Genomic DNA, 507,027 nt, shown 5'->3' on the forward strand with positions numbered 1-507,027 from the left:
ATCCGTGTTATGATAATGAACGAGGGACAAGGATAACGAAAATCTAGGTAAAAATAGTAAAATAGGGTTCTTACTTATATTTCGAAAACGAGAATTGAAATAGATAAAAACGGCTTCCGAATTTGAAAATAACTCCACAATTTGAGTTAGAAACACAAAAAAATCGGATCAAACAAAAGTCGTGTTGACCAGTGTAATACTCGAGTAAAGTGACCATATTTGTACATGCCATTGCCACCGTGGGTTCTACGCTGAGTTTCCAGACAACATCACATTTTCAATGGTATATTGAGTATTTCCAGAGTATTTCAGCCATAAAAAACTTCTCTACAAGCGCTGTCATACGACACGCTGTTCGGACTCGGCGAGAAGAAGTAGACCCCATCTCTTACGAGTACAGCTATTATGAATGGGGAGAAGTCTTCTTGGGATGTTTGTGCAACAATAGATATTTTGCGTTAAGATTTCTTTAGTAAAATGCGTTTTCCTTTAAATAGGTTTACTGATCTAAATACTAAAATAATGAACACTTTATGTAAAATATTGTTGAATACGACGAGCAACAGATAATAGTTGAAGTTTATTGTGACTTCGAAACGTTACAATGAAGAACTTAAAACTATTACGCATTATTTTAATAACAATAAATGGTTATTAACACGTGTTTATCACATCAACAGATAATAATGGAACATATTCCGTCATTTATTATGGGTTCATGTTCAAAAATAGTATTATCTTGAATAGGCTCCCGATAGGCACTTCATGTTGTGTAAGACTGCACATGCATTAACAATTCTTCAAGCGAATGCAGGGCTGTACTGTAGTACTCTATGGCGGAAAGACACCTCCATGTATTTTTTATGACACCGAAAGCCCGTTCAATACAGTTTCTAGTTTTGCATAAAGCTTCATTATATCCAAACCTAGGCGTGTCGGGAGTTTCATTATGTGAAGGAGTCATACGCCATGGTTCCACTAACTGCCTGTTTCTGTATGTCGAAAGAAAGAAAGAATACTTCCAAACTCGTGTGTGTTTTTCAAATTTGTTTTTTGTTTTGAAGAAAAAGCAGAGGTAAACATATTTCGAAAACTAAAGTTTGGACGTGTTTCATTCGCACACTTTTTCGTTTCGACATACAGAAACAGGCTGTAAATATCCCATGTCGCCTTAAATAGTTTCTGTTATAATAATAAGTGATACTAATTGCAGGCATACCTATCAAAAATGACCTCCTCTCGCTATGTTAAATGCATTTTCCAGAAGAGTTCTTACAGGGCTAGAACCCCAGATGTAGAAATCGTGTCTTTATCCGCCATATTGAGTGTTAACTTTTAATGATCGCAAATCTAAAATGAAGGTGTTATTTTTATATTTATACATTTTTTGATAACACTATGCAACACTGAAAATGCAAACAACTTCTAGCATGGATTTTTTGAAAGTACATATTTAGACTACAAAAACCCTAGTTGGGTTTTGTCTTGTCAGATCCAGTTCGGATTTTATGGCCTCATCTAAACCGGGCTAAATCTTCACTTTTTTGCATTTATCAGGCCTTTATCTCAGAAACGAATAGGAATTTGGCCTGTCTTTAGCAATATGGTAGCCCTAAACTAGTAGAACTTATCTCTTGAAGAAACCACATAAGAAAAACACCATCTAGGGCATCAAAATCTATAAAATATAGAAAATTTTACATAATTGCTGAAATTCTGGTCAGTATCGGCTAAACTATTGGGATTTGAACCAAGTAACCTTTTGCAAAAGCCTTCCAAATAAAGTTCTCAACAATTCTTTAGAACATTCTGAAACTCTAAAATGCTTACTTCATGTTGTTTCAGCGGTATTTTGCATCATATCTTTTACAACACATATTTCAAATACAGTTCACACCAACAGTTTATTCTCGCATTTCGGATTTCACTACATTATCGATATTTTTATTAAATCGTCGTTGAAAAATGTACTGAAAACAACGGCGTAGAGGCATTTTACAACAATGGCATGTTCTGAAGAGTTGTGTATTACATTCCAGGGAATATTTTTCCAAAAGAAAATATTCAGAAAAAATTAACGGTTTTGGAGATACGGTGCGAAATGTATAAAAATTGTGGACTTTTTGCATATATTTTGAAATTTGAGGCAATAAATGTAGTTTTTCGAGTTCATTATTTCTCCAAATATTTTATTCTTGTCCTTATCTACAAATTTGCTTCAGAGGTCAGAAGAAAATTCGCATTGGTTTCAGAGATATAGCCCCGAATTTCTTTAAAAACTCAATATTTAGCCATGTTTAGATGGGGCCATAAAATCCGAGCTGGATCTGACACAACAAAACCCAACTAGGGGTTCTTGTCGTTTGGGTCTGTGCTTTCAAAAAATCCTCAGTTCGAAGTGTTTGCACAAGATCACCTTAAAAATGTTGCACAGTGGAACGCACCATTTGTATATTTAGCGAGTGCTAAGCGTGATGGTTCACACATGCTCCATCATTTCTTGCAGGAGCTAATATTGCAACGTGCGTGCAATCAATAGCGCCAATGCATCATTCAAATGGGTACGGGTTGTTTCGAAATGTATCCTTCATAATGTTTCGTTCGTATGTTGTTTTGGAAAATTTAACCCACTGTCACAAAATAACATTATTTATGCTGTCGGCGACTTTATATAAATATCGAGTAACTGAGGATTGACTCAGAAAAATCCCCCAATGTTCCCCAATAGGTCTTCAAAAACTACCGGTTGCAAAGAACCGAATAGTAGAAGAAAGCAGTTAGTAAAGATTTAATAATAAAACAAATACAAAGCAGATGATTGTGGTTACCATTTTTCTGAGCTTATTCCCGTAATCCTGGTGTATCCCAAACTGCTTCGGATTGCAACCACTATTTCATAAATTTTATCCTTCTTTAAGCGATACAGCTTCTTAAACTCCAAATTACTTAGATCGAACGGATCATAAACATTTCGTAGAATTCGCGTTTCCTGTGTACGAAAATTTGTTTCCTCGTGATTTTCTAAGCCCATAGCTACGAGTATATATTCGAATGCATCCCATCTAGGCGATGGGAGCCCCTCTTGTAGTAGTATGTGTGAAAATGTCTTACAAATACAATTAAAAAAGATAACAATTGATTCTCAAATTATAATTTTCAGTATACCCAAATTAGCAAATAAAAATTAAAAGTAATAGGACTTGAGAATAATAGTGTACCAATCGAAAATTCATAATCAATTTTTAACAATGTTTGGAAATTGTTTGTATATTTAATCATTTTCTTACAATTAGGCTCGGCATTTGTTGTTTTCTTTAAACAATATTTTTCGTATTTTGCATCCATCGTTCAATTTATTCGTGATTAAATTAAAATCCGCGTGCGTTAACAAAGAAAAATATCCGTGTTGTGGTAAAATACAATTGGTAGTGCCCAACATACATATGTATATAAAAAAGTGTTAGAAAATAAACAAAAGAAGTTCTTAAACTTCTTTTGAGTCATAAAAAACAAAAAATTATAAATCTGAAGAAGATTTCGGGAATGGTGTTATAAATAGCGGTTCTGATGAAAACAATATTGTGTGTCCTGGCAATGAATGTGAACAAAGTTCGGAAAATGAAAGTGATGAATCTTCGATTAATCATATACTAATTGAAGAAATCAATATTTGCGAAGAGTTGGCTAAGTGGAGTGTTAAACATATAATAACAAACTCGGCAATAAATGAACTATTAGCGATTATAAAGAAGATAGTTCCAAATCTACCAAAGGATGCGAGAGCTTTAAAAAAAACTCCTAGAGATGCCCCACTTGCAGGTGACGAATATATGCACTATGGACTGGAGGACTGTCTGTCAAATTTTTTTTGTAATACGGTTTATGATAGTGATACAATTGAATTAAATTTTAATATTGATGGTCTACCAATTTCAAAAAGTTCCTTATCTCAAGCAAAGCCCGTGTACACTATTGGAGTTCATTCTGGAAATAACAAGCCAAAAGACGTCAATGCATTCTTGACACCACTCGTCGAGGAATACATTACCTCTGTTCCAGAACTAAAAAGTTTTTACAATTTTTACCACTTTTACACATTTTGCGTTCCCGTACACACAATTTATATGAAAATCGTTTACGACTTTTACAACTTTTACGACTTTTACCACTTTATAAAGTAAGGGAACAGGCCAATTAATCATCATATCACAACACGGCAATGACAATAGAGAAATTACCAATACACTTGGTGAAATCATTTCCATTAGACTACATGCACGTAGTTTGCCTTGGGGTAATGAAGTCCTGGATAAGCAAAAAAAAAATGCTCGTTTTCTCTAACCACAGCACAAATTCAAGCTTTTTCAAGCTGTTGCAGCTTAAATGTCAAACTCCAAGGGAGTTTTCTAGAACACCACGAGTTTTAAAGGAATTCGAACGATACAAGGCAACTGAATTTCTCCAGTTCCTTCTTTATACTGGGCCTTTTATATAAAAAAATATATTAGATGAAGGACTTTATACGCATTTTCTGCAGTTGAGCTTAGCTTTGCTTATTTTATTAAATGAAACTAAATGCAAAACATACAATGAGTGGAAAATAGAAGCGCCTTTAAATTTGAAAACAAGTTAGGACAATTAAAACGACTCATTAAAAAGAAAAACCACATATGTATCCGCCCAGTTGTATAATCGAAGGTTGAAGAGAGTATAAACAGTTTACAAGGACTGTGAGAAGGTAGAAAAGAATTCAAATACTTTTGTTCATAATGAAAATATTTACTTGTCAATATTTCCGTCTAACAACTATTACACCGTTGGACAAGAAGTTTTTAAAGTTTCATCAATTGACTGTTCGGGAGAGCTAAAAGTGTTTGGATTAAAAGTACTTCATTTGGAAACAATGTTTAACTACCCAGTGGGAAAATGGAAGCAATGGTAAACGAGAAGGTAATGCAAAAACACTATGGTTTATTGATTCCAGAATACATTATTGTTAACAGGGAAAATGTCCTAGGAAAATAATGCATTCTTTTCGTGAGTCCAGAAGAAATGAATGTGTAATCTACGGATTGTCTGTGTACTAATTCCATTGCCATTGGATTTGGGAATATAGTGGGTAATCAATGCGCAATTTTTTCGTCATTTGCATTCCTTTCTCGATTACAAAGGTAATACATTCCGCATTTTCCCACTGGGTATCCATTTAAATCTACTCACTTGAATATATGGGAGTCAGCGAACTTATCATTCTCTGGATGCACTTTTTAACTGAAATAGCAAAAATGGTTTCTTTGACAGCAAAACTGTTTTCCTACCGTTAATTCACAATGCCTGAAGATTTCAGTAAATATTTTTTAACCAACAAAACGAAAATATGGAACCCTCCTCAATTAAAGAAAATGTCCAGACGAATTGACCACATACTGAAGGTAATAGCAACTTTATTAAAATGTTTATAGTTTTTAACTAAAATCATTTTAATTACAGAAAAGTAATTGCTGCTATGTTCGATGTTCGTTAGGCTAACCAGTGAAGTTCAAAGTTGCAGGGGCGCAAAAAAGAAAGGACTAAAACAAAATGCGTTGTGATGCCTTCAGAGCCGTTCAAAGATATTGAGGCGTTCTTAGAATTCGAAAAAGGTCTTCAAAAAAAATAGCGAAAATTTTATTTCTTTATTAAGTTATATTCTTATTCGTACAATTTATATCACAATGTGCATACAAAAGATGTAATTTGTTATTGTGTGAGTCCGAACGGCGTGTCCTACGACACCACTTGTAGAGAAGGTTTACATGGCTGAAATACTCAGGAAATGTCGCCAACATTACTGAGGGGTATTTTGCCACCGTTGAAAATTTGATGTTCCCTAGTCGGGGAGTCGAACCCACGACCTTCTGCGTGCAAGGCGGGTGTGCATACCATTGCACCGCGGTGGCACCATTGGACCACGGTGGCACATTCTTTCAGTTCGCTAAAAATCGTATAAAGATGTGAAACAATTATAAAATCAAAAAAAAAAAAAAAACAGAAATGTAAATAGAACACATACTTATTTTTATTATACCATAACAAATATTTAAGCTTATTTTAGAATTGCACGGGTAAGCTTAAGATAATATTAATTGCATAAGCTTGCTCTACAATTACAAGGGTAAGCTTATAAACAAGGATTCCGTTTCGATTAGTCTATAAGTATGACATAAGCTTTTAACAACAGATTTCTCAAGTGCTTTATAAGCTTACGGCTTATGTTGGTAAGCTTATTATAATATAATAACCAACATATGCCCTAAGGTATACAGTATGCAAAGTTCATATTCGTACACACCTAAAAAATTAATAAAATCGTTATTAATTCCATATTTTATGTGCAAATATGAAATAATTGATAGGAATTACCATAACGAAGAAAGATTTAAGAATAACAAAACAAATTTTTAATTTATTCCGTCATTTAGGTATAGATGGCGCCTGTGTGGATGGCAAAGTTCGTATTCGTACACCTATAAGCACTATATGTTTTTAGTTTTTAAGGATTTTCAAAGCAAAATTCCGCAAATTTTTGTTCTTTTCTTCTTTTGGAATGCCTCTGCTATAGAAATATGTAAAAATAACGGTAATTATATTAAAAATTTTGCATGAATAAAAAGTCGGACGAATATTTGAAATACTTAAGAAAATGTGCTAGATATGATTAACTATTGCAATATATTCTAGAATTTTGGACGAAAGTAGCTAATAGCAGTCCTTCTGTAACAATATTCGAGGTCTAATATGAAAATAAATGTTGTCAGCGTTTGGAAATGCATATATTATATTTGACATTAACTGTATTGAAGTTTTAGAATACGTTTCGAAAATAATTTTATGTCGAAAACCGTGAGAAATTATGAAGTAAAATGAAACTGTAGAAGTTGTCATACTGTCTGCGTACGACTGAAATATTCGTCCGGCTTTTTATTCATGCAAAATTTTTAATAAAATTACGGTTATTTTTACATATTTCTATAGCAGAGGCATTCCAAAAGAAGAAAAGAACAAACATTTGCGGTATTTTGCTTTGAAAATCCTTAAAAACTCCAAATATATAGTGCTTATAGGTGTACGAATACGAACTTTGCCATCCACACAGGCGCCATCTATACCTAAATGACGGAATAAATTAAACATTTGTTTTGTTATTCTTAAATCTTTCTTCGTTATGGTAATTCCTATCAATTATTTCATATTTGCACATAAAATATGGAATTAATAACGATTTTATTAATTTTTTAGGGGTGTACGAATATGAACTTTGCATACTGTATGTTGGTACAACTAAAAACCAGACTTTCCGGACATAAGTTGGATCAAAATACGGACAAACCCTTAGAACAAAAGACTGCCTTAGCAGCACATTGCACATTAACTGGACATACGCCAAATTTCAAAGATGTGGATATATTAACACAAGAAAGCAATTACAAAAGACGATATACTTTAGAAATGTTGCACATAATAAATACCCCTACAAACATTAGAATGAACTATAAAACTGATACTGACCACTGTGCACACATATACAGAAACTTAGTCAACAAGCACTCAAGACAACAAGAAAGAAAAACTTACAGCCAGTTTCTGTATGTCGAAAGAAGAATGTGTGCGAATGAAACACGCCCGAACTTTAGTTTTCGAAATAAATTTACCTTTGCTTTTGCTTCAAAACGAAAAAACAAATTTGAAAAACACACAAGAGTTTGGACGTGTTTCTTTCGCATACATTCTTCTTTCGACATACAGAAACAGGCTGTTAGTTTAGCTTAAACGGCGTAAGAAAGCAGAGGCTTTTCTCTTTAAATGCATAGATGGGCAAAATTAAATTGAGAGTATGAGTGAGAGAGAGAATGAAAATGCACTGAAAGGAATTAAGTGCAAGCATTTTGTGGTTGCTGCCTTAATGATCCGTAAACATGTACATGATATTGTATGCTTTGTGCATTTAAAAAATTAAATAAGAAAATAAAAATATTATTTTAAACACATATTTAGATTGCTTAGAGAAAAATTAAAAAAAAATATTTAAACTTTTGTATTTTTTTCATCATAATATCATTTTTCCATAACATTATGCGTATTTAGTTTGTGATAATATGCGCAAAAATGTTTTCTTAAAACGTGTAACACTTTTTGTAAAATAACAAAAATTTTATTATGTTTTTATATACATTTTTAACAACATAATTAATTCCCTGAAAAATAATTGTAGATTTCGTTGTGTGTACAGAAGAAAATCACGCGCACACCCCATATGTGTGTTCATTCTTCGGCTTCTCAGCAGCAACTGATTCGAAGAGCGTAAGAATGCGTGAGGGTTGACAATCAACGCTGGCGTGTATGAAAGCCCACCATTGTTTAAATGTAATCTTTGTGTTATAATTGTTATTATCAAATTGTAAATGATTGTTCTTTTTGTAGTTTATCCCTGAAGATGGTTGACGAAGTCAACCGAAATATTGGAACAAAAATAAACTAAACACAAACAACGTCTTTTCACTGACCTTTAGCCGAAATAAACATCAAATATAAATTACCATACAACAGGTCAACAATAAATAACAACAAGTGAGCAAAGGCTATAGTCGGGATGGGGCCGACCATGTGATACCCTACACCACTACCCCCGTGCATAAGCTTTTCACTGGTAAACATTTCTTTTAGGGAATATAAACCGACTACCACCAAAAATAATATGCCTCTTTGTCTCTGGGACCCCCATAAGCAACCAAAATTTCGTGACCATCCAATCAAAATTACGACCTGTAGCTTGATTGCAAAAAAGGGAAGAATTGGATGCATTACCGACTATTGTGGTATCTCCCTTGTTTGACCACCTTCGCCAAGCTGCTTTACACTAATGTAAAGGTAATATTTTCTTTTTCCATTGACAGGCTTTGCCATTGGAATACCCCTACTAGAAGCCAATATATCCACAAAGAATAAAACTTTGAAATTGTCTCCAAATGAGTTTTTCCCCATTCCGACCCCTAAATATTATCCGACTATCACCAAAATCAATAGGCTTCTTCCAATGTGGGACCCGCATCAACTCCCAAAAAATTCGTGACGATCCGATCAAAATTGCGACCTGTGGCGTGATTACAATAAAATCGGAAAAATGGGATGCAGTACCGACTATTGCGATATCTCTGTTGCTTGAGCAGCTACGACAACCTCCTTTACATCGCTGTAAAGGTGATATTTTCTACTTTCCTTGCCAGATTTTGCTTTTAATTTACCTCTTAAAGAAACAGAGATATTGGCTTTGAAATAAAACGTTGACCTTTCTCGAAATAAGTGTTTGCCCATTCCAACCCCTGAATATTATCCGACCATCATCAAAATTAATAGGCTTCTTTCTTTTTGGGACCCCCATTAACCCCCAAAATTTCGTAACCATCCGATCAAAATTGCGACCTGTAGCGTGACTACAAAAAAATCGGAAAATGGGATGCATTATCGACTATTGCCATAACATTGCTATTTGACAACCTACGAAAACCTACTTTACATCGTTGTAAAGGTGATATTTTCTACTTTCCTTTCCAGGTTTTGCTTTTGATATACCTCTTAAAGAAACAGAGATATTGGCTTTGAAATAAAATGTTGACTTTTCTCCAAATAAGTGTTTGCCCATTCCGACCCCTAAATATTATCCGACCGTCACCAAAATCAATATGCATCTTCATATGTGAGACCCCCATTAACCCCCAAATTTTCGTGACGATCCGATCAAAATTGCGACCTGTAGCGTGATTTCCAAAAAATAGAAAAATGGGATGTATTACCGACTATTGCGATATCTCCGTTATTTGGTTACCTACGCCGACCTAGTTTGCATCATTGTAAAGACGGGATCTTCTACTTTCATAGTAAGGCTTTGCTTTTGGAAAATTTTCAACCAAAGCTGTGATATTTGTCAATATAATTAAAATCGCAAAAATGAAAATTGGGGTTTTATTTGCTACTTTTGCGATATCTTCGTTGTTTGAGCACCTACTTTACATCATTAGAAAGGCGATATTTTCTGCTTTCATTGTCAGGTTTTGCTTTTGGTATACCCCATATAGAAGCTGAGATATTGACTTTGGAAAAAAACGTTGTCTTTTTATCCACCTAAGTTTTTTGCCCTTTCCGACCCCTAAATATTATCCGACCACCACCAAAATCAATAGGCTTCTTCCCCTCCGGGACCCCCATCAACATCCAAAATTTCGTGACGATCCGATCAAAATTGCGACCTGTAGCGTGATTACAAGGTTTAGATGGACAGACGGACGGACGGACGGACTGACGGACACACATAGCCAGATCGACTCAGCTCGTCGAGACATTCATTTTGGTATACATAAGTATGGGTCTGCGACCATTATTTCGATGCGTTACAAACATTTTGGCCAAAACCAACTTATAATACCCTCCCCACATAGTGGTGTAGGGTATAACAATTATAATATAATTCTTAAGCTTTGGTATGGTATGTTGGGTACATACTAATTCTTGGTCTGTTCCAGAATCTACTAATTTTTTACTATTTTTTCCGATAACATAAAGGAAAAAATGTTATCGTAGTAAAAACTAGTAGCTTCTTGCAGGTTCTTTGTCAACAGACAACCCAACTTACCAAATTTACATGAGATATTACTACACGCAGAGAAAAAAATATGTTTGATCCAACAATATTCCAAGAGCAAAATATGTATTGTTAACATATTGTTGGATTCCTCATGTAGTATTGTAAATCCAAAAATAGTTTGTGTCAACTGAACAATATTTCTCTCTTTTCTTCGAAAATTTGTTTCTCTTCTCTCGCTATTCGATGCCGTGTTGAAAAAACAATTTTGGTGAGTTGTGGTGTGTTTGTATGACATGCTGCCTTTACCTTTGTTTTTGTGTGTACCCAGCAAACCAAAATCGGAAGAAACATCAGAGTTCGGACCGAATTCGGTCCGAAAGTCGGATGAAACGTCCGAGTTCGGATCCGAATTCGGTCCGAACTCTGTCCGAAAGTCATATGGCGTGGTTGACGTGTTCTCTGACCGAAATTCGGATGAAAATCGGATGTTTTAGCCGACTTTCGGACCGAATTCGATCCGAACTCTGATGAACTGTCGTATAAATTTCTGATTTATTTACCGACTATCGGACAGATATCGGTCCGAATTCGGAAGTAAAATCGAAAGTGTTTGTCGACTTTCGGACCGAATTTGGTCCGAAGTCAGATGAATTATCGTATGAACTTCTGATTTATTTACCAAATTTGTTCTCCGATACAGAAATTAAAACCCGAGCACTCAATTTTTCGTTCGTACTGCATCAACAATTACACTTTCTTTTCTCTCTGCTTATTTACACTTAATTTTGCCACAGCATCATAAGAGAAAATAGAAAAATTCCCTTCAGAGAGGGAGAGAGAGGACGGGAAAAGTTCGTCAGACTAGTCGGACAGAGTTCGGACCGAAGTCGGTCAGACGCGTCGGAAAAAACTTCCGACTTTGAGCAGACGCGTCGGACGTCCGACATTGTGTTTGCTGGGTATGCACTTGTGAGACTCTTGTTTTTATTTGTTTCTGTTTTGTTTCATTCTTCTTTCCTTTTCATGTTTGTTATGGTGTTTAATTATTCCTTATGTTGTGGTGGGTTCTTGTGGCTTTTTGTTTGTCTTTGTTGTCAGCCAATGCAGCAAACCATGTATTGTGTTCATCAATGATTGCAATATTATACGCGACATTTATATCCAAGTTATGCGAAAAGTGTATATGAGAAGTATATGCACTCAAATCAAAAATTTCTGGGCTGGTTTTCTGGGCTGACAATACTTTTTGTAAACAAAATTAGATTATGATAGTTCCTACAATCGGTATTGTTAACGATTTTAACAATATTGCGGAAATTCGAAAGTTGTTTTTGTTTTCTATGTTTGGAACAAAAGATGGTATTTTTGGATTTGGATTACAATGTTTGAACAAAACAAATACATTTTTGGAACCAAAACATATATTTTTGTTCCAACAAAAGCGAAAAATATTTTTTCTCTGCGTGTATAAAAAGATTTTCAATTTTTGCGAAACAATTGTAGAACGATAGAAACGCGACCTTTTTAAAAATTATAAATGTTTACTCTTATTCTGAGCGATTCTTTATTTATTGAAGAAGCTTTTAAAAATTATTTTTTATTTTTAATAAATTGGACATAATTGGGTGACTATAAATATTTTTGTTTTGCAAAACAAACACAATCACAAAAAATGTATGTATGTATTGGTATGCAGAGGGCTGCGGTAGACTTAACGACAGCTATTTTTTCTTCGGTAAAGTACCGATGATTTTCGGTAAATACCGACATAACTTACCGACAAAAATCGTTAAAATATACATACAGAATAGCACTTGCTATCCACCGACAGTTGTTAATTGCATCCGGTAAGGAGTTACAGAATTTCACTACTGGCGTCGAACAATAACCAACCTGACATGGGAAGATTCAAAAACAACAGCAAGTGACAGTGTAAGATGGCGATGCTTTGTGGAAGCCCTATGCTCCCAAGAGGAGTAACAGGAAACAAATCTGTTTTTGCACACATGGGATTGATGGGGACTATTAGGACATTGCTTCTTATGGCAAACCCTACCTCTCCGCCAAAATTTAGCTTTATGAAAATTTTTGCTATTTGAATGTCTATTTTGACTGGACTATGTACGGCGTCCCATGGTTTTAATTCGTAAAATTGTCTCTCAACTGGCAAACTTATGCGGAATGTTTAAAAAACAACTATTGCAATATTGTGCTTGTAATTTCAACACACAACGTTTATAAAATTTTAAGTATTATCAGTAGTGCGATTCTGTCAAGGCCTGGGTACATAAACTGCCTCGCCTGGTTGCCTTACTTTACTGCTTCTGGTCTGTTCCTTTACTTTTAAAAATGGTAACAGTGGCAGAAAATGGTAAAAGTGGTAAACTGCTATCATATAAATTGTATGCTATTAAAAGTAAGGGAACACTTTACAGGTTAAAAATGGTAAGAAATGGTAACCTCAGGCACGTAAATGAACAGAGCATTCATTTCTGACATAAAATAAAAGAATAAAGAAGAAAAGGGGAACCTAGTTCGAAATTAGGTCGGCCTTCTTTATTCTTGTATTTTATGTTATGTCAGAAATGAAGCAGGAAAGCAAGGCAACCAAGCGAGGTAGGTATGTACCCAGGCATGAACACCTTAACGACTGAATTAACGACGAATGTCGGTAGTTAACGATAATTTTCGGTAAGTGCTATTTTGTATACCAATTTTTGTCGGTAAATTTTGTCGTTAAGTACCGAAAATTATTGTTAAGTTAACAAGAAAAAAAATTGTCGCTAAGTCTTAACGACAGTACATTAATGCAATATTTAGCTGATATCTTTAAAAAAAAGCGTTTTTATTTGAACATATGTTAATAAAGGTAACACTGCGGTGCGATGGTATGCACACCCGCCTTGCACCTGAATCCCGGGGTTCTAAATGTAGGCGACATTTCCTGAGTATATCAGCCATGAAAAACTTCTCTACAAGTGGTGTCGTAAAACAATATGAATCGGCGGGCACTCATTGACTTATGGAAGTCTCCCTTATACCTGGACACATAAAATACCTCATCCCTGGACACACAAAATCCCTCATCCCTTCAAGGATGTTGTGGAACATACAGTGAATCACAGCCAAAGGTATCCACTTCAGTTTCTTTCATTAAAACTGCGATTGCTAAGAATTGGTTAATGATAGCGTTTTCAATCCTTTTTTATATTTTTACATTATAGCACGGTTACACTACAGCTTTTTGCCGGGTTTACCCACTTCATGAGGATTTATTGCTTAATCTGGTCAAATCTGACCAGATTTGCCATACAAAAATTGAGACGTGTTTTACACGTTTACGATTGGTCGCATGAGATTTTATGGAGTTAATAAATCTAAAGTTATTTGAAATTATTTATTTTTTTACATTAGACACTTTTTTAACAAAAAGTACGCTTGATACCATGATACAAAAATGTATCCCTGTGTGTAAAATATACCAATATGAGCAAAGAGGGGACGATATCTCATACGAGAAATTGTAAAAGTGTAACACACGACTTTATTAGTTATTTTGTATGTATACGTAAACAAACATCAGCTGACAGTTTATATCCTCGAAAAGGTAAGTGTAACCAGCAAAGATTAACCCACTGGATCTATTAAACCCAGTGGGTTAACCTTCAATAGTGTAACCGGGGTATAATGTGCATATGTAAATTGGACTTTACATTAGCAACTTCTTCGTCATTTATTTTCTAAAACAGGCAACATTTTGCGTCATTTACCGTACAAAAATAAATGACGATACCTACGTCATTTATTCTAAACAACACACGAAAACACCATACTTTTATACGCAACCCTGCTTTTTCGTTATAAACTACCAAAAAATGCAACTGTTTTATGATGTCTTTGTTTGTGTGTGTTGTAGAAAAACAAAAATACTCAAACGATGACAGAAGTGAAAATAAATGGTTAAAAAACTTGCAAAAATTATGTTTTTTTGTTTTTGGAATTAATTTAAGTTATTTGATACACATTTGTGTTGTGATACAGACCAAAATATGAATGTATTCAAACTATTGGAAACTTATGACTGTGTGTTAGTGTGTTTTTATCAATGAACGGAAAGAAACAAAACGATTACCGTACCAATCACACAAAGCCACAAACTTTTCAGCTTCTCTGAATCGTTTCATTCTCACATCCAAAACAAAAACACAAACTTTTCAACGTAAAAAGATGGAAACCGTACGATTGGTGAAATGTAACTTCGGCTATGCTTTGCCGAGTTGTTTCATTCACCACCGAAACGACAAGTATTTTTGGGAAACGTTTGCCGTGCGTTATGGTCAATGACACACTCAGACACACACACACATGTGATTGCTTAACAACCCTATAAGTTAGCATCAGCATACCACAGTGAATTTTATCAACCACCAAACGTTTTTGATTTATTCACATGTGTTAATGCCCGTAATTTCTACGCGTAGTTACCTATGAGTTCATAGATATCCCCCGTGTAAGCAAAATTTCATAATTTCAATCCATAGGTAACGTTACCGGGTCGAAAACGGCCGTGTTACTTACACCAAGGATTTTCCTGGTGGATCGTTGCCAATGTGTTAAAAATTGTAAAACACTTATATGTAGCAATGTTTTTACGAAATCATGAATGAAAATCACCAATGTTACCGCATGTTTTCAAAATTTACAAGCCTTGGTAAATGGCACGTAGAAATTACCAAACGCGTAGGTAAAGATAACTACTAGGTAGCTACCTACCCGGTTACCTAGGGCTAAAAATTACGGGCATAAGTACTATTTAGTTTTCTATCAGTTGTTGTGGAGTTGAGTACTTTTCGTTTTGTTCGTACTCACGAATGTAAACAAAACGAAACTAAACAGCGAGCTCGGCCAACGAGGGTTATGTTTCGGTTTGTATTGTTCCTATGGAAAATACGAAACGATTGGAAATTTTATTTAAAGTATTTTTACGTACTCTGGTTTTTATGCACGCACGCTACAAAACAAAAACAAATCAAAACATTATCCCTCTTTCGTACGCTCTTTCTATGCATTCGGGGGGTTGTATGTGTGTAAATTGCCGAAAAACTTCGGCACCGCTGTGCCAAAGAAGAACACATTTGGTTTATATCCTCGAAAAGCTAAGTGTAACCAGCAAAGATTAACCCACTCGATCTATTAAACCCAGTGGGTTAACCTTCAATAGTGTAACCGGGGTATTAGTGTCTTAACTTAAATATAATAAAATAAAATTAACGAAATTCAGGTAAATTTAGATAAAAAATAAAAATGGCTAAACGACATCGATTTCTACCTCACAGTGAAAAGTATGCACTCTAAAAGTTTCATGAAACAAAAAGGATTTTTTAGGGTTTCAGCCCTAGGTATGACATCCCTTGTTATCCTTTACAGCTTTTAGCCTTTTTGGCAAAGATTTAACTCAGTTATCGAGGCCAGATATCGGAATTTTCCCCATTCTTCTTGCAAGGCATATTTCAGGGTTCCTATACTTTAGAACATGATACAATGCATGGTACCAGCATGGAAGCGTTGGGAATTGTACACCTACAAAAAGGTAAAGAATTGCCTAAGATTAGGGGATTTTAATTTATTTGTACCCTCAATTTACTTACCACGTTAAAAAGTTTTCAAAACTTTATAATGGAACGCAATATGTTACAACATCCACTACGGTTACATGTTACAGAATACACCCTGGCCAGAGCGGTGAGTACCAGCACCACGGACACGAGGGATGCGAGAAACAGCATTAGGAGTACCCTATGATGTAGCAGAGGTTTTTTGATGACCTGTAAAAACCAACACACGTTCAGCATATAAATATCAACAAATTCATCTCCGTCGCAATTACTTGCTTGTTCGCTGACAGCATAAGGTTTTAGACGCATCAACAAAAGGTGAATATTGTTGCGACGTGAATTGGAGCGATCAACACTGCTGGCAAGCAAATTCTCTTTTCTTTGTCTTGTTCATTCTTTTACGAATATAAGGAGATCAGTGGTCTTGCGTTTGATGAATTCTGCAATAACATATCCGATTAACAATACGAAAATACATTGAACCGAGAAACAGAAAAACCAAAATCTTTTGATATGCTTTTACACAGTTATTTTACAAAATTTCGTTATATACACATTGGTTGCGGTATATCTTCCTTTTGTGCACATTGCTAACCATTTTTCTGGGCAATTTTCTTCTAAAATCCTGGATATTTTATTGTTGGAAGAACAAAAATGTAGAACAAATATAATGTAAAGAAACAGTATGTTGTTTTTGTTGTCATTGACATGCAATAACAAAAACAACATTTATATATACTGTTTCGATGCAGGGTTGTATTTGACAGCTCAAGGACGGTTTTTTCAAATGAGATTACCTTCTTATTCTGTCATGACTTTAAAAGTTGCCATTTTTTATATGTGTCTCCAAAATACTCCATAAATTATCTATAGGATTCAAATCCGGGGATCGGGGAGGTGTTTGAATCACTTTTGGACCGTTACATAGCATCCATTATGGAAAAATATGTGATTTGTGCTCGGGCTCATATATTGATAAAATTGGAATGTTGTCCCAAATACATTTTTTCAGCGCCTAAATTTCAAATTATCCTTTCAGAATGTTTAAATAATACATCTTATCCTTAATTCCTTCGATAAAGACACGATTTCCTACACCGGAAGCACTCATACAACGCCATACCACAGCAGAGTCTCCTCTGTGCTTTACTGTTGAAATTGTGTGTTTGGGGTCCAAGGCGGTATTTGCCCTCTTTCATTTCGATCTCCAAGTCCATATTTTCCTGTTATACCTGATACAGGTTCGTCTCCAACTTTTGCATTGAAGTCGCCTTGTATAATGTTTATTTCGTGGGATTTCGTCGTTTCAATAAATATATGATCTCATCATAGAATGATTCAATTTCCTCATCGCTTTTATCTGCAGTTGGCGCGTATACTTGTATTATATTTATATTCAAGAGGAAAGAATAACTCCGCATCTGTGTTAATGTAATAAAGTTCTTGTTATTCTTGTTTTACCCAAACCATGGTATAAGTAAAGAGGTAGATTTAAATGAAAAAAATCTATAGAACCCTTGTTTTTCCTGAATTCATAAAACTTCAAAATTAGTAAACAAAAAGGCAACAAGAGGGTTTGTTTGCAAAATACCAATTTTGAGCATTTTATAAAAAACGCGAAAAATGAATGAAGAGCCAAGGTTTCTCCACATAATCGAGTTGTGGATATGATAAAATGTTTGTTTCAATAACACTATGCAACACTGAAAATGCAAACAACATCTAGCATGCATTTTTTGAAAGTACATATTTAGACTACAAAAACCCTAGTAGGGTCTTGTCCTGTCAGATCCAGATCGGATTTTATGGCCTCATCTAAACCGGGCTAAATCTACACTTTTTTGCATTTATCAGGCCTTTATCTCAGAAACGAATAGGAATTTGGCCTTGCTGTCTTTACTAATATTGTAGCCCTAAACTAGTAGAACTTATCTTTCGAAAAAACCACATAAGAAAAACTCCATCTAGGGCATCAAAATCCATAAAATATAGACAATTTTACATAATTGCTGAAATTCTGGTCTGTATCGGCTAAACTATTGGGAATTGAACCCAGTAACATTTTGCAAAAATCTTCCAAATAAAGTTCTCAACAATTCTTTAGAACATTCTGAAACTGTAAAATGCTTACTTCATGGTGTTTCAGCGGTATTTTGCATCATATCTTTTACAACACGTATTTCAAACACAGTTCCCACCAACAGTTTCTTCTCGCATTTCGGATTTCCCCACATTATTGACATTTTTATTAAATCGTCGTTGAAAAATGCACTGAAAACAACGGCATAGAGGCATTTTACAACAATGACATGTTCTGAAGAGTTGTGTATTACATTCCAGGGTATATTTTTCCAAAAGAAAATATTCAGAGAAAATTAACGGTTTTGGAGATACGGTGCGAAATGTATAAAAATTGTGGAATTTTTGCATATATTTTAAAATTTGAGGCAATAAATGTAGTTTTTCGAGTTCGTTATTTCTCCAAATATTTTATTCCTGTCCTTATCTACAAATTTGCTTCAGAGGTCAGAAGTAGATTCGCATTGGTTTCAGAGATATAGCCCCGAATTTCTTTAAAAACTCAATATTTAGCCATGTTTAGATGGGGCCATAACATCCGAGCTGGATCTGACACAACAAAACCCAACTAGTGTTTCTTGTCGTTTGGGTCTGCACTTTCAAAAAATCCTCAGTTCGAAGTGTTTGCACAAGATCACCTTAAAAATGTTGCACAGTGTAATAAGCTGAAGGATTTCTTCCATACAAATGTTCTAAAACAAATTTGAAAATCATTGACTTCGATTGTTTTTAAAATTGTTGGCATATTATTCAAACATCACACACACATACAAAGATTGTGAATATTGTTTTGACGTTTTAGGAACAGTCGAAAGAAAAAAATTTAAATTGACAGGAAGCTTTAGATAACCTTTATTATTAAATCATGTACCCAAACAATAAATTCGTTTTATTATTTTGGGATAGTTTGCAATGGCTTGCATTTTTATTGCATCTTTGAACTGCATTTGAACACATTCCGAAGAGTGCCTTTAAATTCAATCCAAAGCACTGCGTCAAAACACGTGCTTTGGATGCAAATTGGACTGCATCCTATTCTACCCTAAAGGGTTAGTTAAAATGCGATTCCAAAAGGATAGTTAAAATGGAGTGCATCTTTCAGTAGTCACGCTCATGTAAAAATCATGAGTGAAAATGCATAATTTGATGCACTTCCAGATCACTTGTACATATGATTTAACTGCATCTTTGGAGGCAAACAATTTGCTGGGATCTTTCTTGAAAAATGTACGCCGGTAACGCAGGTATCATCTTAGTCCCGGTCCACACTAGCGTGAATTTCATTAAAAAATTTCATGAAATTAGGTGTTCTTAAATCGAATTCCCCACTACAGCAATTTTATGATTTTACTCTACTATGGACGTCGATCTAGAGCAGCCAAGATCATCCACATACGTTAACGTGACTACATGGTTCGTGTACTCACAATGAGAATAACAATCAGTCGTCGTTGAGCAGCCGACAAGTAAACATGTGCATGAATGTACGCATAATTTTAGTGGGACACTGAACACAACCGCACACACCCGCCATATGTTTACTGGTCGAAGTTCTAACAACCACTGAATGCTGATCACGGTTGCCACTGGGTAAAAAAATTGTCTACCAAATTTTTCCGAAAATGTTACCAAAAAGTTACCAACAAATTAAATTTGCCATTTCGTTTGCTACACGCCGAACTATGCATCGGAAACCCTGTAAAATGTATATATTTTAGATCAATGCATATTTATATAAGGTAAATGCATGAATTAAAACAACTAATAACTTTACAAAAACAACATTGTTGTTATTGAAAATTTATGGTCTGTTCCAGTACTGCAAGAATCTACTAATTTTTACTATTTTTTCCGATAACATAAAGGAAAAATGTTGTCATAGTAAAAAATAGTAGCTTCTTGCAGGTTCTGGAACAGAGCATTTATATTTTAAAAAATATACCAAACCAAAAACGAAGTTACCAAGTTACCATCCCTATAACAAGTTACCAAATTTGGTAATATTCTACCAACTGTGGCAACCGTGATGCTGATACAAACTTTCTTGTGATTCTCTCACTACTTTACTCTCATTTTTATTTTGAGCATCAATGATCTAGAGCATAGCCGACCAAGAAGAGCGAGCGCTTAAATTGTTTATGTGTGGGTAAAATTACACTGACAGAACGGAACAGGGTGATGATTTTCATATTGAGTATGAAATGAAAAACACAGGAAAAAAGTTGTCACGGCGTGTTAGCGTTCAGAGCCAAACATAGTGGTGGGTGTGTGGGTTCGAATCGTCGGCTTTCCTTTTTCATTTGCATTATAGATCATAAAAAAGCTCGATTAATAAATTAAAAAAAAAATAATAATACTAAAAATGATCTTCGCCTAAAAAGGCAAAATTTTCAAATAGAAAAAATATATTGTTGGCGCGTTCGCTTTGTATGACTAAAATTAAAAATAATATACAGTGAATCACAGTCAAAAGTATCCACTTCAGTTTCTTTTATTAAAACTGCGATTGCTAAGAGTTAATTAATGATAGCGATTTCAACTTTAAAATTTCTTCAAATGCATTGAACAAATTGTCTACGGTTCTAATATAAATTAGCATTTGACTTGTGTCCCTTATATCAGTGCTTTCATCAAAGCAAACATATACATATACCGCATTTCGAATCCTCTCCTTTGTTTATATACATTTTTTATTGTTGCATTGCAGACGAGGCATTCTGCGTCATTAAAAATATTAATACAAAACAAAAAATCATTTTCAAATTCTTCCCTCCACATATTTGCTGTACAACTGCAAAATCTTTTCAGTGTACCCAAAAAAAAAAAAAGAAATAAAGCGGCATTAACCTGCTTGCATGACATTCAGTACAAGACTGAAGTAAAAAAATCAAAACATTTGCTCTCTTACTTTGCGTTCGGGTCGCGTGTGTGTGATTTGCCGAAAAACTTCGTAACCATATCAATACCTACGAACGGGTTTGATCTAGAGACGCATAATTTCATATCGAAATTTCAGTGAAATTATTGTAGTGTGGCCCGGGACTTAAGTCCAATTTACATATGCGCATTAAATGATTTCGTTTTATGAAATCCTAGAAAAAAATGAAGTGTATTTACATCTGTTTTTTGCGTCATTTGCTTACGCACACAATCGCACATATACACGGATACAAAAACACATACACACGCACACAATAATTTTAATTCCGAAAAATAAAATTTCAATTTTAAATTAAGTCGAGTTAGTTGGTAAACATTAGTGTTGTTTACCAACTAACTCGACTTAATTTAAAATTAAAAAAATATAACTTTTGCAAGTTTTTTAACCATTTATTTACACTTTTGTCATCGTTTAAGTATTTTTATTTTTCTACAACACACACAAACAAACAAAGGCATCATAAAACAGTTGCATTTTTTGGTAGTTTATGACGAAAAAGCTGGGTTGCGTATAATAGTATGGTGTTTTCGTGCGTTGTTTAGAATAAATGACGCAGCTATCGTCATTTATTTTTGTATGGTAAATGACGCAAAATGTTGCCTGTTTTAGCAAATAAATGACGAAACAGCTCCAAATGACGAAAAAGTTGCTAATGTAAATTGGACATTACACTCAGGCGATAAAAATTGTTACGGTATTCTCTATTAACAATTTTAATATATTCGTTTTACCTGCTTTTATGGGATTCACAAGAATTAAGGCCTGCGTACATAAGCTGCTTTGCCTGATTGCCTTGCTTTGCTGCTTCAATAAAAAAATAAAAGAACAAAGAAGGCCGACCCAATTTCCAACTGATGGCAACCCAGTTCGAAATTTCGTCTTTATTCTATTATTTTTATTACGTCAGAAATGAAGCAGGTAAGCAAGGCAATCAGGCAAAGCAGCTTATGTACGCAGGCCTTTACTCTATTTTAAAATGTTCAAATACAATACACACATGAAAATTTAAGGTACCTTTATGTAAAACCGTACTTCCTTTTGTACTAAAAGTACGCATGTATAAAATAGGTCTGTAGGATAACTCAAAAGTTTGTACAAATTTGTAAAAACTTTTACAAAATGCTGTCCGATAACAAACTTGTTCAGTAAAAGAGAACTGAGAATAACTTGCAAGTAGTTGCATGAACTTGCAAATACTTTTAACATGCAAAGTTATCGAACGGGCCTAAAGCCTTCGGCACATATGGTCCGTTTAGTGACACGTTGGGACACGCGTTGTCCCAAAAAAGTTCAATTATATTTAACTTTAATGTGTCAGCCACATTGTTGTTTTTCAAAAAACTTAACATCACTTACACTTTTTTCATGTGGTTGTTGTACCGCGACGCTTAATGACTTCAAAAACGCAACACTGAATATGAAAATTACGAATGACAATCAAAACGGACAACGTGTTTTTGAGCAGTCGAAACCTATCGTCTGAAACGCTCTTATGCTTGGTTTACATTTACGAAATCCACTCGATTTCAACTACCCATGGTATAAGTAAAGAGGTAGATTTAAATGAAAAAATCTACAGAACCCTTGTTTTTCCTGAATTCATAAAACTTCAAAATTAGTAAACAAAAAGGCAACAAGTGGGTTTGTTTACAAAATACCAATTTTGAGCATTTTATAAAAAAACGCGAAAAATGAATGAAGAACCAAGGTTTCTCCACATAATCGAGTTGTGGATATGATAAAATGTTTGTTTCAATAATAAGCTGAAGGATTTCTTCCATACAAATGTTCTAAAAACAAATTTGAAAATCATTGACTTCGATTGTTTTTAAAATTGTTGGCATCCCAATAGAAAGTGTCTTTAAGACAACATTGATGAATCGTCTACGACATTTCCAATTCGTTCACGACTCCTTGCAGACAGTCCTTTGGGATCGTTGACGACTTTTTCACACAAGTGTCCCAGTATTCATGCACGACAACTTGGGCGACAGGGTAAGCGAAGCTGTCGTCGACGACGACTTTGACGATCGTTAACGATCCTTTTGCAGACAATGTCTTGTAATTTGTCACCAACGACCCTCTTAAAGATAATTTTATTTACATAAATATGTACGTACCAGAGAATGACTTCGATCACAAAAAATTTCATCACACTCGTCCATTTACTCGATTTATGTTCATAACGTTGTTGTGTTTGATTTGCATAGAATGATTGTTTTTAAATAGGCTCGAACAAAACGATCAGGTTTGATGAGTTTTATCCTCACACACAAAGTGAGCGTTTGTGGTTGTGTGTTTTGTTCAGTAACAAGGGATGATCGAACATATGACTCGTTGGTAAACGTTCATAAATCTGATTTTCGTTTTCAATCGAGTTTGCTCTGGCTCAATGATTGTTCACGTGTTCGCTCAACTCAGTGTTTTTTTTAACATTTCGGTAAATAGCAGTTAGTTTTTTGTTTATGAATTCTCATTGCATAAAATGCAAAATTAATAGGAAATTTGAACCTATCAAATGACTTTACCGATATTTTTATAATATTAATAAAATATTTACATTAAATAGCATTTGCTGTAGTATGTATATAGTATCATATACTTATATGAAACATAAGAAATTAATTTTGAATTAACTAATTTATTAAATCATAATTTTTAAATCATATAGGTACATACTTTATTGAAATTAATGTTTGTTGTACTTTTATAAGAACCACTGTTGTCTCAAATCCAAATGTTTTTATATATATTTAATTTCTACTAATTTATTAATTTTTTGTTTCCTACATACACATTTTAAATATTGTAAATCGAAAATATCCACCATTCATTCAATTATTCACTGCAACTCCCCAGCAAACCAATCGTACCGACTTCGTAACGAAATCGGAACAAAATGTCGGACGTATCGTCCGAAATCGTAACGATATCTTAACGAAAGTTGTATGAAGTGGTTGACATAATTTCGGAACAAAATGTCGCAGCGACATCGGATCGATTTCGGTCCGATTTCGTAACGAAATCTGAAGAAAATCCTTAAGAAATTCGAAAAGGAAATTTCTATCCGACATTCGTTCCGAAATCTGAACGAAATCGGTACAAAATCTGAACTATTTCCTCTCCGAAAAATCGTTTAGAAATCGGAACGACTTTGCTTTCGAAATTGTTCAGACGTGTCGGACATCAGACATTTGGTTTGCTGGGTCATTTTTTAACACACACACATACTATTTTCGTCTGTTGTGATTTCAATCGGAATAAATATTCTGAGTTTGAGTGCGATCAAATCACTCACTTCACAAGGAAAAATCAAAATAATAACATTCGCTGTGGCTGATCGTCCCGTTGGTAGCAATCAAATATGAGTTCGTAAACAAAGCAATCAAACGAGCCACTTGAACGTGAACATCCAACTTCATTCAATTCAATTTAGGTCACAACATTTTTTGTGTTTGTATGAGCGACTCGAATAAACAATTTACAGCCGACGGTCTGATTGAATTGAATTAGTTTTTTGTTATGAGTGTTCGATCATACACAATCGCACTCAAAGCCAGTCTCTGGTACGTACATAAATATGTTTTTAACATTTTTTATTTTATTAACATAGAAAATATAACATTTACGCACATATAAAAATATACTACATAATATAAAAGCATTTCCGCGGCAGTGTGGTCTATAATCCAGAACGGCCCAAGACTCCATTAAACAACAACTCCTAGGACAGCAAACCTTTTTTAGCAAATTCTGCAAATAATTAAACATTATGCACAATCTTGTGATGTATAAATATACAGTATGCAAAGTTCATATTCGTACACCCCTAAAAAATGAATAAAATCGTTATTAATTCCATATTTTACGTGCAAATATGAAATAATTGATGGGAATTACCATAACGAAGAAAGATTTAAGAATAACAAAACAAATTTTTAATTTATTCCGTCATTTACCTATAGATGGCGCCTGTGTGGGTGGCAAAGTTCGTATTCGTACACCTATAAGCACTATATATTTGGAGTTTTTAAGGATTTTCAAAGCAAAATACCGCAGATTTTTGCTCTTTTCTTCTTTTTAATGCCTCTGCTATAGAAATATGTACAAATAACGATAATTTTATTACAAATTTTGCATGAATAAAAATTCGGACGAATATTTGAAATAATTAAGAAAAATGTGCTAGATATGATTAACTATTGCAATTTATTCCCGAATTTTGGACGAAAATAGCTAATAGCTGTCCTTCTGTACTAATATTCGATGTCTAATATGAAAATAAATGTTGTCAGCGTTTGGAAATGCAAAGAAACGTAATCCAGGCTTAGGTAAAGTAAACACATTTTTGGTTTTTACTTGGTGAAAATCGCACGTTTAGTTTTATATTTGACATTAAATGTATTGAAGTTTTAGAATACGGTTTCGAACATCTCTTTACGTCAAAACATATCGGAAATTACGAGGAATAATCATTTTTTAAGGATGAAAATTTCCCCGAAAATAATGAATTTCTTCAAAAGGTTACCCCAAGTTCTTTCCTGGACAATTTACTTCAATCTTTTGACATTTTTGCACTCATTTTGGATCCTTCGGTAAAGAATTATAATTTTCAATAAGTAAAAACCATTATTTTCCCAATTTTGGCAGCCATAACCCTTGTTCATAGTAAGCGGAGAATTTCAGTCGTACGCGGACAGTATGAAAACTTGTACAGTTTCATTTTTCTTCATAATTTCTCACAGTTTTTGACATAAAATGATTTTCGAAACCGTATTCTAAAACTTCAATACAGTTAATGTCAAATATAAAACGAAACTTGCGATTTTCACCAAGTAAAAACCAAAAATGTGTTTACTTTACCTAAGCCCGGATTACGTTTCTTTGCATTTCCAAATGCTGACAACATTTATTTTCATATTAGACCCCGAATATTGCTGCAGAAGGACTGCTATTAGCTATTTTCGTCCAAAATTCGGGAATTAATTGCAATAGTTAATCATATCTAGAACATTTTTCTTAATTATTTCAAATATTCATCCGACTTTTTATTCATGCAAAATTTTTAATAAAATTACCGTTATTTTTACATATTTCTATAGCAGGGACATTCCAAAAGAAGAAAAGAACAAAAACCTGCGGTATATTGCATTGAAAATCCTTAAAAACTCCAAATATATAGTGCATATAAGTGTACGAATACGAACTTTGCCACCCACACAGGCACCATCTATAGGTAAATGACGGAACAAATTAAAAATTTGTTGTGTTTTTCTTAAATCTTTCTTCGTTATAGTATTTCCCATCAATTATTTCATATTTGCACGTAAAATATGGAATTAATAACGATTTTATTAATTTTTTAGGGGTGTACGAATATGAACTTTGCATACTGTATGTATGTCATTTATACACTTACCCACAGTTTATACAGTTGGCCATTCAGAGTTCTGTTAACAACATTTGACAACAAACATAATATATTGTTCATTATTGTGATTTGATTTCCTTTGTATTTTATCTATTTGACAGCAAACTTAATAGTCAGGGCTAACTAGTTTGGGCTGAATGGCCAACTGTATAAACTGTGCACTTACCGTTAATTGTTTCCACGATCGCGTTCCATTATAATAGACTCCAAATAAAAATTTCTAATTCTATGTTGATTGCTTCATCCTATGTTAAAGAAACAAACAAAATCATTGTTTTAAAGCTCATATGTATGTATGTATGTCAGTCATACTATTTCTCACTTACCTCCAGCTGTTTAGAAAAATGTCGCGAATTTTTAATTTAAACTGCAATGTTTGACCGAATTCAGTCGTATTGAAATATTAACAATTCCTAGATATGCCTACAATTGTTTCATAGCATATTTTGTTTGATTATTTTTGTTTTTTTTTTTCTGGTGACACATTGCAAGAAATTGTCATGCATCGTGTCGTGCACGACAATTTCGGAAATTTCATCAACGAATCGTCGACGAATATGTCATCGAAGACTCGATTTTCTATTGGGATATTATTCAAACATCACACACACATACAAAGATTGTGAATATTGTTTTGACGTTTTAGGAACAGTCATGGTACAAATATACAGGTAGCCGCAACAGCAATTGTTGGTAACATAAGGTGTCAAAATTTGACATCAATTCAATGCAGTTGACACATTATGTTACCATCAGCTGGCATGATAATGCTACCTGTATTATTGTACCATGGGAACAGTCTAAAGAAAAAAATTTAAATTGACAGGAAGATTCCCAATAGAAAATCGAGTCTTCGATGACATTTTCGTCGATGATTCGTTGATGAAATTTCCGAAACTGTCGTGCACGACACGATGCATGACAATTTCTTGCAATGTGTCACCAGAAAAAATAATCAAACAAAATAACCCAATAGAAAATCGAATCGTTGATGACATTTTCGTCGACGATTCGTTGACGAAATCTATGATATTGTCATGTACGACAACTTGCATGACCATGTCTTGCATTGTGTCTTGGCAATAAATCCAAAAAATGCTCAAAAAAGCTAGCTTTGAAATAATTGTACAAATATTAATGAAAATATTCAATTTTCTATATGTAATAAATTTAATATGTATTATAAAGTCATAAAATTCGGAAACCGCGTCAAGATGTATACAATTATTATTCATACAAAGTGCATTAACTAAAAACGGTAAGTAAGAATAAGTATATTAAATTACATTAAAAATACTTGTAGTTATTCTTTATATACGTGTATTTAGGTTGAAGGCATGGCGAACTCTGAAAATCCCAATATAACCCAACCTTTACACATGCCAGTGACAGTTCGAAAAATTCAATACATACACAATATTTTACTACCACAATTACATTTTTTGAATTGTCGACTCCACTGGCACTAGATTTTTCATGCCAGCAAAACTTTGAGCTGGCTGCCAGTGATATGTCGAAAATGAAAAAAGAGTTGCCGAGACTATTTTTTAATCCATGTACATTTTTGTTTCTTTTAAGAATGCAAAGATTTAATGCATATTTTCAAAAAGATTAGGAGACACAAATAATACGTCTTGGCAGCTGCAATATATTAGTGGTTAGTAAAGACATAATTTTGATGTTTTTCATGCAAATATAGGTTGATAAATAATTTCCCCTCTGGGATTATACAATATTGAAAAGGCGGCAATACCAGATTCATTATGTTTATGACTGAAAACAATCTTTTTAAAACGAAATAAAATAAAAATAGTAAAATATGTTGTGAATTGTGTTTTAAATCTGAAATATAATGCAATTTTGTGTGTTATATGCTGCTCAAAATAATTTTGGAATTGAACTTGCACTGGCATGTGTAAACACACAAGAAAACTGCATGCCAGTCGAACAATTTTTCGGCATTTTCGAGTATAATACATGTATTCAATTGGCACCAATTTACTGGCATGTGTAACGGAAGAGTAAAGCACGTACATATATGGTAAGATTTTCGAATATATTATTGGTTATTTATAACAGTCATTTATAATTTTTTTTTTTGCAGAATCAACAAAGTGAAGGAGATGTCTCCTTCAGTCGGCTGGGGAAAGAAGTGAGGCGTGGTAAACCTGGAAGAAAGTGGTAACATGCAGAACTTGCGGTAATTAACTGTAATTAATTTAAGATAAAATTTGTAGACGTAATATATTTTATAATTTAATAAAAATAAAAAATTGACACACGACAACAAATGAAATTGTCTTTAGTAGGGTCGTTAATGACAAATAGCAAGACAATGTCTGTAAAGCAGTCGTCAACGAAATAACGGGTTTTTTGTCTTCCAAGTCGTCATCGACGACAGCTTCGCTTACCTTGTCGCCCATGTTGTCGTGCATGAATACTGGGACACTTGTGTGAAAAAGTCGTCAACGATTCCAAAGGGCTGTCTGCAAAGAGTCGTGAACGAATTGGAAATGTCGTGCACGATTCATCAATGTTGTCTTAAAGACATTTTCTATTGGGTTTAGCTAACCTTTATTATTAAACCATGCAACTACCAATCCATTCGATTTCATTTGACGTTTACGCAATGGAATTGACAGTTGAAATCGAGTGGATTTCGTAAATGTAAACGTAGCATTACTGTAGTGCGAAATCCACTGTTGCCACTCTGTAATCGAATTGCTAAGCTATGAAAAGAGAGACAATGAAGGAACACGTAAAGAAAAATAGAGAAACTCAAGAACGCAAAACAAAAATCAACTTACGTATCCCTAAACACGTTCCGTTCGAGGTTTTCGTGGTTCGGTTGCTACAAAGAAAATTGTGAAATTTAGGGATTTTAAGTGAAATATCTTGGAAAATGTTATCATAAATTTAAATAGAAAGTGTCATAAAATGAAGTAAATGTGGAAAACAGTAAATATACTATGAGAAAATGATGTTTTCTCGATGGGACATGCAACAACAACAAACAGACCACAAAGAAGAAAGTATATGAAAGAATGTGTTGTATAGTGGGAAAAAACAGTGAAAAGAAGTGATCCGAAAATAAAAACAAAAATTCAAGTGTACAAAGATTGGTGACGAAGTTTTTGAGAATTGAGAAGAATATTAAGAATTTTGGTTGGTTTATTGGAGATTTAAAGCTGAAATTTCATTTTATTTCAGGCAAATTACAATCGAAATTAGACAGCTACATTCATACTTACTATGTTATTGTGATTGAGTGCCCCAGTCAGATTAAGGAATACCAAGCACAAAAGAAATGCAAAAAATCCCATTGCCTATTGTGAATGAATGCATAGACCAACAATAACAACAATAGTGTAATAGTGAGAGCATGAGAGCCAAGTTTTGTGGTTTGTGTTTTGTTATTTTCACCACAGTCTATCATAAAATGTTTGCGTAGACAGCAAACAGGAACGTGCATAGAAATTGCCAAAACTCCGGGTCCATTGTCCAATTATTTAGACGGCTAGTTGTGACATCTGAAACTTAAATGCCGATTACATACTTGGAGTGTCAAATTTCCTTTAAGTTTGTGTGGGAAAAGTGAAATTTTGCAATTGAAAAAATAACCAAATCTCAATCCCATTAGAAGAAGAAGACGACTCGGTTTTTGTCTATTTTTTTCTTGCGTACATCTGTGTGTGTGTGTTTGTGTGCTACTCACCTTTTTGTGTTCGTTCGTTTGTCCGCCTGCATGGTCCGGCGAGATATTCAACTCGCCGTGTTTAATTACCTTCGACTTTTTGTTGTCTAAACAGATTTTTGCGGGTATACTTAAAATAAGAAACAACAAAATTCGGGGATGCCTATCCTAATAAAACAACACATTTTCTCCATAATTTGAGGTGGAAGAAAAATGCAAAAATTTATTCAATTTACAAACAAATAACCCAAACAACAAAACCAGTGAAAACAGAGAGTGAGAAAATTGTAAATAAAATGACATATCTTTGGTTAAATGTACATTTTGCCGCCTTTGTTTATTGCTACTACCCTAAAGGAGGATAATGTATCAAAAACTATTTTCTAAACAAATTCTCCGAGGCGAGTTCAAATTCGGAGTTGAACAAAATTTACCTAATTTTCTATTCCAAACAAAAGTCATTGTCCCCATCACCGTATATTTTATTAATAACAATAACAACGAAAGCAGAAATATCTGCAACACCTCAACGCCACCAACAACAACAAGAATTACAATAGTTCTGGGATTATTCAAGTAGCTGACCTCTCCAAGAGAAAGAAAAAAACTGCCAATGAGTCGACGACAGTCACTGGATCGGCCAGGTAAGTTTTGAAGTTTTCTAATAGTAATAATCAGACATTGGGTCAACTCCATGAATGCTAATAACCTGCCACAATATTGACATTTCTTTGCCAACTTTTGTTACAAGTTCATCCATCTTCTTGAATAAATTCATTTCGCTTCTTCTTTTCTTTAGACAGGTACATTTCTATTTGGTCACTTTTTGTTGTTATTTTATTATTGTCTATTATTCTTTGCTCCTATTTTCTTTCCCCAAAAAAAAAAACTTGTCATCCAAAACACATCGAGATTTCACCACGATTGACCAGCTGTTTTGTCTGTTCTTTTTGTGGCGCTTTGAATTCAACACACTAATCTCTGTCTGTTATTTATGGTTCGTGGTGAAAGAGAAATAAAATTCACCATTTGTTTTGATTTTTTCTTCTCTCATTTGCAAGCACACAGAGCACACACAAATTCAAAAATACAACACTTTTTTTGTTTGTTTTTGTGTCTCTTATCTTTCTGTGTCGTAATGTTAATTTTAGGAAATGTAAACAATTTTTACAAAACAAAAACTAGTTTTAGTGAGAAATGGGGTTTAATCTTATTTCTCTATGTGATTGCGTTTGCATCGTAGATTACAGAACACTTTCTTCCCATAAAAATAGTCTGATAAGAATAGAATTCTGTTGAATGCCTTTGACCTTATTGGATTTGTTCAAATCGGAAAAATCCCACGTAAATATTGGAATTGCGTATACTTTAGCGAGAACAAGTAAAAAATATTAGACAGCTGTGCTGACGGAGATATACCCTCAGCCACTGATTGATTTTGTATCATGAGTTTGCTTTAAAATCTGTAGTGTGGGGCTATCGATTTTAATGCCAAAATTGGAAAGGACAATATCTTTGGCCCAAAAGTCGGGAAATTCAGTCTCCATAGTGAAACATTTGACAATGGTATGAGGCTGATAGCCTTTGCAGCTGCAAAAAACATGGTAGTTAGCAGTACCAGATTTAAGCATCTCGATATTCATAAGAGCACCTATCTGTCGCCAGATCAAAGAACATGAAATCAAATTGATCATGTTGTGATAGATTGATGATATGCATCAAGCGTGTTGGATGTACGATCGTTCCGAGGTGCAAACATAGACTCGGATCACTACCTACCAGATTAAACGTAGCAAACAAAATGCGAACAGACTCAACACGGAAGTTGGACATCGGTAAGGGGTAGTTTACACTATATGTAAATGTCATATGACATGAAATTTTCCATCGTTAAATATTCACTAATATGTGGAATATTGGAGATTTTTCTTACGCCATTTATTCTGTGCGTCCACCCCAACAAAAATATTATAAAATTACGTCTCCACATTGCCTCCGTGGGTAGATATGGAATGTTTTTATTTCGTGTCATATGACGTTGATAGATAGTGTAAACTACATCTAAGCTGCAATCACAACAGCCAGCCACAGCATATTCCACTCAACTGGCCCAAATGCTTACTCAAAGCACTGGCAAAACATTGCCACTCCATGCAAACAGCCGCAAAATCGGTACTTGGATACCAGAGACCTCCACCAAGGAATCCATGGTATGACCATGAGTGTCGTGCTGCTACCGAAGAGAAAAATGCGGCTACTTTGCAATCAGCAGCAGGGATGCCAACTGTTCCGAGGTAAAAATCGCTACAGCCACATACGTACCATAGGTCTGTAGCGATTTTTACCTTAAAACAGTTGACATTCCTGCTTAAACAGTGGTTTTTGTACATCAAAAATCACCACAAGTAGCGGGAAGACCACCAACTTGGAATCTCTGATCAGTAGCAAGGCGTAGCGCACGAGAAAGGTATCGTGAGAAAAGGAGAGAGGAGAAACGTCTTTTCCGCAGGACAAAGAGAGAGATGGAAAACGGGAGTGTTAACAAATCGAGATGTACATGAGACAGAATGAAGTCCGAAAATTCTACCAAAGAGTGAAACATCAAACTGATGGCTTTAGTACAGGTACATCCTCCTGTAGAAACCAACAAGGTAATCTGGTAACTGATACAGATAGTGTGTGTTGGTATACAATAGTAGCGAAGTCGACGAAGATACCACAGATCCAATACCAGAAGATGGTATTGAATGTATACCACCTGGCCATGATGAGGTAAAGACAGCAATAAACCGGCTGAAGAATAAAAAGTCAGCAATAGCTGATGGCCTACCAGCCGTCGGAGGCGACACGCTGATAAGGTATATGCATCAGCTAGTTAGCTCCATATGGCAGGAAGAAAGCGTACCCGACGATTGGAACCTGAGCATCCTGTGTCCCGTCCATAAGAAAGGAGATAAGACTTTATGATCCAACTATAGGGCGTAAGTCTTCTCCCTAACGCCTACAAGATAGTGTCAGGGATATTCTGCGAAATAATTGGACCATACCAATCCGTCTTTAGACCTGGCAAGTCTACCATTGACCAGATATTTACCCTGCGGAAAATCCTGGAGAAGACTCAAGAGATGCAGATCGACACTTACCACCTTTTTGTCGATTATAAAGCAGCCTTCGATAGCCCGCTACGTTCAAAGGTATTCCAAGCCATGTCTGAATTTGGTATCCCCGCAAAGCTCATTCGGCTTTGTAAAATGACTTTAACTGACACGATGTCCTCAGTTATAATAGGAAAGAACCTCTCTCAGGCAAGGAGACAGACAGCCTTTCGTGTGATCTTTTCAACATCCTGCTAGAAAAGGTTATACGAGAGGCAAACGTTAAAAGAAGTGGCACAATCTACACCAATAGCCACAAGTTACTTGCTTATGCTGATGATATAGACATCATGGGACGATCAGTAAGCAACCGATACCTTTATGAAGATCGAAGGAGAATCTGCTAAAGTGGGTCTGGCGGTAAACGCGGGAAGGCCAAGTTGATGGTGTCGACGAGCAATGCGTCCATTGAGATCGGACCAACTGTTGAAGTTGGTTCCTATAATTTTGAGGTAGTAAAAGACTTCGTATACCTCGGCACCGCTGTAAACACAACAAACGACATCAGTTGTGAAATAACAAGTAAAAAAGCATTAAGTTCGGCCGGGCCGAACTTTTCATACCCTCCACCATAAAATATTCATTCCTGTCCCCAACTTTAAGTGAGTACGTTAAAATGTCAGATAATGTACATAAAATGCTTCATTCGGGAGGCCCTTTTTTATGGTGCCTATATCTAACTGTTGACAATTTTTGGTGGGCTAGAAATTGGGAGGTACTGTTGTATAGGGGTTATAATAAAACATGGGTCTATGTTGAGAGTTTTTGATGGGAGCCTTTAATGTCAAATAACTCCTAATTCGGTTAAAAAATTTAGCTAGAATCCTCAAAATATCGAAAATCGGTACATAACGTGGGAACTTCAAATGTCATTAACAGCTAGTTCGGAGGTATCTGGGCTATACGAAAATATGAACTTAAATGAACAATTTTTGTTGTAGATTTTTTGTTGACTTTCAAATTTCAAATTACAGAAAGTTCGTCCAAAACTAAAGCTAAGGTACGGAAAATCGGGAGGTTTGTTTTGGGGCTATACAAAAACATGGACCTACGTTCGGTTAAACATTTTAAGTAAAATCCTCAAAGTACCGAAAATCGGGAAGTATCGTTATATTGGGGCTATGTTGAAAATTGTTGATGCAGATGCGTGGTGACCACTACAACCTTCAAATGTCAAATTACAGTTAGTTCTGTTAAAAATTGTAGCTAAAATGGCCAAATTACTGAAAATTGGGAGGTACCGTTACATGGCAGCTATATCCGAACATGGACCTATGTTGACAATTTTTGATGGAGAGGTGTTGTGACCACTAAGAACTTCAAATGTCAAATTACTGCTAGTTCGGTTTAATATTGTAGCTAAAATCATCAAATTACTGAAAATCGGGAGGTACCGTTATATGGGGGCTTTCTTGACAATTTTTGGTGGAGAGGTGTGGTGACCACTAAGAATTTCAAATGTCAAATGTTCAAATTACAGATAATTCGGTTAAAACTTGTTGGTAAAATTCTCAAAATACCTGAAATCGGGCGGTAACGTTATATGGGGGCTATTCCAAAACATGGACCTATGTCCACTAGTTATATAAGTTTATTGACATTTAAGAACCCTAAATGTCAATTGATAGCTAAATCAGTATGACAATGTAGATAAAAACGTCAAAATGTCGTAAATCGGGGGTACCGTTATATGGGGGCTATACCAACACGTGGACCTAGGTCCACAACTTTTGTTATATAAATTTAGTTACACTTAAGAACCCTAAATGTCAAATTATAGCTATATCGGTCTGAAAATGTAGCTAAAAACGTGAAAATACCGTAAATCGGGGGGTACCGTTATATGGGGGCTATACCAAAACGTGGACCTATGTCCACAAGTTTTGTCACATAGGTTTATTGACACTTAAGAACAATAAATGTCAAATTATAGCTACATCGGTCTGAAAATGTAGCTAAAAACGTCAAAATACCGCAAATCGGGTGTACCGTTATATGGGGGCTATACCAAAACGTGGACCTATGTCCACAACTTTTATTATATAAGTTATTAACACTTAAGAACCCTAAATGCCAAATTATAGCTACATCGGTCTGATAATGTAGCTAAAAACGTCAAAATACCGTATATCGGGGGGTACCGTTATATGGGGGCTATACCAAACCGTGGACTTATGTCCACAACTTTTGTCATATATGTTTATTGATACTTAAGAACCCTAAATGTCAAATTATAGCCAAATCGGTCTAAAAATGTTGCTAAAACCGTCAAAATAGCGTAAATCGGGGGGTACCGTTATATGGGGTTGTACCAAAACGTGGACCTATGTCCACAACTTCTAATATATAAGTTTATTAACACTTAAGAACCCTAAATATCCAATTATAGCTACATCGGTCTGATAATGTAGCTAAAAACGTCAAAATACCGTATATCTGAGGGTACCGTTATATGGGGGCTATACCAAAACGTGGACCTATGTCCACAACTTTTGTTATATAAGTTTATTGATACTTAAGAACCCTAAATGTCAAATTATAGCTAAATCGGTCTAAAAATGTAGCTAAAAACGTCAAAATACCGCAAATCGGGGGGTACCGTTATATGGGGGCTATACCAAAACGTGGACCTATGTCCACAAGTTTTGTTATATATGTTTATTGATACTTAAGAACCCTAAATGTCAAATTATAGCCAAATCGGTCTGAAAATGTAGCTAAAAACGTCAAAATACCGTAAATCGGGGGGTAACGTTATATGGGGGCTATACCAAAACGTGGACCGATATAGCCCATCATCGAACTTGACCTGCCTGCAAACAAAAGACGCTCTTTCCCAATATTTCAGCGTCATATCTCCATTTTTGTGGATGCTAGAGTGATTACCACAGACGGACGGACGGACGTGCTCAGATCGATTTAGAATTTTACCCTGATCAAGAATATATATACTTTATAGGGTCGCAAATGAGTATTTCAATGCGTTACAAACGGAAAAACAAACTTAATATACCCTCCATACTATGGTGGAGGGTATAAAAAGAAGAATTTCATTGGCCAACAGATGCTACTTTGGCTTAAGCACTTAAAAAATAAAGCCACAACTCGTCAAACAAAAATAACTCATTACAAAACACTGATACTACCCGTGCTGATGTATGGTTCCGAAGCCTGGGTACTTGCTCAAGCAGATAAGGCAGTGCTTGGTGTGTTTGAGAGGAAAATTCTTCGAAAGATCTGCGGGCCGATTTGCGTTGACGGTGAATGTAGACGTCGTATTAACCACGAGCTGTATCTGCTATACAACGACATCAATATAGTTAAACGTATCGAGATGCAACGATTGCGTTGGCTAGGCCATATCATAAGCATGAGCGATGATGAACCCGCTTAAAAGGCGTATGAATACATGCCACACGGCGGTGCACGCAGAATCGGCAGGCCTAATCTTCGATGGAGCATACAAGTGGATGAAGAAATGAAAAGCCGCGGTATTCCAGAAAGCGAAGCGAAAAACAGAGAGAATTGGAGATCTTTTCTTAGTTCGGTCTATGGAACAAATGTTCTGTAATGGGCCAGCTAAGTAAGTAAGTACTTGTATTATGGAATATACTTTTGTTTATTAGTGAGAAGAAATAAAACTGCATACTTGGAATTTCATAAAAACCACTACTAACCCTAAAAATCGAGATTTAGGGGGTATGTAAACTTTTGTCCCTGACTGTATGTTCATTCTTCTGTTTAAACTGGCTCTATCTCCAATTCCAGGAAAGTGGCTGCTTCGATGGGATGCAGCCACAGATAAACTGGAGTTAGATGAGTAGGTTTGGCGGGGCAGTTGAAAAGGTGCTTTGTGTCGTGCGGGTCCATGCCGCATACATGGCAGATGTCTTGCGGCTCCTCAGCTGCGCTAGATGGCCTTTGTATCTGCGTCCGTGTGAATGCAGTTCAAACCTGCTTGATATGCTTGTTGATCTAGGGGTTCTCTACTGTATCGCTGGACCTCGCTCTCTAGAATGTAAAGATCCTTCATGATGTGCCTGGGTGTGTCGGGCCTACCCACAAGATGGTGATTAGGATGGCTCTCACGATAACAACCAAGCAAGTACTGCAACGAAAGCATCTCATTGTGTTGCTGTACTGGAAGAATGTTTGCCTCCTTATGTAGATGGTCCACTGAAGACTTGAGGAGGCTGTTCTCAGGGCGACATTCTGACAGGTTTGAATCTTTTTCCAAGTCGTATCACATATTCCCGGGGACCAATCTGGAGCCGCATAGCTTACCAGAGACCGACCTATCGTGTTATATGTGGTCAACAAGGTTTCTTTATCTGCACCCCAAGTGCTGCCGGGTAGGGGCTTGAGGACTTTGTTCCTGTTTTTCAGTTTGTCGCAGATAGCTGTGGCGTGTGAGCACGACTTGAATGTAGTGTCGAATGTGACCCCTAAATTTATGGGGCAGTTTGTGGTCGAAATTCTGCTACCGTCGACCACGACATTCAACTCTCTTCCAAACTGCGCTGTCCATGTGGTGAACATAGTGACTGTAGATTTTGTGGCGGAAATCTACACATTTTTGTCGCGTGAAAAAATATGGTAAGGTAAGGTCGTTTAAATAGGAGTTCAGTCTATCACAGATGTCATCAGGGTACGTACCTGACGCCAGGATCGTACAATCATCCGCATACGTTACGATCTCAATACCGTCTGGAGGGGCGGAATACAGGAGAGGTAGAGGTTAAACAGTGGGTGCCACCGTGTTGCAATGGTATGCACACCCGCCTTGCACGCTGAAGGTCGTGGGTTCGTTTCCCCGACCAGTCAACATCAAAATTTTCAACGGTGGCAAAATACCCCTCAGTAATGTTGGCGACATTTCCTGAGTATTTCAGCCATGTAAAACTTCTCTACAAAGTGGTGTCTTAAGACACGCCGTTCGGACTCGGCGATAAACAGTAGGTCCCATATCATTGAGCTAATATGAATTGGGGTGCACTCATTGATATGAGAGAAGTCTCCCTTGTCCCATATGGGATGTTTGTGGAACAAAAAAAAAGGTTAAACAGTTCCGGAAATATCACCCCACCTTCGGGGACTTCCTGTTTTACTCTACGGGGTTTGGACTTCTTATTCCTGAATTCCACGTACTACTGGCGTCCACACATATAGTTGACTATCCAATGTTATAAGCTTGGCCGGAGGGTTGTCTGCTCAATGTCCTCAAATAGCGTGGAGTGCCTGACTGTAGCAAAAGCTTTTGATAAGTCAAGCGCCACCATCACTGTTCTATCACACGGCCGCTCCTAGTTGAGTCCTCGACAAATATGTGTGGTAATGGCGTGCAGCGCAGTTGTCGTGCTGTGCTGTTTACGGAATCCGTGCTGATGATCGGCAAATTGATAGCTATTTATAATGCTGGGGAAGACTAAGGCCTCAGGGGTCTTCGCTACAGGTGACAAAAGCGAAATCGGCCTGTACGATTCACCTTTGCTGGTATCCTTGTCTAGCTTCAGTAGCGGAAGCACCCTGCCCATTTTCCAGACTTCGGGAACAATATGGGTGGCTAGCGACAGGTTGAGACCTTTAGTGAGGTACTCCACTCCCGGCTCGTCCATCTGTTTCAACATTACCATGGAAATTCCGTCAGGGCCCAACGCTTTGGATGATTTTAGCGTTCTTGATGGCTTTCGCAACATCATCCATTGTAAACTGTGGTGGTTCATCCTCGGCAGGAAGGGATCTGATGCGACGTAATACTCTTCTCTTCGCCCTGCCACTTTCGGGGTGCTCGACAAACTGTCGATTGAAATAACTTGCGCAGCTCTTCGGATCAGTAAACGTAACGTAGCCAAACGTGACTAAGGTCCTGTCATCCCTCCTTCCGGGGTTCGAGAGTGACTTAACCGTTGCCCACAATTTACTTATACCGGCTCCAATGTTGCAACTCTTCAGATGATTTAACCACTTGTTCCGCTTATGTTAGCCGACCAGCCTGTTAACTTCCAGTGTCATGTTAGTCGATGTTTGATCCTCAGATCGATCGTACATCCAGCACTCTCGATGAATGTTTCCATCTATTACAACGTAATCAATTTGTTTTCTAATTTCTTGATATGCTGACAGCCACATGACTTTAAATCTGGTCCTGCAAACTACTAGGTTTTTTTCCGCTTCGAAGTCCATCTGCGTCATTCTGTTTATTCAAGCACTTGTTGTTCTTACCTCTGAGTAACCAGAAATCCACAAACGAACTCCTGCTTTATGACAGTAATATCGACCTTGCACTGTGCAATTTCTATAAATGAAAGGGTTAAAGACAGTTCACAGGTCCACTTGATATGAAAGAAAAGCCTGGCCCTTTGCCAGATAAAGTCGGTTAGGGACGTTCCTTGGTATATTTAATCACCTACGTCACCACTTCGAAATACACAATGTATAATGCAACCTACATACAACTATATCAAATTAGTCACGGTGCTCTTGAACCAACTTTAAATGGAAGGTGCTTACACCTGGGATGTTCTTGCGAATTATGAAACTACAATGTTTATAGATGAGAAAAATAAAAAAATCGCCTTAGCGTTTTTTAAATAAATCGCGTTCAAATTTCACATTTTTAGGTTTTAACTAATTTGCTGGGAAGCGCAAGCCCTATTACATTGCAACTAAATAAAATGTTGTAGCAGTGAAAATTCTCTACAAGATTGTCATTTATGATATTTTCGTAGGTTTTACCATTTTTGAGACATAGAAGTTCAAATTTTGACAATTCACTGACTGTATCGTCTTCTTACAGTATCGTCGTTAGTCCCGGTGTGATAGGTCTTGCGGTGAATTTGAACTTTGACCGCGATTTATTTAAAAAGCGCTCGGACGATCTTTTGTTTTTTAATTTTTCTCATCTATGAACATTGTAGTTTCAAAATCAGCAAAAACGTCCCAGATGTAGAAACACCTTCCATATAAAGTTGGTTCAAGAGCACCGTGTATGTAAATGTTAAATTTTACACTAAATATTTTCATTTCCAAAAAAAATCGATTATTGATTGTTTCCCCCAAACGTTTGCTCTAAAAACAAACCATCTTGTATTAGCCTCTTTTGATTTTAAATTTCCATACCAAATTTCTGAAAAAAATACATCTTCAGATCGAATTTCCTGCAGTCTTCCTTTTTTCTTACAAAAAACAAATAAATTGTGCAAATTCTCTGATGGTTCTACCTTTAACCGATAAAAATCCAAAACATCAAATTTTGTTTTGTTTGCATACTACATTAAATTTTGAATATATTTCATTTTTTCTCTGTTGCTTTCCCGCTTTTGGTTTTACTGTTGCCGCTTATTGTTACTAATTTTCTAAACTATAAAAAGAGAAAGTATTGAATGTTTAAAATTAGCAAAACGAAATAATAAAAACTAGAGTCGGACAGACTTCAACAGCTACGAATGATAGACAGCATCGAAATATTAAAAAAGAAGTTAACAATAAAAACATCAATTTCAATCAATATATCAATATTTGGTTTATAACTGTCTGTTGTTTTCGTGATGTTCGTTTTTAACAGTTTGTAACAAAGGGAGATTGGTCAATGGAATGATGCTTCGTTGTTAGTTTATTTATGTAATTGAGATTAGTTCAATATTAAGTATAAACTATTTTTGAATAAATTGAACTATCTGCAAACTCACTTCCGATTTCAATTATCTAATTGTTTCGTATGGTTTGCTGAAAGCATTGAATTATTTAATTTAAATTTATTATTTAGATTCCATTTGTGTAAGTTATAAAGTTGTCAATAGTGAATTGGGTTAAACCAAATTTTGTTTACGTACAAATCACTTTTGAACAGCTTAAACAAATTTACATATATTTTCTTCCATTTGTATTCCACAATTCAATACAAACACTTGCAAATTTCGAGTATAAAACTTAATCCTTGCAATTTTACAAGTTTATATAAAGTTAAAAAAGGACGTACCATATTAAAGTTTGTTGACTTTGAGATATTACAGACACCAGGTCACTTGTGTGTTCCCATAGGTCAATAGTTTTGATGAAACTTAACATTTTATTATCTGAACTTCTTTGTAAGTTTTTCTTCCACTCCTTTCTTGGGGGTTATATTTATTTCATGGTTTCAGATTTATACTTTAAAGCTTTTTGTATGTGAGTAAAGGAAGATTGCAAAAAATTAATAAAACATTTTTAAGCGATTATATGTCAAAGTCCGGAATAATATATATGTATGAAAGATAAATTATAATATGTAAAACAAGAAATATATGAAACACTAAATAAAAGATAATAAATTGAAAAAATAAAACAAGTTAAAAAGTATCAGTCGACAGAGATATTTAATTGATTTTAATTCAGGGTCAGGCACCATACTTTTCTAGTGCATACTTTACGGGGTGTCATTGTGTGAGTGCCTGCTTTTTCAATTGGTTGAATTGTGTGTGTGGAGAGAGCAACGTTAAATGAGCGCACACGGGCGCCTAATCGCCTGACGCTGTTTTAATTGATACTTTCATCTACGAACAGAGCGACACATTTGTTGAACTTTTGTGGGGGATGTACCATAACTATATTTGGACAAAATATTAGGAGATCCAACGTTTGGACCAATTTGGTTGCCCCGTTCAAGGGATATCGTGCATACCATTTTATTGACATTTTTAAATATTGGAGAGAAGTACAGGAAGTTGTTGCCAATCTTCGAACTGTATCTAAGTTTGGACACCTTCTGGGCTGTTTTCTCAAGAGGTATGGACTTGCCCCTGAAAAAACTTTTACCGTCGTAATTGGGGCAGCGAATGCAAGTTGCTTCAACAAAAATCGAAGTGATTCGAGAGCAGTTCTTAAGGTGAACTTATCCGAAATTTTATGTGGGAGATACCCGAAGGAGTGGACCAATATAGTCCATATTCAAACCTGATATACATATCGTAGATATATTAGGATGTGCAAAGTATGGACCAAATCGGTCAATCCCTTTAAGAGTTATCGTGCGCACAATTTTCCGAACCTTTTTGAACTTTTGTGGGGGAGGAAGGAGTGGACCGCTTTGGCTTATATTCGAACTTAAACTATGCTTGGACAAAATATTACTAAAGGCAAATTATGGACCTAATCGGCAGATCCGTTCGAGCGTTATCTTGCGCTCCAACCAATACACACAGTGTCATAGGTGTTTTTTTTTGCAACTTTCAGGATATTTTCTCAGGAAGTATGGACTTGCCCCTGATGAAACTTGTACCGTCGTATGAGGGGTAGTGAATACAAGGTGCTACAATAAAAATCAAAGCGATTCGAGAGCAGGTCCTAAACTGAACTTATCCCAAATTTTGTGTGGGAGGATCCCGAGAGAAAATAGAAAATATTACGAAAGCCAAATTTGGACTCCAGCCAGACAGACAGACGGACGGATATGGCTAAATCAACTCCAAATTGTCTGAAACAGATTTCGTCCAAACATACTTGGGGTCTAAAACCATTATTTCGATAAGGCACATTTTGCCCGTATGAAAGTGAAAGAATTATAACAGCTGTGTTCAAAATAATGGTTAATGGTTACACTTCTACATTTTGACTTATTTTGTATTAACTGTTAATTTATTAACAGAAATGTGGGAATTTGTTTTAAATTATTTACTGTTTACACCAACACTATAAATCGTCTTAACATTTTTGTTCAAAAAAATAGGAGTATGGAAGAAAAAGGACAATAAAAATATTTTATTTAAGTTTAGCATCAAAGTTGTCAATGTTTTAGTTGTCAGTAGTGAATTCAAGAGATTTGGAGGTTATTTTAAAACAAAAGTACTTTGGATGTGGCCACAAACAGGCTATTGTCCTTTCAGCGATTTTTCCCATAATTTGAGCATTTATTGGACAATTCAGTGGATTTTTAAACAAAACCTTTATAGCCCTTTCAAAATAGACATTGAAATAGCAAAAACTCCAACAAAGCTGAAATTTGGTGGAGAGCTAGAAAAGACCCCATCGATCCCATGAGTGCAACAAAAAAGTTCTTCGGGGTCAAAGGTAAAATTTTAAGATCTTTATGCACATATAAGGGAAATATGCACATATTCAGACCAACCGGCTAAAATAACCGAAGTAATAGGGCCTGCCTCTAAAAAATATAAGTTTTCTTGAAGAGCGAAATTATACATACAGTCTGTCGCAAAAGTTAGTATACACCGTTGAAACCAAAATGTATTAGGGATAAATATAACTATAACTTATTGAAAACAACAAACAATTAGATTCATTTGATAGACAAGAAGGTTGTCTTCCGTAATAACAATTAAAAGTGCGCAATATTTGCATACATTAGCAAATGTACGGTTCGAATCCCAAAAAGACCAAAATTTATGTCGCAAAAGTTAGTATACAACGCAGAATCCTCGTGGAACTGTGTAAAAAATTCTTGATATTTTTGAACAAAATGAAACTAAATCTGTACTTAAGATCATAAGGAGTATATTAGTTGGCTTAATGGCAGTTATAGTACTTATAGTGACAAGTCCAACGTACTCTGGATCGTAAAATCCACAAAATTTGGTCATATACAAATACAACAACTGTAGCGACAAAATTCCGGATGTTATGTCCTGTTTATGAATTCTAAAGCCATGAAATGCTCAGAAAAACTTTAAAGTTTCAATATGGGGTGATCTTGATCGAGTTTCGACTTGTCCTGTTTGAAAAAACGGGAATTTCTTGAAGGAAACCCATACTTTTGAGGCCATTGTCCTTTTGAAACATGTAATATTCCTTAATCCTTACACATAAGAACTTTCCTTTTGAGTTAATTTTCGCACAAATGCTGCCCCCTTTCATATTCCCACCAAAAGTAAATAGTAGGAGAACCTCAAGGTCCGTTGTAAGCGCTACAGTTATACTGTCCTACCGGCCTTTTAGCAGTGTCGGACATGCTTCTCGTGTTCCTAGTGTCTAATGTACTACTAATGTCTTATGAACTACTTCTAACTGATCCATTTAGTTGTATTTTGGTCCTAAGTGAAGCGAACACAGCTTTTCAGAACGATTTTGCACAATCCATGCGTTACAACAGCAGAGAAAGCTCTGTATTAAAATTTTAAATTAGCTTTCATATCCTTCTGTGGTGGTGGAGTATCTCTGCGGGGTTACACCAGAATTTGAGGTTCCCCTAATATTTATTTTTGATGGGAATGTGAAAAGAGACATAATTTGTGAGAAATTTAACTCAAATTGAAAGTCCTTATGTGTAAGGATTAAGGATTATTACATGTTTCAAAAGGACAATGGCCTCAAAAGTATGGGTTTCCTTCAAGAAATTACCGGTTTTTCAAACAGGACAAGTCGAAACTCGATCAAGATCACCCCATATTGAATCTATAGAGCTTCTCTGACCATTTCATGGCTTTAGAATTCATAAACAGGACATAATATCCGGAATTTTTGTCGCTACAGTTGTTGTATTTGTAGATGACCAATTTTTGTGGATTTTACGATCCAGAGTACGTTGGATTTGTCACTATAAGTACTATAACTGCCATTAAAGCCAATTAATATACTCCTTATGATCTTAAGTACAGATTTAGTTTCATTTTGTTCAAATATATCAAGAATTTTTTACACAGTTCCACGAGGATTCTCCGTTGTATACTAACTTTTGCGACATAAATGTTGGTGTTTTTGGGATTCGAGCCGTACATTTGCTAATGTATGCAAATATTGCGCACTTTTAATTGTTATTACGGAAGACAACCTTCTTGTCTATCAAATAAAACTAATTGTTTGTTGTTTTCAATAAGTTATAGTGATATTTATCCCTAATACATTTTGGTTTCAACGGTGTATACTAACTTTTGCGACAGACTGTATCTTTTAAAAAAATCCAACAAAATCGGAGCGTGTTTAGTACATCTTTTTCAGATGTAATTCGAAACATTTTAGTTGTAATTCGTAACATTTCATTAGTAATTCGAATTATTCCATTTGTAATTCAAAATATTCCATTTGTAGTTCGAATAATTCTATTTGTAATTCGAATTATTTCATTTGTAATTCGAATTATTCCATTTGGAATTCGAATTTTTTCATTTGTAATTCGAATTACAAATGAAATGTTACAAATATAATAATTCGAATTACATCTGAATTACATTACATCTGGGTGCCACCGTGGTGCAATGGTATGCACACCCGCTTTGAACGCTGAAGGTCATATGTGTGTGAAAATAAATTGGAATTTAAATTGGAAAATTTAATTTTAGCAAAGGCGCACACCAATAACAGGGTGATTATGAGATGACATTTTAAATTTAAATTGGACAAATTTAATCACAAATTCCAATATAAGGTGAAATATTAAATTAAAATTGGACAAATTTAATTACAAATTTTAATACGCAAATTTGCTGATGTGCATACTGCTGGAACCACTGTTCAAAAACGGTGATGGGTGCGCCGGCGGAATAATTTTTTTTGTAATCAACATCGAAAATGCCTACAGGCCATGAATGTCGGATTTTTCTATATCTGTTCAGAGGCTGGTAAACAATTATTTGATATATCCCCAAGAGAAAATTTGATGAAGTTTATATATTGTTTGGCCCACTATTCAAAAACGGTGCCTCGTGCGTCGATGAAATAATTTTTGTCGGAATCAGCATCGAAAATACCCCTAGGCCATGTATTTTGGGAAGATCAATGCTTATTAAAATCTTGAAAAAAAATTTATTTGTATGTACACCCAATGAACCTCTCGAAGTGCATTTCCTGTTGGGCCCACTGTTCTGAAACGGTGGCTCGTGCGTCCGCGGGATAATTTTTATTGGAATCAGCATCGAAAATACCTCTAGGCCATGTATTTTGGGAAGATCAAAGCTTATTAAAATCTTGGAAAAAAAAATTATTTGTATATACACCCAACTTGCAGAAATGCATATTTTGTTAGGCCCACTATTCCGAAACGGTGGCTCGTGCGTCCACGGGGTAATTTTTATTGGAATCAGCATCGAAAATACCTCTAGGCCATATATTTTGGGAAGATCAAAGCTTATTAAAATCTTGGAAAAAATTTATTTGTATGTACACCCAATGAACCTCCCGAAGTGCATTTCCTGTTGGGCCCACTGTTCTGAAACGGTGACTCGTGCGTCCACGGGATAATTTTTATTGGAATCAGCATCAAAAATACCTCTAGGCCATGTATTTTGGGAAGATCAAAGCTTATTAAAATCTTGGAAAAAAAATAATTTGTATATACACCCAACTTGCAGACATGCATATTTTGTTAGGCCCACTGTTCTGAAACGGTGACTCGTGCGTCCACGGGATAATTTTTATTGGAATCAGCATCAAAAATACCTCTAGGCCATGTATTTTGGGAAGATCAAAGCTTATTAAAATCTTGGAAAAAAAAAATAATTTGTATATACACCCAACTTGCAGACATGCATATTTTGTTAGGCCTACTGTTCTGAAACGGTGGCTCGTGCGTCCACGGGATAATTTTTATTGGAATCAGCATCGAAAATACCTCTAGGCCATGTACTTTGGGAAGATCAAAGCTTATTAAAATCTTGGAAAAAAAATTATTTGTATATACACCCAACTTGCAGACATGCATATTTTGTTAGGCCCACTATTCCGAAACGGTGGCTCGTGCGTCCACGGGATAATTTTTATTGGAATCAGCATCGAAAATACCTCTAGGCCATGTATTTTGGGAAGATCAAAGCTTATTAAAATCTTGGAAAAAAATTATTTGTATATACACCCAACTTGCAGACATGCATATTTTGTTATGCCCACTATTCCGAAACGGTGGCTCGTGCGTCCACGGGATAATTTTTATTGGAATCAGCATCGAAAATACCTCTAGGCCATGTATTTTGGGAAGATCAAAGCTTATTAAAATCTTGGAAAAAAAATTATTTGTATATACACCCAACTTGCAGACATGCATATTTTGTTAGGCCCACTATTCCGAAACGGTGGCTCGTGCGTCCACGGGATAATTTTTATTGGAATCAGCATCGAAAATACCTCTAGGCCATGTATTTTGGGAAGATCAAAGCTTATTAAAATCTTGGAAAAAAATTTATTTGCATGTACACCCAATGAACCTCCCGAAGTGCATTTCCTGTTGGGCCCACTGTTCTGAAACGGTGGCTCGTGCGTCCACGGGATAATTTTTATTGGAATCAGCATCAAAAATACCTCTAGTCCATGTATTTTGGGAAGATCAAAGCTATTAAAATCTTGGAAAAAAATTATTTGTATATACACCCAACTTGCAGACATGCATATTTTGTTATGCCCACTATTCCGAAACGGTGGCTCGTGCGTCCACGGGATAATTTTTATTGGAATCAGCATCGAAAATACCTCTAGGCCATGTATTTTGGGAAGATCAAAGCTTATTAAAATCTTGGAAAAAAAATTATTTGTATATACACCCAACTTGCAGACATGCATATTTTGTTAGGCCCACTATTCCGAAACGGTGGATCGTGCGTCCACGGGATAATTTTTATTGGAATCAGCATCGAAAATACCTCTAGGCCATGTATTTTGGGAAGATCAAAGCTTATTAAAATCTTGGAAAAAAATTTATTTGTATGTACACCCAATGAACCTCTCGAAGTGCATTTCCTGTTGGGCCCACTGTTCTGAAACGGTGGCTCGTGCGTCCGCGGGATAATTTTTATTGGAATCAGCATCGAAAATACCTCTAGGCCATGTATTTTGGGAAGATCAAAGCTTATTAAAATCTTGGAAAAAAAATAATTTGTATATACACCCAACTTGCAGACATGCATATTTTGTTAGGCCCACTATTCCGAAACGGTGGCTCGTGCGTCCACGGAATAATTTTTATTGGAATCAGCATCGAAAATACCTCTAGGCCATGTATTTTGGGAAGATCAAAGCTTATTAAAATCTTGGGAAAAAAAATTATTTGTTTATACACCCAACTTGCAGACATGCATATTTTGTTAGGCCCACTGTTCTGAAACGGTGGCTCGTGCGTCCACGGGATAATTTTTATTGGAATCAGCATCGAAAATACCTCTAGGCCATGTATTTTGGGAAGATCAAAGCTTATTAAAATCTTGGAAAAAAACTTATTTGCATGTACACCCAATGAACCTCCCGAAGTGCATTTCCTGTTGGGCCCACTGTTCTGAAACGGTGGCTCGTGCGTCCACGGGATAATTTTTATTGGAATCAGCATCAAAAATACCTCTAGGCCATGTATTTTGGGAAGATCAAAGCTTATTAAAATCTTGGAAAAAAATTATTTGTATATACACCCAACTTGCAGACATGCATATTTTGTTAGGCCCACTGTTCTGAAACGGTGGCTCGTGCGTCCACGGGATAATTTTTATTGGAATCAGCATCGAAAATACCTCTAGGCCATGTACTTTGGGAAGATCAAAGCTTATTAAAATCTTGGAAAAAAAATTATTTGTATATACACCCAACTTGCAGACATGCATATTTTGTTAGGCCCACTATTCCGAAACAGTGGATCGTGCGTCCACGGGATAATTTTTATTGGAATCAGCATCGAAAATACCTCTAGGCCATGTATTTTGGGAAGATCAAAGCGTATTAAAATCTTGGAAAAAAAATTATTTGTTTATACACCCAACTTGCAGACATGCATATTTTGTTAGGCCCACTGTTCTGAAACGGTGGCTCGTGCGTCCACGGGATAATTTTTATTGGAATCAGCATCGAAAATACCTCTAGGCCATGTATTTTGGGAAGATCAAAGCTTATTAAAATCTTGGAAAAAAAATTATTTGTTTATACACCCAACTTGCAGACATGCATATTTTGTTAGGCCCACTGTTCTGAAACGGTGGCTCGTGCGTCCACGGGATAATTTTTATTGGAATCAGCATCGAAAATACCTCTAGGCCATGTATTTTGGGAAGATCAAAGCTTATTAAAATCTTGGAAAAAAATTTATTTGCATGTACACCCAATGAACCTCCCGAAGTGCATTTCCTGTTGGGCCCACTGTTCCGAAACGGTGGCTCGTGCGTCCACGGGATAATTTTTATTGGAATCAGCATCGAAAATACCTCTAGGCCATGTATTTTGGGAAGATCAAAGCTTATTAAAATCTTGGAAAAAAAATTATTTGTTTATACACCCAACTTGCAGACATGCATATTTTGTTAGGCCCACTGTTCTGAAACGGTGGCTCGTGCGTCCACGGGATAATTTTTATTGGAATCAGCATCGAAAATACCTCTAGGCCATGTATTTTGGGAAGAGCAAAGCTTATTAAAATCTTGGAAAAAAAATTATTTGTATATACACCCAACTTGCAGACATGCATATTTTGTTAGGCCCACTATTCCGAAACGGTTGCTCGTGCGTCCACGGGATAATTTTTATTGGAATCAGCATCGAAAATACCTCTAGGCCATATATTTTGGGAAGATCAAAGCTTATTAAAATCTTGGAAAAAAACTTATTTGCATGTACACCCAATGAACCTCCCGAAGTGCATTTCCTGTTGGGCCCACTGTTCTGAAACGGTGGCTCGTGCGTCCACGGGATAATTTTTATTGGAATCAGCATCGAAAATACCTCTAGGCCATGTATTTTGGGAAGATCAAAGCTTATTAAAATCTTGGAAAAAAAATTATTTGTATATACACCCAACTTGCAGACATGCATATTTTGTTAGGCCCACTATTCCGAAACGGTTGCTCGTGCGTCCACGGGATAATTTTTATTGGAATCAGCATCGAAAATACCTCTAGGCCATATATTTTGGGAAGATCAAAGCTTATTAAAATCTTGGAAAAAAACTTATTTGCATGTACACCCAATGAACCTCCCGAAGTGCATTTCCTGTTGGGCCCACTGTTCTGAAACGGTGGCTCGTGCGTCCACGGGATAATTTTTATTGGAATCAGCATCAAAAATACCTCTAGGCCATGTATTTTGGGAAGATCAAAGCTTATTAAAATCTTGGAAAAAAATTATTTGTATATACACCCAACTTGCAGACATGCATATTTTGTTAGGCCCACTGTTCTGAAACGGTAGCTCGTGCGTCCACGGGATAATTTTTATTGGAATCAGCATCGAAAATACCTCTAGGCCATGTATTTTGGGAAGATCAAAGCTTATTAAAGTCTTGGAAAAAAATTATTTGTATATACACCCAACTTGCAGACATGCATATTTTGTTAGGCCCACTATTCCGAAACGGTGGCTCGTGCGTCCACGGGATAATTTTTATTGGAATCAGCATCGAAAATACCTCTAGGCCATGTATTTTGGGAAGATAAAAGCTTATTAAAATCTTGGAAAAAAAATTATTTGTATATACACCCAACATGCAGACATGCATATTTTGTTAGGCCCACTGTTCTGAAACGGTGACTCGTGCGTCCACGGGATAATTTTTATTGGAATCAGCATCGAAAATACCTCTAGGCCATGTATTTTGGGAAGATAAAAGCTTATTAAAATCTTGGAAAAAAAAATTATTTGTATATACACCCAACATGCAGACATGCATATTTTGTTAGGCCCACTGTTCTGAAACGGTAGCTCGTGCGTCCACGGGATAATTTTTATTGGAATCAGCATCGAAAATACCTCTAGGCCATGTATTTTGGGAAGATCAAAGCTTATTAAAATCTTGGAAAAAAAAAATAATTTGTATATACACCCAACTTGCAGACATGCATATTTTGTTAGGCCTACTGTTCTGAAACGGTGGCTCGTGCGTCCACGGGATAATTTTTATTGGAATCAGCATCGAAAATACCTCTAGACCATGTATTTTGGGAAGATAAAAGCTTATTAAAATCTTGGAAAAAAATTTATTTGTACATACACCCAATTCCCAACTTGCAGACATACATATTTTGTTAGGCCCACTATTCCGAAACGGTGGCTCGTGCGTCCATGATATAATTTTTATTGGAATCAGCATCGAAAATACCTCTAGGCAATGTATTTTGGGAAGATCAAAGCTTATTAAAATCTTGGAAAAAAATTATTTGTATATACACCCAACTTGCAGACATGCATATTTTGTTAGGCCCACTATTCCGAAACGGTGGCTCGTGCGTCCACGGGATAATTTTTATTGGAATCAGCATCGAAAATACCTCTAGGCCATGTATTTTGGGAAGATCAAAGCTTATTAAAATCTTGGAAAAAAAATTATTTGTATATACACCCAACTTGCAGACATGCATATTTTGTTAGGCCCACTGTTCTGAAACGGTGACTCGTGCGTCCACGGGATAATTTTTATTGGAATCAGCATCAAAAATACCTCTAGGCCATGTATTTTGGGAAGATCAAAGCTTATTAAAATCTTGGAAAAAAATAATTTGTATATACACCCAACTTGCAGACATGCATATTTTGTTAGGCCCACTGTTCTGAAACGGTGACTCGTGCGTCCACGGGATAATTTTTATTGGAATCAGCATCAAAAATACCTCTAGGCCATGTATTTTGGGAAGATCAAAGCTTATTAAAATCTTGGAAAAAAAATAATTTGTATATACACCCAACTTGCAGACATGCATATTTTGTTAGGCCCACTGTTCTGAAACGGTGACTCGTGCGTCCACGGGATAATTTTTATTGGAATCAGCATCAAAAATACCTCTAGGCCATGTATTTTGGGAAGATCAAAGCTTATTAAAATCTTGGAAAAAAAAATAATTTGTATATACACCCAACTTGCAGACATGCATATTTTGTTAGGCCTACTGTTCTGAAACGGTGGCTCGTGCGTCCACGGGATAATTTTTATTGGAATCAGCATCAAAAATACCTCTAGGCCATGTATTTTGGGAAGATCAAAGCTTATTAAAATCTTGGAAAAAAAAAATTATTTGTATATACACCCAACTTGCAGACATGCATATTTTGTTAGGCCCACTGTTCTGAAACGGTGACTCGTGCGTCCACGGGATAATTTTTATTGGAATCAGCATCAAAAATACCTCTAGGCCATGTATTTTGGGAAGATCAAAGCTTATTAAAATCTTGGAAAAAAAAAATTATTTGTTTATACACCCAACTTGCAGACATGCATATTTTGTTAGGCCCACTGTTCTGAAACGGTGGCTCGTGCGTCCACGGGATAATTTTTATTGGAATCAGCATCGAAAATACCTCTAGGCCATGTATTTTGGGAAGATCAAAGCTTATTAAAATCTTGGAAAAAAATTTATTTGCATGTACACCCAATGAACCTCCCGAAGTGCATTTCCTGTTGGGCCCACTGTTCTGAAACGGTGGCTCGTGCGTCCACGGAATATTTTTTTTTTTGATAGAGCATTGAATGACCATCAAGCCCATGTCTTTCAATAGATTCTAGATATATTCAGATTTTGGTAAAAAATTATTTTTTATATTCCCACTACGAAAACTGCTAAAGGGAAATTATTGTGGGGCCCCCCACTTAATAATGGGGAGGGGTTCGTCCACGGAATATTTTTTTCTGGATAGAGCATTGAATGACCATCAAGCCCATGTCTTTCAATAGATTCTAAATATATTCAGATTTTGGGAAAAAATTATTTTTTATATTCCCACTACGAAAACTGCTAAAGGGAAATTATTGTGGGGCCCCCACTTAATAATGGGGAGGGGTTCGTCCACGGAATATTTTTTTCTGGATAGGGCATCGAATGTCTATTAAGTCCATGTCTTTCAAGAAATTCTAAATATATTCAGATTTTGGAAAAAAAATTTTATATACCCACTACGAAAAGGATAATTAAGTTGTTACAGAAAGTTGTTTGTTAAGTCACTTTGTTCTCTGTTAACTCTCTCTTCATGAGAACTTGCTAGTAACCAACCACACCATATAATGGTTTGCGATCGAGTTATCGTGTCGGGTTTTGGCTCATTTGTCTAAGAGGTCGGTACAAACGCAGTTTTATAGCAGAGGATTGGGTTCAAATCCCCGAGGAGGTGAAAGTCTTTCTATTTATTTTTTGTTTTGTTTTATTAATTAACAAATTTTATTAAATATGCAGAAACCCTTTAAAAACCTCAAACATTTTTTTTCACAAAAAATAACAATTTGCGATTGCGTGGAGATACATAGGCCGAATGAAACTTTGTAAACATGGACTGACAAATTACAGACAATACTATGACGAAATGCAAAAATTTGCGAAAATATCCGAGTTTTACGTAAATATTTGCAACCATTTGGCATTATGTGGGTTAAAAACCGATTTTCGTAATTTTGGATGAAAAATTTAAACATGTGATACAAATTTAATCATTTATGTTATATCTACTTACATACATATGTATGTATATAAATTCAGGAATTTATTAGGAATGTACTAACAGTATTTTTTCAATCAAAAACCAGCACATTGAAAACATTTATACACATAGGTACATACATACATACATATAAAATCCTCCAAACTTTTCCCCATTTTAAAGAACGCCCGATTCCAAGAAAACTATGCGTTCTAGAGAAAAAGGGTATTTTATATAAAATGCTTAGAAAGTCACGAAATTATCATTTTCAAATAAAGTTTTAAGTTTTCTCGAAAAAAATCTCGGCGCTAAGTGAGTTAACCCACTTTTTGCGAGAAACCTTAAAATTGTTTATGAAAATTATATTTTAAGACTTTTTTAAGTATTTTTTATGAAATAACTGTTTTCTCTAAAACGTATAGTTTTTCTGCAATCGGGCCTTCTTTTAAAAACGCCAAAAACTTTGAAGTGTAATATAGGTGTATCCTTATTAGAGTTGGGTAATCTAGTTCCTTGTACTAGTTCCAAAACGTATGAGTAACATCATGAAATATAACGTGTGATGTTAAGTATACGCAGTTTGTTCAAAGAAAAAATGTGGGCCATTGGAACTGCGAAGTGAACTATATAGTTCCATATAGTTCCTTTGGCACAACTCTAATCCTTATATGCCAATCCCTTGGTATTTGATTAAGAAAATACTCTTACTAGGTACCTATATTCCTAATAAATCCCTGGCTTTATACGATTCTAACATGTATGATTAAACTTTTATCGCATATTCAAATTTTTCATCAAATGTCGAAAATTACAAAAAAGTCGAGTTTTTTTAATAGCTTGGGTTTTATCCCAATTGTGGGCAAATGCTTTATAAGCATTAAATGATAGATAACGGACAATACTATAACAAAATGCAAAAACCCACAAAAATATTCGAATATACCAGCGTTTTACGTAAATTTTTGAAATCATTTGTTGTGGTGTTTAAACGACCAGAGGCTTTAAACATAGTACACGTTGACAAAAAACAATGATAGTCTTCGAGGTCTACATATTTCGTTAATATCAAAGTCTAGTTGAATATGTACATATGTAATTACTTTCCTAATTTGTAAATAATACTTTACATCTTGCATTTCAATTTTTTAAGCTAAACAATAGTTTTTATTTACTGAAAAGGGTTGACTGTCATTCAAAACTGATATGTAGTGGTACCGCCCTTTAAAAGATATTTTGTGTTACGATCTGTGATGTCTGTTTGCTCCAGAATTCTCTTATTTGCCTTTTTCTATACTTAAAAGTTTCCATAGCTATTTTTAGCTTTTGTGTTTTTATTATCTTCTCTCCAACCAAAAATGATGCTTAAAAGCGCGGGAGAAAATTGGCTTTTAAAAAATAGTATTAGGCTTAGACTGCACATGTTTACTATGTGCATGTGTATAATACCTACCCCTAAACGTAATAAAAAGAAAGATGCAGTGCTAATAGTATACGTTTAACTCAGTGTCGATAAGGAGCTTGCGTAGCTGAAGTGGTTAAGAGTCTGTCGTTGCAGTCTGTTGGTCTTGGGGTTCAAATCCCTGTGGAGTTTTGATTTTGATGACTTATTTTTTTGCGTTTTTATTTATTTAACAAAAAAGAAAGATTTTGTCTTATTAATTTATGAATAAATATTCACTATAAATAAACAACTTTATGTAATCAAAACTCCATTGAGATTTGAACCCAAGACCGATAAATCGCAACGTCAGACTCTCAACCAATTCGGCTATGCAACCTCAGTAGCGGTACTGAATAAAATGCATAAAATATATGTTTCGTAAAAAATAAATATAATACATTTTTTCCGAGAGTAAGTTATCAGGATTTTACTTTAATCAATATTCTTCTGTTGTGTATTTTCCCTGTCTGAATTTTATCAACCAGTTTAAAAATAGTTTATTATAAATTTTCTACAACCAAATATGTACATACTATGTACATGTAAATTGGTTTAAAAATCATATAGAGCTGAACAGAAAAAGGTACACAATGTCCATCTCTGCATTACATTTCAACTAACTGTAAATTTGTTGAAGTCACCGAGACATCAAACAAATTGACAATGAAAATGGACTTTTTCAACGTGTTTTTTGTTTTTGAAGAAAATAATAAAATGTATAAATAATTCGCATTTGCATTTTCTAAATAAATTTCATATAAAACCAACATTCATTATAAGTTGATCGAGGTACTACATGTGGTACAGTTTGTTGTAGTGGTATGAAGAAGGAATGCAACAAACTGTACCACATGTAGTACCTCGATCAACTTATAATGAATGTTGGTTTTATATGAAATTTATTTAGAAAATGCAAATGCGAATTATTTATACATTTTATTATTTTCTTCAAAAACAAAAAACACGTTGAAAAAGTCCATTTTCATTGTCAATTTGTTTGATGTCTCGGTGACTTCAACAAATTTACAGTTAGTTGAAATGTAATGCAGAGATGGACATTGTGTACCTTTTTCTGTTCAGCTCTATATGATTTTTAAACCAATTTACATGTACATAGTATGTACATATTTGGTTGTAGAAAATTTATAATAAACTATTTTTAAACTGGTTGATAAAATTCAGACAGGGAAAATACACAACAGAAGAATATTGATTAAAGTAAAATCCTGATAACTTACTCTCGGAAAAAATGTATTATATTTATTTTTTACGAAACATATATTTTATGCATTTTATTCAGTACCGCTACTGAGGTTGCATAGCCGAATTGGTTGAGAGTCTGACGTTGCGATTTATCGGTCTTGGGTTCAAATCTCAATGGAGTTTTGATTACATAAAGTTGTTTATTTATAGTGAATATTTATTCATAAATTAATAAGACAAAATCTTTCTTTTTTGTTAAATAAATAAAAACGCAAAAAAATAAGTCATCAAAATCAAAACTCCACAGGGATTTGAACCCCAAGACCAACAGACTGCAACGACAGACTCTTAACCACTTCAGCTACGCAAGCTCCTTATCGACACTGAGTTAAACGTATACTATTAGCACTGCATCTTTCTTTTTATTACGTTTAGGGGTAGGTATTATACACATGCACATAGTAAACATGTGCAGTCTAAGCCTAATACTATTTTTTAAAAGCCAATTTTCTCCCGCGCTTTTAAGCATCATTTTTGGTTGGAGAGAAGGAGAGAAGATAATAAAAACACAAAAGCTAAAAATAGCTATGGAAACTTTTAAGTATAGAAAAAGGCAAATAAGAGAATTCTGGAGCAAACAGACATCACAGATCGTAACACAAAATATCTTTTAAAGGGCGGTACCACTACATATCAGTTTTGAATGACAGTCAACCCTTTTCAGTAAATAAAAACTATTGTTTAGCTTAAAAAATTGAAATGCAAGATGTAAAGTATTATTTACAAATTAGGAAAGTAATTACATATGTACATATTCAACTAGACTTTGATATTAACGAAATATGTAGACCTCGAAGACTATCATTGTTTTTTGTCAACGTGTACTATGTTTAAAGCCTCTGGTCGTTTAAACACCACAACAAATGATTTCAAAAATTTACGTAAAACGCTGGTATATTCGAATATTTTTGTGGGTTTTTGCATTTTGTTATAGTATTGTCCGTTATCTATCATTTAATGCTTATAAAGCATTTGCCCACAATTGGGATAAAACCCAAGCTATTAAAAAAACTCGACTTTTTTGTAATTTTCGACATTTGATGAAAAATTTGAATATGCGATAAAAGTTTAATCATACATGTTAGAATCGTATAAAGCCAGGGATTTATTAGGAATATAGGTACCTAGTAAGAGTATTTTCTTAATCAAATACCAAGGGATTGGCATATAAGGATTAGAGTTGTGCCAAAGGAACTATATGGAACTATATAGTTCACTTCGCAGTTCCAATGGCCCACATTTTTTCTTTGAACAAACTGCGTATACTTAACATCACACGTTATATTTCATGATGTTACTCATACGTTTTGGAACTAGTACAAGGAACTAGATTACCCAACTCTAATAAGGATACACCTATATTACACTTCAAAGTTTTTGGCGTTTTTAAAAGAAGGCCCGATTGCAGAAAAACTATACGTTTTAGAGAAAAAAGTTATTTCATAAAAAATACTTAAAAAAGTCTTAAAATATAATTTTCATAAACAATTTTAAGGTTTCTCGCAAAAAGTGGGTTAACTCACTTAGCGCCGAGATTTTTTTCGAGAAAACTTAAAACTTTATTTGAAAATGATAATTTCGTGACTTTCTAAGCATTTTATATAAAATACCCTTTTTCTCTAGAACGCATAGTTTTCTTGGAATCGGGCGTTCTTTAAAATGGGGAAAAGTTTGGAGGATTTTATATGTATGTATGTATGTACCTATGTGTATAAATGTTTTCAATGTGCTGGTTTTTGATTGAAAAAATACTGTTAGTACATTCCTAATAAAGTCCTGAATTTATATACATACATATGTATGTAAGTAGATATAACATAAATGATTAAATTTGTATCACATGTTTAAATTTTTCATCCAAAATTACGAAAATCGGTTTTTAACCCACATAATGCCAAATGGTTGCAAATATTTACGTAAAACTCGGATATTTTCGCAAATTTTTGCATTTCGTCATAGTATTGTCTGTAATTTGTCAGTCCATGTTTACAAAGTTTCATTCGGCCTATGTATCTCCACGCAATCGCAAATTGTTATTTTTTGTGAAAAAAAATGTTTGAGGTTTTTAAAGGGTTTCTGCATATTTAATAAAATTTGTTAATTAATAAAACAAAACAAAAAATAAATAGAAAGACTTTCACCTCCTCGGGGATTTGAACCCAATCCTCTGCTATAAAACTGCGTTTGTACCGACCTCTTAGACAAATGAGCCAAAACCCGACACGATAACTCGATCGCAAACCATTATATGGTGTGGTTGGTTACTAGCAAGTTCTCATGAAGAGAGAGTTAACAGAGAACAAAGTGACTTAACAAACAACTTTCTGTAACAACTTAATTATCCTTTTCGTAGTGGGTATATAAAATTTTTTTTCCAAAATCTGAATATATTTAGAATTTCTTGAAAGACATGGACTTAATAGACATTCGATGCCCTATCCAGAAAAAAATATTCCGTGGACGAACCCCTCCCCATTATTAAGTGGGGGCCCCACAATAATTTCCCTTTAGCAGTTTTCGTAGTGGGAATATAAAAAATAATTTTTTCCCAAAATCTGAATATATTTAGAATCTATTGAAAGACATGGGCTTGATGGTCATTCAATGCTCTATCCAGAAAAAAATATTCCGTGGACGAACCCCTCCCCATTATTAAGTGGGGGGCCCCACAATAATTTCCCTTTAGCAGTTTTCGTAGTGGGAATATAAAAAATAATTTTTTACCAAAATCTGAATATATCTAGAATCTATTGAAAGACATGGGCTTGATGGTCATTCAATGCTCTATCAAAAAAAAAAAATATTCCGTGGACGCACGAGCCACCGTTTCAGAACAGTGGGCCCAACAGGAAATGCACTTCGGGAGGTTCATTGGGTGTACATGCAAATAAATTTTTTTCCAAGATTTTAATAAGCTTTGATCTTCCCAAAATACATGGCCTAGAGGTATTTTCGATGCTGATTCCAATAAAAATTATCCCGTGGACGCACGAGCCACCGTTTCAGAACAGTGGGCCTAACAAAATATGCATGTCTGCAAGTTGGGTGTATAAACAAATAATTTTTTTTTTCCAAGATTTTAATAAGCTTTGATCTTCCCAAAATACATGGCCTAGAGGTATTTTTGATGCTGATTCCAATAAAAATTATCCCGTGGACGCACGAGTCACCGTTTCAGAACAGTGGGCCTAACAAAATATGCATGTCTGCAAGTTGGGTGTATATACAAATAATTTTTTTTTTCCAAGATTTTAATAAGCTTTGATCTTCCCAAAATACATGGCCTAGAGGTATTTTTGATGCTGATTCCAATAAAAATTATCCCGTGGACGCACGAGCCACCGTTTCAGAACAGTAGGCCTAACAAAATATGCATGTCTGCAAGTTGGGTGTATATACAAATTATTTTTTTTTCCAAGATTTTAATAAGCTTTGATCTTCCCAAAATACATTGCCTAGAGGTATTTTCGATGCTGATTCCAATAAAAATTATATCATGGACGCACGAGCCACCGTTTCGGAATAGTGGGCCTAACAAAATATGTATGTCTGCAAGTTGGGAATTGGGTGTATGTACAAATAAATTTTTTTCCAAGATTTTAATAAGCTTTTATCTTCCCAAAATACATGGTCTAGAGGTATTTTCGATGCTGATTCCAATAAAAATTATCCCGTGGACGCACGAGCCACCGTTTCAGAACAGTAGGCCTAACAAAATATGCATGTCTGCAAGTTGGGTGTATATACAAATTATTTTTTTTCCAAGATTTTAATAAGCTTTGATCTTGCCAAAATACATGGCCTAGAGGTATTTTCGATGCTGATTCCAATAAAAATTATCCCGTGGACGCACGAGCTACCGTTTCAGAACAGTGGGCCTAACAAAATATGCATGTCTGCATGTTGGGTGTATATACAAATAATTTTTTTTCCAAGATTTTAATAAGCTTTTATCTTCCCAAAATACATGGCCTAGAGGTATTTTCGATGCTGATTCCAATAAAAATTATCCCGTGGACGCACGAGTCACCGTTTCAGAACAGTGGGCCTAACAAAATATGCATGTCTGCATGTTGGGTGTATATACAAATAATTTTTTTTCCAAGATTTTAATAAGCTTTTATCTTCCCAAAATACATGGCCTAGAGGTATTTTCGATGCTGATTCCAATAAAAATTATCCCGTGGACGCACGAGCCACCGTTTCGGAATAGTGGGCCTAACAAAATATGCATGTCTGCAAGTTGGGTGTATATACAAATAATTTTTTTCCAAGACTTTAATAAGCTTTGATCTTCCCAAAATACATGGCCTAGAGGTATTTTCGATGCTGATTCCAATAAAAATTATCCCGTGGACGCACGAGCTACCGTTTCAGAACAGTGGGCCTAACAAAATATGCATGTCTGCAAGTTGGGTGTATATACAAATAATTTTTTTCCAAGATTTTAATAAGCTTTGATCTTCCCAAAATACATGGCCTAGAGGTATTTTTGATGCTGATTCCAATAAAAATTATCCCGTGGACGCACGAGCCACCGTTTCAGAACAGTGGGCCCAACAGGAAATGCACTTCGGGAGGTTCATTGGGTGTACATGCAAATAAGTTTTTTTCCAAGATTTTAATAAGCTTTGATCTTCCCAAAATATATGGCCTAGAGGTATTTTCGATGCTGATTCCAATAAAAATTATCCCGTGGACGCACGAGCAACCGTTTCGGAATAGTGGGCCTAACAAAATATGCATGTCTGCAAGTTGGGTGTATATACAAATAATTTTTTTTCCAAGATTTTAATAAGCTTTGATCTTCCCAAAATACATGGCCTAGAGGTATTTTCGATGCTGATTCCAATAAAAATTATCCCGTGGACGCACGAGCCACCGTTTCAGAACAGTGGGCCCAACAGGAAATGCACTTCGGGAGGTTCATTGGGTGTACATGCAAATAAGTTTTTTTCCAAGATTTTAATAAGCTTTGATCTTCCCAAAATATATGGCCTAGAGGTATTTTCGATGCTGATTCCAATAAAAATTATCCCGTGGACGCACGAGCAACCGTTTCGGAATAGTGGGCCTAACAAAATATGCATGTCTGCAAGTTGGGTGTATATACAAATAATTTTTTTTCCAAGATTTTAATAAGCTTTGATCTTCCCAAAATACATGGCCTAGAGGTATTTTCGATGCTGATTCCAATAAAAATTATCCCGTGGACGCACGAGCCACCGTTTCAGAACAGTGGGCCTAACAAAATATGCATGTCTGCAAGTTGGGTGTATAAACAAATAATTTTTTTTCCAAGATTTTAATAAGCTTTGATCTTCCCAAAATACATGGCCTAGAGGTATTTTCGATGCTGATTCCAATAAAAATTATCCCGTGGACGCACGAGCCACCGTTTCGGAACAGTGGGCCCAACAGGAAATGCACTTCGGGAGGTTCATTGGGTGTACATGCAAATAAATTTTTTTCCAAGATTTTAATAAGCTTTGATCTTCCCAAAATACATGGCCTAGAGGTATTTTCGATGCTGATTCCAATAAAAATTATCCCGTGGACGCACGAGCCACCGTTTCAGAACAGTGGGCCTAACAAAATATGCATGTCTGCAAGTTGGGTGTATAAACAAATAATTTTTTTTCCAAGATTTTAATAAGCTTTGATCTTCCCAAAATACATGGCCTAGAGGTATTTTCGATGCTGATTCCAATAAAAATTATCCCGTGGACGCACGAGCCACCGTTTCAGAACAGTGGGCCTAACAAAATATGCATGTCTGCAAGTTGGGTGTATATACAAATAATTTTTTTCCAAGATTTTAATAAGCTTTGATCTTCCCAAAATACATGGCCTAGAGGTATTTTCGATGCTGATTCCAATAAAAATTATCCCGTGGACGCACGATCCACCGTTTCGGAATAGTGGGCCTAACAAAATATGCATGTCTGCAAGTTGGGTGTATATACAAATAATTTTTTTTCCAAGATTTTAATAAGCTTTGATCTTCGCAAAGTACATGGCCTAGAGGTATTTTCGATGCTGATTCCAATAAAAATTATCCCGTGGACGCACGAGCCACCGTTTCAGAACAGTAGGCCTAACAAAATATGCATGTCTGCAAGTTGGGTGTATATACAAATTATTTTTTTTCCAAGATTTTAATAAGCTTTGATCTTCCCAAAATACATGGCCTAGAGGTATTTTTGATGCTGATTCCAATAAAAATTATCCCGTGGACGCACGAGTCACCGTTTCAGAACAGTGGGCCTAACAAAATATGCATGTCTGCAAGTTGGGTGTATATACAAATTATTTTTTTCCAAGATTTTAATAAGCTTTGATCTTCCCAAAATACATGGCCTAGAGGTATTTTTGATGCTGATTCCAATAAAAATTATCCCGTGGACGCACGAGTCACCGTTTCAGAACAGTGGGCCTAACAAAATATGCATGTCTGCAAGTTGGGTGTATATACAAATTATTTTTTTTCCAAGATTTTAATAAGCTTTGATCTTCCCAAAATACATGGCCTAGAGGTATTTTTGATGCTGATTCCAATAAAAATTATCCCGTTGACGCACGAGTCACCGTTTCAGAACAGTGGGCCCAACAGGAAATGCACTTCGGGAGGTTCATTGGGTGTACATACAAATAAATTTTTTCCAAGATTTTAATAAGCTTTGATCTTCCCAAAATTTATGGCCTAGAGGTATTTTCGATGCTGATTCCAATAAAAATTATCCCGTGGACGCACGAGCCACCGTTTCGGAATAGTGGGCCTAACAAAATATGCATTTCTGCAAGTTGGGTGTATATACAAATAATTTTTTTTTTCCAAGATTTTAATAAGCTTTGATCTTCCCAAAATACATGGCCTAGAGGTATTTTCGATGCTGATTCCAATAAAAATTATCCCGCGGACGCACGAGCCACCGTTTCAGAACAGTGGGCCCAACAGGAAATGCACTTCGAGAGGTTCATTGGGTGTACATACAAATAAATTTTTTTCCAAGATTTTAATAAGCATTGATCTTCCCAAAATACATGGCCTAGGGGTATTTTCGATGCTGATTCCGACAAAAATTATTTCATCGACGCACGAGGCACCGTTTTTGAATAGTGGGCCAAACAATATATAAACTTCATCAAATTTTCTCTTGGGGATATATCAAATAATTGTTTACCAGCCTCTGAACAGATATAGAAAAATCCGACATTCATGGCCTGTAGGCATTTTCGATGTTGATTACAAAAAAAATTATTCCGCCGGCGCACCCATCACCGTTTTTGAACAGTGGTTCCAGCAGTATGCACATCAGCAAATTTGCGTATTAAAATTTGTAATTAAATTTGTCCAATTTTAATTTAATATTTCACCTTATATTGGAATTTGTGATTAAATTTGTCCAATTTAAATTTAAAATGTCATCTCATAATCACCCTGTTATTGGTGTGCGCCTTTGCTAAAATTAAATTTTCCAATTTAAATTCCAATTTATTTTCACACACATGAAGGTCATGGGTTCGATTCCCCGGCCAGTCAACATCAAAATTGTCAACGGTGGCAAAATAACCCTCAGTAATGTTGGCGACATTTGCTGAGCATTTCAGCCATGTAAAACTTCTCTATAAAGTGGTGTCGTAAGACACGCCGTTCGGACTTCGCGATAAACAGTATGTCCCATATCATTGAGCTGATATGAATCGGGGTGCACTGATATGAGAGAAGTCTCCCCTGTCCCGTCTGGGATGTTTTTGGAACAATTATATATTACATCTGAAAAAGGTATAGAGTTATTCCATGTTAGAGTCATTTTATGCAAAAATGACCCATTTAACCCACATGTGTATTCGAAAGCCCAACGGGAACGACCGCAACGAAAACTCTCCGATTTTTTTTTAATTTTTGTCGGAAGGTGGGTTTTGTTGCGCTGATTACGGAAAAATACAACTTTCATGGGCGGCGGATCCGGTTCGCCGGTTTTTCAACCCGAAAACCGAGATTTAAAAACCCGGTTAGACCCGGTTATTACTTACTTAGCTGGCCCATTACAGAACATTTGTTCCATAGGCCGAACTAAGAAAAGACCTCCAATTCTCTCTTTACTACCTCAAAATTATAGGAACCAACTTCCACACAACTGGTCTTCTCACCCTTTACCGCTAGACCCACTTTAGCAGATTCTCCTTCGACCTTCTTAAGGGTATCAGTTACATGTGGGTATTGGTGTAGATTGTGCACTTTTGTGCCACTTCGTTTGCCTCTCGTATAACCTTTTCCAGCAGGATGTTGAAGGGATCACACGAAAGGCTGTCTCCTTGTCTGAAACCTCTTTTGGTACAAAACTCTTCGGAGAGGTTCATTCCTATTTTAACCGAGGATCTGTGGTATCTTCGTCGTCAGTTAAAGTCATTTTACACAGCCGGATGAGCAGGGATACCAAATTCAGACATGGCTTGGAATACTTTTGAACGTAGGGGGCTGTCGAAGGCTGCTTTAAAATCGACAAAAGGTGGTAGGTGTCGATCTGCATCTCTTGGGTCTTCTCCTGGATTTGCCGCAGGGTAAATATCTGGTCAATGGTGGATTTTCCAGGTCTAAAGCCGCATTGGTATGGTCCAGTTATCTCATTGACCATAGGCTTTAGTCGTTCGCACAATATCCCTGACACGATCTTGTAGGCAATAGGGAGTAGACTTATGCCCCTATAGTTAGAGAATACAGTCTTATCTCCTTTCTTGTGGACGGGACACAGGATACTCTGGTTCCAATCGTCGGGTACTCGTTCTTCCTGCCAGATGGTGCTAACTAGCTGATGAATACATCTTATCAGCGTGTCGCCTCCGGTTTTGAACAGCTCGGTTGGTAAGCTATCGGCTCCTGCTGCCTTATTATTCTTCAGCCGATTTATTGCTGTCTTTACCTCATCTTGGCAGGGCGGTATACATTGAATACCATCTTCTGCGATTGCGTCTGTGGTATCTACGTCGTCTTCGCTGCTATTGGATACCAACAGTTTTGAAAAATGTTCTTTGCATATGCTGAGCACACTATATGTATCAGTTACCAAATTACCTTGCTGGACTCTTTGTTAGAATTTTCGGAATTTTCATTCTGGTTCCTGTACATCCCGCTTTTCCATCGTTTCAAGACGTTTCTCCTCTCTCCTTTTCTCCCGATATCTCTCTCGTGCGCTAGACGTTGCTACGAATTGTAAAGTAGCCCTATATGCCGCATTTGTCTCTTCGGTAGAAGGGGGTGGGGGGTCCGGGCCCCCAGGGCCCCCCTCCGTACGTCCCTGGTTGTAGATCTATCTATTATTTTATGTTTTGATTTTGTATTGGATATCATGTTCTTCTTTCTCATACCGAAATGATGAAAACAAAACATACTTGACCCATCCCAAGGTGTGACCAAACACTATATAAACACTTCAATATATAAATACAAATACTTGTGTATCTTATATCTCCATATCTTGAAACTTTGTTTAAAAAAGTAAAACCCTAAAAGTCATAAAAAACGTTAACATGAAATTGATGGTGATGATGTTTCAACAGAAAAAAAAAGAATAAAGACGAATGTGACGAAAAGGCAATATTCAGAGAGAGAATGAAAACAAATAAAAAAACTTACACCACCGAAGACCAACAACCATGGTAGTTGGTAAGAATAAAATTTATGGTCGTTAAATGTCGGCGACTACATAAAGAGCAGAAGAAGAATTTCAAAGAATGAAAGAAAAGCTGTTAACGTTTCCTCCATACCAGTATGAAGCAAGAACGACACGCAAAAGGTGAAGAGATAATCCAAAACGTATGACGTGATTTGCATATAAAAGTTTTATTAGCCAAATTATTGACCTGATGTTTTGACTTTTTTCTTTAAGAAGTTATTGTCATGTCTGCATCGTAGATCTAGAGCTGTGACTAGACAGGACTTTAATAAAGGTTTTAATACATATTATGTGCAGACATGTCCATATTAACAACATAAAAATTTCAACTTAAGTCATTAACTTGGCACTTCATTTCCTCTCTTGTGGTCTCTTTCCATTTCATATCGTTTCTTTTTATTTGTTTTATGTTTTCATCTGAAATTATTTGCTACGTTTTAATTTAGTCTTTAAATTCTTCATGGTAGCGTATAAATATTTTTCTCAAGATTTCATGATTATTATTGATATGCTTCTTCTTTCTTCATCACACTCCACGCACTAATGGTAATAGTAAGTCTGGCGTATTATTATTGTGTCCGTGTTCAGTTTTGCTTTTGTAGGTCATGGTTTTATAAAAACACAACAATAAAATACAAATACTATTTTAATAGAAATTACTTAGGCTTAAAAAATTACATTTAATTAACTATACCCAAGATAAGTTATCTAATAGCATCATTGTGTTGCAGATCACCTGGAATCCTAATTTATCTCTGAAAAGGGAGTATTAAGTGGACAAAGAAATGGCGTATTGCACGTAGGAATGTCACATGAAGTTCGCATGTTGTTTTCAATTTTTTATTGCACAATATAAATTTGTTGTTTCATTTCTTCGCTTAATTTTAAGAACTTTCTTTTGATATTTTTTTAAAATTTGACCACAGATTGTCTATGTGAGCCTAATTACTTACTTAGGTGGACCTCTAAAAGACATTTGTCTTATAACCCGATCTAGGAAAAGATTTCTCGTCTCGTCTTCTGCTTGTTTACTTCATCGAAGCCTTGGCTTTCCAGTTCAGCGTGTACCGCCATGCGGCCCGTATTTATATGTCTTTATAGCTGATTCATCACCGCTCATTCTTATGGCCTTGCCAACGCAATCACTGTAAGAAGGAAAAACACCTTATTGTTATGGTTAGGATGGTCGTAGAGAAAATCTGATTAGACAGAAACTCATTTTATCAGAAAATAAAACGAATTACGAACATATTTGCATAAAATGAGCATATGCAAAAACATATGCAAGGACTTTTGGCCTGAATATCCCACCGAAATGTTAAGTCTTGGTTGGGGGAATGAAACTTTACACCTGATATTTGTCCCCATAGGTCCACGTATTCATGTAGCCCCCATAGAACGGTACCTCCCGATTTCCGATATTTTGAAGGTTGTGCCCTCAACAGTACACTGAAATGGCTGACATTTTGTATTAAGTATTCGTTGGGGGTATAAAACTTTCCACCTGAATTTTGTCGGTATAGGTCCACGTCTTCATATAGTCCCCACCTTCATATAGTCCCCACAGAACGGTACCTCCCGATTTTCGGTATTTTGAAGGTTGTGGCCTCAATTTCCCACAGAAATGACTGAAATTTGGTATTTCGTCTTCGTTGGGGGTATTAAACATTCCACCTGGAATTTTTCGTCTTCATATACCCCATAGAACGGAACATCCCGTTTTTCGGTATTTTGAATGTTGTGGCCTCAATATAACACCGAAATTACTGAAATTTTGTATTTGGTCTTCGTTGGCCGCATAAAATATTCAACCTGAAATTTGTCGACACAGGTCCACGTCTTCATATAGCCCCCATAGAATGGTACCTCCCGATTTTCGGAATTTTTAAGGTTGTGGCCTCAATACGCCACCGAAATTAATGAAATTTGGCATTTAGTATTCCTTGGGGCTATAAAACTTTCCACTTAAAATTTGTCGGTATAAGTCCACGTCTTCATATAGCCCCCATAGAACAGTAGGATTCCTGGTATTTTGAAGGTGGTGGCCTCAATATCGTTCCGAAATAACTAAATTTGATTTGATGGTTGTGGCTGTGGTTATACATTTCTCTATTTTATTGACTTTTGTTTTTTTGTACCTATTACTGAAATATTTGTTGCATAAGAAAATATGTAAAATGCAAAAATTTTGCATATTCACATATTATTTTTTGCATATGCAACATTTATGCATTTTGCATAAGTCATATGTTTCGATTGCAATTAATCAGAAGGCAAAAATATACTTTTATCTTTTACGCAATAGGGAGCAGACTTATGCCCGGTAATTGATACAATAAGACTTATCTCCTTTCTTGTGGACGGGGCACAGGATATTCAGATTATAATCGTCGGGTATGAGTTCTACGTGCCAAATGGTGGTAACTAGCTGATGCATACATCTTATCAGTGTGTCGCCTCCGGTTTTGAACAGCTCGGCTGGTAATCAATCCATCGGCTCCTGCTGCCTTATTATTCTTCAGCCGGTTTATTGCTGTCTTTACCCCATTTTGGCCGGGCGGTATATATTCAATATCTCTCTTTCCTGCGGAAAATACGTGTTTCCTCTCTCCTATTCTTCCGATACCTCTCTCGTGCGCCACGCGTTGCTATTGATTGTATATTTGCCCTATATGCCGCATTTTTCTCTACGTTAGCAGCACGATACTTTTGGTCATACCATGGGTTCCTTGGTGGAGGCCTCTGGTACGCAAGTATGGATTTCGTGGCTGTTTGCATTGAGTGGACAAAACTTTTCCTCTGTGCTGATATGTTATCGGAAGGAGGAGTGTTTACTAAACAATTGGGTCAGTTGACTGGAAATGCTGTGACCGCTATCTGTTCTGATTGCAGCTAACCGGTGTCCAACTTTCGTGATGTGTCTATTCATACTTTATTTGGGTACGAACCTTTGCTGCTTCGGAACGAACGTACATCCAACACGCTCGATGAATGTCTTCCATCTGCGTGATCAATTTGATTTCTTGTTTTCAGGTCTGGAGACAGCCAAGTTGATATGCTTAAATCTGGTACTGCTAACTACGATTTTGCCGCTGCGAAGTCTATCAGCCATTGTCAGATGTTTCACTGTAGAGACTGAATTTCCCGACTGTTGGGTCAAAGATATTCCCCCCTTCCAATATTGAGATGCTTAAATCTGGTACTGATAACTACGTTTTTGCCGCTGCGAAGTCTATCAGCCCTTGTCGGATGTTTCACTGTGGAGACTGAATTTCCCGACTGTTGGGCCAAAGATATTTCCATTCCAATATTGGCAATAAAATAGCTTAGAAGCATTTTAATGTCATGATCAGGATAACGGTCATATGTTTCTTTTAAGCGCTAGTAAAATATATCTTTGATCTGCTCGTCCTTGATCTGCTCGTCCTTTTTTCCGGATTGTAGCAAGTCTTTCTTTCTGTGAGGTGAAGCTGGAGACCAGATGTTATAACATCCTACCAACTACCAATCCGCAAACAAACTCATGCTGTAACACAGTGCGTCACCTTTAGGCTGTGACGCCTTTCCCAATACATCGTATTTCCAGTATGACAGTGGTGTCGGCCTTATATTTTTCATGTACATCTGCCAATGTACAATACAGAGTGCGAACATTCCAGATGCAGTTTAGCAGATCAATGTCCTTAAAACGTTTGCGGGGTCGTCAACTTTAGAGGTGTTTCTTTATACCCTCAGCCTTTAGGCTAGAGACAAAAAATGTGCCTCCTCGAAATAACGGTTTTAGACCCCAAGTACACTGAAAGAAAATGCTTCGTTGTATGAATGAACGGGTTTCATTGATTATTTTTCATTGATTCTATGAAACATTCCATTAATATAATGAAATGTTTCATTCATGCAATGAAATTTTAAAACAACAACATTGTTCCACAACATCCCATACGGGACAAGGGAGACTTCTCTCATATCAATGAGTGCACCCCGATTCATATTTAGCTCAATGATATGGGACCTACTGTTTATCGCCGAGTCCGAACGGCGTGTCCTAAGACACCACTTATAGAGAAGTTTTTCAAGGCTGAAATACTCAGGAAATGTCGCCAACATTACTGAGGGGTATTTTGCCACCGTTGAAAAATGTTTGATGTTGCCTGGCCGGGGAATCGAACCACCGACCTTCTGCGTGCAAGGCGGGCGTGCATACCATTGCACCAAGGTGGCAATGAAATTTTACGTTATTTAAAATTCAATGATTTTTGGTTTCATTGTATAAACGAAACGAATTTCATTAATGCAATGAAACTTTTAATTTCTATAAATTTAAAAAATATGTATGTTTTGAATTCAAACTAAATAGAATGGGTAGTACGCAAACATCTTTTTAAAAAAAAAATGGCGAAAAATGTATATATTCGATGTGTTTGGTTTGCTTTAAAAATGAATGAAACAGTTTCATTAAATAAATGATTTTTTTTGAAATTAGATAAATGAAGGAGTTTCATTGCATTAATGAACAATTTCGTTAATTTTACTTCAATGAAACTCAATGAAACTTTTTTCATTTATTCAATCAAGCTCTACGTTAGATCAAAATCAATGACAAATTTCATTGATACAACGTAGGATTTCATTCATATTACGTAGCTTTTTCTTTCAGTGTATGTTTGGACAAATTTCGCTTCAGACAATTTGGAGTCGATTTAGCCATGTCCGCCCGTCTGTCTAACTGGTTGGTGCGCACGATAATTCTCGAACGGATCAACAAATTCGAACCAAATTTTAGGTACCGTCATATTTTGTCCAATCTTAGTTAAAGTTCGAAGATGGGGCCTTATCGGTCCACTCCTTCGAGTACCTCCCTCACAAAAGTTCAAAATTTCGTATTATTCCTTCCAGATATAGATCGGGTTCGAATATGAACTATATCGGTCCACTCCTTGGGGTACCTCCCACACAAAATTCGGATGAAGTGAAGTTTAAGAGCACATCTCAGATCGTTTTGATTTTTTTTTCAGTAGGTTGTCCTTGCGACTCCTTTTATGACGATACAATTTTGCGAAAGTCCATACTTCCTGAGATATTGGCCTAAAAGCTCCAAGAAATCCTGACGGCACCAACCAAAATGGCAAATCCGCAAGATAATTCTCGTTGGGAGTTTCTGATTAGTACAGACTTTGTACATCGTATTATTTCATCCAGTCATGTATCTGGTTGGAATATGGACTATATCGGTCCACTCCTTCGGGTACCTCCCACACAAAATTCGGAAAAAGTAAGTCTCGCATCGTTTTGATTCTTTTTTCAGTAGGTTGTTCTTGGGCCTCATTTACATTTTTTAATTTATTTCCGGAGTAAGCCAATACTTCCTGAGATAATGGACCATAAGCTCCAAAACCCATTGTTCAAGATAACTCTAAAAATTTTCAAAAGAAGTCTTCGCTTAATTTCAAGACTATCCCATGATAGTTTTTAAAATCTGACCTCAGTCTATATGAGCCTAATTACAATGATTTTTATTCAAGATACCATACAAACCGAACACAACATTATTTTGCCAAGCGGTAATATCAAGGCCACAGATTAAATTAACAGTCGACCTCAAACTTTTTTATTCTTTAATGCAACCCAATGTTATAATTAAGCTTTCTCGTTTCATCCACTTTAAGCACATAATTTATTTCTAACAATAACAGTAAGATTTTCTATGTTCATCATGTCTTTAGAGAAAATGTTTAGGTTTTCATTAATTGTCCTTCCTTTGTTCTGCATCTCTCAATATGTTCAGGTTATTTTTGTAAAAACAACAATAAGAAGTTTATTTTTATTTTTGTTGCCAAAGTCTTGTCTAGACGGATGGAAAGTTTTTTCTTCTTTATTTGTTGGATACGAATCTCCTCCCTTTATTGCACCCAATCCCTCACAAAGTAACAATGAAAAACAATAGAGACAAAGAAGAAATGGTCATCATTAATAACCAACAGTCAAGATTACAGACAGAATTTCCAAGTACTTGAACTACCTTAACTGTTGCTTACAACCAAGCCAAGAGGCAACGAACGAATACAAACGATTCCTACTGGGGAGCAATTGGAAAACTGGGCTATTCATTTCATTCTCTTTGCCAGCCTTTACTGCTGTCTCATGTCTTTTGTAATTTTACTTTATTACTACTCGGGGGTTTGGCAGAAGAAGAAGAAATTAAATTAAACAAAAAAAGTACTACCAATGGAAAACAAAAATTCCAACAATAAGTTGTAGAACATTTCTTCTTCTCAACATGCACCACCAATTGAATAGGGCCAAAACCTGCCCTCTGCAATTTAGTAGTGTTGGTGTAGATGTGAGTCTGAGTTTTCGAGACTTTTGTGAAATATATAAAGACATGTACTTGAATGGGTTCCCTTTTTCTCCATCATCATCATCATCGTCCTTACCATTCTCAAGTAACAAAAGTTCAGGCTATGACCTTGAACTTGCCGCCTTTGACATGACACAGTATGAGAAGAGAATACCAATTGTGAAAATATTTCTTGTGCCTCAAAGCCAAATGATTGTTGGAAATTGTTCAAAAGGACACATTAAGGGATTACTACCACTACCAACATTGCTTTGCATTCACATTTCTATTTCTGCATACCAAAAGCATTTATTTTTCCGAACCCTCTTTCCCCTTAAAATAAAATCTTTTGAATTGGGTCCAATTTATTGTGAAAACTAAATACTCAAAGAGAAAGTGAAATATTTTGGAATGTCCTTAAAGTGTATCGTTTGTTTAAGTGGCTTAGTTTCCCAACTAAATTTCAAATAACAGTAATTAATTAGTTTTGATTATTACATTGCATTCTTTGCTTAATTTTATCTTAACTGTAGTAACGTCGTGATCACCATCACATCAAAATTTTTATGGATATTTTTATTATTCACTTAGTCAATTAGTGTGTCAATGTCTTGATAATCAGGTCATCGCTTGAGAGAACACAAAAAAAGGTGACTCATTCACTTGTGGATATTTTAATGGCATTTCCCATTCGTTCGTGCTGTATTAGTTCGTCTTGTGAGTGAAAAACAAAACGAAATAATTGTTTCAATTAAATGTGGTCATACATTAGACGCTTATTTGTGTCGACGATTACAAAGAGACGTGAATAAATGAAATGCAAAAATAAATAAGGAGAAGAAATTCCATTCCAATAATAAATAATAATACTTTTAACACAAAACAAGTAAGAACGGCGTTAAGTTCGGCCGGGCCGAACTTGTTATACCCTCCACCACAAGTTGTATTGAAGTAAAATGGAATAATAAGTTTCCTTTCGTGTATGAAGAAGACTTAATACTAAATTTCAGCAATTTCGGTAAAACAATTTGATGCACCATTCTATGGCGGCTATTTCAAAGCGTCGATCTATACCGACAAATTTCTGACGGATAGTTTTTAGGCTCAAAGAAGACTAAATACCAAATTTCCTATATTTCGGTAAGAGAATGTGGCTAAAACTAAAAAAATACCGAAAATCAAGAAGTAAGCTTCTATGGGGATGTAGGAAGTCGTGGACCTATACTGATAATACTCTTCTAGAATATTTTATAACTCTTGGAAGACGATTTCAGCCATTTCTGTGTGATAATGAAGAAAAAACCTTTAAGATACCGAAAATCGGGAGGTACGGTTCTATGGGGGCTATATGAAGGTGTGGACCGATACCGACAAAATTCTGGGGGAAAGTTTTATATCCCTAAAGCAGACTACGTACCAAATTTCAGCCATTTTGGTAGGATAATGAAGCTAAAACCTTCAAAATACCGAAAATCGGGAGGTACCGTTATATGGGCGCTTTATGAAGGTGTGGACCGATACCGACAAAATTCTGGTGGAAAGTTTTGTACCCCTAAAGAAGACTACGTACCAAATGTCAGCCATTTTAGTAGGATAATGAAGCTAAAACCTTAAAAATACCGAAAATCGGGAGGTACCGTTCTATGGGGGCTATATAAAGATGTGGACCGATACCGACAAAATTCTGGGGAAAAGTTTTATACCCCTAAAGAAGACTACGTACCAAATTTCAGCCATTTTGGTAGGATAATGAAGCTAAAACCTTAAAAATACCGAAAATCGGGAGGTACCGTTCTATGGGGGCTATATGAAGGTGTGGACCGATACCGACAAAATTCTGGGGGGAAGTTTTGTACCCCTAAAGAAGACTACGTACCAAATTTCAGCCATTTTGGTAGGATACTGAAGCTAAAACCTTAAAAATACCGAAAATCGGGAGGTGCCGTTCTATGGGGGCTATATGAAGGTGTGGACCGATACCGATAAAATTCTGGGGGAACGTTTTATACCCCTAAAGAAGACTACGTACCAAATTTCAGCCATTTTGGTAGGATAATGAAGCTAAAACCCTTAAAATACCGAAAATCGGGAGGTACCGTTCTATGGGGGCTATATGAAGGTTTGGACCGATACCGACAAAATTCTGGGAGAAAGTTTTATACCTCTAAAGAAGACTACGTACCAAATTTCAGCCATTTTGGTAGGATAATGAAGCTAAAACCTTAAAAATACCGAAAATCGGGAGGTACCGTTCTATGGGGGCTATATCAAAACGTGGACCGATATATCCCATTTTCAATACCAACCATCCTGCAAGTAATAAAAACTTCTGTACCAACTTTTGACTCTCTATCTTTAAAATTGCGAGCTGTATCTTGATTTCAACAGACAGACAGACGGACGGACGGACGGACAGACGGACATGGTCAAATCGACATAGAATTTTATGCTGATCAATAATATATATACTTTATAGGTTCTCCGATGAATATTTCGATGTGTTACAAACGGAATGACAAATTTAATTATACCCTCCATATGGTGGAGGGTATAAAAAATAATATTGCAAGTAAAAAGGACATATTCTGCCTTGGTAACAGCGGCTTATGATGTCCATAAAATATATTGATTTTAAATCAATGGTTTTCGGGGAATTCCACACTTTATACGTCATGGACATTCCGAATAAATTTGAATCTTTGCTAATACATGATTACTAGACAGCGATATTTTATGCAACCCCTATTTTTGATCCGATTAATGTCAAATTTTGGGGTTGGGAATAATTTTGACTTCTGATTAAATTGCAATCAAAACATATAACATATGCAAAAAATAAGCAAAATGCATAAATTTTTTTTCCATATGCAAAATTTATGCATTTTACATATTTTCATATGCAACAAATATTTCAATAATATCTTCAAAAATGTTTAAGTATACATTTTTTTCTGTTTAAAATTCTCATCAGACAAGTCAATAAAATAGAGAAATGTATAACCACAGCCACGACCTAAAAAATACCGAAAATCGGGAGGTATCGCTCTATGGGGGCTATATGAAGGCCTGAAACTATACCGACAAATTTCAAGCGGAAAGTTTTATGCACCCAACGAAGACTTAATAACAAATTTCAGCCATTTCGGAGGGATATTGAGGCCGCAACCTTCAAAATACAGAAAATTGGGAGGTACTGTTCTATGGGAGCTATATGAAGACGTGGACCTATACCGACAAATTTCAGGTCTAAGGTTTTATATCCCCAACGAAGACTAAATACCAAATTTCAGACATTTCGGTGGGATAATGAGGTACCGTTCTATGGGGACGATATGAAGGCGTGGGCCTATACCGACAAAATTTATATGAAAAGTTTCATACCCCCAACGAAGATTAAATACCAAATTTCAGTCATTTCGGTGGAATATTGAGGCCAGGCCACAACCTTCAAAATACCGCAAATCGGGAGGTACCGTTTTATGGGGGTTATATGAAGGAGTGGGCCTATACCTACAAATTTCAGGTCTAAGGTTTTATACCCCTAACGAAGACTAAATACCAAATTTCAGTCATTTCGGTGGTACCTTCAAAATAGAGAAAATCGGGAGGTAGAGTTCTATATGAAGACGTGGACCAATGCCGACAAATTTCAGGTGGAAAGTTTTATACCCCAACGAAGACTTAATACCAAATCCCAGCCATTACGGTGCGGTACTTAGGCCACAAATCCTTGAATGTGGTTTTGAATATGCTCATTTTATGCAAATATGTCAAAATATGCAGGATATGGAAAATATGCACAAATTTCTGGGCCTAATTCGTTCTATTTTGTGATAAAACGAGTTTCTGTCTAATCAGATTTTCTCTACGACCATCCTAACCATATATGCATTTGCATAGGATTCCGTTGTCTAATGATTACCGAAACCACAACAATAAACGGATATACCCTCAGCCTCGGACCTAAAGAAAAGAAGTAACACATAATACTTCTGACGTCTATATAATACGATGTAAAACGTTTGATCCAAATCGGTTTCCCCCTTCGAGGGTTATCTTACGTACGTTGGTGCCTGCAGGTTTTTTTTGGGCATTATCTCAAGAAGAGGAATATCCCCTGAAAAAATATGTACTGTTGTAATGGGGAAAGCGAATACAAGGTTTTACAATAAAAAACAAAGGGATTCGTAGTCTAAATTTTGGAATTGTATTAGCGTAGTGTAGCAGCGAGTACAAGTTGCTATAAAAATAAGCAAAACGATTTGAAAGCATGACTTAGAACTCGAAGAAGTGGACCTATGTAGTCCATATTCGAAACTGATGTCCCGTAAAGATATCACGAAACGAAAAGTATGGAACAAATCGGTTTCTCCCTTCGATAATTATCGTGTGCACAATTTTTCCGAACATTTTCGAACTTTTGTGGGGGAGGTATCTGAAGGAGTAGACCGATATGGCTCATCTTCGAACTTAAACTAAGTTTGGACAAAATATAGGCTGATCTGTTCGAAATTTATCGTACGCTCCAACCACTACACATGGTGCCGTAGGGGTTTTTTTAGACCTTTCGGATTATTTCTCAGGCAGTATGGGGGCAGCGAATACAAGTTGTTACAACAAAAATCAAAGCGACTCGAGTGCAGGTCCTAAACTGGACTTTTCCCAAATTCTGTGTGCGAGGTACGCACAAGGCAGTAATTAAGAACTCTCTAATACATCGCAAAAGCATTGGAACGCAGTCAGGCAGTTTTGGTCTTGAAAAGGTGCAAACTTTTCGGAAAATGTTCTAAAACAAAGATTTATGCAGTAGAATTTGGTTTTAGCGAACATGGGTTATAAGAAACGACGTTTATAACGAACAACGTTTTTTGTTCCCACAGAAATTTCCTGAAGATTTGCGCACCCATCCAAATTCTTAAAACGAGCATTATTATAACGAACAAAAAATTTCACACCGAAAGTAAACTTTTTTACAATTTATTAGTATTTTCAGGCCTGCTTCTGAGATTAAGCCGCCGATAGCGACGAATTTGATCACTGTTTAAAATATTGAAATATATAATATTTAAAAGTAAATATGTTTTTTGTTGTTCCTACCCCCACATTGGTCACAGACGCGAATTCTTTGGCCAAAAATCTATTTATTGGCATTCTTATTTTTTGTTGTTTTCTTCGCAATACGGAAGTAAACACACCAAAACAACAAAAACAAAGATTGTTTATTCTAAATTTGCATTTAGCGTTAGGCAAGAAGTTATCAAAGTTGAGATTTCTTTACTGTGTTTTTAATATAGTTGAGTGTGCAGAATTTTGTGATAATTTCTGAGTTATAAAATCGCAGTAAGAAAAATTTAAAGGAGAAAACTGAAAGACGAAGAAGAACGACGAAAGTATGTACAGTGAGTGTCAAAAATATTCGGTTTTCAATTTTACCAACTATAAGACTTCAGTATTTTAGAAGTCCATACCCAATAACCAAAAAAACCAGATACTTAAAAAATGTTGGTCCTGTGGCAATTAACAAATGTATTTAACATGGATTCACGACTATATTCGACTAAATATTCAAAAATAAGCTAAATTTCCTTGTATTTCTACCGTTTTTATAATAAGATATAAAGCAGTGTTTACACTAGTCATCAATGTCATATGACCAGAAATTTTCCATCGTTATACAGTCGCTAATGTGTGCAATATTGGGGATTTTCCGTACGCCATTTACTTTTTGCGTCCACTCCAGCAAAAATGCAGTGAAATCTCCACATTGTTTGTCAAATTATACTAATTTGGTATAAAATATAAAACTTTTACACGCAGGAAGAAAGTTTCTATTCGCATTTATTAAAATGCATACTAATATTGCAGAAAAAATCGTTAATGGAAACTAAAAAAATGGAATGTATTACCGACTATTGCGACTTGCGAAATGAATAAAACGTTGAAAGTTCTCCACATGAGCTTTTTGGTCATTCCAACCCCTGAATATTATCCGACCATCACCAAAATCAATAGACTTCTTTCTCAATGGGACCCCCATGGGACCCACCTACGCCAACCTACTTTGCATCATTGTAAATATGGGATTATTCTACGAGGGCGGTTCGGAAACTTCTTAGCCTATCAATGAAAGAGAATAGTTAGTTTTTCAAAAATATTTTTATTTTTCAATATAATCTCCTGAAACTTCAATACACTTAGTCCAACGCTTTTCTAGCAATTCTATCTCTTGATTAAAATAGTTTTCCTCAAGGTCTTCAAAATAGTGGTTTACAACTGTAATTGCATCTTCATTTGAGGTAAAACGCTTGCCAGCAAGGAATTTTTTTAGATTTGGGAACAAGTAAAAGTCACTGGGAGCTAAATCAGGAAAATAAGGTGGGTGGTCAAGCAACTCGTACTTTAATATGAGCACTTTAGCGGAACTTTACTAATAACTTTTAAAGGAAAAGGTGTAGATTCCTAAAACTTTGCACAAATTTTTCTTATATTAGTGGACAGTGTGGGACTCAAATTGGGCCACATACACCCGCGGTTTCCTGTAGCGGTCATGTAACGGTGGCTGCCGTTTTTACGTTTTACATTCATTTTTCAATCGATTTTGATGCAAATTGGTGTATAGAGTTTTCAGCGGATAGAAAACTTATGTACAAAATATTTTCAATATAGGTTCGCGTTTTGGAATAGCCCCACATGCCGGGTTCCCTCATATTGGGTATTTTAAAGATTAAAGACAAAAATTGCAGCCGATTTTGATGCAAATGAAAATTTTAAGATGTTAGCGAATAACAAACCTCCTCACACAAAAGCTGTCAACGTAGGTCCACTTCTGGGTGAAGCCCCACAACCCTACACATCTATTAAGGAGTAAAATGTCAATATTTTTTGTTTTCATTTGTATCTATAATGTTTATTGGTCCATTCAGCGGGTCTGTACCATTAATTTTGTTAATAATGTCTTTCAGATCAAGTTCATTTTGAACGTATTTTGGTATTTGTACCGCAGCATCTCAAAATGTTGCCCTATATGTAAATCACCAACATTTTGAGGTCAAAGAGGTTTCTTAATTTTACAGAAATTGTCACTGTTAGAATTAGTGAGTCCATTTCTTCAAAACACAGTCAACAAAAAAAAAAAAAAAAAAAATATTAAACAAAAGTGCAAGTTTAAGTGTATTTTTTAGTCGTTTCGTGGAGAACATCGGCAAACGGAGTATGGACCATTTGCAGTGGAGTACTTAGCTAACGAATTCAATAAAAGTTTAATAAATTTCATTTCTTTTAAAATCCCTTAAAGTTCCACTAAACTTCCCAAATTTCGCACTGTGCGCTGGTGCGTTGTCTTGATGAAAAATAATTTTTTTTGTGATGTAAACCAGGACGTTTTTCTCGAATTTGTACATTTAATTGATCCAAAAGGTTTCAATAGTACTCTGAATTTATTGTTTTACCCTTTTGTAGATAGTCAATCAATAAAATACCTTTGAAGTCCCAAAAAACCGTTGCCATAACCTTACCAGCCGATTGAATTGTTTTTGTTTTTTTGTTTTGTTTTTTCTTTGTGGCACTTCCTCCAGCTTCAGTCCATTGTTTGGATTGTTCTTTTGTCTCTGGAGTATAGTGGTGGATCCATGTCTCATCAACAGTTATGTTACGTTATTTCGCTTAAAACGATCCAAACAAGCTTGAGAAATGTTCATTCTTATGCGTTTTTGATCGAATGTTAACAAATGCGGCACCCTCTTGCAGAAAGATTTTTCATCTGTAGTTCTTCATGCAAAATTAAATGGACTCGATCATTTGAGATGCCCATGATATTAGCAATTTTACGCACTTTTATTCGTCGATCAGTTAATACTATATCATGCACTTTGGCTACAATTTCTGTTGTTGTTGCTGTTTTTGGACGTCCACTACGTGGTCCATCTTCAATGCTTGTACGACCACGTTTAAATTCAGCAACCCAATTTTTTACTGTTGCATATGAAGGGGCACTTTCACCTAACACATTCACCATATCATTATGAATTTCTTGTCCCGATAAACCTTTTTTATGTAAATATTTAATGACAGCAAGCATTTCTAATTTTTCCATTGTAAAAAAATTGCGGATGCGTCTTTTTTGAACACCTGTTTCTATATGAAGGAGTTGCCAGATCGAAACAAAATTTAACATGTGTTCATAACAGAGATGGAAGTTTCCAAAACACTTAACTTTTTTCTATTTATACCGCGCTTTTTGTGCTAGGCTAAGAAGTTTCCGAACTGCACTCGTACTTTCATAGTCCCCAACCAAAGCTGTAATATTCGTCATTCTACTTAAAATTGCAAAAATGAAAAGTTAGGTTTCACTAGCGACTATTGTGATATCTTCGTTGTTTGACCACTTACGACAACCTACTTTAAATTGCTAGAAAGATGATATTTTCTACTTTCATTGTTAGGTTTTGCTTTTGGTATACACTTTATAGAAGCTGACTTTTTCTCCAAATAAGTTTTTTGCCCATTCCGACCCTTAAATATCATCCGACCATCACCAAAATCAAGAGGCTTCTTCCCATCCGGGACCCCCATCAACACCCATAATTTGGTTTAGATAAGATGGACAGACGGACGGACGGACATACATAGCCAGATCGACTCAGCTCGTCGAGACCTTCATGCTTTCTAAAATATGCACGTAAGAGATATTGATTATTTATTAGCTCAACTCTTTTCACGAACAATCTTTAATTATCAAATATTGGTAAAATGTTGGTATTTTTTGGAAACACGTGAGTGCAACAATGCAATCACTGTAAGCTTTACAAACGAAACCCTCGCCAAACTAACTTGTTAGCCTAACGTGTTACTATTTTCCCCTATCATCGTGACATATATTAGACATATATTTAAATACTGATTACTGCCCTGTTTTTGTGTATTAGCTTACAACTGTCTATGCCAATGTCATATTTGAATAGGCTTATTTATTCCAACTACTCTTGACGAGAGGAGCGTGGCTATATAACTATAACACTATTGCATGTGTCATTTTCTCATTTTTAGCATGTCATACCTGTCTGTGATGTCACATAAAATGTCAATAGAATTTATTGTTAATGTCAACGGTACAAGGGCTGGCTGGCGGACTGCCTGGCTGGCTTCCCCACAAAAATTCACAATGACTTTCAACGTCATTGTCGCTGTCATTTGGGTATTTGTTTAGTTTTTCATTTTGGCAATTGCCGCCACGAATATGGAGGAGTCAACACTAAACAATTAGAATATCGCATGTCTGTTGGTTCTCTATATAAAATATTCATTTTAGTCTAGTTGTTGTTGCTGTTGTTAAATTTAGCTTTTAACTTGCTACTACCATAACTGCTGTGGTGTCGTTACCTACTGCTTTTGGGTGTTTGTTATTGTTTCATATAAATAATTTGTAAATTATTCAAATATTTTCATACTGTTGTTTGGCAGAAACAATTGTGATTGAAATATTGATTTTATAATACAGTTTAATAATATTAATATTTTGTCCAAACTTAGTTTAAGTTCGTAGATAGGTTATATCGGTCCACTCCTTCCGGTACCTCCCCCACAAAAGTTCGAGAATGTTCGGAAAATTTGTGCGCACTATAACTATTGAAGGGAGTAACCGATTTGGTCCATACTTTGCACATCGTGAAATTTCTACCAGACTTAGACGAGGTTCCAATATGGACTCAATCGTTCCACTCCTTCGGGTACCTCCCACGCAAAATTTCGGAAAAGTTCAGTTTAGGACCCGCTCTCGAATTGCTTTGATTTTTGTTCTAACAACTTTTTTCACTTCCCCTCATACTACGGTACAAGTTTCATCAGGGGCAAGTCCATATCGAAGCTCATAATGGGCATTGAAGTCCTCTAGCACAAGACGTTTATTGCCCTCTGAAACCGAACTAATATCGGACATATAACGCGAGGCACATCTATTCATAGATATATACACATTAATCAGCTCTACTAGAGTCTAGAGTGAAGCTCGAACGAGATATGTCTGTGCTGGTCTGCTATAGCATTCACGTCCGCGAACGTGTTAAAACTAATTTACTTTAACCAGATAATTTTTTTAAGCTCCACAATCTTCATTATACCCTCAGCATTTATGATAACGAGGGTATATACAAAATGTGCCTCATCGAAATAATGGTTTTAGACCCCAAGAATGTTTGAACGAAATCAGTTTCAGACAATTTGGCGTCGATTTAGCAATGTCCGTCCGTCTGTCTGCCTGGCTCGTGCGCGCGATAAATCTCGAACGAATGAACCGATTTGGTCCAAAATTAGGCTTTCGTAATATTTTGTTCAAACTTACTTAAAGTTTGAAGATGGGTATATTGATCCATTCCTTTCGGTACCTCCTCCACAAAAGTTCGAAAATGTTAGGACAATTTTTGTGCACGATAAGTCTTGTAGGGAGTAACCGATTTGGTCCATACTTTGCACATCGAGGACTTTCTATTACACTTAGATGACCTGTTCTCGAATCGCCTTGGTTTTTGTTGTAAAAACTTGTATTCACTGCCCCCCATACGAAGGAACAAGTTTCATCAGGGGCAAGTCCATACTTCCTGAGAAAATACCATGTGTAGTGGTTGGAGCGCATGCCTGTGAAGTTATATTGGAAATTATATTGGAAAAATTAATTTTTAGCAAAGGCGCAAACCATTCACAGGGTGACTCAGAGAAAACATATTTAACTAAAATTGGAGAACAAATTTGATCGCAAATTATAATTTATGGTCATAACTATTAAAATAACGGTAAAGTATAAACAATTCTGAACCAAATGAATGAAGGAGGCATAAATACGTGTTTAATATATATCAAAGAGCTTTATTGAAAAAGACACTGAACAGAACAGCCCATTGTGCCAAAACTATAAAAGATGGGCGGACGAAACTTGGCTTAAATTAAAGGCCGCTTGAATAGCTATCAGCCCATATATAGGTTTTATCCGAAATCAATTTCAGAGATCTGCATTTTGCGATTTACCTTAGGGCCCACCTATGAAATATACACTTGACATAATAGCCCACTGTGCCAAAACTATAAAAGATGGGCGGACGAAACTTGGCTTAAATTAAAGGCCTCTTGAATAGCTATCAGCCAATATATAGATTTTATCCGAAATCAATTTCAGAGATCTGCATTTTTGCGATCTACCTTGGGCCCACTTCTGAAAAAGACACTAAACAGAACAGCCCATTGTGAAAAAAACTATAAAAGATGGGCGGACGAAACTTGGCTTAAATTAAAGGCCGCTTGAATAGCTATCAGCCCATATATAGGTTTTATCCGAAATCAATTTCAGAGATCTGCATTTTGCGATTTACCTTAGGGCCCACCTATGAAATATACACTTGACATAATAGCCCACTGTGCCAAAACTATAAAAGATGGGCGGACGAAACTTGGCTTAAATTAAAGGCCTCTTGAATAGCTATCAGCCAATATATAGATTTTATCCGAAATCAATTTCAGAGATCTGCATTTTTGCGATCTACCTTGGGCCCACCTATGAAAAAGACACTAAACAGAACAGCCCACTGTGCCAAAACTATAAAAGATGGGCGGACGAAACTTGGCTTAAATTAAAGGCCTCTTGAATAGCTATCAGCCAATATATAGATTTTATCCGAAATCAATTTCAGAGATCTGCATTTTTGCGATCTACCTTGGGCCCACTTCTGAAAAAGACACTAAACAGAACAGCCCATTGTGAAAAAAACTATAAAAGATGGGCGGACGAAACTTGGCTTAAATTAAAGGCCGCTTGAATAGCTATCAGCCCATATATAGGTTTTATCCGAAATCAATTTCAGAGATCTGCATTTTGCGATTTACCTTAGGGCCCACCTATGAAATATACACTTGACATAATAGCCCACTGTGCCAAAACTATAAAAGATGGGCGGACGAAACTTGGCTTAAATTAAAGGCCTCTTGAATAGCTATCAGCCAATATATAGATTTTATCCGAAATCAATTTCAGAGATCTGCATTTTTGCGATCTACCTTGGGCCCACCTATGAAAAAGACACTAAACAGAACAGCCCATTGTGCCAAAACTACAAAAGATGGGCGGACGAAACTTGGCTTAAATTAAAGGCCTCTTGAATAGCTATCAGCCAATATATAGATTTTATCCGAAATCAATTTCAGAGATCTGCATTTTTGCGATCTACCTTGGGCCCTTTTATATTTCAAAGATGGTCCCAAGGTAGATCGCAAAATGCAGATCTCTGAAATTGATTTCAGATAAAACCTATATAGGGGCTGATAGATATTCAAGAGGCCTTTAATTTAAGCCAAGTTTCATCCGCCCATCGTTTATAATTTTGGCACAGTGGGCTGTTGTTTTCAGTGTATATTTCATAGATGGTCCCAAGGTAGATCGCAAAATGCAGATCTCTGAAATTGATTTCAGATAAAACCTATATATGGGCTGATAGATATTCAAGAGGCTTTTTATTTAAGCCAAGTTTCGTCCGCCCATCTTTTATAGTTTTGGCACAGTGGGCTGTTCTGTTTAGTGTCTTTTTCATAGGTGGGCCCAAGGTAGATCGCAAGAATGCAGATCTCTGAAATTGATTTCGGATAAAACCTATATATGGGCTGATAGCTATTCAAGAGGCTTTTTATTTAAGCCAAGTTTCGTCCGCCCATCTTTTATAGTTTTGGCACAGTGGGCTATTATGTCAAGTGTATATTTCAGAGGTGGGCCCTAAGGTAAATCGCAAAACGCAGATCTCTGAAATTGATTTCGGATAAAACCTATATATGGGCTGATAGCTATTCAAGAGGCCTTTAATTTAAGCCAAGTTTCGTCCGCCCATCTTTTATAGTTTTTGCACAATGGGCTGTTCTGTTTAGTGTCTTTTTCATAGGTGGGCCCAAGGTAGATCGCAAAAATGCAGATCTCTGAAATTGATTTCGGATAAAATCTATATATTGGCTGATAGCTATTCAAGAGACCTTTAATATAAGCCAAGTTTCGTCCGCCCATCTTTTATAGTTTTGGCACAGTGTATATGTATATTTCATAGGTGGGCCCTAAGGTAAATCGCAAAATGCAGATCTCTGAAATTGATTTCGGATAAAACCTATATATGGGCTGATAGCTATTCAAGAGGCTTTTTATTTAAGCCAAGTTTCGTCCGCCCATCTTTTATAGTTTTGGCACAGTGGGCTGTTAGGTTCAGTATATATTTCATAGATGGTCCCAAGGTAGATCGCAAAATGCAAATCTCTGAAATTGATTTCGGATAAAATCTATATATTGGCTGATAGATATTCAAGAGGCCTTTAATTTAAGCCAAGTTTCATCCGCCCATCGTTTATAATTTTGGCACAGTGGGCTGTTGTTTTCAGTGTATAGTTCATAGATGGTCCCAAGGTAGATCGCAAAATGCAAATCTCTGAAATTGATTTCGGATAAAACCTATATATGGGCTGATAGCTATTCAAGAGGCTTTTTATTTAAGCCAAGTTTCGTCCGCCCATCTTTTATAGTTTTGGCACAGTGGGCTGTTAGGTTCAGTATATATTTCATAGATGGTCCCAAGGTAGATCGCAAAATGCAAATCTCTGAAATTGATTTCGGATAAAATCTATATATTGGCTGATAGCTATTCAAGAGGCCTTTAATTTAAGCCAAGTTTCGTCCGCCCATCTTTTGTAGTTTTGGCACAATGGGCTGTTCTGTTTAGTGTCTTTTTCATAGGTGGGCCCAAGGTAGATCGCAAGAATGCAGATCTCTGAAATTGATTTCGGATAAAACCTATATATGGGCTGATAGCTATTCAAGAGGCCTTTAATTTAAGCCAAGTTTCGTCCGCCCATCTTTTATAGTTTTTGCACAGTGGGCTATTATGTCAAGTGTATATTTCAGAGGTGGGCCCTAAGGTAAATCGCAAAACGCAGATCTCTGAAATTGATTTCGGATAAAATCTATATATGGGCTGATAGCTATTCAAGAGGCCTTTAATTTAAGCCAAGTTTCGTCCGCCCATCTTTTATAGTTTTTGCACAATGGGCTGTTCTGTTTAGTGTCTTTTTCATAGGTGGGCCCAAGGTAGATCGCAAAAATGCAGATCTCTGAAATTGATTTCGGATAAAATCTATATATTGGCTGATAGCTATTCAAGAGACCTTTAATATAAGCCAAGTTTCGTCCGCCCATCTTTTATAGTTTTGGCACAGTGGGCTATTATGTCAAGTGTATATTTCAGAGGTGGGCCCTAAGGTAAATCGCAAAACGCAGATCTCTGAAATTGATTTCGGATAAAACCTATATATGGGCTGATAGCTATTCAAGAGGCCTTTAATTTAAGCCAAGTTTCGTCCGCCCATCTTTTATAGTTTTTGCACAATGGGCTGTTCTGTTTAGTGTCTTTTTCATAGGTGGGCCCAAGGTAGATCGCAAAAATGCAGATCTCTGAAATTGATTTCGGATAAAATCTATATATTGGCTGATAGCTATTCAAGAGACCTTTAATATAAGCCAAGTTTCGTCCGCCCATCTTTTATAGTTTTGGCACAGTGTATATGTATATTTCATAGGTGGGCCCTAAGGTAAATCGCAAAATGCAGATCTCTGAAATTGATTTCGGATAAAACCTATATATGGGCTGATAGCTATTCAAGAGGCTTTTTATTTAAGCCAAGTTTCGTCCGCCCATCTTTTATAGTTTTGGCACAGTGGGCTGTTAGGTTCAGTATATATTTCATAGATGGTCCCAAGGTAGATCGCAAAATGCAAATCTCTGAAATTGATTTCGGATAAAATCTATATATTGGCTGATAGATATTCAAGAGGCCTTTAATTTAAGCCAAGTTTCATCCGCCCATCGTTTATAATTTTGGCACAGTGGGCTGTTGTTTTCAGTGTATAGTTCATAGATGGTCCCAAGGTAGATCGCAAAATGCAAATCTCTGAAATTGATTTCGGATAAAACCTATATATGGGCTGATAGCTATTCAAGAGGCTTTTTATTTAAGCCAAGTTTCGTCCGCCCATCTTTTATAGTTTTGGCACAGTGGGCTGTTAGGTTCAGTATATATTTCATAGATGGTCCCAAGGTAGATCGCAAAATGCAAATCTCTGAAATTGATTTCGGATAAAATCTATATATTGGCTGATAGCTATTCAAGAGGCCTTTAATTTAAGCCAAGTTTCGTCCGCCCATCTTTTGTAGTTTTGGCACAATGGGCTGTTCTGTTTAGTGTCTTTTTCATAGGTGGGCCCAAGGTAGATCGCAAGAATGCAGATCTCTGAAATTGATTTCGGATAAAACCTATATATGGGCTGATAGCTATTCAAGAGGCTTTTTATTTAAGCCAAGTTTCGTCCGCCCATCTTTTATAGTTTTGGCACAGTGGGCTATTATGTCAAGTGTATATTTCAGAGGTGGGCCCTAAGGTAAATCGCAAAACGCAGATCTCTGAAATTGATTTCGGATAAAACCTATATATGGGCTGATAGCTATTCAAGAGGCCTTTAATTTAAGCCAAGTTTCGTCCGCCCATCTTTTATAGTTTTTGCACAATGGGCTGTTCTGTTTAGTGTCTTTTTCATAGGTGGGCCCAAGGTAGATCGCAAAAATGCAGATCTCTGAAATTGATTTCGGATAAAATCTATATATTGGCTGATAGCTATTCAAGAGACCTTTAATATAAGCCAAGTTTCGTCCGCCCATCTTTTATAGTTTTGGCACAGTGTATATGTATATTTCATAGGTGGGCCCTAAGGTAAATCGCAAAATGCAGATCTCTGAAATTGATTTCGGATAAAACCTATATATGGGCTGATAGCTATTCAAGAGGCTTTTTATTTAAGCCAAGTTTCGTCCGCCCATCTTTGGCACAGTGGGCTGTTAGGTTCAGTATATATTTCATAGATGGTCCCAAGGTAGATCGCAAAATGCAAATCTCTGAAATTGATTTCGGATAAAACCTATATATGGGCTGATAGCTATTCAAGAGGCCTTTAATTTAAGCCAAGTTTCGTCCACCCATCTTTTATAGTTTTGGCACAGTGGGCTATTATGTCAAGTGTATATTTCAGAGGTGGGCCCAAGGTAAATCGCAAAATGCAGATCTCTGAAATTGATTTCGGATAAAACCTATATATGGGCTGATAGCTATTCAAGCGGCCTTTAATTTAAGCCATCTTTTATAGTTTTTTCACAATGGCCTGTTCTGTTTAGTGTCTTTTTCAGAGGTGGGCCCAAGGTACATCGCAAAAATGCAGATCTCTGAAATTGATTTCGGATAAAATCTATATATTGGCTGATAGCTATTCAAGAGACCTTTAATATAAGCCAAGTTTCGTCCGCCCATCTTTTATAGTTTTGGCACAGTGTATATGTATATTTCATAGGTGGGCCCTAAGGTAAATCGCAAAATGCAGATCTCTGAAATTGATTTCGGATAAAACCTATATATGGGCTGATAGCTATTCAAGCGGCCTTTAATTTAAGCCAAGTTTCGTCCGCCCATCTTTTATAGTTTTGGCACAATGGGCTGTTCTGTTTAGTGTCTTTTTCATAGGTGGGCCCAAGGTAGATCGCAAAAATGCAGATCTCTGAAATTGATTTCGGATAAAATCTATATATTGGCTGATAGCTATTCAAGAGACCTTTAATTTAACCCAAGTTTCGTCCGCCCATCTTTTATAGTTTTGGCACAGTGGGCTATTATGTCAAGTGTATATTTCAGAGGTGGGCCCTAAGGTAAATCGCAAAACGCAGATCTCTGAAATTGATTTCGGATAAAACCTATATGTGGGCTTATAGCTATTCAAGAGACCTTTAATTTGAGCCAAGTTTCGTCCGCCCATCTTTTATAGTTTTGGCACAGTGGGCTGTTATGTTCAGTATATATTTCTTAGATTGGCCCAAGATAGATCGCAAAATGCAAATCTCTGAAATTGATTTCAGATAAAACCTATATATGGGCTGATAGCCATTCAAGAGGCCTTTAATTTAAGCCAAGTTTCGTCCGCCCATCTTTTATAGTTTTGGCACAGTGGGCTGTTATGTTCAGTATATATTTCATAGATGGGCTCAAGGTAGATCGCAAAATGCAAATCTCCGAAATTGATTTCAGATAAAACCTATATATGGGCTGATAGCTATTCAAGAGGCCTTTAATTTAAGCCAAGTTTCGTCCGCCCATCTTTTATAGTTTTGGCACAGTGGGATGTTATGTTCAGTATATATTTCTTAGGTGGGCCCAAGGTAGATCGCAAAATGCAGATCTCTGAAATTGATTTCAGATGAAACCTATATAGGGGCTGATTGCTATTCAAGAGGCCTTTAATTTAAGCCAAGTTTCGTCCGCCCATCTTTTATAGTTTTTGCACAATGGGCTGTTCTGTTTAGTGTCTTTTTCATAGGTGGGCCCAAGGTAGATCGCAAGAATGCAGATCTCTGAAATTGATTTCGGATAAAACCTATATATGGGCTGATAGCTATTCAAGAGGCTTTTTATTTAAGCCAAGTTTCGTCCGCCCATCTTTTATAGTTTTGGCACAGTGGGCTATTATGTCAAGTGTATATTTCAGAGGTGGGCCCTAAGGTAAATCGCAAAACGCAGATCTCTGAAATTGATTTCGGATAAAACCTATATATGGGCTGATAGCTATTCAAGAGGCCTTTAATTTAAGCCAAGTTTCGTCCGCCCATCTTTTATAGTTTTTGCACAATGGGCTGTTCTGTTTAGTGTCTTTTTCATAGGTGGGCCCAAGGTAGATCGCAAAAATGCAGATCTCTGAAATTGATTTCGGATAAAATCTATATATTGGCTGATAGCTATTCAAGAGACCTTTAATATAAGCCAAGTTTCGTCCGCCCATCTTTTATAGTTTTGGCACAGTGTATATGTATATTTCATAGGTGGGCCCTAAGGTAAATCGCAAAATGCAGATCTCTGAAATTGATTTCGGATAAAACCTATATATGGGCTGATAGCTATTCAAGAGGCTTTTTATTTAAGCCAAGTTTCGTCCGCCCATCTTTGGCACAGTGGGCTGTTAGGTTCAGTATATATTTCATAGATGGTCCCAAGGTAGATCGCAAAATGCAAATCTCTGAAATTGATTTCGGATAAAACCTATATATGGGCTGATAGCTATTCAAGAGGCCTTTAATTTAAGCCAAGTTTCGTCCGCCCATCTTTTATAGTTTTGGCACAGTGGGCTATTATGTCAAGTGTATATTTCAGAGGTGGGCCCAAGGTAAATCGCAAAATGCAGATCTCTGAAATTGATTTCGGATAAAACCTATATATGGGCTGATAGCTATTCAAGCGGCCTTTAATTTAAGCCATCTTTTATAGTTTTTTCACAATGGCCTGTTCTGTTTAGTGTCTTTTTCAGAGGTGGGCCCAAGGTACATCGCAAAAATGCAGATCTCTGAAATTGATTTCGGATAAAATCTATATATTGGCTGATAGCTATTCAAGAGACCTTTAATATAAGCCAAGTTTCGTCCGCCCATCTTTTATAGTTTTGGCACAGTGTATATGTATATTTCATAGGTGGGCCCTAAGGTAAATCGCAAAATGCAGATCTCTGAAATTGATTTCGGATAAAACCTATATATGGGCTGATAGCTATTCAAGCGGCCTTTAATTTAAGCCAAGTTTCGTCCGCCCATCTTTTATAGTTTTGGCACAATGGGCTGTTCTGTTTAGTGTCTTTTTCATAGGTGGGCCCAAGGTAGATCGCAAAAATGCAGATCTCTGAAATTGATTTCGGATAAAATCTATATATTGGCTGATAGCTATTCAAGAGACCTTTAATTTAACCCAAGTTTCGTCCGCCCATCTTTTATAGTTTTGGCACAGTGGGCTATTATGTCAAGTGTATATTTCAGAGGTGGGCCCTAAGGTAAATCGCAAAACGCAGATCTCTGAAATTGATTTCGGATAAAACCTATATGTGGGCTTATAGCTATTCAAGAGACCTTTAATTTGAGCCAAGTTTCGTCCGCCCATCTTTTATAGTTTTGGCACAGTGGGCTGTTATGTTCAGTATATATTTCTTAGATTGGCCCAAGATAGATCGCAAAATGCAAATCTCTGAAATTGATTTCAGATAAAACCTATATATGGGCTGATAGCCATTCAAGAGGCCTTTAATTTAAGCCAAGTTTCGTCCGCCCATCTTTTATAGTTTTGGCACAGTGGGCTGTTATGTTCAGTATATATTTCATAGATGGGCTCAAGGTAGATCGCAAAATGCAAATCTCCGAAATTGATTTCAGATAAAACCTATATATGGGCTGATAGCTATTCAAGAGGCCTTTAATTTAAGCCAAGTTTCGTCCGCCCATCTTTTATAGTTTTGGCACAGTGGGATGTTATGTTCAGTATATATTTCTTAGGTGGGCCCAAGGTAGATCGCAAAATGCAGATCTCTGAAATTGATTTCAGATGAAACCTATATAGGGGCTGATAGCTATTCAAGATACCTTTAATTTAAGCCAAGTTTCATCCGCCCATCGTTTATAATTTTGGCACAGTGGGCTGTTGTTTTCAGTGTATAGTTCATAAATGGTCCCAAGGTAGATCGCAAAATGCAAATCTCTGAAATTGGTTTCAGATAAAACCTATATATGGGCTGATAGCTATTCAAGAGGCCTTTAATTTAAGCCAAGTTTCGTCCTCCCATCTTTTATAGTTTTGGCACAGTGGGCTGTTAGGTTCAGTATATATTTCATAGATGGTCCCAAGGTAGATCGCAAAATGCAGATCTCTGAAATTGATTTCAGATAAAACCTATATAGGGGCTGATAGATATTCAAGAGGCCTTTAATTTAAGCCAAGTTTCATCCGCCCATCGTTTATAATTTTGGCACAGTGGGCTGTTGTTTTCAGTGTATAGTTCATAAATGGTCCCAAGGTAGATCGCAAAATGCAAATCTCTGAAATTGGTTTCAGATAAAACCTATATATGGGCTGATAGCTATTCAAGAGGCCTTTAATTTAAGCCAAGTTTCGTCCTCCCATCTTTAATAGTTTTGGCACAGTGGGCTGTTAGGTTCAGTATATATTTCATAGATGGTCCCAAGGTAGATCGCAAAATGCAGATCTCTGAAATTGATTTCAGATAAAACCTATATATGGGCTGATAGCTATTCAAGAGGCCTTTAATTTAAGCCAAGTTTCGTCCGCCCATCTTTTATAGTTTTGGCACAGTGGGCTATTATGTTCAGTATATATTTCATAGGTGGGCCCAAGGTAGATCGCAAAATGCAGATCTCTGAAATTTATTTCGGATAAAATCTATACATGGGCTGATAGCTATTCAAGAGACCTTTAATTTAAGCCAAGTTTCGTCCGCCCATCTTTTATAGTTTTGGCACAATGGGCTGTTCTGTTCAGTGTCTTTTTCAATACAGCTCTTTGATATATATTAAACACGTATTTATGCCTCTTTCATTCATTTTGTTCAGAATTGTTTATACTTTACCGTTATTTTAATAGTTATGACCATAAATTATAATTTGCGATCAAATTTGTTCTCCAATTTTAGTTAAATATGTTTTCTCTGAGTCACCCTGTGAATGGTTTGCGCCTTTGCTAAAAATTAATTTTCCAATATAATTTCCGATATAACTTCACAGGCATGTTGGAGCGCAAGACAATTTTCGAACGGATATGCCGATTTCATCCGAAATTTGGCCTTCGTAATATTGTTTCCAAACTAAGTTAAAGTGCGAAGATAAGCCATATCGGTCCACTCCTTCAGGTACCTACACCACAAAAGTTCGAAAATGTTCGGAAAAATTGTGAAATTGTGCGCACGATAACTCTTAAAGGTAGTAACCGATTTGGTCCATACTTTGCACATCGTGAAATTTCTACCAGACTTAGATGAGGTTCCAATATGGACTCAATCGGTCCACTCTTTCGGGTGCCTCCACACAAAATTTCGGAATAGTTTAGTTTAGGAACTGCTCTCGAATCGCTTTCATTTTTGTTGTGTAGTATATTCACCATACGACGGTACAAGTTTCATCAGGGGAAAGTCCATACTTCCTGAGAAAATAGCCTGAAAGGTACAAAAAAAAACCCTGTGACACCGTGTGTAGCGGATGGAGCGCAAGATAACTTTCGAACGGATGTGCCGGTCCAAAATGTGGCCTTCGTAATATTTTGTGCAAACTTAGTTTAAGTTCGAAGATAAGCCATATCGGTCCACTCATTCAGGTACCTCCCCCACAAAAGTTCAAAAATGTTCGGAAAAATTTTGTACACGATAACTCTTGAGTGACCGATTTGGCCCATACTTTACACATCCTTATATATCTACCAAAAATAGATCAGGTTCGAATATGGACTATATTTGTGCACTCCTTCGGGTTCCTCCCACACAAAATTTCGGATAAGTTCACTTTAAAGCCTGCTCTCGAATCACTTTGATTTTTGTTGAAGCAACTTGCATTCGCTGCCTCAATTACGACGCTAAAAGTTTTTTTCAGGGGCAAGTCCATACTTTTTGAGAAAACACCCCGAAAGGTGTAAAAAACCCCTATGGACCATATGTAGTGGCTGGAGAGCACGAGAACTCTCGAACTGATCAATCGATTTGGTCCAAAATTTTTCCTTCGTAATATTTTGTCCAATCTTAGTTTCAGTTCAAAGATGGACAATACCGGTCCACAACTTTTGTTACTCCCCCCCAATAGTTAAAACGGGGCAACCAATTTGGTCCAAACTTTGGATCTCCTAATATTTTGTTCAAATTTAGTTTAACTTCTAAAATGGGCCAATTGGTCATTTCCTTAGGGTACTTCCCCCACAAAAGTTCAGCATTTGTGCCTAAGTGCAGTTTAGAGTCAGTTCGAAATCGTTTGGAAGTGATACCGATGCTGTTCGTTGCGTTCCTGTTTATGTTTTCTGTGGACAAGTCCATGCTTCCTGGCATATTGGTCCAAAAGTTATACGATGACCCTCTGAAATGACTAGTGACCGCTATATCTATCGAAAAGATATGACTCCCAAACTAAGATCCACTTCCAACATGGACTATGTTGGTCCATTCCTTTAAGTACCTCCTCCGCAACACTTTTGAACTTTAAACCCAGTCCATATATTTGTCGGCAAGTTCAAATGTCCAAAAAGGGCCACAAAATTCTAAAAAAACACCCTAAATACATTCGATCTGTCAGTAGATGAAATTTTCAATTCACATAAACTGAGGGTATATCTCTGTCGGCAAAGACGACTGATACTTTTTTTATTTGTTATTATTTTAATTTAAATTTAAATTTCAAAAGACATTTAGATGACATTCGAATTAAATTATTGCTTTGTAGCAAAAACCACAAACAACTTAGTACGAGAGGTATATGCAGGAGTGTCCTTAATTTGGTACATTTCGGGACACATATGTCCGGAATATTGGCTTCCGCTGGAAGAACAAAATCTTCAACAGATCTGAGAAATGGCGTTAAAGTGGATAAAGAACAAAAGTCTTGAACTTTTGATAGTTTAGTCAGTCACCGAACTAAGAAAACTACCTTCGTTGGAACTTTCACCGAACTGTCATTAAACCGCATTTAAACGACAATTTTGAACTTTTATTTGGGATATACATGAAGGAGTTGCCCGAATGCATACATATATCAGCAGCAGATGTAGTCCAGCTTGGAACTTCATTTAAGTTTGAGAGAAATGTTATATTGTGCAAATATTGGATCAATGTCGGTCAATAGTTACCGTGCCAACCTGCCATTTGGTTACCTTAAGATTTTATTGAGTGGTCTCCGAGTATAGCATTCATCCCATGCATTTGAACTGTCTGGACAACTGCGTCAGTATGGTGAGAGGTTCGCGTTTATTCCTCTCTGTAGATCATGAACATATCTCCCAGCGTACATGGTTGGAGTAATCTTGTCCACTGGATTGTGGCGGGGATGCTAAAGATGATAACACCCAAGCAAGTACCACATAATGGTAATCTTCAAGCTGGTCCATTGGTGTTATGAGGAGGCACCCTGTTGCAGTCCCCAGGGTGACATTCTATTAACCTCGAATATTCTTCCACTACGTCGCGCTAACATTTTCATATCATACTGGCGCCGCATAGCTTACCACATACCGGCCTATTGCTTTATATGAGGTCAAAAATGTTTCTTTGTCAGGTCCCCCAGTGATTTGAGGATGACGTTCTTACTTCTGACAGCAAATAACAGTCGGACGACTATAACATGCTTTCGAACGTTAAGCTTATATCATGTATGGTCGGAATCTGGACACCATCGACCAATTGGTTCAGCTTCATTACAGCTGTCCAAGTGGTGAACAGTGCGACAGTAGATTTAGCGACGGAATTTTTTTTATATTCCTCAGATGGAAGATCTTCACTAAGTCAGCTAGGTTAACCTATTTCATATGCCAAGATCTTATAATTTCAAAACGAAAAGGCCATACAGTTTAGGAGGTATCACCCCACCTTGGGAGACTCCCTGTTGACATGGTTCATGGTATCGAAGGCTTTTAATAGGGCAAAAGCAACCATTACTGTTCGCTCGCACTGTCTGTTCTTATTTTGCCTTCGATTGATATGTTTAGATATGACATGTAATGCTGCTGTGGTACTATGGGAATCCATGCTGAAGTTGGTCTACTGGAAAACGGCTTCTCATCATGAAGAGGAGGAGTGTCTCTAGAATCTTTGCTAATGACGAAAGAATGGAAATCGGCTGCACGATAAGCCTCTGCTGACATCCCTGTTTCAGTAGCGTTTCCTGTATAATATGGGTGGCTAACAATAAATTGAGGACATTTGTAAAATAATCAAAACCGGGTACATACAGTTACGTAAGCATTACCATTGATATTCCGTGTAGGACTAACTCTTAACGTGATTTGTAACATCGGCCAATGTAAATTGCGGTGGTAACTCCACGGTTGGGATAGTTCTTCTTATACGGCGTAACACACTACTCTTCGCCGTATCACTCACCGGGTGCGCTATAAACTCCTGGTTAAAATAACACGCACACCTCTTTGGGTCAGTTACTGTCACGCCGTTGAAAGTAACAGCCATCCTATTATCCTTCTTTCCCGGATTCGAGTGTGATTTAACCGTTGCCCACAATTTACTTACCCCGGTACCAATGTTACATTGCTTCAGGTGATCTAGTCACTTTTTCCGACTATGTTTGCTTACTATTGACTTCCAGGGTAAGTTCTCTAACTCTTGGGTCTTCAGGGTTCCTAGGACGAAACTGCTGGGAAATTTAGTTTGATTTCGGTTATTTGACCAGCAGGTATTTAGCGTGCGAATGCTGCGGTGATGATGTCCCGGAAAGTTCTCTCAGCTACCAGAGGTTCAGAGGGTGTGGGAAGCTCTCTGTAGCGGTGATTGGTAAATTCTCAGAACCCTTGCCAATCAGATTTCCATGGTTCCGAAAAGTGTGGTGTTCAGAGGTTATGAAGTCGGGTTGTCTCTTTACGGAGACGACGACAGGAAGGTGGCCTGAGCCAAGGTATATGATGACGGGTTGCCCAGATACGTCATTTATAAGACCAGTTGCCACAATGGTGATATCTGGCGAGCTGTGACAATCTCCTCTTATTCTCGTAGGGGCGTCTTCATTCACCGTGCAAAACGTGGAGCTATCAATTTGCTCGGCCAGCGCTGTACCTCTCTGGTCATTACCCAGCATAGAATATCAAAGCTCATAATGCTCTAAAAGCGAACTAATATCGATTGTATGTACACATTAATCAGCTCTACTAGAGTCTAGACTCAAGCTCAAGCGGGATAGGTCTGTAATGGACAAACCGGTTTATTAGGAAGGAAGGCAAGTCTTCACCCCCGCTTCTTGTGCAAACCTTCCGCCGATCGTTGTAACCAGTGAGTTTTGTTTTCTGGATGGCAGCGACCATGATATTTTTCCGACTCATTAAGTCCACAATTTCGCTGACTTTATTGCGGAGACCATTGCAATTGAATTGCAGGAATGATGTAGTTCCGGATCGCTGGACACCAACTTGTGGTGTTAGATATTGTTTGTTGTTGTTGGGGAGGCTGCGGGGGTTTCTCGTATTCTGACAATGAAGAAGAATAGGACGACGAAGTTGGAGACAAACAGGGAGTTGTTCTGGCGCAGCAAGCAGCAATATACCTATCGCAGAAATCCTGGGAAGTGCACCCATTCCCTACATCCATTACATCTCCCATTGTTGATATATGGTGTACGCGGATCTGGCAAACGGAACATATCCATACTGGCCCGGGGTTCATCTCTACCCCGACACGGAGCAAATGAGCTTGAAGCAGGCATTCTGGGATAAATTAAAAAAATAAATAAAAAATACACGAACACACACACATAATTGTTGAGGTCACTGCTCCTGGTCGATGATTCTTACTCGGAGGAATCTTCGACCAGTGCAATGATATTTTACACAATATAATGAAATATGTAACAATATTGCAAAATGTATTTATATTCGTCTAAGAGTATCAGATTTGTTTTATTCGAATTCTTCGAAATGGATCATCTTATATAAAATGTTCCCTTATACATCCTTAAAACTAACTTACTTTCATCAAATAATTTTTTTAAGCTCCACTATCTTCATTTTTATATTATGGCTGCTATAACAATTTAGTATACCTTTTAACTTGATCTTAATTATGCTCTTTATATTCCTAATAAGTACTAATCATTTGACATCCTTACAAGGAATCACAAACACCCCAACTTTTAATGCGGACACATTATTAAACTTCCCAGCAACTTTAAGCCTTTCAACGTTATTGCTACTAATTCTAACATTTGATTTATTTTGTTCGTTCGTAACTTTATTATAAATTGTCTTGAGGTTAATTGAGGTGTATTTTTCACGTTGCTGTTGGCTGTCCCTTTTGTTTCGTTGTTATGGGATAAGATGTGTATCTATTTATTCATTAACCACGAGATCCCACAAATGGCAAGAAACAGAAGCTGTGCAAAACGTGTTCAAACAACGTGCGCTGTATTTGCTGCTTTGCATCCATTCCATCCGTGGCAAAACTTTAAGATACATTTCTGTCGAATATAGAACCAATTGTTTTCGTCTTTGCCATTGTTGTTGTTCCTGTTTAGTAGTCCCATTTTATTTGTCGTTTTTACTCTACTCTTGAGAGTTATTGAGAAAAGTTGTCGTTGTTGCTGCTGGTGACCATCCTTGTTTATATTTTTTGTATACATACACAATAACTTCAGATGAACGAATGAACCAAACGGTTCGGTCCGGTCTACTATCGGCTGTTTGGTCCGCAACAAATTTTGTTGTCCTTTGAAACATCCTGATTGTCGCTTTCGTTGCATATATGCATATATCAGCTGCCTTCTTCTCCTCCGTTATTTTGGCCATTATGTGTGTATCTTTGTTTTTGCGACTCTCACCAAAATTTGTATTGGTTAGTTTCTTGTTCGGATGAACTCTGAGCAGCAAAAGAAATGTCAAAAAATAAGAGAATAACAAATTACACCACCATTGCCGCCGCCGTCACGTAACATTTGATGGTGTATTGCAGGCATGTTTTCCAGAAAGTATTCACCGCTCACTGACATTTACACATATATACTCTCATACATACATACATGGTATATACATATAACGCATGCAAAAGGATTTTGTAACTGTCTACTACTTAGAGACAAAATGCCGACAACCAGGTCTACTTACCGATGAGATGAGAAAGACAAGAGCAACAAAAATAAAAATAACGAAAAAGGACGATAACGACGGCTATGATGAGAAGACGTCGACAACGTTCATCGTCCTTTTTAGTGGCATTACTAAAAATAATGTTATAGTTGAGGAGTCGTATGTGTGTTATGTTGTGTTGCTGATACCGTCCATACATATGGAAATGTATTTTAATCTATTTAAGGACTGTTACGGACCACTATAACACAATGGCTTTAATTGAACCATGACATAACTTATGTCACTTTTCGATAGAAAAAATGACGAACACATAATATCGCTGTAAACGGGATCACAAGAAGTAGCTTCAGTATAAATTTCTAAAAGATCTTCCAACAGATTCTTAACTGCACTTAAACAAAAATGTTGAACTTTTGTGGGGGAGGTACCCTTATGGGGTACGAAGTGCAAATTTTGGTTCGAATCGATTGATCCGTTCGAGAGTGATCGTGCGCACCATCCAGACAGACAAACAGAAAGACAGACTAACGGACGTTGCAAAATCTACTCCATATTGTCTGAAATGGATTTTGTCCAAACATACTTGGGGTCTAAAACCGGTATTTCGATGAGGCACATCTTGCCCGTATGAAAGTGTATATACCCTCGTTAGCATAAATGCTGAGGGTATATCTATTCCGAATCCATTTAAAATTCGTGATCCGTCCAGCGGCTACCACTTCAGTGTACATATCTTTGTGTTTGTATCGGTTTTCATTGACTTTTGGTCCATGCCGGGACGGAGGAAAATCAAGACCAATACGGATGCGATCGGTTTGTCACATCCGCAGCCACAACACCCAAGTTTCATTGAGATGCAATAGATGTCGATGTGGGAGAATATCAGTGGACTACTACTACTTGGCATTCAGGTAGGTAACCGTCGAGGTAGAGTTGCTTGACGTATACATTCAACCGATAACTCAGGTTATAGACCCAATATAAGCACGCTTTTGGAAGGTCATAACCGACAGGTCTTAGAAGGGTTTAATGTACATCATTAGTTGTGACATTCGGTCCTAGGTAATATCCCGTCCAGAGGGCAAATAGTGCTGACTGAGCACATTGGTAGCTCTACGCTTTGAACGGTCAATGAGCACGCCTTAACAGAATTGGCGGAGAGTTCCACAATTTGTCAGACATAACCATCGTATCAGCTCGAATGGCAATTGAAGTCACCTGGCAATTGAAGTCCTGGATCAGGCACTCTCCCTAGAATCGTCTCCATTCAGCAGACTGCCCGACTTCATAACCTCTGAAGGCTGCACTTTCAGCAATCATGGAAAAGCGAATTGGCTTAGTTTCAGAGAGTTCACTAATCACCGCTTCAGAAACCTGCCCAAGCGTTCTGATGTTGTGCAGCCTCTCGCTTTATATCTGCTGGTCTAAGTGAAACCAAAGTTCCCAGCAGAGACGGCGGATGAGTGTGATGAGTTTTTTTGAGCCAACCCCAGTGACCCCATAGGAAGGGAGCTGACCCTGGGAGTTAACAGGTTGGTCGGTGATCACAAGTGGATAGATCATCTAAAGACTTGCAACATTTGACCAGGAATAAATGCATTTTCGGCAACGGCTAAGTCACTTCGAACCCAGAGAAGAAAGAAGATAGGATGAGTGTGATGAGCTTTGTCGAGCCAACCCCAGTTACCCCAGAGCAAGGGAGCTTACACTGGGAGTTGATCGGTGAGCACAAGCGGAACAAGTGTATAGGTCATCTAAAGACTTGCAAAATTTTAACCAGATTAAGTGAATTTTCGGCAAAAGCTAAGTTACTCTCGAACCCCGAGAAGAAAGAAGGTAGGACCTCAGTCACGTTTCGCGACGTAACGCTGATTGATCCGAAGAGGTGCACATGTTGTTTTAATCGAAAAATTGTCAAGCACCCCTGGAGTAACAGGGCGATGGCAATAGTTTTACGTCGCTTTAGATCTCTTCCTGCCGGGAGGAGAAACCAGGAGTTGAGTATATCACTTAAGTTTTCAACCTGACGCAATCAACCCACATTGTGCTAGAAGTCTGGAAATGTACCGGTATCGCTACTGAAGCCTGACAAGGATGCCAGCAAAAGTGAGGCTTGAGGCTTTACTACTCCTCAGCGTCAGAAATAGCTATCTTCCTGCCGATCATCACTATGGTATTGAGCTTGTTAGGTATGCGCATGATTGTACGACCATGGCGTCGGATACCTTCCGACATTTGACATTTGTGAAAGGCTCGACTGCGAATTAACCGATTTTAGCAAATTCTTCCAAATTCTTGTAAATACCCGTCAGTAAATCTACGCGCACTCTGTTCACCTCATGGACTGCCTGATAAGCACAGAGTTGAATTTCCTGGTTGATAATGATAACCGAATAACGAGCACTAACTGCCCACAAGATTACAGGGGTGACATTTCTACGCATACCACAGCTATCTGCGACAAGCTGAGATGTAGGAACAAGATCATAAAATCCCTAGCCAGCAAAACTTGGCTTGCATACAAAGAAACCTTGTTGACCACATATATAACTGTAACATGGTGCCTCCTGATATCTTCGGTGGATCATATGCATGAGGAAACGAAGGTTCTTATAATATAGCAAAGACATTCTCTCGTTGTAGTATTTGCTCGGGTGTTACCGCTAGAGTCATATAGTGGATTGGGACCACCTACCCAGGCATGTCAGGAGGGATCTTTATAATATAGAGAGCGAAAGAGGTCCAGGGTAACAAGAGAGAACTACTATCAAGCAGTTTTAAATAGCATTCACACGCATGCAGTCGCAGATGTCACAAACAATTACTGTGTGAATGCGGTCCCTGAACAGTCCTGGTTCCGACCACTAACTACCTCAAGATATTGGGTGTAACGTTCAATAGCATGTTACGGCAATAGGCCTGCCTGTGGTATCCTATGCGGCGCCAGTGTGTGGTATGCAAATGTTAGCGTTACGTAGTGGATGTTTGGAGTCGACTGTCTGGCTGGCGCTGTCTGCGCACGATTACTCTCGAACGAAGCAACCGATCGGGCCCAAAATTTGGCATTCGTAATATTTTGTCCAAACTTAGATAAGGCTATCGGTCCACTCCTTCCGGTACCTCCCACACAAAAGTTCAAAACTTTTCTCAAAAATGGTGCGCACGATAACTCTCGAAGGCAGTAACTGATTTTGTCCAATCTTTGGACATCGTAATATTTCTACGAGACATAGATCAGGTTAGAATATAGACTGTATATGTCAACTCCTTCGGATACCCCCACACCAAATTTCGGCAAAGTACAGGTTAGGACCTTGAGAAAATGACCCGGAAACTGTAAAAACCCTTATGGCCAGTATGTGTAGTGTAGCTGGTGCGATAACTCCCGAAACGAATACTGCGTTGGTTCACACATTGCATATTGTAATATTTCTTAGAATATAAGATGAAATTCGAAGATGATGCTAATAGGTCCACTCCCGCTGTACCTCCCCCAACATAGTTCGAAAATTTTGTCTAAAATGGTAAGCGCAATATCTCCTAAACGGAGCAACCTAATTGGTCCAAATTTTTGATCTCGAAATATTGTTCTTAGTTTATGTTCAAAAGTGTGGGTATCACCCACACAAATGTTCAACAGATTTGTTTAAGTGCTGTTAAGGGTCTGCTCGAGGATCCTTCTGAATTTTTTACCGAAGGTACTGCTATTGCGCCTGTTTTACAGCGATAATATGTTTTTCGAGGGCAAGTCCATGTTTCCAAGGGTCTAATTTATATGGTGACCACTTGAAATGACTGGTGGGCGCGATATCTGTCGAGAGGGATGACTCCTAAAATGAGACCCACTTCCTAAATGGACTATGTTGGTCCATTTCTTTATGTACCTCCCCCACAAAATTTTTGAGCTATAATCACAAAATTTTGAATACTTCCTAAATATGCAAATGCATATATGGTTAGGATGGTCGTAGAGAAAATCTGATTAGACAGAAACTCGTTTTATCACAAAACAAAACGAATTAGGCCCAGACATTTTTGCATATTTTGCATATCGTGCATATTTTTACATATTTGCATAAACTAAGCATATGAAAGACCATATGCAAAAATATATACGAGGATTTGTGGTCTAAAAATCCCACCGAAATGGCTGAAATGATGTGGTATTAAGTTTTCGTTAGGGAGGCGAAACTCTTCATGTAGCCCCCATAGAACGGTACTTCCCGATTTCCGATATTTTGAAGGTTGGGGCTTCAACATCACACTTAAATGGCTGACATTTTGTATAAAATCTTCGTTGGGAGTATAAAACTTTCCACCTGAAATTTGTCAGTATAGGTCCATGTCCCGCCCCATAGAACGGTACCTCTCGATTTTCGGTATTTTGAAAGTTGTAGCCTCAATATCCCACCGAAATGACTGAAATTTGGTATTTAGTCTTCGTTGGGGGTATAGAACATTCCACCTGAATTTTCTCGGTATAGGTTCAAGTCTTCATATAGCCCCCATAGAACGGACCCCCCGATTTCTGGTATTTTGAAGTTTGTGGCCTCAATATCCCTCCGAAATGACTAAAATTTGGTATTAAGTCTTCCTTGGGGGTATAAAACTTTCCACCTGAAATTTCTCGATATAGGTCCACGTCTTAATATAGCCCCCATAGAACGGTACCTCCGGATTTCTGGTATTTTGAAGGTTGTGCCCTCAATATCCCTCCGAAATGGCTGAAATTTGGTATTAAGTCTTCCTTGGAGGTATAAAGCTTTCCACCTGAAATTTGTCGGTATATGTCCACGTCTTCCTATAGCCCCCATAGAACGGTACCTCCGGATTTCTGGTAATTAGAAGGTTCTGGCCTCAATATCCCGCCAAAAGGTCTGAAATTTGGTATTAAGTCTTCCTTGGAGGTAAACAACTTTCCACCTAAAATTTGTCGGTTTAGGTTCAGGCCTTCATATAGCCCCCATAGAACGATACCTCCCGATTTTCGGTATTTTGAATGTTGAGGATGTGGTTATACATTTCTCTATTTTATTGACTTGTCTGAAAATAATTTTAAACAGAAAAATTTTACATACAAACATTTTTGTACCTATTATTGAAATATTTGTTGCATAAGAAAATATGTAAAATGCATAAAATTCCGCTGTCTACAAATAAGTCTCACGGTGCTCATGAACCAACTTTAAATGAAAAGAGCTAACACCTGGGAAGTTTTTGCGGATTCTGAAACTACAATGTTCATAGATGAGAAAAATAAAAAAATCGCGGGTCAAAGTTCACATTTTAGGTTTTTTTTGCTTGGAAACAGCAATACCTATCAAAATGGATCTAAAGAAAGTGTTGTAGTAGTGAAAAATCTCCTTTATAATATTTTCGTTATGTTTTAAAATTTTTGAGATATAGAAGTTCAAATTGGGACAATTCACTGTCTTCTTATAAAACAATTTCATTACTGCAATTTCCCAACATATATCTAAAAAATTGTACAAGCTAGGAAAAAATTACAAAAGGCAATCTTGTAGAGAATTTTCACAGCTATAAGATTTTCTCAGGTCCCTTATCGATAAAACTTGCCGTATTCAAGCAAAATCGCGAAAACCTAACAAAAAACATAAAAATGTGACCTGAGCTTCTTTATCTCAAAAATGGTACAACTTGGGAACAAATCATAAAGGGCAACCCTCTAGAGAATTTTTACAGCTACAACATTTTCTTTAGATCCATTTCGATAGGACTTGCGGTTTCCAAGCAAAATTGCGAAAACCTAAAATAAACCTATAAATTTGAGCTTTGACCGCGATTTATTTAAAAATCTCTACAGAGTTTTTTTTCTTGTTTTTGGATTTTTCTCATCTATGAACATTGCTGTTTCAGAATCCGCAACAACTTTTCAGGTGTAAGCGGTATTCATTGAAAATTAGTTAAGGCGCACCGTACATGGCACTGTTTTATAAGGAGGTGATACCGTCAGGTCATTGTCCCAATTTGAACTTCTATATCCCAAAAATGGTAAAACCTACGAAAATATCATAAAGGTCAATCTTGTAGAGAATTTTCATAGCTACCACATTTTCTCTAATCCCATTTCGATGGACTAGCGGTTTCCAAGCAAAATCGTGAAAACCTAAAAACCCTAAAAATGTGAACTTTAACCGCGATTTATTTAAAAAGCTCCCCTACGATTGTTTTTTTTTTAATTTTGTTCATCTATGAACATTGCAGTTTAAGAATCCGCAAAAACTTCCCAAGTGTAAGCTCCTTTCATTTAAAGTTGGTTCAAGAGCATCGTTTGCTTTTAATTCACACAGGGTGAGTTTATATTTCTGTCGGCAAGGCCGACTGATACTTCTCTACTTGTTCTATCAACCTATTAATGCATTCACATCCCTAGATCTCGATAGGGAGCCGTGTTAGCCAGATTCAGTAGGAAAACGAACGGACATATCATATACTGTTATAACAACATTATTTTCAACTGGAACATTCTTTACTTCTCCCATTGTTTGAGGTTTGTAATCTTTCTTTTCTTCCAACTTCAAACTGTGTTGGCTTTCGAAGTATTTTTCTTACGGCTAGAATCAGGATGCAATCGACGACCGACGTTTTTATAGATGGCTGCCATATTTCTTTTCTTATCCATTATCACTTTTTACCTATTTCTTCTCTTTCTAGAACATAAAAAGAAATTATATTAATCTACAAAAAAATCAAGGTCATATTTTCATATTTATTGGTAAATATTTTCATTAGATACCAAACTTGTTTACATGGCATTGTTACCAATTTGCATTTTCTTTTATTTAATTTCCGTTTGCGCTTAGAAGAATCAGTAACATCTATCTATCTTATGTTGGGAAATCATAAATTTGTTGCTTCCACCTTTGTAGATGCATTAATATAAATGTGTTATGTTCACTTATCCTGTTGTGTTTTTATCCTGTCTGTGTATACTCTTTCATTTAATCGATTTCTCTATAGCTTTTTTATTTTAAGGGTTATTTTTATGCTTCCCCCCAAATCACCTTTTGTTGTTTGTTCTCTTGTTCTCCCATTTTTCGTTACAATTGTTTTTCTCCCCTCAATGTATTATCTCAACAGCAGCAACAACAATAATTTGTATACAGCATCAATTCCACTCTTCTTCTTTCTCTTACTTCTTCTTCTTCTTGCTCCTGATATCGTTTTAGTTTGTCATCTACTTTGCCATTTGATTTCACATGATTTCATTCCTGACGACGATGGTGATGATGCTGACGATATCCTTCTTCACACATGTTGTTGCCTTCGACGTTGTGTAATTGCTGTAAGGTTTTTGGATTATTCTTCTTCTATAGTTTCACATTTTATGTTTGTGCTTTATTTTCATTCATTGCCTCTTGTTGTTGTCCCTTCATTAATGTTTAATTTTCTCTGGAGAATTTTATATGATTATTTTGAAACTGGTCTTTCCTGCGCTTGCCGCCTATAGAAATTGTGTGTGTTATCCTTTCCTCCCCTTGTTATTGCTATCGTGGCACTTTTTATTTTAACTAAAATTGCAACCCTTTTTTTTAACGTTGAGTAACAGGAACATCAGAAAAATCTGTGAAAACGTCCATTTATTCTTTATGGTAAATTTGTTGATTAACTTCTATGTTGCTTTTATTTTATTATTTACTAATTTCTAGTCATTTAACTGATTTTTTCTCTCTCTCTCGCCTTCATTGCAGGTAATAAAATATTTATTATGGAAATTAAATTCAGTACAAAGGTATTTATGATATTTATACAAGTGGGACGATAAATCGTATCAACAAATCTACCGAAAAACATTTTTAATTTTAAACTACATATTTAAAGCTAATGAAACAGAATCAGTAAACTTTGCTGAGACCTAAATTATGCTTAGCCTATAACTGCACTAAAAACAGTAACAGGAGTGGTGGACCTAACTGACCAATGAACGGATCCCTAATTTTGTTACAGCATATTGATGTATTGTAAAGTCATTTTCCTGCGTAATCTAGATGGGAATGCTCCAGCATAAAGATACTGGATTTACTTGATTAGGTTTGACAGATGCTGCGTGTTGTACGGGTGTTGTTCTTGTTTTGTATGGTATCATCAATTACCGTGCTCTTGAACCAACTTTAAATGGAAGGTGCTTACACCGGGGAAGTTTTTGGGGATCCCGAAACTACAATGAGAAAAGTACACAGATGAGAAAAGTAAAAAACAAGTAAGAACGGCGTTATGTTCGGCCGGGCCGAACTTGTTATACCCTCCACCACGAGTTATATTGAAGTAAAATGGAACAATTAGTTTCCTTTCGTTTATGAAGAAGACTAATTATCAAATTTCAGCAAATTTCGTCGATCTATACCGACAAATGCCTGCGGAAAGTTTTTAGACTTAAAGAAGACTAATGACCAAATTTCCGATATTTCGGTAAGATAATGTGGCTAAAACCTAAAAAATACCAAAAATTAAGAGGTATGCTTCTATGGGGTATAAAGGAAGACTCTATATCCCCGTGGAAGACTAAAAAAAACAGCCATTTCGGTGGGACGTCACAATTTTTAGAATTACAAAAATCGGGAGGTACCGTTCTATGGGGGCTGTATAAAGGCAAGGACCTATACCGACAAATTTCATATGGAAAGTTTTATACCCCAAATGAAGACTTAAACCCCAAATTTCAACCAATTCGGTGTTATATTGAGGCAACAACCTTCAAATTACCGAAATTCGGGAAGTACCGTTCTATGGGGGCTATATAAAGGCGTGGGCCTATACCGAAAAAATTAGGGGGGAAAGTTTAATACCCCAACGAAAACTAAATATCAAATTTTAGCCATTTCGTAGGAATATTCAGGCCACAACCTTCACAATACCGAAAATCGGGAGGTACTGTTCTATGGGGCTAAATGAAGGCGTGGACCTAAACCAACAAAATTGTGAGCGAAAGTTTTATATTATAAAAAAATAAAAAATACTGTAGCAGTGAAAATTCTCTACAAGATTGTCCCTTATGATATATTCGTAGGATTTACCATTTTTGAGGTATAGAAGTTCAAATTGAGACAATTCACTGACAGTATAATTTCCTTATAAAGGGTGTTTTTTTAAGCCCGATAGAACTTGAAATTGTAAAAAATAACACAAAAAATTAAATTGTAATCAACATTTTTTTTATTCGAAAGATCAATACGTGACATTAACATTTGAAAATGATTTCGGGCATATGGGCACCGCGGCTGTTCTTGACGAAGTGCATTCTGGACGTCCAATTTTTGACCACTTTTTCGAGCACTGCTGACCGTATGTCACGAATAACACGAACAATGCTGGCCTCCAAGGCATCAATTGTTGCTGGTTTATCAGCATAAACCAGTGACTTCACGTAGCCCCACAGGAAATAATCGAGAGGTGTCAAATCGCACGACCTTGGAGGCCAATTGACAGGTCCACTTCTCGAAATCAACTTATCGCCAAATTTTGATTTCAATAAGTCGATGGTTGCGTTCGCCGTATGACACGTAGCGCCATCCTGTTGAAACCACATCTCCTCCGGATCAATGTCATCCATATTTGCAAACAAAAAATCATTGATCATGGTGCGGTAACGATCTCCATTGACCGTAACGCGAGCTCCGGCCTTATTTTTGAAGAAATAAGGTCCGATGATGCCACCAGCGTGAAAACCGCACCATACGGTGCATTTTTCTGGATGTAATGGAGTCTGTAGGTTCTCTTGTGGATTGGTCTCACTCCATATGCGGCAATTTTGCTTATTAACAAACCCGTTAAGCCAAAAATGCGCCTCATCGCTGAACACGATTATGTACGCCATACAAATGACGAAGTCGTCTATAAGTTGCGCGAATCGACGACTGATTTTCAAAGTAAATTTGGATAATTTCGTAGCGTTGTTCAAGCGTGAGTCTATTCATGATGATTTGTCAGAATATACTAAAACAAATAGAAAAAAAAGTTTCATCAAAATTTAATTTTTTGTGTTACTTTTTACAATTTAAAGTTCTATCTAGCTTAAAAAAAACACCCTTTAAAACAATGTCATGACTGTAATTTCCCAACTTAAACTTATATCTCAAAAATGGTACTACCTAGGAAAAATCACGAAAGTCAATCTTGTAGAGAATTTTCACCGCTATAAGATTTTTTCTAGTCCCATCTCGATAAGACTTACAGCTTTCAAGCAAATCGTGAAAAACTAACAAAAAAAAAAGCGTTAAGTTCGGCCAGGCTGAACTTTTTATACCCTCCACCATGAAATACTCTGAGCTAATATGGAATTATTAGTTTTCTTTCTGTTACGAAAGTACCTATGCCACAATTTTAGGTGGATAAGTTAATTGAGCACTAGAAACCCTAAATGCCAACTTATATCTAGTTCGGCCAGAAAGTGTAACTTAAACCGTCAAAATACCTGAAATCGAGCGGTGGCGTTATATGGGGGATATAAGAAAACGTGGACCGATGTCCATAATTTCTTGTGTAGAAGTTTGTTGGTTTGTGTGAACCATAAATGTCAAAATATAGCTAATTCTGTCGAAAAGTGTAGCTAAAAACGTCCAAATAGCTTAAATGGGGCGGTACGTAGACCTGTGACCATAATTTTTGGTGGAGAAGTTTCTTGATCACTGAGAACCCTAAATGGCAAATTATGCATGTTGCTAAAAACGTCAAAATACCGTAAAGCGGGCGTTACCGTTATATGGAGGCTATAAGAAAACATGCACCTATGTCCATAATTTTTAGTGCAGAAGTCTCTTGGTCCTTGGGAACCCTAATTGACAAATTATAGCTATTTCGGTCTGAAAATATGGTTAAAAACGTCCAAATGTCTGAAATCGGGCGGTACTGTTATATGGGGGCTATACCAAAATGTGGACCGATATAGCCCATCTTCGAACTTGATCTAAGTTCAGACCAAAAACCCATGTGTACAAAATTTCGATGAGTTACAAACGGAATGACAATCTAATAAACAAAACTAAAAATTTAGCTGAACTAAAGCCGTCTTCAGCATGATTTATACTCTTTTTCATGCGCTCAAACCACTCGCTGAATTACTTTTTCCACTCCCATTGAGACACCTCCCAATCATGGGTTTTAAACGTATTTACTACTGCATCTTCTAGTGATTGCTGCTTTTTTCGGGCTCATACGCATAGTTCCATGATTCGTTACATGTGACCATCTCTTAAATATCTTTAAAGCACCGCGTCGTACCGATGCAACGAAAAAAAAAAACAAAAAACCAATATCAAATGTTAGTTGGTGGAAGAAATGCCCAAGGATATCTATATCTCACAGTATATAATATGGCGATTTTGCATTTTGCATCACGACCATCGACAAGCGAGTTTGTTTCATAGCTACATAAAGATTTAAGTGCATGGATGTACTCATGTCGTGATAATCCACGTCGAAATTTGCAAAAAACGATAGGACGAAAATGTTCTCAAGTAAATTCAATTTTTTTTTGAAAAGTGATTTTTTCAAGTCGCTATAAACAACAAAACACATGGTCGTATGTCAAATTGTCCCGAAAAGATGACGACGATCTGTTCATAGTACACTTAGGTCCACCATTTCTTTTATTTAACATTAATAGCCTACACCAGTATGTGCGGTGGGTTCTTGTTTTTGGATTTTTTCAAACAAATATATGTTTGCAACATTTTGTAACATATCTGAATTTTATATGTTTGGGTACCATACATATTTTTTATGTTAGAACATATTTTTCATAGGTGGAGATAGGATGTTTGTCAAAGAGAGTAACAACAGGGCTCTCGCGGCTTCGGAATGCCGGTTTATAATAAAGAGCTGTGTGTATGGTATAATAAGTGACGCAGAAGTTTTGTGATGTGTAAGCGTAAAACACGTGTGTTTCGTGCTTTGTTGTTGTTAACCAACGTAGCAAGCGAAGAGGAAAGGAAAAAATGGCATTAATTATGTTGGTCTTTTTCCTTCAGTCTCTAGAACACAGAAGAAAAAAGACCAACATAAATAATTCCATTTTTTTCATTTACTCTTCGCTTGCTACGTTGGTTAACAACATATTTGTATGGCCTCTTCAACCTAATAGTTCTAAAATCCTACGGTGACTAACTAAAATGTTTGGTTGGCACGATAACTACTGAATGGATTTAAAGACACTAGTCCAGCCTCTCACATCGTATTAATCTAAAACGGACAACTATTACCGGCACCTCCCTCAGAAAAGTTAACAATTTTCGCCTAAGTGAAGTTTATTGAAATATTATTTGTGTCTACTCGCTGTGGTTATGATTAAAACAATATAATAGCGAAGCCAATACTTCCTGAGCTATGAGCCCTGAAGTGTCACTATATTAAGGGACCTCCTTCATACGCGTCTCACTCTACAGTTCGTCGATTCTCAAGGATACAGTAACTAGTTCCACATTAGACCCCCCACAGTGTAATCAACTGTAAACATTTACATGGGGATGTCCTCGGAAGTAACTAATTAATCCTCTATGCATTACCCGCAGATGGTACCGTACCAGTTCCAAGCTTACAGTCATATATCATTATATTGTATCGTCCCTCTTTATGTTGTTTACGAAAGTGATGGCTTTTATTGGGCCAATTTCTCAAAATGTATGGGCTTGTCCCTGAAAAAATTACGCCGTCTTAAAAGGCCACGCAAGAATAACTTATTAAAGAAAATATCAAAAACGATCTGAGACGAGGAGGATTTAGTCCATATTCAAAACTGAAATATGCTTGGAAGTAATATTACCATATGCCATATGTTATGACCAATTCGCCCACTCCCTTCTAGAGTTATAGTGCGCACTATTTTAGTGACAATTTTTGAACTTTTGTGGGGGATGTACCCGAAGGAGTGGACCGATATGGCCTATCTTCGAACTTAAAAAAAAAGTTTGTACAAAATATAACGATACTCAACATTTGAACTATTTCGGTTGATAAGACCGACGCACAATGGTTCAGGAATCGATTTTCCTGGCCAAAAATCAAAATTTTGTTTTGTCAAAGATATTTAATTTCTATATGGGATTCGGTAGTAAACATATTGAAACTAAGGAAACCAAAAAATTAGGCCCAAATATTGGAAGGTATGGGCGTGGCGTGCCCCTAAAGACGAGCATTTTCCCCATTTTTGGGAAATTTTTGCAAATTTCTGGAGAAAGATGAAGCTATTTCTCTGAAACTATAACAGTTATTGTGTTGATTGTTTTTTTATAAGGTAGGTAGGATTGTGGCCTTTAAAAATCGTTTTAGCAAATTACCGCAGCGTTTACACAACATGATCTATTTTATTTTTCCTCGGGTACTAAAGTTTATGAAATTCCAAATTTAGTGGACTAGAACTTTTGTGGAACAACATGGAACAAAGTTCTGTTTTCACAGAAAGATGCCCAAAAGTCTCCTCTTCCGGCCCATATATACTTTTGTACCCGTCCCGTTCCGTCCGTTTAACACTTTTTTCAATTTATTGAAATTACATGGTGTAAAAATGTGTGTTTTTCTATACTGTTTCCATATGTATTACAGTTTTTTGACACAAATTACAACTTTTTTGAGTATATGAGTTTTTATACGAGTTATATAAGTTTTATTAAAACCCAGGGAGAATTTTTTTAATTTTTGAAAAAATTTAAATTTTTTTGGTAAATTCTTTTTAAAAATTTTTGAAAAAAAAAATTTTCGACATTTTTTCGAATTTTTTTTTTTAGTTGTTTTTTATGGTAATTTTTTTGTTTATTTGTTGGTGTTTGACCATCTTTAATACATAGGAAGATATAAAAACCACAAAAACATCCATATTTTGATGAAAAATAGTTAAAAAACTCAAAAGTTTAACTTTGAATTTCTCTGCAACTACCAGACCGAACTTGACCGCTTTTAATTCGTCTGAAAGCTGATTGTGTTATCTGTCTAACAAAAAATTTTATTTTATTTTTATTTTATTATGAATGTATCTCTATCCGTTCAAAAGTTACAGAATTTTGACCAGGAAAAAACGATTCTGAACCACTGTGCGACGGACGGACATGATCAACTCTAAATTGTCTGAAAAGGATTTTGTCCAAACATATTTGGAGTAAAAATAAAAAAAATATTATTTCGATGAGGTCGTATCAAAGTGTATTTTTCCTAAATGCTGATGGTATAAATATGTGATGCGATATTAAACAAGTAAAAAAGTATCAGTCGGCTATGCCGGCAGAGGTATATCCTCAGCCTGAGAGAATTAAAACACCTTATTTTGGCGGTCATTCCTCTCGATAAGACCAGAATATCAGGAAACATGGTCTTGCCCACGAAAAACATCATATCGATATAAACAGGGTTACTAGGAGTACCTTCGGTAAACATTTCCATAAAGCCTTAACCGCACCTTAACAAAAATGTTGATCATTTGTGTGGGTGGTACCCTAAGGAATGGACCGATAGGGCCCACTAAGTTTGTACACAATATTTCGAGATCCAAAGTTTGGACCAAATCGGTAGATCCGTTTATGATATATAACGCTTACCATTTTCGCGAATATTTTCGAACTATCGTGGAGGAGGTACCGGCAGGAGTGGATAAGCACCATCTTCGAATTTCATCTAATATTACACTAAGAAATATTACGATATGCAAAGTGTGGACCAACGCAGCAGTATTCGGTGCTGGCTGTAGGGGTATTTTACGGTTTTCGGGTCATTTTCTCAAGAACTATGGCCTTGCCACTGACAAAACTTGTACCATCGTAATAGGTGCCTTGAGTGCAACCTGTATTGAATATCCTTATTGAATTAATACCGCGAGGCCAACAATCGTTGTTTTGAATTCTGATTTTATTTTAGAACTAACTTGAAAAACATAAAAAGTATACACATAAACTTCTGACGTATAGAATACAAAACTCAAAACGTTATTGATGTAATTTAAACAAGTGAATGTTTAGTAAAGAACAACAAAGTGTTTCAAAGTATTCAACACTCCTCCTCATTCACTTTAAATTGCATTTTTGACAAAGAGTTTCATATTTCGGCTTTGGTAAAGGTTTTGTTAAAATGTCAGCAATCATTTCTTCTGTAGGACAGTAGCTGCATGTAATGATCCCTTTCTTAACATAATCCTTTGTTAATTTATACTTGGTATCCATGTGTTTTGTTTTGAAAGAAAACTTATCATCATTCACCAAGCGAAGACAGCTTTGATTGTCATTAAAAATGTGTGTTGGTTGATTAACTGGTCGCCCTATATCATCCAATATTTGTCTAATCCATTTAACTTCTTTAGCTGCTTCGGAAAGTGAAATATACTCTGCTTCACAAGTTGAAGATGCAACTAAAGTTTGCTTTTGACATGACCATCCAATTGTACCACCATTGTAGAAAATTATTCTTCCGCTATTTGATTTTCTATCTGTGCGTTCTTCAGCCCAATTTGCATCCGCGTATCCAATGAGACCTTGTTCTTTTTCCTGGTTACTTAGTAATAGTTTCATAGTTGCGGTTGTTTTCAAATATTTTAAAACTCTTTTGCATTGAGTCCAATCTTCTAAAGTAGGCTGAGAAACCTTTTGTGCCAATATACTTACGGCTGCCGAAATATCTGGTCTTGTGTTAACAGATATATATAAAAGATGCCCTATAAGCTTTCGGTATTTAGTATTTGTTTCTAAAAGCTTTGAATTTCCTCCTCCTTTTCCATAACTTATGTCCATTGGGGTACTTGCTGGCTTTGAGTTACTTAGACCATATTCATCCACAACTCTTTCAATATAATTCGTCTGACAAAGTTGAAAATTTCCGAATTGATCTTTCGATACCTCAATTCCTAGATAGTGCTTTATTTCGCCCATATTTGTAATAGGGAAACGACTCTGCAAGAATGATGTTACAAGTTTGACTTGTTCATTAGTATTACACGCAATTATAATATCATCTACGTATACTAGTATGTAACAAACTTTTCCTTTTACAATTCCCGAATATAAACACAAATCATTCATACTCTGTGTAAGACCCAATTCTTTAAGGACTTCATGCAAAACCGAATTCCAAGTTCTAGCTGCTTGTTTCAACCCATATATACTTTTCTTCAGAAAACATACCAATTCCTCGTTTTCATTTTTGAATCCAGGTGGTTGTTGCATGTATATTGTTTCGGTTAGCTTGCCGTTTAAGAAAGCTGTCTTGACATCCAAATGATTAACAATGAGATTTTCCTTTCCTGCGATAGACAGCAAAATTCTGAAGGAAGTATGAGTCGCAACTGGTGCAAAAACCTCATCGTAATCAACACCGTACTTTTGGGAGAAACCTTGAGCCACTAGCCGAGCTTTGAAACGACATATGTTACCATTTTCATTTCGTTTCAATTTGTAAATCCATTTACATCCTATAGCCGATCGTCCTTCTGGAAGTGTCGCAAGTTCCCAAGTCTTATTGTTTTTCATCGCCTCAATTTCTTCTTGCATAGCCTGTAACCACTGTACCTTTTCTTCGCTTTCAATGGCCTCTTTATATGTTTTTGGTTCCTTAATCTCGTTGACTGACCAAATTTCATCAACAAATCTTTTTGGTGCTATACCTTTGTTGGATCTGGATGACGTTCTCATAGCCTTTTCATTTGTTTCCACATTTGATATTTCATCTATTAATCTTCTTGGCGGTATTCCTTTATTAACTCTAGATGAACTCTTTACTTCATGTCCATCTGTCTCCACATTGTGCTGTGTCACGGGCGTTTCGTAGAATGTATTGTCTGCACTTGATTTATTAATACCTTCTGGCGTTTCTGAGAGTGTACTGTTCTCACTTGAATTATTGATTGCACTTTCATTCAAGAAACTTGAATCAGATTTCTCCTCCTCAATCAATAATTGATTATTTATCTGCTTTTTATTGGAACTTAAAGAAACAGATACTTCATCGGCTTCACCCTTTACGATATCTGTAAAAATTACATCTCTACTAATAGTTACCTTATTAGTTGAGGGATTATAACATCGAAATGCCTTTGATTTACAATCATAGCCAATAAATATCATTTCAGTGGCCTTTATGTCAAGCTTTCGCCTTTTCTCGTCTGGGATATGGACATAACACTTTGAACCAAAGATATGAAAATTTTCCAAATTAGGCTTTATACCATACCACAATTCAAACGGTGTTAAATTCGTTGTTCTGGTGAAAACCCGATTCTGAATATAATTGGCCGTTGAAATCGCCTCTACCCAGTAGGTATTCGGCAATTGTGCTTCAATTAACAGACACCTAGCCATTTCCATCAACGTTCTGTTTTTCCGTTCGGCCTTGCCATTTTGTTGAGGAGAATACGGAGCTGTAAGTTGATGTTCTATTCCTTCAGACCTCAAGAAAACTTGAAAACTTTTTCCAATATATTCGCCTCCTCTGTCTGAACGTATTTTCTTAGGAGTACGACCGAAACTTGTTCGACAAAACATAACAAAATCCTTAAACGTTTGCTCCACTTCCGACTTTCGCGATATCAGCCTTATTGCAGTAAACCCAGAATAATCATCAATAAAGGTTACTACATACCGCTTTCCAGATGGTGTGACTGTTTGCATAGGCCCACAAACATCACTGTGAATCAAATCCAAAGGAGCTGATGATTTTGTTGATGACTCTTTTGGAAATGGAAGTCTTGTTAACTTGCCCTTCACACATGTTTCACATACTTCTTTGATTCCACATTCAACCAATTTGAGATTTTCCGCTAAATTGCACTTAAACATTTTCCTTATGGCCTCCGGATTACGATGGCCTAGTTTTCGGTGCCATTGGTGTATACAATGCTCATTATGCTGCAATACCGCATTCACCATGTCCGGTTGACGCAAAATATACATATCGCCATCAATATCTGCTAATCCGATATTTGTAACTCCAACATTGATGCAACACTTATTTTTCTTAAAAGATATTTCATACCCGTCCTTAGTAAGTTGTCTTACGGAAAGTATGTTACCAACCAGCGACGGAGCATAGAGCACTTCTTTGACCTTCAATGTACGTTCATTGCCAAATTCATCTATTGCCTTTATTTCACCTGATCCAATGCCTTTAATAGACACACAATCGCCATTTGCCAACTCAATTGAACTCTTGTAATTTTCATCCAAATTATTAAAGAAATTCTTGTCGCTTACAGCATGGCGAGTTGCTCCTGAATCCACCAACCATGTAAATTTCTTGTTCTTACCAAATTTAAATAAAAACTCATCCGGCATATTTTCGGTATTTCCTATTTCTTCAACTGTATTGATCTTGTTTCCATTCTTGGCACTGCCTTGCTTATTCTTCCAGCTTTTGTATTTCATGCAGTTTTTCTTCTGATGACCAGGTTTCTTGCAGAAATAGCACACAATTTCTGTTTTAGATGTTGCCTTCATAACTACATCATTTCCACAATTACCAGAATGTACACGCCTTTCGTATTCGGCAATGACTCTCTGCTGCACAAAAGCAAATGTGACTTCTTCCTCCTTGCGAGATTCCAATGAAGTTATGAGGGTATCATAACCTTCGGGTAAACTACTCAGAAGCATTGCCGCGCTCCATTTTTCGGACAAAGCTTCCTCACCGACATCTCTCAATTTCGTAAAAAGGTCATTCATTGCATTTATATGGGCAACAGCATCGCCCCCTTCTTCAAGCTTTAAACTGCAAATAGATCTCATTAGGTAAACCTTATTAGTAAGCGTGTTTCTTTCGTGATATTCTTTGAGGGCGTTCCATGTATCCTTGGCAGTCTTCATATTCCGTATATGTCCTAATTGGTCATCCATGACAAGCAAACCTATGGTTCCCCTTGCTTCATCATCCTTAGCGTCCCATTCGTCAAGCTGAGCCTGGTTGCTGATTTCATTATTTTGTCCACGCTTTGGTTCCGGACGAGATCCTTCGATAACCAGCTTCCATAAATTATGCTTACGTAGGAGAAGCTCCATTTTAAATTTCCAATTATCGTAGTTGTCATTATTCAGCTTTGAAAATTTTGGTTTAGCGTCCGCCATGTTGAATTTCTATCCTTGAATATCCTTTCTGTTTGAAAATCCTTCTAAAAGTCTTGAAAATCCTTATGATTATTTTGAAAATCCTTAGGAATATTCTTGAAAGTTCTTGAATTATAAATTCCTTTGGAAAAATGATTCCTTATTGTTTCCTTTAATATTCTTTAACCGATTCCGTATTTATCTTTTTGGATATCCTTAAACGTGGAATATTTTCAAAATAGGCCCATAACCTATTGAATATCCTTATTGAATTAATACCACGAGGCCAACAATCGTTGTTTTGAATTCTGATTTTATTTTAGAACTAACTTGAAAAACATAAAAGTATACACATAATCTTCTGACGTATAGAATACAAAACTCAAAACGTTATTGATGTAATTTAAACAAGTGAATGTTTAGTAAAGAACAACAAAGTGTTTCAAAGTATTCAACAACCTGTTCCAAGAAAAATCAGAACGATTCGAGAGGACCTCCTAACTTGCACTCTTGATTGTTTAGTACATTGTTTAGTTGATAATTATATCCTACACCACTATGTGGGAAGGGTATTATAAGTTGGTTCTGGCCACAAAGTTTGTAACGTATCGAAACTTTGTAACCAAGCTACAGCTCCCAATTTTGATTGGATCGTCACCAAATTTTGGGTGTTGATGAAAGTCCCGGAGGGAACGAAGCCTATTGATTTTTTTGATGGTTGGATAATATTCAGGGGTCGGAATGGGCAAGAAACGTATTTGGAGAGAAATTGAACATTTTATTTCTAAGCGAATATTTCCTCTTCTATATCAAAAGCAAAACCTGCTAACGAAAGTAGAAAATATCACCTTTGCAACGATGTAACCGCTAATAGAACGCATCTTTTAATTTTTGCGATTTTAATAATAATGGTTTGGTTGGGTACCTTCCAAAACAAAGTCGGACTATGAAAGTAGATAATCCCATCTTTACAATGATGTAAAAGGTTAGTGTAGGTGACCAAATAACGGAGATATCGCAATAGTAGGTAATACATCCCATTTTTCATTTTTTTTTTTTTTTTGGAAATCGCGCTACAGGTCGCAATTTTGATCTGATCGTCACGATTTTTTTGGGAGTTGATGCGGGGATATCTCCGCTTCTGGTAGGAGTATTCCAAAAGGAAAGCCCGCAAATGGATGAAGAAAAGATCTCCTTTATATTGATACAAAGTATGTAGGCGTAAGTGGGCAAACAACCGAGATATCGCAAAAGTCAGTAATATATCCAATTTGTCCATTTTTTGTAATCACGCTACAGGTTGAAATTTTGATCCGATAGTCACGAGATTTTGGGGGTAGATGTGGGCCCCACAGAGGACGAAGGCTATTGATTTTGGTGATAGTCGGATAATATTTACGGGTCGGAATGGGGGAAAAACTCATGTGGAGACAAATTCAAAGTTTTATTCTTTGTGAATATATCTGCTTCTAGTAGGGCTATTCCAACGGCAAAGCCTGTCAATAGAAGAAGAAAATATTACCTTTACATTGGTGTAAAGTAGGTTGGCGAAGGTGGTCAAACAAGGGAGATACCACAATAGTCGGTAATGCATCCAATTCTTCCATTTTTTGCAATCACGCTACAGGTCGAAATTTTGATCGGATGGTCACGAAATTTTGGTTGCTTTCTCAGAGAGAAAGAGGCATATTATGTTTGGTGATAGTCGGATTATATTCCCTAAAAGAACTATTTACCAGTGAAAAGCTTATGCACAGGGGTGGGTAGTGGTGTAGGGTATGACATGGTCGGCCCCGTCCCGACTAAAGCCTTTGCACACTTGCTATATTTGAGTTGTACTGACGATACACTTAAATACGTTTCCACAAAATGGACCTGTATTAATGAAGACATTCAGAGCAACGGCGCTAAGCTATTCCAATTTTAATATTTTGAATTTTACCAGTCAAAAGCTTATGCACAGGGGTAATGGTGTAGGGTATCACATAGTCGGCCCCGAATCGACTATAGCCTTGGCTCACTTGTTTTTAAAATTAATAAATTAATATTACCCAAAATAAAATCATTCTTCAATATCCAGACAATCCAATACCCCCACAACCACCTCCACGAAGAAGATTTTATCAATTCCCAACCAAAATGTCTGGCCAAAAAAGTCTGGCTGGTCTATCGAAAGGCAAAACAGAAATACAACTTGTTTTTTGTGGTTGATTTTATAAATTACATTTTTCACATTTAATAATTATTCGATTGTGTTTATTGTTGGTGTTGTTATAGGCCTGAATTCCTATTAAGAAGGGGGAAAAGGCCAAAAAAACAACATTTTCAGCTGATAGCTGGCTGTATGTCTAGGTATCTTTTAATTTTGTTGTTGCTATTTTCTATTTTGAAAACCACAGGGGGCTCGTCAGTTCCGCAACCGTCGCTAACGTTGTCTACAGTGTTTCCTCCACTAACAGTTCACTCTGTCTGCCCCTGGCGTTGGCTCAACGAAATTGGGGAATGAGCTCTGGTTATTTTTTTGTGTTTGGCTCACTTGATTCGCACTGCAAATATTCGATTGTTAACTCTTTTGTTATTGTTGTTGCTCTGCTTTTTTGCAAACTTGTAAAAAGGCAGAAAACAAAGTTTTTATTTTTAGAACTGTCTGCCGTTTATTTCGATATTATTATATTGTCGACAATGTCGATGGCTGTTTTGAAAAACAGCCAGCCAGCCGGTGGGGTATTTATTTAGTACAGGATTTATGCGGTCGGAGGAGGAACTCCCCTAACCAACCCATTCATTTTAATGAATGAATATTGTTTGGTTGTGGCATCGGAAGTTACCTTCAACTTGGTGGCAAAAGTGGCGGTGATGGTGATTGTGGTGGAGGCAGTGGTGGCGGCCCGCTGTGTATGGCGACGGTACTGAAATTAATGAAATGTTTATATAAATTATAAAAATGGCGTTGATGGCCTTTGGCAATTAGATGTAATTATGGCAATGTTATTTTTGGTTTAGATAAAAATTTATACAAAACGCAACAACTTTTGGTTATACATTCATACCCAGTTGGAAATTGAATCTGCGATGACCATTTCATCAACGACAGAATTTAAAAATTGTCTGTAAGCAAGACGGTGTCACCGAATTTGTCACTCTTCCATGTGCGATGTGTGACATCCTAAACGAAAATGTCTTGCAATGTGCCTTGGTACAAGTTAATGTTAACTCTATCGTCCGTGAAGACAACTTCGCTTACTTTGTCGCTCAACTTGTCGTGCACGAGTTTTGCGACATTTGTGTGAAAATGTCGTCGATGATCGCAAGGGCTGTCCTCGAGCCGTCTTCAATGGATTGAGGACAACTTTGAAGACACATAGCAGACAACTTCCAACTGGGAAAATATGCAATTTGTTGTGTGTGTGTGCGCGCCCCTAAAATAAAATTAATGTTTTGTTATTTGATTGTTGACTTTTGTGTGCATTTTTGACTAATTATCAGAATATTGTTGTAATTGGAATTTTTTGGATAATTTAATTATATCACAACAACAAGAATATCCAGCGGTAATAGTTAATTGTTTGGAATTATTAAATTGTTGAAGTTGTAAATTTAATTTTGTTAAAGAAATCGTATCATTCCTAAAACTCCACTCACCTGTTCTTTATTTGAGTGTTGAAATATAATAAATACAAAAAATAACATGAAACTATTTATTTTTCCATTAATTTATGCGAAATTAGTCTAAACCCCCTTTTTTGCTATAGACTTGTATGGTGCTATGCTTCCTTGACCAATCATCCATTGTTGCTAAATTTGCTTCTTGAAAACTTGCGTGCAAAAGAAACACAAAACAGAACACTTGAAAACAAATAAAGTTTATGGTAACTTGACCCACATACATACTACTTGGTGCTTTAAATTGTATATTTTTTCTACATACAAATAAAAACTTTAACACAAGAAAGTGAAATTTGTTGCAGTTCATTTCATGAATTTAAATCGTTCACACTTTATTTACATTTTATCATCCCACTCACATACATGACATGTTTTTTTGTTATCATTCTAACAGAAGAAATATTACAGTTGTAAAATAGATTTTTTTAGTTTTTTATAGTTCAAAGTCAGTCATACACATGAAAGTGAATAAAGTTCATCTCAAAGTGATAAATAACTTCCTGATAAAAGTTCATGAGGTGTGAGATACTTTAACAAATTCAATAGTGTAAATAACTTTTGTTGGGAATGGGGATATTACGAATTTATATTCAGATATTTGAAGTAATTTTGATTTGCGTTAATGCTGCTCAAAATATTTACTACTCAGATGCCTATATCACGTTTAATCTATTTTTAAGGACATTTTGTGTTTTGAAACATACCTATTTTTACAATTCGATTCTTTATTGACACTACTTTTTAACACTTATTTTACAAAAATCTGTTTACTTTTGACAGACAAGTATGCCGAGAACAATGTCTAATATAAAGAAAAATAAAAGTTGTGGCGCGAAATTTGTATTAAAGGTTTGCCAAAATATTTACTTCTTAAAATTGTGGATCCAACGCAGACCAAAAATAAACATAAAAACAGTACAATATTTAAACTAGAGCTGGATACCGCGTAAAAAGTACTAAAATCGCCATAAGACTGCAGTGGAGAATCAAATAATGAAGCGAATTATTAAGCAGATCTCTTAGATGTCATCCATAGATGACATAACACCTATAATTTTATCCAAAACTCTCCGATACAACCATGGATACGAGGGGAACAAAAAAATTTCTGGCCTAGGCAACATGCAGTGTTGCCAGGCGTCATTTGACATTGTTTTTTTGGAAAGTTTGGCAGTTTTTAGCCTAAGCATACTCAGGACGGTTTGACATACGACAATGTGCTGGGTTGTTTACAGTGGCTTGATTGAGACACTTCCAAAACATGATTTTTGAACGCTTTTACATCATCTTCTGGCGATTGCTGCTATTTTTCGGATTCATACGCATAGTTCCATGATTGGTTACCTGCATCTTTTGAAGCACCGCGATCCATTTTATTCCGAAATTTCTTGCACCGATCAACACGGGATCCAACGACTGCCTGCCAACGTAGTTTCTTCCAATTCGCTACATATATTTTAAAATTTTTGTAGGATGCATATTTTTTGATAATATTACTTTCTACGATAATATTTTAAGTATGTAGCTGTTCTATAATAAATTAAAATTCTCTTATGGCGTCAATTCCGAAATTGCCGCGAAAACCCGGGTTAACGAATTTGGAAATCCCGAAAAAACGAGTAAGACGAAGACCTATCAATCTGTTCAGCCAGCGCTAAACCCTTCTGTTCATTACCTAACACCGAATATTCATGACCATAAGACCATAATTAACTGATCTTTTTATTATTGTTGTTGTTATTATTATTATTTATTATTATTATTATTATTATTATTATTATTATTATTGTTATTATTATTATTATTATTATTATTATTATTGTTATTATTATTATTATTATTACCTGTGTTCCTTTACTTACCTGAGGTTACCATTTTTAACCTGCAAAGCGTTCCTTAACCCCAAAAAGTGGTAAAACTGGCATCTATTTTTAAGAGAGTGAGAGAGGTGAGAGAGCACATATGCATTTCTCTTCTACCACATGCTACCATTCAAATTTCTGCAGGTAAAAATTGGCGATTGACGATCATTTCACAGTGAAGAACAAAATGAACGAAAACCAGAAAGAAAAGAAAAAGGCGAGCGATGACAAAAAAAACTTTGAAATTAAAGGAAGAACATTTAATTTTTATGTTTCTTTTTGACATTGCTACCATTTTTTCGTTCCTTTACTTTTCTGGTAAAACTGGCCATGAGAGAGCAATCTTGAGCAATTCTGACAGTTTTCTCTTTTACCACTGTTACCATTAAAAAAGTAAAGGAACAAAGCTATTATTATTAGTGTTATAATTATTATTATTTATTGCTTTTTACGCCATATCGTGGGCCATCTTAGGGGACTTAAATGATCATCATGAGTTGTGGCATTTGGTCCTTACAAAGGCGGCTTATGCTTGGCCTATATCCTGAGGTACAGCTATTATTAGGAGGCATTTATACATCAAGCAACTCTACCTCGGCTACCCCCATACATTCCATGTAAGGGTCATTAGAGCCAGGCTTCTTGGCTGCTATTATAACGTGCGTCACGTATAAGTGCATCCTGTTACATACATATAGTACATCCTGTTACATTGAAATATTGCACTTGTTCTGTGCAAGTACATCAGCCTGTACGTAAACTGCACCATCACTCGTCTTAGGTTGGGTGGCATTAAATATTTCTGTATAGATAAATTCCCACAATTCAAAAAAGGGACAAGGGAGACTTCTCTTATATAAACAAGTCCATCCCGATTCTAATTTGATCAATGATAAAGTACCTACATTTTATAGACGAATCCGAGCGACGTGTCTTATAACACCACTTGTAGAGAAGTTTTATATGACTGAAATACCCAATATATGTACATTAGAGCGACTCAAAAAAAAAAAAAAAAAAAAAAACAAAATTTTTCACGAAAATTACCTAAATGCCACAATTATGGTCCTATCTTTGAGAAAACTATAATAATAATTGTTCCACAAACATCCCAGATGGGACAAGGGAGACCTCACTCATATCAACGGGTGCACCCCGATTCACATTAGCTCAATGATATCGTCGGCGTGTCTTAAGACACCACTTGCAATACTCAATTCAAATTTTTTGTAGAAATAGTTTTTTAGCTACAATTATGAACTGGTAAAGTTATTTCAATGATTGGACCCTAGTTGTGGCATTTAGAGAATTTTCCTGAAAATTCACTTTTGGCCCCATACAAATTACTATGGAAACAAAGATCGCTAGGTTGGCGCGGGTTAATCTTAACCGATCGTCATAAAATTGCATAAATAAGGTTTTTGGATCAAATGGAAAAAAATTGGGGGGTAGGAGTTCCAAAAAAAAAAAAACAAATTTTTGTTTTTTTGTGTCACTCTAATATACATACATTAGGCTGAGGGGTATTTTTGCCACAGTTGAGACATTGAAACGTCATGAATAAACAATCGAATTTTATAACCTAAAAAACGATGTTTTTCGTAATAATAAAAATAATTTTATTATTTCTTTTGAAAAAAAGAAACATAAATTTTTTTCGTTGTTGGCGTTTTTTATTGTTGGACTGCAGAATTTTACATCTTTGTGTTTTTTCAGCTTGAGCCCATATTTTGTTGTAATTCAATTGTTTGAATAACAACAAAATATTTTGTTGTTATTCAAACAATTGAATTACAACAAAATATGGACTCAAGCTGAAATAAACACAAAGATATACATTTTTTTCTTTCCAAAGTCTTATACCAAAGTCTAAAGTCTTTAGATTCGTAACTCTCAAACCAATGCAAAGTAATGGAAATAACAAAATTTTCATATGATTTCATATATCGACACCTCTAAATAATAGTATGCTAAGTTTAAAAAGTGAGTTTTGCAGGAGAAGCTCTCAAAGTTTGGATTTTTTTTAACTTCAGTACTATGCTATGTCATTATTTGTTTATAACTTCTGTTCGGATTGACCGATCATTACCAAAATTAGACAGAATTTAAGCTAAAGGACGTTCGACACCTCCAAATAATAGTTTGCTAATTCTGAAAAGCTAGTTTTGCAGGACAAGCTCTAAAAGTTTGGAAATTTCTTCAGTACTATGCTAAGTAAATATTTGTTTATAACTTCTGTTCGGATTGTCCGATCATTACCAAAATTTGACAGAATTTAAGTTTAAGGACGTTAAATATAAAAATGTAAAGAACTTGAAAACATGCTAAGTCGACTTAGCATACTATTGTTTGGAGGCGTCGATATGTGTGTGGACGTCAATGAATTTAAAAGAGAACAACAAAGAATTTTCTAATGAACATTTTCATAGTCTGGCATAAGACAATGTAATTTGGCCCACACTAAAGTAATTTCACTGAAATTTTGACATGGAATTTTGCGTTCATTTACGAGGGCGGTTCGGAAACTTCTTAGCCTATCAATGAAAGAGAATAGTTAGTTTTTCAAAAATATTTTTATTTTTCAATATAATCTCCTGAAACTTCAATACACTTAGTCCAACGCTTTTCTAGCAATTCTATCCCTTGATTAAAATAGTTTTCCTCAAGGTCTTCAAAATAGTGCTTTACAACTGTAATTGCATCTTCATTTGAGGTAAAACGCAAGTAAAAGTCACTGGGAGCTAAATCAGTAGAATAAGGTGGGTGGTGAAGCAACTCGTACTTTAATTCGTTGATTTTAGCCATTGTTAAAACACTCTTGTGCGCTGCTGCGTTGTCTTGATGAAACATTATTTTTTTGTGTTGTAAGCCAGGACGTTTTTCTCGAATTTGTACATTTAATTGATCCAAAAGGTTGCAATAGTACTCTGAATTTATTGTTTTACCCTTTTGCAGATAGTCAATCAATAAAATACCTTTGAAGTCCCAAAAAACCGTTGCCATAACCTTACTAGCCGATTGAATTGTTTTTGCCTTCTTTGGGGCACTTCCTCCAGCTTCAGTCCATTGTTTGGATAGTTCTTTTGTCTCTGGAGTATAGTGGTGGATCCATGTCTCATCAACAGTTATGAAACGACGCTTAAAATCCATTTTATTTCGCTTAAAACGATCCAAACAAGCTTGAGAAATGTTCATTCTTATGCGTTTTTGATCGACTGTTAACAAATGCGGCACCCATCTTGCTTTTTCATCTGTAGTTCTTCATGCTAAATTAAATGGACTCGATCATTTAAGATGCCCATGATATTAGCAATTTCACGCACTTTTATTCGTCGATCATTTAATAGCATGATATGGCTACAATTTTTGTTGTTGTTGCTGTTTTTGGACGTCCACTACGTGGTTCATTTTCAATGCTTGTGAGACCACGTTTAAATTCAGCAACCCATTTTTTTACTGTTGCATATGAAGGAGCACTTTCGCCTAACACATTCACCATATCATTATGAATTTCTTGCCCCGATAAACCTTTTTTATGTAAATATTTAATGACAGCACGCATTTCTAATTTTTCCATTGTAAAAAAATTGCGGATGCGTCTTTTTTGAACACCTGTTCCTATATGAAGGAGTTGCCAGATCGAAGTTTCCAAAACACTTAACTTTTTTTCTTTATACCACGCTTTTTGTGCTAGTCTAAGAAGTTTCCGAACTGCCCTCGTATTTATTTTTTTTTTTTTGGGAAAAACACATAATTTCAAGGAATTAGTGTTCCCGGTATCACGTGTTCGTCAAATTTGCTTTGTTGGAATATTCGTATGAAACAAACAGTCCGTTTTATTTTACATTTTTTATCACCATCGTCTAGTTACAGCAGCAAAATATTTTTAAAATTCAAATATCAGAAGCATAGCAACTTACAACCAAAGCAATTGAAATGTTTGTGGACAAGGATTCAGAAAATAGCAGCGGTAATCCAAAATAGGCTATGGGAGATGCAATTAATTGTTATAAATACATATTTTTACCAACAAATTTATTCGACCAAAAATAAAAAAGTTTTTATCAGAGAAATAAAAGCTATAAATCATTCGCATAATGTGACGATTTTTTATTATATTTTAGTTAGTTTTTTGTAAAAGGACTGATTTTGATATTCTTTACATAATAATAATAATATCATTGATATAGCATTGGTACAGTTCAATATTAAGAACCACCTTCGATTGAATTGTTATGCAAAATTTAGAAGAAACAAATTCTAAAAACAATTTTGGAACCAATTTACAAATGCTTCACACAAACACGTGGAAACATGTGTTTCGATTTGCGTTGTTTCGCATTGCGTTGAAGTTTGTCGGAACCAATTATTAACGCATATCGAGGTATTAGTGTACTTTCATATCAAAATTTCAGTGAAATTACTGTTATTGTGGACCGGGACTTATTTTAGGTATATAAAAAATTAAAGAAAATATTATTAAAAACTGGTTTATAATCCAAAAATTGAACGCAGACTCTTCAGGCTTGCAGAATTATTATTAAGTGAAAAATATGGTGGTAACATACATATATTGATGTTTTTGACGTAAAAAAATCTTAAAAAATCATCATATGGTTTACAAGGTGTCCAATACCTTTTTCGTCAATCTAGGTATTAAGACATTTACTGCTGCTTTACTTCCCCCAGATCCTATGAATTTCACGCACGCGAAATAAGGTGTTCCATCTGTTGCTCAAAATCAGAATTTGTATACATTTTGTTTACCCTTTGTTTGTGATTTGTAATTAATTTCCAATAATGACTTTGATAGCTATTTTTTTATTTCAGCTGTTTTTGGTTCAACATATTTTTATTCTTTATACTTTTTTCTGTGCGCCTAAAACCATGCAACACACACCCAACATTTACACCTTATTTCACAAAATGAGCAACTGTATTTCATTTGTATTTCATTGTATTTCATTTAATCATTCATGTTAACCAATCACACAATTTAAACCTCTGTAACACCAAAGGTAACAAATCGAAACTCATATATAATCTTTGTGGGAATCTATGTTGAATTTTTATTTACAACTGGTCTTCGTTATTTAAATATGTCATCAAGAGTATGTTTTTATATAAAATCTCGTTTCATTCTTGTGATATACGTACCATTACTCAAGGGGTATGCTTTTCAGCATGCTAATACTTTTGTCCTATTTTCTTTTGCCATGACTTTTAGAAGAAGTTACTCTTCGACAACTTTGACAACAGTTTATGTTTTACAAAGCAACAAAAAAGCAGTAAATAGCAGAAAAAGGCATCATAAAAATACAATAAGGACCACCCCCTGAACATTTGAACTTGCAAATATGTGTTTCCTGGTCATTTAACTTTAGTTGAAACTTGGAATGTTTCTCTTTTGCATAGCAAATATATGGGTAATAGACTGGAAGTGAGTCATAAAAAAGGGATGTCCCATAAATGTTTAAAATTGCAATCACAAAGTCACAGAGTTTTGAGGTTAACATTGACCGGTATTTCGAAATCGAAATGCTTAGTCAAGTGAAGTTGGTTTTTGAAGGACATTTTAAAGTTTTTTCTTTTATTTTTATAAAGTTTTGTGATGGCAAGGAATGACATTAAATTTTTGTCGATTTTTCAATTATATGTTCAATAAGTTTGTATTTAAAAAAATATGTATAGTGGTATTATCTACAATATCGTATTGAATGTAATACATAATTCGATTATCCCCTATAAAGTTTTTTCTGCCTAATTAGATATTTATTTGAAAATAAATTGTTCTGTATAAATAAATTTCCTCAAAATTTAAATATTACTCTTTGTCAGTCAGTATTTAAATAGTCAACATTAAACTTTCTCCCATTTTAATTAAAGTCCGCCATAATTTTGCCTCTATATAAACAGGAAAAATATGCCAAATTACAGGCAAACAAAAGTCCTTTTATGAAAATTAGGTTATGCCATGTAAAACCAACAACCAACTTTGACGCCTTTAGTCAACCCAAATTTTTGTCTCATATCTTTTACCATTTTTCTCTCGGCATTGAATGTGGACGGATGCTTTTTACATAATTTAGGTTAACACAAACGACGAGTAGAAAACTTATGTTTCGTTTTTTTCTAGTTGGTCCTGATTCTGGCAAAAGTGCCACAGACCTAACTTCCAGCTTCAATGCTCCCTCATCAAAACTAACATATCATGCTCACAACCACCACCACATATTGTTATCAGCAACCTTTTGAGGCAGGCCATTCTGGAAAAGAAAAAACTTTTTAATAAAATTGTTGGTTATGTAAAAAAACAACAACAGCAACAAAACCCCTTAACAATGCCCAACACCACACACTGCGTGTCAGAATATGTGGTATATGTCCGTCTGTATGCCCATTATTTTCTATAGTGTCAAAAAAGAATGAAACTTTTTCCTTTGACACTCAAATGAATATGAAACGAATATAATTCAGTCAGCCAGCTAGCTATCCAAGCAACCAGCCGGTGACATGCATATGTACATATGTGAAACTAAAACCTAAGAGCGAAAAACGACCAAAAAATTACCCAAACAAAATAGTTTTATTTTGTAGGTTTAACAAAAACTTATATTTTGTTTACTTTACTCTGGTGAATATGTATGCAAAGTAGGAACTGGCACAGGAATAGGCACAGTGTTTTGAAATACATATAGTTAAACATGCTTACCCTATTCGATTATACATCGGATTATGGTGGACAATCGACGATAGAGAAATAACTTTCGAAACATATTCCTTAATACCAACTGAAATAAATATACCCTCAGCTAACAAAATAAAAAAAAACTATCGACACAACGAGGGTCCTAATTACCCCCTGCAGAAGTGTGGCGTTGTGGATGACATCTGAAACATTGCTCACTGTAAACTGTGGTGGTACCTCCTCGGCTGAGATATTTCATATACTCATCTTCGCCCAATCAACTAGAACACGCCGAATCTTTACAAATTGTCGGGTGAACTAATATCAATCATCTAACCCAGGGTATATCTATTCATCTGGAGTACTTATTAAACAATTCCATCCACTAGGGTCAAGCTCAATTGAGATATGTCTGTACTAGACCGACTGGTGTATAAACAAGTAACAAAGTGTCAGTCGGCTTTGCCGACAGAGGTATACTCTCAGCCAATGTGAATTGAAACTTTCATCTATGGACAGATAGAATGTATTTAGCGTCTCTTCAGAATTTTGTGGTCCTTTTCCAACATTTGAACTTGCCGACAAAAATGTGGATTAGGAATTAACACAAATGTTGAACTTTTGTGGGGGAGGTACCCTTAGGGAGGACTGATATGGGCCATTTTAGAAGTTTAACTAAATTTTGACAAAATATTAGGAGATCCAAAGTTTGGACCAAATCGGTTGCACCATTCAAGTGATATCGTTCTAACATTTTAGTGACATTTTTTTAAAATATTGGGGAGAAGTACCGGAAGTTGGGAGCCGGTATTACCCCATGAAACTAAGTTTGGATAAAATATGACGAAGACCAAATGTTTCACCAAATCGGTAGAACAGTTCGAGAGCCACATATGGTGACATAGGGCTTTTTACACCTTTCGGGATGGACCTGCTCTTGAAAAAACTTTTACCGTCGTAATGGAGGTAGCAAATGAAAATCGCTTCAACAAAAATCAAACTGATTCGGGAGCAGGTCTTTAAGTGAACTTATCCGAAATTTTGTGTGGGAGGTACCCAAAGGAGTGCAGAAATATAGTCCATATTCGAACCTGATCTATATCTGGTCGATATATTAGGATGTGCAGAGTATGGATTACATCAGTCACTCCCTTCAAGAGTTATAGTGAAGGAGTGGGCCTACATGGTTTATCTTCGAACTTAAACTATGTTTGGACAAAATATTACGAAGGTCCAATTTTGGACCGAATTGGCAGATCCGTTCGAGATTTATCCTGCGCTCCAACCACTACACACGGTGTCAGGATATTTTATTAGGAAGTATGGACTTGCCCCTTATGAAACTCGTACCGTCGCACAATGGTTCAAGAATCGATTTTCCTGGCCAAAAATCAAAATTTTGTTTTATCAAAGATATTTAATTTCTATATGGGATTCGATAGTAAACATATTGAAACTAAGGAAACCAAAAAATTAGGTCAAAATATTGGAAAGTGTGGGCGTGGCGTGCCCCTAAAGACGAGGATTTTCCCCATTTTTGGGAAATACGTCATTTTTGCAAATTTCTGGAGAAAGACGAAGCTATTTCTCTGAAACTATAACAGTTATTGTGTTCATTGTTTTTTTGTAAGGTAGGTAGGATTGTTGCCTTTAAAAATCGTTTTAGTAAATTACCGTAGCGTTTACACAACATGATCTGTTTTATTTTTCCTCGGGTACTAAATTTTATGAAATTCCAACTTTAGTGGACTAGAACTTTTGTGGAACAACATGGAACAAAGTTCTGTTTTCACAGAAAGATGCCCGAAAGTCTCCTCTTCCAGCTCATATATACTTCTGTACCCGTCCCGTTCCGTCCGTTTAACACTTTTTTCAATTTATTGAAATTACATGGGTAAAAATGTGTGTTTTTCTTTACTGTTTCCATATGAATTACAGTTTTTTGACACAAATTACAACTTTTTTGAGTATATGAGTTTTTATACGAGTTATATACGTTTTATTAAAACCCAAGGAGAATTTTTAATTTTTGAAAAAATTTAAATTTTTTTTTACAAATTTTTGAAAAAAAATTTTTTTTCGAAATTTGTTCGAATTTTTTTTTTTTTAGTTTTTTTGGTAATTATTTTGTTTATTTGTTGGTGTTTGACCATCTTTAATACATAAGAAGATATAAAAACCACAAAAACACTCATATTTTGATGAAAAATAGTTAAAAAACTCAAAAGTTTAACTTTGACCTTGAATTTCTCTGCATCTACCAGACCGAATTTTACCGCTTATAATTCGTCCGATAGCTGATTGTGTTATCTATCTAACAAAAAAAGAATTATGAAAATATCTCTATCCGTTCAAAAGTTACAGAATTTTGACCAGGAAAAAACGATTCTGAACCACTGTGCGTCGTATGGGGGACACCGAATACAAGTTGCTACAACAAAAATCAAAGCGATTCGAGAGCAGGTCCTAAACTGAACTTTTCCGAAATTTTGTGTGGGAGGTACCCAAAGGAGTGGACCGATTGAGTCCATATTTAAACTTCATCTAAGACTGGTAGAACTTGCACGATGTACAAAGTGTGTGCCAAATTGGTTACTCCCTTCAAGAGTTATCGTGCGCACAAATTTTCCGAACATTTTCGAACTTTTGTGGGGGAGGTACCGGAAGGAGTGGACCGATATAACCCATCTTCGAACTTAAACTAAGTTTGGGCAAAATATTACGAAAACCAAATTTTGAACTGAATCGGTTGCTCCGTTCGAAAGTTATCGTGCGCACCAGCCAGACAGACGGACGGACATGGCTAAATCAACTCCAAATTTTCTGAAACACATTTCGTCCAAACATACTTGGGGTCTAAAACCATTATTTCGATGAGGCACATTTTGACCGTATAAAAGTGTATATACCCTCGTTAGCATAAATGCTGAGGGTATAAAAAGACTACTTGTACGAGACTTCCGCAAAACGTCGTAACCATCGCAACGTTTCAAGCTACAGGTGACGGTGAGCCTTGTTTCCTGGAGCATGATATTACTACTACTCATAAAATCTCTGTTGCGGAAACCGTACAATTGAATTGCAGGAAAAGTGCATTTTTGGGCGCTTAACAACAACATGTAGTGTAAGATGCAGTGATTGTTGTTGTAAGATTACGGGGTTTCTCGTATTCCGTAGACGACATAGTCTCAGAAACTCTGGGAGATGTTCTGGCGCAGCAAGCAGCATCATATCTCATATTTCTGTAGTCCTGGAGGAGGCTAATACGCAGGCTCGAAAGTGTGTGCACTGTCCTACATCCATTACATCTCTCTCCGATGTTGACATGTTGTGAATGCGGATCTGTCCCGTGGTTTTTTCCTATTCCGGCACGGACCACGTGACGATGTTCAGATATGCTGCGATAAATGAGGATGTTATCCGCGCACCGTATTTACGCCATAGTTGCTTATGGCATCTTCGAAATTCTATTCAGTCCTGCCAGATAGAGTTGCTGATCTGAGGGTTCTCTCTTGTGTCGTTGGACCTTTCTTTTAAATAATGAAGATACTTCCTTAAATAACTGAGTGTTCTCACGGTAATATCCGAGCAAGAACTGGAAGTAAATTCCTCTACTCACGCAGATGACCCACCGATGACATGAGGAGGCAACGTGTTGCATTTCTCAGATGGCGTTTTGACAGATTTGAATATTGTTCCATCATGTTGCACTTATGTTCGCAGACCAACCTATCGCATTATATGTGGTCGACAAGAAAGCTTTATTTGCACGCGGGCACAACGGACCTTGTTCCAACATCTCAGCTTGTCGTAGATAGCTGTGACATGTGCAGATAATGTGAGCAATATCGAATGTTAACCTAGCATCTTATGGTAGTTAGTGGTCGGAGTTCGGTTATCACAGATTGGAACATACATTTCTGTGTTCATCTCAGCAGTCCATGTGGAGAACTGAATTGCTGTAGATTTAGTGATGGATGTTTAAATATTCTTCGCTTGGAAAAAGGTTGTAAGATCGGTTATATAAAAGTTCAAATTTGGCAAATGTCATTGAGGAAGACACCCTATGCCTAGGTGATGACGGTGGGATAGAGGCATGGTATAGGCTAAACATTTTTGGAGATGTCATCCCACCTTGGGGAAGTCCCACTTCCACTCTTGCGGTGTTCGAAATATTTTTCCTGAGTTCTACGCATGACTGGCTGCCACACATCACGTTGATTAATTATCCGAAGTTTCAAATCTGACCTGATAGTAGTCGGCGCCATGTTCTCAAACATTGTTGAGGGCTTGACAACAGTATCAATGTCTTCTGATAAATCGAGCGCCACCAACACTGTTCTATCGAACGGCTAGTTCGGGTTTAGTCCTCAGGTGATATGCGTAAAGACGACGTGCTGCGATGTTGTAGTTATGCGCTGCTTACGAAACCGACGCTGAAGAACTGGATAGTTATTTATGATGCCGGATAGCTTTTTCTGGCGCCTAATAGATATATTTAAAGCCTCAAAAGTCTTTGTTAGGGGGCAAAAAATAGGTCTGTACGATTCGCCTTTGCTGGTATCTTTGCCAGACTTCAGTAGCAGAATGACGCTGTCTAATGCGACGTAGTATTCTTCTCTTTGCACTGTCACATAACAAAATTTCCATTAAAATAAAATGCACACCTCTTCGGATCAGCCAGCGCCTCGTCGACGAACGTGACTGATATCCTATCCTACTTCTTACTAACTTTGTCACAACTATTCACATGATCTAGCCACTTTTTCTGCTTGTGCTCATCGACCAACCTGTCAACTTGAGCCTGTTGAACTTTTTCGAACCAACCACATTGACCCTAGGTCAGGGAGCTGCTCCTCCCGCCGCCAGGAAATTTGTTCAAACTTCGGCTGCAGTGATGAGAAAGTCCTTTCTGCTAACTTTATATCAGATAGGTTGGGCAGTTCTCTGAAGCGGTGATTGGTGAACTTTCTGAAACTAGACCAACTAACTTTTCCATGATTGACATTTAGAGCTGATGAAGTCTGGCTGTTTGCTGTTGGAGACAATGAATTATAGGGAGATGGTCTGAGCCAATGTCTTTGCTTAAAGTTTTCAGGTGGAAAGTTTTATACCACCAACGAAGACTTAATACAAAATTTCAGGCATTTCGGTGGAATATATGGGGGCCATAAACTTCAAAATACAGAAAATCGGGAGGTACAGTTCTATGGGGGCTATATGAAGACGATAAATACCGATAAATTTCAGGTGGAAAGTTTTATACCCCCAACGAAGACTTAACACCAAATTTCAGCCCTTTCGGTAGGATACTTAGGCCACAAATCCTTGAGTAGGATTTTGCATATGGTTTTGCATATGCTCATTTTATGCAAATATGTCAAAATATGCAAAAAATTCTGGGCCTAATTCGTTTTATTTTGTGATAAAACGATTTTCGGGCTAATCAGATATTCTCTACGACCTCAGGATGCATTTGCATAGGATTCCGTTGTCTAGTCATTACCTAAGACCGAATGTCACGACCAATTATGTACCTGGAGAACAGCATGTCTACCTTGGCAGTTCCACATATGACCGCTACCCCCCATACAGTCCATATATGGTTCATTAGAGCCATGCCTCTGTTGAACGGCCTGGTGTAACAGGAAAACTAGTCTCGCACCTCAATTTCAGGAGCGATTCTTCCGCAGTACGTTGTAAACCATGTTATAAAGTCCAAAAATCATGTATTTTCAGCGGTTGGAACAGTAACGATCGGTATTTATTGCTACGTGGGCGTCTTCTGTTGCGGGGACTGTGGGAGAGTCTTGTATTATCATGACAACAAAGACTCAGGGGGCTGTTGTTACGCAGCATACAGCAACAAAGTACCAGTAGTGTTCCCCCATATGGACGAGTGCAGAGAAACCACTGAGATGCACCAATTCCACATTTATTGCCTCTCACCAAAGCTTTAGTGTGGTGGATGCGGATATGACAAACTGAGCACATCAATATTGGTACTGATTTTTTCCTCCGTCAGGACACGAATATGAAGCTCCCAACAAAGAAATATGATACAAACAAAAAAATATTTACACTGAGTCGCTGGCCGGAACGCGAATTTTGTATGGTTCCGGGTCAATCCGATGTCGAAAAACCCGCCGCCAAGGGATAGAAATTAGTTGGTACCTTTATTTGGTGGCAAAGTCAACTATTTTTAGTAAGGAATTATCTTATGAAAAAAATCTTCAAAATTTCATAAAATTGTCTATTTTTATCCACTGTTCAAAGCTTCCCTCATTTCGTCTGTCCTTTCATCACACACACCGAAACAAACAGACCAAAAACAGGAATTGCAATTTTTCATATCACTGAACATTTTGTGTCATTAACCCACTGACCAAGCAAGGCAAACACTAACCAAACAACGGCAACAACAGTAGCACCAATAACACTGCCACACAATGCGGTGCGGTAGCACTCGGAAACTATCAACAACCGCAACAACAACAACCATAAACTGGACTAAATAACAACAGCAACAAAAAAATAAAACATCATTCGTTCATTCAAACATAACAAAATGTTGAACAACAACATAAAAAAAACTAATTTTTATATAATAAATAAAAATGACGTTTTGTTGTTATGTATATCGGGTTCCAGGCAGCAGAGAAGAAAAACAAGGATTTTTGAAATAAGCAATGCCACCCGCCATCCATAATGAAAAGTGAAAAATCACTTCAAGTGATCCGTAAAATTAGGCGTGGCAGAGGAGGGAGGTTGTAGAATTGGATTACGGAAGAGTTATACATAGTTATATTCATGACGGACACTTCATTCCACAACAACAGTCCAGTTATTGTGTTTGTTGTTATCCACATCATCTGCATAACAGCTTTTTGTTGCCGTAATGTGTTTGACACTATCGCGAGTAAACAGGAAAGTAGTAGTCTGTGCATTCATTCACTGAACAGGGTCAGAACATCAAATCAGTGAATATTATTAAAATTGAATCGCATAAGTTATAAAGTAAACAATGTTGGCGATTTTTGTTATTGCTTATATTGAGGTGGCTTTTGAATGAAAGCACGTGATGAAAAACTGCGGGATTGAACATAAAGATTTAAACCATCCAATAATGACAATGATGTGTCAGGAGCCCATGCGTTACCAGTCGAAGGGTCTGAAATCGGAGACAAGTTGTTGAAAAAAATGTATAACCTTTAATTTGAGCTGTGTCCGGTGCACAAACAACGACAAGAGAATGTTCAAAAAACAGGAGAGCGTACCATGTTTACGACTTATTCTGATGTCTAATAATTGAACATTATCATCGCAAAATCCATAATTGGGTCTTTAGATGTTTTGGGTTATTATGTCACGAATCATGGGCTTCCCCACGTTGTAATCAGGACCACGATTGTAGTAAAGGGCTACAACTACAGTAACAGCTTTTAAACGTTTCTCAAAAAAAAACTTGAACTGTACTTAACAAATATGTATACTTTTGTGTGGGGGAGGTTCCTGAAAGTGTATACTAAACCATCCTTAAGTTAAGTTGAGCAAACCTGTATAAGGCCCAATTTCATTTTGGACGTTATGACAGACCTCCCTATCGAAGACCACAAAGTTAAACCTAATGCTATAGAATATAAGAACACCTTAAAGGTCTTTAGAATAAAATACCACCGTAGGGGTCTTCTATAGAATAGAAGACCGCAATATAGGGGAATAGAATAGAAGACCACCGTAGGGGCCTTCTATAGAATAGAATAAAATACCACCGTAGGGGTCTTCTATAGAATAGACAACCACCGTAGGGGTCTTATATAGCATAGAAGACCACCGTAGGGGTCTTCTATAGAATAGAGGACCACCGTAGGGGTCTTCTATAGAATAGAGGACCACCGTAGGGGTCTTCTATAGAATAGAGGACCACCGTAGGGGTCTTCTATAGAATAGAAGACCACCGTAGGGGTCTTCTATAGAATAGAAGACCACCGTGGGGGTCTTATATAGAATGGAAAACCACCGTAGGGGTCTTATATGGAATAGAAGACCACCGTAGGGGTCTTCTATAGAATAGAAGACCACCGTAGGGGTCTTCTATAGAATAGAAGACCACCGTAGGGGTCTTCTATAGAATAGGAGACCACCGTAGGGGTAAAAGTAGTTCTATAGAATAGGAGACCACCGTAGGGGTCTTCTATAGAATAGAAGACCACCGTGGGGGTCTTATATAGAATGGAAAACCACCGTAGGGGTCTTCTATAGAATAGAAGACCACCGTAGGGGTCTTCTATAGAATAGAAGACCACCGTAGGGGTCTTCTATAGAATAGAAGACCACCGTGGGGGTCTTATATAGAATGGAAAACCACCGTAGGGGTCTTCTATAGAATAGAGGACCACCGTTGGGGTCTTCTATAGAATAGAAGACCACCGTATGGGTCTTCTATAGAATAGAAGACCACCGTAGGGGTCTTCTATAGAATAGAAGACCACGGTATGGGTAAAAGTAGTTCTATAGAATAGGAGACCACCGTAGGGGTAAAGACCACCGTAGGGGTCTTCTATAGAATAGAAGACCACCGTATGGGTCTTCTATAGAATAGAAGACCATCGTAGGGGTCTTCTATAGAATAGAAGACCACCGTAGGGGTCTTCTATAGAATAGAAGACCGCCGTAGGGGTCTTCTATAGAATAGAAGACCACCGTAGGGGTCTTCTATAGAATAGAAGACCACCGTAGGGGTCTTCTATAGAATAGAAGACCACCGTAGGGGTCTTCTATAGAATAGAAGACCACCGTAGGGGTCTTCTATAGAATAGAAGACCACCGTAGGGGTCTTCTATAGAATAGCAGACCACCGTAGGGGTCTTCTATGGAATAGAAGACCACCGTAGAATAGAAGACCACCGTAGGGGTCTTCTATAGAATAGGAGACCACCGTAGGGGTAAAAGTAGTTCTATAGAATAGGAGACCACCGTAGGGGTAAAAGTAGTTCTATAGAATAGAAGACCACCGTAGGGGTCTTCTATAGAATAAAAGACCACCGTAGGGGTCTTCTATAGAATAAAAGACCACCGTAGGGGTCTTCTATAGAATAGAAGACCGCCGTAGGGGTCTTCTATAGAATAGAAGACCGCCGTAGGGGTCTTCTATAGAATAGAAGACCGCCGTAGGGGTCTTCTATAGAATAGAAGACCACCGTGGGGGTAAAAGTAGTTCTATAGAATAGGAGACCACCGTAGGGGTAAAAGTAGTTCTATAGAATACGAGACCACCGTAGGGGTAAAAGTAGTTCTATAGAATAGAAGACCGCCGTAGGGGTCTTCCATAGAATAGAAGACCGCCGTAGGGGTCTTCTATAGAATAGAAGACCGCCGTAGGGGTCTTCTATAGAATAGGAGACCACCGTAGGGGTAAAAGTAGTTCTATAGAATAGGAGACCACCGTAGGGGTAAAAGTAGTTCTATAGAATAGGAGACCACCGTAGGGGTAAAAGTAGTTCTATAGAATAGAAGACCACCGTAGGGGTCTTCGATAGAATAAAAGACCACCGTAGGGGTCTTCTATAGAATAAAAGACCACCGTAGGGGTCTTCTATAGAATAGAAGACCGCCGTAGGGGTCTTCTATAGAATAGAAGACCGCCGTAGGGGTCTTCTATAGAATAGAAGACCACCGTAGGGGTCTTCTATAGAATAGAAGACCACCGTATGGGTCTTCTATAGAATAGAAGACCATCGTAGGGGTCTTCTATAGAATAGAAGACCATCGTAGGGGTCTTCTATAGAATAGAAGACCACCGTAGGTGTCTTCTATAGAATAGGAGACCACCGTAGGGGTAAAAGTAGTTCTATAGAATAGGAGACCACCGTAGGGGTAAAAGTAGTTCTATAGAATAGGAGACCACCGTAGGGGTAAAAGTAGTTCTATAGAATAAAAGACCACCGTAGGGGTCTTCTATAGAATAGAAGACCGCCGTAGGGGTCTTCTATAGAATAGAAGACCACCGTATGGGTCTTCTATAGAATAGAAGACCATCGTAGGGGTCTTCTATAGAATAGAAGACCACCGTAGGGGTCTTCTATAGAATAGAAGACCGCCGTAGGGGTCTTCTATAGAATAGAAGACCGCCGTAGGGGTCTTCTATAGAATAGAAGACCACCGTATGGGTCTTCTATAGAATAGAAGACCATCGTAGGGGTCTTCTATAGAATAGAAGACCGCCGTAGGGGTCTTCTATAGAATAGAAGACCACCGTATGGGTCTTCTATAGAATAGAAGACCATCGTAGGGGTCTTCTATAGAATAGAAGACCACCGTAGGGGTCTTCTATAGAATAGAAGACCGCCGTAGGGGTCTTCTATAGAATAGAAGACCACCGTAGGGGTCTTCTATAGAATAGAAGACCACCGTAGGGGTCTTCTATAGAATAGAAGACCACCGTAGGGGTCTTCTATAGAATAGCAGACCACCGTAGGGGTCTTCTATGGAATAGAAGACCACCGTAGAATAGAAGACCACCGTAGGGGTCTTCTATAGAATAGGAGACCACCGTAGGGGTAAAAGTAGTTCTATAGAATAGGAGACCACCGTAGGGGTAAAAGTAGTTCTATAGAATAGAAGACCACCGTAGGGGTCTTCTATAGAATAAAAGACCACCGTAGGGGTCTTCTATAGAATAAAAGACCACCGTAGGGGTCTTCTATAGAATAGAAGACCGCCGTAGGGGTCTTCTATAGAATAGAAGACCGCCGTAGGGGTCTTCTATAGAATAGAAGACCGCCGTAGGGGTCTTCTATAGAATAGAAGACCACCGTGGGGGTAAAAGTAGTTCTATAGAATAGGAGACCACCGTAGGGGTAAAAGTAGTTCTATAGAATACGAGACCACCGTAGGGGTAAAAGTAGTTCTATAGAATAGAAGACCGCCGTAGGGGTCTTCCATAGAATAGAAGACCGCCGTAGGGGTCTTCTATAGAATAGAAGACCGCCGTAGGGGTCTTCTATAGAATAGGAGACCACCGTAGGGGTAAAAGTAGTTCTATAGAATAGGAGACCACCGTAGGGGTAAAAGTAGTTCTATAGAATAGGAGACCACCGTAGGGGTAAAAGTAGTTCTATAGAATAGAAGACCACCGTAGGGGTCTTCGATAGAATAAAAGACCACCGTAGGGGTCTTCTATAGAATAAAAGACCACCGTAGGGGTCTTCTATAGAATAGAAGACCGCCGTAGGGGTCTTCTATAGAATAGAAGACCGCCGTAGGGGTCTTCTATAGAATAGAAGACCACCGTAGGGGTCTTCTATAGAATAGAAGACCACCGTATGGGTCTTCTATAGAATAGAAGACCATCGTAGGGGTCTTCTATAGAATAGAAGACCATCGTAGGGGTCTTCTATAGAATAGAAGACCACCGTAGGTGTCTTCTATAGAATAGGAGACCACCGTAGGGGTAAAAGTAGTTCTATAGAATAGGAGACCACCGTAGGGGTAAAAGTAGTTCTATAGAATAGGAGACCACCGTAGGGGTAAAAGTAGTTCTATAGAATAAAAGACCACTGTAGGGGTCTTCTATAGAATAGAAGACCGCCGTAGGGGTCTTCTATAGAATAGAAGACCACCGTATGGGTCTTCTATAGAATAGAAGACCATCGTAGGGGTCTTCTATAGAATAGAAGACCACCGTAGGGGTCTTCTATAGAATAGAAGACCGCCGTAGGGGTCTTCTATAGAATAGAAGACCGCCGTAGGGGTCTTCTATAGAATAGAAGACCACCGTATGGGTCTTCTATAGAATAGAAGACCATCGTAGGGGTCTTCTATAGAATAGAAGACCGCCGTAGGGGTCTTCTATAGAATAGAAGACCACCGTATGGGTCTTCTATAGAATAGAAGACCATCGTAGGGGTCTTCTATAGAATAGAAGACCACCGTAGGGGTCTTCTATAGAATAGAAGACCGCCGTAGGGGTCTTCTATAGAATAGAAGACCACCGTAGGGGTCTTCTATAGAATAGAAGACCACCGTAGGGGTCTTCTATAGAATAGAAGACCACCGTAGGGGTCTTCTATAGAATAAAAGACCACCGTAGGGGTCTTCTATGGAATAGAAGACCACCGTAGGGGTCTTCTATGGAATAGAAGACCACCGTAGGGGTCTTCTATAGAATAGGAGACCACCGTAGGGGTAAAAGTAGTTCTATAGAATAGGAGACCACCGTAGGGGTAAAAGTAGTTCTATAGAATAGGAGACCACCGTAGGGGTAAAAGTAGTTCTATAGAATAAAAGACCACCGTAGGGGTCTTCTATAGAATAGAAGACCGCCGTAGGGGTCTTCTATAGAATAGAAGACCGCCGTAGGGGTCTTCTATAGAATAGAAGACCGCCGTAGGGGTCTTCTATAGAATAGAAGACCGCCGTAGGGGTCTTCTATAGAATAGAAGACCGCCGTAGGGGTCTTCTATAGAATAGAAGACCACCGTATGGGTCTTCTATAGAATAGAAGACCATCGTAGGGGTCTTCTATAGAATAGAAGACCGCCGTAGGGGTCTTCTATAGAATAGAAGACCACCGTATGGGTCTTCTATAGAATAGAAGACCATCGTAGGGGTCTTCTATAGAATAGAAGACCACCGTAGGGGTCTTCTATAGAATAGAAGACCGCCGTAGGGGTCTTCTAAAGAATAGAAGACCACCGTAGGGGTCTTCTATAGAATAGAAGACCACCGTAGGGGTCTTCTATAGAATAGAAGACCACCGTAGGGGTCTTCTATAGAATAAAAGACCACCGTAGGGGTCTTCTATGGAATAGAAGACCACCGTAGGGGTCTTCTATGGAATAGAAGACCACCGTAGGGGTCTTCTATAGAATAGGAGACCACCGTAGGGGTAAAAGTAGTTCTATAGAATAGGAGACCACCGTAGGGGTAAAAGTAGTTCTATAGAATAGGAGACCACCGTAGGGGTAAAAGTAGTTCTATAGAATAAAAGACCACCGTAGGGGTCTTCTATAGAATAGAAGACCGCCGTAGGGGTCTTCTATAGAATAGAAGACCGCCGTAGGGGTCTTCTATAGAATAGAAGACCGCCGTAGGGGTCTTCTATAGAATAGAAGACCGCCGTAGGGGTCTTCTATAGAATAGAAGACCGCCGTAGGGGTCTTCTATAGAATAGAAGACCACCGTAGGGGTCTTCTATAGAATAGAAGACCGCCGTAGGGGTCTTCTATAGAATAGGAGACCACCGTAGGGGTCTTCTATAGAATAGAAGACCACCGTAGGGGTTTCTATAGAATAGGAGACCACCGTAGGGGTAAAAGTAGTTCTATAGAATAGGAGACCACCGTAGGGGTCTTCTATAGAATAGAAGACCGCCGTAGGGGTCTTCTATAGAATAGAAGACCGCCGTAGGGGTCTTCTATAGAATAGAAGACCGCCGTAGGGGTCTTCTATAGAATAGAAGACCGCCGTAGGGGTCTTCTATAGAATAGAAGACCGCCGTAGGGGTCTTCTATAGAATAGAAGACCGCCGTAGGGGTCTTCTATAGAATAGAAGACCGCCGTAGGGGTCTTCTATAGAATAGAAGACCGCCGTAGGGGTCTTCTATAGAATAGAAGACCGCCGTAGGGGTCTTCTATAGAATAGAAGACCGCCGTAGGGGTCTTCTATAGAATAGAAGACCGCCGTAGGGGTCTTCTATAGAATAGAAGACCACCGTAGGGGTCTTCTATAGAATAGAAGACCACCGTAGGGGTCTTCTATAGAATAGGAGACCACCGTAGGGGTCTTCTATAGAATAGAAGACCACCGTAGGGGTCTTCTATAGAATAGGAGACCACCGTAGGGGTCTTCTATAGAATAGAAGACCACCGTAGGGGTTTCTATAGAATAGGAGACCACCGTAGGGGTAAAAGTAGTTCTATAGAATAGGAGACCACCGTAGGGGTAAAAGTAGTTCTATAGAATAGGAGACCACCGTAGGGGTAAAAGTAGTTCTATAGAATAGGAGACCACCGTAGGGGTAAAAGTAGTTCTATAGAATAGAAGACCACCGTAGGGGTTTTCTATAGAATAGAAGACCACCGTAGGGGTCCTCTATAGAATAGAAGGCCACCGTAGGGGTCCTCTATAGAATAGAAGACCACCGTAGGGGTCCTCTATAGAATAGAAGACCACCGTAGGGGTCTTCTATAGAACAGAAGAACACCGTAGGGGTCTTCTATAGAATAGAAGAACTCCGTAGGGGTCTTCTATAGAATAGAAGAACACCGTAGGGGTCTTCTATAGAATAGAACACCGTAGGGGTCTTCTATAGAATAGAAGAACACCGTAGGGGTCTTCTATAGAATAGAAGAACACCGTAGGGGTCTTCTATAGAATAGAAGAACACCGTAGGGGTCTTCTATAGAATAGAAGAACACCGTAGGGGTCTTCTATAGAATAGAAGAACACCGTAGGGGTCTTCTATAGAATAGAAGAACACCGTAGGGGTCTTCTATAGAATAGAAGAACACCGCAGGGGTCTTCTATAGAATAGAAGAACACCGTAGGGGTCTTCTATAGAATAGAAGAACACCGTAGGGGTCTTCTATAGAATAGAAGAACACCGTAGGGGTCTTCTATAGAATAGAAGAACACCGTAGGGCTCTTCTATAGAATAGAAAAACACCGCAGGGGTCTTCTATAGAATAGAAGAACATCGATGGGATGTAGGGAATTGACGTAGTTCAGAGGCTGGTCTGGCCTTAGTCGCATCCCGGATTACTCTGATAGGAGTTATGTTCCTGCATGCCATCTCTCAGCGTGTTTCGAAAATTGCCGTCAGATTCATCGGAATACCAGACACCTCGCAGACTCCCCAACGGCAGCAAACGGAGCATATTGCTGTTCAGGGTGCCAGAAATGCATCATTCCTGCAATTCAATTGGAATGGTATCCGCAACAAGTCAGCGAGATTGTAGACTTTATGAGAAACGTCATGTTCGCCGCATTTCCGAAAACAATCCTCGCCGCAACATGTAGATTGCACCAGTCTGTCCAGTACATAAATATCTCCCTTGACTCTAGTGGAACTGCCGATGTAGACGTGCTTAATGGGTACCTACCGCCGATGAGTAGCTGTGGTTTGCATTTAAGTCCGACATGAGCTTTGGCATTCCTAAGCAATGATCACCGATGTATTACTCTAATCGAAAAATTAATAGCTCCATTTTTTGTTCCGAGAACGAAGACGCTCCTCCGAGAAGTCTCATAAAATATGTGTCCTCACAACACGCCCTTCCGCTCAGACTACCCGACATCATAACCTCTGATCGCCGTACTTTTCTGAACCATTGGACCAGAACTTTCCAGACATACTAAGCAAACTGTGACGATTTTCCGGCTATTTTTACCCGATGTAATACCAAATTTCCTAGCGAAGATGACGGGACTGAGAAATGAACGTAATGAGCTCCATATTTTGCAAGGCGAAAAACGGCTTCTACGAGGATAAGTGGAGATTGTCACAGTAGCCAGGCATCACCATTGTAACACCCGGTCTGATAAATGACGAGGCTGACAACCCGGTCATTTCGCTCTGCTCTGACCATTTTCATATCATCGTCCCCTTTAAACCTCTAACGGCCGTACTTTCTTGCACCATGGAAATTCTGATTGGCAAGTGTTCATATAATTTACCAATCAGCGATTCGGAGAGCTGCCCATACCCTCAGATCCTCTTTTAGCTATTAAATCAAAAAAGGATGATAGAACGTGACATTCAAAGATTTGAAGAAGTGCGCCTTTTATTTTAGCAGACACTTCCAGCAGAGGCAAATCGTACATACCGAATATTCTAGAGGCACTACTTCTTCCCTTAATAAGAACTTATTTCCGAGTTGCCTAACATCATCATGGATTTGCCCATCATCATCATGTATTGCATTGTACCACATCAGCATTACACGCCATGTCATATATCAGTCATAGTCTCACTTGTCCTATCAAAGGCCATCGATACCGTCAACCATACAAAGCTGTTGGAGGACATAGAGAAGACTACCCTGTAATCATGTATGAAAATTTGGATAAACAACTACATGTATGGACGCCAGTCGTTTATGGAATTCAGAAATAATTAGTCAAAAGCCCATAGAATAAAACAGGGAATTCACCAAGTAGCCCACCTTGGTGAATTCCCTGTTTTATTTCCAGAACAATTAAATATTAACCTCTACCTTTCTTAAATTTCACGCCCTACGGACGATAGAGATCGTAATGTATGCGTCTGGGCATATCGTCCAAGACATATAGTCGAAGACATATCGCTCATTTACTCAATGAGTGACATAACTAGAAAATGTTTGCACCAAGGTTGTCCTCGCCTGTCCTATTAAGGGCTGTTCGAGGATTGTTTTGAAAATTTAATCGCAAATTGTCTGCTCATAGCTCGAAGCATTTGCAAAACCTACTAATAATTTTCTTATTTCCAAGATATTCGATGTAGTTCAACCATATAAATATTTATTTTGTTTTTTAGATTGTTTAAAAAATCACCATTCATTTTTACTTTTTTATTAGCATTTTCGTATTTGTTTTATTAATATTTTCTTTGAATAATAAATTTAATTTTTTACTTACAGGTATGTGTGTCCTCTTAAAATTTCAATTTGATATATTATTAATATTCTGAAGGCATGTTCAGTTAATGGTAAGCACTATAATATCCTATTTCTAACTATGAACAGATGAGCCATGGAAAATATTTTCAAGTGTAAAACATGGCAGATTTGACTTGGAGAAGATAATGTAAAACTCCAGCCAAAAATTTCTTATTTGAAACTAATTTGAATTTATTTATTTGTAAAATTATCTGAATTTATCCGTTTATGTTGGTTATTATGGTTGTGCAATGATGATGACATTGATATTTTTCATTAAAGCTAATCATCTTACACGAGTTGTAGGTGATTGTATAACAAACGTTCAAAGGTTTTTCTGCTTCTTCTTCCTCTGAGGATGATGATGTTTACTTCGTGGAAATAAACACAGCATTGGCATCTTATTAGGTACGATTAGATTAACACCATGACAACAAGTAAAATCTAAAAGAGATACCACAAACAACACAAGGCACAATATTTTTTAATCAAACTAAATTTGCTTGCAGCTACATCTACTCCTGTAGTGCGATTCTCTAACTTATTTTTTGAGTTACCGACAATTGTCGGCAAAATTAAAATGCTTATAATTTCGGTAATTGCCGATGTTTTTCGGTATGTTAGCGACGAATAAAAAACAGTCGTAAAGTTCTACCGATAGCAAAGTGTTGTAAAGTTTTTTTTCGAACTTTTCATTCATAATTTTACGTTTTAATTTTACCGATTTTTGTCGGTAATTCAAAAAATGTGTTAGAGAATCGCACTACTGTTGATGTTCTTGCTTTCTATAACATCCTTTTCAAGTATAACACTCTATAAATAATCCATTCAATTTAGTTACACGACGAACAACAAAACCAAATGAAAAATGCAAAGACTTAGAATAAGAAGCTTTTTTCATTTCCAAGAAATTTTTGAAAATAAAAAGACCAAACCGAAAAAAAACTCTAGCACGAGCTGGCATTCAATCTACTAAAACGCCTTCGTCTTCTATACCTTCTACTCTTCCCCCTTGCGAGGACAACGTAGGTAATCCAACCAATGAACGTCGCCCCATAGCAACCTTGCCATGAAATTTTAAATAACTTTTGTCTATGGCCAGAATATTCTGAGATAGACATTTTGTTTTTCTAAAACAAAACAGAAAAAATGGGAAACAATGGTGAAGAGTACAACAACGAAGTAAAAAAAACGCAAATTACCTTTTGGTAACGCTTCAGCTACATACTTACTTATGTATGAACCTACCAAAGACCGTACACATTCCAAGCAGCCAGCAAAGAGCAACGACAGGACCAGCAGCAGCAGCAGTAACATCATCTTTGTCGACATTATCCACATCCTAGCATCAACAGAAAACAATTCCATGTAACTTAAACAACGAGAATTTGAAAATAAAAGCAACAACCTGAATATTCGTACGAGGGAAATGTGGAAATGGCCGGTAAATTGTCAGTAAGTTGATTTACTAAAGGTCTCCCATATGGTAGCCCTTTCTCATGGAGGAAATCTTAAATTTTAAAAGTGCCTTACTACAAACATACATTTGCTCCCACAAACATCCCCGAAGAACATGTTAGACTTATTTTACATCAATTAGTACACCTCGATCCATATTAGCTTAATAGGGCCTACTTTCAATTTCCGAGTCCGAGCGGTATGGTGTAGAGAAGTCTTCATATGCTCCCCCTTACATATCCTCGAATACTTTTCCGATACTTTTCCTCTTATATCAGTGCGTGCCCGCCGATTCATATTAGCTTAATGGACATGGGACCTACGTTTATTGCCAACCACGAACGGCGTGTCTTACGACACCACTTATAGATATGTTTTACATGGCTGGAATACCCAGGAAATGTCGCCTCCACCGTTGGAAGTTATGATGTTTTTCCCGGCCTGGGTGTGAATCGAACCGCACTGGCAGATATTCTTGTTCTTTAAGGCTGATATTACTGCCATACAGTAAATAAGGGAACAAGAAATCAAATTGATCATATTGTGATAGATGGAAGATGGAATATTAATCGAGTGTGTTTAATGTACGATCGTTCCGAGGAGCAAACATACACTCGAAACACCACCTTGTTGCAGCAAAGATACGTACCATACGAGTATTAAACGTAGGTAAAGTATTACCCACTCAATGCAAACAGCCGCAAAATACAAAAGACCTCCACCAAGAGGACCCTATGGTACGAGGGTCACTAAAAACCTTGTGGCCTAGGAACCACACAGTGTCGCCAGGCGTCATTTGACACTTTTTTTAAAGTTTGACTGTTTTTAGCCTAAGCGTACTCAGGACAGTTTCACATACAAACCTGTGCTGTGTTGTTTACAATGACTTGCAAAAATCACTTTGCATAAAAAAGTGAATTTACTGGTGAACATTTTCGTCCGATAATTTTTCACAACTTTCGACGTGGATAATCACGGCAAGAATGGATTGATCAAATTAAATCTTTGTATGTCGATAAAGGTTTATTGAATTCAATCGTGGCCGACACTCGCTAAACAAACGAAGGTCGTAAGAGTCTTCCAAAAACGGTCGTTGTACCAGGCAAAATTAAGTCGCGCATGAAAGGATAATGCAAGATCGACATGTTATGTACCGTGAGATAGAGGCATCCTTGGGCATTTATTCTACTAACTAACATTTGATATTGCATGAACGCCAAAAATGGGGGTTTTCTCGTCGCATCCCGTGTTGGTCGGTGTAAGAAATTTCGAAAAAATACGCTGTGCTTCAAAATACGTTTATAAGGTGGATCCAGGTGACGAATCATGAAACTATACGTACTTAGCTGGCCCATTACAGAACATTTGTTCCATAGACCAAGACCGAACTGTATAGTGCTTCGCTTTCTGGAATACCGCGCCTTGTCATCTCTTCATCCACTTGTTTGCACCATATATTCTTTGGCCTGCCAATTCTGCGTGCACTGCCATGTGGCTCGAATTTATTCGTCTTTTTAGCGGGTTCATCATCGCTCATTCTGATTATAAAGCTTATTATAAAGATTGGTCCGTAGATCTTTCGAAGAATTTTTCTCTCAAACAAACCAAGTACTGCCTTATCTGCTAGCGCAAGTACCCAGGCTTCGGAACCATACATCAGCACGGGTAGTATCAGTGTTTTGTAAAGCGTTATTTTTGTTTGACGAGATGTGGCTTTGTTTTTAAACTGCTTACTTAAGCCAAAGTAGCATCTATTAGCCAGTACAATTCTTCTTTTTATTTCACAACTGATGTTTTTTGTTTTGTTAACGGCGGTGCCGAGGTATACGAAGTCTTTTACTACCTCAAAATTATAGGAACCAACTTCAACAGTTGGTCCGATCTCAATGGACGCATTGCGCGTCGACACCATCAACTTGGTCTTCTCGCCGTTTACCGCCAGACCCACTTTAGCAGGTTCTCCTTCGACCTTCATAAAGATATCTGTTACTTCTTTTACTGATCGTCCCATAATGTCTATGTCATCAGCATAAGCAAGTAACATGTGGCTATTGGTGTAGATTGTGCCACTTCTTTTGACGTTTGCCTCTCGAATAAACTTATCCAGCAGGATGTTGAAGAGATCACACGAGAGGCTGTCTCCTCCCTTGCCTGAAACATGTTTTGGTACAAAATTCTTCGGAGAGGTTCTTTTCTATTTTAACTGAGGATCACGTGCCATTTAAAGTCATTTTACAAAGCCGAATGAGCTTTGAGCTACAAAATTACAGAACAAAATCACGAGGAAAGAAATGGTGGTGTCCGCTCTTTACAACAATGTTGTGTTCCACTGATTTCGCTCCGACATTTCGTTCCGAAATTATGTCAACCACTTCATACAACTTTCGTTAAGATATCGTTACGATTTCGGATCCGACATCGACATAAGATGTCGGTACGATTGGTTTGCTGGGAATGCAGTTGGTGCCGATGGATTACCAGCCGAGCTGTTCAAAACCGAAAGAGGTTTCAGATAAGGAGAAAGCCTTTCGTGTGATCTATTCAACATCCTACTGGAAAAGGTTATACGGGATGCAAAAGTTAAAAGAAATGACACAATATACACCAATAGATGCTTATGCTGACGACATTAACATCATGTGTCGGATCAGTGAAATAAGTAACTGATATCTTTAAGATGTGTGTGAAGATAAAATAGATTTTAACTAGCGGAGACAAAAACCACATAACTAGTGGTATAAAAGTATAACAGTTGTATAACAGATTCGTACGAAGGTAAAAGCGATTTTGAAAAACGATTTTCAAGGATATACACTCCACGTCAGTAGAATAGAACACCTAAATTCTTGTTAATGTTTGCTTATTTATCCCAAAACGAATGAATCTGCGTTTTTAATCTTATGGGGATTTAAAGTCAATGATGTTCCGTATCAAACACAGAAAAAATTATGTTTCTAGCTCTTCGCGAAATGATTTTCTGGTCAATTTTCCGATAGTACTATGAAAAATAGGCATTTATTTTTGGTCATCAGGATAGAACAGTCACTTTATTTTCGCGAATTTTTGAAATATTAACGCCGAACCTTTAAACGGCAGACTTGTTCGAGGAAAACCCATTTTATTGAACAAAACATCATGGTTTTTGTATGAAATGTTGACGTTTTTCATAAATATTTTGAAAATGCTCCATCTTATCAGCATCCTAAGCACTCGATTGTATCCATCGAGGTTGTCTGTGTCATATTCTATATGATTCTGAAGAAATATGACATAACTGCGTGACTCCTATTGATATTCCGAGATGTTTCAAATATCTGTCAATTTAAACCCTTTAACGCTGTTATTTCGGTGTCCGCGGAATAATTTATAGGTTTTCTTTGGTGAAAAATGATTAGAAAGGCCTGCTTTATAGACTGAAAGAAAACTCGGCGTTAATATCTCAAAAATTCGCGAAAATAAAGTGACTGTTCTATCCTGATGACCAAAAATAAATGCCTATTTTTCATAGTACTATCGGAAAATTGATCAGAAAATTATTTCGCGAAGAGCTAGAAATATAATTTTTTCTGTGTTTGATGCGGAACATCATAGACTTTAATTCCCCTTAAGATTAAAAACGCAGATATTTATCGCAATGGGGTAAATAAGCTAACATTAAAAAAAAATTAGGTGTTCTGTTCTACTGACGTGGAGTGTATGTTTTAGACTATTGCTCAGGATAAAGAAAAGATATGCGCAGGCGGAAAGTTGAGGGTCCACTGGGCGAAATTTATGTCGCGTACCTACAGATTGCGAGCACAGCTAATTAGGCCATTAAGTCCACTATAAGAAAATAATAATTTGATTACAGGTTGATTGTATACATTTTGAAATATCGACCGTTTATGAAAAACCTTCATATATGTGGGTGGACCTATTGAGGGCCCCCCTAGGCGAAATTTATGCGGCGTACCAACAAGTGATACCTTAGTGATACCTAATTTTAATTGTCGAGTCCGAACGGTGTGGTGTAGAGAGGTTTTATGTGGCTGATATAAATACATTATGCTGAAGGTGTGTGTATACGCCTATGTGATCTTATCTGGCCTGGTAATACAACCTGGTCATTCATTGAACCACTACAACTGAACAATTTTCAAAAGAACGCATCTTCCAAAAAACAATAAAATTGTTCTTTCCTCAATTATTTCATTCCACCCCCTTTTTCGTCGTTATAACCTCAAAATTACTACTAACCAACCTTCATCTGTCCATCCATGCAAAAAATAGAAAATGAAAATCATTTTGATTACTTTTCAAGCGAAAACAATAAGAAGATTTCATTCCTCGTTGTTGTTGTTGTTGTTTAGTCTTACCAAATCTACAAAGCAAACATCCAACCTGTCCTGCAGTTGCTGCTTTCAAAACTCTTCGTCTCATCCAGTTGAGGGTGTGAGGAGAGGTTATAACGCCCAAGGGGTGACCTACAACAATAAAGGTATTCCGCTTAGATGTTTTAGAAAAAAAAAAAAACAAGAAAATAATAACTGCAAGACAATACACATTTCAGACACCACTCGCCCCCACACTGCTTTTCCATATCCTCCACATTTTTGTTGCCGTTGTCAGAAGTTAAACATGGTCGGTGAATGTCTTTTGGAACACCAGCATCACCATTATCCAAAGGCAGCAGCAGCAACAACAACTACAACGATTTTACGAGTCATAAATAGAAAACTTAAACTTGAGGGCATAACGTAGTAATAAAATCCCTAAAAGTGAGTCCAGTCAGCCAAAAATAAACGAACAAAAAGCTGAATTGTGACACAACAACAAGATAAACATACGGAGAAATGACAGGCATATAACTGCTGCGTTGCAGCAGGGCAGGACAATCAAAAAACATGAAGAAACCCACAGACGAAAGTCTACATAAGTCGTGTAGGTCATTCTACAGAAGTGGTGTAGGTCTTCCCTTTGGAATATCTAAAAATCTTCTCACAAAAGATCTGAAGATATACTCACAGAAGACCTGAAACTCTTCTTAAGAAGATATGAAAGATTTCGCATAGGAGACATTAAGACGTACATCTATTCTCCTGAAAGATATTAACCACTTCACAAAGAACACATGAATGGTTTCTCATAACATACATACATACATGTCTTCTTATAAAAGGCGTGAAACTCCTCTCGTAAAAGATATGAAGAAAGTGTTCGTATAGAAGCGATTAGGTCTTGGAATAGTAAGCATAAAAGTCCTCTAATAGAAGACATGACAGTATTCTCATAGAAGACACGAAAGTCTTCTCATAGAAAACAAGAATGTCTTCTCATAGAAGACATGAAAGTCTTCTCATAAAAGACATGAAGGTCTTCTCATAGAAGACATGAAGGTCTTCTCATAGAAGACATGAAGGTCTTCTCATAGAGGACATGAAGGTCTTCTCAAAGAAGACATGAAAGTCTGATAGGAGACAGGAAGGTCTTCTCATAGAAGACATGAAGGTCTTCTCATAGAAGACATGAAGGTCTTCTCATAGAAGACATGAAGGTCTTCTCATGGAAGACATGAAGGTGTTCTCATAGAAGTCATGAAGGTCTTCTCATAGAAGACATAAAGGTCTTCCCGTAGAAAACATAAAAGTCTTCTCATAGAAGACATGAAGGTCTTCTCATGGAAGACATGAAGGTCTTCTCATAGAAGACATGAAGGTCTTCTCATAGAAGACATGAAGGTCTTCTCATAGAAGACATGAAGGTCTTCTCATAGAAGACATGAAGGTCTTCTCATGGGAGACATGAAGGTCTTCTCATGGGAGACATGAAGGTCTTCTCATAGAAGACATGAAGGTCTTCTCATGGGAGACATGAAGGTCTTCTCATAGAAGACAGGAAGGTCTTCCCGTAGAAAACATAAAAGTCTTCTCATAGAAGACAGGAAGGTCTTCCCGTAGAAAACATAAAAGTCTTCTTATAGAAGACATGAAGGTATTCTCATAGAATACCTGAAGGTCTTCCCATAGAAGACATGAAGTTCGTCTCATAGAAGACATGAAGGTCTTCTTATAGGACATGAATGTCTTCTCATAGGACATGAAGGCCTTCTCATAGAAGACATGATGGCTTTATCGTAGAGACATGAAGGTCTTCCCATAGAAGAGATGAAGGTCTTCTCATAAAGTGCTCTAATAGAAGACCTGAAGTTCTTCTCATAGTATACATGAAGGTCTTCTTATAGAAGAAAGAAAACATAAAAGTCTTCTCATAGAAGACATGACGGTATTCTCATAGAAGACGTGTAGGTCTTCCCATAGAAGACATGAATTTCGTCTCATAGAAGACATAAAGGTCTTCTTATAGGACATGAAGGTCTTCTCATAGGACATGAAGGCCTTCTCATAGAAGTCATGATGGCTTTATCGTAGAGACATGAAGGTCTTCCCATTGAAAAGATGAAGGTCTTCTCATAAAGTGCTCTAATAGAAGACCTGAAGTTCTTCTCATAGAAGACATGAACTTCTTCTCATTGTATACATGAAGGTCTTCTCATAGAAGACGTAAATGTCTTCTCATAGAAGACATGAAGGTCTTCTCATAGAAGACAAAAAGGTCTTCTCATAGAAGACATAAAGGTCTTCTCATAGAAGACATAAAGGTCTTCTCATAAAAGACATGAAGGTCTTCTCATTGAAGACATGCTGCGATAGATGGGTTGGTCTCCAATTACGGAATTCATACTTCACCCTCGTACTGCTGCGCGACTGCATCTGTGTGAATACTTTTCACGTCTACGTGGTAGGCTCGTTGGTCTAGAGGTTCCCGTTTGTACCTTTTCATCTCTCTCTAGATTATGAAGATCCCTCCTAATGTGCCTAGATGAGGGAAGCCTTCCACTAAATCCTTAAAAATATGCTCATTGCGATAACACTCAAGCAGCACCCGGCCTATTGCTTTGTAAGATGCCTACAAGGTTTCTTTGTCAGCACCTCAAGTGCTGCCGGCCAGCAACTTGAGGACCTTCTTTCTACTTCGGATCTTATCGCAAATAGCGTTACAACCAACATTTTGGGGTAGTTTGTGCTGTGCATATTTTCATATTCATATTCCTCGGATAGAGGAACTGCACTAGGTCAAGATTCACCTCTGTTGGCATCCTTGGAGGGCTTCAGTAGCGGGACCACCATGCCAAATTTCTTTGCTTTCTGGTACTATATGAGTGTCTAAAGATAAGTTGAGGACATTTATTAAATACACAACTTCGGTTTCATCCTGTTGCAGAAGCATTACCATTGATATTCCGTGTGCACATACCTCTTCGCCCTATCACTCTCACAGTCCTCTATAAACTGTCGGTTAAAATAACACTCTCACCTCGTACGATCTGTTACTGTCACGACGTTGAAGGTTGTTTAAGTCGTTCTATCAACCTTCTTTTCCGGATTCGAGAGTGATTTGACCATTGTCCACAATTTACTTAATCCTGTACCAATATTGAATTGCTTCAGGTGGTCCAGCCACCTTGTCCGTTTATTTTCACCTACTAGCCTGTTGACTTCAAGAGCAAGTTCTCTAACTCTTGGGTTTTCAGAGTTCGTACGACAAAGCACATCACGCTCATTTGAGAGTCCTGTCGCCTCTGTTGGGATATTTCGGGTATTCGGGCAGCAGGTATGTAGCTAGTGGCTGCTGAAGTGATGATGTTCTAGAGAGAATGGGCAGCTCTCTGAAGCGATGATTGGTAAAATCTCTGAACCCTTGCCAGTAAGCTTCCCCATGGTTCAGACATACGGCTTTCGGGTGGGCTATTTACGGAGACGGTGATAGGAAGGTAGTCTGAGCCAAGGGAAACGGCGGGTTGCCAGCGGTCATTTATCTGACCCGGTGGCACAATGGTGATATCTGGTGAGCTGTGGCAATCCCTTCTTATCCTCGTAGGTGCGACTTCATCCATCGTGCAAAACATGGATCTAGCAATTTTCTCGGCCTTAACCTAGGACAGAATTTCAAAGCTCAGGACGGACATTGAATTCAAGTCCTCCTCTTCCGCTGCTTGTGCGATCCTTCCTTAAAACGTTGTAACCTTCGCAACGTTTGCAAGCTACAGGTGATGGCGAGCTTTGTTTTCAATTGAATTGCAGGAACGATGCGTTTACGAGCGCTGAACAACAACTACACGCAGAGAAAAAAATATGTTTGATCCAACAATATTCCAAGAGCAAAATATGTATTGTTAACATATTGTTGGATTCCTCATGTAGTATTGTAAATCCAAAAATAGTTTGTGTCAACTGAACAATATTTCTCTCTTTTCTTCGAAAATTTGTTTCCTTCTCTCGCTATTCGATGCCGTGTTGAAAAAACAATTTTGGTGAGTTGTGGTGTGTTTGTATGACATGCTGCCTTTACCTTTGTTTTTGTGTGTATGTACTTGTGAGACTCTTGTTTTTATTTGTTTCTGTTTTGTTTCATTCTTCTTTCCTTTTCATGTTTGTTATGGTGTTTAATTATTCCTTATGTTGTGGTGGGTGCTTGTGGCTTTTTGTTTGTCTTTGTTGTCAGCCAATGCAGCAAACCACGTATTGTGTTCATCAATGATTGCAATATTATACGCGACATTTATATCCAAGTTATGCGAAAAGTGTATATGAGAAGTATATGCACTCAAATCAAAAATTTCTGGGCTGGTTTTCTGTATTGACAATACTTTTTGTAAACAAAATTAGATTATGATAGTTCCTACAATCGGTATTGTTAACGATTTTAACAATATTGCGGAAATTCGAAAGTTGTTTTTGTTTTCTATGTTTGGAACAAAAGATGGTATTTTTGGATTTGGATTACAATGTTTGAACAAAACAAATACATTTTTGGAACCAAAACATATATTTTTGTTCCAACAAAAGCGAAAAATATTTTTTCTCTGCGTGTAGTGGTGTAATATTCTGTGTTTGTTATTGGTGTGACTGCGGGGGTGTCTCGATTTCTGACGACGAAGAATATCGGACTACGAAGTTGGAGCAACATTGAGAGACGTTCGTGTGCCGCATGCAGCAACATAACTCCTATCACAGTAATCCTCAAGACGACTATGGTCAGAGCGATCTCCGAAATGTACCCATTCCTTACATCCATTGCATCTCCCCGATATTGGCATGTGATGGATGCGGATTTGGCAAGCAGAACAGGTACATGACCCGGGGTTCATCTATATTCTGACACGGCATAAAAGAGCTCGGAGCAGCCATTCCGGGATAAATTACAGCTCCCATGGTGAAAAAATATACGAACACAAATACATAATTGTTGAGGTAACGACCGCTGCCGTGGGATTAGTTTCTCGTTTAGAGTTAAGCTTGATGATCGACATTTTTTTGCGAGTGAAAAATTCCCATAACTATCGCGGAAATGATCTTTTAGAAGCGTAGCCGAGGTGACTTCCAAGAAGTGACGCGGGTGTGGTCAATTTCTTCACAACTGAGGTCACTTCAGGGTGACTTCCGCGGCTATCGCCGCGCCTGTATTTATCGCCTAGGCGACACGCTTAAGTCACTTCTGCGATAGTTTTTGCTTGCAGGGTATGTCTGTGTCAAAGATTGGTTACCACTGCATAGTGTTTTTGTGTGTGTGTTTCCACCATCAACAAATCCCAAAACAATTTTGCATTGTTTTTGTGTTACTACGAGTATTCTGTGTCATGTCAGTCAAGGTAAAGGGGAAACTCACTGTTCTCCGAATAGCGAACAATAGCTGAAGCTAGGCGAAGAGGAAGCAAAAAAAGTTTTACGAAAACAATTTCATGCGTAAACATAAAACCCCGGGAAAATTGCAATTGTAGTTAATGTGGATGTTACGGTTCACATTGTCATTTTGGTTGGGCTTGGGGTGAGGTTCGAAAGCTGTGTATGTTAAGGTTAAGGCAACGCTAGTCACATTTTTTAGTTTAAATGGAAGCAATTCTGTTCCGTTTTACAAATGTTGAACGCCTCTATTTGCTTGGTTATTCATTCGTATTTCTTGATAATAGCATGCCAGAGGTGAGTAACTATGGCACTACTGTTGTAAACCGTGTTGTTCTCCCTTTGGCCTGGGTCATAATTTTATTTTTTGTCAGTAAATCGTAACATAAGATTATTCTTTGTTACCTTCAAGCGAAACAATGGGAGTTAAATGTGAAGAAGCTACCTAAATTAAGTAGTCTCTATGTTGAATGGAGAGAATAAATGTTGAGAGTGACATTAGGAAACATGGATACAATATTGAAAAAAACAAATGCATAAAATGTCGAAAAAAAAAAAATAAAAATTTAGTCAAATTATTAATTAGAAAAATATTTGAAAATTCCTTTCAGCTAAATGTTTAAGACTTTTGTCTCAAAATTATATTTTTTTTAATTTATTTCCCATTTTTACACTTGTTTACCCCATTGTGCAATTTTATATGTTATTTTCATTGTGAAGTTCTATGTCACTGTGCCTTTTCTTGCAAATGACAGTTGTCGTAATGGCAGTCATCATCTTTGCCAATGTAAGATATGTAATGACAGTTTACAGTCTGTCGCAAAAGTTAGTATACACCGTTGAAACCAAAATGTATTAGGGATAAATATCACTATAACTTATTGAAAACAACAAACAATTAGTTTTATTTGATAGACAAGAAGGTTGTCTTCCGTAATAACAATTAAAAGTGAGCAATATTTGCAGACATTAGCAAATGTACGGTTCGAATCCCAAAAAGACCAAAATTTATGTCGCAAAAGTTAGTATACAACGGAGAATCCTCGTGGAATTTTGTAAAAAATTCTTGATATATTTGAACAAAATGAAACTAAATCTGAACTTAAGATCATAAAGAGTATATTAATTGGTTTTAACGGCAGTTATAGTACTTATAGTGACAAGTCCAACGTACAGTGGATCGTAAAATCCACAAAAATTGGTCATCTACAAATACAACAACTGTAGCGACAAAATTCCGGGTGTTATGCCTTGTTTATGAATTTTAAAGTCATGAAATGCTCAAAAAATCTCTAAAGTTTCAATATGGGTGATCTTGATCGAGTTTCGACTTGTCCTGTTTGAAAAAACGGGAATTTCTTGAAGGAAACCCATACTTTTGCGGCCATTGTCCTTTTGAAACATGTAATAATCCTTAATCCTTACACATAAGGACTTTCCTTTGAATTAATTTTCTCACAAATTGTGTCCCTTTTCATATTCCCACCAAAAATAAATAGTAGGAGAACCTCAAATTCCGGTGTAAGTCCAACAGTGATACTCCACCACCACAAAAGGATGTGATAGCTCTTTTAACATTTTAATACAGAGCTTTCTCTGCTGTTATAACGCATCGATTGTGCAAAATCGTTCGGAAAAGCTGTGTTCGCTTCACTTAGGACCAAAATACAACTAAATGGATCAGTTAGAAGTAGTTCATTAGACATTAGTAGTACATTAGACAATAGGGACACGAGAAGCATGTCCGATACTGCTAAAAGGCCAGTAGGCAATATAACTGTAGGGCTTACAACGGACCTTGAGGTTCTCCTACTATTTATTTTTGGTGGGAATATGAAAAGGGGCACAATTTGTGAGAAAATTAACTTAAAAGGAAAGTCCTTATGTGTAAGGATTAAGGATTATTACATGTTTCAAAAGGACAATGGCCTCAAATGCATGGGTTTTCCTCAAGAAATTCTCGTTTTTTTGAACAGGACAAGTCGAAAATCGATCAAGATCACCCCATATTGAAACTTTAGAGATTTTCTGAGCATCTCATGGCTTTAGAATTCATAAACACGACATAACACCTGGAATTTTGTCGCTACAGTTGTTGTATTTGTAGAGGACCAATTTTTGTGGATTTTACGATCCAGTGTACGTTGGACTTGTCACTATAAGTACTATAACTGCCATTAAAACCAATTACTATACTCTTTATGAGCTTAAGTACAGATTTAGTTTCATTTCGTTCAAAAATATCAAGAGTTTTTTGCACAGTTCCACGAGGATTCTCCGTTGTATACTAACTTTTGCGACATAAATTTTGGTCTTTTTGGGATTCGAACCGTACATTTGCTAATGTATGCAAATATTGCGCACTTTTAATTGCTATTACGGAAGACAACTTTCTTGTCTATCAAATAAAACTAATTGTTCGTTGACTTCAATAAGTTATAGTGATATTTATCGCTAATACATTTTGGTTTCAACGGTGTATACTAATTTTTGCGACAGACTGTATATCTGTCTGCCTCAAAATTGCTATGCTTTACTATAATCACCGCCGCTGTTCACATTCTGCCTGGCTGAATTACTTGCTGGCTCTTAGCAATGGCATTCATTCGTTCATTCATTTCTTTTTCGTTTGTCTACATCCAACTACTACGACGAACAACTACATCTTTCAAAGTTACATGCCATAAAAAGAACCGTAAACTTAATAATACCTAATACGAATTGGAATTTATACTACGAGTACGAATGACGAGTACATTATAACATGAGAGTTTAGTTTAGTTTACCATCATCACCCATCTTGTGGACAAACATTTGAAGCAACAGCTCATCACTTTTATAGCAGGCATTCAGTAAATCTTCTAATTCAACCTAATGGAAATTGACATTAACCTTAGACATCAATATGGGGGGAATACAGTGGTCAAAATAGACTAAATTACCGAGTAGTAACAAACACATACATTTAGGCAACAAATGTATTGCAAAAACATAATTTGTAGAAAATTTCACATTTTAATTACTATACGGTTTATTTTGATCAAATCTCTTGCTATTGGTCCTCAAAACAATATTCCGTCAAAATAGGCAAAGTTTATTTGCGATTTGTAATAAATACGGTCACAAATAACAATTGCCCACTATCTGGAGTTGAGCTGGCAAACTATCGATATTCCCAACGTTAGATATTTTCGATATTTCATTTAAAAAATCGATAGCTATGCTTTTCGTGACATTTTGCACAAGTACACTTTGCCGACAGAGATATACCCTCAGCCTGTGTATATTGAAACAATTTTTCCCAAAATACGTATGTATTTAGGGGGTTTTAAAAATGTTGGGCGTTTGAACAGACAAAAATGTTGATTAGGATTAAAGATCAACAGTTTTGCGGAGGAGATACTAAAAGGAATGGATCGACATTGACCGTTATGGAAGTGGATCTCCAGCCACAACATATCGTGCCATAGGGGGTTTTTACACTCTTCGGGCTGTTTGCTCAGGAAGTATGGACTTGTCCCTAAAAAACTTTTACCATCGTAAATGAGGCAGCGAATGCAAGTTGCTTCAACAAAAATCAAAGTGATTCGATATCAGGTCTTAAAGTGAACTTATCCGAAATTTTGTGTGGGAGGTAACGGATGGAGTGGACAAATATAGCCCATATTTCAACCTGATCTATATCTGGTTTATATATTAGGATGTGTAAAGTATAGACCAATTCGGCCACTCCCTTCAAAAGTTACCGTACGAACAATTTTTCCGAAAATTTTTGAACTTTTGTGGGGGAGGTACCTGAAGAAGTGGACCGATATCTTCAAACTTAAACTATGTTGGGACAAAATATTACTAAAGCCATATTTTGGACCGAATCGGAAGATCCGTTCGAGGGTTATTTTGCGCTCCAACCACCTCACACGGTGTCATAGGGGTTTTTTGCAACAATCATGCTATTTTCTCGGGAAGTATGGACTTACCGTCGTATGGAGGGCAGTGAATACAAGTTGCTACAACAAAAATCAAAGCGATTCGAGAGATGGCCCTAAACTGAACTTTTCCGAAATTTTGTGTGGGAGGTACCCGAAGGAGTAGACCTATTGAGACTATATTGGAACCTCTTATTCCTCTGGTAGAAAGTTTACGCTATACAAAGTATGGACCAAATCGACACTACCTTCAAGAGTTATCGTGCGCACAAACTTTCCGAACATTTTCGAACTTTTGCGGGGGAGGTACCGGAAGGAGTGGACCGATGTAGCTCATCTTCGAACTTAAACTAAGTTTGGGCAAAATATTACGAAAGCCAAAATTTGAACCGAATCGGTTCATCCGTTCGAGAGTTATCGTGCGCTCCAGCCAGCAGGACAGACGGACATGGCTAGATCGACTCCAAATTGTCTGAAACACATTTCGTCCAAACATACTTGGGGTCTAAAACCATTATTTCGGTGAGGCACATTTTCATCGTATCAAAGTGTGTATGTATACCCTCCTTAGCCTAAAGGCTGAGGGTATAAAAAGGCACAAAAATACAATTTACTTTTCCGGAAAATTTGTACGTGTGACTACGGACTATCTTTTTCACATCCAAAAAACTGAAAAGCTGCTTAAATTCTATTCATTTCATTGTTGTAGGATCTTTTTCGAGTTTTTTAAATGGACCCAAAAAGTTTGTAATGTTGATATCAGGATTTTGGATCGAGGTATTTATCTGTTTAGTGCTGTTATATTACATATGAATATGTTTGGATCCAATATGTTTGGATCCAAACAAATATTTGTTTGGGACTGATTGCAAACAAATATATGTTTAGATCCAAACATAATTTGTTTGTCTCCAAACAAATATATGTTTGCAACATTTTGAAACATATCTCAATTTTATATGTACCAACATATTTTTATGTAAGAACATATTTATTTATTTTTATTTTTTGGTGGAGGGAGGAGGTCTCTCGCAGCTGCGGAATGTTGTTTTATAATAAAGAGATGCAGAAGCTTTGGTGGTGTGTATGCGGCAAACACGTGCTGTGTTTGTTGTTTTTAACCAACGTAGCAAGCGAAGAGGAAAAGAAAAAATTGTATTGATTATGTTGTTCCTTTTTCTTCAGTTTTCTAAACACAATCGTTGAGTAAAGACGGTAAAGTGAGTGAGGTGTGTGGGAGGTACCCGAAGGAGTGGACCGATTGAGTCCATATTGAAACCTTATCTGAGTCTAGTACACATTTCACGATGTGCAAAGTATGGACCAAATCGGTCCACAAATTTCCGCACAAATTTTCCGAAAATTTTCGAACTTTTGTGGGGGAGGTACCTGAAGGAGTACACCGATATGGCCCATATTCCAACTTAAACTACGTTTGTACAAAATATTACGATAGCCAACTTTTGGACCAAATCGCCTCATCCGTTTGAGAGTTATCGTGTGCATCAGGCAGACAGACAGACGGACGGACATTGCTAAATCGACTCCAAATTGTCTGAAACACATTTCGTCCAAACATACTTGGGGTCCAAAACCATTATTTCGATGAGGCACATTTTGCCCGTGTGAAAGTGTATATACCCTTTCTCCCCAAAAGTCGGAGGGTATAAAAATGGGACCACGCCAACTTTTTTCAATTTCAATTTTCTGGAATCTAGGTACTTCTTTGGAGCATAAAGACCCGACCAAGTCCACTTTTTTAATTATGTTATATCTCACCATTGCCACCGTAGTGCAATGGTATGCACACCCGACTGACACGCAGAAGGTTGTGGGTTCGATTCCCCGGCTAGGTAACATCAAATTTTCAAAGTTGCCAAAATACCCCTCAGTAATGTTGGCGACATTACAACGTCGTCTGATTAGAAGACTGGTTCAAATCCCTCATCGGTTAAGGTCCTTAATAGACTATTTATGGTAGTGACCCAAAGAAGAGGTGATAAGACCCCCCTGTGGCTTTTCTTAGCCAACTTAGTCTCTTTTTGTTATCCATATATTCCTTAGCATTTAGTTTATCCAGTGCTGACATTGTTGAAAGCGCCTTCGATGTCGATGTATACAGAGAGTGTATACACGCAAAAAAAATCGGCCTCTCTAACATATGTCCCAAACATATTTTGCAGCAAACATATATATGTTTGCAACAGTCCCAAACATAATATATGTTTGGGTCTGCAAATATATATATGTTTGGGTGGAAATAAATATATGTTTGGGTGCAAACAAATATATGTTTGGGTGCAAAGATATTTATGTTTGGGTGCAAAGATATATATGTTTGGGTGCAAACAAAGATATGTTTGGGTGGAAACAATTTAATGTTTGGGTGCAAACATTTTATATGTTTGGGTGCAAAAAAATACAAACCCAAAAGGCACAAAAAATAAAACAAACACATGCACCATTGGGCGCTTACTGAGAGCAAGGGAGCGAAAAATTCAATGTAAAACACTTTAAAATGTGTGCTCACTTGCTCTCAGTAAGAGCTCACTGGCTATCTCTATAGTATACACACAAATGTTGTGGTTTTTTATTAAAAGGCAAAAGAACAACAAACACATAGGTACATACAAAATTCCAAAGAAATACATAACACACTTTAATAAAAGAAAAACTGATTGAAATAATTTGTAGTCACACTTTTAAAAAGGACAAATATATAGAAACGTAGTTGAACGCTTCTCCTTAGTTGTGAAATAAAACAAATTGTCCTCTTAGTTGAAATCATCAGCGGGGAATCGGCATCTAGAATCAAATGATTATGTAATGTAATAAATAAATATGGATATGCCATATTCCAAATATACATAAGTATGTATGCAATTACCAATGTTAAATGCGATTTCTTCCTTGTCCAATAAAATAATTCCATTCAACTTTCCGATTCAATTATAAAATGTATTGGGCATTTAATTTAGTAAAAACACAATTTCTTTAAGAAAATACAAAACACTGATTTATTCACTCACTTTACCGTCTTGACTCTACAATGGCAACTAAAACACTGAAGAAAGAAAAAAAATATAATTCATATCATTTTTTCTTTTCTTCTTCGTTGGTTAACAACAACAAAACAAGAAACACACGAGTTTGACGCCTCTACGTCTGCTATTATACAATACACACAACTCTTTATTATAAAGCAGCATTCCACAGCCGCGAGAGCACTGTTATTACTCTCGTTGACAAACATCCTCTCTCCATCCATGAAAAAAATGTTCTAACATAAAAAGTATGTTTTACCCAAACATATCAAATTGAGATATGTTACAAAATGTTGTAAACATATATTTGTTTGGACCCAAACATATTATGTTTGGATCCAAACATATATTTGTTTGCAACCGGTCCCAAAGATATATTTGTTTGGATCCAAACATATTTCTAACATAAATTTTTCTGCGTGTACATAATTATTACGAAGGCTCTCTCTCCCCCTGTAAAGCGGTTTCCACTTCGATAAGATTTTTGGTATTGCGTATCTTGCCTTACCGGGTTTGGGGATAAAGGCTACAAGCAAGCGTTGTAGATGAAACTCATGATGGCTGGTTTAACCATGAGTTGTCCTTTTTTGTGCTACAGGGTTTCCTAGGTTGGATTTTGTCGGTGCGGTTTTCTCGGTTGTTTACAACCTTTTTCCCATTTCATTAATCATTAGTTTGGTTTGTGTAGGGGTACGGGCTATCTACCTGTTAACAAAATAGTTCCCAGGAGCTCCGTTTGGTGTTTTTTTGTTATTTTGTTGCATTTCTTTAGTTTTGCCCAGCTGTAATGGCTTGCCCTTGTTCCGAATTTACTTTGCCATCCAGGATTTTTCATAGGCAGACTCCTTTCTCGAAGGGGACAATAGGTTAATTTGTTAACAGTTCCGTCTACGTCCACCTAACTTAGGCATTCCTATTTTTCTTGCCCTAGTATTTCTCTTACTTATTTTCCGAATTTAGTCCAATTTGTTTTTTTACTGCCCAAGGTTTCAAGATTGTATACTACCTTTATATTTTTTGCTCTATCAGAGCTTGAGTTGCCGTCTCACCTTCATCGGAGGTTAATCGGGGAGACCTCAATCATAGGTTCTCCAGTAAGCGGGCGCAGATGCCGATCACCGCATAACACAGCTAGTCCCTGTAGTGCCTTTTGGTTACCTTGGCGTAAGTAGATGGCGGCTCCGTTCTTTGTGGTCATCTTCCTCTTCTGGAAGATCCTGGACTTCTTTTCTGAATCTCCGGTCATTCCAGAAGATTCTGTGGTCGCGCTCACCCTCTTCATGTCCGAACTCAACTTGTCAGCTTCTATCAAAGGGACTTTGGACAGTCTCCTGCGCGTTGGTCTTAACGAGATTTGCTAAGAACACTTGAAGGTGGGTAGCTATTTTTCTACTCGATTGAACGGTGCTCTGTTCCTCAGGGGATCTTATCCTCTTCGCCGCTTCCGAGGAAGTGGATGGAGTATTATTGACCTCCTTTCGTCGCGCCTTGTTCTTCTTGAACTTCCATCGTTGAGTCCCTGACCACTTCACTATTTTTCTTGTAAGTTTTGCGGTGCTCTCATTTACTTGTTCTACTATCCTGTGCACATCCTCTTTATCGGGTTTTCCACAAGGATTGTGTTTATTTTGCTATTGCTGTCGGATCGGAGTCAGGGTCACTCCCAGTCTTTGTTGGTTAAATCTCTATATATGTAAGCTTCCTTGTATCTCCACTAGGGTTATGACTTTTTGACATTTTTTCTCAAAAATGATTTCCTGTAGCAGGGATGAATGAACTTTTGCCTAATAATCACTACGCTATCGTTTATTCCATTGAAATATAAAAAAAGTTCACGCACAAATCGATTTTAAAAATATAATTTTTTGAAAAAATGTATGAAATGAAAAAAAATTTTTTTTTGCACGAAGAAATAAATATAACCCTACTAATAACTATAATAATGTTTATTTCATTCAAATATTGAAAAAGCTCATGCACAAACCACTTTGAAATTTTTTTTTTGTTTTTTGTTAAAAAATTATATCTTTAAATAAAAGCGTTTACGACATTTTTACGATTCTCAGAATTGAAGAAAATTAGTGAGAAATAAATGTTATGTCAGTTTAATTATCTCATGTGACTCTAAAGTTTAATTTCAATTGTATATCTGCTTACAGTGACTTCAAAAAATTTTCCATAATTTTGATAAATTCAAATTTTAAAATCATTTTGTGCGTGAGGTTTTTTCACCGAATCACCTTATAATTATGATTTTATGTAATCTGATGGCAAAACTCATCACGCTATGATACAGGGATATGAGGTTGTAAAAAAGTCATAACCCTTTTTCCTTAAGGTGTGCTTGTAGACGTACCTTCGACCACATATGTCAATGCACCCACATTTGCGGGATATGCTTGCTTACGATCGCTTGATGTGACTCGCAGTCAGTCATCTCGTCCCCCCGGTGTATGCCCTGCACCGTAACTTCTATTTCCTTTTCGTCTTCCATATTTGTTTTTTTGTTTTAGGGGAACACCCCCGTAGTCAGTTTTTTGTCCGCGGGAAACTCAATGTTTCTAGATACAGGTGATCGTACCACTCTTCCTCAGACTGATTATGTTACAGAGTAGTGGGGAGGCGCCCAGTAGGAGAACTAAAACGGTTGCCGTTTAACTTAATTTAGGCCGAAAATTTAGATAAAAACTTTAAAATGCCTGAAATCGTGTAGTACCGTTATATAAAAGCTATACCAAAACCTGGATTTATGTCCATAATTTTTGGTGGGGAAGTTTCTGCACCATTGGGAACTCCAAATACCAAGTTACAGCCAATTCGTCCTAAAAATGAAGATAAAATCCTTAAAACTCTTGAAATCGGGCTGTACCGCTATATGGGGGCTACACCAAAACCTGGACCTATGCTCACAATTCTTGGTGGGGTAGTTTCAGTACCATTGGGAACCCCAAATGCCAAATTACAGCCTATTCGGGTTAAAAATGAAGATAAAATCCTTAAAACACTTGAAATCAGGTGGTACAGCCATAAGCGGGCTATACCAAAACCTGGACCTATGTTCACAATTTTTGGTGGGGAAATGTCTGTATCATTGGAAATCCCAAATGCCAAATGACATCTAATTCGGGCAAAAATGAAGATAAAATCACCTCCGATAAAAATGAGTTACTAGATTTGAACTAAATCGAGTGGTACCGCTATATGGGGGCTATAGGAAAAAATGGACCCATATTGGATTTGGTTTCATATTCATGTGTTGTCATCCAAATCTGAAAAGTGTGCAAAGTTTCAGTTCGATTGGTCAACTTCAACTGTGTAGAAAATGGGTTATCAGGTTTGAAAAGCAAGTTAAATAAAACACCGTTAAAACACTGTAAAATGGACCAATCTTTGTTTTAATTCCATATTCATGTATTGTCATCCAAATCTGAAAAGTGTGCAAAGTTTTAGTCCGATTGGTCAACTGCAACTGTGTCAAAATTGAGTTACCAGATTTGAAATGCAATTTAAATAAAAGACCGTTAAAACACTATAAAAATGGACCAATATTGGTTTTGATTCCATATTCATGTATTGTCATCTAAATCTGAAAAGTGTCAAAGTTTCAGTTGAGTTACCAGATTTGAACTAAACGGACACCAAAGCAATTTAAATACAACACTGTAAAAAGGAAAGTTATTTTAATTTATTTGGCTAAACCCGATTTGCCTCCTTTAATATAGAATGCAAAACATATGGCATACCTAATTTATTTCATTAATTATAACCCATCTTCTCACTATTGTCCTAGATTTTATTAACCGTTTAAATAAAAAGTCAATTTCTCTATGATGAAAATCTTCTATTAATAAATTTTATTTTTTAATGCGATTTCTACTTCCATCTTCGACAACAGATTGAGAAGGAATTTGCATAACAGAACAAGAAACAATAGCGAAAAGAGAACACCAAAATAAAATTGCTAAATACAACAAACAAAAAACAGCTGCTCTTTCTCATGAACTACCTATAAAACCATCATCATCATCCACCTATCCATCCATCCGTCCATGCACTTGATAAAATAAGGTAAACATACCCCGTCTTTGATGCTGGTTTAAAGATTGGTAGCTATCGCAATGATGATGATGGTGGTTGTTGGTTGCGAGTAGTGTGGATATTGCTTTAAAAAAACGCTTTGTTGTTGTTATGTGCCTGTGGTTGTCCATAATCTTTGCAATATGACTCCTTGTATTTTAGCATTCAAGGAACACAACAACCTCTTCTTGTTGCACTGCTTCTCTTCAGCGAACATGAGGCAGGCAGTGTTGTAGACCAGACCACTATTAACATCGTTTAAACCTCTAGGGAAAACGTAGCAGGCAGGGTTACAAGAAAAGAACAATGAACTTGTGTTGTGTACTACAAAAACAAAATAAAAGAGGTAACAAGAAATCTGTCGATTATTTTTGTTTCGTTCATTTCTTTGCCATTCCTGCTGCTGGCTTGTGTCTGCTACATCAAATGTGCAAAAAGAAGGAAGTTCACAAACAAACGGCAGCAATTATAAACGATTTGATGTGTCTTTCTGATATTCGTACACACAGGTAAACCCAAGAGCAACGTTTAGAAACAAATTCAATACGAACATCTGAATGATGACTGACGACTGATGGTTGCTTGGTTGGTTAACTGGCCGCCTTAGGTTATTGAAATGGAATTGAATTTTGAAATCTAAGAAGATTTTTGCTTTTTGTTTTGTGAACAACAACGTCTTTGCGATAAAAATCAAACGGAACATTACTCCTATTGTAGCATCGAAAATGTGTAACAGATGGATTGCCAAAAACAGGTTTTATTTCGTTGATGAGAATTTTGAATATGTGCACCTACGTCCATACATACATATATTTAGTCAAGTTATTGCTTAAGGAATTTATGGAATTTCATGTTTTCATTGTGGTAATTGTGAAATTCTCAACTATAAGGAAGAATAATTGGTTGGTCACCTTGGTGGTTATAATATAACATATGTATTTGTGCCTGCAGTTTTATATAATAGATTTTCGAGGGCCTATGTATTACGAGGGCTGCACGAAAACTATCTGTCCTAGGCAACACGGCGTATTGCCACACACAGAAATAAATGGCCTCTCTAACATATGTCCCAAACATATTTTGCAGCAAACCTATATTTGTTTGCAAGCAGTCCCAAACAAATACAAACCCAAGAGCCAAAAATCCTCTCCACCCATAAAAAATATTTTCTAACATAAAAAATATGTGGTACCCAAACATATAAAATTGAGATACATATGTTACAAAATGTTGCAAACATATAACATACAATAAACACAAACAAATTATGTTTGGATCCAAACATATATTTGTTTGCAATCAGTCCCAAACAAATATTTGTTTGGATCCAAACGTATTTCTTACATATATTTTTCTGTGTGCAGGCGCCGTTTGAAATTTTTGTCGGACAGTTTTTAGCCTATACGTACTCAGGTTATTTTATCATACGACCTTGTGTTGTTTAAAGTGACTTCAAAAACTCATATTGCTAAAAAAATGAAATTTACTTGTGAACATTTTCGTCCGATCATTTTTCACAACATTCGACATGGATAATCACGGCAAGAGTGCATCGATCAAATTAAATTTTTGTATGTTGATAAAGGGCCATCCTATAGCACTATGAAAAACTGGTTTAATGAATTCCATCGTTGCCAAAAAACGAAGGACGTGAGGGTCGCCAAAAATCGGCAGTTGTGCCAGAAAAAAATTAAGCCGTGCGTGAACGGATAATGCAAGATCGCCATGTTATATACCGTGATATAGAGGCACCCTTGCATTTTTTCCACTAACTAAACTAACATTTGATATTGTATGAACACCTGGCAGCAAAAATGGATTTTTCTCGTTAGTTCCAGCAAAAATTGGACAATCGATCAAAAAGAGGCCCTTGTGGATTGGTGCAAAGAAATTGTGAATGAAAACGATCGTTGTGCTTTAAACGACGTTTATAAGATCGTCACAGACGACGAATCTTGGATCTAGGCTTAGGAGCCCGAAAACAGGAATCGGCCGTTTAGGTCTTCGAAAACGAGCTAAATTCAACGAAAGTTGTTCATGTAAAAAGGACTTCGAAGCAAATGGTCTCCTGTTTCTTCGGCAAAACTGACCGTTTGTCGACTATACGGCTTCAGAAATGTAGTACCGTTATTTTTGAGTGGTACACTACCATCTGTTTGCCAGAAGTCGCCTGAGAAATTCGAAAAACGAACAAGAGAAGACGAATCATTCTGCACCATGACAATGCGAGCTCTCACACATCGATTCAAACCAGCGCCTGTTTGACCGGACAAAACGTGGAATTTATGAGTCATCCGCCAATGACTTTATTTTATTCCAGCATATCAAGGAAAAAAGGCGTGGTCAACGATTTTCCTAGCCAGGAGTGGAAAAAGGGATTCAACAATTGGTTAGAACGCATGAAAAAGCGCATAAATCGTGCTGGAGACTACTTAAGAAAACAATAAAAACATTTTTGATGGAATATATACGCGTTTTCATTGTTAGGTCAGGTAGTTATCGTTCAGCCCTCGTACTACTCCGGTTCTAAATATCCTATTTCAATCGATGTTTTCCGTAAACGGCCAACAGGCTCATGTTCAATCGGCGACCTCTAACGATCTTCATCGCCCCTAAACAATCGGTTGAAAGGTAAACGGGTTTAGCTGGGCAGTTCAAATGATGTAGCGTCCCATGTGGTCCAATCGACCAATATTTCAGACGTCCATGTGATGTACGGTGTGGCTAGTAGATAGAATACATTCTAGTAGATAGAATACATTTGAAGGTCTTATCTAGTAGACAGAAGAACTTGCAATGTGTTCTCTAGTAGAAAGAAGATATTTTAAGGTATTCTCTAGTAGATAGAAGACCTTTTAAAATATTCTTGAGTAGACAGAAGACCTTTTATGGTTTTTTCAGTAGACTGAATACCTCTTAAGGTCTTCCAAAGTATTCAGAAGACCTTTTAAGGTTGTTTATAGTAGAGAGAAGACCTTTTGAGTCTTCCTTAGTAGTTAGAAGACCTTTTAAGGTAGTCTCGCCTCTTTTGGCATCCTTGGTCGGCTTTTAATGTATTCTATAGAATACAGATAACTTTTTAAGGTATTCTCTAGTAGAAAGCAGACCTTTTAAGGTCTTCTTTAGTAGATAAAGGTAAGGTCACATTAGGCAAATATTTGCTCAAAAGTGACAAATATTTGTTTGCCACAATTTGACCAGCAAATATTTTTCAAAGGCAAACAAGAAAACAGCTGATTTTGGGAAAACAAAACAATTTGGAAGCAAACAAAAATTTAACCAAATTGCTTTTAATGTGAACACCGTTCTGCAAATATTTTTCTCCTTTTTTGACAAACATTTATTTGGTCTTACAATTTGTTTGTAAGAGCAAACAAGAGCAAACATCTGCTGAAACACATTGTTGTCACATATTAAAAAGGGGCATATGACCATAAAATGACGAAATTTCTTGTAAATATATAATACGAAATCAATAATTAGTGAATAAAGAAATAAATAAATGGGAGGTGAGGGATTTAAAAAACCAAAAATGTTTTACAATCGATGAATCCGAGTTTCACCCATTCAGAATTCCCGAACTGCTAACATATTCTATATAGTATGATTGAAAATCTATATCCATAAGGTCGACCATAAAAATTAATTTACGTGGAAGCTGTGTTGGCATCAATGTAGAAAAATAGCTAAAAATGGGTAGAAGCCAACAAGTTTTTAATGCTCCCTTCTGATTTCTGGCTTAACCTTACATTTTATAGACATATGCTCAAAGAAAGACTCAAAGAATACTTCATGGGCAATGTGATACTAGTGTATCATTTTTCGATATATCCACAGCATCCACCTAAAATTGATGCTGACATTTTGAAGCCGGAATTTCGGGGTTTTTCAAAAAAACCTATTTTTTGAGTTTAAAATTTACAAGTGTTATTCAATTTCCTTTGTACACTGCGTGAATTTAGTTTTTTTACGCGACGGATCTAATGAGACCTTCCGCGATCGAATCCATCGACTAAAACCGCGGATATAGATACCTTGAAAATACGAAAATCGGCAAAAATGTATTTTGACGAATCGGCGTATTAAACCGCGATTTTCTTTAACATTTCTTACATAAATGGAATCGTTTATACGCGATTTTACCAAAAATAGAATGTGGACGCACATCCGCGGTTTGAAATAGGTGTATATAGACATATTTTTGATGGGTGCTACTGAAACCGGATGCGCATCAAAAATGGTGGGTTTTAGAAAAAACGCAAAATCTCAGAAATTATTAGACGTATTGGCATACATTACAATAGCAATTGTGACGTAATTATTGGTAGCGGTTACGCGGATTTAGTTTTGTTATTTATACATCCAATACTGTCTTGAAAACAACAACCGACGTTTTAATCCCGATTATCTGTCAACTTTAATAAATCAGTACAAAAAATCTTCTTTTTTTTAAAAATATTACCGTGGCAAGCTGTAAATAGCTGCGGTAAAATGTCAATTTTTTCGAAAAATTTTGAAGAAGCCAAACAAAGTGCCGCGATTTTTTTATAAAAAAATTCAATACAAAAAAACTTCGTTTTCTATGTTTAAAAACATTATCTTGATAACCTGTGTATTATTTTCATTAATAGAAAACGTTTTCATGGTAAACTGTCTTCACCCTTTTGGTTGAAATACTACGTTGACAACATTTAAATACAAATATGAATTCATAATAAACAAAATTGAAAGCTGTTTATAAAAATAATTTTCCAAGGCACAATGTGCCATAATTCACATACATTCGCAACAATACACAAATGAACTCATTCCGACAAGGCACTCATTGCCAAACATGTGGTCTTTGATTTGCCTTCTCCACAACAAACAATAAACACAACGCCATTTTTATTATTTTTCTCTTTTTCTCTCTCTATTTTTCTCGGCCAAATAATTTTATATTTGCTGGCAGTTTGCTCAAACAATTTCTGGGTGAAAATATCTCTTCAAATGTGAACACACGGCAAACATGTTTGCCCATTTTGTTATTTGTCACTGTTTGAACAAACAAAATGTGTCAAATATTTGCCTGTAATGTGAACACAAATAAAATTTTGTATGAAATTCACATTTGTTTGGGCAAATATGGGAAATCGAATTTGTACCAAATATTTGCCTAATGTGACCTTACCTTAAGTTGATTCGCCTCTGCTGGCTTCCTTGTCCGGCTTTTAAGGTATTCTATAGCAAACAGATGACTTTTTAAGGTCTTCTATAGTTGACAGAAGAACTTAATGTATTTTCCAGAAGACGGAAAACCTTGCAAAGTCATCTCTAGTAGACAAAAGACCTTTTAAAATAGTCTTTAGTAGACAGAGGACCTTTTATGTTTTTTTTTGTGATAGATTGAAGACCTTTTAAGTTCATCTCTAGTAGACAGAAGACCTTTTAAGGTTGATTCTCCTATGCTGGCCTCCTTGTCCTGGTTTTAAAGTCTTCTATGGTAGTCAGAACACATTTTAATGTCTTTTCTAGTAGACAGAAGACTTTGCAAGGTAATCTCTACGAGGGCAGTTCCGAAACTTCTTAGCCTAGCACAAAAAGCGCGGTATAAACAGAAAAAAGTAGTAGAAGACCTTCGGCAGAAGACCTTTTATGGTCTTTTTAGTAGACTGAAGACCTTTAAGGCCTTCTGTAGTATTCAGAAGACATTTTAAAGTAGACTCACTTCTTCTGGCATCCTTGTCCGGCTTTTAAGGTATTCTATAGCAGACAGAAGACTTTTTAAGGTCTTTAATAGTAGACAGAAGACCTTTTAAGGTATTCTCTTGTAGACATAAGATCTTTTAAGGTCTTCTTTAGTAGACAGGTTGATTCGCCTCTACTGGCATCCTTGTCCGGCTTTTAAGTTATTTTATAGTAAACAGAAGACCTTTTGAGGTCTTCTAAAGGTGATAGAAGACATTTTGAAGTCTTCCCTAGTAGAAAGAAGACCTTTTAAGGTCGATTCGCATCTTCTGGCATCCTTCTCCGGCTTTTAAGGTATTCTATAGTAGACAGAAGACTTTATAAGGAATTTTATAATAGACAGAATACCTTTTAAGGTATTCTCTAGTAGACAGAAGTCCTTTTAAGGTTGAATCGCCTCTGCTGGCCTCCTTGCCGGCTTTTAAGGTCTTCTATAGTAGACAGAACACCTTTTAATGTATAATTTAGTAGACAGAAGACCTTGCACGGTGATCTCTAGTAGACAGGAGACCTTTTAAGGTCTTCTCTAGTAGACAGAAGACCTTTTTTAATAGACTAAAGACCTGCTAAGGTATTCTATATTATTCAGAAGACCATTTAAGGTCGTTTATAGTAGACAGAAGAACTTTTGAGGCCTTCTGTAGGTAATAGAAGACATTTTGAGATCTTCCCTAGTAGTCAGAAGACCCTTTAAGGTTGATTCGCCTCTTCTGTCATATTTGTCCGGCTTTTAAGGTATTCTATAGTAGACAGAAGACTTTTTAAGATATTTTAAGGTATTCTCTAGTAGACAGAAGACCTTTTAAGGTATTCTCTAGTAGACAGAAGACCTTGCAGGGTCATCTCAAGTAGACACAAGACCTTTTAAAATATTCTTTAGTAGACAGAAGACCTTTTATGGTCTTTTTTAGTAGACTGAAGACCTTTAAAGGTCTTCTATAGATAGTAGACAGAAGACCTTTTGAGGTCTTCTATAGGTGATAGAAGATATTTGGAGGTCTTCCCTAATAGACAAAAGACCTTTTAAGGTCGATTCGCTTCATCTGGCATCAGGGACGTAAGCAGGGGGGGGGGCCGAAATGATTTGGTCGACTAAAATTTTTTGAGCTACTTTAACAATAAATAACGTGTTTTCTCTAAAATAATTTTTATTTTTGGAATTTTGAAAAGAAAAGTTACATTGTTCTGAAGGTTATGTACTAAAACTGTACTGTATGAAAAAGTTGTCTAAGAAATATTTAAATTTTTTTTGTTTGTATACTTTTTTTGAGAAAAACTTTCATTATTAAAAAAGTAAAGGGTCGACGAATTCTTTAAGGTCAGTTCTGAAACTTCTTAGACTATCAATGAAAGAGAATAGTTAGTTTTTCAAAAATATTTTTATTTTTCAATATAATCTCCTGAAACTTCAATACACTTAGTCCAACGCTTTTCTAGCAATTCTATCCCTTGATTCAAATAGTTTTCCTCAAGGTCTTCAAAACTTTACGAGTAAAGGTCTTTACGAGTAAAGGTCTTGAGGCTTTAAACTCATTCTGTATTCAAAAAACTACGACTTTATTATTGTCCGGATTGGAAGTGCATGAAATGACATGTTTACTGGACAAAGTGTACGATATATCAAGTGTTTTCCGTGGAGTATATCTCTAAAACCAATTAGACAATTGTTTTACTACTGTCGAGGTTTGAGCCATCCCAATACCAAACTATGATATCGATATTAATGTTATCAAACTCGACAATGACGTGATTGTCTTATCGATAATTTGCCATCACTTGTCAACCAAATTGGGAATAAGCAAGATCGTCTTGATCGTCAACACAAAACCAAAAATAAAAGTTTTAATTAGTGACCGCCTGCGTCCATATTTTGAAACGTTTGTTTTTATTTTTTATTCTTGTGTGGCAATTTTAAATTGCATTTGAATTACACCACGTAAGTATATTTGAAATACTTGTGGTGTCCTTTCTGTGTATTTGCTGTTTTGTTTAGTTGTTGCATTTCCCGCCAACAACGATTTTCTTGACCTTAATTTACGCCCGTAATTTAAGTCAAAATTGCAGATTCCTCGTCCTTTTAGGGGAAATCTGTACAACTACCTTTATTTTTTTATTATTTATTTAATGGAGAAAAATTTATTGTTGTGCGTCATAAAGTGCTAATATCTGCTATAAGTAGCCCACCAGAATTTTTTTCCTACCATTAACAAAGTTGTAGCTGAAAACAACCGTAAACGAAATTAATGCTCAAATATTGGTTAAATGGTATTAAAATCTGCTGTAATTTCGGTCTATAGGCTAACGATAAAAATGTATCTCATCGAAATAATCACCTTTGACTTCTCATATCTTTCGACAAAAGCCGCTTCAAATAATTTGACGTCGATTTAGCCCAGTTCGTTCTTCTGTCGGGCTCGAGCGTATGAGAACGGATCAATCGGACTTTAAGTCATATTGGTCCATTCCTTTTTCCCACAAGACTAAAAAATATTTCGCTAAAATGGTGCGCACAATAACTCTCGAAGGTCCAAATCAATTTCTTCGAGACATAAATTAGGCTCGAATATGGATTATATCGGTTCACTCCTTCAGGTACCTCGCACACAAAATTTCAATATCCGATTTCACCGAAGCTTTGAACATCCTAAAATTACTTCCAGACGTATCAAGTATCAAGTACCAAGAGGGTTTATATGCGACAACATCTTCGGATACCTCCCTCACAAAATTTCAACATATGTAAGTGCAATTTATGGGCTGTTCGAGAATCCATTGGACATTTTGACCAATGCTACTGCTTGCGGTCTTGGTTACAGCGATGTTCTATTTTTCGTGGTAAGTCCATGCTTCCTGACATAACGGTTCAAAAGCTCTAAATCTTACCATGACCAACTAAAATAACGGCTTGACAATATAACTATCAAAAGGAATGACTTCCAAAATTATGTCCACTTCCAAAATGGACCATTTTTTTATGTATCTTCTGCACAAAAGTGCAATAGTTTTGCGCCCTTATCGAAATCAAACTTATGAGCTCAGCATAAGCATTTAATCGCAACGCTCACAATCTTAAAGTTTTATACCCAAATGTTTCGATATTTTTGTCGGAAAGTTTATACGTCCAAAAAAGCCACGAAATTCTGAAACTCCCTGACTACACAATTTATAGGACAACAATTTTGGTTATGAAGCCCGTATTCTATCTGTCTATTGATATAAGTCTCAACTCACACAAGCTGTCGGCAAACCCGACTTATATTTTTAAATTGTTATCGAGAAAACAAAAGTTATGAATTTTCATAAGATTGCCTCCGCTGTGCCGACAGAAGTCATAGTCCTTGGAAAGTTTTAAATGTCATCGAGTTCATAAACATCTAATCGTACAATTAAGATAGAAATAAGGCGAAACAACAACCATTGGTATACCAGTAGAGCGATTCTCTAACTCAATTTTTGAGTTACCGACAATTGTCGGTAAAATTAAAATAATTATAATTTCCGTAATTACCGATTTTTTCGGTATGTTAGCGACGAATAAAAAGCAGTTGTAAAGTTATACCGATAGTAAGACTGTTGTCAATTTTTATTGAAATGTTCATATATGATTTTGCGTTGAAATTTTACCGATTTTTGTCGGTAACTCAAAAAATGTGTTAGACAATCGCACTACTGATGGAGTTTTTCGACTTAACCTATTTTGTCAGGACTTAACTAAAATTTTGCCGAGACAGAATGTTGATTTCGTAGTCTCAAACAGTACTGCGAGTAGAGTTCGGAGTCTATGAGTAGTAGTTGATTTCGCTCGACTCCTGATAAAAATGTTTTCTCTTTTTACACACATTTTTACTACTAAAAATGAGTAGATTCTTGCAGAACTGGAACAGACCATAAATGTAATTTTCTGAATTTTTTAGTTGGCTTGCATGGACTCTATCACTTCTGGTAAAATATTAAAGTTTTGGTGTTTTTATGACATAAAAGAATATTATTTTCTAACAATAGTTCGGTACAAGCCCAATCTGCACTCGCGGATTCGATTTATTCTTTTTTTTGGAGTTATTTATTTCAATTATTTAATGGTATACAAATAACATTAATAGGTTTTTAGATAGATCTTCTTATCAGAATCCTCGTGGTAAAAATGTGTTAAATTTGATAACTGAATAAGGCAAAAATAAGACAAAACTTTTTTAATGGGACTGAAGCTAATGTGGGATATATGGATATGTACTTTAAAGAGGAAGAAATAATGAAAATCTTTGAAATATAAACACTACTCGTCATTTATTATACTCTGTTCCAAATTTCAAAGTTATATCTAAAATATTGTAAACTATCTCTATTGAAATACTATTGAATACTTTGTATCAATATTTCATATAAAATTTACTAAAAGCCCTTTAAAATAGCTTTATGTAACGCTACACAACATTTTTTAATTTCATAATTTTTGGTCAAGTTGGCCCCCCCCCCCCCCCCGAAATGAAATCCTGCGTACGTCCCTGTCTGGCATCCTTGTCCGGCTTTTAAAGTATTACACAGTAGACAGAAAACTTTTTAAAATCTTTTATAGTAGACAGAAGACCTTTTAAGGTATTCTCTAATAGACAGTAGATATTTTGAGAATACTGAATACCTTTTAAAGTCGATACGCCTCTACTAGCATCTTGCCTTGCTTCTGTAGCGAGAACACCCTGCCAACTTTCCAGGCTTCTGATATAATTTGAACTCCTGTTCCATACAGTTGCTTAAGCATTACCATTGGCATTCCGCGTGGGCTCAAAACTTTGGGGATTTCGCGTTTCTGATGATATCAGCAACAATGTTCATCGTACATGGATGGTAGTGGTACCTCTTCTCTGCTGAGAAAGCTCGTTTACGGAGATACATAATTCTCTTAACCTTATCACTCTCAAGGTGCTCTATAATCCAGTGCCGAACAGCCATTTGTCGCTGGTTACGAAGATTTTCGGCAATTCACACAAATACGATCCGAACGTAAAGAAAGAGCGTGCAAGAGAGAGCAAATATTTTGTTTTGTTTTTATTTAGTAGCTTGCGTGCATACAATCTTACTAACACACTGTCATAAATTACCAATGTTTTGAATACATTCACTTTTATGGCTTCGCTCTTCTTGGTCGGCACTGCTATAAACTGGCGGTTAAAATAAGACGCGCATTTCTTTGGGTGTGTCACATTCTTCTTTCCCGGATTCGAGAGCGATTTAACTATTGCCCACAATTTACTCAATCCGGTACCAATGTTGCTTTGTTTCAGGTGGTATAGCCACTATATCCTCTTGTGAGAGTAAGTTGTCTTAACGTTCATACAACGGTGCTCACCACTAGTCTCGTCATTTTCTAATCCCGGCGCATCTGCTGGAATTCGATTCTAATTTCGGGTATTCGAACGGCAACGAGCGGCTACTCATTTATTAGTCCCGTCGTCTCTGCTGGGAAATTTGTTGTTATTTCAGGTAGTCGAGCAGCAGGTATGTAGCGAGCGGTTGCAGTCGTGATAATGTCCCGAAAAATTCTCTCAATTACCCGAGTACCCGAGGGACTGAGAAACTCTTTGAACTGTTCATTAACCAATTCTCTGAAAGGCTTGTCAATCAGCTTTTCCCTTGGTTCAGAAATGTTTGGCAGTCAGAGGTTATGAAGTCGGGTGGTCTAAGCCAATCGAACTGACGGGTTGTCAAGGCACGCCATTTGTCAAACCGAATGTCACAATGTATATAGTCACATCTGTTCATCGCCGGTATGAACTCATTTGAGGCCTAGGTACGTAAGCGGCTGCGTAAGGATCTTACTTGTCCTGTATAGACCTATCGCGCTTTAGCTTCACTCTATTTACCCATACATGGAATGAGGGCGTAAGGTGTGGAACTTTCGAGGTAGAGGTTCTTAACCCTGCGTTTACAAATGCCAGGACAGTTGACTTCATGTATTGATTGTCAAAATCCCAAAACTTGCCTGTGGTGACGTAGGCGTCTGGACGCAAAAACATTTGGAAAATTATGAATGAAAATCATCGATTTCTTTTTGTTTTCCGTTCACATATTTTGTTCTTGTTCATGTTCTTTTGTTTTCAACACATTTCAATTATTATCTCACTTATTTTTACAAAAATGTCAAAAAATTTGTTAACCCGACTGTCTGTGAAAAAATGATGGACAGCTGGAAGACAGCCGACAAATTTATGTATGTGTTAGTAAATCAAGGTTGTATTTGAAGACAAACTCGGGAACTGTGGTAACACTGAAACAGTCTGGACGTATTGTTTTCGAGCGGAAAAAAATCAAACTTCAAATTAAAATTTTACTGGTAAATTTTAACTGTGTAGGCATCAAAAGTGCATTTTCGTGCATGAATGATGCCTTCATCTTTGCCTGATATGGATTTTGATGTGGCAGAAGAGGTGGCGTCAACTTCCATCAACAATGATTCTGTTGCTGGTAAAGCAACAACAAAGCCCAACAACATTAGCAACGCAAATGATCGAAAGAGACTTCGCATTGATAATGAGATCTCGCCACTAAACATTGACCTTTCCCAACTAAAGGAAAAACTATCAAACCTTGATCCAAAAGATCATAATAGATTTGGCATTCTCAGTGTTCTAGCGGATGTCAACATTCAATGTCCCCCTGTTACGAAGGAAACACAAACACCAAGTAAAAACAAAAACGAGTCAGAACCAAAAACAAAATGGTGCCCACCCATTTTTGTCTACAACGTTGACATGAAGACACTTGTTAACACACTCAAAGAAACTATCCCCGAAGGCGGGCTTAGAGTCGTAAATGTTAATAAAAACAAAAGTAAACTATACTTTGCGGACATCAAAGTACATTATTCTATGATGGCTATTTTGAGGGAAAAAGGAATCCACTCGTATTCATTCACTCCAAAAGAAATGAAACAGATTGGCCTAGTTCTAAGGGGCCTGTACTCTTACAATAACCCGGATGAGGTTAAAGCTGAGTTGGACTATCTGGTGCCAAACACTGTGGCAACTGTAACGAAATTTACAACACCTGCTTCTACAAAAAGGGGTACCGATACTGGCTTGTTTTTAGTATCGCTACTGCCAGGCAAGAAATTAGGGGATATTTCCCATATTCATAATATATGGTGCCAAGATGTCTTTTGGGAAAAACCCAAAAGAAAAGATAGCGATATTCAATGTCATCGATGTCAGCGGTGGGGTCATATCTCCCGCAACTGCAACTCAAAATTTAATTGCGTCAAATGTGACAAACTGCATGAACCTGGAAATTGCCAAAGAGTACGATCAGACTCTACAGAACCCTTCTGCACAAATTGTAAGACATTTGGGCATCCAGCCAATTTTAAGGGCTGCCCAGTCTATAAAAAATACATTGCAGCTAAACAAAGTACAAAGGCTAAAATGCAAAATGAAAAAGTCATCGCCATCAAAAATGTTAACAAAGCTGTTAATATGTCGTTGGTATCACCCAACAAATCATTCTCAAGCCATTTCAAAGCTACAAACTATCGATTGTGGACGAATTCCTTCAGCTAGCTAACTACTTCTTAGAACCAGAGGAGTTGACATTGGAGCAAGAAATTTCAAAATTTCTTAATAATTTTAAAAATATGGAGAAAGCAAAAGCTAAGGCTGAGTTCTTACGGATTCTGAACAAAGTAAGACTTCAATATGGACCATAAAATCTTAAATTTATTAACATTCAATGTCAGGTCATTAAACGATACGAGTAGACAAATTGATCTGCAAAGAACGCTCTTTCACAATAACATCGATGTGGGTTTTGTACAAGAATGTCACCTGCGGAGGAATAGACGTATTAAAATTGAGGGTTATAATATAGTAACGGATCACTCACCCCTTGGCGTAGCCATTCTCATAAAAAGCTGCATACAGTATACAAAAATAGTGGTCAATGGTATTGGTTTAAACACCTGTATTATACAGGTCGAGTCAGTGCAGAATAATAGTCGGAGAAGAATTGCTTTGGGCTCTATTTATATCCCATGTAATTATCCACCACAGCGGCTCGAGTCTGATCTGGATAAAGTCCTCCAAGCTTGTGCGAATCTCGATGGTTTCATTCTTGGAGGTGATTTAAACTCGAGGAGTCCAAGTTGGGGAGACTCTTTGGAAAACTCCAATGGAAGAATCTTAAAGTCATGGCTGCAAACCAATATTTTGGATGTAATCCGTATTTGTGATGTGTCTCCTTCATTTCCAAATGGTCCTTCATATCTAGACCATTTTTTAATTAGCCCAAAATTGGTCGACTTCGCAACTAGGAATTATTCTATTTCATCCTTGTCTACGTTTTCGGATCATTTCCCGCTGAAAATGAAAATAAAACTTGAATGCAGTGACCTGGTACTAAATACTCCACAAACCTTCATAAGCTATAAATATACCAACTGGGAAAACTTCCAAGAGGATTTTAGTCGTGTCGCCAATAGAATATTTCCACCTACTGATGCAAGGCTGTATAACGATGAAATTGATGCTTTCATTGAAACGTTCAACACCTGTTTTACATCAATCCATGAGGCTCACTCTCAGAAAGTAGAAGTGAAAGACGGAAAATTTCCGCTTTCAGAAAGATCAAAGTGAAACATCAATGGCAGAAGGAGCTGAAGAAAATATTCCATCGGACCGGAAATAGGCTCAGTAGTGAGTATAGAATTATTTCCAAACAGATACAGCTTCTGAAAATTATTATAAAAGAATCTATAAGAATGGAGGAAGCGCAAATAATCAACAATCGTTTAGAGAACATCAAACCTGGCCCATTGGCTTTTAAGGAAATTTTCAAGTTCACCGGAAGGAAGAAGTCGCCATTTTGTCAGCAGTTAAGCGTTGATGATAATATTGTATCCAACACATCTGAAATAGCCAATCATTTTCATCAGCATTTCGTGTCCGTTTTCCGCGAAACTGTTCCTGCTTGCCCGGTGAGTGATCTAAATTCCAAAATTTCCTCCTTTATGGTTCCAATACCGCAACATATTTACTCTTTCGATAGTCACTTCAATTCTATTGATAATCCTGATCAGTATCATTTTACAAACCCTGAAAAGATAAAAACTATTATTCAGAAAATAAACAACAAAAAATCCTCCGGTGTTGATGGAATATCTAACTTTGTGCTACGCAAAGTTCCAGATACGGTAATAAACTTTTTAACCTGCATCTTTAACAATTCCATCAACAATGGCTACTTTCCTAGTGCATGGAAGTTGGCGAAACTCATTCCTATTAAGAAAAAGGCGAATAGTGCAGTAGTCTCCGATTTTCGCCCAATTTCACTTCTGTCCAACGTGGGGAAATTGTTTGAACACATCCTGAAAGAAAAACTGGAAAACGAGTTTATCATCAATCCTATTTCAAACTTCCAATTTGGTTTTCAAAAACAACACTCAACACAGCACGCCCTTCTAAAATTCCAAAGTGACATTACGTCAAATTTGAGAAATCAAAATTGTACAGTACCTATATCCTTGGATATAGAGAAGGCGTTTGATTCTGTCTGCCACAATGGAATCATCTACAAACTAATTGATTTAAGGGTGGACCCCTTCTTAGTAAAAATTATACATAATTACCTGTTGGATCGAAAATTTTTTGTTCAAATAAACGATAACACATCTCCAAATGGATTGGTCAGTAGCGGAGTTACACAGGGAAGTGTGCTGGCTCCTTTTCTGTTTAATCTTTTTCTCAACGATTTCCCTCACACTACTACACATTCAAAAGCGGTGCTTTATGCTGATGACTGCTTGATTTTCGCTCATAACACCTCGCCTGAAGAAGCTTTACGGTTTGCCTTTGAACATTTGGAGCATATTAACCAATATTATAAAACTTGGGGCATAAAAATTAATGCTCTGAAGTCTGAAGCCATCTGCATCAGGAATGCGTCAGGGAAATGCCCGAGGTATGTTGTGCCACAAAGTAAACAACTCAGATGTATTCTTGATGGAATAGAAATTACCTTCAAAACAAACATCAAATATTTGGGAATCACATTTGACAAACTCAACAAGTTCAACTTGCATGCCAGAAATGTACTACAAAAATCAAAACAATTGGTTGGTGGGTTTACATATCTATTTAACAGCAAATACTTACCACAAAAGACAAAACTTCTCCTCTACAAAGTCGCCATAAGGTCAGTGCTGGTATATGGGTTTCCTATATGGTTTTCCATTTCTCCAAGTGTGGCTACTGAACTGGAAATATTCGAACGGAAGATTTTGAGGAAATGCATTCAAAAAAGGTATGAAACCCCGACCAAAATGTTTGCAAATACTTACATATACGATATGTCTGGAACACAGCCCTTCTGCTTATATGCGTTGAATCTCCAAAAGCAGTTTGTTGAAAAACTAGCTTCTCATTGCAATGGCTTGGTAAACGAAATCTATCATCTTGAAAGGAACAATTCTTGGTCATCAGTATCCTATCTATCAGCAATTGGAGTTCTAAATGAGTGCATTGAAAGCGTTCCAGATAGTACTTCACCACAGTTCTACACTAAAACAACCCCAGGCACTCATAGGGGATAAACAAAAAAATAATACGAATATTTAATTATCTGTGATATTTAGTTTTATATATTTAAAACGCTCGCTTAATTATTTACATGCAATATTTTATCATACTCTAAATTAATTTTGTGATATTTTTATTTTCTCACTTTATACACTTTGTACTATTCGCGATATACTTTGTTATTATTTACTTTTTCAATTGTATTATACTTTGTATTGTTCGTCATATACTTTGTATTGACGCATGCTATTTTATTGTTTACGTTCGTAAATGCTCTGTTTGACACTCGCTAAACAGACACCTATTTGTTTTTGTTATTTAGTTTTAGTATTTATTTATTGTATTTGACAGTTCGTCGCTCTGTCAGAAACCGTACAGGCCGGGAGCAAGCCTTTTCTCTTTCATTTGTGTGTTTTCACAAATTCTATTCTACATCGTTCGCAAAGTTGCATACCACATGCATGTGTTAGAATAAGACGTAATAGTTCTAAATATGTATTGTTAATCATTCGCTGTACATTACACTATTATTGAAAAGAAGAAGACTCAATAAATTCGATTACTTACTTACTTACTTACTTACTTGAAGACAAACTCTCTGGTGTAAACGCCTAGTAAGGCCTAGGTACATAAGCGGCTTACTTTCTTTCTCCGCTTCATTTCTGATAAAAAAGGCCGAGACGATTTCGAACCATGTTCCCCTTTTATTTTAATTGTAATTAATCAGAAAAGAAGCGCGGATCAAGTAAGCCAGCCGCTTATGTACCTAGCCCTTAAGAACCTCTACCTCGACAATTCCACACTTTACTTCTACCCCCCATTTAAAGTACGGGTCACTAGAGTCAAGCTGAAGCGAGTTATGTCACTACTGGACAGGCAAGTACGTTGTAATTGTACCATACACCACTATAGGAGACGATCTGGCTATGTGTGTCCGTCCGTCTGTCCATCTAAACGTTGTAATCACGCTACAGGTAGCAATTTTAATCCGATCGTCACCAAATTTTGGTGATGGTCGGATAATATTCAGGGGTCGGAATGGACAATAAACTTATTTGGAGAAAAATTCAACATTTTATTTCAAAGCGAATATCTCCGCTTCTATAAGGGGTATATAAAAAGCAAAACCTAATGCTAATGAAAGTAGAAAATATCACCTTTGCAACGATGTAACGTAGGTTGTCGTAGGTGGTCAAACAACGAAACGATGGAATTTTGATCGGATTTTTACGAAATTTTGGGGGCTGATGGGGGTCTCATAGAGACAGAAGCCTTTTATTGATGGTTGGCGTACATCCCACTTTTCCATTTTTTTATTTGAGTTGTCTGACGATGCACTTAAATGCTTTTCAACAAAATTGAACTATTAATGACGACATTCAGATCAAAGTCGCTAATCTATCCCAATTTTTATATTTTGAATTTTACCAGTCAAAAGCTTTATGCACAGGGGTAGTGGTGTAGGGTATCACATAGTCGGCCTCGACCCGAATATAGCCTTGGTGATACCCTACCCACTTGTTAACCATCGCAAGGGCGTAAGTTACGGGTGATGGTGAGCAGCCGACATAGAATGTTTATAGTCTCCCCAACTTTGTTGCGGAGAACGTTGCAATGGAATTGCAGAAATGATGAATTCCCGGCGCGTTGAAAAACAACATTGGGTGTAGGATGCTACGTTTGTTGCTGTTGGGGAGACTGCGGGGTTTTTCGTATTCCGATGACAATAAATCTGATGACGAAGTTAGAGACACGCTGTGATATGTTCTGATGCAGCAACAAAACTCCTATCACATCAGTTCTGTACACTCATCTACATACATTACATCTCACCTATGTTGACATGTGGAGGATGCGGATCTGGCAAACATATCCATTTTCCAGTGATGTTCTCTATCCCGGAATATACGAAAAGAGCTAGGAAAAGCTTTTCCGAAAAATTTTGCGGATCCCACTGTGGAAAATACACGAAGTGTCAATTCGTTTCCGAGCTTTGAGACCCGTGAAAATGATAAATAACTGGTAGGTCAGCCAACGTCAGTATCTTACATTTTTATAGGTTGGAGAAATCATATTCCCAAATCAAAAAAAAAAAAAAGAAAAGCTCAACCTCTTGAAACCTTTTCCAAAAATATCCTTTTTATTGTCTATGACGAAACTATAATAAAATTCCGGGCTAATAAAATCCCACAAAAGAATGACATGTTAACACCAGCAATTTCCTTTATTACACAATAAATTCTAAAAATAACACGGAAAAGAAGTACCCAAAAAAGAAAAGAAAAAAATTAAAATACAAACGAATTATAGCGACATGAAAACATCATTTGTAAACTCACGAAGCATGTAGCAAAGAGCTAGAAAAGGAAAACTAAAACCAATCCATCATCAACATCTATCACACCGGAAACTCTAATGAGGATAGTCACATTACAACTTCTACTTTGGCGGGATATGAAATCATTTTCGGCGGCTTTCTTTCAATTGCTGAATGAGTGAGAGTAAGGTTCATTTGGTTTCACACTCACACATACTGTCAATACAAACCATTGAAACGTGCATATGTGACGGCGGTGGCTCATTTTGGTTGTTGATGTAAGGTGCCGTTTGGGTTCTAAAAGGTTGTTGAACTCTTATTTAATATCCTAATGGAAAAGAGAAGAGAAAACATAACACGGTTGTGTTAATGGTTTTGAGCATTGTCGCTCTTTGTAGAGAGTTCAAATATTTCTAGGTCAAATGTTTGCTAAACCTGATAGCATTTGACCTGAATCCATAAAGCTACAAATTTTGATGAAATAAATTATTTTAGTCTGTCTGTGCTTCCTCTTATCTCTGTCGTATGGAAATGCCTGAACTTCGTTCAATATACATAATGTATTAAACCACTAATCCAAATTTGCGTTTTAAAATATAAAACTTTTTGAAGGAAGTTAAGGCATTTTCAAACGGCAATTGGCGATTGCTTTTTATTTTTCTCATCTTCTTTCTGTTACCATTTCTCTAACTTGAAAATTAATTAATGAAAATCAAAAAACATAAACAAACGCCTCAAAGATGCTCACAACAACAAACATTACAATACTTGTAAGAAAATTTTGGACATTTATAATGAATCTAATGACCCTTGTCAAACAACGACGACGACGACGACACACAATGTGACCGACCCAGGTCTTTAAACGGCAAAGAAATTAAAACAGCATTAGCGGAAGAAGAAGCCTTGCTTTTTCATTCTCAGCCCCACAACCACTCACACACTTGGTTTCATTGGCAGGTTTCGTATTCTTAGGACTTGTAGTAGTTTGTTTATGTTTTGAGAGTTTCCAAACAAACAAACGAAATCACTTGCTGTGGTTATGTGAAGTTCATTGGCCACCAAGAACAAATCGCCCGGCAGCCAGCCTGGCATGAAATAGCAGCAATTTAATATTAACAGCTTTTTTTAATGGAAGTGAAAACTACTTGTTCTCATTGCCATTAATGTTGCTCTCGGGCCATTTATTTATATTTTCAAAATATTATTAAAACAAAATTAAAAACAATTCAAAAGATATGATCACCAACCATTTCGGGCACTGCTAAATAATAATGGAAAATCAAAGAATCGCACAGATTTGTTTGTAAAATAAAGAGATGTGATTGGCTATTTCCATAACAGACGGTTGGATGAAAGGCACCACAGTTTGTGAAATTGATAATTTATAATTGAAATTTTATTTTCAATTAACCTGCACCCCATGGTTATATTAATTAATAATATTCAGTAAAAAATATATTTTTGTTGGTGGAATTATAGGTTTGTTGTGGACATTTTGGGGAAAATTATACTCAAGTCAAGCCCTTCTGCTTTATTCAGAGCTCCGAAATACTCGCTCGAATTCTACTCGCGAATGAAATTCGAGCGAGTTCGAGCGGGAGTACTCGCGCGATTAGAAAATATAAATCGAGTTGGGTGGGGGGTATGTTGAGGGCGGGGAAGTTGCAGTTTATGACCAACTTTCGGATACTGCTGACATTTTTGCTGCAAATGTTGCTCGTGGTCCCTATTACGATGGTACAATTTTCGGGGACAAGTCTAAAGCTCTAAAAACCCTGCCGTCACTAACTAAAATTACTGATAACCACGATAACTTACGAATTGAGTATCCGATTTGGCCGAAAGGTTGCATATCGTAACATTTCTTCTTCAGTAGAACCGGGTCAAACCCGGTTTTTATATCTGGCCTTTTGGGTTGAATAACCGACGAACTGAATCCGCCTCCCATGAAAATTATTCATTTCCGTAATCAGCGCAACAAACCTTCGGGCCAAAAATACGAAAAGATCAGAATGATTTTGTTGGGGCCGTTCCCGTTGGGCTTACGATTACACATGTAGCTTAAATGGGCTAATTTTGCATACAATTAATCTAACATAGAATAACTCTACTAAAGACTATCCGATTTTATAGAATTTTTTTAGGTAAGTTTTAATTGCGCTCTTCAAGGGAACATATATTTTTGGAGGAGACAGAACCGGTAACCCCGGTTATTTTAGCCGGTTCGCCGAGTAGCTATGAAATAATGTAATGCTAGACGTTTCAAACAAAAAATATATTACTTATTAAAATTATTCAAACATTATAAATAATACTTCTTTTCTATAAGTAGGCTATATAGCCGAGTAGCTATGAAATGTTATGCTAGTTATTTTAAAAACATTTGAATTAATTCTTTAAAATCATTAATGTATATTACTTGTTAAAATTATTAAAATATATGTAATTACTTAATTATATTTTCGAGTAGCTATGATATTCATGTGGATTCTTTGTAATTATATTTAAATTGGCCATAGAATTGTAAACTGGCTTTAATTGCAAAGTAAATAAATAAATAAAATATATAAATAAATAAATAAAATATGTGCATATTTCCCTTATATGTGCATAAAAATTATGTGTTTTAAGAACCGCTATATCTCGAGAATGCACAGTGGATCCACTTGTATGGAGAAAGTGGCCAAAAATATTTAGAGTGTAAAAATCAAGCCAATGCGCCGATTACAGCTTTGTGCTGCTGCGAAGAGTGTTTTAAGGAACCACGAGCGTGTCATTCTCCCCCCTTTTCCCCTCTGGAGGGGGTATAAGGTAAGAATTGTTTTATGCTGTTAATACAAAATGACATGAACAAAGGTCCCGATTATCTTATGATGCAATAATAGGCTTGGGAAAACAAAACAATCTCCAAAACAACATAAAATCCAACTAATTTAGCGGATTAAAAAAATCAATAATTTTGTCTGAAAATTGGTAAAATTTTAAATATAGATCTTATAGCGTTCTTCCTGGAAGGCACATACCGCCAACGTAAGACTAAATTGGAAGAAGATTTCGTCATCTTGCCACTAATGCCAATTATGTTAATGTACGTGGTCAGATAACAGAGTTATACGCTAATATATACATAGAAACCCCTATTCTAGGGCAGCTTTAGTCAGCGACCCACCATTTATAGTCTGGCACTATATGGCAGCTGATTTTAATACTGAATAATCTTATACCCATGACCTACTCTGAAAATAATTCCCGAGGTGGGCACTGGTGGGCATCATGACTAAAACCTTAGGTCAAATTTAAGTATGTATATGATCGAATTGGCATTGCAAAATGCACTAAAAAATATGCAGCTAACTAGAATTCCACAACACGCTAGAACACTATTTTTTAATGAAAATTAAGCTATAACCTCCTCCTTGAAATCCACTATTATATTTTGCTATACGTATTAGTTTCGCAATATTTTGAATATATTTACTTGCCCATAAAATATAGGTTGTACTCACAACAAAAAATATTAGTCAAATGTTCCCACTTTTGAAGCTATTCTTAAAAAGGTCCATGTCATAGCTGTCAGTGTTGCCGAACCGAAATTTTGGCATTCATTTTTTATTTTTGGCCAATGGGTGGATCCACTGTGGAATGGTTCCTTCCAGGGAAAAAAGGCCAAATTTGTAGATAATTTTCCTGTCTACAATATTTACTTTAGTCACTTTTTGATTAGACCAACCGTTTTCAAATAATAAATCCGAAAACCAAAAAAACCCTTTAAATTTTACCTTTGACCCAAATAACTTTTTTTGCACACATTGGATCGATGGGGACTTTTAAAACGTTGCTTGTAATGGCAAACCCTAGCTCTCCACCAAAGTTCAGCTCTGTGGGAATTTTTACTACTTCAATGTCTTTTTTGACTGGGGTATTAGCTGAACAGTTAAACAGATATAGCCTGTCGTGCGGTCCCAGTCCACATACACACAGAAAAAGGCCTCTCTATCATATGTCCCAAACATATTTTGCAGCAAACATATATTATATAGCAGCATCCGGCAAAAAGGGGCACACGTGCCCTTGATGAGAATAACAACAGAACAACCACCACTCAGTCTTCGATCAGAAGTCAATGAAGAAGGTTCTGCTGTCGCTTGTTTCAACGATTTTTAAGTTTAGCAATGCATTAACGCACACGCTGTTTGTGGAGAGAGCGAGAGAGAGTCGTATGCGTGAGGCCGCAAACAATGCGTTTGTATTAGTACCGTTACCTGTTATATACACATTGAAATGTATGCTCACTTGCTCTCAGCAAGCGCTCACTGGCTATCTCTAACATATACACACATTTATAAATGGTGGTGTTTTATTGAAAGGCATAGAAAAAAAGCAAAAAAGACACATAGGTACATACAAAATTCCAAAGAAAGACAAAACAGACTTTATATGTATGTATATGAAAAATGTATTGATGTAATTACCAATATTAAATGCGATATCTTCCTTGTCCAATAAAATATTTCCATTCACCTTTTTGATTCAATTATAAAATGTATTGGACATTTAAGTTACTAAAAAGCATAATTTCTTTAAGAAAAGACAAAACACTGATTTATTCACTCATTTTACCTCTTTACTCAACGATTCTCTCTAGAATACTAAAGAAAAGAGACCAACATAATTAATGCCATTTTTATACCCTCAGCATTTATGCTAACGAGGGTATATACACTTTCATACGGGCAAAATGTGCTTCATCGAAATAATGGTTTTAGACCCCAAGTATGTTTAGACGAAATGTGTTTCAGACAATTTGGAGTCGATTGAGCAATGTCCGTCCGTCTGTCTGACTAGCTGGCTGGTGCGCACGATAACTCTCGAACGGATCAATCGATTCGATCCAAAATTTGGCTTTTGTCCAAACTTAGTTTAAGTTCGAAGATGGGTTATATCGGTCCACTCCTTCCGGTACCTCCCCCACAATGTTCGAAAATGTTCGCTTTGATTTTTGTTTTAGCAACTTGTATTCACTGCCCTCCATACGACGGTACAAGTTTCATCAGGGGCAAGTCCACACTTCCTGAGAAAATAGACCCAAAGTTGCAAAAAAACCCCTATGACACCGTGTGAGGTGGTTGGAGCGCAAGATAACTCTCGAACGGATCTGCCGATTCGGTCCAAAATTCGGCCTTAGTAATATTTTGTCCAAACATACTTTAAGTTCGAAGATAAGCCATATCGGTCCACTCCTTCAGGTACCTCCCCCACAAAAGTTCAAAAATGTTCGGAAAAATTGTTCGTACGGTAACTCTTGAAGGGAGTGGCCGAATTGGTCCATACTTTACACATCCTAATATATCTACCCGATATAGATCAGGTTCAAATATGGAGTATATTTGTCCACTCCATCCGGTACCTCCCACACAAAATTTCGGATAAGTTCACTTTAAGACCTACAATCGAATCACTTTGACTTTTGCTGAAGCAGCTTGCATTCGCTGCCTCAATTACGATGGTAACATTTTTTTCAGGGGCAAGTCCAACTTTTTGAGCAAACAGCCATATGTATTGGCTGGGGATCCACTTCCATAATGGTCAATGTCGATCCATTCCTTTAAGTATCTCCTTCGCAAAACTTTTGATCTTTAATCCTAATCAACATATTTGTCGGTTCATACATCCACAATTTTTAAAACCCCCTAAACTCATACGTTTTTTTGGGAAATTTTTTTTTCAATATACACAGGCTCAGGGTATATCTCTGTCAGCAAAGCTGACTGATACTTTTTTACTTGTTTTCTTTTCCTCTTCGCTTGCTACGTTGGTTAACAACAACAAAGCACAAAACACACGTGCTTTACGCATACACATCACAAAACTTCTGCGTCTCCTCCCAGCAAACCAAATGTCGGATGTCCGACACATCTAAACAATTTCGGAAGCAAAATCGTTCAGATTTCGTTCCGATTTCTATAAATTTTTCGTAGGGGAATTCGTTCAGATTTCGTTCCGATTTCGGAGAGAATGTCGGAAATAAATTTCCCTTCGAATATGCTGATAGACTCGGCTTATCTTGCCTTTAGGGTGGAGGAGAAATTTGGCATTTTCACCACAGGTAGCCCTTTCGGTCCTGATTCCAACGGTGTATAAATTTTGGACTTTTATAAAGATTAGCTACCGTTCTCAGAAAAATTTAAAACGTTACCACAGCTAGTGTTTTTATACTGATTTCAACGATATATAATTTTTTCTGGGAAATGTATAGTTCCCGAGATATGGCCATATGACCATCTGAAGTTCCGAAAATTCCCTTGTTTAAAAGCCTGCTACTTAGAGAAAAATTAAAAAATTAAGAGATAGGAGAAAGTCTTAAATCCCCGGCCGAATCCGCCTACTTAGAGAAAAATTTACAATTTAAAAAATACGTATTTCTCGGGAAATGTGGACTTTATTCTAAAATCGTTTAGAAATCTTTACGATGATTCGGAAGGAACCTCTGATTTTCATACGACATTATTCGGAAATCGTTCAGGAATCTGTACGAAAATCTGGAAGAAAAAATGCCCTGTAACGTGACCGCTACATTGCAAAACCGCCCCTCTGATATTACATCCAGTTTCAATACAAAACTACCTTATCAGTGCATGCATAATCCCAACTTCATGCATAATTACAACTCCATTCATACATTATTTAAACTCAAAATAATTCTCATTCACTTCGTAAACCCAGATGGATAAGATGTTTGGTTTTCGTCGCTGAATTTGTCGAGTGCTGGCGTTAACCGACGTGAAAGAGAAGACGTGTGGCATTGTCCGCAGTCCAATTCGATTCAACCGAGGATTACTTAGCCATCGACCTTGCGATACTTTCGCTCCTGCCGATTCGTTCGCTCCTGTCGATTCGTTCGCTCCTGTCGATTCGTTCGCTCCTGCCGATTCGTTCGCTCCTGCCGATTCGTTCGCTCCTGCCGATTCGTTCGCTCCTGTCGACTCGTTCGCTCCTGTCGATTCGTTCGCTCCTGCCGATTCGTTCGCTCCTGTCGATTCGTTCGCTCCTGTCGACTCGTTCGCTCCTGTCAATTCGTTCGCTCCTGCCGATTCGTTCGCTCCTGTCGATTCGTTCGCTCCTGTCGACTCGTTCGCTCCTGTCGATTCGTTCGCTCCTGATGATTCGTTCGCTCCTGTCGATTCGTTCGCATCCATCCAAGATTGTTCGTAGCATCAGCCAATCAATATACACTACATCCCTGACTAATCTCAAAACTATTGAATATTCATATATACGTAATTGTATCAATAAACCATTGAAGCACAATTAATTGTTGTTCTTACTGGGGGTTCGTGGGTCTTTAAGTCGACCCTGGAAACGGCTGAGCTAGCCTTCGGTAAAACCACTCGTTATAGCCCCTTCTGAATTTCCCAAGGATTTTCTTCCTATTTCGTTCCGAATTCTAACCTAAATCTATCCGATTACGCTCCGACATTTCGTTCCGAAATTGTGTCAACCACATCATACAACTTTCATTACGATATCGTTACGATTTCGCATCCGACATCGGACGTATCGTCCGAATTTTGTTCCGATTTCGTTACCATGTCGGTACGATTGGTTTGCTGGGCTAGTACACCATACACCAGCCAAGATCACCCACGGATTGCCTTAACCAAATTTAAATGGAAGGTGCCTACACCTGGGAAGTTTTTGCAGATTCTGAAACTACAATGCTCATAGATGAGAAATATCAAGATACAAAAAAATCGCCCGAGGGATTTTCAAATAAATCGCGATCAAAATTCACAATTTTAGTGTTTTCTTAGGTTTTCACGATTTTGCTTGGAAACCGCAAGTCGTATCGAAATGAGCCTAAAGAAAATATTGTAGCTGTGAAAATTCTCTACAATACTGACCTTTAGGTTTTTTTGTAGGTTTTACAATTTTTGAGATATAGAGGTTCAGTTCAAATTTTTAGGTTTTTATCTTAAGTCTTCAAGATTTGGTTTGGAAACCGCAAGTCATATCAAAATGGGACTTAAGAAAATGTTAAAGCTGTGAAAATTCTCTACAAGACTGGATGATTTTTTATACCCTCCACCATAGTATGGAGGGTATATTAAGTTTGTCATTCCGTTTGTAACACATCGAACTAATCATTTGCGACCCTATAAAGTATATATATTCTTGATCAGGATAAAATTCTAAGACGATCTAGCCATGTCCGTCTGTCCGTCTGTCCGTCTGTTGTAATCACTCTAGCGTCCGCAATAATTGAGATAGAGTGCTGAAATTTTGCACGCGAGGGTCTTTTTTCCATAGGCAGGTCAAGTTCGAAGATGGGCTATATCGGTCCACTCTTTGGTATAGCCCCCATATAACGGTACCTCCGGATTTGAGGTATTTTGACGTTCTTCGCCACATTTGCAGACCGAATTAGCTATAATTTGGCACTTAGGGTTCCTAGTGATCAACAAACTTATATCCTAAAGGATATGGCCATAGGTCCATGTTTTGGTATAGTCCTCATATAACGGTACCCGATTTTCGGTATTTTGAGAATCTTAGCCACAATTTTTAACCGAACTATCTGCAATTTGACATTTCAGGTTCTCAGTGGTCATGAAATATCTCCACGAAACATCGTCAACATAGGTCCATGTTTTGGTATAGCCCCCATATATCGGTACCTTCCGATTTCGGGATTTTGAGAATTTAAGCGACAATTTTTAACCGAATTAGCTGTAATTTGCCATTTAAGGTTCTCAGTGGTCATCTCCACCAAACATCGTCATCGTAGATCCATGTTTTGGTATAGCCCCCATATAACGGTACCTCCCGATTTTCGGTATTTTGAGAATTTTAGCCACAATTTGTAACCGAACTATCTGCAATTTGACATTTGAGGTTCTCAGTGGTCATTAAACATCTCCACCAAACATCGTCAACATAGGTCCATGTTTCGGTATAGCCCCCATATATCGGTACCTCCCAATTTTCGGTATTTTGGGAATTTTAGCTAAATTTTTTAACCGAACTACCTGTAATTTGCCATTTGAGGTTCTCAGTGGTCATGAAATATCTCCACCAAACATTGTCAACATAGGTCCATGTTTTGGTATAGCCCCCATATAACGGTACCTCCCGATTTTCGGTATTTTGAGAATTTTAGCTACAATTTGTAACCGAACTATCTGCAATTTGATATTTGAAGTTCTCAGCGGTCATTAAACATCTCCACCAAACATCGTTAACATAGGTCCGTGTTTTGGTATGGCTCCCTTATAACCGTACCTCCCGATTTTCGGTATTTTGAGCATTTTAGCTACAATTTTTAACCGAACTAGCTGTAATTCAACATTTGAGGTTCTCAGTGGTCATAAAATATCTCCACGAAACATCGTCAACATAGGTCCATGTTTTGCTATAGCCCCCATATATCGGTACCTCCCGATTTTCGGTATTTTGAGAATTTTAGCTACAATTTTTAACCGAACTAGCTGTAATTTGCCATTTGAGGTTCTCAGTGGTCATGAAACATCTCCACCAAACATCGTCAACATAGGTCCATGTTTTGGTATAGCCCCCATATAACGGTACCTCCCGATTTTCGATATTTTGAGAATTTTAGCTAGAGTTTTTAACCGAAATAGCTGTAATTTGACATTTGAAGTTCTCAGTGGTCATAAAACATTTCCAAAGAAACATCGTTAACATAGGTCCATGTTTTGGTATAGCCCCCATATAACGGTACCTCCCGATTTTCGATATTTTGAGAATTTTAGCTAGAGTTTTTAACCGAAATAGCTGTAATTTGACATTTGAAGTTCTCAGTGGTCATAAAACATTTCCAAAGAAACATCGTCAACATAGGTCCATGTTTTGGTATAGCCCCCATATAACGGTACCTCCCGATTTTCGATATTTTGAGAATTTTAGCTAGAGTTTTTAACCGAAATAGCTGTAATTTGACATTTGAAGTTCTCAGTGGTCATAAAACATTTCCAAAGAAACATCGTCAACATAGGTCCATGTTTTGCTATAGCCCCCATATATCGGTACCTCCCGATTTTCGGTATTTTGAGAATTTTAGCTACAATTTTTAACCGAACTAGCTGTAATTTGCCATTTGAGGTTCTCAGTGGTCATGAAACATCTCCACCAAACATCGTTAACATAGGTCCATGTTTTGGTATATCTACCCATATAACTGTACCTCCCAATTTTCGGGAATTTTCAGTGGTCACGAACTTTCTTCACTAAAATTCGTCAACATGGGTCCATTTTTGAGGGTCTACATTGTTTTGATGAAACTACCCTCAATTTGACTCTTGAAGTTCCCTGCAGCTATAAAACTTTTCCGCCAAAAAATTTAAAGATAGGTTGACTTTTTGATATAGTCCCGTAGGTGGTACCTTTCACCTAGCTGAACACATTTTTTAGATTAGATTAGATAACACTGTGCAACAAAATGGAGGTGAAAATCTGGGGCACGGAAAATTCCTCTTGGGGAAGAAAGGCCTTGGTGAGTATATTATGAAACCCGAAGGACTGATCCGTCGTGAATCGAACTTCCGCGTTATGGCGTGATAAAATTTTTTAGAGACCCTGTGGGCAATCATGAATTATCGTTATATCTTTGTTCACTGTTGCTTAAGTGCTCTACAAAAACAACAAACGAAGATATAATGCTAATTCATGATGGCTTACAGGGTCTCTTGCAAAATCTTCATCACGCCAAAACGCGGAAGTTCGACTCACGGCGCATCTGTCCTTCGGGGTTTTTCATATACACACACCAAGGGCTTTCATCTCCAAAAGGAATTATCTCTGCCCCAACATTTGTGTTCACAGTGTAATTTAAGCAATAGTGGGAGGCAGTAGGAGTCTATCCATTGTCGAAAAGTTGTTCCTTCTAAAATTGTGAAAGGACCCTAATTATTCCATTTTAATTAAGACTATTTTATGGTGGAGGGTATAAAAAGTTCGGCCCGGCCGAACTTAACGACTTTTTACTTGTTTTTCCTATGTTGTACTATTTTCAAGATATATAAGTTTAATTTGGGAAATTGCAGTAATGACATTGTTTTATAAGGAGGCGATACAGTCAGTGTATTGTCTCAATTTGAACATCTATATCTCAAAAACGGTAAAACCTACGAAAATGTCATACAGGTCAATCTTGTGGAGAATTTTCACAGCTACAATATTTTCCTCAGGCCCATTTACATAGGCAAAATCCAAGCAAAATCGTGAAAACCTAAAGAACCCCTAAAAATGTGGACTTTACTCGCGAATTATTTGAAAATCCCTCCGACGATTTTTTTGTTTCTTGATATTTCTCATCTATGAGCATTGTAGTTTCAGAATCTGCAAAAACTTCCCAGGTGTAAGCCCCTTCCATTTAAAATTAGTTAAGGCGCACCGTGCACCCATATATGTACGTTAACGTGACTGCAACAACAACATATTTTCTCTTTATTCTCATGTATCGTGGATTAGCAAAACGAAAGACTCGCTCAGAGAGACTAACGCACATATTTTGAGTACCACCGCCATACACACAGCTCTTTATTATAAACCGGCATTCCGCAGCCGCGAGAGCTCTGTCAATAACACTCTCTTTGACGAACATCCTCTCTCCACCCATGAAAAATATTTTCTAACATAAAAAATATGTTGGTACCTGTTTAGGGTGGGGTGAGGGTTTTTGGTTGCCTAGGTTTGTTTTTATTTAGTTTTTTAATTTTTATATTCAATAATTTGTTACCCTTGTTTTGTTCCTTTTAATTAATAAAAAAGTTTTAGATTTAGGGTTTTTTCACAAAGTTTTTATTCTAGGTTGGTTTTAGTTTTATTCAAAATTTCATATTTTATTTTTAATTCAAAATACTATTTAATTTATTATATTTAATTTCGATTGTTGTTTTTATTTATTCTAGCTTAATTGTGTTTCGATTTTCTTGAAGTTTTGTTCCAATTCTTGTTAATTGTTTTAGAGGTCTATGTTTCCCTTTTGTATTTATTGTTGTTCTTCTTGTCTTTTAGGTGCAAGCGATTTGATGCTAATTGTCTGACTGACTCTTCAATGCAATGAAGATGTCATGAGAAGTCCAAACTGAGATAACTAACAACAACACTATACGTCTGCTGCCTACGTTGATCTTAATATTAACGTTTGTATGTGGGTATGCATTATTGTTGTTATTGTTATTTGGGAACAAAAAGAAGTAGGAATAGAATAAAAAAACAACATTAGAGAGGTCCGTTTGTTTTGTGGATCGTAAGAGAGTAGCTGTTGTTGTTAGTTATTATTAAAGTGGATTGTACAAAAGAAGAGAAGGTGGACAACAAGTAGAGAGGTCAATGAACATTTGCAGTGGCCTTGAAAATATTTGCGAATATTAAACAATAGAAATTGATTATGGGCCACTCCATTCCTTTTTAGCCTTATGTCGTGTACATGTAATACATGTAAGCAATTAACAAAGGTTATGGTTTAATGTCTATCGATGTACATTAAACATACCGGCCCCTCCGTGATGTGTTGATACTTCATTCTTACAGATGAACTCCTTGTGAAAATTTTATTATGAGGTGGTCTGGTATTAGACAAGACTCAGTTGAAGATGAGTTGGATTTTGATATTATCCTCCACATTTGTTGTTTTGTTTTACAATTTTGGCCGGAGGCACGTCTGTTATAAATGTCAGATCGATTATTTTGCTTTTATGAACCTGATGAAAATGTTGGTGTTCGGTAATTTGTTCAGAGATGTGCTGCTGTGCAGGCCCATGAGGAGACTGTTACAGGTGAGGCTTTTAGTTAACAGTCTGTTGTACCAGTTCAAAGTAGATGTGGCGCAAGAAGGTAGCAAATCTGCAAATAAGGAAAGTGAATAAAATGTCGACTTGATTTTGTAAATTATTAATAAAATTTGTAGAGGGCTTGAATTTTCATATGACAAAGGATTTACGAAGATCTTGCAGCAGGATGGCGGCGATCAAAGTTGTTCCATAAGTATTGATGTTGTTTTCCTTTTAATCAGGAGGTCGGATTGTACTTGGAGGTCGTATTTCAAACTTACTGGAATCGTGGATGTCCCATTTAAGTGTTTTAATAAGTTGGTGACTAATTTTGTTGGTAGACGAACTGGAGAGTATGGTATGAAGTTATTTGGGAAGTCATCGTTTGGTTTTGCCAAATCTGAATAGAATGAGAGCGAGTGTGTATTCGGTACACATGTTGGAGATTTTGTTCTAACGATTCGAAAATATGAAAGCAATTTAAGCAAGCAAACTGTTTGAGGTCGGTTGTTGCTCATTTCGTCTGTTGGTTTAAGTCGTGTTTTCCAAGAAGTTTTTACAAGCATTAGATTGCTGCTTCTGAATCTTCTCTGCAAATTTATATGTAATTTCCATATGATGCTATAAGTTTGGTGGCGTTTGCGTTTTGGTAGGAGTTTCGTTGGATGTAGTTTTAATCTATGATTTCGTTGACTTTTGCTATGTGAAATCTCTTTTTTATATTGCATCTCCAAATGTCTGTTGTTATCATCCGATTTAAGTTGTAATGTGGGTCTTGATTTTAGCAGTATTGACTGATCCGGTGGTGTTTTTCCTGTCCATTGGGAAACATTGTTTAGAGTACGTATGATCGCCGGTCGGTGGAAGCGTAAATTTTCTAGAATATTGAACGTAAAATTATTAGTAATATAAAGTTTTGTAGGTGATAAAATAAATGACAAGGTTCTTGGATCAGGACTGCAGACGTCTAATTTGGTGCTAGAATTTATTTCCAAGCGACATGGGAAAACGCAAGCTCTTGTTGATGTTTCAATAGCTGATGGATTTTCGCCTAAGACGCATGTGTGATGGTTCCTCATCGAAAGTCGTTGTTGTAGTTCGATAGAAATATAGTTTGATTCGGAATCATTGAGATATGGCCGATTAGGGTTGTATCGCTTGGTTGTTGGATGATTATTGGTGTGTAAACTTGAACAAAGCAAATTAAACATTGAGGTCTTTGAAAAAGGAACGCAGACGTCTAATTTGAGGTCAGGTTGCAATCGCGCGCAAAGTGTGAAAGCACAAGCTTGGGTTGATGTTTCAATCACTGCTGGATTTAGGCCTGAGATAGGTTTTAGATTTCTCATTGGAAGTCTAAGTCGCTGCTCTAGGTCGCCAGATATATATGTCAATCCGGAATTGATAATTGCGCGGATTACGCATGTCTGACTCTTGGACTTAACTTTCGCCAGAGAAGAGGATAGCAAGGTTTCTTCCGATTTTGTTTCTTCATCGCGAAGATCTAATTGTCTAGGATGACTTGGTTTAGTGTACTTTTTATCACGTTCCAATATGGTATGAGGTCTATCCTCGCCACGAAGGAATTGCAAAGTTGTCAGATTTGATTGATTAACCGAATGTAAAGATAACTTAGGTGCTTCTGATAGGTTTTGAGATCTATCCCGAATTGCTCTAAGATCATACGATGCCAAATATTTTGGTTCAATAACAAAATTGGACAAGAAGGTCTCGACTGATATCTTTTGAGGATTACACTGAAGAGCTGAACCAGTCAATTTTTTTGTTTTACTTGTTGTTGTGGTTAACAAGATGTCTTCAGGTAATATTCGATGTATATCATGGGAAACTGGTAATGTATGTTGTGTTTTAGGATATGTGGACTGTATATTCATATGTGCTTGGGGTATTTGATTTTGCTTGGAGAAAATAATACCGTTTTTAGAGGAGGAATCATTGTCAATTCTGGAGTTGATGGAAGCGAAACAAGATTGATAAACCTTAAAGGCGGATTTGAAAGTGTCCCTTAAACTAGTAAGGTCAAGAGGTCTATCTGCTTCTTTGACGTCATGATCCCTGCAATCTTCATAGGAATGTCTAACTTCTGACCAGATGTAGTCTAAATGTGTTTTGAGTACTTTTAGCTCATGGACATTGTCTTCCAATGATCTGTTTACTTGTTCTTCGAAGTCAAGTAAGTCGTCGAACAAGTTAATGAATTTTTCATGTAGAACCATATTTGTTTATATTTAATGTAAAGTCAAAATACAGCACAAGTTGTAAGTATTCACAAATGAAGATTAAATTTCTTGTAGCTACTTATCCAAAGGAATGCAAATAGTATGGCATGAATTTTAGTATCTCCAGATATCGCTAATGAGGTCAGATGTGACAGCTGTGGTGAACACTTAGATTTTCCGATTGTTTTCATACTTGCTTGACATTTTGTTATTTCTGCAGTGTGAAGATGTACATATATGTGTATGTACTTGTTTGTTAGGGTCCAGGAAAGTAGAAAATAGAAATAAACTGCCGTTAGGTGGATATTACTGTAGCTTCATCCCAAAAGGTTGGCCAAAAAATTTTCGGAATGCATTTGAGGTATGTAGACGAAATCAATTATTAAGGTCAGAGACTTTGAAATATTATGCTCACAATATTGCACGGGTTTATAATTTTAAATGTTTCTTATTTTTCAAAATTGATCTGGTTGTAGAAGTCAAACATTTTTTTTTTAATTGATGAAAATGTCGATGTTTTGATTTATAAAACTGAGGAACAAATGTTTCTTGAAGTTAATCCACTTTTTTCATTTAAAAAGTTATGCCATTTTCGCTTAATTCGCTGAATAATAATGTCACTAGCACGACTTTTTGTAACACTGCAACTCTAACACGATTCGGCTCGTGGGGACCAAATGTTTAGGGTGGGGTGAGGGTTTTTGGTTGCCTAGGTTTGTTTTTATTTAGTTTTTTAATTTTTATATTCAATAATTTGTTACCCTTGTTTTGTTCCTTTTAATTAATAAAAAAGTTTTAGATTTAGGGTTTTTTCACAAAGTTTTTATTCTAGGTTGGTTTTAGTTTTATTCAAAATTTCATATTTTATTTTTAATTCAAAATACTATTTAATTTATTATATTTAATTTCGATTGTTGTTTTTATTTATTCTAGCTTAATTGTGTTTCGATTTTCTTGAAGTTTTGTTCCAATTCTTGTTAATTGTTTTAGAGGTCTATGTTTCCCTTTTGTATTTATTGTTGTTCTTCTTGTCTTTTAGGTGCAAGCGATTTGATGCTAATTGTCTGACTGACTCTTCAATGCAATGAAGATGTCATGAGAAGTCCAAACTGAGATAACTAACAACAACACTATACGTCTGCTGCCTACGTTGATCTTAATATTAACGTTTGTATGTGGGTATGCATTATTGTTGTTATTGTTATTTGGGAACAAAAAGAAGTAGGAATAGAATAAAAAAACAACATTAGAGAGGTCCGTTTGTTTTGTGGATCGTAAGAGAGTAGCTGTTGTTGTTAGTTATTATTAAAGTGGATTGTACAAAAGAAGAGAAGGTGGACAACAAGTAGAGAGGTCAATGAACATTTGCAGTGGCCTTGAAAATATTTGCGAATATTAAACAATAGAAATTGATTATGGGCCACTCCATTCCTTTTTAGCCTTATGTCGTGTACATGTAATACATGTAAGCAATTAACAAAGGTTATGGTTTAATGTCTATCGATGTACATTAAACAGTACCCAAACATATAAAATTGAGATATGTTACAAAAGGTTGCATGCAAACATATATTTATTTGGACCCAAACAAATTATGTGTGGATCCAAACATATATGTTTTTGCAATAAGTCCCACTCAATTATTTGTTTGGATCCAAACATATTTCTATCATATATTTTTCTGCGTGTACAGAACATGTGTTGGCTATCGTGCTGTCAACTCGAACTCAATACGAAATAAGGCGGCTGCACCGTGCCGATGTCAATTGGGCCAAAATCACTCATTTGTGTGTTGGCAGCTGCAAAACTGCAACTGAAATAAACTGGTAAAATTTTCTCTTCGATAGGACAATAAATGTGGCCTTTAGAGCAATTTCGTGAAAATTCACCTTTGACCCCATACAAATTACCATGGAAACTTGGAGACCCCAGTGGCACGTGTTAACATATTCCGATTGGGCTCAAACGTTGGCAGTTTTAAAGTCTAACAAAACTAAACACTTTTGGGGATGCTGCATAAAAAAATCCTACATCCATTTTTTAAAACCACCCTAGTAGTCCGGTCAAAATAGACATGCGTATAAGGGGGAAATAGCAAAAATTCCCACAAAGCTGAATTTTGGTGGAGAGCTAGGGTTCACCATTAGAAGCAACGTCCTAAAAGTCCCCATCGATCCCATGTGTGCAAAACCTGTTATTCGGGGTCAAAGGTCATTTTTGGAGGCATTATTCAGTTTTTTTAATTTTTCTCAAAAACGGCAAGACTTAGCAAAAGCCGGCTAAGTTGTAGATTTAATAATTGTCTACAAGAGTGGTCTTTATGATTCTTAAAAAAGACTTACCATTTTCGAGATATCGCGATCTAAAGGTCAAATAAAAAATTAGCCGCGTAAGTACATTATGAGATGAGCCGGTTAAAGTAGCGACGTGTTAGATACTTCCGTAAGCTTTCAAACGATATCAACTTTGCAGTAATCGGTTCAGTAGAACCGGGTCTAACCCGGTTTTTAAATTTGGCCTTTCGGGTCGAATTACCGGCGAACCGGATCCGCAATAGTTGAAAATTATACATTTCCGTAATCAGCGCAACAAACCCTACCTTCGGACAAAACTTGAAAAAAATCGGAGAGTTTTCGTTGGGGTCGTTCCCGTTGGGCTTTCGATTACACATGTGGGTTAAATGGGCTATTTTTGCATAAAATAACTCTAACATTGAATAACTCTACTAAACACGCTCCGATTTTGTTGAAATTTTTTTAGAGGATAACTATAATTTCGCTCTTCAAGAAAATATATATTTTTTTTGGGGACAGACCCGATTACTTCGTTTATTTTAGCCGGTTCGTCTGAATATGTGCATATTTCCCTTATAAGTGCATAAAAATCATGTGTTTTTTAGAACAGCTATATCTCAAGAATGGTTCCTTCTAGGAAAAAAATTATAAAGGTCAAACTTGTAGATAATTTTTCTGTCTACAATATTTACTTTAGACACTTTTTGATTAGATCAACCGTTTTCATGAAATAAATCCGAAAACCTAAAAACCCTTAAAATTTGACCTTTGACCCCGAATAATTTTTTTTTTTTTGCACACATGGGATCGATGGGGACTTTTAGGACGTTGCTTCTAACGGCAAACCCTAGCTCTCCACCAAAATTCAGCTTTGTGGGAATTTTTGCTATTTCAATGTCTATTTTGACCGGACTATAGTAAGTACTAGTTACGAGTGCAAAACAAATCTTAATAAAACCTTTGTTGAGGTTATTCTTTAGTCTTCATTACAAACTCGTGCCTATTTTATTACTTGCTTTATTTATGTATCACACTTTATTTACTAAAGCCAATGCAACAAAACAAAAAATACTTTTTTTCTAATATTTTTGTACACACTTTCTAGTTTTCAATGCCAATTTATTTTTCTGGCTTTCAGCCAAAACAACTATTTTTCAACACTTTTCAAAAAACAAAAACAAATTATGGTGCATGAAATTCCTAAATAATAAAATGACGTCGATGACAACAGGAAAAAGTATTCACGTATTTTTTCGAATCCAGATTTTAATTCAGTTGTAGTATTTATTTAGAAGTTGTGCTACATTTAAATTTAGACTGAGGGATTGCATTTACTTTGAAATCTGAAATCGTGTAATGCGCCTAATTATATTGCTGCAATTTGCAATGTTAATAGATTGGAAAATTGCAATTTAAATGGTGTAATACATCGGATAATTATTATTTATATATACGATTTTGTAAAATTACACATTTTAGTAATATTTAAACGCATTAAGAAAAGGGAACTTTAGGAAAAAAATACCAAAAAAATTAAACAAACATGTGTATGTATATCTTTTATTGTAATTAATAGAAGACTGAAACATCTTTCTAGAAGACGTTTGTTCCAACCTTCTTAATGCCATATATTTGCCAAACATAAAATCTTTCTTAATTTATTTTTGTATGCATACATTCTCCATTCAATATTTCATTACAAAATGTATTTTCTTTTCATTTCAGGTATGTTTTAATTTTATATTGGTGGCTTTTATTTGGTTAAGTATACTTCCTATATTTGCAAATATTGATTTTGGTTATCTATAATTGATATCTCAAATGAATATAAAGACATCAATTCCTATCTAATTGCCATTTTGACAAACATTCTTTATTTCTGTCGAATTCAAAAGCCGTATTTATATTTTTATATTTTCGGAGCTTTAAAATAATCCACCTGCATTATTTGTAATGCATCTATTCAAAATGTTTGTTTTTATTTTACATATTTCCTCTTTAATAGACTCATTATAAAGTATGTATGAATGTGTGTACATGTTTTGATATAGTGTATAAATACTGCATTAATTGAATATGTGTAACTTCTATATACACATGAAAAAAATGAAGTTTTAAAATTTGTTATGGATGGTATGGAGGACAGTTGAAAATGTAAAACATAATCGAAAGCACCATGAACAGGCCATGTATACCGACATCAGATGCCAGTTCTTCATAATGGTAAATTATCAGATACTTTTGAGGTTTCTGTCACCAATACTTTTCATCCTTGTCAACGACGATGTAATGCGCTCAGCTTTGAATGGCAGACGTGGAATCCAGTGGTCACCGTTTAAACACCTGAAAGACTTGGAATACGCTGATGACGTATGTCTACTGAGCCAAGTAACTATTCACCTGCAGGAAAATATCAACTCCATTAAGTCGCGTTCAGTCGGGCTCGAAAAAAACATCTTAAAAACTAAGTCCATGCCGGGAGTCTATAGAGAGAACACTGATTCCAACATCCGCATTGACAATGTTGACATCGAATGGATGGACAAATGCAATTACCTTGATAGCCAAAAAACGATAAAGGGTGGAGCTGAAAAAGACATCAACGTTCGATTAAATAACACTGTGCAACATTTTTAAGGTAGTATTGTGCAAATAATTTGAGCTGAGGATTTTTTGAAAGTACAGACCCAAATGTCAAAAACCCTAGTTGGGTTTTGATGTGTCAGATCCAGATTGGATTTTATGACCCTATCTGAATATGGTTAAGTATTGACTTTTTAAAGGAATTCTGGGCTATATCTCTGAAACATATGTGAATCTTCATCTGATCTCTGAAGCAAATTTGTAGATAAGGGCAAGCATAAAATATTTCAAAAAATAATGAACTCGAAAAACTACATCCATTGCCTCAAACTTTATAAAGTATCGAAAATTTCCATAATTGTATTGTATACATTTCGCACCATATCTCCAAAACGGTTAATGTTTTATTAAAGTTTTCTTTTGGGAAATATTCGCTGGAATATACCACTATGCAACACTGAAAATGCAAACAACTTCTAGTATGCATTTTTTGAAATTACATATTTAGAATACAAAAACCCTAGTAGGGTTTTGTCCTGTCAGATCCAGTTCGGATTTTATGGTCTCATCTAAACCGGGCTAAATCTACACTTTTTTGGATTTATTAGGCCTTTATCTCAGAAACGAATAGGAATTTGGCCTTGCTGTCTTAGCAATATTGTAGCCCTAAACTAGTAGAACTTATCTTTTGAAAAAACCACATAAGAAAAAGTCCCTCTAGGGCATCAAAATCTATAAAATATAGAAAATTGTACATAATTGCTGAAATTCTTGTCAGTATCGGCTAAACTATTGGGAGTTGAACCAAGTTACCTTTTCCAGAAATCTTCAAAATAAAGTTCTCAACAATTCTTTAAAACATTCTGAAACTCTAAAATGCTTACTTCATGTTGTTTCAGCGGTATTTTGCATAATTTCTTTTACAACACGTATTTCAAACACAGTTCACATCAACAGTTTGTTCTCGCATTTCGGATTTCACTACATTATTGACATTTTTATTAAATCGTCGTTGAAAAATGTACTGAAAACAACAGCATAGAGGCATTTTACAACAATGACATGTTCTGAATAGTTGTGTATTACATACCAGGGGATATTTTTCCAAAAGAAAATATTCAGAAAAAATTAATGGTTTTGGAGATACGGTTCGAAATGTATAAAAATTGTGGAATTTTTGCATACATTTTGAAATGTGAGGCAATAAATGTAGTTTTTCGAGTTCATTATTTCTTCAAATATTTTATTCTTGTCCTTATCTACAAATTTGCTTCAGACGTCAGAAGAAGATTCGCATTGGTTTCAGAGATATAGCCCCGAATTTCTTTAAAAACTCAATATATAACCATGTTTAGATGGGGCCGTAAAATACGAGCTGGATCTGACACAACAAAACCCAACTAGGGTTTCTTGTCGTTTGGGTCTGTACTTTCAAAAAATACTCAGTTCGAATTGTTTGCACAAGATCACGTTAAAAATGTTGCACAGTGTAATATACAATTCTTTAGAACATGCCATTGTTGTAAAATGCCTATATCACGTTGTGTTGAGTATATTTTTCAACGACCCTTTAATAAATATGTCAATAATGTGGTGAAATCCGAAATGCGAGAATAAACTTGAACTGTGTTTGAAATACGTGTTGTAAATGATATGATCAGAGCTCCAAATTTGCTCGTTTTTACTCGCGAGTGAAAAGTACTCGCGAATGGGAGTACTCTAAGAGTGCGTGTAAAAAGTCCGATTTACAAAAAAAAAAAAGTTTACAAAAAATTTGGTTCCAGCTGCATATATTTGCATTTCCGTGTGTGACATTAAAAATACTGACGATGCCTCTGCTCGTTTCAGTGAATATGCCGTATTACTGTATTCTCAGTTTCTTCTTTGTTTTGTGTTTTAATTACACTGTGCAACAAAAGTGGAGGTGAAAGTCTGGGGCACGGAAAATTCCTCTTGGGGAAGAAAGGCCTTGCTGAGTATATTAAGAACCCCGAAGGACAGATCCGCCGTGAGTCGAACTTCCGCGTTATGGCGTGATGAAGTTTTTGCTAGAGACCCTGTAAGGCATCTGAAATTAGCGTTATATCTTTGTTAACTGTTGTTTTAGCTTATTTATGAGATGACATGTCTGCAGTCGAATCGAATGAGGATTATTTTCGTAGGGCACTTCGATCTTCTAACTCGCTTCCTTCAATGTCCTTTTCGTCCTTTATTTTAAGAGCCGCTATAAAAGTACCCCAACATGACGTTTTTCAGCTTCGAAATGTTCTGCAAAAATGTTGCTCAGAAAATTTTAGGTACGGCTCTCATTGACAACTAATCGAATTCGTCGCGTTTTCGTGGTCGTTTTGTGCATTTACCCGGTTTCAGAAAAAGACTTTATTTTGTTTTTTTTTGTATATTCGTTACAGAACATACAAAAACACAAACCACAGTTTTTTCTGAGCAAACAGGAGTAAATGTCAAAAATGACTATGAAAACGCGACAAAATCGATTAGTTGTCAATGAGAGCCGTACCTAAAATTTTCTGAGCGACATTTTTGCAGAACAGTTCGGAGCTGAAAAACGTCATATTGTTGTACTTTAATAGCGGCTCTTAAAATAAAGGACGAAAAGGACATTGAAGGAAGCGGGTTAGAAGATCGAAGTGCTCTACGAAAATAATCCTTATTCGATTTGACTGCAGACATGTCATCTCAAAAATAAGCTAAAACAACAGTGAACAAAGATATAACGCTAATTCCTGATGCCTTACAGGGTCTCTAGCAAAAACTTCATCACGCCATAACGCGCAAGTTCGACTCACGGCGGATCTGTCCTTTGGGATTTTTAATATACTCACCAAGGGCTTTCATCTCCAAAAGGACCCAGCAAAATGTTCGATGACAAATCATGGGTTTATTGTCATAGCATTTTGCACCAGTTCATCATCATAGCATCTTGCACCAGTTCATTGTCATGGCTTCTTGCACCAGTTCATTGTCATGGCTTTTTGCACCAGTTCATTGTCATGGCTTCTTGCACCAATGCTTTGGATCCGGATTTTCGCCAATCAAAAATAAAATTTGCAATACAAATATTTAATTTGTTGAATTAATAAGAATACAATGCACAGATGATTTGTATCGCCAGATGATATTTTTCTTTATTTTTTATGTAATTTTCAAAATTATATATTATATTAATTTGCAATATCATATTTATCTCTTCCGATGGCTGCAAGATATTTCTTTCAACTTGGGGGTTCCGTTTTTCCAATATTCGATAAATTATATGTCAATCTCTGAACCAAGCTCATCATTTGGGAAATCTAGTATAAATTTTAATTCTGTTATGTTATTTCAAAAGAAAAAACTTATCCTGTAATAGTTACCATGTTATGGTCTCTTTTATACTTATTTTACCGATCTTCTACTTTGCTTCTCTAACTTTGGATGCCATGTTTTATGATATCATATCAAACTTGATCTTTCCATTGGAGTTTTGTTCTTTCCTCGGGTGGCGTAACGTCAAATGGCTCTTATTCATATGCCGGTGGCATCTTTATCCATCCTGTTAATATGGCCCAACCAACCCAATAATTGCAGCTCGATATGTTTTACCATATCGGTGTTGGTCCACCAGCCGCTCGTGGTTTATAGACCGGGTCTTTTTCATACTTCTTTTTAATATCCACAAAACGAAGCACGTTTCCAAACACAAAATATATTTTTCTTTTGTTCTATATCAATTTACATTGTATTTTTAATTAAAGTATATAAATTTTGCCACTATCGATCACTTTCATCTGACTTTTATTTTAATTTTAACAATTACTTTTGCAAGTATACAATTATTCGGGTACATGAGTATTTGATAATTTATTGTGCGGGTACTTATCAATTTATTTAAACTCATGACAATATTATGACAAAGATCGGATCTTTCACCACTTCAATTTCACTCATGAAAATTCGATGAAAAATATCGGATATATGATTGATGCTACATTTAATATGAAAAACAAGTAAAAATGTAAAGTTCGGTCGCACCGAACTTTATTATATCCCCTTCCATGAAATATTCTGACCTCAAATGGAATAATTTGTTTCTTTTCTTGTCCACGATACCAGTCGGAGACGTGTTTTTGACCACTAAGAACTCCAAATAGCAAATTACAACTAATTCGAACAGAAAATGTAGATAAAAACCTCAAAATAACTGAAATAGGGAGGTACCGTAATATGAGGCCTGTACCGAAACCTGGACCTAAGGCGCTGAAGGCTTTTGATCATTGAGAACTCCAAATGGCAAATTACAACCAATTCGGGCCGAAAATGTTGATAAAATCTTCAAAATACCTGAAATCGGAAGGTACCGTAATACGAGGGCTACACCGAAACCTGAACCTAGGACCACAATTTTTGGCGAAGAAGTTTTTGACCATTGGGAACCCCAAATACCAAAGTACAGCCAATTAGGACCGAATATGTCGACATAATATGTAGATATAATAAGATATATAATACTATAGGAAAACTAGACCCATAATGATGAATTTTTTGGCTAAGGTATTTATACCCTACACCACTATGTGGGGAGGGTATTATAAGTTGGTTTTGGCCAAAAAGTTTGTAACGCATCGAAATAATGGTCGCAGACCCATACTTATATATACCAAAATTAATGTCTCGACGAGCTGAGTCGATCTGGCTATGTGTGTCCGTCCGTCAGTCCGTCCGTCCGTCCGTCTGTCCATCTAAACCTTGTAATCACGCTACAGGTCGCAATTTTGATCGGATCGTCACGAAATTTTGCATGTTGATAGGGGTCGCGGAGGGGAAGAAGCCTATTGATTTGGGTGATGGTCGGATAATATTTAGGGGTCGGAAAGGGCAAAAAACTTAGGTGGATAAAATGACAACGTTTCTTTCCAAAGTGAATATCTCAGCTCCTATATGGGGTATACCAAAAGCAAAACATGACAATGAAAGTAGAAAATATCACCTTTCTAATGATGTAAAGCAGGTGCTCGTAGGTGATCAACCAACGAAGATATCACAATAGAATCAGATAAAACACCAATTTTCATTTTTGCGATTTTAATTATATTGACTAATATCACAGCTTTGGTTGAAAACTTTCCAAAAGCAAAGTCTGACTCTGAGAGTAGAAGATCCCCTCTTTACAATGATGCAAACTAGGTCGGCGTTGGTAACCAAATAACGGAGATATCGCAATAGTCGGTAATACATCCCATTTTTCAATTTTTTTGGAAATCACGCTACAGGTCGCAATTTTGATCGGATCGTCACGAAGATTTGAGGGTTAATGGGGGTCTCATAGATGAAGAAGGCTATTGATTTTGGTGATGGTCGGATAATAATTAGGGGTCGGACTGGGCAAACACTTATTTGGAGAAAATTCAACATTTTATTTTAAAGCCAATATCTCTATTTCTTTAAGAGGTATATCAAAAGCAAAACCTGGCAAGGAAAGTAGAAAATATCACCTTTACAACGATGTAAAGTAGGTTGTCGTAGGTGGTCAAATAGCAGAGATATGGCAATAGTCGATAATGCATCCCATTTTCCGACTTTTTTGTAATCACGCTACAGGTCGCAATTTTGATCGGATCGTTACGAAATTTTGGGGGTTAATGGGGGTCCCAAAGAGAAAGAAGCCTATTGATTTTGATGATGGTCGGATAATATTCAGGGGTCGGAATGGGCAAATACTTATTTGGAGAAAGGTCAACGTTTTATTTCAAAGCCAATATCTCTATTTCTTTAAGAGGTATATCAAAAGCAAAACCTGGCAAGGAAAGTAGAAAATATCACCTTTACAACGATGTAAAGTAGGTTGTCGTAGGTGGTCAAATAGCAGAGATATGGCAATAGTCGATAATGCATCCCATTTTCCGATTTTTTTGTAATCACGCTACAGGTCGCAATTTTGATTGGATCGTCACGAATTTTTTGGGAGTTGATGCGGGTCCCACGGAGGAAGAAGCCTATTTAGTTTGGTGATGGTCGGATAATATTCAGGAGTTGGACTAAGCGAAAAGCTTATGTGGAGAAAAGTCAACTTTTTTTATGCGAATATCTCCGCTTCTGGTTGGAGTATTCCAAAGGGAATACCCGTCAATGGAAGAAGAGAAGATCTCGTTTATATTGATGCAAAGTATGTTGGCTAAGTGAGCAAACCGAGATATTGCAAAATTCAGTAATATACCCAATATTTCCATTTTTTGTAATCACGCTACAAGTTGGAATTTTGATCGGATAGTGACGAAATTTTTGGGGGTAGATGGGGGCCCCACAGAGGAAGAAGCCTATTGATTTTGGTGATAGTCGGATAATATTTAGGGGCCGAAATGGGGAAAAACTCATTTGGAGACAAATTCAAAGTTTTATTCTTTGTGAATATATCGGCTTCTAGTAGGGGTATTCCAACGGCAAAGCCTGTCAATGGAAGAAGAAAATATTACCTTTACATTGGTGTAAAGCAGGTTGACGAAGGTGGTCAAACAAGGGAGATACCACAATAGTCGGTAATGAATCCAATTCTTCCATTTTTTGCAATCAAGCTACAGGTCGTAATTTTGATCGGATGGTCACGAAATTTTGGTTGCTTATGGGGGTCCCAGTGAGAAAGGGGCATATTATTTTTGGTGGTAGTCGGATTATATTCCCTAAAAGAAATGTTTACCAGTGAAAAGTTTTTGCACAGGGGTAGTGGTGTAGGGTATCACATGGTCGGCCCTGTCCCGACTATAGTCTTTTCTCACTTGTTTTTACTTATTTTTAGCATATACTGAAAAAATCAGATTAATCCGACGATTATAAATATTATTGTCGCACTTTCCCACACAAGTGGGACCACTGTGCAATGTGGAGACATGACCGTGGGAGTAGATAATTTGGTTTACATATGCGGCTACGAGAGTTTTTAGGTCTTTCGGTTAAATTCTCATTTAAACGAATTCATCAGTCACACTTATTCTTGAGCTCGAGTCGTCATAAAATTGGGGAAGGGTTCTTTGTTTCAATACAAAGAACTAAGAGAACTGATGAGTCCAAGTGGCGTTGGACGAAACTAGTCTTCTCTGCCATCCCCTAAAATAATATATTTTAACTACATACCACTTTAAACTTGTGGTTTTTAAATTTGAAAACAACAAATATGAGATTAAGCTTGACTTACCTACAAATAGTAAGTAAAACACACATCTCAACAAAACTGCAAAAGTGAATCTAAAAAAACTATTAATTATAAAATATAGAAACATCGTTGAACGTTTCTCGTTAGTTGTAAAATAAAACACATTCTCCTCAAAATTGAAATCATCAACGGGAAATCGGCTTCTGGAATCAAATGATTATACTTCTAATGTAATAAATAGGTACATCCATATTTCAAATATATGCATGTCTATGAAAAATGTATTAATGTTATTACCAATATTAAATGCGATTTCTTCCTTGTCTAATAAAATATTTCCATTCACCTTTTTGATTCAATTATCAAATGTATTTGGCATTTAATTTACTAAAAAGCACCATTTCTTTAAGAAAACACAAAGCACTGATTTATTCACTCACTTTACCGTCTTTACTCAACGTCTGCCTAGGGACAACTGAAGAAAAAATAACTTTCTCGCAAAAATAACAAAAATAATTCATACCTTTTTTCTTTTCCTCTTCGCTTGCTAGGTTTGCTAAGAGGTAGTTTACACTAACTATCAATATCATATATCGTATATCAGTCCACGTTCTGATATAGCCCCAATAGAACGGTACCACCCGATTTTCGGTATTTTCATGGGTTTGGCTTCATTCATACATTAGCTTCATTCAGGTAGGTAGGGTGCGATCCTGGCTTTTTTATTATTCTGGTTTAGTTAGCCCCAAGTCATTTGGTATAAATGTCGGGGTGGCTGATAACTTGAGTATCGCCCTAAAAATGTTTACCAGTGAAAAGCGTATGCACAGGGTAATGGTGTAGGGTATTACAAAGCCAGTCCCCTTCCAACTATAGCCTTTGCTCTAGAGTTGTTAAAATCTAGTTCGTTTTACCTATATTATATCTTTGTTTTCATGAAATAAATCAATCGCAAACGAACTATGGTACTGAACTAGTTCACTAGATTTAACAACTCTACTTTGCTCACTAGTGTTGTTGTACAGTCATAGACTGAGTGTATTTAGCCGTCAACAAAAGGGAATCATTAGTTTTTATACCCTGAGCATTTATACTAACGAGGGTATATACACTTTCATACGGGCAAAATGTGCCTCATCGAAATAATGGTTTTAGACCCCAAGTATGTTTGGACGAAATGTGTTTCAGACAATTTGGAGTCGATTGAGCAATGTCCTTCTGTCTGTCTGTCTGACTGAAGCGCACGATAGTTTTCGAGCGGATGAACCGATTCGGTCCAAAACTTGGCTATCGCAATATTTTGTTCAAACTTAGTTTAAGTTCGAAGATGGGTTATATCGGTCCACTCGAAAATGTTTGGAAAATTTGTGCGCACGATAACTCTTGAAGGGAGTAACCGATTCGGTCCATATTTTCCTCATCGTAAAATTTATACCAGACATAGATGAGGTCCCAATATGGACTCAATCGGTCCACTCCCTTGGGTACTTTCCACACAAAATTTGGGAAAAGTTCAGTTTAGGACCAGCTCTCAAAATGCTTTTATTTTTGTTTTAACAATTTGTATTTATGGCCCAGCATACGACGGTACAAGTTTCATTAGGGGCGGGTCCATACTTCCTGAGTAAATAGCCTGAAAGGTACAAAAAAAAAAAAACTCTTATGACACTGTGTGTAGTGGTTGGAGCGCAAGATAACTCTCGAACGGATCTGTCGATTCGGTCCAAATTTGACCTTCGTAATATTTTGTCCAAACATAGTTTAAGTCCGATAATAAGTCATATCGGACCACTCCTTCAGGTACCTCCCCCACAAAAGTTCAAAAATATTCTGAAAAATTGTGAGTGACCGATTTGGTTCATATTTTACACATCCTAATATACCTACCCGATATAGATATGTTCGAATATGGACTATATTTGTCCACTCCTTCGGGTACCTTCCACACAAAATTCCGGATAAGTTCACTTTAAGACCCGCTCTTAAATCACTTTGATTTTTGTTGAAGCTACTTCCATTCGATGCCACAACTACGACGGTAAAAGTCTTTCAGGGAAAAATCCATACTTCTTGAGAAAATAGAACGAAAGTTGTAGAAACCCCTATGACACCATGTGTAGTAGCTGGAGAGCACGATAACTCTCGAACTGATCACCCGATTTGGTCCAAAATTTGGCCTTCGTCATATTTTGTCCAAACTTAGTTTCAGTTCTAATATGGGCAATACCGGTCCACAACTTCCGATACTTCCCCCTAATATTTATAAAATGTCGCTAAAATTGTATGCACGATATCTCTTGAACGGGCAACCAATTTGGTCAAAACTTTGGATCTCCTAATATTTTGTCAAAATTTAGATTGGCTTCTAAAATGGCCCGTATCGGTCTTCTCCTTATGGTACCTCCCCCACAAAAGTTTAAAATTTGTGTCTTAATGCAGTTTAGGGTCTGTTCAAAGATCCTTTGAATATGAATACCGATGTATTCAGCAACACTTTTAAACTATAATCCTAATCTATATTTCTGTCGACAAGTTTAAATGACCTAAAAAGGGCCATAAAATTCTGAAAATATTCTAATTCGATCTGTCGTAAATAGGCTGAGGGTATATCTCTGTCGGCAAAGCCGACTGATACTTTTTTACTTGTTTGTTGTTATTTTTGATATCGTAGGCTGAGAGTATATTTCTGTCAGACTGGTCTGACGAAAAGCATGATATTTTTGTCCCTAATACATTGTGAGTGCAAGGGTGCGTAAGTCTTATGTAATTTTGTGAAACGTATACGATCGACAGTACATGAATTGATAATACTTATACAACCCAAGGGTCATAAAGAGTAAAATATGTGATTTAAAAAGAATAGTTTGTTCTTCTATTCATACTGGATTTTATGCATATAAATTTCAAATGCTATAAATGTGAAGGAATATCGAAAACATGACAAAATATGCAAAAATATGTATCTTTCCAATTTTGAAAACAACGTTTTTCGATATAGTTAGCCACCAGCTTTGAATAATTTACTTAAAGCTAAATTTTCTACGTGTATAGAAAATTAATGACTGGCAGGCAACAAGGTATGCAAAGTATTCTATTAAATGTTCATTTACCTGATATGCAAATATTAATATAAATACAGTTTGACAAGGAATTGTTTTCAATACTGCAATTTTTTGAAAATTACTTTTTTATTAACAAATTACAACAACAAATTAATAGAAAAATGTTAGAATTTTTGCACACACTATTTTGCCTACCTGTTTTCTTTAAACTTATGACAATAAGTAGAGAAATTGACCAAAAACAACAACAACAAAAACGAAAATGCGAGGAGTACCTCTTTTTATGACGCCAAACAAATGTTTTCAATCTCAATGGATGCATCATAAAATCGCGGTTTTTCCCGCGATTTTTTTGCAATTCGGATTTTTTATGACTTTTTATTCAAATGATGGTATGTAACCTTCACGTGTAATGACGTTCAGTCGTTAGTGCATCAACGGAAGTGTAACAAAGAAGTCATATTTAAAGAAAACAATGCCGGGAAAACGGGTTTCGGTAGACATTATAAATTTGGTTTATTCCAACTATATGAGTGGTAAATCTGTTCGAGAAATCATTGATATTACTTCCCTTAACCAGAGGACTGTGTATAATATCATATACCGGGCCTTAAAAGAAGGAAGACTATATCTGAACTCATCACCAGGAAGCCCAAAGAAGATATCACGGCGTATTGAGAGGGTTATACTTAAATCCGTCTACGATAACCCCCAAATTAGTACAAGGGAATTGTCCCGTCAACTAAAAAGGGATTTTGGACTAAGTGTGTCCTCCGAAACAATCCGGAAGGAGCTTATAAACCACAAATATTCATCAAGAGTAGCTAGACAAAAACCACTGCTCTCACAGCTAAACATCGAAAGACGGTTAAGATTCGCTATGGAGCACATTTCACACCCTGAAGAGTACTGGGAAGACGTCATATTTTCCGATGAGACGAAAATAATGCTATATTATCATGATGGACCACAAAAAGTTTGGAGAAAACCTCTGACAGCACTTGAAAAAAAAATGTAATTCCTACCGTAAAATTTGGAAAACTTTCAGTAATGGTGTGGGGCTGTATATCCAGCAAAGGAGTCGGTGAAATACGGATATTGGAAGAAACTATGACTAAGGAGGTTTATCTTGATGTCCTAAAAACTAATTTGACAGCAAGCATTCAGAAGTTCGGGTTTTTTGACCCCGAAAATACGAATAAGTCCAAATACAAATACTATCAAGATAATGACCCCAAACATAAATCTCATCTATGCATGTCCTGGTTGTTATATAACTGCACAAAAGTTATTGATACCCCTCCCCAGAGTCCTGATATAAACCCTATTGAAAATTTGTGGGTCCATCTGAAGAAAAAAGTTGGAAGAAGGTCGCCTTCTAATAAAGCCCAATTAATTAAATTTATTAAGGAAGAATGGGAAAAAATACCCCTAGAATATGACATCCCCAAACTTATTTTTTCGATCCGCAGGCGGTTACAAGCTGTAATTGATGCTCGAGGTGGGCATACTAAATATTAGTATCGAAATGCCGAAAATTATAGTAAAATTAGAAAAATACTAAATTTTGAAAACATTTGTTTGGCAGTACAAAAATGAATTATTTATTTTATTTTGTAGTTTTAAGATATATTTTTAATAAAATTAAAATATTTTTGAATTTTTTTATTTTTGAATTTTTTTTATAAGTATACATGTATACCAAAAAGTCTGTGACGAAATATATTTATATTGTTTTAATTTTCTTACCAAAAAACAAGTATTTTATTTCAAGTTTCGTTATTTTTTTGTTTTGAAAACAATTTCTTGTCAAACTGTATGTACGCATATGTATAATAGTTATAAACAACAAAACACCAAAGGCAATACCAGATTATAAAACATGTTGAAATATGCATCACTAGTGACAACAACAAATACATGTAATATATACGTGTATATGTATATAAAATATATGTATTACTTAAATATTCAAAGGATATTTTCAGCAATAGCACAATAAACTCGAAATATACCAACATTATGTGCGTTTGTGTACTTGAAAATCTGTACTTTTGCGAAATGTGTATTCATGTGTATTTTACAACGGGTAAATATATGTATGGATGCATGTTATGTGGGTATATAATGCAATACATATGTATATTTATTTTGTGTACATGCATTTGCACTTCTCTACGAATTCATGCAAATTTCGAGATACATCTCCACAGGAATGGATGTATTTCAAAAATCAATATTTGCCTTAAAATAAAACACAAAATAGGGAAAATGTATGATTACATAGCTGCTCACCACTCCCGCACTCCCGCTTCATCAAATTCTCAAATGAAAATCCATTTGAATTTCCGATAAAATTGCAAACGATTTTGTGAAACTGACCAATGCTGCGGCTGTTCCTGCTGCGTGTGTTCTTGATGTCGTTGTTGTTTGTATATTCCCTATGCATCCGTTAACAACTTTTAGTAATTACAATTACAGTGGAACATTTGGAAAGTTAAGGTCAATGATATAAAGTTTAATACCAATCAAAATTGTAGAGTTTTGCCCTAGTTAGTTTAATTGAACGAACTAGTACACTATGTAGTTCGATCGCATCATTTGCATGAAAAAAACTACGTATAAGTGATTTCATTCGTTTGTTTTCATGAAATAACTCCTACGTTTAGGAACTAGGACATTGAACTTGGAACTAGATTGACCAACTCTACTTAATTGAGGTGCTTTTAAGCACTTTGTTGTTCTTATCTGTCTTCAAATAAGTGCTTCAAAATTATTAATTAGACGGCTGGTAAGCTTTTATATTTTTAGAAATTAATTTCTTATAGTTATTTTATTATTATATAATTTTTTCTATAATTGTATTCTATTAAGTCAATTAGGTTACACTTATAATCGGACTGCTTTCATTGATATGAAGTTTGTCTTTGGGAATGGTTATTTAAATGCATTCCACTGTTGTGGTCAACATTTGCACACCTGTTCGGACAGACGAATAATCTCAAACAAACTCAGCATGAATTAAAATGAGAAAAGTGAATGCTTTGCTGCTGCAACTCATGTCCAAATACATACTACGTTGTGTAAAATACTAACACAACCACGTTCTGGAGATGTGTGTGCGATGGTTTGGTGATGAGTTTTCAAAGTTTTATTTCGCATTAAAAAGTAAAATATTTAGCCAAATTTAATTACAAATGAAAGAACTATTCTGGAGCAAAGCAAAGCAAGTATAAGCAATATTTCGTTGTGTTACTAATACGACTAGTGGTATTTACAAATGTATATTACTTATACGCTATGTAGTATGAAAAGACCTAATGTTTATATGTATTTATTTATGATTGAAATTTCAATTTGGTGTATTATGAAATATGTACTTCTTGAACTCTCCTTTCGCATAGTCGTGTTGCATTCATAACCACACAAACACACACACAAACTATGGCCTACTCAAAAGTAAAACCACAAAATATTCCTTTGATATTTTAAATTCTTCTTATGGTCAGTATATACGATATTAATTATGTATGTATGTATGTTGATATGCCATGGATGCTGAATATTACATATTTGCTTATAGAATCCTGTACAAAAGGAACAAATGCATAGTTGTATGCCTTTAAGACAAATAATAATGCATTTCAATGTTTGATGCAAAGAGATTGAGAGGAAAAGGTCTTACATGTTTGAGGATTGTGAGTGAAGGGTAAATTAATATAAGTAAAAGTGACGTTAAATTCGACGGGACCGAAAACTTTACAAACATTTTGAACTACGTTGGACGTTAGCCAGTGCTCATTAAAATGGCAATGACGTTGTTTTATATAAGAATCATATCGATTGGTGAAGGTTACTACCTCAAATATGGTTATTTAGTCATGCAGCTGAAGGTTCCTATACTTGTATAACCGGATGAACTGTTTTTAGGCGTACAGAAATAACACCTAAAATTGAAAATATGTCGCACAGTGTTGCCGCAGTGGACAAAAATCGAAAAATTTGATGTTAACTTCTATATATGTTTACGTTTCTTTCATACAGTAAACACATTAGTAGACAGCGGAATCCTATGCAAATGCATATATGGTTAGGATGGTCGTAGAGAAATTCTGATTAGACAGAAACTCTTTTTATCACAAAATAAAACGAATTAGGCTCAGAAATTTTTGCATATTTTGCATATCGTGCATTTTTTTTTACATATTTTTACATATTTGCATAAAATGAGCATAAGCAAAACCATATGCAAAAATATATAAAAGGATTTGTGGTCTAAAAATTCCACCGGAAATGGCTGAAATGTGGTATTAAGTCTTCGTTAGGCGTATGAAACTTTCCCCGAAACCTCCCGATTTCCGATATTTCGAAGGTTGTGGCCTTAACGTCACACTTAAATGGCTGATATTTTGTATAAATTCTTCGTTGGGAGTATAAAACTTTCCACCTGAAATTTGTCAGTATAGGTCCTCGTTTTCATATAGCCCTCATAGAACGGTACCTCCCGATTTTTGGTATTTTGATAGTTTTACCCTCAATATCCCACCGAAATGACTGAAATTTGGTATTTAGTCTTCGTTGGGGGTATAAAACTTTCCACCTGAAATTTGTCGCTATAGGTTCACGTCTTCATATAGCCCCCATAGAACGGTACCTCCGGATTTCTGGTATTTTGAAGGTTGTGGCCTCAATTGCTAAAATGGCTAAAGTTTGGTATTAAGTCTTCCTTGGGGGTATAAAACTACCTGAAATTTGTCGGTATAGGTCCCCGTCTACATATAGCCCCCATAGTACGGTACCTCCCGATTTCCGGTATTTTGAAGGTTGTGTCCTCAATATCCCGCCAAAATGGCTGAAATTTGGAATTAAGTCTTCCTTGGGGGTAAACAACTTCCCACCTAAAATTTGTCGGTTTAGGTTCAAGCCTTCATATAGCCCCATAGAACAATACCTCCAGATTTTCGGTATTTTGAAGGACTTGCCTGAAAAGAAATTTTAAACAGAAAAATTGTACCTATTATTGAAATATTTTGCATATGCAAAAATTTATGCATTTTGCGTAATTTTGCATATGTCATATGTTTCGATTGCAAATTAAACTTAATATTAAAAGTTTTGGATGGGGATTTGATGGGTGGGCTATAAATATAACATTTTAGTACATTAAGTTGACATCAAGTGGACATGGGCAAAGTACCGTTATCAAGAATTAAAAATTTAGATTTAATAAAAACAAGTAAAAAATTGTCAGTCGGCTTTGCCGACAGATATTTACACTCAGCCAATGTGAAGTGAAACTTTCAAATACGGACAGATCGAATGTATTTAAGGTCTCTTCTGAATTTTGTGGCCCTTTTTGGATACTTGAACTTGGATTAGGAATTAACTGCAGTTAGACACAAATGTTGAACTTTTGTGGGGGAGGTACCCTTGGGAGGACCGATAAGTGCCATTTTAGAAGTTAAACTAAATTTTGACAAAATATTAGGAGAACCAAAGTTTGGACCAAATTGGTTGCCTCATTCAGGTGATGTCGTCCTAACATTATAGTGACATTTTTTAAATATTGGGGAGAAGTACCGGAAGTTGTGGACCGGTATTGCCCCATGAAACTAAGTTTGGATATAATATGACGAAGACCAAATGTTGGACCAAATCGGTTGAACAGTTCGAGAGTTATCGTTCTCTCCGACTGCCACATATGGTGACAAAGGGGGGTTTACACCTTTCGGGCTGTTTTCCCAAGAAATATGGACTCGCCCCTGAAAAAACGCTTACCGTCTAATGGAGGTAGCGAATGCAAATCGCTTCGACACAAGTCAAAGTGATACGAGAGCAGCTCTTAAAGTGAACTTATCCGAAATTTTGTGTGAGAGGTACCAGAAGGAGGAGACAAATATTGTCCATATTCGAACCTGGTCTATATCTGGTAGATATATTAAGATGTGCAAAGTATGCATTACATCGGCCACTCCCTTCAAGAGTTATCGTGCGCACAATTTTTCCGAACATTTTTGAACTTTTGTGGGGGAGGTACCTGAAGGAGTGGACCGATATGGCTTATCTTCGAATTTAAAATATGGTTGGACAAAATATTAGGAAGACAAAATTTTGGACCGAATCAGCAGATCCGTTCGAGAGTTATCTTGCTCTCCAACCTCTACACACGGTGTCATAGGGGCCTTTTGCAACTTTCAAGCTATTTTCTCAGGATGTATGGACTTGCCCCTGATGAAACTTGTACCGTCGTATAGGGGGCAGTAAATACAAGTTGCTGCAAAAAAAAAAATCAAAGCGATTCGAGAGCAGGTCCTAATCTGAACTTATCCGAAATTTTGTGTGGGAGGTACCCGATGGAGTGGACCGATTGAGTCCATGTTGGAAACTCATCTTAGTCTTGTAGAAATTTCACGACGTGCAACGTATGGATCAAATCGGTTACTCCCTTCGAGAGTTATCGTGCGCACAAGTTTTGCGACAATTTTTGAACATTTGTGGGGGAGGTACCTGAAGGAGTGGACCTATATGGCCCATCTTCGAACTTAAATCAAGTCTGGATAAAATATTTCCATACCCAAAATTTGAACCGAATCGATTGATCCGTTCGAGAGTTATCGTGCGCACCAGCCAGACAGACCGACAGACAGACAGACAGACGGACGGACATTGCTAGATTTACTCAAAATTGTCTGAAACGGATATCGTACAAACATACTTGGGGTCTAAAACCATTATTTCGATGAGGCACATTTTTGGTCGTATCAAAGTGTAAATACCCTCTTTAGCCTAAAGGCTGAGGGTATAAATATAAATTTTTAATATTTCGTAGAGTATATCATTTGATTGCCACCTATTGGCACCTTGGCTCTTGATTTCCGTTAATTGGACATCTCTTCCGAAGCGAAATGTGTAAAAACATTCTGCTCAACCCTGCAACCTTCTGAGATATATCGGTTCAGATTTTTATATAGCCCCCCGATATATATATATCTTCCCCCGATTCGCTCAATTTTTGATGAATAGCCTTCAAATTTAACATTGGATGTTTCCTCAGGCCCCTGTTCAGTTTTACCATTGACCTAGGTTGATGAATGTTTGCACAAGTACTTATGAGGGTACATGAATGAAAAATATTAACTTTGGTCTATATCGGTTCAGGTTTGAATATGGCTTCCATATATAATTTCGCCCGATATATACTTCAATTACGAATAATTACGTCACATTTTCCTAATTTAATCAATATCTCACATAAATTGCGTGTTTAGTGCAAAAATTGGTAAAACTGAAAAGGGGTCTAAGGAAACATCCCATGTTACATTTGAAGGCTATTCATCAAAAATTGAGCGATTTATAGAAAAATCGGGGAAAGATATATATGGGAGCTATATCCAAATCCGAACCGATTTTTACAAAAATTGGTGTAGCTATTCAGGGGCCTAAGAAAATAACACATATTAAATTTGAAGGCTATTCGATCAAAATTGAACGAGTTGTAGTAAAATCGGGAAAGGATGTATATGGGGGCTATAACCAAATCTGAACCGATATGGACCAAAGTTGATATTTTTCATTCCTGTGCCTTCATAAGTAATTGTGCAAAAATGCATCAATCTAGGTCAACGCCTTCTATTTTTGTCCACTTCTGTATGGAAGCAGCAACACTGCGTGGCGTAAGCAGGTATGTACCTATATGGGAAATAACAAATTTACTTTGACGTTTAGGACCAATTTGCCTTCGCTACAAGAAAATTGGGAGGTTAATAATTTTGATATGTAACTGATTTTTTAGTGCTATTTTTTCACAACAAATCGTGTTCATGCGTAATGTTGCTATTAACAAACAAACAAAAATTGAACGAATATTTTCCGTTGTTATGCCATATCAATGCAGTGTATTATAATGAATAAAATCAATTCAGGAAAACTTTGTATTTAGTAGCGGGTTTTTGGATATAAGCCAGAGATGCAAATCATAAGCCCCGCCAAAAGCCGGCGGTCTAGGAAAACATTAAAGTAAGGAAAAACTTTGAATCGCCTAGCCGGTTTTTGGACATACCGCAGATGTGAAAAATTGAAGTCGATTTTACCATGTCCGTCCGTCAGTCTGTATGTCTGCCTGTCCATAAGTTTACCCTCCTAATATTTTGTCCTAACTGAGATCAAGTTCGAAGATGGACCCCATCAGTCCCCTCACTTTCGTACCTCCCCCACAAAAGTTAAATTTTTTTTTTTTACAAAATTGATGAACACGACAGGACTCGAAGGGAGTAACCGATTTGGTCCAAACTTTGCACATTGTAATATTTCTGCCACACATAGATCGGAATCGAATATGGACTCAAAAATTTCGGAAAAGTTCAGTTCAAAACATGTTCTCCTATCGTTTTTATTTTATTTGCAACATATTCTTATCGGGCCTCTATTACAACGGTAACAATTTTTTTTCAGCGGCAAATCCCTATACCCTAGACAGACGGCAGAGTTAATTTGCATTAAAAATGTCCTAATTTGAATTAAGTTTTCACCCTGACAGACGATAGTTTCTGCATTTATAAAACAGCTGTTTGTGTTGCTTGTTTGTACCGAGCAGACCATTTCATAAAGCTTTACAAAAGTTCGCCAAAATATGCGAAACAAATACACTTTCTACCATTGACCTTTTCAAAGCATAAATATATTTAATTAATTCCCGATATTTTTGAGTCTTTTTAATATTATAAAAATATTGCAAAACTTTTGTTTCGATTGTTTGAGTGGAGTATTCCCCCATTGGCTCAACTTCATTTATTACCCTCTATTACAGAGAGTAATGTTTTTCAAAACGAACTGACAGTGTTGCAAAATTTAACTGATCGCTACCAATATCATGATTTCATCCCGACGAAGGGAATTATCAATTGGCTTCTCAGTTTTTGAAATGATGCCTTTTTAGCGAAAAACCGAACTCTTTCATGTCAGCACGTATCAACTAAGAATTCTTCGAATTCTGTGAGTTGAAAAGAACACCAACACAGTTGCCTGTGAGGTTGTTATTGGAATTTTGTTTTTTTTTTTTTTGTTTTTAACAAAGCTCCATTCATTCGCCCGTGCCTCGGCTGTTTTTTGTTTGTTTTGTTTATTGTTGAAGTTCAATCTCATTTTCGATTGTTTGAGTGGAGTATTCCCCCATTGGCTCAACTTCATTTATTACCCTCTATTACAGAGAGTAATGTTTTTCAAAACGAACTGACAGTGTTGCAAAATTTTACTGATCGCTACCAATATCATGATTTCATCCCGGCGAAGGGAATTATCAATTGGCTTCTCAGTTTTTGAAATGATGCCTTTTTAGCGAAAACCCGAACTCTTTAAGTGTCTAGTATTCTCATATGAATGAGAATCACACTCACTTTTCGGCTTTTCCAAAGAAACACCAAAATCAAAATATTTTGCAACATCAAAACATTGCAAAACTTTAAAAAAAATTTGAAGAAGATATAATTTTTGATAGAATTGGTATGGTGCGTAATGAAGTTTGTGAAAATAAAAATTTTAAAAAGAGATTTGTTAGAAGGCGTGAAAAACGATTAGCTGCTATTCTACTCGCAAAAGGCCACTACTTATTTTAAAGAAACGCGAAAACTGCTGATTTGCTTTCCTTTTTTATTTTCTTAAACATGGAAAAGACAATTGATTTTTAACAGCATTGCCATATTGAAATTGCTAAATTCAGTTTAAATTCCCTTTGATTTTGTGCACTAAGAATGTGCGAATTAATTTGAATTAAGGCAGTTAATGCAAATTAACGCTGCCGTCTGTCTAGGGTATTACTTCCTTAGAAAATGCTGCAAAAAAGCTTTAATCCAAATACATGTCTTTGTATACGTCCAAAATGGGTCACAATATTCTGAAACACCCTAAATACATGCCTTTTGGGAAAAGGATTTCAGTTGTGTAGATGAATGTTCCAATAGATGAAAGTTTCAACTCACACAGGCTGAGGGTATATCTGGCAAAGTCGACTGATGAGCACGTGTACTTACGAGTTGAGAATCCGATCCGAAATTGTGTATATCGTAAAATTAATTCCAAATACAAATTCCAAGCAGTTCTATATGGGTCAACAACTTTATTTTTTTATTATTTTTTTATTTAGTCTCTGACACAGTTTTCCAAAATCTGTAAAAAAATCTTATGGTGACCTAATAAAGTGGCGGGTGGCTAGCATTGACTTTGGTCCAATCTTTCCTTTGGTCTAAATCTTTCCTGTACCTCCCTCAAAAAAGGTCAAAATTATGAGCTTAGGGGGTGTTACTGTATTGTTTTGAATTTTTCAACGTAGGTCGTCTTAGTGATTTCGATTATAACGATTAATTAAATTTTTACTTAGGTTCCTAATTCTGACATGCTTCAATGACTTGAACATGCTATCGAATGTGGTTCGGGGGATCTTGAAGTACATTTAGTGGCATTCTTATATCTGAATTCCAGACATTGGCCAATTAGATTGGTACAAAACACAATCTTACTTCATTGATGTTTATTTCGTCATTACTAAGCTTCAGCATGGTGGATACCATGGGCAACCATGACCGTGCATAACATCATAATAATCCAGATTCTTGTTTTACATGTTTGCCTCTATTCTATTCCCTCTAATTTTTATAAAAATACATACACACGTAATGCACGTTTTTGTTATTAGCACATGCTTTCTTCCACTTTTTCACTCTGTGTGTTCGAAGAAGATAATCAAAAGCACTCCATTCAATGATTATTTTATTCCAATGGCATTACCTTCATTTGAATCATTAACACTTTTGTTCGAATTTGTTCGGGTAATGGCTACATTTTTTGTCTCTCGCTCTGTATTAATCCGATTTTCATGCCATTTACATCATCACATCCTTCCATTAACATTAGTCCCTTTGTCTGTGATTTGTCATAGAAATTGCAAATAATTGGAACGAGGACTTTAGAATGATGCTTTTGTATATGGAGGACCAAACGGTGGGTGCAAATATCTCTGCTTGTCATAGATGTCATCAAATTATTTTATTTTTCCTATCACAGACACCGCTGTAAACATCAACCTGTCAAGTGTCCTTTCGTTCATTGCGTTTTATGTTTCACTGTGAAATTACAAAATCATAGCCATCATAATCTCATTTCATTAGTCTGAATACTTCTTCCCTTCCATCCCCGCAGGTAAGTACTACTTCAATTATGTCTCAAGTGCTTTATTTTTAGTAAATATTTGATTTGATAAAATTATGGTTGTTTGTTGTAGACTATATTTTTTAATGTTTTTGTGTTGATTAGGTAAGACGGAGTTATTATGCGAGGGGCATATTAGTATTACAACATTAACCTATGTTCTGCTACTAGAAGGTCTTACCCATGTAAGACCTTCTGTTGTTCGATGAAGATACCACTTGGTATACTACAGGAAGCCTTTCCGATCTACTATGAGCAGAGTTTCTAATCTTTTTGAAAATACCTTTTGGTCTTCTATAAAAAGACCTTCTGGTTTACTCATAGCAGTCATATATGTGAAGGCCTTCTTTGAGAGACCTTCTCGCCTTCTACGACAATATCTTCTGGTCTTCTATAAGAAGTCCTTGCGGTTTCTATAAGAAGTCATTGCGGTCTTATTTAATAGATCTTCTGGTGTTCTATAGCATTTCCAAATTAAATGAAACCTTTTCCAAATTGAATGAAACTTTTTCCAAATTGAATGAAACCTTTTCCAAATTAAATGAAACCTTTTCCAAATTAAATGAAACCTTTTCCAAATCAAATGAAACCTTTTCCAAATCAAATGAAACCTTTTCCAAAACAAATGAAACCTTTTCCAAATTGAATGAAACCTTTATTTTTATTGAAAGAAAATAGCCAGAATATTTTGAAAAAAGAAAGAAATAAAAAATTATATGGGGTTTCAAAAATTTTTTACTTAAATTCTAATCATATGTAATGACCTAAAAGTGCAACTCGCTGCATGTTTTGCTTCCTTGAACTTACACTTTTTATAATTTTTGGGCATCAATTAAGGTTATAGCGTAATAATGCTAAAGAGAGAATTGAGGTTTAAAAAATTGATAATATATAATAACAGGGACTAATTGTATTACCTAATGAAGTGGTTCACGATTTGCTGCTTGTGGAATTTTCTCATTACATAATTGGAGCAGTCCTGTTTATTGAGATGTTGGTTGCTATGCTCAATCACGTCAACGATATTACGATCTATTGTCTGATCGCTTAGTACCACTCTGGTACACAATTTTATTTTTGAAAATGCCTTTACTATTGGGTTCAACATTGCTGAATATGGCATTAAAAATTTAAAATTACACCGGTTTAATTCTATCGTTATGTGTATTCGTTTACTTATTAAGTTATTGCATAAAAATTATCCTAAAAAAAACTTTCAAAAATAAAATTGTGTGCCAGAGTCGTACTACGCGATCGGATAATAGATCGTGATACCGTTGACGTGATTGAGCATTGTATCGAACAGCTCAAACAACAGTCCATGATTACAAAATCGATTAGTTGTCAATCAGGGTTATACCTAAAATTTTTGAAGAACATTTCGAAGCTAATAACGTCATCATGTGGTACTTTTATAGGGGTTCATAAAATAAGTGACGAAAAGGACATTGAAGGAAGCGAGTTAGAAGGTCGAAATGCTCTACGAAAATAATCCTCATTCGATCTGACTGAAGACAAGTCATTTCATAAATAAGCTAAAACAACTGTTAACAAAGATATAACGTTAATTTCAGATGCCTTATATGGGCTTCAGCAGAAACTTAATCACGCGATAACTCGGAATTTCGACTCACGGCGGATCTATCCTTCAGGATTCTTAATATACTCACCTAGGGCTTTCATCCCCAAAGGAATTATCTCTGCCCCAGATTTTCACCTCCATTTAGTGTCACAGTGTTATTAAGAATTTTTTAAACCTAAATTCTCTCTTTAGGATTATTTCGCTATAACCTTAATTGATGCCCAAAAATTATGAAATGTTTATGTTCAAGGAAGCAGAACATGCAGCGAGTTACATTTTTATGTCATTACTTAAGATTAGAATTTAAGTAAAAAATCGTTGAAAATCCATATAATTTTTATTTCTTAATTTTTTCAAAATATTCTGGCTTTTTTCTTTCAATAAAAATAAAGGTTTCATTCAATTTGGAAAAGGTTTCATTTGATTTGGAAAAGGTTTCATTTGATTTGGAAAAGGTTTCATTTGATTTGGAAAAGGTTTCATTTGATTTGGAAAAGGTTTCATTTAATTTGGAAAAGGTTTCATTTAATTTGGAAAAGGTTTCATTTAATTTGGAAAAGGTTTCATTCAATTTGGAAAAGGTTTCATTTAATTTGGAAATGCTATATAAAAATATCTTCTGGTCTTCTATAAGATGAAGTTCTATTATTCCTTAAAAAACCTGTGGTGTCCTATAAGAATATCTTCTGGCCTTCTATAAGAAAACCTTCTCTGTGGTCTTCTATAATAAAACATTCTGGTCTTCTATAAGAATACCTTCTGTCCTTCTCTAAGAATTCCTTCCGGTCTTCTATAAGCATACCTTCTGGCCTTTTCTAAGAATACTTTCTGGTTTTCTATAAGAATACCTTTTGGCCTTTTCTAAAAATACCTTCTGGCCTTCTATAAGAAGACCTTCTGACCTTCTATAAGAAGACCTTCTGACCTCCTTTAAGAAGACCTTCTGGCCTTCTATATAAAGACCTTCTGGCCTTCTATAAGAAGACCTTCTCTGTGGTCTTATATAAGAGGACTTTTGGTCTCCTATAAGAAGACCTTCTGTCCTTCTAGAAGAAGACCTTCTGGCCTTCTAGAAGAAGACCTTGTGGCCTTCTATATGAAGACCTTCTGTTCTTCTATAAGAAGAAGGCTTCTATAAGAATACCTTCTGACTTTTTCTAAGAATACCTTTTGGCCTTCTATAAGAAAACCTTCTGGCCTTCTATAAGAAGAACTTCTCTATGGTCTTCTATAAGAGGACTTTTAGTCTCCTATAAGAAACTCTTCTGGCCTTCTATAAGAAGACCTTCTGGCCTTCTATAAGAAGATCTTCTGTTCTTCTATATGAAGACCTTCTGGCCTTCTATATGAAGCCCTTTCTAGCTTTCTATAAGAACAACTTTTGGTCTTCTATAAAAATACTTTCTGGCCTTCTATAAGAATACCTTCTGGCCCTTTATAAGAAGACCTTCTCTGTGGTCTTCTATAAGAGGACTTTTGGTCTCCTATAAGAAAACCTTCTGGCCTTCTATAAGAAGACCTTCTCTGTGGTCTTCTATAAGAGGACTTTTGGTCTTCTGGCCTTCTATAAAAAGACCTTCTCTGTGGTCTTCTATAAGAGGGCTTTTGGTCTCCTATAAGAAGACCTTCTGGTCTCCTATAAGAAGACCTTCTGGCCTTCTATAAGAATACCTTCTGGCCTTCTATAAGAATACCTTCTGGACTTCTATAGGAAGACCTTCTCTGTGGTCTTCTATAAGAGGACTTTTGGTCTCCTATAAGAAGACCTTCTGGTCGTCTATAAGAATACCTTCTGGCCTTCTATAAGAGGACCTTGTGGCCTTCTATAAGAAGACATTGTGTCCTTCTATAAAAAGTCCTTCTGGCCTTCCATAAGAAGACTTTCTGGCCTTCTATAAGAAGAGCTTCTGGCCTTCTATAAGAATACCTTTCGGCCTTCTATAAGAAGACCTTCTCTGTGGTCTTCTATAAGAGGACTTTTGGTTTCATATAAGAAAACCTTCTGATATTCTATAAGAATACATTCTTGCCTTCTCTAAGAATACCTTCTGGCCTTCTATAAGAACACCTTCTGGACTTCTATAACAAGTCTCTGTGGTTTTCTATAAGAAGACCTTCTGGCCTTCTATAAGAATACCTTCTGGCCTTCTATATGAAGTCCTTCTGGCCTTCTATATGAAGACCTTCTGGCTTTCTATAAGAATACCTTCTCTGTGATTTTCTATAAGACCTTCTCTGTGATCTTCTATAAGAAAACCTTCTGGTCTTCTATAAGAATACTTTCTGGCCTTCTTTAAGGCTTCCTTCTGGTCTTCTATAAGAATACCTTTTGGCCTTCTTTAAGAAGACCTTCTCTGTGGTCTTATATAAAAAGACGTTTGGTCTCCTATAAGAAAACCTTCTGTTTTCTATAAGAATACCTTCTGGCCTTCTCTAAGAAGACGTTCGGGTCTTCTGTAAGAAGTCTCTGTGTTTTCTATAAGAGGACATTCTGGTCTCCTATAAAAAGACCTTCTGGCCTTCTATGAGAAGATCTTCTGGCCTCCTATAAGAATACATTCTGGTCTTCTATAAGACGACCTTCTGCAAGAAGACCTTCTGGCCTTCTATAAAAAGTCCTTCTGGCCTTCCATAAGAAGACCGTCTGGCCTTCTATAGGAAGAGCTTAGGGCCTTCTATAAGAAGACCTTCTCTGTGGTCTTCTATAAGAAGTCTTCTATAAGAGGACTTTTGGTTTCATATAAGAAAATCTTCTGCTCGTCTATAAGAATACCTTCTGGCCTTCTCTAAGAATACCTTCTGGCCTTCTATAAGAACACCTTCTGGCCTTCTATAAGAAGACGTTCGGGTCTTCTATAAGAAGTCTCTGTGGTTTTCTATAATAAGACCTTCTGGCCTTCTATATCAAGACCTTCTGGTCTCCTATAAGGAGTCCTTCTGGTCTTCTATAAGAATACCTTTTGGCCTTGTATTAGAAGACCTTCTGGCCTTCTATAAGAACACCTTTTGGCCTTCTATTAGAAGACCTTCTGGCCTTCTATAAGAATACCTTTTGGCCTTCTATAAGAAAACCTTCTGGCCTTCTATAAGAAGACCGTCTCTGTGGTCTTCTATAAGAGGACTTTTGGTCTCCTATAAGAAGACCTTCTGGTCGTCTATAAGAATACCTTCTGTCCTTCTATAAGAGGACCTTGTGGCCTTCTATAAGAAGACATTGTGTCCTTCTATAAAAAGTCCTTCTGGCCCTCCTATAAGAAGACCTTCTGGTCGTCTATAAGAATACCTTCTGTCCTTCTATAAGAGGACCTTGTGGCCTTCTATAAGAAGACATTGTGTCCTTCTATAAAAAGTCCTTCTGGCCTTCCATAAGAAGACTTTCTGGCCTTCTATAAGAATACCTTTTGGCCTTCTATAAGAAGACCCTCTCTGTGGTCTTCTATAAGAGGACTTTTGGTTTCATATAAGAAAACCTTCTGATATTCTATAAGAATACCTTCTTGCCTTCTCTAAGAATACCTTCTGGCCTTCTATAAGAACACCTTCTGGACTTCTATAACAAGTCTCTGTGGTTTTCTATAAGAAGACCTTCTAGTCTTCTATAAGAATACCTTGTGGCCTTCTATAAGAGGACCTTGTGGCCTTCTATAATTAGACCTTCTGGCCTTCTATATGAAGACCTTCTGGCCTTATAGAAGAAGACTTTCTGGCCTTCTATAAGAAGTCTCTGTGGTCTCCTATAAGGAGTCCTTCTGGCACCCTATAAGAATACCTTCTGGCCTTCTATAAGAACACTTTTGATCTCCTATAAGAAAACCTTCGGGGCTTCTATAGAAAGACCTTTTGGCCTTCTATAAGAAAACCTTCTGGCCTTCCATAAGAAAACCTTCTGGGCTTCTATAGGAAGACCCTCTGGCTTTCTATAAGAAGACCTTCTGGCCTTCTATATGAAGACCTTCAGACCTTCTATAAGAAGACGTTCTATAAGATGTCTCTGTGGTCTTCTATAAGAAGACCCCCTGGTCTCCTATAAGGAGTCCTTCTGGTCTTCTATAAATGGTTTTGTGGTCATCAATAAGTGGACCTTCCGCTCTTCTATAAGAAGATCTTCTGGTCTTCTATAAGAAAATCATTTGGTCTTCTGTATGAAGATCTTTCTATAATTTCGCAAATAAACTCATAACGCCCCATGAAATAGACACTTTTAGAGATATTGCATTTATTTCAAACACACCTTTCAAATAACCCTTCATATCCCATTCAACCAATAATTCATGACAATATTTTCCATCCAACTGATTCTGTCTATAGGGCATTTGATGACTAAATCATTGTGTAATGGCAAAGACAAACTCTCCGCATTATTGAAGTGCAATTGGAGTGGAGTCTTTGTTGCCTTGGGATGATTGTGGATAATTCGTTTGAACTTTACGCTACAAATGTAACCTTTTCAGCAAGGCCGTAATAATATGGAAATACTCTAAATGGCAAATGAAAAGAAAGTAAGCCTCGAAGGTTGGGCAGAAGAAGGAGTAGGACGTAAATGGATTCTGAGCAAATACATATTAGCATCATCATCGTCAACATCATGGCAAGTCACATTGGGCATTAACCACATTTACACTCTCATGGCTCAGAGGCAACGAATGACATTTTCATCATTGCCATCACCAACAATTGTGTTCCACACACCCACCCCACCCTTTATTGCCTTTAAAATAACCAAACTCAGCCGTTAAATCATCAAATGGGTTTGCACTTATAATCACCAGACATTTATTAAAATTGTTGCCATTTGTCGATGTTGTTGCATTTGGTTTTGTAATTTTGATGGTAACAACAACAATAGTGGTGATGGCGGTTGTTACAAATGTTATTGTAGACTTTATCGTACGTTTTTTGTTGCTACTGTTGTTGTTTTGTGTGTCTATCGGAGGATATCCTGATTGCGGTGAGACAAATAACACATGTGTCACCACACCCATTGATGACCATTGTCCGTTTCGTCGTCAATAACATCCATCGAAAGTCCTTTACCCTTTGCTGGGATTATGACAGGCTTTTGCTAGTCCCTGCACTTGCCATTTTGAACTGTGGCAAAATGTTTAATAATACATAACATAGAGTTATGTAAGTAAATTTATGTTATGTGAGTACTGGATGTTAGACAGGGTCTAAGTGCCATAGAATAGAGAGCCGATATACTGGAAGGTCTTTGAATACTGTTGTAAATGAACAACTTTTGAGGTCTTTCATAAACAACAGGTCTATTGTATTCTTCTATGGAAGGAAGACGTTTTTGGGGTCTTTTATATACCGAATGCCTTTTAAGCTATTTAATAAACAGAGGGACTATTGGGGTCTTCTTTGGACAGAAGCCTGTTTGGAGTTTTCTTTGGATAGAAGAATGCTTGGGGTCTTCTTTTAATTGAAGACCTTTGAGTTCCTCATTGAAAGGACCTTTTAAGGACTTTTATGGGAAAAAGCGCGTTTAAGGTATTCTTTGCGTGTTGAGCTCTTCCAAAAAACTGGATAAAAAACATTTTTGAAAAATTCTTTTTATATAATACAGTTTGAGTTGAACCCTTCATATCTTCTACAAAAACGTTTTTTTGTTCTCCCCGAGATTATCTTAATGTATATTTATGGTAAGACGTTCTGATCTTCTATATAAAACCATGTTGGTCTTCTCTATGAAGTATTTCTGATCATCTATATGAAGCCCTTCTGGACTACTATATGGATACCTTGTGATCTACTATGGAAAGACTTTCTGGCCTTCTATGAAAAGACTACATTTTATGTGGAGGCTTTTTATAAGTAGGATCTGTGTTCATCCACGAGAAGACTTTCTGGTCTTCTATATGGAGTTTTTTATAATGGGACAGTGTGGTCTACTATTGGAATACCATGTGGCCTTTGACAAGAATTATGACATGAGAAGAAGACCTACTCGTATTCTATGGAAAGACATTCTAGTCTTTTATAAAAAGACCTTCACGTCTTCCAGAAGAGATTCTTGTCTTCTATATGAAGAACATCTTTCTTCTATGGGAATATCTTCCAGTTTATTATGAGGAGACCCTGCCGTCCTCCATAAGGAGGCCTCCTCGTTTTCTATGAGGAGACCTTCTCGTCTTTTTTGAGAAGACCTCGTCTCCGAAGAAGACCTTCTTGTCTTCTATAAAAAAACCCTTCTCGAATTCTACAGAACACCTTCTCGTCTTCTATGAGAAGACCTTTTCTTCTTCTATATGAATACCTCGTCTTCTGTAAAGAGATATTCTCGTCTTCTATAGTAAGATCTTCGCTTCTTTTATTAAAAGGTTTTTCGTCTTCTATTAGAAGACTATATCGTCATCATTAATAAGGCCTTCTCAGGAGACCTTCTCTTCTTGTCTTCTATTAGAAGCATCTGTGTTCTTTTATAAAAATACCTTCTGATTTTCTATAAGAAGTTTTTCTGGTCTTTTATAAGAAGAGCTTCTGGCCTTCTATGAGAAGAGCTTCTGGCCTTCTATGAGAAGACCTTCTGGTCTTCTATAAGAAGACCATATGGTATTATATAAGGTACCTTATTGTCTTCTATACGAAGAAGTTCTGGTCTTATATAAGAAGCATCTGTGGTATTTTATAAGAAGACCTTCATGCCTTCTATACGAAGACCTTCTGGTTTTCTGTAAGAAGACTCCGGGACTCCTATATGAAGTCCTTCTGGACTCCTATATGAAGACCTTCTGGTCTTCTATAAGAAGACTGTTGGACTCCTATTTGAAGTCCTTCTGGCCTTCTATAAGAATACCTTCTGGTTTTCTATGAGAGGACTCCTGGACCTTCTGGCCTTCTATAAGATAACCTTCTGGCCTTCTATAAGATGACCTTCTGGCCTTCTATAAGATTACCTTCTGGCCTTCTATAAGATTACCTTCAGGCCTTCCATAAGATGACTTTCTGGCCTTCTGTATGATGAACTTCGGGCCTTCTATAAGAAGTTGTTCTGGCCTTCTATACGAATATCATCTGGTCTTCTATACGAAGATCTTCTGGCCTTCTATACGAAGACCTTCTGGTGTTCTATATGAAGACCTTCTGGTCGTTTATACGAGGACCTTCTGGTCTTCTATACGGTGACCTTCTGGTCTTCTATACGATGACCTTCTGGTCTTCTATACGGTGACCTTCTGGTCTTCTATACGATGACCTTCTGGTCTTCTATACGAAGACCTACTGGTCTTCTATACGAAGACCTTCTGGGCTTCTATACGACGACCTTCTGGTCTTCTATACGAAGTTCTTCTGGTCTTCTAAAAGAAGACTGTTGGACTCCTATATGAAGTCCTTCTGGCCTTCTATAAGAAGAAGTTCTGGCCTTCTATACAAAGACGAATACCTTCTGGTCTTCGTATAATAGACCATTCGGGCCTCCTATAAGAAGACCTTCTGGCCTTCTATAAAAAGTTATTCTGGTCTTCTATATGAAGACCTTCTGGTCTTTTATACGAGGACCTTCTGGTCTTCTATACGGTGACCTTCTGGTCTTCTATACGGTGACCTTCTGGTCTTCTATACGATGACCTTCTGGTCTTCTATACGAAGTCCTTCTGGTCTTCTATACGAAGACCTTCTGGTCTTCTATACGGTGACCTTCTGGTCTTCTATACGATGACCTTCTGGTCTTCTATACGGTGACCTTCTGGTCTTCTATACGATGACCTTCTGGTCTTCTATACGAAGACCTTCTGGTCTTCTATACGAAGACCTTCTGGGCTTCTATACGAAGACCTTCTGGTCTTCTATACGAAGTCCTTCTGGTCTTTTAAAAGAAGACTGTTGGACTCCTATATGAAGTCCTTCTGGCCTTCTATAAGAAGATGTTCTGGCCTTCTATACGAAGACGAATACCTTCTGGTCTTCGTATAATAGACCATTCGGGCCTCCTATAAGAAGACCTTCTGGCCTTCTATAAGAAGTTATTCTGGTCTTCTATACGAAGACCATCTGATCTTCTATAAGAAGACTGTTGGACTCCTATATGAAGTCTTTCTGGCCTTCTATAAAAAGACCTTGTGGTTTTCTATAAGAAAACTTCTGGACCTTCTGGCCTTCTATAAGAAGTTGTTGTGGCCTTTTATACGAACACCATCTGGTCTTCTATACGAAGACCTTCTGGGCTTCTATACGAGGACCTTCTGGTCCTCTATAAGAAGACATTCTCGTTTCTATAAGAACACCTTCTCATCTTTTATGAGATGACCTCTCGTCTTTTACAATAAGAGCCTCTTGTATCTTATAAGAAGGCCTTCTCGTCTTTATAAGATGAACTTATCGGCTTTTACGAGAAAACCATCTCATCATCTATAAAATAAACTTCTCGTCTTCTATAAAAAAAGTGAAAACTTATTTTTTGGAAACACCTTCTCATCTTCTATAAAAACATCTTTTGGTATTTTATAAGTTTCTGATAAGGTCTTCTTCTATGCCAAGACCTTCTAGTATTTTTCAGATGACCTTCTTGTCTCCTATGAGAAGGCCTTTTCGTCTTCTATGAGATAACCCTCTCCCTTTAAGAAAATACCCTCTCATCTTCTATGAGAAGAAGACTTATATGAGAAGAAGACCTTATTGTCTTTTTAGAGAAGACATTTCCGCCTTCTATAAGAAGACATTGTCGTTTTAAAGAAGTTAAACTGTACTTGGTAATGGTGAAAAATGCTGCTGTTGGAAAACTAGACTTTACGTGCCATACATTGCCCATCTGCCAATGTCCAAGTTTGTTACCTGTTATGACAATCGTTGCCATCCAGCGTCGTCCATGTCATTTCATCGTTAATAATTGATTTCATATTTTTTGTATATGGACATATTTTTTATGCTTTTGCGTTTATGTTCTGTCTGCAGGACAATAATTAATGTACTACACGCCGTTGTTGTTGTTGTTGTTACTGTCTCCTCTTGTTACGTTATGCAAATTCATGGTTACAATGATGTTGTTACACATTTTATCTGCTATTTTGATGATTTTGTATTTGTTCCATCCGCCAATACCAACATTAGTCAGCCCCGTCTGTTCCCTATAACGTCGTTCTGCCCCTGTTGTTAGTTGTTAGTGGTTTGCTGATGATACAATTCGGAAATAATTAGTCTGTAACTCCCTATGGGTTAATGATGAGTTCTGGTGATTGTTAGATAATGTTTACGCTCTTTGTGTGTGTGTTGGTTTGGTTGTCGTTTTGTTGGTTAGTTTAGGGTCAGTCTGAATAAAATTGGTTTTGCTTTTGCCCGGGTGAATGTGTGCGGTTGTTTGTGAACCTTATCTCTTAATAGTGATTTTTATACGTTTTTAATTATTGTCAGCTGCTAACGAGCTACAACCATGACCATAGTTTAATTTTCGTAACAATACGACAAATAATGTCCCAATTGGTTGAATTGCTAATAGTTTTATCGTCGCCACGTTTTATATTTAGATTAGAACATTACAAGTTTAACCGCAATTGTTGAATAAATGAAAATAGTTGAAAATGATTTTGAAATTTGTGATAGTAGGGATTTGTTTGAGTTGCCTTTAACGAGAATGGGTTAAAGATTCTTTAAAATTTACGTAATTTTGATCTTTTTAAGAAATTTTTGTATCTCACTAAAGTTCGCTACTGAAGCCAGGCAAGTTGGATCGTACAGACTGATTTCGATTTTGTCGCCCGTAGCAAAGACCCTTGAGGCTTTACTCCTACCCAGCGTCAAAAATTGATATCCACTTGCCGATCATAAGCATGGGTCCCGTTAGCAGCGCTGCATGCCATCACCACACATACTAGTCGAGGACCCAACCAGAGCAAGTTGTGTGATAGAACAGTGATGGTGGTACTTGACTTATAAAAAGCCTTTGACACAGTCAAGCATTCCACGCTTGATAATCAATCAGGAACAAGAAATCCAAGCATCGTAGAGTGAAACGGGAATATCCCCAAGGATATCCGGTATTGCGCCCCTCCAGACGGCACTGATATTGTCATCAAGTACCTTCTCTGATGCCATTCGTGAAAGGCTGAACTCCTATTTGACCGATCTTACCACCTTCTTCCACACGGGGAATATGCAAATATACGGCCACTCTGTTCACCACATTGATGTCTGCAGAATTCCGACCACAAACAACCCCAAAATTCTAGGGGTCACATTCGACAGCACGTTCATGTAGTCCGCGAATTTCACAGCTATCTGCGATAAGCTGAGATATAGGAACAATATCATCAAGTACCTAGCTGGCAGCACTTGGGTTGTAGATGAAGAAACTTTGTTGACCACATATAACTCGATAAGTCGGTCTGTGGTAAGCTACGCGGCTCCAGTTTGGTCAGCGAATATAAGTACAACTCGAAGGAAAAAAATTCAAACCTGTTACAACTCCGCTCTGAGAACTTCAACAGGGTGCCTCCTCATATCTTCAGCAGACGATATACATGAGGAGACAGATATTCGCTGCAGTAGTACTTGCTCGGATGTTACCGTAAGAGCCATCCTAATCACCATATGGTGGATAGTACCCTCACTCAGGCATGTCAGGAGGGATCTTCATGATCAACAAAGAGAAATCCAACGTTACAAGAGATATCAAAAAGCCTATCAATCAGGTTTAAATAACATTCACACGAATGCGGATGTCATAAACAACTAACGTGGGAATGTTGTCCTTGGAGAACACGCCCCATCTATTGCAGCTGAGGAACGTCAGCTGCCACGACAAACCAGAGTAGTTTTGGTTCAAGTACGGTGCGTGATGATGCAGTAGTCTGAATTCCTTACGGCAAGGATCGAGGACAACGTGCAAAATATCCTTTTGAATTATCTTACCAGGCTCACCTAACAAACTTCAGACACATTCCAAGAACGGAGGATAGACCCAGAGACAGATTAAGCAGAAAAATTAACATAAAAAACTAAAATAAAAACATTGTTACAACAACAAAATCTTCCTTACATTTGTTCAAAATTTTGAAATAAGTTAAATTAAATAAATTTAGTAAAAATAATAGAGAACATTATGCCCACGATAATTGTCGCTAATACTGTGGTTAAATATTTGGATAATCGCAGTGCACAATTCTAAAGGAAATTCCTAGCATAAAAAATGTGACTTACCCCATTGAATAAACTAAATTTCTAAAAATATATATTACTATCAATAAATTCTATACCTACCACCACAAATGTTTTTTCCCTACACCTTTTAATTTTGGTATTGCGGTTTAGCTACTAGCACTAATTGTTTGGCCATGGGTCTCTGACAACAAAGCCAACAAAAACAAAAACCCAACTTTTTTAGTTTTAAAAACTATTGATGTGCGTTACTTTTTTTAACCAGACAGTTTTATTTGCTGACAATTGATTGTTATTACGATTGGTTTTGCACTTTCCGGGGAGGACGAACGAATAGAGGAGGGTCACAGAAATGACTTGTCAATGTGGTATGTTTTCATACGTCATAAACAGCACAAAAGCAGCAAACCAACAAACCAATCGACCAACAATTTTTTTATTTATTTATTCTGCGTATTGATAACAGCGAGAAAAAAAGCACGCTTCAACTTTGGAACAGCTGTTGTTGGTTACAATTCAAAGGGAACTTTAACAGGGGCGAGGAGAAGAAACAAACAAACTATACGAGTATTATTTACAATTGTTGTCGGAGGTTCCAGTCAGTAGTTGCATCTGTTGCTTTACTTTATTTCCCTTTTGTTTTGTGTTAATCCTGGGCATACAATCACTCATTCAGTTTTTCGTTGTTTGTTGATTGCATGCGAATGTCCTTAACGCGCTTTAGAAATGCATTATCGCAACTCTTCTGTTGTATGGAGTTTTTGTTCTATTGTTTTACCATTACATTGAATTTGGAATTGCATACGTCGCTGTTTGTGGTATGTTGTCAATCTGCGAGGACGGCGCTTGTATTTCATAATTCAACCCTTTGATTATTGGTGGCTTCGCAGGAGTTTTATGTATGTGCATGGAATTTTGCATATCTTTAGATTTTGTTATAGTGTTCATATAGACGTTCGAAACAGGGAACCAACTATATAAGAAAAGGTCATAATTGAAACTATGAAAATGTTCCTCTGCTCCTCTGCGATTGGTAAAAATGTGGATCCTTTCATGTAAACAGACAGTCAGTCTTTATTCTCATTGAGGGTATATGTAGTTTATAGTTTAACCCTTTGAACCCCCTCAATTTTTCGTAGAGATAAAATTATTTTTCATATTTATTATGATTAGTAGTCGCAAAAAAGGCCTCTACGAAAAACAAAAATCTTAAAAATTCCTCGTGGTTCGGGAGTTACCAAATGTTGCCTGCAGGCAACAGTGGGCCATTGTGGTTAAAATGAGCAACGTTTGTTTCTTAAGTCTTTGTATTATCGTTATATTTTTTATTATTCATGATGTGAAAAGCATAAACTGATGAGTTTGTTTAATTTTAGAGGAAAATTGATGGAAATGGAATGGAAAATTGGTATAGGAGAAAAAAGTATAAAAATCTAATATTTTCAAAAGTTTTTGGCTATTTTCGCATTTAAAAACCGTTCATAGACATTTCGTATGATCCAGAATGTTGTTTGCTGATATCTTTGCTACATTATTGTGGTTGATTGTTTTCTTAAATGTTGAACGGTTTAGTATCTGTGGAGCGGAAACATGTCGCATTTGTTTAGCTATTTTGACCATTAAGAACCTTTTCAACAGAGTTTGTATGTTCTAGAAAGTTGTTTCTTGAGATCTGTTTCAATTTTGAAAATTTTAGCTTGAACAGGATTTCGAATGGATTTATGTGTTCACAATTATTATTCTTTAGGACGAAAGCTACAACTGTGCCTCCACGAGTAATCCCAAATTCCAAACGGTTTAGAAGTTATGTCGTCGGTGTCATGCTTAAGTGTTCCATACTCCATTTATTGACTTTTTGAAGATAGAAGTGGTTTCCACGGTTTTCCGGTATGCTCTTCCTGAATTTCCGACGGCTTTCTCCTATCTGCTCTAGTTTTCGATATATCCACGCTTCGACGCGAAAGCTTAATTTTTTTCAGTTATAAAATTAATATTTTAAATTGTTATGTTATGTCTGGCAACATCGTCCATTGTAATATTCTGGTAGTTCCTCCTAGGCATGACCTACTACCACATGATATCCCAGCAAAAATTTGGATCCGGTAGTCATTACGTAACCCTTTACAAAGTAATGTAAACAAACTTCTTTTCAGATTACATGTAATCTGAAAAGTAATGGGTTACTTCTTAAAAAATTTTCAAGGTAAACCTACTTACTTTACTCCTCACTAAGTAATGACGACGGTGGCACAGTAAGTGTGTGTCCGACTATAAATCCTAGGGTTGTGTGTTCAACGCTCACCGTCGGCACGCGAGTTTTTTTTAATTAAAAAATAACAATTCGTGGTGCACATGTGCTCTGCACATTTAAGTTCTTAAGCAACCCTTAATATTCGTGTGCGTGGCATAGTGTGTAGTGTCTTTGGCTAGAAATCAGAGGGTTCGTGGGTTCAATTCGGGCAGATAGCGAAATAAAATAAAGTAAAATAAAAGTAAGATATGTGATGAAATTAAAAACAAATTCTCTACATCAACTGTCTAAAAATATAATTTTTTTCACCTTACTTTTCAACTTCTAGTGGCCACAGAATAACTAGTTATTCTAGTGGTCATAAAATAACTACAAACTGAGTGCGACATGCCCTTGTAAAAATAATGGGGAAGAAAGGGGATTTGAGAGTAGTTACGGCTGCCAAAAATCCCTTACGAAACCCATGATTCTGGGAGGACTTTTTTGCTGGGATCTCTCTTCGACCTGTCATTTCCAGACTGATCAACAAATTTTTGATAGAAAGAACTTGGGCACCCCATCATTGCCTAACGGAAAACGTCCTGACCATTGTTCACAATTTACTTATTCCTGATCTAATGTTGCATCTCTACAATTGGTTCCGGTTGTGTTCACCGAGCAATCTTTTTACTTCATCGAGCCAAGCCCAGTGACCCCAGAGTCAGACAGCTTCACTGGGGTTGGCTCGGCGAAGCTTAGTTGCTAGTGTATTTTACCAGCAGGTATATAGCAATCGACTATATGATTCGTGAACTCTCTGAAACTGGTGCAATTGAGGCGATGAATTCGTACGATCTGCTGATGGGGACCATTATAGGAAGATGTTCTGACCCAAATTGGAGACAGTCTGACAGAAATTGTCAGGTGACGTGATTTTTCAGACCATGTGACACCATGGTTATATCTAGCGAACTGTAGCACTCTCCGATAATTCTGGGAGGGGCGTCCTCGTTGACCGTGCAAAATGTAGAACTATCAATCTGTCCTACCAGTACTATACACTACTGGCCATAATCTAGGACCGAGTGCCACAACTCATGATGTACATTAAGCCCCCTAAGACCATTGCACACTGGTCCCAACCTGCGACAAAAATCGAAAAATCGATATCAGCAAATCTCTGCGACAATTCAGCAAATTATCTCTAAACATATTATATTTTAATATTCCAGCACTGTTTTTGTAATTTATAACGGTATTTAACAAGACAAAACAGAAGAAGTTGACATTTACATATGTTCTCTTAAAAACTTTAGAAACATCAGTAAGGTTGTGACATCTTACAATGCAAGTAACTCAAAATTGAAAGGATGAAATTATTTTTTTCGAAATGGAAGTTTGAGTACACGGTTTTCTAATTACTTTTGCATAAAATTTTGTACACATTATTCGCATAAAATGTGCTGGAAATCGCATTTTTATACCCTATACCACAATGTGGAAAAGGGTATTATAAGTTTGTTTTGGTAAAAATTCATGTAACACCGCGAAATATTCGTCGGAGACCCCCAATGTGGTATACCAATCTTCATATCTCGACGAGATAAAGCGATTTTGAGATGTGTGTCTGTCCGTCCGTCCGTCTGTCCATTATAAATTGTAAACACGCTCCAGGCCGCAATTATGGACCGATCGTCACAAAATTTTGTATGGAGGTCGGGTTCAGATCAGAATAGATCCCTATTCTTATTGGTGATGATCGAGAAATATTAAGCGGGTGAAATGGACCAAAAACAAAATTTTTATCCGATTTTGTAGCGGCTCTGTATGTCGCAATTATAGTCCGATCGCCTCGAAATTTTAAATAATGTAAGATTATATGACAAAGAAGAAGTTTGCAATTTGAGATGGTGAGCGGATGATGTTTAGAGGGTTAAATGGACCACAACTTTTGTGTGAAAATTGTGAAAATTTTTAATATACCGGTAATATCTTTATTCCTGGACCACACATTCCGCCCACATAAATAATATTTGGAAGGACAACTCTTGCCCTTTCAATTAATGCCAATAATGTTGATTTATGTGGTCAGATAACAGAGTTACAGCTTGGTATATCGAGTGTTTTGCTTGTAATGTAATGAAAAGCATACTAGAGGTCGCAATTATAGATCAATAGTCACGAAATTTTGCACGAGGTAGGGGTTTAGATCAGAGAAGATGCCTACAATGTTTGATGATGATCTGATATTATTTAGCGGTTGCAATGGACCATTACTTTTGTATGCTAAATAAAAACATTTTATTTTTGGTCCATATTTGAATCCCTGGAGGCCATATATCGGCAAAGTCGCCTATATACGATAAATTAACTACCGATCTTTCCTCTGATGAAAATTGCAATAATATGTGTGCTTGGTAACGGACCTACTACCTAAGATATAATGAGTTTTGTGAAGAGAACCACATCTTCCCCCCATGCTAAAAATTGTATCTATCATGACAGATAAATTCCCAGTTCTTCCTATCGCATTACCTGTCCAATTGTCCAAAATTTAAAGATGTAGCAGAAATTGCTAAACAACGCCAATTTTTAAATTTAAGAATATAATTGTTCCACAAACATCCCAGTTGCGACAAGGGAGCCTTCTCTCATATCAATGAGAGCACCCCGATTAATATCAGCTCAATGATATGTAGACCGCGGAATTTTATGCAACACCTATTTTTGTAAAATTTGCATATTTTTGGCTTCTAATTAAATTCCAATCGAAATATATCACATATGCAAAAATATGCGAAATGTATAAATTATGCATATGCAAATATTATTTTCGCATATGGAAAATTTCTGTATTTCACATATTTTCGTATGCTACATATATTTCAATAATTTCTTCTAAAATGTTTATGTGTACATTTTTCTGTTTAAAATTCACTTCAGACAAATCAATAAAATAGAGAAATCTGTAACCAGAGCCGCAATCTTCAAAATGTCGAAAATGGGGAGCTTTCGTTGTATGGGAGCTATATGAACGCCTAGTCCTATACCGACAAATTTCATATGGAAAGTTTAATACCCCCAATGAAGACTTAATACCAAATTCTAGCCAATTTGGAGGGATATTGAAGGTTATGGTCCTTCAAAGTACAGAAAATCGGTAGGTTCTGGTTATATAACGACAACGACGTGGACATATAACGACAAATTTCAGGTGGAAAGTTTTTTTACCTCCAACGAAGACTGAATACAAAATGTCAGCCATTTCAGTTTGATATGAGGCCACAATCTTCAAAATACCGGGTATCGGGAGGTACGGTTCTATGGGAGCTATATGAAGACCTGGACCTATACCGATAAATTTCAGGTCGAAAATTGTGATGAACGAATACTTAATACAAACTTTCAGCCAATTCGATGGGATATTTAGGGTACAAAGTCTTACATATGATTTAGCAAATTTGTCAAAATATGCAAAAAATTAGGTCCAGACTAAATGTCCGTTCTAAAATTACTTATTGGTGCCACCATGGTACAATTATTTGCATACCCGTCTTGCACGCTGAAGGTCGGGCGTTCGATTCCCGGCCAGAAAACATCAAATTTCCAACGATGGCAAAATACCCCTCAGTAAAGTTGGCGACATTTTCTGAGTATTTCAACCATGTACAACTTCTCTACAGGTGGTGTTTTAAGACATGCTTTTCGGACTCGGCGATAAACAGTAGGCCCCATACTATTGATGTAATATGAATCGTGGTGCACGTTTGTCCCTTCTGTGATAAGGTTGCAGACTCCAAAAATTTATTTCTTAAAATGAGCTTATTTGTCCAAAAGAAACTTTGATTTGCTGAAAGCTAACTCGCAGGGTAGTGGTGTAGGGTATCGTATGGTCGGCCCTGTCCGACTATAGCCTTTGCTTACTTGTTTATAATACTTTTTTGTGGATTTTTGTTTCCAAGTCCAAATTGAAGTTGAGTTTTACTAACTTCGCCATCCTTCACCACTCTCCAAATTTTTTGAAGAATGTTCGAAATAGTGTCAAGTTTACAAAAAATTTGGTTCCAGCTGCATATATTTGCGCTTCCGTGCGTGACATTAAAAATACTGACGATGCCTCTGGTCGTTTCAGTGAATATGCCGTATTACTGTATGCTCAGTTTCTTCTTTGTTTTGTGTTTTAATTGTTTGTTTTGAGTTTTTCTTTAATAATTTAGACATTTTTGTTTTGGGATCTAATTATGAGTGTATTTTTTACATTTGTATATTTTTGATATATGTATGATGCTACATATAAAATGAAAAACAAGTAAAAATGTAAAGTTCGGTCGCACCGAACTTTATTATATCCCCTACCATTAAATATTCTGACCTCAAATGGAATAATTTGTTTCCTTTCCTGTCCACGATACCAGTTTTTTGACCACTAACAGCTCCAAATAACAAATTAAAACCAATTTGAACCGAAAATGTAGATAAAAACTTCAAAATAACTGAAATAAGGAGGTACCCTAATATGAGGGCTATACCGAAACCTGGACCTAAGACCACAATTTTTGGCGCAGAAGGTTTTTGATCATTGAGAACTCCAAATTGCAAACTACAACCAATTCGGGCCGAAAATGTTTATAAAATCTTCAAAATACCTGAAATCGGGAGGTACCGTAATATTAGGGCTATACCGAAACCTGGACCTAAGCGCACAATTTTTGGCGCAGAAGGTTTTTGACCATTGCGAACCCCAAATACCAAAGTACAGCCAAGTAGGGCCGAAAATGTAGATAAAACCTTCAAAATACCTAAAATCGGGTGGTACCGCTACATGGGGGCTATAGGAAAAACTGGACCCATATTGATGATTTTTTGGCTAAAGTATTTTTGACTTATTTTTAGCATATACTGAAGAAATCTGATTGATCCGACGATTATAAATATTTTTGTCGCACCTTCCCATACAAGTGGGACCACTGTGCATTGGGATACGACCTTTCAAAAGCGGGCTAATGTTGGATATATACGACAGAAAGGATATATACGTTAACACGGTGCTCTCGAATCAAATTTAAATGCAAGGTGCTTACACCTGGGAAGTTTTTGCGGATTCTGAAACTACAATGTTCATAGATGAGAAAAATCAAGAAACAAAAAAAAAAAATCGCCGGAGCGCTTTTTAAATAAATCGCGATTCAAGTTGACATTTTTACGGGTTGTTAAGGTTTTCGCGATTTTGCTTAGAAACTGCATGTCCTATCAAAATGAGACTGAAGAAAATGTTGTAGTTATGAAAATTCTCTACAAGATTGCCCTTTACGGTATTTCCGTAGGTTTTACCATTTTTGAGATATTGAAGTTCAAATTGGGACAATGCACTGACTGTATCGCCCCCTTATAAAACAATGTCATGAAGGGTGCGCTTTAACTTTACTTTAACTTTAACTAACTTTAACTAACCGCGTACACAAGGAAAGTTTTTGTGAATTCTGAAAGAGCAATGTTCATAGATGAGAAAAATCCAAAAACAAGAAAAAATCGCTGTAGGGATTTTTAAATAAATCGCGGTCAAAATTCACATTTTTAGGTGTTTTTTAGGTTTTCACAATTTTGCTTGGAAACCGCAAATCCAATCGAAATGGAGCTAAAGAAAATGTTGTAGCCGTGAAAATTCTCTACAGGATTGACGTTTATGATTTGTTCCCAGGCTATACCATTTTTGAGATAAATAAGCTCAATTTACATTTTTAGGTTTTTTTTGTTAGGGTTTCGCGATTTTGCTTGAATACGGCAAGTCTTATCGGCATGGGACCTGCGAACATCTTATAGCTGTGAAAATTCTCTATAAGGCTGGCTTATGTAATTTTTCCTAGGTTGTACCATTTTTTTTTAGATATATAAGTTTAAGTTGGGAAATTGCAGTCATGACATTGTTTTATAAAAGGAGACGATACAGAATTGAATTGAATTTGAATTGTCCCAATTTCAGCTTCTATATCTCAAAAGTTTTAAAATCTACGAAAATATCATTAAGGCCTATCTTGTAGAGAATTTTGATAGCTGCAACATTTTCTTTATTCCCATTTTGATAGGACTTGCGGTTTCCAAGCAAAATCGCAAAAATCTAAACAACCCCTAAAAATGTCAACTTGAATCGCGATTATTTAAAAAGCGCTCCGGCTATTTTTTGTTTTTTGATTTTCTCATTTATGAACATTGTCGTTTCAGAATCCGCAAAAACTTCCCAGGTGTAAGCACCTTCCATTTAAATTTGATTCAAGAGCACCGTGTTAAGCAATAGTTCCACATCTGGCTGCTACCTCCATGTACGGATCTTTGGAGCCAGGCTTAAGAGAGATACATATGTCTGTATTCAAGAGACTGAAAGCTAGACCCCTACCTCCACTGTTGGTGCGATCCTTTACCAGTATCATGTAACCATCACAACAATTTAAGCTGCAGTTGTTGTTGGGCTGGGTTTCCTGCCCAACCGCAACCACGAAGTTCTTTCGGCTCTAAGGTATACTTTTTCCTCGAGATTTCCTCGGAGTTTATTTCAATTAAATTGCAAAACGGATGCATTGCCAGGAGTTGGAACAGCAACCAAAGGTGGTAATTGCTGCATGTGACGTTGCTTTTGGGGGGACAACGGGGGAGTCTCGTATTCTGATGACGAGGACGACTAAATTGGGGCCATATTCACGCAGTCTGTTCTAGCACAGTCCCTGTCGTAGTCCCTCCTATCGACAAATATACAACAGGACCCACGTAACCTACCGAGCTAGAGTGTGGTGGTTACGGATGTGAAAACCCCGAGTTCCGGGTTTTCGTACCTCCTGACAATTTGTATGCTGCTCGCAACACGGAAAAACGATGCAAGCACAAATATATGTATATACACTGAGGTGACAGCCACCGACTTAAACATGGATCTTATATGCTTCCGGGTCAATCCGGTTTTTAAATTATAATCGCTGGTAGTCCTTGAAATCCTAATTACAACAATATAATTGTTTTCGTGTGGAAGCACAAACGATAACTCTGTTATTCATTATTCGGTTTTGTAAATTATCGGAATTCGGATTTCGTGTTGCGGTTGTTCGAGGACACGACACAGTGTTTATATTTTAGATGCAATCGTTCGGGAACTCGGTGTTCTCGGGAACTCGATGACTCGTTATTGTCCGTGTTGCGGTTGTTTGTTAGTGCAACCCCTATGCTACGAGATTTCCTCTAAAATATACTACTAGTACTAACTAGTGAAACAACATCCGAAGGTGGAATAGAACAACACCTAAGGGTGGAGTTACAGTTTTTAAGCCACCATAGCTAAATGGCTAGCTTCCAAAAAGTAATTCCAGCACCTTCACAGTGTCAGTTAACGGACCTTCAGTACCGCACTTTAGTAGGCACAAACATACAAAACCGGTGTGACTAGCTTCATTCTGTACACGCCTCCCATTTTCATCAAGAACTGAACTACATAAGTAACCAGTAACACAAGATGATTGAGAATTATTTTGTGGTATTTATTGTTGCAGTCAATCAAATTGAAGTACACTCCGTAGTCCATGTAGTAGTTGTATACTGAGGAGGCGTTACGAACGTTGATTGTATTGTGTGTGTTGTCGGGTAGTTTGGCCGTGTTCTTGTTTTATGTACGTGATCATATTGTCACGTTACAACAGGTGTCGCAGAAGAGGATGCCAAAAGATCAGTGGAAAGCTCAAGCGAAATCCTTAATGTGTGAGAATGAGCCTTAGTGTAGATTTTATTGTGAAGTTTGGTTCGTAAATAATTTTTCGAACAATCCATTCCTTCATGACAGTACCAAATAGTCACAAATTTAAAATAATTAAATAATTGCAACAATTATTCTCTTTAACATTTAATGTATAAAGAATAGTGTTGCAAATTAATTTGCAACTAGTTGCCTTGCCACACACACACAAACACTATAATGCAAACCCAGCAAAATTTTATGGAAGTGGTTCCATGAGATGCCATGATTTCACTGGATCTTTTGCATTGGTTCAAATGAAGTCGTGAAAGATCCGATCTTTTCATTAGCATTTAAACCCATGCAAAGGAAGTCGTGAAAGATCCGATCTTTTCATCAGCAGTTGAATCATTTTTACAGATCACTACAAAAAAAAAAAAAAATAGTCGATTTGTACATCCCTACATGTAGCGACATCAAAACAAAAGAGTATACATTTCCAAAAATTTTGTTATAAAATTACAAGTTAAATGTAGGTTCACGAACAGAAATTCTTAAAGGAATGCTTTTGGAGTCCATGTCGAAATCTGAACTGGTGATGAGAAGATAATAGAAAAGCTTTTGTAAGATGAAACAAAATCAGTGGCTGAGAGTGGACGAAGTAAACTCTGTTGCGGTGCAGCGGCGGTGTTTAGACTGCCATAGCTGGGACAGCCGGAAGTCAAGTTTCTCACTTAAATTTACAACCTGCCGCTTGCCAAACACATCGTTCCCGAAGTCTGGAAAATAGGCCAGCTACTGAAGCCCGAAAAGGATGCCAGCAAAGTTGAATCTTACAGGCCGATTTTGTCGCCCGTAGCAAGGACCCTTGTGGCTTTAGTTCTTCCACCATCAGAAATAACTTTCCAGTTGCCGATCAATAGCATAGGATCCATAAGCAGCACAACAACTGCGCTGAAGGCCATCTCCATATTAGCCGAAGACTCACTCAGAGCAAGGTGTGCGATAGAACAGTGATAGTGACACTTGATTTAGCAAAGCCCTTTGATATTGTCAAGCACCCTCGTTGTTTGATGTCATCGAGCAGACTACGCACTGTCCAAGTTTGAAACGTTGGATAATAAATTTTAAATTTTTTAAACCCGTAGAGTGAAGAAAACCTCTTCTGAATTCCAAACGCAGTTATCGTGTGAATGCGGTCCTTGGAGAACATCCACCATCTATCGCAGCTGAGAAGCGCCAGCTGTCAGGACAAACCAGTGTAGTTTTGGTTCAATACGCTCGGGATGGTGCAGCCGTCAAAATTCCTATAGGGCAAGTACTGATGACACCGTGGAAAACATGCCCCCACGACACACTGCTCCTTTTCAATTGCCCTACCAATCCTGCTAAGAAACTTAAGTTTGCAGCTTTGTGGTTACAAACCATATAAATAGCGAAATAGCCACATTCTTACGACTGATAGACCAAGAGTCAGATTAAGCAGAAAAATGAGAATACAAACATATTAACTACTGTTACAACAACGAGAACAAACTGCAAATATAGATGTAAACTTTATGATGATAAATAAATTATAGTTATTTCATTAACTCATTTGAATTAATAAAATAAAAAAAATAAAATCATTTTTCAATACAGCATTTTCCGAAAAAGACGTGAAAATTACATGCCAAAGAATAGTGAAAATTTTATTCTTGGGAATTGGTTAAGATGGCAAGCCAAAGGATTGGTATAGATGCCATTCCAAAGAATTGTTGAAGATGCCATTCCATCGAGTTAGTAAAGATGACATGCTTAGGATCTGAAAATGAATTGCATCTTTTGGGGGTCACGCTCTTGTAAAAAGAATGAGTGAAGATGCTGAAAAAATGACATTCCATTTCACTTGCACCCATTCTTGAATAGCATCTATGGCATCGAACATTTTGCTGGGAATATGTTTGCAAAACAAATCCCATCTGTAGCTCGTAGCTCACAAAGTATTGAATAGCAACTCATCAAATGGAATCATTTACATAATTTATTTGCAATTTTCCCACAAAAGTAAACCTCAACTAAAAGTAAAACGGCATTAGTATTGAGTGATCATCATTAATGACATATAAAATGAACACTTCAATTATTTATGCGACAACGAACGACTCGACTATCGGTGGTCGGTCGTCACACATGCACATTCACAAACACACACTTAGTTCACACATGATGAGGAGATGTGATAAATTTTATATGAAGGTGACACATTTCTTTCATGGGACCATTAATAACAGAGAAAACGTTTTAAACTCCATGGAACGAACATGGAGCAGCAGCAACAGGAACAGATGGAGTCATCACCATCGTAGTCGTCGTGTGGATATGATGATGGGTTTAGGGGGTCCCTCTGTCTCTTTCCTTGGGGAAAAAGTTCATGCAACTTTCATAACGGCAGCATAAAATAAAAGAAAATAATGACTTCCTGTTTGGGGTGATGAATGCATTTCATTATGAGCGATGTGAACTTGAATGCTAATGCTGCTGAATCTCCTCCTCTTTATGACAGCATAGTGTTATAGTTTGTTTTAAAAGGTCGCAGCAATAATGTTTTGTCATTTCCATTAGTTTGTGACTTCTTAAAGTTTCTTTCTTTCAACATCCATATCAAGAGTTTTATGTATTTCCCTCCCCCCTAACAATTAAATGTAATTTTGTTTCACTTAAAACAAAAAAATCACAACTTTTCACTTTAGAGAACAAACACTTTTGAAAATTTCCTTGTTGTCTGCTGGAAAATGCTGTTGTTGTCATTTTTCTTCTTCTTTGTTTTGTGTATCTTTATTTTTAGCCCAGCATTCCTACTTTGTTTTTTTATTTCTCTTTTTACTCGTGTCTGCGGCTTCTGTAGTTTCAAAAAAAAAAAGTAGACAAAATCATCAGCAGATGCACCACTTTTTCACTGAGCCACACATCCTGTTTGCTGTAATTAAAAACATTTTTTATTGTTTGGTGCACTACATTTATGTCCGCCCGCATTTTTTTGTGGTACATCCACCTACTATTCGTCTTATTATTGTCATAAAAATTAGTTTTAGAGAAGTCACTGAGCGATGAGATTTAAACGGCAGCTTACAGTCGCATAGAAGTATATTGGCCTTGTTGATCCTTCTCGAAGTGTTCCTAAAAATGTGTTTAAAACTTTTCAACTAAATCTGTGTTGATGGACGAAGAAATGTGTTTATAAATGTTTAGTATTATATTATTAAGGACCTTTAAAAATACCAAATACCCCCGCAGATCCTGCAACAGCAAACGCCCTCGCAACATTTAACACGGAAGTATTGCACTACACGCAAATTATATGTTAGAAATATGTTTGGATCCAAACAAATATTTGTTTGGGACTGATTGCAAACAAATATGTATATATTTGGATCCAAACATAATTTGTTTGTGTCCAAACAAATATATGTTTGCAAAATTTTGCAACATATCTCAATTTTATTTGTTTGGGTACCAACATGTGTTTTAGAACATATTTTTTTGGGTGGAGAGAGGATTTTTGTCAAAGAGAGTAACAACAGGGCTCTCGAGGGTGCGGAATGCTGTTTTATAATAAAGAGCTGTATGTATGTGTGTGTAATAGGAGACTCAGAAACTGTGGTGTATATGCGGTAGAACACTTGTGTTTCGTGCTTTGTTGTTGTTATCCAACGTAGCAAGCGAAGAGGAAAAGAAAAAAATTTAATTAATTGTTGTTTTTTAATCAGTTTTCTAAATACAATCGTTGAGTAAAGACGGTAAAGTGATTGAATAAATCAGTGTTTTGTCTTTTCTTAAAGAAATTGTGCTTTTTAGTAATTGAATCAAAAAGGTGAATGGAAATATTTTATTGGACAAGGAAGAAATCGCATTTAATATTGGTAATTACATCAATACCTTTTTCATATACATACATATTTGAAATGTGGATGTACCTATTTATTACATTATATAATCATTTGATTCCAGATGCCCATTTCCCGCTAATGATATGAGGAAAATGTGTTTTATTTCACAACTAAGGAGAAGCGTTCAACGATGTTTCTATATATATTTTTTCTTTTTATAAATTATTTCATTCAGTTTTTCTTTTATTAAAGTCTGTTATGTATTTCTTTGGATTTTTTTATGTACCTATGTGTCTGTTGTTGCTTTTGCTTTTTTATGCCTTTTAATAAACCACCACCATTTATAAATGTGTGTATATGATTGAGATAGCCAGAGAGCTCTCAGTAAGAGCAAGTGAGCATACATTTCAATGTGTTTCACATTGAAATTTACGCTCCCTTGCTCTCAGAAAGCGCCCACGGGGCATGTGTTAGTATTTTTTGTGGCTTTTGGGTTTGTATTTGTTTGCACCCAAACAAATATTTGTTTGCACCCAAACATATAATTTGTTTGCACCCAAACATATAATTTGTTTGCACCCAAACATATGTTAGAGAGGCGTTTTTTTCCTCCGTATATATATACATTTCCAAGGAGAGGACCGATATTGGCCATTTTAGCAGTAAAACTAAATTTGGACAAAATATGCCTACGGCCAAATTTTGGACCAATGAGTTACCGTGCTCTCCAGCCGTTATATGTGGTCCCATAGGGGTTTTTAAACTTTCGGGCTGTTTTCTCAAGAAGTATGGACTAGCCCTTGAAAAACACTTACCGTCATAATTGAGGCAGCTTAAACATAAATCAAAGAAAGAGAATTAAATAAATCAAAGTCATTCGAGAGCAGGTCTTAACGTGAACTTACCAGAAATTTTGTGTGGGAGGTACCCGAAGGAGTGGACAAATATAGTCCATATTCAAACCTGATCTATATCTGGTAGATACATATATTAGGATGTGTAAAGTATGGGCCAAATCGGTCACTCCCTTCGAGAGTTGTAGTGCGCACAATTTTTCCGAACATTTTTTTTTTTGAACTTTTGGGAGGGGGAGGTACCTGAAGGAGAGGACAGATCTGGCTTATCTTCGTACTTAAACTAGGTTTGGACAAAATATTATTAAAATATTTTGGACCGAATCGGCAGATCCGTTCAAGAGTTATGTTTCCCTCCAACCACTACACGCGGTGTCATAGGGGTTTTTGCACCCTTTATTCCATACTTATTTTCTCAGGAAATATGTACTTACCTTATGTGAATACAAGTTGTTACAACAAATACAAGTTGTTACAACAAAAATCAAAGCGATTCGAGAGCAATCCTAAAGTGTAGTTTTTAGAAATATTATGTGTGAGTTACCCGAAAGAGTGGATCGATTGAGTATATATTGGAACCTCATCTAAGCCTGGTACAAATTTCACGATGTGCAAAGTATGGACAACATCGGTTAATCCCTTCAAATGTTATTGCGCGCACAAATTTTCCGAACATGTCCGAACTTTTGTGAGGGAGGTTCCGGAAGGAGTGGACCGATATAACACATCTTCGAACTTAAACTAAGTTTGGACAAAATATTACAAAAGCCAAATTTTGGACCGAATCATTGATCCGTTCGAGAGTTATCGTGCGCTCCAGCCAGCCATACAGACGGACGGACATGGCTAAATCAACTTCAAATTGTCTGAAACAGATTTCGTCCAAACAATTCTTTCGATGAGGCACATTTTGCGCGTATGAAAGTGTATATACCCTCGATAGCATAAATGCTGAGGATATAAAAAGAATTATGAAAATGTGTCTGTTCAAAAGTTACAGAATTTTGACCAGGAAAAAAACGATTCTGAACCACTGTGCTCCATTGAGTAGCCTTACTACCCTTTATACCAACAATTAATTAAATACCAAAAAATCATTACCAAATAATGAGTTTTAAAAGTACTTTTTGGTAGTCGTAACTACTTACAAAACGCCCTTCTAACCCATTATTTTAACACTGGTACTACGTTTGGGGTCATTTGATAACCCTGTGGCCACTAGAAGTTGAAAAATAAGCTAAAAACATATGTTAAATTTTTAGAACATTTGAGTTGGATTTTTTTAATTTTAACACACTTCCTTTTTCGTTTTATTTTGCACACTGCTGCATTTTCAAACCAGTAAGGAAAGGATCATAGTCGGGCGGGGCCGACTATATGATACCCTACACCACTGTGAATATGTAATATATATATAGGAGATATATATCAATTTGAACTGATTTCTATATAATATGGTACACTTATTACTAGACAAAATTCCGTCACACTTTCCAAATTTCTTCAAAATCGGAAGTATATAGCGTGTTTGGTGCAGCAATTACGTCAAATCAGCCGAAAGTATATCTGAGAGCTATATCCAAATCTGAACCGATTTCGATGTAATTTGGCACATTTATTATTAGACCGAATTCAGTCACACATTCCATATTGCATCAAAATTGGACGTGTAAAGCGTGTTTGGTGCGGCAAATACATACGTCAAATCGGCCGAAAATATATATGGGAGCTATATCCAAATCTGAACCGATTTCGATGTAATTTGGCACATTTATTTTTAGACCGAATTCAGTCACACATTCCATATTCCATCGAAATCAAACATATATAGCGTGTTTGGTGCAGCAGATACCTGGAATCGGGCGAAAATATATATGGCAGCTATATCCAAATCTCAACCGATTTCGATATAATTTGGCATACTTATTTCTAGATCGAATTCAGTCCGACATACCAAATTTAATCACAATCGGACTTATATATCGTGTTTGGTGCAGCAAATACGTCAAATCGGGCGAAAATATATATGGGAGCTATATTCAAATCTGAACCGATTTCGATATAATTTGGCATACATATTTCTATATCAAATTCAGTCACACATACCAAATTTAATCACAATCGGACTTATATAGCGTGTTTGGTGCAGCAAATACGTCAACTCGGCCGAAAATATATATGAGAGCTATATCCAAATCTGAACCGATTTTCATCAAAAGCAATAGCGTTCTTCCTTGGATAAAAAAATTATATTCCCCAGTTTTCAGCTGAATCGGACAAAAAATGCGACCTGTACGTTGCGAACAAAAATACATGGACAGACGGACGGACATGCACAAATCGACTCAGAAAGTGATTCTATGTATATCCCCAAAAGGAACTATGGGTCTATTTCGTTTCCTTTTGTATGTTACATACAAATGCACAAATACATAATACCCCTTACCACAGAGTGGTGTAGGGTATAAAAAAATGTTCCTGTTGCACGATTTTTTTATTTTTTACTAGCAGACCCGGGTTCGCGGTGCTGGCCCGTCGTATTGAGTTTTAATGACAACTTTTTATGGACTTTATGCTTTACAATTCTAAAATGGGTATTTTCTACCTCATTTCATTGGGTCTATTGTCACACCAAGTTATTCATTGAGGATTTTAAATTAGTCAACAGATTTTGTCTGTAACCTTTTTTGTCTTACTGACTTTGTCGGATTTTTTCACCCATTGCTGCTGTTTAGGACTTATTATCGTCCCTGTCCTCTATCTTTATCCAAAAGTGATCAAATTATAAAAGTTAAAAACAAATGGTAAACTCGAATTCTCCCACTTATTGAGACATATATGTTTTTAGTTATTCATGGCTGTTGGACCGTTGAAGGAAATTTAAGGAAATTTGTAAATACAGTCTGTCGCAAAAGTTAGTATACACCGTTGAAACCAAAATGTATTAGGGATAAATATCACTATAACTTATAGAAAACAACAAACAATTAGTTTTATTTGATAGATAAGAAGGTTGTCTTCCGTAATAACAATTAAAAGTGCGCAATATTTGCATACATTAGCAAATGTACGGTTCGAATCCCAAAAAGACCAAACTTTATGTCGCAAATGTTAGTATACAACGGAGAATCCTCGTGGAACTGTGTAAAAAATTCTTGATATTTTTGAACAAAATGAAACTAAATCTGTACTTAAGATCATAAAGAGTATATTAATTGGTTTTAATGGCAGTTATAGTACTTATAGTGACAAGTCCAACGTACACTGGATCGTAAAATCCACAAATACAACAACTACAGCGACAAAATTTCGAGTGTTATGTCCTGTTTATGAATTCTATAGTCATGAAATGCTCAGAAAAGCTCTAAAGTTTCAATATGGGATGATTTTGATCGAGTTTCGACTTGTCCTGTTTCAAAAAACGGGAATTTTTCGAAGGAAACCCATACTTTTGAGGCCATTGTCTTTTTGAGACATGTAATAATCCTTAATCCTTACACATAAGGACTTTCCTTTTGAGTTAATTTTCTCACAAATGTTGCTACTTTTCATATTCTCACCAAAAGAAAATAGTAGGAGAACCTCAAAGTCTGTTGTAAGCCCTACAGTTATAATGTCCTACCGGCCTTTTAGCAGTATCGGACATTCTTCTCGTGTCCCTAGTGTCTAATGTACTACTAATGTCTACTGAACTACTTCTAACTGATCCATTTAGTTGTATTTTAGTCCTAAGTGAAGCGAACACAGCTTTTCAGAACGTTTTTGCACAATCCATGCGTTATAATAGCAGAGAAAGCTCTGTATTAAAATGTTAAATTAGCTATCATATCCTTCTGTGGTGGTGGAGTATCACTGTAGGGCTTACACCAGAACTTGAGATTCTCCTACTATTTATTTTTGGTGGGAAAGTGAAAAGGGACATTATTTGTAAGAAAATTAACTGAAAAGGAAGGTCCTTATGTGTAAGGATTAAGGATAATTGCATGTTTCAAAAGGACAGCGGCCTCAAAAGTATAGGTTTCCTTCAAGAAATTACCGTTTTTTTCAAAAAGGACAAGTCGAAACTCGATCAAGATCACCCCATATTGAAACTTTAGAGCTTTTCTGAGCATTTCATGACTTTAGAATTCATAAACAGGACATTACACTCGGAATTTTGTCGCTACAGTTGTTGTATTTGTAGATGACTAATTTTTGTGGATTTTACGATCCAGTGTTCGTTGGACTTGTCACTATAAGTACTATAACTGCCATTAAAACCAATTAATATACTCTTTATGATCTTAAGTACAAATTTAGTTTCATTTTGTTCAAAAATATCAAGAATTTTTTAAACAGTTCCACGAGGATTCTCCGTTGTATACTAACTTTTGCGATATAAATTTTGGTCTTTTTTGGATTCGAACCGTACATTTGCTAATGTATGCAAATATTGCGCACTTTTAATTGTTATTACCGAAGACGACCTTCGTGTCTCTCAAATAAAACTAATTTTTTGTTGTTTTCAATAAGTTATTGTGCTTTTTATCCCTAATACATTTTGGTTTCAACGGTGTATACTAACTTTTGCGACAGACTGTATATAGTTTTTCTTAATAGGGGAGATGGCGCGTCACCTTCGAAATCCATGAATACACGTACCACGGCACATTCCACATAATTTCATGAAAATAGTTTCGTTTGTTTTCGAGATATAATGTACTTATAAAGTGTTCAGGACTTCGGGCACCAAGAAAGAACGGAGTCGCAACCCCCATTGTCTCGAAAATTAATTTCCAAGCCGATGCACTCATGAGTTTACATATATAGCGATTATAAAACGATAGGTCCCCGAAATTCAACTACAAATATATTGCATTTTTGACCACTGAACATTCCTGAACATTCTCTCAAAATTTCATGATAGTTTTGGAGAAACAATATATTGAAAAGAGTAGGCGTGATCATCAGTTTTCAAGATATAACATATTTAAAAAAGTGGTCCGTGGATTTTGGCTCCACATATATACCTTGGATGGGAGACACAACCCCATTGCCTCCCAAAATTAATGCTGATACCGATATAATAATAAGTTTGGCATATACATGTAGCGTTTAAAATTTTATGGAAATGGGTTTAGTAGTTGTGGAGATATAACATATTTTAAAAAAAGTAGGCGTGGTTGGATCTTTAGGCCCCGATATGATAAAGATATGGCGTTTTTTAAATATGGCATATAGGAGATAATCTACCCTCTTTAGTAAGGGCGGAGACACAACAACAATTGTCTTGTAAATTAATTTCCAAACCGATACATTAGTAATTATTGTAAAAATAGCATTTTTAAAGAAATAGGGTATATGATAAGTTCCCCGCCCCTTCCGAAATCCAACAAAATATGCAGCCGATTTTCACCGGGGGTCATCGCTGTACATTCCCTGACAATTTAAATTTAAAAAAATGTTCTTTTTATAAAAACCTAAGACGGGTTATGGCGCACAGAAAGAATTATCCAAATCGGTCCAGCCGTTCTCAACTGATGCCATTACCAACGAATGACATTTGATTTTTATTTATATAGATTTTTTATTTTAAAAAATATTTACTATAATTATAAATTATAATAAAGAAAATTATGAAAGCACTGACCATAAAAGCTATCGGCTTAGATGTTGCACGAATTATTTACTATAATAACATTAATTCCATTTAAATATTGAAAAAGTTCCTGCACACTTTTAATTGACATGCTGGTTATCAGTGCAATCATGAACAAAAATTCCGTGCGGAGTTTGTCCCTTACCCCAATTTCACAAATTTTTATTTCCATAGTTATGCCCAAAAAGGGAATATTTTTGTCGATTCGACTAGAATACGCCATAATTAAGCGAATCTAGTAGTTTTCAACGTTTTAAAAATATTGATTTTAAAAGAATTTCACTTTTTAAAATTATTTTCCTGCATATGGCGATAAATTTAGTGAGAAATAAATTGTTATGCCGCTTTGGCTATGTTCTGTGGCTCAAATCTTATTTTCATTTATATTTCTGCTTATAATGTCTTCAAAAATTTGTCAAAAAATCTCATATAGATAATTTATATGACACAGGCATATGAGGTTGTAAAAAAGTTATAACCCTATTGAAGACACAATCCTAGGATTTGTAGTCGGACACACATGCTCTGTACCACAGTACTATGTAAGTAGTGAAGTAAGTAGTTTTACGTTTTTTGCTGGGTATGATGAAGCTTACAGGCTAATCACAAAAATCAAAAATATTATATTAGAAAATAACTGTACAATATTTTGTGTGAAGTGAGAGTCGAACTGTTTTCTTTACTCAGACAGACTATTATAGCTATGTATACATTATTTTTTTCAAAAATCACATTTTAATTTTCATAAATTTTCATTTGACCTTCCATTGCAATGTATAATTAATATATTCTCTTTATTTCAGGTAAACAAATGGGATATCAATTGCGAATAATATTTAATTAAACATATTTTTATGTGAGTACAATTATAGGTATTGCTATTTTTGTGTATAAAATTATTTGGAAATCCAAATAAAAAAGGAACTTTTAGATCATGTGAGTACCGGTTTTAAAGAAAACTGTGTATCACACCTAATAAACATCTGTTTTTCACACTTGAAATAAAGGGAATTCTTAATTAAATCTCTCTCTAACAAATATCCTAATCATAAATAATCCCTCTAAGTGATGTCACACATCAGGCAATATTCCATCTGCATACAAATATGCCAGAAAGGATTTAATTTTTATGTTGACTTTTGGGGAAGAATAAGAACTTGTCATCAAATTATGTCAGTGACAAAGACATAAGAGAAGTGAAACGTGAGCAATTTCTACAATCCCACGCACGTGTTCCTGTTTAGAATTCCTAATAAAATTTTGCCTGCAATCTGACAGACCCCCATTGCCTTTACTTTTATTCCTTGTTTCTTCCCGCATCTCCATCTTCTTGTTCATTGTCTTATACAATTGTCATATGTACACACGATACATTTAGGAAGGATGTGACAGTCCTACAAAATGTCATTATTTTCAATTGGTGATTAGTATTCGAAACACAAACGATGGCAATGTTAAATGTTAAGGATAGCCAGTCGGAGGCAGCCAGTCAGTCAACCATGCAGTCCACATAGGCTTCTGTGTGTTCTGCTCGTCTAGTTTAGAATGCCCCGAGAAGACACATTCTGCATATCAACAAGGAAGTTGGTTTGTGTATGTACAATAAAATCTATAATTCAAAGGCTCACACACACACACTTCCAACGAGAGATATTCTACAACGATGTTTGAAACAAGGATTCATTTACATCTGGTAACCATAAATGTAGCTGAAATGACAGCCATAAAAACGAGTAGCTATCAATGAGAGCAGTGTTTTTTTTAAATACATACATATGTAAACATAAACGCATACACACATTTTAATGGAAAACAAAAACGAAGGCATAACAACATATTAAGGACTTTGTCCTTATTTTTGGTTTGAGAGAGAGAGAACAACAAAAACATTTGAGAATATAATTTTAATGAGAGAGGGAATGAGAATGAGAGAAATTTATTAACTAGAATTGAAACTGAGAGCGTATTGGTGAAAGGAGCAATATAAAAAGGGGGAGAGGAAGAAACATATCCTTTTTCAGTCAAATTACAACAAAACCTCTAACAATTTATCTCATCGACAATAGAAATGTAACAAACAAAAATAGGAAATCGCCGCTTAACAAGGATACCCCGTAGACACATAACGCAGGATAATGTTACGGAAATAGAGAAAAATAAATCTAATAATATTTCTTTTGTAAACGTAAAATGTTGGTATTACAACATACTTGTTACATCTATGCATGTTTGTTGTTGTTGTTGTTGTTCGAAGTTAACAAACAAAATTTGTAAATGTTTGATTAACCATCCTGGATTACAAAGCCATTATGAGGTTATGTTTTCGTACATGTTGCAAAGGGTATTTGTTGATTTCATAACCGCCAGTGTTATGGTTAGAGACACGGTTATAACTTATTGAACAAATTAGGGGGAGTTAAAATGTTTATTGGCCATGAACAGATTTCCACGTTTATTAGCCTAATAGTCCATGAAAAATAATCCTTAAAAGATCCATGTTTATTGGCCTAGTGGTCCTTAAAAATAATCTTTAACAAGTAAAAAAAAGTATCAGTCGGCTTCGCCGACAGAGATATACCCTCAGCCTGTGTATTTTGAAAAAATTTTTCCCAAAATACGTAAAACCCCTAAATTTTTTTAAAAATTTTGGGCGTTTGAAGAGACAAAAATGTTGATTAGGATTAAAGATCAAAAGTTTTGCGGAGGAGATACTAAAAGGAATGGATCGACATTGACCGTTATGGAAGTGGATCTCCAGCCACAACATATGGTGCCATAGGGGGTTTTTACACTCTTCGGGCTGTTTGCTCAAGAAGTATGGACTTGCCCCTCAAAAAACTTTTACCATCGTAATTGAGGCAGCGAATGCAAGTTGCTTCCACAAAAATCAAAGTGATTCGATGGTAGGTCTTAAAGTGAACTTATCCGAAATTTTGTGTGGGAGGTACCGGATGAAGTGGAACCTGATCTATATTTGAACCTGATCTATATCTGGTAAATATATTTTTTTTTTTTATTTCCTTTATTATTCCACTTGGGAACATAGGGCTTCTACAAGAGTTTTATATAGAGGTTTATTGTGGCACAATGATTTTAAGTCATGGAATGAGTAAGAGAAAATGAACCCCCTTCAACGTTGACGAATATTGGAACTCGGAAAAGGATTAGGATTGGACAATGGAACGTAAGGACTCTTAGTGAAACATCAAGAGTGGCACAACTAGAATCACAATTTGGTAAATATATTAGGATGTGTAAAGTATAGACCAATTCGGCCACTCCCTTCAAGAGTTACCGTACGAACAATTTTTCCGAACATTTTTGAACTTTTGTGGGGGAGGTACCTGAAGGAGTGGACCGATATGGCTTATTTTTAAACTTAAACTATGTTTGGACAAAATATTACGAAGGCCATATTTTGGACCGAATCGGCAGATCCGTTTGAGAGTTATTTTGCGCTCCAACCACCTCACACGGTGTCATAGGGGTTTTTTTGCAACTTTCATGCTATTTTCTCAGGAAGTATGGACTTGAAACTTGTACCGTCGTATGGAGGACAGTGAATACAAGTTGCTAAAACAAAAATCAAAACGATTCGAGAGATGGCCCTAAACTGAACTTTTCCGAAATTTTGTGTGGGAGGTACCCGAAGCATTGGACCTATTGACACTATATTGGAACCTCATATTACTCTGGTAGAAAGTTTACGCTACACAAAGTATGGACCAAATTGGTCACTACCTTCAAGAGTTATCGTGCGCACAAACTTTCCGAACATTTTTGTACTTTTGTAGGGGAGGTACCGGAAGGAGTGGACCGATGTAGCTCATGTTCGAACTTAAATTAAGTTTGGGGAAAATATTACGAAGGCACATTTTTATCGTATCAAAGTGTATATACCCTCCTTAGCCTAAAGGCTGAGGGTATAAAAAAATCCAGGTTTATTGGCCCAGTGGTACTTGCTAAAAAAATCCACGTTAACTGACCTAGAGGCCCTTGAAACGATATTCCCTAAAAGTAGCTTTATTAGCCTAGAGAACCTTAAAAAAATGTTCCTGAATCCACATTAACTGGCCTAATGGTCTTTGAAACAATATTCCTAAGAAAATCCACGTTAACTGGCCTAGTGATCCTTGAAAAATATTCTTAAAAAATCCAGTCCACATTTATTGGCTTAATAGTCCTTGAAAAATAACCCTTAAAATCCACGTTTATGGCCCAGTCTTCCTTGAAAATATTCTTAAAAAAATCCAAGTTTATTCTTAAAAAATCCACGTTAACTGGCCTAGTGGTATTTGAAAAAATATTCCATAGGAAAAAGGTTTATTAATTAAAAATACACGTTTATTGGCCTAGGGGTCCTTGAAAAATATTCCTTAAAAATACACGTTCATTGGCATAGTCGTCCTTGAATAATATTCTCTAAAAATATAAAGGTTTATTAGCCTAGAGGTTCTTGAAAAATTATTCCGGAATCCACGTTTATTGTCTCGGAAGTGATTGTAAAAATATTTTTTAAAAAACCCACGTTTATTTTCCAATTGGTGCTTGTAAAAATTTTTTTTAAAAAACCCACGTTTATTTTCCCATTGGTGCTTGTAAAAATATTTTTTAAAAAACCCACGTTTATTTTCCCATTGGTGCTTGTAAAAATATTCTTTAAAAAATCCACGTTTATTTTCCCAGTGGTGCTTGTAAATTTTTTTTTTTAAATCCACGTTTATTGTCCCAGTGGTCTTCGTAAAAATATTCTTTAAAAAATCCCATTGGTGCTTGTAAAAATATTTTTTAAAAAACCCACGTTTATTTTCCCATTGGTGCTTGTAAAAATATTTTTTAAAAAACCCACGTTTATTTTCCCATTGGTGCTTGTAAAAATATTCTTTAAAAAATCCACGTTTATTTTCCCAGTGGTGCTTGTATTTTTTTTTTTTTTTTTTTAAATCCACGTTTGTTGTCCCAGTGGTCTTCGTAAAAATATTCTTTAAAAAATCCACGCTTATTTTCTCAGTGGTGCTTGTAAAAATATTTTTTTAAAAATCCACGTTTATTTTCACAGTGGTGCTTGTAAAAAATTTGTATAAAGAATCCACGCTTATTTTCCCAGTGGTGCTTGTAAAAATATTCTTTAAAGAATCCACGTTTATTTTCCCAGTGCTGCTTGTAAAAATATTCTTTATCAAATCCACGTTTGTTTTCCCAGTGGTGCTTGTAAAAATATTCTTTAAAAGATCGACGATTATTTTCCCAGTGGTGCTTGTAAAGATATTCTTTAAAAAATCCACGTTTATTTTCCCAGTGGTGCTTGTAAAAATATTCTTTAAAAATCCAGGTTTATTTTTCCAGTGGTGCTTGTAAAAATATTCTTTAAAAAATCCACATTTATTTTACCAGTGGTGCTTGTAAAATATTCTTTAAAAAATCCACGTTTATTTTTCCAGTGGTGCTGGTAAAAATATTCTTTAAAAAAATCCACGTTTATTTTCCCAGTGGTGCTTGTAAAAATATTCTTTAAAAAAATCCAAGTTTATTTTCCCAGTGGTGCTTGCAAAAATATTCTTTAAAAGATCGACGATTATTTTCCCAGTGGTGCTTGCAAAAATATTCTTTAAAAGATCGACGATTAATTTCCCAGTGGTGCTTGTAAAAATATTCGTAAAAAAATCCACGTTTATTTTCCCAGCGGTGCTTATAAAAATATTCTTTAAAAAATTCCACATTTATTTTTCCAGTGATGCTTGTAAAAATATTCTTTAAAAAAATCCACGTTTATTTTCCCAGCGGTGCTTGTAAAAATATTCTTTAAAAAAATCCACGTTTATTTTTCCAGCGGTGCTTGTAAAAATATTCTTTAAAAAAATCCACGTTTATTTTCCCAGCAGTGCTTGTAAAAATATTCTTTAAAAATCCAGGTTTATTTTCCCAGCGGTGCTTGTAAAAATATTCTTTAAAAAAATCCACGTTTATTTTCCCAGTGGTGCTTGTAAAAATATTCTTTAAAAAAATCCACGTTTATTTTCCCAGTGGTGCTTGTAAAAATGTTTTTTTAAAAAAAATCCACGTTTACTTTCTCAGAGGTCTTCGTAAAAATGTTTTTTTTTTAAAAAAATCCACGTTTACTTTCTCAGAGGTCTTCGTAAAAATATTTAAAAAATCCACGTTTACTTTCTCAGAGGTCTTTGTAAAAATATTTAAAAAATCCACGTTTATTTTCTCAGCGGTGCTTGTAAAAATATTTTTTAAAAATCCATGTTTATTTTCACAGTGGTGCTTATAAAAATATTGTTTAAAAAATCCACGTTTATTTTCCCAGTGGTGCTTGTAAAAATGTTTTTAAAAAATCCACATTTATTGGCCTAGTGGTCCTTGAACAAATATGCCTTAAAAATCCATGCATACTGGATCCTTCAAAAAATTCTATAAAAATCCAAGTTTACTGGCCTTGTTGATCCTTAAAAAAATTTCTTTAAGACCCAAAGTTTATTGGCCCAATGCTGCTTATTTTAAAAAAATCCTCATTTATATGCCTAATGGTGCTTGAAAAAATATTGCTTAAAAATACACGGTTATTGGTCTTTGAAAAATATCCTCTAAAAATCCAGGTTTATTTGCCCAGAGGTCCTTGAAAAAATATTCCTGAAGCCGCGTTTATTGGCCTAGTGGTCTTTGACAAATATTCTCCAAAAATCCAGGTTTTTATTCTTTAAAAAAATCCACGTTTATTGTCCCAGTGGTGATTGACAAAAAATATTCTTTAAAAAATCCACGTTTATTAGCGTAGTAGTTCAGACAAAATATTCTTTAAAAGTTTGTGTTGTTGCTTCATAAAAATCCTTTATTAGAAATAACACATATTCACAAATCACCGTTATATTCCAATTCAGATTCCCAGAAACACATTAATAAATGTCACATAACATTTATACAACAAGAAAAAACAGTCTAAACAACTTCAAATACGAGAAACAAAAATTCACAGACTACTGAAAAAAATGTTATTCAAACAGCTATTTTTTCACCAGTCACAATCTTCAAACATCAATCAGATTTATATTTATGCTTGTTTGAGAATGCAATTCTTCTCTTACCAAGACTTCTTCGTTTGGGAACAACACACATGTTTTTCTTGCCATTGTTTTTCGTTAATGTTTTTTTCTGGCAGTCATGAATACGGACGGCAAAGAAAAGATACAATTTCTGGGAATGAAGAATGCATAAAAAGTGGCCAATTAATTGTTCACAAAAAGAGCTCCACTACAACAGACCGACCGGACAGCAATCGGAAAAAAATACAATAACCATTCAAACGGCCATCAAAGGATACAAAGAAAAGAATGATAGTCAGTCTCCGAAAAAATACATAGAATCAGAGAATGGACAAAAAAATGTTTGAGCATTTTTTTGTGTGTTGCTTCAACTCCTCCCTCCCAGACATATCAGTCAACAACATACGTAAAATGCCTTTAAAAATTGACGAACATCCAGAAAGACAGAGTTAACAACATACGTGTCTTGTCAACCGTAAATGTTGTGAATAGTTTCGACTTTATTGACAAAGGCGTACATAGCAATAGGGTTTTTTTAGATAATATCTTTCCTATACCCCAGGCCAACACACGTGGATTTTTCAATAATATTTTTCAAGGATTATCAAACAATAAACGTGGCTTTTTTTAAAGAATTATCAAACCAGTAAACGAGGATTTTTAAACAATATCTTTCAGGGATTATCAAAACAATAACCGTGGATTTTTTAAACAATATTCTACAATGACTTCTAGGGCAATAAACGCGGATTTTTTAAAGAATAGTTTTCAACGACTTCTAGGACGATAAACGTGGATTTTTTAAAGAATATTTTTCAGCGACTACTAAGACAATAAATGTGGCTTTTTAAAGAATATTTTTTCAACGACTGCTATGACAATAAACGTGTTTTTTTTTTGGAGGAATATTTTTCAGCGACTACTAGGGCAATAAACGTGGATTTTTTAAAGAATATTTTTCATCGACTTCTAGGACAATAAATGTGGATTTTTTAAAGAATATTTTTTCAACGACTACTAGGACATTAAACGTGGATTTTTTAAAAAATATTTTTCAACGACTTCTAGGGCAATAAACGTGGATTTTTTAAAGAATATTTTTCATCGACTTCTAGGACAATAAATGAGGATTTTTTAAAGAATATTTTTTCAACGACTACTAGGACATTAAACGTGGATTTTTTAAAGAATATTTTTCAACGACTACTAGGACATTAAACGTGGATTTTTTAAAGAATATTTTTCAACGACTTCTAGGACTATAAACGTGGATTTTTTAAAGAATATTTTCAACGACTTCTAGGACAATAAATGTGAATTTTTTAAAAAATATTTTTCAACGACTTCCAAGACAATAAACGTGGATTTTTTTAAAGAATATTTTTCAACGACTTCTAGGACAATAAACGTGGATCTTTTAAAGAATATTTTTTCAAGGACTTCTAGGACAATAAACGTGGATTTTTTAAAGAATATTTTTTCAACGACTTCTAGGACAATAAACGTGGATTTTTTAAAGAATATTTTTTTAACGACTTCTAGGACAATAAACGTGGATTTTTTAAAGAATATTTTTTCAACGACTTCTAGGACAATAAACGTGGATCTTTTAAAGAATATTTTTTCAACGACTTCTAGGACAATAAACGTGGATCTTTTAAAGAATATTTTTTCAACGACTTCTAGGACAATAAACGTGGATTTTTTAAAGAATATTTTTTCAACGACTTCTAGGACAATAAACGTGGATTTTTTAAAGAATATTTTTTCAACGACTTCTAGGACAATAAACGTGGATTTTTTAAAGAATATTTTTTCAACGACTTCTAGGACAATAAACGTGGATTTTTTAAAGAATATTTTTTCAACGACTTCTAGGACAATAAACGTGGATTTTTTAAAGAATATTTTTCAACGACTTCTAGGACAATAAACGTGGATTTTTTAAAAAATATTTTTCAACGACTTCTAGGACAATAAACGTGGATTTTTTAGAAAATATTTTTCAACGACTTCTAGGACAATAAACGTGGATTTTTTAAAGAATATTTTTCAACGACTTCTAGGACAATAAACGTGGATTTTTTAAAGAATATTTTTCAACGACTTCTAGGACAATAAACGTGGATTTTTTAAAGAATGTTTTTCAACGACTTCTAGGACAATAAACGTGGATTTTTTAAAGAATATTTTTCAACGACTTCTAGGACAATAAACGTGGATTTTTTAAAGAATATTTTTCAACGACTTCTAGGACAATAAACGTGGATTTTTAAAGAATATTTTTCAACGACTTCTAAGACAATAAACGTGGATTTTTTACAGAATATTTTTCAACGACTTCTAGGACAATAAACGTGGATTTTTTACAGAATATTTTTCAACGACTTCTAGGACAATAAACGTGGATTTTTTACAGAATATTTTTCAACGACTTCTAGGACAATAAACGTGGATTTTTTACAGAATATTTTTCAACGACTTCTAGGAAATAAACGTGGATTTTTAAAGTATATTTTCCAAGGACTACTAGGACAATAAACATGCCTTTTTTAAAGAATTTTTGTCAACGACTTCTAGGACAATAAACGTGGATTTTTTAAAGAATATTTTTCAACGACTTCTAGGACAATAAACGTGGATTTTTTAAAGAATATTTTTCAACGACTTCTAGGACAATAAACGTGGATTTTTTAAAGAATATTTTTCAACGACTTCTAGGACAATAAACGTGGATTTTTTAAAGAATATTTTTCAACGACTTCTAGGAAAATAAACATGGATTTTTTAAAGAATATTTTTCAACGACTTCTAGGACAATAAACGTGGATTTTTTAAAGAATATTTTTCAACGACTTCTAGGACAATAAACGTGGATTTTTTAAAGAATATTTTTCAACGACTTCTAGGACAATAAACGTGGATTTTTTAAAGAATATTTTTCAACGACTTCTAGGACAATAAACGTGGATTTTTTAAAGAATATTTTTCAACGGCTTCTAGGACAATAAACGTGGATTTTTTAAAGAATATTTTTCAACGACTTCTAGGAAATAAACGTGGATTTTTTAAAGAATATTTTTCAACGACTTCTAGGAAATAAACGTGGATTTTTAAAGTATATTTTCCAAGGACTACTAGGACAATAAACATGTCTTTTTTAAAGTATATTTTCCAAGGACTACTAGGACAATAAACATGTCTTTTTTAAAGAATATTTGTCAACGACTTCTAGGACGATAAACGTGGATTTTTTAAAGAATATTTTTTCAACGACTTCTAGGACAATAAACGTGGATTTTTTAAAGAATATTTTTTCAACGACTTCTAGGACAATAAACGTGGATTTTTTAAAGAATATTTTTTCAACGACTTCTAGGACAATAAACGTGGATTTTTTAAAGAATATTTTTCAACGACTTCTAGGACAATAAACGTGGATTTTTTAAAGAATATTTTTCAACGACTTCTAGGACAATAAACGTGGATTTTTTAAAGAATATTTTTCAACGACTTCTAGGACAATAAACGTGGATTTTTTAAAGAATATTTTTCAACGACTTCTAGGACAATAAACGTGGATTTTTTAAAGAATATTTTTCAACGACTTCTAGGACAATAAACGTGGATTTTTTTAAAGAATATTTTTCAACGACTTCTAGGACAATAAACGTGGATTTTTTAAAGAATATTTTTCAACGACTTCTAGGACAATAAACGTGGATTTTTTAAAGAATATTTTTCAACGACTTCTAGGACAATAAACGTGGATTTTTTAAAGAATATTTTTCAACGACTTCTAGGACAATAAACGTGGATTTTTTAAAGAATATTTTTCAACGACTTCTAGGACAATAAACGTGGATTTTTTAAAGAATATTTTTCAACGACTTCTAGGGCAAGATACGTGGATCTTTTAAAGAATATTTTTCAACGACTTCTGGGGCAAGAAACGTGGATTTTTTAAAGAATATTTTTCATCGATTTCTAAGACAATAAATGTGGATTTTTTAAATAATATTTTTTAACGACTTCTAGGACAATAAACGTGGATTTTTTAAAGAATATTTTCATCGACTCCTAACACAATAAATGTGGATTTTTTAAAGAATATTTTTCAACGACTTCTAGGACAATAAATGTGGATTTTTTAAAGAATATTTTTCAACGACTTCTAGGGCAATAAACGTGGATTTTTTAAAGAATATTTTTCACCGACTTCTAGGACAATAAATGTGGATTTTTTAAAAAATATTTTTCAACGACTTCTAAGACAATAAACGTGGATTTTTTTAAAGAATATTTTTCAACGACTTCTAGGGCAATAAACGTGGATTTTTTAAAGAATATTTTTCATCGACTTCTAGGACAATAAATGTGGATTTTTTAAAAAATATTTTTCAACGACTTCTAAGACAATAAACGTGGATGTTTTTAAAGAATATTTTTCAACGACTTCTAGGGCAATAAACGTGGATTTTTTAAAGAATATTTTTCATCGACTTCTAGGACAATAAATGTGGATTTTTTAAAAGATATGTTTCAACGACTTCTAAGACAATAAACGTGGATTTTTTTAAAGAATATTTTTCAACTACTTCTAAGACAATAAACGTGGATTTTTTTAAAGAATATTTTTCATCGACTTCTAAGACAATAAATGTGGATTTTTTAAAGAATATTTTTCAACGACTTCTAGGACAATAAACGTGGATTTTTTAAAGAATATTTTTCAACGACATTTAAGACAATAAACGTGGATTTTTTAAAGAATATTTTTCATCGACATTTAAGACAATAAATGTGGATTTTTTAAAGAATATTTTTCATCGACTTCTATGACAATAAATGTGGATTTTTTAAAGAATATTTTTGAACGACTACTAAGACAATAAATGTGGATTTTTTAAAGAATATTTTTCATCGACTTCTAGGACAATAACCGTGGATTTTTTAAAGAATATTTTTCAACGACTTCTAGGACAATAAACGTGGATTTTTTAAAGAATATTTTTTCAAAAACTACTAGGACAATAAATGTGGATTTGTTAAACAATATTTTTTCAACGACTACTACGACAATAAACGTGGACAAACCTATGGTAATCACCAATTTCTAAACTTTTTTGCATCTCCAACCATATTGACCCCACAATTGCGTACATTTGAATCTGCAATGCTAAAGGCTTTCACAAAAGTGAATCGATCCGTTGAACGCGTAATAAACAGTTTTTGGCAACAAAAAGAAGAAAAAAAAACTCGTAAAAATCACATGTTAGAATGACAAAAGCGCAAATTTTTCTTTCATATCCTGCGGATGTTTTTTCATATTCGTTTTCTTGTCATTTCTCTTCTATAACACGTTGGGCACGAATTTTAATTTTTTTTTAAAAAGATTTAAATCCCAATCGCTATTTGCACGGCTGATACACTGGTAAAAACAATTGCTGGAAACAGAAACCAAATAAATAGCAAAAACAATTCAATGGTCGAAACAGGAAGGGAAATGTTCAAAAAATGTCTAATGGAAAATGCATAAATGCAGTGAATGGAAATGAGCAATAGATTTTTAGAATATTATTATAAAGTAATCAACATTAATTCCTAAAACTTGTTATTGTATACCAGAAATGAAATAGAACAGTTTCTACCATTTATTTACTTTTTATTAACTCATTTATAAAATGATAACTGTCTTCATGCCGTTTTATCATTTGTTCCCTTATTAGCAAGTTCAATCAACTGTGTTGAACAAATATTGAACAGTATATCTGTCAAAGTATAATGTGATAAATTCTAGAATATATAAATTTGTTTTTGTTAGCTGGAACACACTCAAACACAATCATCCTCCATTCTAACCAGGCCAATAAAAACAGCATATCAACAGCAATTAACAAAATAAAATATAACAGCAGCAATAACACGTCACACTGAATGGCAATGAACCTGACGTTTTATTATTATTTTTTTAGATTCAATTCTTTGTTGTGTTTTTTTCCACAATTGCAATTTCAAATCTATAGCCAAATTATTTTGAACGGCGGTGTATTATTATAGTGAAGAGATAAAAAGCGAAAACGCAAATAATTGATAGAATACTCACCTGGTGAATTGAGGAATCACACAAAGAAGAGAGAAAAACATCAATTTGCCTGTGTTACTCTTTGAGATTTCTTATCTCTGTGGAAAAATGTATTCATTAAACAAAACCAAAGCGCAATTAAATTGACAACTTTGAAGATAATATCGGCGCAATCACAAACATTACTCAAGTGCTGCTGCTGCTGCTGATTGTGATTGAGTAATGATTTGGTGGGTTGTAGTCTGCCGTTCGTTGGCTTCTTATCGCTTGGAAATTGTGGTTTATTTATTTACCTTTGTATATTATCTTTTTGAGTGTAGAATTAAAGCAATGCGTAAAAACTGTTAGTGAGGGATTACTAGGCCAATAAAAGTGGATTTGTTAAAGAATATGTTTTCAAAGCTTTTACACCAATAAACGTGGCTTTTTATAGGATATTTTTAAGGACTTTTACAGTAATAAACGTGGATTTTTTAAGGAATACTTTTTCGAGGACTTCTATGCCAATAAGCGTGGATTTTTTAAGGAGTATTTTTTCAAGGACTTCTATGCCAATAAACATGAATTTTTAATGCATATTTTTTCAAGGACTTCTAGGTCAATAAACGTGAAATTTTTAAGGAATATTTTTTCAAGGACTTCTAGACCAATACAAGTGGATTTGTAAGGAATATTTTTCAAGGACTTCTAGGCCAATAAACGTGGGAATATTTTTCAAGGACTTCTAGGCCAATAAATGTGGATTCTTTGAGGAATATTTTTCAAAGGACTTCTAGGCCAATAAACGTGGATTTTTTAAGGAATATTTTTCAATGACGTCTAGGCCAATGAACGTTGATTCTTTAAGGAATATTTTTTTCAAGGACTTCTAGCCCAATAAACGTGGATTTTTTAAGGAATATTTTTTCAAGCACTTCTAGGCCACTAAACGTGGATTTTTTAAGGAATATTTTTCAAGGACTTCTAGGCCAATAAACGTGGGAATATTTTTCAAGGACTTCTAGGCCAATAAATGTGGATTCTTTGAGGAATATTTTTCAAAGGACTTCTTGGCCAATAAACGTGGACTTTTTTAAGGAATTTTTTCCAAGGACTTCTAGGCCAATAAACTTGCATTTTTAAAGGAATATTTTTTCAAGGACTTCTAGGCCAATAAACCTGGATTTTCAAGGAATATTTTTTCAAGGACTTCTAGCCAATAAACGTAGATTTTTTAAGGAATATTGTTCAAGGACTTCTAGACCAATAAACGTGGATTTTTTAAGAAATATTTTTTCAAGGACTTCTTAGTTGTTAAGGCTAATTTTTATTGATATTTTCAATGAATCGAAAAGAACATCCGAAAGGTTAGAATGGTGAAAGTTTTAATTTGCCAACATTACTTAATTTATATTATTTATACGGAACAAAACAAAAACAAGTATTTTAGGTCACTGCTCCATTTGCTGCCAGAGGAAAAGAGTTGCAACAGTTTCTCATAAATCACTAACTAATAATATAAATAAAACTAGTCTGCTTGTGAAATTATGAATAATGTACTACGTTATGTACCCCCAAAGCTATCTTCAATTGACTTCAATTACCGTCTGTCCTTCCTAACATTTCAATTTCAAAAAATTCCCCATTGAATAATTATAGTAAATCATAGAAACATTTGTTGTGTTTTTTCTCTCCTCTCAGCTCCCAAAACACTCATTTCAAAATAAACTCTTCGAATATAAATTTTGTTTTCTTAATACCACAAATAGATATGCTCGTATAAAAAGACACAATAACAAATAATAAAATGCTTTAACTTGTGTCATTGGCAATGGTTAAGTGGTCAATAGTCGTCTTATTGTCTGCTTCTCTAATCCAATAAAATAAATTCAAATCATTTTGTTTTTCCTTTATGTGATTTTATTTCCCTTTAATTAATGATTATCACTTGAAATTTGTATTTTGTTTACATTTAATCTGTTTAACATTTATGGATTTTGTTGTTTAGTTACCTATCTACAACAAAATGTTATTTAATTGTGTGGATACGTACCTTCCTTTATTCAAACATTCATTTGTCATTTTAGGTTTTTGTTTCAATTCCACAGTTGCGTCGTGTTTACGGGTTTCCTTTGGCGTTGTTTTTTCTTTCTATACATCCCTTACAACCAACAATAAAATGTATCTGAATATGTCAAGTGACAGAGCATTATTGTTGTTTATATTTGGCTTGTGAAGTATAGGGTTGCCAGGGCGTTGTAGTAATGTGTGATATAAATTGGTCTGTTCCTTTACTTTTTAAAATGGTAAAGTGGTAAAAAATGGTAAAAGTAATGAACTTCCTTCATATAAATGTATGCTTTTTGAAGTAAGGGAACACTTTTCTGGTAGAAAATGGTAAAAACTGGAAGACTCAGACAGATAAAGGAACAGAACTAAACAAGGACGTCTAGGCCAATAAACGTGGATTTTTTTTTAAATAATATCTTTTGAGGTACATTTCAAGGACTTCTAGGCCAATAAAAGTGGATTTTTTAAAGAATATCTTTTGAGGTACATTTCAAGGATTTCTAGGCTATTAAACGTGGATTTTTAAAAGAATTTTTTTGAGGTACATTTCAAGGAGTTCTAGCCCAAAAAACGTGGATTTTTTAAAGAATTTTTTTGAGGTACATTTCAAGGACTTCTAGCGCAAAAACGTGGAATTTTTTAAAGAATTTTTTGAGGTACATTTCAAGGACTTCTAGCCCAAAAACGTGGATTTTTTTTAAAGAATTTTTTTGAGGTACATTTCAAGGACTTCTAGCGCAAAAACGTGGAATTTTTAAAAGAATTTTTTGAGGTACATTTCAAGGACTTCTAGCCCAAAAAACGTGGATTTTTTAAGAATTTTTTTGAGGTACATTTCAAGGACTTCTAGCGCAAAAACGTCGAATTTTTTAAAGAATTTTTTGAGGTACATTTCAAGGACTTCTAGCCCAAAAAACGTGGATTTTTTTAAGAATTTTTTTGAGGTACATTTCAAGGACTTCTAGCCCGTAAACCGTGGATTTATCGAAGAATATCTTTTGAGGTACATTTCAAGAACTTCTAGACCAAAAAACGTGGATTTATCGAAGAATATTTTTTGAGGTACATTTCAAGGACTTCTACTTATAGCTGGCAAACTATCGATATTCGGACTTTGCTATGGAGTCCGATGTGAAGCAATCTTTACGACCGCGATCAAAACAATATTCGGACTAACTATAGTTTGCCAACTCTACTTCTACCCCCCATAAACTTGGAATTTTAAAGAATATTTGTTTAAGTACGTCTACGACAATCCATAAGGGCACCTGGCTGTCTCCAGATCAGAAAACAAGAAATCAAATTGATCACGTTGTGATAGATGGAAGACATTCATCGATCGTGTTGGATGTGCGCTCGTGGAGCAAACATAGACTCGGACCACTACATAGTTGTAGCAAAGGTACGCACCCGGTTAAACGTAGCAAACAAAGTACGAACAGACACAACACGAAAGTTAGACATCGGTAAGCTGCAATCACAACAGATAGCCACAGCATATTCCACTCAACTAGCCCAATTATTTAATCAAAGCACTCCTCATGCCGATAACATATCAGCGCAATGGCAAAGTATTGCCTACTCCATGCAAACAGAGACCTCCACCAAAGAATCCATGGTATGATCAGGATTGTCGTGCTGCTACCGAAGAGGCATATAGGGCTACGTTACAATCCGTAGCAAACGTAGCGCACGAGAGAGATATCGGGAGAAAAGGAGAGAGCAGAAACGTCTTTTCCGCAGGAAAAAGAGGGAGATGGAAAAGCGGGAGTGTGAAAAAATCGAGATGTACAGGAGCCAGAATGAAGTCCGAAAATTCTACCAAAGAGTGAAGCATCAAACTGATAGCTTTGGTACAGGCACCTCCTCCTGTAGAAACCAGCAAGGTAATTTGGTAACTGATACGGATAGTGTACTCAGGATATGGAAAGAGCATTTTTCAAACCTGTTGGTATCCCTCGAAGACGACGAAGATACCACAGATGCAATCCAAGAAGATGGCATTGAATGTATACCGCCCAGCCAAGATGAGGTATAGACAGTAATGAACCGGCTGAAGAATAATAAGGCAGCAGGAGCCGATGGCTTACCAGCCGAGCTGTTCAAAATCGGAGGCGACACGCTGATAAGGTGTATTCATCAGCTAGTTAGCACCATCTGGCAGGAAGAACGAGTACCCGACGATTGGAACCTGAGTATCCTGTGCCCCGTCCATAAGAAAGGAGATAAGACTGTATACTCTAACTATTGGGGCATAAGTCTACTCCCGATTGCCTACAAGATCGTGTCAGGGATATTGTGCGAAGGACTAAAGCCTATGGTCAACGAGATAATTGGGCCATACCAATGCGACTTTAGACCTGGCAAGTCCACCATTGACCAAATATTTACCCTGCGGCAAATCCTGGAGAAGACCAAAGAAATGCAGATCGACACCTATCACCTTTTTGTCGATTATAAAGCAGCCTTCGACAGCCCACTACGTTCAAAGGTACTCCAGGCCATGTCTGAATTTGGTATCCCCGCAAAGCTCATTCGGCTTTGTAAAATGACTTTAACTGACACGAGATCCTCAGGTAAAATAGGAAAGAACCTCTCGTGTGATCTCTTCAACATCCTGCTGGAAAAGGTTATTCGAGAGGCAAACGTCAAAAGAAGTGGCACAATCTACACCAATAGTCACATGTTACTTGCTTATGCTGATGATATAGACATCATGGGACGATCAGTAAAAGAAGTAACTGATACCTTTATGAAGGTCGAAGGAGAATCTGCTAAAGTGGGTCTGGCGGTAAACGGCGGGAAGACTAAGTTAATGGCGTCGACGCGCAATGCGTCCATTGAGCTCGGACCAACTGTGGAAGTTGGTTCCTATAATTTTGAGGTAGTAAAAGACTTCGTCTACCTCGGCACCGCCGTAAACACAACTAATGACATCAGTTGTGAAATAAAATGAAGAATTGTATTGGCTAATAGATGCTACTTTAGCTTAAGTAAGCAGTTTGGTGTGTTTTAGAGAAATATTCTTCGAAAGATCTACGGACCAATCTGCGTTGACGGTGAATTCGACGTCGCATGAACCACGAGCTGTATCTGCTATACAACGACATCAATATAGTTAAACGTATCAAGATGCAACGATTACGTTGGCTAGGCCATATCATAAGAATGAGCGATGATGAACCGGCTAAAAAGGCGCTTGGCGGTGCTCGCAGAATTGGCAGGCCAAAGAATAGATGGCGCAAACAAGTGGATGAAGGGATGACAAGGAGCGGTATTCCAGAAAGAGAAGCAATAGACAGAGAGAAATGGAGATCTTTTCTTAGTTGGGCTAGCAAAGTAAGTAAGTCTACGACAATGAACATGGATTTTTTAAAACGTGGATTTTTTAAAGAACTTCTACGACAATAAACATGGGTTTTGTAAAACGTGTTGTTTTTAATTTTTTTCAAGAACTTTTACGCCAATAAACATGGATTTTTTAAGGAATATTTTTCCAAGAACTTCTACGCCAATAAACGTGGATTTTTAAAGAATATTTTTTAAGGACTTCTACGTCAAAAAACGTGGATTTTTAAAAATATTTTTTAAGGACTTCTACGCCAAAAACGTGGCCCATCTTGGAACTTGTTTTAATTTTACGCAAAATATTACGTCTGCCAAATTTTAGACCGGATCGGTTTATCCGTTCGAAAGTTATCGAGCGTTCCACCCACTACACATGGTGCCATAGCTGGTTTTTACAGCTTTCGGTTCATTTTCTCAGGAAGTATGGACTTGCCCCCGAAAAAACTTGTACCGTGGTAATGGGGCAGCGAATACAAGTTGTTACAACAAAAGTCAAAAAGGTTCGAAAGGAGGTCTTAAACTGCAATTTTTAGAAATTTTGTGGGGGGGGGTTGCCCGAAGGATTGGACCGATGTAGTCGAACTTGATCTATGTATGTCTGGTAGAAATATTATGATCTGCAAAGTATTAACCAAATTGTCTGAAACGGATTTCATCCAAACGTACTTGGGGGTCTAAACCATTATTTCGACGTGGCACATTTTGCCCGTATGCAACGGTATATACCTTCGTTAGCATAAACGCTGAGGGTATAATAACATTTGGTGGGGCACATGGAAGCGTTTAAACAATCCTTAATGTTCGTACGTGTAGCACAGCGGAAGGAACACAGCTAGAACTCAGAAGTTCACACGATCAAATCCAGCTGAGAGCAAAATAATAAAAAAATAAGGAATGTGTTGAAATTGAAAACAAATTGCACCTCAACTGTTCTAAAATATAACACATGTTTTTTTTCTAGCTTATTTTTTAACTTCTAGTGGCCATAGTTATGTAACTAGTTATTCAGTGCGACATGCCTTTGTTAAAATAATGGGTTAGTAGGGTGTTTTGTAAGTAGTAACAACTACCAAAAAGTACTTCTAAACCCATTATGTGGTAATGATTTTTTTCTGGGTAACATGTGCACCACAAACTCGTCGTAATTTTGCTAACAAAAAATGTTTGCCAACGGCTTAGTACACATTTTGCAGATGTAATTCGAAACATTTTAGTTGTAATTCGTAACATTTCATTTGTAATTCGAATTATTTTATTTGTAATTCGAATTATTCTATTTGTAATTTGAATTATTTCATTTGAATTCGAATTATTTTATTTGTAATTCGAATTATTCCATATGTAATTCGAATTATTTCATTTGTAATTCGCATTATTCCATTTGTAATTCGAATTATTTTATTTGAAATTCGACTTATTTCATTTGTAATTCGAAACAAAAAAATACCAAATATTTTTTGTATTGATTTTATACCTGGCTTTTTCGAATAACAAATAAAATGATTCAGTTACAAATGGAATAATTCGAATTTCAAATAAAATAATTCGAATTTAAAATTGAATAATTCTAATTATAAATATTCGTATTACAAATCGAATAATTCGAATTATAAATGGAATAATTCGAATTACAAATTAGAGCTGTACAGTTCATGAACGAACTAGTTCAATTGAACGATTCAATGAATAGAGCGTATGAACTAGATCAGTCGATATAGTTCAATAGTTCCCTGAACTATAATCAGTCGACGAACGTACGATCAACGAACGAACGATTCACAATATAGTTCAACATGTCGTTCACATATGCATAAAGTTACGCCGTCGTCAGTGTTCAGTGATGCCTTCGTAATGTGATGAGTTTGTTTACGTTTTGGATCAATGTACTATGAATAGCTGTTCGAAAGTGAAGATTTCTTCAAAAACACAAGAAATTCCACATATTCCCATATTGAATGTTCCTTGTTCTGGGGATCAATTCTGTTTCTATGAAAATGTGAAATGAAAACTTTTATAAAGGAAAAAACTGTCAAATGAAAAATATTATAAAGAAAATATTTTTCATAGAACAAGAAACCAGCCCCTGGATAGAAAACAAGTGATCCAAGGCTATAGTCGGACGGGGCCGACCATGTGATACCCTACACCTTTACCCCGGGGAATTAGCTTTCCACATATCAAAATTTCTTTATGGAAAAAATAAACTTGTTGTAAGAAGTAACTTTAGGGATTCTGGTGGATTCTGCATCAGGGGGAAGATCAGTAGATCTATTTCCATATGTAGTCAACTTTGCCGGTATATGTTTTCCAGGAAATAAAATATAGATCATTTTTTTTTTCATTTTACCATTTTACTAAATATGATCAGATCATCATCCAAAATTGTAAGCATCTACTTCGACCTAAAGTCTTACCTCGTGCAAAATTTTGTGATTATTAAGCTATAATTGCGACCTCTAGCGTGTTTATGATTACACTACCAAGAAATAACAGGGTATATTAGGCTGTAACTCTGTTATCTTATCATGTACACCAACGGACACACGGACGGACACACATATCAAAATCGCTTTATCTCGCCGAGATATGAAGATTGGTATACCACATTGGGGGTCTCCGACGAATATTTCGCGGGGTTACATGAATTTTTACCAAAACAAACTTATAATACCCTTTCCACATAGTGGTGTAGGGTATAAAAATAAAAAGAAACACAAACGCACAAAGCTTTTTCGCATTGACAGTTTCTACACACACACAACAGAACATTTTTGCTATTGTTTGTTTCTCTTTGGTGTATGCATGCGTTTGATTGATAGTCCGGTCAAAATAGACATTGAAATAGCAAAAATTCCCACAAAGCTGAATTTTGGTGGAGAGCTAGGGTTTGCCATTAGAAGCAACGTCCTAAAAGTCCCCATCGGTCCCATGTGTGCAAAAAAAATTATTCGGGGTTAAAGGTCAAAATTTAAGGGTTTTTAGGTTTTCGGATTTATTTTTTGAAAACGGTTGATCTAATCAAAAAGTGACTAAAGTAAATATTGTAGACTTAGAAGGAACCATTCTTGAGATATAGCTGTTCTACAAAACACATGATTTTTATGCATTTATAAGGGAAATATGCACATATTCAGACGAACCGGCTAAAATAAGCGAAGTAATAGGGTCTGTCCCCCAAAAAATATATATTTTCTTGAAGAGCGAAATTATAGCTATCTTCTAAAAAAATTCCAACAAAATCGGAGTGTGTTTAGTAGAGTTATTCAATGTTAGAGTCATTTTATGCAAAAATAGCCCATTTAACCCACATGTATAATCGAAAGCCCAACGGGAACGACCCCAACGAAAACTCTCCGATTTTTTTCAAGTTTTGTCCGAAGGTAGGGTTTGTTGCGCTGATTACGGAAATGTATAATTTTCAACGGTTGTGGATCCGGTTCGCCGGTTATTAGACCCGAAAGGCCAAATTTAAAAACCGGGTTAGACCCGGTTCTACTGAACCGATTACTGCAAAGTGGATATCGTTTGAAAGCTTACGGAAGTATCGTTACTTTAACCGGTTCGCCTCCTAATGTACTTACGCGGCTAATTCTTTATTTGACATTTAGATCGAGATATCTCGAAAATGGTAAGTCTTTTTTAAGAATCATAAAGACCAATCTTGTAGACAATTATTGAATCTACAACTTTTACTTTAGCTGGCTTTTGCTAAGTGTTACCGTTTTTGAGAAAAATTAAAAAAAAAAACTGAATAATGCCTCCAAAAATGACCTTTGACCCCGAATAACTTGTTTTGCACACATGGGATCGATGGGGACTTTTAGGACGTTGCTTCTAATGACCAACCCTAGCTCTAAACCAAAATTCAGCTTTGTGGGAATTTTTGCTATTTCCCCCTTATACGCATGTCTATTTTGACCGGTTATGATCCGAATGAATGAACTGGATAGTGAACTATGAACTAGATTACTGAACTAGTTCAGTTAAAAGATCTGAACTATTGAACTAGATATTTCAAATGAACTAGATTGTACAACTCTATTACAAATGGAATAATTCGAATTACAAATGGAATAATTCGAATAACAATTGGAATAATTCGAATTACAAATGATTTCTTACGAATTACAAATAGAATTCTCGAATTACAATTAAAATAATTCGAATTACGTCTGAAAAAGGGATGGGTGCCACCGTGGTGCAATGGTATGCACACCCGCCTTGCACACATAAGGTCGAGGGTTCGATTCCCCGGCCAGACAACATCAAACACTTATCAACGGTGGCAAAATACCCCTCAGTAATGTTGGCGACATTTCCTGAGTATTTCAGCCATGTAAAACTTCTCTACAAAAGTGGTGTCTGTGGTGAGAGAAGTCTCCCTTGTCCCTTATGGGATGTTTGTGGAACAATTATTATTACGTCTGAAAAAGGTGTAGTCGGACACACTCATTACCTAGTAATGACTCATTACCTCATTACCTAGTAATGACTCATTACCTCATTACTTAGTAATGACTAAAGTAAGTAGTTTTTCCTTGTGAATTTTTTAAGCAGTAACCCATTATTTTTCCGCCTACTGGTAATGTACAAAATAGCTAGTTTACATTACTTTGTAATGAGTTGTTCGTATTCGTCTCATGTGGCTCCCCAATTTATGGTGGAACGTAACTCCATGGTGTTGTCTGTTAATTTCATGTCATTTGGCAACCCTAACTGAGAAGATAGATTTGTTGTTGATGTATACAAATCCACGGAAGAGAAAGAGTATCTAAAACGCCACTACTGATTATTTCAATGGATGATTTTGGCGGCGGGCGATTTTTTTCCACTGTAGAATGCTCATCCACTGGTGTTTAGTTTGTAAAGATTTCTTAGGTTTTATTTTACTTTTTTTTCGATTCTACTCCCATTGTGTGTTTAGTTCGGAACTTGATTTGTTGTTGATGTTCTTCTTGTAGGGGTTTTTAAGGTTTTCTTTTACTACTACTGTCTGTTGATGCTTCTTCTTTTGACTGTTTTTTGGGCATTATCCGTCGTATCTTAGCTGCTGTTATGTTTTGTGCGGTGTTAGTGATGATGATAATGGGAATAACAAATAAAAACAACCGTGTGTTGTGTTTGGTTCAGACGGATGAACGAACGGATAGATGGATGGCTGGCTGGATGACTAGAAGGTTGGTTAGTTAGTTGGGTTTTGTTTGGTTGACTGTTTGACACTGTGGCTGTTGTGTTTTGACGATGACGACGAAATGAGAAGAGAGTGAGTTCGAGTACTCGTTTCACAGTTGTTGTTTTGTTAGTGCTGCTGCATGTGTGTTTGTGAGTAATTGTGTATGTTTACCAGCCAGTCAGCCATACGTGAGCCGTGAGCGAATACCAAGCAACCGTTTTACGTATGAGAAATGTCGATGACGGGATATGAAATTCTTTGTGTGGTTAACTGAAACCAGTATTACGTGCCGGGGTGCAATGAATGGCAGCAAAAATTTTCGTTTTGTCGTTGTCTCGCGTGTAATAATAAATTCTTTACCTTTTCTTTTTTGCTGCCTGCTATTTGCCGTCGCTTTTTTGTGCATGTGAAATGTGTGATGATGATGATGATATTGAGTATAGTAGTGATTTGATGAGTGAGTTTATGTATATGTAAAGAATTCTTTTAAATAAAAAAGAAAAATTGAATAACAAATATCAAAATCATTAGAATTTTGGAGAAAAAATATAAACCAAAACAAATAATTAAAAAAGAAAAAAAATATTAAATAATTTTTTTCGACAGCCAAGGAAAGGTGTCCGCATATTTTTTTCCATTCTTTGGTGTAATGAAATAATGCCGCGCGCGCATATTTTAAGTGAAAACTAAGAAGCAAATAGCATTTTGGGACTGTATACCACCTCCAACATCATCCACCTCCCGCCGGATAATTATAATTGATTACATATAACAGCAACAACAATAGCCCCACAAAAAAGGAATATTATCTACAACATCTTAATGAAATTTCTTCATAGTTTTTGAGGTTTTTGATTTTCTGGGTGAAAGTGTATAAACCAACCATCCAACCAACCAGGAAGTGAATGTCATTAAAGTGAAATTAAGTTCAAGAAGAAACAACAAATGGAGATTGTTAAAACGTCAAGAGTGAAGTTTTATTTTGACAAATTAGCTTGACGTCCATTAAATGAGAAAGAAAGAAAAGAAATCAAATATTAAAATTGTCTTCAAAGAAATTATGAAAAGTTAAACAACAAATATACCAAAGTGATTTTCAAAAAAATATATTCAAATTAAACCAAGAGCTTAGCATAGTTGTGACACAAAATTTCCCAAAAAAAAAAAAATAAATATAAGAAATCGAAACTAAAAATTGAATGAAATTTGAATGATAAATAAAAATAAAATATTAAAAAAAAAGTTTGAATACCCACTGGATATAATACAAAATTTTGAATAATATATTAAAATAGAAATCAAACAAATCAAATACTAATAATAAGGAAATCAAGTGAGAAAAAAGCGTTTTAAAATTGTACACACACGATTGTAAAAAATTTAAATCCAATCCATATTCAAAATATTTGTATAATTGGTGTTTAATTAAAAAATAAAAAAAAAAAACTCAGCCACCGAAACAACAACTTTTCTCCCTAGCCGTGTTTATTAGAACAAACTCAAAATTTTCTCCCAAGTATATAGTGAGTACCAAACCAAATCTATCTGTCAATCTCTTATTAAACAAAACAAAAGAAAAAAATAATTTAATTTTCTATTTTATTATTTGTTGTTGTCCATTTTTATACATCTTTCTATTTTTTTTTCTTCTCACACACCTTCCCTTTTTTTGCCTTCCGAAAAAATACTTTTTTTGTGTATACCAAACAAAACACTTGGACAAATATAAAAAACAACAATTTTTCTACAGATGTATGTATGCCGTCGACGAATCGTTGGTTGCTTGCTTGGTGGTACGACATCCCCATACGGCGGTGTATCGTTCAAAAAGGGAAAAAATCCAAAAGATACAGTTCAAGTGCATATGCCTCTGACTTTTTCTTCTTCTGCTGTGTTTCTCTAAACGGCTGTGTGTGTGTCTGAATGTTTGTGAGTACGCGCGTATCTGAATCGCCAAGTCGTTAGTGTTGTATGTGCGCGCCGTCAGTGTTTGGTAAAACAAACAACAGCAACAATAAGAGATTTGTGTAGAGTTGCCATTTATTTCCGATGCCGTAATATTTTGTCCAAACTTAGTTTAAGTTCGAAGGTGTGTCATATCGGTCCACTCATTCAGGTACCTCCCCCACAAATGTTCGAAAATATTCGAAAATTTGTGCGTACGATAACTCTTGAAGGGAGTAACCGATTTGGTCCATACTTTGCACATCGTAAAATTTCTACCAAAAATAGATGAGGTTTCAATATGTGGTCTATTGGTGCACTCCATCGGGTACCTCCCACACAACATTTCGAATAAGTTCAGCTTAGGACCTGCTCTCGAATTGCCTTGATTTTTGTTTTAACAACTTGTTTTCGCAGTCCCCATTACGACGGTACACATTTTAGCAGGAGCATGTTCATACTTCCTGGGAATATAGGACTATGGTGGTTGGAGCGCACGATAACTCTCGAACGGATCTTCCAATTTGGTCCAAAATTTTAACTTCGTAATACTTTGACCGAGCTTAGCTCAAGTTCGAAGATCAGTCATATCGGTCAACTCCTTTAGGAACCTCCTCCACAAAAGTTCGAAATATTCGGAAAATTTGTGTGTACGGTAACTCTGGAAGGCAGTAACCGATTTTGCACTTCTTAAAATTTATGAGTGCCACCGTGGTGCAATAGTATGCACACCCTCCTTGCACGCTAAATGTCGTGGGTTCGATTCCCAGGCATGAAACATCAAATTTTTAACGGTGGCAAAATACCTCTCAGTGATGTTGGCGACATTTCCTGATTATTTCAGCCACGTAAAACTTCTCTACAAGTGGTGTCTAAGGACACGCCGTTCGGACTCGGCAATGAACAGTAGGTCCCATATCATTGAGCTAATATTAATCGGGGTGCAGTCATTGATATGTGAGAAGTTCTCCATTGTCCCATCTGGGATGTTTGTGGAACAATTATATATATTTTATAATATTTATACGAAACATGGACCAGGTTCTAATATGGACTCTATATTTTTATTCCTTCGTGTACCTCCAACATAAAAAATACAGTTTAAAGCCTGATTGCGAATCCCTTGGATCTTTGTTGTAAAAACTTGTATTCGTTGTCCCCATTTTTTCACGCCTTAGGTCTAAAACGAAGTCTGGCCTTAAAAATCCCTTCATGAAAAGCACTCATGCATTACAAATACAAAGTAAAAAAGGGTAATAATGATTTTCCAAACAAAAAAAAAAAAAAAAAAAAAAATACAAGTCATTTCGCACATTTACAATTACATTCATAAAATTAAAAATAATTCTGAAATAAATAACCTGTTTCTCAAAAGGTATTCGAAACTAAATTCATTCAAATGACTTCCGTTTTTGAAAAATATTTGTTTCATTTTTGTTTTCAATAAAACAAAAACTTTGTACAAAAGCAAGAGTTTCGGAATAATTCGAACGAATTTTTTTCAACATCAGTTTTTTTTTTCTCTCATGTTACCAAGGTTGAGCAGACCAAAAATATATTTTGCCAGCGCTTAGAAGAAACATATAACCCTTTTCATGCCCATAACAAACAAATTATGGTAGGCACCGACGTAGTCAGGAGGGAGCCCCAGGGAGCCCATGGACCACATATTTATCTTGCGGCAAATCCTGGATAAGACCCAAGCGGTGCAGATTGACACTTACCATTTCTTATCGATTATAAAACAGCTTTCGACAGTCATATACGGCCAAAGGTATTGCATGTCATTTGGTATTCTCACAAAGCGCATTGTAAGATGGCATTAACTGCTACACAGTTCTCAGTTAAAATAATAAAAGTCCTCTACGAACAGTTTAGTACCAAAAGAGGTTTGAGACATGGAGAAGGCCTTCAAGTGACCTCTTCAGTATCTTTTTGGAAAATGATAGATGTAAAAGAAATGGCGCAATAAACACCAATAGACAGGTGACTATTGCCGACGACATTGAGGTCTGGGAGTAAGACAAACCCAATTTGATGGTATCAACGCAAAATGCGTCCACAGAACTCGGAACAACTATGGAAGCTGTTGCCTTAGGAAGAAATCAGTTAAAATAAAAAGCCACATCTCGTCAAACAAAAAAAAAATTTACAGCCCAGTAAAAAAATAATTGCCAAATAATGTGTTTTCATAGTACTCTTTGATAGTCGTAACTATATACAAAACCCCCTACTAACCCATTATTTTAACAAGGGCATGTCGCTGTGACTGGCTAGTTATTCTATACCACTTCAAGTTGAAAAATATGCTAAAAACTAAATGTTATACATATTATTAGAACAGTTGAGGTAGAATTTGTTTTCAATTTCAAGATTTCAACAAACTTCATAGTTTTATTTTATTTTGCTCCCGGTTGGATTTGATTATGCGAACTTCTGATTTGCAGCAGAACACACTTGTTTCGTTAACAAAAAATAGTGTGCTAACCATGAGCTTTGAACACACAACTCTCGGATTTATAGTCGGACACACACCCTGTATGCCACCGTACTCATTACATAGTAAGTCGTAATATAAGTAGTTATTTTTGTTTACGTTGCTTTGTAATGTGTTACACTGGTAGTACCCGTGCGGACGGAAAAGTATAAGAATAAATTGAGAGAAATAAATTTTTTTTTAAATATTTTAGGCAACAGGATATTAAATTAACAATTATTCGTCAGGAATTCGAGGTCGATCAAAAAGCGAACATTCGCCGGACGAAGGCGTTGCTCTGAAAAAAGCTTGAATATATTACCATTTCACAGCGCGGATTTTGTCAAAATCTGGCGTAGTAGTAAGTATAAGAGAGAGGTTATAAGTTGAAAAAAACCAAACTGACAACATGTCGTATTCTCCGACGAAAAAATAATTAAAAGCATCAGCCCAGTCCGTCCGTCTGTCTGCTTGGCTGGAGCGCTCGATAACTCTCGACCGAATGAATCGATTTGGACCAAAATATGGCATTCGTAATATTTTGCCCAAAGTTAGCTTAAGTTCGAAGATGGGCCACGTCGGTCCACTCCCTGGGGTACCTCCCCCACAAAAGTTCGAACATGTTCGGAAAATTTGTGCGCACGATAACTCTTGGATCCCGATTTGGTCCATACTTTTCAAAGCCAACATGTCATGCTACTGGACTGACCTCCTTATTTCTCGGACCTTAATGTGATTGAAAATGTTTGGCATTGGCTAGCTCGAAAAGTTTGTGCTTCCGGCAAGTAGTACGACAATGAAAATGACCGACCTTATCGATGCAATAAAAAAGTTTGAACCACTTTTTTACTTAATTTATTAATAATAATTTAATAATTAAATTTTAATAATACTTATTTGGAAACAACACTTTATATGAGTTTTTAAAGGGGCCCCACGCAAAAATACAGTGTCGGCCAAAACTAAAGAACCCTCTCATTTTTTTTTTAAATTAAATTTTTTCAAGAAAACAATGTTGCATTTTTTTATATTTTGTTATCTTTATTAAACAAAAAACACAAAATTAAGGAATTCTGGATTTAATAAAAAAGTTAAAATTAAAAAAAAAAATAAGTCGCAAATATAAGTGGACAAAACTAACGCACCCCAAATTTTAAGAACAGAAAAATATTGAAATCAATTTTCCGTTGCGTAGCCTTTATTCTGGATGAAACACGCATATATCGCATCCATAGAAGATATTAAATTACTAATTAGTTCAGGCGATATTGCTTGCCAGGCTAATTTTTCCGGTTCAAATGATTTTTCTGTGGTTTGCATTTTTACGGTTGTTTTTTGAGTTAACGATCTCCCACAAGTCGGATCGACCTTTCTAGTTCCTATTCCCAAAAGGGACTAGTTCCTTAATATAGTTTCATAGTTCCGAGACCGATATAATTCAACGAATCTTTCTCTTTCATACTTCTTTCCGTTCCGAGACCTGAATAGTTCACCAAATCTCTTTCTTTCATTATTCTTTTTGTTTCCTTCGTTCCAAATATTCCCAAGACTGAAATGTTTAATCGCTTTGTAGATGAATTGACATAAAAATAAATATATTGCACGAAATAAACAGCAAAGAAGAAAGATCGATATATGCGTTAAATTATAGGAACGAGAAGAGCGCACGGAACTGTATGAACTAAAGGAACTATATAAACGCAAGAGCTGGATATAGTTCCAACAGTTCCTTGTCCGGAATAGTTCCTTGGAACTAGTTCGTTCCGGAGTAGGCCTACTCTAGTTGAGTAGGCCAATGGAGAACATCTGTCGAATTGGAAACACTCCTTAACCACTTTCGATACATGTTCTGTCTCGTTATCTTTCTGGAATATCCATCCAAGTGACATATCTTCTTAAGCATAAGCCAACATCACGCCTTTTTATACGTTCCGATAGTGGAAATGATCCATTAATTTTATGACTTGGTTCAAACCCTTGCCCCGAGAAAAAAAATCAAGACCATGGTGCTCCGCCTTTGCAATAATTAGAATTTTACCGTTGCCCATTTGGTCCTAGTCTTATGCCATCTGAATCCTTTAAATTAAACTTAGATTCATCAGAAAACACCACAGTCGTCCATTTTTGGACACTCCTTCAGATGGGTCTTGGCTAATTCCAGTCTAGTTTTTTTATTTTTTGTCGATACGAAAGGTACTCTTCTGTCAATTGTTCTTTTGCTAGTTTTTTTTTCAAATCTAAGCGATTTTGACCAGAAGATGCTGTAACATCATTTTTAGATGAATATGTTTTGGTATGGCCTAATTATAGCGGTACCTCCAGATTTTCGGTTTTTTAAGGATTTAAGCCAAATGTTCCTACTAAATTAACTGTAATTTGGTAGTAGATTTCAAAAATCAGAAAAGCCAATTGATAATTCCCTTCGCCGGGATGAAATCATAATATTGGTAGCGATCAGTAAAATTTTGCAATACTGTCAGTTCGTTTTGAAAAACTTTAATCTTAAACAACCAAAAGTTCTAGAAAGATGTTAATTGAAATCTTAGGTACATTTTTGTAGTTGACTGTATCCTTAATTTTTGTGTGGTTCGGTATCTGTGGACCAGAATCGGAGAAAAAAGTATAACAAGTAGGAAAAGCGTTAAGTTCGGTCGGGCCGAACTTTTTATGCCCTCCACCACAAATTTCAGCCATTTCGGTGGATTAATGTGGCCACAACCTTCAAAATACCGAAAATCGGAAGGTACCGTTCTATGGGTGCTATATGATGGCGTGGACCTATACCTAAAAATTTCTGGGGGAAAGTTTTATACCCCCAACGAAGACTAAATACCAAATTTCAGCCATCTCGGTGTGATAATGAGGTCAAAACCTTCAAAATACCGAAAATCGGGAGATATCGTCCTATGGGGGCTATATCAAAACGTGGACCTATAAAAACACTTTACGGTGGAAATGTTTCTTAGCCTCTGGAAACACAAAATACAAAGTTACAAACGATTCTGTTGTCAAAATATATTAAAATGACGCGTACTGTATATGGGACGTTATATGGGGGCTATACCAGAACGTGGACCTATATAAACCAACTTTGGTAGGAATGTTTTTTGGCCTCGGGAGACACAAAATACCAATTTACAACCAATTCGGTGGTAAAATGGGACAAATATCTTAAAAATTCCTTAAAACGACGACGCGTCACGCGTCATTTTGTATGGGGGCTACACGAAAGCGTGGACCTACATAGCCCGCTTTCAATACCAAAAGTCCCACGTACATATAATAGATTTTCCCAAAATTTCATCCACCTACGTCAATCCGTTCGGACGCTAGAGTGATTTCCACAGACGGACGGACATGGCTATATCGATGTAGAATTGCACGCTGATCTAGAATATATATACCCAGCAAAATGTTCGATGCCAAGGATGCTATTGAATCATGGGTGCAAGTGATCTGGCATGTCATCTTTTTAGCATTTTCACTCATGAATTTTATATGAGCGTGACCACCGTAAGATGACATTAATTTTCGGATCTTATGATGACATTCATTGTCGGATCCTAAGCATGTAATTTTGACCAATGCTTTGACATGTCATTTTCACCAACCCTTTGGCATGACATTTTCATGTCTTGTTTGGAGAATGGAAAATTCTGTATTGAAATATGATTTTCATGACAAACCAAACTCTTTATTAGTTTAAACTAATTCATGAAATAACTAGAACTAATTTATCAGCATAAAGTTTACACCCAAAATTTCAATTTTATCACCGCCGCTGCACCGCAACAGAGTTTACTTCGTCCACTCTCAGCCACTGATTTTGTTTCATCTTACAAAAGCTTTTCTATTATCTTCTTTTATTATCTTTCTTCTATTATCTTTCTTTTGTAACAAAACATTTGGAAATGTATACTTTTTTGTTTTGATGTCGCTACTTGTAGGGATGTACAAATCGACTTGTTTGTTTGTTGTGATCTGTACAAATGATTCAAATGCTGATGAAAAGATCGGATGTTTCACGACTTGCTATGCGATGACGTGATTTCATGGCATAATCACGTCATCGCATAGAACTCCTTCCTTCAAATTTTGCTGGGTTGTTTTTGGGGTCTACAATGATTGTTTCGAGTAGTTACAAACGTAGTGACAAACTAAATATACCCCCATCCTATGGTGGAGGGTATAAAAATCGAATATTTTCAAAAGTTTTTGGCTATTTTCACATTTAGGAACCGGTCATAGACATTTCGTATGTTCCAGAAAGTTGTTTGCTGATATCTTTGCTACATTATTGTTGTCCATTCTTCTCTTGAATTTTGAACGGTTTAGTATCTATGGAACAGGAACGGAGAAAAGAGGATACAAATCGCATTTGATTTGCTATTTTGACCATTAAGAACCGTTTCTACAGAGTTTGCATGTTCTAGAAAGTTCTTTACTAAGATGTAAGGTACATTTTTCTAGTTGGTTGTTTGCTTCAATTTTGATCGGTTTGATATCTGTGGACTAAAATCCGAGAAAAAATTAAAAGGGAAATTTGAACTTGGCGATTTTGACCTTGAAGGTGAGGTTAAATGGATTTTATGTGTTCACAGTTATTATTCTTTAAGACGAGAGCTACAATTTTTCTTCTACGGGTAAACCCCAATTCTTAGAGGTTTAGAAGATAAGTGCCTGACGAAATGATCCCCTTTGACATCAAGGCCTCAGGTCTTTGGGGGCCCATAACCGCGAAAGTTGAAGTGATACGGAAAAACGCCGGGACACATGTCTTCTTATTTTTGGACTTCTATCCCGCAGTGTAATTAAAAGAACACGTTAGAAAAAGAAATTTAAAAAAAAAATATTTGTAATTGTGCAATTTTTTCTGATGCCGACTTTTTGGACAACAAATTGTAAAGTTTGCCCGAAGTCGGCATGGGGTTAAAAACATTGATTTTTATACATTACTTTTAGCTAAAAATTATTAAAAATTTTAAACAAATACGTTAAAGGCTAATCAATAAAAAATAGTTTTAATATAAAATGAGTTTTAAGAGATTTTAAGCTAAATTAGCCATGATTTGAAGTACATATGTACGTTGTAGAGTGCCGACAACTGGGTAATAGTTGCCGATTATTGGCACGAACTAATTTATTTAAACAATATTTTTAAATCTACTTTTTGAAGAAAAATCAATAGAAATGTATATAATAAACTAGAAATGTAAAACTAATGAATGCATAAAGTATTGACCTTTCAAAAAAACAGTATTTTGCTAATATTGCAATTTTTGCATATTGAACAGATATAATTAAAAAAGTTGTTTATATAATCTAAAACTACACAAAATGACGAATTATAATAACTTAAATTCAACTTGATTGGACATTTAGACTCGGATGGACATAAAACTGAAGATAACAAAATCCTTAAAATGCCGAATGCACTTACCCTATAATATTTTACATTACTACGTGTATAATTTCCACACATCTGTGAACAAATATTTATGAAGCTAGAAACCTTTCGTCTACAAGAATTTGTACTTCCCTTATTTTTTTAACAAAAATCCACTTGCAATACACGCACCTGTTTGTCAATTCGCGCTGCATTCTTGCAACGATAACAATTATTTATCTCCAAGTAATGGCAACCCTAAAAAGTACACTTTACTATTAGCAGATATTGCTCAAAACATAAGATATAGATAGGTAGATAGATAGATACAATATTTTTTCGCCTGTTACAACACCACTTGGATAAGTTTGTTGTTTGTGTACATGTGGGTATGTTATGTGAGAGAGTTTGACAAAAAGTGTATATGTCATCAAAAATTGTCCATAGAACGGTAGACATTTTTTGATATATATTTTTTCATAAATTTCTTTTTTATCAAATTACTAAAACATTAAATGATGTCGCAATAAAAATAAAATTGTCCTAAAATTTAATTATTTTATAAACATCAAATAGCTACCGGCATTTGTTTTTACTTTATCATAGGTTTTTATTAATGGAATTTTATGAATATTAATTGTGTTTCTTTTTAATAAACTTTCAATGAATTTTCTTAATCCAAAGCTGAGAGAGATATACCAACAAACATGCATGCAAGACATGCGCGCTCTTTACGTTGTCTATCTCTCGCGATAGTTTCAGTGAGTAATCATTACCCAGTAATGGCTTTGTATTAGGATTCTCTCGTTTGCAATAAATTATCTCTCATTTTTAAATGGCTCTCCAGTGATGAATGTCTCTCTCAAAAAAATCTCTGTATACAAAAAAGGTTATGTTATTATGTTTCACTTTCCCATGCCGTTCGTTCCGGCAACGTGCTTCACTACTTTCGTGTTGTAAATTACCCTCATTTAGTCGTCCATGTTTTGTTTGTTTTAATTTCATTTCATTATCCACCACTAACTACTCCAAGTCACAGTACGTACGCCGTACATACGTACACCTTACAGTTATTTATCATCGTCGTTGTCGTCGTTTTATTGCATTATTTACACTCTTTCGTTCGTTCGTTCGTTTCGTTTTCTTTAGTCGTTGTGTTGCTGATGTTGTTGTTGTTGCTGTTATTATTATTAGTTTTATTGTTATTGTGTGTGATGAAGTTCACACGAAATACAAATCAAATTAAAATAGTTTTAGATAAAAGTTTGCCAACCGAACCGCACCGAACATCGTATTTATGGAATTGCCTGTCAGTAACAATTGATATTGACAAGTGTTGTATTTGATTTTGTTTAGTTGAATGAGAAAAAAAGCAACAAAAACTACACACCCTCTCATTAAATCAATATGACTGACACAATTTACTATGTGCATAGTAGGGGCTGAGACAACCGATGGCTATGTTTTCATTCTCTCCAAGCTGAATGACTATCAACAACTAATTGAGTAATTGAAATTTCAATATCACTAAGAAATCATGACGTTTTGTTTTTGTCTTGTTTTGATTTTGAGGTTAGGGGCTTGGCCGGCCATATTTGTATTGCCAACAAATTATTTTGTATGAACATGCAAAAGTAAACAAACTGAACATTATGAAATTAGCAGTGTTCTCAGGCATTAAATCGCACGCAGATCGTTTTAATAATTGTATGTTTGTTTTGAGCTATTATAGATAGCATTTAGAATTTTTTTATTTTGAAGATTTTTTTGGAAAATATGACGTTTAGGGGCATCTCTCGGATCGGTCTGAAATTTTTACCACAGGTAGCTCTTGGGACCCTGAACACAAGTATATATATTTTTTCCGGGGGAAATCCATACTTTCCCAGATATGGGTCTCGAATTTTTTGCTTTTATCACCATTACTACTAAAACTTATGCAATATGGGACTCGTTTTAAAGCTCACGAAGAGTACTTTCAAATGCCGCCAAGTGGTCTTAAGTAGCCGGCCTTTGGGCGGAGATTTATCACTGTTTTCTATAGACAGATGCAGAAGTCGTCATGGCGATCGAAACTTTCTTTTAAATTGTAAGTCCTCTTAAGTGGTCGACCTTCGGCCGGGGATTTCCTCCTATGGACAGATCAAAACTTTCTTTTAATTTGCAAGTGTTCTAATGCAGCAGGCCTTCGGCCAGATATTTAACACTTTCTCCTATGGACAGTTGCAAAAGTTGGCTACGCGACAAAAACTTTCCTTTAAATTAACCCAGGTAAAGCCACTGGTCGTTTAAACGCCACAAAAAATGATTGTAAAAACTTACGTAAATCTCTGGGTTTTTCGAATATTTTTGTGGGGTTTTTTACATTTTGTTATAGTATTATCTGTTATCTATCATTTCAAATCGCCCCGGCCTAATGTATATGACAAATGCTATATAGTAGATTATCTAAGTGAGCAAGAAAGTGGAAGCTTCTTCTTGCCAAAACGGCCTTAAATGTCGTATAGGGGGATCGAGCTGAAATTTTTACAGTAGTTAGACCTTGGGACACAAATATATATATATATATAATTTTCGGGGGGGAGTCCAAACTCCACGAGATGTGGTCTTAACATTTGGGAAATTTCGTAATTTAACACCATTACGTTGTTTGTGGGCACCTCCTGGATCAGGCTGAAATTTTTACCAATGGGACCCCGGAAACAAAGATATATTGTTTTCCGGGCAGAAGTCCATACTTCCCGAGATATGGGTCTTGACATTTTTCAATTCTAACGTGGGCAATAGGGGTATCGTTTTAAAGCTTATGCACGTGAGATATTTTTACACCTGTTTATATGAGAATGTCTTAAATTTCTGGTCGAAGCGGGCTACTTAGGAAACCTTTAATCCACTTAGCTCCGAGAATTTTTTTTGCGAGAAAACTTAACATTTTTTCTCTACAATGTATAGTTTTCCTGCAATCGGGCCTTGCTTCGTTTTTGATTGAGAAAATACTCTTAATTCTAAGATTTTTGATTAAACTTTTATCGCATATTGAATTTTTTCATCAAAAGTCGAAAATTAAAAAAAAGTAGATTTTTTTGAATAGCTTGGGTTTTAGGCAAATTGAGTTGAAATACATAGGTCAAATGAAGCTTTATAAGCGTCGCGTTTCTGATTCCTGGGATTGTATCGAGCAAAAAAGTCCAGTAGAACATATGTCTACCTAATAGGCTAGTTGATGTAGAGGTTCTCCTTTGGACCTCTCTCTCTACGGATCTTAAACATTTCTCCTGACATGCCTGGCTGGGTGGAACTTGTCCACAAGATTGTGATAGGGATGCTCACGGCCATAACACCCACGAAGTTACTGCTTGTAAAATCGCCTTTTCATAAAGATGATCCACTCTGTTCATGCGGAGGCACCCTGTTGCAGTACTAAGGGCGGCATTGTGGCAGATTTGAATATTTGCATACCACACTGGATCCGCTAAGCTTACTACAGACCATCCTATTGTTTTATAAAAGGTAAACATGGATTCTTTGACAGCACCCCAAGTGATACTGGATGATGCACTGGCTTTCGCGGATGACTTAAATATGCTATTGAATGTTACTCCCAATATCTTTGGGTATTTAGATGCCGGAATCAGGTCAATATGTTCAATGGAAGCCTCATTCAACCATCCAGGTGGGACACAGTGTGGCAGTAGATTGAGCATCGGATATTTTCATATTCCTCAGATGGTAGAATTGCACTAAATCAGCTATGTAGATGTGCCATATGCCATCGACGATAAGACCCGACGCCAAGATCGTACATACATTTCGATATCTATGCCATCAGGAAGGTGTGGAAAGGAAGAGGTTTAACAGGTCCGAATTTCAAAAACCTCTAACATATACACATAGAATTATAGAAGTCTCCGCTAAGTCCTCGAACAGCTTCGCATGGTTACCTGTATTCGATAGGTCAAGAGTCACCATGACTGTTCGCAGTCTTATGCCATGTTCTGGTACAGTCTTTAACTGCTATGTTTGGAATCCATTGGTAATTGGAAACTTTTTCTCATTATGGGAAGTAGTGTCTCTAGAATATTCGCTACTGGCGACAGGGAGGAATTTGGCCTGTACGATTCGCATCTGTTGGCACTGTAGGCTAGGTCAGTAGCGTAACCAACTTGCCAACTTTCCAGTCTTCTGATACAATATGAGGTTCATATACGTAGTGGCACACTTCTCTATGATTCTCGGGGTGCTCTTTATATATGCACACCACTTTGGATCCGTCACTGTTACGGTGCTTCCTTTCACCGATATTGTGTACTATTTACCGACAACGTGTTTATAAAATGTCGATAACATTCACACCTGGAGGGCACTTTTAAGCCTGGAGAAGCTTATTTTTGATCAACTAATTGCTTTTATCATTTATATATTATGAATATTTAAATCTTCAAACCAATTTGAAGAATTCTCCAACAAATGCCAATATGTAACACATTCCATGCATATTTAACAGATTTACATGTAAAGTGATTCTACCTCAACCCTACCCCATTCTAATAAAACTAACCAATTAATCTTTAGACAAATATTTGTGAATCATTTACATGGTAATTAAACATTGTCTTAATTGTTATTTAATTTAACACATTTTTAATTAACTAATAATAATAAATCCATACAACAGCAACAACAACAACATCTCTTAATCCAAAGACGACATATTCAATTAGAAAAGTGTTGGCAATAGATTTTGCATGTCATGCCATTGATTTCATGTTTTTGCCATTAGAGGATGGATGGGCATTTATTTTAATTAGAAAATCATCTAAAAATATAAATATTTATATATGGAATAGTACACACTCACATGAGAAATATGAATAAATTACAATTATTTTTTGTGTTGCTCAATTTTTGTTGCTAAATGCCGGTTGACCTTGCCATGGTCAATAAATACGATGCAGTACAGCAGTGCTCCATTCAGTACACACACATTCTGTAATAATTCAATAACATTTGCTGTTTCTCTATATGTGTGTGTGTGGCAATTGTTGTTGTATTTTTTGCAATTAATTTGACATTAAATTAATAATTTTGTATAATTTTACAATTCATGTGGCATATCTACGACAACAACAACAACAACAACGATGAGTGAGATATAATGTTTGTTTTATTTTGCTATCATCGCTTCTGTGACGTATAATACAGTAGAACATCTTAGGACATGATGATGATTGATTGTGGCAAAGAAAAAATTCATTCTAGTTATAACACTTCATTCTTTGAAAACATTTCGTTTTTATTGTGGCAGGTTCCTCTGTAATTATTACTGGTAATATAATTTCTTAAAATGCACTTAAAAGCGTTTATAATTATACAGTTTTATTATTCATATAAACTATTTCTTCATTTAGCAATTAACATTGACATTTTCATAGTTAAATATATTTATGCCAATTCAGTTGGCTGCATCGACCACAAGATACACTTTTCTACTACAGTGAACGAAAAAGGCTTCATAACACAAATGAAATCTTACGTTTTATCGATAAAAATTTTCATTGATTTTGAACTAACGTAGAACTTCATTGCACTATTGAAAAAAAGTTTAAGTTTTATTAAAATAAAATAAATATATGTATTAACTGAAACTTGTTCATGGCTGTAATGAAGTATTATCATTAAAGTAGTAAATGTATTTCATTATAGCTATGAAACGGTTTCATTACTACTATGAAACAGTTTCATTGCATTAATGAAAGTGTTTCATTTATTTAAGGACGGAATGTAATGAAACAAAATTTTCCTTGGTTCAAAATAATTGACAAATTTAATTTTTTCACACCTTAACCACTATAACTTCGTCATTTGTTAACCGATTTGAAAAAATAATAGTTTGTTCGAACGACATTATCCACTCTTTAAATGGAAAAAGGATCAATAGAAATCCGTTTTGAAAAAAGAAGTTATACCCGTTTAAACTTGAAAATCTTTGAAACCCCATTTTCTTTCACTACATTTACCGATATAAAACAAAAAACGAAGTGAACAAACGGTATTTTCGTTGTCCCAACACGATAGAATACAATTTTCGTCTTAGTGTTGGATCGAAAAATATACAAAAAAACGTGGATAAAAAAACTTCAAGTCAAAATCGGATGATTCGATTTTCACCGTAGACATATGTATGGTCTAGTGATATTTTTGCTCAATACAATCTCAGGAACACGCAGAGAAAAAAATATGATTGACCCAACAATATTCGAAGAGCAAAATATGTATTGTAAAGATATTGTTAAATTCCAAATGTAGTATTGTGATTCCAACAATTGGGTTTTGTTAAATCCAAAAATAGTTTTTGTCAACTGCACAATAGTTCTCTCTTTTCTTCGACAATTTTTTCTCTTCTCTCGCTATTCGATGCCGTGTTGAAAAAAACAATTATGGTGAGTTTTGTTTGTATGACATGATGCCTTTATCTTTGTTTTTGTGTGTATGTATACCAACAATGAGACTCTTCTTTTTATTTGCTTCTGTTTTGTTTCATTCTTCTATCTTCATTGTGCTTTGAGGTTTGGTGTTATACCGGAGTTTGTTAATGGTGTTTAATTATTCCTTATGTTGTGGTGGGTGCTTGTGGCTTTTTGTTTGTCTTTGTTGTCAGCCAATGCAGCAAACCATGCATTGTGTTCATCAATGATTGCAATATTATACGCGACATTTATATCCAAGTTATGCGAAAAGTGTATATGAGAAGTATATGCACTCAAATCAAAAATTTCTGGGCTGGTTTTCTGGGTTGACAATACTTTTTGTAAACAAAATTAGATTATGATAGTTCCTACAATCGTATTGTCAACGATTTTTACAATATTGCGGAAATTCGAAAGTTGTTTTTGTTTTCTATGTTTGGAACCAAAGATGGTATTTTTGGATTTGGATTACAATGTTTGAACAAAACAAATACATTTTTGGAACCAAAACAGATATTTTTGTTCCAACAAAAGCGAAAAATATTTTTTCTCTTCGTGAATCAGAAACACGACGTGCTCATTAAGTTTTTTTTCCTTCCATACATATCGCCACGGTCTAACCCTCATATCAGACGCCATTTGACTTTTTTTAAAGTTTGACAGTTTTTAGCCTAAACGTTGCACTATAGGTAATTTGCCCTGTTTTTGAGGCAAAAAGTCGATTTTGCTACTTTTAATAATAATAATAACTTTTTAGTTGGCATTGAAAAAAGAACATGTAAAAATTTATTAATATGAATTATATTTTTCAAAATAGCGTCATTATCGCGGTTTAAATTGCAGTCAAAGTGAGAATTTCGAAGAAGAACTAAAAAAATATATATTTTAAGGCATATTTCAATGTACTTAAAACCGCGGAAAAATAAACCAAATATAAATATTTGTAAAATGGAATAGATTGGCAATTGCAAGAGGAATTTATTTCATATATAATATAGCTTAAACATTTTGGGTAGCGACCAAAAAACACAAAAAGTCAGAAATAAATACTTTTTTTTTTAAACTCACTTCATATAGACTTATACTAAATTGGCCGTGTTTGGCCGTGATTTTGCCACCTAGAACACATTACTGAAAGTCTTCTGCATTGGTATTACTAGGTTTCGAAACCCGATTTTGCCCGTTTTTTTATATTTATGAGATTTTATTAGGTTACTTCTCAATAAAAAGTCTTAAAATTGTGGAAGTTTTGTTTGAGGAAATAAATAATAAATGTAAAAATATTGTTGTTTACAATTTCATTACAAGTAAAATAAGTAATGGCGACAAATTGTTCGATATATCCGTGGTTTTCTATAAACTGTGCGGCAGTAGTAAGCTTTATTTTATCTCTCTATTACATATTAATCATTAATACGGTTTAAAGGAGTACTAAACTCGTCTTTATTAACGTATATTCAAAAAATATACAAAACTGTAGTAACAATTCGTTGCAAAATCTACTCGCGGGGACAAAATTTGTGTTACTTACTACCGTTATCGTTTTCATCAGTTTGTTGTGTATAAGAAAACTAATGAAAATGGCATTGGAAAAAATAGCTTTGTTCGTTATATGTATACGTAGTTGCTTATAACCGTTGTTCCTTATATCCGAATTTATCTGTAAAAATCATTGTTTTATCTCACTTTTACACATAAATAATTTAAAAAGTTAAAAAATCCTTTAATTCCGCTGTTATTAATTTTTGTCTCAAAAACAGGGCAAATTACCTATAGTGCGTTGTGTTGTTTACAGTGACTTGAAAAAAATCACTTTTCAAAAAAAAATGTAGTTAACTTGTGAAAATTTTCGTCCGGCAAGTGTACATCGATCAAATTAAATGTTTGTATGTCAATAAAGGACCATCCTATAGCATTATCAAAAATACAATCGTGGCCGACACTCGCTAAAAATTCGAAGGACGTGAAAGTCATCAAAAAACGGGCGTTGTGCCAGAAAAAAAAATAAGCCGAACGAGAACGGATAATACAAGATTGCCATGTTAGTTGAAAGTTGTTCATGGAAGAAGTACTTCATGTTTCTTCGGCTGAACTGACCATGTGGCTACTATACGGCTTGAGGAACGAAGTACTGCTAATTCTGAGCGGTACACTACAATCTGTTAGCCTGAAGTCTCCTGAGAAATTCGAAAAACGAATAAGAGAAAACGAATCATTGTGTTCCATGACAATGTGAGCTCTCAAACATCCATTCAAACCAGCGCCTTTTTGAGCAGACAAAAGGTGGATTTGATGGGTCATCCACCGTACAGTCCTGACTTGGAACCCAATGACTTATTTGATTCTCGCACATCGAGAAAAAAGGCGTGGTCACCGATTTTCGTCACCAGAAGATGCTATTGTTGATCAAAACCCATATTTTGGAGGTGTCTCAATCGGAGTGGAACAAGTGCTTCACCAACTGGTTCGAGCGCATGAAAATGTGTATAAATCATGTTGGAGACTATTTAACCCAGATAAAGCCACTGGTCGTTTAAAAGCCATAAACATTTTTTGCAAAAATTGACGTAAAACTCTGGTTATTTCTAATATTTTTTTTTTGCATTTTGTTATAGTATTGTCTGTTATATCTGTCATTTTACGCCTATAAAGCTTCATTTGACTGATGCATTTCCACGCAATTGGCCTAAAACCCAAGCTATTCAAAAAAATCGGCCTTTTTGTAATGTTCACCTTTTTATGAAAATTTTAAATATGCGATAAAAATTTAATCATAAATGTTAGAATCATATAAAGTTAGGAATATAGTAAGAGTATTTTCTCAATCAAAAAACGAAGGGATTGGCATATAAGGATACACCTATTATTATTATTGGCACTTTTAAAAGAAGGCTGGATTGCAGGAAAACTATACGTTTTAGAGAAAAAAGTTATTTGTTAAAAAATGTTTAAAAAGTTTTAAAAATATAATTTTCATAAGCAATTCTATGTTTTCTCGCAAAAATTTCTCGGCGCTAAGTGGGTTAAGAAAACAATAAAACTATTTTTAATGGTAAATATTCTCGTTTTTATTGGTAGGCTAGAAACTTTTCTAGTTCCCATCGTATTGTAAAGATATTGTCAGCTTCGGTTTGTAATATTGCATCCCCATTATCAGTTCGTCTATTTCAAGTTTTATAAAGATGGGCCATATCGGTCCACACCTTCGGGTACCTCCCCCACAAACTTCAACTTTTTTTAACGAAAATAGTGTAAATGAAAATTCTCGAAGAGAGTAAGCGATTTGCTCCAAACTTTGCACATCGTAATATTTCTTTCAGAAATAGATTAGGTTGGGTATGGGATATATCGGCCCACTCCTTCGGGTGTACCTAACATACAACATTTCGAAAATGTTCACAAAAGTGCTGTTTAAGATCACCGCTCGCATAGTTTTGAAAGCCCCTATCCATACATTCTGTGACAAATACCCTAAACTACCGGCACCAGCTAAATGGCTGATGAGCATTGTAGTAGACTCGGGGATTCTTGTAGTAAGACCGACGTTAAGTGCAATTGACCGCTATGGATGACCCGTAATGACTATGTTTATGGATGGTCAGGATTGAAGATGTTTGATAAAGACGAAGTGCGTTGATAATCGGGATCGACGAAGCTGTTTGACAATCGTGTTCTACGATGTTCAGGAACGTCGAGGCTGATTAGCAATCGGTTTCTACGTTGATCGGAAAAGTTTTGATTAATGGCTATTCAGTTGACGACGATATTGTGGAGTTCGAGTTCGAACTAGACTGATAATGATTGGGAACGCTGATATGAATAGGGTGATGACTTTTCTCTCGTAAACATTTACTTTGTTCTAATGAATGAACTTTTGCCTATTTATGGCATTTATTTGACTTGACTAGCAAGTCCCGTAGGTCAGTACTTCCTGATATAATGGTCCAAACTCTCCAATAAACCCCTACAGACACAAACTTAAATTACAAATTGAGAGTACGATTTTGCATACCATAAAATTTATTCGAAATGTACTTAAGTTTGAAGTAGGTCTATATCGGACAAAACCTTTGCGTATCTTTGTCACAAAGGTTCAAAATTGTTGCTTATGTTAATTTAAGGGACGTTAAATGGCGGTGTCTGAGTATCTCGGAAACTGTTATAAAAGTTCAAAATGTTCCCTTAAGAATCGGATAAAGGTAGTTCGAGGATTGTTTTGAAATTATCATCGAAGGTACTCCTTGTGGTTCTGATTACGACAATACATTTTTTTTTTTCGTGGACAAGTCTATGCTTTCTGACAAAATGGTTCGGAAGCTTTGGCCAGATGGCACTACAAAGGATTCAGTTCCAAGATGAATTATGTCGGTCCATTTCTTCAGGTACCTTCTACGGAAATATGCAGCATTTTTGCACTTTAATCCAGATGAAGGCTACTTCTCGGATCGTATTAAAAATTTAATTACGGATAGTCGTTATGACCATGACTACATCATAATAATATTTTGGACCAGTTCTTAATACACATATCGCACTGAAGTTTTTAGTAGTCGTTGCGGTCTTTTTTACAACGCTATAATTTTATCTCCATACTTCGCTCGATAGTGGCACGCACGTGTGGAAGAATTATTTTATTTTTTTAGAGTGTGTTAATCTGAGGCATGTAAGCGGAAAAATTACGCCCACTGTTTATGACATTTAAAAACGCATAAAGATTTGCCCTGGAAGCTTCCAAAACTTCTTTTGTCACCAACATAAGTGCGATTTATTATACCCTCAGGCTTTAGGCTAACGAGGGTATATACATACATGTACCCCAAATATATTTGGACGAAATTTGTTTCAGACAATTTGGAGTCAATTTAGACATGTCCGTACGTCTGGCTGTCTGACGCGCACGATAACTCTCGAACGGATCAACCGTTTTGGTTCAAAATTTCGCTCTCGTAATATTTTGGCCAAACATGGATCATGTTCGAATATGGGACATATCGGTTCAAACCCTCGAGTACCTCCCCCACAAAAATTCAAAAATTTTCGCAAAAAAGTATGCGCGCGGGACTCTCTAAGGGAGAGATTTTGTTTTTTTTTTTATTTTTTGCTACATGTTGTACTCGAGGTCTCTTACGAAAGTACAAATTTTTTCAGGGGCAAGTCCATACTTTCTGAGAAAATGACCAGCCACCCTATTCAGTAACTTTTTAACAACATTACTCATTGTTTATTTTACAACAATACCATTTGTTTGTTTTGTAGTTGTTAAAAAAACAAAAGAAATTTTAACAACTACAGAATAGGCCTACAGAAAGCTAAAAACCCCTTACGGCCCCCATGTGTAGTGACTGGTCTATGCAGTTTAAGGTCTATTCAAGGATCCTTTGGCAATTTTTACAGAAGCTATGGTCTTATGTACAGCAATATTATGTTTCTTATGGGCATGTCCAAAAAGCTCTAAATTATACGGTAGCACACTGAAAAGACTGGTGTGCGTAATTTCTATCGGAAGGACTCCCAAAATAAGATCCACTTCCTTCAAGCACCTAATCTGCAACACCTTTGAGATTTACACCAAATCCATATTTTTGTTGGCAAGATCAAATGACCAAAAATTGTGAAAATCCCCTAAATACATAATTTTTGGGCAAAAAGGATTGTGGTTGTGTAGCCGGCCGGTATTCGACCTGTCTGTCCATAGATTAAAGTTTCAATTCACATAGGCTGAGGGTTTATATCTGCCGGCTGATACTTTCTTACATGTTTTAATATATTATTAGATTTAGGTCCACCACTCCTGTTATTGTTTTTATTTTTCTTTTTTTTAATTCACAGGCTGAGTGTATTTAGATTTTACGCTAAGCCCCATACTGCAGTAGTTATCTTTATTGGTTATATTCCTAAATATTACCCCAAGTTGCACCGTAGGGTATTGTAAATATTATATTATGGTAATTACAATTAGAATTAGAATTTGCTACTGTATTTAGCAGACATATGTACATACATATTGAGAAATGTGTTACCATGAATGAATATTTTATCGTAACCATTATTATTATTATTTGTATTTCATTGGAATTCTGTATTATTTTCATTGCAGTTGTTGTTGCTGTTGTTATCATTGGTTAGTTTTATGTGTGTCAAGTCACTCTGTCAGTCAGTTAGTAGAGTTAACTGCTGTTGAAGGCTATTAAGTTGTTGTTGTGACGTTTTTGCATTGTGTAATTAATTTGCATTCTTATCTTTTGACCGATTAAAATTGTGTGGATTACAAATAGACTTTTGTACAGGCTTAGATAGATATTGGACTTTGTTGTTGTTAATAGAAATTTTCTCTTTGGTCAAGAATAGTGAGCTATATCTCATTGAAACCCACGGTGGTGGTAACAACAATTAATTGAGGCTGATATTTGTTATTATAGAAATTTATGGCCTATTTGTAATAATTGGCTGGTGTATTTGTAATTGTAATAATTAATCTTTTAATTACTTCGATATATACATATTAGTCATGTCGATGTTCAAGGACAGAAATGCAAAAAAATAGCAGTTTTGGGAAAATATTTTTTACAGATTTTTCTATGGATATGCAAACTGAAACTGAAATGTGTAAATACGCCATAAAAGTTTTGACAATATATTTAATGCCTACTTATCAAAGAAGTGGTGCAATGGTACGCACACACGCCTTGCACACATAAGGTGGTGGGTTCGATTCCCCGGCCAGGCAACATCAGAACACTTCTCAACGGTGGCAAAATACCCCTCAGTAATGTTGGCGACATTTCCTGAGTATATCAGCCATGTAAAACTTCTCTACAAAACTGGTGTCTTAGACACGCCGTTCGGACTCGGCGATAAAATGTAGGTCCCATATCATTGAGCTAATATGAATCGGGGTCCCTTATGGGATGTTTTTGGGACAATTATATTACTTATCAAAGAAGCCTTAATGTCGAAACCTCCATAAACCAATATGCAGTTTATATCAGCATCTTTCATAAGAAAATAACCTCGCCTCGTGAATAATATTTTAATTTTTGCTAAAATTAAGTTTCATAACTATAAAACACAGCAAACAGACGCTCCAAATCACAACATTACCAACTTTGCACAAAAATCCATGATTTAACCAAGTTTAAAATTTCAAAAGAATACACATTTAATGAGCCAAGCTTGAATCAAGCCCCGCTACTCTAGCTTATACAAGTTCTCACAAAAACAAAAAACGACTTGCGCTCCGAACCATTTACCCTCAACAACGACGCTTTATGTGGCGCGAGCGTGTATTTATTTATATTTTCAACTCAACATGCGCGTATTTCTGGCAAGAGAAATTTTTAGCATGTGGTAATGGCGGGATAGAGTACAATGGTGGGTGAAGAGGTGTTCCTCGTCCATATCACCACCTTCTTTGTTTGTTTTCTTAATGAAGTTCTTTTGCGGCTGGTTAAAAACGACATCAACAAACAACACATTAAAGTAAAGTTCGTATGCGTCGCTCAGATCTTACCCACAATTCTCTTGTTTACAATTATTTTCTTTGGACTACCTGTTTGTCTGGTGTTGACTGACAGACTGACTTAATGGCGACTTGGTTAATGGTCGGTTAACACAAAAAAAAACTTATTTTTAATGCTTTTACGTAGAGCTCATATCATTTGCAGGTTTATTAGCATTTTTCTTCTCTTGTTGTTGTTGTTTTTATTAACTTTACCGTTGCTCAGTCATGACAACAAAAACAACAGGGAGAACATTTTTCAAAACAAAAATCAATCCTTTTAGTCCGGTCAAACTAGACATGCGTATAAGGGGGAAATATCAAAAATTCCCACAAAGCTGAATTTTGGTGGAGAGCTAGGGTTGGCCATTAGCAGCAACGTCCTAAAAGTCCCCATCGATCCCATGTGTGCAAAACAAGTTATTCGGGGTCAAAGGTCATTTTTGTAGGCATTATTCGGTTTTTTTAATTTTTCTCAAAAACGGTAAGACTTAGCAAAAGCCGGCTAAAGTAAAAGTTGTAGATTCAATAAATGTCTACAAGAGTGGTCTTTTTGATTCTTAAAAAAGACTTACCATTTTCGAGATATTGCGATCTAAAGGTCAAATAAAAAATTAGCCGCGTAAGTACATTGTGAAGCGAACAGGTTAAAGTAACAACACTATGTGTTAGATACTTCCATAAGCTTTCAAACGATATCCACTTTGCAGTAATCGGTTCAGTAGAACCGGGTCTAACCCGGTTTTTAAATTTGGCCTTTCTGGTCGAATAACCGGCGAACCGGATCCGCAACCGTTGAAAATTATACATTTCCGTAATCAGCGCAACAATCCCTACCTTCGGACAAAACTTGAAAAAAATCAGAGAGTTTTCGTTGGGGTCGTTCCCGTTGGGCTTTCGATTTTACATGTGGGTTAAATGGGCTATTTTTGCATAAAATGAATCTAACATTGAATAACTCTACTAAACACGCTCCGATTTTGTCGGATTTTTTTTTAGAAGATAGCTATAATTTCACTCTTCAAGAAAATATATATTTTTTTGGGGACAGACCCGGTTACTTCGCTTACTTTAGCCGGTTCGTCTGAATATGTGCATATTTCCCTTATAAGTGCATAAAAATCATGTGTTTTTAGAACAGCTATATCTCAAGAATGGTTCCTTCTAGGAAAAAATTATAAAGGTCAAACTTGTAGATAATTTTTCTGTCTACAATATTTACTTTAGTCACTTTTTGATTAGATCAACCGTTTTCAGAAAATAAATCCGAAAACCTAAAAACCCTTAAAATTTGACCTTTGACCCCGAATAATTTTTTTTGCACACATGGGATCGATGGGGACTTTTAGGACATTGCTTCTAATGGCAAACCCTAGCTCTCCACCAAAATTCAGCTCTGTGGGAATTTTTGCTATTTCAATGTCTATTTTGACCGGACTATTTATGTAAAGAAAAAGTTTCCTTCTTCTTAGGAGCTTAGAGTTACCTGAAGGAATGCATGGTGTCATTCCATTCGATAGTTATCGTGCCAAGTAGCCATTTTAGTTGGTCAATGTAGGATTTTTTTAGAGCTTTGGAGTCATTATGTCAAGAAGCGTGGACTTGCCAACGTCTGTAAATAGGACCACAAGGACTACTTTCGCTAAAAATTTCAAAACGATATTCGAACAGCCTTTAAACTGCACCTAAGCGAACATGTTTAACTTTTGCGAGGGAGGTACCGGCAACCAGTTGTCTGATATCGTCCAATTGAATTTTATTTAAATTTACAAATGCTAATAGCATATTATATGATTGTGTGTATGTCTTCCAGGTTAATGCGGCTCTATAAATGTAACTACTGGTTAATCTGGATCTAGGAATGTAACTTCTTCGATGTGCTACTGAACTTAGTTGAGTATGCTTGGCAGAGAAGTTGAAGTTGCATGCTGGCGATATGTTTTGCACGTCATCATCAAACCTTGCCTCATAAGAATTAAAATGGCTGCAGCATTCCGAACATAGTTGATCCAAAACTACTCCGGTTTGCTATCCAAACCTTATTGACAGGCTTACTGATCTAGGGCTCTCACTTAAATCGTTGGAACTCTCTTTCTAAATCATAAAGATACCTCTTTAGGATAATCCTCACAGTAACATTCGAGCAAGTACTGCCACGAGAGCATGCCATTGTATTATCCTTGGTGCACTGATGACATGAAAATGCACTCTGTTGCAATTCTCAGAGCTGCGTTCTGACAAGTTTGAATAGTGTTGCATAACATTGTACTTGTGACGCCATACAGCTTACCACAGGCCGACATGCCGCGTTATACATATGTGGTCAACAATGTTTCTTTATCTGCACCCCAAGGGCTGCCGGTTAGGGTCCTGAGGATCTTGTTCTTACATCTCAGAATGTCGCAAATAGCTGTGGCATGCGCGGACGAAGTGGACATGCGAATGTGGCCCCTAGAATCTTGGGGTAATTAGTGGTCGGAAGTCTCAGGACACACTCACGCAGTCAATGTGGTAAACATAGTGGCCTGGCCGTACATTGCATGACGGATATTTGCATATTCCTCATATGGAAACATGTGGTAAGGTCGATCAAATAGGAGTTCAGCCTTTCACAAATGTCATCAGTGAAGGTACCTAACGCCATGATCGTACAATCTTACATTACGATCTCAATGCCGAAGAGGTAGAGGTTAAACAGTTCCGGATATATAATCCCAACTTTGGGGAACTCCCTGTTTCCATCTACGGGACTTCGACTTCTTCTTCCTGAATTCGACGTACGGCTGGCGTATTATAATTGATAATCCAACGTTTCAAACTTGACCGAAAGGTAGTCCTTTCGATGTCCTCGCTCCTACATCATCAAAAGACTTTGTAAATTCGAGCCCCACCAACACCATTCGCACGGCTTGTTCTGGTTGAGTCCTCGAAAGATATGTTGTGCTGCTTACGTAGTGCGCTTCTCCTAGTTGTGCTCGACAAATTCTCGATTGAAATAGCTTACGCACCATTTTCGGAACAGTCTTCTCAAGTTTCGAGAGTTCCCTTCAATTCACTTATTCCGGCTCCAATGTGGCAATTCTGATGGAAGACTAGAAGGCCTTATCATAAAAGACTGACGGGTTTTTTGATGGAAGACCATAAGGCTCTCTCATGGAAGACTGAAGGGTCTTCTGATAGAAGATCAGAAGGGCTTCGTATGGAAGGCTTGATGATGGAAGACCAGAAGGTCTTCTCATAGAAGAGCAAAATGACTTTTGATAGAACACCAAAAGACCTTTTAATAGAAGACGAAAAGCCTTTGATTGGAAGATAAGAAGGCCTTCTGATAGAAGACCCAAAGGTCGTCTTATAGTATACCAAAAGGTCGTCTGATAGAACACCAGGAGATTATAACCTTATATAACCTGGACTACAACTATTTTTTGGCGGGATGTATATCCTAAGCTACTCTACCTCATTGTACGGGGTATTAGAGTAAATCACAACCGCATATGTGCCCACCAGATTTTTTATTTGGTCACCAGCAACTTTTTGTCCGGATATTTGAACTTGCCCACATAAAAAAGGCCCACAGGATCAAAATGGGTACCATCGGTAAAAATGATGATCGGACAGCTCTTAAACTGTGTTTAAACCGAAATTTGGATTTTGGTCCATTATGCCGCAAAAACAATCAAGTCGATCGGAGCAAATTTGACTAAAATGTGACCATTCAAAGTGAAGAACCCGTTGATTTGCATTTTTAAAGTCGGTGCCAACGATAGCTCGAAAACGAATGGAGCGATCTTCATATCTTTTGCTGAAACAATCTAGTCTTATTTAGAAGTACAGGTAGTGTAGAGTAGAGTTGTGCCAAAGGAACTATATGGAACTATCTCGTTCACTTCGCAGTTCCAATGGCCCACATTTTTTCTTTGTACAAACTGCGTATACTTAATAAGACACGTTATATTTCATTATGTTGCTCATACGTTTTGGAACTAGTACAAGGAACTAGGAACTAGATTACCCAACTCTAGTGTAGAGTATGCCACAAAAAATTCAAGTCGATCGGAGCAAATTTGATTAAGATATGACCATTCAAAGTGAAGAACCCGTTGTTTTGCATTTTTGTTGACATTTTTGAAGTCGGTGCCAACGATAGCTCAAAAACGAATGGAGCGATCTTCATATCTTTTGCTGAAAAAATCTTGTCTTTAAACGAGACGTTTTTTTAATTTTGTTGCCCGATTTTTGGACAAAAATGGTAAATTTTTTCATTAAAATCAACTTTTAGAAGATGGGTTTTCGAGCTATCGTTGGCACCACAAAACGCTTTTACAAAATAAGGGTTTCGCAGTTAGCCATTTACCATAAAACTATGCAGTATTTTTCATCAACAAAAATTCCAAAAGTAGAATAAGATGTGGTCTTTGATATGAAAGAAAGAAATACTTAAAAATAATGGTAATTTCTTTAAAAAAAAATCATGAGAAATAATTTTTTTGGTCTGCAAAGCTTGGGATAACCCCTTAAGATTCCGCTCGATTCTTAAATTATCGTGCTCATCAGTCGTTTTAATTGGTGCCGATAGGGTTTCATGGACTTGCCCCAGATAAAATTGTACAGTCGTAATAAAGACTGCGGCGACCCATTTTCTGATTAGATCAAAGATTACTAGATGAAAAGTTTGGATCAAAACGATTGATCGGTTCGAGCGTTATCGTTCGCACTAGCCAGCCAGACAGTCGAACATACAAACATAACTACCCTTGTAATGGACAAACATATGGTGGGTACTATTTTGGTACTATGAGTCTCAGGCTTTGCGGAAGGTGACGATTTCATTTAAATCAATGACAGCGTATTGGTTTGTTATGACAGGAAACACAACTTCATGAATTTGTTTATGAATCGAAGTTTTGGACTAATAAATACACATGTATACATTAATCGGCAAAAGCAGGTTATTATGTTGTTCAACAGTTCCATAATCGCACTACAGGGGTATTTTAGTCCCTGTTAGTCCATGGTGTCTCCTAAAAGTATGTATGCATCAAACATTGTCATATTTTAATAAAATGTGTATAATATCTGTTATTTCATAATTTTGTACAAACATTTATTTTATCTTTCTTTCAAATACTTTAATAAGTACCTCCACACTACCACCATCACTGTATCAAATATTCGTTTTGCTCCGTTGAATTCCTCTGTATGCTTGACAGAATATCAAAAAAAAAAATATGTATAGGTTTGTTTGCTCACCCGTAATGATGGCCTGAAAATGGTTACGCTTTGGCGCACTCCCTTCATTTTGTGGTGGTGTTCTTTCTGTAAAGTGTATTTTGAATTGGAAAATGTTTATTTTTTTCTTTCATACTTTCATTCATTCTTTCCGTTTAACTTTTGTATTTTTTCACATTACCTTTTTGTCTGACATTGTTTTGTTTTTTTTTTTGTAAGTGTTATTAGAGTCGTAAAAATAAATAACGGTAACTTGTTACCGTAAAACATTTAGTAGGTATTACACATTATATTTGTTTATACAGTGTTTTGCCTGACATTTTAAGTTAATTTCATGATTTGAATAAAAGAGGGGGAGGGGGGTTATGGCTTAGGGTTTTTGGGCGTATCAAAATCTCCCTAAAATAATAAACGCGTTTTTCTTCATCATTGCACCGCATATTCATATGGTGTGAGGATTATTTATGATTATCACTTTCAAAAAATCGAAAAAATATTGACTTATTTTGAAGTAAAGGTAGTATAGAGTATGCCGCAAAACAAAATTTCAAGTCGATCGGAGCAAAATTGGCCGAGATATGACCGTTCAAAGTGAAGAAGCCGTTGTGTTTTGTTGAGGCGCAACTTAAAACGCGAAAGATCGGTCTTTATATATTTTGGTGAGCTTAATAAATACAGAAAAAGCTTGAAAAAACAACAAAGCTTGTCCTCAAGAGAGACAGATTTAAAAAAAAAAAAATTTTTGCTCGATTTTTGGACAAAAAACAGTCAATTTTTTTCGTTAAAATCTAAATTTTGACTTTGACAGCACACATGTTTTAAATAGGGGTTTTTAAAATTCTGTATCACTTAGAGACATATTTATTATGTTCTTAAAACACCCACAAAAATATACGAAGATCGGCCTATTTGTTTTCGAGCTATAGCTGACACCGCAAAACGCTCTTCCAAAAAATTGTTTTCAGAGGTAGCCATTTACCACAAAACTTTGCAATATTTTTCAACTAAAAAATTCCAAAAGTAGTATAGTAGTAGATGTGCTCTTTCAGATGAAAGAAAGAACTAATAAAGATATTGGTAGTTTCTTTAAAAGAAAAAAATTATGAAAAATGAATTAGAAAGACTGGAACATTTTAATTCGAGTTTTCTGATATGATTTGTTGCCTTTGGCTAACACTATGCGACACGAAAATTATTAACCATATTCTGACACTGCAGCGCGATAGAAGACCAAAAATAACAAAACACGTGTCCCGGCGTTTTCCCAATCACTTCCACTTTCGACGTTATGGGCCTCCAAAGACCTGAGGCCTTAATGTTAAAAGAGATCATTTTGTCAGGCTCATATCTTCTAAACCTCTAAGAATTTGTGTTTACTCGTAGAAGCAAAGTTGTAGCTCTAATCTTGAAGAATAATAATCTCCAACACATTTAATCCATTCAAGCTCATCTTCAAGGTCAAAATCGTCAAAAACAAATTTTCGTAACAATTTTTTCTCGGATTTTGGTCTACAGATATCAAACCGGTCAAAATTGAAGCAAACCACCAACTACAAAAATGTACCATAGATCACAGTAAACTACTTTCTAGAATATACGAACTATGTAGAAACGGTTCTTAATGATCAAATTAGCAAAACAAATTCAATTTTTATCCTCTTTTCTCGGTTTCTGCTCGATAGATACTAAACCGTTCAAAATTCAAGAAAACCATAAACCGCAATTGTTTAGCAAATATATAAATAAACAAGTTTCTGAAACATCTGAGCTCTCTATGAACGGTTCTTAATGGTCAAAATAGCAAAAAAAAAAAAACTTTAGAAAATATTTAATTTTTATAGTTCTTTCTCCGATTCTGGTCCATAGAGACCGAACCGTTCAACCCTCAAGAATACAAACAGCTACAAAAATGTTCCTAAGATCTCAGTTAACAACTTTCTAGAACAAATTAACATTCTAGGAGCGGTTCTTTAAGCCCAAAATTCGCTGAAAATTATATTATGGTTAACGTTTCTTTCTGCTCAGGTCTGGAAATAACAAACTGTTCAAAACTCAAAGAAATTTGAAAGGTTAGTTATTTACGGACCTGAACAGTAAAGAATTATCTAAAATAATCGAATTTTGAGCTTGAAGAACCGTTTCCATTCCATTTCCATTATTCAGTATTAAAATCAGCTGCCATATAGTGCCAGACTATAAATGGTGGGTCGCTGACTAAAGCTGCCCTAGAATAGGGTTTCTATGGACATTAACCTCTAGGAACACAAAATACAAAATTATAACCAACTAGGTGGTCAAATGGGACTAGTAGCTTCAAAATACCTTAAAACGTCGACGCGTCACGCGTCAGTTTGTATGGGCGCTATACTAAAACGTGGACCTATATAGCCCATTTACAATACCAAAAGTTCTACATAGCTACAATAGATTTTACCAAAATTTGTGTCCATCTACTTCAATCCAGTCAGATGCTAGAGAGATTTGCACAGACGGACATGGCAAAATCTATGTAGATTTGGACGCTGATCCAGAATATATACACTTTGTGGGTCCTAAAATGATTACTTTGAGGAGTTACAAACGGAATGACAAACTTAATATACACCCCATCATATGGTGGAGGGTATAAAAACAATTGCTTTTATTTTCGGCTGAAGATTGGGTACAAGACATTATATATGCCCTGTAGAATATATTAAACCACATTCAGAGGAATAGGTGTCATACCAATCCAACACAGGATACAATGGAACATAGGTTGAGACTAAAGCCCATCATTATACAGAAAATTGGGTGCAACTTTTGACCTGGTGCATTTGATAGTGTATTATCAAACGAAATGTGCCACCTTCATTAAATCCCAGCAAGTATCCAAGGAAAGAAGCAAATACTTCCCCCTACTTATGTTACTGTTACAAGACTGCATCTTACAGCCCTACGGTTAATGGAGTTTGTGCAATTATGCAATTCACAACCTGTGTCGTGCACGGAACAATACTCCTTGTTGAAGCAAACATATTCTGGGAGCAACATATGGTATTGCAAAACGTAAAAATAAAATACACACAGAGAAGGAATATTATTGAAGCAAACATATTCTGCGGGCAAAATATTATAATTTAAAAATGTGGAAATTTTTATTGTTGAAGCCAGTATATATTTTGCGTAGACAAACAATATAAATTTTCACTTTTTTACAATATAATTTTTTGCCCTCAGAATGTGTGTTTGCTTCAACCATATTCCCTCTCTCTCTCTGTGGCACTACATGCATAATTCCCCTTTACAAATTTTCACAGGTTTTGATTTTATAAAGTTTCCATTTATTTCCTTAATTTTCCCTTAATAGCTGTCTTTAGAATTTTCTCAATGTTAAGTTCTCCTTCATCATTAAGCCCCAAAAATTCCACCGTGCTTCCTGGCTAAAGCATCCATGAAAGTGTAAATATATAATTTCATAGAATAACAAACAACAGACATAAGCATCATCATGTTAGGCAAACAAACAAATGGGGAAAATAAAATAAACTCTACCTCTCTCTACTTCTTTCCATCTCTTTAAACATGGCCAAAAAAACAAACTCTATTTCAACATCACTTGAGACATGCATTATTATTTGGCTCAAGTAGGACTGTATGTCTGTCCGTTTTGGGTTATACCACCTATGTTTGCATTTCGACGACAGTCAAACAGCCGGGCCGACAATCCGTTTATCATGTAACATGTTTGTTTGCTGGTTGGTCGGTCGGTTGGATGGTATGTTTGTCTGTCGTCGTCTATTGAAAGAGGTGAGGAATATTACAATTTTTGTTGACTACATGGCTGACTGATAGACCAACCAACAATCAAGCATTCAGTGAATTTTGAAACAAACTTATACATTTTTTCCAAAGTTAACAAAATAACTGAAGGGCGGAGAGGGGAGGTAAAGAGCACAAAGCAAAGGATGCTGCTGTGTCAGCAAGTTATGCTACAGCAGATGCTTTATTTTGCTATACATGTTTTTTTGCTCACAAACAAGAGCAATACAAAGTCATCATCATATTCTCCACCATCTATGCTGGTTTTGTACCCGAGATAGAGAGGAGCCACCAAATGTTATAACCGTTTGAAAAATTTATGCAACACAACATTCCCCAAACCCAAACAAAATTGTTTTTTAACAGCTTTGTTGTGTTTCTCCTACTACTCCATGTGTTTTGTTTTTTCTACTTCTTTTTGTTAATTTTTTAAACATTTTTTTGATGTCTGGTCTTTGTGATTTTTGTGTACACTCGTTTTTGTTCTGCACACTTTCCTCCACACTCATTCGTTGTGTGAAATTTAATTGCTTTTGCCATCACACTCCACGCTTATGTGTTTGTTGTTTTGTTAATTCATTGATGGTTTTTTTATTTTTTATTTTTTAAAAATTTTCCGACCCTGATTTACATTTCCCCCAAACTCATCCTCGTTTAGGCCACCCACCCATTTCGGAGGTGTAGGAGAAATGGGAAAAAGAAGGTTTTCAAAACATCGTTACTGGTTTATCAGTTCAGATGTAAGCCCAGACCATAGGTGACCATGAAGAGAACGACTAAAATGAAAATGTTTTCTAGAAAACGCAAATATTGCAAATGTATTTGGTCTGTTGAACAACAACAAATCAAAACATTTGTTCTCTTTGTTACGCTTTTTCTTTGCAATCGTGTCGTATGTGTGTAAATTGCCGAAAAACATCGCACCGCCGTGCCAAGCGTGAACACTAGTTTTTTGGAAGGCCTACCCCCCTAAACTGTTTCCATTTGATCCAAAACTTTTACATATGAAATTTTATGGTAATCTGTTAACGTTAACCCGTGCCACCGGGGCAATCTTTGTTTTCATAGTAATTTTTATGGGACCAAAGGTGAATTTTTACGAAAATGCTCCAAACGCGGCACTTATGGTCCAATCGATAAATAAACGTTAACAGTTCATGGTTGTGGCTAAAAAACGATTTCTATAAAATTTATGACGATCAGTTAACTCTAACCCGTGCCCCCTGACCGATCTTTATTTCCATAGTACTTTGTAAGGGGACAAAAGGCGTATTTTCAGGAAATCGCTCTACAGGCCACAAATAATGTTATACGGGTTAACGTTAACGGATCGCCATAAAATTTAATATAAGGTTTTTGGGTCAAATGGAATAAATTTAGGGGGTAGGCCTTCAAAAAAAAAAAAAAAACTTGTCGTTTCACTGATATATATTTATAATTTTGTGTTTATATTTTTTATATTTAACATTTATTTGTTTATTATATATTTAAAGGTTCTATTTTGTTATACTTTTCAATTTAGAATTTTATATTTATATATATATATTTATAAATCTAGTTTATATTTTTTATTATACCCTCAGCATTTATGCTAACGAGGGTATATACACTTTCATACGGGCAAAGTGTGTCTCATCGAAATGATGGTTTTAGACCCCAAGTATGTTTGGACGAAATCAGTTTCAGACATTTTGGAGTCGATTTAGCAATGTCCGTCCCAGGTACCTCCCCCACAAAAGTTCGAAAATGTTCGGAAAATTTGTGCGCACGATAACTCTTGAAGGGACTAACCGATTTGGTCCATAATTTGCACATCGTCAAACTTCCACCACACTTAGATTAGGTTTTAGTATGGACTCAGTCGGTCCACTCCCGCGGGTATCTCCCACCAAAATTTCGGTAGACTTCAGTTTAGGGCCTGTTGTCGAATCTCTTTGTTTTTTCTTGTAGCCACTTGTATTCACTGCCCCGCTTACGACAGTACATGTCTCATTAGGGGCAAGCGCATACTTCCTGAGAATATAGCCTGAAAGATGAAAAGACCCCTATGACACCGTATGTAGTGGTGGGAGCGCAAGATAACTCTCGAACGGATCAACCGATTTGGCCCAAAATTTTAGCTTCGTAATATTTTGTCCAAGCATAGTTTAAGTTCCTTCAGGTACCTCCCCCACAAAAGTTCAAAAATGTTCGCAATAATTATTCGCACGATAACTCTTGAAGGGAGTGACCGATTTGGTCCGTATCTACCAGATATAGATCGGGTTCGAATATGGACTATGTTTGTCCACTCCTTCGGGTACTTATCACACAAAATTACGGATAAGTTCACTTTAAGATCTGCTCTCGAATTACTTTTATTTTTTGAAGCAACTTGCATTCGCTGCCTCAACTACGACGGTAAAAGTTTTTTTCAGGGGCAAGTCCATACATCTTGAGAAAACAGTCCGAAAAGTGTAAAAAAAAAACTATTTACCATATGTACTGGCTGGAGAGCAGGATAACTATCGAAGTAACCGATTTGGTCCAAATTTTGGCCTTCCTCATATTTTGTCATACTTTCAGTTTGAAGATAGGCAATTCCGGTCCACAACTTCCGGTAATTCCCCCGAATATTTAAAAAAATTTCACTTAAATGGTATGCACGATATATCTTGAACAAATTTGGTCCAAACTTAGGATCTCCTAATATTTTGTCCAAATTTAGTTTAACTTCTAAAATGGCCCATATCGGTCCGCTCCTTAGGGCACAAAAGTTCAACATGTGTGTCTAAGTGCAGTTTAGGGTCTGGTCGAATATCCTTTGGAAATGTATACCGATGTTGTTCGTTGTTGTCCTGCTTACAGCGGTATTATGTTTTCCGTGGACAAGTCAATGCTTCCTGGCATACTGGATACGATGATACTGAAAAGACTAGTGGGCGCGATATCTATCGAAATGACATGACTCCCAAAATAATATCCTCCATAATGGACTATGTCGGTCTATTCCGTTAAGTACCTCATCTTCAACACATTTAAACTTTAGGATTAAAGTCCATCCATATTTTCGTCGGCAAGTTCAAATGTCCAGAAAAAGGCCATAAATACTTTCGATTTGACCGTAGATGAATGTTTCAATAAGCTGAGGGTATATCTCTGTCGGCAAAGCCTACTACTTTTTTTATATAATTTATTTTTTAGATTTATATTTTTATACCCACCACCATAGTATGGAGGGTATATTAAGTTTGTTTTTCCGTTTGTAACGCATACTCATTTGCGACCCTATAAAGTATATATATTCTTGATCAGGGTAAAATTCTAAGTCGATCTGTGCACGTCCGTCCGTCCGTCCGTCTGTGGTAATCACTCTAGCATCCACAAAAATGGAGCTAGGGCGCTGAAATTTTGGGAAATGCGTCTTTTGTTTGCAGGCAGGTCAAGTTCGATGATGGGCTATATCCGTCCACGTTTTGGTATAGCCCCCATATAACGGTACCCCCCGATTTACGATATTTTGACGTTTTTAGCTACATTTTCAGACCGATTTAGCTATAATTTGACATTAAGGGCTCTTAAGTGTAGCCCCCATATAACGGTACCCCCGATTTACGGTATTTTGACGTTTTTAGCTACATTTTCAGACCGATTTAGCTCTAATTTAACATTTAGGGCTCTTAAGCGTCACTAAACTTATACAACTAAACTTGTGGACATAGGTCCGCGTTTTGGTATACCCCCCATATAACGATACCCACCGATTTATGGTATTTTGAAGATTTTAGCTATATTTTCAGACTGATTTAACTATAAGATGACATTTAGGGTTATTAAGTGTCAATAAACGTATATAACAAAAGTTGTGGACATAGGTCCACGTTCTGGTATAGCCCCCATATAACGGTACTCCCGATTTACGGCATTTTGACGTTTTTAGCTACATTTTCAGACCGATTTAGCTATAAATTGACATTTAGGGTTCTTAAGTGTCAATAAACTTATATAACAAAACTAGTGGACATAGGTCAATGTTTTGTAATAGCCCCCATATAACGTTAACCCCGATTTGAGGTATTTTGACGATTTAAGTCGCATTTCTAGACCGAATTAGCTATAATTTGATATTTAGGGTTCTTAGTGACCAAAAAACTTATATTCGAAATAATTATGAACGTAGGTCCATGTTTTGGTATAGCCCCATAAAACGGTACCTCGGTATAACGGATTTCGGTATTCCCATATAACGGATTTTCGGTATTTTGAGAATTTTACCTACAAGTTTTAACCGAATTATCTGTAATTTGAACATTTGACATTTGAAATTCTTAGTGGTTACCACACCTTTCCACCAAAAATTGTCAAGAAAGGTCGATGTATTGATAAAGCTCCCATATAACGGTACCTCCCGATTTTCAGTAATTTGATGATGTTAACTACAATATTAACCGACATAGCAGTAATTTGACATTTGAAGTTCTTAGTGGTCACAACACTTCTCCATAAAAAGTTGTCAACATAGGTCCATGTTCAATATAGCTCCCATATAACGGTACCTCCCAATTTTCAGTAATTGGCAATTTTAGCTAAAATTTTTAACCGAACTAACTGTAATTTGACTTTTGAAGGTTGTAGTGGTCACCACACATCTGGATCAACAATTTTCAACATAGCTCCAATATAACGATACTTCCCGATTTTCGGTACTTTGAGGATTTTACTTAAAATGTTTAACCGAACGTAGGTCCATGTTTTGGTATAGCCCAAAAACAAACCTCCCGATTTTCCGTACCTTAGCTTTATTTTTTGACGAACTTTCTGTAATTTGAAATTTAAAAGCCCATCAAAAATTGTCAACATACATAGTTAGATATAGGCACCATAAAAAGGGCCTACCGAATGAAACATTTTATGTATGTACATTATCTTACATTTTAACGTACCCCCTTAAAGTTGGGGACAGGAATGAAAACTAATTATTCCATTTTAGTTCAGAATATTTTATGGTGGAGGGTATGAAAAGTTCGGCCCAGCCGAACTTAACGCTTTTTTACTTGTTATAGTTACTTTTATTTTATTTTTTATATATATTTATATTATAATATTTAGTTTTTATACTTATATTTTTTAATTTATTATTTTTTTATAATTTTATATATTGCAAATTTATATTGGTATTTATTTATTAATATTTTAAATTAATTTATATATTTATATGTTGATATTAAAATGTTTGTACTTATATATTTTTATATTAATATTTTATAATTTTTTATTTATATTTTAATATTTGTATTTTCAAAAAAAAAGTTATTGATTAATCAGTTCAGATGTAAGCCCAGACCGTTGGGATTAAAATTATTAACTTTAAAATTATGTATATTTACATTTATATTTCATCCATACATGTATATTTTTATATTTATATTTTTTTATTTATTTGTATATTATATATTTAAATTGTAAGAAACTTTCTATTTTTTATATTTATATTTTTTCATTAATAATTTAATATTTATATATTAAATTTGCATATTTGTATATTTATTATTGTATTTATTTTTTATATTTATATTTGTGTGTTTATAATTTTATTATTTATTTATTAAATTATTATATTTATATTAATATTTTTGTATTTATTTACATGTATTATAACTTTCTGATTATATTTTTATATTTATATTTGTATTTACATTTTATATTTTGTATTTTAAATTTATATTGTTATATATTTATATTAAAAAATATTTATAACTTTGTATTTACATTTATTTATTGTTATATTGATGTATACACATTTTTATTTCTGTATTATATTTTTATATATTAATTTTTCTATATTTATTTATTATTTGATATTAATATTTTTATATGTATAAATGTATATTTTTATTTTTATATATTTTTTATTTATTTGTATATATTTATATTATTATCGGCGTATATCTCGTACAACTTACCGCTCATACGACCTTAATAATCTCAGTGTACTCCCAAGTACCTCCACCTCTACTTTCAGAAGTACTTTGCTGTGGTGAGTGGTTGTTTTACAGAATATGTTTCATAACATTTTGGGTCGATTTAGTACTATTCGTCCGTTTGACTGACTGGCTGGTGCGCACGATAACCCTCGAATGGGTTAATCTAGTTAATCTAATTTTTGAACCCTTTAATACTTTGTCCAAACTTAGATCAAGTGCGCAGATGGGTCATATCAATCAACTAGTCCGAGTACTCCTTCCCCCACATAAGTATAAAATTTGTCAATAAAATGCTGCACACGATAACTCTCGAAATGAGTTGCCTATTTGGTACAAACTTTGCACATCGTAATATTTCCTCTAGATATACATCAGATCCAAATTTGGACTATATCGGTCCACTACTTCTTTCCATGGATGCTTGGTACTGGTTTCAGAGTATCTTAATATGCTGCATTATTCTCTGTGGTATTATTCCCCCTTGCCTGCTACCCACCTGCGTACTTCCCTGCTGTTACCCACCAAAATGGTTTCACAGAAGCACATAGCTCAACAACAGCTCTGCATGAAGTTACTGAGACTGCGAATGCCTAAATTAGCGTCAGCCTCCAGAACGGATCATTGTGGCAGCTCTTGACCTGTCGATAGGTCAATCTTTAAACACCGATTTTGAAAATCATGAATTCCACCTTTGAAGGTAGATGAGCCTTGTCTGAGGCCAAAAATCCATACCTCGCAAAATAAAAATTGGAGTACAGAATGGCGGAGGTCCCATTTTGCTCAATCTTTATCTTGCGAAACTCTTGAATACACGAGCAAATATCTCGATTGTGTAGTACGCTGTATGAATGTTCCATTATAGCATTGCATTCCGACTACCTAGCCACCAACAAGACAGTAGTGCTTAAATAGTTAGCAGTTGTCCATCTATGTAGGTCCTATATCTTGAAATATCCATCGGAAAGAGGCGGATACTCACGCAAATAATTGAAAAATGCTGTTGGTTGCCTGTCGGTCCGTCTGCCTGTTGGAATCAAAATGCAGCTCGCAATATTTAAGACATAGCATTAAAATTTGGCACAGAAGTTTCTATAACTCCATAGAACGGTACCTCCTGATTTTCGATATTTTCAAGGTTTTAGAAACAGCTGAAATTTCCAAAACTCTTTACAATCGTTGATTTTAAAATTCTCCTTAATGTCCTTTGAAAAAATAAAACTTTTAATACCGGTAGCTTGTCAAAACAAACAAACAAATCACTTCAAGATTCCCCTTTGTTTACTTTTCTTTTTAAACTGCAATTTTTTGCACAAAGCTTTCTTTCTTCTGCTACTTGAAGCAAATCCAATACAAAAAGGTTACCATTGAAATGTGTGCTGGTGCTTGACCAACTTGAAAAAGTTATTTTATTCAAGTGTTGTTATTGTAACATTTTTTCCCCAAATGGTAAACAACAACAAAAAATCCCTTAGTCATATAAAATTGGCCAAATTTGTATGAATAAACGTTGAAGTTACGTGAAGTTTGAATTTTATTCATTTTTTATACACATATTTTGATTCTTTCTTTATACACACCTTGTAAGGGGTTTCTCTATTTTTTTGTTGGACATTTTAAATTCATGTAAGCACAATCATCGTATATACTCGTATGTATTAATATTAATACGCAAGTTTATGTTTGACACAACATTTTTACCTTATAATAGACTAAAGTTCAAAGTGTTTGCCAACCAAAAAAAAAATTAAAAGATTTAAAAAAGTATCGCAGAAGAAGTCTATTTATTGACTTGTTTTTTTTTTTTTTTTTTTTTTTTTTTTTTTTTTTTGTAAAATGTTCTTCTGATTTTTATCTTTCAATTCAGTTAATGCACTTAAGAAAAAGACATGCTGCAGAAGCAATCCGTTGTAGTAAAAATAATGAGTGATTCCCTGAAATAGACGCCGTGAAAGTTATTGATCTACTTCTTTGGCATGAGAACAAAATGTTCGGCCTTCTTCAATTATTTGTTGAGTTAAAACTTATCATTCTCATTCATTCAATCCTCGAAAAAGTAATGGTAAGGACCACGGAACATAAGCTATTATTTTTGTTATATAAAATAGTTTTTCTAGAGATAACCTCTATTTAAGGATATAAAAAGAAAGCAAAAGTTTTATCAGCCTATTTCATAGAAAATAGAAATACTCCCTTGAAGCATTTTGTGTCGCTTTTCGTAGATTTCAATTTTTAATCAAAAAGATTGCTGTGCCTCTACACAATTTGTAAAGTCTTCTTTTTTTATCAATCTTAACATATGCATAGTTTCCCTAAGCCAAAGTGCAATTTAATTAATTTTCATGTCAATATCAAATAGTGAGACCGAGACAGAAAACCCCCTTTAGAGGCTTTTAGTAGTTCGTTTTTCCACTGTTTTTTTTCTTTTTTTTTTTTTTTTTTTTTTTTTGAATTGGATTTCATTTCTCCCGCTTGTCTATAGAAGAAATGCCTTTAGGAGGTTTCCTCTATAATACCATTTCATTTGGATAGTATCTACAAATCTACAAAAGACACATGGAAAAAAGTAACCATTAGAAATAATGAAACTTTCAGGAAGGAGTAGAGTAAAAACAACAAACGTACAAAAAAAATAAACAAAAATCATTCATGTGAGCAGAAATTCTATTGAAGTTTGAACAAACACAAGAAGACACAAAATAGAAGGATTACTCTGCTTAAAGTTGAAGGCATGGAGAGAAATTTGAATAAAAATAGTTTTGTCTTAATGAAAATACATTTTTAACATAATTATTATTTATTTTATATATTTGTAAATTTATTAACTTTTAAACCCAAAAAAAAATCGTAAAATAATTTATATTTTTCTTTCTTTACAGGTAAGATGAAGTTCCAAGATTTGTGTTATGATGATATTCTATTAATAATCTCGTGAGTAGTTCTTTAGATTTATGCATATATTGGAAATAAAGTATGTTAGGTATTTTTTTGGGAATATCAAAACTTCCAAGGATCTCAACAAGCGTTTTCTATAGCTCATTACTCCAAAGAGTAACAGCCAGGCGATAGAATTGTATCAAGTTGGGCGTTGGGCCATATCGGTCTAATCCTTGCCGTACATCCACCACAAAAGTTCTAGAAAGTTTCGCTAAAATAGTGACCACGTTAACTCTAAACTGAATCTACTGATTAGGTCCCCATAATATTTCTTTCATTCATAGATCAGTTTCGTATATGGACATTTGTTGTCATCGCGGTCCCTACACAGAAAAAAAACAAGTGAGAAAAGGCTATAGTCGGTACGGGGCCGACTATGTGATACCCTACACCACTACCTCTGTGAATAATCTTTTCACTCGAAAACATTTCTTTTATGGAGATACGAATGTTTTCACCTATCTGGCTTTTATACCAAATGACTTAAGGCGAACTGAACCAAAATAATTAATATTTAATTTTATATTTGGCTACTGTCGACACCACCAACATCAATAGGCTTCTATCTATGTGAGAAAATTTTGTGATGATCCGATCAAAATTCCGACCTGTAGTGTGATTGCAGAAAAAGTGGGAAAAAAAGGATGCATTAACGACTATTGCGATATCTCTATTATTTGACTACCTACGCCAACCTACTTTGCATAATTTCAAAGATGGGATTTTCTACTTTCTTAGTCTGGCTTTGCTTTTAGAAGGTCCCCAACCAAAGGTGTGATATCCGTCATTATTATTAAAATCGCAAAAATGAGAAGTTGGGTTTTATTAGCGACTATTGCGATATCTTCGTTGTTAGACCACCTACGACAACCTACGTTACATTGTTGTAAAGGTGATATTTTATATATATTGACTTTTTCTTTTTCTTTTCTTTTTGCTCATTCCGACCCCTAAATATTATCCGACCATCACCAAAATCAATAGGCTTCTTCCTCTGTGAGACCCCCATTATGGAAAAATGGGATGTATTATCGTATATTGCGATATCTCCGTTATTGGTCACCTACGCCGACCTAGTTTGCATCATTGTAAAGATGGGATCTTCTACTTTCATAGTAAGGCTTTGCTTTTGGAAAGTATCCAACCAAAGCTGTGATATTCGTCAATATAACTAAAATCGCAAAAATGAAAATTTGGGTTTAATTTGCGACTATTGTGATATCATCGTTGTTTGACCATTCACGCGAACCTACTTTACATCGTTAGAAAGGTGATATTTTCTACTTTCATTGTCAGGTTTTGGTTTTGGTATACCCCACATAGAAGCTGAGATATTAGCTTTGGAAAAAAACGTTGTCTTTTTATCCAAATAAGTTTTTTGCCCATTCCGACCCCTAAATACTATTTGACCCTCACCAAAATCAATAGGCTTCATCCTCTTTGAGATCCCCATTAACTCTTAAAATTTTGTGACGATCCGATCAAAATTGCGGCTGTAGCGTGATTTCCAAAAAAATGAAAAAATGGGATGAATTACCGACTATTGTGATATCTCCGCTATTTGGTCACCTACGCCGACTTAGTTTGCATCATTGTAAAGATGGGATCTTCTACTTTTATAGTCAGGCCTTGCTTTTGGAAAGTCTCCAGCCAAAGCTGTGATATTCGTCATTATAACTAAAATCGCAAACATGAAAATTTGGGGTTTTTTTTGCGACTATTGTGATATCTTCGTTGTTTGATCACCTACAAGAACCTACTTTACATCATTAGAAAGGTGATATTTTCTACTTTCATTGTCAGGTTTTGCTTTTGGTATACCCCGTACAGAAGCTGAGATATTCGCTTTGGAAAAAATCGTTGTCTTTTTATCCACATAAGTTTTTTGCCCATTCCGACCCCTGAATATTATCCGACCATCACCAAAATCAATAGGCTTCTTCCCCTCCGGGACCCCCATCAACACCCAAAATTTCGTGACGATCCGATCAAAATTGCGACCTGTAGCGTGATTACAAGGTTTAGATGGACAGACGGACAGACGGACGGACGGACGGACTGACGGACGGACACACATAGCCAGATCGACTCAGCTCGTCGAGACATTCATTTTGATATATATAAGTATGGGTCTACGACCATTATTTCGATGCGTTACAAACTTTTTGGCCAAAACCAACTTATAATACCCTCCCCACATAGTGGTGTAGGGTATAATTAGCCATCTGATAAAAAAATTCAAAGACTCAATCAAAAATTTATCGATTGTCATATTGACAAAATTCGATAAAATTATTTGATCACAAAGTAGAAATACAACTGATAAGATATTTCACATACTGACAAAAATATTTATCAAAATATTCCACATTGTGCTTGATAGAAACAAAATATTTTCTTCATGAAAAAAATTGTTGAGTACATTTTTTTCAATCGATAAATACATTTTCATACATATTTACAATTATTTTGTTGTTTTTTGTTAAATACAAACCCAAAAGCCAAATTGGTCGAGAATGGTTCGATATTGATTTTAAATTAGATTAAAACTATTATTAGGTGATTATCTAATTTGGTGGTAGTAAAATTTCTTCCAAACATGCATCAAGTTTCAAGAGGTTGTCCCTATCGAACAACACTTTCGGATAATTGCCTCACAAAAGTTCTAAATTTTCATTAAAGGGCTGGATCATTTTGACAATTTTGCGAAGACACTCCTTGTGGTCCTGTTCACATCAACATAATCCTACGGTTACCAACATAAATGGCCACGATAGTCGATAAGAGTGACTGGCATTGGTCCAACTTTGCACATCGTAATATTTCTCTCAAATGTATATCATGTTCCAAGATAGCCTATAACGAACAACATCTTCAGATACCTTCCTCCCTTACAAGTGTTCAAAACATGGCAAAAGTGTGCAGTTTAGGAACTTTTCGAGGATTGTTTTGAATTTCTCGACTAAGGTAATCCATGTGGTTTACAACACTTTAATTTTTTCATAGGCATGTATATGCATCTTGAAATAATGACCCATAAGCTTGGAAAATCGTACAACTAAAATGGTTGTTCGGCGCTGAATAACTAAAAAAAGACATAGCTCCAAAATGTGCAAAACTCCTTCATTGAAATGAAAGACTCGGAGAGTTTCTTTCCCAATCAGTCAATTTTATCCTGCATAACCGAAAAAACTTCGCAGGAATTCCAAGCTCACACATGGCTTGAAACACCTTTGATCTTATCGGGCTGGAGAAGGCGGCCTCATGTCTATAACCAGGGACGTACGCAGGATTTCATTTCGGGGGGGGCCCAACTTCACCAAAAATCATGAATGTTAAAAATGTTATGTATCGTTACGTAAAGCTATTTTTAAGGGTTTTTTTATTATTTTAATTCATAAAATCAGGGGCACTAAAAACCTTCTGGCCTTGGCAACACGCAGTCAGACGTCATTTGACATAAGCATACTCAGGACAGTTTGACATACGACCATGTGTTGCGTTGTTGAGGCTATTAGCATAATTTTTAAAAAATTGGATTTTGGAAATCCTTTTGGTGGAAGAACTTCCATGCAAAAAGTGCGAATATGTGGAATAGATATATGCAGTGTTTGGAGGATATAAACAGTTCGACCCGAACATAACGCCGTTTATTCTTTAAAGTACATATGGTAAATTTCAAATTTCTTTTGCAATTCCATGGGAAGAAATTTTAAAAATGTTTTTGCGAGCACATCCGCAATTTTTGGAACATAGATTAAGAAAAAATGTCGTGGTTTCAAACCTTTTCGCTTTCACAAAATTGGATGCTGCGCTCCAAAGGTATGGGGGGTTTTATTCCCTTATAAAGAACAAATATTTAAAAATTCAATTGTTGCTGTAATAAGAAAATGTATATATAAAGCGTTAACAGCATTTAATATCTATCCGTAGATGCCTAAATATGTACTAAATTTATTTCTATTTTCGCGGAGAATAAAGAAATACTGAAAAAATCTTGGAGTAAATTTAATTTATTCTAATTTATAGTCCAAATAAAACTCGAAAAAAATAAATTAAAAATACCTACAGATTCTAGACAACGCGTAGAAAAATATGAGACCAAAATTTGAACGATAGGATTTATAACTGCCATATTAGAGCAACAACAAAAGACGAAAACTTATTGTTGGAATATTATTTCAAAAATATATTTTTTGTTTAATACGAAAAATAGAAAAAAACAACGCGTAAAAAAAACTAAAATCACGCGGGGTTCAAGGGTGCCTGAGTCACAGTTGTAAATTTTGTAGCCAAAAAATAGGGTTTTAAAGAAAATTTATGCACCAAAATTTCGACTTTGGAATCCTATTACTAGGGAACTGTATGAAGCACACTCATGAGATATACATCAAACGACGTGGAATCAAGAGTTCTACAATCCAATAAATAGTTTGGGTAATTATCTGGTTGCGCCCTCCAATTATAAGAAAAATTCAAAAAACCCATATATTTCAAAACTTCAAAAAGTCAGCATCGATTTTAGGGGTATGCAGTGTATATATCGAAAAGTCATACATTAGAACCATGTTGCCCAAGGGGTATTCTTCAATTCTTTCTTTGATCTCAGGTCTGAATTTTTCGTGGTTTGACCAGAAATCAAGAAAGAACACAAAAAAACTTGTGAACTTCAACACATTTTTACCCATTTTTTAATATTACCACAAACACAAAAAAACAAAAAAAAAAAACATTGTTCCACAACATCCCATACGGGACAAGGGAGACTTCTCTCATATCAATGAGTGCACCCCGATTCATATTTAGCTCAATGATATGGGACCTACTGTTTATCGCCGAGTCCGAACGGCGTGTCTTAAGACACCACTTGTGGAGAAGTTTTTCAAGGCTGAAATACTCAGGAAATGTCGCCAACATTACTGAGGGGTAAACACAGCTTCCACATAAATTATTTGTTATGGTTTATTTTATGCGACCCCAGCTAAAACACTTCAATTTATATAAATATATTCATATTGTATAAAATATATTGACAGTTCGCGACTTATTAAATGGTGAACCTCAACTTCAACGATTGTAAAACATTTTTGAATATTACCATATATAACACACTAATTTCAGTGTCATTAAAAACGTTTTGTATCATTGTAAGAAAATAACATTCTTTAAGTGCATAAAAACACCAAATTTACCAGAAGTGATAGAGTCAATGAAAGCCAACTAAACATTCAGAAAGTTACATTAAAAAAATTATCAGGAGCTGGGCGATGCAATCTACGACTCATTGACTCCGAATCCAACTCGTAGTACTGTTTGAAACTTTGCAAAAACATTTTAGGTTAATCCTGAAAAAATAGGTTGAGTCGAAAAACTTCATCTGATACATCAATGGTTCCCAACAACCAATCACTTCTGTCAGCACAGCGGAGGTAAACTTATAAAAATTCATAACTTTTGATTTCTGAAAAACAAGAAAAAGTAACAGTCGGGTTTGCTTACAGAGATATACCCTCAGCCTGTGTGAGTTGAGACATTTATATATAGACAGATCGAATACGGGATACCTAGCCAATTTTTGTTCTGTAAATTGTATACCCAGGAAGTTTCAGAATTTCGTCTCCTTTCTTGGACGTATAAACTTTCCGACAATAACTTCGAAATATTTGGGGTGTACAACTTCTCGATGGTTGGCTTTCTATTAAAAAATGTGACTTCGATGAAAGCGCAAAAGTTTTGAATTTTTGTACATTTTGGAAGTGGGCCTAATTTTAATTAGGTCGGCGTAAGATTTAGAGCTTTTGGACCAATACTGATATAACCATTGACTCACCCACAAAAAATACAATATCGCTGTAAACAAGCCCTCAAGTGAATCCATATTCGAAAGTACTCTAGGTCTCGAAAAAATCGAATTGGACTTTGCTCGCGATTTTAGGGAAACATTTTGAAGTCTGGCTGGGGAAGTGTCCAAAGGAAGTTTGAACAAAATATTGCAAGATCCAAATTTTGGACAAAATCTTTTGATCTGTTCGAGAGTCTTAATGGGCTCGACCCATACAGACTGACGGACGGACGAACTTGGATAAATCGATTCCAAATTGTAACGCGGGTTACATTTTTATCATTAGCCTAACAGCTGAGGGTGATGGTGCTCTTGAACCAACGTTAAACCGGGAAGTTCTTGCGGATTCTGAAACAGCAATATTCATAGACGAGAAAAATCCAAAAACAAAAAAATGGCTGAAGGTATTTTTAAATAAATCGCGGTCAAAATTCACATTTTCAGGTTTTCGCGACTTTGCTGGAAACTGAAACCTATAGAAATGGGGCTAAGGAAAATGTTGTAGCTTTGAAAATTGGTTCCTCGGTTGTACCATTTTTGAGATATATAAATTTAAGTTGGGAACTTGCTGTCATGACATTGTTTTATAAGGAGAATTTATTTCTCAAAAATAGTAAAACGTTGGAAAATATCATAAGAGAACAAAAATTTTCACTGCTACAACATTTTTTTTATTTCCATTTGGATAGGGCTTGTGGTTTTCCAGCAAAATGGTCAAAACCTGAAAAACCCTAAAAATGCGTTTTTTTATTTTTTTCATCTATAAACCCAGGTGTAAGCTTCATTCGTTTAAATTTGATTCAAGAGCACCGTTATATACAATACAAAAAACAGCAGATTTTAATACAATACCAAATAACCAAAGTTTGAGCATTAATTTCGTTTACGGTTGCTTTCAGCTACGAATTTGTTACTAATAGGAAAAAATTCAGATGGGCATGCTATTTATAGCAGATATCATCACTTTATGATGCACAACAATAAATTTTTCTCCATTATTTTCTCCCACTATTTAGCAATAAGTTAATACAAAATAGGAATACAACATTTTGATACAGGCATTACATCAATTTGCTAATTGGTTTTCGAGATATACTCCACTGAAAACCCTTGATATGTCGTACATATTGTCCAATAGGCACTTCATTTTATGTACTTCTAATCCGCACAATAATGAATTTGTAATCCTTTTGAATACGAATTCCAAAACACAGGCATGGCATAAGGGAGGAATTCAGTTTTACTGGAAGTTTCTCTCAAAGAGCGTATTCAAACAAAAAAAATCAATATTTCTTCAGACAACTTGTTGATAAAGTACATTTTCAGTACAGAACCTTCAGAACAATATCAGTTTTCATTTGAAATTTCAAAGACAAAAATTATTTTAAAGAAAAAATTGTAATAATTTGTTAAAGTAGCTCAAAAATTTTTGTCGGACCAAACCATTTCGGGTGGGGCCCGGGCCCCCCGTGCCCCCCCCCCCCCCCTGCGTACGTCCCTGTCTATAACAAATGTTTTACACAGTAGTCGTGACAGCACTTCACACGCTATAGTTGGCACATATCGTCTTGTCTCATAAATCTTACATTACATAGCATGAATGAAACATTTCATTAAATGTATGTAACTTTTCATAGCATCAATGAAAAATAATCAGTGAAACCCCCCTCAGTTTTGCAATCAAGCATTTTTTCTTTCAGTGTAGCAGAGTGTAGCTGATGCATATTCCTTATCGCCACTGGTCTCGTACATTTAGTTCTCCCGGCAATCCATCAACTCCTACTGCCATATTGCTTAACAACCGCTGTGTTGCTGTCCTGACCTCGCTTTAGCTAGGTACACAGAAAAAATAAATTCATTCAATTTATGAATAGTGTTCAACAATTGCTTTCAATGTTCAGATTTTTACATTACAAGACGGTGAAAACGTGCCTGATCGAAATAATGGTTTTAGAACCCAATTATGTTTGGACAAAATCCGTTTCAGACAATTTGGAGTTGATTTAAACATGTCCATGTGTCTGCCTTGCTTGCTGGAGCGCACGATACCTCTCGAACGGGGCAACCGATTGGGTTCAAAATTTGGCGTTAGTAATAATGGCCAATGGAAATTGTGCGCGCGATAACTCTCGGTGGCAATAACCGAGTGGAACCAAACTTTGCACATTGTGAAATTTCTACCACACATAGATGAATTTCCTTCGGGTACCTCCCACACAAAATTTCGGAAAAGTGCAGTTTATGGCCTGCTCTCGAATCACATTTATTCTTTTTGCCCTGACTTCTATTCGCTGCCCCCTTAACGAAGGTACAAGTTTTTTCAGGGGCAAGACCATACTTCCTGAGAAAATGGACCGAAAGCTCTAGAAAACCCCTATGGCACCATATGTAGTGGCTGAAGCGCACGATAACCCTCGAACAGATCAGCCGATTCGGTCCAAAATTTGGCCTTCGTCATATTTTTACCAAACTTAGTTTAAGTTCTCTTGAGTGGAGTAACCGACAGGTCCATACTTTGCACATCGTAAAATTTCTACCGGACATAGATGAGGTTCCAATACGGACTCCATCCGTCTACTCCTTCGGGTGCCTCCCATACAAAAATTAAGACCTGCTCTCGAATCACTTTGGTTTTGATTGTAAGAACTTGTATTCGGTGCCCCATTACGACAGTACAAGTTTTTTTTTCAGGGGCACGACCATACTTCTAGAGAAAATAGCCCGAAAGTTGTAAAAACGCCTAGTGGCTGGAGCGCACGATAACTTTCGAACAGATCAACGATTTGGTCCAAAACTTGGCCAAACTTAGTTTATGTTCGAAGATTGGCAGTACCAGTGACACATCTTCTGGAACATCCCCCAAAAGTTGAAGAATGTCACTTAAATGGTAGGTGCAGTATCTCTGTAACGGAGCTACCAATTTGGGTCAAAAGTTTAGATATCCTAATATGTTGTCCAAATTTAGTTTAACTTCTAAAATGGTCCATATAAGTCTTCTCCTTAGAGTACCTATTCCACAAATGTTCAACATTTCTGTTTACGCGCGTTCCTTTGGAAATTTATACCGATGTTTACAGCGATATTATACTTTTCCTGCCCCAGTACATTCTTCCTTACATAATTATTCAAAAGCTCTAAGTTATACGATGAATAACGGAAATGGCTGTTGGACGCTCTATATATATCGGAAAGAAATTATGAATATTTCAACACACATAGGCTGAGGGTAAATCTCTGTCGGCAATGCCGACTGATACTTTTTTACCTGTCCATATACACGCATATATTTGAAATATGTATGTACCTATTTATTACATTATAATCATTTGATTCAAAATATTGACTTCCCGCTGATGATTTCAATTTTGAGGAGAATGTGTTTTACGAGGGCTGTACGATAACTATCGCGAATATTTACCATCAAAAACTGTTTTTTTTTTTTTTGTTTTCTTAAGGAGTCTCCAGCATGATTTGTACACTTTTTCGTGCTCTTAAACCTATTGGCGAAGCACTTTTTCCACTCCGATTGAGACACCTCCAAAACATGTTTCTTTTAACGCTTTTACAGCATCTTCAGGCAACAAAAATCGTTGACCACGCCTTTTTTTCTTCATTTGCTGGAATCAAATGATGTCATTGGATCACCAGTCATGGCTGTACGGCGGATGACCCATCAATTCCTCGTTTTGTCCGGTCAAAAAGGCGCTGGTTTGAAACGATGTGGGAGAGCCCACGTTGTCATAATGCAGAATGATTTGACTTCTCTTGTTCGTTTTTCGAATTTCTCTGGAGACTTCAGGCAAACAAATTATAATGTACCACTCAGAATTAACAGTCCTATATTTCTCAAGCCGTATAGTCGCCACACGGTGAAGAAACAGGCAACCTTTTGTTTCGAAGTGCTTGTTACATGAACAACTTTCGTTTGATTTGGCTCGCTTTCGAAGACCCAAACGGACGATTCCTGCTTTGTTTCGGGCTCCTAAGCATAGATCCTATAGGATCTATCTATAGATTCGCCATCTGTGACGATCTTATAACCGTCGTTTGAAGCAACGCCATCGAATTTATGCGCAATTTCTTTGAACCAATTAACAGGAGCCGTTTTTTGAGCAATTGTCCAATTTTACTGGATGTAACGAGAAAAATCCATTTTTGCGGTCAGGTGTTTATGCACTATCAAATGTTAGCTGGTGGAAGAAATGCCTAAGGGTGCCTCTATCTCACGGTATTAAACATGGCGATCTCGCATTATCCGTTCTTGCACGGCATATATTTTTTTCTGGCACAACGACCGATTTTGGGCGACCCTCACGAACTTCGTTTTTTTTTTTTTTTTTTTTGAATTCATTAAACCAGTTTTTCATAGTCCTATAGGATGGCCCTTTATTGACATACAAAGATTTAATATGATCGATACACTCTTGCGGTGATTATCCACGTCGAAAGTTATGAAACATTCTTGGACGAAAATGTTCACAAGTAAATTCAATTTTTTGCACAGTGATTTTTTCTAGTCACTGTAAACAACACATAACATGGTCGTACGGAAAACTGCACTGAGTAAGTCTAGGCTAAAAACTGTCAAACTTACAAAAAAAATTTTCAAATGGCGCCTGGCAATACGCGGTGTTGCCTAGTCCAGGTAGTTTTCGTGCATCCCTTGTATTTCACAACTAACGAGAAGCGTTCAACAATGTGTCTATATTTTATAATTAATCGTTTTAATTTCTAAAAGAGTTACACTATTTATTTGAAATTTGAAATATTTGTATGTACCTATGCGTCTGTTTTTGCTGTTGTTTTTGGTATTTCTATGCATTTCAATAAAATAAAAGCAACCACCATTTATAAAAGTGTGTATTTGTTTGCATCCAAACAAATATTTGCTTGCACCCAAACAAATATTTGTTTGCACCCAAACATATATTTGTTTTCAGCACCCGAACATATGTTATGTTAGGGACTACTGCAAACATTTATATGTTTGCTGCAAAATATGTTTGGAACATATGTTAGAGAGACCTTGTTTTTGTAGAAAGTTCCTTCACCATGACCATCAGTCTGGTGATTAACACTCTGGTAGAATCTTCAGACTTCATTCTCACTTCTGTACATCTTGAGTTTCTCGCACTCACGATTTTCTTAATCTTTCTTTAATCTTCTGAAAATACGATTTTCCTCTCTCCTTTTCTCCAGATATTTCTCCGTGGCACTTTGTGTTACAGTGCTAACCTGTACGCCGTGTTCTTCAGTAGCCTTTCCATGATTATTTTGTCTGGCCCCAATTTGTCTGACATTTTTAACATCTATCCATTATTTCAAATATTTAGTATATCCTACCTAAAGTCCTCTGGAAGAAGTACCAGTATATCCAATTAAATTGAATATACTCCTAACTATCCCCATTACACTCTTCTCGTCAAACAAAAACAACAACTATCCTTTGTTTTATGTTTTAGCATTTGAGCTGATGCTACGAATTTATCCTAGCAACGAAACGAAGGGAAAACTACAAAAGAATCGACACATCTGTACTCTGGGTAATGCGGAACACAATTGAAAGAGTTTTTTTTGCATAGTTTTGAACACGCCGTTGCCACAATTGCTGTTGTTTCTCTTGTTCTTTGTTATACGACGACGAGTTTAGAATGATATTAAGCAATGATTCTTTTTTTTTTTTTTTTTGTTTTTTTTGTTGCTCCTCCTCGAAGTCTTCTATTTTTCGTCTTGTATTTTTTTCTGCTTCCTCCGCACAAAGAACAAATCATGACTACTTTTTCTCAGATGCGCATATGTGATGTGAAGTTTAGTTGTTTGCTTCCTTGTTGTTTCTGTTGTTGTGATGTGCTGTTCTGCACACAAAAGGACACGGAACATCATCTAGTCTCTAGTAGATCCTACTACCATCATCAGCGAAAATAAGCAACATTCTGTGTGACTAGTTCTATTTGTTTGTTGTTGCTTTTTGTTCATTGTTGTCAAGTTTTATTTCGTTTCGTTTATTGCAAAAAAAGTTGTTGTTTGTGAGCTGAAGAAGTCGTTGAATTTATTTATGTTTGAATTTATATTGGTATGGAGTTTGTATTAGGAGGGAGTGAAGAAGTTTTTAACAATAGGTTGGGGCCCATTCTAATTGGTTATGTGAAAGGTTTGTTACGTGAAATTTTCGGTATAAAAGAGTGAATAATTAGTGACTGGCTGACTGATCATGAACGCCTAGAAGAAAAAGATACCGATCCTAAAAAATTTGCAAGGAACCTAAATGATAGACAAAGTGTTTTTTTATGTTTTGCCAAAAAGGCTATGAATATGTTAAAAAAGGAAACAAAATCTGTGTCGACTTCTATATACCCTGGAGTATTGGAATTTCAGTAAAGGGATCGAGGTTTATTACTCTGAAGAGATATGTGAATAGGGTTGGTAGGGTTTTCCGAAAGTAAGTTTAATTTTTTTATTCGAATGGATTTAGACGACGGACTAAGCAAGTAATACAAGTTGGTATTCTATCAATAAACCGACACACATATGTACGTTTTTTATCTGTCTTTTTTTCATTTCTCTTAACTAAATCTACGACAACATATATTCGCAACGCAAAATTGAAGTACAGCAGAGAAAAAATGAGATTTATGGGACAACAACAAACAAAGGATGGACGACAATGCTATGAACAAGTCGACAGCAAAAAAAAAAACGAATACTGTCAGGACAAAAGGAAAATGTGTTTATATACCCCCATATAAACTACAATAACAAAAGAATTGGGGAGATGAAACAAAATTTAAAAAAAAAAGCTTATCAATGCCAATCGTATAACTCTTTTTGTTGCATGAATTGAGTGCGAGCAGCCGTGGCTCACAAATGCGTAACATTTATTGTCGTGAATAGAAAGAAATAAAAATCGCACACAAGATTTATTTTTCCAAAACTGTCAAGGCAACATAAATGTTAATGATATTCGAAGATGGATTCTTGAAATTGTCTTTATTGAAAAGGGTGAACTTTTATTAGACACGTGTTTTGAAAGATTTGTTTTTATGTTTGTACTCTCAGCATTTATGCTAACGAGGGTATATACACTTTCATACTGGCAAAAGCCTCATTGAAATAATAGCTCTGTTCCTTTACGTTCAAGAATCTTCAAGTTTTACCACTTTTTACTCGAAAAGCGTTCCTTTACTTCAGATACCATACAATTCATATGGGAGAAGTTTACAACTTTTGCTACTTTTGCCGGTTTAACCATTTTCAGAAGTAAAGGAACAGACCAAATGGTTTTAGGCCCCAAGTATGTGTGGACGAAATGTGTTTTAGGTAGTTTGGAGTCGATTTAGCCATGTGCGTCCGACTGTCTATCTGTTTGAACGAAGGAACCGATCGGGTCCAAAATTTATCATTCGTAATATTTCGTCCAAACTTAGTATAAGTTCGAAGATGGACCATATCGATCCACTACTTCGGGTACCTCCCCCACAAAAGTTCAAAATGTCTCGCTAAAATTGTGTGCACGATAAATCTCAAAGGGAGTAACCGAATAGGCTATAAATAAATTGTTCCACAAACATCCCAGAAGGGACAAGGGAGACTTTTCTCATATCAATGAGTGCACCCCGATTTATATTAGCTCAATGATATGGGACCTACTTTTTATCGCCGATTTTGAAAGGCGTGTCTTAAGACACCACTTGTAGAGAAGTTTTATATGGCTGAAATACTCAAGAAATGTCGCCAACATTAATGAGGGGTATTTTGCCACCGGTGAAAAGTTTTGATGTTGCCTGGCCGGGGAATTGAACCCACGACCAAGGCGGATGTGCATACCATTGCACCACGGCGACACCACAGAATAGGTTGTAACATCGTAATATTTCTACGAGTCGTAGATCAAGTTCGAATATTGACTATATCGGTCCACTCCTTCGGGTACCTCCCACACAAAATTTCGGAAAAGTGCAGTTTAAGACCTCCTCCCGAATCCTTTTGATTTTTCTTGTAACAACTTGTATTCGCTGCCTCTATTACGACGGTGTAAGTTTTTTCAGGGGCAAGACTATACTTCCTGAGAAAATGGCCTAAAAGCTGTAAAAACACGCTAGGGTACCATGTGTTGCGGATGGATAAACCGATTCGATCCAAAATTTGGCAAACGTAATATTTTGCACAAAGTCAAATCAATTTCTAATATGGACCTTATCGCTCCACTTCTTTGGATACCTCCCACACAATAGTTCAAAAATTTTCGCTAAAATGGTGTCACACACGTTTACTCACGAAGGCAGTAACCGATTTGGTCCATACTTTGGACATCGTAATAGTTCTACGAGACATAGATCGGTTTTTAATATGGACTACATATACCAACTTCTTCAGATACCTCACATACCGAATTCCGGAAAAGTGCAGGTTAGGACCTCCTCTCGAATCGTTTTGCTTTTTCTTGCAACAGGTTGCACTCAAGGTCTCTATTTTTTCAGTGTCAACCATACTTCTTGAGAAAATTAGAATAACCCCTACGGCCAACATGTGTGCTGGCTGGTGCGCACGACAACTTGCGAACCGAATACTCCGTTGGCCCACACTTTGCATATCGTAATATTTCCTAGAATATTAGATTAAATTCGAGCATGGTGCTTATAGTTGCACTCCTGCCGGTACATCCCCCACACAAGTTCGAAAATATTCGCTAAAATGGTAAGCGCAATATCTCATAAACGGATTTGATCCAAAATTTGGATGAAATCCGAAGATGGTGCTTATAGGTCCACACCTTCCGGTACATCCCCCACAAAAGTTCGGAAATATTCGCCAAAAAGGTTAGCGCAATATCTCATAAACGGAGCAACCGATTGGGTCCAAACTTTGGATGTCGACATACATATTTGGTCCAACTTACTTTATATTCAGAAGTGGGTCCTATCGATCCATTCCTTAGGGTACCACCCATAGAAATGATCCAAATTTTTGTTTAAGTGCGGTTAAGGGTCTGTGCGTGAATCCTATCGAAATTTTCACCGAAGGTTCTCCTATTAGCCCCGTTTACAGCGATATGATGTTTTTCGTGGGCAAGTCCATGTTTCCTGATATAATGGTCCTATCGAGAGGAATGACTCCCCAAAAAAGACACACTTTCAAAATGGACTATGTCAGTCCATTCCTTTAGCTATCTTCCCCGCAAAACTTTTGAGAATTTATCATAATCCATATCTTTGTCGGCAAGTTCATACGCCCAATCTGAAGATTCCTAAAAATATGTAGGTTTTTTTTTTTTTGTGAAAAAGGTGTTTCAATTCACACAGGCTGAGGGTATGCCTCTGTCAGCAAAGCCGACAATCAATATTTCGTTACGTGACACACGCATATCTTGCATGCATGGAGGATATTAAATTATTATTTTTTTCTGGCTATATTGCTTCCCAGGCTAATTTTGGATTTAAATAAATTTTCTTTGGTTTTGCATTTTTTTTATTATTTTTGAGTTAACGATCTCCCACAAGTCCCAACCGAGAGCTAAGATCAGGGATTGGTTGGGCAGGGCAATGGAGAACTTTTGTCGAATTGTTGTGGAATCACTCCTGAACCACTTTCCTTACATGTTTTGGCTCGTTATCTTCATGGAATATCAATCTAAGTGACACCTCTTCTTCAGCATAAGACACGCACAGTGGTCCCACTTGTATGGAAAAGAGTGCCAAAAATAGTTCTAATCGAGCTACCGCCTCCAAATTTTAAACGTAGGTTTATAACAAGCCAAAATGAAGGAAAACCATTTTTAGTGGTTGTAGGTCCATATTTGGGTATAGCTCCCATAGAAAGGTACCGGCCGATTTGTGGTATTTTGACGATTTTGGCCAAATTAACCAACCCATTTGGATGTTATTTTGCATTTTGAGTTCTGAATGAATAAATTACTTCCTTGCAAAAAATATTCAATATAGGTCCACGTTTAGGTATATCCGCTATATTTTCGGTATTTTGACAATTTTAGCGAAATTTTCCAACTGATTTGGCTGTAATTTGGCATTTTGAGTTCTGAGTGAACCAAATACCTACATGCATAAAAGGTCAATATCTGTCTACGTTTAGGTATAGCCCCAATATAAACGTACCTTCCGATTTTCAAAATTTTTACGATTTTACCCACATTTTCCCACCGATTTGGCTGTAGTTTTGCATTTTGAGTTCTGAGTGAGCAAAAATAGTCAGTATAGGTCCAAGTTTAGGTATAGCTCCCATATAAAAGTTCCTCCCGATTTTCGGTCTTTTGACGATTTTACGGGCGTGGTGTAAGAGGAATAACTTAGCGGGTGGCAGATGGGGGCTGCTGGATTTTTTTTAATCGTAAACTAGAGACTTTCCCCTGCATTCTAAAAAAAATTTCGAGACTCACAAATGCTCACAACATTTGTTAAACTCAACATAAATTAATAGTAATTATATTAAAAATAGCAGAAAAAGTCATTTATTAAGAATTTATTTTTAATGAAGTTAGAAAACGAATTATGAATTTGTTTTTTCGTAAAAACATTGCCAATGCCATCACCTATAAGTTTCATTTTGAAAATTACACATTTACCAGATGTATTTTTCGTTTTTAATGCCCCACATACAAATCACAACTTCCTCGACTTAACTTGACGTATAACCGCTGTAAATTTACAAAAATAAGGCTGGATGTTAAAAATTTGATATGTTTAGAGAATATTTATTTCAATCGCAATAACATTTGTCGCCATCAATTTTTCGATTTTTGTCCACGGGCGGAACCACTGTGTCACGCCTTAAATACATTACAATGCTTGAAACGATGATAATTCTATTAATTGTATAAATTAGTCCAATTCCTTGCCCCGAGAAAAAATTCCAGGCCATCGTGTTCCGACTTTGCAATATTAAGGATTTAATCATTGCCCATTTGGTACACGCCTTATGCCATCTGAATCCTTTAAATTAAACTAAGATTCATCGGAAAACAGCACTGTCCATAATTTTTGGAGACTCCAGTTCAGATGGTTCCAGTCTGGCTTTTTCATTTTTAGGGTTCCTAGTAGTCACAAAATTTTTTCCACAGAAATTGTGTATCTGATTCCACGTTTGGGTATAGTCCAGATTTTCAGTATTTTGAGGACTTAATCTACATTTTCCGAAAATTCATTATTTTGCCTGAAATAATTAATAATTTAATTTCCTGTATGCCTACAAGATGTGCGTGATTCATCCAGAATAAAGGACACGCAACGGAACATTGATTTCAACATTTTCTTTCCTTAAATTGGGAGGTGCTTTAGTTTTGTCCACTTATATTTGCTACTAATACTATTTTTTTGTTTTTTTTTTTATAAAATTCTGAAATCCTTAAGATTGTATTTAGTCAATAATAAAGATATAAATACATAATAAGTTAAAAAACGGTAAGTTCGGCCGGGACGAAGTTTTTATACCCTACACCATGAAATACTCTGATCGGTCGGTCGGTACCGTTGTATGGCGGCTACAATGCAACGTGGACCTATATCCATAATTTTTGTTGGAGAAGTTTCTTGATCACTGGGAACCCTAAATAATGACAAATTATAGCAAATTCGGTCTGCAAATGTAGCTAAAGACGTCAAAATACTTGAAACCGCGCGTTACCGCTATATATGGGGGCTATACCAACACATGGAGCTATATTAGCAATTTTTTGTGGAGAAGTTTTTTCGTCTTTGGGAACCTCAAATGTCAAATTTCAGCTAATTCGGTCAAAAAATGTAGTTAAAATCCTCAAAATACCTTAAATCGGGAGGTACCGTTTTATGGGGGCTGTACCAAGACGTGGACCTATATTGGCAATTTTTAGTAGAGAAGCTTTTTGGTCATTGGGAACCTCAAATTTCAGCTAATTAGGTCAAAACACTGAGCTAAAAGCCTCAAAATACCTTAAATCTGGAGGTACCGTCATATGGGACCTATACCAAAACGTGAAGCTATCTTCACCACTTTTGGCGCAGGAGTTTTCCGATCTCTTGAAACTCCAAGTGCCAAATTAGAGTCAATTTGGGATAAAAATGTAGCTAAAATCCTCAAAATACCTTAAATCGGGAAGTACCGTTTTATGGGGGCTGTACCAAAACGTTTACCTATATGAGCAATTTTTAGTGGAGAAGCTTTTTGGTCATTGGGAACCTCAAATTTCAGCTAATTAGGTCAAAACATTGAGCTAAAAGCCTCAAAATGCAGAAGTTTTTCGATCTCTTGAAACTCCAAGTGCCATATTGGAGTCAATTTGGGAGAAAAATGTAGCTAAAATCCCCAAATTCCTATAAATCGGGAGGTACCGTTTTATGGGGGCTGTACCAAAACGTGGACCTATCTTGACAATTTTTAGTAAAGAAGTTTCTAGTCCAGTAAGAACCTCAAATGTCAAATGTCAGCTAGTTTGGTCAAAAAATGTAGATAAAATCCTCAAAATACCTTAAATCGGGTGGTATCGTTATATAGGGGCTATACCAAAATGTGGACCTATATAACCCATCTTCCAACTTGACCTGCCTATGGAGAAAAGACACTCGGGTGCAAAATTTTAGCGTTCTGTCTCAATTATTGCGGACGCTACAGTGATTACAACAGTCGGACAGACGGACGGACAGACGGATATGGCTAGATAGTCTTAGAATTTTATCCTGATCAAGAATGTATATGGCGAATAACAAAATTCCTTTACAATTCCATTTGAAAAAAATTAAAAATTTTTTTTACGAGCACATCTACGATTTTTGGTACAGAGGTAAAGGAAAAAATCCGGTTTCAAATCTGCTCGCGTTCACGAAATTGGCCAATGCGCGCAAAAGTTATAGCGGTTTTTATTCTCATATAAAGAAAAAATATTTAAAAATATCTTTTTTGTTGTTATGAGAAAATGTATGCATAAATCGTTAACAGCAGTCCATATCTATTCGTAGATGTTTAAATAGTTATTAAATTTATTATTATTTTCGCGGAAAGTCAACAAATAACAAAAAAATTTTGAACTAAATCCAAATTATCCTGTCCCAGAATCCGTACAAACCCTCAAAAAATAAATTAAAGAATATATGCGGAATCTAGACAATGCGTAGAAAAATATGATACCAAATTTATAGAGATTGGGTACATAAATTGCATATTATAGCAACAACAAAAGAGAAAAACTTATTGTTGGAAAATATTGTTGCAAATATTTTTTTGGTTTGATTCTAAAAAATTAGAAAAAAATGTTTGGGAGTTCTCCAACTATTTTGCTAAAATCCCATAGAATAATGAATGTATACAGTTAAAACTTCATCAAAACATATGGTTTACCATCGCGAGAGTTTAACTGATTACTGTGATAACTTATAAGGGTAGGAAATTAAGAGTAATATTGAAATTACAATCATTCAATTAATATTATAATTAAAAAGCCTGTTATTCGCGAATTAGTTAAAGTCGGTTGATGCGCATCCGTTTTTGGATACAGCGAATCAATCTCTGTCAAAATTTATGCATATTTCGATGTTTCACTCAGGGGCCATTGTGTGCCACCAGTTGCATCATACACTGCAAAAAACCTTAAAGTTGGTAAAAGTCGCGCAATGTGCATACGATTTTGATGCGCATCCGGTTTCGTCAGCGCCTATCAAAAATACGTCCAAATATACCAATTTTAATTAGATTCTTCAAGAACCGCGGATGTGCCTCCACATTCTATTTTTGGTGAAAAACCCATATTACACGCGAATCTCTGTAATTTATGACACGCGTTTTCGCAAATATTATAATCGCGTATAAAGGATTCCATTTACGTAAAAAAATTTCAAGAAAATCGCGGTTTAGTACGCGGATTTGTCGAAATATTTTTTTGCTGCTTTTCCTATTTTCAGGGTATCTATATCCGCGGTTTTAGTGGATGGATTCGATCGCGGAAGGTCTCATTAGATCCGTCGCGTAAAAAAACTAAATTCACGCGGGGTACAAAGGAAATTGAATGGCACTTGTAAATTTTAAACGCAAAAAATAGGTTTAAAAAAAAAATCACACATCAAATATTGGCCTTTAGACTCCAATTACTAGGATGCTGTAAGGAGCACACTCATGAGATATGCATTAAACGACGTAGAATCACGAGTTTTATAATCCTAATGTGAGTTTTGAATATTATCTTGTTGCGCGTCCGAATTATTAAAACAATTCAAAAAACCCCGAAATTCCGGCTTCAAAATGTCAGCATCAATTTTAGGTGGATGCAGTGGATATATCGAAAAATGATACACTAGTATCATATTGCCCATGAAGTATTCTTTGAGTCTTTCTTTGGGCATATGTCTATAAAATGTAAGGTTAAGCCTAAAATCGGAAGGGAGCATAAAAAAACTTGTTGGCTTCAACCAATTTTTACCTATTTTTCTACATTGATGCCAACACAGCTTCCACGTAAATTAATTTTAATGGTCGACCTTATGGGATTCCTCCTAAAACACTTCAGTTTAAAGAATGTATATCATACTATATAGAATATGTTAACAGTTCGCGAATTCTGAAAGGGTGAAACTCGGATTCATCGATTGTAAAAAATTTTTGTTTTTCGCCATATACTTTATAGGGTCGCAAGTGATTAGTTCGATGTTTTACAGACAGAAAGAGAAACTTTATATACCCTCGATACTATGGTGAAGGGTATAAAAATAAAAATACAAACAAGTAGGAAAAGCGTTAAGTTCGGTCGGGCCGAACTTTTTATACCCACCCTCCACCACAAATTTCAGCCTTCAAAATACCGAAAATCGGAAGGTACCCTTCTATAGGGGCTATATGATGGCGTGGACCTATACCTAAAAATTTCTGGCGGAAAGTTGTATACCCCCAACGGTGTGATAATGAGGCCAAAACCTTCAAAATACCGAAAATCGGGAGATATCGTCCTAGGGGGCTATATCAAAACGTGGATCTAAATAAACATTTATGGTAGAAATGTTTCCTAGCCTCTGGAAAAACAAAATACAAAGTTACAACCGATTCTGTTGTCAAATGGGACTAATACATTCAAAATATATTAAAATGTCGCGTACTTTATATGGGGCGTTATATGGGGCTATACCGTGGACCTATATAAACCAACTTTGGTAGGAATGTTTTTGGCCTCTGGAGACACAAAATAACAAATTACAACCAATTCGGTGGTAAAATGGGACAAATATCTTAAAAATTCCTTAAAACGACGACGTGTCATTTTGTATAGGGGCTATACGAAAGCGTGGACCTACATAGCCCGCTTTCAATACCAAAAGTCCTACGTATATGTAATAGATTTTCCCAAAATTTCATCCACCTACGTCAATCCGTTCGGACGCTAGAGTGATTTCCACAGAGGGGGACAGAGGGTATAAAAATACAATTTTGTTTTATTAAAAAATATATCATTTTAAAAAAATGTACTGTACTAAAGTACCGAAAAATTATAAGGCAGCTTTCTGAACTCTCTGAGTTCATTATTAAAACCTATTCGTTTTGAATATTTGATTAACATCTGTCGAAATAAATCGAGATATAAATCGTATACAAAAATTAACCAAATCATGGACCAATACTGATTTCAGTTTGATATATTATCCAGAATGTAAGTGTCATGCATTAGGCCCGTTTTAAAATATCTTCGTATCGTGATAAGATACGTTTAACTATGTCTATGCCAGCGTATAGCCTATACAGTAATTTTCACTTAGCTGCATTAGTTTTAGCTGCATTTTGGCGTTAGCTGCCCAATTTCATTTTTCTTGCGTAGAACAAATATGCAATTTGTTATCAAATTTATTTAAGTTAACTACATTTTTGGCTTAGGTGCACAAAAATTTCTGCAATTTTTCAATGTGCAGGTTAGCGAAAACTGCTGTACAGAGTTTCAAATACACCTAGTACTGACTCATATGCTTATATCCTTTCATATATCATAAATATTAACTTAATGTTGACAGAACTCCTCAAAACTAAACTTCATTTATTATTCTTCAACTATTCTATCTCTTTTTTCTCTTACTTTCTATTGAGATAATTGCTTACATTATTTATCTTCAATTAACTAACACAAATGCATTTTCATGGATTCATTTTTTTTAAGTCTTTGTAAATTATATAATTAAATAAATTTCTTTACAACTGGAGGCATTTCTTATTATGTATTCATCCAAGCATTTATCTAGTCTGAGTTTTATAACTTTTATATCATAAAATTTACACTTCGTTAACAAAGCCATGTTTTTTTTTATTTGAAATACCAAAAACAAACGAATAACATCGACTTGAAGAAGAAAAGATAATTTGCCATATGTCGTATGCCAATATTTTCTGTTGTTTTTTTTTTTTTTTTTTTTTTTTGTTGCTCCTACTTTTAATGTGATGCTAGGTTAAAAGCACAGACAATCAACCAAGCCATAAAACGCAACAAACATCACAACATAACTTAGGCTCTGGCACCCACTTTACCATCTCCACCACCACCACCCCATTACATTCCCAAATAGACACCATAACTTGATGCTGGGTTCTTAGTCACCCGCCCAACAACAGCAATATTTCGTTTGTTGTAGGTTTTCTCATCCTCAACTCGACACCGTCATCATCGCCTTCGTCCTCATCCTTTAGCGAACATTAACAATTCTCAGAATCTGAATTTCTCTTATCCGTCGTGTGTATTCATATTCATTCCGCTCTGTTTAAGCTACAACTACAAAAAAAATAATGGAAATGAGGACGAACGACAACGACGATACTTTTGACTGGTTAACAATAAAACATCATTCTTTTTGTAAATTAAGCAAAAGAGTAAGACTAAAATGCACACACACGCAGCACACATCACTCGCACAGCATCACAGCTGTATTAAGATCGACAGAAGAAACCCTGGCCTAAACCATGGTAACCGATGGCATGTGGCACAGCCTTAACAACCATGCCACGTGAATGGCAAAGACAAAGTCGACACAGTGACGATGGTGGTAAATGATGCTCGTGTTCGTTCTTAACTATGTACATTTTAAATCAAATGGAAATCTGAAATGTACAACCTTTGTTGTAGGCGAATTTTTCACTTGTTGTAGAGAAATTATCCAAATTGTTTTTGTCATTTTTTCTTTGAACTACCTGTTTCTCCGGATTTGTAATTATTTGCACCCTATGAACTTTTGTCAAGTGTTTTGTTTTTATGCCATTCCCCCGATGTGGATAATCCATTTCTTTTGTTTTTCTGCCTTACTTTGTCTTTGTTATCCTTAGTGATTGTAATCAATAGTTCTTGGAATATCTTTGCAAAAATCAAAGAGCAATATAGGCAAACAACTATTGAAGACCATGCCGTCTTCTCATAAAAACCAGAAAGTATTTTTATAGAATACCAGTGGATCTTCTCATACCAGACCAGAAGACTAGAAAACCAGAGAATTTTCTTACAAAAGGCAGATATTCCTCGCATACACGTAGATAATATATTCCAAGAGCAAGAGTGTCGACCGAAACTAAAGCACCCCCTCAGAGCATATTTTTAAAATGATATTTTGTTTAAGAAAACAAAGTTGTAATTTTGTTTGAATTTTTCTTTTTTTATTTATATCTATATTATTGGAAAAGACAGACATAAGGAATTCAGAATTTTATAAACAAAAGTTAAAATTCAAAAATCATTTTCGGTCGCATCCCCAAATTTGAAGTACAACGAAAACTATTGAAATTAATATTTCTTTGTGTATCCTTTATTCTGGATGACACAAGCACATTCTTTAGTCATAGAGGATATTAAATTATTAATTATTTCAGGCGAAATAATTAATTTTCGGGAAATGTAGCTTAAATCCTCAAAATACTGAAATCGGGAGGTACCGTTATATGGGGACTACACCTAAACGTTAACCCAGGTCCGCAATTTTTTGTGGAAAAGTTTTCTGACCACTAGGAATCCTAAGTACCAAATTACAGTCAATTTAGTAGGAAAATGTGGCCTAAATCCTCAAAATACAGAAAATCGGGAGGTACCTCTATAAGGATATACACCAAAAATATTAGCCGATATTGCTCATATTCATCCAAAAATTATGCTACAGCATCTTGTGGTCAACTACAAAATCGATTAGATTTAAAAATTAGCAAAAGAACGATATACAGAAGAGCGGTAGAGGCCAGTTTATTCAGACGACGACCAGCAAAAACCTTTCATATCGACAAAAAATTAAAAAGACAGACTCGAATTCGCCAAGACCCATCTGAACTGTAGTGTCCAAAAAATGGAGGACTGTGCTGTTTTCTAATGAATCTAAGTTTACTTTAGGGGATTCAGATGGAATGAGGCGTGGACCAAATGGGCAACGGTTAAATTCTAAATATTGCAAAGGTGGAACACGACGTCTGCATTTTTTTTCTCTGGGCAAAGGATTAGACCAATTCATAAAATTAATGGAATTATGGATCGTTTCAAGTATCCTAACGTATTAAAAGGCGCGATGTTGCCTTATGCTGAAGAAGAGATGCCAAAACATGTATCGAAAGTGGTTAAGGAGTGATTCCAAAACAATTCGACAGAATCTCTCCATTGGCCTGCCCAATCCACTGATCTTAGCTCTTGATAGGGACTCGATAACTTAAAAAATCAACTAAAAAATTGCAAAACCAAAGAAGATTTATTTGAAGTTGCTAAAATAGCATGGGAAGCAATATCGCCTGGAATAATTAATAATTTAATATCCTATATGACTAAAATATGTGTTTGTGTCATCCAGAATAAAGGATACGCAACGAAATATTGGTTTCAATAGTTTTCGTTGTACTTTTTTTTTTTTTTTTTTTTGTTTGTGTTTTCCAGTAATAAAGATATAAATAAATAAAATGAAAACTACAAAAAGAACTTTGCTTTCTTAAAAAATGATAATTTCAAAAATGTGCTGAGAGGGTGCTTTACTTTTGGCCTACACTGTATATTGCAAACATATTTGGTCTGTTCCAGTACTGCAAGAATGTACTAATTTTTACTATTTTTTTCTTTATCATAAAGGAAAAATTGTTATCGTAGTAAAAATTAGTAGCTTCTTGCAGGTTCTGGAACAGCGCAATTGTTAGATTCCTTCTGTAGTATTGTCAGTTCAGCAATCGTTATTGTCGCACTGGACAATATTATGAGTTCTAAATATGAATATGTATTGTCTCTTTGACACTATAACGTTTTGGACCAAACATGTTATGGCGATAGTTTTCGCCAAAAGTAAAAAATATTTATTCTTGCAATACATAATAGTTTTGGTCGAAATGTACAACAGATAATGTTAGAACTTATAATAGTTTTGGTCAGAAGTAACAATATTCATTGTTGCAAAGTACAATAGTTTTGGTCGAAATCAGCAATTCATATTGTTAGAATTTATAACAGCTTTGGATCAGAAGTAACAATAGTTATTGTTGTGGTCAAAATGAACAATACATATTGTTAGAATATATAATAGTTTTTGGTCAGAGGTAACAATGTATATTATTGTAAAGTACAATAGTTTTCTTCAAAATTAACAATACATATTTTTAGAATTTAACAGTTGTGGTTAGAAGTAAAAATATTTATCATTGCAATGCGAAATGGTTGAAATTTTAAATATATATATAAAGTTGTATGACTACCTTTATAATGTGTTACAGAAAGCAGATGACAGATGACTTATTCGCACATAAGACTAATGGGTCTTCACATACAAGACTAAAAAACCATAAGGTCTTCTCATAGAAAACCAGAAAGTCTTCTCATAGAAAACCAGAAAGTCTTCACATAGAAGAGTGATGGTCTTCCAATACAAGACCTGAGAGTCTTCTCACAGAAGGACGGGTTGATTCCCCATTAAAAAGCAAGAGTGATGGTCTTCCAATACAAGACCTCATAGTCTTCTCACAGAAGGACAGGTTGATTCCTCATAAAAAATCATGCATATGAACACGACGTCCTATTTTATTGGATTTGTATGACCATCGTTACTGAAAGCTAACGTTGGGATCTAAGACTGTCAAGGTTTATAACACAGCAGAGAAAAAGCGACATAAAATCCTTAGCATTGTATTGTAAATTGTGGAGCTTCATCCTCGACAGGAAGAGATCTAATACGACGTAGTACTCTTCTCTTCGTTCTGTCACACTCTCGATTGAAATAACTTGCGCACCTCTTCGGATCAGTCAGCCCAACATTGCGAAACGTGACTGAGACCCTATCTTCCTTCTTCCCACGGTTCGAGAGAGTCTTAATCCTTGCCCACAACTCACTTAATCTAGCACTTGTTTCGCTTATGTTCACCGACCAACCTGTTAACATTCAGTGTCTGCTCCCAAACTCTGGGATCAGTGGGGTTGGTTCGAGGAAACTCATAACGCTCATTTGCTAATCCCGCCGCCTCTGTTCGGAAATTTGATAATGTCTCGGAACGTCCATTCTGCTACCCGTACATCAGACGGATTGGGCAGATCTCTGCGATGATGATCTTTGGATCCCCTTGGACCAAATCGGCATGTCCGTTTATGAAATATAGTGCGTATCATTTTAGTGACATTTTTTAAACTTTTGTGGGGGAGGTACCCTAAGGAGTGGACCGATATGGCTCACCTTCGAACTTAAACCAAGTTTGGAAAAAAATATTACGAAGCCCAAACTTTGGACCGAATCGCCTTATTCCTTCGAAAGTAACCGTGCGCTCCAGCTACTGATGTCGTAGGAGTTTTTACAGCTTTCGGTTCATTTTCTCGGGAACTATAGACTTGCTCCTGAAAAAACGTGTGCCGTCGTAATGGAGCAACGAATACAAACTGATACAACAAAAATAAAAGGGATTCGAGAGCAGCACTTAAACTGCACTTTTCGAGGTACCCGAAGGAGTTGACATATATAGTCCATATTCGAACCTGGTCTATGTCTCGTAGAAATATTACGATGGCTCATCTTCGAACTTAAACTACGCATGGACATGGATTACGAAGTCCAAATTTTGGACCGCATCGGCAGATCCGTGCGAGAGTTCCAACCACTACACACGGTGTCATAGGGGTTTTTTCACCTTTCAGGCTATTTTCTCAGGAAGTATGGACTTGCCCCCGATGAAACATGTACCGTCGTATAGGGGACAGTGAATACAAGTTGCTACAATAAAAATCAAAGCGATTAGAGAGCAGGCTTTCAACTGATCTTTTCCGAAATTTTGTGTGGGAGGTACCCGAAGGAGTAGACCGATTGAGTCCATATTGAAACCTCATCTAAGTCTGGTAGAAATTTCACGATGTGTAAAGTATGGATCAAATCGGTTAATCTCTTCAAGAGTTATCGTGCGCACAAATTTTCCGAACATTTTCTAACTTTTGTGGGGGTCGGTTGATCCGTTCCAGAGTTATCGTGCGCTACAGCCGGACAGACAGACGGACGGGCATGGCTAAATCAACTACAAATTGTCTGAAAAGGATTTCGTCCAAACATTCTTAGGGTCTAAAACCACTATTTCGATGTGCCTCATGAACGTATGAATGTGTATATACCCTCGTTAGCATAAATGCTGAGGGTATAAAAATGGATGCATATTCAGTGATTGCATCAGCAACGGCTGGTTACGTGCTGCGGTGGAGTCTGGTATTCTGATGACGACACATTGTGTTCAACAACATAGTCCCTGTCTTCTATCCTCACATGGTAGAGTCCAGAACAATCCCTGAGAAGGATCCACTCCCCACATCTAGTGCATCTCACCGAAATTTGAGTGTGGTGGATGCGAACCAAAATATTTTGGAATAGGCATTCCTGGTTATGCTGCTCCCAACACAGAAAACGATGCAAATACAAACATATGTACACTGAGGTGGCAGCCGCTGGCCGGAACGTGGTGTTTTGTTGTTTTGGGTCAATCCTGTGCAAAATATGCCGCAGTCGTGGGATGGACTACAAATTTTCCAATGGAAATGTCGAATGTCGCCTGTCAATACAGTGTTGCCTAAGCCAGAAACTTATCTAGTAGCCCTCGTTTAGCCCTCACGACAAAGATTATCCTTCTTTGGCCATTAGTATCGAACTCTGGTATATGTCAACTTCTACATAAACCAACCAATCCATAACTCCATCTAATCTTCAAACGTGGTGTTGTTCATTGCTGATTTACGTATGCATACTTTTAGGCACGGGTCAAACTTTGAATACCTGAGCACCCTAAAACCCCCTGTAATTTTCTTTGTAGATCATACACAAAAAAGTGAAATTCTTTTCGAATACCTTTTGAAAAGCAAGTATCTACGATACAATATAATCTTGTCTTTATTGTCGCTCAACCACAAAGGAAACTTCGAGCACATGCTACTCTACTCTCCCATGCATTCCTAGAATCAGTCACTGTTGAACGTGTACACACACGCTCATTGTGTATTTTTCGCTTTCCCTTTGTAACGTGAATCCTTTGCAAATAAAAATAGAACAGAATGTACTGAAGTAGTACTTTTCTATCTTTCATCTTCATATTTATTTATTTATGGAGGAAAAATATTCTATACATATTCATGTACTGCTGCGTGGGATGTGTAATGGATCCAACAAAGGAGAATATTTGTTAATATCCCAACTTCATGCTGCTCACGGTAATTCACTCATGAAAAAAAGTGTGTGAGTCAATTTAAGATATATTGAGGTAGGTTCCGATATGATTTAGTTACGTCACACTATGAAAAGAGGAATACGAATGGAATGGGACTTCGGGAAATGGAATCGATGTTTGGAAGTTTCATAATAATTTTGGCTAAATATATCTGTCTTGAGGAAAATCATTTATACACAAGAACATCGATAAACCATATCCTGATAAATCAAAACCCGCAATAAACTGTTGTTTCATTCAAGCGATTTTCTTCGCCTTCAATACGGATAAATTAAAAAACTCTATAATTCGTAAAAAATTCTCGGTTCGTTGACTATCAGGATGATAATTTGTAAACTATCAGGATTCAATTGTTTAAGCAGCACTTTCTGAATACAAATAAATATACATATGTAATAAAAATAAAAAATTTTGAATTAAATACCAATAATTTCGACTACAGAGAAAATTCCTAGTACACTACTTCCATTAGCAACGCTTGTTCAGATAAAAATAAAAGAAGACGTCTCTTCCTTGTAAAACAAAAATTCAAAAGGAATACAAAGAAAAAAGAACAAACTCAAATGCAAATATCCACCATAACTATATTAAAATGTTTGTTTTCGCACAAGCAGTGCTTCATCGTCATCGTCGTAGTTATCCTTTCATAGCGATGCGAGATGTGCAATTGCAAAACCTTTTTGCGATGTACGACATTTTGTTCCGTTATGTCGTTTTGGTTTCCTATTTTCTCTACACTCTTTTTTCGTTGCTGTTGTTGTACCGTTTCGAAAAAAGAATACTCAACGACCTGGAAATTGTGTTACGCCATGTTGAGTACATCAAGAGCAGTTGCAATAGAATCGCTGCTTGGTTGGTTTGTGTCGGCAATTTGGGCGACTGGTAGAGTGGGTGGAGAAAATAAGACTTGGTTGCTTATTGCGGATGGTTACGACGATGACGACGGATGCTGATGTTACGTGTTAATCGATGTGTGTAATATAAGTGCATCGTTTTATTTTCTATGGGGTTTCTTTTTATTTCATAAAAAATACGTATACATTTTAAGTGTTGAAGTATTTATTTGGACACGAAAAAAAGAATTGAAATTTAGTAGATTATTATATAAATAATGTATATGATAAAATATGAAAACTGAATATGATAAAAATATAAAATATCAAATCTGTATAATTATCGGTGCACACACATTCCGAAAGGGAGAATTACTTCCCAGCAAAAATGTGGGAGCCACATGAGCCGAGTAGTTTTGTAGTAGTAGTAGTTTTGCTTTGTAAAATTTACAGATAATGCAAAAGAAGGTAGCTTCCGAGCATAAATACTCATTACAAACCCCCTACTAACCCATTATTTTAACAAGTGAGCAAAGGCTATAGTCGGGATGGGGCCGACCATGTGATACCCTACACCACTACCCCTGTGCATAAGCTTTTCACTTGTAAACTTTTCTTTTAGGGAATATAATCCGACTACCACCAAAAATAATATGCCTCTTTCTCTCTGGGACCCCCATAAGCAACCAAAATTTCGTGACCATCCGATCAAAATTACGGTCTGTAGCTTGATTGCAAAAAAATGGAAGAATTGGATGCATTACCGACTATTGTGGAATCTCCCTTGTTTGACCACCTTCGCCAACCTGCTTTACACCAATGTAAAGGTTATATTTTCTTCTTCCATTGACAGGTTTTGCCGTTGGAATACCACTACTAGAAGCCGATATATTCACAAAGAATAAAACTTTGAATTTGTCTCCAAATGAGTTTTTCCCCATTCTGACCCCTAAATATTATCCGACTATCACTAAAGTCAAAATTTTGTCACTATCCGATCAAAATTCCAACTTGCAGCGTGATTACAAAAAATGGAAAAATTGGATTTATTACTGAATTTTGCAATATCTCGGTGTGCTCACTTACGTCAACATACTTTGCATCAGTATAAACGAGATCTTTTCTTCTTCCATTGACGGGTATTCCTTTTGGAATGCTCCAACCAGAAGAGGAGATATTCGCATAAGAAAAAAACGTTGACTTTCCTCCACATAAGCTTTTCGCTTATTCCGACTCCTGAATATTATCCGACCATCACCAAACTAAATTGGCTTCTTCCTATGTGGGACCCGCATCCACTCCCAAAAAATTCGTGACGATCCGATCAAAATTGCGACCTGTATCGTGATTACAAACAAATCAGAAAATGGGATGCATTACCGACTATTGCGATATCTCCGTTGTTTGAGCAGATACGACAACCTACTTTGCATCGTTGTAAAGGTGATTTTTTCTGCTTTCCTCGCCAGGTTTTGCTTTTGATATACCTCTTAAAGAAACAGAGATATTGGCTTTGAAATAAAACGTAGACCTTTTCTCCAAATAAGTTTTTGCCCATTCTCACCCCTGAATATTATTCGACCATCATTAAAATTAGTAGGCTTCTTCCTCTGTGGGACCCCCATTAACCCCCAAAATTTCGTGACGATCCGATCAAAATTGAGACCTGTAGCGTTATTACAAAAAAATCAGAAAATGGGATGCATTATCGACTATTGCGATATCTCTGCTATTTGACCACCTACGACAACCTACTTTGCATCGTTGTAAAGGTGATTTTTCTGCTTTCCTCGCCAGGTTTTGCTTTTGATATACCTCTTAAAGAAACAGAGATATTGGCTTTGAAATAAAATGTTGACTTTTTTCCAAATAAGTGTTTGCCCAATCCGACCCCTAAATATTATCCGACCATCACCAAAATCAATAGGTTTCTTCATCTGTGAGACTCCCATTAACCGATCAAAATTGCGACCTGTAGTGTGATTTCCAAAAAAAAAATAGAAAAATGGGATGTATTACCGACTATTGCGATATCTCCGTTATTTGGTTACCTACGCCGACCTAGTTTGCATCATTGTAAAGACGGGATCTTCTACTTTCATAGTCAGGCTTTGCTTTTGGAAAGCTTACAACATAAGCTGTGATATTCTTCAATATAATTAAAATCGCAAAAATGAAAATTGGTGTTTTGTTTGCTACTATTGTGATATCTTCGTTGTTTGATCACCTACGAGCACCTACTTCACATCATTAGAAAGGCGATATTTTCTACTTTAATTGTCAGATTTTGCTTTTGGTATACCCCATATAGAAGCTGAGATATTCGCTTTAGAAAAAAACGTTGTCTTTTTATCCACCTAAGTTTTTTGCCCTTTCCGACTCCTAAATATTATCCGACCATCACCAAAATCAATAGGCTTCTTCCCCTCCGGGACCCTATCAACATGCAAAATTTCGTGACGATCCGATCAAAATTGCGACCTGTAGCGTGATTACAAAGTTTAGATGGACAGACTGACGGACGGACACACATAGCCAGATCGACTCAGCTCGTCGAGACATTCATTTTGGTATATATAAGTATGGGTCTACGACCATTATTTCGATGCGTTACAAACTTTTTGGGCAAAACCAACTTATAATACCCTCCCCACATAGTGGTGTAGGGTATAATAAGGACATGTCGCGCTAAATACGTAGTAATATTTTGACCACTTAAATAATTAGTCACGACCTTTAATAAGTACTTATATAACTACTTATTTAAGTGGTAAAAAATAACTACCTATGTCGCGCGACATGCCCTTGTTAAAATAATGGGTTAGTAAGGGGTTTCGTAATGAGTATTTTTGCTCGGAAGCTTCCTTCTTCTGCATTATCTGTAAGCTAAAAAATAATGGGTTATTTCGTAAAAATTTTACGAAGCAAAACTACTTACTTTACTCATTACTAGGTAGTGGTTACACTCCACAGTGGGGAACAATGCAGATTTAGCGCGTTAAAATAAAAGTCTATGTGTTATTGGTTATTATCCATAATTTTGATAAAAATACCTCTAGATTCTAGATATAACTACTCCCGCAGAGAATTGTCGACATGGGACAACATTTTGATATATCTCTCACAGAGCGGTACCTCCCGATTCCCAATATCACGTTTTGTTTTGTTCTTGAGGTTCTGGAATCAAATGAAGTCATTGGATCCCCAGTAAGGGCTATACGGCGCATGACCCATCAATTCCCCGTTTTGTCCGGTCAAACAGGCGCTGTTATGAATCGATGTGTGAGAGCTCGCAATGTCATGATGCAGAACGCTTCGACTTCTCTTGTTAGTTTTTCGAATTTCTCAGGAGACTTCAGACAAACAAATTATATTGTAACACTCAGAATTAACCGTCCTACATTTCTCAAGCCGTATTACTCGCCACAGGGTCAGTTTTGCCGAAGAAACAGGCAACCATTTGCTTCGAAGGTTTTCTTGAACAACTTTCGTTAGTTTTGGCTCGTTTTCTAAGACCCAAACGGTCGATTCCTGTTTTGTTTCGGGCTCCTAAGCATAGATCCAAGATTCGTCGTCTGTGACGACCTTATAAATGTCGTTTGAAGCACAGCGATTGCTATTGTTCGCAATTTCTTGCACAAATCCACAAGAACCTTTTTTGAACGGATCCAGCGAGAAAAATCCATTTTTACGGCCAGATGTTCATTCAATATCAAATCTCAGTTGGTAGAAGAAATGCCCAAGAATGCCTCTATCTCACGGTATATAACATGGCGATCTTGCTTTATCCGTTCACGGACGTCTTAATTTGTTTCTGGCACTACGGGCGATTTTTGGCCAAAAGTTGGTGATGCCAACGATAATATCAAAAACATATCCAAAAGGTGAATATAAGCTATGTTCAACTTTTAACCACCAGGCGGCTCCCCACAAAATTCTGCCGTCCCATCTTTATACTACTCACGACTTTCGTTTTTGCGAGTTTCGGCCACGATTGAATTCATTTAACCAGTTTTCATAGTGATATAGGATGGCCATTTATTGGCATACAAAGATTTAATTTGATCGATGCCCTCTTGCCGTGATTATCAATGTCGAAAGTTCTGAAAAATTATAGGACGAAAATGTTCACAAGTAAATTCCATTTTTTGGTTTTGCAAAGTGATTTGTTCAAGTCACTATAAACAACACAACACATGGTCTTATGCCAAACTGTCCTGAGTATGCTTAGGTTAAAATCTGTCAAACTTTCCAAAAAAAAAATGACGCCTGGCGACACTGCGTGTTGCCTATGCCAGAAGGTTTTTTAGTGCCCCTCGTATTAGGTTCGAATACTGACTACTTCGGTCCACTGCTTCAGTTACCTTCCACACAAAATTTCAAAACTTTTCTGAAAAGTGCAGTTTAAAGACATGTCTCGGATCGTTTTGATTTTTTTTTTTTTTTTTTTTTTTGTCCAGGCCGTACTTTGTATGTTAAAGGCTCAAATGCTCTATAACACTCTGCCGGCACCAATTTAAATTACTAACGATTTCGATTACCTACGAATTGAGAATCGCATTTGGCCGAAACTTTTCACATTGTAAAATTTCATTCAAGCGTATATCAAGTTCGGAGCAGGTCCATATACGACCAAACCTTTGGGAGAAATTACAGAAAAAGTACACAACCAATAGACTATTATCTAGGATCCGCACCGAGGGAACATAATCTCCGAAAATATGTGTACGGCAATGATTGCAAATACGAGGAAACGTTTCCAGAGGCCCAATTCTGTTTCTATGAAAATGTCAAATGAAAAAAATTATAAAGAAAATATTTTTCATTTAAAATTTTCTCAGAACAAGAATCCATTCCCAGCTTAGGCAACACGCAGTTTGACGTACGACCACGTGTTGAGTTTTTTACAGACATTTGAAAAAATCAATAGCTGTGTTCCAGAACCTGCAAAATAGTACTATTTAGTACTATTTTTACAATTATTTCCTAGAATGCGTTCCTGTACTACAAAAAGTAGCAAAACTTGCTTTTCTCTTTAAACAAAAATGGCACTGAATGGCTTTCTCTTCTACTATTTTCTACTACACAAATTTGGCTGTGTAAAAGTTGGAAATTTGTCAGAAAGAATATTTGACATTTATTGAAAGAACGACAAATAAAAGAACCTGGAAACAAATCGTCAATAGAAAATAAATAAAGAAAATAAATTAAATTGAAATGAAACAGTTAACAATAAATTGACATATTTCGCTAATAACTGTTTAACAAAAATACGAGGTATTGAACTAAACAATTTCAGCAAATCGCATAATGATTTAACAATTTAATTTCAATCTTACAGTTCAAATGCGGCAATTATGAGCAAGACTTTGGATATATGTACATATATTTTCATGCAAGAAACCATCAGTAAAGGCATCGCAACGTTTTTAGCTTCCACTACAAGAATAATGATTAGCATAAACAAGCCCAATGCTTTCTAAAAGCCAAAAGTTTCATTTCCCAATTACATCGCGTAATGGAAAGGGCTGTTTAAAATGTATCATATACAGAAGTCAATCGAGACATCCGAACGGAGTACTGAATTCAACCCAATCAAGGACATCTCATATTTTCAGTGTGATGACTTGTTCGTTTTAAGCACTGCACCGTTGAGATGTTAAAGGAACTCAATTCCAACGTCATGACATGCACGATTGTAGCCCCGTATCAAAATGAAGACTAGCTGTTGATATTGCAAATTATGGTTTTTAAACTGACTAACTGAAAAAGCCTATGTTGAAATTATCGAATGAGTTACCCGAACTTAATTTTTTTATTAAAATGCGTTTTAAAAAATTTCTAAAGGGATCATAAACTTTATTTTTATTGCTGTTTTCATATTGAGAATACAAAATTTATATCCATTCATTATAACCGCATACATGCTTGGGATTTTGGTCTAATTCTCCGTAATAGACATACGTGGGGCAATGCTAAATTCGCTGGAGGGAAATTGATGATTTTACTAAAATATGATCTCTTATGCTTGTTGTTGTTCCAAGGGCTTTCCAAATTTGTAATAATTAATTATAGATAATTGAAGAATCCTCCACTCTCGTTCATCTAAATGATCAGACTTCCATCACAAAAGAAAAGAGATAAATTTGATATTACAATTTGTAATTACGAATATTTTTTTTATGTGACGTCCGTCTGTTTTTATTATTGACATATTTTTTAACTTTACTATATTTTCCGTTCCTGTACTATTTGAAAAAATATGTGTTCTGAGAGCAAATTTGACAGTCCTCTCTTTAACTATTTTTGCCATTCAAAAAGTACTGGAACGAAGCTATAGTTTACAAAAGAAAATTTAATAAACTCGTGACATTTTCCAATAATAATTTTTCACAATTTTCAACGTGGATTTGGATTGTGTCTTTGCTATTATCGTTGACAATACTGTTGCCAACACCAACTTTTGGTTTGTGTTTTTGCTATTATCGTTGGCAACTCACCTTCATGTCCAATTATTGACCACCTGGTGGCGCCCCACAAAATTCTGTCCTCCCATCTTTATACTACTATCGTGATCATGGTCCAAAAACGCCCGTTGTGCCAGAAAAACATTAAGCCGTGAGTGAACGGATAATGCAAGATCGTTATGTTTTACACCGTGAAATTGAGGCATCCTTGGGCATTTATTCCACCAACTATCATTTGATAATGAATGAACACTTGGCACCAAATTGGGATTTTTCTCGTTGGATCCCGTGCCGATCGGTGTAAGACATTTCGAAAAAATGCGATCGCGGTGCTTCAAAAGACCTCTAAAAAATGGATCCAGGTTACGACTTATGGAACTATGCGTATTAGCCCGAAAAATAGTAGCAATCGTCGGAAGATTCAGCAAAATCCTTTTGATGTTTTGGAGGTGTCTCATCAAGCCACTGAAACCAACACAATACATGATCGTATGTCAAACTGTCCTGAGTACGTTTAGCCAAAGTCCTTGGGACAATGTTGGGTCAAAGGTTTGATAGAGTGACAATGATCTTAGACATGCACAAGTGTTTCCAAATCCTCCACTAATTGCAAGTACAAAACAGTTTTTAGCAGTTTTTAGCCTAAGGACGAGATCCCCACATTCGCACAAAACCATTTATGCAATTTTCTTCCATTTTCTTCAACGTTTCTGGAAATAGTAAAAACATAAAAATTTGTTTCATAAAAAATGAAATTATTCAAATGCCTTAACAATGCTGCTGCACATCGTCCAATATTCCTATCAACTCAGAGGCTAACCTTTTGTTGTTATTCTGTTCATGGCATGTACACATGTCTGAAATGGATTTGTTTTTTTTCTCGTATAACAGTTTTGTGTGCCTATAAGCCTTATTTTGACTTTGCATATACAGAAAAGGAAGAAGAAGAAGCAGCGGATGAACAAACAAACGGAATGGACAACAGTGGAAAATGATTATTTTAATGCAATTTGAAAGAAGACGACGAGCAAAAGCTATGACGTGACCACAAAAGTAGAAAATTATAACACACATACATTTGCACACAATATATGTACCCACCCAGTTAACAAATTTTTCCGAGGTCGCGGTCCAAAATAATCCAATGATGGCAGTAACTCCTGTTTTGGTGACATTTAGGGAATTAACGCTAGAAATTTACATAAATCTTAACTCGAATATTTCGAAAAAAAAAAACTGGAAATGGGCGGAACTTGCCCTGTCTACGTTGGTTACTTTCCGATAATAACTATAAAAACGCCGATACACGTGTCTCATACTTTTAGCTCTACTTTCACAATCTACTCAGTTTTCCTTGTCATTTTTTCCCCGCACAGTGTAATTCGTAATCTGCGATAATTCGTAACAAATTGCCAAAAGGCGTCAACGCCCAATATTTGTTTCCGAATTCGAACTGATTTTCGTCAAAAAATCTAAATTTTACACCGAATTTGCAGGAATTTTTTCCAAATTCGGACCGATTTCTTTCAGAAAATTAAAAATGTTCTCCGAATTTGGGGGAGCACTCCACAAGCAGCCGTAAATGTGCTACTGGATCTACACCCGCTAGACCTAGTAGTACAGGAACTGGCAGCAATGATTGCACTTTGTCTTAAGGAGCTAGGTTCATGGCGCTGTTCCGAACACGGAAGAACTGCAATTCTACGTCAATTCGGACTATCAATGGCCCCGGGAACATTAGTGATTGTATATCACCACAAATGTGCTTCGAGGCAACGAAGCTGCACATACTCCACAGGGATGAATGGACACACGGCAGCCAACCTCTAGACGGTATAGAGATCTATACTGATGGCTCTAAGATGGAAACAGGCACAGGAGCAGGCGTCTACAGCAAATCCCTTGGTCTACGACAATCATACAAGCTGAACGAATATTGTAGTGTCTTCCAAGCCGAAGTTTTTGCGATCAGAAAGGCCGCGGAACTGATAAACAACATGAGAGGGGAAATAGTTGGACCGGTGATTATCTACGTCGATAGTCAAGCGGCCCTAAAATCACTTAAGTCCCATTACATCAAGTCCGCGGCTGTTCTAGACTGCAAACACGCTTTGGAGCCACTAAAATCAATCGTCACCTTGTGTTGGGTCCCAGGGCATTGCAACATCGAAGGAAACGAGGCAGCCGACGAACTTGCACGCTGTGGATCGGAGTCAGAAACCATTGAAATCGACTACTGTGCCACTTCAGGAAAACAATAGAGCAAAAATGTCTGGAGATATTCTGGCAACATTGGCAAAACACGCCAAACTGCAGCACATCAAGGGCAATCTGGCCAATCCCGTCCAAGTCAAGAACCGCCTCACTGCTCTCAATGAGGAAATCAGACCTGAAACTAGCAGTGGGGATCATCACGGGTCACTACATAATAGGATCCATGACGAGCAAATGGGAAGAAGACGACACGGCTGACTACTGCAGGCTGTGCAAGGATGAGGAAGAAATAGAGACGATCGAGCACCTATTATGTCGTTGTCCTATGCCCCTTTCTAGAAGACAACGCACCATGGGTGTGTGCACCATCCAATCTTGAACAGCATTTTGCCAAACAGAGCCGTCGGATCTACTACACATGGCAAAAGGCCTGAAATGGCTCCAACGTGCTGAGAACAGAACAAACACCATATCTACACGTAGTATTGTCAAAAACGTCCCAGCTACAACCAACTTAATCTTCACAACTGTAATCTGCACTACATCTATATCTAACTACCACATCTACACTCTCATCTACAACCTCTTTCTACTCTTACAGTTGCATCGGAAAATTACATCCAATCTACAGTCATCGCCTATACATCATTACATTTCATCCGTCATCACCTTACACCCGCCATCACCTTCACATCACCACCACACCTGAACCATTGGATTCTACGCACTTACAACCACATCACTCACAATCTTCATCTATCCACAACTACCATCACACATCTACATCTCCTTTATATCACAACCACATCTATAATCCGTTTCAACATTCAGGATGATCACAATGGACCCCAAGGCCTCCGAGTGGAGTGGCTGCCATCACAGCAGCTACGCATCCTAAAACCTAACCTAACCTTCTCTGAATTTTCTTCCAAATTCGGACCGAATTTGTAAGGAAACTATTTTTAGAATTTTCCTTTGTAGCAAGACTGTAATATTTTTTTTTAGAATTTTCTTACAACTTTCGTACCGAATTTGGCATCAGAATCGTAAATTTGTTCTGACCGAATTCGGAAAAAAAATGTTAGCTGGGTATGTTTAGCAGCATACTCTGCATGCAAAAAGCTAAATGCCTTTTGGCCAAAAAATATGAAAAAACTCTTCATGCATCAGACTCTTAACAATAGTCAAAATACAAGAAGACAGGGGCCAGGGCACAACAGAAACAAAACTCAACAAAACTAGGAAAAATTACCATCAACAACGAACGAGAGTAGATGATGCCTAAGATGGTTTATACTGAACGGATGGAAAATTGTGAAAAAACAACGATTGTTGCATATACTACTCAGTTTCCCTTTAACTTCAAAGTCGGGTCTGTTGCTGCTGCCGTGTTATTCCCCATAGATGAGAAAATGTTCATAACTCTAAAAGAATTGTACATAAAGGCAAAAAAAGCGCCCAGCCTCCACCTCTGCTGTGCTTAAAATTGAAATAAAGAAAATTGTTTTTTCTCTCTGTTCACATTTTCCTCTTAGTTTCATCCAATGATTACTGTGGCTTTGTGTTGTACTAAAATGTTCCTGGCTTTCCTTCCTGCCACTCTACTCCTGCTGCACCGCATCCATTCAAGAGTTTTACAAAGATATATTCGTTTTCGTTTTGTTACATTTCTTTACGGAAGGATACGTTTTACTTGAATACAAGGAAGGAATGGGAATGTTGGGCAAATGTTACAAAATGCAATGGCGGGACAAGAAAAGTCATTATGTCTATTTGAATTAAAGGCAGCCCAGATCTGTGGAAATAATTCGATTTGAAATGAAATGAAAGAACATTGAGTGAGTGAGGGAGTGAGTGAATTAATTAATGAATTTGAAAGTGATGTAATGAGTCTATTTGGAAATTACTTTAACTCCTTTGAAAGACTTAACCGAATAAATAGTCTGTGGGTTTTGTGCAAATAATTATATTGAAAGATTTTAAAATTTGAATTTTCTTAAAGAGTCAGCTTTGTTGTTTCATTTCACAACTTGTTGAGTGGAGTAAGCAAAATCCCACCAACATACTCGAAGAGATTTTTCTCATATCAATGAGGTGTGAGAGACGTTGTTATCGTGAAGAAAGGCCTAGATTTTGAAAATCTTAATATATAAAATGTAATAAAGTATCAGTCGGTTTTGCCTGTGAAAAAAGCAAACCCAGCGTTGACTGCTTTTTCCAGTACAAATCGTTTACTATTGTTGTCCATATATTGATTTTAAACCAAATGTTGTCTTCAAAATAAGTAAAATTAGTAGTTACCGGTATAAGGGGGCTACAGAAAAATATTTACTTATGCTGCAAACAAATTAAATCGATCCAAAACATGGTCTTTAACTGTACTTTTTAAAAATTGTGAAATTTTGTGTAGGAATTACCCGAAGGATTGGGGGACGATACAGTCTATATTCGAATCTGAAAAATATTACAATGTTCAAAGTATGGACCAAAGCATGTAGTCGCTTCCAGAGTAATCGTTCGCAAGATTTTATGGACAAGTAAAAAAGATATACCCTCAGCCTGTAGGACTTAAAACATTTTTTCCCAAAAAAAAACTAAGGTATTTAGGGGGCTTTCAGAATTTTGGGAGTATGAAATCGCCGACAAAAATATGTATTTGGATTAAGTTAGAGTTATTGTGAGCTCCAGCCAGCCAGTCATACGGACGGACATTGCTAAATCTACTCCAAATTGTCTGAAACGGATTTCGTCCAAACATACTTGGGGTCTAAAACCATTATTTCGATGAGGCACATTTTGCCCGTATGAAAGTGTATATACCCTTGTTAGCATAAATGCTGAGGGTATACAAATTCTGAAACTTGTGGGGTATGTACCTGGAGGCTAGGGATACGCAGTAAAATGCAATAATCGGTTTTTCGATTATACGGTTTTCTTAAAAAACTTAAAACTCGATTTTCGGTTAGTTGATTATTTGAGAGTGTACTAAAAGTCGAGTTTCGATTATTCGTTACCTCGGAAAACCGATCATAATCGAATATAATCGACTTTTTTCGTTGATGCAATCTGTGATGAACATATATACAAAAAAGCACACCCAATAGTCAACTACGACTAATAGTCGTCCAGGATTAATAGTCGACTACGAATAATAATAACCCAGCAAAATTTGTAGGAAGGAGTTCCATGCGATGATGTGATTTCATGGCATCTTTTGCATTGGTTCAAAAGCAGTCGTGAAAGATCCGATCTTTTCATTAGCATTAGAACCAAAGCAAAGGAAGTCCTGATAGATCGGATCTTTTCATCAGCATTTGAACCCATGCAAAAGCAGTCGTGAAAGATCCGATATTTTCATCAGCATTTGAACCCATTCCATCGATCCAATAGAGATGAATTTCGTGCTTTTATTTATACACATTTTTCTAAATATATAAGATTAATTATTTACAATAGGCTTGATGTTGTCGGCGACTCGAAATCACAACCAACGTTGTTAAAACTCTTGACGTATGATAATGTCATTGCAAAGGGTTGGTGAAAAGACATGTCAAAGCATTGGTAGAAATGACATGCCAAAGCATTGGTGAAAATGACATGGCAAAGCATTGGTGTAAAGGACATCCTTTGGATCCAAAAATGAATAGCGTCTTTTGGGGTCCACGCTCATATAAAATTCATCGATGAAGATGCTTAAAAGATGACATACCAGATCACTTTCACAATGATTGAATAGCATCTTTGGCATCGAACATTTTGCTGGGAGACTACGACTAATAGTCGACTACGAATAATAGTTGACTCCGACTTTCGAAAGTCGATTAAGAATAGTCGTTTATACGGTTTTCGCACAGTCAATAGTCGACTACGATTTGTAGAGATTTTACGGCTAATAACCGATTAATCGATTAACCGAAATCGGTTTTACGTATGCCTACAGGAGACGTGAACCGATATGGTCCATCTTCGATCTTAAGCAAAGTTTGGTGAAAATATTATGATTTATTAAATTTCGACCGAATCTGGTCAATATACCACTCCTTTCCATAGTTATCGTGGAAAATCGGTTCAGTAGTTTTGTGGATATAACATATCGAAAAATGTGGGCGTGGTCAATTTTTCTGTCCATAAAATCCTAAGTTAGGCTATGACGAACATTTAAAAAAATTAACCAATCGGTCGAGCCGTTCTCAACTGATGCAATTACCAACGAACAACATTTGATTTTTATTTATAAAAAAAAAAAAAAATGTTGCGTTTTTATACCCTCAGCATTTATGCTAACGAGGGTATATACACTTTCATACGGGCAAAATGTGCCTCATCGAAATAATGGTTTTAGACCCCAAGTATGTTTGGACGAAATGTGTTTCAGACAATTTGGAGTTGATTTAGTCATGTCCGTCTGTCCGACTGGCTGGCTGGTGCGCACGATAACTTTCGAACGGAGCAACCGATTCGGTTCAAAATTTGGCTTTCGTAATATTTTGCCCAAACTTAGTTTAAGTTCGAAGATGGGTTATATCGGTCCATCGATTTGGCCCACACTTTGTACATCGTGAAAGTTCTACCAGACTTAGATAAAGTTTAAATATGGACTCAATCGGCCCACTCCTTCGGGTGCCTCCCACACAAAATTTCGGAAAAGTTCAGTTTAGGACCTGCTCTCGAATCGCTTTGATTTTTATTGTAGCAACTTGTATTCGCTGTCCCCCATACGACGGTACAAGTTTCATAAGGGGTAAGTCCATACTTCCTGAGAAAATAGCCTGAAAGGTGCAAAAAAACCCCTATGACTCCGTGTGTAGTGGTTGAGCTCAAGATAAATTTCGAACGGATCTGCCAATTAGGTCCAAAATTTGGCCTTCGTAATATTTTGTCCAAACATAGTTTAAGTTCGAAGATAAACCATGTCGGTCCACTCCTTCAGGTACCTCCCTCACAAAAATTCAAAACTCTTCGGAAAAAATATGCGCACGATAACTCTTGAAGGGAGTGACTGATGTAATACATACTCTACACATCCTAATATATCTACGAGATATAGATCAGGTTCGAATATAGACTATATTTGTACACTCCTTTGGGTACCACCACACAAAATTTCGGATAAGTTCACTTTAAGGCCTGCTACCGAATCACTTTGATTTTTGTTGAAGCGATTTGCATTCGCTACCTCCATTACGACGGTAAAAGTTTTTTCAGTAGCAGGTCCATATTTCTTGGGAAAACATTCCGAAATGTGTAAAAAGCCCTATGTCACCAAATGCGGCTCTCGAACTGTTCTACCGATTTGGTGCAACATTTGGTCTTCGTCATATTTTGTCCAACTTCTGGTACTTCTCCCCAAAATTTTAAAAAATGTCACTAAAATGTTAGGACGATATCACTTGAATGGTGCAACCAATTTGGTCCAAACTTTGGATCTCCTAAGGGTACCTCCTCACAAAGGTTCAACATTTGTGTTAATTCCTAATCCACATTTTTGTCGGCAAGTTCAAATGTTAAAAAGGGCCATAAAATTCTGAAGAGACGCTAAATACATTCTATCTGTTCGTAGATGAAAGTTTCAATTCACATTGGCTGAGGGTATACCTCTGTCGACAAAGCCGACTGACACTTTTTTATTTGTTTTTACTAAAAAACTTTATTAACAACTTTTTGCCTTTTTTAGGCGAAGATCATTTTTTAAGATTAATTTTTTAGTTTTTTAATCGAGCTTTATGATCTATTATTCGATGTCCTCGAACTTTTCTTCTTTCAAATTCATTTTTGTTTTGTATTTTACAACAACAATGAGGATTTCCCCATTTAGTTGTGCTTTCATGACAAACGCTTAGCGCTGCCTTTGAAAGTTATGAGTTTGGCTCTGAACGCTAACACGCCGTGACAACACTTTTTTCCTGTATTTTTCAAGGACGTGGGTTCAAACCCCAGCCTGGCTCAGCTGATTTTATTTATTTGAAAAATTTTGTCTTTTTTAGGCGAAGATCATTTTTTAAGATTATTTTTTTAATTTTTTAATCGAGCTTTATGATCTATTATGCAAGTGAAAAAGGAAAGCCGACGATTCGAACCCACACACCCACCACTATGTGACATGCATGTTTCGTCTTCGGTAAAGACTCTTCAGACATATCGATGTCCTCGAACTTTTCTTCTTTCAAATGCATTTTTGTTTTGTATTTTACAACAACCTGTATTTAATATGGCATAAAGGAGTTACCCGGCTCCCCACGAAATTCAACAAAATATGAGGCCCATTTCACCGGGGCCATCCCTCAAAATTTCAAGAAAAGTTTTGTAGGTATAACTTATTTAAAAAATGTTGAACATTTTTGTGGATGATACCCTGAGTGCACCAAATATGGATTGTACCCTAAGGAGTGGTCCACTTTTGAACTAAACCAAGTTTTGACTTGCCCCTCAAAAAACTTGTATGATTGTAAAAGGAGCTTCGAGTGCAACCTGTTACAAGAAAAATCAAATCCAGTAGTTTTGTAGATATAACATATTTTAAAAAGTGGGCGTGGTCAATTTTTTTCCATAAAAACATAAGTTGGGCTATTTTCACTAAAAACCCTTCAAGTGCAGCAGGATGCTGTTGATGGAACTTCTAACATATTTTAAAAAGTGGGCGTGGTCAATTTTTTTCCATAAAAACATAAGTTGGGCTATGACGAACATTTAAAAAAATTAACCAATCGGTCCAGCCGTTCTCAACTGATGCAATTATCAACCAACATTTAATATTTTCTATAAAGATGTTTCAATCAATCCTATTTTCGCCGGGACCCATCCCTGTACATTCCCTGAAAATTTCAGGAAAATCGGTTCAGAAGTTTTTTAGATGTAACATTTAAAAAATTGGGCGTGGTCAATGTTTATTATCATAAAAACTTAAGCTGGGCTATGGCGAACATTAAAAAAATCGGTCCAGCCTTCTCAACTGATGTAATTACCAACGAAGGATATTTGATTTTTATTTAAAGTCGATCTGTGTATGGAGAAAATATTATGTAGTGTTTTTCGTGGGCAAGTCCAGGCTTCCTAACATAATTGACCTACTGGCTGGTTGGCACTATAACTATTAAAAATCGGACTGAGATTGGCACATGAAGTTAAATAAGTTCGAAGATGGACTTTTCGACAACTCCACCTCCACTCTACATTATTATACTTCTTGAGATATATGTAGGTATACTGTATTGATTGGGTCGAATAATTCGGTCCACTGTTTATGATACCTTCCCCACAAGCTCCTAAAAATGTACGCTGAAAACTTTCAAACGTTCTTTTGTCACCTACGAAGATGCCTTTTATTTTTATAATTAGGGATATGTTAACGTAGGACATTTAAGTCCACCACTCCATTTTTTTTGCAGCTGTCTTTATATTATTATTTTCCATTCTTTTTCTTTACACTTTCTATTTGGAATCACCATACCTTCAAAGCGAAATAAGCAAAGCAAACATAAAAGCTCATGCTGACAGGAAATCCATCCAAACAATGAAGGATATGTTTGTTTCCCATTATTATTAACTCAACACATATAGCGAAACAAAAAAAGAGGATTATGCAAATGAATATTTGTGATATTGACTTCACACATATGTTAGGTTATCCTGACTGGAAAAAAACTAATGTGTATTCTTCCCCAGTCACCACCATTTCAGTTTACCTTAAAAAAAAGAAAAAATACAAACAGAAATGGCGACACCATTATAAATCCATTTTAAAGTAATCTAAAAAAAACTTCCTTTTGACATGAGTAGAAATGGCAATGGTGCATATTATGAAAATGTTTTCTTAGGGAAAAGCTATATGTATACGCTTTTTGCAAACGTATGTTTCCTGTGGTTAGAGAATGCCAAGTACTCAGACTTAATCTGAAAAGGTAAATAGTTAAGGATTAAATCGAACCTACGGCATTGAATAAATTATAACTTCATAAAGCTTTATACATTTCAAAGCCCCATTAACGACTCTGTTGCAAGCCAGCGCCATGTAAAGGATTAACTCGTCTTATTTAAATCCATCTTGAAAAAAGGCATTTCAGTAACCCTAGTTCGCATTCTAAGACAATTCCATTCACCTGAATGTAACTTTCGAATATCTTTCACAAAAAGAAAATAAACAAACATTTTTAAATCAAATATGTTCAGTTTTGTAGTTTAAAGTTGCTTAAAAAAATAACAAAACATTTTTGTTAAACGTGTAGAAAAACTTTTTAAATACAAACAAAATGTTATCCCATTCAACTAAACTGATAAAAAGGGTCTGCTGCAGCAAGCACACGAATCCTTTGGACTGGAGGAACTACTCTAAAAACACATTCCAATGAACAAACTCCCCCCGTCCACCCATCCCCTTTCGAAACAAAGTACAAAGTTTATCTGACTAAAACAAAAACTACATAAGGTAAGTGGTAGCCAGCCCTGTTAGTCTTCCGTCAGTTAGCACCAAAATTTTAGTTTTTTTTTTCTGTTTGGGAGTGATAGAAAAGAAAAAAGTACTTCTTTTCATTTGAACTATAGCAGGTACTTCTTTTCACTAAAAACCCTTCAAGGGCAGCAGGATGCTGTTGATGGAACTTCTAAATGAATGACCGACTGAGCGAGCGTCTGTTTGGCTAAATGAATACATGAAGTATAGTTGTTGTTGTTGCTGTTGGTCCTGTGTGGCACATAATAAATAAAAGCTCTTGTCGTGTGTATTTGCATGATGCTTTTATGATCTTTTGATGTGATGCCGGAATTATAACGAGAGAAGAGATTAAAGTGAATCCTTTTAAAAGTTTGTGTGTGTTTGTGTGTCTGAGAGTTAGTGTTAGGAGGGGTCATTAGCTGTTTGCTTGTTTAGTTAATTATATATTTTAGTTGCAATTACATTAAAATACGTAGTTACAACTACAATTAATTAATTATGTAAATTGGTGCCGTACAGTAGTGATTCAGAAATCTATACTTCTGCTGCCAATATTATATGGAATTCGATGGTAAAGAATTTGAAATTAAGGAAACCAACGCATTGTAATGAGGCGTAGCGGCGGCCCCTAAACACGAATAGTTTTTTTATTTGGAAAATATGTACGCCATTTTGGTAAATTTCCGGATAAAAAAATTATCATTTCTCAGAAGCTATTACACCGTCCGATAACCAAAATTACACATGAACCGGACTATATACGTCTGAAACTATAGGAAAAAGTGGAGTAAAATGGCACTTAAGATTTTTCGTTTTCTCACCCTGTTTACCTTTTAAGGGGTGACCCCCAGTTGTAAAGCCCAATTAAAGCCATTTTTCACGAATTTTTTCCAAGAAAAATATGAAAAATTTTTAGTAGATTTTTTTTCATCTGAAAGAGCACATACTAATCTACTTTCTGATTTTTTCTTGTTGAAAAATATTACGTAGTTTTGTGGCAATTGACCATATACCAAACCATGTTTTTATTGAAGCGTTTTGCGGTGCCAACTCTAGCTCGAAAACTAATAAACCGATCATCATATATTTTTGTATGCTTATTTACACCTACGCGGACGTGAATGTACAGCATTTATTTTCATGATGACGAAGGATGACGTGAATGCTATAGCATTCACATGCAAAGTAAATCTTTAGTCATTTACTTGTATACAATGGCACGTTTTTGTGATTTATGTACATAATACGACTCATTTCATATATGTATATCCATAATATAATAAATAAAAAATTATAATAATATTACTAATTAATTAATAAATACACAAAACTTAATTCTGAAAACAATTGGGTGTCATTTTTGCACCTCTCTGAGTTTTTTTTTTTTTTGCATCCGCGAACTTGTTAAGAACATAAAGATCTAGTCCTTCATCGATCGATTTTTATACGTGCTAGGTGTGACCTTATCCGGCTTAATGGAAGCCACAACATACCAGAATCAGACGGAAATAATTGTACGATTTGCAACCTTCGCGAAAAAGAAACCCTTCAACACTTCATCGGCATTTGTCCAATTTACAGAGAATATCGATTACAAATTTTTGGCCATCCTTTACTACAGCACCAAGAGGTATTATTTATCTTAAATGGAGAGGAACAGAATGATTGGAAAAAACTAGTTGCTTATCTTAAAGTAGCACTGCAATATCGTAGATTAATTGTTAGTGAATTTCAATAATATTTGTAAACCCTTCTTAACAAATAAGCAAAATTTGTACACAATATGTATTTCATAACCGACTGACGACATGATGTCATAGTCGTAAATCCTTTATTATCAATAATATCTATATATATAAAAGAAATGTAATTATGTAACTAAATGAAGAATAATAAAGTGATACTACTACTATACTACTACTACTACTACAGATCGCAATTTTTATACCCTCAGCATTTATGCTAACGAGGGTATATACACTTTCATACGGGCAAAATGTGCCTCATCGAAATAATGGTTTTAGACCTCAAGTATGTTTGGACGAAATGTGTTTCAGACAATTTGGAGTCGATTGAGCAATGTCCGTCCGTCTGTCTGTCTGTCTGGCTGGAGCGCACGATAACTCTCGAACGGATCAACCGATTCGGTCCAAAATTTGGCTTTCGTAATATTTTGTCCAAACTTAGTTTAAGTTCGAAGATGGTTTATATCGATCCACTCCTTCCGGTACCTCCCCCACAAAAGTTAGGAAATGTTCGGAAAATTTGTGCGCACGATAACTCTTGAATGGAGAAACCAATTTGGTCCATACTTTGCGCATCGTGAAATTTCTACCAGATTTAGATGAGGTTCCAATATGGACTGACACTGTCCCCCATACGACGGTATACATTTCATCCGGGGCAAGTCCATACTTCCTGAGAAAATAGCCTGAAAGTTACAAAAAACCCCTATGACACCGTGTGTAGTGGTTGGAGCGCAAGATAACTCTCGAACGGATCTGCTATTATATCGCTGAGGCCTTCGTAATGTTTTGTGCAAACCTAGTTTAAGTTCGAAGATAAGCCATATCGGTTCACTCCTTCAGATACCTCCCGCACAGAAGTTCAAAAATGGTCGGAAAAATTGTGCGCACGATAACTCTTGATGGGAGTGACCGATGTGGTCCATACTTTACACATCTTAATATATCTACCAGATATAGATCAGGTTCGAATATAGACTATATTTGTCCACTCCTTCGGGTACCACCCACACAAAATTTTTGGATCAATTCACTTTAAGACCTGCTCTCGAATCGCTTTGATTTTTGTTGTAGCAACTTGTGTTCACTACGACGGTATACGTTTCATAAGGGGCAAGTCTATACTTCTTGAGAAAACAGCCCGAAAGTTGTGAAAACCCCTATGGCACCATATGTAGTGGCTGGAGAGCTCGAACCGAATACTGCATCCGTCCACACTTTGGATATTGTAATATTTCTTCGAATATTAGATGAAATTCGAACGTGGTCCACTCCTTCCTGTACCTCCTCCACAAAAGTTCAAAAATATTCGCTAAAATGGTACGCGCGATTTCTCATAGACGTAGCGACCGATTTGGTCCAAACTTTGGATCTCTAAATATTGTCGAAACTTAGTTTATGTTCAAATTTGGGCCCTATCTGTCCAATCCTTGTGGTACCACTCACACAAATGTTCAACATTTTTGTGTTGTTCGAGGGTTCTTTGGACATTTTTACCGAAGATTTTCTTAATGGCCCTGTTTACAGCTTTTTTTACTTGTTAGTTTCCATGTTACATATGATCACAATGGACCTCAAGGTCTCCGAGTTGAGTGGTTGCCATCACAGTAGCTACGCATCCTAAAACCTAACCTAAAACCTTCCATGTTACATACAAATCACAATGATTTTTTCCCTTCCAACACCCATATCTCAATCAATTTTATTCCGATCGACTTGAAAGTTTTACCACCTATTCTATGATACTTATACTTTAAAATAGGTATGTAATTTTTTTTTCGATTTTCTGAAATTTACAGGTGGGAGTCACCCCTTAAAAGACATTTAAATTTCAAAGGAAACAATTTTTCAAAAAAATATTTTAAATACTTGTACACATCACACGATGCTGTTGTCGGTGTCATATTAAAGAGGTGTATTCTCCGGCTTTATATAATAATTTTCATTTATTGCATTCAAGGATAACAAGGACATCAAAAATGTCCTTGTAAAATTATATACTAAAAAATCCCTTGAAAACATCCTGCATTTTTTTCAAAAAAATATATGTTAATATCCTTTATGTAGTGCAACACTTCCCGAAATTTTAATATCCTAGCTTTGTAAGTTATTTTTTTAATTAAATATTTACATGAAAATTTTTATAGAAAACAAAACAATTTTATTCTATATCATTGGCCGACACGAACAAAATTTAAACAAAAAATTACGAACAAACCATATTCTGACACCGCAGCATGATAGAATACCAAAAATAAGACGATACGTGTCCCGGCGTTTTTCGCCATCACTTCCACTTTCGCGGTTATGGGCCTCCAAAGGTTTGAGGAGGCCTTGTTTTCAAAAGGGATCATTTTGCCAGGCTCGTCAAGGTTATATTTACTTTATGATTTTTTCTAGGGTTTTGGTTTACAGATAAGGGCCGTTCATAGACAGTTCGTATATATTTTTTAATACATACTGACTGGTACCTTCGCTACAAAAATTCAAACATTTAGGCTTACGAACAAGTTCAGATGTGTTTGCGGAAAATTTTTTAAGTTCAGTTTGGATAGCTGTCGCTGTCATTGCAGCAGTTATGTTTTGGAAAAACTATACTGATAGCAAACATTTCAATTTGAAGGAATTTTATGGTATTGATTTGTCAAGTAATTTTGTCCATGTGAAGAAGCTTTAAATCTGATAATTGTTGGAAATATGTATGTATTTCTGTCCTTATTTTACTAAAGCTAATAACTTTTATTATGCTCCAATATTTTAAGAATAATAAGTAATTTATCGTTCTAAAATAAATTTTTACAGTTGCTTTGGATATAATAAACATGGATTTATTTTTGTTTGGAAGTAAATAGTGATCATATGGTGTTAACAGCTACCCAAATTTGAAAATTAGTGGAGTGGGAAAAATTGTATAAAAGTGTATATCGATATTATTTGCTGTTTGAGTTGGGAAAATTGCGTACTTCAAATGTATAAAAGTGGCATGGGACTAAATGTTGGCAGGATATTATCCATTCCACCACTCATATTTATCCTTAAAGATTTTTTTTCAGTTTACACAATGCCGTGATGCTACTTTAGTATTTGTCAAGTATCATTACCAACCAACCCTGCAACGAAACATTTGCAAAGGCTTTGAAGTTTTACCTCTCCCCCTCCCAACACACAATCAAATTTATTTTGTGTCAGTCTTTGTCTATCTCTAGCAATACTGTTGATATGCTTATGTGTTGTGTCTCTATCGTTCTGTATATAAAAACACTTTATACAATATACATAATTAATGTTTCTTGTTGCAAAGGCAAAATATCACCAGCATCATCATCATCAGCAGCAGCAACTCTCAAAGCCAAAGCCTTTTTATTATAAAATAAATTACATATTCCAAGAATTCGTTCGTTTGCTCTTTGAGTTATTAGTAGGATGGATGTCATAGCAACAAAACCGAAATGAATACACAATTATGTATGTGTGTATTAAAAAGGACATACATACCTCTACCTACACAACAAACATACGAATACACGTGTGTACTTACACACATCCACATGAGGATTACATAAATAAGTATACCTTACTGTGTTATATGATTTAAATTAAGAATTTCCATGAATTCCATTTTGCAATTTGAATTAGGAAAATGTGTTATATAATATACACATGATATTTAATTTATTTGTATCTATTTATTCTACTTGCAGGAATATTGTCTCCTCCGGGTCCGTTTCTAACGCCCAGTCCATCACCATCGATCTCAGCTAGTCCACGTTTACAACCATCACCATCGTTATCACCATTTCCTCAAGATGTACTTCTAGTAACGGGTAATCCGTTAGCAAATGCCAATACACATGATCAGGTAAGTTAATATAAAAATATGTATGTCACAATTCCAGGAGGCATTGAGATCAGGGCTTTAATTCAAATCTTAAAGGCTTGATCTCAAACTTCAACTAATTTTATCTGCCTTCTCCAATATCAAATTCACAATATTTTTTTGTATTTCCCTTTTAGGAACGTAAAGCTGTTACACCCGGTCGGCGACAGTCCATACATCAATTTACGAATGGTAGTCCAAATGCTGGCACCGTGGTCTTCCAACCCAGTCCATCACAATCGCCTGCCGCCGCAACCAGTGTCATTGGCATAACGGCCAATGCCGCTGGTGGTCTCAATTTAGTGGGTAACTTTCAAAATGTGGCCACAACAACAGCAGCAACAACGACGGGAAACGATTTGAATGCAACGCTGGTCGGTTCCAATAATATACAATTAAATAAAGTAAGTCCATTTGGCCGATTTTAATATTTGATTGTTAGCTTAATCCTTTCCTTCCCTCTCGCTCTCTCTCTCTCTCTGGTTCCTTTAGAAGGGCAACAAACGACAACAACAGCATCAGCAACAACAGCAGCAGCAGCAACAACATCACCAAATATTTAGTTCCTCCAATAGCCACTATACAAACAGCAACGCAACCACCACTACCAACTCTACTAACCCACATCCATCATCCGTCGCCGCAGCAGCATCATCTGTTACCTCGGCTTCATCGACTACTGCGACTATAGCAGGCGGCTATGGGCAATCACATGCAACAACGATCAACAATACACCGAATACGTTTGCGCCAACAAATGTGGCTTGTACGCCAAAAAATCAAACGAAAAAAGGTGTTAACTCCACAAACAACCACCACCCCTCAACTACCACAGCGTCATCGTCGTCTGCAGTTTTGCCCATAAGTCAACAGCAACACCAACAATTTCAACAATATCACAGCGGTAGTCCGCTAATTGCCGATAGTCCCTCACCCAGTCCGAGCGGTACAACCATAACCGCTGCCTCTATAAAACCACCCACACCACAACCACAACAACCCCAGCCACCACCACCGACAACAATGCAAATGTTACAACAACAATTCACAATAGCCAGTAATGGCAATGGTGGTCCCCAACAAACATTTCAACTTATTCAGGGTCCTCAGGGACAAATTATTGCTGCTGCTACATCAACGCCTCAACATCATCAGCAGCAAGCAAGATTTACTACGACGCCAACGGGGAACTTGACGACGACCGCAACAGGAGGCATAACCTCAAATACTATGTTGGGAAATGCAAAAGCAAACAAATTGCCACAACAAATACTGCCAAAACCCCAGCAACAACAACAACACATATTGATTGATACACAAAAACATAAACAGGGAAATTCTGGGGGTCCTAATCCCACACCGCCTCCATCACAAACAGTTACATCGAATGCTACGTCATCAAGCAATTTGTCTCAACAACAACAACAGCAGCAGCAGCAACAACAGCAACAAACATCATTAACTCAGATCTCACAATCAGCTCAACCGGGCCAACAACAACAAATAATTTTACCATCCGGTGCCACAGCTAGTCTTACAACCACCGCCGGCCAGCAACCACAACTGCTTTTGAATCAAGTACCTATGCTGGTGCAACAAAATGCACCCCAGGGCGTACAATTGATATTGAGGCCTCCAACACCTCAATTGACTGCCACACCATCATTGGTTATACAAAACGCCAGACCTCAACCCCAATTGCAACAACAACAAACCCAACAGGTGTTGAGAATATTGGGACATAATGGTGCTACAATGCAATTGGCTGCAGCCACACCCACTTTTATCGTTTCGTCTCAGGCTAACCTCATACAACAGGCCAATCACTTGCAGGCCATTAAAACCCAGCCCCAAAACTCGGCCATTACACAGTTAAGCGGTCTACATGCAGCCCTTTCAGCAGCCGCCGCAGCTAACCAACAGCCCAGATCTCAACAATTCACCACAACTGCAGCCACTATAAATGGTCATTTGTTGGGTCCCTCTGTGGCAGCTCAATTACAAAATCTACAATTGGCTGCTGCAGCAGCGGCCAATGGTAACAGTTTAACTGCTCAAATACAAATGCCAAATGGTCTAAGTGCCAGTGGAGCGCCTACTCTATTATCCCAGTTGCCCGCTAGTACAGGAACCGCTCAATTTCAACAGAATTCGGCCCAGGGACTTATCAATCTCAATCAACTTAGCAATGCTAATATACAACAGATTGCAGCTGCCGCAGCTGCAGCGGCAGCAGCTGGGGCCACACAATTTCAAGCTCCAGCAGTACCCTCCAGCTCAAATAATAACGGTGGGCAACAGCAAGCAACCCATAATCCCGGTGGAAATGGCAATGCCAATCAAACAAGTACCAATGATCTCTACACAACCAGCCTAACACAATCCTCACCGGCCCATGTGCCAGTTTCAGTGACTCCGGAACCCTTAAGTCGTCAGCCAACACCGGTGTTACAGAATATACAGACAACAGCAAGTCCGCAACAACACCAGCAGCATCAACACAATGTGGGTGGTAATGGCCAAATACATTTACAATTCAATGCTGCTGCAACAATACAATTACAGCAACAACAACAGCAGCAGCAACAACAGCAAATTCAACAATTACAGCAACAAATACAACAAACTCAAAATCAAGTCCAACAGGCACAACAACAAGCTCAGGCCCTACAACAACAGCAACAGGTACAACAACAGCAGCAGCAACCACAACAGCAAACACCTGAAACTAAAAAGAAAGCCAAACCTAGAAGAAGAAAACCGCCCGCAACATCAGCCAGCAATACTGCAGTCGCAACCAGTTCCGCAGCACCCGCCAATGTAAAACCTTTAACTACCACCGCTAATAAAACACTGAATACCGCCACCTCAACTACATCGGTGTTGGTGCCAGCCATCAGTACCAGTAATACAACTACAAAAATTGTTCCTATGTTAAGCCAAAACAATTCAGGTAACTTAACCACCGCTCAAACAACAGTTCAACAACAACAGCAACAAATTCAACAAAATATGATTGAAAATCATCAGCAACAACAACAGCAGCAGCAACAGCAACAAAGACCAAAATCTCCCTCACCACCGCCACAGATAACAAGAGCCAGTAATGGTAAATTAGATTTGGGTAATGTAATGAAACTTTGTGGCATTACAGAGGATGATGATGAAGACTTTATGGATACCACACCCATAGAGGAGACACCTGCATCATCCGCTCAAATGACAACACCTTCAACAGATTATACTATATCTATACCTCAACAAAATAATGCAGGTGGCGGAGGAGACACTGGTCCCTCCTATACTTTATCCATACCTGGCGTAACTTCGGCCACAGATCAAATGGATCATTCGGGTGCAGAAACAGCTGCTGCTAATATTGTTATAAAAATCGATCCATCTGCCGACATAATGGGATCCGGCACAGCATCAACGTCTGGACCTTCAGGTCAGCCATATTCCATAACCATACCACGTTTACCATCTCAGGAGGAGATACAAAAGCAGGCTCAGCAGCATTTACAACAGGTCCAAAATGAAGCACAAGCACAGCAGCAAATCAAAACATCGATGGCAACATCAGCGGCAGCAGGAGCTGGTGGACCAACAGCCAACATTACCTTTACAATACCTATAACAACGGTAGGGTCCAGCAATTTAGGATGTGGTTCTTCAATGGCTCCTTCCACAATTACAACTTCAATGGCAACAGTTACCTCTGTTGCCACTTCTACAACGAATACCACCACCACAACTGCAACAGTAAAGCCTCGTCGCAAGCCAGCAGCAAAGCGTAACACCAAAAAGTCAGATAATGCTGCAGCAAGTACAGCTGCGGCAACGTTGGCTTCCAATAATTCTTCTGTAACGGTTTCTTCATCTATGGCAAATTCCTTTAATACTTTGCCAACCAGCAGCTCTTCGTCTATGCTAACGTTGCCCACCAGCCAAAACTCCAATCTACCTACTCTTAATATTACAACAAGTTCAATGTCAACACCTCTGCCCACACCGTCTTTGGTACCCAGTCAAATTGGAAATATACAAATTTCCCAAATTGAAAATCGTCTGCCTGGTCAGCATGGAAACCCAACATTAGTTTCCAACACACCCATGGGTTCTTTGGTAGAAAATAAAATACAAATAATGCCAATATTGGATAAGTCTACCACCCCTAACCACCATCAGCCACAACAAACGCAGATTGTTTTCCAACCTCCAAATTTGGCTCAAAATAATCAGAACATCTCCGCTCCTCCTCTTACAACGAATCTAAATGAAAACCAGCAACAGCCAAGGCAAATGCATTTGGTTTCATTGCCTCAATTGTCAAATTCATCGGTGGCTTCGAATTCTTCTTCAGTAAATCTAAACATGCAGACGCAACCTACTTTGGCAGTGGCTCAGCCAACATTTAATGCTGCACTACCAGCTCAGAGTTCCACAACGTCAACAAATATCGTGGTAACACCACAGGCACCAGTCCCACAGCAGCAGCAACAACCTCAGCCACAGTCGGCACCGCCAACAAATTCTCTTATGCCAGGTCTTACAGGAAACGTGTCTATATCTGTGGGTACGCCAAATACCATTGCCTCGTTAATACCTCAGCTAACTGGTAGTTTGACATTGGCGGTTTCCGAGCAATGTGAGCGTTTAATATTACGCCATGATCCCAATAAACCACAAGATCAACAATCACAATTAATATTACAGGCTCTGCTTAAGGGAGCATTGCCAAATGTGACCATTATTAATGAACCCCTCAAGCCAGTTGAGCAACCACAGCAGCAGCATTCGCAAATAGCTACAAATGTCGTTCAGCAGCAGCAGCAACCTCCGCCCACGACTGTGGCTACGGGTCCACCCAGTGGTAATGCAAAAGGTTCTAAAAAGAAACAACAGCAGCAGCAACAACAACAACAACAGAATATGGCATCCGAGGCATCAAAAGCACCTGGAGGAGTTATTGGCAAGGCTCAAGATCAGGCTGCAAGTACTCAACCTACTGCAGTACAGCCTCAAATCAATATGAATGTACAAACAAACATCAATAACAATCCAATACCCGCCACTCCACAACAAGAACATATTTCCCAGCAACGGTATTTGTCATTGCCCAAAATTGATCCTACCACACATCAGCTATTCTGTTTGAATAGTTTAAATAATCAAATAACGCCGATAGGAGCAAATCAAACAACCGCCTCCATTGGACCAACAGAACGCATTCTTATTGCCCCGGCTGGCATTAATGCCCAGCAATTAGCCCAATGTTTGCAACAGGGGCAAATACATTTCAATGATGCCAATCCGTTACCACCAACATCACAAATGCCACCAAGTTTATCCACTTCTTCCACCACACTTCCGGTACACCCCATGAATAATTCAGGCACAGTGCTGAATAATTCGAACACAGGATCTGCAGTTACCCAACAGGCACCAAAGCAACAAATTGTATATCCCATGACATCAGGATCAATCACAGCCCAGTCATCTTCATCTACCAATACCACAACAACAATTACCACCACTACTACCACAACAAAGCAGGTGGCAAATGTTGCTCCTATTATAGATCAATCGAAAGCTGCTAAGCAGGACAACAATAAATTAGCACAGGGAAATTCGTCGTCAACCACCACTACAACGACAACAAGCTCAACGGGTGCTGTTCCCAAAAAGAAACCAGTAAGGAAGCCCAAGGCATCCACAACCACAGCAGCCGATGTGGCTTTAATGAAAAATGCCTCAGTGGTAAAACCTTTACCAAAGTTGGATCCCCTATCTCAAAAACCCAACAACAATCCGGTACAAATTGTACAGCCGAATACGGCCAGTGGCAAGCCAGTTGTTTCTACATCTACGACCAGTACCACAACGTCCACATCAAATGTGGTGAGCATACAACCCTTTCAGACACAAACATCAACGGGTACAAAACTGGTGGGCATTACAGCTCCCATGCAACAGCAACCTCAGCCACAACAACAACAGCAGCAGCAGCTGCAACAAACTAGAACGTTAGGAATAGGAGGACCCACTTTGCCACAGTTAAATAATAACTTTTCCATTAATTTTTCATTGGCATCCATATCATCGTCGTCTTCTAGTCAATTAACATCTGGAATCAATACATTTGCCACATCGAATCATTCGACCAGCACCACCAATTACACTCCAAGCCTAACATCCACGGGTCTACAAATGTCTCTACCAACAATACAACCCATAGTATCGGCGGGACCAACTCTACAGCAACAGCAGCAACATCAACCCCAGCATACGGTTTCACGAGTTCAAACCATACAACTAACACAACAGCAAGAGCAAATGTTGCGTCAGGTTCAAATGCAAATTCAATATTTGACCGTAAAAATGCAACACAAAAATTTGCTCTCTTCAATGCCGTTGCCAGCCGATTTGGATCCAAGTGTGGTGGCTGCCTTTAATAAACCCATGACTGATATAGAAATCAATCAGTCATTACAGAGGTTATATATGGAACAGCATCGAATTTTGTCTTCGGGCAAAGAAATATCAACATCAGATCAATTTATAACAAATTCTGGACCACCAAATTCTAACCTTGGGGCTTTTAATTTAATGTCCACTGCAAATCCACCACAAAGTGCCAGCAACGATAACAACAAGGGCTTAAGTAGTGGTGGAAGTATACCAGCAAATGTGGTACAGCCTAATAACCACTCGGCCAACACAAGTGGAGTGGGTGGATCAACAACTACTACACCGGCCACGGCTGTCATGGCACCAACAGGAAATATGCAACAGCCACAGCAGCAAACACAAAAGATCCACATCTATCCCATTCAACATCAACAGCAGCAGCAACAGCAACAAACGTCAGGAAACAACAAAAACTCGAAAGCACAAAAACAAAATAGCCAACAAGCCATGCAGCAGCAACAACAACAGCAAACAGGGATTTTAAACAATAGCTCAAAAGCAATTTGCAGTAGCACAATAACAACTACAACCACAACTCCTGCTACGGGAACTTTATTTGGCAACAATAATAAATCAAAACAGCAACATTGTCCCAATCCCTCTCTTTCATCATCAGCGGCAGGAACATCTACTACAACTACCTCCATAACCACCAGCAGTAGTAGCGGCAATGCCAACCTAACTTCCATTCCGGCGGGAGCTACAATCTTACAGCAAACTACAAATTTGCCCACCACTCTCCTAAGTAGTCCACAATTACCGCAATTATCATCTTTATCATCTAGTTCCAATTTGTCCAACCTGCCCTTTGCATCGCTGCCTCAACCGCATATGATAAATATCACAAATATGCCAGCTGTATTGCAACAGAAACATTTTACCCAACATCTGCAAATGCAACAGCAGCAATTGTTGCAGCAACAAAAGATACAAATTGCCAAAGTTAATAGTCCTGCCTTTGCAAGTTTTCAAAGCGCCAATACAAGTGGAAGTATTGGGGGACCTCCACCCTTAATATTTCCCTGCAGTTCAACAGTTAGCTCAGCAATGAGCACAACCATAACACCACAACTGACATCATTGTCTTCACAGCATCAACATCAATTTTCAACTGCCTCATCACTGGCTTCGTCCAATGCATTTACCATCAACACCTTTAGTGGTATAGGACAGGGAATGGCAAATCAAAAATCGTTCATAATATCAACATCAATGGGTGGTACTCCATCATTGGTGCCAACGGCCACATTATCATCACCCATTGTTTCTGCCACAACTTCAAGCACAAATGTTGTTGCCACTGCTCCCACCTTTGTTATTAATAACCAACAACAACAACAAATGGTAAGCAGTTCGTCAAACAGCTGCAGTACATCTAATGTTATCACTGCTGCTGGTGGTGGTGGTATGCCAACAACATCAATGTCCATAGCTATGACTTCAATGGCCTTGTCGTCATCATCTTCGTCGTCAGCAACATTAGCATTGCCACAGCTAATAATGGCCACTGCTGCAGCCACGGTGCCTCCTCTTATAACAACATCCACTGCGGCACCATCTACATCTTGCTCCATGATGCAACCTGTTGCTGGTCTTCAAACTGCCTCTGGTTCTTTAACAACTACTGCAACATTACCCATTACCTCAACATTGGCGAACAACAATAATATGATTATTCATACTCCAACAAATCAATCAATCAATACAATCGGTGGTCTAAATCTTGTTGGTAATCCCATTAGTCAAATTGCAACATTTATTAAGACCGAGGATAAGGTCCCATCAAAAGCAAAACTTGCTCGTCTCTCCTTGTGAGTAGTTGGTTGATATTAATCCTTTATTAGTTGCTATAAGAAAATCGGAAGAGAACATAACCTCCAAGTTGTAGTAATACGGTTTATTGGTGAGGGTGTTTATGTAGTAAATATATAGTCATAAGTTTATAACACATCGGTATATTCTTCCAATATCACATTAGTGATTTTATGGTAAATTGTAGATATTAAGTCTTTGTTGTATAAGAGAATAGAATGGAGAACATAACTTCCACGTGTTAGTAATGCCCTGCAGTGTAATGTGGGTGACATTTGGGTCATGTAAAACTTGTCTACATGTAAAGCTTTTCTAGAAGTGATAAAAAGTCTTCGAACAGCACTGACCCACTTAAGCGACATTTTTGAACTTTTTGGAAGGGTGGTATTGGAAGAAGTTGTTCGATATAGTCCTTCTTCGAACATTTAAGTTTGACAGAAATATCACTACATGCAATGTTCTTTACTCGTTTCGTTAGTTATGGTGCCACCAGTTATTTCAGTTAGTCTTCTGTGGTATTTTTTGAGCTTTTGGACCATTATTTCAGGTAACAAGGATTTGCCCACTAAAAATATTTCATAACTGCACTTCAGAGAAAATTTTGAATTTTTGTCAAAACATTTTCCGATATAAATATACGATTTGAAAAGTTTTGGCATAATCCGATCTAATCGTATGTTATCTTTTATTGGGTACCGGCAGGGTTTTTTTTGATTTTGGGTCATTATCTCAAGAAGTATGAACTTGCTTCCGAAAAAAGTGATACTCTCATAGTAGGAACCGTGAGCACAACATGCTGCAAAAAATTTCAAAACGATCGGAAAGATGAGTTCAAAAATGTTATTTCGGTGAAACACATTTTTGATCGCATCAAACAAGTCTGATCGTTATCCTAGAGACTAAGGGTATAAAAATGAATTGGCAATGTATAGTTTGGTACATTTTTGGTGGTGGTCAAAACTTCAAAGAGTACTTTGGTTATTTAAAAGAATTGTCTGTATTTCAGTCTAAAATTTATCTATAGGTTTAATTAATTCCATAGTTCAGAATTTCATGTAAGGAGCATTCATGACACACGTAGGGACACGCACCTACTTCCCAGCAAAACAAACCTATAGTTGTTCCACGTGAAATTGTGTTTTCAATTAGCTTCTAAGTGAAGTTTCCATTCCATTGGTAAAATTGTGTTCTTGCTAGTGTAATAGAACGTTAGTTACCTATGTAGATGCTATTACAGATCACTTGCTATGATGAAGCCATGGGCGTAGCCAGGCATGCTTTTTGGTCGTTCCAGGGGGGTCGAATACTTGTTTTTTCGTAATATTCATAATTTTTTACATACAAATGAACTGTTTTGTATAATCAGGGGGGGGGGGGGGGTTTGCAGCTGCACCTCCCTAGCTATTCCTGGCTACGCCCATGGATGAAGCACTAATTATTTGAAACCCGGTTTTTAAATATATTAACATATGATATACCTTTATTTTCTTCACAGGTTCTTACAACAATTAGAAGCTGATCAACAGAATTGTTTAAAACCTGATTACAAAAATCCATTCCAAAACAAAGAGGAAGCGGTAAAACGTTTAATAAGGTAAAATTGAGCATAACCTTAAATATTTACTTTAAAACCGCATACTAATTATTATTCTTGAACACACAGGTATCATTGCATGTACCAGAATGATGAAGACATACCAAGTGATGAAGAAGAAGAATTTGAAAAGACAGCAATACGATTTCAGGACAAATTTCGTTCACTATCTGGCAAATTCCAAGAAATTCTATTGCAAGAGTCAATGGTGAGAAGAGTAATTGACAATTGGTTTTTAATACCATCTACTTAACCCCACACATTCCCGTTGCAATTGAATATTAATTTCGTTTTCTTCTTCCTTCCTTACAGTTACAACACCGTACCGCTGAAAAGTTATTAATGGAAAAATTGCTAATTGCTGATTTGCGTCAAGAACTGGCTGACTCCAAGAAATTGGAACAAGATTTGCTAAAATACGAACAAGAATGCCAACAACAGCAGCAGCAGCAAACGCAAGACTGCCAACAACAGCAGCAGCAGCAACCAAAACAACTAATGGCTGATGTTAAAGACTCACTCTTTGATAAACTTAAAAATGAAATTAAATCCGAAACCCAAGATTCCAAACCCAACCTAATGGACATACAATCGAATAATGATAGCAATTCGAATTTCTGTTCAAATGTACAGAACACCACCACATGCTCGTTTTCATTGGATTCCATTAAGAATGAAATTAAAACAGAATCTATGGACAATTCATCGATGGTTGGTGGTAAAAGTGGTAATAGTTCCATTGATTCATTTGATTTGTTAAAGCAACAAAGTCCAACCTCTATGGGTGGTAGTTTAAAACCAAAAACCAACGAAATGAAAGAACCAAAGAAAGAGGAATGTTCCAATCAATGGAGCGGTGATTCGCAAACATATTTGGATGCAAAGAACACCAATACATTTTACCAACAAACAATGCAACAACAACAGGGTCAACAAAAAATGTCAAACCATTTGTTCAATGGTGGTTTTAAGAAAACATCTTCTGTGATGCCGAACAATGAGGAGAAGAAGGATAGTTTTGAAAATTTCGATATAGAATCGGAAATAACACCATCATTTATAATGAAAAAAGTAGAACACAAGCCGATACAACAACCGGCGGTAAACACAACTACAGCGACTGTAACCAGCTCCAGCAATACTACTACTACTACCACCAGCAATTCCTCTTCTATTAATACTACCACAACAACATTAGCAAACACCACCTCTTCGGCAACTAATAAAAATAAATCAAAGGCTAGTAAATTTAACCATGTTGTAGAAAATCCTCAAACGACTGAAAATCCCCAAATGCAAACGTCCCAATCATCTGTACCTCAACCACAACAACAGCAACCTGCTCAGAATTCATCATCTAGTCTCAACACAGACAGTCTTCTATCAAATAATTTTGATTTCTCCCAACATTTACAGGCCAATCATGTGGCAAGCAAACAACAGGATGATGATTGGTTATGTATACAAAAGGAATTGAATTTAATTAACACCACACCAACAACAACCCATGAGAATACCGGTCATGATCAAAAACATGATAACGGTACTGCTAATCAAAATAAATCTTTAGATTTTCTTACTCAGGAATCTACAGAGAATATCTTTCAACAACAGCAAACCCATGTTACAACAAATACAACAACAAATTGTAATGTTCCTTCAGTACTAGCCAATGCCACAAATGCCGCCACTATTTCCACAACTACTAGTTGCAGCCAACAAAATCAACAACCTGCCCCCGAACTATCCCTTAACCATGGCGATGATAGTCATCAAGCCGATTTGAATGAATTCTTTAGTGGTTCCGAAGACAGTGAGGTACACAAAGCTGTTGAAACTCGTTTGGAGTCTATGTTTGGTGAATCACCAGTTCATTTGTCCGGTTCCAAAGATCACAACGACTCACCTTATAATTTGGAAATAATGGGTTATGGCGAATCGGCGAAATCCTCAACAAATAAACTGTTTGGCGAATCTCCGGTACATTTGGGAGGATCAACCAGTGTTCAAAAGGATCGTATTGATTCACCTTATAATATGTCTATGTTGTTTGGGGAGGCTGCTAAATCCCCGGCTGGTGGTGGCACAACCAATTGTGCTTCTGTTACTAAGGGAGCTGGCAAAACAAACTGGGATTCGGATTTCACTGATAATTCATTTCTCTCAACGGGACAGAATGTTGTTTCCAGTTTCACCACGAATACCACCAATAACATGACCCATCACATACAATTGGGTTCAGCCAATAATCCTCGATGGATGCAAAATATGGAGGCACAATTTCCGGTATATCCAAACACCAACAATAGCAATTCATCTATGGGTGGCGGCGATTGTTTGGGTAATAGGAAACGTCAGTGGAATGGTCATTTGGTTGATGAGACAAATACAGTACATCAACAACAACAGCAGCAGCATGGTGAGAGTAGTCCACAAAAGAAGATGTGTGGTAATATGAATGATGCATCTAACTCAGCCCATTCACCATTAAACGCCCATCAACAACAACAGCAGCAGCAATCGTCTCAACAGCAACAACATCATCACAATTTAGTGCCCAATGACACAGCTCATGCTCAAGACCTAATGGATGCTGCATTACTGTCTCTCCACGATGGTTTGGGTGTAGATAATGCTACACCGGGTACCCAAACAAATGGCTATAATCACCATATGATTATGAATTCAACAGGTTTTGATAATTTCAATCACATGGATGCCCAACAACAACAAAATCATTTTATGAATGTCAACCAATCCCAACAGCAGCAACAAATGATGATGAATCACCATAGCAGTACTGGCGGCCACCATCCAAACAACCATCATCAACAACAAAGTTCTGCCCCTGGAAGTGGAGAATTTGATGATGACATTACCCGGCATGTTCAAAATGCCATAGATAGTATATTAAATTTACAATCTTCCGAAGCGGATTCCCTATCCTTCTCCCTAGATCATTCAATGGGTGTACTGTTGGGTAATTCTATGATGCAAGATCAACAACAGGCTAATAATTCTGGTCATGATAATAACAAACGCCAACAATTGGTTGATGAGTTGGGAGATTGTATTATGGGTGGCGGTGGTGGTAACTCTTCCACCGATGCTTCCAACCTCACCGACAGCCACTTACTGATGGATCACAATCCTCATCCACATCATACACAATTAATGCAACAGCAACAACATCCTTTAGGTGGTGCAGGAAATCATCAACAACAACATACTGCTCACCCACATCAACATATGGTTTCAGCAACAGCTGGCAACAATAATCAGGGTCAGCAACAAACACAATTAAATGATTTCAATTGTGTTGTCGGCGGTAGTGGTAGTAGCAATGTAAGTTCGTGACAACAACAAACATCGGCAGCTACTGTAGCTGCTTTATCATCTAGCTCAGCTATACCAAATCATCATATCCAATCGAATCATATTAATATTCAGCATCAACATCAGCCACCACAAACACAAGGTGGTGGTAGTGGTGTTGGCGGCGGCATTATTGCACATTCTTCGTCAGTCCACAACAACAATAGTTCACATCTTACAACAAATGGTCATGGCAACAATAGTTTAATTTTAGAATTTAATACAGCAGCATTATGAGATCTTTTACATGTTATACCACCATTGGCAGTTTAGTATTTTTGCTCACCAAATTTGCTTACCAAATTTGTTTCATCACCAACAAGCACAAGAACAATAACAACATAATAAAAAGGTAAATACGTATGTATGTAATGCATATGCGATCATTTGTATTATGGGCTTTAGAAATATACTTTGCTTATATGTACGTGAAAATTTTACCAGCGGCGGTGCCTTCAATTGAGTTTTCCTTTCGATAGTGGAGTTTTGACTTGACTTTTATCTATCTTCGCTCGTTCTGGACTCTTATTTTAAATTGTGGATCATTTAGAATAATTGTTGCATGCATGCATGTACTTATTTTCTAGTTATTGGCTTTTAAGATTTAAGCAGTTAATGGAAAGTGTACAATTATGTTTATAGATTTAAAATCATTGGAAAATTGTTATCCTTTAATGAAAAATTGTATACCTTGATGGCACATTCTACACCATTTTCATATGTAATTCAAATAATTTCAGTTGTAATTCGAAACATTTCACTTGTAATTTGAGAATTCCAATTGAATTTCGAATTATTTCATTTGTTATTTGAAAATTTCATTTGGAAATCGAATTATTTCATTTGTAATTTGAGAATTCCATTTGATATTCGAATTATTTCATTTGTAATTTGAATTTTTTCATTTGTAATTCGAATTATTTCACTTGTAATTCGAATTGTTACACTTGTAATTTGAATTTTCTTCATTTTAAATTCCAAATGAAAAAATTCGATTTACAAATAGAAAAATTCTAATTACAAATAGAAAAATTCGAATTACAAATGAAATAATTCGAATTACAAATGAAAAAATTCAAATTACAAATGAAATAATTCGAATATTAAATGGAATTCTCAAATTACAAATGAAATAATTCGAAATTCAATTGGAATTTTGAAACTACAAGTGAAATGTTTCGAATTTCAAATGAAATAATCAAATTACAACTGAAATTCTTCGAATTACATGTGAAAATGGTGTAGTTCTATAATTTGTTTACATATTTTAATTGTTTTATTTGTATACCTTGACCGACAGTTGCAAATATTTATTATAATATCAATTGGAATTTATTACCAAACCACTCCCAGTGATAGTTAATACATATTCTACTATTGTTATTTACGTACGTATTCGTATCCATTCATAGGAACTAATTAAAGGGTTAGAAACATCTATGATGGAACCGCTAATTAGCTTACTCTTGTTTGATTTTAGGCACTTTGTGCATCCTATGAATAGGAACATAGAGTTTATGACATTTCTTTTTTACTTAAGATTAAAAAAACAACAACTACATAGTCTGCATTTTTTGGAAATTATTGTACAATAAAAGAGAAAATATCCGTGATTTGAAAACAATCATATTTGAGAAGAAAGTAATGTCAGAAAAAGTTATAAATTTATTGTGCACATGTATTTAAAAAAAATACGAAACCCAAAATCTAATTAGGAGCAAGATCTAGCGAAAATCCTTTATAAAAGTGAACCTGTTTTTTCATATTTCTCAATCTATAGGAAAATAACACGGGACTACTCTTACCTGTTCTTCATCTTCGCATAGCCTACAAAAATTGCAATAGAGGTTCTTAATACTAGGAGGGTTGGCGTTTTTTGTTTGTGACGACCACTTCTATTTTGTTTTTCAAAATAGTCAGGCTTAATCCCATAGTCGTTGTTTTAATATTTTATTAAAACAAATTTAATTTATTAGTGGGAAAATAATACTGTCCAAGAAATAAGTTCCATTATTAGATATGGCTGGCCAAATTGTTTTTCGTTCCAAATTTGTATAGCGTTATTATTTAAAATCACTTTGAGAGTTTAATAGAGCGACATAGCGTGTACCACTTATGTATGCATATAAAAGGTTTGTGATCTCATGGTTCAAAAATTATCGAAAATAATGATCATACATATATAAAGTTTGTTTAAGGTATATTTACAAAGTCACGAAGGCGAATTTCTCTTCTCTTGCTGTCAACATTTATGTCTAACAAATTACTACTAAAATTTCGAAATTCAAAATTTGCTTCCATAAAAAGTTTATTTTTTATCTTATTAAAAAGGACCAACGACATTTCTGAATTTGTTCTATTTTAGAGTACACTTATACTGGCGTTTATTTCCATGACAATGACGCTATCTTGACTTGATTTGACGTAAAATGTATGAAAATTTTTGTCAAGCGTCGTTATCATAATAACAACAAATACCAGTATGAACATACTCTTAGAGAGTTTTAAAAATTTTGCTTATGCTTTTCCTAAGAACATTTTTACAACGACCCTATTATTCAATAGCGGTATTCACTCATGGTGGTAGATTTACAACTCTTGTATATATACAAGGGTTTTTGTGTGTGAACATATTTTTTTGTGAATATTGTAGACAAATCCAAACATCTTAACATCGCCGTCAGTCTATCTTTTAGTTTCAGTTTTATTACACTTTTTCATAAAAAATTGTTTTTTCTTTGCCCCCATTCTTTTGTTCTTTTTATTTTTCCCATTTTTCTACCACAGAACTACGACATAAAATAAAACGCACAACAAAGTGGCGCCAAAACAACCAGCTGTTCTACACCCTTGTAAAAGTTCAGTGCAATGATTACAATACTTTTAGGTCGAGTAAATTAATAGCCCTGTGGTAAATTAAACTTTCATGTATTTTGTTGTTGTGGTATTGTAAACGGTTGTAGATCTACAATATTAACAACATGTACAAGATCTACAATGGTAGAAAAATCGAAAAATAAAAAGAATAAAAGAATTGAGGCAAAAAAAACATCTTTTTTGAAAAAAGTGTAATTAAACTGAAAGTAAAAGGCTGTTGTTGTTGTAGCAGCATAGAAACCTACGTAGAGCACAGGTTTGATGCTGGGTTGGCAGCCGCTGGCCGAAACACTATGGTTTCGGATCAATCCGGTGCGAAAGAACCCACTGCCGTGGGATTGAAAAGTAAAAGGTAGACTGACAATGGTGTTAAGATGTTTTGATTTGTTTACAATATTCACAAAAAAGACGTCCACACTTCGTTGTGAAACCCCTAGTACCATATACAAGTGTTGAAAATCTACACCATGAGTGAATACCGCTAATGTCTGTTTGACAGCAAGAGAAGACATCAGCTGGTCTTTAGTGTCACATTTTCTATTACACCATGTGCTCGTTGAAGAGTTCGTTTGTTTCTGACGTTCACGATATTATCATTCCAGAGTCTTAATAAAGAAACATAGGGCTTGTGATCCCATATTTTGTAAATTGGGTTTAAGTTGAATTTACACGCTCAGCTTGGATCGAGTTAATTTTTTTCACAGGTAGGTTTTTGTCGCCCTAATGACGATATATAATTTGTATACCCTCAGCCTTTAGTATTTTTGGACGAAATCTTTTTCATACAATTTGGAGTCGATTATCGATAGGAATTATCGTTGAGCGACGTTGTAAGTTGCCAAAATTAGTTCATGTATGGCAACTTGCAACTGAAGTTGCGAATCTCAGTTGACGAAGCGGCTATTTTTCAGCAACCACCTATTTTCAGTTGCAGTGAACATTTTCGAAGAAACTAGAAGTAAAATAGAAAGGAAAACAAACATTTTCTTAGCAATTGTTGATTCATTGTGCATCAATAATATGGTGAAAATAACGACAAACAACAGTTTGAAATATTAATTTAATTAATAAATAAATTGAGTGCATATCCAGTGTGCACATGTGTTCCATCCATACAGCCGACTACACCAGGGAATTTCGTTTTTGAATTTTTTTTTTAATTTTGAATTTTTTTTTTGTCTTTTTTCCTCCTGCGTCAACTTTCGAAATTTTGGCACAATTTGTCCTCTATCGAGTGGACATGAAATTGTTGTAATCATTGCCATGGGATTTTGGAAACTTCCCTAAAAAATCTCAACGAAGCGCATACTTTTAAAAGTGGGGGTATTGCTGTTGATCTGTAATTTACTTTAAAGTCAACCTTTAACGTTTCCACAATATAAACTACGGCATCCTTTGGCAATCGAAAATACGCCTTAAACCTAAAATAATTTACTGATTAGATCTTTCCAACATGAGCTTCAACTTACAGTGCAGACGGCAATTCCAATGGATTCGACTTGTCCCTTAAATTTCTTCTAATAGATGTCATGTCCTTATTTTCTTCATCATCAAAAAATAATTTCACTGAACTTATCATTTTAAAATAGTTTTTTTTTTTTTTTTTGGCGAATTGTCAGTTTGGTTGACATCAATAATACAACATTTCATCTCAGTTGTATTGACAATTGACAACGCAACTCAAGTTTAGTGGCAATGCATAATCGAACCCTTAGCCATGTCCGTCCGTCTGTCTGGAGCGCACGGTAACATCATATTGTTTTCACCAAACTTTCTTTAAGTACGATGATGTATCTTATTAAACCACTCGTTCCGGTACCTCCCCCACAAACGTTAAACAATCTTCGTCAAAATGATGCACGATAGCTCTCGAACGGAGCAACCGATTTTGGTCCAACCTTTGTACGTCGTAATATTTCTTCCAGACGGAGAGAGATAATGGTCCAAATGCTTTTTCATACTTCCCAAGATATGATAGGAATTTTCAAAAAAATAGCCGCACTTCGGTCGTGAATTTGAGACTTTCTACTATATAGAAAATTTCATCGCGATCCGATCTTTGCGAGTATACTCAACGTGCCTAGTAAATTGTAAACTATATCTATCTTGTTCTTCGAATAGAGCATCATAATCCAAATGACGGTTATTAGTTTTGAACACATGCTCTACAGAGCAAATTCTGTTGTTGTGTTCATCAAATTTTGAGAGCATAAATTCGTATAACCGCAGCATAGTTAATTGTATTTATTTATTTGCCGTCGGCCAGGTATGTTCTAAAAAAGCCGTGGGCTGTCTGTGCAAAAACCCTGTCTCCAGGCCAATAAATAACAAAATAAGCATGTGTTTGTGCTCGGAAGGTAGTGTTTTTACAAAGACAATCACACCTGTTCTAAAATCAAGATTTCAAAAAAACTTCATGGCTAAGTTCAAGAACCTCAATCCCATCCTGTCTTTCAATTATTTCCGCTACTTTATTGCTTGCGAAGATTGCTGATTGGAAATGTTGCGTGAAATTTACGCCATCCCGTCTTAGATTCCTGTGTACAACGTCATAGCGGTCAAGAATGGTTTTTCTTGGATTCAGTCATCTCCCAGCACCCCACATAGAGAAACGCTATGCCAGCGCCGATTTTTTTATGTTATATAAAGATTGTCTAAAGGAAAGCTATAAGATTACCGAATATCTACAACTTTTCCTTTGACGATCTTTAGTAGCATCAATAAATAATGCTGTCCCTTGTTACCCTACATATCTCCAACATCCTCTCCTATCAAATCTACTGTACGGGTTCATTGTCACTTTTTTATTTTAGTCTTTATGCTTCTTAAGTAAAATTTATTTTATAAAATGGGCTTGATCGTTTTTTATCGCATTAACTGCTTAAATCTAAAAAATAAGTCTTAAAAGACATTGCTTCAGCACAGAAGAACACGACACTTTGAAAAAAATTCCACATTTCACTTTACTTGCATTGACATATTGACGACTACACCCAACATTACAACAACCCCCTCTATGGCACGCATTTAATTTCTATACTTACCTAATAAATTAAATTAATAAATACATGAATTTTAGATCAATTAAAAATATATAAAACACCCAACATAATTAAACTACTTTTAGTTTTGATCTTTAATATTAATAAAACACAATTAAATTTAAGACAAATATTAAGTAAAAGGAAAAATAAAAACAAATAATTTTGTGTTGTATATAATTTAGCATAATTGTTTTTTAAAATATTTAAGAACAACATTCTTTAGAAATTTAAATTAATCCATACAATTTAGTTTAGTTTAATTTTTATTTAAATAATCGTTTTGTTTATTTATTAAAACAAAAAAAGAAAGTAATAAAACAAATAAGCAAATCAACGACACCATAGAAAATACAACAGTATTGTACAACAACAGGAAAAAAAAAACAAGAAAAGAAACAAAAGACACATTTCTTTAAAATAAAACAAACACACAAAATTGAAATAAATAAATTAACATTTGAAAACGTTATCTTTAAATTGTCACAAAAATTAATTAGGTTTGTGAATTATGTTTTAATTAAATCTAACTTAAACAAAAAATACCTTAAACTAATAAATAGCTTAAATTATAGTAAATTCTAACTTGTAACAAACGTGTGAAAGAACGGTGTTGTTTTTAGAGCAAACTAAACTAAAATTATGAAAAACAAAATAAAGCAATTTTAGACAACACAAAAATTAAGAAAAACAACTTCCACTCCAATCCGTGTTCTTTATTTATTAAAAAAAAAAACATTATTATTTTAGTTATCCTAATTTTAGAACCAAATTCTCTTACCTCCAATTTATTCCTTCCCATATTTCTCGATTAATTAATTTAATGCAAAAAAATATCTATTTTATTTGATTATGGCCGTACATTAAAATTTTTAATTTTGTATATAATTTATTATTTTTAATTTGGACTGTGTTTTTTCGAAAACTTTTATAAATAAATTGTTTTATATTTAAATGGAAAATTAAAAAAAAAAACGTATTTTGTTTTATTTTCTCTATGTGTTTCTTTGTTTAGTTTGCTGCCAAACAATGTTTGGTTTAATATCAAGCCGGGGCAAATAATAATCAAATTGCAACGCAATGCTGTATTCTGAAGCATAAAAATGCCAAAGTTCTATCTGCAATAGAATATATTATTGATGATAAAGGTGGATAAGGTAAGACACTGTAATATGTTTTCTAATACCAACAAATAAAAACCAAATATACCTATTCAGTCGAGATGCATTTCTGACTACGTACCTGTGCCCAATGGCCTATGACTTTAACCTTTTTTCTCAAAAATGATTTCCTGTAACAGAAATTAATAAAAAGCAATAAAATCTTTGTTTTATTTGCTAAAATTACACTGTGCAACACTGAAAATGCAAACAACTTCTAATATGCATTTTTTGAAAGTACATATTTAAACTACAAAAACCCTAGTAGGGTTTTGTCCTGTCAGATCCAGTTCGGATTTTATGGCCTCATCTAAACCGGGCTATATCTACACTTTTTTGCATTTATCAGGCCTTTATCTCAGAAACGAATAGGAATTTGGCCTTGCTGTCTTTAGCAATATTGTAGCCCTAAACTAGTGGAACTTATCTTTGGAAAAAACCGTATAAGAAAAACTCCATCTAGGGCATCAAAATCTATAAAATATAGAAAATTTTACATAATTGCTAAAATTCTGGTCAGTATCGGCTAAACTATTGGGAGTTGAACCAAGTAACATTTTGCAAAAATCTTCCAAATAAAGTTCTCAACAATTCTTTAGAACATTCTGAAACTGTAAAATGCTTACTTCATGTTGTTTCAGCGGTATTTTGCATCATATCTTTTACAACACGTATTTCAAACACAGTTCACACCAACAGTTTTTTCTCGCATTTCGGATTTCACTACATTATTGACATTTTTATTAAATCGTCGTTGCAAAATGTACTGAAAACAACAGCATAGAGGCATTTTACAATAATGACATGTTCTGAAGAGTTGTGTATTACATTCTAGGAAATATTTTTCCAAAAGAAAATATTCAGAAAAAATTAACGGTTTTGGAGATACGGTGCGAAATGTAAAAAAATTGTGGAATTTTTGCATATATTTTGAAATTTTAGGCAATAAATGTAGTTTTTCGAGTTCATTATTTCTGCAAATATTTTATTCTTGTCCTTATCTACAAACTTGCTTCAGAGGTCAGAAGAAGATTCGCATTGGTTTCAGAGATATAGCCCCTAATTTCTTTAAAAACTCAATATTTAACCATGTTTAGATGGGGTCATAAAATCCGAGCTGGATCTGACATAACAAAACTCAACTAGGGTTTCCTGTCGTTTGGGTCTGTACTTTCAAAAAATCTTCAGTTCGAATTGTTTGCACAAGATCACCTTAAAAATGTTGCACAGTGTTATCAGAGGTCTGAAAGCTTAAGCAACAACAAGAAATGAATGGCATTTGCCTATTAATGACTAAATTAATGTTTATTTTACTTAAGTATTAAAAAAGATTCCTCACAAAAAACTTTGAAATTAAATTTTTGTGAAAAATACTACGAAATGAAAATCTTTTCTCAAAAAAAATATTTCCTGTCGCATGATTGAATGAACTTTTGCCTATTAACAAAGATGTAAATACATTAAGGTTGGAAAACTCAATTGTTAACATTTGTCAATAGATGAAGTTAAGCTCTGTTGTTACGATATCATAACAACATTCTGTTAAGTAGTTAACAATTTCAGGCGTTTTTAGCCGCTTAGTCATATTCAATGGGGTGCCACCGTGGTGCAATGATATGCACGCCCGCCTTGCACGCCGAAGGTCTTGGGTTCGATTCCCCGGCAAGCAACATCAAACATTTTCAACGGTGGCAAAATACCCCTCAGTAATGTTGGCGACATTTCCTGAGCATTTCAGCCTTGAATAACTTCTCCACAAGTGGTGTCTTAAGACACGCCGTTCGGACTCGGCGATAAGCAGTGGGTTCCATATCATTGAGCTAAATATGAATCGGAGTGCACTCGTTGATATGAGAGAAGTCTCCCTTGTCCCGTATGGGATGTTGTGGAACAATGTTTTAGTGATATTCAATGAACTGGAAACTGCTATGGTATACAATCCTGAGTCCAAATTTTTGCTTTCCTACAATTTGTATAAGTCGAATTGCGCTTTAATGGGGTTTTTAATATTAACATACCCCTGTTGTTGATAAAATGTTTATATACTTTGTTTCATAAACATATTTGCATTATGCATCTTTTCCAGTCTTTACAGTTCTATGTCTCTGCTATTAATGACTAAGGGGTCGATTATCGATAGCAATTATCGTTGAGTGGAATTGTCAGTTGTTAAAATTAATTTATGTATGGCAACCTTCAACGGAAGTTGCGAATCTCAGTTGACGAACCGGCTATTTTTCAGCAACAAGTTATTTTCAGTTGCAGTGAATATTTTCGAAGAAACAAGAAGTAAAATTGAAAGGAAAAAACATTTTCTTAACAATTATTGATTATTTGCATTATTAATTAATTTTGTGTATCAAAAATATGGTGAAAATAACAAATCAACAGTTTGAGATATTAATTGATAAATTGAGTGCAAATCCAATGTGCACATGGGTTCCATCTATACAGCCGACAACACCTGGGAATTACGTTTTTGAATAAAAATGATTTTTGTTTTGTCTTTTTTCCTCCTCCGTCAACTTCGCAACGATCCAATTTGACCCCTATCAAGTGAACAACTTCCCTCAATACGTTCGACACTGTAGATTGAGCCATGCAATTGTTGTAATCATTGCCATGGGACTTTTGGAAACTTCCCTTGGCAAAAAATCTCAACGCAGCGTACACTTTTAAAAGTGGGGGTATTGCTGTTGATCTGTAACTTTGAAGTCATCTTTAACGTTTCCACAATGTAAACTACGGCATCCTTTTCAATCGAAAATACGCCTTAAACATAAAATAATTTTCTGATTATACAGATCTTTGCAACATGAGCTTCAACTCACAGTACAGATGGCAAATCCAATGGATTCGACTTGTCCCTCAAATTTCTTCTAATAGATGTCATGTCCATTTTAACAAATATTATTGAAATCAATATAAAAAACGCACGCTACCCCGCCGATTACTCGTTATCGACGATTATTATCGATCGCTTTAAGTAATATAAATTTTAACGTTGGTCTCAGAGACAACTGGCTACGCGACTCGACGCTTGTCGCATTACGGAATAGACACATAAGATTTTATTTAATCTTAGGTAAAAGCTCATCAAGATATGATGTAAAAAAGTCATAACCATAATGCCCTCTTCTAAGAGGGCAGGGAAGGCTCACTCACCTCCCTCGTGGGAGGTTAATTTGTTTCTTAATTGTTTGTTCGTTTCAAGGGAACTTTTATGACAGTTGACTGTTTTGTTGTTATATAATGATTTTTTGTTCACATTTTTTCGTTTTAGTTCGTAAATTGTGATAGATTCTGCAGTTAGCTTACTAGGTTTTGCTGGACTATTAAAATTTGCAGAGTGTTGTGCGAATCTACTTCACATATTCCACAAATGCTTTATATAATCGTCATTTCTTGTCCGTTGTGAATTGTGGTCTTCTATAAAAAGATATTGTGGTCTTCTATATGAAAACCTTGTATCCTTTTATAGAAGAACTTGTTGTCTTCTATATGAATTTAGTTTGACATTTTGTTTTGTTGTTTCTAAAGGAATATATTTGTCCTTTATGGCCGTCTTCTATAAGAAGACCCCTTGACCTACCATTGGTAGATTGGAAGATCTTTTTGTCTACTATAGAAATACCCTTTGATCTTACATAAGAAAACTTTTTGGTGTTCTATAAGAATACCTTATGGGCATCTATAAGAATGTCATTTGGTTTTCTAAAAGAAGACCTCATGACCAACTATAAAAAGCCCTTTGGGCTTATATAATAAAATCGTTGGTCGTCCTTTCGGCCTTCTATAAAAAGGCATTTTGGTCTTCTAAAATAAGACCTTTTGGTCTTCTATAAGAAGCATTTGTGGCCTTTTGTAAGAAGACCTTGTGTACCTTGATCCTACACCTCAGTTGTTGCAAATAGTCGGAGAAATGTGTACATTTGAATTGGACATGTTTTGAGCAGCCAACGATCTCTTTAGATTGTCGGTAAATGGAATCTTCAGTAAGTGGAGGTTAGGTTAGGTTAAAGGACGCGTAGCTGTCATATTGTACAGCCACTTCACTCGGAGACCTTATGGGCCATTGTATTCATCCTGTAGAGGGTTTGAAAGAGAAGAAATTTATATTACATGGAAAAGAAGAATAGATATCAAAGAAAGAGTTAACAAGGTAATGGAGTAAAATAGTATTAATGTTAGAGAAGTCATTGAAAAGGATATTTTAGATATAAGAGCGAGAGGGGAGAGTTTGCCACGCCAAGGCGCATTGGTTGGTTCTCGTTTAAACCTTTAGCCAAAAGAAGGAGTTTCGTCGGCTCGACTTGGCAGAAAGTTGTCAGAGATGTTGTGGTGTGTTCACCCACCGTTCGAAGTCTCCTGGTCATGAGCACTGGACAATCGTCTCCGTCTCTTCTTCATCTTCGCATAATCTGCAGTAGTCGGTAGTGTCGTCTCTATCCCATCTGCAGGTCAGAGATCTTATCCTGCAGTGTCCTGTGATTGTTCCAACCATTAATTTCAGATCGGATTTCTTCATGGAGAGAAGGGATATAGTTCTTCGCTGAGATAGGTTGGGCCAGATTGCCTTTGATACCTTAAAATCGGGTTCATTGTTCCAAATCTAACCAGCCTTGTCCCGGTAAACTTGTTCTAGCTGCCCCATGAAATGACACAAGGGTGGCTTGATAGAGTTGTCGATTTTAATTTCGGTTGACTCCGATCCGCTACGTACCAGCTCATCCGCTATCTCGTTGCCTTCGATTGCAGTGACCCGGGACCCAGCATAAGGTAACGATTGATTTTAGGTCTTCCAGAGCTTTCCTGCAGTCCAAGACCGCAGCAGACTTGATTGAGTGGGATTTAAGTGATTTAAGGACCGCCTGACTATCCGCGTAGATAGCCACCGGTCCAGTTATGTCCCCTTTGTTATTGCTTATCAGCTCTGCTGCTTTCTTAACTGCAATGATTTCGGCCTGGAACACACTAGAATGCTCGTACAACCTGTATGAGAGCCGTAAGTGGAACTTTTTTATTTATAAAGAAATTGTCGTTAAGTTAGGAACCAAAGTTGTCGCCATGTCATGTAAATTATTTCCTTGAGCAGACTTTACTCGATCGATCCGCCGAGATACCTTTTTATAGCATTCCGTTGAATGATGTTTCACTGCTAAAGTAACATATTTCGCTGGCTGGACTAAAGATAGTCTCCTATTGAATTCTGACATTAAAATCTGTAAGGACAATGATGCCACTGTCTTTGGTCTGTTCAACGGTATGCGATTAGGATAAATACACAGATATCCTACATAAAATGGAGTGTACGCTCCACCGTGACGTAACTGGTGGCATCCTGGTACACAGGGTACATCTGCCAATATGAAACTGTACCTTCTATTTATTGCTTTGGGCATTACAGTCGTATATGCAATTAAATACCTTTAAAAAAGGTGCAATTATGATCAACATACCTTTAAAAGGGTGCAATAATGTTCAACATATTTTCACAGCAAGGTTTTGTCATGTGTGGGTAACCTTTAACTGGTTAAAAGGTATGTAGCTCTCCGTTAGGTTAGTGTCCACTCCTTTTTAATTTGCTATGGAATTAAGTGGCAATGCAACCCTTACATTTTAAAGCTTTTTAAATTTCAATTTTTATGTTAATTATTTAAAATTTTACTTTTTAATCCTTTTATTCTTTTGGAAGGGAGTGATTTGTTGCTAAGCCTTGTGGTATATAAATAAAATTTAATAAACTTAAAATAATTTAAATTAAAAGCTATAAAACGCAATCTCAAAATTCCAACTTAAATTTTGTTCAATTAATTTAAATGTCGTCGTCGCCATCAAAGCAATATTCACATCTTCCATCACAAACCGCTAATATTTCTTCCTTTCGCGAAGAAGAAAAATAAAACACGTCACCACCACAAAATAAGATAAGTAAAAAAGAACTATAAATCAACAACTAAAAGACTTTAAGGTATTCTCTGTAATTAAATCTCAAAACGAAAGCAATAAAATTGAAAAGTAAAAAATGCGTAAATTCAAAAATAAAATGTAATAAAATAAAAAAATCTTACCAACGAATTGGTTGTAAACAGACACACACACAAAACAAACAAAGAATACATATTGGAAATTGTCCAAAAAACGGAATCTATGGCCAAGATATGATCAACTAAAGAAACTAAATGTTACACAAAAAAATGAATAACAATATCAATATTATATACACAAAATATAGAAATTAAGATTTGTTTCATTTACAATAGACTTGAAATTAGAATTAAACCAGCTATAAATTCAAATGGTGGGTACTACTATGTAAATAAAAACTATGTAAGATATTTTACCTTACAAATCGTATAAATTTATTTTATTATGATTTTGATGTATGAGTTGCGAAATCAAATCCCCTCAAATTAGTTTTGGCCCATTAGGTCAAAATGTGCTACACAAAAATCAACATAATTATGTATTTCTATTTCGTTCTTTGATCGGTCTATTTGAATCCTTCAATTCGGACATTACAAGGGTAATATTTAGGGATTAAACTTAAATGGAGTAGTTTTCAATTAATTTTCAGATTTACAAGCAATAAATCAACTTAGGTTAAACAAATTAGAGAAACAACAATTACAATTTTTAATAACAAGTGAAAAAGTATCAGTCGGCTTTGCCGACAGAGATATACCCTCAGCCTATGTGAATTGAAACTTTCATCCACGGACAGATGAATGTACTTAGGGTCTTCTCTTAATTTTGTGGTCCTTTTTGGACATTTGAACTTGCCGACAAAAATGTAGATTAGGATTAAAGTTCAAAAGTGTTGCAGAGGAGGTATTGAAAGGAATGGATTGACATAGTCCATTATGGAAGTGGATGTTAGGGGTCGATTATGGATAGCAACCCAACTCAAGTTGCGTTGCCCATAGCAAATTTAATGATAAAAATCCAATTTCTACATTGAAATTCTAACTTTTTACAATTAAATTAGTAGCTGAAGGTTCAAAACACTGATATTGAATGAATTATTCAAACATTTCTGTCATTTCACTTACATTAATTGTATGATTTTCTCTTCTGGCAACGCAACTACGGTTGAGTTGCTATTCATAAAGACCCCTTATTTTGAGAGTCATATCTTTTCGATAGATATCGCGCCCACTAGCAATTTCAGTAGGTCATTTCATAACTTTTAGAGCAGTATGTCAGGATGCATGGACTTGTCCACAGAAAACATAATAGAAACACAGCGCCACAACTAACAGCGTCGGTATACATTTCCAAAGGATCTTCGAGCAGACTCTAAACTGCACTTAGACAAAAATTTTGAACTTTTGTTGAGAAGGTACCCAAAGGAGGGGACCGATATGGGCCATTTTAGAAGTTTAATTAAATTTGGACAAAATATTAGGAGGTCCAACGTTTGAACCAAATTGGTTACCCCGTTCAAAAGATATCGTACATACCATTTTAGTAAAATTTTTTAAATATGGGGCGAAGTACCAGAAGTTGTGGACTGGTATTTCCCATCTTCCAACTGAAACTAAGTTTAAACAAAATATCAGGCCAAATGTTGTGCTCTCCAGCCACTAAATACGGTGAAATAGGGTTTTTTACACCTGTTGTTTTGTCAAGAAGTATGGACTTGACCCCTGAAAAAAACTTTTACCGCCTCAATTTAGGAAGCGAATGCAAGTTGCTTCAACAAAAATCAAAGTGATTTGAGAGCAGGCCTTAAATTGAACTTATCCGAAATTTTGTGTGGGAGGTACCCAAAGGAGAGGACAAATATAGTCCATATTCGAACCTATTCTGTATCTGGTAGATATATTAGGATGTGTAAAGTATGGACCAAATCGGTACTCCCTTCAAGAGTTATCGTGTGCACGATTTTTCCGAACATTTTTGAACTTTTGTGGGGAGGTACCTGAAGGAGTGAACCGATATGGCTTATCTTCAAACTTAAACTAAGTTTGGACAAAATATTATGAAGACCAAATTTGGGAACGAATCGGCAGATCCGTTCGAGAGTTATCTTGAGCTCCAACCACTACACACGGTGTCATAGGGGTTTTTTGAATCAGGCTATTTTCTCAGGAAGTAGGGTTTTGCCCCTGATGAAACTTGTACCGCCGTATGGGGGCCGTGAATACAAGATGCTACAACAAAAATCAAAACGATTCGAGAGCAGGTCCTAAACTGAACTTTTCCGAAATTTTGTGGTGGTGTGGTACCCGAAGGCGTGGACCGATTGAGTCCATATTGGAACCTCATCTAAGTTTGGTAGAAATTTCCAGAGGTGCAAACTTTTGACCAAATCAGTTACTCCCTTCAAGAGTTATCTTGCGCACAAATTTTCCGAACATTTTCAAACTTTTGTGGGGGAGGTAACGGAAGGAGTTGACCGATAATAAACCATCTTCGAACTTAAACTAGGTTAGGTTAGGTTTGGGGATGTATAGTCAATATATATTGACTACGCCATTCGAAGACCTTTCGGTCCATTGTGACCATCCATAAATCAGAAAAAACAAGTAAAAAAGTATCAGTCGGCTTTGCCGACAGAGATATACCCTCAGCCTGTGTATATTGAAACAATTTTTTACCAAAAAATTTTTGTATTTAGGCGGTTTTTAAAATTTTAGGCATTAGAACCGACAAAAATTTTGATTAGTATTAAAGATCAAAAGTTTTGCGGAGGAAATACTAAAAAGAATGGATCTCCAGCCACCCCATATGGTACCATAGTGGGTTTTTACACCCTTCGGGCTGTTTGTTCAAGAATTATGGACTTGCCCCTGAAAATACATTTACCATCGTAATTGAGGCAGCGAATGCAAGTTGCTTCAACAAAAATCAAAGTGATTCCGTATCAGGTCTTAAAGTGAACTTATCCGAAATTTTGTGAGGGAAGTACCGGATGGAGTCGACAAATATAGTCCACATTTGAACCTGATCTATGTCTGGTAGATATATTAGGATGTGTAAAGTATGGACCAATTTGTCCACTCCTTTCAAGAGTTACCGTACGAACAATTTTTCCGAAAATTTTTGAACTTTTGTGGGAGAAGTACCTGAAGGAGTGGACCGATATGGCTTATCTTCGAACTTAAACTATGTTTGGACAAAATATTACTAAGGCCAAATTTTGGATCCAATCGGCAGATCTGTTTGAGAGTTATCTTGTGCTCCAATCACCTCACACATGACACCGTGTGGGTTTTTTGCAACCTTCAGGCTATTTTCTCAGGAAGTATGGACTTGCCCCTGATGAATCTTGTACCGTCGTATGGGGGGCAGTAAATACAAGTTGCTAAAACAAAAATCAAATCGATTCTAGATCTGGCCCTAAATTGAACTTTTCCGAAATTTTGTGTGGGAGATACCCGAAGGAGTAGACCGATTGAGTCCATATTGAAACCTTATCTAAGTCTGATACACATTTCACGATGGGCAAAGTATGGACCAAATCGGTTACTCCCTTCAAGAGTTATCGTGCGCACAAATTTTCCGAACATGTTCGAGCTTTTGTGGAAGGAGTGGACCGATATAGCTCATCTTCGAACTTAAACTAAGCTTGGGCAAAATATTACGAAAGCCAAAATTTGAACCGAATCGGTTCATCCGTTCGAGAGTTATCGTGCGCTCCAGCCAGACAGACAGACGGACGGACATTGCTCAATCGACTCCAAATTGTCCGACACACATTTCGTCCAAACATACTTGGGGTCTAAAACCATTATTTCGATGAGGCAAATTTTGCCCGTATGAAAGTGTATATACCCTCGTTAGCATAAATGCTGAGGATATAAAGAGGTTCAGAATTACCTGAAAAGACAAAAGAAGAGAAAAGTAAAGAAAAGAGGGTGGGGTTGGGGTTGGGAAAGTAATAATAAATGGATTATTAAAGATGAAGATGTAATAAAGAAAGGAGGATGGTTTATTTGGTGGTGGTAGAAAACTGTCAGAGAAGTAGTTACGCTTATGGGTCGCGCCGTCCCAGCCAATCCAAATTTTTGATGATGTTGTTTATGATTGTTGGTTCCATGGTTGAGTAGAAGGTTAAGCTTGGAGAAAAGCATACTCCTGTTAGTCTATATCGCTTTCGAGTTAACATCGGGCAATGACATAAAATATGCTCAATAGTCTCCGTTTCCTCCTCATCTTCACAGAGGCTGCAATAGTCCACGCCATCATCCTGTCATTTGCCGATAAAAGCTCGGATGTTGCAATGACCGGTAATGACTCCCGTCAATACCCTGATTTCTGATTTGCTCAAATTTAAGAGTGAAGTTTTCTGTTTGTTGATAGAGTCGGCCAAATGGCCCTTGACACGTTGCACCTAGGTTCATTATGTCATAGTTCCTTGGCTCGTTCTTCAAAGAACTTCTCCACTCTCCGAAAAAGGTGACATATAGGTGATTTGATTGAATCAGTGATTGCTGGACTTGTTGAAATTAAACTATGTTTGGACAAAATGTTGCGAAAGCCTAATCGGTTGATCCGTTCGGGAGTTATCGTGCGCTTCAGCCAGACAGACAGGCGGACATTGCTATATCGACTCCAAATTGTCTGAAACACATTTCGTCCAAACAAACTTGGGGTCTAAAATCATTATTTCGATGAGGCACATTTTGCCCGTATGAAAGTGTATATGTATACCCTCGTTAGCATAAATGCTGAGGGTATACAAATGTGACTCTTGTCGGATTATCGGATCGGCACGAAATTTTTGGCAGCAGGTTGTGATCGATGGTACAATACTTCCTAAGATAATTTCCGAAAAACTCTAAATAATCCTGTCGGTACCAACTCAAATAACTGATGAGCACGAAAACATACAAATTGATTATACGATTTGGTCAAAACTTGGCACATAGAAACATTTCTTCCAAACTTATATCAAGTCTAGGATATACCTTATCAAGAAAAACATATTCGCGTGCCTCCCTCACAAGAGTTCAACTTAAGTGCAGTTTAGATACTGTTCGAGGATCGTTTGAAAAAATTTACCGAAAGTACTTCCTGCGGTCCTTTTTACAGCGATATCATGTTTTTTTTTGGTAAATGCATACTCTGGAATAATTTGCCACATAATCTGCAACGTACCAGCAATATAGTAACGTTCAAAAAAAGGCTTACAAGTATTATCTCATAATGCTTTCCCTTAGTATAATGTGATCATATCATTTTCTTCCTCCTATCATTAACTTTCTTCAAATTTAATTTATTAAAAATAATTTTTATATAATATTTTGTATCTTATCGAAATGTTTCAATTTACAATATGTTATTTTATTCTCAATTTTTAATTTTTCCTTATTGTTTTTTTTTCTTTTTTTTTAATAATTTGTCCTATTTTATAATTTATGTCGGATTTGTGATTACAACTATAATTCTACACTGTAATTTATAAGACATTTGTCTTGTTGTGTATGAATAAAATAAATAAATAAATAAATAAAATAAATACTTCCTGACATAATGGTTCAAAAGCTCTAAAAATCCTCGTTGAGCGAAGAAGTGACTGACACTATTCCAATATTTGCACATCGTAATATTTCCCTTACAATTAAATCAAGTTGGAATATGAACTATATCGGTTCGCATTACCCAAAATGTCTGTTTAGGAGACATGACGAGGATCGTTTTGAAATGTTTACAACAGGGGACTAGAAGTTTTAATCTTCTGCTAATGAAGCTATAATACAGTGCGTTACCTTTAATTGTTGTTGTAATGTCTTTTCCAATCCATCGTATGACATCCATCGGCCTCTATAAAGAGTTCGAATATTCCAGGATTATGATCCTTAAAACGTTTGCGAAGGTTGTCAGCTTTACACTAAGTTTACATTTGCGAAATCCACTCGATTTCAACTGTCAATTCCATTGTTCAAACGTCAAATGAAATCCAATTGATTTCAGATAAGTTTTCATTTGACGTATACGGAAAGGAATTGACAGTTGAAATCGAGTGGATTTCGTAAATGTAAACCAAGCATTAGAGGGGTTTGTTTTTTTTTTATCTTTCATAGTAGGATGTTTTTTTTATAGGGCTCGGTTACAATCCCGACGCGTTTGCTTCATAAACATAAATACAAATCAAATATCAAATACAAAATAATTTGTAAATATATGAAAATGTAACAATTAAAATTGATACATACCTACAATTTCATTATTTTATTTTAATACATAGAAAGCATACAAACAAATTCAAACAAAATACGTACGAGATCCTTTTGCGGATAAGACAAACATACCAATTTTAATAGCTTATAATAAAAAAAAAGAAAACTAAAACACCTTTTAATAACATTAACAACAATTATGTATATTTATAGTTTATTGATATGTGTGGTTTAAAAGAAATATATATATATATAACTTTTCAATTTCTAGTGGATTTTCTTTTTGTCAAATTATAAAAGAATAACAAAATAATATGTATTGATTCTAGTATTGATATCCAAAAACAAAGAAAATATTTAATATAAACTAAATATAATTTAAGACAATTAAATTTAATATAAAATAAATATGTATAATTAAGCACAATAAATAGATATCGATCAGATGACCTTAAAAAAATTAAAAAAGCAAAATAAACATGACTTTACAAACTTGAAAATACTATGTATGTATGTATGTTTAAAAAAATCACAAAGAACAGCATTAACAATAAATCGAAACAACAGTTGATCTCAACGTTCTCTTTTTCACACAGGAAAAATAATAATTAGGAATTAAATTTTAATCTTAAGTTATTTATTTGAAAACATAAATGTAAGCATTAATCCAATGGAAAACCCCCCATGAAATAAACTCTACAATCTATAACAATATATTGAGTAATACACACGCACACTTTCAAATTCCATAAAATATATATACAATAAAAACAATATGATGATGTGCTATTTTAAATTTATTACAATAAAAGTGTCGTTGTTGTATTTATTCATTAGAAAAAATTACCAAAAACAAAACAAAAACTTAAAAAATGAAAAAAAACAAAAGAATCATATTTAATAAAAAATATACTATAACAAATATCAAAACACTTTGTTTTTACATTTTTAATGAATAGAACCTTCAACAGTAAGTATTTTCAAATGCTAAATGAAATGGTTATCATTCTCGCCTGTAGGGGGTTCAAACTTTACAAAACCATAACATTTTTCGAGAACTGGCAAACTATCAATTGCCTAACCATCGTTTTGATCTCAGTTTTTTTAATAATTCGCAACAAATAACGCAAAAAACATGTTGAGGTGGCCGATGTAAAATTTGAAGCGGCCGAAATTAATGCCGTTTTCACTTGTTACCGGAACAGTTCTTTTGGAACGGAATCCATATTCTACCAAAAAGATTAATAGTAGTGAATAGCAATGGACAACAAGTTGACTGGGTTTTACTTTTTTTTAATTACAGTTCTTGTGGATGTATAAATTTACCCACATCTCACAAATCTGTGCTATCCATCAATTGAATATATTTTCTACGTCGGCAGTTTTAAGTTGTAGATCCAAAAATAATATATTGAAAAAATGGTTCGTTTTATTAGGGTTCCACTGTTGAAGAATTTATATTTTTCAACAGTAGAACCTTTGTGGTCATTTTGTATTTGTCATCAGAGATCATATGATTCAACAGATGGCGCTATTTACATGGTTTCACCAGTGTTGCCAATCAAATAATGAGATCACTTCTTTTGCGCCTAAAAGTATGCTATGGTCACTAGTAATTATGTTTTTGTGTTAATATAGTTGGTAATATTGGTAAATTCGTGTAAATAGCGCCATCTGTTGAATCATATGATCTCTGATGACAAATTCAAAACGAACGCAGAGGTTCTACTGTTGGAAAATAAGAATTCTTTAACAGTGGAACACTGATGAAACGAACTACTTTTTTATATAATATTTTTGGGCCTACAACTTAAAACTGTTGACTTTGAAAACATATGACATAAATCCTACATATGGGTTGTGTGAATAATGTTAATAATAAATGTGGAATATATTACCCACTCCGCAATAAAATAATAGCTTTGTTCCTTTACTATTTTAATGGTAAAAGTGGTAAAAGAGAAAAGTGTCAAAATTGCTCTCTCATGAACACTTTTACCAGAAAAGTAAAGGAACGGAAAAATGGTAGATCCGGTAGCAATGTCGAAAAGAAACATAAAAAATCCATTTTCGTCTTTTATTTCACAGTTTTTAATTTAGTTTTTTTTTTCGACTTTTTCTTCTGTTTTTCGTCCATTTTTTTTTTTTTTTTCATTGTGAAATATGTAATCGTCAAACAAAAGTCTAAAAATCAGTTCTACCATTTTTTACCAGCAGAAATTTGTCGGGTATCCTGTGGTAGAAGAGAAAGGCATTTGTGCTCTCTCTCCTCTCTCACTCTCTTAAAAATTGCTGCCAGTTTTACCACTTTTTGGGGTTAAGGAACGCTTTGCAGGTTAAAAATGGTAACAAATGGTAACCTCAGGTAAGTAAAGGAACACAGCTAATAACTTTAACACATTAACTTTGTCGTTCTCTTTTTACATATCGAAATATTCATAATATGACTATTCTTGATCTGCATAAAAAATAAGTTAAATAAGTATAAATTCATTTTGTTAGAAAAAAACTGAGTTGGTGTTCTTTTCAACTCACAGAATTCGAAGAATTCTTAGTTGATACGTGCTGACATGTTGCAAAATATTTTGATTTTGGTGTTTCTTTGGAAAAGCCGAAAAGTGAGTGTGATTCTCATTCATATGAGAATACTAGACACTTAAAGAGTTCGGTTTTTCGCTAAAAAGGCATCATTTCAAAAACTGAGAAGCCATTTGATAATTCCCTTCGCCGGGATGAAATCATGATATTGGTAGCGATCAGTAAAATTTTGCAACACTGTCAGTTCGTTTTGAAAAACATTACTCTCTGTAATAGAGGGTAATAAATGAAGTTGAGCCAATGGGGGAATACTCCACTCAAACAATCGAAAAAGAAAAAATTATTTAAAAAATTAAGCTACTAAAAGCTAGAAAATAATTGTTCGCTTAGCATCAAGTAGTATATTCTTCTTCATGACAGAATCTCTCAAATAAAACGCTTGACTTTTAATTTTGTCACCATTTTTAATTTAAATGTTTGGAAGATTCCATCATGAAGAAGATATATCGCTCCACTCCTTCAGATACCTTCTGAAAATTTGTGCGCACGATAACTCTTGAAGGGAGTAACGGATTTGGTCCATACTTTGCATATCGTGACATTCCTACCAGACTTAAATGAGGTTCCAATATGGACTCAATCGGTCACTCCTTAGGGTACCTCCCACACAAATTTCGACAAAGTTCAGTTTAGGACCTGCCCTCTTATAGCTTTGATTTTTGTTCTAGCAACTTGTATTCTCTGCCCCCATACGATGGTACAAGTTTCATCAGGGGCAAGTCCATACTTCCTGAGAAAATAACCTTAAAGGGGAAAAAAACCCATATGACACCGTGTATAGCGGTTGGAGCGCATGATAACTCTCGAACGGATCTACCGATTCGGTCCAAAATGTGGCCTTCGTAATATTTTGTGCAAACTTAGTTTAAGTTCGAAGATAATCCATATCGGTCCACTCCTTCAGGTACTTCCCCCAAAAACGTTCAAAAATTTTCGGAAAATTGTGCGCACGATAACTCTGGATGAAAGTGACCGATTTGGTCCATACTTTACATATCCTAATATATTTAGCAGATATAGATCAGGTTCGAATATGGACAGTATTTGTTTTGTTCACTCCTTCGGGTACCTCCCACACAAAATTTTGGATAAATTCACTTTAAGACCTGCTCTCGAATCACTTTGATTTTTGTTGAAGCATCTTGCATTCTCTATCTCAATTACGAAAGTAAAAGTTTTTTCAGGGGCAAGTCCAAAAGGAGTAAAAAACCCCTATGACACCATATGTAGTGGCTGTAGAGCTTGAACCGAATACTGCGTTCCTCCACACTTTGGATATCGTAATATTTCTTCGAATATTAGATGAAATTCGAAGGTAGTGCTTATAGGTCCACTGCTTCCGGTACCTATCCCACAAAAGTTCGAAAATATTCCCTAAAATGGTAAGCCCAATATCTCACAACGTAGCAACCGATTGGGTGCCACCGTGGTGCAATGGTATGCACGCCCGCCTTGCATGCAGAAGGTCGGGGGTTCGATTCCCCGGCCAAGCAACATCAAACATTTTTCAACAGTGGCAAAATACCCCTCAGGAATGTTGGCGACATTTCCTGAGTATTTCAGCCTTGAAAAACTTCTCCATAAGTGGTGTCTTAAGACACGCCGTTCGGACTCGGCGATAAACAGTAGGTCCCGTATCATTGAGCTAAATATGAATCGGGGTGCACTCATTGATATGAGAGAAGTCTCCCTTGTCCCGTATGGGATGTTGTGGAACAATGTTTTTTGTAGCAACCGATTTGGTCCAAATTTTCGATCTCGAAATATTTTGTCCAAGCTTAGTTTATGTTCAAATTTGCGCCCTATCGGTCCAATCCTTGGGATACCACCCATACAAATGTTCAACATATTTGTGTAGTTAAGGGTCTGTTCGAGGATCCTTTGGACATTATTACCGAAGGTTTTCCTAGTGGCACGATATTATGCTTTTCGTAGACTAGTATGGTACAAAAGCCCTATCTATCGATATTTTTGATTTTTAATCCAATCTATATTTCTGCCCGTTCATACGCCCCATTTTTTTGTTTTTGAAAAAAAGTATTTCAATCCACACAAGCTATACCCTCAGATCTCTGTCGGCAAATACTTGAGCAATGTCCGTCCGTCTGGCTGGCTGCAGCGCACGATAACTCTCGAACGGTTCATTCGATTCGGTCCAAAATTTGGCTTTCGGTACCTCCCTCCTTCCGGTACCTCCCCCACAAAAGTTCGAAAATGTACGGAAAATGTGTACCTACGATAACTCTTGAAGAAAATAACCGATTTGGTCCATAATTTGCAACTCGTGAAATGTCTACCAGACATAGATGAGGTTTCAATATGGACTCAATCGGTCCACTCCTTCGGGTACCTCCCACACAAAATTTCGGATAAGTTCAGTTTAGGGCCTGCTCTCGAATCGCTTTGATTTTTGTTTTAGCAACTTGTATTCACTGCCCCCATACGACGGTACAAATTTCATCAGGGGCAAGTCCATACTTCCTGCGAAAATAGCCTGAAAGTTGCACGAAACCCCTATGAGACCGTGTGAGGTGGTTGAAGCGCAAGATAACTCTCGAACGGATCTACCGATTGGTTCCAAATTTAGCCTCAGTAATATTTTGTCCAAACATAGTTAAAGTTCGAAGATAAGCCATATCGGTCCACTCCTTCAGGTACCTCCCCCACAAAATTTTAAAAATTTTCTGAAAAATTGTTCGTACGATAACTTTTGAAGGGAGTGGCCGAATTGGTTCATACTTTACACATCCTAATATATCTAACAGATATAGATCAGGTTCAAATATGGACTATATTTGTCCACTCCATCCAGTACCTCCCACACAAAATTTCGGATAAGTTCACTTTAAGACCTGATATCGAATCACTTTGATTTTTGTTGAAGCTACTTGCATTCGCTGCCTCAATTACGATGGTAAAAGTTTTTTTAGGGGCAAATCCACACTTCTTGAGTAAACAGCCCGAAGGGTGTCAAAACCCCCTATGGCACCATATGTAGTGGCTGGAGATCCACTTCCATAATTGTCAATGTCGATCCATTCCTTTAAGTATTTCCTCCACAAAACTTTTGCTATTTAATCCTAATCAACATTTTTGTCGGTTCATACGCCCAAAATTTTTAAAACCCTCTAAATACATATGTACGTTTCTTGGGAAAAGATTGTTTCAATATACACAGGCTGAGGGTATATCTCTGTCGGCCAAGCCGACTGATACTTTTTTACTTGTTATTTTTAACTTTGTAATAACTAAATTGTTTTTTATATGGGGGCTATACCAAAACATGGACCTATGTCCACAATTTTTGGTGGGGAAGTGTTTGTAGCACTGGGAACTCCAATGAAAAATTACAGCCAATTCGGACTAAGAATGAAGGTATAAAGCTCTGTATTTTTTGTTTGAGTAGTTTAACATCCCTTCCATTTCCTGGAGTATAATAATTCAATCAATCAAAATATTTTATATTTAATATATTTTTTTTATTTTATAATTACTACCCCCATTTTTATACCTAGTAATTGTGTTTTGGAGTGGTATAGTCAAAAGTGTGCAAAGTTTTAGTTCGACTGGTCAACTGCAACTGTGTGGAAAATGAGTTACTACATTTGAACTAAACAGACAGGAACCAAAGCAAGTTAAATAAATCAAAAAATCCGATATTTTTGATTTGCAGAACTAATTGACTGGGTTTTAGTTATTTTTAACTAATTATAGTTTTGCGGATATATAATTTTACCTTCATCTCACAAATCTGTACTATCAATTAAATATGTCTCCAACGTCGACAGTTTTAAGTTGTAGACCCAAAAATAATATATAGAAAAAATAATTAGATTTCTTAGGGTTCCACTGTTGAAGAATTTGCATTTTTCAACAGTAGAACCTCGGCGGTTATTTTATGTTTGTCATCAGACATCATATGATTCCACAGATGGCGCTATTTACATGGTTTTACCAGTGTTGCCAATCAAATAATGCGATCACTTCTTTTCGCCTAAAAGTATGCCACGGCCAGTAGCGGTTATGATTTTCACATTAACCCACTTAGCGCCGAGAATTTTTTTCCGAGAAAACTTAAAATTGTTTATGAAAATTATATTTCTGTGACTTTTTAATCATTTTTTAAAAAAATATTTTTTTCTCTAAAACGTATAAAAGTGCCAAAAACTTTGGAGGGTAATATAGGTGTATCCTTTTATGCCAATCCATTGGGTTTTGATTGAGCAAAAAATACTCTTACTAAAAATAAACACATTTTTAACCGTCTACTTTCTTAATGGGTGCCACCGTGGTGCAATGGTATGCACACCCGCCTTGCACGCTGAAGGTCGTGGGTTCGATTCCCCGGCCAGTCAACATCAAGCACTTTTCAACGGTGGCAAAATACCCCTCAGTAATGTTGGCGACATTTTCTGAGTATTTCAGCCTTGTACAACTTCTCTACAAGTGGTGTCTTAGACAAACAGTCGGCCCCGTCCCGGCTATAGCCTTTACTTATGCCTTGTTCAGACTGACGGTAATTCGTTCTCTATTCGTTGTTCGACCCCAAATTACGATATAATTACTTCATTTTCCATATAAAATTTTGAGAACGAACAACGATTTGTGTACTTTGTTCAATTTAAATTACTCTCAGAACGACGATAAAATATGTCCCATCTCTAACAAATGAGAGAATTTATCGAAGAAATAAATTAATTAGGACAGGAAAAATATAAAATTTAAAATTTATTAAAAACCCAAAATTTTTTAGTAAAACTGCAAAACCTGAATGAAAAGTAAACGGTTTAAGGACTAATAAACATTCAAATTATAGCAAATTTTCTGTTTTCGTTTACTGCAGTTGCATTTCTTGTACATCGTTTCAAATTCGCGTACAAATTTAAAAACAAAAATCCAATGCCTGCCAGAAAGTCTGTATACCAAAAAGTTATTTTGGCAGGTCTCTCTGGGCGAAACCTATAACTCTGCGTGTGCGTTCAAATATACGAAAACAAAATACATGTATTTCAATTTGGAATATATGTATTTTGTTTTTGTTTTTTGGAACGCACACGCAACACGCAATTAATTAGGTAAAGCCTTCTCTCGTTAATTTTGAAAATAGAAAAATATTTTTATTTGCTGAAAACACCAAAACTGTGAGAAAAAATAGAAAAGATGAATGAAAATAATGTAATTAAATATTAAATAGATATCTGAAAGAAGGACAAACAGTTTTTCAGTTCATATCAATTAATTTTACTCGTCTTTTGGACGAAACTTTCTTTAAAATCAGAAAATAAAAAGTATGAAAATATGAATCATGTTGCTATGAATTATGTACCATGTCGTATGAACGGGTTAATTCGTGTACGTAATTATGAGAACGAACTACGTGATTCAAATTCTAGTATGAACATGGCATTACCCGTTCCATACAATTTTGGGACAACAAATTCCTTACGTTTTTTCCACCGAAAGTATTAAAGTAAGCGCACACATTAGGCAAATATTTGTGAGCTAACTGTCGCTGGAGCAAATATTTGCCTAATGTGACCTTACCTTTAGATATTTTATTCGGTATATAGATGTGATATTGAGCTATTTTAAAGGTAACAAGTATGTTAGTGTCTCGATTATCGAGACAATACTGTATATGTTTCTGTGTTTTTTGTAATATTCTGTATTGTTCCTGTTATCCACAAAAGCATTATATCCAAGATCTATTTAACAGGTCACGTAAGTAGCACAACAACAACTCTATTTTGGCCGAAAATTCTTCAATATGTCAAAATGTTTGTTTACGTTTTCATACAATTTATTCACAATAACAAAATATTTGACAGATTGAAACCAATCAGCTGGCCGTTTTACGCCACCTTATAATTTCATCATGATTATATCTAATTTTTACACTTTTTATATCTTTGCCATGATGAAATCATAAGGTGGCGTAAAACGGCCAGCTGATTGGTTTCAATCTGTCAAATATTTTGTTATTGTGAATAAATTGTATGAAAACGTAAACAAACATTTTGACATATTGAAGAATTTTCGGCCAAAATAGAGTTGTTGTTGTGCTACTTACGTGACCTGTGAAATAGATCTTGATCTTTGCATAAATAAACTTACCTTTTTTCCAACGTTAGGTTCTAATTTTGCTTAAAAATCAGATTAAAATCCGAAAATAAAATAATTTGATTCCGAAATTAAAAAAAATCGACAAAAATGTCCATTCTCACTTTCGATATTGTTTTTGGTTAATTATGCTGAAACGAGAGGCACGGTGCTCTTGAAGCCACTTTAAATGGAAGGTTCTTACACCTGGGAAGTTTTTGCGGATTCTGATAGTACAATGTTCATACATATATGAGAAAAATCAAAAAACAAAAAAATCGCCGGAGCGATTTTTAAATAAATAGCTATTCAAGTCGGCATTTTTAAGGGTTTTGGTTTTCACGATTTTGATTGGAAACCACAAGTCCTATCGAAATAGGAAAGAAACTGTTGTAGCTATGAACATTCTCTACGAGATTGACCTTTATGGAATTTTCGTAGGTTTTACCGTTTTTGAGTTATAGAAGTTCAAATTGGTACAATGGACTGACTGTATCGTCTCATTATAAAACAGTGTCATGAGTCATGACTGCAATTTCCGAACTTAAACTTATTTATCTCAAAAATTTTACAACCTAGGAAAAAGATACTAAAGAGAATTTTCACAGATACAACATTTTCTTTAGTCCCATTCCGACAGGACTTGCGGGTTTCTAGCAAAATCCTGAAGACCTAAGAAAAAAATCTAAATGATTGATCTGTACTTCTATATCTCAAAAACAGTAAAACCTACGAAAATATTATGCAGGTCAATCTTGTAGAGAATTTTCACTGCTACAACATTTTTATTAGTCCCATTTCGATAGGACTTGCAGTTTCCAAGCAAAATCATGTAAACCTAAAAATGTGAACTTCGACCGCGATTTATATAAAAATCCCTCCAGCGATTTTGTCTTGTTTTTTGGATTTTTCACCTATGAACATTGCTGTTTCAAAATCCGCATAAACTTCCCAGATGTAAGCGGGTTTTCACTTAAAGTTAGTTAAGGCGCACCATGTATGACATTGTTTTATAAGGTAGCGATACAGTCAATGCATTGTCCCAATTTGAACTTCTATATCTCAATAACGGTAAAACCTACGAAATTATCATTAAGGACAATAGAGAGAATTTTCATAGCAACATTTTCTTTAGTCCCATTTTGATAGGACTTGCATCGCGATTTGTTTAAAAAGCGCTCCGTCGATTTTCTTTCTCATCTATGAACATTGTACTTTCAGAATCCCCAAAAACTTCCCAGGTGTAAGCACCTTCCATTTAAAGTTACTTCAAGAGCATCCTGGAGAGAATTACCAACAAAATAAAATTAAAATCAATATATCCAATTATTTTAAATTTCAAAATTTAAAAATTTATTCTATAAATAATACATCACAAACCTAATTAAAATCAAATAAAACTTATTTACACCCCACATCAAAATACACCTATAATGAAACACAATTGATATAGTGATCTTTTAGTGATTATCAAAATTATATTAATTTATAAATATAAATAATATTGCTTAGTACTTTTTTAAGATTCAATTAAATTTTAAATGAGATTTCCAAATCAAAGAATATCATAACTTTTCTGTTGAGAAATTACAACTATTTTTTAATATTTGGTATTTAATATACGTTGCTGTTCATATTATTTTCGTTTAAGTAGTTTAGTGCTATTTTTAAACTAATAAATACGCTACAGATTGTACATACATATATAGATTCAGTTATGCCTCGTCTAAAATGTTTAATAGAGAGCACAAATATATAGTTGCTTTACCATTCATGCATTATTGGTATTGATATAAATAAATTATATACACAGTGGTGTGAAAAATAATAAGGACAGTGACATTCACAACTTTTGGTCGCTCCTAAAATGTGTAAAATGGAAGAATTTGCGATGGAAATTTGTTTTTGAAAATGTACATGTATTGCAATAAGAAATCCCGCTACGATTTTGTTTTCTTTCTGTTTAGTTTTTATACAAAACAAATATTTATTGTAAAATCCGTGATTTCTGCTGTGAAAAATAATAAGGACAGTTTTTCGTTTTAGTAAAAATAAATTGATATTATTTTTTTTGATCCTTTCCTGTAAGTAAAAGTTTAAAATGAATTAATGTCTATTCATTAAATGTTAAATCTATCGGTATTTTTTAGTTTTTCTTTGCAAATATGGGTAAAAATACGCATTGTTATCACGCCACTCGAGAAATCACTAAATGTTTACATAAAGAAGGAAATTCATACAGAAAAATTACAGAAAAAGCTTAGAATCTTTAAAAAACAATGGTGGAGGATGCATCTAAGTGAACTTCAAAGATAAAAGTCGTAGCAGAAATCCAAAAATTGCACCTGTAATAATAAATGCGTTATTCGATGATTAAAAAAGATACTTTTACCACATCTTTACAAAGAAAAAACGACTTAAATATTAATTTTGACGCATCAACAACTCCTAAAACACTCTGTGGTGGCCACATTAGAGCTCACTGTGTCAGAAAAGTATCATTTTAATCGAAAAATTATACACTTCCCACGTAGTGGTTGCTAGATATCACATCGCTTGGTCTAAGAAAAATTGCGTACCATTCTTTGGTCTGATGAAACCAAATATATTTTTTTGTTCCGATAGAGGAGTTTATCAGGGTTGAAGACCTAAAATTCAATAATATAACCCAAAATATACTCTGTAGGCGGCTAAATAAGGCAGAGGTAACAGCATGGTGTGGGGCTCATTTTCTTACTATGCTGTGGGGTCTCTATACAGTATTCAAAGTGTTTTTGAAATCTCCAGATTACATTGAAATTTTGAAAAATATAATTCGTCCGTATGCTGAAGGGGGTGTGCCTCTCAAATGAGTCTTCAGCAAGGTTAATGACCCAAAACTGACGGCAAAATGAAAAAAGGTGTTCCAGGATAATTAAGTTAAGTGGTTAGAATGGCCCATACAATCCCTTGATTTGAACCCGATTGAAAAATGTTGTAGAATGAAGTTAAAAAATCAAGCAGGGGAAAGTGTCCATCAAATTATGGCGACCTTTGGCAACTTATACAGGTTGCGTAGGACGCGATACCAGTAGAGAAGTGCCAAAATTTGGTCGACTCGATGCCCAGACGATGCACTTCCGTTTTAGAAAACAAAGGATCGTCTACAAAGTATTAATGACACTGAAACACTTTATCTAGCATTATTTAGTAAAAACCTGCATTCATTTCTTTCAAGTTTGGTCCTTATTAAAAGATGTCATGAAGTGTCCTTATTATTTTTCACACACCAAACTACGACAATTCGCATAAAATATAAAAGATAAATAAAATATGGTTACAAGCAATCAAAATATTTTTATAATACTTTTCTTAACATTTTAAGAAAACAATAAATTTTATAAACTGATGTAATTTTCACTTTTTTAGTCAGTTTTCTATGTAATCTTGGTTATGGATTGAAGTGTCCTTATTATTTTTCACACCACTGTAGTTATTATATTATGTTTACTTGTAATGAGGATCTAAATTATAGTTCATTACCTTTTGTTTTTTTATGCACAGCACTTATTTAGTACAACACATCTTAGGTAAAAAAATAAAGATGATACGTACTAAAATTAAAATAATAATTTAAACTTAAACTGATTGTGGTATAGTATTTACAAATTCAATAAAATTCAGACTTGATATACTTGCTAGGTGTTGTTAGTTGATTTTGTTGTTTTTCTTTTACGTTATATTTAAATTAATTATCTCGTATGGGCAGGGGATGAGCCTCCGTATTAAATACCCATTTCTCTAAATCTATTTCTTTGGGATTATTACTAAATAGTAAATAGAAATACTTCAAGGTTTCGCCCAACCAAAAACTTTCCATCATATCACGCAGCCGCGTATTAAATATATTCTTCACGTTACCAATCGATGAATAGCCATGGGCCACTTTGGCATGTTTCTCAAAGGCTTGGAAAATAGTCCAACCCATATCTTGGTAGGTACGATTTCCGGTTAGGGCATAGAAATAATAGAGACTTTCAACAAATTCTGGCCTAAGAAGATTGTGAGCATCATTTGGCTTAACATAAATATCAAGTTCTTCAGCTTCGGTCAAGGCAAAATATGAAATTTCCGGAGCTAATTGTGTGGGTTGTTTCATATAGGTTTGATAGCAAGTTTCCAATAGATCTTTAGCCAAGAGCAGATGAGCATCGGGCATGCCATAATGATGGCCCAACAATAAAGTTCCCGGAAGATAACAAGTTAGGTGATCCATTTTTGGTTTAAATTCTTTGCCATTTATTAATTCTCCTATATATACGTGATTTTCTTTGGGCGTTCGTTTTAGTAATTGTGAAAATACACCATCTATGGCTTGTATATAATCGGATACCAAGCTGAAACAAAAAATACCAACAATTAATTACAATGTCTGTGCTTTCATCTTAAAAGTAAGTCTTACAAATCGTTTCCTTTGTGACCCGTCTGTATCCATTGTTTGATCAAATATTCATAGTATGAATCACCTCTGGCTCCCAATGATATGGTGGCATAATTTCTAAATGTTCCAGTATTAGCATTTATAAATATCGGTACCAAACCATTATTCTTTTCCAGGGCATGTACCTTTTCATTGACTCGATGGGCAACCTTTAATTTAAAAAAGTTGTTCTAAAATCATATCAAGTTTCCCACTTTAGTTACTTACACTTTCATAGAGAGACACATTTGTTAGACGACTAAGATCTCTAAACTCCAATTGAATTGTGGTAACTTCACTAGTCGAACTATCGGGAGACCATTTAGGTGCGTGGGCTGATAAGGCTGCCAAATTAACATCTGAGTACGGTATTCCAGATGGTGATAGGAAACAAGGCAATAAACGATTACCTAATTCAATCTGCAAAGAAAAATATTAATCATGAGGAAACGTTCTTAATCATGATTAATTTTTTTGTGATGGATGACATAGGGGATGATTGAAGTCAACATCCGCAAAGAGATGGGCCATATCGGTTTTCAAAAAAGATCATTTAAATTACATATCTTGAATCGTTTTGATTTTTTTTTGTGTCAGGTTGTTATGTTTGTATGTTCGTTGTCCTGTTCAATCTGGCTCTGGGTCTATCTCCAGTTCCAGGAAGGTGGCTACTTCGATGGGATGTAACCACAGGTTCACTGAACTGAGTGGACAGAAAGAACCCGCTGCCGTGGGATTGATGGTTTGTCTGGTTTGTCGTGGCAGCTGACGCTCTTCAGCTGCGATAGATGGAGGATGTACTCCGATGACTGCATTCACACAATAATTGCTTACGGTCTTAGCAACTGTGTCCGTGTGAATGCTCTTCAAACCTGCCTGATATGCCTGTTGATCTAGAGGTTCTCCCCTATACTGTTGGACCGTTTCTAGAGCATGAATATCCTTCTTGATATGCCTGGGTGTATCGGTGGCCAGCAGATGCTGATTGGGATGGCTCTCACGGTAACACCCGAGCAAGTACTGCAACGATAGCATCTCGTTATGTTGTCGTGCTGGAAGAATCTTTGCCTCCTCATGTATATGGTCCACTGTAGATTTGGGGAGGCACCCTGTTGCTGTCCTCAGGGCAGCGTTCTGACAAGTTTGAATCTTATCCCACTGCGTGTCACATAAATTCGGGGACCAAACTGGCGCCGAATAGCTTACCACAGGCCGACCTTTTGCTTTATACGTGGCCAACAAGGTTTCCTTATCTGCACCCCAAGTGCTGCCGGCTAGGGACTTGAGGACCTTGTTCCTACATTTCAGTTTATCGCAGATAGCTGTGGCATGCGAGGACGACGTGAAAGTGGTGTCGAATGTGACCCCTAGAATTTAGGGGCAGTTTGTGGTCGGAATTCTGCTACCATCGACCCTGATATTCTACTATCTTCTATACTGCGCCGTCGATGTGGTGAACAGAATGGCCGTCGATTTAGTGGCGGATATCTGCATATTCTTCGCGTGGAAAAGGTGGTAATGTCGGTTAAATAGGAGTTCAGTCTCTCACAGATGTCATCAGGGTAGGTACCTGACGCCAGGATCGTACAATCATCCGCATACGTTACGATCTCAATGCCGTCTAGAGGGGGCGGAATACAGGAAAGGTAGAGGTTTAAAAGTTCCGGAGATATCACCCCTCCTTCGGAAACTCCCTGTTTCACTCCACGGGGCTTGGATTTCTTGTTCCTGATAAGTCAAGCGCCACCATCACTGTTCTATCACACGGCCGCTCCTGCAGTGCTGTTGTCGTGCTGTGCTGCTTACGGAATCCAAGCTGATGATCGGCAACTTGATAGCTATTTCAAATGCTGGGGAGGACTAAGGCCTCAAGGGTCTTCGCCGCAGGTGACAATAGCGAAATCGGCCTGTACGATTCACCTTTGCTGGCATCCTTGCCTGGCTTCAGTAGCGGGACCACCCTGCCCATTTTCCAGATTTCGGAAACAATAAGGGTGGCTAGCGACAGGTTGAGAACTTTAGTGAGACACTCCGGCTCATCCAGCTGTTTCAATATTACCATGGAAATTCCGTCAGGGCCCAACGCTTTGGATGATTTAGCGTTCCTGATGGCATTCGCAACATCGTCCATTGTGGTGGTTAATCCTCGGCAGGAAGAGATCTAATGCGACTTAACACTTTTCTCTTCGCCCTGTCACTCTCGGGGTGCTCGACAAACTGTCGATTGAAGTAACTTGCACACCTCTTCGGGTCAGTCAACGTAACGTCGCCAAACGTGACTGAGGTCCTGTCATCCCTCCTTCCGGGGTTCGAGAGTGACTTAACCGTTGCCCACAATTTACTTATACCGGCTCCAATGTTGCAACTCTTCAGATGATTTAACCACTTGTTCCGCTTATGTTCGCCGACCAGCCTGTTAACTTCCAGTGTCAGCTCCCTGACTCTGGGGTCGCCGGGGTTGGTTCGACGAAGCTTATCACGCTCATTTGCTAATCCCGTCGCCTCTGCTGGGAAATTTGGTCTTACTTCGGGTATTCGACCAGCAGGTATATGTCGAGCAGATGCAGCATTGATGATGGCTCGGAACGTCCTTTCCGCTACCCGAACATCAGAAGGATTGGGCAATTCTCTGAAGCGGTGATTGGTGAACTCTCTGAAAATCGGCCAATCAGCTTTCCCATGATTGACGAAAGTGCTGCGTTCAGAGGTGATGAAATCGGGTGGTCTGCTGATGTGTTTGCGTCAGGTCATCCTCGAAGGCAAGTCCATACTTCCTGAGATAATGACCGCTGACGGTCGGCACCATATAAAATAATTTACGAGCACCACAACCAGGGTTTCGGAATCAGAGTCTAGAAAATTTTGCTGGATATCGATTCTAGATCAGTCGAAGAAGTGAAGTACGCCGGCACACATGTCAACTTTCTTGGTCTTCTATCACGCATATTCTAAGGTTAATTTTCCATCACTCAAATTGAAAACAGTGTTATAGGACAGCAATTAAGGTAATTTGGTATTTTAGTGATTTCAAAGGACTTTGCTACATGATACATTCGGAATTCCCAATGGATAGGAAACCTCCGCTAATAAAACGAACAATATAGGCCCATTTTTTGGTATACCTCCCGATGTAACGTATCTTGAAGGTTTCACACTGGAATTACTATATTTTGGATTTTGTGTTATCACTGGGTAGATAACTGCGAGGTTAACCTAGCTTATTAGTAGACTTCGGATTTTGCATATTTGCATATTTTTTATTAATAAAGATACGAAAATTCTGATTGGACCAAAATTCGTTTTGAAGAAAACTGAATGCAATGACAGGCTCATATTTTTTTTATTTTTTTTGCATATTTTGCATATGCACAAAATATGCAAAATATGCAAAAAATATGCAAAATATGCAACTAATTTTTTTGACGAAAATCGTCAAATTAAATTTGGAAAGTCATCAAAAAGTGTCCTAAATTAAGTTTATTGTCGTTAAACGTCGATTTCTTAACAGATTATTATGTTATTAATTATTATTCCGCCACAGCAATAAATCTGGACTAAAAGACTTAGAAAATTTCCTATAACCCAGCCTTCTTATTACAACATAAGTTGCTTTCTAATACAAATTTGTTCAAAAACTCAATCAGAAATGTCAAAATGAACGTATCCAAATATGTTGATAGTTTCTGCTCGGCCAAATTGTGTGACAGAATAACAAATGAGCTAGAAATTAAGACTAAGACAATATTGAATATTACATAAAATCTTTCATATTTTACTAAAAACATATAACATATAAAAACATATACAGGGCAATCATGAATATTTCCGTCCGAATTTTCCGCACGGAAAATAATTTTAGAAAGTGAAACTCTTTTAAAATCAATATTTGTTAAAAGTTGAAAGCTACTAGATTCGCTTCATGATGGCATATTCTAGTCGAATCGACAAAAATATTCCCTTTTTGGCTATAAATATAGAAAAAAATGTGAAATTTGGGAAAGGAAACAAATTATGCACAGAATTTTTATTCGTGATTGCACTGATAACTATATTTTAATACCCTAAGGGTATTTTGTCTTAGTGAATGAGTTTGCAACATGCAAAAGGAAACGAAATAGACCCACAGTTCCTTTTGATGATCTGCATAGATTCGCACTTATCCATCTGGTCAGGTCTTTTTGAAAACAAAGTACAGGTCACATTTATAGACCAATTCACATAAAAATTGGAGATTTTTTGGCCCTAGGGCCATCCCTGTTTATTTTGGTAAGAATCGATTCAGATTTGGATATTGCACCCATATATACAGTATAATCTCGATAATCCCTACACCACAGGGATTAACGAATAGTAAAGAAAATAAATTATTTTCTATGATTAAATAACTCGTGGTAGTTATATAATACTCTACGTGCTCTAAGTGTTAAAAATAATGAGATTTTTCTATACGACAATCCGGACATTTTTATTGGCATTGCCCGTATTTGTTCCTTTCCTTACTTTTTACCAATTTACCATGCAAAAAGACTCAATTTCCCAAATTACAGAAAACGCCAATCAGATTGTGAAAGTAGAGCTAGAAATATGACGTTTTTAAAGTATACATCAGGATGTAAGCAAAACACGGACAAGTGTGAAATTTCATTTTTTTTGAAAATTAAAAGGTGTTATATCCTTGTACTCGATAATTTTTTCTAAATGTTTCTGAAACAATTTTTACAGCAACTCCTCCATTAAACAACTGTCCAAATTCGAAACATTTGTAATAATTAGTTCAAATTATCGAGTACACGGTCAGGTATAAGTTAATTAGTTGTATATACAAAAGGGTTATGACTTTTCGACTGTGTTATCAAAATTCTTTTCCTGTACCATAAATGAATGAACTATATTTTTTAGCATTCCAAATGCTTTTCTGGCAGAAATATGTGAGTGGTTTTGCCATGTTAAAGATAATTCCAAGGGTTTGACTTATTTTACCACTACCACGCAGGGACGTAGACAGGATTTCATTTCGGGGGGGCCCACCTGACCAACATTTTGAAAGTTCATGTTAGCGAAAATTTCTTATTTAGCAAAGACGTAAACCTTATTTTAGACTTATATTACTGAAATAATGTTCATTACTATATTTTAATTAAAATGACGTAAGACTTCTTGGCCAATGTCCCTTGTTTTTTGACAATATATCAGAGTTAATATATGTTCAAAACAATGGATATATTAATAATCGCAAATATTTTTTGGGTGTATCATTTATCAAATTACTCACAACTACAGTAAATGTTATCACTTTGGTAAGACCAAAAGAAGGAGTATACAATCGGAAAACCTTACAAATATCTTAACATTTAATGTTGTTGTTTACATGGAATGTTCAAATCACGGTTTCAATTTTCCACTCCAATTCTATTGAGCAATTTATGGAAGGAAAATGGTACTAATTGATTTATGCAGAGGGAACGTTCAGATATCATGGCATTATCCAGTAGTATTTTTTATATTTACTGGTATATTTAGGAGTTATATAAATAAAGGGAAAAACGCCGGGACACGTGTCTTCTTTTTTTGTCTTTTATCACGCTGGCGTGTCAGAATATGGCCAATTTCGGAAATTCAATTGTATTTTTTTCCTAAGTATATTTTGGTGCCCAATCGTAGATCTTATCGCAAAACATTTCTAAATGCTGATAGTGGTTTTCTTGATAGAGAACTAACGCTGAGCAATAGTGAGTCTACCCATAATGAAATTCTAGCACCCAATCGCGGGACAATCAGACTTCTCTTATAGAAATTCTGGTTTCCTATCGTGTATCTTCTCATAAGTTGATCAGGAACTAGGAAAACTCTGGCAACCAGTCTTGAATTCTTTTAAAATGAAATTCTGGCGCCAATCCGAGGTCTATACATAAACACAATTTTTCACAATCTACATTTTTTATACTCTCAGCCTTTAGTCAAAATGTGCCTCATCGAAATAATGGTTTTAAGAGCAAAGAGTGTTTGGAAGAAATGTGTTTCAGAAAATTTGGAGTCCGCTTAGCTATGTTCGTCCATCTGGGTGGGTGGCTGCCTGGAGAACACGATAATTCTCGAACAGATCAACCGATTCTGTCCAAAATTTGGCCTTCGTGATATTTTGTCCAAATTTCGATCAACTTCGAATATGGACAATATCGATCCACTCTTTCGATATCCTTCCAAAGAGTATTTCTAAATTTTTCAGAGAAGTGCAGTTTAAGACCTCTCTGGATGATTAGTATATATGGTTTCACTTTCTTTATGCTAATAATTTAGTTATAAGTAAAAATATGAAATAAATAAACGGGAAACGCTTTGCTTTTTTGCAACAAGCATTCTCGGGTCCCCTATTACTACAGTACAAGTTTTTTCAGGGGCAAATCCATACTTTTAGAGAAAATGGCCCGAAAGCTGTAAATAACACCTACGGCAATCATGTGTAGTGGTTGGTGCGCACGACAACTTTTGAACCGTATACTTCGTTGGTCCAAACTTTGTTTATCGCGATATTTCTGCAAGCCTTATATAAAGTTCGAAGATGGTGATTTTCGGTCTACTCCTTCTGTTATTTTCCAAAAAAAACTATGTTGGTCCGGTTCATTTCTTCAGGTACCTTCTCCGCAACACTTGTGATCAATGATAAAATCCATATTTTGTTGGCAAGTTCATACGTCCGCAAATGGCTACACAATTCTGAAAATCTCTTAATACATAGCTTTGGGTTAAGGGATTTTGGTTGTGTAGCCGTTGTTCGATCTGTCCATAGATGAAAGTTTCAGTTCACACAGGCTCAGGGTATATTCCTGTCCGCAAAGCCGACTGATACTTGTTGACATTTTGACGAAGAAGAATCTGTTTCCGACCAGTTTTTTTAATGAATAATCGACAGAAAAATCCCTGAAGCTGAAATTCAATGTAATTTCGAAATATTGGAAATAATATGCAATTAATAAAATATAAACTTTAACCTCAATAATCTTGATTTTATTATCATTCGAAAGGTCGAACAAAACATAAAAATACGAAAGCAAAATCTTTTTTTTTTTTGTACAATAGGCATTTACTAATTTGTAGCAAGAGACAAGTTTCAAATAATCTCAACGGGCGACACTGCGGTGGAACAGAATTATTTCATAAAAATGGTTGATATAGTTTTTTTTGCAAATTTCAAACATAATAAAGAATTTGTAATTGTTATGATGTTCAAAATAGTTCATTACAAAAACGTGTTAGAAACTATATACAAAAATTTAAAACCACAAAATTAAGCGACGATTGTATCTTTTATTGCTGAATTGCTCTTATCAAAAATTTCAAAAACAAAAGATCACAAGAATGTTTTTTCTAGATGTTGTTTATAAGCCAAAGTATTGGACGTAATATGCAACAAACGTTCAACAAATACAAATAAACATCTTGTTCTGAAATCAGTAACACTTGCAGTCAGCCTAAAATTACGAATAAACGCTTAAACAACACCTTAGAACTTAACAAAAACATGCGGAAAATTTCTCAAAAGCCTAAAGTGCTCATTAGTCTTTATACTTTCTAATATGTTGGACATTAAGTATACCAATGTAGTTAAATAATTCTCTGTAATACTTCCTCCAAATACTTTACATATTTCTTGAAAAATTTAAAACATTTTAAAATTTTATTCAAAAATTAAAAAAATGTGTAGCATAAGCTAATATCCTATGGGATCGGGCCCGGCCCCCCCCCCCCCTGGCTACGTCGGTGCTACCACGCTATTGTGTGGTTTCTGAGTAATGTCATTTTGCACTAATCATTTAGTGTTCTTCGCATCAATTTTAACTATATCCAACTTAAATAAAACTTGTTGTTTTTAAAAATTTGAAAACAACAAAACCCGAGATTAAGCTGAAATTATTTTACAACAATAATAAATACACATCTCAACAAAACTGGCAAAAGTGAATCTAAAAATAATGCATTACTTTTCGCCGAGGAGTGAACATTTCCCAATTCTGCATTAAGCGGTTGTATACTTACAATATACATATAAAATTATGTATTTTTAGTGCATTAAACTAAAACCATGTCATCAATATTAAAGCTGCAGTTAGAGCATTTTTCCAAAGAAACTTTTTGACCACAAATATAGGACTAAAATATATTAAAATCTAATAGGTGGATATTCAAAACGTATACTTCTAATTATAGTTATATTCCAGAACCTGGAATCGTAAATGTACTTTTGTACTTTTTCCCATTTTGCGCTAAAAAACGAACCCTTTTTCCAAAAACTAGAAAAAATTGCGCTTTTATCTAAAGAAAAATAGCGATGACTAACTCTAGCTCCTTTTTTTGCTAGACAATTTTGGCCGATTAGACTATCACCATATTTGGACATGTTGATTTTGACATTTCTGATTGAGTTTTTGAAATTTTCCCATTATCTATCTACATTTGTATAGAAGGCAAATTATGTTGTAATAGGAATGCTCGGTTATTTGACATTTTCTCACCTTGTGAAAACTGATTTAAGTCTTGTTAGTCTAGATGTATTGCTGTGACGGAATATCTGGAGAGTCTCAATAACATAATAATCTGCAAAAAACTATGTTAAACATCAAAAAACTAAATTTAGAATGCTTTTTTGATGATTTTCTAAATTTAATTTGTCAAAAAAACACTTGCATATTTAGCATATTTTTTGCATATTTTGCATATTTTTTGCATGTATTTTGCATATTTTTTGCATATATTTTACATATATTTTGCATATTTTTGATATGACCCCAAATATTGAAAAATTGACCCTCAAAACGCCTAGATCCAAAATTTGAGTCCAATCGGATAAGAAATAAAAAACATGCTAAAATCCGATGTCTACTTATTAGTTAATATTTAATACATTTTGAGTGGTGGAATTTATTTTGGAGTCGGAGTCGTGAAAATAAAAAATTGGACTGAAGTCCGAGTCTGACCAAAAATGGCGCGACTCCGAACCCCTGACCACAACATACGAATTGAATATCCTATGTGGCCGAAACTTTGCTCATCGTAAAATTCAACAAATACATATACATCAAGTTCCAAGTAGGTCTATATCGGATAACAACATCGGGTACCACCCTCACAAAAGTTCAAAATTTTTGCTTAAACACAGTATAGAGCTGTTCGAAGGTCGTTTTTTTTTTGGCTTGTGGTCCTGTTCGCAGCTGTATACTTTTTTTCTTGAGCATTCCTCTGCTTCCTGACATAAATATTCAAAGTTCTAAAAAATGACTACGGTGACCAGCGAAAATGGCTGATGGGTACGTAAAGAGTGGCTGATAATGGTACAACCTTTGCATATCGTAATATTTATCCCAAACATAAATCTTATAGAAGAAGTTGATGTTAAATGATCGTTTAGTGCAGCTTAAGGGCTGTTCGAGAATGTTTTAGGAGTTTTTATCGAACATAGTCCTTGTTATTCAAATTACAGATAAATTATTTTCATAATAATGACCCTAAAGCTCTACAAAACTGAAATGGATAATTTGTTTGACTGCTAAAATTTGATCTAGTTCCAAAATGGAGGACCTCCTCCACAAAAAATTGAACACTTTTGTACATTGATCAAGTTGAAGAGCGCTTCTCGGATTGTGTTGAAATTTTAATAACGGTAGTCGTTGTGATCATACTCCATATCATTGAGCTAATATGAATCAGGGTGCACTGATTGATATGGGAAAGGTCTCTCACTCGGATGTTGCGGAAACAAATATACATATAAAAATTAATTTAATTGGGTAGTTCTTAAACTCTTTTTTTAATTATCATTAAATACAAAAAAATCCAACAAATACATACCGATTTCTTAAGAAAAACTTTATCAGCACTCAAATGATATGCCGACAACAGTCCTCCCAGTATGCGAATAGTTACTTCAAATAAATTGACATCACGATTAACATCAAAATTTAGATTTTCGCTAACCCAATTGCGAGCTTCGATAAATTCTAAAATAATAGAAAAACAAAACAACAACAATGGCATTACAAAACAAAAACAATCAATTTAAATTTTACCATCTTCCAATCCCATGATATACATGGTATCCAATGAATCGATAATTGTTAGACCCAAACCAAACCAATCATATGAAGACTGAGACATTGGTTTCAAATTATCATGACCCCATGCATACTTTTTATAACCTTCCCATGAGTGCCGAAACGCATTCACCACAGCTTCTTGTCGTTCATTATTCGGTCCATGAAAATGTTGTTTCTGTGGTAAATGTTTTAAATCAATACGTCCTAAAAATTCTTCAATAGTTACACCATTCGATGCTGGTAAACTTGAAGGATCTTGTAAAGCAGCCTCTATTGCTGTACGATCTTCATCGGCATTATTTGAATGTTTGGAATTTATATTATTCTCGTTGTTTAAATCATTATTAAGTATACTGGCAAGTTGGGCCGTTTCAATGGGTTTAATGTGTAATTGTTCTTGCTGCTGCTGCTGTTGTGTTTCTCTTTGGGTTTGTGGTATATTGACAACATTTTCAATATCTGATTGCGGTTGTGGTTCTTGTTTTTGTGGTGCTGGTGCCGGTAAAATATTCTGCTGTGAATGAAATATAAAAATACATTATATTACTTATCAAAAGAATGTATTTCATTCACATGTTGTATTTATTTATTTAGAAGGAAAAGGGTAGATAATGAAAAGCTGAAGGCCGCGTAATAAAACAATATAAACATACATGAGGCTAATAATAAATATATAGTAACATTGTATACTAATCTTTTTTGTAAGAATTTATGAGTAACGTCAATCACGTGGTCATCTGAAAAGAGCGAAATGTTTGTACACGTTTTTTGACCTAAGGCTTTAGTAAAACTTTCTCCTTGGGCACACTATAATAATGGCCTGGTATGATTCAATGAAAATAGAATTGGAACTATTCACCAAGAAAAGAAATATTCCTGACATCCCGCCGCCAATACTGGACGGTTTTTAACTAAACATTACATTTGCCAACTCTGGACTTTAATACGGCAGATGTAATCATCACGAATATCCTAAAAATGTTAATCGATGGTTCAAAAATGAAAGAAGTTATCGATTGTGAGCAGCTTAACATAGGACACTCATACAAACTTAACGACAATTTCAGAGTTGAGCACTTTAGAACCGTTAGTGGGAATGACAGATTTTGCAGGTAAAGTAGTCAGGGTGTATGTGGATAGTTAGACTGTTCTAAAGCCATTAAATCTAAAGCTGTTCAAAATTGCAGAAATGTTGTGAAATCTCTTAGTAGGGTTGTTAAATTTTTTTTGGGTACCCGAGCACTGAGGGCAATGATATTGTTAATAGGGTTCTCAGTCTTTCGATCTACATGTGAAGGACTATGTCAAGCCTCCGCTCTGCTTCTTCCTCGACTAACCAAAGTTCTATTAAAAAAACGCAATAATCTGGCAGGACGGATCTGGATGTAGGTTAAGGAAGACAATATATTCAGTAATCTCAGGACGTAGAACTGTTAACCTACTCTCACTTTGCAAGCCAAGATCAGTATTGATGCGGGGGTCGTATAAGATCTTTGATAAGCAAGTGGAAAGACAACAAAATTGAATATACTGCAGGATCTGTTAAGACGAAGAAGAAACTGAAAGATCAAGCACCTTCTCTGACGTGGTTGTTTTAACAGCATTTATATGTTTGAATGTCTGTTTTTCTGCCACAGATCTACTGGAGTATATAATTGGCATCAATGCAAAGGTCAAGAGTCCTTTACAAATATGACTTACGTGGGTTGTACAAGTCTTCCGGGAAGAACGCTATACGATCAATATTGAAAATTTTAATAATTTTTTAGACAAAAATGTTGGTATATTGCTTTTTATGTTGCTTTGGAGATTGCATTTTTTCATAATGCCTATTTTTGCATCTTAAGATAATCAATATTAGTTCCTGACATTTTGTATTAAAAGAAAAAAACCCCTCCAGAGGGGAGACTACTACTCTCCTGGTTTCTTAAAACAACCATCGCAGCAGCACAAAGCTGTAAACAGCGTTTTAGCTTGATAGTTGCACTGGAAATATTTTTGGCCACATTCTCCATACATACTTCCCTTGATAATGGCCCGAATATTCCAAAAACCCAGTTATTTAAATTTCGGCAAAGCCAACTGATTCATTCTTACTTGCTCCCGCTAGAAGTTTATCACCTGGAGTCCCTTTTCGGATATTTTACTATGGAAGCAAAACTTTTTGATTATTGGATTTTAGGATCGATATTAAAATCGTTTTTGTTCTCGCCATTATTAATGCATATATGAATTCAGAAGTCTCAACCAATTCCGCAGCCAAATTACTGTCTATTTTAATGACAACTATCAACGGCCTTTTATTTTCAAAGAACATCTGCCAGTTCCTAAAGTGATAATTTTGATGTTCTGCTAATAGATCTTCACATAAATATAGACTTCTTTGTCCTAGGTGTGATGTGTCGCTAAATAAGTGACTTCCTTAGCCATAATATGCCTGTGAATGTTTTCTATTAGTAAACGTGTTAATAACTTCCCTACCACAATAAGCTAGTATCATTCTTATCATCTAATAAAACAAGCCCCTCATAAAATCTTAGTGTCAACAAATCACTCACTCTTTATCTTTAACTATTAATTCTAACATAATTGCTGTACTTAACAACGATTGTACTAATGTCACGGCAGCTATTGATTATTTATTGAAGTCAATAACCGTACCTCAAAAGCGTGCCAAAAGATAACGAATATGCACTGCAACGTGTAGTGGTAAATAGTATTTATTTTTACTTACCTCTAACGCAGAACCGTGCATTAAATCGGCTGAATTGCCTTGGGAGGAAATCACTTTAGCATTATTATCGTCATTGTGACCTTCTCCCAAACTATTACGTCTAACAGCAGCATGACCCGAGAATGGTAGACCTTCCAAATTAACAGCGCTCTTTGTTACTAGATCGGATGGCAGTAGGAACACAAAGCTTATGCACACGGCCGCAACAATTAAAATGATAAGATTTCGTTGACATCGTGGCAATTGATTCCATGACTACAGAAAAAACATAGATTAGGGGGAAATTTTAATAAAAAGGGTTTAATTAGGTGCACACACATAAACATCATGTCTAAACTTACACGCCGGAGACTTTTGTTGCGACTTCCGAAGAGGGTAGTTGATGATGTTGAAGAGGACGACTCATTAAGTGTTAAAGTTATGTGATCCGATTTTTCAGACATTTTTTGGCAAATAGGGTAAACACTCTAGTGTTTACAGTGATGAAGGTTGATTTGTAATTATACCCAGCGAAACCAAACTATTTTCAGATTCATTGATTTGTTGTGTTTGTTGTGGTGATGTGATTTTGGATTTTGTTCTTTCTCAATGCCCTATAAAAAGCGGGTTTCACTTTTAATTTCGTTATACTATACAAATCTAACACACTCCAGTGTTTGGAAATTACAACTATTTTTTACTTTATTTAGCTTTTTCCATTAAAACTATGAAAACTATTATGTTCATTTTTCGAAGATTTTTCAGCTTTTTCCTTTTCATTCATTTACATGGTGATATGGCATCACAAAAACGAATAAGGGGGGATAGTAAGAAGAAAATTACTCGGTATGGCATCTCTGAAACGAATAAAGGGGGGTAGTAAGGAAGGACGATAAAAGACCATAATCAAAACAAAAACGCAGATTAGTATTAGTGTTCTAGTGTTCTATATGTCGAAAAGAGGACTGTTATAGTCCTCTATAAATTGATTATAAATTCAAAAACATATGATCAGTATATTATCGATTAACGATAACGAATAACGATTTTAAATATTAAATTTGGCTTAACTCTACACCTTTTTCAGATGTAATTCGAACCATTTTAGTTGTAATTCGAGAATTCCATTTGTAATTCGTAACGTTTTATTTGTAATTCGAGAATTCCATTTGTAATTCGAAACATTTCAATTGTAATTCGAATTATTCTATTTGTTATTCGAATTATTCCATTTGTAATTCGAATTATTCCATTTGTAATTCGAATTATTCCATTTGAAATTCGAATTATTCCAATTGTAATTCGAATTATTCCATTTGAAATTCGAATTATTCTATTTGTAATTCGAATTATTCTATTTGTAATTCGTATTATTTTATTTGTAATTCGAATTGTTTTATTTGTAATTCGAATTATTCCATTTGAAATTCGAATTATTCCATTTGTAATTCGAATTATATACAGCCCTAGAAATATTTATATGGTACATCCATGATTATCTTTAAACTTATATTTAAGGACTATTATCCAGATGTTATTAATTTACGTTAGTAGTGGTTAGTGTGCTTGTTCATACCTATGACTGCCGACCTTGTGTGCCTTATATACATATCCGTAATATTACTCAAATTAATTTTTCTTTGGAAATAATTATATGGTACAAGGAAAAAATTTAAAGATTTCATTTCACTACAAAGGACCTGAACAAAATTATTGACATAAAATGTATTTAGAGCTCTGTTCCTTTACGTGCAAGAATCTTCAAGTTTTACAACTTTTTACTCGAAACGCGTTCCTTTACTTCAGGCACCATACAACATATATGGGGACAGTTTACAAATTTTGCTATTTTTGCCGGTTTTACTATTTTCAATAGTAAAGGAACAGACCATAGGATTAGGTGCAATAAAGAAACATCCATGTTGAGAACAATTGGAATGGTTCGCATTGGGTTCTGTCCCTGGCTGCAGCCCTGGAAAACAATAAGATCATGGAAACTGTGTTATGAACAGAAATCATGCAATATAAAATATATACCACGATTTTTTTACTTTTCTTAAAATTTTTAATCAGATCTATCAAATAGAACCAAATACTTTCAATATAAATGGTGAAACTCATCCCCCATAAGGTGTTTGTGAATTTCCTGACGACTACAATTTGGGTCTGGATCAAATTAGTGACCAACAAAACGTTATGTAATCAAACAGCGCACTCTTTTTACAACTTTTAATTGTAGAAAATAAACAAACGATAAAATAAAAATTAAAAACGGCAAGTTATAGTAATGTCAAATACTAATATAATAGCAGAATTCCCTGAAAACACCAATGAGCAAAACATTACAGTTGCCTACTCAGTTTTTCGATATAGTGGCCTATTGTATGTTCTCGAAACGGGTATATATGATCTAAATTTCTCGTTTTTTGTCACTTTAACTGATATTACACCGTTATATTGTGCATATGTGTCTGTCTAACAGGTGCATGTGTTTTATCATGCTTCGGCACAATAAAGTACAAGTTTGGTGTTAAATTTGGCCTTTCTAATGCCAAGTTTATACTTGCGCTCCAAAATCCACTGGATTTCACGAAATCCTGAAATACACCCCGGTGTTTACACTTATTTTTTTGTTGATTTCAAACATATCACAATGATCAAGGTGGATGCATATGCGCAGCTGATCGAACATGAATTTTCAAAACAAGTTGTTGTAAATTGAATTAAGCATCAAAAATATACGACAATATAGAACATTAAAACTTTATATTGAAAATTATCGTAAAATGACCTATATATCGTATTAATTGCGTATAGTACTAACAAATGAAAATATCAAAAAATGATTTTATTGTTGAGACGTCGTTATAATAAATTTTAGCTCTGTTCCAGAACTAAAAAGTTTTTACAATTTTTACCGCTTTTACACATTTTCGTTCCCTTACGCAAAATGTATATGAAAATCGTTTACGACTGTTACAACTTTTACCACTTTATAAAGTACGGGAACAGGCCATTCGATAGATAAAAATTGTGCTCAGAACCTGCACAAAATTAGTACTTGCAGTAGTTTTCCCGTTTAGTGCTAAAAATGCGTTCCCATACTCCGAAATCTAGCAAGACTTGCACTTCTCTTTAAACAAAAATAGCGCCGAATAACACCCTCTTCTTCTGTTTTCTGCCATACAATTTTGGCCTAGTAGAAAACTAGCAGCAAGCATGTTCATTGGCATCTAATATTATAGCCGATTTTGATATTTATGCTGGAGTTTTTGCAATTTCCGTCATTTTTCCGTTCCCTTATTTTTTATGAAATTTGTATGGGAAAGCAAGTTTTGACAATTCGCACTTTTTTCTAACATTACCATTAAAAAGTACGGGAACACAATAAAAAATATCATTGTAACAAAGTAATTTAATATTTTTTCACATTGTTTACAAATTTTGATACTAAAATTTTTTGTTGCAGCAATTGACCATCTACCTTGTTTATTGTGATACGTGAAAAGTGTTGCAACTTTTGGTACTTTTTTAGGCAAAAGCAGGGTTGTATATCATGTGTACTGTGATTTCGATGTTGATTTCGCTGAAATCACGAAATGAGAGGATTTCATTTTTGTATGCGAAATCATGATAAATTTTGCTTGATTTCGCGCGAAATCACGAAACGCCCTCGAAATCACGAAACGACGCCAAATGTAAACTAAGCATAACAGTACGAAAACTTCCAATTTTTTAATTTTTTTAAATCTTCCGTTAGTTATCTATAATTTAAAGTTGAAAAATCTGCATATTGTTTGATTACGTAACCTTTTGTAGGTCACTTATTTGGTCCTGACCCAAATTATAGCCGTCGGACAGATTTTAAACTATTTATTTGGATTTATTACACAATTGATATTGAAAATATTCATCTCTGTTATTTAGTTTCAATTGAAAAGTTTGTGAAAATGTACAAAAATATTGTTCTAACCTTGCAGTTTAACAAAATTTCGGCCTATATGCCAATATGCAATTGTCATCTTGTTTCCAGGGTCATATTAAGAGACGGAATGATATACAGCCTATTCTGATTGTACTTAAAGTTCATGCAACTGCGTTGCACATAATTCAAAATTAATGTTATGTCCATATCTGTACTTAATCTTTTTGTATTTAAATAAGAACACAAAGCTTTTACATTGTACCATATAAATATTTCTCAAGAAAAGTCTTTAAAAGAATATTGTTATTAAAATAACGGTATATGTGTAAATGCCACAAGATAAACAGTTATAGGTTAGAATAAGTACCTTATACACTAAAAACATAAATTATAAAAATCCCGGTTATGTACATTTTTAAGGAAAATTTGGACATCTTTATGTTTGTACCATATAATTATTTCTAGGGCTGTATAACGATAACGAATAACGATTTTAAATATTAAATTTGGCTTAACTCTACACCTTTTTCAGATGTAATTCGAACCATTTTAGTTGTAATTCGAGAATTCCATTTGTAATTCGTAACATTTTATTTGTAATTCGAGAATTCCATTTGTAATTCGAAACATTTCAATTGTAATTCGAATTATTCTATTTGTTATTCGAATTATTCCATTTGTAATTCGAATTATTCCATTTGTAATTCGAATTATTCCATTTGAAATTCGAATTATTCCAATTGTAATTCGAATTATTCCATTTGAAATTCGAATTATTCTATTTGTAATTCGAATTATTCTATTTGTAATTCGTATTATTTTATTTGTAATTCGAATTGTTTTATTTGTAATTCGAATTATTCCATTTGAGATTCGAATTATTCCATTTGTAATTCGAATTATTCTAATTGTAATTTCAATTGAAATAATTCGAATTTCAATTGAAATAATTCGAATTACAAATGGAATAATTCGAATTACAAATAAAATAATTCAAATTACAAATAGAATTATTCGAATTACAAATAGAATAATTCGAATTTCAAATGAAATAATTCGAATTACAAATGGAATAATTCGAATTTCAAATGGAATAATTCGAATTACAAATGGAATAATTCGAATTACAAATAGAATAATTCGAAATACAAATGGAATAATTCGAATTACAAATGGAATAATTCGAATTACAAATGGAATTCTCGAATTACAAATAAAATGTTACGAATTACAAATAGAATAATCGAATTACAAATGAAATGTTACGAATTACAAATGGAATGTTTCGAATTACATGTGAAAAAGGTGTAGTTTAGTAAAAACTCTCCGATTTTTGTGAAATTTTTTCTAGATGTAGATATTGTTGCGCTGATCACGGACTTTTTGAGGGTTTTATGGAAAAATCCGGGTCCAAAAATCAGTTTTTGGGTTATATCACCTGGATAGGTATTTCCAAAAGCTTTCCAATGATACCCATTTTGTAGTAATCGGTTTAGTAGAGCCGGGTCTAAACCGGGTTTTGTACCCGGACTTTCGGGTCCAATAACCGGGTGACCGGATCCGTCCCCCAAGAAAATTATACATTCCCATGATCAGCGCAACAATATCTACCTCGGGAAAAAATTTCAAAAAAACGGAGAGTTTTTACTAAACTGGAGTTGTTCCGTTCAAATAGACTATTCAGTGGAAGTGACTACCGGAACAAGTTTTTGTTCATTCTGTTCTTGTTTCCTTAGTCGAAGGTCACACCAGAGTGGTTTCATTGAAACTTTTAGGTATTTATAGATTGAGTTCCCCACTACAGCAACTTTATGATATCACTCTACTGTAAAACTCGACCTAGGAACCCTTGTACTCTAGTGTGATGCTTGGTTTACATTTACGAAATCCACTCGATTTCAACTGTCAAATCCATAGGTTAAACGTCAAATGAAATCAAGATGAGATTTGGATTTCGTAAATGTAAACTTAGCATGACCTTCGACTTAGTTCATTTTTTATTCTTGCCGTTCACATTGTTTAATTTTGTTACTCGGAAGTCAGACAAAGAAATATTTCACAAGAAATTGTCTATGAGCGTTTTCAGACGATAGGTGACTGCTCAAAAACGCATTGTAAGTTTTGTTTGTCATTCGTAATTTTCATATTCAGTGTTGCGTTTTTGAAGTCATTGTATACAAGCGTACTTTTTTAGATATTTTAGAGAGATACATATTTGCTCCCTCATTTCCCTCATTACTACTCTCTCAAAACAAAAACTCAGCAAATGTTTCTTTGTCTGAAGTTGGAGCTGGTTTTTGTGGTTTGCTAGTTGCCCATAAGTTGGTTAATATGCATCCATTAACATTTTGTTACTAAATAATAAATAAGTTTAAAATCCGTCTTACACTCTAAACAAGAAGTAAAGTAATGCTTAGTTTACATTTGTCGTCGTTTCGTGATTTCGAAAGCGTTTCGTGATTTCGCGCGGAATCAAGCTAAATTTATCATTATTTCCCATACAAAAATGAAATCATCTCATTTCGTGATTTCAGCGAAATCAAGATCGAAATCACAGTACACATGATATACAACCCTGTTTTTGCCTAAAAAAGTACCAAAAGTTGCAACACTATTCACGTATTACAATAAACAAGGTAGATGGTCAATTGCTGCAACAAAAAATTTTAGTATCAATATTATTAAATTACTTTGTTACAATGCTATTTTTTATTGTGTTCCCGTACTTGTTTAATGGTAGTGTTAGAAAAAAGAACGAATAGTCAAAAATTGCTTCCTTATGGGTACTTTACACGATATGTTTTTTCCATATGAGTTGTCACTTCTTCCATACAAAATGTATATGCAAAGTGACAACTCATATGTAAAAAACATATCGTGTAAAGTACCCATTATACAAATTTCTTAAAAAATAGGGAACGGAAAAATGACGGAAATTGCATAAATGTCAAAATCAACGTATCAGCTATCATATAAGATGCCAATGAAAATACTTGCTGCTTGTTTCTACTAGGCCAAAATTGTATGACAGAAAACAGAAGAAGGTGTTAATCGGCGCTATTTTTGTTTAAAGAGAAGTGCAAGTCTTGCTACATTTCGGAGTACGGGAACACATTTTTAGCACACTAAACGGGAAACTACTGCAAGTACTAATATTATGCAGGTTCTGAGCACAACTTTTATCTATCAAAATTTTTTATTATGATGTCTCAACGATAAAATCATTTTCATTTGTTAGTACTATACACAATTAATACAATATATAGATAATTTTACGATAATTTTCCAAATAAAGTTGTAAAGTTCTATATTTTTATATTTTTGATGATTAATTCAATTTACAACAACTTGTGAAAATTCATGTTCGATCAGCTGCGCTTATGCATCTACCTTGATCATTGTGATATGTTTGAAATCAACAAAAAATAAGTGTAAACACCGGGGTGTATTTCAGGATTTCGTGAAATCCTGTGGATTTTGGAGCGCTAGTGTAAACTTGGCATAAATTTCATTAACAAAAGTCATAATACATTCTATAGAGACAACAACTCTCAAATGTTAATTAACCGAGCAAAACTTCTCAAACTGTACATGGAATAAACTAAATTACTCTGTATAGGTTTAAGTCTTTGCTAATTGGGAATAGTAGTTAGTGGCAAGGTGTCGTGAACATTTCATTTATATTTATTTGCCATACCGGCTTTTCATTTCAATTGCCTGTTGGAATTAAAGTAGAATAAATATACAATGACTAACAAATAGTATATACATTACATTTTTCTATTGTGTTTCAGAAAAAGAGTAATAAAAATAAGTCAAATAAAATAAAAAATATATACACATGTTTATAGTAGCCATATAAAGAAGAAAAATGATAGTGAAATATGTGATAGGATGTAATAACAATTTTTACAATTTTTTTTGATATTATAAAGGAAAAATTTTATAAAGGAAAACTTTTTTTATTGCTTTATATACCAACCCCCATTATTATAAGTCTTCTTTTGTTATTTATTGGACCTTCTTAGCATTAAATTTTAATGTGTAAATTATATCTTAAAGTCCTCCAAATTGGCTTACCTTGTGATTTCTTTTATTGTTGTCTTTGATTTTTACCCTTTTTATTTTCTTTTCTGATTTGTTATAATTTTTAATTATTCCTTATGTTGTAGTGGTTGTATACTGGTTCCATTCACCTTCTTCATTTCACTTGGCAAAACCCGGACATGTGTTGTGTTTGTCAATACTCATAATTGGTCTGTTCCAGAACTGCAAGAATCTACTAATTTTTACTATTTTTTCCGATAACATAAAGGAAAAAATGTTATCGTAGTAAAAAATAGTAGCTTCTTGCAGGTTCTGGAACAGAGCAAATATTACACTGTGCAACATTTTTAATCTTGTGCAAACAATTCGAACTGAGGATTTTTTAAAAGTACAGACCCAAACGACAAGAAACCCTAGTTGGGTTTTGTTGTGTCAGATCCAGCTCGGATTTTCTGGCCCCATATAAATGTTAAATATTGAGTTTTTAAAGAAATTCGGGGCTATATCTCTGAAACTAATGCGAATCTTCTTCTGACCTCTGAAGCAAATTTGTAGGTAAGGACAAGAATTAAATATTTGGAGAAATAATGAACTCGAAAAACTACATTTATTGCATCAAATTTCAAAATATATGCCAAAATTCCACAATTTTTGTACATTTCGCACTGTATCTCCAAAACCGTTAATTTTTCTCAATATTTTCTTTTGGGAAAATATTCTTTGGAGTTTAATACACAACTCTTCAGAACATCATTGTTGTAAAATTCTTCTATGCCGTTGTTTTCAGTACATTTTTCAACGATGATTTAATAGAAATGTAGTGAAATCCGAGAATAAATTGGTGTGAACTGTGTTTGAAATACGTGTTGTAAAAGATATGATGCAAAATACCGCTGAAACAACATGAAGTAAGCATTTTAGAGTTTCAGAATGTTCTAAAGAATTGTTGAGAACTTTATTTGGAAGATTTTTGCAAAGGGTTACTTGGTTCAACTCCCAATAGTTTAGCCGATACTGACCAGAATTTCAGCAATTATTTACAATTTTCTATATTTTATAGATTTTGATGCCCTAGATGGAGTTTTTCTTATGTGGTTTTTGCAATATATAAGTTCTACTAGTTTAGGGCTACAATATTGCTAAAGACAGCAATGCCAAATTCGTATTCGTTTCTGAGATAAAATCCTGATAAACTGGATCTGACAGGACAAAACCCTACTAGGGTTTTTGTAGTCTAAATATGTACTTTCAAAAAATACATACTAGAAGTTGTTTGCATTTTCAGTGTTGCATAGTGTTATACGTGCCATTTATATCAAAGTTATATAGAATGTGTATATGAGAATTATATGGAACCAAATCAAAAATTTTAGTAACAATCGCTAGATCGGGTTCGGAATAATAATATTATTCGCCTGCACGAACAACAGCGGAACATAATACAAATTCGCGGAAAGATCGCCGAGATGCATAGCAGAAGATTTGTCGTAGCGATTGATTATAAGCAATAATTTTAGAGAATCGTCAACGAATGGCAAATTACACGCGTGGGTGAATTTTATATAAAAATTCGCTAAAAGATCGCCGGAAAGAAGCGTAGAAGAATAATCTGATAAAAAAATTCGTCCAAAAATCTTCCAAATGCTTGCAGGGTATGGACGAAAACGCAGAATTTAATGTGTTCGTCATAGTATTTCTGTTGCAATATTTTTTTGAAACAACCTAACGCATTTGTTTTCAATTTTATTTTGCTTTCATGTCCATTTTTACGGAATTTATTCTAGTATAGAATTCAACTAACGTACAGTTGGCATGTATTTAAGTAGCCTCAATGACCTACCACAGTGTAATTCACAAAACTTAAAGCGGATGCTCAAAATTATTTCATTATTTTTTTCTAAGAAATAATAGTAGTTCAAGTATTTATTTGTTATTGTCATATATCTTATCACATACAGCGTATTTACGTGTTCTAAAGAGGTTTCAATTGGTTCAACAAAAATATAGTTCAATAAAAGGAAGCAACAAACAGTAACTGCCACTCAAAATCCTAAAAGCAACCGTGAATACAGTCGTCGCAATGTTTAAAGTTAGTTCAATGAGTTTTGCCCTACTTTGTGCGCTTTCGCTAATAGCAATTGGTTCTGCTGACAAACCGCAGGTTGAAGTAAATTTAGCCAATACTATACTTCGATCGGCAGCATCAATTCAAAATGATCCGGTAAAAAGTGCACAATGTTTTTCGGTATATTTACCGAAATTAAACGAACTAACAACAGTTTACGAGGATCAATATCAGGCGTGTTTGAAACTCAGCGAAGATTCTAAAGAAGAAATCCGTAAAGATGTAGAACCAGCAGCAGCGTCAATCAATAATACTCGTGAAGAAATTTGCGGTAGTTTTTCTGCATGTGATTTCGATACAGATCCCTATGGTTTTTTTGAGTGCAGTAACGATGTGGTAAGTTCTCCGTTTGTTTCTTGTTGATTAAAAAATCATAGGAATCATGTTCTTGAAATTTAAAAAAATATATATTTTTTCTCATTTTATTATTTAGGCTGGTAAAGCAGTTTCCAAAGCCTACAGCATCCAGACACTATCTCAGGATCGTATGCAGTATATCACATTCAAGTATGAATTGATACAGTATGATCAGAATACATGCACAACGAAAGCTTCAGCAACGTATGTCAGAGACTCGACTAATGTTCATGCAGAGTTACAGAATTGCTTAGCTGGCAAACTTCCGGAAGAGTCATCGACATCGACAACAACAACGTCTACCACAACTGAATCGACTTCTAGCCCCCTAGAATTGGACGCAACACCATTTATATCCGAACCCCATGTTTAATAACAATTGCTATTGCTAATACTATTGGATTTTGTCGGTTAACACCAAATTTCGACCTTTTTCTACTGGACAAATTCCTTTCAGCAAGTAAACAGACGCACATGTGTATGTAATATCGGTTAATAATGTTAAACTTTTGATTTATTGTTAAATATTGATTAGGATTTTTGTTGTGATAAATTAAAATACATTCCGGGTAATTTAATGTTAAAAGTAATCATAAAATTTAAAGGATGACCTTCTAAGCATTAAATTTTAATGTGTAAATTATATATTAAAGTCCTCCAAATTCGTTTATTTTACTTACTTACTTACTTAGCTGGCCTTTTACAGAACATTTGTTCCATAAGCCGAACTAAGAAAAAATCTCCAATCCTCTCTATTTGCTGCTGTATTTTCCCAATCTGGGATATGTAGCTTTGTGATATCTCGTTTCACTTGTTCGCTCCAACGAAGCTTTGGCCTTCCAGATCTGCGAGAACCTCCATGCGGCCCGTATTTATACGCCTTTTTAGCGGGTTCATCATCACTCATTCTTATAACATGGCCTAGCCATCGCAATCGTTGTATCTCGATTCGTTCAATTATATTGATGTCATTGTATAGTTGATACAGCTCGATGTTCATACGACGCCGATATTCGCCGTCAACACAGATTGGCCCGTAGATCTTTCGAAGCATTTTTCTCTCAAATACACAAAGCACTGCCTTATCTGCTTGAGCAAGTACCCATGCTACGGAACCATACATTAGCACGGGTAGTATCAGTGTTTTGTACAGTGTTATTTTTGTTTGACGAGAGGTGGCTTTATTCCTAAACTGCTTACTCAGCCCAAAGTAGCATCTGTTAGCCAACACTATTCTTCTTCGTATTTCACAACTGATGTTATTTGTTGTGTTTATGGCGGTGCCGAGGTAGACGAAGTCCTTTACTACCTCAAAATTATAGGTACCAACATTCACAGATGGTGCGGTGTTTATGGACATATTACGCGTCGATACCATCAACTTGGTTTTTACGCCGTTTACTGCCAGACCAACTTTAGCAGATTCTCTTTCGACTTTTGCAAAGGTGTCAGTTACTTCCTTTACCGATCGACCCATGATGTCAATGTCGTCGTTTATTTTACTATTTCAAAACCATCCAATAGTAAAAGAAAATATGTAATAATGGCCCATACAGTATTGCTTTCTACCGAAAAGGCTATATTTACATTGTAAATTATATACATATGTAAAATGTAAGTAAATAAACTCATTATCCATATAATAGCCAAAACATATATACAGTGTCGGCCAAAACTAAATTTTTTTAAAACGATAATTTTTTTAAGAAAACAGAGTTATAAAATTATATTTATTTTTCTTTTAATTGATGTATATACTTATTATTGGAAACACACAAAAATTAAAATTAAAAAACAACAGTTAAAATTAAAAACAACAAAACATTTAAACATCGGAAAAATAAACGGACAAAACTAAAGCACCCCACAATTTGAGGTACAACAAAAACTATTGAAATCAATATTTCTTTGTGTATCTTCTATTCTGGATGACACAAGGACATATTGTAGGCATAGAGGATACCAAATTATTAATTGTTGCAGGCGATATTGCTTCCCTGGCTATTTTTGCGGCTTCAAATAAATATTCTTTGGTTTTGCAATTTTTTCGGTTGATTTTTTGAGTTAACGATCTCTACCAAGTCCCAATCGAGAGTTTTGATAGGGAATTGGGCTGGCCAACGGAGAACTTCTGTCGAATTGTTATGGAATCACTCCTTAACCACTTTCAATACATGTTTTGGCTCGTTGTTACGATACTTGAAACCATCCATAATTCCATTAATTTTATGTATTTGTCCAAATCCCAGACCATTATCTTCCGCCTCCATGGTTTGCAGTGCCTTTGCAATGTTGAGGTTTTAACCGTTAAATTCGTTAGAAAACAGCACAGTCCTCCATTTTTGGATACTACAGTTCAGATGGGTCTAGATGAAATCCAGTCTGGCTTGTTCATTTATTGTCGATATGAAGTTTTTTTTCATATAATATTGTTGACCTTTGATCAGTATCTTCTTCTTCTATTCGTTTGGCTTGAGGTCATAAATAAAAAAACAGATCAATTTTTGTTTTTATTGTTTGTTTATTATTTCGACTATCTTCGATAGTCATCATCAGGGAAATGTTATATTGTTGTTTTCTTATTTTATGATTCTAACAGCTTCTTCCATCCTTTTCTGTTAACAAGAATTTTTTTTGCGCTGGTCGTCCGTCGACTGTATAAGCCAGCCTGTACCGCTCTTCTGTGAATCGCTCGTTTGCTAATTATTAAATCTAAGCGATTTTGTATTCGACCAGAAGATGCTGTAGCATAATTTTTGGATGAATATCGACAATATCGGATAATGTTATGGCGGTACCTCCGAATTTTTAGTATTTTGAGGATTTATGCCACATTTTCCTACTAAATTAGCTGTAGTTTGGTACTTAGGGTTCCTAGGGGTTCACAAAACTTTTCCATCAAAAATTGTGGACCTGGGTCCACGTTTGGGTATGGTCCCTATATAACAGTACCCCCACCATTTTCAGTATTTTGGCTACATTTTCCGAAAATTAATTATTTCGCCTGCAACAATTAATAATTTAGTATCCTCTATGCCTAAAAGATGTGTTTGTGTCATCCAGAATAGAGGATACGCAATGAAATATTGATTTCAATAGTTTTTGTTGTACCTCAAATTGGCGGGTGCTTTAGTTTTGTCCGCTTATATTTGCGACCTAAAAAGTTTTTTGAATTTTAACTTTTGTTTATTAAATTCTGAATTCCTCGACACATGAGAAACATGACATTCTTGCTTAAGTCATATCTGGTAAATGACTAAAGACCAAGTTCGTCCTAATTTAAATGTGAAATGAAAAAATGTACTGACTGACACTATATATTAGGGTTATGACTTTTTGACATTTTTCTCAAGCATTACTCCCATTCATACATGATTGATAATACTCCAAATACTCGCCCTCATAAGATTGATATTCTGTAAAACAGTTTTTAATTTTATAACGTTTTTTGCTTCTCCCGTAAAGTTTTGGTTTTGTGGGTTATGTCTTCGGCCATTTATGGTGACGATATGTAATGATAAGTTAATAAAATTAGTGAAAAACAAAAGGTTATGTCAATTTGGTTATGTCGTGTGGCTCTAAAGCATGTGTTCAGTTCAGCTAACAGTAAATTAAAACAAGTATCAGTCGACCTTGCCGACAGAGATATAATTATCCGTTAGAGGGTTTTCAGATTTTGGTATTTTTCTCCGACAAAAAATATATTTGGATTAAAGCTCAAAAGTGTTGCGAAGGAGGTACCTGAAAGAATGCATCGTCTTATACCATATACCATCGTGCCCACCGGTAATTTCAGTTGGTCACCGATTAACTTAGAGGTTTTGGACCACTTGCCCGCGAAAAACATAATATCGTAGTTAAAAGGACCGGAAGACGTAACATCGGTATACATCTACAAAGGATCTTCCAATAGACTCAATAGACTACACTTAAACAAAAAAGTTGAACTTTTGTGGAGGCTGACGGGTGGCTAGCCTAAGAAAACCGATATGGGCCATTTCCAAAGTTAAACATAATTTGGACAAAATATTAGGATATCAAAAGTTTGGACTTAATCGGTAGCTCCGTTCAAGACAATCGTGCATTTGTATCTTTTGGGAGAAGGTACCGAAAGGTAAAAAAAATTTGAAGGTCAAATTATGAAACGAATCAGTCGATCCGTTCGAGAGTTATTGTGCACTCCAGTCACTGCACATTAAAGCTGGCTAACTATCTTTGTTTATAACGGACTCGGATGCAATTATGTTTTAAATAACACTGTGCAACATTTTTAAGGTGATCTTGTGCAAACAATTCGAACTGAGACCCAAACGACAAGAAACCCTAGTTGGGTTTTGTTGTGTCAGATCCACCTCGGATTTTATGGCCCCATCTAGACATGTTTAAATATTGAGTTTTTAAAGAAATTCGGGGCCATACCTCTGAAACCAATGCGAATCTTCTTCTGACCTCTAAAGCAAATTTGTACACGCAGAGAAAAAAATATGATTGATCCAACAATATTCGAAGAGCAAAATATGTATTGTAAAGATATTGTTAAATTCCAAATGTAGTATTGTGATTCCAACAATTGGGTTTTGTTAAATCCAAAAATAGTTTTTGTCAACTGGACAATAGTTCTCCCTTTTCTTCGACAATTTTTTCTCTTCTCTCGCTATTCGATGCCGTGCTGAAAAAAACAATTATGGTGAGTTTTGTTTGTATGACATGATGACTTTATCTTTGTTTTTGTGTGTATGTATACCAACAATGAGACTCTTGTTTTTATTTGTTTCTGTTTTGTTTCATTCTGCTATCTCCATTATGCTTTAAGGTTTGGTGTCATACCGGAGTTTGTTATGGTGTTTAATTATTCCTTATGTTGTGGTGGGTTGCTTGTGGCTTTTTGTTTGTCTTTGTTGTCGGCCAATGCAGCAAACCATGTATTGTGTTCATCAATGATTGCAATATTATACGCGACATTTATATCCAAGTTATGTGAAAAGTGTATATGAGAAGTATATACACTCAAATCAAAAATTTCTGGGCTGGATTTCTGGGTTGACAATACTTTTTGTAAACAAAATTAGATTATGATAGTTCCTACAATCGCTATTGTTAACGATTTTTACAATATTGCGGAAATTCGAAAGTTGTTTTTGTTTTCTATGTTTGGAACAAAAGATGGTATTTTTGGATTTGGATTACAATGTTTGAACAAAACAAATACATTTTTGGAACCAAAACAGATATTTTTGTTCCAACAAAAGCGAAAAATATTTTTTCTCTGCGTGTAGATAAGGACAAGAATAAAATCATGGTGTAAGAAAGAAGGTGATACAATAATAGCAACCTATGTCTTCATTTGCTGTCAAAACATATTTTCAATCAAAAATAAATAACAAATATTTCGCTTCTATAAAAAATATCTGTGTACAACATCTTTGTTTAAGCTTCGCGAATAATATTTTAACGCTTTCTTCTAACTTTTGTGGATATTTCGCGCAAAAAAATTTGACAGCAAATGAAGACTACAACCTAACGTCAACTATTGGATCACCTTGTTAAATTCGCCTTGAATAAAATATTTGGAGAAATAATGAACTCGAAAAACTACATTTATTTCCTAAAATTTCAAAATATATGCAAAAATTCCACAATTTTTATACATTTCGCGCCGTATCTCCAAAACGGTTAATTTTTTCTGAATATTTTCGCTTGGAAAAATATTCCCTGGCATGTAGTACACAACTCTTCAGAACATTTCATTATTGTAAAATGACTCTACACGCAGAGAAAAAATATTGTTGGAACAATCATATTCTAAGAACAAAATAGTGTATTTTAAAATTTTTAAAATATGTATTATTGGCCCAACAATATATTTTGTGTCATCATGTTTCCTAATAAAAAATATATGCTTGAAACAACAATATATATTTTCATATTTTTAAAAGACACTATTTTCTTCTTAGGATATGATTGTTCCAACAATATCTCTTCTCTGTGTGTATGTCGTTCTTTTCAGTACATTTTTCAACGACGATTTAATAAAAATGTCAATAGTGAAATCCGAAATGCGAGAATAAACTGTTGGTGTAAACTGTGTTTGAAATACGTGTTGTAAAAGATATGATGCAAAATGCCGCTGAAACAACATGAAGTAAGCATTTTAGAGTTTCAGAATGTTCTAAAGAATTGTTGAGAACTTTATTTGGAAGATTTTTGCAAAAGGGCACTTGGTTCAACTCATGGTACAATAATACAGGTAGCATTATCAAGCCAGCTGATGGTAACATAATGTGTCAATTGCATTGAAATGATGTCAAATTTTGACATCTTATGTTACCAACAATTGCTGATACGGCTACCTGTATATTTGTACCATGGTTCAACTCCCAATAGTTTAGCCGATACTGACCAGTATTTCAGCAATTATTGGCCTGTTCCAGTACTACAAGAATCTACTAATTGTTACTATTTTTGTCGATAACATAAAGGAAACAAGTAAAAAAGTATCAGTCGGCTTTGCCGACAGAGATATACCCTCAGCCTGTGTATATTGAAACAATTTTTTTCCAAAAAACGCATGTATTTAGGGAGTTTTAAAAATTTTGGGCGTTTGAACTAACAAAAATATTGATTAGGATTTAATATCAAAAGTTTTGCGGAGGAGATACTAAAAAGAATGGATCTCCAGCCACTACATATGGTACCATAGGGGTTTTTTAGAACTTCAGGGATGTTTGCTCAAGAAGTATGAACTTGCCCCTGAAACAACTTTTACCATCGCAATTGAGGCAGCAACGCAAGTTGCTTCAACAAAAATCAAAGTGATTCGAAAGCAGGTCTTAAAGTGAACATGTATCCGAAATTTTGAGTGGGAGGTACCGGATGGAGTGGACAAATATAGTCCATATTTGAACCTGATCTATATCTGGTAGATATATTAGGATGTGTAAAGTATGGACCAATTCGGCCACTCTCTTCAAGAGTTGTCGTACGCACAATTTTCCGAACATTTTTGAACTTTTGTGGGGGAGGTACCTGAAGGAGTGGACCGATATGGCTTATCTTCGAACTTAAACTATGTTTGGACAAAATATTACTAAGGCCAAACTTTGGACCGAATCGGCAGACCTGTTCGAGAGTTATTTTGCCCTCCACCCTCCTCACACGGTGTCATAGAGGTTTTTTGCAACTTTCAGGCTATTTTCTCAGGAAGTATGGACTTGCCCCTGATGAAACTTATACCGTCGTATGGAGGGCAGTGAATACAAGTTGCTAAAGCAAAAATCAAAGCGATTCGAGAGATGTTCCTAAACTGAACTTTTCCAAAATTTTGTGTGGGAGGTACCCGACGGAGTGGACCGATTGAGTCCATATTAAAACCTGATCTAAGTCTGGTACACGCTCCACGATGGGCAAAGTATGGACCAAATCGGTTACACCCTTCAAGAGTTATCGTGCGTACAAATTTTCCGAACATTTTCGAACTTTTGTGGGGGAGGTACCGGAAGGAGTGGACCGATATAGCTCATCTTCGAACTTAAACTAAGTTTGGACAAAATATTACGAAAGCCAAAATTTGAACCGAATCGGTTCATCCCTTCGAGAGTTATCGTGCGCTCCAGCCAGCCAGACATACAGACAGACAGACGGACGGACATTGCTCAATCGACTCCAAATTGTCTGAAACACATTTCGTCCAAACATACTTGGGGTCTAAAACCATTATTTCGATGAGGCACATTTTGCCCGTATGAAAGTGTATATGGTAAATTTCAAATTTCCTTTACAATTCCATCGAAAAAAAATTAAAAAAATTTTGTACAAGCACATTCACGATTTTTGGTACATGGGTTAAGAAAAAATCGTGGTTTCAAATCTGTTCGCGTTCACAAAATCGGATGCTGCGCCCAAAAGTTAGGGGGGATTTTATTCCCTTATAAAGAAAAAATTTTTAAAAATTCCCTTTGTGTTGTAATAAGAAAATTTATATATAAAGCGTTAACAGCATTTAATATCTACCCGTAGATGCCTAAATATTTACTAAATGTATTTCTATTTTCGCGGAAAATCAAGAAATACTGAAAAAATCTTGGAGTAAATTTAATTTATTCTAATTTAGAGTCCAAATAAAACTCGAAAAAATAATTTAAAAAAGCGTACAGATTCTGGACAACGCGTAGAAAAATATGAGACCAAAATTTTAAAGATAGGATTTATAACTGCCATATTACAGCAACAACAAAAGACGAAAACTTATTGTTGGAATTTTATTTCAAAAATATATTTTTTTGTTCAATACGAAAAATAGAAAAAACATTTTTGGGAGTTATTCTACTACTTCGCTAAATTTCGATGCAAGGACTGACGGACCTTGCTGAAACTTCTTCAGGGAAAATGCGATGATAAACCAGAAAGTGTATTTGCTTACTTTGATAAACAATAGGATTATGAAATAGAAAGTAATATTGAAATTACATCCAAAGAAAAAACATAAAAGTTAAAAAACGTATAATTCGCGAATTCGTTAAAATCAGTTAAGGCGCATGCACTTTTCAGATACAGCTAGTGCATCTCTATCAATATGTAGCGAATTTTACACTTTTCATTCAGCGGCCAAAGTGTGCAGTCAGCTGCATCTTACTGTTCAAAAAACCTTAATGTGGGTAAAAATTGCGCGATCTACATAAGATTATAAGGCGCATCCGATTTCAGTGACCGCCTATAAAAAATACGTCATTATAACAAATTTTAAACAAATTCTTCAAGAACCGCGGATGTGCTACCAAATTCTATTTTATATGGAATACGAATATTACTCCAGAATCTCGGTAATTTATGCCACACGGTTTTGGAAAATAATATCATCGCGAATAAAAGGTTCCATTTATGTAAAAATAACCAAAGAAAATCGCGGTCCAATGCGCGGAATCATCAAAATATAATTTTGCAGAATTTCCCACTTTCAACGTATCTATAACCGCCGTTTTAGTGGATGGATTTGAAAGCGGAACGGTTCATTAGATCCGGCGCGTAAAAAAACTAAAATCACGCGGGGTTCAAGGGTACCTAAGTCACAGTTCTAAATTTTGAAACCAAAAAATAGGTTTTTAAAGAAAATTTACGCACCAAAATCTCGACTTTGGACTTCTATTACTAGGAAGCTGTATGAAGCACATTCATGAGATATACATCAAACGACGTGGAATCACGAGTTCTACAATCCAGTAAATAGTTTGGGTAATTATCTGGTTGCGCCCTCCAATTATAAGAAAAATTCAAAAAACCCAGATTTCAAAACTTCAAAATGTCAGCATCGATTTTAGGGGGATGCAGTGTATATATCGAAAATTCATACATTAGAACCATGTTGCCCAAGGGGTATTCTTCAATTCTTTATTTAAGCTCAGGTCTAAATTTTCCGTGGTTTGACCAGAAATCAAGAAAGAACACAAAAAAACTTGTAAACTTCAACACATTTTTACCCATTTGTTAATATTATCACCAACACAGCTTCCACATAAATTATTTTTTATGTTTCATTTTATGCGACCCCGGCTAAAACACTTTAATTAATATAAATATATTCATATTGTATAAAATAATTTGACAGTTCGCGACTTATTAAATGGTGAACCTCAACTTCAACGATTGTAAAACATTTTTGAATATTACCATATACCCTTCATAGCCTAAAGGCTGAGGGTATAAAAATGTTATCGTAGTAAAAAATAGTAGCTTCTTGCAGGTCCTAGATGGAGTTTTTCTTATGTGTTTTTTTTTTCAAAAGATAAGTTCTACTAGTTTAGGGCTACAATACTGCTAAAGACAGCAAGGTCAAATTCCTATTCATTTCTGAGATAAAGGCCTGATAAATGCAAAAAAGTGTAGATTTAGCCCGGTTTAGATGAGGCCATAAAATCCGAACTGGATCTGACAGGACAAAACCTTACTAGAGTTTTTGTAGTCTAAATATGTACTTTCAAAAAATGCTTACTACGAGTAGAAGTTGTTTGCATTTTCAGTGTTGCATAGTGTTATATTATTAATATTTGGTAATTCCACCTTTATTTTGAACTACTTTTTGTATTTTTTGGTGTATTGCTTAGTCCCAATTTACATTAGGCGAGTTTACTTGCGGCAATTGTCAGTTTGTAGGTGAGAGAGGGTGCTGAGAGGCAAAGGGTTACCATATGCCTCATCTCTCTCTCCTACAAAATGACAATTGCCGCAAGTAAACTCGCCCAATGTAAATTGGGACTTTGAAGTTTGCTGTAATTTTCCAAAGTTATTTAATGCCAAATTTTTTTGTATAAAATTCCAAATTTGATGTTTATTATGGAAGGATTGTGTAGCAATGCACTGTTTTAAGTGTCCGCAGAGGTTTACTATTGCATTCATGTCCGATTACTGCCTAGGTGAGACTTAAGTATGTAACTTTATTATATTATCCTGGAACCAATCATTGACATATGGTGATGAATGCTTTGGACCGTTGTTCTGTTGAAAAAATCCATATAAAATCCATGACAAATCTGTAGCAACATTGTGCTGACCAATATGTTATTGTATTAGAAATGGGTCCCAGCATCTGTATTGTGATATATTGGATAAAGACCATATCAATAAAATAATCAGCCTCACACCATTAGGTTGATACCTCCGTGTTTAACTGGATTTTTTTTATTGGATTCCTTTTCCATGAGATTGAGATTCATCTTGTCGTAATTGTTACCGAATAAATCTACTTCATGCATTTTTATTTTAATGCTCTTGAAGAAACTTCGCCAATTTTTTCCAGGTACGTTTTTCCGGACCAACCCGTATGATTGTTAGCTAAGCAGGATTTCTTCAACAAAATGTTTCCCGAAACATTTGAACGCCTTTTGTTAATTATTCTGGTAATTTGATAGCTCCTAGTATTCGTGTGAATATAACAATTCAACAAAATTACCAAAGATGAGATTAATAGGTCTTATTAGCGACAGCAACAATGGGACTATCGATTGCTGTTTGTTGTCGTTTTAGGCCTACACCGTGTTTTTTAGTTTTGTTTTGGTTTCAATGGGTTTTAGAAAAAAACCCACCGGTCTTTCCACGGATTTGGCTATTATCCAAGATTGACTTTTAGACAAAATTGGCACAGAAACAAAATGTTACCAATTTTTTTATCGTATTTATTCTTGTTGCATCATTGATTACAAATAGAAGTTTCGAAATGTAAAGCAGTTCACATCTTATTCGAGAAAAAACCTATTGTGAAGCACAACATCAAACATAAACTATTGGCCTGTTCCCGTACTTTATAAAGTGGTAAAAGTCGTAAAGGTTGTAAAAGTCGTAAACGATATTCATATAAATTTTGTGTACGGGAACGCAAAATGTGTAAAAGTGGTAAAAATTGTAAAAACTTTTTAGTTCTGGAACAGAGCTTATGATGTACTTATTATTTTGGCCATATGTGTATGTATTACCAAACACACAAGAAAGTTATATATTCACGTTGTCACAGGAGAGGATGAATTTTAGTGACGGATTTGTCCTCCTTGCGGCAGAAGTTGTATAAGTCTTCCATAACTTTGATGGCGCGCCCACAGCGCTGGTTGCTTTGGTCAATATTGATTGGAATTTCATCTTCTTTCCAGTGAGTCTTCAAGTATTTGAGAGCTTTTGGATAGTCTGAATAGCTCTGAATCTACAGATAGTTCTTCAAAATCTTCAGAGCGGAACAATTGACTACTGATCCAGTGATCAGCCGTGATAAAGAAATTAATGAACAAATTTTTGTTTTTGCAAATGATTAATCCAATGCGTTACAAATTATGTGCTTATGAAGGAAAACGCATAACTTAATGTGTTCGTCGTAGTATCTCTGTTGCAATATTTATTTAAAGCAATCCAACGCAATTGTTTTAAATTTTATTTCGCTTTCATGCCCATTTTTACGGAAATTCTATAGTGAGGAATTCGACTAACCTACAGTTGGTATGTATGTAAGTAGCCTCAATGACCTACCACAGTGTAATTCACAGAACATACAGCGGATGCTCAAAATTATGTAACTATTTTTACTAAGAAATAATAGTAGTGCAAGTATTTATTTGTTATTATAATCTATCATATCACGTACAGGGTTTTTACGTGTTCCAAAGAGGTTTCAATTGCTTCTACCGTAATTTAGATCAATAAAAGGAAGCAACAAACAGTAACAGTCACTTAAAATCCTAAACGCAACCGTAGAATATAGTCGTCGCAATGTTGAAAGTTAATTCAATAAGTTTTGTCCTACTTTGCGTGCTTTCGCTAATAGCAATTGGTTTTGCAGACAGACCGCAGGTTGAAGTAAATTTAGCCAATACTATACTTCGATCGGCAGCATCAATTCAAAATGATCCTGTAAAAAGTGCTCAATGTTTTTCGGTATATTTACCGAAATTAAACGAACTATCAACAGTTTACGAGGATCAATATCAGGCGTGTTTGAAACTCAGCGAAGATTCTAAAAAAGAAATCCGTAAAGATGTAGAACCAGCTGCGGTGTCTGTCAATAATACACGTGAAGAAATGTGCGGTAGTTTTTCTGCATGTGATTTCGATACAGATCCCTATGGGTTTTTTGAGTGTACTAACGATGTGGTAAGTTTTACGCTTGTTGATTAAAAAAAAACATAAGAATCATGGCCTTGAAATTTTAAAATTTATGTTTTTTCTCATTTTATTAATTAGGCTGGTAAAGCAATTTCCAAAGCCTACAGCATCCAGGAACTATCTCAGGATCGTATGCTGTATATCAAATTCAAGTATGAATTGATACAGTATGATCAGAATACATGTACAACGAAAGCTTCAGGAACGTATGTCAGAGACTCGGCTAATGTTCATGCAGAATTACAGAATTGCTTAGCTGGCAAACTTCCGGAAGAGTCATCGACATCGACAACAACAACGTCTACCACAACAGAATCGACTTCTAGCCCCATAGAATTGGACACAGCACCATCCATTGCAGAACCCGATGTTTAATAACAATTGCTATCAAATGCTAATGGATATTGTATAGTTGTACAATTATTGGTTAGGATTTTTATTGTGATGACTGGAAATACATACTATCCCAGCAAAAATCCTCATTACAAACCTCCTTTCCCACCCATTATTTTAACAAGGGCATGTCGCGCGAAATATCTGGTTATTTTGTAACCACTGAAATAGGTAGATGGTAACCACTGTAATAAGTAGATACTGAGTAGATTCTGACTACTTATTTTAGTGGTTACAAAATAACCAGAAATTTCGCGCGACATGCCCTTGTTAAAATAATGGGTGGGAAAGGAGGTTTGTAATGAGGATTTTTCCTGGGATATTGACTTTTAACGAAAAGGCTAATAATCTATGTATATAGATTATATATGTAAAATGTAGATAAATAAACTTATTATCCATATAATACCCATAACGTATATACATTAGGGTTATGACTTTTTGACATTTTTCAATAATTTCCTGTTGCGACAATTAATGACTACAATAATTTTAATTACATTTAAATATGGAATAAGATCACACTCAGACCATTTTTAATTGATATGATATATAGACAGCGGAATTTTATGCAACCCATATTTTTGGTCCGATTCATGTCAAAGTTTGGGACTGGGCAAATTTTTGGTAATATTTGGGCATATTTTTGCAATCGAAACATATGACATATGCAAAATTATGCAAAATGCATATATTTTTGCATATTCAAAATTTATGCATTTTACATATTTTCTTATGCAACAAATATTTCAATAATAGTACAAAAATGTTTGTATGTACAATTTTTATACCCTACACCACTATGTGGGGAGGGTATTAAAGTTGGTTTTGCCCAAAAAGTTTGTAACGCATCGAAATAATGGTCGTAGACCCATGTGGGTAGGCTATGTGTGTCCGTCCGTCCGTCAGTCCGTCCGTCCGTCCGTCTGTCCGTCTGTCTATCTAAACTTTGTAATCACGCTACAGGTCACAATTTTGATCGGATCGTCGCCAAATTTTGGGTGTTGATGAGGGTCCCGGAGGAGAAGAAGCCTATTGATTTTGGTGATGGTCGGATAATATTTAGGGGTCGGAAAGGGCAAAAAACTTAGGTGCATAAAAAGACAACGTTTTATTCCAAAGCGAATATCTCAGCTTCTGTATGGGGTATACCAAAAGCAAAACCTGACAATGAAAGTAGAAAATATCACCTTTCTAATGATTTAAAGTAGGTGCTCGTAGGTGATCAAATAACGAAGATATCGCATTAGTAGCAAATAAAACCCCAATTTTCATTTTTGCGATTTTAATTATAATGACGAATATCACAGCTTTGGTTGGAAACTTTCCAAAAGCAAGGCCTGACTATGAAAGTAGATCTTGTCTTTACAATGATGCAAACTAGGTTGGCGTAGGTAACCAAATAACGGAGATATCGCAATAGGCGGTAATACATCCCATTTTTCTATTTTTTTGGAAATCACGCTACAGGTCACAATTTTGATCGGATCGTCACAAAATTTCGAGGGTTAGTGGAGGTTTCACAGGAGAAGAAGCCTATTGATTTTGGTCATGGTCGGATAATATTTAGGGGTCGGAATGAGCAAAAATTTTATTTGGAGAAAAAGTCAACATTTTATTCCAAAGCAAATATCTCAGAGTCTATAAGGGGTATACAAAAAGCATAACCTGGCGATGAAAGTAGAAAATATCACCTTTACATCGATGTAACGAAGGTTTGTCGTAGGTGGTCAAACAACGAAGATATCGCATGAGTCGCTAATAGAACCCAACTTTTCATTTTTGCGATTTTAATAATAATGACGGATATCACACATTTGGTTGGGGACCTTCTAAAAGGAAAGCCTGACTAAGAATGTAGAAAATCGCATATTTAAAATTATGCAAAGTAGGTTGGCGTAGTTGGTCAAATAATAGAGATATAGCAATAGCCGGTAATACATCCCATTTTTCATTTTTTTACGAAATAGCGCTGCAGGTCGAAATTTTGATTGGATCGTCACGAAATTTTGGGAGTTATTGGAGGTCCCACAGAGCAAGAAGCCTATTGATTTTGATGATGGTCGGATAATATTCGGGGGGTCGGAATGTTTAATTTCAAAGTCAATAGCTCTGTTTCTTTAAGAGGTATATCAAAAGCAAAACCTGGCAAGGAAAGTAGAAAATATCACCTTTACAACGATGTAAAGTTGGCTGTCGTAGGTGGTCAAACAACAGAGATATCGCAATAGTCGGTAATGCATCCCATTTTCCGATTTTTTTGTAATCACGCTACAGGTCGCAATTTTGATCGGATCGTCACGAATTTTTTGGGAGTTGATGCGGGTTCCACTGGGGAAGAAGCCTATTAAGCTTGGTGATGGTCGAACAATATTCACGAGTGGGAATAAGCAAAAAGCTTTTGTGGAGAAAAGTCAACGTTTTTTTATGCGAATATCTCCGCTTCTAGTAGCAGTTTTCCAAACGGAAAGCGCGCCAATGGAAGAAGAAAATATCTCCTTTATATTGTTGCAAAATATGTTGGTGTAAGTGGACAAACAATCGAGATATCGCAAAAGTCAGTAATATATCCAATTTTTCCATTTTCCATAGATAGTCACGAAATTTTGGGGGTTGATGGGGGCCCACAGAGAAAGAAGCCTTTTGATTTTTTTGAGAAATTCAAAGTTTTATTCTTTGTGAATATATCGGTTTCTAGTAGGGGTATTTCAACGGCAAAGCCTGTCAATGGAAGAAGAAAATATTACCTGTACATTGGTGTAAGGTAGGTTGGCGAAGGTGGTCAAACAAGGGAGATACCACAATAGTTGGTAATGCCTCCAATTCTTCCATTTTTCGCAATTTTGATCGGATGGTCACGAAATTTTGGTTGTTTTTGGTGGTCCCAGAGAGAAAGAGGCATATTATGTTTGGTGGCAGTCGGATTGTATTCCCTAAAAGAAATGTTTACCAGTGAACAGCTTATGCACAGGGGTAGTGGTGTAGGGTATCACATGGTCGGCCCCGTCCCGACTATAGCCTTTGCTCACTTGTTCCGTTTAAAATTCTTTTCAGACAAATCAATAAAATAGAGAAATTTATAACCACAGCCTCAACCTTCAAAATACGGAAAATCGGGATGTATCGTTCTATGGGGGCGATATGAACACCTGAACCTAAACAACAACCTAGGTGGAAAGTTGTTTACCCCCAAGGAAGACTTAATACCAAATTTCAGCCATTTTGGCGGGATATTGAGGCCACAACCTTCAAAATACCGGAAATCGGGAGGTACCGTACTATGGGGGCTATATGAAGACGTAGACCTATATCGACAAATTTCAGGTGGAAAGTTGTACACCCCCAAGGAAGACTTAATACCAATTTTCGCCAATTTCGGAGGGATATTGAGGCCACAACCTTCTAAATACCACAAATCCGGAGGTACCGTTCTATGGGGGCCATATGAAGACGTGGAGCTATAACGACAAATTTCAGGTGAAAAGTTTTATACCCCCAATGAAGACTAAATACCAAATTTCAGTCATTTCGGTGGGATATTGAGGCTACAACTTTCAAAATACCTAAAATCGGGAGGTACCGTTCTATAGGGGCTCTATGAAGACGTGGACCTATACTGACAAATTTCAGGTGGAAAGTTTTATACTCCCAACGAAGACTTTATACAAAATGTCAGCCATTTAAATGTGATGTTGAGGCCACAACCTTCAAAATATCGGAAATCAGGAGGTACCGTTCTACGGGGACTATATGAAGACGTGGACCCATGCGGACAAATGTCAGGTGTAAAGTTTCATACCCCTAACGAAGGCTTAATACCACATTTCGGTGGGATTTTTAGACCACAAATCCTTGTATATATATTTGCATATAGTTTTGCATATGCTCATTTTATGCAAATATGGAAAAATATGTCAAAATATGCAAAATTTTCTGGGCCTAATTCGTTTTATTTTGTGATAAAACGAGTTTCTGTCTAATCAGTTTTTCTCTACGACCATCCTAACCATATCGACGCCTCCAAACAATAGTATGCTAAGTCGACTTAGCATGTTTTCAAGTTCTTTACATTTTTATATTTAACGTCCTTTAACTTAAATTCTGTCAAATTTTGGTAATGATCGGACAATCCGAACAGAAGTTATAAACAAATATTGACTTAGCATAGTACTGAAGTTCAAAAAATTTCCAAACTTTGAGAGCTTCTATTGCAAAACTCGCTTTTCAGAATTAGCAAACTATTATTTGGAGGTGTCGAACGTCCTTTAACTTAAATTCTGTGTAATTTTGGTAATGATCGGTCAATCCGAACAGAAGTTATAAGCAAATATTGACTTAGCATAGTACTGAAGTTCAAAAAAATTTCCAAACTTTGAGAGCTTCTCCTGCAAAACTCACTTTTTAGACTTAGCATACTATTATTTGGAGGTGTCGATATATGCATTTGCATAGGATTCAGCTGTCTAATGATCGAGGTATTTTTGGGCCCATATAGGCTAATCTGTTTGTTTTTCCTAACATATTCTTTAGAATGTTCATTGATACTCAACTACAGAACATAAATATGAAGTAACATTCATATTGATATTATTTCTACTGAATCTTAAATTGAAAAATAGCAACAAACTACAACTTAGAAAGTTTTTGTCAGTTTTACCTTTTTTCCCGACTATATTCTGGAAGGGGTTTTGCTCGTGCGAAAATCTTTACGCCTTCAAAATATGCGAAAATAAAGGGCAATACAAATCAAAAACCAGTAAGGAAAGGATCAAAGTCGGGCGGGGCCGACTATATGATACCCTACACCACTGTGAATATGTAAAATATAAATCGGAGCTATATCCAGATCTTAACAGATTTCGATATAATTTGGCACATTTATTTCCAGACCGAATTCAGTCATACATTCCTAATTTCATCGAATTCGGAACTATATAGCGTGTTTGGTACAGAAAATACGTGAAATCGGCCGAAAATATATATGGAAGCTATATCCAAATCTGAACCGATTTCGATATTATTTGAGACACTTATTTCTAGACCGAATTCAGTCAAACATTCCAAATTTCATTTAAATCGGACGTATATAGCGTGTTTGGTGCAGCAAATACGTGAAATCGGGCGAAAATATATATGGGAGCTATATCCAAATCAGAACCGATTTCGATATAAGTTGGCACATTTATTTCTAGAGCGAATTCAGTCACACATTCCAAATTTCATCGAAATCGGACATATATAGCGTATGTGGTACAAAAGATACGTGAAATCGGCCGAAAACATATATGGGAGCTATATCCAAATCTGAACCGATTTCGATATAATTTGGCACACTTACATATTTGTAGACCGAATTCAGTCACACAAGCAAAATTTTATCATAATTGGACGTATATAGCGTGTTTGGTGCATCAAATACGCCAAATCGGGCGAAAATATATATGAGAGCTATATCCAAATCTGAACTGATTTTCACCAAAAGCAATAGCGTTCTTCCTATTGCTAAAAAAATTGTAGTCCCCAATTTTCAGCTGAATCGGACAAAAAATGCGACCTCTAGGCTGCGAACAAAAATACATGGACAGACGGACGGACGGACATGCATAAATCGACTCAGAAAGTGATTCAATGTATATCCCTCAAAGGAACTATATGTCTATCTCGCTTCCTTTTGCACGTTACATACAAATGCACAAAGACATAATACCCCTTACCACATAGTGGTGTAGGGTATAAAAACTGCATGCCGTCAAAATTATAAGCAATTCATTACCAAGTTTTAAAATGGATGTAAGCCAAAATTTACAGAGCTTCTAAAGCCTTAATGAGACCCCCCGTTGAAAAGCCATTTTTAGTGAAACTTACGAAACTTTTTTTGGTAGATTTCTTTCTTGCTTTCTAAATTTTTTGTTGAAAAATATATGCGAAGTTTTTCGACAAATCGCCGTCTACGAAAACCTGTTTTTATAAAAGCGTTTTGTGGTGTCAACTCTAGCTCGAAAACTAATAAACCGTTTGTCATATATATTTTTGGGCTTATCAAGGACATACAAATCTAGTCCCATATCGATCCAATTTGTAACAAGTTTTAGATTTTACTGAGATGGTGGACTGAAAAGTCAAAATTTAAATTTTTTGTTTGTAAAACTTACGTTTTTGATCATAAAGCGGCCGAAAAAAATTGAAAAATAAACTCGATGGATGAGTTTCTAGATTTTAATGTCCTTTCTAGATTTTTAATAATCTTATTTATATAAAAACTCTTCAAAATATGATACAGTAATATCAGGTTGTAAAAAATCATAACCATTATAACCATCCGTATTTCATGCATAGGTAATAACTTTTACGAAATGTACCGAAATACATAAATATACGGTTTTTTTTCAGAAAGAAACGGGTAAAAGTGATAAAGGACAATGAAGACGTGACACTATCATTTTTTTGGAGCCTACATAAATTCTCGGAGGAGCATTTTTGTAGAATTCTTTCATGTAGAAAATCCCGTCTTTTTCAGTTCAAGAACAAAACGGACATGGAAGGAACTGAGCTATAAGGTCAACATATTCTACAAAAAGATTCCTCATTCTATTTAACTGAAAACATGTCATCTCAAAATGATGAAACAATATCGCCAAACAAAGCTATAAAGCATTTTTTCAGGCGTTATTGGGGGCCAATCAAAAAATCATTACGTCATAACTCAGAAATATTCGCTATGTGATCCTTGGGGTTACTTAATATACTCAATATTGGCTTTCATTCCCAAAGGGAATTTTTCACCCCTAGACCTTTACTTCCATTTGTTGTCACAATGTAATCAGTACGATATCCGAAGAGACCACAATGTCTTTCGACGGAGTCCAACAGGTCCTTTAATAGAAGACAAGAATGATTTCTCAGACAAGATGAAAATACCAGGAGAGCTTTGTGAGAAGACCATTAGGTCTTCTGACAGAAGTCTTGTAGGACTTATATAGAAGATGTAAAATCTTCAATTATAACTCAATTGTTATAGAGCTTTACTTTTGCTTGCAAAATATTAAAGGATCAATTCGACGCCTCCAAACAATACTATGCTAAGTCGACATAGCATGTTTTCAAGTTCTTTACATTTTTATATTTAACGTCCTTTAACTTAAATTCTGTCAAATTTTGGTAATGATCGGACAATCCGAACAGAAGTTATAAACAAATATTTACTTAGCATAGTACTGAAGGTCAAAGAAATTTCCAAACTTTTAGAGCTTGTCCTGCAAAACTCGCTTTTCAGAATGAGCAAACTATTAGTTGGAGGTGTCGAACGTACTTTAACTTAAACTCTGTCTAATTTTGGTAATGATCGGTCAATCCGAACAGAAGTTATAAACAAATATTGACTTAGCATAGTACTGATGTTCAAAAAAATGTCCAAACTTTGAGAGCTTCTCCTGCAAAACTCACTTTTTAGTGACACTCACAATTCGACACTCACTTGGAGGTGTCGAGTTGGACCCAAAATATTTTTCACATGAAACGTAGACGTATGCTGCCTGATTTATTGCAAAGGATGTTTTGTACCTGTTATAATTTTTTGGGCCCCGGGCTAAAACGGTCAAAATATCGAATATCCGTGAGTGTCGTTCTATGGGGGTATATGAAGGACTATACTGACAAATTTCAGGTGGAAAGTTTTATACGCCCAACGAAGACTAAATACGAAATTTCAGCCATTTCGTTGGGATATTAAAGCTAAAACCTTCAAAATACCAAAAATCGGGAGGTACCGTTCTATAGGGGCTATATGAAGACGTGGACCTTTACTGACAAATTTCAGGTGGAAAGTTTTATACCTCCAACAAAGTCTAACTAATAAATTGTAGTCATTTCGGTAGGATAATGAGGCTAAATCCTTAAAAATACCGAAAATCGGGAGGTACAGTTCTATGAGTGCGATGTATGAAGACGTTGATCTATACCGACAAATTTCAGGTGGAAAGTTGTATACCCTCGCCTAAGTACCAAATTTCAGCCATTTCGGTGGTATATTGAGACTAAAACCTTCAAAATACCGAAAATCGGGAGGTACCATTCTATGTGTCTATATGAAGACGTTGACCTAGACCGTTGTATACCCTCAACTAAGCCTAATTATCCAAAAATGTGATTTTTAAAGAGGCTACAAAAATATCTTTTTTATAATCTTTGAAGGTTTTTAAATGCGTTTTGGTGAGTTTCAGAAGAAATCACACATTTTCTGAGAGGTAGGATATTTTTCTTTGGGTAAACCAAAAAATAGCTGCAGGTTCGTGCGGGTTCGAGGGATATGCGACTTTTTCAGAAACTCATTGCAATATTCATATACATATCTATGTATATTTTCGAAAATTTTATAGAAAAACCGGCATTAGACGTCATTGTTGGTTTCGTTTATGCCAAAATGCGTTCACCAATACTAAGAAATGTTGCTTTTTATAGTTTGACGACTATTCTTGCTAATTTGATTCATATTATACAGAAAAATGGTCAAATTGGAGCAGTTTTCGCAGGACATCGTAAAGTACCTAAAAACAAGTGATAAAGTATCAAGTACTTTGCCGACAGAGATATAGCCTCACCCTGTGTAAAATGAAACACCTATTTTTCAAAAAAAAAAAAAAAATATATATATATATATATATATATGTTGCCGACAAAGCTATGGATTTGGATTAAAGCTCAAAAGTTTTGCAGGGGAGGTACCTACAGGAATGGACCTATATAATCCGTTTTGGAAGTGGGTCTTATTTTGGGAGTCATTCCTCTCTATAAATATCCACCAGTCATTTAAGCTGGTCACCATATAATTTAGACCCACAAAAAAACATATTATCGCTTTAAACAGGGACAGAAAGAGTACCTTCGTTATAAATTTCGAAAGGATTCTTGAACAGATCCCTAAACAATCATGTTGAACATTTGTGTTGGTTGTAACCCAAGCAGTGGACTGATAGGTCCCACTTTTGAACCTAAACTAAGTTTGGACACAATATTTCGAGATCCAAAGTTTGGACCAGCCTCTACACTTGCTGGTCGTAGGAGTTTTTTACAGCTTTCGGGTCACTTTTTCAAGAAGTGTCGACTTGGCACTTAAACAAATTTTTACCATCGTAATAGGGACCTTGAGTGCAACCTGTTGCAAGAAAAATCAGTACGATTCGAGAGGAGGTCCTAAACTGCACTTTTTGTGTAGGAGGTACCCGAACGAGTTGACATACATATATAGTCCATATTACAACCTGATCTATGTCTCATTAAAATATCACGGTGTACAAAAAATGGACCAAATCAGTTACTGCCTTCGAGAGTTATCATGCACACCACTTTAGCAAACATCTTGAACTGTTGTGGTAGAGGTATCCAAAGGTAGTGGACCGATATGGCCTATCATAGAACATGATTTAAGTCTGCACAAAATATTACGACTGCCAAATTTTGGATCGAATTTGTTTATTCGTTGGAGAATTATCGTGCGCTGCATCCACTACACATGGTGCCTTAGGGGGTTTTTACAGCTTTCGGGCCATTACAAATACAAGTTGTTACAACAGAAATCGAAAATCATAGTTACACCAGATGCTTTGGTTGGTTCTTCAATACCGGATTGACCCGGAAACGAACAAAGCCACCTCACTGTACACATGTTCGTATTTGTATCGTTTTTCTGTAATGGAAGCAGCATATCCCGGATTCTTTTGAAGCAGCATATCCCGGATTCGCTGGGTCGGAGGAAAACCCAGGACCAATTTGTTTGTGCTCAGTTTGCCATGTCCGCATGCACCACACTCAAACTTCGGTGAGATGCTATAGATACCGGGTGCATCTCAGGAGTTGTTCTAGACTCGTCCATGTGAGGGACTATGTTGCTGCATGCTACGTGAACACAGCCCCCAGTGAGTGGTCATCAGAACACGCGAGTCCCCCCAACAACAGCCGTACACGCAGAACTTAACACCAGCCGTTGTTGTTCCAATCTCTGAAAATGTAATTTATGGTAAATTCGAGGAAATGGAGGATTTCATGGTTCGGAAGAATATCATGGTCGCGGCGGTGCAGAAAATCCAGCTCAACAACAATTGCAGCTTACAGCGTTGTGATGGTTACAACGTCAAAGAGGACGCCCCCACCAAAATTATGGGATAGTGCGACAGTTCGCCAGTCATAACCATCGTGCCACATGGTCTTAAAAATGACGTCACCTGGCAACCCGTCGGACGGTGCACCTAAACCAACTTTAAATGGAAGGTGCTTACAACTGGGAGGTTTTTGCGGATTCTGAAACTACAATGATGAGCAGATTTTTCTTGTTTTTGAATTTTACTCATCTATGAACACTGCTGTTTCAGAATCCGCAAAAACTTCACAGGTTTAAGCGGTTTTCATTCAAAGTTAGTAAGGTGCACCGTACATGACATTGTTCTTTTATAAGTAGGCGATACACTCAGTGTATTGTCCCAATTTGAACTTCAATATCTCAAAAATGGTAGAAGAAAAAAAACAACATTGTTCCACAACATCCCATACGGGAAAAGGGAGACTTCTCTCATATCAGTGAGTGCACCCCGCTTCATATTTAGCTCAATGATATGGGACCTACTGTTTATCGCCGAGTCCGAACGGCTTGTCTTAATACACCACTTGTGGAGAAGTTTTTCAAGGCTGAAATACTCAGGAAATGTCGCCAACATTACTGAGGGGTATTTTGCCACCGTTGAAAAATGTTTGATGTTGCATTGCCGGGGAATCGAACCCCCGAACTTCTGCGTGCAAGGCGGGCGTGCATACCACCATTGCACCACGGTGGAAAATGGTAGAACCTACGAAGATATCATAAGGGTCAATCTTGTAGAGAATTTTCATAGCCACACAATTTTCTCTAATCCCATTTCGATAGAACTTGCGGTTTCCAAGCAAAATCGTGAAAACCTAAAAAAAACCTAAAAATGTGATATTTGACAGCAATTCACTCCGGCGATTTTTTGTTTTTTCTCCAGGTGTAAGCTCCTTTCGTTTATAGTACGTTTATATATAACCGGATTTAACAAACCCACTGGGTTTTAAATGTCAATTCCATTGGTTATATGTCAAATAAATCCTCACAAAGAAGGTTAACCCGGCAAAAAGGCTCTAATGTGTACGGCGTTTAACCCCCAGTTTTTGTAACTTATATTTGTTCGTTCGTCTATATTCGTAATAATTTAGGCATTCATAGCTCAGTACCCAGATGACATACACATCTAATTTTTCGTATACCCATTCCATATATCGTTAAGGATTCCTCATTTAAAAATCAGCGCTCTACATTTGCGCTAAAGCGAGTAAATCGATCTACAAAATTTGACAATTCGTGTGAGAAGAATAAAAGTTTTTACAAAAACTGGCGTTCAGGCGAACCTCAAATGTCAAAATACCGAAAATTGGGTGGTATCGTTATATGGGGACTATACCAAAACATGGACCTATATTGACGATTTTTGGCGGAAAAGTTTCGTGTCAACTGAGAGCCTCAAATGTCTAATTACAGCTAGTTCGGTTAAAAATTGTAGCAAAAATCCTCAAAATACCGAAAACCGGGAGGTACCGTTATATGGGGGCTATACCAAAACCTAGACCTATTTTACTGGAGAAGTTTTGTTAACACTGAGAACCTCAAATGTTAAATTACAGCTAGTTCGGTTAAAAAATTTAGCTATAATCCGAAAAATACCGAAAATCGGGAGGTACCGTTATATGGGGGCTATACCAAAATTTAGACCTATGCCCATCATTTTTGGAAAATAAGTTTGGTGTTGGGCTTCTCTTATCCCAAAATGCTAAGGAAGCCTTTGACGATTGGAAACCTCATACAGATAGCATAATATCTAGAGATGGACAGTGGGTAAATACCCAATGGGTAAATACCCGGTAAATTGGGTAAATACCCATTTGTGGGTATTTATTTGGGTATTTACTATATTGAATCGCCAATACAACATCTTACACCCTATTTCTGGGTTTAGGTTGTGAAATCGTTTCAAAATGGATAGTTTTACAATACTTTAAACAAGTGGGTAAATACTTGGGTAAATACCCGAGTATTTACCCAAATGTTGGGTAAAAACTTTTTAACTGCCGAACCACTTGACGTAGCCTGACGAAATTTGGCTGAAATCTTACTTATATCAAGAGAACATCTGGTACTGAAAATGGGTCCATGTCTCTGGGTCCATGTTTTGGTATAGCACCCATATAGCCGTACCTCCCGATTTAAAGTATTTTTCATCTATTAGCCACATTTTGCAACCAAATTGGCTGTAATTTGACACAGTGAGTCCTCAATGAGTAAAAAATATATTTGCAAAATTTTGTCAACGTAGGTCCACGTTTTCTAACAGCCCCCATATAAGGGTACTCCACTCTTTCTTATAGCCCCCATATATGGGTACCCCGATTTCGAGTATTTACCCAAATATTGGGTAATAACTCTTTTTCTGCCGAACCACTTGAAATTTGGCTGAAATCTTACTTATATCAAGAGAACAGCTGTTACAGATAATGGGGTCTCTGGGCCCATGTTTTCATATAGCCCCCATATAGTCGTACCTCCCGCTTTAAGGTCGTACGACTATATGGACCAACATCGACAATTTTTTGCAAGGATATTTTATACACATTGAGGACTCACTGTACCAAATTATAGCCAATTTGGTTGTAATATGTGGCTAATAGGTGAAAAATACCTTAAATCGGGATGTACGGCTATATGGGGGCTATATCAAAACATGGACCCTGGGACTCCATTTTTAATACCTTTAATACTATTGATATAAGAAAGTTTTGAGCCAAATTTTGTCAGCCTACGTCAAGTGTTTCGACAGTTAAAAAGTTTTTACCCAACATTTGGGTAAATACTCGAAATCGAGTACCCATATATGGGGCTATAAAAAAGCGTGGAACTACGTTGACAAACGTTTGCAAGGATATTTTATACTCATTGAGGACTCACTTTGCCAAATTACAGCCAATTTGGTTGTAATATGTGGCTAATAGGTGAAAAATGCCTTAAATCGGGAGGTACGGCTATATGGGGGCTATATCAAAACATGGACCCAGGGACTCCATTTTCCATACCATTAATACTATTGACATAAGAAATTTTTGAGCCAAATTTCGTCAGCCTACGTCAAGTGGTTCGACAGTTAAAGAGTTTTTACCCAACATTTGGGTAAATACTCGGGTATTTACCCAATTATTTACCCACTTGTTTAAAGTATTGTAAAACTGTCCATTTCACAACCTATACCCAAGAATTGGGTGTGAGATGTTGTATTGGCGATTCAATATAGTAAATACCCAAATAAATACCCGCAAATGGGCATTTACCCACCGTGTGGGCATTTACCGGGTAAATACCCGGTAAATACTATCTCTAATAATATCAGCAAGATTCCGCACTTTATAGGGTAGCAAATGATTATTTCAATGCGTTACAAAAGGAAAAACAAACTTAATATACCCTTCATACTATGGTGGAGGGTATAAAAATGAACTTACAAAAATAAAATAAAAACACTGTTACAACAACATAATTTTGTGGTTGGTAAGAATCTTCGGCTGCTGCATTTTGGGACCAAATGTGAATGCATTTTCACGAAAATTCCTTAAGGGCTGCCAAAATTTTAGAAAATCGGTTCGGATTTCCATAGGGCTTTATAGGGCTCAAAATCGGCCAAATAATCATATCGGAGCTATATCAAAATCCGATCCGATTTTCGCAATTTTTTGTAGGATTGGTGTTTTTTGCCACAGCAATGAAGTGGTAAAGTTTTTTCACCGATTGGACCATAATTGCAGCCCTTAGAGAATTTTAGTGAAAATGCAACCATATTTGGTCCCATAGAAATTACAAAGGCTAGGGTGCTGATCAAATTTTTTTCTGGGTCGCCTAGCATACATATCCAATTATCCTAAAGACCAAAATTATACTTAGGGAATAGCCCGGCAAATTTGAGACGAGTAGATGGTTGCAGGTGGCAGACATTTTATTACTAAGACCTAAAACGATGTGATTCCAACAAAATTTTACCAATTATGTACCTAAATAGGATTGACACATTTTTAATAGCTCTTGTCGGTGTTTTGGAACTCGGAGGAATAAAGCAAGACTCTCCTAATAGTTTCAAAGTTGAAACCAAAATTATTTTTTTTTCGTAAACATGTTTATATCTCAAAACTAAGATGCCATGATAAACAAGTTTCACGTCATTTCAATTGTCAGGAAGTCGTCATTGTAAAATACATCTTTGTAAATATTTCCATTATTATGTATATATGTATGTAACCCTTATAAATAAATGATTAACTGGAACCGAGAATTTGCTAATTAATTATTATTTATTTTAAATATATTTTACCATTTGTTTTTCCAGATGTTCTGTAAGTCAAGTTAGCCATCACCATTTTCCACCTGCCGTCAACTATAAAAGTCAAACTAGTCAATAGATACCGTATCATACGCTTTCGGAACCTTGCCAAGATGTTCAAGAATAGTTTCGTAAATATTTCCCTACTTGGCATATTGTCGTCACTGTTTGCCATTGTAGTACAGGCACAGGACGATTTCAATTTGGCTGATACTATTTTAACATCTGTAGCATCGGTTCAGTATGATCCATCAAAAAGTGCTCAATGTTTTTCGGTATATTTGCCAAAACTGAATGACGTAACCAACGTGTATGAAGCCCAATATCAAAAATGTTTGGAGGAGAGTGCAAATACCAAAGAAGCTGTTGGCACCGAAGTTGCACCAGCTGCCGAATCCGTTAATAATACTGTTGAACAAATTTGCAGTTCATTTGCGGCATGTGATTTTGATGACGATCCATCTGGTTATTTTCAGTGTAGCAATGATGCCGTAAGTTCCAAAGTCAATGGTGGATTTCTTCTTGAAATGGCAATTTTCTTCATATTTTTTGTTAATGCTAATCATACTCTTTGCTTTTTTTTCAGGCTGGCAGAGCAACATCCCAGTCATATAGCATTCAAACTCTTTCCCAGGATCGTGTTCAATACATCAAGCTAAGATATGAAACCATCCAATATAATGAAAATGTTTGCACATCCACGGCTTCGGATACCTATGTTAAGGACACAGCAAAGGTTCATGCCCAATTGCAAGATTGCTTAGCTGGTAAAGCACCTGAGGAGTCAGTTACCGAAGCTGCTTATTACTAAACGTAATGGCAAAACGTAAATAAATTTTAAAATGCATACCACACAAAAATATTTGTTTTTATCTATACATATGTATAAAAGAGCTGCGTGATGAGTAGACAGCGGAATTTTATGCAACCCCTATTTTTGGTCCGATTCGTGTCAAATTTTGGGACTGGGCATATTTTTGGCTTCTGATTCAATTGCAACCGAAACATATGACATATGCAAATTTATGCAAAATGCATAAATTTTTGCATATGCAAAATTTATGCTGTTTACATATTTTCTTATGCAACAAATAAATAGGTAAATAATAGGTACAAAAATGTTTGTGTGTACAATTTTTCTGTTTAAAATTCTCTTCAGACAAGTCAATAAAATAGAGAAATGTATAACCACAACCACAACCTTCAATATACCGAAAATTGGGAAGTATCGTTCTATGGGGGCTATATGAAGGCCTGAACCTAAACCGAAAAATTTTAGGTGGACAGTTTTTTACACACAACGAAGACGAAATGCCAAGTTTCAGTCATTTCGGTGGGATATTGAGGCCATAACCTTCAAAATACCGAAAATCGGGAGGTACCAATCTATGGGGGCTATATGAAGACGTGGACCTATACCAAATTTCAGCCATTTCGGTTGGATATTGAGGCCATAACCTTAAAAATACCGAAAATCGGGAGGTACCAATCTATACGGGCTATATGAAGACGTGGACCTATACCGATAAATTTCAGGTTGAAAGTTTTATGCCCTCAACGAAGACTTAATACCAAATTTCAGCCATTTCGGAGGGATATTGAGGGCACAACATTCAAAATACCGAAAATCGGGAGGTACCATTCTACGGGGGCTATATGAAGACGTGGACCTATGCCGACAAATTTAAGGTGGAATGTTTTATACCCCCAAGGATGACAAAATACCTATTTTCTGTCATTTCGGTGGGATATTGAGGCTACAACTTTCAAAATACCGAATATCGGTAGGTACCGTTCTATGGGGGCTATATGAAGCCGTGGACCTATGCGAACAGATTTCAGTTGTAAAGTTGCATACCCCTAATGAAGACTTAATACCAAATTTCAGCCATTTCGGTGGGATATTTAGACCACAAATCCTTAAATATATTTTTGCATATGGTTTTGCATATGCTCATTTTATGCAGATATGTAAAAATATGTCCAAATATGCACGATATGCAAAATATGCAAACATGTCTGGGCCTAATTCGTTTTGTTTTGTAATAAAACGAGTTTCTGTCTAATCAGATTTTCTCTACGACCATCCTAACCATATAGGCATTTGCATAGGATTCCGTTGTCTAGTGATGAGTGAGTGACTGACAGATCATCGCTACAAGCTTGAAATTGGAATGTGGGTTACTGTTGGTGTTGGGTTGAGATAAGACTTGGTTTTGGGAAATTTGTACTTGAAAAGAATGAAAAGTACCAAAAGGTATGTGAATAATAACACTGTGCGACAACCAAAAAAAAAAAAAAAATGACAAGGAAACTGAATGTATGATAAACGTAGAGCTAAAAATAATAGACACGTATATCGGCGTTTTTATACCCTCCACCATAGTATGGAGGGTATATTAAGTTTGTTTTTCCGTTTGTAACGCATTGAAATACTCATTTGCGACCCTATAAAGTATATATATTCTTGATCAGGGTAAAATTCTAAGTCGATCTGAGCACGTCCGTCCGTCCGTCCGTCCGTCCGTCTGTGGTAATCACTCTAGCATTCACAAAAATAGAGATAGGACGCTGAAATTTTGGGAAAATGCGTCTTTTGTTTGCAGGCAGGTCAAGTTCGATGATGGGCTATATCGGTCCACGTTTTGGTATAGCCCCCATATAACGGTACCCCCCGATTTACGGTATTTTGACGTTTTTAGCTACATTTTCAGACCGATTTGGCTATAATTTGACATTTAGGGTTCTTAAGTGTCAACAAACATATATAACAAAACTTGTGGACATAGGTCCACGTTTTGGTATAGCCCCCATATAACGGTACCCCCCGATTTGCGGTATTTTGACGTTTTTAGCTACATTTTTAGACCGATTTAGCTATAATTTGAAATTTAGGGTTCTTAAGTATCAATAAACTTATATAACAAAAGTTGTGGACATAGGTCCACGTTTTGGTATAGCCCCCATATAACGGTACCCCCCGATATACGGTATTTTGACGTTTTTAGCTACATTATCAGACCGATGTAGCTATAATTTGACATTTAGGGTTCTTAAGTGTTAATAAACTTATAAATTAGAAGTTGTGGACATAGGTCCACGTTTTGGTATAGCCCCCATATAACGGTACCCCCGATTTACGGTATTTTGACGGGTTTAGCTACATTTTCAGACCGATTTAGCTATAATGTAGCTATAATTTGACATTTGGGGTTCTTAAAAGTCAATTAACTTATATAACAAAAGTTGTGGACATAGGTCCACGTATTGGTATAGCCCCCATATAACGGTACCCCCCGATTTACGGTATTTTGAAGGGTTTAGCTACATTTTCAGACCGATTTAGCAATAATTTGACATTTAGGGTTCTTAAAAGTCAATAAACTTATATAACAAAAGTTGTGGACATAGGTCCACGTATTGGTATAGCCCCCATATAACGGTACCCCCCGATTTACGGTATTTTGACGGGTTTAGCTACATTTTCAGACCGATTTAGCAATAATTTGACATTTAGGGTTCTTTAAAGTCAATAAACTTATATAACAAAAGTTGTGGACATAGGTCCACGTATTGGTATAGCCCCCATATAACGGTACCCCCCGATTTACGGTATTTTGACGGGTTTAGCTACATTTTCAGACCGATTTAGCTATAATTTGACATTTTAAGTTGTTAAATGTCAATAAACTTATGTGACAAAACTTGTGGACATAGGTCCACGTTTTGGTATAGCCCCCATATAACGGTACCCCCCGATTTACGGTATTTTGACGTTTTTAGCTACATTTTCAGACCGATATAGCTATAATTTGACATTTAGGGTTCTTAAGTGTAACTAAACTTATATAACAAAAGTTGTGGACCTAGGTTCAAGTTTTGGTATAGCCCCCATATAACGGTACCCCCGATTTACGGCATTTTGACGTTTTTATCTACATTTTCACACCGATTTAGCTATCAATTGACATTTAGGGTTCTTAAATGTCAATATACTTATATAACTAGTGGACATAGGTCCATGTTTTGGAATAGCCCCATACAACGGTACCGCCCGATTTCAGGTATTTTGAGAATTTTACCAACAAGTTTTAACCGAATTATCTGTAAATTGAACATTTGACATTTGAAATTCTTAGTGGTCACCACACCTCTCCACCAAAAATTGTCAAGAAAGCCCCCATATAACGGTATCTCCCGATTTTCAGTAATTTGATGATTTTAGCTACAATATTAAACCGAACAAGCAGTAATTTGACATTTGAAGTTCTTAGTGGTCACAACACCTCTCCATAAAAAATTGTCAACATAGGTCCATGTTCGGATATAGCTCCCATATAACGGTACCTCCCAATTTTCAGTAATTGGCAATTTTAGCTACAATTTTTAACCGAACTAACTGTAATTTGACATTTGAAGTGGTCACCACACATCTGCATCAACAATTTTCAACATAGCCCCAATATAACGATACTTCCCTATTTTCGGTAATTTGAGGATTTTACTTAAAATGTTTAACTTAACGTAGGTCCATGTTTTTGTATAGCCCCAAAACAAACCTCCCGATTTTCCGTACCTTAGCTTTATTTTTTGGACGAACTTTCTGTAATTTGAAATTTAAAAGTCAACAAAAATTCTGCAACAAAAATTGTTCATTTAAGTTCATATTTTCGTATAGCCCAGATATCTCCGAACTAGCTGTTAATGACATTTGAAGTTCCCACGTTATGTACCGATTTTCGATATTTTGAGGATTCGAGCTAAATTTTTTAACCGAATTAGGAGTTATTTGACATTAAAGGCTCCCATCAAAAACTGTCAACATAGGCACATGTTTTATTATAACCCCTATATAACAGTACCTCCCAATTTCTAGCCCACCAAAAATTGTCAACAGTTAGATATAGGCACCATAAAAAAGGGCCTCCCGAATGAAGCATTTTATGTACATTATCTGACATTTTAACGTACTCACCCAAAGTTGGGGACAGGAATGAATATTTTATGGTGGAGGGTATGAAAAGTTCGGCCCGGCCGAACTTAATGCTTTTTTACTTGTTAAAGTTTACATCAGAAAGTAAACAAAGTAGGCCCATTTCTAGTTTTTTTTTTCGAAATATTCGAGTATATAGTGTATTTGGCAACTTTACTGGGGAGGATATGAGGAATATTTTTGTTAAAAATGTTAACCCTCATGCGGTTATCACAAGGGTCTTTTTGGTCCTTTTTCGAAAATCTTTCAAAACACTCCTTTAAAATGTGATCATATCAAATTTAAATATTCTACAAAATTATTCGTCATAAAATTTTACTATAGGTCTCAGAACACACCAAATCTGTAAATCTTATCTTATCGCCAGAAATATCTAAAAATTAAAAACACGTTTTATGGTTAAAGTCGGACTTTATCTGAGATTGTTCAAAACTGTCCCAAAAAAAAAAATAAATTTAAAGAGATAACGTCAAAGGCAAAAATATTCTTCGTCAAATTTCACTATGGGTCACTAAAGAAATAAAATGTCTATTTACATTATATGTCATGAAAATATCAGTAGTAATTTTGCTGAAAAAACATTAAAATATTTCCTAATTTTTTTGATGAAAAAATGTTCCGTCTTTTTTCGAGTTGATGCATGAAAGTAATATGAAGGTTGGTTCTAGGTGAAAAGTGTCAAAAGAAGAAAAATTCTCCACAAAATTCCATTATGAGTTTCAGAATAAACCATATATCTAGGTATACTTTTTCCATAAAAAAAATAGATTACAAATGTGTATATTTTAGGATGAAATTATTTGTTTTAATGTTGTACGAGTACTGTTAATTTTACATAATTCCATGTTCGATCAAAATCTCAAAAAATCCTCACTTTTTAGTGATATTGTTAAAAAAAGAAATGTTCCAAATCAAATTTCACTATGAGTCTCTGAATAAAAGAAATTTGTAACCATAACATATATCCTCTGTTCCACAACCTGCAAGAAACTACTATTTTTTACTACGATACTACTATTTGTTACTATGTTATCGAAAAAATAGTAAAAAATAGTAGATTCTTGCAGTTCTGGAACAGACCAATAACATTCGTATCAGCCCAATTTTTATCCAGATTGTCGTTGTGATTGGACACTATAAATATCTTTTGATGGTTTTGCGAAACTACTATTTTTTACTACGATACTACTATTTTTTACTATGTTATCGAAAAAATAGTAAAAATTAGTAGATTCGTGCAGTTCTGGAACAGACCAATAACATTCATATCAGCCCAATTTTTATCCAGATTGTCGTTGTGATTGGACACTATAAATATCTTTTGATGGTTTTGCGTTATGAATTCATACAGAAGATGTTGTGGGCTCCATATAAATTTTTTTTTGAAATATTTGTGGTGAATATATATTTGAATTAATATAATTTAAAAAAATTAAGTTAAGTGCATTTCTAAATAAAACACTGAAACTTAATTTTTTTAAATTATATTTTATTTTTAACTTTTTAGTAAATACATTTTTTGGCCACTGAGAACAAAATTATAGTCAATTTAGGCCGAAAATTTAGATAAAAGCTTTAAAATGCCTGAAATCGTGTAGTACCGTTATATAAAGGCTATATCAAAACCTGGACTTATGTCCATAATTTTTGGTGGGGAAGTTTCTGTACCATTAGGGACTCCAAATTCCAAGTTACAGCCAATTCTGGCTAAAAATGAAGATAAAATCCTCAAAACACTTGAAATCGGGTGGTACCACAATATGGGGGCTGTATCAAAACCTGGACCTATGTCAACAATTTTTAGTGGAGAAGTTTTTGTACCACTGGGGACTCCAAATGGCAAGTTACAGCCAATTCGGCCTCAAAATGAAGATAAAATGCTCATTATACTTGAAATCGGGTGGTACCGCTATAACGGGGCTATACCAAAACCTGGACCTATGTTCACAATTTTTGGTAGGGAAATGTCTGTATCATTGGAAATGCCAAAATGACAGCTAATTCGGAAAAAAATGAAGATAAAATCCTCAAAATATCTGAAATCGGGTGGTACTGCTATATGGGGGCTGTAGGAAAAATTGGGCCCGTATTCATGAATTGTCATCCAAATCTGAAAAGTGTGCAAAGTTTCAGTTCGATTGGTCAACTGCAACTGTGTGGAAATGAGTTACCAGAGTTGAAATGCAAGTTAAATAAAACACCGTTAAAACACTGTAAAATGGAACAATCTTTGTTTTATTTTCATATTCATGTATTGTCATCCAAATCTGAAAAGTGTGCAATGTTTTAGTCCGATTGGTCAACTGCAACTGTGTCAAAATTGAGTTACCAGATTTGAAATGCAATTTAAATAAAACACCGTTAAAACACTGTAAAAATGATAAAAATGGACCAATATAGGTTTTGATTTCATATTCATGTATTGCAATCTAAATCTGAAAAGTGTGCAAAGTTTTAGTCCGATTGGTCAACTGCAACTGTGTTAAAAATGAGTTACCAGATTTGAGCTAAACGGACCAAAGCAAGTTAAATAAAACACTGTAAAAATATAGAAAACTCGGATCGGACTTTGTAAAATTGCGTATTTTTAGTACTTTTAACTTAAAAGTACGTTAGTTAGGATAAGCCATTGGTTGCTTATATTGTATGTGAAAACACGTGAGAGGTCTACGGTTATGGTCCAGTGAAAATATAGGTGTTACATGGGCTCTCAAATACACGATTTGGCGTGGTCCAAAATAATACAATGATGGCAGTAACTAATACGTTTGTGACATTTACGGAATTAACCTTAGAAATTGGCATGAATGGCTATATGCTAACTGAATTTGTTATGGTCATTCATGATACGACTACTTATGTCACTTTCTGGGGTTAAAACATTCCTCATATCCTCCTCAGTAAAGTTGCCAAAGACACTATATATTTAAAATGCGATCATTCCAGCATATCTTAACTCGAATATTTCGAAAAAACTAGAAATGGGCGGAACTTGCGCCGCCTACTTGTGTTGTAAACTTAAAACGCGTAAACTTTAAAAACGCCGATACACATGTCCAGGGTTTCGGAGTCGGAGTCTACGAGTCGGAGTCGAGCAATTTTGCTGGAGTCGGAGTCTGAGTCGAAAAAAATAACTCGACTCCGACTCCGGGGGAAATTTTTTCCACGTTATAGAAATATTACATTAAATTTGGAACAACAACATTTTTTTAAAAATCATTATTTATTTTAAAAGAAAGGTATAAGAAAATATATATGCAAATTATATATTATACTAAGTTAAAGGACAATTCACAGGATATTTACTATCCTCTGAAGTGTAGTCTATTTTGTTGATTCAATTGATTCTTTACATTTTTGCAAACAAAAGTAAAAATCTATGACAATCGAATTAAGATAGGACATTTAACCTCTTTCGTCAGAAGTCTTACTGGTCTTCTCACAAAGGTCTATTGGTATTCTCATCTTGTTTTTTTATGAGAAGTCATCCTTGTCTTCTTAAAGACATTGTGGACTCTATGGGAAATCTTACTGAATATGGAAGTTAAAATCTGGGGGAGGAAAAATTCTTTTTTTTCGGAATGAAAGCCCCAATTAAGAACCCCAAAGGATCCCATAGCTGAAAATTCTGAGTGACGACATAATGAATTTTTTGTTATCTCCGTTTGGAGATATTGTTTCATCATTTTTAGATGACATGTTTTCAGTTAAATTGAATGAGGAACCTTTCTGTCGAATATGTTGTCCTTCTACCTCAGTTGCTTCCATGTCCTTTTTGTTCTGAACTCAAAAAGTAATGTATGTAGGTTTCCCATATCCAAGAAATCGATATTGTTTCGTTTTCATTGTCCTATATCAGTTTCACCCGTTACTTTCTCAAAAAAAAAAAAACGTATGTTTATGTATTTCGGTAAATTTCGCATAATCTATTAACTATATGTGAAAATCGGATGGTTACGCTTTGAGTTAAATTCGTTCTTGGTCAACGACAGATTCATCCCGCCATAACTCAAAAGTCTAGAATTGTATTTAGAACTGTATTTTTCTCGAAATCGGCCACAAAAATATATGACAATTGGTTTATTAGTTTTCGACCTAGAGTTGGCACCGCAAAATGCTTTAATTAATAAAGGGTTTCGTAGACGGTCTCAAAACTTCGTAATATTTTTCTCGTTCAGATAAAGAACAAAATCTGCCAACAAGTTACGTAGTTTTCTCGAAAAAAAATCATGAAGAATGGCTTTTATACAGCTTTACAACTGGGGGCCTCCTTTTAAGGCTAAGTACAGTAAAATGTTGGCTTACATCCAGTTTGAAACTTGGGCATGAATTGCTTATAATTTTTATTGTATGTAGTCCTTATGATTTGTATTGCCCCCTCATTTTCACATATTTTGAAAGCTTAAAGATTTTCTCACGCGGAAGAATTCCGTCCAGAATATACTCGTGCAAAAAATAAGGAAAACCGAAAAACTTTCTAACTTTGCTATTTTTTAAATGTAAGATTCGGCAGAAACAATATTGATATTCCAATGTATTCGAACGAATGCCCTTTGTAATGAATATGTAAGGAAAAAACTAACACATTAGCCTACATAGGCCAAAATATAGGAAAAAGTTAAAATGTTGTGCACACTTTATTAATTTTTAGTGGTATAGGAATTCGCTCTCGGAGTCGACGCTTAGTCGGAGTCGGAGCCGGAGTCGTGAAAAAAACTCGTCTGGAGTCGGAGTCGGAGTCGAGCCAAAAATACCTCGACTCCGAAACCCTGCACATGTCTCATATTTTTAGCTCTACTTTCATCATCTACAAGGGTTTTCCCATCATTTTGAAAAAAATTGAATTTTGTTGCACAGTGTTATTGGTCTTCTATCAGAACAATTATAGGTGTTCTATGTGACGACTTACTGGTCTTCCATGAGAAGACTTATTTGTCTTCAATTAGAAGATTTATCTGTCTTCTATGGAAACAATTATTGGTCTTCGGTGAGAAGACTTATTGGTCTTTCATGAGAAGACTTATTGGTATTGGTCCTTTATCATTGGCCTTTAGTTAGAAGACTTATTAGTCTTCTATAAGAAGACTTATTGAGCTTCTGTGAAAAGACTTCTATCAGAAGACTCATTGATTTTCTATGAGAAGACTTTTTGGTCTTCAATCAGAAGATTTCTTGGAGAAGACCACTTGGTCTTTTATGAGAAGACTTATTTGTTATTGAAGACTTATTGCTCTTCCATGAGAAGACATCTAAATCTTCTGTGAGAAGACTTATCACGGTTCGTCTAACTAACTTTAAATGAAGGGTGCTCACATCCTGAAAGTTTTTGCGGATTCTGAAACTACAATGTTAATAGATGAAAAAAATAAAAAAAAAATAGGCGGAGGGATTTTTAAATAAATTTTAAAGGGAGGGATTGTTAAATAAATCGCGGTCAAAGTTCATATTTTTAGGTTTACTTTAGATTTACAGGATTTTGATTGGAAATGGCAAGTCCTATCGATATGGGACTAAAAATATTTTGCAGATTATATTTACTGCTATAACATTTTCTTTAGTCCCATTTCGATGGAACTTGCGGTTTCCAAGCAAAATCCTGAAAATCTAAAAATGGGAATTTTGACCGCGATTTATTTAAAAATCCTTTTAACGATTTTTCTTGTTTTTTTTTCGATTTTTCTCATCTATGAACATAGCTATTTCAGAATCCGCAAAAACTTTCCAGGTGTAAGCACCTATCATTTAAAATTAGTTCATGTGCACCGTGTTATTGCTCTTCTATGAAAAGACTTGTGATATTTTATGAGAAGACCTAGTGCTCCTCTATAAATCGACTTTTTGGTATTCTATAAGAAGCTATGATAATACTTATCGGTCTTCAATGAGAAGACTATTGGTCTTCTATGATCAGACGTTTTGATCTTCTATTAGATGATCTAGTGGTCTGCTATGAACAGACTTGTTGGTCATCTAGGAGAAGTTTTATTGTAATTCTTTGAGAAGATATACTAGCCTTATATTAAAAGATTTATTAATAGTCTGTGAGAAGATTAATAAGAGTACATATTGAGAAGATCTATTGGTCTTATATGAGAAGACCTATTGGGTTCTATGAGAAGTCTTATTGGTATTTTATGAGAAAATCTTTTCGTGTTCCATCAGAAGACTTATTTTACTTCTATGCCTTCCAAAACAAAACGGATGGTTGTCCTTTGGCTAGAGAATAGCTAGATTAGGTTGTAGGATGTCTCGCCGTAGTAGACAGCCACTTCACTCGGTGAACAGCGGTTCATTGTGTTCATATTGAAAATAGATAAGAGGAATGGAATGGGGAGGAAGAGGAAAGTGGATAGAGCAGAATCAATGGACATGTAAAAAGATCTACAAATGACCCGTTCCATATCTTAACAGGGCCGCAGGTTCTATGAAGGAGCTTCAATCTCAGCCTGTTTTCTTTGTTCATAAAACAAGGACAACGACAGAAAAAGTGGTTCGATCGTTTTGGTTTTTACAGCAATACTGACTTTTAGCTTACTAAGTGAGAGTCAATTACTGACCAGATTGACCTCGTTACCTTACATCTAGGTTCGTCATGCCAGATCCATAAGGTTTTTGTCACACTAAAAGTTATTGAGTTTGTCGATCTTTAAGGTTTTCTCACAGTAAAAGTTGTTGAGTTTGCCGAGGACGAAGCAGAGCGGTGGCTTGACATGGTCCTTCACCGGTAAGTCAAAAGACTGAGAACACTATATACCTACAATTTTGAACAGTTTTAGATTTAGGTATCTGGAATTGGTCTACCCTACACCCACTCATTCCTATCAGTTGTATCTAAGTTCAGATCTTTAAGGTTTTCTCACAGTAAAAGTTGTTGAGTTTGTCGAGGACGAAGCAGAGCGGTGGCTTGGTCCTTCACCAGTAGGTCAAAAGACTAAGAACACTAACTACCTACAATTTTGAACAGTTTTAGATTTAGGTATTTGGAATTGGTCTACCCTACACCCACTCATTCCTATCAGTTGTATCGAAATCTAGAGTCAGTGAAATTAAGTCGATTTAACCTTCTCTGTCACTTATCACAACTTGGCTACCTATCCTTTGCAGAAGCATACCCAGCAAAATTTGAAGGAAGGGGTTCCATGCGATGAAGTGATTTCATGGCATCTTTTGCACTGGTTCAAACGAAGTCGTAAAAGATCCGATCTTTTCATTAGCATTTGAATCAATGCAAACGAAGTCATGAAAGATCCGATCTTTTCATCAGCATTTGAACCCATTCCATCGATCCAATTGAGATGAATTTTGTGTTTTTATTTATACACATTTTTTTAAATATATAAGATTAATTATTTACAATAGGCATGATGTGGTCGAAGACTCGAAATCACAACCAACGTTGTTAAAACTCACGTCGTAATGATAATGACATTGCAAAGCATTGGTGGATATGACATGCCAAAGCATTGGTGAATATGACATGCCAAAGCATTGGTGAATATGACATGTCAAAGCATTGGTATAAATGACATGCTTTGGATCCAAAAATGAATAGCATCTTTTGGGGTCCACGCTCATATAAAATTCATCGATGAAGATGCTAAAAAGATGGCATGCCAGATCACTTGCACCCATGATTGAATGGCATCTTTGGCATCGAACATTTTGCTGGGTACCCAAGCCTTGAGTATGTAGTCCTCTGAACCTCAAATCACCTGTTGATACCTAATACTGAACCTGAATAGCAAGGGACGGAGTATTCAGTACGTCATTAAATGCCTTTGAGGACTACTTTTTACGACTTCAGTAATGAGAACTGATGAAGCTCGATGTACTTTAGCTAAACTGGAGAGGTTCGATTTATTGCTCAGAGCATGACACCAGACAAGACATCCATCCATTCATCCGTGTTCCATTTACATCTTAATCAATGGTCGACAAATTGGAAATTTCTATGGATGAATCTTCTCATTAATAGTTATGTACTCATATATGCATATATTTAGGTATATGTATGTAGGTATGTCATTTATTTACTTTTTTGTTAATATATTTAATAATTGAGATAAAAAATATTGAAGAGTATGATTATGTATAAGATATGAAGGAACATTTTCAAAAATGTCATTATATTATCCATCCAGCGGGCCACCATTTAAATTGAGCTTCCTCCTGTTTTTATCGTTGTTGTTTATGGGATTGGTTTGGTAGATGGTGATGCAGTTGTCGATGATGGTCTCGAAGGTGGAGTTTCACCAGATATACATTTTTCGAAGTCATCTTGCGCCTTGATTAAATCACCATCATGCTTTTGTTTGCAAGTACGTGTACACATATCTCTATCATATCTGACATTGTTACGGCGATTTGTAATGTATTCCATTCGTTCATTTGAAATGCTTTGTATGGAACGGGTGTTTGCCAAAGCATCAGAAGCCTTGAGGAAATAAACAATATAAAAAATAAATAAACAAATTTATAGAAAACACACATTTAATTATTTCTACTTACTGCGCTGCCTGAACAGCTAAAGAAATCATACGAATCTTCTTCAGGGTTACATTTTGAATAATCATTGGTGATCGTTTCCTGTAAATTAACTACACCGGCTACATCTGGTGCAACTTCTTGATTAATGGCCTTGGTGGCATTATCGGCAGTTTCGAAACACAAATCATATTGTAGTCCATATTCTTCAAATGCTTTATTCCAATCATAGGCATAGTTGTCAAAACATTGTGAAACAGCATCCGGTTTACTTTTGGCACTTAACATTAATCTAGCAAGACGTTCACGGCGTAATGTGGGTATAGAATTATCCAAGTCCCGAGAGGATACTTCAGCAGTCAAAAAGACCAATGCTAATATACCAACGAATATTTTGAACATTTTGTATTGACGAATTTGCTCCGGATTTGTTGTTCTGCACACTTAAATTTGAAAGAGCTGTTTGATGTATTGTTGTAATTTTTCATTGCCTTTTATATTGAAAATTTTCACCAAGATGGAATTTCTGTCTTGTTGTTTTAGGCCATTAACTTCTTTGGCACAAAAAAACAAAAAATTACCAAAAATTTTGTAAATTGATAATGGTTTGGTTTTAATTAAACATTAATATTCTTTTGACAAAAAAAAAACAGTCTTATTAAAACGTTTTCAAAGTGCAATGCCATTTTTACAATTTCGCCAGAAAAATATTGGTAACAAAATTAAAGATTCTCTACGAAATGATAATGAAATGTCTACGTCGTTTCATATCACTGAAATCACGGCCACATGTTGCGAATTGTTAATATAAATTGATAATGAGTAATCGTTGACATGCCTATCTTTAGATGTTATCGTGTGAAGGAAAAATGGTCATTTATTTAATTTCTGTAATAATCCACTTGGATATAGGATTTTTAATGGTAATTTGATTTGTGTACTGTTCTCCTATTAACGAGGATAAAAACGGTAACGATACACAGTTTAGTGGAAAGAATAATTCACCATCGCATTTCAAGAATGCATCGTTTACTTTATACGTAGAATCGTCAAAACGTAATGTTTTCATATATTTTATTTATTTATTTTTTTTGATATTTATATTCATATTTATCACCATATTGTGTCTGAGAGGAAAGGGAAAATTAGACTTTTTATATACGCGCCTAAAAGTATGTCAGGCATTTGAAATTAAGGTACTCTGTTTTTTGTTAAAAAAAAAACAACAAGTAAAAAAGTATCAGTCGACTTTGCCGACAGAGATATACCCTCAGCCTGAGCAAATTGAAACACTTTTTTCACAAAAAACTTATGTATTTAGGGGGTTTCAAAATTTTGGTCGTATGAACCGACAAAAATGTTGATTAGTATTAAAGTTCAAAAATTGTGCAGAAAAGGTACTTAAAAGAATGGACCGACATAGACCATGGGGGTGCCATAGGGAGTTTTAACACCTTTCGGGCTGTTTTCTCAAGAAGTATGGACTTGCCCCTGAAACAACTTTTACTATCGTAATTGAGGCAGCATTGAGATTCAATAGCAGGTCTTAAAGTGAACTTATCCAAAATTTTGTGTGGGAGGTACGGGATGGAGTGGACAAATATAGTCCATATTCGAACCTGATCTATATCTGGTAGATATTATGAGAATGTGTAAAGTATGGACCAAATCGGTCACTCCCATCAAGAGTTATCGTGCGCACAATTTTTCCGAATATTTTTGAACTTTTGTGGGGTAGGTACCTGAAGGAGTGGACCGATATGGCTTATCTACGAACTTAAACTAAGTTTGGAAACAATATTAGGAAGGCCAAATTTTTCCGGGAATCGGCATATCCGTTCGAGAATTATCTTGCGCTTCCACCCATAAACATGGTGTCATAGGGTTTGTTTTTCAACTTTCAGGCTATTTTTTTCAGGAAGTATGGACTTGCCCCTGAGGAAACTTGTACCTTCGTATAGGGCACAGTGAATACAAGATGTTACAACAAAAACCAAGGCGATTCGAGAGCAGGTCCTAAACTGAACTTTCCCGAAATTTTGTGTGGGAGGTACTCGAAGGTGTTTACCGATTGAGTCCATATTGGAGTTATCTTGCGCTCCAACCACTACACACGGTGTCATAGGGTTTTTGTAACTTTCAGGCTATTTTCTCAGGAAGTATGGGCTTGCCCCTAATGAAACTTACAGTGTCGTATAGAGGACGGCGAATACAACTTGCGTAAACAAAAATCAAAGCGATTCGAGACCAGGTCCTAAACTGAACTTTTCCGAAATTTTGTGTGGGAGGTACCCGAAGGCGTGAACCGATTGAGTCCATATTGCAACCTCATCTAAGGTTGGTAGAAATTACACCAGGGAAGGTTTTGCGGATTCTGAAACTACAATGTTCATAAATGAGAAAAATTAAAAAAACAGAAAAACAAAAAAAAAGTCACCGGAGCGCTTTTTAAATAAATCGCGATTCAAGTTAACATTTTTAGTGGTTTTTAGATTTTCACGATTTTGCTTGGAAACCGCAAGTTCTATTGAAATGGGATTAAAGAAAATGTTGTAGCTATTAAAATTCTCTACAAGATTGACTTTTATGATATTTTCGTAGGTTTTACCGTTATTGAGAAATAGAAGTTCAAATTGGGACATTGACTGTATCGTCACCTTATAAAACAATATCATGACTGCAATTTCCCAACTAAGACTTACATATCTCAAAAATGGTACAACCTAGGAAAAATCTTGTAGAGAATTTTCACAGCTATAAGATTTTCTCTAGTCACATTTCGATAAGACTTACCGTTTTCAAGCAAATCGTATAAAACTATCAAAATATCTACAAATGTGACATGAACTTTTATATCACAAAAATGGTAAAACCTATGAACAAATCATAATCGTCAGTCCTCTAGAGAACTTTCACAGCTACAACTTTTTCTTTAGCCCCATTTCGATAGGTTTGCGGTTTCCAAGCAAAATCGCGAAAACCCAAAATAAACCTAAAAATGTGAATTTTGACCGCGATTTATTTAAAAATCCATCCAGCGGTTTTATCTTATTTTTAAATTTTTTCATCTATGAACATTGCTGATTCAAAATCCGCAAAAACATTCCAGCTGTAAGCGGTTTTTACTTAAAGTTAGTTAAGGCGCACCATGTATGACGTTGTTTTATAAGGAAGCGATACAGTACCAATTTGAACTTCTATATCTGAAGAACGGTAAAACCTACCTAAATCTCATAAAAGTCAATCTTGTAGAGAATTTTCATAGCTACAACATTTTCTTTAGTCCAATTTCGATAGGACTTGTGAAACCAAGCAAAATGGTGAAAACCTAAAAATCCTTAAAAATGTCAACTTGTATCGCATTTTATTTAAAAGCGCTCCGGCGATCTTTTTGTTTTTTGATTTTTCTTATCTATGAACATTGTAGTTTCAGAATCCACAAAAACTTCCCAAGTGTAAGCACCTTCCATTTAAAATGGGTTCAAGAGCACGGTGAACATATGTTTGGGTGCAAACAATGATGTTGAAATATAAATACAAACCAAAAGCTACAAAAACATACACATACACGCATTTATAAATGGGGGTGGTTGTTGCTTTTATTGAAATGTTTAGAAATACCAAACACAAAATCAACAAAAGACGAATAGGTACATACAAAATTCCAAGTACAAGAAATACGTAACAGACTTTAATGAAAAAAGGATTTCGCTCCGACATTTCGTTCCGAAATTATGTCAAACACTTCATACAACTTTCGTTAAGATATCGTTATGATTTCGGATCCGACATCGGACGTTTCGTCCGAATTTTGTTCCGATTTCGGTTTGTACGTACGATTGGTTTGCTGGGATGCCAGAGATATAACTCATACATACACCGTCAATACTAGAAACGCAGGATGTCATTTGCCTTATTTTATAATGAACCAATGAAAAAACGATCAATATTTTGAGTTATTACATAAGAAGGAGAAATCGCGCATTGAACAAGTCGAATTCTATACAAACTACATATATGCAAAAAATACTGATAATTTCTTTAATATTAGTCCACATTGAAAAAAATCTTTTTTTGTATGTTTTGTTGTTTTATAAGCTATTTAATAAAAAGTATAAAAAAATTTGCATAGTGGGCTTAGATGCAGATCAGATTTTATATTTCTAATAAATTTTTGACAAAGATTGACCCCTTCAATTTTCTTGAATTATTTTGTATTAAACTACGAATTATTACTATTTTGTCTTAATTTTTTAAAAGGTATTCTAATTTTTTTGCGTGAAAACTTAAAATTTTATGTGAAAATTATATTTTTGAGGCTTTTTAAGCATTTAAAAATAAACAATTTCTTTTCTAAAACGTAAAGTTTTCTTGCAGTCGGCCCTTTTTTTAAAAATGCCGAAAACTTGGAAGTGTTTTATCTGTATATTCTTCATGATAATCCCTTGGTTTTTGATGAAGAAAATACTGTTAGTATATTCCTAACAAATCCTTGACTTTATATGAATGTAACATTTATGATTAAATTTTTAATGCATATTTAAATTTTTCATTAAAAGTCGAAAATTACAAAAATTCGATTTTTCTGAATTACTTACGTTTTAGGCCAATTGCGTGGAAATGCATACACCGAATAAAGCTTTATAAGCGTGGAATGATAGATAACATACAATACTATAACAAAATGCAAAAAACGACACAAAAATATGCGAAAATATCCGAGTTTTACTTCAATTTTTGCAACCATTTTTTGTGGCGATTAAACGACCAGTTGCTTTAAGTAGCTTAAAAAAATAGTAACCATTCGAATCCCACTAACAAATAGGACTTAAATTTTTTGTAATTGATCGTAGTTTAATATCAGAGGGGCAATCATTGTCAAAAACTGACTTTAAATATGAAATCGCTAAAAATGCATCCAAGCGCACTGTGCAAATTTTTCCTCAATTTTTTTATTAAATATGTGATAAAACAACAAACCAATGTTACAGAAGTTATGTGTATTTCTTTGTAAATATATTTTTTACAGACTTCGACTTTTTCAAGGCGAGACATATCTGGAGCCGTTGGCGAAAGTCTGAAAATATACTGAAATGTTTTGCTGATGAGCTGCATCACCACAGCGAAGAATAAAGGAAATCAACAACCTCATTTTCAAAAAGTGTCCGATTTCACTCAGAAATCCCCATATACATATATTTGTTTGCTAGACGAAGCCATTCTTTTCCGCTTAACTCCTTGAGGAGCATAGGGCCTCTACAAACATCCTCCAGGATGATCTGTCATTTGCTATTGCTTTTATTTTGCTCCATGTTTTTTTCGGTGGATTCTAACTCCTTTACAAGACTTATTTTCCACGAGTTTTTAGGTCTTTCTTTTTTCTGCTACCTTGGGGAATCCAATTCAGGACTCGACGACATAGTTCATCGTTATTTTTCCTCAATGTGCGCCCTATCCACTTTTTTATGATAGTTGTTATTAGATCGGTATTGTACCTTTGGTAGAGATCGGTATTGCCTATAACATTTGGCCACCATATTCTCAAAATGTATCGGAGACATCGATTTGTGAATGATTGTAGATTTGAATTAAAGGCTGCTGTTGTCAACCAGTTTTCGAACCCGTAAAGTAATACGAGGGCTGAACTATAACTAACAATGAAAACGCGAATTTTGGTTTTATTGTTTTCTTGAGTGGTCTCCAGCATTACTTATACACTTTTTCATGCGCTCATTGTTGAAACCATTTTTCCACTCCGATTTAGACAACTCCAAAACATGGTTTTTAAACGCTTTTACAGCAACTTCTGGCTACGAAAATCGTTGACCACGATTTTTTTTTCTTGATATGCTGGAATCAAATAAAGTCATTGGATCCCCAGTCAGTGCTGTACGGCGGATGACCCATCAATTCCACGTTTTGTTCGGTCAAACAGGCGCTGGTTTGAATCGATGTGTGAGAACTCGCATTGTCATGATGCAGAATGACTCGCCTTCTCTGGTTCGTTTTTCGAATTTCTCGGAAGACTTCTGGCAAACAAATTGTAGTGTACTACTCAGAATTAACCGCTAACCGCCCAACATTTCCGAAGCCGTATAGTCGCCACACGGGTAGTTTTGCCGAAGAAACAGCCGACCATTTGCTTCGAAGTGCTTCTTACATGAACAACTTTCGGTGGATTTGGCTCGCTTTCGAAGACCTAAACGGTCGATTCCTGTTTTGTTTCGGGCTCCTAACCATAGATCCAATATTCGTCGTCTGTGACGATCTTAAAAACGTCGTTTGAGGCATAACGATAGTTTTTATTCACAATTTCTTTGCACCAATCCACAAGAGCCTCTTTTTGAGCTATTGTCCAATTTTGCTGGATCTAACGAGAAAAATCCATTTTTGCGGCCAGGTGTTCATGCAATAGCAAATGTTAGTTGGTGGAAGAAATGCCCAAGGATGCCTCTTTCTCACGGTATATAACATGGCGATCTTGCATTATCCGTTCACGCACGGCTTAATATTTTTCTGGCACAATGGCCGATTTTGTGCAACACTCACGACCTTCGTTTTTTGGCGAGTGTCGGCCCTGATTGAATCAATTAAACAAGTTTTTCATGATGCTAAAGGATGGCCCTTTAACGACATACAAAGATTTAATTTGATCGATGCACTCTTGCCGTTATTATTCACGTCGAAAGTTGTGCAAAATTATCGGACGAAAATGTTGCCAAGTAAATTCCATTTTTTTCGCAAAATGACTTTTTCATATTACTGTAAACAACACAACACAAGGTTGTATGACAAACTGTCCTGAGAACGTATAGGCTAAAAACTGTCAAACTGCCCAAAAAAATTCAAATGGCGTCTGGCAACACGCGGCGATGCCTAGGCCAGATAGTTTTCGTGCAGCCCTCGTAGCGATAAAATGTTCAATATAAAAATATTTATTTTTGTATTCGTCGGCTCCGTTAGGTTTACCAATTCTATTTGCGATATCGGCTTCCTCACCGCCTTCGATTGTAATTGTGCTTCCGAGATAGCAGAATTTCTCCACGAATTCGATCGGTTCGTCCCAATAAGAAAGGTGGCTGAGTTTATGGCTTTTGTGCTTATTGCTTTGGTTTTACCAATGTTTATCTTAAGTCCTGCCATAGCTGACTCTGCTACTAATTCATTAATCTTAGACTGCATATCGCAGTGTTTTGTGGACAAAAGACATACAGTATCGGCCAAAACTAAAGCACCCCCTCAGTAAATTTTTTTAAAATGAAAATTTTTTAAGAAAGCGATGTTGTAATTTTTATTTGTATTTTTCTTTTTATTTTATTTATATCTATACCCAATAGAAAATCGAATCGTTGATGACATTTATAAATTGTCATATACGACAAGGTGCATGACCATGTCTTGCAATGTGTCGTTACAATAAACCCAAAAATGTTAAAAAAGCGTGTTATGAAATGATTGTTCACATATTGATTCAAATATAAAATTTTCATTTTGTAATAAATGTAACATAATAAAATCGTCAAATTCTGAAATCACGTCAATGATTAAAAAGTGTGATTTAACCAAAGAATGGTAAGTCTGAACAATTATATTAAAGGAACGTTAAACATAATTTAAGTTATTCTTTTAATACATGTATTAATTGACTGAAAATTCCAGCAAAAAAAAGCAACCCCCTTAGTTGAGGGATAACAAAAACGATTGAAACCTACATATATTTCGTTGCGTATCCTTTATTCTGGATGACGCAAGCACATCTTTTAGGCATAGAGGATACTAAACTAATAATGATTGCAGGCGATATTGGTTCCCAGGATGCTTCTGCGGCTTCAAATAAATTTTTTTTGGTTTTTCAATTTTTTTCGGTTGATTTTTGAGTTAGCGATCTCCCAAACGTCCCAATTGATAGCTAAGGTCAGGGGATTAGGCTGGCCAATGGAGTACTTCTGTCGAATTGTTTAACCGTTGCCCATTTGGTCCACGCATTATGCCATCTGAATCCATTAAATTAAAATTAGATTAATTCCGAAAACATCAGAGTCCTTCATTTTTGGTCACTCTCCAGTTCAGATGGGTCTTGGCGAGTTCAAATTTGTCGTTTTCATTTTTTGTCGATATGAATAGTTTTTTTGCTGGTCGTCGACAAAACAAGCCGGCCTCTACCGCTCGCATGTAAATCGTTCTTTTGCTAATTTTTAAATCTTAGCAACTTTGTATTTGACCAGTAGATGCTGTAGCATCATTTTTGTTGAATATGAACAATATCGTGTAAGGTTTTGGTATAGCCCTATTATAGCAGTATCTCCCGATTTTCGGCTGTAATTTGTACTTAGGGTTTCTAGTGGTCACAAAACTTTTCCACCAAAAATTGTGGACCTGCGTCCACGTTTGGGTATAGGCCCATATAACGGTACCTCCCCATTTTCAGTATTTTGAGGATTTAAGCTACATTTTCCGAAAATTAATTATTTCGCCTGAAATAATTAATAATTTAATATCGTCTATGCCTAAAAGATGTGCTTGTGTCATCCAGAATAAAAGATATGTAACGAAATATTGATTTCAATAGTTTTTGGTGGGGGGGGTTATATTTGCGACCTAAAATGGTTTTTGAATTTTAACTTTTGTTTATTAAGTTCTGAATTCCTTACATTTGTGTTTTCCAATAATATAGATATGGTAAAAACCAAATTTCTTTACAATTCCATTTGAAAATAAAATATAATTTAAAAAAATTAAGTTTCAGTGTTTTATTTAGAAATGCACTTTAAACTAGGAAATAATTTGCCGCTTAGCCTTAATAAATACATTCTTTTTCATGATGGAATCTCTCAAATAAAACGCTTGCCGTTTAATTTTGCCACCATTTATAATTTAATTGCAAGCGTTTTATTTGAGAGATTCCATCATGAGAAAGAATATATTTATTGAGGCTAAGCGACAAATTATTTCCTAGTTTTAAGTGCATTTCTAAATAAAACACTGAAACTTAATTTTTTTAAATTATATTTTATTTTTAACTTTTTTCATTTTTTTGGGCGTATCATTTATCAAATAATTCAGAACTACAGTGAATGTTATGGAATTCAGTGATATCGGTTCGGTAAGACCAAAAGAAAGCGAATACAATATCATAACATTTAATTTTCAAATATCTTAACATTATAATTTTCAAATATATGCAAAAATCTGATGTCTACTTATCACAAAGAATTTCTGAAGGCCGAGAACCAATGCTGATCAATAGTTAGTCTATCCATCAAGAAATTCTAGCACCTAATCGCGGTTATGTAAATGACAAATTCTGTCGCCAAATCGTGCATCTGCCAATAGACTAATTTTGGCGTCTAATCGTCGGACTTCACTTATAGAAATTCTGGTTTCCTATCCTGGATCTTCTCATAAATTGATCAGTAACAAGGGAAACTCTGGAATCCAGTCTTAAATTCTTTTAAATGAAATTATGTCGCCCAATCCAGGGTATATACCCGTATACATACATTCTCTTAGCAAAAATCCATAAACACAATTTTTCCCAATCTACATTTTTTATACTCTCAGCCTTTAGCCAAGATGGGCCGGCAAACTTCCGCAAAGTATTTCAAAAATTTTCAGCGAAGTGCAGTTTAAGACCTCCCTGGATAAGCTGTGTAAGCTTAAGACCTCAATGGTCATGGCTTCACTTCCTTTATGCTAACAATAGTTATAAGTAAAAATATGAAATAAATAAATTAATAAATAAAAAGAACTCTCTGGAAACGCTTTGCTTTTTTGCAACAAGTGTTCTCGGGGCCCCTATTGCTACAGTAAAGTTTTTCAGAGGCAAGTCTATACTCCCAGAGAAAATGGCCCGAAAACTGTAAAGAACACCTAAGGCAATCATGTGTAGTGGCTAGTGCGCACGACAACTTTCGAACCAAACTTTGTTTATGGCAATATTTCAGCGAGCCTTATATATACAAAATCCGATGGTGGTATTTCTGGTATCTTCACCCCCAAATTTCAAGAATTTTAGCTTAAGTGGTATGCGCGAGTTTTCTTGAAAGGAGCAACAGATTTGGTCCAAACTTTGGGTTTAGTAATATTTTTTCCAAACTTAGTTTTTGCTCGGGCCATAATGGGGTACCTCCCTCACAAACCTTCAAAATAGTTGTTTAAATGAAGTTTAAGGTCCATTGGAGGATTTTTAGTAATTTTTACTGAAGGTATTCCTTGTGTTTAGAGTGGTATTATGTTTTTCGTGGGCAAGTCCATATTTCCTGACATAAGGGTCAAAAGGTAAAAATTATACTGTGGCTGAGATTTTTTTGAACCAAAAGAACCAACAGACAAGAAACCCCAGTTGCGTTTTGTTGTGTCAGATCCAGCTCGGGTTTTATGGCCTCATCCAAACATGGTTAAATATTGAGTTTTTAAAGTAATTCGGGGATATATCACTTAAACCAATGCGAATCTTCTTCTGACCTCTGAAGCAAATTTGTAGACAAGGACCAGAATAAAATATTTGGAGAAACACTGAACTCGAAAAAATACATTTATTACCTCAAATTTCAAAATATATGCAAAAATCCCATAATTTTTATAGATTTCGCACCGTATCTCCAAAACCGTTAATATTTTCTGAATATTTTCTTCAGGAAAGATATACCCTAGAATGTAATACGCAACTCTTCAGAACATGTCATTGTTGTAAAATCTCTCTATCCCGTTGTTTTCTGAACATTTTTCAACGACGAGTTAATGAAAATGTCAAGAACGTAGTGAAATTCGAAATGCGAGAAAAAAACTGTTGGTGTGAACTGCGTTTGAAATACGTATTGTAAAAGATATGATGCAAAATACCGCTGAAACAACATGAAGTATGCATTTTAGAGTTTCAGAATGTTCTGGAGAATTGTTGAGATCCTTATTTGGAAGATTTTTGCAAAAGGTTACCTGGTTCAACTCCCAACAGTTTAGCCGATACTGACCAGAATTTCAGCAATAATGTAAAATGTTCTATATTTTATAGATTTTGGTGCCCAAGATGGAGTTTTTCTTATGAGGTCTCTTCAGAAGATAAGTTCTCCTATTTTAGGGCTACAATATTGCTAAAGACAGCAAGGCCAAATTCCTATTCGTTTCTGAGATAAAGGCCTGGTAATGCAAAAAAGTGTAGTTTTAGCCCGGTTTAGATGAGGGCATAAAATACGAACTGGATCTGACAGGACCAAACCCCACTAGGGTTTGTGTAGTCTAAATATGTACTTTCAAAAAATGCATACTAGAAGTTGTTTGCATCTTCAGTGTTGCATAGTGTAATCCGCTTTAATTTCATTCTCTCTTGTAATATTCCCACAAATTTTCATGTTAAAATTGTTTGTTTTCTCGTAGCAAAATTACACATTGAATCTATCTAATAGAGAATTTCCCCACCTCCTTTGCAGTGGAAGTGGTATGTAATTGAATATTTTACAAAATGCACATGTTTCTATTTTTTTTTTAATTTTTTCCTGTTCAACATGAGCAGCACGGGAAAATAACATCAACAAGCACTCACATAAACAAAAAATATAATGGACTGAAGATCAACGTTTTGTCAAGGTCATTTGTGATAAACATGTGTCTGTATTGTGATCACCCTCAGTTTATATATTTGTCATACATCCCATATTAAAAGCTATGTGTACGGATTGTACTGCTGCCACACATTATATGTGGATATCATGTTTTGTGATGAATGAATGGTACTGCAAGCGCGTATTACATTTCAATTGGCTCCAAAAAGTCTAGAGAACTAACAACAACATCACAACAAGAACAGCAGCAGCAACTGAAACCATGCAGTATTAAACAAAACTCAGAATCTAAATGAAATAAATCATATTTTAATGAGAACTTTTTTATGATGGTTGGTTAATTTTTCCACTACTGTAAGGAACAAAAATGTTAATAACTTGCATTTTTTGCCATTAAAATAAGAATAAAATGTTAGTTTTATGTATTTGGCAATCGAATTATTAAAATTATTTCTAGTAAGCAGCAAATTTGCCTGCCATTTCCCCCATTAACCTACTCCTCCTCCTGATCACCCACGTTGACTTAATAAAATAATGATAACTGTAATATGGTATATCACTGCTGTTTATTTAAGATGTTCTTCAAAACAGAATTAAAATACGGGGCAATAAATTGAAGCAATTATGCTCGTCAGTTTTATTCTTAATACAAACAGAAATTGCCATAAATTTGAAATCCGGAAGGAGTTGTTTTAACAAGCTGACAGGGCTAGTAACCAACGACACAATTTAACTAAAAGTTTACTACACATCAGTTGGAAATTTAACATTAGGCTGTACACTCTAAACTTTTTTGCAATAAGATGCGACACAAATGTGCGAAATTTTAAACGTTTTTGTTGAAATACGATTTTTACGCATAAATTGTTCTGAAATTGTGAACCAATGTGTCTAAAGTGAATGAATATGAAACAATAAATGCCTAAACAAATGTGTAAAAATCGTGTTTCAACAAAAATGTTTAAAATTGCGATCATTTGTGTCGCATCTTGTTGCAAAAAGTTTAGAGTATATATATTATTAGGCTGCAGTACCGACATATAGCACGCAAATGCATATCTATATAAATAAAAATCAAATGTCGTTCGTTGGTAATGGCATCAGTTGAGAACGGCTGGACCGATTTCGATAATTCTTTCTGTAAAATGTGCGCCATAACCCGACTTGGGTTTTTATGCAAATTTTGACCACACCCACATTTACGCCCACTTTTTTCAATTTTAAATGTTTGTCATTTCTACAAAAACTACTGAACCTATTTTTCTGAAATTGCCAGGGAATGTACAGGGATGGCCCCCGGATAAAATAGGCTACAAATTTTGTTGAATTTCGGAAGGGGCGGGGTACTTCCCCTATACCCTATTTCTTTAAAAATGCTATATCTATGGTGAAAATAGGCAATATATTTTTTTAATTTCGGAGAGGGCGGGGTACCTCCTCCATGCCCTATTTTTATAAAAGCCTATTTTATCACGCCCACTTTTTAAATACGTTACATACCCAAAACTACTGAACCGATTTTCCTGAAAATTTCAGAGAATGTACAGGGAGGACCCGTAGTTCAGATAGGCTATAATTTGTGTTGAATTTCGGAGGGGTTTGGTACCTCCACTATGTCTGATTTAATAAAACCGCTATTGTAGCAAAAATGAAGCGAGTGATTGAATTAATTCTTCTGTACAACCACCCTCTGAACCACCCCGTTCCGAACCACCCCGCTCCGAACTTCCACCCTCCGAACCACCCCGCCCCGAACATCCACCTTCCGATCCACCCTGCTTCGACTTTCCACCCTGCTGCGGATTTCCACCCTCGGAACCAACCCGCATTGAACTTCCACCCTCCGATCCACCCCGCTTGGAATTTTCACCCTCCGAACCACACCCTCCCATCCACCCCGCTCCGAACTTCTACATATCGAACCACTCTGCAACAAACCACCCTGCTCCGAACATCCACCCTTCGATTCTCCGACCCTAGGTACTCATTTTGGGACCTTAAGACCCGAACACGCCCGAGGGACTTATTTGTGGCTATAAGACCCGGCCACGCCCACTTTTTTAAGTGTGTTAAATCTTCAAAACTTCTAAACCGATTTCCATGTAATTTTCAGATGATGTTCAGGGATGGCCCTTGGTGGAAAAATGCTATAAATTTTGTTAAATTTCGGAGGTGCTGGTTATACTCTGCGTCCTATTTTTTTTAAATGCGCTATATATGTAAAATGTACAAACCATAAGACCCGACCACTCCTACTTTCTTAAATATGTTACAAACCAATGGAAATGCCAGATGTTATGCATAGCGAAGTTTTGGTCTTATTGGAAAGCAAGTATTTAAATTAGAAGGCAACATATCGATATCTATAGCTTCATCAGGTATATAAGATGTACATTATAAGAAGGTGGAAGGACGACACAGTTGGCCCTTAAGACACTGCACATTAGGGATATAACTTTTTGCACTTTTTTGCAAATATCGAAAATACCACCACACAACCGTGTAGAGCATGAAAAGCTATTATGAAATACGGTGTCAATTTTTCTCTACCGCGAAAAAAGTTTCCGCACCAAATGCATTGAAATTCTGTAATGCATTTTTTAATTTTATCTGTCATAACAACATATTTGCTTTTCATTAAAATTTTTATTTTTTTGTAATCTAATTTAAAATCGTTATCAAAGCGTTCTGGACCAATTTGTTCTAAAATCGCGCCATTTCGGACCATATTAGGATTTTTTGACACTATTGAAATTTTTGGTTTTTCTTTATAAACTCGTGAATTTTATGTTTATATGTTTTTAACCTATCGGACAAGAGAATATGGGGCCATATGCAACTAATTCGCGAAAGTTACAGGCTGTTTTTGTTGACTTTGCCTGTAAGAATTGTATTTTTTTCTATAAATATTTATTCAAACAAAGCAAATTTAAAATTATAAGTAGAAAAAGCATCAAAAGGGTTTTAGTAATCAAAGTTGGTGCGGAGACTTTTTTCACCGAATCGATCTTAGAAACGCGTTTTCATTATTAGGACAAAATTCCCCACATCGTACTGGTGTTGTATTTTTGTAGAAAACAAATACGATTCTCACATGCAAAGTCAACAAAAACAGCCTGTAACTTTCGCGAATTCGTTGCAAATGACCCCATATTATCTTGTCCGATAGGTTAAAAAAATATAAACATAAAATTCACGAATTTATAAAGAAAAACCAAAAATTGCAATAGTGTCAAAAAATCTTAATATGGTCCGAAATGGCGCGATTTGAGAACAAATTGGTCCAGAACGCTTTGATAACGATTTTAAATTAGATTACAAAAAAATAAAAATTTTAATGAAAAGCAAATATGTTGTTATGACAGATAAAATTAAAAAATGCATTACAGAACTTCAATGCATTTGGTGCGGAAACTTTTTTCGCGATAGAGAAAAATTGATAGATAGAATTGATAGACAAAAATTGTTTCATAGTAGTTTTCCATGCTCTACACGGCTATGTGGTGGTATTTTTTTGGTTATAGCCCTACTGCACATTCATGTGAATGAAGGGCACATATACAATATTAAATATAAGTATCACCTGGAACGAATTTACAATGATACATAATAATTTAAGAAGCAATTCACCTTTAAATTTCAGACAAACACTTCCAATTATACTATTCCAGCAGATAAAAAAAATGCATGCCTCAAGTCATCAGCTTTTTGGCGGTATGTTAAAATTACATATCGACACAATTAAATCATTTTGAGTTGTGTCTGTTCGAACTTTATTTGCTACGTTTTCGGTTATGTAGCTCCGCTGCCACAAGGTAATGGTCCTAGATTTCCAATAGAGAAGAATGGAAATCTTTTGTTGGTTCGGAAATGTTTTGTAGAGGGCCAAATGAGTAAGTATGATTTGTGTGTGTTTTTTGTAGTCTTTTAGTGGTATAGTGAAGTGAAAGTGGTTCAGTAAACCCGATCAAGTACTGCAATGAAAGCATATCATTGTCTTGCTGTACTGAAAGAATCTTTGTCTTATCATGTAGATGACCCAGTGAAGGTATGAGGAGGCAGTTCTCAGAGCTGCATTTTGACAGGTTTCAATATTTTTCCATCGCGTTGGACTTATATTCGCGGATCAAACTGGCGCCGAATAACTTACCACAGACCGACCTATAGCGTTATATGTGGTCAACAAGTTTTCTTTATCAGCTAACCAAATGCTGCCAGCCAGGGACTTGGCGACCTCGTCCTACATCTCAGCTTCACGCAGAAAGCTGTTGTTGTAGCAGCATAGAAACCTACGTAGTGGCAAAGGTTTGATACTGGGTTGGCAGCCGCTGGCCAAAATCAGGGTCAATCCGGTACGAAAGACAGGATATAAACATATGGTCTGTTCCAGAACTGCAAGAATTTACTTTTTTTCTACTTTTTCCGATAACATAATGGAAAAGATATTATCGTAGTAAAAATATTAGCTTCTTGAAGGTTCTGGAACAAAGCAATACTGTCGAATGTGAATTTTGGGGTAGCTGATGATCCAAATTCTGGTACCATCGACGATGATATTCAACTCTGTTCTCACCTCCGCCGCCATTGTGGTGAACACAATGGCTGTAGATTTAGTGGCGGATATTTGCATATTATTCGCGTGGTAAAAGGTGGTAAGATCAAGTTCTAAAATAGAAAAGTTGTGTTTCAGTAGTGAAAATATGGAAAATTTTGAAAATATAAAATAAATTAATTAAAAAAATTATTAATTAATGCAAGCGTTTTATTTGAGAGATCCCTTCCTGAAAAGAAAATAATTATTGAGGCTAAAAGAAAAATTGTTTTTTAGTTTTTAGTGCATTTTAAAATTGAACACTGTAACTTAATTGTTTAACTATGTATTTTATATTTTTAGTAACTAATTTTAAATAAAAGGTGCTTACACCTTTGAAGTTTTTGCGGATTCTGGAACTACAATGTTCATAGATGAGAAAAATCAAAACACGGTTTAGGAAAAATAGACCCAAAATGTTTTTAGTTTCCTATTCATATATTGTCATCCTAATCTGAAAATTGGGCCAAGTTTTAGTTCGATTGGTCAAATGTAAGTAAGAAAGTATCAGTGAGCTGTGCTGACGGAGAAATACATTCAGCCACTGACAAAAAAAAAAAAAAAAAACAAAAAACAGCAACAACAAAAGCAAACCAAACACAACCCAGCAAAATCTTCGATGGATGCTATTGAATCATGGGTGCAAGTGATCTGGCATGTCATCTTTTTAGCATTTTCACTCATGAATTTTATATGAGCGTGACCACCATAAGGTGACATTCATTTTCGGATCTTAAGATGACATTCATTGTCGGATCCTAAGCATGTCATTTTGACCAATGCTGTGACATGTCATTTTCACCTACCCTTTGGCATGACATTTTCATGTCTTGTTTGGAAAATGGAAAATTCTGTATTGAAATATGATTTTCATGACAAACCAAACTCTTTATTAATTCAAACTAAGTCATGAAATAACTAGAACTAATTTATCAGCATAATGTTTACACCCAAAATTTCAATTTTATCGCCGCCGCTGCACCGCAACAGAGTTTACTTCGTCCACTCTCAGCCACTGATTTTGTTATACCCTACACCACTATGTGGGGAGGGTATTATAAGTTGGTTTTGCCCAAAAAGTTTGTAACGAAATAATGGTCGTAGACCCATACCCATATACCAAAATTAATGTCTCGACGAGCTGAGTCGATCTGGCTATGTGTGTCCGTCCGTCAGTCCGTCCGTCTGTCCATCTAAACCTTGTAATCACTCTACAGGTCGCAATTTTGATCGGATCGTCACGAAATTTTGGGTGTTGATGAGGGTTCTGGAGGGGAAGAAGCCTATTAATTTTGGTGATGGTCGGATAATATTCAAGGGTCGGAGTGGGCAAAAAACGTATGTGGATAAAAAGACCACGTTTTTTTCCAAAGCGAATATCTCAGCTTCTATATGG

At 35.9% G+C, this 507,027-nt stretch overlaps 6 protein-coding genes and 3 long non-coding RNA genes across 16 annotated transcripts; 5 read left to right on the forward strand and 4 right to left on the reverse strand.

The window, feature by feature from the left end:
• Nucleotides 1–29,464: 29,464 nt before the first annotated feature.
• Bicra (BRD4 interacting chromatin remodeling complex associated protein) lies at nt 29,465–399,551 on the forward strand. 7 transcript variants are annotated; one of them, XM_073960689.1, is made up of 8 exons: nt 29,469–29,849; nt 30,494–31,022; nt 379,512–379,669; nt 379,825–380,091; nt 380,180–387,969; nt 389,466–389,564; nt 389,634–389,772; nt 389,877–399,551. In XM_073960689.1, the coding sequence occupies exons 2-8, from the start codon at nt 30,992–30,994 to the stop codon at nt 392,919–392,921; spliced, it is 11,529 nt and encodes a 3,842-aa protein (XP_073816790.1). In that variant the 5' UTR covers nt 29,469–29,849; nt 30,494–30,991; the 3' UTR covers nt 392,922–399,551. The 7 variants fall into 7 exon arrangements, with proteins under 7 accessions (XP_073816789.1, XP_073816790.1, XP_073816792.1 ...); XM_073960691.1 differs by adding an exon at nt 263,053–263,105 and having other exon boundaries at nt 29,500–31,022; XM_073960690.1 differs by having other exon boundaries at nt 29,783–29,849; nt 30,581–31,022.
• On the forward strand, nt 77,772–107,430 carry LOC141389330 (uncharacterized). Its single transcript, XR_012409023.1, has 2 exons — nt 77,772–77,936; nt 106,956–107,430. It is a non-coding gene; the product is annotated as an uncharacterized lncRNA (long non-coding RNA).
• Nucleotides 182,763–187,920, reverse strand: LOC141391181 (uncharacterized). Its single transcript, XR_012409582.1, has 6 exons — nt 185,401–187,920; nt 185,216–185,316; nt 184,690–185,154; nt 183,478–184,440; nt 182,949–183,421; nt 182,763–182,890 (listed from the first exon to the last, which is right to left on the reverse strand). It is a non-coding gene; the product is annotated as an uncharacterized lncRNA (long non-coding RNA).
• Nucleotides 207,579–297,114, reverse strand: LOC141389329 (uncharacterized). Its single transcript, XR_012409022.1, has 3 exons — nt 296,722–297,114; nt 207,684–207,870; nt 207,579–207,626 (listed from the first exon to the last, which is right to left on the reverse strand). It is a non-coding gene; the product is annotated as an uncharacterized lncRNA (long non-coding RNA).
• Nucleotides 399,552–422,171: 22,620 nt separating the features above from the next.
• Nucleotides 422,172–438,918, reverse strand: alpha-Man-Ib (alpha-Mannosidase class I b). 2 transcript variants are annotated; one of them, XM_073960685.1, is made up of 7 exons: nt 438,465–438,918; nt 438,124–438,378; nt 435,363–435,903; nt 435,145–435,293; nt 425,530–425,721; nt 425,284–425,471; nt 422,172–425,218 (listed from the first exon to the last, which is right to left on the reverse strand). In XM_073960685.1, exons 1-7 carry the CDS (start codon nt 438,564–438,566, stop codon nt 424,570–424,572), a joined length of 2,076 nt encoding a protein of 691 aa, XP_073816786.1. In that variant the 5' UTR covers nt 438,567–438,918; the 3' UTR covers nt 422,172–424,569. The 2 variants fall into 2 exon arrangements, with proteins under 2 accessions (XP_073816786.1, XP_073816787.1); XM_073960686.1 differs by having other exon boundaries at nt 435,363–435,900; nt 438,465–438,908.
• Nucleotides 438,919–447,920: 9,002 nt separating this feature from the next.
• LOC141389331 (uncharacterized) lies at nt 447,921–449,218 on the forward strand. The gene is made up of 2 exons (XM_073960695.1): nt 447,921–448,535; nt 448,633–449,218. Exons 1-2 carry the CDS (start codon nt 448,155–448,157, stop codon nt 448,927–448,929), a joined length of 678 nt encoding a protein of 225 aa, XP_073816796.1. The 5' UTR covers nt 447,921–448,154; the 3' UTR covers nt 448,930–449,218.
• An 11,578-nt stretch (nt 449,219–460,796) lies between these two features.
• LOC141391182 (uncharacterized) lies at nt 460,797–461,605 on the forward strand. The gene is made up of 2 exons (XM_073964089.1): nt 460,797–461,180; nt 461,271–461,605. The coding sequence occupies exons 1-2, from the start codon at nt 460,800–460,802 to the stop codon at nt 461,565–461,567; spliced, it is 678 nt and encodes a 225-aa protein (XP_073820190.1). The 5' UTR covers nt 460,797–460,799; the 3' UTR covers nt 461,568–461,605.
• A 14,428-nt stretch (nt 461,606–476,033) lies between these two features.
• Nucleotides 476,034–476,865, forward strand: LOC141391183 (uncharacterized). The gene is made up of 2 exons (XM_073964091.1): nt 476,034–476,496; nt 476,592–476,865. The coding sequence occupies exons 1-2, from the start codon at nt 476,119–476,121 to the stop codon at nt 476,814–476,816; spliced, it is 603 nt and encodes a 200-aa protein (XP_073820192.1). The 5' UTR covers nt 476,034–476,118; the 3' UTR covers nt 476,817–476,865.
• Nucleotides 476,866–489,088: 12,223 nt separating this feature from the next.
• Nucleotides 489,089–490,031, reverse strand: LOC141391184 (uncharacterized). The gene is made up of 2 exons (XM_073964092.1): nt 489,507–490,031; nt 489,089–489,432 (listed from the first exon to the last, which is right to left on the reverse strand). The coding sequence occupies exons 1-2, from the start codon at nt 489,882–489,884 to the stop codon at nt 489,187–489,189; spliced, it is 624 nt and encodes a 207-aa protein (XP_073820193.1). The 5' UTR covers nt 489,885–490,031; the 3' UTR covers nt 489,089–489,186.
• Nucleotides 490,032–507,027: the final 16,996 nt, after the last annotated feature.

Source organism: Musca autumnalis, unplaced genomic scaffold (genome assembly GCF_047663935.1).
Source record: "Musca autumnalis isolate F117 unplaced genomic scaffold, ASM4766393v1 scaffold_1, whole genome shotgun sequence".
In the NCBI taxonomy this organism is placed as follows: domain Eukaryota; kingdom Metazoa; phylum Arthropoda; class Insecta; order Diptera; family Muscidae; genus Musca; species Musca autumnalis.

What these genes read in the sequence shown, in the direction of transcription:
- Bicra (XM_073960687.1), top strand. Translation starts at nt 286,362, where the DNA reads ATGTGTGATGATGATGATGATATTGAGTATAGTAGTGATTTGATGA. An exon ending in ATGCCAATACACATGATCAG is followed by an intron (nt 379,670 to 379,824) that starts GTAAGTTAATAT and finishes TTTCCCTTTTAG; the next exon opens with GAACGTAAAGCTGTTACACC. An exon ending in ATAATATACAATTAAATAAA is followed by an intron (nt 380,092 to 380,179) that starts GTAAGTCCATTT and finishes TGGTTCCTTTAG; the next exon opens with AAGGGCAACAAACGACAACA.
- alpha-Man-Ib (XM_073960685.1), bottom strand. Translation starts at nt 438,566, where the DNA reads ATGTCTGAAAAATCGGATCACATAACTTTAACACTTAATGAGTCGTCC. An exon ending in ATGTGTCTCTCTATGAAAGT is followed by an intron (nt 425,472 to 425,529) that starts GTAAGTAACTAA and finishes TTTAAATTAAAG; the next exon opens with GTTGCCCATCGAGTCAATGA. An exon ending in GGTCACAAAGGAAACGATTT is followed by an intron (nt 425,219 to 425,283) that starts GTAAGACTTACT and finishes TTTTTGTTTCAG; the next exon opens with CTTGGTATCCGATTATATAC.
- LOC141391182 (XM_073964089.1), top strand. Translation starts at nt 460,800, where the DNA reads ATGTTGAAAGTTAATTCAATAAGTTTTGTCCTACTTTGCGTGCTTTCG. An exon ending in TTGAGTGTACTAACGATGTG is followed by an intron (nt 461,181 to 461,270) that starts GTAAGTTTTACG and finishes TTTATTAATTAG; the next exon opens with GCTGGTAAAGCAATTTCCAA.
- LOC141391183 (XM_073964091.1), top strand. Translation starts at nt 476,119, where the DNA reads ATGTTCAAGAATAGTTTCGTAAATATTTCCCTACTTGGCATATTGTCG. An exon ending in TTCAGTGTAGCAATGATGCC is followed by an intron (nt 476,497 to 476,591) that starts GTAAGTTCCAAA and finishes CTTTTTTTTCAG; the next exon opens with GCTGGCAGAGCAACATCCCA.
- LOC141391184 (XM_073964092.1), bottom strand. Translation starts at nt 489,884, where the DNA reads ATGTTCAAAATATTCGTTGGTATATTAGCATTGGTCTTTTTGACTGCT. An exon ending in TTAGCTGTTCAGGCAGCGCA is followed by an intron (nt 489,433 to 489,506) that starts GTAAGTAGAAAT and finishes TATTTCCTCAAG; the next exon opens with GCTTCTGATGCTTTGGCAAA.
- LOC141389331 (XM_073960695.1), top strand. Translation starts at nt 448,155, where the DNA reads ATGTTTAAAGTTAGTTCAATGAGTTTTGCCCTACTTTGTGCGCTTTCG. An exon ending in TTGAGTGCAGTAACGATGTG is followed by an intron (nt 448,536 to 448,632) that starts GTAAGTTCTCCG and finishes TTTATTATTTAG; the next exon opens with GCTGGTAAAGCAGTTTCCAA.